At 38.1% G+C, this 474,247-nt stretch overlaps 19 protein-coding genes across 47 annotated transcripts; 10 read left to right on the forward strand and 9 right to left on the reverse strand.

Moving 5' to 3' along the window:
* Positions 1 to 449: 449 nt before the first annotated feature.
* Positions 450 to 9,068, reverse strand: bcat1 (branched chain amino acid transaminase 1). Of its 2 annotated transcripts, none has more exons than XM_039668421.2 (11): positions 8,993 to 9,068; positions 7,169 to 7,210; positions 4,705 to 4,905; positions 4,494 to 4,604; positions 4,291 to 4,410; positions 3,158 to 3,318; positions 2,655 to 2,797; positions 2,284 to 2,369; positions 1,183 to 1,323; positions 957 to 1,031; positions 450 to 651 (listed from the first exon to the last, which is right to left on the reverse strand). In XM_039668421.2, the coding sequence occupies exons 1-11, from the start codon at positions 9,041 to 9,043 to the stop codon at positions 613 to 615; spliced, it is 1,170 nt and encodes a 389-aa protein (XP_039524355.2). In that variant the 5' UTR covers positions 9,044 to 9,068; the 3' UTR covers positions 450 to 612. The 2 variants fall into 2 exon arrangements, with proteins under 2 accessions (XP_039524355.2, XP_039524356.2); XM_039668422.2 differs by lacking the exon at positions 8,993 to 9,068 and adding an exon at positions 8,187 to 8,251.
* Positions 9,069 to 9,365: 297 nt separating this feature from the next.
* Positions 9,366 to 34,808, forward strand: irag2 (inositol 1,4,5-triphosphate receptor associated 2). Of its 4 annotated transcripts, none has more exons than XM_039668415.2 (38): positions 9,376 to 9,491; positions 10,514 to 11,157; positions 11,253 to 11,363; positions 12,528 to 12,708; positions 13,184 to 13,242; positions 17,645 to 17,720; positions 18,442 to 18,600; positions 18,704 to 18,821; positions 19,064 to 19,114; positions 19,221 to 19,298; positions 19,399 to 19,455; positions 19,653 to 19,712; positions 19,889 to 19,953; positions 20,096 to 20,189; positions 20,711 to 20,848; positions 21,038 to 21,139; positions 21,559 to 21,710; positions 22,684 to 22,795; positions 23,276 to 23,579; positions 24,131 to 24,183; positions 24,772 to 24,859; positions 25,055 to 25,205; positions 25,621 to 25,687; positions 28,172 to 28,218; positions 28,362 to 28,444; positions 29,964 to 30,115; positions 30,328 to 30,403; positions 30,505 to 30,562; positions 30,663 to 30,690; positions 30,909 to 31,049; positions 31,258 to 31,392; positions 31,490 to 31,634; positions 31,724 to 31,767; positions 31,849 to 31,917; positions 31,987 to 32,039; positions 32,312 to 32,398; positions 32,559 to 32,678; positions 34,238 to 34,808. In XM_039668415.2, exons 2-38 carry the CDS (start codon positions 10,545 to 10,547, stop codon positions 34,494 to 34,496), a joined length of 4,386 nt encoding a protein of 1,461 aa, XP_039524349.2. In that variant the 5' UTR covers positions 9,376 to 9,491; positions 10,514 to 10,544; the 3' UTR covers positions 34,497 to 34,808. The 4 variants fall into 4 exon arrangements, with proteins under 4 accessions (XP_088983236.1, XP_088983235.1, XP_039524349.2 ...); XM_039668414.2 differs by lacking the exon at positions 9,376 to 9,491 and adding an exon at positions 9,532 to 9,693; XM_089127109.1 differs by lacking the exon at positions 32,559 to 32,678 and having other exon boundaries at positions 9,367 to 9,491.
* Positions 34,809 to 35,105: 297 nt separating this feature from the next.
* dnai7 (dynein axonemal intermediate chain 7) lies at positions 35,106 to 41,780 on the reverse strand. The gene is made up of 15 exons (XM_039668419.2): positions 41,282 to 41,780; positions 40,623 to 40,710; positions 40,447 to 40,538; positions 40,211 to 40,315; positions 39,997 to 40,134; positions 39,592 to 39,726; positions 39,414 to 39,517; positions 39,048 to 39,342; positions 38,852 to 38,960; positions 37,486 to 37,649; positions 37,208 to 37,394; positions 36,874 to 37,088; positions 36,421 to 36,579; positions 36,199 to 36,312; positions 35,106 to 36,099 (listed from the first exon to the last, which is right to left on the reverse strand). Exons 1-15 carry the CDS (start codon positions 41,282 to 41,284, stop codon positions 35,824 to 35,826), a joined length of 2,184 nt encoding a protein of 727 aa, XP_039524353.2. The 5' UTR covers positions 41,285 to 41,780; the 3' UTR covers positions 35,106 to 35,823.
* Positions 41,781 to 42,192: 412 nt separating this feature from the next.
* sox5 (SRY-box transcription factor 5) lies at positions 42,193 to 262,009 on the forward strand. Of its 9 annotated transcripts, XM_089127334.1 has the most exons (21): positions 42,193 to 42,293; positions 42,793 to 42,904; positions 45,133 to 45,172; positions 63,350 to 63,469; positions 92,819 to 92,878; positions 101,385 to 101,455; positions 144,481 to 144,540; positions 197,655 to 197,853; positions 203,173 to 203,407; positions 221,566 to 221,652; positions 225,251 to 225,423; positions 226,558 to 226,626; positions 236,290 to 236,416; positions 238,584 to 238,669; positions 245,583 to 245,732; positions 249,783 to 249,954; positions 252,450 to 252,622; positions 255,205 to 255,307; positions 255,490 to 255,666; positions 256,823 to 257,039; positions 258,154 to 262,009. In XM_089127334.1, exons 8-21 carry the CDS (start codon positions 197,656 to 197,658, stop codon positions 258,440 to 258,442), a joined length of 2,256 nt encoding a protein of 751 aa, XP_088983460.1. In that variant the 5' UTR covers positions 42,193 to 42,293; positions 42,793 to 42,904; positions 45,133 to 45,172; positions 63,350 to 63,469; positions 92,819 to 92,878; positions 101,385 to 101,455; positions 144,481 to 144,540; position 197,655; the 3' UTR covers positions 258,443 to 262,009. The 9 variants fall into 9 exon arrangements, with proteins under 9 accessions (XP_088983460.1, XP_088983459.1, XP_088983462.1 ...); XM_089127333.1 differs by lacking the exon at positions 92,819 to 92,878; XM_089127336.1 differs by lacking the exons at positions 92,819 to 92,878; positions 101,385 to 101,455.
* Positions 262,010 to 305,963: 43,954 nt separating this feature from the next.
* On the reverse strand, positions 305,964 to 319,071 carry etnk1 (ethanolamine kinase 1). Of its 2 annotated transcripts, XM_039668429.2 has the most exons (8): positions 318,809 to 319,071; positions 314,536 to 314,795; positions 313,678 to 313,818; positions 312,591 to 312,733; positions 309,418 to 309,501; positions 309,159 to 309,319; positions 306,275 to 306,348; positions 305,964 to 306,185 (listed from the first exon to the last, which is right to left on the reverse strand). In XM_039668429.2, the coding sequence occupies exons 1-8, from the start codon at positions 318,953 to 318,955 to the stop codon at positions 306,113 to 306,115; spliced, it is 1,083 nt and encodes a 360-aa protein (XP_039524363.2). In that variant the 5' UTR covers positions 318,956 to 319,071; the 3' UTR covers positions 305,964 to 306,112. The 2 variants fall into 2 exon arrangements, with proteins under 2 accessions (XP_039524363.2, XP_039524364.1); XM_039668430.2 differs by lacking the exons at positions 305,964 to 306,185; positions 306,275 to 306,348 and adding an exon at positions 310,929 to 311,023 and having other exon boundaries at positions 309,176 to 309,319; positions 318,809 to 319,056.
* A 711-nt stretch (positions 319,072 to 319,782) lies between these two features.
* Positions 319,783 to 326,318, forward strand: strap (serine/threonine kinase receptor associated protein). 3 transcript variants are annotated; one of them, XM_039668432.2, is made up of 11 exons: positions 319,783 to 319,818; positions 320,175 to 320,210; positions 321,271 to 321,395; positions 321,539 to 321,674; positions 321,768 to 321,849; positions 322,346 to 322,418; positions 322,542 to 322,641; positions 322,792 to 322,929; positions 323,051 to 323,187; positions 323,701 to 323,850; positions 325,641 to 326,318. In XM_039668432.2, exons 3-11 carry the CDS (start codon positions 321,284 to 321,286, stop codon positions 325,700 to 325,702), a joined length of 990 nt encoding a protein of 329 aa, XP_039524366.1. In that variant the 5' UTR covers positions 319,783 to 319,818; positions 320,175 to 320,210; positions 321,271 to 321,283; the 3' UTR covers positions 325,703 to 326,318. The 3 variants fall into 3 exon arrangements, with proteins under 3 accessions (XP_039524366.1, XP_039524367.1, XP_039524365.1); XM_039668433.2 differs by lacking the exon at positions 319,783 to 319,818 and adding an exon at positions 319,864 to 319,930 and having other exon boundaries at positions 320,172 to 320,210; XM_039668431.2 differs by lacking the exons at positions 319,783 to 319,818; positions 320,175 to 320,210 and adding an exon at positions 320,881 to 321,083.
* A 303-nt stretch (positions 326,319 to 326,621) lies between these two features.
* Positions 326,622 to 341,233, forward strand: tmpoa (thymopoietin a). Of its 3 annotated transcripts, XM_039668435.2 has the most exons (14): positions 326,622 to 326,928; positions 331,870 to 331,987; positions 333,472 to 333,621; positions 333,704 to 333,846; positions 335,005 to 335,106; positions 335,315 to 335,383; positions 336,192 to 336,329; positions 337,568 to 337,702; positions 337,798 to 337,890; positions 337,989 to 338,048; positions 338,131 to 338,319; positions 338,588 to 338,713; positions 338,956 to 339,059; positions 339,908 to 341,233. In XM_039668435.2, exons 1-14 carry the CDS (start codon positions 326,692 to 326,694, stop codon positions 340,248 to 340,250), a joined length of 2,007 nt encoding a protein of 668 aa, XP_039524369.2. In that variant the 5' UTR covers positions 326,622 to 326,691; the 3' UTR covers positions 340,251 to 341,233. The 3 variants fall into 3 exon arrangements, with proteins under 3 accessions (XP_039524369.2, XP_088982845.1, XP_088982846.1); XM_089126719.1 differs by lacking the exon at positions 337,568 to 337,702 and having other exon boundaries at positions 326,623 to 326,928; XM_089126720.1 differs by lacking the exons at positions 335,005 to 335,106; positions 335,315 to 335,383; positions 336,192 to 336,329; ... (3 more) ...; positions 338,131 to 338,319; positions 338,588 to 338,713 and having other exon boundaries at positions 326,628 to 326,928.
* A 372-nt stretch (positions 341,234 to 341,605) lies between these two features.
* slc25a3a (solute carrier family 25 member 3a) lies at positions 341,606 to 346,864 on the forward strand. The gene is made up of 8 exons (XM_039667582.2): positions 341,606 to 341,713; positions 341,833 to 341,978; positions 343,355 to 343,482; positions 343,564 to 343,743; positions 343,848 to 344,029; positions 345,112 to 345,284; positions 345,395 to 345,505; positions 346,498 to 346,864. Exons 2-8 carry the CDS (start codon positions 341,849 to 341,851, stop codon positions 346,659 to 346,661), a joined length of 1,068 nt encoding a protein of 355 aa, XP_039523516.2. The 5' UTR covers positions 341,606 to 341,713; positions 341,833 to 341,848; the 3' UTR covers positions 346,662 to 346,864.
* A 4,151-nt stretch (positions 346,865 to 351,015) lies between these two features.
* On the forward strand, positions 351,016 to 356,901 carry ldhba (lactate dehydrogenase Ba). The gene is made up of 8 exons (XM_039668438.2): positions 351,016 to 351,194; positions 352,889 to 353,024; positions 353,260 to 353,377; positions 353,698 to 353,871; positions 355,031 to 355,204; positions 355,358 to 355,475; positions 356,081 to 356,204; positions 356,322 to 356,901. Exons 2-8 carry the CDS (start codon positions 352,896 to 352,898, stop codon positions 356,487 to 356,489), a joined length of 1,005 nt encoding a protein of 334 aa, XP_039524372.1. The 5' UTR covers positions 351,016 to 351,194; positions 352,889 to 352,895; the 3' UTR covers positions 356,490 to 356,901.
* Positions 356,902 to 358,024: 1,123 nt separating this feature from the next.
* kiss2 (kisspeptin 2) lies at positions 358,025 to 358,823 on the reverse strand. Its single transcript, XM_039668440.2, has 2 exons — positions 358,558 to 358,823; positions 358,025 to 358,475 (listed from the first exon to the last, which is right to left on the reverse strand). Exons 1-2 carry the CDS (start codon positions 358,658 to 358,660, stop codon positions 358,198 to 358,200), a joined length of 381 nt encoding a protein of 126 aa, XP_039524374.2. The 5' UTR covers positions 358,661 to 358,823; the 3' UTR covers positions 358,025 to 358,197.
* Positions 358,342 to 374,320, forward strand: gys2 (glycogen synthase 2). Of its 2 annotated transcripts, XM_039668436.2 has the most exons (18): positions 358,342 to 358,482; positions 359,153 to 359,225; positions 360,094 to 360,255; positions 361,998 to 362,179; positions 362,650 to 362,841; positions 362,939 to 363,124; positions 364,528 to 364,672; positions 364,760 to 364,877; positions 364,990 to 365,110; positions 365,215 to 365,321; positions 366,019 to 366,078; positions 366,419 to 366,497; positions 368,375 to 368,488; positions 368,737 to 368,863; positions 371,791 to 371,886; positions 371,965 to 372,128; positions 372,208 to 372,288; positions 372,928 to 374,320. In XM_039668436.2, the coding sequence occupies exons 3-18, from the start codon at positions 360,135 to 360,137 to the stop codon at positions 373,138 to 373,140; spliced, it is 2,106 nt and encodes a 701-aa protein (XP_039524370.2). In that variant the 5' UTR covers positions 358,342 to 358,482; positions 359,153 to 359,225; positions 360,094 to 360,134; the 3' UTR covers positions 373,141 to 374,320. The 2 variants fall into 2 exon arrangements, with proteins under 2 accessions (XP_039524370.2, XP_088983213.1); XM_089127087.1 differs by lacking the exons at positions 358,342 to 358,482; positions 359,153 to 359,225 and having other exon boundaries at positions 359,847 to 360,255.
* Positions 373,839 to 376,012, reverse strand: spx (spexin hormone). Of its 2 annotated transcripts, XM_039668442.2 has the most exons (5): positions 375,577 to 376,012; positions 375,323 to 375,403; positions 375,083 to 375,140; positions 374,918 to 374,980; positions 373,839 to 374,640 (listed from the first exon to the last, which is right to left on the reverse strand). In XM_039668442.2, the coding sequence occupies exons 1-5, from the start codon at positions 375,580 to 375,582 to the stop codon at positions 374,540 to 374,542; spliced, it is 309 nt and encodes a 102-aa protein (XP_039524376.2). In that variant the 5' UTR covers positions 375,583 to 376,012; the 3' UTR covers positions 373,839 to 374,539. The 2 variants fall into 2 exon arrangements, with proteins under 2 accessions (XP_039524376.2, XP_039524375.2); XM_039668441.2 differs by lacking the exon at positions 375,577 to 376,012 and having other exon boundaries at positions 375,323 to 375,463.
* An 802-nt stretch (positions 376,013 to 376,814) lies between these two features.
* golt1ba (golgi transport 1Ba) lies at positions 376,815 to 382,210 on the reverse strand. Of its 3 annotated transcripts, none has more exons than XR_005622166.2 (6): positions 382,057 to 382,210; positions 380,898 to 380,989; positions 380,309 to 380,487; positions 379,033 to 379,114; positions 377,632 to 377,694; positions 376,815 to 377,466 (listed from the first exon to the last, which is right to left on the reverse strand). XR_005622166.2 is itself a non-coding variant. In XM_039667573.2 (6 exons), exons 1-5 carry the CDS (start codon positions 382,079 to 382,081, stop codon positions 377,686 to 377,688), a joined length of 387 nt encoding a protein of 128 aa, XP_039523507.1. In that variant the 5' UTR covers positions 382,082 to 382,210; the 3' UTR covers positions 376,815 to 377,466; positions 377,660 to 377,685. The 3 variants fall into 3 exon arrangements, 2 of the variants coding, with proteins under 2 accessions (XP_039523507.1, XP_039523506.1); XM_039667573.2 differs by having other exon boundaries at positions 377,660 to 377,694; XM_039667572.2 differs by lacking the exon at positions 377,632 to 377,694.
* Positions 382,211 to 382,875: 665 nt separating this feature from the next.
* Positions 382,876 to 383,973, reverse strand: stmp1 (short transmembrane mitochondrial protein 1). The gene is made up of 3 exons (XM_039667607.2): positions 383,818 to 383,973; positions 383,585 to 383,638; positions 382,876 to 383,445 (listed from the first exon to the last, which is right to left on the reverse strand). Exons 1-3 carry the CDS (start codon positions 383,830 to 383,832, stop codon positions 383,368 to 383,370), a joined length of 147 nt encoding a protein of 48 aa, XP_039523541.1. The 5' UTR covers positions 383,833 to 383,973; the 3' UTR covers positions 382,876 to 383,367.
* A 1,198-nt stretch (positions 383,974 to 385,171) lies between these two features.
* Positions 385,172 to 392,443, reverse strand: tcp11l2 (t-complex 11, testis-specific-like 2). The gene is made up of 10 exons (XM_039668445.2): positions 392,307 to 392,443; positions 390,045 to 390,228; positions 389,190 to 389,322; positions 388,891 to 389,011; positions 388,582 to 388,805; positions 387,806 to 387,942; positions 386,291 to 386,460; positions 386,017 to 386,198; positions 385,718 to 385,890; positions 385,172 to 385,595 (listed from the first exon to the last, which is right to left on the reverse strand). Exons 2-10 carry the CDS (start codon positions 390,214 to 390,216, stop codon positions 385,324 to 385,326), a joined length of 1,584 nt encoding a protein of 527 aa, XP_039524379.2. The 5' UTR covers positions 390,217 to 390,228; positions 392,307 to 392,443; the 3' UTR covers positions 385,172 to 385,323.
* A 707-nt stretch (positions 392,444 to 393,150) lies between these two features.
* On the reverse strand, positions 393,151 to 401,056 carry pkp2 (plakophilin 2). Its single transcript, XM_039668443.2, has 13 exons — positions 400,722 to 401,056; positions 400,191 to 400,261; positions 399,278 to 399,900; positions 398,940 to 399,084; positions 397,168 to 397,375; positions 396,833 to 397,010; positions 395,794 to 395,911; positions 395,295 to 395,459; positions 394,936 to 395,112; positions 394,283 to 394,436; positions 394,017 to 394,209; positions 393,846 to 393,933; positions 393,151 to 393,550 (listed from the first exon to the last, which is right to left on the reverse strand). Exons 1-13 carry the CDS (start codon positions 400,900 to 400,902, stop codon positions 393,482 to 393,484), a joined length of 2,370 nt encoding a protein of 789 aa, XP_039524377.2. The 5' UTR covers positions 400,903 to 401,056; the 3' UTR covers positions 393,151 to 393,481.
* A 3,258-nt stretch (positions 401,057 to 404,314) lies between these two features.
* On the forward strand, positions 404,315 to 444,784 carry dennd5b (DENN domain containing 5B). Of its 3 annotated transcripts, XM_089126646.1 has the most exons (23): positions 404,315 to 404,665; positions 417,411 to 417,470; positions 419,904 to 420,013; positions 423,118 to 423,826; positions 425,150 to 425,337; positions 428,304 to 428,867; positions 429,025 to 429,256; positions 431,160 to 431,307; positions 431,425 to 431,515; positions 434,064 to 434,195; positions 435,332 to 435,484; positions 435,577 to 435,655; positions 436,719 to 436,803; positions 437,030 to 437,158; positions 437,590 to 437,711; positions 438,005 to 438,150; positions 439,807 to 439,848; positions 440,654 to 440,772; positions 440,857 to 441,044; positions 441,795 to 441,877; positions 441,949 to 442,075; positions 442,638 to 442,812; positions 442,911 to 444,784. In XM_089126646.1, exons 1-23 carry the CDS (start codon positions 404,557 to 404,559, stop codon positions 443,092 to 443,094), a joined length of 3,975 nt encoding a protein of 1,324 aa, XP_088982772.1. In that variant the 5' UTR covers positions 404,315 to 404,556; the 3' UTR covers positions 443,095 to 444,784. The 3 variants fall into 3 exon arrangements, with proteins under 3 accessions (XP_088982772.1, XP_088982773.1, XP_088982774.1); XM_089126647.1 differs by lacking the exon at positions 439,807 to 439,848; XM_089126648.1 differs by lacking the exon at positions 417,411 to 417,470.
* Positions 444,785 to 446,598: 1,814 nt separating this feature from the next.
* Positions 446,599 to 451,364, forward strand: sinhcaf (SIN3-HDAC complex associated factor). The gene is made up of 6 exons (XM_039667578.2): positions 446,599 to 446,738; positions 449,026 to 449,153; positions 449,382 to 449,481; positions 450,472 to 450,595; positions 450,680 to 450,830; positions 450,922 to 451,364. Exons 2-6 carry the CDS (start codon positions 449,026 to 449,028, stop codon positions 451,166 to 451,168), a joined length of 750 nt encoding a protein of 249 aa, XP_039523512.1. The 5' UTR covers positions 446,599 to 446,738; the 3' UTR covers positions 451,169 to 451,364.
* Positions 451,365 to 455,658: 4,294 nt separating this feature from the next.
* On the forward strand, positions 455,659 to 466,479 carry caprin2 (caprin family member 2). 6 transcript variants are annotated; one of them, XM_089127027.1, is made up of 21 exons: positions 455,659 to 455,714; positions 456,568 to 456,808; positions 456,949 to 457,011; positions 457,092 to 457,178; positions 457,265 to 457,503; positions 458,605 to 458,687; positions 458,995 to 459,132; positions 459,746 to 459,786; positions 459,872 to 460,123; positions 460,481 to 460,522; positions 460,598 to 460,717; positions 460,842 to 460,926; positions 461,276 to 461,328; positions 461,415 to 461,525; positions 461,629 to 461,715; positions 463,115 to 463,225; positions 463,302 to 463,476; positions 463,551 to 463,721; positions 463,927 to 464,018; positions 464,274 to 464,334; positions 465,260 to 466,479. In XM_089127027.1, exons 1-21 carry the CDS (start codon positions 455,659 to 455,661, stop codon positions 465,820 to 465,822), a joined length of 2,871 nt encoding a protein of 956 aa, XP_088983153.1. In that variant the 3' UTR covers positions 465,823 to 466,479. The 6 variants fall into 6 exon arrangements, with proteins under 6 accessions (XP_088983153.1, XP_039523535.2, XP_088983150.1 ...); XM_039667601.2 differs by lacking the exon at positions 455,659 to 455,714 and adding an exon at positions 455,718 to 455,882; XM_089127024.1 differs by lacking the exon at positions 455,659 to 455,714 and adding an exon at positions 455,718 to 455,882 and having other exon boundaries at positions 461,632 to 461,715.
* Positions 466,480 to 474,247: the final 7,768 nt, after the last annotated feature.

Genomic DNA, 474,247 nt, shown 5'->3' on the forward strand with positions numbered 1-474,247 from the left:
CCTCCAAGAAACACATTCAAAGAACACGCATGTAAGTCATAGCTGGCTGCCACGTCACAAATGGTGAATTTATTATTTTTTTCTTGATATTTCAAACTTTTCAGACCTTTTTTTTCCAAGATAATTGAATGGATTCTATCTTTTGAACTTTTGGCATGAAAACAAACTGAGGTATCTACCATTTTTTCATGATTTTTCATGTTTACTGCTATTTTAAAATAAAGGTCTGAACACGCCTTATGAGTATGAAAATATTCTTGTTTTATATTGATAAATTATGGCTCCTCTGTAATATATTTTGAAAATCGGTCACCAAATATGGAAACTAGAGATTGTAAGCTTTCAAATGATATAGTTTGTCAACATTATTTAAGGTATTTACTAAGATATTATTGTTTTAAAAATATAGTGGCAAACGTCCCACCTGTGGGACAGTGACAGTTAAGTGGTTAAAATGTGTTGAAGAGTTTGGGGATGAGGGAGGTTATTATAGTTCAAATTAGGAGTGAAAATGTAACTTGGTTTCACTGTATATTGATTTACATTTACTCCTTTCAATAAGAGAAAAAAAAGAAATGTGTTCTTGTGTCCGTTGACAACAGCGAGGTTCCTTTATACAACACACGACCAGTCACTGGGAGTCCGTCCATACTGCAACAATGCAAATATGTTATAACGATGAATAACACACAAAACCTCATTTCTATTTGTCCCATGTGGGATGAGATGGGGATACGTAAAAAAAAAAAAAAAAGTATTATTCTTGTTACGAGTTGTTTGTGAGAATACATTTAACTAAAAACTTGAAAAAACAAATATATCCCAATTCTTCCATTTCACCACACGAGGGAGAAGCAGCACAATTTTTAGGTTCATGATGACCACCACAATTTTGGAAAAAAAAACAAAACAACTAGTATGAACTTGTGTGTGTGTGTGTGTAGGGGGTGTCTTACCTGAATATCTGTGAGCTCATTTAACAGTCTGGAGGCAAGTGGAGGGAAGCTTCCCTCACATGGAATATGTAGATTCTAATGGGCAGGAGATTAGTGTAAGAAAAACATGTGGAAAATCTAATACCAGGTTTTTGACCCAGAAATTGATATCTGTTCATTCGCCCAACATATTTTGATAACAACCTATCGTGCGGTGCTCTTACCATCCAAAACAAACTAAACTCACCTCTCCCTGATATAAGATCCTGCCAACTGGACTAACAACACACGCTGTTCCAGAACCAAACATCTCCCTCACTCGGTTTTCCACCAAAGCCTTTTGAAGATCGGCCATGGTCAAATAGCGCTCGGACACTTTAAACTCACCCTGTTCACCGAAAATGAAAAACAAACAATTTGAACCAAGCATATGCAAAACAAAAATGTTTCCCATTTGTTTCTATGGTTACTCATTTTAATTCCACTTGCTCCTTGTTTTCTCCCTTCCCTTAAAGGAGTAGTTCACTTTTAAAAAACTTTTGCTGATAATTTACTCACCCCATGTCATCCAAGATGTCCATGTCTTTCTTTCTTTAGTTGAAAAGAAATTAAGGTTTTTGATGAAAACATTCCAGGATTTTTTTCCATATAATGGACTTCAATGGGAACCAAACGGTTCAAGGTCCAAATGAGAGTTTCAGTGCAAACTGTTCAAACTGTTAAACTGTTTTTTAAACGAGCGACCGTTTCGCTTGATAAGACCCTTATTCATCGTCTGGAATCGTTTAAAGCCCTTTGAACAGTTTGCAGTTTGCACTGAAGCTGTCTTTTGGACCTTGAACCGTTTGGTTCCCATTGAAGTCCATTATATGGAGAAAAATGCTGGAATGTTTTCATCAAAAACCTTCATTTCTTTTCGACTGCACTGGATATCTTGGATGACATGGGGGTAAATAAATGATCAGCAAAAGTTTTTCTTAAAAGTGAACTACCTTTGACCTGTGTATAAATAACCCTCAGTTTGTTCCCGTCTATGTTAAGTAGGTTGTGTTCGTCCTGTTCTCCTGTGTGCTGATTAAATGTACTGTCCAATTATGGCTGTGACACCTTTAGCGGTACAACAGCATTTCACTACTGCAGTACCCTTAAAGAGACAACTTTATAGCTTATTTTTGCGCCTCATCAACTTTATATGCAGGTTCATAGTAGGGTATATGGATACTAATATGCACATTTTAATGGTAGATAAGGTACAAAGTGGTCCCTTTAATTTAATTCCCCACCCCAGCCCTTGAAGACACATTTTTGAAGATTTTGTATCCGACAGAATGGTTTTAACAGTTTTTACCCATTTGCGAGCAAGTTCTAGGATGCTTTGCCGTGTAATGCCTGGCAGAATTATGCCATCTAGGGGTGGTGTTGCGAGCTCCTCCTCTGGAAAGAAAAAAAAAATCGATAGGTTTTCCATCCTAAACATTTTCAAAGTTGTTTTGATCTGTCGCTTTCCTTTTGACCACTAGAGGTCTTTAGTGATCTGCAGCCAGCCAGAGAATGAGAATATAAATCATTATTGATTTGTAGCCTTTGAAGGTCCTGCAAATTTACATTGAGCTCCATACACTTTGACTTCCACATACTCTATATCGCCCGTTAAAGCAAATATACATAAACAATCTATCAAAGACTTTTCACAAATGTTTGATTACAAACTGTCATCACCTCCTTTCTCATTGATCCAGTAGAGGAAAAGGTTCATCGTGCCGACCTCAGTGATCTGATGGTTGTCCCCATACAGCCACAGAACCTGCTGACAGCCGTAATCCACTGCCTCATACTGGGCATAGATAGATGCTCCATAGTTCCTAAAAAAAATGCAGGTTTCACACATTGCATCTTCTTCACAATCAAAGATCTTCCTTCACCTTGCAAAACCCTATTGTCCTGTTGCATCATCCTACTGTAATTACTGTAGTTCTGCTCTCATGTGAGAAGTTTTGAGCCACGTGAGCCAACTATCACAGACTTTAAACACACAAATCCGAAAGTTTACTATGAGGCTTTCAAAATTAAACCAAGCTTGCAGGATTTGGATCAAGGGTAAGTATGCCAATAGGCGTGCAACAATGCTCCTCAGTATTTTACTACAAAACACTCATTCATAAATGAATGAGTCGTGTTGACACACACAAACACAGTGAAATTTCTCTTGCTGAGTTTCTTACCCTCCCATCTTGCAGTCTCCTGTCCCTCCTCTCCAAGCTCGGATGTATTTGGAGTCGGCCCACAGAGACACTGGTTTAGCTCCTGTGCTGAAGTAAGAGCCCACAGGACTGAGGATGACGAACAGCAATGCACTGGAGGGCTTCTTCACACCAAGGGTGGGCTGTTCACACACACATGTGTAAAGAGAATATTGGTTGCAAGCCTTCATATGTTCATAATGCAAAAGTATAGATTTTTGAATATAGCTGTCGTGGATTCAGTGTTGGGGACTATTGCATTACTCCCTTAAAAGTAATTAATCGTGATACTTAGTTACAAAAGTAAATCAGTTTTTAAATGTTTTTTTTTTTTTTTGATTGAGCTGATTTTTCTCAAAATAGGGACAAGATAAGTCTCAGTCAATAATGGGAAAACAAAGTAACTTACGTTACTTTTTTGAAAAAGTAAATCAGATATTTTAATAGTTACTTGAAAAAAGTAATCTGATTACGTAACTCAAGTTACTTGTAATGTGTTACTACCCCAACACTGCATACATTTATATCTATGAACATATTTTGGAGTTGTTATATTTTTTACAGTATAATATTACAATAAAATGAGCAGCTTTTATTGCCAGTTAAAATGATAAAATCATTATATTCAACAAATTATTATATTACATTAAAATATTTTAGTATTTTATTTGTTTTTATTAAGTATTTTGTTTTACACATAAACATGTCTAAAAAATAAATCATACCTTGATAATTTAAATAAATGTATAATTTTTGTATTGCAAAATATTGTCAGAACAACAGAATAAAAATACATAAATACAGAAATGTATGAGCAAATTTAAACAAGTGTTATACCATGAGAGCAATTAAAAATAATAATAATATATATATATATATAATTAAAAAATAATAATTAAAAAGCATGTCCAGCATTGTAATATTGGTTAATTAAATATTATTATTTATATAAGATATTAATTAACTATAATCGATGTATACCTTATGCAAAATTATGGAAATGGAAAAAAAATCATAAATGCATGTTCAGACCTTAGTATATAAATATATAAGAAATGAAAATCTGAAAATAATGAGTTTATTGCAAGAATGCTGGTTTTGTGTATAGCTATAACCTCTGTGCCCAGGAAGGTGGGACGGATGTACAAACTGGCAGAGTCTGAGTGAGGAACCCAGTCCTGATCCACCTCCACCAACTTCCTGATGCACTCCAACAGCTCTGCACCATCAAAACTCTACAGATAAACAAAGAAAATGAGAAACAGAACTGCAGTTTAGTGTGGCTTTTCAAATGTGAGGGGAGAGGCGTCGATCTTACAGGCAGACAGGCCCTGTGGGCGGACTTCTGCATCCGCTTCATGTTCATCATGGGTCTGAAGAGACGCACTTTGTCATCTGGCCCCCGGTACGCCTTCATACCCTCAAAAAGCTGCACAGATGCATTTACATATTAACATAAATCTATAATAGCAATTGAAAAGTCAAATGATTTTATTTGATCTATAACCACACAGATGGCGAGGACGCACCTGTATAGCGTAATGCAAGGCAGAACAGCTTGGATGTATGGACAGGTTCCCAAAAGGCCGGATATGCGGCTTTTGCCAGCCGTCCTCAAGGCTCCACTCGATGGTCAGCATGTGATCAGTGAAAACAGTCCCAAACATCAGGCCATTTACGTCAGGTTTTGGCTTGTGGGTCTTTGCTAACTGTGTCACTGTGTCTGCGGCCTAAACAGAATGCGGCCAAAAATAATCAGCATCAGATGACATAAATACACCTTTGTACAGACACGGACGGAATAGGGTCAGTCTGTGAAAACAATCCCTCTATCTATTTCTATTTCTATTTCTATGGATCTCTCTCCCTGACAGAAATGCACTCAAAACCCTGAGATTAGACACTCTCACAGATTACATGTCCCTTCAGCAGCCCGCTGTAATCCAGGATTATGGTGGAAAGGTACACCACGCTGTTGTGTTTGTTTAACTGAGCACAGGCACAGCACAAGATCTAAGCTATCTTTCGGCATCTGCATATTATACTTGCACGTAATGCAAAGACATTTCATTTTTAAGTGTTTCTAAAGTGTCCAAATACTTTTTAGGGTTGCTGTATTGGCCTGCATTTTTGGACACTGTAAACATATTGTTGGTTTAACTTAAAAAAAGTAAGTAACCTGGTTGCATTAAAATTTTAAGTTGATTGAACTGGAAAAAGTGAGTTAATACAATGAAGGAGATTGATTTATTCATCAGAAACTCAAAATAATAAGTTTTCTCAACTAAATAAATTATTTAAGTTCATTTGACAAAAGAAAATTTATTTTTTTTACAGTGTATCAGCTTTTGAGGCAATGCATATCAGAGGTGCTTAATTTTCAAGGTGCTGACTCGTAAATCAGTGCTAATATGAAGACTGTGCTGTCTGACACCTCAGTCTATGAGTGCTTTGTGAGTACCTGACTATAAATATGCTAGATCCAATTGAACAACCGTCTGTAATCTCAGCTGAGTCTCGACTCGAGAGCAATCATGAGGCAGATTTATGATACTCAACAGAAGTGCTATACTATGACAGTGTTTTCAGGTCTATACGAATTACTTTTAGAATGATAAGACACATTGCTTCTATCTGTTGTTTAGTTACACTGAGAGCTGCAGTGTGGCCATCATCAATTCACCGCTTTCAGTGCCTTTTGACCTCATCCACTACAGTCCTCAGTCCCTTCAAGAGGCTTAAATGCGATTATCCTCATCAATAGACAAACACTTATTTGTGTTTAATGACATCTGATATTCAACATGTGCTCTTGAAATGATTCAATTGTATCTCAAGGAATAGTCCACCCAAAAATGTCAGTGCGATCCATCATACGGAGCCCCAATGAGGACAGGATGATGGAAAAAATACGAGAATTATATTTCAATGCTTTTGTGTTCACTTGCAAAACTTTTCCAAGTGAACGCAGAACTAGTGATGGAAATAATAAGAGATTGCGAAAAACACTTTGGCTTTTATGGACAAAGTGAGTGCAATGTTGAATGCAAAATGCATTGAAATTTTTCGAGCACTTCAATAAATTAATTCTAATATGACATTTGGCATAATGTACTTGTTGCTCTTTCTCAAGCAATTACAATGATGCACATATGTCAGTATCATACAGTATATTTCAAGTGTGCCCAATTTAAAATATAACTGCCTGATTTGGACTTTCATTAAATCAACTGATCTGGACTGAATGATTTTTTCAAGTTCAACTCACTGACTTAAATTTCAATCTGTCCACATAAATTTAGCATATTTTGAAATTGTATAGTTTCCATTTTGAAGGCTGGAATCGTCACTCCCCATTAAGAAAAAACTGACCCGAAGTTACTATACTGTTACTATATACTATATATGAGATATTCTCTCATCCATAAATGGACTCCTTATGTGAGCCTGAGGCATGATCGCAGATATCAGGCAATTCCATGTTGTCTTTAAGGCAATAGTGTGATTTAGCATGTGTTGAAAAGACCTTAATCACCACCTGAGTCAGAGAAAGGTAGAGACAGAGGGCATGTCCAAAGCCAAGCCAAGCTTGATTGACAGGGCTTACAGTGATCTGAGAGACTGGATTCTGTTTCACTCAGCACGGGACCTCTTGGAAGAGCAAGCTAACTGCCAAAAAGAGGGGTCCAAGGTCACATTTTGGAGTCATGAAAGCCAAAAATGCCATATACGAAAGAGGTCTTCCACAATTCAACTCAGGACATTTGGACTCAAAATGCTCTTTGTTGAGAATATTTTAGAAACAGCATTTGGACACTGATACAACCATAAAACCAGAACAAAAGTGGATTTATCTGACGAATGAAGATTTGACTGAGGAGGAGAGTTTCTAACTGTGTAGAGTATCAATCAAACATCAGAATGAAGCCACTGGACACTATGTTTAAGGCAAGTGCTGTATTTTATCTGTAATATGTGTATAGTATACCATACCTTAAAGCTAGAGGCATTGTCTGCCACATTATTCTCAAGCTCCTAAAAGGAAACAAACATTCAACATGTATTAAAATATAATAAGCATAAGCATAGTTGAAGCTGGAATATGCAATCAGATTATTTAATTTCCATTATGATTCTTTTCTAAAATTCTCTGGCACTTTAAGTAGGCCTGCTTTAAAAGTAAAGGAATGCCTTAAAAAAGTGAAGGAATGTTACCAGAATGATCAATGTTGGTCTTTCCTTTCCATGCCCTTACAAAATATCTAGTTTATCACATAATTCTTAAGATTAAATAAGGCATCTTCATGTCTTATTATAATTGAGAATGCATACTACATCTATAAAACAACTGATGAATTATAAATAAGTATGGATAATTACATATACCAGCTAAAAACATACTTAAGTACAACTAAAAAGTATATGGAAAAAGAAGTCAAGACGCAAAAATGTCCTGACCTCTGTCCTGAAACTGAAACCGAGACCTTTATATTTAGTATAGCTGTTTATAGAAAAATTGCAAACTCAGTCTTCAGCAACAGGCATAATTATAACTTTATAAGACTGTGTGAATCAGACGTTTCCTCACAAGGATGAAGCGTTGTTTTGTCGAAATACAAAGTGTCATTTGCTTTAAAAAAGCTGTGCGCATCACTGGATTAATTTTAATGTTCATGGTGAGCTGTAAAAATGGACTTTGTTCTTTGGAGGTCTAAACAAGGTATCCTAAAAAGTATAATTATTAAATGTATTGAACAAGCATTCCATTTCATTACTTAACTTACTAAAGTTAATTAGCCTAAATGATCCAAAATAATGCTTAAGCATAATAATAATAAAGTTAGAAAGTCATGATGACCTGGCTAAATATTACCTTGGAGATCTAAATGAAACTTTAAGGAGTAAAAGCAATACATTTAATTTTTAAAATAAACCCTTGTGAAATCTCCATCAAAATATTACCTTAGCCTAAGCTATAATGAAGTATATTTTACACCTCAGATGAACTCACCCACTCAGACATCACGTTCGGTCATGAAATGAATGAACTTAAAGTGGTTTGAAAAATAAAAATGATCTGAGTGAGTGAACCGTTTTTAGTGACCAATCAGATGGACTGAATCAAAGGCGCACCTCCATGTGTCCTTCACTTGCAATGTTTACAGTTGCTTAATGGTCTGAAAAGAACACAACCTTTAGGTGACCTTTAAAGACAATAGCCAATGAACAGTTGAATTGATAAAAGTGCTTGAAAGATTTTATATCAAGCACGGTTAAAAAAGAAAAAATAATTTAATATAGCCTAATATTTATTAGCACAAAACACAAAATGACACAAAAATATTAACAGCTTCTTGCTGATATAAGGTACGTGTCTATACATAAAAAAATAAAAAATAAAAAAATAAATACTAACGGGGGACTTTGCTTCCCCATGTTATTCCACTAGTCCAGTGACGTGCGTATCAGACTACAGCATCATGCGCGTAACCGCAACGTGCATCTGACGAACGCATAAGAGAAAATAGGCTACATGCCATGGGCTACGTTATATAACATGACATATTTTCTATATAGCAAAATATATTCCTGAGTTGTTATTTATTTCAATAAAATACAGAATAATGCGATGAGAATGTGAAAAACAGAGAAACTTTGTTAATCTCTTGATTAACGCACACGCATGACCACCGAGCGTGCATTTTCAGTCATACTCATACGCAGCGGTGGTTGCATGTAAAACTTGACAGGGTTTAGACATATTTATCAAACACGTGAAGGTTGAAACGCGAATAAATATGACGCGCGCTCCTTTACCTTGTAAGAATGAGATGATGGTGCGCTCGTGGCTGATGCAACGCTCGCCATGATGAATGTGCGCCGTCTGTAAACCTCTTAAGAATGCATAACACCTGAACTGCAATGAATAGTTTTCCATAGGTTTGATTTTATTACATCTACTATATGCACGTGGTCACAACATATTTTTTCTGGAGATCTTATACGTTAAGCGTATTGGATTCTGAATTTTTAATAAAGGCACATTCATTTTGTTATATCATTTTTTTTTACCTGATATCTGTATAGAGCATACGTTAAATCGCCTTTATTTGATAACATTTGTAATAATTGGCCTAAAAGTGAAAATATGAGGAATCAATGCTCTGTTGTTCAGTGTCTGTCAGTTGCAGTTCCATTATTGGACGCAAGGTGTCAGTGCGGCGCAGATTTTAATACGGCCTTCAATCAGCTGTGTGACGCTTCTGACGCACGTATTTGTGAACCGACCGCGGCGGCAACGTCTGAACAGATTCAGGTGTGTTTGTTTTTCCAGCAGTTGCCTTCTAATATTAGTTTGTACCGTATAAGTGTACTCAAAAGATAACAGAAACACCACATGAAATTGAAGGCGGGCTTTATTTTTACCTTAAAAGTGACAAAAACGTTTGCCTTTCTCGGTTTGTAACGTATATAAACTTTGCATGTTGTTGGATTCCCCATTATACGGATTCTGACAGGTTGGTTTGCTTTTTTCGTCTGTTTTTGATGGTTATATTTTTGAACACGAGATGATACTTAAACAATATTTCAAGTTAAGTGTGTTAGGTTTTTATAATATGGCCGTTTTTTTTACCACATTAAGCGTAGTTTTCACGTCACCCATAAAAACAAAACAAATAACTCAGTGACCGTTTAAAGTCCCCGTGAAATCAAAATTGAACCTATTTACTTTGTTAGCGCATATTACTAGTCTTGTGGTGAACAATTAATCCGTGCAAGTAAAAATATATTAAAAAAATGTTTTACCTTGGTAATCTTTAATCAAAATCTGAAAAGTTACTTCCGGTCTGGAACGGTTTCGTTTTCTGATGACGTAGGTTTCACAACTTGGGTGGGGAAACGCTTAACCACTCCCCTCAAACCGTTAGTTTGCTATGAGCGAGAGATGGAGAGGAGGAGCGCTAGAGTAAAACCCTGCCCTCTGTTCAATATTCCGTTTCACTTGGAAATACGTCACAGCACTGGAGAAAAATCGTTTGCAACTTCCGGTTCACGGGGACTTTAAAATGTATGAAACATATGTATTGTATTTTCTAACGATACATTAATAAATCAGTTTATTAACAATATTTTATGTTCTATCTATCTATCTATCTATCTATCTATCTATCTATCTATCTATCTATCTATCTATCTATCTATCTATCTATCTACATGTTTGTGTGGACGTGATTGACGTATTAAACTATATATAGCCATTTTGTGATCACATGACATGTCAAATACTTTTCACTCTGTTTTAAGCTTTGAACTAATTAACTCATGTCGCTCCTGTAGATTGAGGCTTTCTCTCCTTTCTCATTCCAAAATGGATGTTGGAGTGACCCCGAGACGGCACAACCCCGTGGACAGCATATGCCGCAAGCTTCAGACCATCCAGCGGCGAGATCAAGAGGTTAACTCGCCCTTTCAAATTCCTAAGTTTCAGTCTAGCAGCTACGACAGCCCTCACTCGGGGCTGCGCCTCAACCTGGAGGCCATCCTGAAGAAACGTACTGTCCGATCGGACGGAGAGACTGAATGCGATTCCGCTGCGGACATGGTGACCCCCACAGCTTCCCCCAGACCGGGGTCATCCTCCAACACCCCTTATGCTTCCATCACCCCTACCAATGCCACCTATACCATCACCAGCATGCTGGGCACGCTTGGGGAGAGGAGAACCACAGCCACGTACAGCCGGCCATTTCGGCGCAACTGCTCCACCCCAGCAGGTCAGACTGGGGACAATTATTTCAACTTTACCCCACGCTACTCCACACAAACCCAGTTAGAGGGACCCGACACAGAGCTGAAGACTTCGAAGATCCCAAATTCCGGCTTGTTCTCGTATAACCTGAACTTCTCTTCAGATATTTCTAACATGGACAGTGAACTGACCTACCCTGCCCTTGTGGTCAAGAGACTTTCACTGGGCGAGGGTAATGAATCCTCTTTTTTTAGTTCTCTTTTTAATGTCGTAAATGTTTTGTTAATAGCGGTAACTGTTTTTTGTCTTTTCATTGGTTTTGAACAGGATCTCTGTTTCCCTCTGAGCCCAAGAAGGAGAGCATGGCTGAGGTCAGTCTGATATGCGAGGAAGACTTGTTGGACACCATTTTTCAGGCCTGTGACACACAATGCAGAGGTATTTAAATCTGTTATTTTATTTATTTTGTAATAACGTATGTAATTTGGGTAACAAAATATACAACAAGAAAATTAAGGCCAGGAATTGATTGAATGTTGTTGATTGTTACAACACAGCTTAAAGTCCACCTGTAGTTAATCATTTTTATCCCTTAAAACCCATCTTTGATCACCAAAATAATTGAAAAATGTCTTCATGCCTTAAATAGCTTGAATGTAACTCATTTAGTATATGCAGTTTTATGAATATGCAAATTAGCCCCATCTCACATCAGCTCTGAGATCACTGGTTGACTCAGCAATGGTGTTGACTTATATATTTGAACATGGTTTGTCTTAAAGCATATTAAAAACACCACAGGGGGCCTAAAGTAATTTCAACAGAAATGTAAATTCAGTAAAATCAAGTTCTTGCGTTTTCAATAAGCCACATTTACCTTTGTTCTGTGAAGTTTTACGGGCAAAATCTAGTAATTTCAGTAGGAATCCACATGATCATGAATTTTGAACGAGGACTAAAGATTTGTGCGCGATATTTTAAAGCGGGTTCAAGTGTAGTCGCTATACTATTGATCATGAATAATTGTTTTGCACATGAAATTTCACTAATGTGCCCACAAATACCAGAATTGTGCACTGAGGACAATCGTGTTTTGATGTTTAGTGAACTTTAACTGCTTCCTCCTGTTTCTCAGATATTAGTCAGCTTTACAACCTGCTAAGAAATAATATTACAATGCCAGTGTTTTTTTTTGTTTTTTTTTTTCGTTAACCAGTAACCACTAAGAACATTGACTCATTCAGATCCATGCTTGATCCATCCAAGGCCTTCTGATCTGTCCTCTATGAATTCCTGCTCTCTCCTCATGATGTCTTTGACCTAATGTGCTGTTTGTGGGGATCAGATCACTAAGCTAAATGAGAACAAAAGCGTTTTTTATTTACAGCCTTTCTTCTCATGAATGCTATTTGCTGTGTAAATTAATGCGAAAAGCAATGATAGCGGCAGACTTTTATTGATATGTTCAGAGACACGGTCATGGTGACTCAGAACAAGTAGGTGTTGATTTGCAAACTTTCTTGCTGGGATGACATCTGATGAGACCCAGGTCTTCTGTGACTCTTGCCACTGTAACCATAGTAACACAGTCCTCTTTTGCAGGTAAGGTTTATGTATCGCACATTGTGGACTTCTTAAGACACACCACCTCCCGCAGTTCAGAGGACAGCGGTCTAGAGGAGCTCTGCAATATGCTGGACCCAGAGCACAAGGACATCTCCATAGACCTGGACACGTACCATGCCATCATGAAGGAGTGGATTGATGACTGTCGCAACCAGGGGTATGAAGACGTGCCTATGCTTTAAGACTAACTTATGCTAAAGTTTAGAACAACGAGTCAACGAGTAATAATGGCCATTTTAATAATATTAATAGTAGTGTTAAATGATATAACTGCACATTTCTGGTTTTGTGTCCATAAAGGGGTGTTTGAGCCTTATTGGTAGAGCAGAGACAAAAAAGGTTGGGAAAATATCCCACGTGACAAAAAAACAAGAAATAGCGGTTGTTGAACTCCTGTTCATTTTGCTAAATGTTTTGGTAAGTTAAAAGGAAGCAGTTGTTTTTGCCAACAACTTTAGCGGTATGCCTTTTGTAGATTTTGCCACCCCCACCAAAGACACATTTGCAAATTTTCATCAGTCCGCTATCAATCCACAATCGGTTTTGATCAAAAGGCCTTTCTTTGCTAAATTTTCCCCATGACAGTTTTTTTGGAGATAAAAATCCAAGTCAAATGTCCCCTTTTCATTTAGGACGGACTCAAAGAATGACACCCAACAGGAATCATTCAAACTACGGGACAGTTTATCAGGTGAGATCTTGTTCGAAAATACCAGAATGCTCATGTTGTTCATATGTTGCATTTTATTATTAAGTTGGCTTGAGAAAGCCAACTTACTGAAATCCTATTTAAACTTATTATTATTATTATTATTATTCTTCTTACTCAAAATTTTCTGACTGCTACTCCTCCTAGAGCTTTAACTCTACAAACTCCAAACTCGGGTCAGACCTTCAGACTGTTCTGACTCGAGTTGCTATATCTTTTTAGACTGATTCGACTTTCAGATTTCTTAAAAATTAATATTAAAAATCATAAAAATCCCATTGACTTTCATTGCAGCATGGTCAAATTGAGCCAAGACTACGGTGGCCCAATAGCGTACAACAAAAACTCAAATCTAAATTCCCTGAAGCCCTAGACTCAATTAAACTACCATTCTATATGTACTAATGATCTATCTATCTATCTATCTATCTATCTATCTATCTATCTATCTATCTATCTATCTATCTATCTATCTATCTATCTATCTATCTATCTATCTATCTATCTATCTATCTATCTATCTATCTATAAATCTATCTATCTATCTATCTATCTATCTATCTATCTATCTATCTATCTATCTATCTATCTATCTATCTATCTATCTATCTATCTATCTATCTATCTATCTACCTAATCTTTCTTTCTTTCTTTCTAACTAATCTATCCATCTTTCTTTCTTTCTAACAAATCTATCCATCTTTCTTTCTTTCTAACAAATCTATCCATCTTTCTTTCTTTCTAAATAATCTATCCATCTTTCTTTCTAACAAATCTATCCATCTTTCTTTCTAGCAAATCTATCCATCTTTCTTTCTACCCAACTAATCTATCCATCTTTCTTTCTAACAAATCTATCCATCTTTCTTTCTAACTAATCTATCCATCTTTCTTTCTACCTAACAAATCTATCCATCTTTCTTTCTAACAAATCTATCCATCTTTCTTTCTAACTAATCTATCCATCTTTCTTTCTAACAAATCTATCCATCTTTCTTTCTAACAAATCTATCCATCTTTCTTTCTAACAAATCTATCCATCTTTCTTTCTACCTAATCTATCCATCTTTCTTTCTAACAAATCTATCCATCTTTCTTTCTAACAAATCTATCCATCTTTCTTTCTACCTAATCTATCCATCTTTCTACCTAACTAATCTATCCATCTTTCTTTCTAACTAATCTATCCATCTTTCTTTCTAACTAATCTATCCATCTTTCTTTCTAACTAATCTATCCATCTTTCTTTCTAACAAATCTATCCATCTTTCTTTCTAACAAATCTATCCATCTTTCTTTCTAACTAATCTATCCATCTTTCTTTCTATCAAATCTATCCATCTTTCTTTCTATCAAATCTATCCATCTTTCTTTCTAACAAATCTATCCATCTTTCTTTCTTTCTAACAAATCTATCCATCTTTCTTTCTACCTAATCTATCCATCTTTCTACCTAACTAATCTATCCATCTTTCTTTCTAACTAATCTATCCATCTTTCTTTCTAACTAATCTATCCATCTTTCTTTCTAACTAATCTATCCATCTTTCTTTCTAACTAATCTATCCATCTTTCTTTCTAACAAATCTATCCATCTTTCTTTCTAACAAATCTATCCATCTTTCTTTCTATCAAATCTATCCATCTTTCTTTCTATCAAATCTATCCATCTTTCTTTCTAACAAATCTATCCATCTTTCTTTCTATCAAATCTATCCATCTTTCTTTCTATCAAATCTATCCATCTTTCTTTCTAACTAATCTATCCATCTTTCTTTCTAACTAATCTATCCATCTTTCTTTCTAACTAATCTATCCATCTTTCTTTCTATCAAATCTATCCATCTTTCTTTCTATCAAATCTATCCATCTTTCTTTCTAACTAATCTATCCATCTTTCTTTCTAACTAATCTATCCATCTTTCTTTCTAACTAATCTATCCATCTTTCTTTCTATCAAATCTATCCATCTTTCTTTCTAACAAATCTATCCATCTTTCTTTCTATCAAATCTATCCATCTTTCTTTCTATAAAATCTATCCATCTTTCTTTCTAACAAATCTATCCATCTTTCTTTCTATCAAATCTATCCATCTTTCTTTCTATCAAATCTATCCATCTTTCTTTCTAACTAATCTATCCATCTTTCTTTCTTTCTAACAAATCTATCCATCTTTCTTTCTTTCTAACAAATCTATCCATCTTTCTTTCTAACTAATCTATCCATCTTTCTTTCTATCAAATCTATCCATCTTTCTTTCTTTCTAACAAATCTATCCATCTTTCTTTCTAACAAATCTATCCATCTTTCTTTCTACCTAACTAATCTATCCATCTTTCTTTCTAACAAATCTATCCATCTTTCTTTCTAACTAGTCTATCCATCTTTCTTTCTACCTAACTAATCTATCCATCTTTCTTTCTACCTAACTAATCTATCAGTCTTTCTTTCTAACAAATCTATCCATCTTTCTTTCTAACTAATCTATCCATCTTTCTTTCTACCTAACTAATCTATCAGTCTTTCTTTCTACTTAACTAATCTATCCATCTTTCTTTCTAACAAATCTATCCATCTTTCTAACATCTTTCATGATGCTAGCTACATGCTAATCATGCTAGCTTCTTGCTAAAAACATGCTAGCATGATGCTAGCAACATGCTAATCATGCTAGCATGATGCTAGCTACATGCTAATCATGCTAGCTTCTTGCTAAAAACATGCTAGCATGATGCTAGCAACATGCTAATCATGCTAGCTTCTTGCTAAAAACATGCTAGCATGATGCTAGCTACATGCTAATCATGTTATTTTGATGCTAGCTACATGCTAATCATGCTAGCATGATGCTAGCTACATGCTAATCATGCTAGCTTCTTGCTAAAAACATGCTAGCATGATGCTAGCAACATGCTAATCATGCTAGCATGATGCTAGCTACATGCTAATCATGCTAGCTTCTTGCTAAAAACATGCTAGCATGATGCTAGCTACATGCTAATCATGCTAGCATGATGCTAGCTACATGCTAATCATGCTAGCGTCTTGCTAAAAACATGCTAGCATGATGCTAGCAACATGCTAATCATGCTAACATGATGATAGCTACATGCTAATCATGTTAGCTTCTTGCTAACAACATGCTAATCATGCTAGCATGATGCTAGCTACATGTTAATCATGTTAGCTTCTTGCTAAAAACATGCTAGCATGATGCTAGCAACATGCTAATCATGCTAGCTTCTTGCTAAAAACATGCTAGCATGATGCTAGCAACATGCTAATCATGCTAGCATGATGCTAGCTACATGCTAATCATGCTAGCTTCTTGCTAAAAACATGCTAGCATGATGCTAGCAACATGCTAATCATGCTAGCATGATGTTAGCTACATGCTAGTCATGCTAGCTTCTTGCTAAAAACATGCTAGCATGATGCTAGCAACATGCTAATCATGCTAGCATGATGTTAGCTACATGCTAGTCATGCTAGCTTCTTGCTAAAAACATGTTAGCATGATGCTAGCAACATGCTAATCATGCTATTATGATGCTAGCTACATGCTAATCATGCTAGCTTCTTGCTAAAACATGCTAGCATGATGCTAGCAACATGTTAATCATGCTAGCATGATGCTAGCTACATGCTAGTCATGTTAGCTTCTTGCTAAAAACATGTTAGCATGATGCTAGCAACATGCTAATCATGCTATTATGATGCTAGCTACATGCTAGTCATGCTAGCTTCTTGCTAAAACATGCTAGCATGATGCTAGCAACATGCTAATCATGCTAGTATGATGCTAGCTACATGCTAGTCATGCTAGCTTCTTGTTAAAAACATGTTAGCATGATGCTAGCAACATGCTAATCATGCTATTATGATGTTAGCTACATGCTAATCATGTTAGCTTCTTGCTAAAACATTTTAGCATGATGCTAGTAACATGCTAATCATGCTAGCATTAAGCTAGCTACATGCTAGTCATGCTAGCTTCTTGTTAAAAACATGCTAGCAACGTGCTAATCATGCTATTATGATTCTAACAACATGCTAATCACGCTAACAACATGTTAATCATCTTAACTACATGCTAATCATATTAGCATCAAGCTAGCTACATGCTAATCATGTTAGCTTCTTGCCAAAAACATCTATCTATCTATCTATCTTTCTTTCTTACTAATCTATCTTTCTAACTAATCTATCCATCTTTCTTTCTTTCTTTCTTTCTAATTCCATCTTTAAAACTTCATTCAAACTTCAAGATTATTCAAACGCTCTGGTCTGGCTTTCTCAAGCCAACTTAAAGTTTGTGTCATCAAACTTTTTTTTCTAGTTATTATTATGAGTTTGTTTCAATCACCTCTTGTTTCCTTTAGCAAGGAGATCTGCTCTACTGAATATGACCTCAGGTAGTCTAGAAGCATTTGGAGGGGAGGCCTCCAGAGCTGACCTGTAAGTTTAGGCATGCAAGTTGTGTGTTTGTGACAAAGTGTTAACAGTAGTGTTCTTGTTGTTTGTGAGACCATATCAACTGTATCAATCAAAAATTTGGGCACACTTGAATCGATTTTATTTTCATGATCTTAAAAACCTTTTGATCTCCACCGTTTTTTTTTTCATATTAAATTGTTATTCCCTTAACCAAGACCAGTTGATGCGTACCTCTCTCGTCTCCTCAATCGCTCTGGTGTGCGAGACACTTTGATCACCCTTAACTTAACTAACGCCCTTATCTCCCAAGCACTTGCTGTGGTATTCCGCCATACATTAGTTATCCACTTTACACGCTTAGAAAAGTGCAACGTTTTATTTTGTGTCACCATTCTTGGTCGAGTTACACTACTCGTGTAACTGTATTTAAATAGGAAAAACATGGAGGTGTTTGGTCGCTTCTCTGCTTGGCCCATATTGAATGAACTGGGCTAGTTAAGTGCGATAAAAGTGAGTGATTGAGTGCACGCACTGAGATGAGAGAGGTATGGATCAACTCGTCTTAGTTAACGGAATAACATAGTTTAATATGAAGAAAAAAAAACCCAGTGGAGTATCCCTTTAAAGGCTTATGCTTAAAAGCATATTTATACAAAAGCTAGAAAAATCTAAATATAAAGCTGATTGAATATATGTTACCTTTAATATCCTTTCTGAGTTATTTTGTGTTTGTATTGTACAGGGAGACATCAGATCTAGTCTTCTGTGTGGCAGATCTGCAACTAAATAACCAAAAACTGCAGGAAGAGGTTCGTAAACTGAAGCAGGCAGTTGAAAACATGGAAGACACCAACCAGAAACTCATCGAGGAAAATGAAGACTTAAAAACACAAGCTAAAATGTACTGACTCCGTCTCGCTTCTCTTAAACTCTGAACGCTCAAATCCCTTCATCATCATCAGTTCTCACCTCTTCACTCCCATCTCTTATCTTTGATCCTGCAGGGGGCAGCAGTTATTACAGAAGGAGAAGATGCTTAAAGAGGAAGTTGAAGAGATGAAGCTCAGCCTGACCTCTTCAGAAGAGAGTCGAGCTCAGGCCTCAGCTCAAAGAAAACAGATGGTGAGGCACAAGACCCTCTCACCTTGATAGCAGCTCCATAAACTGATGCAAACAGATAATGCTTCTAATTAGATGGCTAGGAATATTACATAACCCAAGGATATTAAATCATCCCAAGTAAACAAATCTGGTTGCCAGATGAACACTATCACACTGGTAATATTGACATTGACAATATATATTATTAGAACAAACATATTAGAATGAACACATTTCTAACCCTTTGTTCTGGTTTCCCACAGGAACGGGAAAACCAGAGTCTCATATCCAAGATGGCTGATCTACAAGAGGAAGTATGGCCCTATACATCTACACATTAATTTAAGTAGTCATCATTCATCTATAATTCCATTTTATTTGTCTTCTTTCCCTCACATATCTTCGTCAACCCACGTTAAGAACATGAAAGTCACACTGGAGGCAGAGGAGATTCATAAAAAGATGAGCGACCTCTGTGACCTGAATGCTGACCTTCAGGTAGGCACTTTTTTATTATTTTACTTACTTGGTCTTTTTTTGTTGTTGTCAAAATTAGTATTTAGCTCTGTCATTGGTAAATGCTTTCTCACACCCTCAGGTCCAAGTTCATTCATTTGATGGTATTTTGGCTGACAAGGAGTCGATACTTCAGGAGGTCAGTCCATCTTGTGTAACGCAAAAACAACAGTTTGAAATGAAAGTCGTTTGAATAACTTTATAGAAGAATTGAGGCTTTGCTTTAGTCATTACTAAGAATCATTTAGTGTCACCATTGTTAATTTGGTACGTTTATGCAACCTGCAGTTTTTTTTTATCCATTATTATAACAGAACTGCCCTCTTTCTCCTCCAGAAAAATAAGCAGATAGATGAACTGAAGGTGGCCATTGTGGAGTATTCCTCAGTTACAGAGGTGATCACTCACTCACTCACTTTGTAGGAAAGTAGTTCTAATCTACACTCAAGCAATTTAGGGACCTGAAAACCTAAAGAAATATTTTTAGAAGGAAGTGTGCTTATGATAACCGGTGAAATCATTTATTCCAGAGTGTTGTATTGAATTGTCTATATTTCTTTTGCTTGCTTCAGCTGCTGAGAGCAGACAAAAACAAACTGGAGAGTCAAATGCAGATGATGCAGCCTGATATGACAATGTAAGAGCTCTGTGAAATGGACATAACCCATGTCAATGGAAATATTAGCTGATTAGTTGAGCTTATTAGCGGGATACATAATACAACAAACTTCAGCAGTTCCTTAACATGTGTTTCTCTAACTGTGTGTATCGGTTCGCAGCCCGGGTCTCTCTCTCTCTGTGGCCTACAGGCTCAATCAGATGAGTTCAGGCTCTCTTCAGACAGAGTTAGCACTGGCACAGAATCCCCTGGAGGTTTGTATTGTTTTTTGTGTGTGTTTGCAATTCCCTTGTCGGTCTTTGTCCCGTCCATGATTTGAAGTGTTTCTTTCTTTCCACTCCCACCACCACTCATGTGCTGTTCTCTGTCCACCCATTCTCTCCCACTCCACTGCCACAGTGTGCACTCAGTAATCCACACCCTGCTTTTGCTTTACACTAAACTTCGGGCTTTACAATGATTCTGTCTACATGTGCTTTATTTCATAAGTTTCTTTTATTCTATTATCTTCTTTTTGGCTGTGGAGGATTCCATAATTGTAATTGGTGATAACTTAAAAAAAAAAAAAAAGATTTTTCTCTATATGTTTGAAAATTTATGGTATTAAATACATTGCATTTTATTCAATAAATAAATATAAATATAAATGATGTAATATTTATATTAAAAAAAAAATATATATATATATATATATATATATAATATAATTAAAAATTGAATATATTGACAAATGTATTACACATTGCTTACATTAAGTGTGTGTGTATTTGTGTAGGGTTTGGAGCATCTGTCGTCCTCTGTTTGTTTTGCATCTTCTCTGGATGAGACTCTAGATCGTGAGGTTCTTCTGCTCCTCCAAGGCCCGACTCCGGAGCAGCTGTCTCTGGAGTTCAAAACACTGTCTACGAGACTGGTAAACTAAACCAAATAAACCAGCCATCTCGCACATACACACAGTTTTAAAGCAAATCCTCACCTGTACATTTATTCTGAGGTTAGTTTTGCCAGCTCTCAATCACCAGACACCTGAATTCAGTTTTGTATGATCTTGGTCCATAATGATATAGAATGTTCACAGTGTATCAAACATGAATCGTTCCAGAAGAGGGAGTTTAAGGAAGTCGGCGTGACCTTTCTCACAGCATTCAGAGGCCTTACGGGGAACAGTGAAACTCAAGAGGCCAACAATGACCTCAAGATACAGGTGAGAGGATTTCACCCAAATCGGACAGTATAAATGAAAAGTTATGCACATACAGTATGTAAATAACTAATCATGGTGCCATTATATAGAGATACACATTGGCTCTTGAAAATGATGCAAGTTCTCCTTTTCCCTTATCTGAGCCTTTATTGCATAACCGCCTGGCTGAACATGATCACTCTTATTGTGTGTATTCAGCGGACCGCGTCATTACGTGCGGTCTTCCCTGGTGTTCAACTATATAGGCCAATGTTTCTCTCACTCCAATTCCCACGATGCACAGGGGCACTGTGTCGGGTCAGAGTAACTGTGACTCTCCTTAAGGTCTTTGATGAAACTGATGATTCAGCTGGTATTAATGACTTTTGTATATTTAATATCTAATGAATTTTTTTTGTTGATCTTGTGAACTGCTGCAGGGCCTGGAAGTGCAGCTTGAGCAGAGGACGAGTGACTGGACCCACAGTCTGGAGCAGTTGGACCAGTACACAGACTCTCTAGAGAGGGAGCTTCTGAAGATGGCCAGCAACATGCGACGTTCTCGTACTGAGATCCTGCATCTGTCTGTCAAGTGAGTGGGCAGCAGAGATGTTTTTATTAGCTATCATTTGATAACAGTTTGTCAAAATCATAATCATAGTTTCGTCTCGGTATTTACCGTTAGAAATCTTTGAAATCTAAATCTTTGTGATCTGGAATCTTGAAACAGAAAGATTCTTGGTTTAAAAGTGACTTCTGTGTGAAATGTGCTACATACACTATTACCTATTGACAATGAACTTTGCACACAAAATATTGCTTCATTGTGCAGGTTTTTTGCACTTATGCATATATAAGTGCACTTAAAATATATATATATATATATATATATATTTAGTATATATTCAGATTTGAACATCACCCCATTCTAGGCAGTGGAAGGATTATGGAGCAAGGCTTTACCATTTTAGTCCATGTCTGTGTGAATGTCTCTAAAAGCATTTGTCAAGGGGCTGTTCTGGTTGATTCCCCTCAAGCTGTTTTTGGTTCATTGGTGTCTCTTATCTGACATAACATGGTTTTCAAGGCTATGGCACTCAGCGTACTTTGAATAAAAGGGAAAAGCTGGTGTGATAAGCCAGGGAAGTTAAGGAGTTGTACAGTCTCGTGGTGCTCTAAGATTGGGGTAAAGGAGCAATGGGACACTGCTTGGGCCTGCGGATTGGGTATAGTATGTCTGACTTTCGCTTTTGTAGGACTTGTGAACAATTCAGACTTGTACTGAGCATTTGTGGGGATGGAGCTTATTAGAATGTTTTCAGGCTGCTATGAAATCTGGTTTGGTCTTTGTAATAGGAGAATCTTTAGGCATAGGACAGGATGTGATTCCTTTATATCTTTTACTAACTTTGTCTCATGTGCAGTGCTTTTCAATAACCAGAATAATTGTGTTTTTGTGTCACATTATTCTACATTTACATTATTCTTTAGTGAATAAGTTGTATTTTAATGTGTTTAGTTGGTGAAAGACAATCTTTGGATTTTTGTGAATTCTGCCCTTTTAGGGTACAAGAACAAGAGAACCAGAAGCAGCAGTTGCGAGAGGAACTTGACCGATTAAAGGCTCCACTGGACAGCAGAGAGGCCAGCAGCCAAACACCGGATCACCTACAGCAGGTATTGAGGCTCACCAAACAATTGCTTTCACTGCCTGGTGCCTGCACATGTTTCAGCATATGTGAACTTTAAAACTCATGACAGATTTAGATTCAGCCTTGGGAAAAAAAAGATTTTTTTTTTTGAGATCACAGATGGGTACTTCTACAGTCTCATTACAAGATGCCTGTAGCTTTGTGTGTAGGCGGCAAGTGTGGTTTGTGAGCCAGTTTGAATCTTGACTTCTTGAACCCATCTCAAGAGATTAAACGCCGTTTACCGACTACCACACAATGTTCTTACAGTATGTTTAGAACTTTCTTTCTACATATCTTGAGTTGATCTACTTTTTTTATCCAATCCATTTTGTTTGTATTTATTACAATGCATATTTTTTCAAAAGCTCGGCTGGGGAAGCACACTAAGTTTTATTATAGTTCTTGTGTACAGCTTTTTATCACCGCATGATGATATTCGACTGGTGTTATTGTGTGTCTTCAGGTTGTGGAAGAGCTGGATGGCCCCTCTCTTGAATGGGATGAGGAATATGTGTTGTCTGAGTCACCTTTACAAGAACTCGGACCTGACCAGGAAATTCTCTGTTGTGATGAAGAGGCCCTTAAGCGGGAGGAAGAAGAGGAGAAGCACACAGAGTCTGTTAGGGACAAGGAGAACATCACGGTGAGGCCTGAGAAAGAAGGTGAAGTAACACAGGATTCTGGAGTAGAAACCGAAGAGCTACAAAGAGACTTCACAACTTCTCAGACGATTCTACCAGACGACAGCACTGACGGCGAATCGCAAGGTGAGAAATGTATTAATTAGTAAGGGTTATTTTTCCCATAGTGGGATTCAGTTTAGTTTGAAAACTAGATCCTGAAGAAGTTACAAAGTTCTGAAATTGCAAGATAAAGAAGGTTTTATTAATGGTAAAATCAATGGAAAAACAGACTTAAATAATAGGGTTTTCCCCTCTAAAGAATAGTTTTGGATGTTAATATGTGATCTTGATTAGTCTTATAGTAGAGTGAGACTTCATAGTTGTCTAGTGGAAATGGTCACATCTAGAGGACAACAGGCCTCTGTCAGATTTGCTATATAATCCTTCCTTAATCCCTAGTCACACAGGGCAGCCAGCCATCCCTGAATCTTAAACCCAAGCTGGAAAAGCAGGGTATGACCTTTTTTGGCTTTTCTTCTCCACTTGTTCTGCCATCTTTGGTCAGTAGTATAAACTATGTGACCTCCTTCCCACATCCTTCGCCGCATGACTGCCGACTAACCATCAGAGACTGATCATTTCATAAACCCAATTGTCTGATCATAACTACTTGCCATTTTCTCTCTCTCTTTCAGAAACTCCATTAAAGGGTGTGCGAGGAATACAGAGGCCTTGCACGTCTCTAAAGGTAGATTTGTGTTTTCTCATCTTCATTTCCCATAATCCCTCTACAAACTACCAGAAAATTAAAGGATAATTGTGTAAATGTTATCATTCTTATGATCATATCTTATGACGCAGTGATGCAAGATCAACCATTTTATGCACATTTATATTTCCAAGTTCAAACCGTTTCATACATTTGGTTTAAAGAAAGCTTTTTTCAGAGTGCCTGACCATGAAATTCAAAAACACATTTTTTAGTGACCTTGTGATGTGTTATGGATGCCAAGCTGCATTGTTCTTTTTGATGTCATGGACAATTAGTGTTTGGCATGGTCAACCATGTGATTGACTGCTGTCAGGGGATGGAGTTTTACTATGGAATGCTGCTTCCTAAATGCTAGCGGGAAATTGGATGACACTTGACAGTGTTGCACATCACACCTGAATAAGCTTGTCACAATTTGCATTGCAAATGTCTAAAGTGTGGATTTTCGCCTATCATTTTAAAGCATCCAAAGACAATGTCGTCTTTGGGGAGTCATTCTCTCTGGCAAAGTAAAGATTAATTTTCTTTCTTTGGCCTTCTCAATCTTTTCCTGGCTGCTGCAAGGAGGAAGACAGACTCCCAGAGTGCACTGGGCCCGAGGACGCCCACGGACAGGCTGCTCCTCTGCCTCACACCCACAGTCAGTGTGTTGGTAAGAGCTCTTCCTCTCACTGTCCTTCTCTGCTTTATGCTCTCCCATTTTAGTAACATGTATTAGTGAAATTTGTCATTCGAATTGAATTAAATGATTTTCATTACACAAAATCAAAGTTTTCATGTTCCTTTTATGACAAGGTGACGTTATTTTATTGTATATCCACACACACTTCTACCACTCTCACTTTAGATGACCCGTCTTTGAGCTCCGAGACATTCCATGGACAGGTGACCTCAGTCAAAGATGTAATTTCATCTACTGAACTTTCCTCTTTTGTGACCTCTGAGATGGTATCTGTCTCCACGGGCCAGCCTGATTGTGGTGATTCCAATACGGGAAGGTGAGATACCCTTTTTATTGTCCACATACAATTTCCATACATTAGTATTTGTTTGTGGATTTTCTCTGGCGCACTGCTATGAAGTGCTAGCTGATGATTCACAAAAAAGAAATTATGGTCTACTTTTATTCGAAATGCCTCCCACACACCCAAAGATCACATTTGCTAGTCAAATGCGTGTCCTCTTCCTGTGTGTTGGGCTGTTTTGTGTAGACTTATTAAGGCGTTATTACTACTGACAGAGTCTCGCTTTGCATGCTCACCATGCACCTGTGTGGCCAGGCTCGCACAGACACCCCGTCCACGCACTGATGGAGCGCACTTACTGAGAGCAGCTGCATCCTTAAAAAAACAACAAAAAAATCTGAAAAACTGAACAATTTGGTAAAAAACTTTTTCTTTTCTCCTGGGTCAGGACCCAGCATTCTGCAGCCACTAACGGAGAACGTGCGGCCGCCACAGCCGACATGAGTGACTCACAGGTCAGTTTGAGGAAGCTGAGGAAACCAACGGGGAAGCTTGTTGCGTTTGTAACGTAGCTAGCCCTTTCTTTCACTTCCCCTTTTTTGTTTCTTTTTCTTTGTAGTTTCGCTCCTTTCCCTTGTTATGTTCAGTTGCAAAAGACTTCCTGTTTATCAGTCCAGTGTAGTGAGTCAGTAGCTAGGCTTACATTTCTGTTGTGCCATAAAAGGAAGACCGCAGTTGGCCGATTGAGAGAGAGTTCTGGATGGTAAGCAGGAATTACTGCTCATGAGGATGTGCCCACTCTCTTATCGATGCGATGTTCTTGGGCTTTCTGTGTTTAGAATTGCTTTGCGTGAGCTGCTTTGCAATTTTATATAAGCACCTTTCATCTGACAGCATAGTTTTGTAAATGTAATTTGCCTGCTTGTTTGTCCAGAAACGGATGCAAATTATTTTATTAACCCTCAAAGCCACGCATTATTCTCTGATATATGCACTGTACTAATTGCCTCATTGTTGACTGTCTCATGGAATTTGTTCACTTATAATGATAAGATGGGAGATATTCAGGTGAATTTGGAGTGCTACCAAAATAAACTGCACTTTATCTGAGGGCTTTTCTGCTTTTCAGTTCATAGAGAGTGGGCAGTGTTAGACCTCTATGAATATGTACTGTAGCATATTAGTGCAAGTAAGAGATAGATAGACTTTCCTATTGCTAATAATAATATTTGTCCGGTATGGTTTTAAGAAAAAGCCTCGTATTCAAGTCCTGCCTGAATACAGAAAAGCTGGCTGCTTTTCACTACTGATTAAAAGTTTGTGGTGGGGAAGATTTTCTTGTTTTTGAAAGACATTAATAATCTTAGACAAGAATGCTTAGTAAATTGTTAAAAAATACCATAAAGACCTTTATAATGTTAAAAAAGATTTCAATTTCAAATAAATGTTGTTCTTTTGAACATTGCATTCATCAAAGAATTCTGAAACAAAATGAAAATGGTTTCCATAAAAAATAATAGTAAGCAGCACAACTGTTTTCAACATTGACTCATATTTTTATATATACAGTATAAAATATATTTATATTATACTAATTTCAATATATATATATATATATATATATATATGAAGAGTTCAGATGCAAAAGCCTCTAAATGCCATTTGAAATTTTCTTCTTTAATGATGATTTTTTATCAAGCTTGTATATTTAAGTTCAGTAATTTCACTTAAATAACAATTAATAGGTAATTATCATTGCCATTTAAGTGAAATTACTGAACCTAAATATACAAGCTTGATAAAAATCATCATTAAAGAAGAAAATTTAAAATGGCATTTAGAGGCTTTTGCATCTGAACTCTTCATATATATATATATATATATATATATATATATATATATATATATATATATAATATGCATACGTGTGTGTGTGTGTAAACAGAAGCCATTCTCCAGCCATACTTCTGTCATATGACCCCTCACATGATCTATTACAATGTTACTGTACTTTCGATCAAATAAATCTAGTCAGGTAAGCATAAGAGCCTTCTTATAAACACATGAAAAGTATTATCGACCCCAAACTTTTGAACTGTAGAGTGTATATAACTGGTTTTTGATACCTAGATATTTGACTGGACATCTGGTGTTGCGATCTGCCTTATTTGGCTAGCTTCTGCTAAATGACAGATTGGGTGCTCAGCCTTTGACGTCTACAGAAAATATGGGAAGCTTTTCATAAACCTAATTATTTTTCTGTTCTAAAGGTGATGATGCACAGGGCAACTTTTTGGGCAATGTTGCCGTCAACGGGCAACCAGTTGAGAGACGGCCCACGACCGATCTAAAGTATCCAGATAGAAATTTATTGCCCATTCTCAATGGGAAAGTGCTAAAGCAACAATCACTTGGCAAGATTGCCCAGCAACATTGCTCAAAAAGTTGCCCTGTGTATCATTACCTTAACTTTGCAACTTGGTAACTGTGACTCAACTGGAACAGACCTGCAACCATTGTTGGTGTTATTTGTTGGTTGATTGATTTCTATCATGCTTCTGGTTTATAAACTTGATGATACAATATGTTGCCCAGGCTTTGTGTGTGGATTTTTCAGTATGTTTGGAACAAGTATAGCACTTTTTCACACCCACTTCAATGAACTCTGCCAGTACAAGTGCTCTCCCCCTCCCTCTCTTTCTGTCACTCCCTCCCTCTCTCTCTCTCTTTCTCTTTCTTCCTGTCTTTGCCATCCTCTCTCTCTCTTTCCCTGCCAGCTGTAGAGCTCTCATACACATTATGTAAGTATCTACTAGCACTTCTCTCTCTGTAAAGCAGAGTGTAGCTTTTATATTTCATCTGCCATGTCATGGGACAGGTATGGAACTGTGTGCATGTGTGATGCTCATTTTCACAAGACAGTGGTTTTCACAAGTGTATTTGTGTTGCTGCTCAGAGTGTGTCACTGGGTCTTAATGCCATGCTGTTGTCATTTATAGAGACTGAGCGAGGGACAGCTTTCTAAAGTGTCGGCAAAATCGGACAAGTGAGTATTTCCTCTTTATGAAACTGATTATTTTTCTGTACATTTATTATACTCTTGAATCACAGTGATTGGTGGTCTGAGTGTGTTCGTGTTGTAATATGCATATCTTAAATAGTTGTTGTATTGTTTATTTATTTGTTTAGAAATCTTTTATTGCCAGTAGCAGAGGAAGAGGAGGCCATGCCAGAGGCAGTGGAGGTGACATCAACTGGGGTTAACTCACCAGGTAGGAGGAAGCTCCCTGTTGACATTTGAAGTAAAGATGTCACATGCATTTTTATTTCAGCATCAATTTAGTACAAAAAAGATACAATGCAATAGTACCGAGAAGCTAATCATTTTGGTATCCATGTACTGAACTATACCAGCCGTGTGACTGAAAGACGACTGCTTTTGTAACAATTAAATGCACTTCTTGGTCAAAATGAAGACACTTAATGTAAAGACCGATTTGCCATTTCCTGTATTTGATGTTAAAATTAAATGGTGAGCAATACTAACATGATAAAGAGAAACCCAGCAACTATTTTTTCATTTATTTGTTTACTTTACTGTTGTTAATTACTGACTGTTACTTGAATATTTAGTTAGAAAACCTGAAGCAATGTGTAAATAATTGACCAATAATTGAAGGAAGCATGGCAATGTTCATTTTTAAATTTATATTTTGCTTTTTAAATACATGTTTAGTAGCATTGGGTTTTGAAATTGATATTGAGAGTCATGAAATGCTGGACATCAAGGGTACGAACCTCCCATTCCACCACATCCCAAAGATGCTCTATTGGGTTGATCTGTTAACTTTGGGGGCCATTTTAGTTCAGTGAACTCATTGTCATGTTCAAGAAATCAATTTGAAATGATTCGAGCTTTGTGACATGGTGCATTATCCTGCTGGAAGTAACCATCAGAGGAAGGGTATACGGTGGTCATAAAGGGATGGACATGGTCAGAAACAATGCTGTTGCCGAGGCATTTAAACAACGCCCAAAACAATGCTGTTGCCGTGACATTTTAAACAACGCCCAATTGGCACTAAGGGGCCTAAAATGTGCCAAGAAAACATCCCCCACACCATTACACCACCAACACCAGCCTGCACAGTGGTAACAAGGCATGATGGGTCCATGTTCTCATTCCGTTTACGACAAATTCTGACTCTACCATCTGAGTGACTCATCAGACCAGGCAACATTTTTCCAGTCTTCAACTGTCCAATTTTGGTGAGCTCTTGCAAATTGTAGCCTCTTTTTCCTATTTGAAGTGGAGATGAGTGGTACCCGGTGTGGTCTTCTGCTGTTATAGCCCATCCGCCTCAAGGTTGTGTGTGTTGTGGCTTCACAAATGCTTTGCTGCATACCTCGGTTGTAACGAGTGGTTATTTCAGTCAATGTTGCTCTTCTATCAGCTTGAATCAGTCAGCCCATTCTCCTCTGACCTCTAGCATCAATAAGGCATTTTCATAGGCAGAAAGGCATTTTCGAGCATGTTATTATTATTTAAAAAAAATATAATAATAGAAAGAAAAAAAATCCTAAGGAAAACAATATGGTCTTCGCCTTTTCAAGGGGCCCTAGCTAGAAATGTTGCCTTGGCAACTAACTGAAATAGGTTTAAATGGAAGTACTAAAAGTAAAAATGAAATATAACCTAAAGCTAAATAGAAATATTACAAGAAAAAAATAAATAAAAGAAAAATTGCAAAAATTAATTCTCCTTTCTTTATTCCTTTTTTGACAAAACAGACAGTAAAAGGACAGTGGTCACATCTGATTCAAACTCAACGGCCTCACCTGACTCATCAAAGGGTCCTTCTGAAAAACCAAAAGACATGACCTTTGGATCCACTGCCAGTGAAGGAAAAGACCCCTTGACTCTAAGGAACAAGCTCAAGAAGGTAAGAGCCACTCTCACCAGTTTGTATTTAACTAAACAAAATGTTGTCAGGTAAGTGCAGTCCTACCTGCTGTTCCAGATACTTTCATGAAATACTTTTAATTTCAGAGGTTTGTTTATTACTTATCTTATTAATCAACATTTATAGAATGCCATCTGATGCCCTGTGTAAACTACTTGTTGCATATACAAAGTGAAATGATTCTCTAACAGGAATTGAGCAGTATGGAAGCCATTGATGAACAAAAAGCTCAGGAGGATGGTGAGCCTTCAGTGGCAACAGAAAAAGGTGCCTTTAGATAAACGCTCTCTCTGTCTGACTGTCTTTCTCATCCAGTTCTACTTAAGATCTTGTCTTTCCTCAATGTCAATCTCCTCCTCCGCCCTCAGGTGACACATCTGTCATCTCTGAAAATGCAAGCGATTCCACCAAAGATGACAAGAACAGGTTATAATGCGTTGTGTACTGATCTGATTCCAGCATGTCTTCACAATTCACTTGACATAGTCACGTTCCCATTAATCTGAAATGTGCATTTCATCTGCAGCCTGTTGCCAAGTGAAAAAGAAATTGAGGTAAGGTTTTTTTTTTTTTTTTGTATATTAAATTAAATTGATAAACACCTTTTTACATATTTATAATAGCTGTGACGAGAAATTTCAAGGAATTTGGCTGGGTTTTTATAATGGTATATGTTTTAAACAGACCTGAACTACATTCTAAACTAGTGAAAAAGCAAAAATATTTGCAAAAGCAAATGAGTTTTTAAAGTGTACTGTGTGCTCTCCTCCAGGCGGAGTTCCACCGTCTCTCTCTGGGCTTCAAATGTGACATCTTCACCCTGGAGAAGAGGCTACGCCTGGAGGAACGCTCACGGGACCTGGCCGAGGAGAATGTCCGCAAGGAAGTAAACGGCTGTAAAGGTCTACTGCAGGTCTGTCATTGTCCTTTTTCTGCAGGCTTCTGCATTTTTATTCCTTAGAAATGACATTTAAAGGCAGTCTAATTTGTCAATGCAATGAAGTAGTTTTCTGCTCAGCACAAAGAATTTTCAGCTCACATCAGAGAATTATTATTGACATGTAATTTGATCTAAATTCCTGTTTGAAGTAGCTTGAATATTACACTGTTTTGTTTTATAGGCCCTGATCCCACGGTGTGAGGAGGATAACCAGTCCATGGAGATCATTCATCGTCTGCAGAAGAACCTTGAGATCCTCATCCAATCCATGACCAGAGTGTCAAGCCGTTCAGAGATGCTTGGGGCCATTCATCAGGTTTGTGTGTTCACTCTGGCTGTTCAGAATGCTGAAATAGCCCACTAAAGCCAAAGTTAGCAAAGAAGCTTTCTTGTTTACTTCTTGGCATGTATAGGAGACCAGAGTGGGTAAAACGGTGGAGGTGATGATTCAGCATGTGGAGAATTTGAGGAGGATGTACACCAAGGAGCACGCAGAGCTGCTGGAGCTCAGGGAGAACCTCACGCCGAACGAGAGGCCATTTGGGTCCTCTGAGAGGGGTTAGTCGTTACAAGAATATTATTAAAAATATTAATAATACCAGTCTCTTTTGTGTCTTATTTACATGGGATTTATTTTATACTTGCAGATGATTTTAGAAACAAGAAGCACTTAGCCTCAAACATGTTCAAAGTGAGTTTTAGAACAAAACGCACCATGTTAAGATCATGGATCAGCTTGCAGAGTTTACTGATATTTGTGTTTTCTCCCAAGACCACTAGCAGACGCATCAGTATAGCTACCATTCCCCGCAACGTGGGAGGGCAGGCTCATTTTGACATGGTGAGTAGTTCATTTTTGCTTTTGAGATGCTTTTGAACATCTGAATTAACAGTGGTTTCTAATTCACAGCCCAAAGACATGGCAGAGACTGAGGTTGAGAGACTTTCTCGTCGGTCACCATGGTAAGTGTACAGATGCTGTTTTTGAGATTGCCTGGTCCACAAAACACAACAGCCTTTAACTTTGTCCCCCAAAACAAGGGTTAACAAGGGACCCAAGACTTCTCAGAACAATATTTATTCATTTGGCAGACACTTTTATTGAAAGATACCTAAAGTGCATTGAAATTATACACTTATCAGTGGGTCGAACCCATAACCTCTACTGGAGATGCATGCCGATTGTTTTTATAAACAAAGCACCATGTCATGGCTGTGTGTCAACCGCTTTACAGGATCATGACAGCCAAGAGGCCACCTCTAAAGCGCTTCGTTAGCTCTGGTACTTGGGCCGACATTGACGAGCCCAGTCTGATGAATAGGTAAGGTCACGCGTGAAGAACTGTTGTGTACCGTCCGTCTTTTGCATCGATTTCATGTCAAAATCATAAAGCAAATGTGCCATCGAAAAGTTGTCATGCAGATCCACAATGGAGGCCTTGAGCCAAGATGGGTCAGTAGTACAGTGTAAACTTTGCACAGGTATGGATATGAAACTGACTCTCACTCGGAGGAGGAGCAGAAAGAGGAACAAGCGGACAGAAGGTCTAGCCTAACAGAACTAGGCATCAAAATCACCTCCTTCATAATGCCAACTAAGACGTTAGTGTATCTTCCGCATCCATTATTTCTCTGCTTCAGCATCCAGGCATTATCTACGTACTACAAATCGAGGGTTTTCTGTCAATAATGTCACTGCCTTTTGCTCCTACAGCTAAGCTGGGAAAGCAACTTTATATTCTGAATGGACGCTGGACACCCGTTATGTTCGTTAGCTTTGCATATATCTTTAACACACATTATGACACTGCATGTCTTCTGCTTTGGTTTGCAGCAAGTAATCTAATCAGCTGTGGTTTCAGAGAAAAGAAAGTTCTTAAAATATATTTTTTTCTGCACATTGGTGGACCGTTGTTGGCATTTGCAAATTTGCCAGTGTACTTTGATCCCACAGTTGTGTGCTGAAGTTCTCTGGGGTATTTTCTTGAAATATTTCAGGATGAGTGGTAGACCGATAACTAGAGATGAGGATGGAGATATGCTTGTATACTACTGTTCAAAAGTTTCGGGTCAGTAAGATTTTTTTTTGTTTGTTTTTTAAGAAATATATATTTTTTTTATTCAGCAAAGATGGATTAAATTTATTAAAAAAGAATGACAGTAAAACATGCTCTTATAATGACAATTTCTATTCAATTTCAATTTCTAATTTCTATCTAATTTCAACAATTTCTATTTCAAATAAATTATGTTCCTTTGAACTTGATTTCCACAAAGATATTAATCAGCACAACCGTTTTTATCAAAACAGCATATTAGATTGATTTTTGTTGGATCATGTGACTCTGAAAATTCATTGATCACAGGAATAAATTACATCTAATATGTTAAAATTGAAAAGTTTTTTTTTAAATTGTAATAAGATTTTACAATCTTTTTTTAACACTATATTTGATCTTTTGTGAACATAAGAGACTCCAAACTTTTGAACTGTAGTCTAAAACACTTTTCAAAATTCAAGAATGAAAGTAGCTGGTATATTTCGAAAAAGCGGCTGCTTCTGTTAATCGGCCAGTCAATTATTGGCTGACCTCAACTCAACATGTTAGAGTATTGGCCGACTACCCGGCCTGACCTTTATATGTATCAGTCTATCACAGAACATTCATATTATCTTGTTTATCATGTGCTTTGTCAAACATTGCTTTCAGCAACAGCTGTCAGTTTTCACATTCCTTTAATTTCTCTTCAGGTCGCCTCAGCCGTCTCACCCATTCAGACTGACTTTTTTTAACATTTTTTTTTTTTTTGCTTTTTATGACCTGCTTTGTACATTTTCTAAAATTAAAGCTCAGAACATACTCTATACAAGTATGTGTATGTAAACACTTCTAGCTAAATCAGCTCAATTTCATGTGCTATTGATTCCTAATGAATGCACATTAAGTATGCACAATGAGACCACATGGCAAGTCATTGCTTGTACAGAGTATTTTACTGACCTAAAGATATCTACTGTATAAAGTGTTCAGCTGCTAATTACAATACCATGAACTTTACTTTCTCTTTCCTGGTTTAGCATTAGAAAACGCCTTGATTCTGTTTGTTGAAGGAATGCTTTTGTACTTTTGTTTAAACATTTCTTTCACTCTCCATCCCAGTCCAAGCCCCAGCCCAACAGATCACACTCCACCCAGTCTGATAGAGGGGCGACCAGCAGTGTCCAGAGGCACCAGGGGCATTTGGATTTGGGTGGCCTTGTTTGTAGTGCTAGCTGTTCTGCTGGCCCTATTGGCAAGCCTAATGTTACAGCCTGCAGTAGATGCTGCACCTGTGGGCACCGGGGACTCCTGGATGACCATCCAGCAGCTTCTGTGGCCCTATACTGGGCTGAGGCACAACGCCCAGCCCCCTGTGTGACACCTGGGCGTCTGCAAGGATGGAGTAGCCGGTCCTGACATTCAGAAACTCCTCCGGCTACACTAGCTGTGATGCAACACTGCTGCCTGTCCTATTAAAAGAACTCTTTGTGACCATTTCTTACTGACGGTAAAGAGAAATGTGGGCGTCTTGAGAGAGATGCGCTGAAAACTGTAGACTGCTTGGATGCTGTGCACACAAACCGTTGCGTTGGCCACGTATGTTGTAGGCATTTATATGAGATACTCAGTGCCAGCCAATCACAGAGTGAGATGAGCAGATTACAACAGTGTGAATGTCGAACATCATATATCAGTTGCCCGAAAAGGCTGACTTTTTTTAAACATTTTAAAAATTGATCAGTGTATTTTTATGGGATGTTTGAAAGAGTATTGAGATTTTTAAAAAAAATATTTTTTTTTCTTTTTGTTAACTTATTGTTTTACAGTTTTATGCAGTAGATTGTTTTCCCGATATTATTAGTTGTTACAAACACAACCTTTTTAACCTTATTAAGCTGTTGGTTTTGGTGTTTGTTTAATGTTCACTTTTGTATGTTCCAAAGAGGGGGGGGGGGGGGGGGGGACTTTGCACAATAAAAGAAACTGATCCAAATGATCTCACTATTTATTATTTATAGGAAAACAAGCTAAATAGATCATGACGCTTCAGAATTTGAATCGTTCATCCAATGCAATATAAAATACAAATCAATGGCAAATAGTACATGCTACAACATTAATATAATAATCTATAAATCTCATTTTGGAGAATCTCACCAAAACATGTCTGCTTCATGTTTTAGCCCCAAAATCAATAGATGTTGTATCTGATATAATATATATTTTTTAAATATAATTTATATTTATGAAGCTTGTTTTTAGGATGGTTTTGCATTGTGATTGTATCCGTGTAAGAATTAAGCATTTAAGTTTATATTTTCACACTGCTAACAATATCTTAATGCCCCTTCAGAATTGAATTTCTCATTTATTTGTAATTTCCTTATTAAAATTCAATTTGATTAAAATGAACTTACTATATTTTTACAGGTCCGGTTTTATGAGATTCACACAGTTTATATTCTGGCACTATAAACTGCGCTGAAATATTTATTTCTTTTACATATTTCATATTGCTGGTATCAAAAAAATTCATTCAAGATCATTTGGCTCCACTTGCTGGTTATAAAGAGAAGTATGATGAGTGTAATTTCATATCCACAGCATATTGCAATGACTATCACAAGTTCAAAATGGGTGTTAAATGTTTTAGATATTAGTGTGTATGCATGTTGCCTGTTTCTGGATGTGTATTTTTTCTAATCTCAGGAATATGTGAGGACACGTGTTGCACACAGGAGCCTCTGTATGGTGTCTACGTAGAGATAGTGAGACTGACTGACTCTAGCTTGTCCCTCGATGCTCATGTCCTGTCTGAGCATGTGCAGAAAGGTGGAGTGGAACTCGCTGCCCTCGCTCAGTTCAGCAGAGAAGCTGTTGTCATCCTCCTTCATCTTAAGATGCTGATTCCTCTGAGCACCCAGCAAGTAAAGAGACCACATCTCCTCAGTCACTGGCACCGCTTCCAGCTGCTCACACGCCTACCAGAGTCAAAAAGTTAAAGGTCAGAGGTACTGCCTGCTTAAAACACATAGTAGTTCAATAGGGCTTCAGTCTGTTTATAGGAGTGTATGACATACCTGAAGAACAAGGTGCTCTTGTCCGCATTGTGTGTTCCAGCGGCTCCAGGAAAAAGCCACGGCTGAGGACATTAGGGCCATCTGTTCGTAAACTGTGTGCTCTATTAATGGATCCTAAAAATGTATAAAAATTATAGCAAGCTCAAAGCTAGGTTTCTATAACTGGTCTATTTAACAGTTAATTATTGAATTGGCTCTATGGCAATTCAGCCCCGTTGTTACCTTTGAGTTGATGCTGACGTACTTGTCGGAATACTCATTCACAAATATATTGATCCCAGCTCTCCTCATGGCCTTCTGCAGTTCTGAGGGGCTCATCCACTTTCCTAGAAGCTTATCCAGGTATTTTTTCTCCTCCATTTGCAGCATACATTGCTTACCCTAAGAAACAAAAAAGCTATCGATCAGTCCTGTTGATTTTTTTTGGACCTTTAGTATGTATCCAAAATGATATGAACTTGAAACTAAGGCTTAGATAAATTAAATGCCTCTGACAGGATACTTTTTGATATGTTCAAAACTACATTAAAAATGTAATTCATACATGGAGTAATTGTGTTTTTTTTTATTTTAATGCTTGTTTTGTCTTGCTTTTTTTAAATTGAGTACATTTCTAAGAATTTAGCACACGTTTTTTTTATAATCTTGGATATGTTTGAACAGAGTCTCTCTTGCCTTGACTGTGATGCTGACTTCAGTAAGAGCTCCAGTGATTGTGAACAATGCTGAGTCTTGGCCCAGGGGCCTCAGCTCCCATGACTGGAAAGGCATATTAGCATAAGACTCTTGCAGTAATGTAAAGGCATGGAATGCATTCATCTGAAAGGAGATGCTGCGGGCCTCTGCGTCATAATTTGTCTCAGAGATGCAGTCCGTCCGCCAGTGTTGGCCTGCAGACAAACGGTGACCAATAACAAGCATACGGTAAAATACTGTACTAAGATTTGAATGTATACAATATAAAATCTATTGTTGCATATATACTGTACGTATGGTGTGAATTGTTTACAGAGGGGATCCCAGCGTGCCACTTGTGGACTCTCCAGAAAGATTGTTGAGTCAGGCAGAGCTACAGTGACCCCTACAGGCAATGAGACAACAGTGCTACTGTGTTCATCCAGCTTCACTGAGGTAGAGCTCTGAACGCGTGACTGCTCTGTGGGATAGGGGAACACCTGCAGACCGGTCTCTAACAACTATGAGGAAGCACAACAGCAAATGATTATTAATGCAAATTACTTTCTATGATCTCTTGCAGAGAGTCCCTGATTACATCCCAAGATGTACCTCTCTCATTTCCCAGCCCTTCACTATATAAGACTGGGGTGGTAGATGGAAGACATCAAAGTAGAAGACTCCGCCTAAAGGTGTGAACTGTTGCAGATCCACTATGTGTATGTCAGCACTGTCAAACTCCAGTTCAGCTGTTGATGGGTCGGAGCAATTTTGATCTAGAGACAATTTAAGACATATTAATTTAATAACACAATGTAATCTTTAACAGAACTCAAAATTAATTTCCATCATCATACTTTGTAATGTTGTGATGCCTACATTAACTTGCCGTATGTATTATTTGTATAGACCATTTTGCAAGATGTAAACAACACTGGTCCAGAAGCACTTCCTGTTTCAGTTTTTTAACACTACATAAAAGCTGGGATAAAATACAACCAACAGAACATATAAAACTGAATCAAAAAGTTAAACAAACATCTTTAAGAGGTTTTCTTTACATGTGAAATTAAGAAAACAGTTACAAACTGAAACAGGAAGTGTTTCTGGACCAGTGTTTTTTACATCTTGCAAAATGGTCTATTTAACTAAAAGTAGTATAGCATTTTGACCAACAATTTATATCATCCCGACATCAAAATAATTTGACTAATACCCAAGTACGAGTAAGCTGTGTTTTTAGGTGCAATGCAAAGTATAGTTAAATAATATTAATAATTAGGGAAAAAAAGAAGAAAAAAACATAATTTGCCACTTAATACACTTCTGTAGTGCAACATAACTATAATATGTACATATTTATATAGATCTCAACTCGCACTCATGCAGTCACGTGCAGTTCACGATTTTGTGAGCTAGACTATGATGTAAGATCCTTCAGTGGTTTATTGCTTTTATAAAATTGTGGCATCAGTGTCCATATAGACCATTTTGCAAGATGTAAACAACACTGTTTGTAACTGTTTTCTTTATTTCACATATAAAGAAAACAACTTAAAGATGTTTGTTTAACTTTTTGATTCAGTTTCATATGTTCTGTTGGTTGTATTTTATCCCAGCATTTATGTAGTGTTAAAAAACTGAAACAGGAAGTGCTTCTGGACCAGTGTTGTTTACATCTTGCAAAATGGTCTATACATATTTAATAACAACCACAATAAAATAATGATTCTGCCAGTTAATTGGCCTGTCTGATAATATTAAACACATTGCATTTGGCCCATTAATGTTTGATAATACTAATAATTCTTAAAATAATTTATTTCAAATAAGGAACAATCCAGTTTATAATTTAAAGCATTGGGTATTTTACAAATAATCATAGTAAACTAAAACAAATTTTGTTGTTTTTATGTGATAAAGATTTCATCCTCATCTCATGTTGTTTGATATAAAGACGATAAAAAAGGGACCAAACCAGCTTCTAATCTTTTAGCGATTCCCTCCATCTGACTTTCTCCTTCCTCTAACAGCTTGATTGAAGAGCTCTTCCTCCCCTCCTTAGATGAGATCACACTCACAGCACTCTGACACATGGACACATTAATATTGTCAGTGACAGAATCCACTAGAAAACAAGTACATAGTGTACACATGATCAAAGCCTCACTCACCCTCTTCCTGCTCTCTGATCCGACTGAACGGCTTTCTTCCTCCACCTGCTTTGAGCTTTCTCCTTCATCCTCCTCTCCCTCTATCTTCCCATCTTCCACCACTGCAGTATTCTCAGATGGCAAAGTGAGAAAGCCCTCCATCATGGATCTCCTTCTCTGGACCTGTTCACGCTCGCTGTGGTGGGACAAGTGGTCATAGCGTGTGTGAAGGATCCGAACAGCGAGGTCACTCACAGCCAGCGGCTTCGGCAGCTCGAAGCCCAGACCCACCTCCTCGAACCGGTAACCTTTAAACCTGGAAACATGTATCAAGTATTTCCTTTATCCTAAAATAGTGGCAAAATTTCACCACGAAGACTGACAAACCTTGGATTTTTGTTGAGGTTGGCCCATAGACAAAGAGAAATGTTGTCGTTCTGGACTACAGTCTGCATGTTGCCAGTCTCAATGTCACAACTAGAATTTGCAAACTGGACGGAGAGCAAAACATATATTAAATCCAATTTGTGTTGAAATAGAAGTAAGCTGCATGGGAAGATCTCACCTTAAGAAGCTCCTCAGTGGCCTGGTTGAGTTTGTAGAGGTTGAGATCCTGTAGACAAAGGACTGTTTCTCGATACTGTTGAGCAGTACATGGCTCAGGACCCTCACTCAAAAGGAGGTCTAGTTCGTCTATCAACTGTCCAAGAGAAATTGGAGACAATTCTAAAAAATGTGATGCTTAAAGGTGCCCTATGTCACTCGTTTTTTAGGCCAAAAGATTTCCTTAACAAATTGGATCCTTAACAAATAACATGATTTGAGGTATCACTCAGTCTTAGCACAGAGGGATGAGTTATGTGTCAACTTTAATACTAAAATGATCAACAATAATGATACTCGAATGACTAGGATCATCAATAATTGACTTGAAACCATGCAAACAACAGAGCCAAAGTGCTGGTCTCACCTGAAGAGCCAGAGCACAGTTTTCCAAGACTTTTGAGATTTGGGTTTCAGAGTCTTCTCTCCACAAACTGATGAACGTGTTGATTTCCGGCTGCACAGCTGGATCCGGACTGCCGTCGCAACGCATGTAACGCTCCCACTAAAAAAAACAAATCATCCTGTAACACTTATAGTAGCCTCAGAATTACCCTGAGATAAAACTATAAGTCTTGTACCTTAGATTTGTCCCTGCATTCTGATTCCCACACGGTGACTGCAGAGTGGTTCTCATCTAGAATGTGCCGCAGTTCATTCAGCTCGTCCTCTCTGCGCTCTCTGTCCTGTGGACATTGACAGGCGTCAATCAATCATCACATCTAATCTTGTCACACACAATCCATCAGTACAGACAGCTGCATATGCACTAAAGCCTGCAGGTATGTGTCTGCAACACTGTGAATGTTCATCAGACCTTTAACTCAAGTAGCTGTTGTTTCTCTTGTTCTATTCGCTCCCTCTCCAGCCTTTCATTCTCCTCACGTTCAGCAATGAGACGAGCTTCTTCTACAGGACAAAACGCAGTATAAAGATTTGTTATCAATCAAAAAACTAATTTAAAGTTAAATTACTTTAATACTGCAGATATACCTTCTTCTCTCAATCTTTGTTCATCTGCCTCTCTCTGCAATCTCTCCCTCTCAGCCTTGCGGTTCTTTCCTCCTTTCTTTTTTGCAGACTGGATACAAAAGTTGCAAGTTATTAATTAATGCTGTGTGTAAAGTGACCAAATGATTTATTTCATTTTTAATGAAACAATTTAGCTTAAACAATTATAGTTCTACAAAACTCTACAATTTCTAATAAAACAAATTAGTAAGTGAAGAGATGTTATTAATTATACAGACTTTAATTTACTGGCAAACTTGGGATTTTTTATTTTATTTTTTAGACTACACATATAAGCCCACCTGACAAAAAACAAAACAAAACATTTAAACCGTAAATAAACTAAAACTAAAAACTAAGGTTGGAAGCTGTTATAATTGATAAATAAATGGATTAAGGGGAAAAAAAGGAAAAGAGTTTTTACAGAAAAGGAGTTAAGGCTAAGTTAACGTTTTGTATTTTCAGACAGGCATTGCTAACACGCATGTCAAGATGCTAAGTTCACATTTTCTCGGGACTTTCACGTTTCATTAAATAAGCAGTCATGATTAATTTACTGAAAACAGACTTTATAGCACATATGTGCTTATATTTTGTTGCTTTAAATTTTTTTCCTTTTGTAAAAACATTGGGATACTCACCATATTGAGAAGCTCACAGGCAAGTATTCGGGCGTCTGGTCACCATGACAACGGCGCACGCGAGATAGAAAACAATCGCTTCTGACAGAAAAATAACGATATGTCGAAGAACTTACAAACAAACAACCATTAAAAGTCAACGTCCTGATACAGTAGTCCAATTGAGTTTTGTTCATTTTGCAAAAAATAAGCTTGTATGGAAGCTTGTCAATATTGTGTTAATATTGCCATCTCCTGGACACATAATAATTTGACTTTTGCAGTAGTATTGTCTTCTTCACACAAGATGGCGCACAAGATTAGTTCGTCGTCTTCGTTTTTTGAGCACAAAGAGAAAGACTTTTGAATCTTCTCTACATGGATGGTATTAATGCTACACTTTGTTTGCCACACCTGCCTACTATGTTATTAGGCAAGCTAATTTACTATTGATAACAGAAATGCTGTTTCTCGTGTTGAATCAACTGCCCTCATTTTGTTTACAAATTGTCAACTGTATTCTGTGCAGTGAAATTATATTATGAAATGAAATGCAGCTGTAGCTTATTTAGTGTCCATAGTGGCTCAGGTTATATGTGTTTTAAAGCTAAACATAACCCTCCCATTAGACCATTAACTGTTATGGTAAAGGTTATTTATAAAAAAACGTGGTCCATTCTGGTCATAATGACGTTTGCAGTAGCCTACTAAAATAGAATAACAGTCTATTTGTTTATGTAAAATTGAGCTAACTGAATCCTTATTTTCTTCCCAGTGGCAGATCGAGGTGATCTGATGTTCTGCAAAACCCGTCAGTGTTCAGTCTTTCCAGCCAGTACCCCACTACATTGTGAGTTAATCTTTGGGTGGTTATGTCTTATGTGTTTAAGAGTGTAAAGATATTGCCCTATATTCATCTGCTGGTAAAAGGTGAAGCCAGAATCCAGCTTTTTGGGAACCTGTCCATACACCCAGGCTGTTCTTTCTTGCATTATGCTGCTCAGGTCTGCACTCGCCACCTGGAGTTTCATCTGTGAGTATGACATTGCCCTGACAAATGCAGCCTCTTGTTAGACTGACAGACAATAACATTGTTAAGATATTTCGATCATTGATGTGATTTGAGATTTAGTCGTTTGTAAACTGAGATTTACTGAAAAGTTAAGATATCTTTCAAAATGACCTTCTTCAACTACACTGTCCTACCAGAGCACTCAGATCTTCAAATCATGTTGGCTGTCTATCTATCTATCTATCTATCTATCTATCTATCTATCTATCTATCTATCTATCTATCTATCTATCTATCTATCTATCTACCTATCTACCTATCTACCTATCTATCTATCTATCTATCTATCTATCTATCTATCTATCTATCTATCTATCTATCTATCTACTGGGTGTAATAAACGTCTCTTAAGACTTAATAGTAATTAAATTGTTAATTAATACTGTTTTAAAATGTTTGAGCAAACTAACAAACAAACTTTTTGTGTTGCTTTTTTTTTTTCTTTATACTCTACATGAAGGAAACAGCTCTTGTCTCCAGACTGCCAAAAGAGCTTGCAGATATTCAGGTGCGGCACAGTTGTCACACGCTCATTGACACACAGCATGGAGTGTATAAAAGCCCTAAATCAGGTACGTTTCTGGGGTATTTATAAAGCTAATCGAAAAAGGTGTTTTCTTGTCAAAACAACAGAGAAAAAACAACGTGCTACAAGGCTGTTTACGATGCGCTTTCTTGAACTTAGTTTGAGCTGAACAACAGCAAACCAGATTTTGGTTGTTAAGGGTCGTGTGAGGGCTTTATAGTTCTCTGTTTAAATTACTTTTTCTTTCTCATTATTAATGTTGTTCAGGGTCAAATGCAAGCAGCTTGCTTTACAATATCTAAACCTCAGTGTTTTACACAGCAGCTGAACCAATCTGCCCTCTTCTTGCATCTTTGATATCAAATTCAGTTTTTTTTTGTGAGTGACCTGGTCATCTGATAATACCATCTTTCTCAAAGCCGTTGTTTAGAGTGACAGTGCAGGGCTAATGTGGGATTAATGGTTATCCAGAGAGAGGCAGTGAGCAGATAGGGCCAGACATTTCCCTTCAACTCTTTCATTATGCTCAGTTCGTAATTACACTAAACCTAATTATTGTCCCAGGCCTTTGTGATCTTCAAAGCCAAGATGTGACAAATAAAGGCGCTTGAGCGCAAGCAAGGCTAAAGAAAAAAAAAATGCTTAATGAACAATAAAATCGACAAAATGCTCCTGAAAAAAAATGAGATTGGAGCCGATGTTAAATCTGTTGACATTTAATTTGCTGGAGAAATGGAAACACGCTTCCCTCTAAAAGACAACATTCGGGCACAAACAAATGTGCCGGCTATGAGGAGAGGAGAAGGATGAAAGATGGGTTTACTAACACGTCTCTTCGTCTCTCTTTCATGTTAATTAGAAATCGCATTCCTTTGTTTCCTTTTGCAGGCACTTATTTATTTTCCTATTCCATCCATTAGAACAAATTTGCAACATGAGACACAAATAATTGGATTTGTCTTCATGGCCGTCGTGGACGGGGGATGTTTTCCTTTTGTTTCGTTTTTTTTTATTTCCTGTAGTTGAGTTTGCAGATTTGCCTTTGGATGTTTTGTCATGTTGCAGTCAGAGAGAGAAGATGGAGTGCGAGGAGTGACCTTATTCTCAGTTCAGGGACATTCCTCCATCCCTTACATTTCTTCTTTTTATCATCTTGGGGTCAACTGAGTGGAATTTGGTTGACTGACTGGGTTTGCTTGATTGTGTAGAAAGAGCCTATTTGTGTCTGTTTAAGCAGCGTTTCATCCACTTACATTTAAATTAGTGTAATCTACACTTCCGTTCAAAAGTCTTGAGGTCTGTAAGGTTTTTTAGTTCAAGTGCTTTTAAAAGAAGCCTCCTTTGCTCACCAAGGCTGTATTTGTTTAATCAGAAATGCAGAAAAAAACTGTAATATTGTAAAATATGATTACAGTATTCATTTTAATAATGTAATTTATTCCTGTGATGGCAAAGCTGAAATTTTCAGCAGCCATTTCTCCAGTCTTCAGTGTCGCATGATCCTTCAAAAATCATTCTAACATGCGGATTTGCTGCTCAATAACATTTCTTATTATTATCAAAATTTAAAACAGTTGCGCTGCTTAATATTTTTTTTTGTGGAAACGGTTAATGTTTTTTTTTTTTCAGGATTCTTTCATGAATAGAAATTTCAAATGGAAAGTTTATTTCCCCTTTAAATGTTTAGAGTCAAAAGAAGTTCTCTGACACAACCTGCATTTGAACTTGGATCATGTTGTGCTCACCAGCACATGATGGAAACTGTGATATAAATATATATATATATATATATATATATATTGGATTCTTTGATGAATAGATTTATTCAAAAGAACAGCGTTTATTCTAAATAGAAACAATAGAAGTAGAAACTGTTGTAACATGAATGTCTTTACTGCCACTTTTAATCAATTGAATGCATTGTTGTTTGATAAAAGTATTTATTTATTTCATAAATGAATACAATCACTGTTTTGATTGGTATTGTATGTTGTGTATTTATATTGATATATGATTAGAGTATTCCTTTTAGCTTTACCATATTGTAAAAACATCTTATTAAACCTTGTATTTTCCATTTATAATGACACTTCAGTGCACATACAAGCATTTAAAGTAGTTCCTTCAAAAATTCAATTGTTGTTCCAAAACCAAAAGACTTCATAAAAACTCAATATTCATTAAAAATATTAGTATAAAATTCCATTGTTTTGTATTTTTGGACTGAAAAGAGCTCCTGGGGCAAGTTGCTAAACTTTTCTCATCATGTTCCAGGGAAAGAAAGAATGGCATACAGGCTTGGAACAAGATGTGGGTGAGTAAATTATGTAAAAAAATTTGTATTGAACTGTCCCTTTAATATTTGTCATGCTTCAGTGTCTGGCCTATAACATTCTAAAGCATCTTGTAGGGAATATGCATGCATGCTGAAGGGGGAGTGATAGCACATGAGAATGGGGAAGAGGAGTGCTGGGACTGTGTATCGTGATGATATATGAGAGGGTTTGTTTGAGAATATCTCTTAGAGTTTAGAAGCTGCAGGGCTGAAGCTGAGCTCCACTCGCTCACACTTACTTCCCGCTCTGCTGTCCTATGAACACACCTTACACACATTCATCATTATAACATGCCCTACTTACTTTAGACATCATTAATTCATTCATGCCTCTCTTCCAAACGCACGCACACACATACACATACACACGTAGGATCCCAGGAAGGAAGAGAAGCACACCTCCTCTTACTTAAATTTCCAGAGACAAAGGAGTTCTCTGGCACGCTCGAGGAGAGAACGTGAACTAGAATTGGTGTGAACAACCCGCTTTTGGACTCGGATCAGGTGTGACTGAGTGACAAAGTGTCGGTGTGCTCACCAGCGCAGGTGATGGAGTCGGCTGCCAGCTCACTGTGAGAGTGTGAAGCCACTGAAGGCTCTGGAACCGAGTCAAACTCATCAGCATAATAGATCAGATTAAAGCTGCAAACGCTTGACAGCGCCAAGCCAGCGGGCACTCGCCGTCTAAACGCTCCTGTAAATCTCGGCTTAAACAATGTAACATGGAAAGCATCCAGAAAATGTTGTTGTTGCGCTCACTCCTTCTGAGCATCGGACGTCAAAATGTTTGTTGTCTCCATCTACAGTGGCCTCAAAACATATTTGGACACTTAAGACACATTAAACAAAATGTGTTTGTCAGTGCGTAATATAATAAAGTCAAATCAATGTAGTTCAAACATATTTTCTAAGAATACAAATGGCAAAACAACAATGTTCAAAATTGCAACAAATGTAGATGGACACTGACTGGTTTTCAAGCGTTAGTGGAACATTCATTAATATAATGATCTATACTTATGATTACTCCAGAAGTCTGTGTGAACTTGAGGGAAACAATCTTTAAAAAATGAAGGTAACTTGAGATTAAAATAAAATAAAGTCAGTCAAATTGCATCATATAAATATATTGTGAGACAGCTGTGAATAAGACGATAGCAAAATATAAAGTTGTAACGCAGCACATTTGAAGATATAAAGTTGTAATTATTAAATATAAAGTCACAGTAATGATAAATAAATGTAACGGTTTAGACATTCTACTGACTAAAAGTAATTTTGCAACTACTGCACATGTCAACTAGCAGCCATGAAAGTATTAGTAGACTATCTGGTCCCTAAACAGAAATTCTAATAAGTAACTTTGCAAGTACAATCAATCACAATAATGCAATTGTGAAAATGAAGCCAAAATTGGGAAATATAATGCTAAAGAGAAACAATGTCACAATTATATTTTTTTATTTGATCTATTTAAACAAAAATTTGTCTTCCATCGAGAAATGCCATGAGACCAGTTTGTAATACAAACAAAAGTTCTGAGAAATGTTTCTATTGGCTGATAGCAACTAGCGATGATAAGCCTCTAATTGATGTTCTCATCCTTTCCAGTCAATGACCTCTGTTCTACTTTAAAGAGTTTGGGTAAATTTCAAATGGATTCTTCATTGGGTGTGTTCCGAAACGTTGGTCTCTGTGTAGTAGGGTGAGGGGCTGGATTTTTGTGCCCTCACTGAGTTCAAGCTAGTTTGGCTTCATCTCCCTCAGTGCTGCAGCTGTCTAATGACTGACCTGGTGTCCTGCCCAAACAACCCCTCTGTTTCTGCCTTCCACTTTCTCTACTGTGTCCCTCACAAAGAGTCAAATACATATCCCATTTAGTCATTCAGATCCTTTAGTCTAAAAGGGAAAATAATAAAAGCAGAAGCGATTCATTCAAAGAACAACATACCTAGTTCTACCATACCATTTCCCTAATTTGTAAGTAGTACATCTCTAGAGCAGAAGTGCATGTGCAGAAGAGGTTTTTAAAGGGATATACCTTAAAATGAAAATGTCATCATTTACATACTCACCCTGGTGTTGTTCTAATGCCGTTTTCTATTTTTTTCTTTTTCAAACCACAATAAAATAATTATAAAATAATTTTAAAAAAAATCCAAATAATGTCAGTGAATAGTGACAAGAATAAGGTTTTTAAAAAAGCTATATTCATGCACTTTCTTCACTGAGTTAAATATCTCCGGACTGGAACTTTTGTCAGATGACGGTCAGAATGACAGTTGACGTGTTAATATGGATTGTATTTCATGTCTCGTTTTTTATTGATAATGTTTTCTAGTAATTCCGTTAAAAAAATGTTTGGGCATCTCGCATTGAAGACTTAAACGCCCACTGCTGTGAGTGGATAACAGTTTTGCATATTATTATGAGTTTCACTCTCGGTCCGGTTTGTCATCACGAGGTAGGCAGGCCTATGTTATTTAGCTATGTTATGCTATTAGCGTGTAACGAGCAAATCTGTGGGCGGGGCTAAACCGGCCGTGTTGAAGTAGGTGTTAAACTTCTTCTGCAGGGGTGGTGTTTTATCCTCTTTGACGTCATTGACGTCACTTTGAAAAACGAGTTGTTTGCTGAGCCTGGTGTCAATAAAAGCTTTTATTGGACTAACAAGGACGTTTTCAGTTCTGAAACTTACAGGATATAATATGATGACCTCTTAAAAGTAAAAAGCTCAAGGAAAATTTGATTTCTCATTTCATCACCCCTTTAATGACTTTTTACAGTCTTTTTTTAGAGGTGACACAAGTTTACTAGATTAAATAGATTAAATAACATTATTAACTGATTAAAATATAGTGACATTTTATTGATTAATTTATTTCTATAAAATGCTACTGAAAAAGCTCATCATGTGTATCTTTAAACATGGTTATATGAACCAGTGTTATTTTAGTACTATTTATAGTGTTTTATTATTTAGCTTTTATTTTTACATTTTCAATTTTAGTCATTTTGTGGTACATTTGTCATTATTAGTTTTTAAAATATTTGTATTTTGCTTAAATGTATTTATTTGAGTTTTTGAGTTTTTTGTTTTTCATAAGATATATTTAATTTACTTCAGGTAACAGAGACCATTTTTAATACATTTAGCTTTAGTTAACAACAGCGACAGTGATTTGAGCAATCAGTCAGTCACTACACTGGTTTCAATCTCTGCTGTTTGGTTCACTAAATTGAGCAATGGTATTTCTTTCTTTCTTTTTCTTTTGTAAAGGAACTGGTTCTTGATTCCCCGCTCTTGGAGTGATTGAAGATGTGCTTTGTGAAATTGCCTAGACACAGCTAAACCTTCAAAATCGTCTTCCTTACTTTCTCACGCTCTCTTTATTTACCCCACAGCATCTGATGTAGCACACGGTCAATCTAGTCCTTAATATTCTCCTCTCTTTCCCTTAAAGGCACATTTTCAGCCTTCTCTCTTCCTTCACTGACCCTCCAGTGCCCTAAGAGGTTGTGTTACTCTGCCTTACCCATTGGTGCTTGGCCTGAGGACAGCCATCATCACTTTGACCCCTGATTTCATGCCCAGGGGGCAGATCAGACAGTTTCCGTGGCCTCTCACCTCGCTCACTCGGGCCCCTTGGTGAACGGCACTCTGCCAGCCTTGCCAGCACGTCTTGATTTGGAGCGCCTTAAGAGAATGCTTTAATTGTCACTTCTCATTTAGGGGGAGAGTGACATCGCAGGGCGGACAGGCGGGAAAAAGGCGGGCCGCAGTAATCAGAGGCGATGAAGACGGCTTACACGCTGCAGTAATTGCACACACACTTACGCTCATACGCGCATATACACACAGAGTCCCCAGGAAGCTTTTTGCGATGAGCTGTTCCTGCTTTTGGCTCCAAGCACCGGGAGGTTCTCCGCTCTGCTAGGCCATGATCTGATTTGACAAGCGCGCTGCTGTCATCTCAAGTTTGTCCAATTTGAAATTCTAATTAATGAACTTGCAGCCACTTTTGCATTGTGTCCTTTTGCATCTGTTTTCCCCATCTTCATTTGCCCAAGTTGCTGTTTATTTCCTTTGCAGGATTCGTCTTCTATTTGTCTTTTCCTCATCCTTCCAAGTCTCCTTTGTTCTCTCGACTAATTGACTCCTGAGCTCCAGCGTGTTTGAGCATGTGACCTTTTCTGCCATATTACTGATGTTATCTGGAACAGCAGAAGGAGGGTCAGGCTCTTGTAATTAAACCTTGCATAAGCTAACGCATAATGACTTGAGATCGCTATAGTTGATGGCCTTGAGTCAGCACTGAAGATTTGATCATTTAATGATAGTTCCCTCACTTTCTCAACAGTTTGCATGGATATCCGATGACAGATGACATAGATCAGATGACAGCCTGGACATTTATTCACCCTCATCCTGTTCCAAACCCAGATGACCTTCATTCTTAAATGCAAAACCAATGAGATATTGAAGAATCTTCACACAGGTTTTCATACCAAAAAATGCCCACCCCCAGTAGTCTCACACATTCACAGGAAATAGCTCGCTTGCGCGTTGAAAAATAAGATATTCCAAGTCTTCTGAAGCCTTTTAACCTTTATCATATACTATTTATAGAAAATCTTCCCCTCCTGTGAGCTGTTACTTTGAGAAGCTCTGTGAACGGATCATTGAATCGAGTTGTTCAGTTCTGTTTGTGAACCAGTTTAACCTAGCTGAAATGATTCATTCATTTGGTTTTCAACTTACTGACTTTTGAGCCTGACAGACGTGCTCACTATAAAATTCTCACATTTCGTGTTCCACGGAAAAAAAATAACAGCATATGGGTTTGGAAAGCTCATGAGGGTAAGTAAATAACAAAAAATTACATTTTTGGGTTGAACTATTCCTCTAGCCCAGCAAGCAACCGAGGGTGATATTTTTTCCCATCTCCATCAGCAGGTGGCGGTAGTGCTCTTAGTGGCGCTCTTCAGGTCACTTGTTCTCCATCTGTCACAGTACGCCTCATTCTTCATATTTCCATCTCTGAGCTTTTTGGGTCTCTGCCAGTCAGAGTGAAAATGGATGTAGAACTAATCTATTTCCACGGACATCTTAATCCCCTAATACAGTGATGGAATCGTTAAATCGCAAATCATCATCATCATCTCCTGCCTCTCCCCTCCACTGTTGCGTTAAATGTTTAAATAACAGGGCTTGATGAAGAGCGGCTTTGGACCCTTTACGCGTTTTTGTGCCTCGTTGTTGTGACATTAGATCTGCGTTTATCCGCTCTTCTCTCACATTATCTGCCTTTGCTGAAGTTTTATCCCATTTTTTTTTTTTTCAGAGTTAAAGGCTTAAAACGGCCTTGTAATAATGTAGGGAAAGAATTACGCCTCACTCATTTTCCATAAACTCTTGACAAGGACAGCAACTTAACTTCTCCTGTCACATTTAAGGATTTTTTTTCCACCCTTTTTACTATTTTCCTCCATCCATGCACAAATTACCTTGAATATTCTTTGGATTGCAGATCTGAAATTGGTCTGAAAGCGTCTGTCAGTGCTTCTTGGTTACTTGGAAGTGTTTACAAATATAAAAATTCACCATCGCAACTTGTTCCTTGGGTTTTCTAAACCACTCAAGCCACCCATAATTACCTTTACGTCATTAGAAAAGTCTTTTCTCTTAAGTGTACTGTATTGTGATTTTCCAGTACCCTCCCGATGCATATTTGCAGCTGGAAAATGGTGTCTTGAAACAGTAGGGTTCCTTATGGGGCGTAGAGACCTCGTTCTGTGACCCGCATGACTCTTTAATATCAGTCCCGCTGCTCCGATTGCTAACAGATGACTTGCGGTTGCAGCTCTGCATCCCTGGCACTTCCTGAGAGTGTAGCGGTTTCCCCGTCTTCCCAATCACCTCCATCAACAGAGGCCTTGTCTGAGCACATGGAGGCCGGATACGGTTCAGGACAGAAACAGAGGGGGTGCTGTCTGGGATCGTCTCACTGGTGAGGAAAACCTCTTCAGGGCTTTGGTGCAGCCAATTCTGCTGCAGGTGGGTGTGTAAGTGGTGTGTGTGTCGGCCTCTCTCTTTTCGTGTGACTCAGATTGGCCATCGCTGTGCCAGCTCAGCCATCCAGCAAACCATCGCTATGTCAGTCAAGGAGCCATGGGGCATTTCAACCAGCAGGCATTATCACGCGCCAGGACATGCCAGCGCAAAAGGAAGATCCCATTCTCTTGCTGTGCAGAAGAGCTAATGCCCATATACTGCATGCTCGTGCTAATTGCTAATGCTAAGCACTAGAGCTGCACCATGACAATTTTTCCTCTCTGGATTTGAAAACGTTTATTCAATACAGATTGTTTTAAAGCAGCTTTACAGTATTAACAGGAAAATGTCCTCAACTAAAGAGGCGACAAAACCCAAATTCCATCAGGTGGAAAAAAATGGAGGAAAAAAACCTTTATCAGTGCTAAGTCGAGGGGCTAGTTCTCCTCTGGCCAACGAAAAGAACACGGTGTGATTATGATTTAGACTGCATCACTAGTTAAAATTCAGATCCGCATTGGCAGAATTCAAATATTTAGATTGGATTCATCACGCCACGGAGCCGAAGCTGGCCGTAGGGTCTATGCGGAGGAAATATATATTTCCTAAGCGCATGTTAACTTAAGGAACTGCATATAGATTTTTAATTAATCATCGTCATCATCATTTTATGTATATACATGTACACATAATAAGATTGGATTTAATTTCCCGTTGTTTAAGCTGAGAACATGATTTGGTCAAGTCCTCGGATGTTTTGAGTCTACTGTAAATCAGACCAAAAAAGAAAAAGAAAGACAGACTGAAAAAGTAACAAGAGGTAGGCATTTTCCGACTGAAAAGAACAGCATATGCTGTGTTTTGGATGCTGGAGTACTTGTTATTGACAAGCATAACCAACAATATTTCCCTGGGAAACTAGCTAGTTATGTTAAAGTGAAAAATCATCCAAAAATTTAAAGTCGGTTATCATTTATTCATTGTTGTAATTGTTTCAAACCATATGATTTCATTCATCAGTAGAACACACAATGAAATGTTTTCTTCACTTTTATTTCATATTTTTTTTCCCCCATACAATGAAAGTGAATGGTGACTAAGGCTTTCAGAACAGAGCGTGCCTCTAGTCTGGTTTTCTTTTCTTTCTTTATTTGCCACTCGGCATATATGCGTTTGATGCATGGAAAGGCAAAAACAGGTCGAAAACAAACTCAGTTCTGACTTTTGCCTTGGTGCATTATTGCCTATAAAGGTTTCACACAGAGAGAGAGGGAGAGGCATAGATAGAGGTCTGAGATTGGAGTCCTTGGTGCTCTGTGTGTGAGGTCTATCATCCCCTCCATCAATTTTGCACAATGCCCCGAGGCAGCCATGGGACTTTGTGTTGCCTTCCTCCTCCTCCTCCTCTCCCTCCATCCCACTTCTTTTCTTCTCCCCTCTTCAATTTGCTCCTCCACCACTCATTCTCCCTCTTACTTTCCACTTTTCAGACTTCATCTCAAAACTTTTTCCACCATCATTGCTTTGCCTTCTTTCTCTTAGATGAAATCAACATTAAGTCTCATTGAGGGAAAATATCAATTTCCTCTTGTGGGTTTAATTGAGCAATTGCCCTCTGTGTACCTTGATGCCATGATATTTGGACTAAAATAAAAGTGTTGAATTGCTTGAAGGATGACCCACATAACCTTGTTTCAGACAGCCTACACTCACACAGCCTTCTCGGCGCTTTGTCCATCAGGGGAAAAGTCCCTGGGTCCTATTCATCTGGGAGAGAGAGGAGAGTTGTGAAGCTGTAGATCACATAGACGGTAAACACGGATGCAAGCAGGTCAAGGCTACTGCTAGGACAGAGGGAGGAAGAGGTGTTTTTTTTTTTTTTTTTCACTTCAATCACCAGACCCGGTCTGTATGATGCTTCTAGGGTTGTTTCCCCACATATAGCTGTTGCTTTGTCTCTTATGTAAAATCCTGTGTGGACTCACTCAAGGGTATCAAGCTGTTTTTGTGACTTTTGAAGGTTTTTTGCTTCATTTTGAGCAATTTCACTCATCTTCGACTGTCTTCAATTGTCTTTAGGGTTGTTTTCCCTCCCCCAACTGAATGTCCCACCCACAAGCAATGTAATATGTAATATATATTTGAATTAATGGCAACACAAGGAGATCTATAATATCTGGAGAAAGCTTTTTCAAGTTTTATAGACAAAAAAAAATATCTTTCTCCATTAATGGCCATTCATAAATCAGTCATGCACATGTTTGCATACAATTTTTTAAATCAGTTTTTATTATATATATATATATATATATATATATATATAATTTAAATTAGAAATTAAAATTAACATTAGAATGCATATAATTTTTGCAAGCAACTTTACCATTCAAGGCCATGTTAATTTTGAACTAATCAGTAAACACTTGACTATGACGTCCTGTTAACTAGAGGAAAGTGATTCTGCAGCAAAGTTAAAAAATGTGGCATTACGTAACCGAAGAGTACACTTCGAGAAGGACTGCAAAGTCTTAGAGCAGTGAATGAGACAGGGCCTTATTTTCGATCTACTGTACACGCTATTCAACCATTAACATCTGCATGTAATCCACTGCTTCCTATATTGTAAATCCATGCAAATACGTTTATACTGCCTCTGCATCTGTGTAAATATGTGCGATATTTGCATCGATGTGTGCAGTATAACAACAGCTCTAGACATATTTAACCATAATACAATTGGCTCATAGTGGTTGTTCTTTTTTCCAACTTTCCCGTTCCCTTCTTTCTCTGTCTCGCGTGCGTTCTCTGGATTGGCAGAGTGTTAATCCGAGGGTCTGGATCTGGTGCTCTAATCCCTGATGGAGTATCAGAGGGAGTCTCTCTTTAAGCTTGTGAGAGGCGTCTGTAGTTTGTGAGTGGGTGGATATGTTTTAAACCCTCCCTAGCGTTTCCTGATGTTTAAATTAAGACTGCATACCTAGCTTCCATGTCACTAAAACAACAGCCTGTCATCGTGGCTGGGTTAATGAAAAGCAGAATCGAATGAAAGAGACAGGGAAGCGAAGAAAGAGAAAAGGAGCTGTTGAAGGACATAAACAAGCCATTGTGCGTCTGTGTTTTGCTAAACTATAGCTGCCGGGTTAACGGTTTCACTCTTTCTTTCTCTCCATCCCCCTCTCCCTGTGTTAAGTTTGATTAGGTGACCACAGTTACATATTCCCCATAGGAGACGAAAAAGTGTAGCCGTTTCCTGTGAAAATAGAACGGACACAAAGAGCTCTTTCAGGGCCTGGGCGGCCCGCTGCAGAAGCTCTTCCATGCCCCCCAACAGCAGCCCGCCTGACTCACAGAGACCCAGCCAGAGACTGACACAGGCCTCAGCCCAAATACACAACATTTCCACATCCTCCCAGGCCTCTTACATTTACTGACAACAACTATTAATATACTGAGGCAAAATTCAGCTATTGCTCATTCAGAAAAGTTGAGTGGCGACCCTTGAGTTTACATCAGGCATAATTTGTAACGCACCTCTGGATTCAATTCTGGCACGAATCACGTTCAATACTGTTTCAATGTTGCATGTAATACTGATGGGAATGATACATCAGAAATAGAGCCAGACCGATTTATCGGTAGGCCAATATTACCTGCCGATAATTACAAAATTTACAATATTAATTTGTGAACAAAATTGCAAAATTTGTGACTATCATGTCCAGCTTTGCTGCTGTTAAATAAGCCGAGAGTGAAGCGGAATTAGCTAGTAATAATTACGCAGTGTAGTTGACTGACTGTGCTTTAAACTTTTGACAATGTGACTGAAGTATTTCTTTAATAGCATGTGGCAGTTATAGCAATGAGACACATCATCTCTCCTTGGCCTGTTATATTGAAAATGGATATTTTACAATTTGCAGTATGACGTTATCCATTGCTAAATTATGGTTCATCATAGACTAGCTAACCACAAAGCTAGCTAATGCCACTATCGTCAGTGGAAGACCGCTAACGTTAACATTAATGAGCTTTGGTTCCTCTGTCCTGTTGCGACAATAAAAGAAACATTAAAGTTTCTTTTTAAAATGCATTATCATATTATTTTAGTATTATTTTAGCTAATGTTAGGGAAATATTTTTATGTTTTGTTGCTCGTTTCTGGAAAAAAACAAAACAAAAAAAAAACGGTCGATATATCGGATTTTAAAACCAACAAATATTTGTATCGATATAGACCTTCAAAATCCTATATCGTTCGGGCTCTAATCAGAAATGGTGTAGTTGCAGGTTTGACCGGTTAATTTGTTAATTCGTTTTTAAAATAATAATGATAAAATATAAAATAGAACACTATTATTTCAAAATAATTCATAAAATGTTTATTTATTTATTTCCTGAAGAAGCTGCATAACAAATCTTCAACAGGACCTTGCATGAAATGATATAAAATATATGTTTTAAGATCCCTTTTATTTTATTTTTATATTTTACAATGTGGCTTTTTTTAAACCTTAGCAAGAGACATTCAGCAAGATATATACCGTATCATAAGTCTATGAGCAGAAATGTAATCATAGAAACTTCTTTGATGGGCCAGCCAACAACCATAAAAGCAATCACTCTAGCGAGCACCACTTAAACTTCTTCAGAAACTACAAATCTTGTTATAAATACTCTATATTAATACTCTATTATAATAGCATCTTGAAACAGAAAAGACTGGAAGGATGAAAACACCAGAATATCAATTTTATTCCCCCACAGAACTTGTGTAAGATGGATAAGTAAGACGTTTATGATTTATTTTCTTACCTAGACATGCTTGCAACTAACTAACCTGAGCCGGTTGCATCTTTCTGAAGAGTTCTCTTTAAATAAATGCTCATCACTATTCAGAGACCAGTTTAGAAATCTCAACATTTATGAGTGAAAACACAAGTGAATGATGCATATTTGCTCAGTTAAGGCTTTCTTAAATGAATCACAACCATTGTATGTTAATACACCCATAACTGAATTACTGTGACAGCAGCCAGCCATATTTAGTTCCATCCACTTGGCAGTTGTCCCAAAGGGAGAAGAAGGACAGTCTGCCTCATAAGTGCTCTCCCCCATTTAGACTAGAGGTATGACAAACAAACCCAATGAATGTTTACGCTAGGAAATGTCAGATGCAATACTATATATAGTCAAAGCTGAGTGACTCACGACTAATCAACAGATGTGGATGCTTTTGACTGATAAATATTCCATTCTCGGTGTCGAATGAATCAGCCGAATGGCTTTTTTTTTCGTCAGTAGAATGTGGCGGTGGGGTAAAATGTCTCCCACATGAGGCCTTTGTCAGACTAACACGTCTACTTTTGTTTTTTTTTTAGCAAAGGGCCTGATTCCTCTCATTAAGATTGCGCTCTTATCGAGAACAAACGGTCGTCAATATGGCCACACTCGAGCGTTAGATCTCCAGCGCCCAATATCAGTTGGTCTGGTGAGCCGAATCTGAGTTGGAGGAGTTTTAAAGGCACGAGGAACGTTTGAGTGGCATATAAAAGCTCTCTCTCTCTCTCTCTCGCCTTGATCTCTTACTGTAACACACCATCTGCACATCTGTCGCACAGCGTTAACACTACCCGCCAACACGTTCTGTTTTCCCTATTCTCTGTATCCTCTTCCATTCTTTAAAGGTTAATAGAAAAATGCTTGCCACAAAAGGTGCTGTTGTGAAGAACTGGGCCCCGCTGCAGGAATGAGAGTAAATATGTCTCCGAGCACCTCTGCGATAGCCCTCCAGGATGGCTTTGGACAGGGGTTATTGCAGAAAATTCCAAGGCATTTGTTCTCGAGTGGATCCGCCAAACAACTGCATGTTGCAGCTAATGTGGGTGTGAAAGCTGCAATCAGCCAACAAAAACCCTGGCGTTCGAGAACACACTTTAGTGGTCAAAGGGTCTTGTCGCTGAGGAATGTTGCATTATTAAAGGGGAAAATATGGTGAATATAGTTTCTTTTGAAAGGAATGATCAAAGTTTTCTTATAACGTACTGTAGATGCACAAAAAAAAATTGTGTCAACAGGTTGACATAAACAGCAACACGCGCAAATATTGTATGTACATACGTACATATACAATCTTAAAGAGAAAAAATGTCTTTCTGGATTCATCTGGATGCTTTCATGTTTGTGTTGTACCTCTCTCTGTTTGTCACTCTTGGAGACCATATTGGATTGGATTGGACGGGACTGTATTCAGCTCTATATTAAGGCTGTGGGACTGGGCCACTTTGGTGGAAAACACGCGGTCTCAAGGGACCAACATTACCATGAGATCCTACCTGGAACAATGTGATCGGCCACGGAGCTGCCCGGCTGCCAATTCTAGGTATCAGCCGCAGGAAGTCCCACACAGCCACTTCCTGTTGAGCGCACAAACAATAGCCATTGTCGCTGGCTGATATGGTGTGACCTCAGCTCCGTCTGCCATGCCTGGATAACCATAAATCGTCCACCTTTAAACAGCTTGAACAGTGAAAGATTGACGAGACCGCGGCGCCGAGGAGCACAAACAAAAACAGATCGCGACAAAAAACCCCAGCTCGCTCAGAACGTGTCCAGTTCATAAACGGAGTTGTTTATCCGGGGGTTTTCACTTTATCACATGGGGTGGAAGTTATCAGATGTCTACAGAATCACACTATGCTTCAATTGTTCCATTGTCATGTTCTGTTTCAAAGATTGGGTACACTAGACTTGTTGGCGGATTGTTGATAGACTGGATTGGGCCTGAAAGATTTTGAACCAACACAACCTACAGCCACCGCTTGTTATCTTGCTATGTATAGGCGGTACAGTTCTGTAAATTCTACACACAAAGGCTATCCCAGCTATTCACAGGGGTTCACAGACCCCCTTGGGGTCAAGGCGAGATCACATATACCCCTTTTCTACCTTCACGCTTCCTTTGTCCGCTCTTGAACCGTTCCGCGCATTTCCAATGCAGAAAGGGGGGCTCCGGGTCGGAAAGATCGGTTCAACTCAAGCCCTAAAGCTTGCTGGTCTCGAACGGTCAGAGAAATACTGGCATAATGAGAAATATTGTTGGCCTTGCTCTATACATCTAAACACCAATACAGAAATGCCACACTGCCTGCACAAACACTGGGATGTGCAATACATATTTTTTAAAACCGGTTATAGTCAGGTAAACAACACATAGTCGACGTTCGTTCCTCAAGCCTGTGGAAACACAAGGTCAGTTTGCGACTGGACGCAAATCATTCTGGTGGAAAAGGGGTAATAGAACATTCAGTGGGTTCACAAAGCCATGAGATCACATTGAAAATCTATTTTAAAATGTATTCTAAACCTGGATATAAGCTAAATGTTTTACGATTTTGAAAACTCGAAAAGAAACATTATGATATAAAAATAAGAAAAACGGATATATTTAGATATATATATATAGATATAGATATATTTATCATATTTACATATATATCTATATTAGATATAGATATATTTATCATATTTACTTTATTCATTTTAATTATTTATTTATTTTTATTATTTTATAGAAGCCCAGAGCTTTGCAAAGTCCCAATAATAATAATAATGTTAATAAATGTAACAAATAAAATTACTTAATTTAAAACAAGAATTGTCACTACTCTCAGATGCTTGGGACTTACAGTAATAAAAAAAATATATAATAATTATTATTATTATTATAGTTATTATTATTATTATTATTATTATTATATAGTTATTTTAAATTATTAGATAATAATTTAAAATAACTATACATATATATATATATATATATATATATATAATATTTTTACAAGCATTCACAGACTTTTTTTGTGAATTATTATTATTATTATTTGTAAAGAATTATAAAATAAGCATTTGCGTTGCCTCTCAAAATTTAGCTCTCTGTTTTGTACGTTTGCAACAGGACTGAATGATGAAAAAGGTTACCCCCTTATCCCCCCCCCCCCCCCCTCTCTCTTCTGTACACGGCAGCTGCTGCCTTGATGCTTATGGGGATTAGACAGAACTCTCACACAATCTGTCTCTCTGTCTCTGCTGCTCCCTGATGCAGCACGCAGGGTTGTGGGGCTGCTGTTTTACCTGGAGAGGTGAGGTATCGTTTTAGTGGTGGCAGTCGCTTCCCTCACGGCATTATTAGCACATTCCTAAGCCGTTGATGACGGTCGTGGCTAAATACTGGACACCGCATGAGATGGATTGGTTCAGTTTGTGGAGGATCACCTTAAGTTTGCATACACTTGTGTGTGTTGTTGCATATCTAATTTTGTCTGAGGGAAGACGGTTTAAGTTGATTGAGTTTTATCCCACCGCCAGTGAGAATATGTCACATTTTTACTTCTCTGTTGTGCGCACAGAGCGGTCTTGTCACTTGCCCAGTGTGTGCGCTTGCATGTGCGAGAGAGAGAAAGCGAGTTTTTTGGGCTCGCTGTCGGCTTTAGTTATTAGTCACTCACTCTATCAAGAGATGCTTTCTCTTCCCCCCTCCAAATGATTCTTTAGTAATAAAGCTTTAAGCAGACAGCTGTAAGCTGGAGACCAAATACACACATATATTAAACATCTCCCTGGCTGTTTGATGGGGTGATGAGAGACTGTCTGCATTTGTATCCTCCTCTCTAAATCCCTTCAGCATTAATCACTGTGCTTATAACACAGATAGGCTATTTAGATATAGAAGAAAAGCAGACTGGAAGATTACCAAATTCCCATCTTATCTTCTGTGAAGACAAATAAGGCTCCCAAAACTCGCAAGACTTTAAACCACAACAAATAATAATGAGAATCCAATAATGACCCCCCAAAATGAACATTGCAGCAAGTGCATTTATAACAATGTGAGACAAAAAATTGTTAATTTGCTGGATTCACTTGCTGAACTGGCCACCTTTTGTGCTGTTTATGTGCGTTCAGTGACACTGTATGGAAAATATCATCAAATGCATGAAAGCTGGACTATCTTTTATGAGGTGATCATAATACTTTTTAATCTTACACTGTCAATTTTTATAGTAAAAATCTGGCAGCTCTTCCCACTAGAACTTTACTGCAAAAAATACAGTGACAATAAGCATTAAATGATGACATTTTGATAACTGTATGTCATTAAAATAAGCAGTGTTAATGTACCAACCTATTTATTGTTATGTATCAATCTACTTGATGACTAATATATATATAGAGCGATTCATAATCTGGCTTAATTGTAACAATATTTTTCTATAAATGTATTTCAATATACATTTATATTTTAATTATAATCTCATACATTTTACACATTACTGCACATAAGAACAGTTACATTTTTTTTTTTTTTTACTTAAGCATTTTTTAAAGAGGTACACTTTTGTAACGTATTGATCATAGTAGGGGCATTTTAGTATCTTGAAGGCACATATTATTATGTAAAGTTTACATATTAATAGCTAAATGGTACATAGTTGCTTTCCAAAGGAATTAATTAAAACATTTTTTTTAATTAATTTTTCTTCTTTTTTTTAATAACTTATGCTTTTATTATTATAGGCCTATATATTTTTTTGTAACAATAGATGGCTTTATGTAAAATCCAATAGCTCCAAGTTTTTGTTACAGCCAGTAAAATGAATCTGAACAGTTAATGGAGGATGTCAGTGACTGAAAGAACCTGAAGGATTAGTTCTGGGCAGTTTCTCGGATGGAAAGCGCAGATATGGTTTAGCTTGAACAGGACGCAGGATGCATAACTTTGCATATCGTTTGATACTGTTTCCTTCATTCTTTTGCTTAGAATAGAACAGAACAGACGGATGTGGCAATACATGATTGTGCATGAGAAAGGGAAAAAGTCCTGCAGTTTGACTGTCAATGAATAATTAATACTCTACCGGCTTGCAATAAGACTTATCCTCCGCTAGAGGTCGGTTATGACTATTTTTGAGCATTGAAGTCTGTGCAAAAATATCCTCTCAAGCCGCTCAATGTGATTTACATGCTGTACCCATGTCTTACATGTTATGTTATAAATACACATTCGTGTATCATAAAATAGAATATGCAGTAGATTAGATATGGCTTATTAATGGGGCAAGAGAAAAATCAAAACGCTATAATTTTCCTCTCATCAAAGGACTATGTAAAGATTAAGCATTAGGTTGTTTAATATTCTGCTATAATTTATCACCGTGAGCTTTAGCTATTTGACTTGTGCCGTGTTTTCACCCTGAATAATTGACCTTAACCAATTTCCCCAGAAGTCGCTTCATTATTGGTTTATAAGGCCAACAACATAACGAAAATTCCTCGCTTTATGGCTTTCCTTTAACAACAATAATGACATTTCAATTGGAAATTATTAACAACCAGTCTGTTTTAGCCTATGTTTGAATACCAATATGCGCCTTAAACGTAAAATGAAATAGCTTACTACACAAAATAAATGTTTATCCACTTTTAAAAGCTCTACATGCTAAACTGTCCGTGTTCAAGTTGTTTGATAGCAATTTGAGGGAAATTGTTTTTTTTTTTTCAGTGGGTTTCTCGATTACAGATGACGCCTAGCCTATTATCAATGAAATAACAAGAGTCAACGTACTTGTCGGATATATCTTATGTATTTTATTACAGAAGAGAAGAGCCCGTTCAAACTTTGATGCTTTATGTGCGTGTTCGGTGGCGCGCGCAAAGGAACCTGAATATGCGCGTGCACGCATAGGCTACTTGATGCGCGCGTCCAACTTCTGCCAGAATAGCCTACGCTACGTCAAACAAACTTTACGCGTCTAATCGACCAACTCTTGTTCTGTGATAACTAGTGGTGGGGAAGCAGCACTAGTTTGAAAGGCAGTCACAAAGCTTGAAAATCATTTGTGAAGCGTCTATTTTAACTCCACAAATAAGACAAAGAGGCTAGAATGTATCACTTTTGAATAATTGAATAAACCTGAACAAAAGCTCCATGAAATTTAATGTTTCACTCAAATAATAAATTCCATTAAATGCAGATCTTATTGAATAATTCACGGTTTGTTTGGATAGGCTAGATGAAATCAAATCGGTAGCAAATTTCATTTTAGGAATCAAAAATGCATAAAGGAAATGTCTTGTCTCATGGCCATTTCAGTAAGTGGCTAGTTTTGGTTCCTATTAAATTGAATAAGTAGCATTTTATGTATAGCCCACTATTAGCCTACATAAATTTGGCTATTAATCAATATAAATAGCTATTATCAGCTGCATCATATTTATTGATAGGCAACGCACATTTTAAGCACAGTCCAAAACATCTAGAAAACACCAGCGTGTTGTGTGTAATAGAGATGCCCTGGCTCGTGACTTGACAAGTAAATTAAAACAGGTCGCATGTGGGAAACTGCTAGTGCACAAGCTAATGACGGGCGCGCGATGAACACCTGTGCGCATCCCTGCGCCACCGGCACACAGGTTATGTATAATGCATTTACACACACTTCTGACTGTCATTTTAGCCAGAATCGAGAGGTTCACGCGTTAGTGTTGCTCGCGAAGAAAGATGACATGACGGTTATTGACGTTTGCGCCTTAATAGCCTATAAGGCACCTAAAGGGGGCTCGCGCTGATAAGACCCCAAGAGGCGTTCAAGAGCCGCTACAATTGTGAATGAATAAGAAAGTGTCAAAATTGAACTCTGCGCTCACTCAAAAGTACACGTCCCAAATGCAGTCTTTGCGTGTCTGCAGCGATCTAGTTTAGCAGGACATATTTGACATTACCTGAACGAGAAACTTATGAACGAGAATTATATTCAGAGTACAGACGTGTGCTGTCGCCTGTAGCTCGCGATGCGCTTCAGGTAGCCCAGAGAGCGCGCGCACATTAACTGCTTTGAACTGCATGCGCTTTAGCCAAGCCCAGTGTTTTGGATTTAAATGGTCCAGTTTTGACACATTTGCATTGCTCAGCCGAGCATTGGCGTTTAAGGTAACCACTCTTGGCTCAGAGCCTGTTGTTTAGAACACGACACAAATTGACTTCTCCTCCCCCAAGTCTTTGCCTTTTGTAATTTGCTCTGGCGTTGTTGTTTGTGTGTGACCAGCCCTGGGATTTCACCTCGTCCTTGAGAGACCAGCGCAAATAAAACATCCCGACCCTGTTTACCTCTCCCGGAGGGTCGTTTTCCTTCGAGACACGTGGACGAAGCCGTAAACAACACTAGGTGAGTGATTCGAGACCGCATTGAACTTAAAGTTGTAATGTGTGCGTGTGTTTATGTGGTCAGTATGAGAGCGCGCGGAGCCTCGGCTTGCGTGACTGCATGTCGTTGAGCGTCGTTAACGGGCAGGAGCTCCGCGATCTTTCCCTCTCTCAGACCGCTATTGAGATCTTCCCCTATTCCATAGTCAGAGTAATCCAGCTGGGATTAGAGCGTGTTGCCCTCCAATCATTAGCAACCCGACTCTCGATCATTCCTGCCTCAAACCGCTGCAGATCTCACTCCAAATGCTGCCACTGCCAGTTTCACGATATCCTCACCAGCTCTTTACAGATTTATATATTTAGCTGCTGTGCTGAAAATGTGCACAGATGGGTAATATCCTTGCTATTCTTTCACCCAAACTTTAAATTAGTCTCTTACACATCTTTGAAGAGTTTGTGAAATGTGCACTATTTTTGGAGACAATGTAAAAAAAAGAATCAAAGTAAACTTAAACAATGTATTTATAAAGTTGTAAGGCTAAAATATAGTTGAATAAGTTTTAAAACCGAAGAAAAAATGAAACTACTTAATATGAACAGAAATAGCTAATTTTATTTATAGGAATTGTATAGCCTATTTATAGTAAACTTTCACATATATTGAAAAGTAAGTTGTGGTTTCTTCTGTTAATTGGTGTATCATTGCAAACACATCTCTGAATTGTTTGAAAAGCACTTAATCATAATTTGGGAAATATATTTTTCCTAATTTTACATTAGAGGCACTTTGACATTTAAATAAGAGATGAATATTGTTTGACTTCTAAAACTTCTCAAACTCGACTTCTTATTTTTGTACTCCCAAATATGACTTGCAAAGAAAAGGTACGATTTTAAACATTTTGATGGATCTTTTTGTAACTCCACCATAAAATCCAGCTGTTGAGTTCACACATAAATCTTATGAAAAATTAACGCTGACTTCTGTTGAGAGGAGAGAAGTAATTTGCTCAAGTCAGTCATATATTACTGGGTTGACTTTGATACGCTGGTGATTGATTTCAGTGTTCACAAATTCATAAACGTTGTGATAAAGTAGTCATATAATCAACTAGTGTGATTTATATTATTTATTATAGGAATGAAATGCAATGTAATAGAAGGACAAGGGTTTAACAAGCAAAAAAGAAAAAAAGTTCCAATGAACTCTGATGGAAATTCATCATGCTTTTTGTTTTGTTAGAATTAATTTTCTCTTTTTAGTGGGGTCACGTTGAAAGCACAAAGGCTGTTCTGGTTTTGGCAAATGTTTTATTAACACTTTGTGAGTGAGTTTTGGCTATTACCCACAAAGCCTTGCCTCATAATTTGCATAATGACTTTTTTTATTATTATTATTTTTCTCCAATATCAGTCTCTTATATGTAACAGTTTTGTTTCTTCATTCAGAACCCGTTAACTTTGTTTTGAATTGAATCCTTCTCTGATAACATAACCAGACATTAGGCTATATTTTTATGTTGGTGTTTTTAACAGCAGAACTCCAACAGAAACTTCCATTGAAAAAATAGAAACATTTTTTTTTTTTAAATATCATGTCATAAGAGTTATTTTAAGCTGTGTTAGTCGCAGAGTTTCTCCATATCTCCACGCAGAATCAGGGATTGGTTTCCGATTGCTGGGAGGGAGAGAAAAATTACTGTGCACGTGCTCTCTCTCTCTCTCTCTCTCTCTCTCGCTCTCTCTCTCTCTCTCTCTCTCTCTCATTTACTCTTGTCATTCAGATAAATAAATTCACATTGCTCTACAGATTATCTCTTAACCAGTTCTGTGAATAATACATCTCTCCGGCACAGCTGGATTATAGACCATATAGTCCTTATCCCAGAGGCCACTACTAAACTGACTCTCAAAAGAACAAAATCATGGCCGTGTGACTGAGTGTAACTCAATAAAAAAGATTTAAAAAACTGATAGGTCGAGAAAAATTTTAGTTCTTTCTGGGGTTCTTTTTTCTTTAGCTCATTTTCTGTTTTTTTCTTTTTTTAAATGCGTCATCAAGTTCATTTTCGTAAGGCAGGTTATATTGTCCTTAAGTTATCTTCATTTCAGTACCAACATAACTTTCCTTCTTCCGTAGAACTCAAAAAGAGAAGTTTTGAAAACCTGTGTGCTCCATGTGCTCTGCTGCTCATATCTATTCCATTTCATGGGGACTGGAAACCATCCTTTCCCCATTTTTTTTCCTTTCAGTGTGCTGCTTTTCCATCGCTTATATCATAGACTGTAAAAAAGATGGCCGACGCCACTTCGCTCTTTTCCATCGGAGAGAACTGAAGCTGCCAATGTCCCGATATGGCGCTGATGTCTTAGGACTTGAGTCTGCACACTTGCATTTTCGGGACCAGACATGCGCAGGAAGTAAAGGCCCCGCCCTCACTCTTGCAGAATCAATCACAAGCACACGCCCTGCACTTTTCTTAAGTGGCCTCTGTCTGCTCCGTTCCTCTCCAATGGTGTCTGCTGATTGCAGTACCTCGTTAAAATAAGGTAAATAAAACTACTAACCACAGAGTCAAAATTATGAAAAAAAGGGTTGGTGCTTCAGTGACTACTTTGCACAGAGAACCTGTCAATCATGATGTCACAGCACCGTTTTTATAGCATCAAATAACTATTTTAAAAACAAACTCTTGAAAGTACATCAACGTGATAAAAACTACAGTAAATGACAGAAACTATCTTTGGAAAAAGGATATGTGAAGTGTAATTTAATTGTTTAGCTGGTCTCACGTCCCGTTGAATAACATGGGTAGGCTGGGTTTATGACCTATACTAGGACCGGCCACCAGGGGGGCGATCAAGGCGTTTTGGCTTCACTTTTGGCTTATATATGAAAACATGCACTAGATGGACACGTTTGACTTTTGCACTCTCATATTGCATCTTTTTCAGTATCTCGCGCATGAAACAAAATGCAGCACTCGAGTTAAAAGAAATTCAGCTTTTAAAAAACCCGTCTCTACAACTTGCGTTTTTTTCCGTTCCACTGCCTTGCGTCGTAAGTTTTTAAAAGCAAAAACGTGTAGTGAAAGTGGCCCCTAAAAGTGTCATAAAAGTGACCTGAATCGTTTAAGTCTTAGCATTGGGTCGTTAATCACTAAAAAAAAAAAATCGTTTTCGTTTTTTTGGGTGAACTGTCCCTTTAAAGGTACGTTGACCCTCAGGAACAGAGAAACAGATCAGAATCCTTTTCGCCTACCATATCTCTGTTGTCCGTTTGAACTGTGTTGATCACAGGACAGGAAACGGTAAACAAATTCTTCGACATGTGGCGGCCTGCAAGAGCATACTTTTCCTTTTCTATTTCTCCCTCTCTCTCTCTCTCTCTCTCTCTCTCTCTCTTCACCATGCACTTCCTCCCACCTCTCTTTCTTACTCTCTTTCTCCATCTTTCCTGCTCCAACAAGCCAGCAGGAAGATAGTGCTAGCAGATCTTGGACTACGCTAAATAACATTTGCCAAGACATATGAATTATAAGGCTAATGGGCTTAAAAGGCTTGTCTTAACATTGTCTCTACTTAACCACGCAGAAGCTGGCTTATAGAACGGCAGAAATAGATTGGGAACCAAAATACCCCAATTTTGAGGTCAGGATTAGAATGGATGAAAGACACTAAGTTTCTTTACGAAACCATGAAATATTTAATTGTTGGCAAATTGAGAGATATCTCTCCCCGCTGCTCTTCTCTGGCGAACTGTCTGCCAAGCGCGTTGTTGTTGTGTTTTGACATACAACTGATGTGATTCTTCTCATAACCACAGAATCTGGGACAGGTAGTCATTATCATGAGGGGTGAAAAAAAAAAAAAAAAACTCAACGAGAACAAAGTAACTGAGTTTCTGGGCTCAGATTGTGCAGGCAGCCCAGAAGTGAAGCATTGGCCATGTGTTCGGGCCATTGCTCTGGTGGCTTTAGGCCGGACATCTGCACAGCTGCACATGATGCTCGTGCTCCCTGCTCTAGTTTGGGGGCTCGTACGGGTCTCTCTGATTGGATACGCTTGCATCTGTGCCGTGTGCTTATTGGTTCTTAGTGCTTGCTGAACTCTTTCTAGTGGGGTCCAGTGTTTGAGTTAGTTGGACGGGATCTGAGGACCATTCCTGGCAGTTCTAGTTGTGTGGCAGGTCAGCTGCGTGTCCCCTCCCCTGCCCTCTCTCAGCCCTTCTGAATAAATGAGCTATTCTGGGACATGCAAATATCCAGAATCCAGAAAGCTGGAAAAGTCTGTGAAATATGTTCAAGGAATCAAAAATGCATTAAAAATAGTAATTTTGGTGAAGAAAATTTACGATCGAAAGGAACTGCTTTTAAAATGTCATTTATTTTAACAGCCATCCCATCAATCCAGTCTTTATTATCATGATATAGAAATAAGAAAGCATAAAAATACAAATGTCTTTATTTATATAATCCATCCTTGCTGAATTAAAGTATTGATTTTATTTTTTATAAAATCATAGTGGTCCCAAACTTTTGAACAGTTGAGTATGTGTATATATAAACAAACAAATAAATAGGTAAATTGGAAATACAAATGGTTTTAATCCAGTAATTTAACCCTTTTTGATGCCATTATGTGGGGTTTTTGACTAGAGGCCAACTTACAAAATTGTTCGAAATAATAATGGATTCATAGACTCCTGGTTATGTTTTGTTATGTCTGTAAAATTGCGCTTTTTACTTCAGGAGATGCATAATTTTTCTGTCGTTTTCTATTGTGGATAAACCTGCCCTTGAAAGCAAAACAAACTATGGTTGGTTACTTTACATGTCGGTCAGATGGTCTCAAGTGAATGGCAGTAATGTCGACCAGACCATATGCCCTTTAAATCTGGCTATCCAAAACTGTTTGTCTTTTGATTGGTCATCATAAGTAAACTCCATGAGAATCAGTATGTGTTGGAGGATGAAAATAGCTTTTCTTAAAATGTTTGCGATGGACACAGTGTTTGGTGACAGTGCCCCTCTATCACACAGAAACATTTGAATGGTCCGCTGTTGAAAGTGGATGTGAGGGCTGGGTTGCCTTGACACTTTGATAAATCAAGGATAAATGAGAGGGTAGGCTTTTATCACGCTGAATAATAATGACGAGCATTTGTCATTTGAATGCAAGTGTTCCTGAATGTACGTCAAGAGTTGATGCTCTTTATCACAAAGGCCATGAACATTTTTAAAATTTCACAAAGACTTACCGGTAGTTCAATTAATTGATCTGTTCGTTTATTCATTTTTCCTCTGTTTTGTGGTGTCGGATTTGCGACACACCAGCGTTTTGCTCAAAAGAGTTTGCTGAATAGCAACTCATCTCATTTGTTTCTTTTTCAAAACTGATTGTTCTCGTGGTCTTGTTGGATTTCAAGGTTTCTGCGTTCCTCCTCTATTCCCTGTCCTTAACCACCACACTCTGAGTCATCTTGCCGCATAACTCAACAATTTCGTTTAGGGAAATTAGTACGTTCCCACCGACCCTGTCTTTCATCGTTTGCCGTGGTGCATATTTAAGTCCGTTCCTGAGCTTATTTTCTTAATTGGTGGCCTGTACTTGCTCAACACCGATTGCCTTTGATCATCTCAGATCATTACGTTTACCTCATTAATTTGCTCAATCCAGTTACCCCCCCCTCCCCTCCCCTGTTGAGCCAAATTTAAGGGCTCATGTAAAAAATTGGATTAATAATACATTTTATGAGCCAAGAGAAAAATCAGCTCCCTTTGTGGTCTCTCTCTGTCTCCCTTGTCTTTCTTCTTACCCGCTGATTGTGTTTCCCTAGTGTGAAAGACACAAGCCAAACAATGCCTGATGAAAGGACACTCTCTGTGTTTGTTGCTGTTGACCTGAATCTAGTCTGAAAGAAAGCCACGGACAGGGCGGAGAAGAATGAAGATACAGGGAGGAACGGTATAGTTCTGTTTGCTTCGTATGGATGAGAAAATTGCTGATTAGATCCCCAGTGCTGGTGGTGATCATGGGGAGGGAGGTTCTGTGTTCCCTGTCTGTTGAAGATGCTTTGTGATCTGTCTGACCCTGCGCTCTGAACCTTCTCTTTGGCTCTGTGTGGACATATGCCTTAAATATCAAAATCGTTCCTGGTCTTATTGTGCTTGAATCATCTGTGCAAGTTATACCGAAAGGTTTGTAGGGATGTATTGATAAAAATAAAATAAAAAACTATCTGGTATGCCAATAGTTACTGGCCTTCCCATAGTGCCTAGATAAAAAATGCACACGCACCGACCATTCACCTGATTTTTAAAATAAATTGTGATTCATCAGACCAGGCAGCCTTCTTCCATTGCACCATATGGTCCAGTTCTGATGCTCATGTGCCCATTGTAGGTGCTTTCGGTGCTGGACCATTGGCTCTCTTACCGTATGCAGCTACGAAGCCCCATACACCACAAACTGCGATGCACTGTTTGGTCTGGCACCATTCTATCATGAGCCACATTAAGTTTTTCAGCAATTTGAGCCACAGTCCATGACCCTGACATCAGTTCACCCCTTGTCCCTTCTTTGGTAGGTACTAAACACTGCATGCTGGGAACACCCCACAAGACTTGCCATCTTGGAGATGCTCTCTGACCCAGTCATCTAGCCATTATTTGGCCTTTTTCAAAGTCACTAGTATCTTTTCGTTTGCCCATTTTTTCCTAGCCTGGTTCTACCAGACTCTCGTACATACATTTCATTTGTACAGAGAGTCTGGCCTCCCTCAATTGAGAAATGTTTCCTTCCTTGTAGGCGGGTTCACTATTAAAGTTCAAATCTATTGGATCTGCCCAGAGTCACTCACGATCTGCCATAGCCAATCGCTAATGTGTGGTCGTGAGTGACGTATGTCATGCGCCGAAACGGCTGGAAACAACCATAGACAGTAAAAGATACAACAAGTCCGAACTCCGAATGATCAGAGGATTAAATTTACAATAGGATTTCAGTCAACGAGAGCTGCAGGTTTTGTTAATCTAGGAACAATTATTAATTCGAAATGTATATTTGACATGAAGGACAGTGATTATTCAGTCAATGCTGTAAGTTACAGTGAATGATCAGTCTGTCTGCAGATGTGTAATAAACAACAATTTTTCATATTACGTATTTTTGTTTCTTAATTACCTTAATTATGGTCTTCAAAGTATGTGTTTGTACATTTTTATATGGCATTTAGTTGTTTTTTTTATTAAAACAAATTAACCATTGACATCTAAAACTGAAAATCAAATATAGTCTCCAAAGTATGGGTTTTCAAATTTTTATTTATGACATTTTTTTTTTTTAAATCACAACCAATTTGTATGATTTACAACATGTAAAACTGACACACCAACCTCTTGTACGAGTGCACAAAGGAGCTCAAAATGTTCTATTCATCACAAGAATCAGTAAATTTACTGTTGGGAATCTGAGCGACTGACATGACTCCTGAGCGGATCTTCAACAATAGTTTAGCAGCCAGGACTCGGGGCTTCCGAACACCGCGAACACCAGGCTAAAGTCCAAAATGTCACGGTCATTGTGCACGAGCTGCCCAGCACAAACTTCCAACCTTTCTGCCTCCTTCACTTGGTCCTCCGTTGTGCAACAAGAGGTGAGACGACAACAATCCGGCTTTAAATTCTGTATATTCGGCAGTTTCTTTTCCAACAACGGACCGAATAGCTTTTCTCACGTCTTTCTCCGCTGCCATTACTGCACTCAAACTGAGTCTGACGCACTACATCAACGTCATCGTTCTCAGCCACTCCCTCTATTCGCTGATTGGTCCTACAAAAAATTGATTTCTGGAAACCTAAGGATATGGAGCGGTCCCAGACGCAGTACTGAAGGAAAATGAAATTGAGCGGAAGTGCGTAGGCGGGCGCAGCCAGGCTACATTTTTCCTGCTTCCGACACATGAAATTCAAGAACTGACTATTCTTACTGCCTAACATATCCCACCCTTTGGCAGGTGCCATTGCAGTGATATAATCAATGTTATTCACTACACAGTGATCAGTGGTTTTAATGTTGTGGCTGAACCCGGTATTGTGCATCTCTATGTTCATCTTGGTAATTATTCATGAATTGAAATGACCTTTTGTTCAATTGTTCCTTTTGTGGACATCAACAGTCTCAACCTTCTCAATGAATAAAATTAAGTTTGGCAATTGGTGCAAATATCATTTTAGGACTTCAAACAAATGTTGTAAAAATAAGTTTGATATTTCATCACTGCCTTTCTTTGTCAACCACCTCTTCATCTTCATCTTCTGTCGTTTATCCTTTTATTGTGTTGTCTTCATTTATTCTTCAATCCGTGGTCTCTTGTCTTGAAATATGTGCATTTGCCTCCCACTCCCACACTTCTACCTTAAAAAGCCTCAGGCCTAACACTTTTGACAAAGATACATGTAGACTTTAAAAGCAAAGAATTCATCATTTTATTGTCTCGCTGCCAAATAGGGCACAAATAATCCACTCCAATTAGGTGTTTGCGCCATGAAAATTGGATTTTCTCTCTCTTATGAAAACGCATATTCCAGAACACCATTGTTGATTTTGAATTCCAGTGACGACAAGAGAACAACATGCCAGGTTGATTTCACACAACCATTTGCATATAGAGGCCGTAGGTAAATATAGATCTGTATCTTCAGTGCATACTTTGTTTTTTACTGTTTTGAGGCCGTTATTGTCCTTCCCATAAGACCGTATACATATCAATGTGACTGAATCTCACAATCCATGAACTGATGTCTCAGCCAGCGCACAAAGGAGAACGGCTGTCTTTGTCGCGAGGCGTTTATTGTCTTCCAACCCAGAACAAGCTAACAAACAAAGTCGTGAGGCATCTATTGAGCAGATTGCAGCGCACATGATTTAGTCTAGAGGCTTTGGGCTTTTATGTCCACATGATTGTGTGTGTCTTCATATTGTTTGGTTTCAGACATCTTCTATTATCATATAGATAACTGAACATTGTTATATGGATATGAGAAGCTGTGACTAATGTAATGTCATCTTTTTGTGTGCAAGCGACTTTTTTCCTCGCGTTTATGATCCCGTCTTTCTACTTTATGGGAAGATTGGAGACCAGAGAAAAGGGGAAAAATACTATGGATTTTTGCACTCAATAAATCAATGACCTACTTTGGTATTTTGTGAAACCTTGCTTATTTTTCACATGCCCGTGGGGGTCGTTCTGTTTATTTTGCTGTGTGTGTGTGTGTGTGCTTCTGTGAGCGTGTATGCCATCGTTCAGGTCCCAAGAGAGTGTTTCGGATCTATACTCATTGGCCGGTTGCAGTGGTCGAGCTCTGGTTTAGATCTGATAGCGAGTGTCTCGTGAACACTGGTCTGAGACCATCGCTCCCATTGATGTTAAATGATTCCAGTCAGGATTCGGATGTAGTACACTGGTCTTAGGTCAGTGTAAAAGGATGACCTACCCTGAAAGTCCTCAAAGTGTGCAAAAGCACTCGCTGTTCCCACAGTTTTGCTCTCTGAACCCAGTGCATCCAAAAAACAATAGCAAAGGGGGTCAATGATATGTTGCTTTATTTATTTATTTGTATCTTTTTTGTTGTTGTTGTTGTTGTTGTTGAGGGGGCATAAAGTCAAGAATGTCAAGATGATACAATTGTCCTGAAGGAAAAAAAAAATTAAATAATGAAATTCTTCAAGTTCAGTACAAGTACCTCCATATATTACATAAATTTAGACTTTTCTATGGCAAAGTTCAGACTGTAAGTGCAATGTGGTGTACATGTTATATTTTTATTATAAGTTATTATAAGCTATTTTATTTTTGTATCTATTTATGTTTGTAAAAAATACTTTGTACCCTGAAAAATTAAAAAGTAAAATATATTAATAATAGTACTGTATATTACAAATACAAATTTGTTGAGCTAAATTTAAACATTTTCCTCTCTTTTTATGGCCTTTTTAAAATTATTGATACTCCCTTTAAAACTGAAGTGTATAAATTCTGTCCACTTGTTTCACCGTGAAATTGAGAAAACGATTGAAAAATGATACGTCAGGATGTTTAAACAATCAGAGAAATGCTTTGATATAAGTCCATTAATGTCTTTCTCATAGTCATATCTGCATATTAAGCTGCATTAATAGAGGAAATATTTGAACACAACCAAGAACCAAGCCTTTGTTCTGTGACAGTGCAAATGTGAAACCCCCTGGACATTATGTGATCAGCTTTGTACCACTGTTTGTATTCCACTGTAAGGGAATTCTCTGTAGCTTATGAAGCACATAATGTGCTATTCCATAAAGTTTGATCATACATTCTTTTAGCTGTTATAGATATAATGCTTGGCAGTATTTGCCACTACGAGTGTGTGTTTGTGCCTGTTCTTTGTCTCTGTGGTTTCATCAAACGTGTGTGTGTGTGTGTGTGTGAGTGAGTGAGAGCCCCTCTGCCTGAGAGCGTCCCTCTGATCTTCCCTGTGCGTTCTCTCACTTTCAACATCTTCCCTTTCTTATGGAAAAGAGCCAATTAGAGTTGTGTCTGTTTGTTTAAAACAAAATGGCTTTTAATTAGTCTGATCAAAACCTCACTTCTGTAGGCCCCAGGATCCACTTTGTAGTTCCCCTCTAGATTGCGGATGGTTTTGATGCTGGCTGATAGGACAGGAAGACAATCTGATGGCTTTTAATGAATGCTCTTACTTTTGTCTGCTCATACCTTTCTCTTTTTCCTTTTTCTTTCTCACTCCTTTGTTGTATTGTTCCCGGTGCCCCCACCAAACACACCCTCCCCGCATTCTGTCGTTTTCAGAAAGGCCACTGCTCGTTGCGCTCCCACCCAGTGTCCTGCAGCTGGGGATTGTGGGTAAATGTGGATGTGACCTCATCCTCAGGTGGTGCCTGTGGGGCCTGCTGCTCCTTATAGTCTTGCTCTTCTGTCCTTAAGAGACTTCATGCAGACATAATACAGGCTTTCATTAAAGGGCGTTTGGGCCAAGGGCGAATCTGCTTCTGTCAAAGGAACCTTATCTATTATGAGAGAGTCTTTATCTTACGCATTTTCTCTGGTGCCCTCTGTACTGTTCGAGTGGAACAAAAGAGCTCTTTGCTTGAGAAAGTGAATTTATTTCTGACATTGTGGTCATTGAACTCAGCCCTCTGTGAATTAAATTGCCCCGGCTGTGCTCAAGGGATCTATTCTGTTAAACATGGCTTCATCACCAGATGGGATGTTTATTGTATTGGATTGTGTCTAGTGTTCAATGAAAGTACAAACTTGTGATATTCAACCATTTTGAGAACCCAAGTGTTATCTACCATTGTCCAATAAAAAAAAAATCTATAGAAGTGTTTGTATAAAAATTTACAGACAAGATACAGGTAAAGTCAAGTCCTCTCTTCCAGCTCTGCTACAACTTCATACCTCTCACATTGTCATTTAATCCAATGACGATGAAAATTCAGATAGAAGTATTTTTATTAAAACAAAATAAATTCTGGTAGTCTACAATAATGGGAGACAAAACTGAATGCAAGGAGGAACTTAAATGCGTAGAGATAATGAACAAAATACAGACAGGTGTGCTCATTACGTAAATATCCATGACAACTGATAAGTGGCGGGAAGCTAGAACAAAGGAAACGGATAACATAAGAAACAAACTAAAAGTTCATTAAAAAGAAACTAAAGCTAAACTGAGCATAATGGGAAACAGAACGCCCCCCTCCAGAAAGGTGCAGCCTCGCATCGTAACAGACCGACAGAGGGATAGGGAGGGTGGGGGTCTGGAGACCGACGAGGGGCTGGAGAAGAACCAGAACTATTGAGGAGGAACTGGGGTGGAGCAGACAGCGGGATGACACCTGGAGGAGCTGATGGTGGAAGGAACCAGGGCAAGATGACAGGTGGAAGCCCAGTGCACAGGTGTTAAATAGGTCCACGGCAGAATCGATTGTGGGAGGACCCAAAGTGGAGTTAGTGGCCCGATCCCCAGCAATGGAGCTGAGAGATCTGGAGATCTGAGCCAATGAGGTGGAGCTTGGCGACCGAGGACCAAATCCAGAGTGAAGGCGGAGCCCGACAGAGCCAAAAATGTGGAGGGACGACACAGGGGCTCAGGCAAAGCAACGTCTGACCAAGGTGGAGCCGTGAGAACAGTCCCAGGTAGAGATGACTGGTTGATGGGCAGAGGTTAAATTACGAGAATGGCTGCCCGAAACGAAGCCAAGGCAGAGCTGGTGTCTAGAAGATCCGAGGTGGAGCTAATTTAGTCTAGTTCCAATAGAGGACCTGAGGGACTGAAGAGCGTCAGTGCAGGCGGGCTGAAGGAGTCACTGATATGGGCAGAGGAGATGGGAGAGGCAGGGTGGGTGTATTATCCACAGCAATGAAGTCTTGGAGCTGGGCAGAACCAGCATTCTTGGCTCAGGGTCTGTGGTGGCCGTCAGTAAGGTCTCCAGTTCTGTGGTGGGCTCAGGCTCCTTGCCTTCCATGAGAGGCTCTGCAGTGGTCAGCAACGCTTCTATCAGCAGTGGGTATGCGCACTGCAGACAACAGAGGAACCCCCTTCTCTAGGTTCCTTTTCCCAGGTCTGGTAAGTCAAGGGGACTGTAAAAGTTCACCAACATCCAATAAAAAGACTTGATGGTCTCATCATCGATGTTGGTTCTGTAGGAGTACTTAAAGATAGAAAGCTTCTTACTGGCTAAGTTGATGAGTTTTAATGGTCTGGTATTCTGTCACAGGTTAGTCCAATGATGATGAAGAAGATTAAGATTATTAACAGTACTCATGCAGTTGCAAACAATACCAGAAAATGAACTGATTGCAATGAGGAACTTAAATGCACAGAGATAATGAACAGAATTCAGACAGGTGTGCTCATTAAATGAATGTCCTTGGCGACTGATTAGTGGCGGGAAACTAGAACAAAGGAAACGGGTAACAGAAGAGAAACAAGCTAAAAGTCCATAAAAAAGAAGCTAAAGCTTAAATGAACGTAATGGTGGGACACATATTCTGTCTGGAATGCAGCACACATACAAGCAAAGTGAAAATACTGTACTTTTAAAACGGATTTTAGCGTTTCAAATAGAAACTGTTTATCAATTAAATAGCAATAAATTTGTTTGTAAAAATATTCACAGTATCGCATTTTTAATTTTTTTTCACACACATAGTCCTCACTACCTGAAAGATATATCTCTCTGCCCATAAATCATTTTTAGCATTAAGGATTGCTGACATCAATTTGGCGGGCAGTGTTTCATAGAAGGTAGTATGTGATTAAAGTAGTGAAATGGTTTTAACACATATCATACATGCACTGTATATCAGCAATCAGCCACCATGCTCCTCTGAACATCAGCAAACTGAAAGAAAAAACAACAACAACGGTCGACTACTAGTACAAACTAGATGTTGTTCTTGATGCCTGTTGTTTGCTTAGGTGAGTGAAGCAGGCATGTTATCTCTTCAGAAGTAGGTTTAGGTCAAACTGACATTCAGGGTGCAAACATGAGGCATCTAATCAGTCTTGCTCAGGTCAAACTGGCTTCTAATTGACATGCCGTGTGTGTAACGAGAATCTGAGACAGGTTACACTGACAGCTGTCAGTACGGCATGCAGTTCTACTTGTTACCTTAGGATGCAGACATATGTATCTCTGCAGCAGCATTGCTACATCCCCACTCTATCGCTCGCTACACCCTCCCGTCTCTCTGCAATTGGATGCAGTGGGATTTCTTTAGCAGTGAGAGAGACTGAAGGAAGTTTGACATGCATTCCTTCAAAGTAAGACACTCAATCCTAAGCACGAGTTTGGGCCTGAGGGTCTGGTACCCTTGAGCCGGACTTTCAGACTACTTCTGTTTCTGTTCATTCAACTTCTTCGTTTTCTCTTGTAGCCCACCAGAAGCCTATATGATTTTTTTTTTTTTTTTTAAATGTTTTATTCCATTTGGCATGTCAGTATTTGGTCTGACAGGCCGTTTTCAATCAGGCAAATTGAGACCGAGTCGGACGTTTACAGGCTGCTTTCTTCCTGTCATCCGTGATTTATTTTACGAGTCTGACCTGACCCAGTGATCTTTTTTTTTATGCCCATGAGACAGAGACACTGAACAATCAGAATGTTTGATAGCACTCTTTTATTCGCTTTATGAATATTTCATGTATTTTGGCCCTGCATGTGGATTTTGAAGTGAGACACAAAGAAAAAAAGAGAACATCTCTCGTTGTGTGTGTGTGTGTGTGTGAGAGAGAAAGAGAGCACATGCTCGATCCTGTAATTCCTCATTGCTTGGTTAAAGTCACCTGTTCTTTCTTCCTAATGTTTTACGTAGTTTTCAGTCACAGGTTGACGCAGAATATGGTGATCAGTCCTGTTTTACAGTACAACTACGGTTATACTTAAAATAGATAGTGCTGTATGACCAGAATTTATAAGTACTTTTATATAGTAACCATCAATTTCACAATACTTGCTGGTTATTCAACTCCATAAAGAGTTAGATTGTTGATCAATGTCTATTTTCCGCTGATTAATTATTTCAATCTTTAAACATGATTTCATATTATTAAAAGAAATATACTAAACAAATATTAAAATACTTTTTCAAATATATTATTCTATTAGATATAAATATAATATAAACATAAAATATGTTGTATATTATTTAAATGTTACAAAATATTTTCATATACTGTGTGAATAGCTTTATGAAACAATACTGTATATGGACAATTTCCTATACATGTGTTAATTCGCCATTTTTCCTGCAGATCTCACTCTAGTCATTGTGCTGTATGCGTCCTGGGTCAGTGAGCTTAATCGTGATGCAAATTCTGTGGTACAGGGTGTCGTAAATGGGCGGATGGCCAACATGTGGCGATAGATCCTGTGTCTGACCTGTGTGTTAATACAGGCAGCACTTAATGTAGTCCTGCCGTTTGCCTCCATTTCCACCTAATTTGATTTGGCCCTAAATGTCACTTCCATTGCATTGATTAAACCTCAGAGCTGCCACGGAGCTGGTCCAGGAAGGTTAAGGAGACAGGATGGAAGCTGTCACAGGACCTATCTATAGAGATACACTTGAACACAAATGCATATGGATAAGCAATGACCCCAGCATTCTCCATACAGTATTATTAACTCAGGGCAAATCATAAGTGTTTGGTCCACTGATGCTGTTTGCAGTGAATACAGCAAAACCTGAAATTAGTCCATTTGTTTGTCCATCCATGCATTGTTCTATTGATCTGATTATCTTTTGTTCTGCCTATTCTGGCTATTTATTGCTTTATCGTTCTTTCTTTCTGGCCTTCTGTCTATCAAATCTCATAGGGATGCCCACAGAGCCCATGTCCATGTCTCTGCAATGGTGATCAGTAGAAAGTTTTGCGCAACAAGAACAAAACTTAGAATAAACATAGTCTATTAACTCTACAGTACCAACATTTAACACATTGACCTTCTATTAATCACATATTGATGACCAGTGTTGCCAAGTTTCACTTGAAAAATAAGCAACCTGGTCTGAAAAAACATGCCCAAAATAAGCAACCCTTGGTTTTGAGTGGTGGGGCATACGCACATCATGCAGTCTGCATATGGCACCCCTTTAAAAGGGCATGTAGTAACCATGAGCTGGAGCCAGGTGTGAAAACACCTTTACATGCTTCTGACACCACAGCGCTCATTCAAACACAGCAGCGATTACCATAGCATTGACATACAAGAAGCTATGTTCAGAATTGCCTAATTTACCGTCATTCACAAGTTCCCTACATTAGTCCACTAATATAATTTACTTGGAATAAATATTCGGACACTGAGTGCGCAGGAAAGGCTGGTGCTTTGGTGTAGTTTGTGCTTGCTGTTTAAAAATCATTTGACTATAGCAAACTGGCAGCTCCAGTAGTAATGAAAAGATTTATCTCGAAACCTTTCATGGATTAATATAAACCTTAATTAAACAATTGAATAATCTATTAAAAAGGAATTTATACCTGTATAACATACGTTGTACCCACATTGGACCAGCGATTTGGACAATGAATGGATGGAAAATTCAGCTGTGGGCGCCATCCACTGGTCAGATGTGGTAATTTATTCAATGAGACAATGCATTATGGGTATTCTCTAGCCATTGAGTGTACATCAGTTGTATACTCGTTATTGCGGTGCATTGTAGGATTGAATGAGTGCACTCGATGGTCGTCTATGGTTTCCGACGTGCTACAAATGGCTGTCCCCTCAAACAGTGCACTATTTAATGGTATAGGGGGCGATTTCGGACACAGGCAGATAAACAACATCACTTACTAATGATAAAGCGGTCATAGCTTTTGTGCTATGGGTGCCAACCACTAACAAGCCCAAACGAACGCAACCCACGACTGTTGATGACTCATTAATGAGAAATCAATTACTCATTATGGGTAACCTCATTAAGAGTAACCAGCGCTGTCATCCACATTAGTTTTGGAGGGTATGTGTCTTGCATTTGTATGCTATTTATTATCGAGAAGGGACTGTAGCCAGCCGGTATTATATTTTGGACAGATGAAGCTGGCGTGAGCACTTTGGCTGAGCACAACTCTGTTGTTCTTGCTAACCTGTGTGCTGTAGTGACAGAATCGGAGCAGTCTGACTTAGACTCCTGTTTTCCTGGATCACTGAGATTTCTCCTCTAATTTATGATTGCTGTAATCCTGCCAACGTGTTATAGGAGCAGCAGGTGAATCTGCCCTATATAAGGTGTTAAGTGTGTTTTCATGCTGCTCATGAGCCATACCAGATATTTGGATGCATTGCACATACTTCTGCACACATGTTATGCCCCTTGTATTGGTATAACTCTTCCAATTTTATTAAATAGTTTTCTATAATTTTGCCCATCATAAATTGTATTATCAGCATAACTATTTGAGTAAAAGGTGTCTGAAATAGCTTCAAAATGCTTTGTTTTCAGGTTTAAATGGGGAAAAAAATTCCAGATTTGACTTTTGGACCACAGTATGAAAGAACATCAACTTATCCAAACATTGCAACTGCCATTTTCCCAGTTACTCAGTTTGATGTTTAGTTACTTTTCCCCTCTTAATAAAACACCGCTTTTTAATCCAATCGAAATTTCATTCGGACCGAGCTCAATCGTCTGATGCAACAGCAACCCAAAACTTCCTGAAACAGATGACAACAAGAAGCACAAATCATTTAAAACTAGAGACAGAGAAAATCCTCCAAAACACCCTGTCTGCGAAATCCGATACTAGTAATACTTCCATGGATATTCCATATCATAGCATCCAAAAGCATCTCAACTGGAAAGAAGAAAAATGCTGCGCTGCCGGAGTGCTCTCAAGCGCCCGTAGCAAGGCGTTTTCAGAAAAGTGCTGGCATTTTCAGCTGACTATAAATGTTTTGTTGGACATGTGGCCTAAGGTTGGGGAAGTTGCCTTGTTTGATTTCTACATTTTAGAGAAAAATAGACCGTACAGGCCATCACATGTTAAAAAATTAAAAATCTGTTTTTTAATCTGCATGTAATTTCAAACTCTATAGGAAACAAAATTAGATGTCCACACAACTTGTTTCCAAAAGCATGTAGTAACCATGGTGGTCTCTACCTTGTAAACATTTTTGCTTGCTTGAACAATATTTGAGTACTATTTACAATACAGGAGTATATGACCCACTTTCATAGTGCCTTTTTGACCTTTATGGAGCTTGACAGCCTCTGGGCATTGATTTTATTGAACTGAAAAGAATAGCGTAAACATTCTGCTAAATACATTCATTTGAGTTACATAAGAAAGTACAGTAAATCATACAGGTTCGGAACAACAATGCATTTTTTTTTCTGAACTATTGATTTTACTTGCATTCAAGTCTGTGGCTAGACAGACACCAAAACATACAGACGGTCTCATTGTCTCAATGCTAATGTTACAAAAAGGCTGGTTCACAGGACAAAGGCAGAGTTGTGCCTTTAACGGTGCAGAGTTAAATATTTCATCTGTCCTGCTTGGCTGTCGGAGCCAATTCCTGCGCCACTAAAGAGGCAAAGTAACACAAGCTGACAGCAACAGTCAGTGTAATGTGCTTTAGAAAGACGAGCAATAGCCTTAACATAAACACTGTCTCTGGTGCAGTCAGAAGACCTCCACATTAGTGTTTCTGTTCCCCTGGAACGTAAACACAGGGCCCGGTGTCTAACCTGCCTCACAAGTAGACCTCTACACCCTCGGGATCATGGCAACCCTTCCGACAAATCAGTGGTTTTGAATAAAGTCTCATGCTCTGACTCAAATCTTTTTGTTTCTGAAGTCTCTCCCTTGTGAAATGTTTAAAAGTATATTGTGAACAAATAGTCAAGTGTGCAAAGAATCATTTCATCGGGCGAACTGAACAAATACTTTCTTTACTGAACATCAGTGTTTTGAGAATGGGAATCAGAGAATCATTGAATGAGATCATTGAAACATGAATGAGAATCTGCACAGCAACTGAATGAAAGCGAAGAATGCTATTCTTTGGCTTTAACAAGTTTAGTCATTTATTGTAGTCATTTATTATAGTCATTTATCGGCCGTGACTTGGCATCAAGTATCCCAGATGAACAAATAGAGCACAATATTGATAAAATTGAGATAAATTCAAACACCATTTTTCTTTCGGCAGTTAGTGATGAAGAAGTAATGGATATTGTTCAAAAGTCGAAAAATAACTATTTGATGGACTGTTATTCCGTCAATATGGCATTATTAAAAAAAGTTATAAATAACATTAAAGCACCCTTAACGCACATCTGTAATCTGTCACTTCAAAATGGTTGTGTTCCCAAGAAGATGAAAATTGCCAAAGTTATTCCACTATTCAAAAATGGAAATAAACATATTTTTAACAATTATAGACCAATTTCATTGCTTCCTCAATTTTCAAAAATTTTCTACAAAAGATATTTAATATTCGTTTAGAAAAATTTGTTGAAAAATGTAATCTGATAAATGGAAGTCAATATGGATTTAGAAGCAAGAGATCTACATCTATGGCTATAATTGATGCCACAGAAGGATTATCAAATGCATTAGACAATAAAAAATTTACCATTGGAATTTTCATTGATTTGAAGAAAGCCTTCGACACAATTAATCATGCAATATTATTTAAGAAATTGGAAAGGTATGGGATACGAGGGATAGCGGGCAATTGGGTAAAAAGCTTTTTAAGTGATAGAATGCAATATGTGCAAATGGGGGAGTCCTCTTCTGATTGTCGTTTAATTTCTTGTGGTGTCCCCCAAGGGTCAGTATTGGGCCCCAAACTATTCAATTTGTACATCAATGATATATTTAATGTTTCTAAATTACTCAAGTTAGTTTTGTTTGCAGATGATACCAACATTTTCTATTGTGATGACAGTTATGATAAAGTTATTAATGTTGTAAATACGGAATTAAGGAATATTAAAGAATGGATGGACAGTAATAAATTGTCTTTGAACTTAGATAAAACTAAAGCCATTTTATTTGGTAATCATAAGGAAAAAATGGATAAGATGATTGAGATAGACGGGTTACAAATTGAAAATGTCTCTGAAATAAATTTTTTAGGAGTTATAATAGACAGCAAACTAACTTGGAAAACTCACATCAGGCACATAAAAACCAAAGTCTCCAAAAGCCTTGCGATAATAAATAAAGCCAAACAGGTACTTGATGAGAATGCACTACGTATCTTGTATTGTTCCTTAATTTTACCGTACTTAACTTACTGTGTTGAAGTATGGGGAAATAACTACAACAACTTAATACAATCACTATTTATTCTACAAAAAAGGGCGATACGTATTATAAACATGGCTGATTATCTTGATCATACAAATCCACATTTTTACTTAAATCTAAATTATTAAAAATACAGGACCTAGTTAAAGTTAATATAGCAAAATTTTTATTTAAAGCATTTCACAACCTTTTACCTTCTAACATACAAAAGTTATTTACACATAGTGAGAAGTCGTATAGTTCGAGGAGTTATGGGAACTTTGTAATACCTGTGGTCAGAACAACTAGGAGAAGTTTTTGTGTGTCTGTATGTGGAGTTAAACTTTGGGATAGTTTGGGGCTGGAACTGAAACAAAGCAAAAATATTCATCAATTTAAAGTACATTATAAACAGAAGGTCTTATCGCAATACATGTCGGAAATGGTTTAATTTTGTGAGTTGTATTCATTGTATTTTGTTAATATTACCCTGTAGGTATTCTGATTACCATTGTTGGTATTTTCTTAGATGTATCCATGTGTTTATACTCTGTTTTATTTTACCTTGTAGGTAATTGATTACCATTGTTGGTATTATTATAATTGTTACCTGAGTTCATGATCATATATGGTGTGTATTTAGGATATGTTTTGTTTTGTTTTGGTATTGTTTTGCCTTTGATGAGGGAGAAAGGGTTTCCCTTCCTTCCCTTCTCATGTTTTCATATATGTACTTACAGTATATTCAGAATTGTTATTGAGTGTTATGATAATGTGTAAGGAAGTAATTATTATTGTTTTGTTTTTCCTGTTTTTGGTAACCGGGGTGGGTTCAAATAAGTTTGACTTCTATCCACTCCGTTTCGAGCAATAGATTTAGGTTTTGTTAAAGTCGATGTAAATATTATGAATTTAAAGGCTTGTACAGATTAACCAAAATGCTGCGTATTGCCTTGTCATGTGTAACTACATATTGCTCGAAATAAACAAATAAATAAATAAATAATAAATAAATTGTGTGCTTTTGTCTTTTTTTTAAACCTTTTTTATATTTTTGTATTTAGCTATAATTTCAGTTTTTGTAATTTTAGTTTTAGTTACTTAATCTTAAAATTAGGTAATCCCTGTAAATCACCGTCCAAAACACATGAACGCGCACACACCTGAACAGAAGCGAAACAACCAGAGACAACGTTATAGGATTATATCATGTGTCATTCACCAGTGAGAGAACTTTACAGTACACTAAGGGGAGAAATAGAAACGCTTGCTTGCATGCGTACATTAGTATGTGATTGTGAAATGACTCCAGTTAACAAGTTGACCTGTTGACATCAAGGATATGCACTGTATTTCCGCTTTATGCGATTATACGACGTAGCAGAAGTCGACTCAGTTCAATCTCGCTGAGTTATCTGCATAGAGCAACGTCAGCAGTACATAGAACTGTACAGTCAAACCTGAAATGTAGATATTTGCCACTTGTCTGTTTGCTTGCCATTCTCGCTCTGTCTGTGGCTGCACAGTGTATGCAAACACATGTTTACTGATGGGGAACACAGGGTATCATTTTATTCGAATGCATTGAACGAACATTTTATGGTCCTACGCCTTTCACAGATGAGATATATTTATTAAAATACATTTAGACTGCTAGTGATTGCTATCAGAATATAACAAAGATGTTATCACCTATTGCACCTTTAAGGGACAACAAGACTTGCTTCATGAACAACGCTGTTGAACATCTGCACTTAAAAATATTTAAGCCTTAATTTGAAGATTTCTGTATTCAAATTGCATGAATTTACATTCATTTGGATTACACAGGCTTAATAAACAAACTGTATTTTTCAGTACATAAATTACAAAACAGGTATGATTTCTGCACTCAAAAAACTTCAAAAAAGCATTTATTCAAATTGCTTATAATCAGCATAAATCTGTTGATTGTGAAAACAATTACATTTATTCTGTTAAAAGTATGAATGGTTAAGATATGGCTATAGCTGTGGAACATGCAGCATGCTCAGTAAGTTAATGAATGAGACTATGTAATTGGATTTGGTAATGATATATATATATATACAAACCTGGTTACTGTATTTAAAACATTCTGCTTATTTGTACAATTAGAAATCTTACTTGTTTCATTTTATGTATGTGTGACAGATATGTATGGCTGAAATTTTATATGCAATTTTAACATAAATTATATGCAGATCCCAAAGATGCTCTATTGGGTTGAGATCTGGTGACTGTGGGGCCATTAGTACAGTGAACTCATTGTCATGTTCAAGAAACCAATTTGAAATGATTCGAGCTTTGTGACTTTGACGAGCTTTGTTATCCTGCTGGAAGTAGCCATCAGAGGATGGGTACATGGTCATGGACATGGACATGGTCAGAAACAATGCTCAGGTAGGCTGTGGCATTTAAATGATGCCCAATTGACACTAAGGGGCCTAAAGTGTGCCAAGAAAACCATTTCACCACCACCACCACCACCACCACCAGCCTGCACAGTGGTAACAAGGCATGATCGATCCATGTTCTCATTCAAACACCAAATTCTGACTCTGAATGTCTCTAAGGAAATCGAGACTCATCACACCAGGCAACATTTTTCCAGTCTTCAACTGTCCAATTTTGGTGAGCTCTTGCAAATTGTAGCCTCTTTTTCCTATTTGTAGTGGAGATGAGTGTCTTCTGCTGTTATAGCCCATCCGCCTCAAGGTTGTGTGTGTTGTGGCTTCACAAATGCTTTGCTGCATACCTCGGTTGTAACGAGTGGTTATTTCAGTCAAAGTTGCTCTTCTATCAGCTTGAATCAGTCGGCTCATTCTCCTCTGACCTCTAGCATCAACAAGGCATTTTCGCCCACAGGACTGCCGCATACTGGATGTTTTTCCCTTTTCACACCATTCTTTGTAAACCCTAGAAATGGTTGTGCTTGAAAATCTCAGTAACTGAGCAAATGGGCTATATGCACGCATAAGTTCCGCATTTGACATAAGGATGCTCGTCCATTTCCGGTTGTGTAGATTAAAGCGGAGGAAAACCGGAGAAAACGGGATTATGGCAGAGTCTTCAATATTTACTGTCCTCCCGTCTTTGAAACGAAACGTACATACGTTTAGATGTAATTTTATATATAGTTATGTTTATTTAATATAATTTTAAAAAGAAGCATAAACACAACGAGGGGTGTCTGTTTTATCTGTTTTTGTGACTAACGTTTCATTAGTATAACCATGGAGTATAAAATTCAATATAAATTCTCGGTATTGCATTGGAAGTTATCGAGCATCCTTAATCCTTCACCGGAAATAACGCCGTGCATAGAGCCCATTGTGAAATACTCAGACCGGCCTGTCTGGCACGCTCAAATTTGCTTAAATCCCCTTTCTTTCCCGTTCTGATATTCAGTTGATTGTCTTGACCAGGACCACATCCCTAAATGCATTGAAACAACTGTCACGTGAATTGATTGATTGGACAATTGCATTGAGAAATTGAACAGGTGTTCCTAATAATCTTTTAGGTGAGTGTATAAGCTGCATTTTATTGAAATCAAAGACAACAGCCCCGGTAAGATCATCTCGTTTCTTTACTTTTAAATTAATAAGGATGATTGTGTGTTAAGCATCTGTGACTTACTTTCACTTTGATTTGCGATAGTTTGCTCGTTGGCTTGATGAAAAGATGCTCATCTGAGGTGATGCGTGTCACAGTAGCGTCGTCATATCTGGCTATAACATGACACGCTAACACGCTCACATGTTTATTTTTTTGCACTTTTGGGAGTAAAATTTATATATGTGGTCTCAACAACCAGATGCATTTACACTTGTTCAGTCTCGTCTGGAATGCGGCCCAGACGACCTCCTGAAGTGGTGTGTGAGCTATAGGATTCAAATCCGTTTCGGAGGGTCTTTTTACAATCGGATACTGTGATCAGATCACAGAAAACACATGAAGTGGCCAGGTGTAAACAGCCCCTTAGTGTATGAATCAGTAAAAGAATCTGAGTGGATCTTTTTCGTGAACAGAATCAAAAGATTCAAGTCACTGGGAGAGTTCTACACAGACAAACACCACAAGCTCCCAATGATGGAGCCGTGTTGAGTTGATGGAAAAGAAAATGTAAAGAATGAAAAGGATGAGATGAATAGGAGGAAAGTGAAAAATATAGGGGAGAGAGAGAGAGAGAGAGAGAAAGAAAACGAGCAGATTTCTTCCCCTCCCATCCTCTTGTTTGGTTCTCAGTGTGAGTAAATGGCCAGGGGGAAAATTGAGGGGGTAGAAACGCTCCTCTCTTGTTAAACTGCTGGCAGATGACAGAAAAATTAGAGGCATTTTGCTCTTGACAGGTTGTTGTGTTTCTTTTCTGCTTCAAATGGTTTGTGTCAGTTTGTTTTCAGTCAAGCTGTCTCTCCCTCACAATGCACGCAGTGTACAGGTTTTGTTCCATTGGGGAAAAGGATCTGATATATCTAATGCCTTTCAGTTTGAAAAGAACAGTGGAGGGAAACACACTCACTGCTGTGTCTGCTAATTACAGTGGCAGACTTTGATTACTTGTTTGAAAACACTTTTCAAACATGCGTAATGATAACAATTAGTTACCGCTACATTTTCTCAGCATGCTCAGAATCTCTCTCTCTCTCTGTGTGTCTTGACAGCATATCTTTCTTCCAGAGTTTGTGCAATGTGGAATGAACATTTGTCTGGATTCGGTCACATATGTCGATGTTAGCACAGTCTGCTGTGCAAACGACTGTGTTTAAAGGTACGGATCACTCAAAAAATTATAATCTGTCATTTACTTACACGCATGATGTCCCACAACCATGTGACTTTCTTCTGTCAAACACAGAAAGAGAATTTTTGTGGAACATTTTATGCTACTCTTTTCCTGACAATGAAATGAAAGTGGATGGTGACCAGAATTGTCGAGCATCAAAAATGACACCATAAATGTATCAAAGTCCAGACTTGTGAACTTGTGAAGTTGATAGCTTTATGTCTCAAAAATCTTCATTAATCACCATTTACTTTCATTGTCTTGTGTCCCGCAGAAGAAAGCTACTCACACAGGTTTCAGATAACACTTGGGCAAGGTAACCAACATTCACTACGGAGCTCTTAAATGCCTTTCGGGAAAAAATCTGGAAATGAGCTTCTGCACAAAACAGATGTCTAAGATGACATTTTAGTCTTTTTCCTTTTGTTTTTCCAACCTGTTCCTGTTTAGTTTATGAAAAAGGAACTAAGGTGATACAGAATGAATGGCTTTTTACCGTAATATAGAAAACACAATCAGGATGTACGGTTTCCTCTGTAAGTGAATCAGGGATTTAGTCCCGGAGCCTCTCTCTCAAACCGTGAAATCTGACAGACATAATGGAAAGCTAACTTCGTGTGACAGGAAACTTTCCATTTGTGCCGGATAGGCCTTCTTCTTGATTTGATTATTTCTGCCTGGCTTGTGCATTCCCTCACTCATAGGAATGGGGTTTGACAAGAGACAGGAGGTCTTTGATTACTTATGCTTTGTATGTTTTTCTGCTGTGGTGGGTGGGTGGGATTTAAAGAGGCGTGGCGGCCTATTCCTAAGTAAATGAACGCCTCAGACTTTGTATTGTGTATTTTTGTGTCCTCTTAACATTGACATTTCAGTCTTTCAGTCATACACAGTCTTATACCAGATAGTCAACATTCCGAGAAGTTATGTCCCTGTTTTACATTCAAGACAATTCCTGCCTTATATATAAATATATATATATATATATTCAGAAATTATGCATTTCATCAAAAGTAACCGTAAAGACAAGCATAAAATGGTTAGTTTCAATCCTTGATTCTGATTGGTTAATAGCTGTGCTTTATTCACGATTAAACATGGCTATGACCACTTCCCAATGCTTCTATTTATTACTGCGCAACACCTGTATCAACATAACACTGCTGAGCCTGAAGTAAAGAGAACCGCATCGAATATCACCACAGTGGAGCCGATGAAATGAAACAAATATTTCTGCACAATAAACGCAGATGTTCAAATAAATTTAAATAAACAATAATGATTTTTTTTTTTATCTTTTTAGACATTCTAGCTACTAAATTAATAACATTAAAGGGGTCATGAACTGGCATTTTAAATTTTATTATATTGTTGTCTGAGGTCAACTTATGACGTTCGCTTAGTTTTTACATTCAAAAACATTAAAATGCCCCAAATTTTTATTTATGTAAATATTTAGTATGTTTTTTATATATTAATATAAGTGCAGAGAGACAAATAACAGAATAAGCGAAAAATGAACTATCACATATTGTGTTGTAAAAAAAATAATGAAACAAATTTTGAGAATGGTTCCTAAGTTGTTTTTATTTGAGCTTTCATGCATATTACACATTGGAACGTTGTTGCTGTTCACGGTCAGGGACTATTTTTTTCGGAAGGAAGGCTTTTAGTGATTTTACTTCATGAAAGTTGCACTAATACATATATTTTTTACTGTTAATATGTAACCGTTTTATAAAAGCAATAAGGTACTTGTGGCTATAAGTCACGGCTGAAGGGGTTGCAGGCACTCGTGCACAGCCTCTCGTACCTTAATGCTTTTAAAAGGTTAAAGATTTCAAATAATTGCTGTTTATTTGAACCATTCTATTTATCAAGGAATCTTGAATTATTATTTTTAAGTATCACAGTTTCCTCAAAATTAATCACCACGACTGTTTTCAAAATCGATTATAAGAAATCAGCATATTAGAATGATCTCTGAAGGATCATGGGACACTGATAACTGGAGTAATGATTGCTGAAAAGTCAGTTTTGCCATCGCAGGAATAAACAAAACTTATATATATATATATATATATATATATATATATATATATTATAATAGTAAACTAATATTTTAGTCTGTAATATTTTACAATATCACTGTTTTTACTGTATTTTTAATCAAGTAAATACAGCTTTAGTGAGCACGAGAGACTGCTTTGAAAAACATAAAATCTTACCAACCCCAAACTGAACGGTAAAATGTTTTATTTTTAAATTATGAAAGACTATTTAAGCAAAACCAATTGACACTACTACATTTTTTCCTGTAATTCCGTTTATCAGAATTGTCACATTGTGCACATTTTGACATGCAGATAAAAAAATAATAATAATAAATACCCTGTTGTTTTCTTGCATTGACACTTTTACTTAAGCTGATTTTTGATAGCCATCTGGATTGTAAACATACTTATAAAATTAAGCCGTCTTATGGAACTGGCTCATGTTTACATGTACGTCTTTGCATTCTTTTACTTTTAGCTTTCAGCTTAATGCCATAATTGATTTACAGATGGACTTTCCCCCTTTTGCAACGGCCAAGCTTTGTGTTACACGTCACAACGCTGTGAATGTGGGGACGGAATTGACTGTGGAGTTGAACTCTGGAGACTTACACTTGTTCTTGTAATGTCACAAACGGAGACGTTTAGCATGTGACAGTCGAGATAAGCCACTGGCATTTGAAAAATGGCCCTCTAACCTAACTCACAAGGGCCTATACTCTCTTTCCCTGCCTGAGATTTTTCACACTATCTTCAGACACATACTGGAGAAAATAGCCCAGATGTGCCAGAACCGCCACCACATTAACAGTGCAACACCGTGCAAGCTGTGAGTCACAGCCTCTCATGCACGCACATCTAAAAGCAGTGTGTCAATAGCAGCAACTGTCATCAGACTTCCCATTTTATGGGGCAGTGTTGTTGTTGTCGTCGTCCTCCCAATGTCAATGAAGACAAAGAGGCTAAACCGACGCCAGCTGTTCCTAATACCACTGTGTGCTTTCTCTCTCACACACTCATCTACATGTGTTACACCTGGATTAGCTCTCTGTTCCCCAGGATCAAATGCACACCATCTATCCCTTTACGTGATTATTTTCTCTTTCTTTCCCTCGCTCTCTCTCTTTCATTATCTAATATGGAGCGTAATCCTCTTGTGGAATTAATCTGCTTTAACGAGTGTTTGTTACCATGCTGAGATGGAATTAAAATGAGTCTTAGGGAGAGGAGGGGTCGGTGGGATTCGGCACCGCTGAAATGTTTGTTCTTGTCCAACCTACCCTATACTCCAGTGGTTAAACACGAGAGACACCTGCAAACAGCCTAGATCAAATAATTGAGAGACTGAGATTCAACATGGAGAGTTTAGGGAGTTTTTGGGGTAGTGTCGTGCCCTTGTTTCAAGAGACTTTCTCCAGTGGGATTGACCCTCTAATAAATGTACTCTAAGCATGCACACAATTTGTGATTATTACAACTAATTTTGGATTTATTTGAGCATATTTAAATCCATTCTTTCAATCCGGTCTCGGTTTTTGTTTTTAGAGATTCTACCTTGCCTGCCTGTAATTATTCCAAAAATTACACTACTGTTTTCAAGGTTCACAAAGTCTGTAAGATTTTTTTTTAAATGAGTCTCTTATGCCCAGGCTGCATTTATTTGATCAAAATACAATAAAAAATGGTAAATAGTAATATTGTGAAATATTTTTACAATTAAAAATAGCTGTTTTCTATTCAAATATACTTTAAATTGTGATTTTATTCCTGTGATGGCAAAGCTGAATTTTCAGCATCATAACTCCATTCTTCAGTGTCACATGATCCTCCAGAAATCATTCTGATATGCTGATCTACTGCCAAAAAAACCCCCCATTTTTTATTAGTGATGTTGAAAACCTTTGTGCTGCTTAATTTTTATTTCTGTGGAAATTCTTGTGATGTATATTGAGTAATGATTCTTTGATGGGTCAAAAGTTCAAAAGACCAGTATTTAAATAAAAAAATATATATTTGTAACATTTATTACATGTCTTTACTGTCCTTTTTGATCAATTTAATGCATTGTTGCTGAATAAAAGTATTTAACAAATTCTTAAACAACAACTTCCATACGCCAAACTTTTGAAATGAGTGTAGATCAAACTGTATTTTGTTTAATCTATGCAATAATGCCTGAGCAGAAATAATAAATAAATAAATAAATAAATAAATAAATAAATAAATAAATAAATAAATAAATAAATAAATAAATAAATAAATAAATAAATAAATAAATAAATAAATAAATAAATAAATAAATAAATAAATAAATCATGCAGGCCTGCAGATTTCTTGCTGGCCTACTGCTCATAAAGTTTTAAACTATCACTATGGAAGTAGTGATAATTTCTCGTACTTGGTTGTTATGAGTAGATTTGAATTGGTCTATGTAGCATTTTGGACTCTTTGAGGGTCATACACTGTTAAAAGAAAAGAAATCCATAAACCAGTCCAATTGCATGAAAACCTCTCTTGCTTTCATTCTCTCAAGCATTCTCCTCCACATCGCGAGTCAGTTACCTGAATCTATTGACGTCACCACGTCTTTCAAAAAGAGAAATATTCACCTCAAAAGGTTTTGATTTCAGGCACAAAGAGGAGGCACTGGTATTGATCAGAGTCTCTGTCTGTCTGTTCTTTTCTCTACCAAGGACCTAAGAGCCGCAGCCTCTATAGAGGGACTCAGACAAGGTGGGAGGAGATCCCAGCAGGTAAAAGGACCCACCGCAGGTCATGACCACAAACAACATATCAGCTGGCTATTTCTGACGGGGCCATTGTGCCAGATTTCTGCCCAAACACACACACACACTTGTGTCCTTATCACTTTGTTGTATGTCTTGCTTAACGTTGTTTAAGGTCAAAGTCTTACAGTGTTCTCTTGTTTTCTTTCACACAAGCGCACATACATACAAAGAGTGGCGGGGACTTTACATGGACTTTGATTGTGGTTATGTTATAACCCCTAAATGTGACCCTTATTCAAACCTCTTTGAATTATACAGGGCCTAAAACAAACTTTTTGCCACACCTGCCAATGGTCGGCAACTTAAGAAAATGTACTGGCCCTGAAACTGTTTTTGTTGGTTTCAGGTACAGAAATGTAATCATTTTTTGATGTAATTTTGTGAATTTGTCCGCTCATTTGTCACTGCTTTGAAAGAGAGCTCAGTTTCGTATTCATGCGCTGCCTGAGACGAGGCTGTTTGGGCATGTGGTACGAATGTTTGTGCCTACAAAACTACAAAACAGTGTGCGAGCAACAAAATGAGTAACTTTTGCATCTTCTTGCACTTGAATATAAAAAAATTGTCAAGGCATAATCTTTCACGACAATGCAGCGCTGGACCGTAAATTGTTCACGTTTGTACTCATTTGTTTTACGTTTGTTCACGTTCATGCATTGACAAAATGTTAGCTAGTGATACCATTTCATGTACTATGACTATTTATTTATTTATAGATAATGTTATCTATAAAATATAATTCTTTTGGACATTTTGACAATTTTTATGACCCTGGATAAAGGTCACCTCAGCACACAGACCTCATATTCCCTGCATGCGTGTATATGGGGCAGAGATGTACTTTCGTCCTCTGGTTTTGTAAGGTCAGGAATGTGTAATTTCTTTATGTCGATTCAAATTATATTTAGCTTTTTTTATTCCTTAGAGAGAGTCATTTGGAACCTTTTATCTCGTTATGACATCAATAACAACAGCTGCTACTTAAATTCAGCACAATAAGCAGCATTGTAAAGCTTCCCGAACAACTCTGAACGCCACATTCCAGCCTTGTTTGTGTTTGCCATTGCTGTTTTCACAAGTTTCTGATCTTTATTCGACTCTTTGTGTGGGTTTACATCTCTTAGCTTGACTTATACTGTGGGGACAAAATTGCTTATATGATTTAAAATAAATGCTGCATTGGTGAGCATAAGAGACTTTAAAAATCCGATATTTTTGTGGATCAGATTTAGCAAGTGTGAAGGGCCCGAAATCCTAAATTCGATTTTTACTAATCTGTTTCGAGTTACATTTTATATGTGGTTTGAGATCCTGTTCAAATCGCATTTCAGTCTGACTTTGCATGGTTTATGACTTTCTCACACCACGCAAAACGTAAACTTCAGATGTTATAGAAAACATGCTGAAAGTTCCTGCAGAAAATAGGTTGTGTTGTGGACGAAGTGCTGGACGAGAAAAAAATGACAATATAACGGAGACCTGTTTTGAAACTGGCGGAGGCAACTGCGCAGAATAAAGCCACGCATACCATGTTACTGCCTCATAAGATGCAGTAGTCCAGGGCGACGACTACACATTGTCATGTTGTGAATAAGACTACATCTGTATTGCAAACCTCTCCATGTTGTTGTTGTTGTTTACCAACACAACCCTACTGCACCAACAATTTTTGCGACCCTAAACTTTTGAACAGTGGTGTATATTAAGCCTATGGTATGTAAAATCAACGTGATCTCATGAGAATACGTATAAAGTGTCCTTCTATCATACGTATAGATAATTATGTTTTATATGCGGAGAAACGTATAATACTGACGTATTTACAGTACTAAAACGTAAAATAGTTACGTATTGACAGCACAAAAAACTCAATTATTTACGTATGAACAAATCCACCGACGTACACATTTGTACGTATATCACAATTTATGCATATTAATATCGTAGCATTATGTTTTGACTCTATTGCATTCCAGTGTCTTATTAATTAAGTTTTCAGTCGCATTTATTGATATAATACTCATAAATATGAACATTTTGCTCGTTTTGCCTGCATGGCGTTAAACAATACACTATAAAATCTTAAAAATACATTCTTTAACATTACTCGTTTAACCATTTTGTAATATAGTTTATTTACCTTGAGACACATAAAGCGTTTTCTACTATAAAACACAAGAAAATTCACAAAAGACATCAATTTTATTAGTTTGATGTAATCCAAATCTTTAGAATCCATAGTTGTTTGCAAAAATAATGTTACGTTGAAATACATTGCAAAAAAACGTAAAATACCTAGGTATTAACAATGAGACCAGGCTGGTAAAATTGCCACATTTGTGTCAGAGTGTCTGTGTTTGACTGAGACTGTCGGTAAAACAAACAAAAAAAAACATCCTGAATCCTGGCTACAGTTCACAGCATTAAACGGCTGTCAACCCACGGAAAGTCCTAAACATGAGCACTGTACTCGCATGCACCATCACACAGGCAGGAGAGTGAGAGAATGGGAAGAACCTTTTTTTGTTACAGTCAGGAAGAATGGAGATGATGAGGAGATAAAGGCACAGAGAAAGGAAGTAGAAGTAGAGGTAAGAGTGAGAAAATGAAGTTAGAAAAGAAGAGAAATAGCAGACAAGAAGGTGAGACTGATAGAGAGAGAATATATATATACAGTAAGAGGAGAAACTATTTCAACAGAAAGGAAGTGATATGTGTATACAGAAGAAAGACCGAAAAAGATGAATGCAGGCATGAGGATGATCGTGGCTTCGATTTAATTGAGCTTGTCACATAGACACTATTTTTAAGTGTTGAAGTTCTTTCACCCTGTGATTGAGCCTCATGACATCTAAAACGACAGCTGTCATCCGTGTGAAGACTGGGTGCTGTTTGTCTCACACCAATTGTCCTACTACTACCTTTTAAAGTCTGATGAAAATCTGGCATTTTTTCCATGGTGTGCAATGCAGTCTTCAAAAAATATTCCATCGACTTGCATTAAATGAGGGGTCTGACCCATCTAGATTATGGTACACTCTTAAAAATAAAGGTTTCGAAATGCAATAGAAGAACTATTTTGGGTTCCCTAAAGAACCTTTCTGTGAATAGAAAAGATTTTTTTTTCTTTCTAAGTTTGGAGAACATTAAAATAGTCTAAGACACATTTACCACTATTAAGAGCCATTTTTCCAATGAAAAAGGTTCCTTGTATGTGTTAAAGATTATTTTATTGAACCCTCAATGCCAATCAAGCTTTATTTTTAAGATAACCTTCATTTTGTAACTCAGACCAGTAAGCAACCACCCAGAATACCACAGTGAAGTTTGCATGGTCAAATGTAAAAATCTAGAAGAATCAGTTGATCTTTGAGGAGGAGAAATTGTGGTCTGGTGTGGTTTGTGTCCGTGGTTGTGCTGGTTCACCAGAGTCAAGTTGCGAATGATGGGAGCACAAACACAACAGGAAGTCAACGAGTGTGTGGCAAGTGTTTTGTAAGATTTTGTTTTGTTTTTCTTGCTGTGTTTGTGTGTGTGTGTGGGGGGGGGGGGGTGTTTTATTATTAATTAATGCTAAGATCAATTATAATCACTGTATATCATTAGTGGTCCATCCATAAAACATGGCAATCTTACCAGGAGATTAAGAGGTAAATAGTACACGTTTATATTATATAATATATATATATATATATATATATATATATATATATATATATATATATATATATATATATATATATAGACCATTTTGCAAGATGTAAACAACACTGGTCCAGAAGTACTTCCTGTTTCAGTTTTTTAACACTACATAAAAGCTGGGATAAAATACAACCAACAGAACATATGAAACTGAATCAAAAAGATAAAAAAAACACCTTTAAGATGTTTTCTTTACATGTGAAATAAAGAAAACAGTTACAAACTGAAACAGGAAGTGTTTCTGGACCAGTGTTGTTTACATCTTGCAAAATGGTCTATATTGGGAATGTCTTTTTACTGGTTTCCCACTAAATTATATGCTAATTCATAGTTTTTGTTTGCAAAAAAACATACATTTGACAGTATTTTACTGTAAAATTATATAATGCGATGTAATACAATTGACAGTTTTTCACTGTTTTTTACTGTAAATTTTTGTACACATATTCAAATTCCTGACACTTAAATTTCTAAACATCCAGAGATGGCAGAATGAATAAAACACCACCAAAAGGCAAATTATCCACCAAGTTGTACCATAGGATGTTCCTACCAGTTTTAAAACATCTATAGCGAAAAAAAGTGAAAAAAACATCCTGAAAATATTTCGAATTGAAAACAGCTTTAACTTTAGCCCCCTGTACACTTAAAGAGTGTCAGTTTTAGTGTGAAGATGCGTCAGTGATAACCAACCGCTTCTGTCTGAGATGGGCAGGTTCTGATCAAACTGACTAACACCCCTTTCCTCTCCTACTCAAGACTAAACATCATCACCATGCAGGAAGGAACGGCCTGTTGCTAAATTACATGATCCGTCGTTTACATCCCAACAGATAAATATTTACCCCTTCGTTGTGGCCCGCCTTGTGATTAGCCACCTTCCCTCAGACAGTGCCGGGACCACCTCGATGAACAATGGCTCTTTCATGGGCCATGTCATTCCTCCTTTCCCTACTATGAACCCCGGGGAATGGGACAGGAAGTCGCCCTCGCGGCCTAAAGGACTCTAGGGGAAGAGGGGAGAGAGGTGAGAAGGGGGTGGAGGTACTCAGGTAACTGAACCCTGAAGGTCTGGGGCGCTTGGGCGCCATTGTGTGTGTTTGTTGGCATGAATCTGGCTCCTGGTTTGTACTGGTGACTTATCAAAATCCAATTATTTCCTAATGGTTAAATTTCTACCCGACATTTTTTTTTTTCTAGTTGAATATCCTGTTTTCCTCCAGAAATGCATCAGATTACCAATAGCCTGTGTGGCCTAGGTGATGTCATTGGAAAAAGGAAGTTGTTTCAGAGTGAGAGGATATGACATCTAAAGATAAAAGAACAATACATTTAGTTTTGGAATAACATTGTGCACAATAAGACCAGTAATGTGCGTTAAAACAGTAAATAGGGTCAATTTTCATTTCATGTTGCCTTTAAGCCTGAAGAACCAGAGCAGGTTGGAGCCAGTGGAGGGACAGATGTCGGCAAATCCGCCCATCTTGATTCCAGCGAGTTTCATTACCAGATGTTTCAGGGCTATTATTGCATTAGAGCTGAAATGAATAGGCAGATGTATGTGTGTGTGCGTGCATTATTAGCGGAGCTGAATTGTGCTGATCTTATGATCACAGTGATTATAGAGAGTCAAAGAGGAGCACAACTGCAGGCTGGTGGCTGGTAATCCTCTTCTTTCCCCAAATAAGCCCCTCTGTCATCCGCTATGTCTGATACAAATGCTTTCACAATCCCCCCATTCTACCCTTTAATTCTCTCTCTCTCTCTCTCTCAATTTCAGTAGGATGTTAGCTGGTCACTTTATTAAAGCCATTGTGTTTATCTGATCCTATTAAACACTAGAGTGACAGATGAGTTGCGCTCTTGTCCCTCATCTACAGTAATGGCATTGCGATGTCGTGAAAAAACCTGTCCAAGAAATCAGATCTGTTTATTTGTGTAACCGTGTCTGTGCGTGCACGTTACCGCTCACGCTGACATAGAGATCTCTGTGACACCAAGGTAAAAACGGAACAGACAGCTTCCAGGTGTTTGATGAAGAAACAGGTGTGTGCATGTGCCCGTGTATTTTAAAATTCAATCTCTCCGTCAAAAGCACACATCATGCGTGCATCTGGCATATCCCCGGCTGCCTCAGTCATCAAATTCATCATTATTTAAAAAGCAAAACCACTAAATGCCCCTCTAAACCCTTAATCACAATGCGGCTGCTAATTCAATAATACCCCCGTAGCTGTCTGGTGATGCCCGCATTGTTTTGGCTCTGCCCAGGTGATGGTGGCTCATTCAGGGAGTCTGGCGTTGTCTCAGGGGCATGGTGCCCTGTTACGGGTGCCCATTGTGCATCTATTGTGCGCCTATTGTGGCAACCCTGAGAGAGCTGGAGGAAAACAAAAGCACCAGCTCTGCAGAGTGCCCGTGCTGATTTCGCATGCACCTGGCATCGCCACAGACACAGGACATTATTAATTGCTAATACATATTTATGTGGCACAAATTTGCCATTTGTTTATGCATAAAATTATCAATAGACACAGGGCGCTTAGCCAGAGAAAGTGGTGACCTTTTAAAACTGGAGTGAATGGAGCCCAGTTTGCTGGTTAAGACATTGTGCAATTTGTCTTGTGTACATCTTGTGTGCACATGCTTGATGTTGTTTGTGTGTCTAAGTGAGGTTTATGTGGCAGCGAGATAAAGGCAGAGAGACTGGGAAAGTTTTTTTTTTTTTGACATGGTAAGTTCTTTGTAGAGTGGCATGTAAATACCGTGAAATATGATGGTATTTGAACCAGTTCAATCAGTTCTAAACATATGGCTAGTTGACAATTTAATAATTATGCATGCAGTTTTTCATAAAATTGGATTAATTGAGAGATGACTGAATATATGTTGTTTAAAATAATTATTTGCCACACTGAAGGGACCTTTAAAATTTTATGATTTGTATCATATAAAACATTTTTTTTAAATAATAATTAAAAACAGTTGTTATATAAACGTACCAAACTATTACTTACCATTACTGTTCCATCATAGACTAAAAATGGTCCATTGTCTGTTGTAGATAGTGTAGTGATTTATGAAGTACACAGAAGTCTCTAAACCAAGCAGCTTTCTTTTGGTCAACGCAAGCAAATCAGCGTAACCAAGTGGAACCTGTTGCAAAATCTTCATTGGGAAATCTTTTGCCGTCACTTGACATTCCTAATCATGCACTGTTAAATATTGATGGTTTAACTTAAAAAAGTAAGTAACCTGGTTGCCTTAAAATTTTAAGTTGATTGAACTGGAAAAAGTGAGTTAATACAATGAAGGAGATTAAAATTAACCATAAAAAACTTAAAATTATATGTTATCTGAACTAAATAAATTATTTAAGTTGATTTGACAAAAGAAAAAATGTTTTGATTACTACACTGTAAAAAATATTGTTGTTTTAACTTAAAAAAGTAAGTAACCTGGGTTGCCTTAAAATTTTAAGTTGATTGAACTGAAAAAAAGTGAGTTAATACAACGAAGGAGATTAATTTAACCATCAGAAACTCAAAATAATAAGTTATCTCAACTAAATAAATTATTATAAAGTTGATTTGACAAAAGAAAATATGTTGTGATAACAAATCTTGAAAATATTTTTTTACAGTGTGTGGATTCCTTTTAAATTGACTGGATTTCATCAGCGAAAATTCAGAAATGCTGGCCGTGCAAAATTCGCCACCATAATGGGAAGGTGTTTTGGCTGGACGTCAAGTCTGATCAAAAGGAATAGCACACCTGTCCTCAAAAAATAATTTGAGGTATCATTCTTGCCCTAGCATGAAGAAGAAAAAAGAAAGAAAAAAATAAGCTCTGCTATGTATCATCAATTGTATTGGCAAAGCTCACCTAAGAAAACATTAATTAATATAAATATTCAATCTGAATGACACATTGTGTGTCAGGTTAAAAGTTCTGTCTGTGTGATTTGCTACTAGTTGAGAGGCTCATAAGCATCATAGCTTCTCTTGATCCAGTGGCGCCACACGCACACATGCACACACACTCAACTCAATAAGGAATACATTACTCCCATTTCAAGTGACTCTTCCCTTTTCTCCACAAACACATTTACTTTCTATTAAAGCCTGATCTGCAGCGCCTGCAGCCAAGTAGCCGGCAGAGTTTATTACCATAAAGATTAGAACAGAGCTCTTAACACGCAGGTGAACACATGCACATGCTTTCAACCCCCCCAAACACATACGTGTTTGTGTGTGTGCACATGCTGTAGACTTCCCTTTCCCACTATTGGAAAGGGTCTCTGCCAATCTTTTTGAGTCTGTTTCTGGAGGGCTATTTAATATTTTAAAAAACAAAACAAAAATAAAGGGGTAGGTCACCTAAAAATGAAAATTCTCATCATTTTCTGATGTTTTTTTTTTTTTCATGCTGCTGTCCATACAATGGAAAATATAGGCTGTTATTCTCCTAAAATGAAGAACACCATATAACTTTGTAAAAGTGATCAATATGATTATTTATTGTATTTAAAGTAGTGAAGTGAAGTTATCTGATATATTTGTGTGCAGAATAACAGACATTTTAAGACATTATTTTGTGAAAATTCTGCTTGACATCTTTGGTCACCACCCACTTTCATTGTATGGAAAACTTTTGTGTTTTACTGAAGAAAAAGACAGACTTATTGGATTTAACTTTTAACTTGACGCCTTCCTCCTTTTCTCTTTCTTCATTCACCTCTCTCATTGGCTCTGTTTCTCATCCCCAGGGTTCAGTTGCTCACCAATGGGTTTGTGGTCTGAAGACGAGCAGCACTCATCCCTTTCACATCCTTTGTAGGTCAGTCCTATTTTTACTTTCTTCCCCAGTTTTTGTGCAAGGACACCCCATTGTTGTCGGCCGAACCAAGCGAAGTCTGTTGTATTGGTAAACAAATCAATTACTGCTTCACAATGGCTGCGATGTGCTTATCAAAGACTCATTATCGCTCTGTGCCGTATTGTTGTCATCATGACACCTCTAATCATTGTTATCATGGTCTAGTAGTTTCCATGGCTACACTATAACATTCAGCCAATGAAATACCCCATTCCAGCATTGCAGAGAAGCCATCAGCCAATTGTAGCACCATAAGAAAGAACTAAGTGCCCAGTTTGGACCTTCACATTTGGGATGTAAATGCTGGACAATAACGCATCACTGGTTGGCAAAATTATTTGGTCAATCAGGTTAAACTGTTGGCGTTCATTTTTTTTTTTTTTTTTTTTTTGTTTACGACAGCAACAAGTCAAAATTGCTCATTTATCTGAGTGACTTGTTTTCTTTTTACAAAATAAGGCCTTTTTTTGTATGTTCCCAAAGAGCAATAAGTGAGCTGGTTGGCTTTTTTTTAGTGGGAGGAGGTGGAGTGATGATACAGAGAGCAGGGTCACAGTTATCAGAACAAACGGAGAGCATGAGAAGCAGAAAGACTGAAAGAATGAGATAGAGAAAGTGAGGACAGGGCCACAGGGAGGGGGCACAGGGCCAGCTGGAGGGACAGGCTATGTGCTTTGTGTATTTGCAGCAACAATACAGGGCAGCTGAGAGTTGCCCCATGACCGTTTCTCTGAGGGCAGCCTGTACCCTGTCCACACACACATATATATACACACACACACGGGTCACTGCAGAGCTACTCAGCTGCTGATGCAGTCAACTGGAAACAGCCACACTCCTAAAATCAGATTGTTTTTTTTTTCTTTGCTGTCAAATACACTCAAATGCATGCTTCACAGACCTTTGTATTAAATGACATATGGGTTTGCTGTTGACACTGTCCAGGAAAGATAGCCAAGCATGAGGCTCGAAGAATGTGTATCAGCCTTTAAATGGGGTCATATTATAAATGATATTATTATTATTATTATTATTATGGTAATGCTTCCTTTTATAGTACAGTACTTACAGTATACTAACAGTGTACTTACCTAAAAAGTACTGGCTAATTTAAGGTAAGTACATGGAACAGGGGTAGGTTCAGGGTTAGTACTAGTTATTACCCAGTAACTGTAGTTACTAAAGTAAGTACATAGTATTTACATGGGTAACTGGACTGTAAAAGGAAGTGTTACCATTATTTCTCTTTACTTCTTATAATGCTGAACGTTTTTGTTGCTTTTGAAATGGTCGTCATTTTTATGGTATAGTTTTAAATTACTTTTTCACCCTCCTACTGACTTTAAAGGGATACTCCACTTTTTTTGGAAATAGGCTCATTTTACAACTCCCCCAGAGTTAAACAGTTGAGTTTTACCGTTTTCGAATCCATTCAGCCGATTTTCGGATATTTAGAAGAATATCAGTAACCAGACAGTTTCTGGTCTCATTGACTTCCATAGTAGGAAAAAAATATACTATGGAAGTCAATGAGACCAGAAACTGGTCTGGTTACTGATATTCTTCTAAATATCTGAAAATAATCTGAATGGATTCGAAAAACGGTAAAACTCAACTGTTTAACTCTGGGGGAGTTGTAAAATGAGCCAATATCCAAAAAATTGGAGTATCCCTTTAAGAATTAAAGGTGTGTTTTGCTGCTGTGCCTTTAAGACTCCTAAATGATATTATTGCTTGACAGATGTAAACTGCTGGAACTCTACGGCGCCCCTAAAGGCGTGTATGTCGGTGGGGCAAACATGAGATGGGAGAAAAATATATATAATCAAAAACTTTTTCGTTTCCCGAGAAACTTTACGTTCACTCGCAAAACATCCCTAAGAAATGTAGCATTTAATCGCAAAATCTTTGCTTCCCCCCGTGAAACTGTGTTCACTTTCAAAGAACTAAAAATTCTCTAGGAACTATGTATTTTTAGGATTTATGTGGAAAAATGTCTACATATTAATAAAAGCTATTATTATTATTATTGTTAGTAGTTATAGTTGTAGTATTTCTAATAATAATAATGATATTAAAAATAATAATAATGTGCTTAAGTCACATATCACATCAATAAGCCAACAGAACGCTGGTTAATATGTTTACATGCCAGAAGATTTCAGGCTAAGGGGCAAACATCTAGCTGTGTGGTTCGGTTTATGCTAGTCCTTTTATGACCTTATTTTGATAAGCAAAAGGGGTTACCATGTTTACATGGTCATATGCATTGTCAGCTTATTAAGCATAAGGTTTACCACTTGCATGTAGAGATCCGTCAGAAAGATGTGCAGAATTGTAGGTGCTACATCCAGGAATTGCATATTTCCACTGTCATTAATTCTTTTTTAAGGAATAATACTTTTCCCCATGTATGGAAATGTGTGCAACCATGTTAATACTATGTTAATAATAGCAATCCGACATCATAAATCCAAGAATTTCAGTTAACAAATGCCTTTTTCGCAGCTATAAAATGATTATCTGAGAAATTTGAATTCTCATGATCATGATCGGATATTTGTGTATTGAACAACGTCCTGGCCGGGCTGAAAGGTCACCAGCCTCTGCATAAAGGTTTGTGTTTCTGTGACTATAGTTTCCTTTGTGCAGAACAGACAGTGAAATGTTGTTGTTCAAATGTGTTCAAGCATCACAAGCTGTGTGTGGGGCACGGACAAGTATGCTTGTGTGACCTCTGACCTGTCTTCCTCTCAGTACACATCTAAAGGAAGTTCCGCCTGCAGTTAGCCCACACAGACAGGAAATCATGTAGTGCAGAGGGGAAGTTGTAGGGCTGTAAAGTTGTTTTAGATGTTGTGACCTCTTTGGCCTCCTCTCATGATGCAACGTCCTCTTTCCTTTATTGGAAAACACAGCTGAAAGCATGCGTGTGTTTATCCGTGAAGTGAAAGTCGCTGTCTGAAGAATGCACCGTATGCATCCATTTGTGTACGTGTGTATCCCGTTAACTCTTACAAGACACCTGCATGCACTCTAAACACCGGGACTCCTTGGTTTCCCTGCTGGCCGATCGCGACAGGGACCCTTGTCTTGCTCTGTAAACAAATACAGGCATGATGGAGGACGTGGCTGAAACCATGTTAGAGCTGAGAAGTACAACTATGTGTTGGTGTGCGTACAGCACATCAGGCCTCTGGTGCTCTCTAACAAAGCACCTGTTTACTCTGCTGTTGTCTCCAATGTAAATACACACATTTTAAAATGGCATTTTAAAGAGCACATGGAGCTGGGGTTTTGGCCGGGGCCACCTCTAACTGGACTGGAGAGATGATGCTGGATATTATGACTACTACTTTTTCTGATCATCTAGAAAAGTGTTTAACCTATGTAAGTTATTCAAAATAAAGCATCAGTTGATGCAGATCACAAAAGCTAGAATTTCTATACTGCAAAATTCATACAAATGTCCTATACTGTCCAGTTGTGTCCAGCTCACTTTAGTTGTCTGTCTGCCTTAGGGATGATATTTGATTTTTTCTTTTTTTCTTTTATTCAGCTAGGATGCATTACGTTGATCAAAAACATGACAGTTTTTCAACATTTTTTCAGGAAATGTTTCTTAAGAACCAAATCATCATATTAGAATGATTTCTGAAGATTCATGCGACACTGAAGACTGGAGTAACGATGCTGAAAATTCAGCTTTGCCATCATTGATTACATTTTAAAATAGAAATCTGTTGTAAAATTGTAACAAGATAACAATACTACTGTTTTACTGCATTTTGATTAAATTATTGCAGCCTTAGTGAGCATAAGAGACTTCTCATTAGTGTATACTGCATCTTACGTTACATACACGTTACATTCTTAACTCTCTCGGAGTCGAGACTTGGATTAAATAGAAATAATTGTGTGTTAAACTAATGGCACAGTGTGTTGCCCCTTTTCAGAGACTTGGAGAGAGTGGTCCATTTTTCCCAAAAATATGAAAGTAAATATTTTAATGTTAAATATTAAAATAAATGTTAATTCTTGCTTTTAGAAGAATATAAAAGTGCTGTGGGGTAATATATCATAATATTTTACTATATCAAACACTCAGTAGAAGTCAGAATTCACACGAGTAAGCCCCCAACGGGTTGTTAATGTGAATTTTGACTTCTGTGAGCACTGTAAATGAACTCAGAATATCACAGATCTCCACAACCTTAGCTGCATGGTCCTTTTTTTGGTTTCAAATTCACGTGCAAATATATTTGGTCCTTACAAGTTATGCAAAACTAATCTCAGATACATTATGATGCAGTTTGTGGACATGACTTTGTTCATATTTACACTACAATAGTAACTGCACAATTACTGTAGGTATCATGAACTTACAATAAACTCTTTTTACAGCATTTATTAATTTAACCGATAAGTGTGCGATTGCTCATTCTTTAGTCATGTTTGTTCAAAATCCATAACTAACATTTAATATTATTAATATACAATTATGAATGTAGAAATTAATCAAGCTTAATAAAATTGGAGTCATGTAGTCCACAACTAGTAAACACAGAATTAATCGACTAGTTAGTGCAACCCTACTGGCTATCAGTATGTTTCAAAAGATCCTTCTCTCTCAGTGCTCTATTCAGTGAAACACATCATCTGTCATCAGGCGACAGATTGTCCCACACTCCCTCCTGAGTGTCTCTCTCAATATGCCCAGTGCCACCGTATTCCCCGAATCTCCCTCCCAGTAGACCTGCCCCACTCCGGCTCTCTTCAGTACCTGAACTCCCTCACTCGAGCGGCCGTCGGGCTAATTGCGGCAAACGCGCCTGTGAATGTATACACAGTCATTACTGCTCACAGTGTGTGAAAACAGCAGAGGCCACATAAAGACGCACTCATTATGAAAAATGAGGCTCTTGAGTGAATTACATCGATGCGTTTGTGTGTCTTGTAGGTTGCGGCGTCCCCTGCGAGACGCCGCGATGAAGGGCGTGGGCAGGGACGGAGCTCCCTAATCAACACGGCAATCGCATTTCCATATAAACAACCAAAAGCTCGTCTACATACAATCCAATTCCATATGATGTGGGCTTGCCGTCAGGGCTTGTAATTGCTTCAGTTCACTGAGTGTTCGAACAGGGCAGAAGAGGACGAGAGGGGCCTCTGGAGAACTGGAGGAATAGTCCAAGCGAGAGATTTTTCAATGACCTGAGCTCTCCAGCGATCTAGTATCCAAATACACTAAATCAATGCTCAGTCATACAGCGATAACAAGCCTCCTTTTATTTCCACAGTAATGGTTATGAATAATGTAACTACAACATTTAATGCCGCATAACCTGTTTTTAATGCCCATCAAAGGTTTTCGAGAGCAGTGTCGGGGATTTGCTACGCTATCTCACGACCAATTCGTACGAATTCGTACGAGTGATTCAAAAGTGGCTAATTCGTACTAATTCATACGACCTCACTCGTACGAATTCGTACGATTTGTCTAAACCCACGTGACGGTTATGTTTAGAGGCGGGGTCAGGGGTAGGTCATTCATACGAATTTATTTAGCAAAATCGTACTAATGGGCTCTATGCACGGTGGTATTTTCGGTGAAGGTGTAAGGATGCTCGATAACTTCCGCCGATCGTAGAGTCCAATGCAATACCGAGAATTTATATAGAATTTTATACTCCATGGTTATGTATAACGTTAGTAAAGAAACGTTTCTTTAACGTTATAAAGAAACGTTAGTCACAAAAACAGATAAAACAGACACCCCTCGTTGTGTTTATGCTTCCTTTTAAAATTATATTAAATAAACATAACTATATATAAAATTAAATCTAAACGTATGTACGTTTCGTTTCAAAGATGGGAGGACAGTAAATTTTGAAGACTCTGCCATAATCCCGTTTTCCTCGGTTTTCATCCGCTTTAATCTCTACAACCGGAAATGGACGAGCATCCTTGCGTCAAATGCAGAACTTATGCGTGCATATAGCCCATTCGTATGAGTGAGGTCGTACGAATTGTTACGAATAAGCCACCTCGCAAAATTCGTACGAATTCCCGTGAGATCGGGTTGGGATTTCACAAAAAAATTAGTACCCAGTTTTATTCTAATAGGTTGGTTTTGGTTCTGAAGCAACAACAACAACAACAAAATCTTATTGGCCCCAAACATTTGAACAGTATATATTGAGCAATTTAAGAATACTTTAAGCTTTGATGCAAAAGATGCAAAATCATTATTATTAATAAAGGCATTACACTGTAAAAAATGATTTTTTGGTTAAGTAAATACTAGTGAAAAAACCCAATGTAATTTACTTGAAAAAGTTAGTTCAGGCAAGAATTTAAAAAACTAAGTAAATTCCATATCAGTACTTATTTCAAGCGAGTATGAATGAAAGTGTAATATCAACTCAATAAAATTAAGTAAAAATTACTCAACTTTTCTGATACTGGGGTTCCCATCATGCACTGGACCTTGAATAATTAATGAGGTTCATTTTTCACTGGTTTCCAGCTGTATTTACACTGTTTTATCATTGATTTTTGTTTTCAGTATTAGTAAATTGCCATTTTGTGATATTTCGAGTAATTTTTTTGCTTAAAACGACACATTTAAACACAAAAACGATCCATCAAATGTTACCACCATTGTGTATTGTCTACCAAGTATTGAGGTGTTTGCATTCACATTAGGCTTAAAGTCTGACATGATGTATATATAAATTACTTAGATGATCTAAGTAAAGAACATACAATAAATGACTAATTACATTCAAGATAATTGTTTTAGTGAAGTGTAATACAAAGGCAAAGGAAATCGGTATTAATCAACCTTTTACAAGCAAGCTGAGTTAAAATTACTTATTTTTTGTAAAGTTTACTTAATTCCACATTCCAAGTAAATTTAACTTAAAGATTTCTAATTAAAGCTACTGATAAATATGTTTAGGTTTTTACTTGGCAAATCTTTGTAAATTTACTAGCATTTTCTGAGTGAGATCGTTTAGCAAGGTTTTTTCAAGTAAATCCTACTCCAAATTTTTTACAGTGTAGTTCCTATTTATTGGCCTTTATTTAAAAGAGCAGCATGGACACTTTTCAAAAGATATTTTGATATTCCACAGAACAAAGAAAGTCCTAAACTTTTGTAATGGCATGAAATACAGAATATTAATTTTTGGCGTGAACGGACCCTTTAAGATCAGTCTCCAGGATAAATCATTCCACAGATTGATTTGTTTTCAAGTGCTTCCCTCTTTAAATCAGGCAGATCATGTGACCTCCTTCAATGCAATAGCTTTAAATAATGAGAATCATACATAAACATCACCTGCTCTATTCATCTCAGGTGAGCGAGAACCAATACCCCCCTCTCTCATTCTCGTTATCTTGCCCCCTCTAGGATTTTCCCCCTCCTGTGGGTTAAAGTAATGTCTGGTCCTTTGGGTTTTCTTCTCCTTGAGATGAACAGAAGGAGAGGAGGAGAACAGGTAGCAGCATTATTCTTGGCTTTTCGTCGGTTATACTGAACCCTGGCCAATTAGGTGGATTAAAACCAACAAAACACCTCCATTAGTGGGAGGTATTGTTACAAGCTTGCTGATCATTTAGAAGTAAATTCCTGAGTGCCTCCTGGAATTCTCCCCTAGAATCTGTTTCCCTTTCATCTCGCAGGTCTTGTGTTCTCAGCAAAGCAACCAGAACTTGTGTCGGTGCCATGCGTTTGATTGCTGCGTAAAAATGTCTTTACTCTCACTTTAGTTCAATTTAATGCATTATTTCTGTATCCAAGTAAAATTTTATTTCATAAAAAAAAACTTTGGAACGACAGTGTAGAAATTGCTTTGTTTCGTATTGACGTATTTTTACAATTTGTTATTTAAATCGCCAATTGCCGACCAGTTTACATCACAGCCCTCCCTGTACATTAATTGCTTCAGTTGCAGGTAGGATAGGGGGAGGGATATTCTTATTTCTTGGGAGACATTCTTAGAGAGCATTTGATTGGACTAAAGTTTGTAGTGCGTGTGCATGTTGTAACTGTGTGCAACAGAGGAGAAAGACTGCTAAAACAGTGCACGAACATATACTGTAGAAAGCCTCAAGCTAACAGACAACCTAGAGTAACTATGCACTGCTGCACCTTAAAAAAAAAATCCCACCATAGGTCTCTTCTTAGGCATATCATTGAAAATTACACGGGTGTATTGTGCCTAGGAACGTTTGTTTTAATTTAGTTGTTTTAGTTGTGTTGGTCGATGACTCTCTTCACTTTCGCTTCTGAGCTCTGAAACCGAACATATTGAGAGCTCTCATCAACAATTGAATAGCTGAAACGAATTAACCTCTAAGTAGTGCGCCGCACATTTGCAGAGAGTGTGCCCGTATCAAAGAGCATATTTAATAGAGCGCTGTGGCGTGGAGAGCTCGAGCGGAGTGTTAAATAGGCCGAGAGCTGGAAGTGAAGGGCAGAGGTGATATCCTCGCTAAAGGTCCCTAACAGCCAGAGTAACGTGTCCGCACACGCGCTAGAGAGATGTACACGCATCCTGGATTCTAATCATCACATGTGAACACAATGGGTGCAGGAAGTTTTTTTTTTTTTTTTTGTCATACTCAGGAGACATAGAGTGAGAGATATGGAATTCATGTGTGTGTATTCGCCAGTGTGTGCGTCCCTGGGGTTGGGGGGCCGTACCGTGATGGTACAGATGGGACAACATATGACATGTGAGGGTGTGGGGACACTGAGGCTCTCTCCGTCCATCTGGACTCCCCTCTGATCTGCCCTGCCTCCCTCTGCCGTGTGTGTTTGTTTGTTTGTGTATATGTGACTAAGGGCTAGCCATTCGCTCCTACGTGGCTGTTTGTTTTGTGCAGTGAGAGCTAAAAAGTTTATTAGATCAGAATTTTATATTTAGCACTTCGTCCGAAGGCAAACTTTTGCTCAGAATAAAAAAATTGGAACAAACCATATATTAAAACCTTATAGAGTTATACTATGACTTTTCTAAGCTTTTTTTATGCTTCTGGGGGGCATAAAATGGATTTACATTGAAGGAGGTACTTGAGACATTAAGTGATTTGTTATGTAATAGAGACCCCAGCCTTTCTTTGGCATGGGACAGTAAGTAACATCCAAGAACATCTCATCAATCTTCAATGGGCAAGGTTAAAGGGATGCATCCGGATTTAGCTTTAAGCTTTGTATTAATAGAAAACTTGAATTACCATGCTTTTCACCCTCATATCCCCCTGAGATGAGAGATTTATGTTTTTTTTTTTTTTGTCTAGAAAAAAAAAATCCTCAGATGACACAAAAATCGTCATTTTGCGTCATCTGAGGATTTTTTGTCCAGAGGCTAAACACTACAGTACAGGCTGTTCCGCATGTTTTCAACCCGCACTAGAGGGTGGGATCTTACTCACAGAATGTACACAGTGTCAGCCATCTTTTCTTGGAAGCTAAGCTAGCAGCTACCATCTCACAGGTGTCACTCATCGGTAATCACTCCATTGGCCTCGCACCGTTCTACCGCAGCCCTCACTCGTCTTGCTCGCCACAGTAAACATAGTGAATGGCGACTGTAGAACGCAAAAGCCGAATCCAGGTCATTTTGGGCAATCTCGAAACACATTTTCAGGCAGACTCATCACGGAGACTCACTAGTAGCCAAAACATCGTGCGCACACCCGCATAAATACTAGGGCTGGGTAAAAATATCGATTCATCAATGCATTGCAATTTTTTGCTTCTCAATTCAATATCGATTCATCAAATCCTATGAATCGATTCAGCCATCTAGGCCAGTGGCGGCGCTGTGGGCTACACTCTAGTGAGAGCGTTCAGCGTTGTCGCGCTTTAACCCTTAGCAAAACAGCGCGGACAGCAGCTGCACTCCGTTCAAGCCTGATTCAAGCCTGCACCGCCAACATTAAAAGCCGACGTTTGGGCTCATTTTGTATCCCACTGTAAGCCGGGAACTATGGAAGCTTGTTTCCGCCACAGAATGGAAAATAAAAAAGGTAATTGCGACTTTTTATCTCACAATTCAGACTTTTTTTTCTCACAATTGGAAGTTTACCTCTCGCAATTCTGACTTTATTTCTCAGAATTGCAAGATATAAAGTCAGAATTGCGAGATATAAAGTCACAATTGCGTGATATAAAGTCGCAATTGGGTGTTATAAAGTCAGAAATGCGTGATATAAAGTCAGAATTGCGTGATATAAAGTCAGAAAATGCATGATATAAAGTCTATGAGATATAAACTTTTGAGAGGGAAAAAGGTTAGTATTTTTTCCCCCTTAGAATTGGCCTGATAACTCGCAATTGCTGTTAAGTGTGATCAGCTATTAAGTGTTATTGTTTACAAAATTATAATTAGAATATAATATTGCACTTTTTTGAGTATGCACATTTTGTGCTTCTGTTTACATTTCTTTTATAACTTGAATGTATAGGAAGAAAGAAATATACTTTCTACTACTTAGTTACTTGCACTTTAGAGGTGTTGTTAAAGCACTGTACAGTGCTTGTTTGAATTCAACACATACAATATTGTACATTTTATTCTGCTGAATAAACCATGACAGGAAACAAACATGCTGGGGTCAATTTGTTCTTTAACATTGGTAAAACTGCGCACATTACTTAAAAATATACTCAGGCACTTAATTACTTGTGTATTTACTTATTATTGAATCGATATTGAAGCTAATAAGTCAATATTGAATCGAAATCGAATCGAAGCGAAGCCTCAAGAATTGAAATCGAATCGAATTGTGAAATACCTAACAATACCCAGCCCTAATAAATACGCCGTCGAGCGGCATCATATCTATGCCAAACCTATGGGCGGCAGTGTAGGGGTTAAGGATAAAGCCATGCAAGCCAATCAGAATCCTCAGAATCGACAAGAGAGAACCTAAAACGCAGTTTCACCCAGTTGACACGACAACACATAACCGGCGTTTTCAGAAATCTCCACTTTGGCCGGAGTTTTTAGAAATAATCGTTTTCTGTGATTAAAAACGGGGTTTTCGTTTAAATGAGAGGCCGAACCGCAGGGAAATATCTGCGTTTTCCCTTCGTGTAAACAGGGCCTCAGTCTAGAAAGCTCCAGATTCAAAAATAATTTTACATTTTTTCTATATAAATGACCAATTTAAATACACATTTTCAAAAACACATCCAGAGGTGAAGCATCCCTTTAAGCACAAGCATTTTTATGGTCTGGTTTTAGGGATGCAATACTGAACTGGTTATCAGCCAATATCTGCTTTTTTAAATGTATACCTACAGTATCTTTCATATCTGCCTTTTTACATTTATACCTACAGTATCGTGTTTTTTAAAATATATATATATTTTATAGATTCATCATCCTTTAACGAAGTGGGCAGTCATTTTTTTATCAATGGCATCATCGGGGACTATGCACATTCATAGTGTCACACTTTAAACCCTTCTTTACAGTCAAATACAAGATGGCGGCCCAAAATTTATGTTAAGTGATATGCAATTTAGCTGAAAATACTCAGCCATCAGCTGAGGAGCAAAGACGTTCTGGATTTGACAAGCATTTTGACCCTTCTATCGCTCCAACACAACCTATCCATTCCAGAAGCTGTAAACCTGTCATTTGAACATGTCTTTATCCCCCTCCTAAAACGTCATCCATGTCACCCGCCTGCGTTGTCCTCCGCTCACCTCCCTTCGGTGGCCCCCTGTGCCTTAGTGCATTGTGGGTCATCAGCGGAGCTCAGCCCCGTTTGTCAGGTGCTGAGGAGGCTGTTTGAAATTCATGTTCGGTAGATTGTCAGACAAGAGAAGAGTGTGTGTCGGGGAGGGGGGGTAAGGCGGCGATTGGAGAGGAGGGGGGGCTGTAGCTTATTACCATATCAAAGAGCCAGCCGCCGTGGTCTAATGGTAATTACAACGGCCAACAATTGGCGCTCGCTGGTCGGATCATAACAAAAAAAAATTAAGGGTGTGTGTGTGTGTGTGTGTGTGTGTGTGTGTGTGTGTTAGAATGGAATACAGGGGGGTGGAATTGGCCAGGGCATTCAGGTTATGTTAATACAGCTCATCTATTTAATTAGTGCTCAGATGCAGGCTTTGTTTACTTCTGACATGTCTTTTTTAAAAGTGTGTGTTAGAGAGAGAGACAGTATGGTAACGGAGGTTTTCGGGAATGATTTGGCCCATAAGATTGAGTGAGAATAGTAAAGGCATTAATGAGCTCCACTGTGGATGGACCTTTTGATGGTCGTCCTGACTCCACCCCTCTGCCTGGCCCCCACTGAATCTGCTCACTAGAGAACACACACACACACACAGAGGAGATGGAATTCACATTGTCCAGCAACCTGGCCAGCAACGCAACCTACTGTATGACTGCGTACGGTTTGTGTGCATCACTAGTGAGGCCAGAAAAAGAGGGTTGATCTTAGTATTTCTATTCTGTGTATACTTTTTTAAAATGACATGAATATTATGAAGTGTGCTCGTTTTTCCTTTGCTTTTATGAAACATTACCGCTGTTCCAAGACCTGGTATGCCGATCATGTTGATAGATTAGTCTGACCGTGTTTCTAGAAGTAAGAGCGGCCAATTTTATAATCCAATTAATTCATATAATGGATAAATTCAGGTTTTACTTTACTTTTCTCTCATGAGTACACTGTCAATATATATATATATATATAAGTTTCATCACATCAGAGGGACTATTTACACCTCACTTCATGCATTTTCTCTGTTTGAATAGCTATACGATCGTGAAAAGACCAAGTGTAAATGCTCTCCGAAACACTTTCCAGACAGATTTGACTCCATTCGCTCAAACCACTTCAGGAGGTGGTCTGAGATTCATTCCAGACGAAACTGGTCAAGTGTAAATGTAACTGGTTGTTGAAACCTCATATGTAAATATATGACAGATATGACGACGCTACTGCAACTCGCATCGGAATTGAGGATCCGATTTATATTTGTTTTGCCGAGGCCAAGTGTAAAAGGAACCGTTTTAGCAAATCAGACAGCTATCCAATCTGTTAACAGCAGTGCTCTAATTAATGTTTTGACCTCTTGCTGTGCTTTAGCTTTTAGTTTGCATGGTAAAACCCTCTTAGAGAAGCGAGATTAACTTTATTAATTAATATATGCATTAATATATGCATACTGTGGTGCTAGAGCATGAATAAATGTTGGAAATTATTTCTCGTTTATGGGACTCGTGTCACAAAAAAGAGAAGTAAATTACTTTTTTTAAACTGACAAATACAATTTAAAACAATTTAGACATTTAAAACTACATAATTCTTGTTTTAAAATATAAAAACAAAGAAATACATTGCTAAATTATTTAAATTGTTTTATAGAACATTTACAAAGTAATTTTCTATCCATTTTGAGTTAAATTTCAGTTATTAGAAAAAAATGTTAGTTTAATTTCAAAATGTATTAAATATAATTTGGTTAAAATATTTAGTTTTAAGAGTGTATTTCTTTCTAAAACAATTTGAATGTGTTTGTATTATATTTAACTACACTTTCAGACAATAATTAAATAGAGAAATTGATTTAAATTGAGAAGTGATGGATTTATGTTTTTATTGAATTAATAAATTGACAATTGACTTCTTTATTCTATTAATTAATTATTTATTATTGGTTGGATAACTTTGAGAAGACCACCCATCAATCTGGGTGGGCCAGTGCCACATTTACAGTATGTGCCCTTTTCCCTGGTGTGCATATAAGGAGTGGGCTAAACTATGAATGAAGATATTTTTGAGAAGTGTGTGTTTGATTGTGTTTGTGATGACAGGGAGCTAGATGGTTATGGAGTTGTGATGGGCCTATTTGAAGGCCTCTTTAGAGAGGAGAGAATCACAGATGAGAGAATCTGATCGAGATTTGACTCCTTTCTGATGCCTTTGTGTGTGTTTGCTTGCGTGGATGTGTACAAAGCATTTTCGAGCACCTACAAACAGTGTTTATCATACAGATCATCCCTCTGTTACCCTGCACACTTGAACCAGTTGTGCACAGCTGAAGAGGACATGCGCTCCTTGATGTCGTATCATCACAGTGGGTTGTGAGTGACTAGAAATAAATGTGGTAATGAGGGCCACATCTTCTAGGTGAATGTTTATGTGATGAAAGCTGTCTTTTTGAGCTTTATAGTATGCGCAGTTTTAGCAAAGATGCATCTCTATTATATTCATACAACGTATGTGAAGTCATTACGCTCAGCAGATTTACTCAGAATTGAGGAATTGACACCTCTGATTTTAAAATCCAGGAAAGTTTGCTAAAAAAGTAAAAAAAACAAATATTCAAAAAAGAAAGAAAAAACTCATAATCCTTCACCAAAATAAAAACAGTAATTACTTGTAGTTCTTACATAGTAATAACTCTTAAATAACTTCATGTCTTGTCTCATTGTATATTATTGCATTATTTTTAGCAACTGTTGTAAGTAATGTTTCCTTTGTAAAATCTTGTTAGTTAAAAGTCATTAGTCAACTTTTAATGCTTTATCAGTGTTAACATAACTGGTCCTGATTTACTCACTTCAGTTCCATATGTTGAAAGGCAGATTTTAATTTGATACCATTGAAATTTAAAGGGATACTTCCAGATTTAGCATTAAGCTTTGTATTTGTAGGACACCTGTCGTATTTTCAAAATACCATGCTTTCCACCCTCATATCTTCCTTAGACGAGAGATTTATGTATTTTTTGTCTGGAAAAAATCCACTGATGACTCAAAAATCATCATCTTGCATCATCTGAGGATTTTTTTTTCCAGAGGCTAAAGACTACAGTCAGTAGTAGGGGCTGTTCCGCATGTTTTCAACCCACCCATAAAGGGTGGGATCTTACTCACAGAATGTACACACAGTGTCAGCCATCTTTTTTTGGAAGCTAAACTAGCAGGATCTTGTTCTGTGGAGAAAGCTGAGTAGTAGGAGTTACCATCCTCTTTTTCTTGGACATGTCTGGCCGTTGAGATCGTACAAAATGTCCGTAATTTAGCTTTTGCTTTCTGCAGTCGCCATTCATTGTTTACATGCACAGCTTTTTTTTTCTCAATCTAACTGAATTAATTCCGATTGGTGAATCTGAATGTAGTGTTTACATGAACGCTAAACGTGCGTTTTAACATTGCTTAGAAAATTCCCGCTCCTCCGTGAGAGATACGAGACCGGTGCGTCTCACAGGTGTCGCTCATCGGTAATCACGCCACTGGCCTCGCGACTGTAGAACGAAAAAGCCAATCCCGGCCTTTTTGGGCGATCTCTAAACACGTTTTCAGGCAGACTCATCACGGAGGCTCACTAGTAGCCTAGACTTGTTGTTCAACTACTGCGCGGTTACCAGTAAGCGTGGCCTCCCAGGGCATTCTGGGAGTTGTTGTCTTTCATCCCCATAAGCCAAAAATACATGTTCTGGCTTTTCTCAGTCTAGAAAGCTCCAGATTCAAAAATAATTTTACATTTCTTCTACATAAATGACCCATTTTATATATACATTCATCTTTCCAGAGGTGATCCCTTTAAGTATGCAAACTTGTAAAAGAATTCTTATTTGAAATGATTTCAGTATTCGGTTTCACTCTTGACAGTTCGCTAGTGAAGTGCGTTCCAAATGCATTTTCATACTGATTTTTTTTCTTGACGTAAGTGTATTTTGGTATAGAAAAAGTCTGAGGACACAAACAGCAATCTTCGAAAGTTTCCCATAAGTTTATAATAAGTTTGACAATATTCTTCCATGAAGATTTCTGGAAACTGTGTGTCTGTGTGTCAGCAGGTCATAAGGGCCTGTTCAAGAGGGCCTCATTAATAAACACAGTGAGTGTGCGAACTGTCATGCTGTTATCACGCTGTATAACAACACCATGACAAGGGAACTCATTCAGCAACGTCCACGCAACGTCTGTGCGACGTCTGTGCAATATCTTCCCCATATGCCCCACAGCCACTCAGAAAAGGAGTCATGTGGTCATTAGTTGAGCTGTACCTGCGTGTTGGCACCCTTGGCCTTAAGGAGGAAAAAAGTGTCTTATTTTAGTCTATGTGCTACTAATATCTGAACATGTGCATGAAGCCTAAATTAAGCCTAAGGGGAGACAAACCATGACACAGGGTGCTAACAGCATGCTCTATGCTTTCGGCCCTCTCTCTCATTCTAGGCACTTCATTCTCTCACACCTCTCTTGCCCTTGAGAGGAAGTGCACTGCCGCCTGTAAGTGAGAGCAAATGTCCTGTTATGAAGACGAAAGTGAGAGAGAGTGAACGAAGAGAATCTGATGAAGTGAAGGATAATGAGGGAAAGGAGTGAGGGAGAGGCAGATGGAGAGAGAGATAGGATGCCTTTTTTGCAGTTTAGTAGTTTGTGACCAAAAAAATCAACATGCTTTGCTTTTACCTAAATCTTGGCGAATGAAAGGGCCCTCATGCTCAGTAAGACCAAAATGTTTTTTTGGTTGTTTTTTTCCCAACAGACCTTATCACTCACTTTACAGGTGGTTTTAAGGTAGATCAAACTGACTTAAACCATCTGTTACTTGCAGATAAGAGCTCAACACAAACTTTAGAAACTTGCGTGTGGATGAGGCGGCCTAGGTGCAAACCCATAATGAGGCATTTAAACTGACGCCGATTTACAGGTGCACGGTGACTAGTTGGCATCGGCTACATCCAGATTCCTATACTTTCATATACTGAATGTGATTTGAGAACTTGCTTTTTGTGGGTGGGTGGGTGATTTATTTATTTATTTATTTATTTATTTATTAACCAAAAAAAACCCCACAACAACCCATATTTTCCTCCAAAAAATAATATTTTACTTGAAGAAAATAAAGTATTTTTAGGAGTATTATATTTTGCTTTTGTGTATATATATATATATATATATATATATATATATATATATATATATATGTGTGTGTGTGTAATATATATATATATATATATATATATATATATATATATAGACATTATTTTTTATCCTTCAGCAAATTTTCCACTTTAATTCTCATGTCAATAAAACAAATTCTTATATTATCATGACTGTAATGAGAATAATATACATATATCTATTGTTAAGTAAAGTCTTTAAACTGTAAAGTGTTTATACATTTAGTACTGAGCTGCAAAATGTTTGATATACTGCTTTTCATTATCCAGATTTGATTAAATAGAGCGTTTTTACTGCATTAAGACCTATTATTGAAAAATAATTGATTAGGCAAATGTAAAACTCATTGATGTTTAATTGCTTAATCATCTTAATATAATGATGGGATGTAATAGGACAATGTAATGGTCCTAAATGTGCCGTATACTTTATTTTCTTTATGCAAAACATTCCTTTTAAAATGAACAATGTGCCCGGGTTGTCAAACAAGTACAATTTAACCCTGAGAAAGAACTTTTTTAGTAATTTTAGCAAAAAAAAAATGTTTAGACTTTAACTTCTAAATGTTGCCATCTCAGCTGCAGTGGCCTTAAGGGACAGCAAGTGTCCACTGTTTGCACACTTAGGAATCTGAGCAAATGCTGTACATTTTGACCGATTACTGCATCATCATCTGACTCATTTGATGTACTATACAATCAACTGTAAAAGATGACACCCAATAGATTTATGAAACTGGCAAAAACAAAACAGAGAAAACAAATCGTGCACAACAATTCGAAAGCGTGTTAGTCTGTCAGATAGCTTTCTGATATATTTAGGACTTTCATTCAATAGATTCTTTTTAATTTAGATTTAATGAAATGACATTTTCACATTTCTTTGCTTTAGACTGTGTCATTGTAGTCTACATATTAATACTTCAAATGCAAACAATAATAAGTCTCTTGCATGTGTATGTAAAGTGTATTTTGATGGATGGCTACATTTAACTGAAAGATTGTAATTTCCGTCATTCGTGTCACATGCGTTACCGTGACAGATTGGAAATATGCAGCAAAGTGTTTCTCGTGGTAGGAAGCAGAAGGAATATGTCATGCTGTACAGAGCAAAGAGAAAAGGCCTTTATTTTCGTGGCATGACGCCGCAGACACATAAAGACTGTGAAATCAGGGGCTTTGGAAGGTAACCATTTACTGTTGACTATTGCTAATGGTGAAGAAGAAAAACAGCCGTCCACCTTAAAGTAGAAAAGTGACAAAAATAGGGTGTTACGCAAAGAAAGTCAAGTGATTTATGGAGGCTAACATGGCAGCACAGATGCTGGTTTTCAGAGGCTAAAGACTGCATACACTATATACACAGATTAGCTATTGCATTTACAAACAGTGACACCAAAAAAGTATTTTATGCATTTAGACATCGTGTCTAACTACTTTTTCGGGCCACCGAATGCAAGCTCAAGCACAGAAAGAGAACTTGTTCTCTGAAACGGTTGTATCTTGACGTCAGATAAACCCAATCTTCTCAGTTTTAATACCCTTCCCGGTGTTAACCGGGTCAACAATTTCTAAATCTCCATCTCTAAAATCACTGTTTTTGCTTCTCAATTCAAACACGCACTAGAGATTGACTGCTAAACTGCTTGTCTGGTCTTGTTCTTGAAACTACAAGCAGACAAACAAGATAATCACTCCTGTTCTACATATGGACACTTTTTTAATTACAAGTCTTTCAGACTCAAAGTCAGTTTGTTTTTTGTTCCCCATCATGACATCTTGATAAATACAAGAATAGTTTTTTTACCCCCTTTTAAACTTCTGCTGACATTTTTTTTTCTTTCATCTTAGAAATTGTATTGACCGGTGCATTAGGTCATTGCTGTCTCTTTTCACATACATGTACACAGATTGGACAATGAAATTGAGACGCCTGGTTTTAGACCACAATAATTTATTAGTATGTCCTTTTGTGGCCAAAACAGCATCAATTCATCTTGAGAAGTCCTTCACAGTGGCCAGAGGGATTTTGAGCCATTCCTCTTCCAGAACAGTGGCCAAATCACTATCTGATGCTGGTGGAGGAACTCTTTTTCTGACTTTCTCCTTCTAAATACCACAAAGAGGCTCAAAAGATATTTAGATCTGGTGACTGTGCAGGCCATGGGAGATGTTAAACTTTACTTTCATGTTCATCAAACCATTCTGTCACAAGTCTTGCTGTGTGTAATTTTGCATTATCATACAAATACATGGTACCCCCTTCAATGTACAATGTTTGAACCATTAGGTGCACATGAACGGTTCAGTAGACCTTGGCATGATGCGCTCAATAAGAACAGCCCAATTACAGCCCAAAACATCACTGGCAACAGTCCATGTGTTAAGCCTCTTTGAGGATTCGCCACACCGTAACTCTCATGGATGTGGGAAAGATAGTGTAGGTGGACTCATCAGAAAACAGTACATGTTTCACGTTGCCCAAGATTTGCATTGTTGGCACCAATGAAACTGACTCTTGGCATTGGCACAAGTGACCAAAGATTTGGCTGTAGCAGCCCGACCATGAATATTGACTCTCTGGATCCCTCGATAAGCAGTTTTGGTGGAAACGGGAGAGTCAAGGTGTGCATTTAATTCTGCAGTGAGTTGAGCTGCTGGGGTTTCATGTTTTATGGATACAATCCGGGTTAATAAAGACATTTTATTTTAATAATTTATTTTAAATTAAATTAAGAGAGAAATAAACAATTTCAATATGTATTGTTGAAAATGATTTATATAATCCTTTAAAAAATCACGACTATCGAACTTACGACTAAGTTCACTGCAAAAGTGTTTTTTTTTTTCCTTGTGAAAATGTTAATTGTGTGTATTTAGGATACATAAAATCAAATTAGTCGTAAGACAAAAAATCATTATTATTTTTTTCAGTTTATTTTATTCCAAATATGTATATATAAAAAAGTAACAAGTGTGTAAATGACACTGTTTTAAAAGACTTCAATTTTAATTTCACGGGGCTCAAAGTTGAAGAAACACCTGATTTCTCCCGATTAACCATATTTTTTAACTTATTTTTCCTGTTTCTTCTGTTGTCTGACAGGTTCTCATGAATAGCTAGAACTAGCCTTGAACTGATTGTGTGAGAGCTGATCCTCATTGGTTCCAGATTGTTCTAACTCCCATGGTGCACCAGTGAGAAAGATCATGGCTGGGTTATGATATTCTATGCCAGTTTTATGATTAAAACCTGAATAAACGCAGTCACCATGTACAAGGTCTTACACCAAAAATCTTTGCAAGCACAGACTGTTATTTAGTTTCATCAATCTTTCTTTTGATTATATAATGAGCATTAAACTAAAAGTATAGTTCTTCACAGTGATTTAAAAATGATTAAACGAAAAGATTGAAAAATGATAGCACAGCCACCAAATGAAGTGAGAGTTGAGTAAATCAACCAAGAGTTCAGGGTGTGTTTGATGGTAAGATATGCTTGCTTTCTGGAATACCTATTGGGTATTTTGGAAAAAACAATGAGCTCAGTGGACCAGTGAATCTAGGCTGGACTTGGACTTTGCTTCTACCTGTAATTTAGTTCTTTTAACAAGCTATGATGCTCTCAGAGGCGAGAATGCTCCAAACAGGCCATCTTTTTTTTGACGTATGTGATGATTGTAAGCATATTATCAATGTTGCCAGCTGAGCCCTATTACAGCATCACAATGGACACTTCTCAACCAAGGACATGGATCGCACACGATAGGCTGTTTGAGTACACGGCGCATCTGTATACGTCGGCCACAATGGAAGACCCTGAGATACCGAATAATTTGTGTACATAAGCGTCTTTATCTTGCTCTCTCTTCATATTGTCTTTATTTAACTATTCTCTGGAGATTGCCCCATCTCCTTTTGTTCTTGACCTTTCTGGTTGCGTCTTCCTGCAAGCAGGGCAGATATGCCCGGAATAACAGCGTCGCGCTCTGTACTTTGAGTAGTTGGCAAGGTTTTAATGAAAGCTCTTCCTGCTGCTCAGTGTGAGAGAGAGAGCTGAATTGTCAGAGACTATAGACCAGCCACAGTGTGTTATAATGCACTCACTATAGGAGAGCAGTAATATGCATCGATTTGGAGGACAAGTGAACAAACAAGAACAGATTGAAGAAAAGAGAGGGGAAAACGGATCAACTGTACATATACAGTTTATGTTTGCAGGCCTTGAGCGGTAGTCCAATAAAATATGTGTTTATATATTTAGGCCAGGTTTGCATCAGTGTTTCACATTTAACTTTGGGATTGTGTGTGTTTGTAATGCGTGTACCTGTCAAAAGTTTTGTAAACATTAAATTGTTTTAATGTTTTAAAAAAAAAGAAGTTTCTTAAAGCTACAGTATGCAAGATTGTTTTGCCACCAGGGGTCGCTAACCTCTTACAATAACAAAGGCGTATATTAATGACGTATATTTCGCATTAAACGGAATTATGGATCTTGTCGTCAAGCTGATGGATCTTTTATGGATGAGTGAATACATTGATGTTGGTAGTATGAAGCAGGGCGCGATTTGCTAGACATATAGCAGCGCCACACGCAACACGAGTCCCGCGGATATAAGGGAATAACATTAAAATTTAATTCTACCGAACTACACGCTGAATTACTCACACGGGTCAGTTTATTAGAGGAATTAAACTTGAGGTAACGCAGCGCTGCTCTCACTTGCTCTAACAGTTTCACTATCACACTAAACGAAATTTGAGTGTGTTGAATGTTGTTAGTTAGGTTGTTTGTTGGCTGTATGAGACTAAGCTAGATTAACATTAGGGAATAACATACAGATCATATTCTAACTTTTCATCATGTTGAGCTATATAACATTGATTAGCTTTATATACATTGATTTGCTCACCTGTTTGCTCAAGTCTCTATCGTCTCTCTCAATTCGAAGTTAGTCGCGGACGTGGAGCTCTCGGCATCTCGAAAGATGTTGATCTTCGTTTTCGTCCTCTTTTTGTCTCAAAGTCTGCTTGCCATGGTCCATAATGTTTAGAGCCAGACCGATAAAGGATTTTGAAGGCCGATACCGATACAAATATTTGTTGGTTTTAAAATCCGATATTCCGATATATCGGCCGATATTATTATTATTCTTATTTCAGAAACGCGCAACAAAATATTAACAGATTTCCCTAACATTAGTTATTTATAGTTATTTATGAGTTTTAACTAAAATAATATGATAATGCATTTTAAAAAGAATCTTGTTTCTATTGTCACAACGGAACAGAGGAACATCAAATTATTTTAAAATTCTAATAAATTAAATAATAACATTGCCTTACAGTTATGTCAGCTTGCTTATCTCTTTACCTGCCCTTTTTGACAACACTCATGACATGGTTGAAGCGTGATTCGTCCGTTTTTATTTTATATTTGAAATATTCATTTATCGGCTATTATAACTGCCGATACCGATATTTTAGAAAATGCCTAATATTGGCCGATAATATCGGCCTGGCTCTAATAATGTTTGAACAAAACCCTGCTAGGGATGCTCACGCTGTTGAGCACGCATCAGTTGTCCACGTCTGTCGCCATGCTTACTATTGCAGTACGAGGTCAAACCTGGCGGAAACCGAGGGTAACGCGGATATGACGTCATTGACTGGCGACTCCTCACCCCTGCTCACATGCCCCGTTTCCTTGGTTAAAAATCGCAATTTTCTCACGATTTACAAATAGTTGGAAACATTTGGGATATTGTAAGTAATCAACTAAACAAAATATATAACATTGTACTAGTGGGTTTTTCTTATATTTTACTGCAAAAATCCTGCATATTGTACCTTTAAGCTCACCAAGACTGCATTTGTTTAAAAAAAATTAATATGGCTAAAAAGTATTACAAATTAAAAGAACTGTTTTCTAATTGAATATGTTTTATGTATGAGTTGTATGTATTCCCATTTGACGGCAAAGCAGAATTTTGAGCGGCCTTGCTAAGTAAAAAGAGTGAGTGTTTCTGGGTCGTGTTGGATTTTTTAAATGTGCAAATAATGTTGAAGTTCTCAAATATAGGCCTGTGCAGACCTCTAGTCAGTTTGCAAGTACTTATGCATGTAAAGGCGTCTTCCAGCCATGTGTGACTGTCCGAGGGGACACACACAATGACTGATGTGTGGCATATGCGAGTCTCCCGTGCTGTAGGCTCGGCTGACGGATGACCCGTGGCCCCCATTCGGGTCGCTGGTCGGCACAGGCGCCCCAGCTCTCGAGAGCAGACCGAGGGGGTGCAGTGGAAAGCATCGTTGATTATATCCAGTGGGTGGTCTGCTTGATTCTACGTGCCTTTTATGTACATAAGCCTCACAGTGCGGACTACGGACAAATGAGCGTGTTCATGGTGGGCACCGCGAGATACTTAGCACATACCCAGCAGAGCGAGAGGAAGAGAGGGCTATGGACAGTTTAAGAGAAGGTATTAAAACCAAATACCATCAGTAAACAACAATGCATATTTTTAATGTAGCTGTCGAATGAGAGAGGAAGACTCAAAGCCCCGCTTTGCTCGCCAAACGTCAGTTTGCGTTTCATCTGGGTCGCTCGCTCTGCCGGCGCATGCCAGGACCGGAGAGCTTGGCAATATGAACCCCCATCATGAGTTTAATCGTCTCATTCTAATCAGATTAATTAGCATTCCTACGCCTGTCAAGAATAGCACCGCCAATTGTCTTGTTTCGTAGCATCTTTTGTTTTCCAAGCCTCGTCGCCTCTGCACAAGATCAGTCAAGCATGGACACAAAGTGTTAACGTGAAGCGTAAGGGTGAGAAACAGAACCTCGCCAGCCGGTTTGACACAGACCCGAGTTGACAGCGACAGAGACTGCGCTCGACTTACAAAACGTGGATCAGTTTCCATGTAACAGGGACATTAAAGCACATTAAAACCGGAATGGGTGGAATGTTTTCAATATCAGAGCTTTAAAGTATCCTAGCATGAGGAGTTGGTAAATAATTGACTAGCTTGGCCCGGGGTTGGTCTCATTGTCACTGGGTAACAAGCACAAGGACACCGATCCTCTGTTATTATTGGCCGTGAGTGTTTCAGACGGGGAACGAGACGTGGAGCAGAATAATATGCTCTTTGATCCTCAGCCATCCTTCACACACACTTACCGCACAGACGTCCAGTCAGGTGGCCGCTAAGTGTGTGTGTACGGAAAGCCCTGGGTCTGCTAATGCAACCCAGGTGGAGCCAGAGCATTTGGATATTAATTAAACCATTCACTTTTGTTCTCGCTCTCTCTCCCTCTCTGTGTGTGGTAAAAGGCCAGCTCTTTTGTTACTGCGGGGTTTTTTTTTCTTTCTTCAGAGCTATGACAGTGCTCATTGTTGTGGCGGAACGGAGGAGGTCTGGGCTGTGAGCGAGGGAGCGAGTCAGTGGACGGGGTCTAGGCTAATGACAGGAAGTCTTTAAAGTCTGCAGTGCATTTCATCTGTGGCGGTGGGGAGCCCGCTGGCCAGCGCCTGTGTTTGATCCATTCCCAGCCAGGAGCACAGAGCTACAGCCACTTAATTAACAGCTCTTATTACACACACACACACACAGTATCACACTTAAGAGAGAGATGCACACAACAACATGCTGTAGTGCACAAAGTGTCCAAGCCATAGTGTTTTCTGTTGCGCTACAGTCTCAACGATACAATATTCACTTTTGAATGACTTCAAGGGGTCATATCATGCATCATTCATATCATATGCTGCCCCATTCTTCAATAACAGCCTGTATTACATTAAAGGACCACAAAGAAGTAAGCATGTGATAAGATCAGACTGGAATGCTCACTGACCAATTTTGGGATCTTATAGGTGCTTGGCCAATGTTTCTGTTTAGGAATGATATAGTCTATCCTACTCTCTCATCACTAGGGTTGGGTATCGAGAATCGAGTATCGATTGGAACCGGGACTAACTTTTCGTTTTTCCCGGAATCGTTCAAAAGTTAAAATTTCGATTCCTACACTCTAAAAAATGCTGGGTTGTTTTAACCCAACTTTGGGTCAAATATGGACTAACCCAGCCGTTGGGTTAAATTTTTACATTACATTTTTAACCCAACATTTCGGGTTTGTCCATATTTGACCCAAAATTGGGTTAAAACAACCCAGCATTTTTTAGAGTGTAGTTTCGATATTCACAGTCCGCCGAGCGGAAGAAGAAACCGCTGAACAACACCAACGAAGAAGCGTCTATCGGAAATGTTGGCATAACCGCGCGAGTCGAACATTAGTAGCTTACGTCAGCGGTCCAAAGTGTGGCTTCACTTTTCTAAAAATAACGAAATCTCGGCAAAATGCAAAATTTGTGACAAAAGGAGTATTTGTGACAGGAGTATTTCCTTCAGAAAGGATTATTTCCTTCAGAAATACCATTGGTTAGCAAGGTTAGCTAAACTTTTTTGACCCTGCCTCTTAAAAGAATCGGAATCGAGAATCGTTAGGAACCGGAATCGAAACAAGGAATCGGAATCGGAATCAGAATCGTTCAAATTCAAACGATACCCAACCCTACTCATCACCCCTTTAAAACTAGAACTGCTCATCCAACATGCTTTTTCAACCTGTGTACTTATCTGGTTGTGCATATTGAATCATAAAAAACAGCAAAATAATCATTTTTTTCCCCCTGTAATCTATTCACGCCTTCCATTTGATCTGAGGCCAGGGGTCGGATCCCACTGGGGGTGAATGCTGTGGTGACACCTACTGCTACCTACTTCCATGAGCTGTTTGAGCCATTCTGTGAGTGCTTGAATCAGGGCAAAATGCTGTTATGATTGGCTTGTCCTTACAGTTTCTGTCCTTATATACTGTAAGTCGCATACACTCTGCTACTTGCCTAAACTGTGTGGTCCTTCGCCTCAGTCAGCCTTGTTGTCTCAATGGGGAACAGTGGGGAAAAAATTGTTTTATAGCTTGTTTTATCGTCTGTTTCACTTTTATGAATGGACATATAGCAATTGAAATGCTCTTCTCCATCATTTGATCTGTATTTTGATTAAGTGCTGCCATGATAATACAAAATGTACGCAATTTTAAATCATTTTCAAATAAATAATGCTTAGTTAATGACATCATTTTTTTAAATAAATAAATAAATAATATAAAGAATAATTAAATATGTTAACATAAATGGAGTGACGGATTTAGCATCTGTATAAACCAAATTTTAGTTATTAGACCCTGTGTGTTTTTGGTCATGCGTGTAGCGTATTAGCGAATCACACGCGAGCTCTTCTGGCTTGTGTCTGATCTGTTTACCCTGTGATAAACAGAACTAAATCGTGCTGGCCAAAGTCTCTCGCTAAGGGCCTCCTGTGATGGACAGAGACCGGGGCTGTCTATGCATGTGCAAGCTAACCACAGCTGCGCCAATCATTCACTCAGACGTCAACAGCAGCCCTAGCATTGTTAGCCTAGCTCCATCGAGAGCTTAACCGGCACGATTATTTACCCCTTCAATTTAAACGCAGCTCATTGAAATCCCGACGCTTGACAAAACTGGACAGAAGACCCGCTTAGATCTGAAAGAGCGGCCTTTTTTCGTCTTGCTCTCTCCGTCCTTACACTTGTTCGTTTGAGTGGCATTAGCCTAATGGCTCCGGCATTCAAATGACCTTATTACCCTTTTAGTAGCCAGTGTGTGTGCGGGCAGTCACAAAGCCACCCGCTCAAACAGTGGCTGGGCTCTAAGTGGAGACAGGGCCTTGGGTAATTTAGCTGTAGTGGAGCGCGCTGGCACTAAAAGCCTGCTGGGTAATTGAGTGGCGCGGGCTGGAGAGAGGCGCCCCTGCCCTGCCTCATTATGCCATGTCTCCTGTGCTGCCTGTCAGAGGGACAGCGCTTAGCCCACGCCACCCTCGCCTAATGCGCTCTGACATGCCGTGTCCTTTCTGTAAAATAACAGTATCTTCCCTCTGCCCCTGGACCCCTCAAACACATCGATATGCTGACGGATGCGCGTGCATTTGCATGCACGTACTTAACCGATCATAGCAGGTCGTGTACCGACGTACATCTGTCTGACTCATTTACTGTAATGACCACTCCTTCCACACTAAGTCTATTTCAAGCCCAGCCCTAATGGTTGTCATATTTAACCTGTTACTGCTTTTTTTTCACGACTCTGACCCACAGAGAAGGACCGCAGAGCAGTTTAGCATCTGTTCTTCTTTATTATGTCACCCCACTCCATATCAGTCCCACTTATCCTTCCATCTCCCTCTCTCTCGCTGTCTGTGTGAGCGCGTGTCTGTTATAATTAAGCTGAGGTGTCCCTGTGGCAGGGAAGCAGATTGATTCAGTCTCCAGCAAGATCTGTTGCTCTTACAATCATACATGAATTCAGTGGTGGCACCCCCCCCCCCCCCCATCCCCAAAGCACTACTCATACTTGTGATGAGAGCGCAGCACCATTTGTCTTCATTGTTTCACTGCCATCTCAAATGCTTTATGAAATCAACCTGTGTAATGGACTTTTACGTTACAGATAGTTCACAGAAAGGCAATTTACGGTTTATTAATTTGCATTTTACATGTTTCTCAATTGTCATATAACTTAATGCATCTGCAATCAGTCCCTCTTCCATCTTGTTTTGACTTTCATGCCAGTACTACCCACATTAATTTACTTATTGGAAATTGTCCGGGATTAAAGTCCTCATAAAATCGCTTTACTTTTTTTTTTTTTTCCTATGTTCATGTATTTACTGTTTGAGTCTGAGCAGGAAATGTTGTTTTTTTTTTATTATTATTATTAAATAATAATAATAAGCCAATAGGTTATTCACACCAACATGAATGTTTGGTAAAAAAATAAAAAATAAAAAAAATAATAAGATTTTTAATTTGTCTGTTCAGACCACTGCGTAAAAAATAAATCAGAGGGGCTGAATGAAAATAGTGGCACATATTGGTTACCCCTGTTCATTGCTGAATTAGGGACCATGATATTCTCGTTCTAGAGTGCAGGATGAGTCATCAATATTTTGCTCTGTTTTCCCTGGAGAGAGAATTAGAATTTTTAAAGCCTTTATCTGGTAAAGAGACATCTTTTCTTTTTTTTCTTTTTTTTTTAGCATTTAGAAGTGCAATAAGCATGAAGATGTGCACATGTGGACTAAAAGCCACAAAACTTACAGTAGTTAACTTTCATGCCACCGGCATAGAAGTGATCTGTTTGTTGCCACGAGCCGTTCTTGTCACCTTTGCTCTGTATATGTGTGACTTCAGAGAGTATTAATGCATAAGAGAGTGAAGAGATGAAATACTGTATAGTGTTGCTCAGCCCTATTATATTGATTCAGTTCCTCAGTCAGCAATTTAGTCATTTACTAATAAAACTGTCTTTGTTCCATTGACGCCAGATTTTACTCCTCAGCCATGTCTGGATCAAAGCAAATATTTCTCATTCCGTCTTAAATGTAAAATAAAATGGATTTTTTTTTAAGCCTTTCACCTAAAAGAAAATGCTCTTTATTTTCCTCCCATAGATCTGAGGGATGTTTCCCTGCTCTTTCCTCACTAATTGACTGTGACATCAAATCAATACCTTTAGTTTTCTTTGTCTTCTCACTCGCTCTACTGTTGGATATATTGACCATGCGTCGTGGAGGAATGAAAGAATGTGACCTGTTTCTCCGTCTCATAGTGGCTGCTTGTATGGGATCACTGAAGAATTAACACAGAACCCACAAAAACACTTTTGTGCTTTTGTGTTTAGTATGTTTTAACTGTGCACGTTTCCATAGTCTGAACATGATTGTTTTGTATTGTACAGTATTGTTAAGTTTTCATTTCCGTCCGTCATGTCCATGTGCAATATGTTGTGGTCATCGATCCATTAAAGAATAATCCAGGTATAATTTAATCAGTACTATTTATTTGTTGGTTTTCATCTCAATGCACTGGCATAACATCAAAATAAAAGTCCCCGTTTGTTCACAAATGCGCACAATGAAATCTTGCACATTTTTAGTATACAACAAGTAAAAACAAAATAATAGTAAGCAACATAACGTAACATAAATAATATGGTTAATGAGAACATATAACTCAACAAGTATATTTTGTCTTGTATTGTGTGTCTACAGAGTTTGGATGTTAAAAGCAGTGATAAACGCATTCTTCGACCAAATCCACTTAAAATTCAGAAAATGATGACTGTATTTACGTCTACATAGTTTGTGTACAGCCAATGAGACGATTGTCTTCGCTCATAAGTCAGCACAGCATAGACATTTGTTGGTCATTTCACTATGTGTATGTTGTGTGTATGTTTCTGGTGGCGGGGTCTGTGAATTGACAGCCCGCAATCCTTGTGTTTCAGAGAATGTAACATGGGATTTGTTGTTTATCATGGTATTTATGTCATACTGGTCTATGTGGAAAAAAAGCAAGTAAATATATGGTAAAGTCCACTTTTCTCTGCCAAAAGTATGTAGTGACCTGAAAGTAGAGTAATGTGCAGGTTTCTAGACTCTTCAGAAAGAGGAAGTGAGGGGCACTGGGAGCGAGAATAAGAGAGAAAGAAAGAGAGAGTTGATAAATGGGGAAGTCTTCCTGTGAACAAAAGACACAGGCGATTGTGTATTGACACATCCACACCACAGATGAACGGAAGCAACTGTGTCAGATAAAAACAAGTTTATACTGGCGAGATCTCAGCAACTAGAGACACATTTGTAAATTTGTGTGTGTGTGTGTGTGTGTGTGTGTGTGTGTGTGTGTGCACGTGTGTCAAGGTGCTTTCCTTTATTTGTATATATGTGTGTCTTCTTCACAATTATTTATTTTAAGGATGTGTTATTACTTCTAGTATCCAAAGGAGACTGTAACCTTATTCATTGCCCTGAGCTCTCTTTCATTCGAAAAGCTTTATTTCTTCATCCACACATGGACTGTACTGTAGTTCCTCCCATGGGCATGACCAGAAATGGCCTCTGAACAAACAGTTTGATTGTAAAGCTGGTTTGTATGAAGGTGAAACTAATGGATTTTAATGTGTGACAGAAAGCCTTCGGTCAGGGTTACTATATACTGTAAGTGGATGGGAAGTGTAAGGTTTAGATCCTTGCTGCGTGGAATAGATTAATGTCTGTTCAGAGATATGGTCCGTATTAGATAATAAACCTGATGTTTTTTGACATTCTGGTGAAAAAACATAGTGGTTATAGTTATGGCTGGTTTTCAGCTGATTCAGGCTGGTCACTAATGGTCATAGTCCTAATGGGTTATATACGTATGCTATATGTAAAAATTTAATTAGTATAGTAATATATTGTATTATTTTAGTAATACAATTTAATTAATCTTTAAAATTTATATATATATATATATATATATATATATATATATTACGGCTGTCAAACGATTAATCGCGATTAATTGCATCCAAAATAAAAGTTTGTGTTTACATAATATATGTGGGTGCACTGTGTATAATTATTTTGTATATATATAAATACACACACGCATGTATATTTAAGAACAAAAATATTATTTATATATAAAGTATTTATATTTATATATAATATAAATTATATATAAATCTATATACAGAATATACATTAAATATTTCTTATTTCTTAAATATATACAAGCGTGTGTGTTTATATATATATATATATATATATATATATAATTATACACAGTGCACCCACATATATTATGTAAACACAAACTTTTATTTTGGATGCGATTAATCGTGATTAATCGTTTGACAGCCCTAATATATATGTGTATATATATATATATATATATATATATATATATATATATATATATATATATATATATATGCATTACGTAGTCAACATATATATAAAAAAATTAATATTGTGTTTATTAATATTCAGTTAAACCCATATTGACCAGTTTAAGCTAGTATGACTAGCTGGGCCTTAACAAAAAAAAAAGATGACAGAATGAATCGATCATGGTACTGCGCTCGGTACATGGTAGGCCTACTCTATTTACATTGTTGTATTTTTTTTGTTGTTGTTGACCTCAGCATTGACCCCAGTATAACTGCTAGTCAAGCAAAATTATCATGTAGCCCTCAGATACAGCATAGTTGTTGACAATTAGCCATTAGCTGTTAGCCACTAGCTGAACTGTGGCTGATAAGGAGCTGGTCAGTTCATTAACATGGTTAATGAGAACCCCCTCACAAAGCTGATAAGGGAAGTAGGCCATTAATTGTCATTCGATTAACAGCAAGTGAGATTGCATAAAGGGTGATAAGGGTACAGAAGTGGTCATTAGCAATGATGGAAGGCAGAAAGTAGTTGTCCTTCATATGAGCCGTCATTAATGAGACACAACAGTATTTCACAGAGACACTGCTGATTCTTTGAGTTGTTATTTTCTGCCACTTAGAAACCTCTGGCTAGTAAAGAGAAATTTCAATAGAATTCCAGATAGACCAAATGAAGTCCCGCCTTCTTTTTCTGAATAAACACCCTGTTTTACTCAGAAATACCTTGTTGCACAATAAAAATGAGTTGTGAATGCCGTTTCATGTTGATTTAAGTGTGTAAAGCCTCAGAAGCTACAGAAATCAGAGAATAATGTTAGCTCAGTGTGTGTTCCTGAGAGACCACAGACACAAAAGCAGACTCTGTGATCATGCTGACACAAATGTGTCTCTGAGAATCACACACACTCTGACGGACACAGGGCAGACCCGGATGCCAACAGACGCAGATGTTGTGTGTGTGTGTGTGTGCCCGAACGTTTGTTTGTTATTTACATGCGTGTCTGTCCTCCCCACACAGTATGTGTCCTTTGCCATGGTCCGGTCTCCTCATGTCCTGTCATATTCAGAGATTTTCCCTCACGAGAGGAGACAGAAGGGGGCCCCAAAAACAAGCAACATAACACTCATAGAAATCCGCACGCACTTAACAGCCAGTGGGGATTCACTGTCTGCCGTAATCAATAGATAAATCTCACATGCTAACGCACAAACATACAAACGTGGCGCCTAACAACAGTGACTTTTGCAGGGATGTATAATGCAAAGAGTTGAGGAGACTTATTATAAAATGTATCAGATTGATTTGAATGTTAATTATGTGATGTAAAAAAAGTATTTGCTGGAAGACGAAGAAGAGGTGCTAGTCTAAAATGCTATCTGTTAGCATCTGCTAGTATCTCAATGGCAGTTTCTCGACTATCTCAAGTAGACAGAGTAATTTCAACAGGAATCTAGTTTCTGTTATAATATGATGACATGATGTATAATGTAATGTATGATAAATATGTCTAGAAAATTTTCCGGCACAATTTCAGTGTGTGCTGTGTTTTGCCAATCACTGGGTCAGCTGGCCATTCAGAGCACTCTGAGCTTTTCAGAAGGAGGGCCTTTATACAAATTAGTGTGTTTCACTGTGCAATCATAAATTTGAACATTTAAAGCATGTTATCCTGTTATATTACACCCAATAAACAAAATAATAAGTTTTGAAAATGATTCAAAACTGTAACTGTAACTCATTGTAATTCTGAGAATAGGGAAAACCATATTAGGCATTTAAAGCGGCAGACAACATAACAGCAGCGTTTAGAGTTATCTTTATAATTAGACACTAATGATTTTGTACACTTTCTAATCTTTTTACAGTACCCACATCGGATCGGTTTACACTTGGTATTGAGATGCATTTTAGTCGATCAGATCACATCGTCCACTTGCGATTCTTAACACCGAGTTTAAACAGGGCCTAAGCTTGTGAGATCACTTTATTGTCCATAAGGATATGTCTCTAGAGGGATGGGATATTGCACAGCAATGTATTAATGACAACATACACTTCAAACACATTGTGCTCCACAAAAGCATGTTTCTGACTCCTGTGGATTGGTGTGTAGCAGTTGAGGGAGTAATTACAGAGTATGTGCTTTGTTTTTGAAATGTTTAATTATGGTGTTTCTGTAAACGACACAGTGACAGTTCAGGGCCCTTGTGTGTGTGTGTGTGTGTGTGTTGGTTTTCAGTATGCACACAGTGAATGGGTAATTTTAGTTGTTTGGTTAATGATATAGCAAAAGTCTGTGACCCTTGAGTGCGTTCTGATGGTCTGATCTTAATGGATCCCTATCATAGTGCTGCCGTCCTGTCTCTCTGTTTTGAACTTCCTTTGCTTTCTCACATCGGTTATTTGTGTCGGCCACATCTCGGTTCACTGACAGTTTATTTCAGTGTCATCATTGTGTTCTATGTGAAGAGTGGACAAAAGCAGGGTGTTATTCTCCTCATTACTAACACATGAACTCACTATGCTTTTGATTTGAGGCCACTAAACATAGCATAAACATCTCAGCTTTTAGATCTCAGTGTGAAGCAATGACTGGAAAATGAATTACAGTGAATCCTGAAATGAGCTAAGAAACGGCCTGTGCACACCAAGGACGATATCTGTAAACGTAACAATAATGATAGATGTTATTGTCCACACCAATGACGATTATGCTGTATTCATTATAAGAGGATGCAGCAGTTATGTCATAAAGACAGGTGGATTCTGTCTGGCTGTGATTGTTTTTGTTGAGAAATGGTGCTGGTTATTGACACCAATTTCATGATTCACGATTCATAAAGTTTATTTTGTGCTATAACTAGTAGTAAAGCAGAATAGTTTAGAATATCGGCCAATTCAAAAATAGTGGTACAGTAAAATATGCAAATTTTGATTTTGTTATGGCAGGACCTCTAGTATAAAGTCCCTAGAAAAAGCACAGTGAAATAGGTTGATGAAGCTAGCACAATGAGCTGCATAAGTGGTTCATTCATTCAATTCAATTACAAGAAGTTGTAAAACAAGAGCAAGAAATGCATACGTTACAAAAGTTTAAAAGTAAAAGAGAAAAGATGTGTCTTTTAACATGGATTTGAATTCAGATAAGTTTTTAACAGGTAGTGGTAGGTTGTTCCAAGGCTTGATCACCCCTACGTTGTAGGCAAGATCGTATGTGGGACAGGCATGAGATTATGATGATTTTGTGATCTAAGTGATCTGGTTGGGTTGTGAGTGACAATTAAGTCAGAAAAGTATTTAGGGGTTAGATTGTTGAGAGCAAACAAATAAAAGAATTTTAAAATGAATTCGAGATCGGATTGGCAACCAGTGCAGAGAGTGTAGAATTGCAGGTGTGAAATGATCTCATTTGCGGCTCCCCGTGAGCAGACGGGCAGCCGCATTTTGGACCATTTGGAGACGATAGATGGAGCATGAAGGAGAGAGAGAACTCGACTTGCAATGAATTAGAGTAATTGAGCTGTGTTGAAATAAAAGTGTGGATAACAGTTTCAAAAATATTCCTGCTTAAAAAGGGTTTGATTTTTATTTATTTATTTATTTTAACGGCGAGGATGGTAAAAGCTAGCGCTAACTACAGTTCGGCATTAATTTGTTTGTCTAATTTAAGACTACTATTAAGACTACTATTACTACTAGGTAAAATCTCAAGTCTTTGAAGGACAAGTTCAGTATTTTACAGCCGCATCGCTTCCGGTCCAGGTCTTTTGTATGTGCTTCATGAAATTTTTTGCGGTTTTACTCAAGATAACTTAAAAGGAGCGAACAAAGATTAGCATAACCAATATCCCTCACATGTGCAGATTGATATTTAAACGTTTTATATTTTTTATTCTTCACAGTAACGTTTAGATATTTAAATGTAATAAAACGCCAACAACAAAGTGAACTAGGTAGGTTAGCTGATTACCTTAAATATCCATAGATATCGTAGTCAGTTCTTACGGCCGTTAACACTTTCTCTGACAAGCGGATGCGATGAGACCCGTTTTCCGGTTTGATCATGTGACGCACGGCATAAAGCCTATTAAAGTCCTGTTTTAAGATCGTTTCTGATGAAATAGAATGGTTAAGATCTTGGTTCCCGAGAGTTTTCGGTTTCTGTGTTAGCACCCCCATACCTCTACAATGGTAGCATAGGAGCACAGGAACAATCCTTCATAAAACGCATAAATCTTTAGTTTACAAAGACGTGAAACTCGCCGAGTGGTCTGGGGTGTTCACTGATATGCTCACACAAAAGATGCTTTGCCGTATATAAACATAATAAAACACAACATAAAGACTGGGCCTGGTCCTCTCTCGTCCTTCACTGTCATTGCTCCTCCTTTTACCTTTTTCCGATCTCCTCCGTGGGACTCCAGACCAGTGTGACACGCAGGCCCTTCGCTCCGTTCCCACAGCTCTCAGTCCCGCCCTGCTTTCCACATAGGACATAAGGCCTTGTTGTCAGAAGTACAGCTCAAACGTAAGGTGAATTCACGTGCATATGCGGTTACATTACATGACTACACATGTAAGCACAAAGATTCCAGAAAAAACCTTTCACGTGTGCATGTTAAAGTCAGTACATTTTTGATTTCTGAAAAGTTCTCTTTAGGGGCTCCGTAAAAAGAGATATTTTGACACATCTTTTGAATATTTTGAGAAATAATATTTGAATAAAATGTTTTTTGTCCATAAAACAAGTCATCAAATCTGTTTCCCACCATTTTGTTGTGATAAGACAGAAGCTTCAAACAGAAGATGGTTTGTCCCAGTGTTTGGTCACCTTTAACCATTTCAGCATTTTTATTTATTTATCATATGTAAAACCGTTGGTATGTTGGATTGTATTGTCTAGGTACATTTTCACTCCCATTCTGAGAAAATGACTTTCAAAAGAGAAATATTTATTCATAGGCACCGCACAAAACCGCACCGAAGGACAAACACCATTGCTTGAACCCCCGCAGGGTAGATTGGTTGGGTAACATTTATTCAAATAGACCTCTTTGTACAGGAATGAGAGGAGATGAGGCTCATTTTACAGGAAGTCCGTCCAGGAAAACTCAGCGAATGTCATTTATCTCCTGGGCAGCGCTGACTTCTGAACGCAGGTGTGACCCTTACCGTAGGCATACAGAGTGTGTTCGTGCCTTTTTCCAGAGTGTCCGGGACAGAAGGACGAGCCTGAAAAATCACTCAAAGTCACAAAACACGATCAATTATTAAAAAATGATAGCATCTCAGTAAAAGCACATCTGTGTAGAGGGCAGGAGTTACATGCAAACGGTAGCCATTAGCACTTGGTGATGTGTGTGAGTGTTTGTAACCGTGTGCACTGCATATGAACCCAGTAGCCTGTGCGGCTAATGAGCTGGCCCGTATGTAATGTGATTAAAACAGTGAGATTTGGTGTCATTCTGCTGGTGTGTTCAGGCGTGCTGAGATGAGCTTTATTAATTTAATAAAGCAAGATCATTGGTTGGCTGGACGTGCTTTCCGACACCCCCTTCTCCCCACCTCACAGCTGTTTTGCTGCCCCCATTACAGCTCTCCCCCTCTGTCCTGACTAACACCGCCCTATTCAACCCGAACCATTGGCGATGTTCACACACTCAGCTGTTGCCAGTCAACCCAAACTCCTGTGAGTTCACTCTCTCCATTTTTCTTTTTTTTCCCTGTGTGTGACCGTAGTGTTTTCTCTGACTTTTTGAGTGCAACTTTTCCTGCTCAGTGTGTACATTTTTCTTGCATTATTGAAATGAGTTTAGTGTTCAATGCAGACAACATTCATAATGTATAGATTCCTTCTTACTCCATACAAACTTTGCATCTCTGGTAGTGCTGGGTTATATTATTCTGGCCACTCCAGGCCCTTAACCTAACCATGTCCACCTCAACTGCAGAAAAAAGTGTTTTGCAAGACAAAATGAACTTATTGTTCCAGCATATATCATGTTTATTGTAATTTCTGATTTAAGGGTTTCAAAAAACAAAATCTTCCCCCTGTACTGGAATTCATCTTTTCCACTGTCCATCACAGTCTATAAATTAACTTTTAAAATCTGCGTTATGCGTGTTTGTCGGTCAGTCAGTAAGCATGTGATTCAACAGGGAATGCATGCCCAGTCATATGTCCAGCTGCATGATGTGTGTGTACTCTAGTGTCTTTGAGTCTATCTTCCTCTCTGTATAGTTCTGTGTTCTCTAATTTTGTGCGCCAGATGACTTTTATTAGTTTTGTGTGACAAAGTCTTCAGAGAGAACGCAGATGGCTGAAATTAGTAGTACAAAAAGCCATTAGAGTAGGTAACAGATGTAAATAAGTTAATCTCTTTGTGTTGCTCACTCCAGAGTCTAACCTCACAGTCACACCGAGTCAGAAGAGAGATCTCTCATTTTCCTCCTCCGTGTCTCTTTGATTCCCTCCCCATTCATTTCCTGCATGTGACCTGCATAGCAGGAAACAACTTAATTGTATGAAAACACTGATCTTGTGTATTCACGTAGATGAACTTTTTTTTCATTATGTAGAGTTTCAAATATTGCCTGCAATAACACTGAACCAACATTCTAATGTATTATTGGGCATATATATATATATATATATATATATATATAAGATAAGAACTTAGTTCTATAAGTTTATGACATGATAGTGTAGATCAGTGGTTCTCAAACAAGGGGCTGGGGCCCACTAGGGGGCCATAGGAAACTTTCAAAGGGGTCTCAAGATTACTTATTAATAAATTATTTAGGCAAAATAAGCATAATTAAAACAGGTAAAAATAAAGATATTTCTCATTTTCATTTACTCCCTCAAAACAGGATTCTTGCAGTCTTGGAAAACTTGCATGTGTGAAGAAAAAAAAAAGTGTGATTTTTAGACCAGGAAAAATTAATAAAATCATGGGCATTTTCAAAAACGAATATACATTTTACATTTAGCTCTATATTTAAAATAAGTCATTATTTTCCAGTAAACTGTAAATTATTTGGTCAAACTTGTTGAAGACTGTGAAGTCAAAGAGTTTGAGAACTGGTCTAGAAGTCCAGTTTTAGTTTAGCCTGAAAAGGGACCTTTTGAGAACTGATAAATTGTCAAAATTGAACAACATCTTCATTTTATGGCCGATATTTGTAGTTTGTGATCCGATTTTCAAACTCTAAAGCTACACAGCCCATCTACCAACCACAGTTACTGTACTGTACAACAACCGTTGACCTCCAGCGATTAAAATAGCTATGTGAACAAGGAAACCTCCTTATTTAGTCCAGCAAACAGTCCTTCAAGTAATTAGCATCTTTAATGGATGACTTTGTCCAAATAGCAAAACTGTTTAGTTCCGCTTAGTACAACCCTCTCCTGTCCTCTCATGTTTCCTGATCTCTTTATCTGTGTGGAAGAGCCATCATGCTCCGTTTCACACAACCATTCTGAATCTGGACCTTATGTAAGACAACAGTCGTATGATCTCTATCTGTCTTCAACTCAATTCCTTCATCTTTCCATCCTTCCATTTCAACAAATAAACAGACCACAGGCCCACTTTGCTTTGCAGCCTGACATAGTACCCATTTTCTATGACTGCATTATGTAAGTGTTCTGTCACACAGGCCAGAGAACAAAGGACCCGACTTATCTCTCCTCTGAGGGGAATTCCACCCCAACAACAATGAGATCTTATTCTACTTCTGTCTCTAATGGAGTCCATCGATACGCATGGCTTCTGAGCTTGACCAGGTTTCTAGTCAGACTTTGAGCTAATTTTGCTAATCATTTGTACTGGATCTTTTGTATCATACCTAAATCGTCATACATAAACTTTGGGATGTAAGTTGATGATAAAGCTTAACAGTTAACACACATGCTACAGAAATGTAACCGTAGCAGTGACAGAAAATTATGAGCACTAAAGCGCTACGTTGAAGCACATGTGCTAAATGCTAGTTCATGACTTCGACAAGGGAGTTTCCTTTTGAAAATTGAGCTTAATCGTTTTTACTGCTGTTTATGTATTTGTTAGCTAATCCATGACTTGAACAAGGGCAAGGCAGCTTCCTTTTGAAAATTGATCTTAACCATTTTTACATGTTTTTTTTATTAATTCAGAGAAGCATTTTAATTCTGAAGTAACTGTATACTAGCTTAAAAAGCAGATACTCCTACCTCCAGATACTCATATAAAAGTCATATAGAACTAAAAGACCAGTTTCACAAATAAAAATGTAACGTTATTAATATAATTAAGTGCCATAACAGCCATATACTGTTGATGCTTGATATATAGGTATGTGTGTGTGTACTGTATGTATGTATGTACCATGATAAATTAATTTCAGTACACTGTCAGAAAGGGAAAAAAAAAACCATTTTTTTGTACCTGTACAGTACCTTATTATTTCACCCTTGTAATACAGAAAGATGCTCTAGATTGCTATTTTGTGAGTAAGATAATGTGGGAAAAAGGAGTCTCCTAGAGACAGAGTAGTTTGTGTAAGGAAGGTTTGCATTGCTTTGCCGTGTATTGTTGTGGAGGTGTTAGCCGCCAGCTCTCACGCCCCACGTCTGAATAGACCAAGACAGATGAGTTAAAGAGTGCATTCAGTCCAGGAACTCATTTCGTCCTTTCAGTGGACACTCTCAGATTAACAGTACAGGCTTCCATCATGAGACGAGGCCGAGAGAAAAGCCACATCACAGAAGACTAGCACACAAAAGGGGATTTCAATCAGCGTGGCACTCAGGCTGGCTTTATGGGCTGACAGGAGTAAATAAGACCATGCTATAAGCAGGGGCCCTGCACTGACACTCACACGTTTGTAAGATAGATATACACATACACATACACACAGATAAGCAAACATACACACACTCCTACCTAGCTTCAAGCACAGCCATTATATCTAGTTTGTGTCTAATGTACTCATCCACATATTTACACTACCAGCCAAAAGTTTGGACACAATTCTCTGAATTAGTGTCTTATCTTCTGTGATGATAATGCTTGTAATATCGCATGTAATTAGTCATATTATACATGTAGGCCTACACATAATTTTATTTTGCCTACTAAAGTAATTTTTTATTTTTAAATTATTTTAATAATAAGTGAATTATATATATATATATATATATATATATGAAGAGTTTAGATGCAAAAGCCTCTAAATGCCATTTGAAATTTTCTTCTTTAATGATGATTTTATCAAACTTGTATATTTAAGTTCAGTAATTTCACTTAAATAACAATTAATAGGTAATTATCATTGCCATTTAAGTGAAATCACTGAACTTTAATATACAAGCTTGATAAAAATGATCATTCTAGAAGAAAATTTCAAATGGAACTCTTCATATATATATATGAACATTTTAATAATGAGTCTATTTATTATTATATTATTTGAATATATTATAAATTAATTTATGATCCTAAAAACCTTATAAGATGATGTTAATGCTTATATGCACTGAACAAAATTATAAACACAACACTTTTGTTTTTGTCCCCATTTGACCTCAAAGATCCAAGACTTTTTCTATGTACACAAAAGACCTATTTCTCTCAAATATTGTTCACTAATTTGTCTAAATCTGTGTTTGTGGGCACTTCTCCTTCGCCGAGATAATCCATCCACCTCACAGGTGTGGCATATCAAGATCAAGATTATTGCACAGGTGTGCCTTACACCATGTCCTAACTACACACGACGCGACTACGCGATAAAAGGTATATCTTTTCCATGTTAATCAGAGACGCGACGGCGACACGCAAAGTTTCTAATTTAGAAACGGTTCCTATTTCTGCGACGTCGCGGCTGACAGAATGAAGAAATTACACTGGTTATGTGTATACATTATTTATTTTTAGTTAAAAATAGGTCACTGTGCCACAAGCGATAATGGATAATTTACCTCAGATTTTGAAAGCATATAATATAGTGTTCAAAATCAATTCTATGCAAACAGACAACTGTAGGCTACTTCATAACAAAATTAGTCAATGAGTAGGCTATATTTTGTTAATGTTTTGATTTTTAATAATGTTATTTCTTGATTTGATTATGTCCTCACCCATTTCCAATGCGAGTGCGGGCCAGCAGTGCGCTTTCACAGAGAGACTCCGCCCACACGCTGTTCTGAATGTGTGGCGTCTCACAGTCGCATCGCGTCTAGTGTGGACAGACACACTTGCTGTCGCTGGAATTTTATCGCGTCGCGTGTAGTTAGGACACGGTGTTAGGCTGGCCACAAAAGACTACTCTAAAATGTGCAGTTTTATCACACAGCACATTGCCACAGACGTCATAAGTTTTGACTGCAGGAATATCCACCAGAGCTGTTGCCCGTGAATTGAATGTTCATTTTTCGACCATAAGCAGTCTCCAAAGGCGATTCAGAGAATTTGGCAGTACATCCAACCGGCCTCACAAGACCAAGTGTAACCACACCAGCCCAGGAGCTCCACTTCCAGCATCCTCACCTCCAAGATCGTCTGAGACCAGCTGCTGCAACAATCGGTTTGCATAACCAAAGAACCGTCTCGGGGAAGCTCATCTGCATGCTCGTCGTCCTCATCGGGGTCTCGACCTGATTGCAGTTTGTTGACGTATAACCAACTTAAATGGGCAAATGCCCACATTCAATGTTGTCTGGCACTTTGGAGAAGTGTTCGGTTTTCACAGTGGCGTCGTGTGGGTGAGCCCTTTGCTGATGTCAACGTTGTGAATCGAGTGACCCATGGTGGTGGTGGAGTTATTGTATGGGCAGGCATATGTTATGGGCAACGACCACAGGTGCATTTTATTGATGGCATTTTGAATGCACAGAGAAACCATGATGAGATCCTGAGGCCCAATGTTGTGCCATTCATCCATAATGCAAGGATCTGTACACAATTCCTAGAAGCTGAAAACATCCCAGTTCTTGCATGGCCAGATAAACTCTATACAAAGAAGATGTGTTGCACTGCGAGAGGCAAATGGTGGTCAAACTGACTGGTTTTCAGTCCCCCAAACCCAATATTTTAACAATATTTGAGAGAAATAGGCCTTTTGTGTACAGATCTTTGAGTCCAGCTCATGAAAAATGGGGCAAAAACAAAAGTGTTGCATTTATAGTTTTGTTCAGTGTAGTATGGTCACACACGTCACCCATCATTCAGACACAAACACATAGTTACAGTGTTGAGATTTATCTCGAATCCTGCTGTCTGTTGTTCTATTGTGGGCTGAAATTCATCTCTATGTGTTGTACAGACATCTCCACAATCCTCTGAGGGTAAACCCTCCCCCCTCGGGTATAGCACCAGGGTGGTCCGACGCATCTTAGCGATCGGAGTACCACTGGCCCCAATTCGCAAGAATCTTGGTTACGTGAACAACCTAAAAGAGTTCAATCCAAGGTTTAGCCGTTCAATCATGTTCCATTTCCACCTCACTGAGGACTTCACGCTGCACGCTAAACTTGTATGATGACATCCAAGTTTTCTCTGCGGATTATGTACGGGAGCGTACTTACAATGGGGCTCAGCTCATGTAATGAAAGATCCCAATGTTCCCATAGACTACACAAGCACGTCCCTGCAATGTTCCAGTGAAGACATATACAACTGTGTCTCTTAAATCTCATCTGGTTTGATCTGTTAGCAAGGGGACAGTGGTCTAAATCTCCCAAAACTACTCACAAATGACATGGTTTACCAATTCAGTTCTAAGAAGGATGATATAAGACTTAGCGCCGGGTTTGTTGAGGAGAATCAGAGCTTGCCAAGAGTTCTGATAAAGCTGAGAGAATCCTCTCTATTCTGCGTGCTTACACTCATAAACTCTTAGACGTGACATTTTAAGTACTGTACAATTTACAGATGCAATGATAAGTTCTGTGAAGTGGATTATGAGTGTTTCAAGTTGTTTACGGACGGAAAAGTCTACACAATGTCCGTCTTTGAGGTCCAGAAGTTCTGCAGTTGGGGGAGAACTTAAAACAAAGCAAAAGTTTAGTTTCAAGGCAACGCTGAGCTTGGCAGAACAAAGTTTAATACTTTTGTTCCACCATCAAACAAACGTCTTCAAGCAGAGAAATGTTGAGTGTTGAGAGGGCTGGAGAGCCTGGGTGAAGTTTCTAACTTGTTGTTTTTTGTGTTTGATTTATTCAGGTAGAAGCATATACAAGAAAAAAACTTTTTCACCACAAGAAGCCTCAACACAACTGACTGGTATGTGATATTTGCATCTGCAAAAGGCTTTTATAAACGTTCCCAGTGCTTAAATGTTTTGGTCATTGTTACAGACATTACAACTAAAGGAAAGCAGTAATATTTGGTGTTGTCTTGTGATTGTCTGCTGATGTGAGGGTGTACAGTGTTCCAAATGAATTTGGACACATAGTAAATGGCCTTAACCACCGTTATTAAGGGTGGTTGATAATCTAAGTAGCTTTTACCACTGACGGATTCTTAAAAATGAAGTATTCACCTTGTCGCCTTGTGCCATAGTCCATGGCAGACACAAAAAAATGTAAAGTACAACAAATAAATGTACATTTTTGCAGTTCATTGTATTAGTAAAATCTTACTGTTCCTTAAATATACTCTTTAATCAGTATTAAATTGTATTTAATACAAATATCAGTTAGATTTTATAAATTAATTTAGATGTTTTATAACTATATACAATTTTATTTTCTTATATTCTGCCATCCAAACATGCAAAAAGAAAAAAAGAGAGAAAAATACGTCATGTATAGAAATTTTGAAGATATACTGTTAGCCATTTATACACTGTATTTGTTTTCAGGAAGCAGAAAAAAAAATCTGTATTTCTCGACTACACGTTAAAGAAGTGTGGTGTGTGTCTAAATGCTTTTATGGTGGCACACATAATTCAGTAATGAACTCTGAAAGCTCTGATCATGTATTAAACGTTGCCTCCTGGCTCTTTGGACAACATATGTTCCTCACCCCGAGCGTTCACACACTTCAACTCACCTATGAGCGCCATCAGTAGGCTGGTTTTGTTTGTGTGTGCGTGAATGGATTCTGGAGAAGGGGCTGTGTGTCTGTTCGTCTGTGTTTGGGGCTGTTGGTGGGCGACTGGGCGTCTTTGTCATGTATGTGTGTGTGGGACCGTATCACAGACGGGCTTGAGTGTGTCAGAGTGGCCGCTGTCTCGCAGCTTGTAGTCATATTTCATAAAGCCTATGAGACTCAGTTGGCGGTATGTGTGAGTTCTGTCTATTTCCGTCTTTCTGACTGTGGCACTGCCCACTGTGTGCGAGTCTGCGTATGACTTCCTACTGTCTATGCGCCGTGCCAGTGGGAAACCGCCATCCTGTGCCCCCTCGCAGCGAGATCCACCATTCCTAAGCCTTCATCTCCAACCAACCTTTCTGTGTGTCTCTTTTACTGTCTTCACCTTCTCACTGTATCTCTTTATTTTTCTCTGTGGGCATCCCTGTAAAGTACATGGAGTTTGGGCAGGCAACAAACACGTTTATTAGTGTTAGATTTCTCTTTTATCTGCACTATAAATAGTTGTCTGATTGATGTTGGGTTTCATTTTAGATGCCTGATATAGACGATGACATGATGCGCTCTGATCCAGAAATCATGGCTCTGTCCCCAGTCCCTAATGACTCTGCCTCTACCCACTTACAAAACATTGTTCTGTTGACAACTGCAAACTTTTATAAAGCTGCTTGACTTTATTTTTTTGGCATAGACCATATACCAACCACAAGGATATTAATAAATTTAATTTTGATGACATATATGCCCAGATGGAGTGTTTTTTTTTTTTCCCTGTGGTAATTTTGGGAAGTCTGTAGAATGGATTTAAACTTAGTTCAACTTTTTTTAGCTACCCTATAGTTGTTAGCTATAAGCATACTTAAATTTGCCTAAAATATTTAATAATATGAAAAAGAGGGGATATTTCTTTGAGCATTTTGAACAAAGCATGTTCCAGTTTTGTCAATTTTCCATATGCACTGTAAAAATGAATATGCTTTATCTAATAATAAAAAAATGTGGCAACAGATTACAAGCAATATTATTAAATAAATTTAACAAATTAGAATTGAGTAATAATTAATCAAGTTAATTCCTTAAAAGTTAACCATTTAAAATATGTAAAATTTACAACAACAACCAAGAAAACATAAATTGAAGTCACCATTATGGTGATCTGTGTTTGTTTTAGGCTTGTTTTAAAATTATGGTTTTCTCCTTCAGTGATTCTGCTTGTTTACATCAGGTGTCTTCAATGTTGGCAATATAAAATAAAGAGTTCTTAAATAATATTTTAACCCTCTTCGTTTTGGAGTCACACTTGTTATCTTCCCGGTCAAAAGTGACCGGACACCTAAAAATTAAATTTCCTCCATCCCAGTAAAACCAATGCAATTTATTTTTGTTCTATAATATTTATTCTTTGTAATTTAGTATTTTGAGACAATTTGATTGAATTTATTAATATTTATGCAATATTTATGGTCTATTTTTGCCATGGAAAAATATATATATTTTTCTATATATATATTATTTTTTTCAAAAAATTATTAATGCGGTATTTTAGTTTAATATAGAGTCTAGGCCTTCAGAAAAAAAATATTTTTTGAAGAAAATTAGCACCATCTGGTTACAGTATAGAGAAAAAGCGTAAAATCATGGTGTAACCACTGGCATGTACAGCTCTCTATGGAGAAGCATGTGAATTCCCCAGATGTTTATGAACACATTTTTTTTTTTTTTTTTGGTGGTGGTGGATTTGAATATATAGTTGAAACAATCTCAAAAACGATTTTTTATTAAAAAAAAATGTAAAAAAATAAATAAATTGTGAATTTTTGTGTTTTTGTCAATTTCCCATTCATTTCCTATGGGTCGGTCATTTTTGACCGAAGACCACAAGTGACTATTTTTTTTAAGACCACTTAGCATGCTCAGATCATGACCTCAATTTTTTTGTGTGTTCACATACATAATTCCATAAAAGTCACCAAGTTTCGCAACATTCAGATGAAGCTGTGATTTTTAAAATTTCAAAACAGAAATGTTTTCGCTCAGAAATGACCGAAGACCACCTGAGGGTTAATTAATCGTCTCTTTGTTAGTGAGATATTTTTGATACATTTTTTGGTGTAAACTTTACTCATTTTAAATGGTTAACTTTTAAGGAATTAATTTGATGGAACTAATTTCTTAAATTTCTTTAAGAATATTGCTTTTAAACTGTTGCCACAATTCTATTTATTAGATAAAGCATATTAATTTTTACAGTGTGTCCATCCGTCTGTCCATCATCCGTCCATCCAAAACATCATATCAAAAACTTGGAATGTATTTATATATATTTCTATATTTTATTTCAATGTATAAGAGATCCAGATAGCCAGTTGTGTCTGTCTGTTTCTCTCTCTCCTCCAGTTTTCCCACCTCTCTTTCCTCCTGAGGGCAGCAGCAGCAGTGGCGGTGTCGGCACTCCTAATTGGCTGTGCGCTCGTCGTCGCCTGTTGTGATCATATAAATTTATTGGTGCTTAGAAGGCACAAGCTATTAAAACATTACAATAGACATTAGCGCAGGCCCAAGCAGCCTGCTTGGCCTAACGAACATATGCTTCCCTACCAATGCCTAAACTCTTATTTATGGATTTAATTTAATGTGCGGGAAGAATTCTAAATTAAATTTGGTGTGTGCCTCTGGAGAGTGTCGGTGTATAATAACATGGTAATTTTTACACATCTTTATGAGAAATGAGAAAATTAATTCTTTCTGACAAGCTGTAATTACTGGGCTTGGACCAGTCGCAGCTGAACAGTTTGAGCTCAGCTAGTCTGCCAGTGAACTAAAGGAGAGGAGAACAGATAAGGAGGACACACACAATTATGGACACGCACGCGCACACACACACACAAAGACACGCAATTGCATACACACCTACGGATCAACATACACGCACGCTAAAAGCTAACACACAACTACACCCATCCGAACCAACAGGCGTAGAGAAGATGCCATAAAGCAGTAGTTGTCCACTGGTTTTGCTTCTGGACCCATATTTTCCATCGGGTGTCAAGTGGAAAGCCTGAACTTTACAAAAATTGTAAACATCAAACTGTGAAACCTTTTAATATTCCAGTTTTCTCTTTTCAAGAATGTCACACACCCTATTTGTGTTGGACTCTACTTAATTTGGTCTTGTATTTTATTGTATTAATTGTATTTAGCATACTCCCCACCCCATTATCTGTGACCCTAACAGTCCTGCGGCTTATTTTTGGGTACTGCAAACTACGGCAAAAAAAAAAAAAAGGATCCACAATCAATCAGCCAATATTTATGTTTATATGCATGTGTCTTGTTTGGTTGGATGGTAAAGGTCAATATTGGCTATTTCATTGTGCTTGCTTATATTTGACTTTTTTTTTTATGTAGATGGTCTTTGCTGCAATGTAAATCTGACTTAACTATGAAAATGTATTTGTAGCATTTAATATTATTTATTTATTTAGACAAAATAAAGTCAAATTTTAAGTTATTGGCCTTAACATGAATTATCATCAGCTTGTGGTCAGAATTTTAATATTGGTGCATCCCTACTGTAAACATTGGCTTGGTTCAAAACTTCAAATATTTTATTGTCTCTTATCACGTCTAAATGTAAGAGAGCCACATTCAGTCTAATTGGTTCCTATGTGAGTGGTGGAAGACGAAATGGACGTTTCAGATACAGTTATGGGTGAGGTCTCAGCCCTGTCTGATGGACATGAATTGCTAGCAGGTCTGCCCCATTCAAGGTCATCTGCCATTTAGTATTCACAGCAAAGCTTGACCACACCACTTGGTCTCATAGCTAAATAATGATCAGACATACTTTACCCTATTGCATTTTGAAAAGAGAGAAAAACGTTTCTAGCTGTTGTTTCTGTTGTTGTCTGTATGACATTATGGGTCACTTTGGTTGTGTGGCGTGGATAGGTGTATGCGCGTGGTGGCACATGCTGACTGTGCATCCAGGGGCCATTTCAGTTTATTTATTCATTCTGTTCCATTTTGTCATGCGCTTTTAAATGTTTAATCCTCGCATCCCTGCGGTTGGGGATCGCCAGGGGAATGCCGCCCTAGTGGTCACCGCAGTGAATAATACATTATGGTGTGTGTGCGTGTTTTTTTTTTTTTTTTGTGTGTGTGATGAAATGCAGGTGTCAGTTCATAAGATGTCCGTTTTGATGACCGTGTCTCTCTCAATCGCTTTGTGTCACACACACACTTTAAAACACTAGGTTGGAGTCTATTTACCCTTCTGAAGGGTGGCTTGTCAGAGTGTGTTAGCTGATGGCTCCATTGTCTTTTACTCTCCATGACTTACTCACTCTGAGATAACAAGTTGAGGTCTCATAAGCACTCAAAGCTGCTCTGACTGCCCTCTGTCTGTAGATGGAGAGGATAAAACATTTATTCATCTGGAGTAAGGAGTTGCGCAACATACCACCACTCTGTTTTTGACTGACAATGACAAAGAATGCTAGCCTATCATGCTGATCAGACAACAATGTAGAGCATCCATTTGTGTGACAGATCTCGAATAGTGAAGCTTGTTGAGGAAAGTTATGCATTACTTTTCTAATTCCACCACTCAATACTAGACTGAAACTCAGTTTGTTTGCCATGTTACTGACCAATTTACGCTGCATCAACTGCAAGATCATACTGTACTCCTCCCTTATTTCAGAGACTCTCCTAGATTTTGATACAGGTTTTATCTTAGATTGCAAATCGCATTTCTAATCAGATTTTAAAGGGGACCTATTATACCTCTTTTAAAAAGATCTCAGTTCCTCAGATTGTATAAGTTTCCGTTCAAATTACGCCCACTGATCATTTATTATACCATGCTGTAAATGCCCCTTTTTGGATTGAAGCAAAAACATGCAAATGAGCTGCTGCTTCTTATCTAGAAGAGGGCGGAGCTTGTGCATCAGATACTCTGCCAACAACAAACAAAACGGTTTGCTTATTTATTAAAATCTGTATCGTGGTTCAGCTCACATGACTGCAGTTCTTTGGCGTCATGAAAGTTTATTATTTGCATGTTTTAGAGCCAAATCAGTTTAAACTACTAATATGCAGTTATCTTAGTAAACCCAGCCGAAATCCTGTTGTCACATTGTGTTCTCTTTCGGGTCTTATGGTGCTTAAACTGTGAAATGCACACAATGACTACGTTTGCAGTCAATAATCCGTTCAAAACCGGGATATTAGCAATGACCCGGTCGTGAACGGCCATGTAAACACCGGCAAAAACCCGAATATGCTCATATCCCGGATTTTAAAAACCGGGATATTATACCTGGGGTACCCCTTTTCTAACCCGAATTTTTGGTCATGTAAACATGTATCGGCATATCAACATAGTGATTTGTGTTCTGCGCATGTTCTATTCGCAAGGAATCTTGGTCTTTTGAGTAGAGAAACTTCTCGGCACATACAAATGTTATGTCTGTGAACGTAAACAGCTGGGGAAAAAATCGTCTATATTAGATCTGTATTAAAACGGCAGCAGCTTAATATACAGTTCTTGCTGTTGTCTATACTGTTAATGTGAATTGAACAACAAAAGAAAAACAGAAAATCACTCTCTAGTCTGAATAACTTTAGTAGCTTTAATACAAATTAATTTCTTGAATGCATGGCAGACTGTGTACAGCTCAATCAGGGGAGGAGCTAAGCTAATAGGCCAGATTCTGTGGCCAGCCATGGGCTTGGCCTGTCCCACTGTGACATCACAATGGATGCATTCCTGAATGGCTCATTTTGAGACACCATTTCTGATTTATGGGGAAAAAAACAAAGCGAGTGGATGTATTTTTACCATTATAGGGTGGTTGTGTACACACACACTGCGGACACATAGTTATGTTCAAAAACAGTGTACTGAATTTTGCATAGTAGGTCCCCTTTAAAACTGTTGCAAATTAGATTGCAGTTTTTTTTTGTTGCACTCAAAGGGCAACAAGCTTCAGTTTTGTAGTTTTGGAAGGGTCTTTTCTGTAAGGGTCAATGCCCCTGTGTATAAAGAACTTAAATGGCCTCCTTAAAGCCTAGACCTGACACAATGCTACCAGACACAATTTCACAATTGCTGGTTTATTTCACTGACGCCCTCTTGTTTCCAAGAATCTGAGCATGCACACAAAACTACTAATCAAACCACTCCCTATATGCAAATCAGCCCCTTGTTAACCCCAATCAGAGAGGTCGCTGGATGCTGCTTTCAACATCCCTCAACGCAGCATCTCCACCACTGCTGTAGCCTCATGGGTAATTACAAAGCTACCCGGCTAGTCTGTCTGACAGCGTTGTGTCGCTATGCTCATGACCCCGGCATGACCTCTGAGAGTGTAGGTAATCACCTGTGTGTCCTGAGCTTAGATCTCTATTAGTGCAGAAGCACAGTTCAGCTCCACAGAGGAGGGCGAACACACCCCACATTCATCTCCTCGCAGAGGGGTCAGCTCACCTATGAGAGGGAGATTTGCCTGTGTGGTTAGCACATGGCCCAGTGGATTGTGGGATTGCATTTCAGCTTGATGTAGCATGATAGGAGTTGTCATGCTGACTATGAGGTCTTTGATTTTTTTTTTTTATTTTTTTTTTTTAAGGGATGGATAGGTCAGAGTACTTAGTTTTGTGGCTTTTTGTCCATTTCTGGTTGTTCTTGTTCAGGTCATCTACACTGTAAAAAATAGTTTCAAGATACATATTTTCTTTTGTCAAATCAACTTTATAATAATTTATTCAGTTGAGATAACTTATTATTTTGAGTTTCTGATGATTAAATTAATCTCCTTCATTGTATTAACTCACTTTTCCAGTTCAATCAACTTAACATTTTAAGGCAACCCAGGTTACATACTTTTTTAAGTTAAACCAACAAAAAATTTTTACATTGTAGTAATCACAACATTTTTTCTTTTGTCAAATCAACTTAAATAATTTATTTAGTTCAGATAACATATAATTTTAAGTTTCTGATGGTTAAATCAATCTCCTTCATTGTATTAACTCATTTTTTTCCAGTTCAATGAACTTAAAATTTTAAGGCAACTAAGTTACTTACTTTTTTAAGTTAAACCATCAATATTTTTTATGCTAGTTGACAAAATTTTGAGTTTTAGCAGATCAAAGCCAGTAGCTATTACAAAAATTACATATATTGTTGTTTATCATTTAATTGGGCGATCAATTAATTACATATATTATTGTTTATCAGTTAATTGTGTGTGGCTCAGTGGTTGTCTACAATCCAGAAGGTTGGTGGTTCAATCCCCGGTTCCGCCAGACTGAATGGGTGACTGTGTGGCAAAATGTAAAGTGTTTTGGTGGCCATTGGGTCTGTGAAAGCGCTACATAAATGTAGTCCATTTACCATTTAATTATTTTTATATTTATTACAGTATTCGATTAAAATATCCATTTGTATTTACACAACTTGTATTAATATATACAATTATATAACAGATTTAGAATTTGTATGCCATTTTAATGATGATAATAATAATTGTTTTTGTAAAATTAGCAAAGCTGTTGTTTTATTTTACAATTTTCTACGCATTTTAAATTTGAATATAATATAATATAATGTTGTGAAGGCATTTAGGTGTTTCTCCAATATGTTTAGTATGAATTGCCAGCCACCTGCACTTCCTGTAAATCTCTCACATTATTATCTGTTTTTCCGTTCTCTATTGTGTACATCTTTTTACTCTAAATGATTTTCTCTTTTCTTTGTTATAGCCAAGAAAAGCGAGTGATTGCTACTGTATGAATAGTGTGGGAAAATAACCAACAAATGATCTTTCCCACTATTATAGACATGATCTAATTGATGTGGCCGTCCAGATGTATACATTCATGCGAAGCTCAGACACTTTGACAAGGGCCTCGTCAGCTGTCCACATTGGTATGCAGAAATGCTGTCCCAGCCCTAATGTATTCATGGACATAATCCCTCTATTGGTCTGACCGCATGCATATGCATGTTGGACTTTGTGTCCAAGAGGGCAGCTAATATGCTTCAAATGAAGAGCAGCACTCCATCAGAGCAGATTAACATCAGGTGGAGAATAAAGTCATGTGGTTCCTCTGTGTGGGACTATATACTAGGATAAATCGAAGTTTGTGTTTGATATCTATCTGTAACCAAGCGCTTTAGTGTATTTTCTGTATGCAGGTGTTAAAAAGAACTGACTCAGAGTCTTCAATGCCAGAACTCGAGCCACCATGTCAGAAGAAGTGACACAGGTTATGTTCAGGAGTTTGGCTCCTTTTTGCCATGTAAGATAGAAATACAAAAGTCTTTACGGCGAGAAACACTTTTGATAGAGTTGTGGGATGTCTGTGAATATAAGCTGAAGGACAACCATTGTCTCTGGGCGACCTCAATTTGGTACTGTATAGTTCTTTTTGCCACATTGTCTGCAGCCACAAAGCCACCATTCTCCTTTTCTTGCTCTCAAGAAAGAGGGATTAGTCAAATAACGCAACTGCGTGTCCAGATTTCTAACTATCAGACCACATTACATAGTGAAGAATGAGTCCTGGGGAATGGGGTGGAAGATGTTTCAAAGAACTTGTCAATTCATTTCCCTTTTCCACATCTTTGAGCCAGAATAAGTTGAGACGTATGTATAGAGAATGATGGAAGACCTTTAGGAATGCGGAGTATTTTTTTATTTTTTTTTATTTTTTTGGGGGGGTGGTGGTGGTGGCCAAACGCAGCTGCATTTCCTGTTTATTCTTGGACAAGTATGAGGCGCTCCATGAAGAACAGGAGATGCATTCTTCTCTCTTTCTTTCTCTCTCTACCTCTACTTAGCCACTTCATCCTCCCATCCGGGCTCCAATACGCATCATTCCTCCATTTTTTTGCCTTGCTTTCTCTCTCCTTCTTTCTGGGATCTGACTGAGGTCTTTGTATGTGACGGGCCAGTTTTTAGTGTAGACGCCCCTTTCATCCCAAATTCTGTGGGTGCAACCCACCTCAGCTGACAAGAGGGGGCTGTCAAATCCCACCAAAAAGTTTAGTTTCCATCCTTTGGTTGTCTTAAAGTTTTGGTCCTGTTACTCCAGTTATACTTTATTCCGATGGTCCACTTTAGACGTTCTACTAACTACAAGTAACTTTGCAACTACATGTCAACTAACTCTCATTTGAGTAAGGGTTATGTGTTAGTAGAATAAGTTGCTTATAGTCAGTAAAATGTCTGTTGGTGGATCATCAAAGTAAAGTGTTAGCAGATATTAAACAAACAATCTACTAATACTCTAATGACTAGAAATTGACATGTAGTTGTAAAGTTACTTATAGTTAGTAAAATATCTAAAGTGGACTATCGAAATATTGTTGCCGTCGTAAGTCTTCTTGTTTCACCTCTAAACTTATGTCTTATATGTCACCAAGCCCTCTTAATTTTCAACCCCTTCAAGCACTTTTCATAATCCAATAAATTTCCAAATGATAGAATCAAGTCTTGTCTTACTTTTCCATCTTGATTCACTTGGAAATCTCTAGACCTCACTGTTGTTCAATAAACCACCTGTCTGGGTGTTACTGAGCAGTGATGTTTCATTCGTCTTCATCCGTGCTTTAGAAATTGGCTGAATCTTGCATCTTACCATTATCTCAGTCCTGTGTTTAAGACATCAAAGATGGCCTTTCTGCCCCTTTCTCAATTTCTTTCATCGAGTTAACTCTTAAGTTTTCTATCAGGTGCTGTGAGCATGTCAGATGCTTGAATGTGACCTTCATTGTCCTCAGACAAGAGAGACAGAGCGGGGACTTGAGCTGACCTGCCTTTTTCTATTGTAAGACGTCTGAAACATCCAGAGAACCAAAGCAACAAACCCTGGGTGTCACTCAATGTTGCTCAAACTTTTCCATTAGCAACTTTGTGAAAGTCACACTATTCAAACACAGGCTTTAGAAATGATGCCCAATGTGCTGAATGACCTTCTGGAGTCCCTCATAGAAATCTGTAAACAGACCCATAGTGAAGAAGGTATGAACTTTGGGCCCTGGAGTTATATACTACTCAAAAATATATTATCAACTCTCTTAAGGGTCCCTTGATATTGAATAGATTGAAATGAGTTTGTACTTTTCCTTCTCTTTTAAATCAAATGTTTTCCAATTTCAATTGCTTTCAATCACAGTATTAATTCCCCGTTTTGATACATCAGGTTTCAATAGACCAATTCAGATGTCACAAAGATTATCTTTCCCCCCATATTAACGGTTTAGGAGAATGCAAACCAAACAGTATGCCTGAACAATAAGAGCACTTCTCCTTGATAACTTCACCTCTCTGTTATTCTGTCCTCGCAGAGTTTTAGATATAATGAAGACGGAAGATGAAACAACAAGACAATTATTTTTGTGCGCAGATTTAACCACCATCCATCATGATTAATTGCCTTTTTAAGATCGGCCCACATACAAACTCGTGCTGTTTATTCTTCAAGGTTAAATTTGCTTTTGTCAGAGAGGAATAAACGGCAACCGGGTTGAATCGAGGAGGACGTCGGATGCGATGTGAGGGACCGCTAACCGGTCATTTCAGAGTCCTCTGGTGGACTGGGACGCGCTACTCAATTCCTAATGTATTCATTACCGAGAGGTGACTCGCGCCGTGAATCGTGTTGGCAGCTCACAGGTGTTCGTCTCTTTCATTTCTTCTGCTCCCGTTCTTGTTTTCCGCCTCGCTCATATTGCACGCGCACACGCAGGCACAGGCACACATGCCCGCAGACGTGTACAGCTGGTTCGTTGTTGTCGCAGGTCTGAAAAACAAAGCTTCAGCAGATGGTTGTTTTAGTGCCAGAGCAAAGAGGATCTACAGTTCCATCACCATGGTCACACACACACACACACACACATACACGTTTACACTCACAGTCACTTTGTCTCTGTCTTGCCTTGTGCTTTTCTCTATCTCTGTAATGTTTATCAAAAACATTATTCCCTCTTCAATTGTCACTTGCTGTAGTGGTTGTCCTGCATTCTGCTTTAATGAGAACAGTGGCACTTTTCACACACACACTTTGCCAAGCTATTTAAATGAGGACACACCTAGACGTCTGTTGTTGTTGTTGTTGTTGTTATTATTGATGTTGTTTTTGCATGACAGTTCATGCCCGTGAATTTTATTGGTCGAGCGGCTTTGCAAGAGTGCTATTATTTAACAGCACTGGGATTTTCAAAGGGTTCTAACAGACACCCTATAGGGGTTCCCATCATGAGATCATTGTATGGATTCAGTTAGAATTATTTTTAATTCATTGTTTTACATTTTAAAATGTAAATGGTGTAGTGGATAAGACACATGCCTTTGGTGTGAATCCATTGTGAGACACCAATGTGTCCCTGAGCAAGACACTTAACCCCTAGTTGCTCCAGAGGCTTGCGACCTCTGACATATATAGCAATTGTCAGTCGCTTTGGATAAAAGCGTCAGCTAAATGAATAAAAAAGTAAAAATGTAAATGTAAAAAATTGTATTAATTAACAGCTCGTAAACATACTTTATCATTAAAAGCCCATTAAACATGAAAGTATTATGCAATTATTCAAGACATGTATCCTTTTGTCTTTAATTGTAGTTTAGCAAGTATATTTATATATTTATATGAATGTGTGTGTATGTAGTGTGTGTCTATATAATGTACACTGTAAAAATATTGTTGGTTTAACTTAAAAAAATAAGTAACCTGGCTGCCTTAAAATTTTAAATTTATTGAAATGGAAAAATTGAGTTAATACAATGAAGGAGATTGATTTAATCACCAGAAACTCAAAATATTATGTTATCTGAACTACATAAATAATCTAAGTTGATTTGACAAAAGAAAAAATGTTGTGATTACAAATCATGAAAATATTTTTTACAGTGATATATATATATATATATATATATATGTGTGTGTGTGTGTGTGTGTGTGTGTGTATGTATATACACATTAACTGTGCATGTGTGCGCGCTACACACTCAGTAGCTTTTCTCTGACTCTGACGCTTTTATCCTTAAATTGTAAAGCTGAAATGAGCAGAAATTGTTTGTGTGTTCACAAACTAGTGTGTAACTGTGTGGTTTGTGTGTGGACTGAAATGGAAATGTCATCCATTGTGTCTGTCTCTCCTTAACAGGCCCTAAAGTGCAAAGTTCACAACACCGTTGTCTCTCTCATATTGTTTCTTTTCCTGTCATAGACTTTCCATTGACTTGTATTGAGCTAATGATATCCTAATCCTAATCCTGCTCCTAACCCTAAACCGAACCCTCACAAATCATTTTCACTAAGACATTCCATTAGTTCATTGGATCAATTTTCATTTCATTTATTAGTTTAATTAAGATAATTTCAGGATTTACCCACCCTTTCAGCACAATGTCAGCAAAACTTGACCCACTGAAACAAAGGCATTACGAGAGATTTATTGTAGCTTGCGAAGAATCTGACTCATAATGCATTTCTTTCGCATTTTAGCCTAAGTAGCTTATTTTGGCATGTGATTATGTTATTATGCTGTGAATACACTCAAAGGATATCCACATGCATGTGCAGACATGTGTGCGCATTGCACATGCTATGGGACCAGTTTTTATAACAACTTTTTAAAAAATCTGATAAGTCCTACAGTATTAAAAAGGTTGAAAAGTAAATTTGCTATACAAACTGTGTCAATAATCTGTTGTGATGCTCCCGTATTTCCATGTCACCGTGTCAGCTCGTCGCCATGGAAGCAGAGGAAGTGGATGCTCCGCTGCGGTCATTTGGCTTGAAAATTTGATCTCCACACCAAGTTGACAGTGAAAATGTCACAAATCAAATTCTGTTCTTTCTGGACCGTTCTGTTCTTGAATGCTCGTTAATTTTTTTTTCCTCGTATCTTGATCAAAAATAATATAATAATAATATGGCTATCAAACGGAATATTGAATGGGCAATACATATGACGTTAGGTACTGTAGTAGATGCGTCTTTTGACTGCTTTATTCTTAATGTTCATCAGGGTTGAAACAAACTGTGGATGTTCACTTTATAGAGATCTTTTCCTGCTTATGTAGGCAGTATTTTGCCCAAATGAGCTGCAAAGTAAACCAGACTTCACTAAGCCTAGCTTTGTGAGACTAAAGGGTCTACTCAGAGGAAACTCCCAATGCTGAAAGGTTGGAATTCCCACAGGAACTCATAAAAGATGAATTTAGCTCTGCTAACACATCAGAAGGTTGTTAGCATACAGTAGTAGTCTTACCCCGATTGATGCCGTGTTAAAGCCCTTAAGATTTGGGAACCTACTGTAGTAACTGCTGGACATGTAGCCGTTCACTCCAGTGGTTGGCGCCGCTTGGGGACCAGAGCTGCTGTCTCCGTGGTAACGGTATGGCACTGAGGAGATCGAAGGCTGAAGTTCAGCCGTATTGATCTCACGCTGTTCCCTCCGTGCGCAGTCACTCTGAAAAATGGAGAACGAGAGACGGAAAGTGAAAATGACTGAAGGGTGGAGTCACTTAGACACTCACACAAACATACGTGGGCCAGGTATCTAAGGTGTGTATGCTGAAAGGAACTGCACACTGTCACTTTTGAAAAGAAGTACTGTCATATGTTTAACGTGATTTGAGAATGATCCAACCAAAGAGCACTTATGCATTAGAATGTCTGCGCCACATGATGAGTGTGCTTATTGTTTGAATGTTCACAAAATTTCTTTTTATTTGGTTAGATTTTGGTTGTGTTCTCACTTCTCAGACTCAGGAGCCCACCATGAATCAATGGGTTCTTTGTTAAAAGCATCATGTTCTGCAGCGCGGTTTGATGAACAGGTTATAGTTCTCACCATTTCTCCATCTATCTTCTTCTTTTTCTCACAAAGCCCCCCAACCCCTGCCCCTTTCCATCTCGTTTGCTTTGCTTTATTCTCCATCTTCTATTTGTATCACCATGATGGCTTCAAAACTGGAGCCAATCTCCTAAGAAAGCCTCCCACACTTTTATACAAAACTGCTGAAATTGTATTGAGTGTCATCCTGAATGAAATGGATGGAAACCTTGACCAGTTGTCGCCCCTTCAGGAATCCAGGTGCCTGAGAGCGCTCAAGCGAGTTCACTGCGGTCATTTGGAACACATACCTAAACAAATTGACTCGATGATTTTTGTAAAGTTTATAAATTAACGTCTTTATCCGCACTCATAGGGGACGTGTTGCCTTCGGCGTATTGGATATTGGTTTCTTTTGAGCGAGAACCAAAGATTGGATCCATGCCATGCGGATGCCATAATCTTCCTCGTGTTGCGAGGAATGTTTTTGTCATCTTTTAAAACTTTTTATTACTTACTACTTTTCACTGGCAGCTTGAATCATGACTAGTTGTCTGTTCAAAGCACTGCAGAGGACTGTTAAAGACTTTTATGGGTTGTTAGTTAGTTTTGAGCCACTGATGGTGGAAGTGGAAGTGTCCGCTCTTTGAAGGCCAGAGACGGACAGTGGCGGCAGCCCTGCCACCCCCCTCCTCCGATGGGCCGTGGAGAGACGCTCTCTCTGGGCCACGGCTAATTGTGGAGAGTTCAGGAAGACCATCATTAGCACTCAATGCCACACATGGCCACCAGATGTGTAGCTGGCCATAGAAACTGCCACGTTTCTCTCTCTCTCTCGCATTCACTCTGTCACTTTCTCTCGTTCTCACATGCCTCCCCCTTCATCTCCCAACTTAATAATCTGCCTTTTGTTTCCGTGCAGGCTATTGTTCATTAAGATGGCCTCTGCCGTGTAAGAGAAGTCACTGGGTACTGAATAGCATTCTTTGTAACAAAGAGACGAGAGAGAGAGAGAGAGGGGGGGGGGGTAATAGGGCGGGGTGTGGGGGGATTTTGTGTGTCCCTCTGGTATTTTTATGGCTTGTTTGTGCAGTCTGAGAATTGGACATTGTAGTTTGTGAGACAGACGCGGTACCTTTCCCTGTCCATTAACGGTACAGTCACACTAGACACTTTAAGTCCTATAAACCTAAAGTTCATATGAACACATCCATAGTCCTCTGGATTAAAGTACCACAGAATTTGTTTTATGGACATTAAGAGTCATCAATGCAGAGTGCGAGGTGTGTTTTTACTTTGGTGATCATACAAATTTCAAAGACCCAGAATATCATATCGAATTGTTTCAGTGTTATTACAGTTTTTATTTATTTATTTATTTATTATATTTTTTGTCTTTTCAACCATTTTTTGGCAGTTATCCCTTTGTAGTTGTTGGCTTTTATTTTTCTAGTTTCAGTTTTAGTTGGGGTTTGTTTACAGTCTACAGTTTTTCCTCTTTGTCGCCATTTCTGATCTCTGCAATTATTAAAATTGATTAGGATTAACCCCTTGAGATGTATCATCTCGTTTTCGAGGGGGTCCTTACAGTGAAGCAATTAGAACTAACAAAACATAACAAAATTACAATTTACAATACATCAAACAAGACACCAACAATACACAAAAAAAGAAAGAAAAAAAAACAAACAAAAAAAACAATGTATACATATACATACATATATGCACACACATATACATATAAGCAACACAACAACAATACACAAAGCTACAACACCAGTTTCAATAATAGCATGAGCAGTCTACTTTTAAATAAAGTAATAAAGATTGTTTAAACAACCGAAGTGAAGTAATGGATCTAATACCTGTAGGTAAATTATTCCAGTCTAATGGAGCTTTAAACATAAATGCTCTCTTACCAATTGTTTTTTTAACACGAGGAACAAAAAAGTAAGTCTGGACGGAATGCCTAATTTGATAGTTTGAGGAAAAGAGTACAAAATATTGTTGTAAATAACTAGGATAATCAAAGTAAATACATTTAAATATAAACTGAATCCAATGCAAGTGCAGTCATTTGCGAAATTATCAACTTTATGTTAGTTGCACCTCGTACATTGTGGTAAATCCCGCTGAATAAATCTAACGATTGATTATTTATCCTTGTTTTCACATGGGCCCGGTTGCAGTCTCTTTTTCCAAACTCTCAGTCCAAAGTCTTTTGTATTTTACAACGGGTGAATCTATAGTTATCACTTGTGATTGCCGTTTGAAACTTTCTGGTACCGCCATCAAATTGATAAGTTTAATTATATCAAGTACTGTGAGAAAGGGCTATAAATCTCCAGCTCCAACATCCTCACTCGCAATATAGCATACTAGCCAAGACTCTTCCTTATGTGGAACGTTACAAATGTGACGTAATGACGCAAAGACATGCTTGAATTTCCCACGGAAATCCACCGGTACCACTGGAATTAAAACGTTATTACAAGCTTACCGCTTTGAATCGAGGTAAGGCAAGCACATAGTTCTGAACACTGCCTGGTTTTTATAATTTATTTTGAATAATTTTTATATATATTTTTAAGTTACAGACTGGAGCTTTAATAGTATTTAATATTTAGTTTAATATTTTAGGGCTGTCAAAGTTAACTTACTTTAATTAATTTAATTATTGTTTAATTGTATTATTTAATACAAAAAATCATTAATTTAATTTTGTAATATTTTTATTTTCATGTTTAATGCAGACAGGCTAAGTTTTATAATATACAATGTACTCTAAAATAAAGCTGTATTTTATTTCAGTTAGCTTTGGAGTCTTAGTTATTCTTTTTTTACTCTCAGTTTTTGCCAGTACTTTTATTTTTATTTCAGTTGGCGACGTAGCATAAATGTTTTTTTTTTTCTTTTAACACTTGATTGTGCTCTTGAATTGAACCAGTAAGCAAACACCCTAGCAACATTTCAAAAAACCACTTAGCAACCATATATTGACACACTGACAACCATACACAACACCCTATCATGTTGGTGAGTGCACATAAAGCACTCTTTTTTTCCTCATAAAATGTCCAAATTTAGCTGTACAGTATGTAGTGGTTAGAACATGCTATGTAGTGGATATTTATCTTTGTTTCCACATTTTGCTATGTGAATGTATGTATTAATGCAAGCGTTTAGGGGTGTGGATGTGTGTGTCCATGTCTTTTTAAGTGAATGTATGTTTTGTGTTGTTTCGTGAGAAATAAAAAATAAGTTGATATATAATAAAGAACACTAGACATTCTTCGGGGGTTCTGCTCTGATGTCAGAGTGGCAGCAGTTGCCATGACACTGTTTACAAACACTTCTCCCTCCCTTTAGCCTTTCTTCCCATCAAGCAGAGGGGCTGTTGGGGAGGTGAGTACAATCGATTTACAATCGAACCGGCATTACTCTGTTTGGAAGCTAATGCACTTTCGACTGAACTGGAAGAAAGAGGGGGGGAGAAGGAAGGGGGGAAAACGCACACAACAAAAACCAGTCGGAGAGTGTGTTACGCCAAGGAAAAGAAAGGGTTGTATTGAGGCGGAAAACATGTTCTCTGGGAAGAAATCAATTAAAACGAACCTTTAAATTACGCCGCATGGCCGCGCCGTGTCTGTTAGGGGCCGGGGCACTGCTGTGGTCTGAGCGAGCGACGAGCCGCGAGGGCCCACAACTGCTGTGAAAAGTGCTGCAATAATGGCAGACTGGTGTGAGATGTCAAGTTGTGGCTGGTGTCTCAGAACTAAAATTTCTTCTGTGTGGGATTCGCTTGGTTCGCCGCCAAATCCTCATTGCGAATGGAAAGCGTTCCAATTTCGGTTCAATTCAATTGTATGCATAAGGACTAGGAGTCTTTCACAATTGCCATTGTCACCAAGCAGATTAACAGACTTGCATGGAGGTGTCGTGCTCGCATACAAAACAGTCTCAATTGAATATTTATGTCTCAGAAAATGAGTCCCTCCTGCACACTAAAGCCATTACTAAGAAGCCTGTTATGAGATGTAGATGCATAGTTTACCTAAATTTAAATTCTGTCATCATTTTCTCACCATAATGTTTCGTTTGACTTTCTTCTTTTTTAGATGCTTATGCTCCATGCAGGGAAAGAATATGGTGGCCAGGGGCTGTCAAACTTAAAACAATTAAAAATAAAAGTAGATAGAGTACATGAAGTACATTCTGAGGCCACTCAATAGCTTTTTGTTATAAACAGACCAGAATTTTAGACGTTAATCGCTTAAGGTGCAGTCACATTTAGTGTTTCGCAGGCAAAATCCAGTCATTTCACAAATTTCATGTGAAGATGAAAGCTTTCCCCACACGGATTTGGTAAATGGTTCATGTTGGATTTGCCATGCTGCTTGGTTTGAAAGTGACTTTAACATCTATCACTTGAACATTTAGAGATCAAGATAAATCCTCTTGTGGAGTTGAGGATGAGGGTTCTTTATCTGGGGGACTGAGATGGGCCTCCTTGAGGAGCTGCGCTGTAGGCCCTTCCAGTCTGTCACAAAGATAGGCCTGTATACAGTCAGTTATGCGTCCGTACCACAGTGTGTTGTTTGTACAAGGCTGGCCTCAATATTGTGCTGTTCTACAAGGCCGTGTGCCTAGACACAGCTGAGTGCCTCTCGAAGGAGCCACATCAAAGGGCCCTGTATTCAGAAACAGACAGGTTGAGCATGTTACCTGTGCGGAACGGCTGTTTAGAAATGGGAGGACTGTATTAAACGAAACATATTCGGCACTCTCAGGTAATTACATCAGCATGTAAAAGTCTAATTAGTGATCTCCAGCGGGACACTTCTACTGACACTAATTAAATATAGTCAATCCTGCATTCCCCTCAACCTCACCACTTACACACATTCAGATACATCACACATCACACAGACAGGTGTGTGTTGTGTGGTGTGTGTGAGAGAGAGAGAGAGGGCTCAACAGTAAGGTTTTATTTAGATGGTTGGTCAGACCAGTAGGTCATATTTTAACTCATTTTGACAGATCTTCGGCTTGCTTCCACACATTTTTTTTTTAATTTTGAGATATTACATACAATTTTAAGAGAGCCACGTCTGAATAAAATTTCCAAAATGTGCATAAAACCACGCATGCTTGCTTGAGGTGGATATTTTTATTTGGTAAAAAACATGTATAGAAACTATGGTCCTCTCTATTATTGTCTATCTTCGCCAGTTTTATTTATTTATTTTTCTCCCTGCACGTTTGTCGACCATATGGTTTTGGTCTGGTGGACAAAAGTTACTTAAATATTAATGAGCAGTTTTTATTTTTCAGAGAAATTATATAATAATTAAAGATCATTCCAAAGTCAAAGTACTCAATCATGTTTTCTTTTGAATAATTTCATTCTTTTATTTAGACCTTTTTTTCTTCTTTCTGATATCAAGACAGGAAAAAAGAAATAAAAAGCACGCTCTTTATAGAAGAGATATATTCCAGTCATTGTATAAATTGCATTTTTAATGTCATTTTGAATTAATATTTTAAAAAAAAAATGCTTAATTTCATTGACATTTTTTACTGGAATTCATCTAACTTCGCCTCAAGTCATGTGACTGAATAATTCTACAAATAAACCTAAAAAGTGGATCAATACCATTGCAAATTATTATGTTGATGTTGTTGAATATAAAAAATACAAGACCAACTTCCCTGAACTTAGGCTGCACTTCTAAATGAATACGTCTGGCCCTGGTGTGTGAAAGCTGGTATTTAGGAAAGAGGGCAGGGAATAGATATAGATCAGATACAGCTGAATGTGTGTATTGTCTCCGTCTGTTTTAAGGTTGGACTGTGGGCCCCCTGTGACATTTTTTCGTCTTTTAGTCAGTGGCCTTTGACCCCGAAGTCCTTCTCTGATGACTGCGTTTGTGTGTGCGTCTGGTTTGGAGTGACTTGTGCACGGTTACAGTACTAATTTACTACCCCACCGTTTGTGTCTCTTCTAATTAAGGCCAAGTCATGGCAGACTAGAGCTGGGCCCCATCTTACGTCTGCTCCTTGTTATGCATCGAGCCTCGCACACTCTAGCACGCAGTCACACACACAACCGGAGAGATTACCCTCAGGTCCAGTTTAATCGCTTTCTTCCTTCAAGTGCAGGCTCAGGGGCGGAGCATGCTAATTCCGGCAGGGGGTCGCCAAGGTAGCGAGGGGCTGCAAGGGCGGGACAATGGCAGTGTGCAGGGCATTGATTTGAACCATACCTCTGCACATTCCTCCACAAAACACAATGAAGTGCATTATCCTGCTCGACTAACCCCCCCCCCTTCATCTCTACCCCTTTCCTCTTCTCTGTCCAACAAAGAGCCTTTCACCCGGTAATGTCTAAAGCTTCTCGTCCCACTTACTAACTGTTCTCACCTTGAACACACACGTATGCATGTCTACTGTATACATACAGGCCAACTTTGCCATTTTCCCAAACTAAAAAAAAAAAAAATCTGGTTAAACTTTGCACAAAAATATCAATAAGAAACAGAGTTGTTGCTTATTGATATGGAAAGATATTTCCGAGATATTTCCATTATTGATGTTTTTGGAAAAAAGTTGTCAACTAGAACTTTGTTAAATGAAATAAAGCTTAAATAAAGTCAAATATAAATATTCGATAGAAAAAGTTAAACTAACTGAAATAAAATAAGTTTGTTAAACTTCTAAAATGACGCTAAATAGATTAAAACCAAAATAACATTTCTAAAACTTACTGGTCCTCATGTTATTCCAACCTGTGTGAGTTTTTTCTTCGGTGAAACATAAAAAGAGATGCTTTAAAGTATTTTTCATGCTACTCTTTTCCAAAAAAGTAAAGCATATTGCGACCAAGGGCAATAAGGCTCCTAAAGAAAGTCAATATGATTAGTGTGGTATAAGTCTTCTGAACTAAATTTGTCCCGTTACAACTGATGCTTGATGTCATTGTCAAATGATGTCATGTCATGAGGACGATTAAATAATCTTTTTTTTTTTTTTCGGTTGTATTGTCCCTTTAAGAAACAAATTAATTGTTTCCTTCTTTTTTTTTAAGATGGCAAAATTCTTTAAGACTTGCTGATTTTTGTTTTCTATCAACTCAGTCGGGGGCCACAAAATGACAGGGAATTTATCTTTGTATCTGTTTCTTAGCAAATACGGATTATCCTTTAACTCGTGTGTCTGTGTGTTTGCATATCAGTGGGAGTGAGAGAGCAGAAAAACACTTAAACCATTTTATCAGACTCGTTCGTCGTGTAAACAGCACAGAGTAAACGGTGTCGAGTCCAAATCTACTCCAGAACCGTTTGGTTAATTAAAGTCATCCTTCCCTGTGTACAAGCGAACAAATCAGCTGTCTTAATTATGATAATTAGCAGCAACATCCTTTCAGATTCTTGCAAAAAAAATGGAGAAACTGAATCGCATGATGCCACTCGTTAACGAGGTCGTCTGTCAAGCAGTGCAGCTAATTACGACAGGAGGGAGATTTCTCTTCAAAGAAACACAGTGATTTTTCACCAGCGAGTCAAGGAAGACGCTCACACACTACACCAGTGTTTCCCAATGCTATCACACTCACACACACACACACTCGTATGCCTGGACCTCTGCTTGTAGAATAACTTCATCTATACGAAAGCACCTCTAGGGAGGTTTTGTGAACTCAGCCGGTCTATATTTGTAGTTCTGTTCTCTTTCACTAACCGTTCGGATGCCGTTTCAAATGGTTGACTGCGTCTCTGTGCAGCCCGTCGAGGTCATTCCAGAAGCTTCAGCTCCCGTTTAAAACTAACAAGCTGCTACAGCCTCTGTCTAAGAGTGTACATCTGTATTTGAGAGAGACAAGAGGATATTGTAGATGTGCACTTATGTGTGTTATCTGTGTGTGCGAATGTGTGTAGAACAGGGCTGATTGAATTAGAGTAATTAGAGACAGCTCACAGTGTCAGTATTAATCACACTGCAGTCTCATTATGGGCCCTGCACATCATTCCTTTCATCTCGTAATGATCCTCAGTCACCAAGTCACACATATTAACCCACATCCCCCGTTTCTCCTCTCTCTCCGTCTCTCTCGTTCCCTCTTACACACAGACATACATGTGTATGCCTATTAAAGGTAACCCCTCCCTCCGTCCACACACACATATTTAGTTTTTATTTATTTATTGTGATTCTGATTTATTTATTTATTTTATTTTATTTGTTTTACTCTGATTGATCAGCATTTATCAGTCATAAAAATTCAAATACTGAAAAATGGCTGTGTACTATACATATAGTATGTAGCTGTAAATTGTAAAGACATTTTTCCATACTAAATTATTATTTTTTTTATTGTATACATTTTGTTATACCACAACAATATAAAATGCTTTTCTATATATATTTTTTGTAATATTGTTACGGTGTGTGCGAGCAGGCAGTCGAAGACACAGAAGAGTTCCTACACAAAGTTTACTTATAATCCAAACGGGTTGCAGAATAACACGCATATGCATAAACGTGACCGGACAATGAGTGCAGGAGAAGGTATAACAAACTCAAACAAGATAATAAATCAAACAGCTGAAGCAAACAAATAATGACCAAGTAGATCAACGAGTGGCGGGAATCTGAACAAGGAAGACACATGACAGATGAACAAAATGACAAACAAACAAAATGACAAACTGCAAGTCATGAAAACTTACTGAACATACAGTAACAGTGACAAATATATTTTTAACGACCATTTAAAAAGTACATTTTCATATCATAAATTACTTTTTTTTCCCTTTTTTGTAATATAGTAAGTTTTTTTTTGTGTGTATGTATGTATACACATATGTATTTGTGTCTATATAGTACAGAAAGCTGTGCATTAGCAATGGAAAGTTCAATTCATGAATCTGACAGAAAGATTGCAAAAACAGACCAAAAAAGCAACTCGTATCCCTTCTAGGGTGAAGTTTGCCCATAGGGGTGTAACAGCTTCATTTTGCAGATCTTTTCTGTGTTCTAATATCAACATGTTTGAGCCTCAGGCAGCATGCAGCATCCCTGCAGTGAAACATGGTGGATACCTTCTGGAAACGGGAAAACTCATAAGGATATAGGGGAAAGGGAAAAATGGATGGTGCTTATAGTCCAGATAAACCCTGGAGAAAAGCGTGGCTGGGTCCTGGAAGATGATTCAGATTCCAACAGTGCAATGACCTGTATCACACTGCAGTAGTCAGACTGAAGTGGCTTGAAACCTGAATGGTTAATGTCTTGGAGTGGCCCAGTCAATCTCAAACCAACTGAGCACCCGTGAAATTACTTACATGCTGCTTTTCAAGAACGTCATGGGGAAAAATTGACAAAAATGAAGAGAGTTAACATCTGACATGACTGCTGACAAATGTTTCCACACTCTTAACTCTGAGGGACAAATACTTCCCTCAGTTTCTCTTTTCTTTTTTCTTTACTTAATATATCATATGATTGTTTTGGCCTTTTCCTTGTTGTAACACACGGTTCCTGAGGTAACGGAGGTACACTGTAAAAATCTAGTGGATATGCATAATATTTTGGGTTTTAATAGTTGTTGGGTAAATAGACCCAAATAGTTGCCGAAAACTATGTTTTCATATTTTTATTCACGATATTTTACATGTTTCATTAATGTTTCTGATTAAATTTACCTGAAAAATCCTACTCTAGGCTATTTATGGTAGGTTCAATTCATCGTGTCAACTTAACCCATGAAGTGTGACAGCTAAGACATTTAAGGTCTTTACAGAAACTGATTGTTTCACTAAATAAAAGAAAATACATTTAGTATTTGAAAAGTACAGATCTCTGGTAGAAATATAAGTCTATCATGGACAGATAAGATTTCAGAATGTCCACAAGCTTGGACTAAATATGTCAATTAAATATGAAACTTTTCCATGCCTGACATAATGAATATCAGTCTGCTTAGAAATATGTATCTTTAGAAGATAATGTCTATTGTGTTTTATATCAATGATAAATAATTAGCTTGCCGAAATGCTGAGATTAATTTGTGGTCTGCATGGGCTCTAGGTCAGGTATCTCGGCTTTTATTCATTTCTGCTCATTACGTGCTGAACTTGTTTACACAAAAGCAAAGGGAAAATATCTCAGTTTACGAAGGAGAGCAAATCTCCAGTGTTCCAATGTCATTTAACTTTCTTTTTTTTTAATGACTCTGAAATAATTATTTGGTTTGAGAAGTGCAATCCCTAATAAGGTGTATCAGGAAAAACAACAGGGGAAAAAGGAATCAGGGGAGCGGCGTCTTTTGAGTACAGCCACTGTGTTTGTGTTAATGAATGCAGGTTGGGTTAATGACAAGGAATAGACTTCAAACAGTGCAGCGAGGCCGTCTGTCTCTGATGGGGGTCTTTTTGATGCTTTTTCATAACCGCTTCTAAGGATAAAGTCTTTGCATAGGCTGCTCTCATCTCTATAGCGCGCAGTGTCACGTACATGGCGAACTTTGATCAGGGCTTTAGGTCAGCAAGTGTGTTGTAAATCAGGAGTAGTGATTGGAGATTGAAAATGGCTCGTCCAATCACGTACAGCCGTCTTCATTTGCTTGAGAGAGATGCCGTGTGACAGTCTGTGAAATCATTTAACAGGTCTGCTGAGGCTAACAATGTGGGCTGATTTGGACTTTTAAATAATATTATCATTAGGCTAGTTTTCTTTTTTTTTCTTTTTTCTATAGGAAGCGTGTGGTGGTGTGTGAATCTCAGACCCCATCTGTACCTAGAACGTGAAGTGATCCTTAAATACATAAATATACACATGATTTCAGGGCTGTCAAAGTTAACGTGCTAGTTCAATTTAGAGTTAATTACTACAGATTCATTTCAAGAATGGTTGCTGACTGTTGTTGCATCTATATTAATGGGATTCCTCAGATATTCTTTGTGGGTTCAAAATGACTGCCTCGTATCCATCATACCTTTCTATCTGCTTCTGTTTTTACACCCTCTCTCAGTCTGTTATTTCCTATCAGTCATTCTCTTTGCATCTGTCTTGTTTGATGACATAAGTGCATGTTATCTAGCTGACTGAGGGCTGTTTAATTTGATCTAACCAGATGAAAACAAAACGGGCTGTTCCGTCACTCATCTCTGTTCCTTCCTTCCTTCCTTTATTCATTCCTCCCTCCTTTTTCCGGTCTGCTTCTCCTATCATTCTTTTGTATACACACCCATTTCATTTCACTCTCTCTCTCCTTCATTTGTTTCTTCTCTTTTGTTCTCTCAATCATTTTTTTTCTCCCCCCACAAGCTCTATCCTGCTTTTTCTCACACTAATTGTGTTGTAAAACACCTTTGCTGTGTGTTTCGGGGGCCCGAGTCCATCAGGGCCAGTGTGTGCGAGTGCGCGTTTGATGTGTAGTGCTGTCCGCACTGTTCTGTATGCTGGTGAGAAGGGGATCATTATGTGTGCTTGTATTCGAGTCGTTTTTATTTAAGATGCCAGACAATGGACTGGTGATTGAAGAAAACAGCAGGCTGACAATGAGTCTCTGTGTCTGATAATGCAGCACCATCCTGCCGGGCAGCTTTAGGAGGGCCCCGGCTCATTGTGGCTCCGAGGAGAAAGGGAGAGAGGGAGCGAGAACAAACCCGCTGCTTAGTAGGAGGAATATTTTGTCGTGGTATGTCATTATTTTGCAAATTTGTATTATCTCATCATGTTGTCTTCATTGTAATTGCGGCTAATTAGAGGGCTAGTTAGAGGCCGGGCTTTGAGGCTAGCTTTAGCGTGAAAGAAGCCCGCCGATTAGCACTCTCCACCAGAGGAAGCACAGAAAGGGGAGATTAATCTGGTTACCTTGACGACACTCGCTTCCATCTGCGAGGAACAATGTGGTTTTGTTTCTTTGGATCAGTTCGGATCAACAGAACGTGGTGCTCTTGCGTTAACAATGCCCAATTCTGTCTAACCTTCTCTGTTGCCCTCCTGTTTTTGGGCCCCCTTGCCATCCACTCCTTCTCTAAATCTTCATCCCCTCATCTCTTCACTACTCGGTTTCTTGCTTCTTGATGTCCCTGTGATTTTTCAGACTCTGTGACTTTTAAAGTCTTTCAAAGTGTGTGTATTATCAGCCCGTTCTCATCCTTTAACGTCATATAGAACGCTATATGCAAAAACGGCGCTATACTACGCACATGGCCCCCTTTATCGTTAATATAACACGCGAACCCAAGACGTTATAAATCCTTTAGCGTGAATATGACACGCACTACCTACCCCACACCTAAACTTAGCCCTCACAGCACGTGTTAAATTAACGATAACGGGTGCCATGTGCGTAGTATAGGTCCGTTTTGTCATATAGCGTTCTATATGACGTTAAAGGGTGAGAATGCGTTGGTATTATCGATGCACATTGTGTTTTTGTCCACTTGACGGATGCTTTAACTACTCAAGTACTCAACTAATGCATTAGCCAAGTAAATAATTGACTTCTCTACAGGTGAATCACCTAACTACTCTACGCTATCTCACGACCAATTCGTACGAATTCGTACGAGTGATTCAAAATTGGCTAATTCGTACTAATTCATACGACCTCACTCGTACGAATTTGTACGATTTGTCTAAACCCACGTGACGGTTATGTTTTGGGGCGGGGTCAGGGGTAGGTCATTCGTACGAATTCATACGAATTTAGCAAAATCGTACTAATTCGTACGAGTGAGGTCGTACGAATTGTTACGAATTAGCCACCTTGCAAAATCCGTACGAATTCCTGTGAGATCGGGTTGAACTACTCGACAACTTCACAAATAATGCATCACACCACTCGAAAGGTATACATCATCCAACTACTTGCATACTCGACATGTAAATCCTCTGACTATTTGAGATCTTAGATTATTCGACCTCTTGACATGTAAATCATTTGACTACTGCCAAACTCGACGGATATAAATCATCCAAGTACTTTACTGGTAAATTATTTGATTACTTGATCACTCGGTAGATAAATCATCTGACTACTCGAGTACTTGACAGATAAATCATCTGATGACTCGGGTACTCAGCACATACTACTACTTGAGTATTAAGTGTACATATGCACATTAAAAATAATTTTGTCTGTTTGATCTGATCATTGCTGTTATGATTGAGTACTCTGGTACATATGACCATCCTTAGTTGCGTGTTGATTGACAGGCAGGAGAGTGTGTGCTGTGACAGGCAGAGGTTACCAGAGGTTGTGACCTTGTCACTCCAAGCCTGAAGATTTCTCCCAAATCCTCCTCTGGGCTGAAAAGCACTTAATGAAATGATACACCCGTCTGACTCTAGACCCAGCCAAGAACACCCCTCCAAACACCAACCGCAGAGACAGTGAGCTGTGAGCTTTTACAGTGGAAGGGAAAAGGTTTAAAAAAAAGTATTTAGTTTTCTTTGTGATTGGGAAGAAAAGAGAGAAGGAAAAAGGGGAAGAAAATCAGCCTCTCATATCACATGTAAGTGTTCATTGTGATGAGCAGTTAGAGTTGGAGCACAAAACGCTGTCTCTCCATCTGGTGTTCACTTTGCACTCTGAACAGAGAGAAAGAGAGAGAGAGAGAGACAATTGAAAGAATGCCAGTGACATCTGCTCCCATGGGCACCACAATGGAGATCCATAGAGATCATACTCACACAGCCCTCACTTACAAAGACACCACTGTATATGTGTGTGAGTGTGTGTGTGTGTGTTCCCAATCCATGTGATCTGGGACTTCACAGCATCTTGACAAAGCCATGCCCATTGTACCCTCCAAAGATGGAACTCCTCAAACTTCTGTTCTTTAATCTAATTTATAGAAATATAGCAAAATACATTTGGATATTGTTAACAGTCTGTTGGTCTGACAACTTTATGCCATTGTTAACAATATAACATATGTGTTTCTAAATGAGTGAAGGCTGGCATAATGTACAATCCGCCGGTTGTTGTTGCAAAAATAAACCCAGACAGGATGATCAAGCTTCTTTTTTGGAGATTATGACCAGGTGACTGTACATTATTCTAAAGTAACCCTGTAGTAATGACTCAAGTATTACCAAATCCTTCATAAAGAGTTACTAATTATTTGGAACAGTATTATAAAGTGAAAAGCAAGATATCTCTCTAGTAATGACTGAAGTCATAAGCTTTTAAGGTTTTGGATAGTAATTGATTCTGACGGATTTGGTAACACTTGACTAGTGGGTCGCCTTGATCTTCAATTTAGAATACTAATATACATTTTTAGTAATTCCTAGTAACACTTGCATCATTAGTAGGTTACCATGATCTTCATTTTAGAATACTAATCCAAATCATTCCAGCAATTCCTTCTGAAGGTTTTGGTAATACTCGAGTCATAGTAGGTTATAACGATCTTTGCTTAAAATGTATTATACATTGTGCATTAATCTCATTAATTATAAACCGGTATATAGTAGTTCTTAAGTAGTCTCTGGGAGGTATAAAAATAAGTAGTTACAGATTAGCTAATAGTGAACTGCCTCATTCAACTGAGCGCTGTTACATAATTTGTTAATCAGAGTTTCTTGTTACTCATTTATTCCTGTATAGTTTAGATGACAGTATCTAAAGTATTCCCGAAAAAATATATTAAATAGAAAACAGTTCTTTTAAATTATATTAATATTTCACAATGTTACTGTATTTTTGATCAAAAAAGTGCAGTCTTGGTGAGCATGAGATCTTTTTTTTTTTTTTTTTACTTTTATCTTGCCAACCTCAAACTTTTGAATGGTAGTGCATACGAAAATAATAAATGTTCATTACTTTTTACTTTGGGCAAGTTATAAATGAATTTTAAATGAGTTTCAACCTGAAGTACAACAAATGAGGGTAAGGCTAGTTCGTGTGTGTGTGGGTTTGTTAGTGCGGAGGTGTGTTTTTGTGTGTTTCTGCATACTTTGAGGAAAATTTTCCCCTGTTGTGTTTCATGTGCATTCAAACCGGAGCCTGACGATACGCTCGTAATTTTCGCAAGTCATCTCTCTCCAAATCGCTTCAAAGATTTGCGGAGTGCCAAAGATTTCCACCGTTTTTTTTTTTTTCCTCAGGCCAGTTCTGGCGCGGTGCAGCAAGGCGTGATGAACAAATAAACAACAAAACAAAAAAAGAGAAATGCGAAAAACAATATATGAACAGGAAGTGTTTTTTAAGGACCTCTGTCGAGATGAACTTTCAGATGTGTCTCCAACTGCACACATCTGCTGCATGTTCTAGCCTACATCTGTTCTTCAGCCACTGAAAGCTGACAGGAAATATCCTCATTATTGAAGCGTCGCTGATTATTCATATTCACTCAATCATTTGTTCACCCACCTGTTTATTCCTTCACTCCTTCACTCTCTCCAAAATAGATGCTTGATTTGAATGTGGAGTGTCTTGTGTCTTCACAGAGGAAATGAGGGTGTTTTGTGTAGAAAATTGCCGTGGTTTGAGTTTACATACGGAAGCCAACCGAAATGTTGGAATTTGGAGCCAAGATGGCTCTCATCATGCACTTGACCGGATAGAGCTGTGCGCGTGTGTGTGTTTTTGTGACTACACCTGATGATTATGCCTTGTTTTGGCAGGAGCAGTGGGGGCTATCGTGCCACGTCCTCTCTATGGTCTGCTTACCGCCATGGCAACCCAGCCATGGCCCCGCTCTCTTAATGGCAGCGTTTATGACATGATGTCACCTGTGTGAGCAAGCTATTGTTTGAGTCCTCCCCACGTGGCATTTTCCTCCCAAACACATGGCCTCTCTGTTACATATACAGTTAGAGGAAAAGAAAAAGAAATAGAAGCTGGACTGGCGTGTTTCACACTGCTTTAAATTTTACTGCTTGAGTCACGACTCCTTAATAACCTACGGACCTACACATCAATGCAAATTCTCTCTTTTTCTTCTTCTTTTTTTTTTGTTTTATTCGGCCTCTTGTTGTCCCAAACATGTATGATTTTGTTTAATAAGAATACTTAGAATGTGCTGTCGGCTCTTTTCAGTTCAACGAATGTGAATAGGGGCTGGCTTCAAAATAACACACAAAAAAAAGAATGAATAATGAATAAAACGAAGTGCTACACTGTAAAAAATAAAACCGTAATTTTTACGGTAAAAAACTGGCAGCTGTGGTTACCAGAACTTTACCGTTAAAAATACGGTAGGAATGTAAATGGTTTTACAGACTTAACTTAAAATTTACAGTAATAAACCGTATTTCATTTTCTGATAAAATGTTGATTTACCAACCTTTTTAAAAATTGATATCTGTTTTGTACCAATTTAAGCTCTTGTACCAGCAATTTAAGCTCATCTCAAGTAGACTTCCATTATAAAGTAAATACTTATATAAAGAAGCTGCATAGTGTGATTCATACACTCTAAAAAATGCTGGGTTGTTTCAACAATTTTGGGTAAAATATGGACATACCCAGCCATTGGGATAATTTTTTTTAATTACATTTTTAACCCAACGTTTGGGTTTGTCCATATTTTACCCAAAATTGGGTTGAAACAACCCAGCATTTTTTAGAGTGTACAAACATTAAACACCATTATGGTATCACACATGAAATAAAAAAAATGCAATAAACAATAATTTAACAAGATTAAATGTAACATAAAACCTTGATGTACATAACTGATAGAAGAAAAAAAACAAGAAAACTATGAAGAACCATAGTTATTTCAACAAAAATACATAAAATGTGAAGTGTCACACAGGGAATTGTGGGAATGTCAATTTACGGTTTTTCACTGTAAATTATACAATGAGTTGTTCTTTTTCACTTTCAAAAACTGTAAATTTAATGGTATTTTACAGTAAAATTCTATCACAGTTATTTACCGTATATAGTACGGAAACTTTCTATTAACCAAGTAACAGTTTTGCACTGTAGCATTTTTACCGTCTTTTACCGTTAAAATCACGATTATACATAACAAGTCTTCATACTGTAAGTCATTCGAGCCTTGTGTGAGAACCAGACTGAAAATCTGAATATTTGACCTAGCTCTTACTGGCACATTCATGATGATGTGGGAGGTATGGTGATACAAATCTTTGGATTTGAATCTTTTCACTGATCCAGTTGACAACAGCTTAATGATTTGTTCACAGGTCGAATTGATCTGGTTGTTGAGTTCAACTCATTGATCCAGTGAGCCTGTCACAGGAGTTTGCAGCAAAGTTAAAAGCTCAAGAGAAGATCAAATGACTTAAATTTCACACAAATCTATTGTGCAGTCTGACTTCCGAAGACTTAAAATATAGTAATTGAGTCTTATGGAGCAATTTTATCAAACTTTCATGTTGCTTTGCACCTTTTTGAGCTTGAAAGCTCCAGTACCCATTCATTGTAATAGCTTGGAAAAGAGCAGCTCTTTTTTATTATTTAACATTTTAACACCTTTCATGTTCAGTTGAAAGTCATAAAGGGTTGAAACAACATCATGGCAAGGGAATATTGACAAATTCAATTTCTGGGTGAACTAAAGTAGATTTTTGTTTTATCTAGTAATACTGTCTTGTCAATGCAAGTGGCTCTTAATAGAACAGACTTGTATCCTAATGAAACAATCAAAAGTGTGTGCAATTATGAACGGGGTGTCCGCGGAGATCAGAGAACAGATGGGTATTAGTCATTGTTGAATATCAAAGAGTGCATGGCATCGGAACCAGATCCTACAATGACAGGGAAGTGGCATGGGAGAGAGATAAAGAATGGAAAATCCAAGCAGTATAAAAGATGCAGAAGAAACGGAGTGAACCCTTACCCTCAGAGACCCGTACCTAGGTATAGATGCTAATGAGATGCCTTTTTGGAAGGGGGAGGGGGGGGGGGTTAAGGGTGATGGAGAGTATACCAGGGTATTGTCTAACCCAAACACACACACGGTCCCCTCCCCTCCTCGTGCCATGCAGTCTGCTTGGCGATGATGCCCTCTGTGCCATCTGTAGCCTGTGCCCTGTGTGTGTGCCCCTCCCCCGCCCTCTGCACTGTGCTGGTTGGGTTTAACCATCTGTGTGCCAGAGGGGGATCACAGGAAATGGACCTAACACACAAACGTACACAAGCACATACATCCACTCTCTGCATGTATGAGCCCTAGCTACTGTATATCACCATAATCGTATTTCTTATATACGAGTAGATATTTTAAGTTCAACTTTTTGCTTTAAGTTCAAATAGGGATCAGGCCAATTAATTGGCTAATATTTGGGCCTTTTATCGTCAATGGTGATAACTAAGTTGTATTTTTATAACATTTAATTATACAAAAATTTTATTGTTTTTTTTATTATTTTGCCTTGGGCATATGTTGGTTATATATTTTAATTATTTTTGTGTACCAAATGCAACAATTGTAATTTAATTTTAAAAAAAAACTATTTTATTTGTATTTATTTTTCTTGCCAGAGCCATTTTTCTATACTCTTAATTTGCCAATCTTTTAAAATATTGTTTGTGTGTACCTATTTACCATGTTTTGGGCATACATCTGTTCACAAAAGTTAGATAAACCTGCCAAAATATCCAAAACCTGTGTCATAAAATTGTAATAATAAAGTAAATGAAATGGGGGTGTTGTTGTTGTTGTTTTGTAAATATGTAAAAATATAGAAAGTTTCGGTTAGGGTAAGGTTACAGTATTCAAAACTAGCTTTGCAATTAATGTCCTCATTTATGTAGCCGTGTGGGTGTACAGTTATATTATGTTGTTCCATGGCGAACGTACTGATCACATATTTATTACACTGTAATTTTTTTGTTCTTTTTTTTTTTTTTTTCTACTCACTATTCTTTTTTCCACTTTCCTCCTTTGCATTCCCAGAACCCTCCCTGAGGAAGTTAGTGCTGGATGGCAGTATTTGAGGGTATTTGGCAATCTGGGAATGGGGAAAAGTCTTGGATGTTTGGCAGGTTTAAGTGTGTGTGTGTGTGTGTAGGAAGGATCTAAGATGTTTGGATGAGATTACATGGCACCATGTCTGACAGTTTGGCATGGTAAGTGTTGGCCGTATGTGTTTGTTAGGTAGTCTAGGAGATTTGCCGCTCTGAGGGTCAGCAGTGTCAGGTGTTTGGCTGAAAAGTTGAGGTGGTGTAGGGCTTTGAGCTTGTAGTCCTCGGGAGTTGACAGGACCGTGGTGGGCAGAGTGGAGTGTTTGGCGGCGAGAGCGTGAGAGGTAGAATGGGTGTTCTGGCAGCGGGGTCCATGATGGACGGGGATGCCCATGGCACAGAGAGGAAACATGGCTGAAGGATTATGCAGAAAGAGAGAGGGAGAGGAGTCTGGGCATGAGAGAGAGAGAGAGAGAGAGAGAGAGAGAGAGAGAGAGGATGTGCCTCCAGGTGAACAGGATTAAGAGAAAGATCTGTTTGCAGTTCCCCTCGGAACTCCTGCTGTCTCTCTCTGCCTTCTCGCTCTCCCTCAATGGCTTATCGGCTTCCTCAAAAGCAGTCACTGCAAACATTACAGTTCCCCAGAACAAACAGGAACGCCACCGCCGTACCTTAACTTTCTCTCCCCAGAGGAAAGAAAAATTACAAATGAGATCCCTTTGATTTCGACATTGCTTTTCCTAGATGGCAGTAAAATGACATGGAGAGCTATTGAAATATCCTGCTTCTCATATTTGTATCCCGGGAGAAAGACTTTAGTCTCACATTTATGGTAGATTTTTTGAAAGAAATAAAGTCCCATTGTGAGAGATAAAGTTGCAATTACAAGAAATATACGGTGGTGTGAATAAGTTTTGGCACCCATGCTAAATTTGCCTAAAAAGAGGAATAAAAAATCATCTTTTGGATATTGTTCTTAATGCCTAAATTAGAAAAATGAGGAAAACTCCAACCTTTAAGGACACCAATTTTCTTTGTGAATGAATAATGTATCATAAATAAATAAATGTTTTTCCTTAAAATACAGGGTGCATAAGTCAGGGCACCCCTACGTTAAATTCCCATAGAGTCAGGCAGATTTTTATTTTTAATTGCCAGTTATTTCATGGATCCAGGATAATATGCATCCTGATAAAGTTCCCTTGGCCTTTGGAATTAAAATATCCCCACATCATCACACACCTTCCACCACACCTAGAGATTGGCATGGTTTTACTTCAGTTAGCCTAATAGCTGGTTTGATTTGCATTGAAAGATGATCTTATGGAAAGTACCCCATGCCAATCTCTAGGTGTGCTGAATGGTGTGTGATGATGTGGGGATATTTTAATTCCAAAGGCCAAGGGAACTTTATCAGGATGCATATTATCCTGGATCCATGAAATAACTGACAATTAAAAATAAAAATCTGCCTGACTCTATGGGAATTTAACATGGGGGTGCCCTGACTTATGCACTCATTTTTCTAATTAAGGCATTAAGATCAATATCCAAAAGATGATTTTTTTATTCCTCTTTTTAGGCAACTTTAGCATGGGTGCCAAAACTTATTCACACCACTGTAGTTTGTCAAGTCACTTTTATTTCTATAGTGCTTCATACAATAGAAAAAGTTTCAAAGCAACTTCACAAACGGGAAAAGACAGCAAACATCATCCAAAGCACGGTACTAGTTTTTCAGGGGGGCGTTAGAGACATTTGTGTTTCAAAGACGTACTTTTGCTATTTTAATCCCGTCCGAATGTGCCAAGTCTGTGTTTTTCTCACGCAACCTCTGTAAATACTCCAAATTACTATACTGTTTTTTGGCAAACTAATCCCGTCCTAATGCGAATGTCTGTGATTGCTGATATTGTGTTATCCTAATGCTTCTCCTCGTGTGTTTTTGACCTAGCTGAGCTTCCGTTTGCGCTCCAATCTTCGGCATGCTTTTATTTAGTTTCAATATCGATGGTATCCGATGATAAAATAACACATGCAATTAACAAATGGAGCCAAATGTGGAAAGTGCGAAGACTGCCCATTTTAAAATCAGTGTCAGGAAAGAGTTGTGAAGTTTCCCTCAATGTTTATTTTTTTTAATTCACATAAAATTCTGTAACTCGTAGGAATAGTAACAAACCCGGAGATGTTGGTCCCGTCCAACATCAGGCGTCGAATGATAAGATTCTAACTTAAACGTCGTTTAGAAAACTAGTCCCGTCCGAATAGGGTTAAATATGAGACAAATTCACAGAACTCTACAATAGACAGTACTGTCATTATTCAGCTCAAGCAGTTCAATGTTGAGTGTCTCTTTTGCAAAATTTGTCAATTATGAAATAAACGTGATTCAGCTATACAGTTGCAATTACAGGCTTCTGTACATGTCTCCTCCTGAAGTTCCTGAGGAGATCTCAACAACATCTCTAATCTACTAGATTTTTGCTCCAGGTTGTTTCTAAGGTAGACACAAATGACTTTTTAAACAATAAACTCCATTTTCATCTGGCAGTAGAGCTTTGGTCCTCGCTTTATTCGCCGTTAAAAGGCGATTGCGGTGGCAGCATCAGTAAAGGCGTGGAGGCAGGCGGAGGATGAGGAGGTGTTGTAGCTGCAGGCTGGAGATCTGAGAGCTTCTAGCAGATGGACTTTTAGAGGAGCTGCACAAAGCCACTGTGGAGAATCATCTCAATGCTGCTTTCTCCCTCCCCTGTTTTCCTTTCTCTTTCCTGCCTGTTCTGTGTCGCCTGCGACAGAAGTGCCGAAGCAGTTTAGAAACCTGTGCTCTTGAGTTTCCTGGAGAGAACTGCCAGGTATATTCTCTCGGCAAACTCTGTCACATGACGAACTCGGGACTGACACTTAAATTTAGAAGTGCCTGAGCTTTTGGGAAGAGTTTGACGTACGTGGTGTACTTTAATGCAAGGCTTTCTCTCCTGTTTACCCAGATCATTTAATACGAACTAAGCTGTACAAATGATTACATACAACTACAGACAACATACAAAAATGCCCAGCAGTCTGGGTAAACAAATAACCCTGAAAATTTGACATTGTAGCCAGTTTGTGAGGTATGTGTAACCGAAATACATCGGTTTTAGCACTAATAAGCTTCATGTGTGTTTGGAAGAGAGAAATAACTACTAATTTCCCCAGTTTGTGTGTATGTTTCTCAGGCTCCCTAAAGAATTGTGTCTAATATGCTGATTTGGTACTCCAGAAACATTTCTTATCAATGTTGAAAACAGTTGTGCTGCTTAATATTTTTGTGGAAACCATAATATATAGTTTTTCACAGCCCGTTCTGGCATCATCTAACTGACACTTTTGACCATACTTCAACATCCGACGCTTTAGGTACCCTTTAACGTCGTGGTCTAACCCTAACCCTACCCCAGACCTAAACATATACACGCATCATCTAACTGACACTAAAGGGTGCCTAAAGCGTCAGATGTTGAAGTATGGTCAAAAGTGTCAGTTAGATGACGCCTTGGGATGAGAATGCATTGTTTTTCAGGATTCTTTGATGAATAGAAAGTTCAAAAGAAGTCTTTTGTGGCATTAGAAATGTCTTTACTGTCAATTTAATGCATCCTTGCTAAATAAAAGTATTCATTTCTTTCAAAAAGAAAGTAGGTCTAGTCTAACACAGCGGTTTAGTGATAGGAAGAGTAGATGAACAGAGCAAAGTACGGATGAAGGTATTGAGAGAAAGGATGGATGGATGAGTTCCAGGGGGGCATTATCGTTCGTCATTATTTGAGCTCATGGAGTGCTCCATCGCGGCTCTAATGGTGCGAAGACGCTTGGTGCTTCTTTCCTCTCTCCACTCTCTCTCTTTCATTCACACTATTCTTTCCCATGCCTGCATGGTGCTGCAAAGTAGTTTAGTCTGTTAGAGCTTGTTTCAGCCTTGTTATGTGAAGTGAAACACAACTACTGTCTTGTTGTGAGTACCTGTAATCCAGTAGACTGGTTCTTGACTGTCGGTTCATGGTTGTAGTGGTGCAGCGTGTTCGTTGTAATGCATTTTGTAGTAGTCATGTGAGGTTGTATGTCTCTTTGAAAGTGAAATGAAGCATCATTTTGCCCTCCAGGTTGTGAATATTCTTCCTCTACTGGGAGCTTCAAAAGACGCACATTTCAATTTTCAACTTTAATTAATAACATCAACATTATTATAATGTAATGCTGAACAGATAAAAAAAATGGCAAAAAATCAGGTAAGGGGAATAGCTACTACATTTTAAAATAGAAAATAGTTGTTTTAATTTGTAATAATAGCTCACAGTATTGCTGTTTAATAAATGATTTGGTGAGCATAAGAGACTTCTTTCAAAATAAAAACAAAATAGACAGAACAAAACGGATGCATTGGGCAATTTTATATTTTCTCTCTCCTCTACTTTTCAATGGCAGTGTAAGTCAAATTGAATTTATGATTTAAAAAAAAAAAAATTTGTGGACCCAAGGTGAAGAAAAAAAGGATCGTTCACCCAACGTTTGTTGTTGCTGTTTGTGTAACACAAATCTGTGCAGTTTTACAACTAGTTGGCGGGTCATTCACGACTACAAGGAGCAATAATAGACAGCCTAGACATTACAACCCCAGAGCACCTTACAGACAAGTAAAAGTGTAAAACATGTAAAAGCAGATGTGTATTTTGTGATACGTTGATATTTACCATTGCAAGATAACTGACAGCAGCAGAGGACAACAGACATATTTTTCAGTGTGTGCGTGTGTGTATGTATAAAGCCGGTCTTCTGCTGAGGAGGGAAGATAAGGACTCTATCTTAATAGCTTCTCTCGTCTGCCACTCAGCCATCAGACAGAGATTTCCTCTCTCAGTCCAGATAAACACACTTCACAACCTTGTCACACGCCTCGCACAAGCCAAAGAGAGAAAGAAAGGAAGAGAATGAGAGATGGGCAACCGTAGAGATCCAGAAAGGATTAAAATTGAAATACTGTCATCATTAACTCACCCTCATGTCATTTCAAACCTGCATGACTGGAACACAAAAAGGAGAAATGCTTAGGAAAGTGCTGCCCTCTCTTTTCTTTACAGTGAAAGTGAATGGGGACTGGAGTTTTCAAGCTCAAAAGAAAAGTTATCCATCTGACAACCCGTTTTATTGTATGCGTTTTACTGGCTTCGTTCTGTTAAAGTAGTAAAATCCAATTTGTGAATGAATCATTTAGACCGGATGAAGCAATTCATTAAAAGAACGATTAAGTGCGAATTGGGTGGATGCCAATATTTTTAGCAACCAAAGGTGTCATATGCCTTCAAAGACTTTAAAATGTGCAGACACATTGTGTAAGCAACTTTTATTGTGATTTTGTGTCCATTAACAACTCCTGCACATTTCTCAAAATGTCTTCTTTTGTTTTTTTTTATCGAAGAAGTCATATGGGTTTGGAACTAAATGAGGTTACGTAAATAATATGTGCAAATCACAAAGTATATTATTTTGATTGGTTTAATATTGTGAAGGATATAAATACTGGGTACCGCTTCCTTTTACAGTACAGTGTACTTACCTAAAAAGTACTGGCTAATATAAGGTAAGTACATGGAGTAGGTTCAGGGTTAGTACTAGTTAGTACCCAGTAATTGTAAGTACATAGTATTTACATGGGTAACTGGACTACTGTTGGGCTTTAGTAAGCTGAAGAGGGGGTAATAGCTGAATTCTAGCGGTGTGTGTCTGTAACGGTGTAAGGGAATTGTTTACTGCCTGTCTGTGTCATACCCTCAGTACTCGGGGCCTCTAATGCAGCACAGCTGTGAGGGGGCTTGGACACTACACATCTGCTGAAGGGACCTATTGTGTGTTTTCATGTGCCTTTTTTGGATGCATGTATTTGTAATAAAGACGGAGCACACATGCATGGGTTTCTTTACATTTGTAGCATTTTCTTTTCTCTTTCTTTGCATGTATGCAAATACCTGCGTGAGCATGTGTGTGCTTTGCAGTATAATTCTCACATAAAAGCCTGTGGTTAGAAAAGTGAAGTTTGTAGAATCGTCGGAATTGAACGAATCAGCCCATCTGGAGAGTTTGAACCTTGAAAGCACCTGCCTTCTCCATTCACGCTCATGTTCTCTTAAAAAGCCATTTTCATCAATAGCAGCTTTAAAAGTGGATGAAACTGTTTGGAACTGCTCTTTATTCCTGTTCTGATGGATTTTCTGCTCTGTCTTTGTCTCACTGGCTGTTGTTGATGTTATTTCAACTCTCTTTTTTTTTCATTTTCATCTATTTCTCCATCACCTTGCAGCCTTGACTCGAAAGATCGTTAAAATGTTTAACTACAGATAATTGCTACCTGAGAGAAGCTAATTAATTTGCCGCTTATGCTGGTGTGTGTGTGCACATTTTATTCACTACGTTTTTTTTTTTGTTTTTTTTTCTGCCTTTGAAACATCTCTACAGTATCCTGTCTTCTGTCACCACTTTGTATTAGTGCTTTCTAAATCAAGCATCACTATATCTCATATTTTGAAACAAATCCTTGTACCCTAGTATTAAAATGTGCCAATGTTGTCCAGCACAGTTTGTCCTACAGACATATGAAATTATTGACTGGAACACTGAAAGAAGGATTGTGTGAAGAAGACTTTCATAAACTTATGTGTGTATATACAGTATATATACACACAAAACCACTGAAGTTATTTGTGGGGCCATTTTGCAAGCGTACAATTTTAGCAGGGGTCAGACTGGGTCAGTGTGTGCCTTGAACATTGTCATGCTGCTAACAATTTCCTCAGTGATCAACAGGAAAATGCACAAATAATGTTACAATGCCCTAACAACATTATTACTGTGTATGCTTGAGAGGCCAGGGCACAGTGCTATTCTAAGTTCACTAACTTCCTCAATAAATTGGATTATCTACCAAACATTACTTTTTTGTCATGCTTATCATAAATTAAATGCCAATGCAAAGACAATTTTGTTGTAAATATTACCGTGACTTCAGGAGATGTAACGGAAATAAGATGATTTGTGTGTGTATATGTGTTTGTATGTGTATATGTGTATGTATTTAGTCAGTCACTGTACTGTATGTGTGTACTGTATGTATATATATATATATATATATATATATATATATATATATATATATAATGTATGTATATATATATATGTAATGTATGTTTATATATATATATATATGTATATATATATAATGTATGTGTGTATGCATGTATGTATATCTATATATTGTATATACACACTAATTATATTTCCTGCATGTCTGTGTGTAACTTCACAGACGTACACTAAATGTGTCTGCAGTATGTACAGAAGGTTGACTTCAGTGTTTGTGAGGAGGTTGAGAAAAACTGACACTCTGTTTAAAGTTCACCGTTAAAGCCTTGCTGCTGTATTTCAATCTGTCAGACGTGCTTTCCTCCGTTTAGAAGAATAGTTCCTTCTCTCTCCCTCCGTCTAACTTTCTTTCTCACTCTCTCATTCTCTGTAATAAAGACTGACAGGGGGCAGCATGTTAGTTACACTGTGAAAACACAAAGCATACAGCTCGCTTAAGATGTGTTTGTGTGTGGTTGACGTGCTTAAGTTCAGCGATTTCAGGATCTCGATTTGCCAGAATTGAACTTAACCTAGGTGAACCTAAAAATCTGCCTTAATATTTCTTGTTTTATTTGAACATTTTTGTTTTGTTTTAAGGCAAAACAGCCAAAAAGTGAGGTCATTTTGCTAAACTTTGTAGACATATGAGGACATCCTAGAATGAAATTACAAAAAAAAAAATGTGTCAAATACATCTATTTTTTAATTAAAAAAATTAAATTAAATTAAAATTAAATTAAAAAAATGTAGATGTGTGTGTATGCGTTTGATCATAAGTGTGTGCATTTGATCAGAAGCACAACAGAGGGACACTGTGGCTTAAGGAAGGGGGCAGTGCTGCTGCGTGTGTGTGTGTGTGTGTGTGTATGCATGTGTGAGTATGAAGCTGCGCTCTGCGCTACACCATGTCATGCTCTGGCCCTTTAAGAGGCGATCTAGCAGCTTAGAGCCATAGAAGAGGGGTGGAGAGAGAGAGAGAGTGAGAGAGAGAGAGAGAGAGAGAGAGAGAGAGAGAGAGAGGGAGGGAGGGGAGTGCGAGGTTCAGCGTGTGAGAGTGTGTGTGCAGCAGAGAGAAACAGAAACAGTCTTTGGTTTTGCGAGAGGTTAGAGGAGCACCAGGCAGCGTGTATGTGTGTGTGTGTTCTCGGAGGTCCCTGGGTGTTGGACGCGTATGTTGTCGTGGAAGGACTCCTGCATCTCAGACCCCTTGTTTCAGCATGCTTACTGAGCCTGAGCTTCCTCAGGAGTTTAACAGGTACGTTCACACTGACGCATGAGACATTCACTTTACCAAGCCGTGCCGGGAGGAGAGAGCGAGGGACAGCCTGATAAGCAGGAGAAAGTGTGTGTGAGTTAGTCTACTAGTGAGCAGGCTACTTTATTTGTTTGTGTGGCATGTTTAGGGCTTGCTGTGTGTGTGAACTTGTCTGTGGTTTAGAAAGCGAAGAAAGTTCAGTGTGACTGCGAGATGTTTGTTGAGCATGGAACGCTGGGACTGTCTTCTTCATATCCCACTTTGAAACTAAGTTATCTCTAGTCTGGTCTAACTGGTTACATACTCTTTTGGCATGTTTGCACACTATATGTCTATTTCCCTCTATGTGTGTGTGTGTTAGATGGTGTTTGATAAGGATCGGTGATCTCCCGTCAGTGTTTCCCTGGCACACAACCTTTCTTTTTTGCTCATGTTGCATCTCTGGGCAACACGCTTGGCAACCAAAAGTCAGGGGAGGGGGATGTACAGGTTCTTTAGTACAACTTTCTTGCTTTGCTTTGCTTTTTCCCCATTTGTCCATGTTGTTTTAATCTCTGTTTTTGTTGTTTTATTGTGGCCAGATGTCTGCGTTGGCCTTCTGTTGTGGTGGTCCGAGGTGGGAAATGTTCTCACCTACTTTAATATGTCAACAAAAGTGGCTTTGCTGCCGAATAAAGAAGGTTTGACTTTAAAGCTCCATAGGGAAGATTATCCATAATACTCCGTTTTAATGCGAGCTTCACCCCCCAACACACACACACACACACACACTTTTTTATTGCATTAGAGCACTGCACTGTTTTACCAGATGAAACTACACTGTAAATGATTTCTGTTGTTTTCACAGGATTATACTGTTTTTCTCAACAGTTTCTTACTGTATAATCTATGTACAGTAAGTTACAGTAGATTTAGTTGTTTTCACAGTATTAAATTGTTTTTTCAACAGTTATGTACTGTGCACACAGTTGACAGTATGTTACTGTAGAATTGCAATGCATTCTGGGAAATTATCAGTTACTGTTAATCTAAATACAGCAGTGCAATTGACCGCGAAAAACACCACACACAGTTCCACGGGTAAAATTGCTAGCCTACTAATGTTATTCTTACATTTAAAATAAAAATGTAGCACTGGTTGACCATTAACAGTCATAATTTATGACATAATTTATGTCAGTGGGGTGTGCATGAGAGCATATTTGACTTTGGAAGAGTTTCTCTGTCGTGTCAGTGGTGCTGCTGTCTTTTCTGCCGACCTGCAACTTCTTCATCTGGTAAGTAATAATTCTTATAATGTGTATGCAAACGGATTCTAGCTAATAATAACTTTAAAGTTATTTAGAATAGCTGACCACGATTTCTATATTCAATTTAATATATTCGACATTTTAATATAATATGTATATGATAGGCTACTCTTCAATGTAGCCATTTGGGATGTTACTGTAAATTCAAATACATTAGTACGAAATGACCGCGAAAAATAACCACAAGCTGCCATTTTATGAAGAACTCTTCAGTTCCCTTCCCTCTGTAAGAACACGCAGGCCGTGCATCGCGTCGCTGTCGGTCGGCAACGTTTTCGCCATACATCTGGTTAGTAATTCATATTTTTATGCAAACCATATGAGTTAACAGATTACCGTTAGAAAGAAGTGGCCGCGGAATGTTCGATAACGTCTGTATTAAGTCAGACGCGGATTTCTTTTATGTTGATAGCCTTACTTGATTAAATGTGATTTTATTAACATATATTTCATATGTAACCTCTTATACGGTCAAAATGGTCTAATCATTTTGTTATTTACCACGTTAAGTCGGTGGAAGCGCCTGCACGTTCATTATTTTATGACTTACAGGGGTTAGGAATTGATAATCGATAAATGTATCCTGAAATCGGACATCCAAGGTTAGGATTCGGATTTATTGTTATAAAATTAAAGTGCCGATTCCTCTTATTGATTTTTTCACGCTTATTTTCGTGTAAATCCTGACCTGGCGTTCTGCCATTATAACGTTACCTCAGTGATAAAGTTGGACCGCGGAAAGCGCCCAAGGTGTATGTGTGACATTTACAGTATTTGTTGTGGTCTTTGTTAATCTTTGGTTATCATTAACGACACATACACGAGGGAGTTAGCCTGGTGTTGAACACTTTACTAGCGAACTTAGAATCAACAACAACAAAAAAAACCCGGGTCATACCAACTACACAAACTGCCTGGGGGTGTTCCGGTAGGAACCATTCACTGCATATACTACAGTATTGTCGGCTATAATATCTTTTTTTTTTTTTTACTATGTGTAAACTGACATGTACTCATTTGAAGGGAACGATGCCTTGTCAATCTTTTTTTAAGTCATGTAACTTAGTATCACACAAGCAAGATTTAGCCTACGTTTTCACGTGATCGTAAATGAATTGATTTTAAACAACAGTCCAAACAAGATTTTAGTATTAAGTGAATTACACTTTAGACATCATTTTGTCTGTTTTTGCTGTTTAGCCAAAACAACAACAAAAACGTACTATATTTTAACTGTCTTGTCTGTTCTCCTTTTTCACAGGTGTGAGCTGTGCATGTTAAGAAGACCCCTATCCATCTTGACGACCGATGAATTGTAAATCTAATCTAATTTAATTATTCTATTTATCTAACTACTACTACTATACCTTGGTCCAGTACTGACCCACTGAGAACATTTTAAACGGATTTTTATCCATCTGTGAATTTTGTCTATCTGCAAGTTGTTTAGAATTGTTGTGTGAAAATAAACGTTACAGTACAGTTTAAGGTTTAATTGCATAAAAGCTTGGATAGAAAACTTCCTATTGCAAAAGTTAGAACATAAGTCTGCATATAAATAATTATTGATATCCGTAATGCAAGTTTTTCATGGCACATGTGCATGATGAGGTTGTTTTGTGTTTATTTTTTTATTTTTTTAAAGGACACTGGATAACTTGTCATTTTGTTATACTCATCTGGATTGGTGGTTTACTCGTCAAAGCTTTTATAGTTTATAAGTTTATATGTGTCTCCCAGCCCTGCAAATCTGGTCCCTTAGATAGAAAGCAGCCAAAAACCCTTTAAAATCAGCAACTGACCAGTTAGACAGTATATCTCAAACCAATAGACAATCTTAGACTAGTTTAAGCTGTTTTACCCCAGCAGGGAGTGGGTGGATGAGTTGTTATGAACTATCTTTCTAATAGATTGATCAGATAGCACCCCTTTAATCTTTTCTATTTTACCTGTTCATGATAATTCTTGCATGTATTTATGCATAATTGTTCATGATTGTCATGCATGATTTTTATTGTATTATATTACATTTTTATTATTAATGTATTTAATTGTATTAATGTATTTAAATGTATATTATGTAAATGTACTAATGTGTTTGAAAATACACAATAAACCTTGTGCAGTTAAAGCTTCAATTGTTCTTTTTTCTATTTCCCATTAACAGTTAAAATAATATTTCTACTGATTTTCTACAGGTTACACAGTAGCACTATAAAATAAATACAATAACATTTCATACTATACAGTATTATTAAAAATTAACAGTGTAATTCTGTACTTTAATATGGTAAGAAATTACAGTAAAATAATGTTATTTAATTTGCAGTATGCTTAACAGTACTGTAGTTAGTGTTACGGTAATTTTACTGTTAAATGAAATACAGCAAGTACTGGATAATTGTTGCCAGTAAGTTACTGTTAATTTGACAAGAAATTTTTTACAGTGTAATCTTTTGTTCAGCGATAAACTCTGGGGTTTTATCCCTGAATTAAGAACACATTTATATGTCAGGAAAATGTGTTTTTAATAAATCATCACACTCTCTCTGGGGGGAGGATGAGGAGAGGGGGAAGAAAAAGATAACAACAACTATGAGGAATTAAACATTTAAAGGATTACATAGGAAAGCAGAATGTATAGTGATAAATGCAGGGATTACAATGACTTAGAAGAAAAGGATGGTTAAACTCTACTTTCCAGTAATGCTGGCTGTCAGTGGTTAAAGAGCATGAGACTATGTGTGTGTGTGTGTGTGTGTGTGTGGACGGGAGCGAAAGCGCAGCATTTGTCCGTGTAGAGTATGTGTGGCGTGTGTGCGCGTGTCTCTTATGTTTCTAAAACACTGTAAGTCTGTTTTTATTTTCAATTGGTTCAGAAATCAAACTGATTTTATACGAGGAAATATTATGAGACCTAAAAAGGAGGTCATGATTTTTGCTGGTATGTTCATTTTATGAATGCTTAAATCGTTAAATTAAGATTTTCCTAAATTTGATTTAATTTTTAGAACACTAGTGCAATTTAAGATGCAAGAGGTTTTGTAGTTGTAATAATACAATATATTAATATTTGTGCAATGTACATTAATTACTGTTTGGTATTGTTAATTTGATATATTTGACATCTAAAGATACAGGATTAAGTGTTTCAAGTTATCTAAATAATTTATTTATCTAATTTATTTATCTATAAAGATATGCAAGTTATCTATAAAAATAAACTAATTTTATGACATATTGCTACATCATAAATATATTAAATAAACATTATATTAAAATATTATGATATAACTTATTATTATTATTATTGGTGTGGTACTTTTGGGTTTAGTTTTATTGGAGCACACAGAGAATATGGCCAAACTGTCACATTCCTCAAAGAGAGAGAGAAAGCGAGCGAGCGAGTGAGTGAGGGAGGGGGATAGGGGACTTTAACACTTCTCCATTTGTCTCCCTCCTTTAATGGATAGTTGTGTACATCTCACTCTCTCTCTCTGTCTGTCTGTCTGTCTCTGGGTCAGTCAATTCTTCCTGGTAAAGATACAGAGAAAACACTGTGGGTTGGTTCACCACTAAGCGTGTGTGATTGAACTTGCTGGTGATAAATGTGGCTGATGCACTTCAGTTTTTTAAAGATGAAACTGATCAAACCACCAGCCTGTCACTTAAACACACATTATAGCAAGCAAGCTGCTAACAAGCTGGAAAAGTTTTTTTGGGAATGTAAAAATGAATAAAGTTTTCTGTGATGAGGTATGGTAAGTGTAAGGGAATATAATTTGCAAGGATTTCTTTATGGAGAGTCATTGGACAAAGATAGTAAACCAGATGTGTGTGTGTGTGTGTGTTCTGTCTGATTGATGGAGGTTCTGGATCTTCTCTCTGGGTCATTCATTGCAGACTGGCTCCATTGTGTAGTCCGTGTTATGAGCTCTCGCAGCGGCTTGATAACCGTGTCTCCATGAAAAAAAAGGAGGGTCGGCATAGAAGAATGCTGAAGTGTTTCCTCCTCCTCCCCCCTCCAGAAGTCTTCCCAGACCTCCCCTGTGCGATCAGCTGACAGTCGAGACATCCTCTGAGATAGAGGGGAACTGAGTTTTGCCATTTAGGTTAAAGTCTTATTTATCAAGACCGAGAGGATAATAACACAGAAGCCGTATGACAACAAGGTCAGAGGTGAGGGGGCCCAAACAATTGCATCATTGGAAGGATAATAATAAACATCAATGGACTGCTTAGCTAAATCCTTTCGTTTGTATCCGATCCTTCAAGCTGTATAGTAACAGCTTTGTAAATGCAGGTAAAGGCGTAGACGTAATTTTGTCAATTGTACCGGGGCTTCTGGGAGCAAAACACGTTGGATAATCACTTGACGGGGACATCATATTCACAAACCTTCACTCACTCCAAAAGAAGGCAAGCAGAGGCTGAGAAAGTTTTCATAGAAATTGTGTGTGTGTGGAATATGTAAAATGTCAGTGAAAACATGAGTCAGTCCAGAGAAATAAATAATTAGAGATGAGAGATGACAGGAAACTATGCAGACAGATGAAGCGATGACTAAAATACTGGCAACCCCCCCCCCCCCCCCCCTCCTCCCTGTATATGTGTGTTGATGCAGCCGTTGCCTTGGCGCTGTGGGCACGACGCTCTCGCTGGTGCCTTGTGTCCACCCAGCGGCAAACGCTCACCATTGCTTATTGTGCGTTTGTGCGTGCAAACGGGTTGTTTTTGCTTCGCTCATATGACTTTTGATTGTGTGTGTGTGTGAATTCACCTCCATGCCTAAACAGTAATGGCTGACAGTGACATTAGGCTCTGTGTTCTTGCCTTTTGTGGCGATGCTGGACAGGAAATTGGGGTGGCCCTGCAGCCCTCGCGTCAGAGGGGGAAACAGAGGCAGCTTTGTGTTTTCCCTGAGTACGTGTGTGAATAATGTGTGTGTATGTACAGACACGTACGTATTTGTTAAATGATTATTTAGTGACTTTAAGGGGGGAACAAATCTTTGTTAGCGCATTTAGCTAGCTATCGGCTATCTTATAGTCATTGTAAACGAACAAACAAAAAGTTTTTTTTTTTTTGTGATAGATTAATGAGCTTTTTTTTTGGTTAAAGTACCATCTAGTACAGATTCTATTAGTATATTTAGATTTTACTTCAAGTGAATGTGTCTTTTTACTACTTAGGTGTTACCGAGATGTTGTTTTAACGTCGTTAAAATGCACTTTTTTTTGTCATGTTTTTCATTGATGAGTGGAAACGTGATCTGGAGTTCTGGAAAATGAACCCGCATAAAATCCAAGTGCCCTCACAGCAGCGGCGAACGCTATGATTAGTGATTACAACATGAAGAGCCCTCAAAAGTTTGCACTACGGATGAATTTACTTCAGCGGAGTCGCTCTCTCTTGACTCGCTCTTCGCTTCTTCCCTGCTGCTGGCCGCTACATTCCCACAGAGAGAAAAATTGAGAGAGCTATAAATAGCTGTAAAGTAATATACTTAAAAGACTGTTCAAAACAGAGAGAGTTGGGCACAAATGGTTGATTGTGCAAAGGGGGACGTCCTTACGGGACTATCGTCCTGGGAGCAGAAGATAAAGAGGAAAAAAGGGATGAGCACATCTCCTAATGTCTGAGTGGATTGTGAGGTATTCTCAGTTTCCTACCGAAGGCATTGTTGGCGTTATCTGTGCTGAACGGGTTGATTGTCTGAACTTTTGGACACACTTTGTTTCATTCCCACAGTCTGAAACAGAAAAGATCTGACCTTCCTAATGAAATAGTTATATTACACAGGAATTTACCTTCACCCGGTGTAATTATGGTTTTTATATACACTCTAAAAAATGCTGGGTTGTTTTAACCCAATTTTGGGTCAAATATGGACAAACCCGAAATGTTGGGTTAAAAATGTAATGTAAAAATTTAACCCAACGGCTGGGTTAGTCCATATTTGACCCAAAGTTGGGTTAAAACAACCCAGCATTTTTTAGAGTGTATCATTAAATTTACTTGGAAGATTTAAATTTCCCCCCAAAATCTGACAAAAACGTCCTCGGGGAATGCCCAGGGATGTCGTCAAATATAAAAGTAAAACATGTAATGATAAATTATTCTCAAAATGTTAACTAATAAATAAATGTATCGTATGTAAAGAAAATACCATTTACTCTAAGATAAATCAAATGTTATTCATATGCATAGCAGTTATTAGGTCAAATAATCATTATTGTCCATCCACCGCAAAGCATCATCGTGCAAGTTTTGTCTGTGGGACATGCACATCCAAGTGTGTGCGTATGTGAGCCTCTAAATTATGTCCTGTCATTAGAGGCACTTCTGGAGTGTTAACCACTGCTGATGGTGATTAGGTAAAGCTCCTAGATTCAGTATTTAAAGTGCAGCTCCATTCCGCTGTTTAATGGACCCTGTATTTTGGACGATTAGCGTCTGCGGAGAAATGTACATGTGATATGAGAGGGACTTAGGAAAGCGCTCAATCTGTGTCTAAGCTCATAGAGAAAGTGTGCCTTTAATCTGGGTTTAACGTACGCAGCCGGCGGGAGGGGGTCGAGTGGCACACCGGTGGGGCGGCCATTAGCTTTTAACAATTAGCCATGAAAGTTCAGTTGCGATGGGACTGGGTGCGAAGGCTAAAGTTCATGAGATATGAAAAAAGCGATGGCGTTTTCTTTGATAATACACCCTGAACTGAATACTACTAATGTTTCGAGATAATACTGACATCATTTGTGTTTCTACATATGCGTTTAGCCACCTCACCCGTATCAGCAAGTTCAGCTTTGCTATTTATGAATAACATGATTCTTAGCCTTGTGAAAATGAACGGCAATAAAGTTATTAATCCACTAGATAATGAGCAAAGACTGCTGTTAAAGTTTACAATGCAAATTAAGCAGACACGACTAGACTGCAAGGAAGCTTCAGAGACTGTTCTTTGTGCATGTGCTGTGTTAGCAAGTGTGTGTGTGTCAGCGGACAGGGTCTGTGTGTTTGGCAGGCCGGCTTTTATTGGAACCACAGAAGGATGGAGTGAAATTATGCTAATGGTTGCTAATTATGACCTTGGAGACCAGCTTTTCTGCCAATTTATCTGCTTAATAAAACCCTCTCTTTTTTAATCCCAACATCTCGACAAGCTTTAAATGTTTCATGTAGACTCTCCACCATGACAGGTCTGCCAACTTTAAATGAAATAGTGGCTATAACCTGCTCACCCAGGGAGCAGAATTGTATAGTAATTATACTTCAAAGGCTCGCAGGAAAATAGACATTTTATTGCACAAGAGGAGCCGTGAAAAGCTTCTGTCAGTGGGCCGGCAAGGAAGTAGGGAAGAGAGAGGCAAAAAAAGAAAGACGTGCACGGGACGTGGAAGAGATGCAGACGTGTCCAAAGTAGCGCACGGATAGGAAGCAGCTGTGAATTAGTCGACAATAAATGTTGAAGCTGTTTTATAAATCTCACCGTTTCTTAAGGAAGTATTTTTTAGAAGAAAAAAAGTATTTTTTTACTACAAATCACTGATGTGTTCCTACTAGCTTTCCAGCTACTCATTATGCTAATTTACTGGCTTAACTCAACACAACAGTTAGTAAAACAACAGTTCTCGGTTCCAGTCGGATGTGACAAGCAATTTGCTGCTTCTAATAAAAAGCGTTTCTCGATGGCCTACGTTTAGATGAGGGTCGTGTGTGTGTGTCTTTGTTGGTCCTGATGTGTGTATTGGGGGTTGGTGTGTCAGAGAGAGCGGCACAGAGGTGTGTGTGTCAGAGTGAAACAAAAGGGCCCAGTGTGTGTGAGTGTCTGGAGGTAGAGTAAACACAGTGCTGGTGGAGGGGCAGACAGGCCGTGCGGCTCTGACGGCCCAACTGCAGTTTATACAGCTGCACCGACTGCTTTTACTGCCCCAGTGTGAACCAGCATACAGCCAACGTACCCCACACACACACATTCACATTCATACAGCCAAACTAACACAGATATAGTCTCTAGTCTCACATTCGTACATATAATACACCTGTGTTACAGAATTTGTTATGACAGGGCTGTTGCTGTCAGGCTTTGCATCAAAGAAGATCGGTTAAATCTCACCTGTACAGTCAAGTATGGCAAGCCGTTTTAACTTTTAATCATCCGCAGGATATGAATTCTTGATATCAACAATGGCATTTTTTGATATCAAGAATTTAATTGTTGATATCAACAATTAAATTCTTGATATCAAAAAATGTAATTGTTGATATCAAGAATTCATATCCTGGAGATGAATAAAAGCTAAAACGGCTTGCCATAGTCAAGACTGTCTCGAGCACATCATTTTCATAGCTGCCAGTCTTAGGTTTGACTGAGGTGAGTCGCTTTTTATCCCGTCCAGACGGTTAGAAACATTATATGGTGTTTGTCTTTACAGCTAATCTAAACCAAATAAGCAGTAAATGAGAGAAAGAGAAAGCTTAGCAGCGGCCACGAGCTTCGCCAGATGTGGCGTCTGAGACTGTGGATGCTATGAAGGATATTGGAGCGAAAAACTTAACAGTGAACTTTTTAGTTCCAAACTCTGAGCATAAAATAAAATTAGTAATTATGAGATAGTGTAGTATAAGAAATAAGGTTTTTAGGGTATAAAAGTGAGCTATAAAGTCAAGTTTATGAGATATAGTCACATTGTGAAAAAAAAGGTTACAATTGTGAGGAATACGGTCACAGTTATGAGAAATAAATAATTATGAGAAAGTCATATTGGGAAATTTTTAAAATCGCAATTGTAAGATAAAATTACGAGCCATGGTTGCAATTGTGAGAGAAACAAGAAATAGAATTGTGTATGATATAAAGTTGCACTTATGCGCAGTAGTCGAAATTGTGAGATAGTTGCAATAACAGAAAATGAAAAATAATATGACAGTTGTGAGGTATATCATAAGTCAGTTATGAGGAATAGTGACAATTGTGAGAGATAAAGTTGCAATTATGTGAAGTGTGTGTATGTATTTATGTATGTAACGTTGCTTATAAAACAGCTAGCTTATGGAGAAAAGCAAAGTTACTACGAAACTGGCGTCAGATCAAATTTGTTTGCCAATTCTTTTAGTTGCAGACTACAAACCAAATAAAAGTACTTCTCTCCATCTCCCTTTATCCTTGTCTGTCCTTTTCTTTTAAAAGAGTGGTACTTATTCCCCAGGGCCATAGTAACACTAGCTCCAAGGCTGAGATGCGCGTCTATGAAAGCACTTAGGCAATGCCGCGAGCCAGATGAAATCTTATTACGAGAGCATATTCATTTTTCCTCACCATGCATTGTGGAAGAGAGAGTTCATTTAATAAATGCTTTTTCTTCCTGACGGTATCAGAGTAACACAGACCGTCATCAAGGCCTATTTTCTCTGGCATTGTCAACACCATATACACTGTCATTAACATTTTCTGTGGCAACACACGCGCTCACGCACACAACATTGTCAGTTTGTGTTCTTGGCTAACGTGATATTTGATGTGCGCTGGGCTGGCTGCACTTTTCTTTAATGGGCCGCTCGAGTCTTTACATCAAACAGGCTAGCTAAACGCATTGTGTGCGGCGCCGCTACAGTAAATGGCTCTGTGATAGTGTAGGTGGGACGTGTCTTTGATGGAGGGATGGATGTGGACAAAGCTATGGCGTTGATGGCTGTCATTATGCGTGTGTGTGCGTGAAATGCTCCCGTGCATGTCACTCACAATTAAACAACAGCCACGTCTCTGTCTCCGCCATGTCTTTCCTGAATGCCTCAGTCACTTTTCCTTTCTCATTTTTCCAGGATGTCTTCCAAGCGACCAGCCTCTCCATATGGGGGAACAGATGGAGAGGTAGTCATGGCGACAAGCAGACAGCGATTGGAGGATGAAGAGGTTGACGGACATGCTGTCATTCACTTGCCCCTGAGTTCGTACTGCAGCAAAGTGTCCCCGCGATCTCCTCGACTACTCGACAGCCCCCCGACACTACACGCGAACATGGTGAGTCGCCTCTATTAGCCCCTCCCCTACAACTCGTCTCAGGATGAATCCCTCCCATTGTCTCTCGCTCACACCTTTGGTGTGGAAATGCCCGTCACACTCCAATGATGTCATAGGCAGGCTTTTTTCAATGTGGCCGAAATGAATCAAACGCTTGATTGTTCATCTGTTATTGCGGAGTGTGAGTTCATGATGGGTCAGTGTAGTCATGGAGGTTATAGACTCTGTTTGTTTAGAGCCATAAGATGACAAATAAGCAAGGTGGACCCTGTAACCCAGATCGCACGTCCTCACGTTAACACGCACATGAGCTGTAGTATCTCATGTTCTCTGCTGTGACCTTTTCCCCCGACTCCACTATCTCTCTCTCTCTCTCTTGATAAACTTGTGTCTCCACCGGCTTTGGGATCAATTTGGCTGTAAAACAATGAATCAGTACTTAAGGAACTTAACAGTAAGCTAATTCTGCAATTAACTGTGATTACAGGGCACGCTGGACTCTGGTTTATTGTGAGAAACGGTTCCAAAACTGCAAAGTCCTCTGACTTTCTCACTCAAGCGTTTCCGTCGTTCTCACTTTACACACTCGACTGCCGGCGCAGTGTGTTTGTTTATGACTGTCAGTTCTCTCACTTAAAGTCACTTGCAGTAAAACTACTACTGGGGGGGGGGGGAATGTGCGAAAATGGTACCGTTTTAGGGGTGACCCGATTTTAGCCTAATCGAAATGTAAATAATTATTCATATCAGCTATGGTGCAGTACTTGTAATTGTTGTTTTATCTGAAAGACTAGACTGCTGTATCTGTCTCTCGCGCTGACATGACAGACATGAAAAAGCAGGCACACTGTATTTGATGTGGATTAATAAAGCATATCCGTCTCAAGCACGGGTGGATTTTGGGGAAAGCAGGCTGGCATGTGTAAGACATTAAGTTTCCCTGAGCCGATCCACGCTGACTGGCAGAAGTGTTGAGTGAGAGAGAGATTTACACGAGTGGGGACTCGGAGGGGCTTTGTCACGGCAATTGTATAAAGTGATAGGGAAGTGTAAATCGACTCGGCGAGTCCCTGGGTAGCGCGCAGCGGAAGATTACCGCTTTATCTTGTCATTGTAAATTAACACGGCAGTGGCGCACACGCGCTTCAGACTCCGCTGACCTCTTCATCCTGAGAGAGAAGGAGGGAGGGAGGGAGGCGCGTTTTCGTGACGATGGGGTCAGCGGGCTGAAGCGCGCGGTACCTGCTACAATAGAAGTTGGTGCGGCGGTGCGCGTCTGTAAACTCCTGCCAGTTTTTTTTTTTTTTACAAGCGGAAAGTAGAAGGCTTTGAAACCTGAAAGGTGGAAAGAGCTTTACACACGGGTGATAATAGTGAGGTGTTAATTACTCTCCCTTTTGTGCAGTTGATGATGAGAGGCATTAAGAGAAGACGTGTTTATAAGATTTGTACTTGGATGTGTCAAATACAACCTTTCAATGTCAAAAACAACAAAATGCTCATCAGCCTGGACTCTTCTTAAAAATTAATTAGTAAAAAATGACTTTTTTACTATTGAAGTAAATCAATTGAACTTTCCAAAACATCATTAAAAGCTAATTTAATTTGTTTTTATACTTTGAACTTTTATATATTTTTTATATGTTTTATTTAATATGTTATGTTATGTATATGAAGAGAACAGATGCAAAAGCCTCTAAATGCCATTTGACATTTTCTTCTTTAATGATGATTTTTATCAAGCTTGTATATTTAAGTTCAGTAATTTCACTTAAATGGCAATGATAATTACCTATTAATTGTTATTTAAGTGAAATTACTGCAAGTTTGATAAAAATCATCATTAAAGATGAAAATTTCAAATGGCATTTAGAGGCTTTTGCATCTGAACTCTTCATATATACACTTATTATAATCAGATAAATTATTTGAATTTGTAGAATTGAACTAGAAATGCATTTCTTGTGTTTTTTTGGCAAACACACAAATTTGGTTCATACAAATCTATTCATTTAAGCCTTTTTATATGACATAATCTCATGTAAATTCCCTACTACAGAAGGACAGGGACGAGACAATGTATGGTTTTTTAAAACTGTGTGAAGCACTTCATCCCCGTATGTGCGTGCGTGTGTGTTCACGGCAGGATCAGGGCTGACAATAGCTCGGTTGAGCCAGGTTTAGAGGTGAGCGGATTGCACAAACACGGTAGAGATCAGCAACACGGGCTTAAGACAACAGACGAGGTGTCAGCACTGCAGGAGAGGAGAGATGTCCAACTTGAGCGTGTGTGTTTCAGCAGCGGGACTCTTGACAGTTTAACTGATAGCAAGCATAGAGGGTTAGTATCCTAGCGCGTGGTGAACGCAAGCCAGAGAATCACACGGCCATGCATCGAGTTAGACTCATTAACTAGACGCTTCCCGTGTCTGTAAAATAACTGGATTTAAGTTAGCATATGGAAGCGTGCTTTATTTAGGGAGAGAGAACGAATGAGAGAAATGCTCGAAGGGAAACAGGTTGGAATCCTGCGGAGTACAGGAAGGACAATTTTTTTTTTTTTTTTTTTTAAAGATGGGAGAAAAGAGGTGGCATTTGGAGGAATGCTGGCATCTGCGTTGAAGGGAGAAGACGAGAGGGAAAAAACTACAAGGGGAATTTAGCTTTTTTGGCAGGAGTTGAAGTGTGTTTAAATGTGCTTCTTTCACACACAAGCTTAAGAGGACAAAAGTTGTTTAATTCCGTCGCCATGCTGCCGTGGTTCAAGGACGAAGAGAGGGTCGTGGAGAGAGGCGCAGTTTCAGTCTTTCCACAACTAAAAGCAGAACCGCCCACACCACACTGAACGGCACATCAGAAATGCATATAAATACGTATACTCACAAGCGTTCAAATGCGGCGTAAAATCAGACGCACACACGCAAGGACAAAACGGGGAATTAACCTGAATATCAACCCTACAGTAGACCTGTTACTCAGTGTGCCTTACATTTAAGGATAGGGGAAAGGAATCAACACATAAGCCATTAGCTCATCTGCTTCTTTAAGAATGATGCTTCATCTGTCCGAGACTTAGTGTCACGGCCCGAAGACTTTAAAAAGCGAAGGAATACAGTTTCCTCCGACGCCATTCGAATTGTTTTCTCGACATCTCTGGAGAAAGACGCGAGCTGCGGTTTGAAGTATGCGGTGGATTAGATAGATTGAAAGTGACAGGTGTGACCGTCTTTTAAGATGCATAGCACACTAAAGCAGGCAGAGAGAAACGCCTGCCATTCTGCCACTCGCTCCCACTCTCTTCCTTCTATCTTTCTTCTCTGTTAGTTCTTTAACAGCGAGTTGGCAGTTTTGTTTGCGAAATTCACCGCTTTGGTCATACAGTCTCCTAATCACAGTTCAACTACCCTGACTCGAGATTTTGGGGAAGAGAGGGATGAAACGAAGGGGTGTGTGGGGAAAAACATGCGGGTTGACAGATTACAGAAATGGGAGGAAATCAGTATGCAAGCTGTCATATTTTTGGTGTATCATAAAAGCCTGTTAAGATCTTTTAAGCCTGCCAGTCATCAGTCTGTTTGTGAATGAGTATCATTGTGAAATGTCTCTCGGTATGCGTTCGTAACGAGTGAAAGTGTTTCAGTTTAATTAGTTCTACAGTAATTATTATTATCATGATGATGATGATGGATTGTGACGAGTCAATCTGTGTGATTATATTCAGTATATCTGGATATATGGAGTGTTGACAACTGTGTGTTTGTTTGATTACTTTTCTGTTATGTGCAATAGAAAGTAGCTGATATTAATTAAGTGACAACATTTATTAATTTAATAATTTTATATATATATTACAAGCGGTAATTTACGTTACATTAATTAATAAATACACTTTGTTAACAACCAGCATATTAATAAATAATTACTAGTATGTATGACTGAAATTGAATAAATACCACTACTAAGCGTATATCCATTGCTATTTTTTCCATGTTACATAGTTTTGTTGATTAAATATAAATGTAAATGTTAAAAGAGTCATTTTATAATTAAAAAATTGAATGAATCGTTTTGTTGACGGCCAAATCAGATCATTTAAGTCTCTAAGTAAAACTGTATTTGCCACTGTTCTGTGTCTTCTAGTCTTATTTGTGTTGCATTAAGCTCTAGTGAATGAACCATCTGCTGCTCTGTGTTCACTCTGAGTTAATGATTAAAAACAGATGTCATTATTACAATCGAAGCTGGTGATCAAACTTGATCAATCCTGTGAACTTGACTTTGGACTGCTTTGCATGACTGGTGCAGGTGACACGGAGGAGCTGATGTTGATTGTTGAGGTGTAAATCTGGTCACTGGATCCAAACACGTCAGTGGGTTTATGCTATTACCTGATTGGCTGAGGCTGCTGTCAGTCACGCTGGTGGTAAGGTAGATAATAGATGAGGATTAACCAAAGATTAACCCTGATTAATGGACTTGGACTGTTGACCTTGACTCCAAAATACCTGACTTGTTTTGTAATTAAACTTTATAAATGGGATCCGGAGCTGGGTAAAAATAACTGTGTGTGTGTGTGTGTGTGTGTGACAATTTCTCATCATAAATCTCCACATCTGTCATTTTCTCCATTTACCCAGTTTGTGTTCATAAATACATAAGCTTAAAAACACCAATGATAAAAAATATTGTATATATAATGTTGTGTGCATATACACAATTTTATATAAGCATTAGTGATTTATGCCATTGCATTTATGAAATGCCATAACATTTATGTTTCACTGTAAAAACGTCATTTTTATGGCTCATATCAGGTAGAAATAGTCCCTTAAGGCAACAACAGGACAATTTCATTTTAATAGAGTACAAGCTTAATTCTTCTGAGCCACGTTACATAAGAAACCATAAGATGGGAAGCGTTATATATTTGGACTGAAGATCAATGCATGAAACACTGAAGATGCTGATTGATATTGCAGCTGTCATGTTGGTCAAGAACAGAAGAAAAAAATGCGGTTGAAAAACTTGGATGTTCTTGTGTGTTTGGAGCCGATTCAAAGTAGAAAAACTACCCTTCTCAGAAGAAGAGACAGTTCCTTCCTGTGATGGTGAAATGACTGAAACTTTTTGCGCTAATGATTTTGTCTAAAGAGACTTCAGACCGACAGAGGCAGAGAGAGAGAGAGACTTTCTACAGTACTCTAATGGGCAGATGAGGATAAAAGTAAACCTAAACATGCCCCAACACTCTTATAATAATTAGTGAAGGCCTGCTTATTGCTTTAACACCCTGTCTCTCTCTGTCCGTCTCTTTGTCAGGATCAGGATGGCTGTAAAGGCCTGGCCCTGAGCCCCTACCCCCAGCACAACTCTTCTACCTCACCCAGTAAGCAGCAGCATCAGCAGCAGGAGGAGGGGTCCATGCGGCCGGGCAGCGAACCCAGCTCCGCTTCAGCTCTGGGCACCCCAGAGAGACGCAAGGGCAGCCTGGCCGACGTGGTCGACACACTCAAACAGCGCAAGATGGAGGAACTCATCAAGAATGAGCCAGAAGGTGAGTGATTGAGAATTTAATACACGCTTTGACACGTGGTTGTGACGTTCGGTGAGAAAAAGCTGTCCTGAAGCCTTGTTTCACCTAAATCCTCACCTGGTTTACAAAATCTTGAGAGCTGAACAACAATATAACCTCTCCACTAATGTACATGGTTGTTTGCGGATTTTGAGAACATATAAGAGAACACATTTGAGAACCTTTATCACAAGCTACTTTTGATGCCATGGAAAGAAAGATATTTTTTTTTTTTACTTTATTTATAAAATTAATTGTGATTCCTTTATAAATAATTTTGAATAAAGTAGTAATTTGTACATTAATTAATATATTGTTAAATAAAATTTAAGGAATCAATTTAATTCAATAATTTAATTAATTTAAAGATGTTTAGCATCGTCACATCAGACTTTTTCCCAGTGTAGAGAGTTTCTTTGATTATTGAGCGCTATCGAGCTTTGAGTTGTTGTTTTTGAAACTTTGAAACCAGCACGTTCCATTGGTTAGCCAGTTTTTTTTTCCCCTTCAGAACCAATTTTTCTGTGTGGAAACAGCACATGGAATAGATCCAGATTGGGCACCGGTTTCTGAAATCAGCACTGGCACCCTGTCGGTGGAAAAAAGTTCACTGTATTAGAGAGTCAGAGGTGTATGTCTTATTGTGATGAAATTACAATGTGAAACCGACTGAAAGTGTGAAGGATTTCGAAGGACTCTTTCTCTCCTTCACTCATTCGCATGCACTCATTCTTTCCTCCATCTATCTAGCCATCATTCCTGACTAGCAAATTCTGCTTAATGAGAGCTGTTGATAAAGTCGGGCCTTTGTTTAAGCAGGCAGGGATCAGCTGTTCGGAGCCATTGTGTGTCACACTTTGCATATTCATTTCAGACTGATTACTGAGAGAACGGCTCACAGCTCCTTCCACAGGATCTCTCTGTCTCTTACATCACATTACACTCGCTCTGTAATTAGAGTCCAGTTCCTCATGAATAATCAGAACCTGCTCCCTATGTGAATTAGCCCAATGTGTGTGCAAATAAACATAAATACTGACTCTGGACGGACGGATGGATGGATGGATGGATGGATTTTTCATTGTACGGTGAGAATTGTTTTCTTCACCCGTGCACACTGAAGGCTACTTAAAGCTGATCCTGCTGTCAACCATGTGAAGAATGCAGGCAAACAAAGCTTGTATTCACTGATTTAGCACTCACATAGTATTTACATACAGCAGGCTTTAGCACACTTTTTTTCTGTATGTATGGGAGTGCGGAGGTGTCTTACAACTGTTGCGTTACTCCATGCTTTGTCTTAAACTGAGGTGTCACTAGATTGACTTCCATTCAGGTCTGCGGTTTTGCAGGAAATGTATACATTTATGTTATTTTATTTTATTTTCAGCTCTGATTTGGGGAAAAGTCTTCAGAATGGATTTAACCAGTATATAAAAAGCATCATGATAGATAAAACATTGGTGTAAGACGAGTTTTGCTGGCACTGATTCTGCTAATTTGTGTGAACATCATCCTGTTCTATAAAAACCAAGCAGGATTTTGCTTCATTTACATTTGATTTTAATAGTTCCGTAAGAAAGAAAAAAAAAGTAGTTACATTTGAGAAAGCCGAAAGGTCATACCAAGTGTCGTGAAACTCAACAGCTGCCGTATACAGGAGGCCAGGAAAAATAAGCAAGCAAGCAAAACAGACAGTCCATTAGCAGGAGACTACAGTAGCGCATTATCTCTCTACTTTCTGTTCAAATGAAATGTACAAACAAAAGAAGCCCCAGTCCCTCAAGAAGCACGGACATAGAGAAAAAGAAGCAGAAAAGAAAAGAGAAAAATAAAGAGGGGGAGGTGGGCAGTGCATTGAGCCAGGCCTCTCATAGCCTGATAAAAATCCCTTTTCAACTCGCCTGTCCATTGTTTGCTTGTGTACCTCACAAAGACCATTAGCTGCAAACGGCAGGTTATGATGAAAAATTAATGAATGCTTTAATCATTATGAAAGGGTCGTATTATAACCGTTCCCTTTCTCTTTTTCCCATACGCTGCTTCTAGACGGATCACACGCTCGCATATACGTTGCTGGGAAAGTAGAAAGGAAATGGGTCAGAAAGCAGTAAGACAATAGTGAGAGGGGGAGTGTGTTAGTTAGCGAGTTAGCGAGCCGTTTGCTCACCTGTCCCCCCCTCGCTGCTCCACTTCCCCTCAGATAAACAGCCCGAGCCGAGTCGTTTGTTAAGATGAGATACCAGACAAACTTATACTGGGTCAGGCGAGTATGTGTGTGTGTTTGACCAAGAGCAGAGCATTTGGCCTTTATAAACGCACGTCCGAGTCTGTCCCTAATGGACTGGCCTCAATGATACTGCACATCCGTATCAACCTGTTACTGCTCGCATTCACAGATTTATACATTGTTGCAAGTTGGAAAACAATAGGTCGGCCAAAATGGGTTTATGTCTAGAAAGCTGGCTGGCATCATATATTAATATATGATGATGATTATAATTTGAAATATGATCATTCATGATCATCAAAATATCATAATGTAAAAGATTAACTCAATTTATTGAATGTTTATAGAGATTTATTTTACACATTTATTTAAAAAAGTATAAAAAAAATATTCAGCACATGTTTGTAGCTTGAAAATAAAAAAAAATAAAAAGTCCTACCAGGCCTCCTCTTATCTCTCATTATATGTGTAGCAATACATTTCAGAACTGTAGCGAGAACAGTTTCCAGAAGCCTGTGTGTGTGTGTGGTGTGTCAGTGTGAGGCTCGGGCAGCAGCGTGCTGGAGTGTGTGTGTGTGTTATTAGCTTTAGTAATGGAAAGGGGGCAGAAGGGCTGTCAGGGGTTCAGAGGGAGCACAGTGTCTCTCTCCGGGGTCTGGACAGCAAACACACACTCACAGAGCACATCCTGTGTCATCCACACACAACACACTCGTAAAGACTGACTGCAATCAGAATGCTATATACTGCAAATGAACTTCATCCTCATCTTGAACTACTCCAAATCTTTGAGACGCTTTCTTCTTTGATGGTATGATCGCACTCCTCCTCTTCTCCCCCTAGCTCTCTCTGTGGAGGAGATGTAGTCCTCACTAGTGCTTGGCAGTCTGTGTTATGTGGGGCACAGATGTTCAGGGTCTCCCGAGTGTCCACGCGTTTGTTTGTGTGTGTGCGAGTGTGTGTGTTTGTCAGCCTTGGCGCTGGGCTGAGCTTGATTCATGGTCTGAGCTGAGCTTTGGTTGGTTCCCTTAGCACTGAACCTTACACACACACACACAGTTCTCAAGCTGAGCATACGTCACACAGCCCTTTACAGACAATGGTCTCATTCACCTTCCTGTGCCTCTCTTTGAGTCTCCCCACCCTGTGTGCTTTTACACACAAAATCACTCCTCTCATCAGTAACTCTCATCCAGAGTCCATAAAGTTATTTTTTTTTTTTTGCCATACCTGTTAACTGCGGGTAAATTAAGAACATTTTCCAGTTGTTAATAGTATGTGATGGCTGTGAAACGTTTGCATTTTGCATTATTTTGCAATGGGGAGAATATATATATATATATATATATATATATATATATATACAATTACAAAATATTTGTATATATTTTACAATATTATTATATTATTTCATAATATGATGTATTTATTTTTTAGTGCTGGGCAACGATTAATCGCGATTAATCGCATCCAAAATTATATATATATATAATAAACAAAATAATTAGAATATATATTTTTTATTATTTTTTTTATTTATTTTACAATATTATTATATTATTTCATAATATGATGTATTTATTTTTTAGTGCTGGGCAACGATTAATCGCAATTAATCGCATCCAAAACTATATATATATATATATAATAAACAAAATAATTAGAATATATATTTTTTATTATTTTTTTATTTATTTTACAATATTATTATATTATTTCATAATATGATGTAATTATTTTTTAGTGCTGGGCAACGATTAATCGCGATTAATCGCATCCAAAATTATATATATATATATATATATATATATATATTAAATTACAAAATAATTAGAATATATATATATATATTTATATATATATATTTTACAATATTATTATATTATTTCATAATATGATGTCATTATTTTTTAGTGCTGGGCAACGATTAATTGCATCAAAAATAAAAGTTTTTGTTACATAATATATGTGTGTGTGGTGTCTATTATTTTTTATATATATATATATAAATACACACATATGCATGTATATATTTAAGAAATATTTGCATGCATATACTGTATATATATATATATATATATATATATATATATATTTATACATCATTTATATTAAATATTAATATTAATATTTTATATATTAATAACACATTTTTCATAAATATATACATGCATGTGTGTGAATTTTTATATATAAAAAATAATTATACACAGTACACACACATATATTATGTAAACACAAACTTTTTATTTTGGATGCGATTAATCACGATTAATCATTGCCCAGCCCTATTTTTACATTTATTTGTCTTTATTAGTTAGTGTTTTGTAATATATGTCAGAAATGTCAAGATTTATTCTTCATGTTTTGTTTTTGTTGGCCTAATGCATAAAATATTCCACATGAGAGACAAATGAGTTATCAGACTCAACTATCCTCTCTTTTCTCATAAAGTTCTCCACCTCAGATGCCATACAGCCCTCTTGAAGCAACAGCGTGGTCTTGTTTACGAGTGCTGGCCCCCTCGTACCGGATGGCCATGGAGTGAGCCGAGATTGATGGTTCAATTTAGACTTGACTAATTGAGTCCCTCTCCTTGCTTCTCTCTCTGTGGGATGCTCTGGCTTCAAAGCCCGTCCTGGGGTCAGCTGCTGCCCGGATGCCTCTATTATCTTACGCTGCCTCCACTGGTCTGGGGTCAGACTGGAGGTGGCTTTTAACGCACAGTGGGCCATAAGTTGTGCGACTGCACTGTTTTATAGGATGACACTGAACTGTAGGGCACGTCAAATGGTGTTTTAAGATCAGAGCGAGGTTGCATCGCACACACTCGCACTCTCTTTTGTGAGACGTGCATGAGGGGGGTGTTCAGAGGCACTGGGGCATTTTATAAGACAGCACTTAGGCCCTGTCATTGTTAGCCAAGGGCTCACGCATCCATACCCCTCAATGAGAGAGAATAAGAAGGGCGGATACACTCTTCCATGAAGACGAAAGGGGTAGAAGAGCTCTGAAGCAGTTCAGCAGTGCATCTCTGTCTAAATCTCCCCAGGGTCTGCTAATCTGCTATATGACTGCTGTTGTGGAGTGCTTTCACACACACACACATACTATAATTGGACCCCAAATGCACACACATAAACACAGGTATGCACAGTTGTAGGTTCTTTAGCAACTTTTTAAGGATGCATTAAGTAAGATCAAGAAAAAAATATATACAGGCACATAGAAGGCGAGGATACGAGCACTGAGAGCATCTGTGAGCGAAGAGTGGGAGAGTGGGAGAGAACAACTTCAATGTGCAATTTCCAGCATTTGGTAGTAATTAGCTAGATGTATAAATTAACATTAGGAGGAAGGTTTTCACTGGAGTCGTTTGTCATTATCTTCCCCTCGTGCTCTGAAAAAAAACGAGGTCTGAGTTAGATCGAGGACAGAAAAAGAGCGAATAGAAAACTACACCAAAACCAAAATATGGATTTGTAGAGGTTATTGACAAAAGTTGTAACCTGAAGAAATGTACTGGTTAATAAACCATTATCAATCTAAAGCTGTTTCCCTTGATTTCTCTCTTTCTGTTGCTCTATTTTTACTTACTCTTAGTACCTGATAAGTGTTGATTTAATCTTATAATTTTGACAATAATGACAAATGAAATAATACCTCTTACTGTACTCTGACTCAGACGTTTCTGAGACAATTCTTGACAAAGTTGATAATTGAGCTCCCAAAGAGCAATAAATCTTCCTCTGGGCATATCTGTTTAAAAATGATGCATTAGACAAAACTGTTTCTGTAAATCCCTTTACAGAATTTAGCCCAACAAAACACCAGCTATTCTCACAGTCATTATAGCGCTACAGATTTTTCTTAGTAACGGCGTCAGTCTTTACTGGGAAAAGCACAAGATGCCTCTCTTTTTTCCCGATAGCATGCCTGTTAATTTGTCTCCGGCTGAATCCAAGTCAGTGTACTTTTCTTTGAGGTTGGCAAAACAGCTGAACACATTAGAGTTAACGGGGCCCTATTGTGAGCGAGCCATTGTTCCAGCGTATGAAAGGCACATTCAAGTCAGTTGTATTGAATTGTTTGGGTCTGCCTTTCAGTTTGTATTCTTCTGCTGTCTTGCACAAGACAATCAATAGGGATGAGCCTTCTCACTGGATGGGTGATATTAGAGCTGAATGCCGCTTGCGGGATGGGAAAAGCTGACTGGAGAGACACACACACACACACACTTAGAGCCTTTGGCATAACAGCGCTGTGGTCTTTTTTTTTTATTATTATTTTAAGTGTGGGCATCGGATTAGAGACTTTGAGATGGACGTCTTTGTGTGTGCGATTGTGATTGTGTGTCTAAAGTTTTGTTATTGACCTCCTGGTGTGGCATTAAGAAAGACACAAAAGCCGGAGGTTCATGAATTAGACTGTGGCTCCATAGCAGGGCCATTATAGAGCTGACTGTTCCATAGCCACACCATTGTGGCTCAAGACTTGGACAGTTGCACACAGCCATCATTGACGTGCATGAATTGGAAATTTTCCTGAGCCGTGATGGCTGAATGCAGGGTTTGAACATGAGGAATCCATATATTAGCAGCTCCGTTTGCCTTGCTGGATTTAATGATGTGCCTGTGAATTGCATAATATGAATATTCCTTATGGAGACGTGCAGATGATGATGTTTAAGAACTTGTCTGTATGCCAGTGCATACGCAATCAGTATGGAGAGGCAGCCCCCTGAAAAATAATCAGTTCGCACAAATAAAGTGAGTTCTTCACCGCTTGTTTAGTTATAAAGCTCTCAGACGTTGAGCAGTTGCGTGATTCTTATGCTAATTTGCAGAGCACACCCATATCTATTAACATGCTAATTTTATTTTGTGTGTGTTGGCATTTTTGAAGCCAATGCTAAATAATGGAATACAATATCCCATGAATATTCATTGCAACTTTTAAAAACTGAGCGAGCTCTATAAAATATCACTCAACCCTCTCTTTGATCACGCTTTAGTATATAGAGAGCTTTCTGAATCTCCATCACAGCACTTTTTCCCCCCAATCACCGCGTGTGATTTCTGTGAAGGGAGTCAAGGCAAGAGGAAATATAGCAATAGCAGGCATGTGCATATGGTTGGACCACTAGGCTTTGGCGTACTGTTGCATCATGGGTAATTGTGGGTCAGTGGTTGTTGGTTATTTTGATGTGGCTTTAGAGGCCTTTCACATGGCTTGCACCAACTCGCAAATCCCTTCCCCATATCCATTACGCACCCCAAGTCCATTCTCTTCTTTTCTAACACACAGGCACACTCACTTGAGCCTCAGCAGGGTTAAAAAAGAGATATGTAAAGTAAATTACAAAGCAGATTTCGGTGTATTTGCTTGGGTTGGAGTAGATAAGAACAAACAGTGGATGTGCACAGGCCAAATGTCAGGAGCTGCGTACACACTTTGCTCACCCACACAACGCACAAAAGTCTTCGGTAAAGGTAAACACACAGAAGTCAGTTTGTCTGGATATTTTTCTGTTAAAGTTTGATTTTGGCCCAGAAACAAGTATTCAAACTTCATTGGCTAAAACATTTCAAGTGCACAGTCCTGTTGAGTACACTTGAGCCTCTTAGCAGTGCTCAAGGAGGTGATAGAGTTACTTTCAAATGACTTTTATGATGTCAAATAATGTTTTTCCCAAACCAGTTAAGCAAAAATCCACCGTCCAGCCAATTTCATTGGTTAATTCAATAGAGAGCCTAAGTCCCGCCCCTCCGCTTCCGGCTCACGGGACCTTATTTCGGAAAAAAAAATATGTGTGGTAGTCAATGGCGAGAGACAACTTCTCTTTTTATTCCGTCTGAACTGTGCCCTGAATTACACATAAGATGTTTGTCAAATTAAAAGATAATTCTGAAAGTCGAAAATGTCGCCGTTTGTCATAAAACAGAAGAGTAACTTTTAGTTTTATGTGAAAATCGCTCAATGAACTACATCTCCCAGGAAGCGAAACAACGCGCAAGATCCGCTACGATACGAAACAACGAGCGAGATCCGTTACGATTATAACGTAAGACTATAGAAACAATGACAGACATTAGCCTTACACTGTAAAAAATATTTTCAAGATTTGTTATCACAACATATTTTCTTTTGTCAAATCAACTTTATAATAATTTATTTAGTTGAGATAACTTATCATTTTGAGTTTCTGATGATTAAATCAATCTCCTTCATTGTATTAACTCACTTTTTCCAGTTCAATGAACTTAAAATTTTAAGGCAACCAGGTTACTTACTTTTTTAAGTTAAACCATCAATATTTTTTACAGTGTACTAAAGTTAGCTTCATTCATTGAGAGAAAATGTGTGCCTTTGGGGTTCGTAGTCTTATACCTAAACTGCGACTTTCTTTGCTTTAAAATGTATCTTTTAAACTGACAAACATCATTATGTGCAATTCAGGGCACAATTCAAACGAGATCAAAATATTTGTTGTCTCTCCCCATTGACTACCATTCAATGTTTTTCCGAAACAAGGACCAGAAGGGGAGGGACTTAGGCTCTATCCTGTCAAGAAAACGTCAAACTTAAGTTCCGACATAATGTGAATGGATCCGATAATAACAAAGAGTAAAGCTATATATCATGATGTGCTATTAGTGCTACTCAAAATGGTTAAAGTTTGAAGTTAGGAGTTTCTAGTTGTTTGACTCTTGTAATATCACATGACCCATGAAATCTTAAAATTCAGCAGAGGGACAGGGTTTACGCTCGATCGCAAAGTAAGATATTCCCTTGTTGATTGTAAACACAACAGTCCATTAATGACTCTCCATCACATAAAACACACACTCCTTACAGCTGCTCCACTTCCTGGATTTGAGTGTACGAGACTGAGGACCGGTAGTGGACACCAGCGAGTGAATGAAGCTCCGGTAGGGGGTCTTTGAACACGAGGGGGAAGCTCAGAATTAACCCCAGCAGTCCTGCGGTCAGGCATCGCACTTTGAAATGAAGCAATCTATCTCTGCGGTCCTAGGTCAGCACCCTTCGGCCTGCCAGAAAATAGGTCCTTTATTTGAGCCAGATGTTCAGAAACAAGCTAGGCGGATCCCAGTCCTCCCTCTTTCCCTTCCAGTGTCTCTCTCTCTCTCTGCCTTCCTTTGCTCTTGGACTCCTTCCTATTCCGCCACTGTTTTCTTTTCTCCCCCCCTTCTCATGTCCCATGGTGGCAGTGCACCCACCGTACTTCTCCGGGAGAGAGAGCTCTAGCCTGGCTGCACGCCCGAGCCTGATCCCCTGCCTGGACGTGGGGACCGCAGGAAGACTGAACAGGTGTTCTCCACTTTTTGATTTCCGTGCATTTGAATTAATCCTGTCAGCTCAGCTGTTAAAACAACTGTCACCCCCAGCTGCTAGTCATTTTAGGCTGGATCTGACACACTCCGCCAGTCTACGGCAGTCGCCGATGACATACACACACTCTCACCGTCTGTTCCCTGGCCCATTGTCACGGCCACAAAGCGATTTGCACACGCACATACATACACAAACGCATACGCACAAAGGAAATGTTAAAACATTGTTTATGATATAAAGAATGTAGAAACTGAATGAAAGCACTTCTCACATTGAGTCTAACACAGGTTATATAGCCTGATGAGGTTTATATATTTATCTAAATGAAGACAGAGACTTGTATTATTTTAAAGAAAGGCAATACTATAGACAAATGTAAACCTTAAATTTATAAATGCATGCATTTATTTATTAATCATTTTAATGCACATTTTTTTCCCAAATGTCTAGGGACAATTCTGTAAACCACACAAATTCTCATACATCACCTGTTTCCATATCTTTCCACACAATATATTTTTTTTAATTATTGCCATTTAAAAGCTAAACCTCCTCTTCTCACCCTCCTCAGCTCAGAGGTGCTGTTTCAAAGTGTTGTTCCTGTCATTAAGTTGGACCCTTTTCAACCTCCTTTTCTTTCATCCGGATTCGCGTACCCCTCAGTCAGATACAGGTTACACTTTCTGGCCAATGTTTCTCGCACATTTAAATATCTGTTTACTACTTTTTATTGCCAAGAGCAGAGAAAAATGCAGTGGGTTAATTACTGGTGGATGATAAACGGTTGATCGATGGAGCGTTCAGAAACTTGAGCTGTTTAGTTTTTGCCCTGCCTTCTAGAGGGAATACATTCAGGTGTGTGAGGAAATATAGGATTAATTTGCTTCATTTAGGGCCAGCGCTCCATCCTACTGTAAGTGTGTCAGGTTTTCAGCTTTTATTCTCTTTCGGAGGGGCAGGCCACGTTCTAATCTTCTCGTAAGGCTGTTCTCTCAGAGATAAATGGAACGCAGAACAGAAATAAGCACTCTTGCACAATAGAATGTATAGTTTGTCATGTGTTTGTTATATTTGCTTACAGGCTTATGACGTTTCGGGGACTTTGGACCCCAGTGTGCACACAGCGGCAGGAGAACAGAGCGAGGTCGTGGATTTAGCCCCCACCCCTCTGTTGTTTTTACACAGATAAATCTCTTCATACTTCTTTCTGTGCATTACTTTAGTCTTTCCCAACCTTTTTTGTTTTTGTCTTACCACAGGCCTACCTATAGTAAGTAATCCGTCATTGTTGCTTTTGTAACATATTATGTTCTACTTCCTGGGGGTGCACGCACCCCTAGTTGGGAATCACTGCTTTACAGTGTGTTTCTGTTTGATAGTGTAATATTTTTATCTGATGACTATATTTGAGGACCTCTAAAGTGCCGCGTTCCAATGCATTTAATATGTTAACATTATTATGAGTCGCACAGTAAGGGTTTAAATAAACGAATTAAGATGAAACGGGCCGTTTTTGCCGTCCTGTACCCCTGCTGGTTGACTAACCAATGTAAATGCAATATATCTTATGTGTAAGTGGGGGGAGGGGGGGGGGTTTCCCATGACCAACCTTATCAAGCAATCAAAGTTTTAACTTGAAAGCATTCACCGCATCCCCCAGCCTGTCCACCTCCCCTCTTCCTGTCCTACTGATGAAAAAGAAGTCGAGGGATGGTGGGTGAAGGGGTCTGTTGGCTTTTCTGGGCATGGGCAGCTTCTTAGAGCTGTTAACAATCACCTAATGGCTCTCACATGGCTACCAGTATCTGGGAGCAGTGGAGCCCACACAATGCCGGCCATTCTTACAGCAAGCATTTTAACTGCCTCGGGCACACAGAGACAACAGCAACAATTAAATCCAGTGTAAATCCAAACTGTGTTAGGGAAAAACATGCCTTTAGATTCCCTACTTCCTGCTTGAAAAAAAGCTGCGTCCGTGAATGTGAAAGAAATGAAAAACAATGTAAAGACAAGAGGAAGTAATATGGGTAATAACTGTTTTCATTTTTCATTTGTTATGACAAGTTTAAAATTGAGACTTCTAAATGGTTTTTGTTTTTTCCTCCAAAATGCAAAGCAGCATTATCATGTCAGCATAGTGTGTGTGTTTGTGAGTGTGTGTGTGACAGGCCCATGACAGCTGCTTTCTGAAAGCCACAGTACACGTCAATGTGACATACAGCAATTGTGATTTTAACAGACGTCGCGGCCTCTGCCGTGCGCTTTGACAAATTTTATATATATTTATTTAGTTACTTATTTATTTTCGATTACATTCCAGTCCATGGTTCGTGTGATGCGGACTTTGTGATAGCAAGTGTTTGCAACCGCATGCGTGTGTGTGTGTGTGTGTGGGTTGCCTCAGTCCAAAGCTTTTTTTTTCTTCTGCTGTCCCACAGTTAATGCATCAGAGACTTGGACGAACACGTTGTATTCTTTTGTTGTCATTTTAAAGTGATGTAATGAAAGCGGGTGGCGGCAGGGCCCCGGGGCTATGACAGCTCTCTGCTGACTGGGCTGCGCGCGAGACACGCTGAAGAGGGGTTATTGCCACGAGACAGATTGAAAGTGTCATTTTCCATTATAGAGCACACGGAAGAAGCACAAATATGCCCTGGCCTACTTTAACAGGATGCCTTTGACAAGAGAAATGTGTGTGCTCAGAGGAGAGGGGAGCCCTGAGCCCAGCTTAACCCTTTCTTCTGACATACCACGGCACGAGAAATTACGCTCTGGTCGGAATCTGGTTGTTGCGCAGATGACAATAGTTCACTCGAAAATGAAAATTTAGTGCTATTGTGTCTTGTTGTTTCGAACCCATTTGACTTTCTGTCTTCAGTGGAACACAAAAGGAGATATTTAGCAGAATGTTTAGCGCAATCTGCCTTTTCCCAAAAACACAGGTGGGAAAGGTCATTTTACCTCTTTAAATGATCATAAACATCAATTATATAAAGTACGTTCCCATAGATGCAAAATATATTTCAGACCTAACTAAGTGTCTGCAAACATTCTATGTAATTCTTGTTTTGTTAATCTGTTCATGCTAATTCACTTAAAAGTAAAACTCAACAGTAAGCCATATTATAAAAAGGCGTGTGTTATGACTGCATGTGCGCAGATTAATTAATTTGTATATGTGCAATTGCATATATGTGTGCGTGTGCATATCAGTAGCGTGGCTGATCCTCAGATGTACGCCAGCCAGATTTGAAGTCTTGGACGTCCTCAGAGAATGTCTTAATTTTCTCAGACTTTCTCACACGTCGTGATGGTTTTGCTCACATTCTTCTTCACAATGTCATGCCCTCCACGCAGTTATTTCAATCTGGCAGTGTAAATTTGGCACCGCGCAAGAGGTGCCAGAATAAATTTGGCGGGAGTTTTGGTTCAAATCAAATTGGACATAAGCACCCACAACACCATCTGTCAGAGAAGGATTGCAGATATGTGAAGGGCACAATTCCGTCAGAGATAAACGACTTTTTCAATTTGTAAATCTCACCCTGCAGCTTAAGTTGGGAATTATTTTCCATTAATTTATGGAAAATTGATTTATCATCATCTAACTAAGGACTAGAGCTGAAGAGCACACTTTGAAGTGCACGTGGGACTTCTGTATCACACTACACACTAAGTTTTTCAATTCAATAAATTTCAATAAAATACTGCATTTAGTTCTCTAAATGGTTCGATAAACTATTTTTTTACGCAAATTTACTGTCAGTTTATGTACAAATGGTTTTGCAAACAATTAACACTGTTCTGCTGGTGTTTCAATAATAAGTTCTGATGTTTTGATTGACAAATTCTAATGAGAACCTATATAGGTCCGTTTAGCCATGATGTCATTGTTCTAGAACAAAATACTACTGTCCAGAAAAGAAAAGAAAAACTGTACAGATGGAGAACAAACAGGGGGTTTATATATATATATATTGTATTAGAAAATTGTGCCTGTTACCCTGGTGACCGCTCTTGAAGGTAAAGGGTGTGCAACCTTTAACTTCAGCTCTGCTCTTTCCATTGACTCCATTACGACTTCACACAAACTCTAAACTGTCACCTTATCTCACTCCATCGCGCCCTGTCCCTCCATGTTTCCCTTTTTCCTTTCTGCTTGTCACCTCTCAAAGACGGGAACGTTTTTTGAGCAAAAACAAGAAAGAAGACATTCTCTGTGTGTGAGAGAATATTTGTACAGAGTGTTGCTAAGCATTGCCTTTTCCTCCATCAGCACACATAATTGGAACTTTTAGCTTGAATGCCGGCTTTTGATGAGAGATTTGGTCCGATGTTTTTTTTTTTTTTTTTTCCTCTATTTTTTTTTTCTTGCTCTGTGCGTTTCACAGTCTCGCAGTGTCTGCCGTGCCGGGAGAAAACACGAGCGGCTGCTGATGTTTGAACGTCCTTTAGAAAGAATTTTCAACATGGTCTCTGTGCAAATAACAGCCGTACATAAATTGATCATCAAGGGTGATTATAATCATCTTTTCATTTGACGGGGGAATTCAGGAGCAGAGTTTGCACAGTGTGTTTGTTTCTGTATCAAACTTCTGCCATTTGCTCTTTAAAATCTCATGAACTTTTTTTAAACATGACACCCTAAATGACTACTGATCTGGACTGCATTCATTGATTATAGTGTTCTAGTCACAAAGGCTGTAATTAATGACTAGTTTTGTGATTGAAACCCATCTTTGTGTGTTTTTGTTTACTCCTTCCAAAGATCTAAGCGCAGCTGGACTCCAGTGTGTGCGCGTCTCATGACGGACATATATATATACGGCACTGAACTCAAAGTGTGTGACAGTCCTTTCTGTCCAACCTTAGATAAACTAGCTGGGTGCTTGTATAATTGGTTATTCAATCCTGACCTCTGTGGCAACTGGGAGCTGCTGCAGCGTGTTTCTTTCTGCCAAGAGCAGTCAATGTGGAGCCTGTTCTGGTGCTGTGTGCTGGGCCGGGCCCGAGCCAGGGCCTTTCCTGTGAGCCCTCCCCACCCGCGTGAAGCTGGCGCTGGGACACTGGCCCTTTTGTTGTCCACTGTGGGCCTGGCTCTCCTCGTCTCATTCCCCCTCCATCTCCCCGCTTCTCTCCACTCCTCCAAAACCAACCCCCGCCCCCTCTTTCTTTTCCGAACAAAACATCTCATTGGCTTTGCAAATATGAGATAATTGGAAAAATGGAGTTGGCCGGGCTGAGTCAGAACGTTTGGGCAAAAAATAGCACCGCAACGCCGAGGCATAGAGAAACAGAGTGGGTGATGAAATTATTTGTGAAGTACAGAGCCCAGACCAAGTTGGACCATGGTGTGTGAACAATGAAAGTACACTCACTGGTGGCACATCTTGAGTGGTTCTTCCACGCACGCTTTTGGGCCAGGTGGCTGGACATCTTGGCTTTGGCTCTGCCAGCTGCTGGAGTCCTCTGGAGCCAGTGAACTTTAATAATGCCCCATAATTCACCTATTATTGTCAGATTAGCTTCTCCTCTCCAATTTTGGCATGCTTGGTGTGGTGGTTGGTGAGTTTATGATCTCATATTCACTTTACAGATGAGTGTGTGCAACTGACCAACTTGTTTGTCTGATCTGTCTGCCGAACATCCTGTTCAAGACACAAATAGAGGTTGATGAGTAGAAGGACAGTTTTAGTGACGGTCCAGGGTGTTCTCAAAATCCGATGAAGGGACTCCATGGGGAATGGGTGCTAGTGGGTCCTTATCTTATTAATATACACATATTTATGTTAACACTAATATTCATGTTTGATTTATTTTTTTCCCCTCACCACTACCTTTAATTTGCTCACTATTTTTGAAATATTTGTTTTTTAAAGCTGCTTAGAAACAATATTTCAAATAGGACCATTAGAAAGAATTTTGGCACAAACACCACTTCTCTCAAACACACCCTTGCTCTGTGTCTTTCCACTGTTCTCTTTCTGCTGTACCCCTCAGGCAGCGCTGGTCCCACCAAAAATGTGCTCCCCACCTTGTAAGGGCGCATAGGGTTCCACCCAGCTGCCACAAACAAGACCTCTTTACACTAATGCATACAAGCTGTGCTGCTGTATTGAAAATAATGGGACCAGTCGCAAAGTTCCTGCCCTCTCTCACTTCTGTTTCTCTCTCTTATGCACATATTTTGAATGTCGATAACCCATAGCAAATATAGGTTTTAAATTGCACCTTTTTTTCTTAATACAACATTTTGTTGTTTCATTTTTCTCATATGTTTCTTTTAAATTTCCTTGAGAGATATACAATGAGACCAATTTGAGCATGCAGTAAGTGTAGCTATTACATTAATATGGTTTGCTTTGGTCTTTGTAAATATTACATGAGAAATGTTTGAGTTTGACTTTTCGGACCCTCGTCAAAATTCTCAATTAAAATCCATTAAATCTCAATGTATCAAAACAGCTATATTAAACTGAGATATTAAAGAGATATCATTTGTGATTTTTAGTTCGCTAGAGTCTATATTATTAGTACACGAATAAGTGGCAGGATACAGTCCTTATTTTGGCTTTTAAAAGTCCAGCATTTGTTGTTGTTCATTTTGAAAAAACTAAAAGCAACATCACGGTCTGAACTGAAAGGTGATTCTATCAAAGGCCCGCAGAAAAGGGGCGTCGCAACAGTCCTTTTCTTGCCAAAGGTTGAAGAACGAGATCAAGACAAGGGAGCTGCCACGAAAGACAGATACATCAGCATATCTGCTTCCTTCTCTGTCCATTTTGCAGTAAACGATTGCACAGATCCTCGCTGCGGGCTGTCACATAAAAGAGGGCTTTCTATTTTTATTAATAGTTAAAGTGAAGGAGCTGTCAGCAGGGACAATAGCAGCCATGTTAATAAATAAAAATAATAACTATTACGGTGCCGTGGTGAGAGAGAGGGTGAAAGTGCTATACTATACACGGAGAGAGAGAGAGAGAGAGCAGGCAGGGGGGATAGACGGAGTGGCCATTTGTTGAAACCTTTCGCTTGTCAAAGCTCTTGGGCTTAAAAGCCTCTGTCATTGTTACACACAGATGCCAGAATAGAGGAGAGAGAGAGAGAGCCGAGGGCTAATAACACCTGTTGGGGTGACAGTGAGACAGCTGTCAGTAGAAACAGCAGCAGTAGTGAAGGTGATTGGCTGAACTGTGAGGCAGTGCGTCCATAAACCAAAGACGTCTGTTACAGGCCTGAAAGTGTCAAACTTTGAAGTCCAGACGCGAGACCGGGAACACAAAGGATATTCAGAAATACTCAAGAGGCAAGAATGCGACAAACTTTAAATCGCAGACATGCCACACGAGCACTAATCAGACATGAAATATTTGGCAAGTCTTCTTCTATTTGGCAAGCCTTTGAGTGTAAGTGTGTGTGCCGCCCACCTGGGGCCTGTACAGTTTATCAGTCGCAAAGACAGAGGTTAGTTCTCAGTGTATTAACTCCAGCTGAATTGGTAATGGTGCCACCTGGTGTTTTTACTTTGGTGGAGAAGTATTTAACTCTGTATGTGTGTGTATTTTTTGCTTTTGGAGATGTGAATTTTAAATTTTACAAAGGGTGTAGTGATTAAGATTTAAATGAGATGTTTTTCAAGACAGGATTGATTGTGTAAAATAATATGGAAACCTTCAAATTGTAAGCGTCATGCTTTACTAACTGAGCCACAGGATGTAGAATTACAAAAAGGAAATCATAATTGAATGTTAAGTTTGTGCGTGTGTGTTTTTGCTTTTGGAGACGTGAGTTTAGTGATGTAACAGTTACTCTTTATATTTTCCAGTGAGGTTATCTCCTGGCTAAATAAAGGCTAAATAAATAAATGTAGAATGACAAATGGGATAAAAATGATACGTAAAGGAAATCACAACTGAATCTAAAGTTGGAGCGTGTGCATAGTTTCGCGGCCAGCTAAAATACTGACTGATGATGTCATTTACCACAAACACACACCTTGCTTTTCTCTTTCACTATTTGTGTCACTCTCTTCCTCTTGTTTTGTTTCATATCGCAGTTAATTGTTGTGGTGGTAATGCTGGTACTGATGTATTTGTGTTGGAGAGGAATACAGGGGTGGGGGGAGGGGGGGGGGGTGTTGAGAGTTGTTGTAATTTTCCCCTCTCTCTCTCTTGTTTGAGACGTCCGTCCTTGGCAGGTTAGTAATTAGCGTGTGGGGTGGAGGGGTTAGCGGGTCCGCGGGGTGTATTAGGAAAACAAAGCGCACAGCCTCGATAATGTGTCCATTGTACCCGGTGCATTAAGAGCCTCTTTGTGTTAGCTGGAGCATAGGGCTAATGATTGGCTAACAGCAGGTGAGGAAGCCGCTCAACTCTCTCTCTCTCTCTGTCTTTCTCTCTCCTTCTCTCTCTCCATCCTTTCTTCCTCCTGCCCTACTGTTGGTGCCATTAGAGAGACGGGCCTTTATTACAGCAAATGGACTTTAAATGAGCTATATTGTGATGTTGCCTGCCTGTGGTAATTCTCTCTCTTTCTGTCTCTCCCTCCCCTCCAGAGGCCCCCAGTATTGAGAGGCTGTTGTCTAAGGACTGGAAGGACAAGCTATTGGCCATGGGTTCTGGCAACTTTGGGGAGATCAAAGGTAAAACGAAAGACTTTGTGTCTTCATTTGACCTCTGAGAGTTTGCATGGCCATTGACATATCTGTTGTATCTCTTTTTAGAGCAACAACACCGACCTTTCGCTATTCCAATCGGCGATTGGGTCAGAAGAGCTGGTTTTGCAGTTCTAGTTTTGAATTGATACTTATAATTGTACGTCTCAAATGTCACAAGCGCTCCGGTATGCTAATCCACCTAGCGCTAGCCTCTTGGCCTGCCCCGGTTAATGATCTGCCGGGATGACTCGCTAAGCAACAAGCCTTGCTCATGTTAGCACGGTTAATGATACATCCTGTTAGGTCGTTCAGCCGTAGCGAGAACACACTCCTCTGTCACTTTAACAAGCCTTCCTCACACTAGTGGTGTGCACGGCTAACTCTGGAGTAAACGTACTTCATTAAGCTCCGAAATATTTAATCAAACGAAGCTTGTTCACGCTCCTGGAGCAGAAAAGGGAACGCCATTGATCAATCCGCCGGTGCGGTAACCCCACTGTGATGACATTTTAGCAAGAGAGCATCCCCGCCATGACCAGCGGTTGGAGAGGTCCCTCGCAACTGTCATCTCTCTCTGTGTGCGTAACCTTCGAGATCAAAAATGGGCACACAAATTTATAAAAATCATTTTAAATGGGGTGCTGTATAAGCAAGGTTCTCAGTCTGTGAATAATGTTTGTATGTTCACATTCAGGTTTGCTTACAAGTCTTTGGGAATTGGGTTTTGTCAACTGAAATTGCGTCTAGTTTCTTTTATAAAACAATAAAAAAGTATTAAGCAGAGAAACGTTCATATAAATGGTATTGTATAAAGCACATTCATGGCATTTTTTTGCCACTAGCAGATATATTCCCTGAAATGAAACAATGGTTGATGGTCTGGTGATATATTATGTATTATCGCACACCAATGCATTTCATAGAACAGATACTGTATAAGAGAATTGTACTTCTAAATAAATCGCACGGTAAAGAACAGCCTGTGTTAACCACATAGGAGATGATTGCAAAGCGAACGAGAGAGAAAGATAGAAGAAAAGATGAAAAGAAAAGTGTTAATGGACAATAAGAGCCTCGGGCTAAGCTCTTTCTCTCCTGCTCTCCCTCATGTAACACAGTACTGTGCTGCTTTAGGGATTTGTCTTTTAAGCCCAGTCATTAATTAGCAGTGAGAGCTGCTTGACAGGTATTACATTGTTACAAATTGGTTAATTACTGTGGTTTGTGACATGAGGCAAGGCAGTAAAGGCAGCCCTAGGATGTTTAGAGAGAGAGGAAACCACTTATTGATCCAAAGCTGGACTTTCAGTAGCCGAGGTAAAAAGCCTTCGGTTGTGATTGATGAGGCTGGTGTATTTTGTTATGTGTGTGTATAAACACTTTCTGTCAACTCTAGTCTGAGGGCATCCAGAGTATATTGTGTCAGAGGTTCAGTGACATTTTAATGAGTGAATCTTACTGACAGTCTTACAGCGCAAAGCTACTGTACATTCAAGACATTCATCTTGTATAGTTGTTTTAAGAAACCCTGTTGGTTTATGGGGCATGTCCACCAACATTGATCAGATGCGTTCTCGTTGGATTCTTTAGGATTCTTCCTTCCAGTTTTGAACTTGCTATAATTATATATTATCACTTGTGTTGTGACAAGGTGAGATTTTTTTTTTTTCCCGGGAAACAAGAAATGAAGAAATTATAGATTTATATGCATCAGGAAAATAATTGCATATTTGTTTTTTATTATTAGGGTTTGGTTATTTTATTATATTGCCGTAAAGCTATGTGTGAATTCATGCACACATTTTTGTTCGAAAAAAAAAAATATTGTAAAATGTATGACTCGTCTGATGCTAAATTAATCTCTTTCTAACCCCCACAGTTTAAACGTATTTAAGTCAATATTTATATATTGAATATGAAATATATTGAATATGAAAAAAAATATATATATATAAAAATATATATATAAATATATTGAATATGAAAAAAAAAATTATGCGTTCTCGTTGGATTCTTTAGGATTCTTCGTTCCAGTAAAAAAAAAAAACAGCTGGACAGAGTACACGAGTCTCCAGATACGATTTAAACTATTTTTTTTAACTTGCTATATAATGTGTTGTAACAAGGTGAGATTTTTTTTTTCCCGGGAAACAAGAAATGAAGAAATTATATATTTATATGCATCAGGAAAATAATTGTATATTTGTTTATTTTATTAGGAGGGTTTGGTTATATTTTATTATATTTCCGTAAAGCTATGAATTCATGCACACATTTTTGTTTTCGAAAAAAAATATTGTAAAATGTATGACTCGTCTGATGCACAGTTTAAACGTATTTAAGTCAATATTTATATTGAATATGAAAAAAAATATTGGATTCTTTAGGATTCTTCCTTCCAGTAAAAAAACAGCTGGACAGAGTACAGAGTACACGAGTCTCCAGATACGATCTAAACTATTTTTTAACTTGCTATATAATGTGTTGAGACAAGGTGAGAATTTTTTTTTTCCGGGAAACAAGAAATGAAGAAATTATAGATTTATATTTGTTGTTTAATATTAGGGTTTGGATATATTTTATTATATTTCCATAAAAGCTATGAATTCATGCATTCGAAAACAATATTGTAAAATGTATGACTCGTTTGTTGCTAAATTAATCTCTTTTTAACCCCCACAGTTTAAAAGTATTGAAGTCAATATTTAAATTGAACATAAAAAAAATGAATTTAAAAAATCTAGATAAACCAATCCCTGGTATGAGCAACAGGGTTTCGGAAAGAAAGCGAGAAATAAAGATCACTTTGATCCCTCTTTTCTCTGGAAGACTCGTCAGCTTTCACACAAGGCCTTCCCTTGTCCCATGCCGGCTCGGATGCACACCCTCTTGTGAAAGCCCAGTCTGGGAGCTGTTAAGGGGAGCTGCAGGTTTATTTTTCCAACTGGCCGCCTGTGACAGTTGCCTTTATTGTGCATTGTTGAGTCTGTGTGTGTGTGTTTGTGAAGGGGTTACAAATGGAGCCTACTCTCACCTTCCTGCCAGGGCAAAGGGTCAGGTCAGCTGCTATGACTCCCTTCTTTCTCTAGCTTTCTTCATCATCTGTTTTTCCCTGGTGAGGAATGTGGCCCCTCAGAAGGTAGAGAACGAGAACAATGGGGGATTGTGGGCTGTGTAGACGTGTGTCTGTGTGTGCGTGTGTGTGTTTTAACGCAGATATATGACCTCAGACGCACAATTGCACACATTAACAGACGTGCTCATTTGGACATTGGGACGCTTTAGGGGTTTAGCACACACAAACACACACTCTGTTTGATTGGTGGTAGTCTGGGGTAATACCGCAGTGCAACGACATCCTGTCGAGTGATTTAGTCTTCCCTTCTTGCCGCCTGCTCTGGGGCTGATCGTATGTCAGAGCGTTCTCATCTTTAGCCGAGGTCGGAGGTCAGCTCATGCTAAATGTGTAGCGACGGCTAGGTAAACACCAGGGCGATAGCACATCTCAGGAGGAGCACATCTGGGTGCAAGGCTTCCTCGCCTAGCTTATTGACCTGTGGCCCGTGCCCTTTAACCCCTGCAGGCACCCCGGACAGCCTGGCGGAGAAAGAGCGCCAGCTGATGGGCATGATCACGCAGCTCAGCAGTCTCAGAGAGCAGCTTCTGGCCGCCCATGAGGAGCAGAAGAAACTAGCCGCTTCGCAAATTGAAAAACAGCGCCAGCAAATGGAGTTGGCCAAACAGCAACAGGACCAGGTTAGCACTTTTTCAACATGTTGCATCTTGTGTTTCATCAATTATGCACACTTTCCAAAGACTGAAGACGATAATAGATGATAAGGGCTGGCTAGGCTAATATATTGTTGAAAATTAAATATACATGTTTATTTCAAATCAACACACAATATGTCCACAAAAATGTTTGTGCGGTTGAATTGGCCTGGTTGCCTAATGCAGGTCCTAACAAGGAAAATAATGCAATATGTTTCTCATAATATATTGATGGGTTAAGAAAGCCCTGTGTATTAAGCTGGTTCCAGGTTCTCTTGACCCTGATTATTTTTTATTTTTTTTTAATTTTTTTTTTTGTATTCATAAACGGCTAGATAAAGCACAACTTAATGGAGCAGAATGCAGGAGTCTTGATACAAATGTTTATAGGTAGTAAAAAAAAATATGGCTGATGTTGCTTTAAAGTGGATACATTTCAAGTTTTTCCGACACTGTCAGGATGTTAATTAGAGCACCACCGTAAAATTATTAAAACAAAAACTAATTAGAGATAAGCTAGTCAGCCTCAATAACAATATATTATGTTGTTGGATAACTAGTAAATTAATGACCCATTCCTTCCTATTATGTCTGTTTATGCCACTGTTTTGGACATTTAAATAGTACAGAACAGTGTTACCAGTGAGTGAATGTGCGGGAGGAAAGGTTATTGGGTGTGTAACTAACATTGTAACGTTTTTTACTTTGAACCACAATTACAAAGAAACCGTCTGTGTCTCCTTCCCCCTATACAGTAAGTATGTGTATAGTCCCCTCAAGCACGCAGGCAAAAAACTAAAGGTGTTTGCATACAGAAGTGTGTGCTTTAGCTTTGTTGTGTGCATAGTTGCTTCTGGGGAGCTCAGTTTTACAAAAGAAAACAGATCTCTATTAATACATACACTAACACACCCCTGTACACACACACACACACAACGCTCCAGGACTGGGCGACACTCCTTGGTAAATATGTATGAAATACAAAAGCATCCTCAAGAGCTTCAAACAGAGTTTACAGTCACCTTACATGCGTGTGACCCCCCTCTCTGAACAAATAATGTCCTCCCTTGTTGGAAAAGAGTTTGACGTATTTGACAGTTTGACATGCTCTTTCCGCAGATTGCACGACAACAGCAGCAACTTCTGCAGCAGCAACACAAAATCAACCTCCTGCAGCAACAGATCCAGGTGAGTCTTTATATATATGTGCATGTCCACTTGTAGACTTGTGTATTTGTGTTTTGCGTTTATGCTTTTGAACAGTCATGGTTGTGAGACTTGTCACCATGGCCGCGGGGTTTCGTGACAATCAAACATTCTAGTCCACCAATCAGCAATCAACCTCCCAATCACAGACATGCATCCGCCCTGGTATCTAGAGTCCGTTTTCATAGTCACTTTTTCAAAATGTAGTTACACAAATGAAGATTGTGCATTATGATAAGCTCAGGTGAAAAAAATCCATCCAAGATTACTGACGGATTTAAGAAACGTTGATTATAAATATAATTCAATTTATTTGAAAGGTCTAATGTAAAATAAATAAATAAATAAACTAATTAAGAAAAGACTGTTCCCCCAAATGTGTGCATGCTTCATATTTTTTTATAGATTATCATGCATCTTATCTTAGCAATGTTAACATTTGGAAACAATTCTCCCATGCACTTCGAATAACAGTCTGTTAATGAATGTTTTTCAAAGATTTTGAACAAAGCTTTTAGGTTATAGCATGTCAGCTGCTAGCTATTTGTGTGGTCCTATGAAGAGCATTTTCAAATCACTTAAACAGGCTCCATTTTGGATAATATGCTACCTATAGTAGTGGACAAGCAGCACTATATGTTTTGGAAAAGAGTATCATAATATGTCAATCATATCAACTTGATCTTTTACGTAAATAAATGTGTCGGTAATGTCCTGATGGCTGGTAAAGCAGCATGTGGAAAACTAAACAGAGACACTTTTTAATGGGTTTGTCCCAGCTGACTTATACATGGGGCAGAGAGACACTGGCCTGCTTTGTGTGTGCAGGTGTGAAGCGAATAAAGGCTTTGTGTGCAAGAGGAGATGAGATGATTCTAATTTGGTTGATAAAATGAGACTTAGCCTTGAGAGGGACTCCGGCAGTTTTGGCCAGGAAGCCACATCACACTGAGACTATTCACACACACACACACACACACACAGAGAGAGAGAGAGAGAGAGAGAGAGATCACTGCCGTCCGCTGGACCCCTGCCATTCTCTTTTAGTGCCTGTGTGTGTGTGTGTGTTGCAGCTGTGTTTGCATGTGTGTAGTATGTTCATACTCCACAGCTTAGCCTGAACATGTGTATGTGAGACTTATCTGTGTCTATTTCGAAATCCGCATCAGCTCATGTTCTTATGTGTGTTAGTTAGCAGCTGTGTGTGTGTCAGTCCCCAAAACACGTCCGCTTGGGTTTCTCTAGCCCCGCTCGTCGCTCACAGAAACAAAGCTTCTTTTTCCCATGACTTTGCAACCTTTTCCCAAACAAGCACTTCTCCATTCAGCCTAGTGGAACAATAGTTTCTCACAGTCAACACGGAGGCGGGGGAGGGGGGCGAGAGGAGGAGACCCTTGTATATGGGCCAATCATATATTAGCCCTAAATCACCTCCTGAAAAACACACATTTGACTTGTGTCTAACACACAGGCCGCTAACATACTCATGCGTCACAGACAAATATAGCAGTCCTAAACTTTTCGAGTCCATTTAGAGTTTATTACGTGACGTTACTGAGGTCAAGAGACAGATTCCATGTCTAAAGAAAGGAAAATAAGCTTTAAAGTAAACATGGAATAAAAATGCAATACAATTGACCCTATCCTGGTCTTATTTTGAACAATTATTCCATACTTGTCATTTGAAACAACACAAATAGTTTTTAATCATTTTCCTGTTTGGCAATTCAATCCTTATCCTCGTCTTATTGAAGTAAAACTCGAGTCAAATGGATTGCTAGTGCTGTTTTACTTTGACGCGAAATCCCTGTAGAACCTACATGGACTTTTCAACCCAAGTCTGTGGCACATTTAAAACTCCTTGAAGAGTTAGTTCTCTCCTGAAATATGCACACACAGTTAACATGTATATACCTCACAGTGTGGGGCCACTTCTTTAGGCTCTTGGGGCTAACATGCATACACACTCTTTCTTTCTTATTAAAGCTGTGTCTCAACTCAGGACCCCTGACGGTTATCAAACCAGGAAGACAGGCTCTTTTGGATGAAAGAATCCTCTTGCCGAGAAGCATGAGGCATGAAATGCAGGATACATATAATGCATTCCCATGTTGAGAAAGGCCTGTGGGCGCTGTGACTGGGAGCTGCCCACTGGTACAACCTCCTCCTGAGCTCCGCTGTACTCTTAACACTTTCCCGCTGTCTGTTCGCTTTTCTCTCATTAGCAGCCTCCTTTCAGCAAACCTACTCCGGCTCTGCGGGGCATCGCGCTGGTGTTAGAAAATTTCCGCTACCCAGCGCAGGGGCTGGGATGAGGCTCCTCCGCTGTCAAAGTGGCAGTTAACGCAAGTAGCCAGACCTCCCATGAGGAGCTTTTTTTTTTTCAGACTAATTTGACGTAGAACGACAGTCATTTAGCACAAAGGCATTAGCCCCAGATAACGAAACAAGCACTGCTGCCGCATGTTTTAGCTAACTAACTAGTTTAAGTCTTTAGACACGGTGGCGGCAGAAATACGACAGGCTGCTTATAAAACACATATTAGAGTCAACCTACATTTCAGGAAATCTAACCTAATAAAGAGCTTCCACGGCAGTACCTTATACATGTCAAACACGGCATGATTGCTTCATAACTCAATCAGACTCATTTGCCATGCGTCAGTGCCTCCTTGAGATAGTAAATTCATTTTCCCGTGGAATGAGAGTTGAAACGAAATCGGTTGAGGAGGAACAAAAAAACAACAGGAGCGTTAGCTCATCAGAGTAAGACCAGGTCCTGTGTTCAGGAGCAGCTAACCCAATTGGCTGTGTAATTGTTTAATTTGTCTCATTATACCTAAATGAATGTAATTGGTGTTTTTCCTGCATGAAGTGGCCGCACTGGTTGTGTGAACTGGGCTTTGCGCAGCACTGCGGATTATGATGGGGATCGGGGGGATTCTTCCAACACATGTTCCCGACTCGTTTTATATTATTAAGGATATTTCAGGTGGCATTTTATAGTTCTTAAAGTGATGTCATTTCTGCTCAATACGTGGTTTGCAGTCACGTGATTGTGTTGACGCGCGGAATGCAGATGGAGGGCAAAGAGTGAAGAGCGCAATGGACGAGATGGAGGAAAATCCGTCCTGTACTACTTTAGACGCTATTACAAGAGAAACATATCAACAGAAAATCGAAACATATGTTGGACGTGATCCTTACGTTATGAAGAGGACCGATTTTCAACTGAATTGAGAGATTTTCCAGCCATCGAGGCTGTAGACACTTCAGAAACTGATACGTTACACAAACAGCAACATTAGTGTATTTAAACACCTGAATAATGTAATTATAAGCCACATAAATAATGTATTAACTCACATTTGACGAAGTGATCACTGCACACACACACAGGCATTTCCCATTCGGCTCCTCCCGACTGCAGACGTTCCCGGTGTTTTTCTGTCAATTTTTTCCCCCCTTATGAACAACAACTTTGGGCACACCATAAAAACTCCTTGTGGTTTGATCGATTTGAGCGACGCAAAACATAGGCATTTTGAGTGTGTTATAGTGCTTCCTAAATATAGAAAATCACTTCCTGCCCTCCATCTGCATTTCGCGCCATGGCAACGCAGTGAAAACAAGCTATTAGCACTATCAGTTGTTTATCATAAAAGGTATGTTCGTACAGACTGATCTCATGAAATGGCGTATGTATGACACGCCAATTCGTATTTCCATTTTTGGCGTGCTATCAACACGGAATAATCGCTTTTCAGCGTGTTTATCAACGCCGTTGACTTAACGTTACATTACTGTATATATAAATATATGACCTACCCCAACAACGTCTCTAAACCTACCCGTCACTGGGTTTAATAACCTTTTGCTTCGTTTCGCTCTGACTTTTAACGGCGTATACTTGCACGCGGAATCACTCGGACATTTAACGGCGTAGACATACACGCAAAAGATTACGGTTCGTTTCGGCGTGGACATACACGCGGATAGCTAAAAATGTGTATAGATAAAGCGCCACTTGAAAAGTTGAAAGTGCCGTGTATGTTTACGCAAAGTCATGATGATGCCATGTTGGTTCGTAAGAATCAACCAATACATTGGTTGGGGGGGATCACCAATACATTGAACAAGACGGAGAATGATGAAGGAAGTTCAGCCTTAAAAGTAGGCATTCAGAGAAAATTCTCCAAAGTGCTACTGTATGTGCTCTACAAGGAAGCCGAAAGGATAGAAATTAACAGATACAAAGTGTTATACGTGTCCATTTCCACTTCTACTTCCTCTTCAACCACAGAACAACTGTGTGTTACCTAAGCGACTGGCCCTGAGAAGCATATAACAGCCTGGTGTGTGCCCGTGTTTGCGTGTCTTCATGTGTTTGAGTGTGTGGGGAAGGCTTCTCTCAGCCCGGTGGTTGGCAGCTAATGGGAGCTATTTGAGGAAGGACACACAGGCAGAGGAGCAGATGGGCCCTGCGTTATGCCCACCTACAGCGGGCGGCTGACGCACCTCCTGCACTCACACCTAATGGGGGCCTAATAAAAGGCTGGCTGTGCAGACACAGGCTCGCCACTCAATTTCATTAGCCGCTAATCAGCCAAAGGTGCCCTTGGCTCACGGAAAAGGACCGTTCGCTGGAAAAAAAAAATGAGAGGCATACTTGAAAAAAAAAAAGAACGAAGAACATAAGTGAGAAAATGGACATGCGTTAGTGATGGGTTGTTGTTTTGGTGGGGTTTGAAAATGCCACGTTTGTCTGGAAACCGCGATCAGGCATGGAGAAGAGAGATCAAGCATTAGGGGTGAAGCCATGTGACCTCTTTATTGGTCTAGACTTCAAACCCCTTATATAGCGCAACAGTCTGTTTCCGACTGTAATTATTTTCCATTGAGTATTGGATTTTTAAGGGTAATGTATAACGATATTAATAATATGATTGTGTGGCCACAAGTCTGTGAGATTTTTAATTCCAAAATTCCTGGTCTATAACTGCTATAACAGCTATCAGATAAGTTGCTGTTACCATAGAAAAGAGAACAGCGAAAAAGAAGTGAAATATGAAGTACACTCCCCAACATCCTTAGGTAACTTTATTGCAAAAAATTATTTGCAAAAACGAACTTTCAAAATATTGTACATTTATGAATATAATCAATAATTATAATTCAATATTTCCAAGTATTTGGATTGAAGTGCTTCATGGCATGCATTGCCTCGTAAGACACTTGTAAAAAGGTATTTAAAAACTTAAGATTATAATGTTGTCACTCATCTCAGAGTTTGTTGGTTTGGCTGAAATCCCAATGGAGGAAATTAATTGGAACAATACACAAAAAAACAAACACCAAAGACACAGTAACTGTTGCGCTCTGTTAGGTCCCTGATAACACACCCTAAGGTGACGCCTCACAATTGTTGTGAAGTAACACTCTCGTGAATGTGAGATAACATTGGCAGCTTCTTTTTTTAGCCGTCAATGTTTAGCCAGGTATATAATAAGCCGACACACTTAATAAAAACAAGCAGGAAGTACATCCATGAATGCAAAAGCTGACTGTCTGCACGTGTTTGTTTGAGCGTGTGCGCAATCTCAATCTTATTCACCAGGGACAGTCCTGTCGCACTGATGCCTGCACCAGACTGGCAGTCGTCGCAGGCACTCTGTAAAAGTTAATGGCCTATGCCCACGTCCACGGGGGCTAATATTAAGTGCCAGTCTGCAAGGATAGTGCGTGTGTGCTAACGCTGCTATCCAAGCGCAAATTAATTATTAGTTATATGGCTATGTGTCCCCTCTTCAGTGCGAGGTCACCGAGGCCTGCCTTTAATTGCTGGAGCATATGGCTGGAAACAGATTTTAGCGGTGGGACTCGTTCTTAACCACCGTTCTTGCACACATTCTCAGATGTGTGCCATATTGTCAATGCTGGCAGCTATTGTTTCACTCATTTACTTCTTAGAGCAAATTACTCCCTAATAATATCTCTACCTTAGAGTTTTTCTCTCCTCTGTGCCAGCAAACCTGTTCACACTGCATATGTTAATTATCTGCACATCTTCATTATGTTCAAAAAGCTTTAGGTTCAAGCTGTGCCGCCTGGCGAGAGGCTCTGACTCAGTTTTGTGCCAACTTTCCACTTTTTCTCTTTCCATTTGTTTCTTTCAACATTTTTTTTTCCTTGCTCTTTCACTCTCAATATCTCGCTCTTTTCTTATAAAGTTGCAAAGTTAGCTACGCTCTTGTGTTAACCTTTTTTCCTTGTCTGCCATCTATTTTTCTAACAGGTAATTAGAGGGGTTTTAAGATTCTAGTTGTATTTGCTGTTTTTATTAATTTATCTCAACTGTCTTTATTGTGGAGCTGGTCAATAGGACCATTCACAAGAGAGTATTTTTGTTTCATTTGAAAACCAGAAGTATCATATTGTTTTTAGATGTCGGTTCTGAAACCCATTTCCGATCCAATTATCTGCTTTCTCGAAGTTTTTAAAAGCTTTTCAAGTAAGCCATTCTTCCTACCAGAGAGTTCAAAGAGCCAGAATGGAATTCCACAGCCAGCTGTTGTCTGATTAATAAACCTTTATAGAGCTTGCAGCTGGACTTGACACTTTTGTCATAAACCTTCTGGAATATTCAACAGTTTTAATAGTGAGTTATGACAAAGACAAAATGAGGGAAGTCCTCTATTCGTCTTTGGGTGTGATGGGGTGTTGCAGCACCTCAAAAAAGGTTTTCCCTAAACTATTACTAGTTTAGCAGGGACTGATCCAATCCCTACAGTTGAGACTGGAAGTTGTTCCAGTTCAAGAATATTCTCCCTAACCTGAGTCCTCTTTGTTTCAACGTCGTGTGTCTGTCCCCAGCCAATGCAAGGGTAACTAAACCCCTGGTCAGATACTGACTCCACCCACTGGCAATTTTTGAAAAGTGCTGGAAAAGTGGGCAGAGCCCAGTGGAGGAGGGGGCGTGCACCTGAGAAGCATCTCTCTGTTGGCAAGGGCGTGGTTAGCTGGTACTCTGTGACATCACAGAGTACCGCAACTTCCAATAGGAAAATGCAACTGCAGTAGCCACTGTTCAACCTGAAGAGGGCAGCACTCAGACGTTTTCACTCCACATATTGTAGAATTAAAACACTTTAAACCCAAATGTCAAAACTTACTTTGATCAATGAACAGCCTTAATAAAGCCCCAGATCATTAATTAAAAAAAGTTGTTTTAGGTTTTAGTTACCCTTTAAATCTCCTTTGAAAGAAACTGTAAAGTTCAGTCCTTTTGTTCTCTATGTCAACTGGATGCATGAAACTGCCTTAACTGGCCTGAAAATGTCAATATCAGCCTCACCTACTCTGCGTGGGTAATGCTATTTACTACATTGATTGAATAGAGAACAGCATGACGGTGTGTTCGAACGCTTTGAGGAGATCCACGAGCCTTTAATTCCATATGCTCCCACACACACTTGCTTACATGTCTATGCGTTTAAGAGAAGAGCGTGTGATTGTAATTTGCCACAAAAACACTCCATGCCCAAAACCACTGGAGAACAAACACACGCATGCGCGTTGGCTAGCACATGCTATTGTGTCCACAGAGCCTTAGCTCGCACCGAGAAGACACAGGCAAAACCAGAGGAGCATATGTCCAATTAGGACTGGAAGTTAGAGCTGCACCAGCCCGTGGGGGGTCATGTCGTAACGCAACTATAAAACGCCACTGCCTCCAGATCTGGGAACAGGAGGCCTGCCGTTTGTGGTTAACCAAAATGAAGGAATGATTGCTCGGTGGTTGGAATTCAAAAACCCTCAGACATGCTACTGAGACTTAAGAGATAGAAGGGGAGAAAAATACAAGTTTAACCTCTGTTTATCTTAACATGCGACTGTGATGAACTGCCTCCTTTCCTCTTAGCGCACGTCACTTTCATATTTAGAGGATTGTCACTTTTGGAGCCTTTGTGTTTTTCTCGTCAGTAGAACCATCTGTCCTCTTCTTCTTTGGGCCTGTGTGTCTCAAGACTCTCCCTTTGCCAAAGTCTCTGGCTTGTGTTTTTTTTTTTCATCTTTCCTCCCTTTTTTAATCCTGCAAACCTTGTGAAGTGGTGTGGCGAGGTGCCGAGCATGGTGCTCTGCAGAAATGGAGGCCAGCTGTTGCCAGATCGTGAAGAATCTCCTTTATGTGACAATAAGTCAAGGGGGCCAACTATCCCAAAAGCCACCCGTCCATATCTCACTTGTCCTCAGGTGACAGTTGCTGGACAAGCACAGTATTTGAAATCACTGGATAGAGAGGTGCATAGTGTAGCCAGACATAAAGGTACACACTGTTAAGTTTCAGGAGTGACAACCTCAATTAAATGTGGGAGCGAGTCCCCTAAATTATCATTCCGTGAGTACGGAACACAAATCTGCAATTATTGACACCGTGGAAACCATATTAAAATTCTGCTGTCTCGTTTGTTTGGTGTCCGCTATTCTGACTAAAGTAATATTATGGTGACAAAAGACTTCTTGTGTTCTGCAATTTTAACTAAAGCACAATAGATGGAGGTGTTGTGTTTTGTTTATGCTTGAAGGAGTGTTTTAATATACTCATATTTTAGTCAGAATGCGAGTCTGATACTGCTCCATAGGGCTTGGATTATGAGGCGTGTCTTAACCGAACCAGGAAAACAAAAACTCCTCTGCACTCAATTGGATAGACCTACAACCAATCAGAGCAACGCAGTAAGTGGCGAATGTTAAACTATGCATACACGCTGGAGGAGAAACCACAACGACCACGGGGCTTTCATTGCGTCCCATCTTCTTAGAAACCATCGGAGCCAGCTGATAAATGAAACTTTTGCCGAATCCCGTGGGAAGGACGAAAAATACGACAAATGCCTTGATTGCAGTTCTCCGTTCGTATTTTAAAATAAATAGGCTGTCGATTTCTTTTACAACAGACGTGATAGTGGAATCTATACATCTCAATTCTCCAGCTGCAGTTGATTGGCTCGACGATTTCTGAACTCATCGTAATTACTCCTCAATGGATCGAGTCCAGACCGAACTTCCCGACCAAAAAATGTCCAGGCTAGTTTTTAACGTGCATTAGAGATGTATCTCTCGTCTGTCATCTCTCATATCTCTCATTGACGTCATTAACAACTAGTTGTTCAGTTTGATTCCGTTCAGACTGTGCATAATTTTTCTTAATGCGGCTGTCACTACTACTTAACTTTCATGAGTTAATTCGGTTGTGGAATGTGTTTCTCACTCCCGTAAAATGACTAAACTGTGTGTACAGAAACAGATTAAGCACTAAATGGTGAATTGACAACCGAATTTAGCTGTAGTGTGTAGGTTGCCAAAGTGTGGCCTACCTTACAGCTTATTCCTTATCCACTCAGACAAGAAGTCTAATCAACCAACCACAGGTTGTTCTGCCTTTATAATCCATTTAGGTGAATAAAATATCCAACAGATTTGGACCAATTTATGTCCAAAAAAAATGGCCTCAGATGGACAGTGATCAAATTGTGGACTAGGACTTTGGTTGAAAGGATTTTTTCATATTTGACCTGCAGTATAATGGCAAGACTCTTTGTTCATGACTAACAACATAATTGTTGTCTCTCTCTATTTCTTCAGCAGGTCCAGGGTCAGTTGCCTCCGCTGATGATACCTGTGTTTCCTCCAGATCAGAGAACTCTGGCCGCCGCTGCAGCACAACAAGGATTTCTACTTCCTCCAGGGTTCAACTACAAGCCGGGCTGCAGTGAGTATTAAAGCAGCATTTCATTGGTGGGTTGTTAAATTAAAGACTTCAGTCTAGTTTATTGGTCACACTAGAGATTTCAAACCAGATTGCTGAAAGCGAAGTCTTAAACCCAACGTTGGGCAGCATCTCCTTCCTGTCTGGTGTGTTATTGAGATCAGCCAACACCACTGATGCCCATCATCTCCCGCACACGACAGACTCTCAGACTAGACAAACTCGCTTGCTTTTGTGTCTCTGTATTTCTTGTTCAAAAGTAGGAACAGGAAAAAAAAAAAGAAAACTTCCTCTGGGGTTTGTGTTTTTGGCCGTAGCAGTCCAACTGTGAAGCAATGTGTTGTTTACCGCGAGAAACGAGGCGGCAAGTGCCAGCAGCGCAGCAGCAGAACGCTCGCGCTCTCACGGGGGGGTAGAGTGACCTGCCCCAGGTTTCTTCATATTAACACGGGTGGCCGCCAGAACACGCGTCCAGTACGCCTCGCACACGCCTCCGACTCCTCTCCAACTGTACGCGTGCACACAAACATTGCATAGATCACACACTCGCACACTCACATTTCCCTCGTGAGACGGACCGGTACGCATCTCCAGCTCCGCCCACTGCGCTTCACAGTTTCCCAAACAAGTCCCCCCACCCTCTTCCTCCTCCCAACGGCCTCCCTCCCTCCCAACTATAAACCCTCTATTTCAATTAAAGCCAGCAGCACCATCAAACCCTGCCCAAAATTTCAATTACGCATGTCATTTAGTTACCATTACAGTGCTCGCTCACGGGGGAGGAAGCCGTCGTTTGAACCCTCGAAACCGGAAAGGAACAAAAAAGGGGGATGAAATCCCTCTGGTCGCAGGGTCTGGACTAAGGGGATGCTGGTTCCCACCCATTGCTCCCCGGAGCCGGGCCACAGAGCTCTTCCAGTCAGTCTGAAGATACTGCCTTCTCGCCAACAGCAACATGTTTGCTTTTCTTAGTTTTGCTCTTTTGTTACAGCTGTACCCAGGAGAGATATAAAATAGCTGGAATATTTGTATTTGTTTAGGGACTGAGAGAAACACAAGAAAAAAAGACAAAACACACACATCTCCCCACAATACATCCTTGAATTGGGTCCAGGGCAATCTTTAACTAAGCGATGGGAAAAATGCTTTGGACCGGCTGATAGGAGCGTATGGTTTATTGCTTACTGAGACAAGGTCCGACTTCCTCTACATACAAACCCCTTTAACAGAAGCTCAAGAGTCCCTGGCTGTATTCAAACTGCATTGAAGTGCACATTCAAAATTTCATTTCAGTTGTACTAAAGCGATAATGTGTCTTTTTAATAAAAAATGTACATTTTATTAATTTACTTCCATCAGATTCCATTCCAATTCTGCCTTACTGGATGCACAGAATGGTGGGATATCATAGGCGAAGGGCACATTTATGCTGGCTTCAAAACATGACCAGACCTCCACTCCACAAATCGCTGATTCTTTTAGAATAACAGAATGATCGTGTCACTTTTATATTTCAAAGGCCATCTATCAGCATATTGAGACTTTCTTCCCTCTGTTCTTCCTCAAAACGCTTGTGTCCAACCTCTCCTCCCTTTTTGGCCGACATCGTTCCATTGTTCGTCGCGCTTTGCTGTCAAAAACCGATTTGAGAACACACTCGTGGTTTCTCATGTCACAGGCCTTTTCAGCGCAACGCTAATAACCCCCCCAATCTCCTCTAGCTGAACTGGACTGACCTTTACCTCCCGGTCATGTAATTATAAATCCCATATCTGCAGGTGGACGCTAATAACTCTCGCTATTCACTCCACGTGTTCTGATTCATCTCTCCAACGCAGAGGCTCTTGTGCGGGGCCCGAGGAGACGGGGCACTGACGGTACCTCATTAATTACCGTCCTCTCCTTATCATGCCTTAGCCTTCAACTGCTATTGTGCTCGGGGTATTAGAGCTGCAGCCACACAATCAGCCTTTCATTAGAATGGAGGGGGGGACTTCACAATGGAGGTCTTTACCGACAGAAGAGAAAAAGCAGTGAATCTGTCGCTCCATCGAAGGAGAGGAGAGGGGGATGGGGCTCATACCCTGTGCAGAAGTGTTGGAAGACGAAATGTGTGAAAGAAAAAAAAAATCTACAGCATCTGACATACCCATAATGCTCTTTTCCTCAGGTGACCCTTACCCTCTACAGCTGATCCCCACGACTATGGCAGCCGCTGCTGCGGCAACGCCTGGCCTCGGCCCTCTTCAGCTGCAGGTAACGTCCATCTTGTGGGTTTTGTTTGTGTGTGTGGAAATTCAGTCCATTTTTCCCAACCTCTCAAACAAAATCTCTTTTTCCTCCCTAGTTTTTTTCCCCCCTTTTTTGTTTTGTGATCCCGATAGAGAACAACAATGCCCACTGTTCTACCCAACTCTTTTCCTCATGCCAACTGCAAGTTGCCATAGAAATGGGCCTTTGTGAGGGGCCAGAGCCCAGAGAGAGAATGCCGCACTGCTGGCTCTGGGGTGCTGATATTGTTCACTGTGGAGCGAAGGGTACCATAGAAACTGTTTTAAGGGGGACACTGAACAGAGAGCAAACACAAAAAGATATTATGGGCTGTCTGAATAGTCAAACCCTAATGCAGCCTCACTGTGCTGCTCTGAAACTGAAAACGCAGTAAACATGCGTCTCCGCGTCTGTCCTTTTTCCTTTTCCTCCCTAGTTTGGTGTCTGAAAGGAGAAGAAAAGTATTAACGGGACTACATCTGAGTCCCTTGGCGCCAGGTCAAGAGCCTGGCTGTTCAAAATGCGTTTACCTGGGGACCCATGCGGGCCCGGCCCTTCCTCTCTGTTACCTCTGTTACCAATTAAAGTGGCCACCATTAGCCAAACATTAGATGCACATTAGAGTGAGTTTTAACATGTAAGGTTATGCACCTGCACATCTGTATCACAGTTTAAGCATACGCAAGAGGTATAAATGGCTCTCACACATACACACTCACACAGAAACAGGTGGTATTCCCAGGTGCCCTCTGGATAACAGGTAATAAAACAGGTTTTTTGTGTGTGTGCACTCACCCCTCTGTGTATGACTGGCTTACTGCAAGAATCTTGTCCCGTCTGATTTTATCAGCTTCTGAGCTTGTCTCCATATGTTCCTTCGTGTTAAGATACAAAAAAAATCCCAGATTGAACAGCTTTGTCAGCCGCAATTGGATTTCGCTAGAAAAACAACTGGAGAAAAAACAACAACAACTTCCAATGCCACTGTTCTCTCATTCAATCCTCAAATCTCCCTTGAAACACACACACTCAGAGAGAAAGAGCGATAGAGAGAGAGAGATTAGGGCTTTGTCACAAAGAAAATGATTTACTAAGGCTAACCTAAATACAGATGTCTCAGACAGAAGCACGTTGGATTTCCTCTGGGACAATCTGCGCATTTGCCCGTCTCATCTTCAGACCCCACAACGCGATGAGAGGCCCAAAATATTTGCCTTGGTCACTCCACGAGCCGTGGTTTAGTAGTTTATGCACTCAACCTGATGTGCTGAATCTGGCTTGCAATTCATTGCCCCTCGTCTCAATGCACTTTATGTGCTCTCGGATATTCTATATTTAAAATGTGACTTTTTTCATTGTTATTTTTGCTTGTATAATACGTATAGAGATTAATGATAATTTAATTTAGTAAGCAGAAGACCAGAATGACCTCAAACTGGCTTTGATGTATTCGGTTATTTACATTTATGCACATGACAGATGCTTTTATTCAAAGCGACATACATTGCATTTATGGTATAGTTACGTATGTTTCTATATATGAGTACAATACATATTCAATAGGAAAATAAAGTGTCTGAAGTTGCTATGCAAAAGTGTAGACAGCTTTTCTGATTGTAATTTGTAGCGGATTACTGTAACTTTAATTTGAACACATTGTAATTAGGCGCCCCAAAGTTTTCAGAGAAATTGATTTTGTGTGACAATTCTAATAATAATAATAATAATAATACATCACACTTGTATAGCGCTTTTTTGGACACTCAAAGACGCTTCACATGGGACAAGGACAAAATAAAGCCAAATAAAAATAAATAAATAAAGATGTTCTAAGGAAATGCTAAATTCTCTTTAAGTTATATTTCAACACACAAACAGACTTGTAGATCCCAGACGGAATAAGTCACAGCTGTATGAGACTGCTCACCTACACACCGCCCATTAAACAAGTCCTCTAAGTGTGTGAGAGGGAGTCATTGCTCTAGGGGTCACTATCTTAAAGGTGTTTGCCATTAGTCACTGCAGCAGTCTTTAAACCTGGCCACAAAACCACTTTTCACAACTGAGGCCACAGGTCACACTGGCCTAATATTCAATAACCAGCTAAATTAACCTGCGTAACCCACCAAAACCACACACACACACAGAAGCTGAGGGACAGTGACTATGACTTTGTTGGAAAGTGGAGAGAGAGATAAAGAGGAAATAAGAAAAGGAGGGGAGTAATAGAACGGTATGAGCTGTGAGCAGCATACTGAAGAGGTATAAAGTGGGTCAATGGAGGAGGTCAGCCATCATATGTAGAGGCAGATGTTGGACCATATTGCACCGGATTACTGCAGCACACAGGAGAACGAGAGAGAGAAAGCGAGAAGGGAGACTGTATTTAATGCCGTAAAAAATAGTACATGCATTTCCATTTGTAGTTCAAACCCCCAGTGATTTATTTTTGATGATAAGCGCTGTGAATTCCTTTCAGATAGTGATCTGGTGGAATTGTCCGAGGACGATGAGGTCAGGGGCACTGTTAAATTAATAGATGGCATGGCTGGATTGATCCTGTCCAACTTGCCCTATCTGCTCCACGACATAATAAGCTTACATAACATTCCCAGCGTATCACACAATGAGAATGTTATTTTGCCTCAAAGCTTCCCACTTCCTTGACAATCCCTGAAAAAATTAAGTTAAATTTTAATTTTTTTTGCAAACGCAAAAAAAAAAAAAAACATAGCTTTTTGTAAAGCTTTAGCTCTAATTGACACTTAAGAGGGAGATTTCCTGGCAGCGGCTTCAGTTAGACGCAACTCATGTCAAAGTTCATCTTGCCTGGCTGGCGCACTAATCAAAATAGCACAAACTCGACAGCCAGTGTTTAGTTTAGCGCAAAAAAAAAAAAGAATAAGAAGAAATGACAACAATGGAAAAAGCATGAGACGCACAATAGCCAGCGGTGACCAAAATGACAATAGCTTAGAGGATCACTCCGAACTGCTTCCATTTTGACAACAAAGCAAGATGGGAAAAGAAGCTCATAATCTGAGTAAAGCAGGGGATTACTGGAGAGCGAGAGATGTCTGCTCAGCCACATAAAGACGCACAGATCCACTCCGCTGGATAGCGGCTGACAGCAGCCCATCTTCCTGTGCTCAGGGAGGAGACAAGGACTTAGCGAGGATGGGGTGGTGGCTTTGTTAAAACATGTGTCACCAACACTAATGCTCTCCAATCAGCCTTACGAGTTAAAGCGCAAATGCCAATCTATCTCCTCATAGACACGTAAAAACACACAGACCCTACGTAATGGAGTCACATTTGACCCACTAGATCAGACAGGCCTGCAGCATTACGGACTGGCATTGGGATCTCCTTCTGTGTGTTGGCGGTATGCGTTTTCTTACCTTTGTTGCCTTAAACACACACACACAGTGACTTGTGGTTAGAGAATTAGAGCTGGCCTAAGACTCCTGTGGGGATTAGCAAAGAGAGAGAGAGAGAGAGTGAGAGAAGCTTTAACAGTTCAAAAGGACGCAGCTTGACTGAAGGAGTCAAGAGTCCCATCAAATCCCTCACAGATATACACCCTCCCCCATTCAGCACCTTTGTGTGTGTGTGTGTGTGTGTATGGCTGACATTTAAATTCCTCTGTTACATCCCCACTTTTGAGATCAGCCACCCCTTCATCCCCCATTCTTGCTGCGTGAGCCCGTGGGCACTCGAGGGGCATTGTGCTGTCACTTCCTGTTTGCTCACGTTGATGGCGGGGTGGCAGCGCTTTGAGCGTGTTCAGTGGCAGCCCCTGTTGGAAGGGAAGTGTATGTGTGTCGGTCTAGTGATTGTGACTGACAAGAGCTGGCCCTGTAATAGAACTCAATTCAGAAGGAAAATAAAGCAGTCTGATGCAGTGGACCGGACACAGAGCATCTCGCCCTCTCACGCACACACACAGACAAGGCAAGCTCCGACAGGGGCCGTATGTCACGCTCAGGCACACACACAACCAGAGGCCATGGTGGGAGTAATTGAACAGAAATGACCAACAAGAGTTTTATTTCATGTCCTGCTCCCCTGTGTGGACTACAGCTCACACACTGAGGTCACCTCCTGATCAAAAAATCCAAGAGAAATGTGTGTGTGTGTGTGCGTTGAGGTGCTGTTTATACACATTATCCTGCTCATTACTAACCACAGTTTAGATTTGAGTTGAAATTATTTTATGTTAGAAAAAAGAGTGATGCAAGCGCTAAATTAAACGAATTTCATAGTACAACAGTCGATTATACGGTTTAGCTGTGGGAAGTCGAATTAGAATCAAATTACAAATAGCAGTGTATACAGTAGGTACTTTTCTTATTAGGGATGCACAATATATCTAATATATTTTTATCAGCCATAAGTAGGGCCATTTTTTTTAAAAACTGGCAAAATAGTGTCATCATATTGGCATAAATATAATTAAATATATACCAGAGAATTTTTTTTTTATTAAGTGCACATCTACTTTTATGTATACAGTCAATTTAGCAGTGTCCCCTTGTAAAACTTAGGCAGATACAAATTTAGGCAGATAAAAGCCATTGTGAGTGGATAGAGATGTTCTGTATGGAGATATGTGTCAGCATGATGGTGCGTTAATCTCTGTGTTCTCATCTGATAGAAATATTTAATTCTACCAGATACAGCCGACAGAAGATTGTGGAGAATGTGCTGTTGAGGTTGAGAGAGAGAGAGAGATAGAACTGCCATGGCCATTTGCATAAACCAGTCTTTGTTTCCTGCTGGTGGCTGGCAGCCAGAGACGAACAGAAGGACGGAAGTTTTACTCACAAACAGCCTTTGCCTTCCAAACCTTAAAGAGAAAAAATACAATTTAAAAAACAGCCCGTCTCTGCAGCTACTGTAAACACAGAATTGGTGCCTCATATTTCCCCACAAATACAATAAAAACTCTCTCTCTCTCTCAAATTCATTCTTTGCTTTCCTCAAAGTCCTCAAAATTTCACATGAAAGCTGCACAAACGTACTTGTAGGCAATGCCCAAATTCCCATTCCTGGAATCTGTTTTACGCAATGTCCAGCCACTGTACTGTCTGCCTGTTACCGTAGAAACATAATACATGAGCTCTGCATTTTTACAGTTGGGTTCCCAGATAGCAGACTGACATTGAATCAACGTGGAAATATGACATCGAAACAACGTTGATCTGACATTGTTTTGCTCATCGAATTAACGTTGAACCAACGTCAGATGCGTCATTCTTTCAAAACTAACGGAAAATCAACTTGAAATCAACGCGTTGTTTCAACGTTATGAAAGCAAACCAATTTCCGATTTAATTTAGCTTTGAAGAATGCCGCGTCTGACGTTGGTTCAACGTTAATTCGATGAGCAAATCAACGTTGTTTCAATGTCATGAGAGACGTCGTTTCCACGTTGATTCAATGTCAGTTTGCTGTCTGGGTTATTGCTTGTGATTGACTGATACAGGTTTGCTCCATTGGTTATGCAGATGACAATATCTAGAGAATTGATATAGCCAATATAAATTGATATATGCGTGTAGATATACATAACACTTCTGTTTAATTACTTTTAATTAATTCAAAAATGCATGCAATTATTTGTAGTATTCATAGTATTTAAGTGTTAGAAATAAATACTATATAATTAGGAAACAAACTTAAATACTGCTTGTATTTAGGTTTTTTTATATTTGATTTAAAAAATGTAGACATTTTCAAAATGTTAATTTACTGTTAGTGCAACATGACATCATGACTTTTGCGTAAACATACATGCCACTTTCGAGTCAAGTGGCGTGTTATCTCTACGCATTTTGAGCTATTCGCGTGTATCCGCGTGTATGTCTACGCCATTAATGTCCGAGTTATTCCGCGTGTCTGTACATGCCGTCAAATGTCCGAGCGAAATGAAGCAAAATGTAGATCTACATCTTGGGAGCGATATTTTTTCCCTAGGATGGTAAGGGAACAGTCATAAATGCCATTAACCCCAGTGACGGGTAGGTTTAGGGACGGTGTTGAGGTAAGTCATATATTCATATATACAGTAATAACGTTAAGTCAACGGCGTTCATAAACACGCTTAAAAGCGATTATGCGTGTTGATAGCACGCCAAAAAATGGAAATACGAATTGCCGTGTCATACAGTACACAAGCTACTTCATGCGATCAGTCTGGTTAGTGAAGCTGATCTATTTTTTACTGATGAAACGATTGCCCGAGTGTTCATGGTTACTTTAATCACAAAAGATCAGCCAATGTATCAATCTGTCATTTGAAACGATAGAAATGAAAAGGAGCAATATTTTGATTTATTCTGTCAAATGGCAATGTGCTGCATTTCATTGAATCATGCTGGCAGATGTGTTTTTGAGTTTTAAGAGTGTTTTCTCATGGGTCCTTCTGCCCTGGTGTGCATTCTTAAGCTCGAGTAAAAGAATCAATAGGGGGTCCGGCATTTGTTTCCACTCTCAGTGGCAGAGAAATTCACAACTTCTCTCTTTACATAAACACATCCACCAGTTTTTCACCTTGAGAGGCCCCTTTTTCAGTCTTTTCTTCCCTTAGTGAATATGACCCTTATGGTGAGTGCATTTTTTCCCAGAATGCACCTTGGCGGGGACATGTCTCACTCAGGCGTCTGCTAGCTGTTAGCGTAGCCCCTTGAGGCCGGATGGTGGAACATAAAGTGACAGCTCTGTCCCCTCACACATAAACAACCATCAGCCCTCTCCACTAATGGCCAAACCAGCTTTTTAGCCTGTTTTGTTTTTTTGTGCGTTCTGTGTATTCATTTATTCATGGACTTTTCTCTCTTCATCCACTCTTCTGTCCCCTCTTTCTCTCTCTCTATCTCCCTCTGTCTCTTTACAGCAGTTGTATGCTGCTCAGTTAGCTGCCATGCAGGTGTCTCCGGGGGCCAAACACAGCACAGTGCCTCAGGCCAACCTGGCAACCGGAACACACTCGCCCACCAGCGGCCAGAGCGAGAAAAACAGAAGCACCCCACCACCAAAGCCCAAGGTATGTGTTTGTGGATGCGAATTAGGCTGGAACACCTGTGTACATTTTCCGTCCAGAGCTAATAGTCTTTTTATGTACTGGTTTTGATGTTCTTTAGGTTGAAAACCCATAACTCTTGCAAAGCTGGCACAATGCCCTCAATTCTCCATGTTGCATTTCAAGTGCTTTTTTATGCCAGCTTCTGAATGTCCTTGGAACCCAAGGTCTAACTACCACCACTGGTTTGTGCCTTTTTCTGACAGAGTATAAGTCTCATAACAGGTATCTTTCCCTCTGGCCAGTGTGGCAACAGGAGGCCAGAGCTATCGGAGCGGAATAAAGCTCCATGAATATCAGGCAGGGCAGAAATAAAAGCAGCCTGTCTGGCCTCTCATCCCTCCTGCTGGGCTGGTCATTCTAGACGCCCGGACACCCCTGCAAGCCCATTCTGTCCCACTCAGCAGTACAATAGCTGGACCGTGGGGCGGCCAGGGCTGGATAAACATGTGTGAAGGCTTGTTGCCCGCTCTCACTCCGGCCTTGAGCCACGACTGAGCCCGATGCCTATTTGGAGAAGGAAGAGAACGGACCTGGAGCTCAACCACATGCCTGTTGCATAAGAGGAAGAGCTCAGGATACTTTTCCCTCCGTCCATCTCAGTGAAGCTTTGGCGGTCGCCATCGACTGTGTCTGGCCTCCTGCTGCTCATTGTGTCAAAGGCTAATGAAGGCCGTTTTCCTTAAACATGTGGTCCTTTGTTGTCACATGATCAAATACATGGAGATAAAGCAGGGGATAGGGATAATACAGATAATTGGCAGTGCCGCCTGCACCTGCTAGGCCTCCGCAGCCACTGAGCCATGAGAAAATTACATTTTTCTTAAATATATCTTTCTCATATTGCCCGTCAAGTATCTAAAAGTTGATTCAGAGCCCTCCCTTTCTCCTTCTCTTTCAAACCTTCCCTCAATCGTGGTTCTCTCGTTTGTTCTCTCCATGTCTGCAAGCTTTTTGCCATCATGAAGGGGAAGGCATGTATATTTCAAGCTTGCAGCCCTGGGGTACTTCCTCTCATTTTGAGATGTGTGGCGTGTGTCGGACAGCTGGTTGGACTGAGGCGTACAGAGCTTAAGTGCTTTACCCTGGGGGAGGCCTCACAACTCAGGTGCATAACAGACTCATATCACAGTTTTCACTCTGTGACCTACTCAGATTTACACATCCACACTATTCCTTCACTCAAGCTCAGTGCTGCCACAGTTGGCTTTGAGATTCCTCCTGAAGTTGCTACCCATGTGTTGGTCACAATGGGCTTGAACACTTCTATCTTGTGGGAGTGTCTCTGGTTTCTTTACAGTCTCTAAAGTAGACTGTACTGTCAGCAGTATATTTGAAGGATGTATACATTCATGCAAAATTCAAAAGAGATCACACAACTACTTGGTGGACAGTATATATATATACACACAAACTCACCTAAAGGATTATTAGGAACACCATAGTAATTCTGTGTTTGACCCCCTTTCGCATTCAGAACTGCCTTAATTCTGCATGGCATTGATTCAACAAGGTGCTGAAAGCATTCTTTAGAAATATTGGCCCATATTGATAGGATAGCATCTTGCAGTTGATGGAGATTTGTGGGATGCACATCCAGGGCATGAAACTCCCGTTCCACCACATCCCACAAATGCTCTATTGGGTTGAGATCTGGTGACTGTGGGGCCATTTTAGTACAGTGAAATCATTGTCATGTTCAAGAAACCAATTTGAAATTATTCAAGCTTTGTGACATGGTGCATTATCCTGCAGGAAGTAGCCATCAGAGGATGGGTACATGGTGGCCATGAAGGGATGGACATGGTCAGAAACAATGCTCAGGAATGCCGTGGCATTTAAGCGATGCCCAATTGGCACTAAGGGGACTAAAGTGTGCCAAGAAAACATCCCCCACACCATTACACCACCACCAGCAGCCTGCACAGTGGTAACAAGGCATGATGGATCCATGTTCTCATTCTGTTTACGCCAAATTCTGACTCTACCATCTGAATGACTCAACAGAAATCGAGACTCATCAGACCAGGCAACACTTTTTCAGTCTTCAACTGTGCAATTTTGGTGAGCTCTTGGAAATTATAGCCTCTTTTTCCTATTTTTAGTGGAGATGAGTGGTACCCGGTAGGGTCTTCTGCTGTTGTAGCCCCTGGATGTTTTTCCCTTTTCACACCATTCTGTGTAAACCCTAGAAATGGTTGTGCGTGAAAATCCCAGTAACTGAGCAGGGTGTAAAATACTCAGACATGCAACCATGCCACGCTCAAAATTGCTTAAATCACCTTTCTTTCCCATTCTGACGTTCAGTTTGGAGTTCAGAAGATTGTCTTGACCAGGAACCACACCTCCAAAGGCATTGAAGGAACTGCCATGTGATTGGTTGATTAGATAATTAGATAATTGCATTAATGATAAATTGAACAGGTGTTCCTAATAATCCTTTGGGTGAGTGTATATATCTGTGTGTATGTATACAGCGATTAAAACTTAAAATAATTTTTTTTTTAAATGTTTTAATTCTAAGTGACTCGTGTGTCATTTTAGATGAGATTTAAGCTTATTCCCTATTCTAACATGTATGACGCATCTTAAAGCTAGCCTTACTTCTCTTACGCAGCTTTGCCAGTCTTCATTAGTTCTCCTTTCACCAGCTTCCTTCTCTTTGGCTAACATCCCACCCAAGGATTTGCTTCTCAAAGAACAATCCACCATCGGGGCGGGAGGCAGGCATTATCTGTCATAAATATTCAGTTTTCCTCTTCAATGCAGCGTCGCTACACACCCGACACAATATAGGTCATGATACAGTATTCTCCTCAATCACATCTTAGTGTTCTCATTGAGTAGGGTCTTTTGTGTGTCTCCCTTATGATGGAGTCCACATCCCACTGGTTCCCCTTCCATTGAGAACAGCTCTAATGAGGACAATCCTGTTACGGCCCATCACAGCACGGGCGGTGAGGGAAAAGTCTTAATCAAGCTCTCCAGACCTCAGAAGCTCTGTTCCAAAAAAACCTAGCTTGCTGCCTACTCGCTGCCTACTGCCTTTGAAACAGCGAATTTCTGCTCGTACTACTGCAGAGCCAAGACCAGGAGAGACACTGTAGCTCTGTGAGATGTCGTGGTCCTCTATGGCTGCTGGAAGTGTTTGTTTCTGGCCATTCATGAGAGACGGGAAGGCTCTAGAAACAGGTGTTGGTACAGAAGCTGCGCCCCCCATGTTAGCACATATGAGATCCCACTGCAGTGCCAGGCAAAGATGATCGACAGCTATGGCTTAGACGAGGGCTGACAAGGTCATTTGATCCTGGAGAATTGCCTGAGTTCCCAAACTTCTGATAGTTAAGAAAAAAACTTGATGAAACTTGATGGTCTTGATGATAAGTTTAGGCCTTCGTTGCAATGTTCTGATGTTGTGTACGGGGCAGCATCTGTCATTCTGAGATCTAATTATCCCTTATGGCGCCTTCTCTGATGTGATTATGATGTCAGCATGGTTGATATCTTGATGTCCACTATCACAAAGCGGTTATCCAGGGTTATTTGATTATTATCTAATTGGCATCTGTGAACAAATTTGAAGCCATAATGTGTGTCAAATAATCATGCTTATATTTACAGAATACTTGGCCATTCTGTGTTTGCGTGTATGCTTGTATGTGCTTTGTTTTCTTAATGCGCAACATGTTTGGTAAATGTGTGTGAATCTTCTCACCTAAGCATGTTTCTTTAAATGGTATGCTCGCTTTGTCCCTGTTCTCTTGTTTGATCGAGCATGGGTGTGCTGCATGTTGATTACGCCATGGCAATGCGCAAAGTCAATACAATAGCGACAAGTTTTTCAACTGGCCCGCGCAACCACAATTACTTTTACTTTTCCTTGTGGTCTGGCCGCATTTGCTGAAAACGGCAGCATGCAGTCAGCTGATTTGACCCCCTGCTGGGAGTTTTGATTGGGTCCCAAGTCTCTGAGGAGAAAAATCACACCAGGCCAAACGTGTTGCTTTTTTGCAGGACGAGGGCGCTCAGCCCTTGAATCTGTCGTCCAAGCCTAAGGCATCCGAGAGCAAGTCACCCACCTCCCCCGCTTCCCCACAGGTCCCTACCCTGAAGCTGGGCCCCGGGTCCCTGAAGCACAGCGCCCACTCCAGCATTGGAGGACCGCCGTCCAGACTCAGCTCCATAGGTACCCGCACCTCCACAGTTCACTGCAATTCAATAAACACATAAATTGTAGTATCACTGGCTTAATGTTATTACACATTGCCCTGAATGTATCTCTCAAGAGCATTTCCTACTCCCAGGATATGTTTTTTTTTTTGCTGGCACAGACTCTTGTATGAGACGGTAATTGATGTTACATTTTTAGGTTTGCAGAATTTAATTTTGCCTGAAGGGCACATTGTCAAACATTTATTAGTCTAAATGGAGGGGGAGAGCTTGTTAAGCAGCTGTGTTTGGAAGCGAAAGAGGATGGGAAGGTTTAGCGGCGTTTATTTCTGTTGTTTAGAGGTGCTGAATAGAGCCACACAAGCCTTTCTGACAGGCGCTGAGATTAGACAAGCCTCTTATACAACTCTGTTACCACCCACAGCACAAACAACATACATTAATAACACAATAACGCAATATTCCCCCCCTCCCTCCTCACAACAGTTAGCCATTTCAGACTACTTCTTTGTAATCGCTGTGTTTTTCAACAAATCCTGGGATTTAATAGCAGATTAGTGGATTTGCCGCCCAGATGTTTTTTGTTCTGAAAAATGGATTAGGAAGTAAAGTTTTCACCGGAATCCTTTAGAACATGTCGCAGTGAGAGGCTCTTTCAGATCGAGAGATTGAGAGTGCCGTATGTCCCTTGACTATTCCATCTGGTGCACATCTTTAAGGGGTCAGGAGGTATCGTAATGTCAAAGACGTATTCGGAGCCCCACTTAACATGCGTGTGAACTTCCCAGATATTTGAACGACTTTTTTTGTGCAATTCCCTCCTCTTTCCATCATCCGTGTTCTCCACCTCTCTCATCTTTTTGACCTTGTTAAGTGACATCTGTCCCGAGACTTTCCAGCATGCCCGACCCCATGTGTCCCTTTCTTTTTGTGTCACTGTCAGCACAGAAACACAACAAGGGCTGTCAAGTGCTGTGTCCTCTAAGGCCATCACTCTCCCTTGCTTTTTTTTCAGAGGCCGAAAAGAAAGTTCTACTGTGCAGGTCACTGTAATGTGCTGTTTATTTGTTGGGTTATCAAACTGATATACGTCTCTACTTTAAAGAAGTCATTTTAAATGCAAGTACATCTCATAACCATCTCTCTCTAGAGGGGTCGGTGCTCTTAATTAACGCCTCAGACGTTTTTTTTGACCCCCAATTAAATTGACTGTAGGGAAGTGTGCACTCATCCTTTTGACTTGTGACCATTTTAGCAGATTCCAGAGATATGACTTTTTTTTTAAAAAGAGTTCTCTCTATCATTTCAAATGAAAGCATTTAATCCATCCTATCCTGCATTAGCGACCGGATTAGGCCAGATAAATACTCATAATCTAGCACAGGTCTTTGTTAGATCTATCCTGGTGAGATAATGCTCCATCACACACACACACACATGCACTAGCCAACAGATGCAGCTAACGGCTTGGGCGGTTAAGCTGCTGAGAATAATACAAATAATAGCCATGAAAAGATGGTTGGAAACATCTTTGATATGCTCGGAGGCAGATGTTGCGGAATGGGCCAAATTAGACTGCTTATGGCTTTAATACAAGTAATCTCTACTGGGTTTTTTTTTTTCTTTCCACTTTTAAGATTTCCATGAGCTTTGGTCTGAATAAAAGCCTACAGAATGGTAGACAGAGAGAAATATGAGACAAATGGCACTTTTTAGCAAATCTCTGAATGTAAAAATGCGGATTTGTGAGATTTTCATCAGGCTTCAGCATCTGTTTTCAACTGGATTTCTTATCCTTCGTCTGTCCAAAAGCTTGTGGGCTGCCTACAGAGGCAACTTTAAGGCAAAATTAACACTTTAATTAGAGAAAAGCACTCACAAAATGCATTGCAACAGGCTCAGAAAAAAATTCAGTACAGAGCTTGTGTCTGAGTGTGTGATGACAGCTTCTGCTGTAAATTAGAATAGACATTTTATTTTCAGCTTCGCATGATCATGTTATGTACACATGCATTCCAACCAGTTTTCATTATTCTAGCACTAGCTGACAGACCATAATGCTAGCTGCTTGAACTAAACGCTCATATGCCTGAGAAGTCAATATTTATCTTCCACACTTCTTTTTGTCTGTTTGTTTGAGTGAATGCTAAGAGCTAGTTGTGCCATAGGCAGGCTGAGTCACAGAGGTGACAGTCAAATGGTCAGTGTGTGTGTATGGTAATATTAACACAAATGCTGATAGGTGACCTCACAGCACGCTCAGTGCTAATGTGTGATGCCCGGAGTGCCAGCAGTGTTTTAGTGTTGGGTGACTTCACTTTAAGTCCATACATTGAACCAAAAACGTTTTATGTCAGGCAAGTAGCAAAAATGTTCCAAACATTGAAATTGCTAATGTAATGAAATGATTATGCCCAACAATTTGCAAAATTTTACAATTTAGAAACGACGGGTAAGCTTTACCTGTCTGTTGTCTTCGATCGGTCTCCCTCACACCTGTCATTCTTTCAGACCTGCTGTCGTCTATCACCTCTGGCGGCTACCTGAACGACCACGAGGCCGTGACCAAAGCTTTCCAGGAGGCCAGACAGATGAAGGAGCAGCTTAAGAGAGAGCAGCAGGTGCTGGACGCCAAAGTAGCGGCAGTCAACAGCCTGAGCCTCAACAATGGACGCTCAGAAAAGGTTTGTTTTACTCAAGTCTTGCATTTCTCACTCATTCTTCCAGTCTGCAGACCCCTATCTTGCTCATCGCCAATGAAAAGTGCAAATTAAGTTTAATACACAAACAGATGCGTTAATTACAACAGAAGTGTTTATCTCTGAACAAAGCGATTTCCCAAAGCTGTTCTCGTGAAGAGGGGGAGTAGAGGTGACTAAGATCTGAAAGCTCTTTTGTCGTACACGACGGCAATGTCTGGGAGGCAGGCTGAGGGCAGGCAGGGCGCAGTGAACAGGACGCTAATTTTAATGGCGTAGCTGATGCTAATGTGAAGTGACCGAAGTGACTCCTCGGCTACACGGCTAAATTGGGCTTGTTTGCTAAACACACTGGAGTCAGCTGGTCCACGAGCAACAGCACAGGAAACGCCTTCGCTTTCTGTGGATTTTGCATACAAATGCTTCGAAAAGCAGAGTGTGTCGGTAAACAAGCATTAAATTATGGACACTTTTGCCTCGTCCACCTCTAATGATGTGATTGTGCACACCAGCAGAGGAAGACGCTTGTATATACACAGGTGTCCTTGCTTCCTGATTTTCTCCGCCACACAGAGATTTGGTTTATTTCATAAACCTTTGTGTGTAAACTCCTATCAACATCTCCAAATACACAGTAGGTAAATGCTTAACAAAAGCATGTGTATGGGTCAGTTGATCTCAACACTGCACTCACGTTTTTTTGGGGGGGGGGTTTTCTTCCCTTGGCCAGGCTTAGTGGCTGTGCTGATTGTTACTAGGTTAATGAAGGTGCATTAGGAATAATCCACATCTCCCAAGCACTCTATCCTTATTATGATTTACCACAGATCAGCTGCACTTTACCCTCCCACAGCTTTACATTCTCTCACACACACACACACACAAATAACTGTCATCCACGCCGCACTTTTGCACATGTTTTCAGTATGGGATTATTTTTGATTAAATGCCACACATTCAAATGCTGAGAAAAGGGCGGATTGGTTGTGGTCAGTGTGAGGGCAGCACACATCAGGAATGATCTCAGTCTTGGAGAAAAGTGGAGAAAAGAAGTTCTCTTTTCTGTATCTGATAAATTTCAGATTTAAAAAGGTCATTTCAATTCATTGCAGGGGTGGGGCAATCTCATTCTGGATGGTTCATCAATATTTTTTGTCCATTTTCTTAGAACAGAAATAAGTAAAGTAGTTTTTAAATGTGCATTTTTTGTCTTTAGAAGTACATTAGCATATTGATGGTTTTAAAGATAATGGACAGGCTAAAAGCCTCTTAACTACATTTTTTCAATCTTTAAACTTGTATTGCGGTGGTTTGTGCTGAAATGCCACATGGTAAAGTGGTACAGTTGTTCTCTCACTATTTTTTTTTTTTTTTCCTGTTACGTGACTGAGGTCCACATCAGCCAGCCCATCTGATGTTTGTTTTCCTCTTCGGCTCATTATCTCCTGATTTTAGACAATTACTGTCCCTCTATTTATTAACCTCAACTCTCAGAGAGTGCGCTGCGGCGCTCTTTGAACTTATTCCCCAGGAACACATGGTGCGGTCAAACCCTGCGTTGTTCCTGAACCCTTTTGTGTCACACTGAGATAAATGGATCGTGAGAGATGAGATGAGCAAGGTCAATCGGCTATGAGATGAAAGAGTTTTAGTGTCGTAGTCTCAGTTGTAACTACTCCAGCTTAAAAGCATCTTTCTCCATTGGCAGTCAATCAATATTAACTATGTATTCTGTCAAAATATAAATTGTGCAAGCAACATACGTATACAAGGCTAATATTTCATTATAGTGTAGTAGATTTATTTATTTATTTATTTTGGGGGCTCTTAAAATAGTAATTATTCTTGCAGCTGAGATGAACAGGAGTGTTAACGGATAGCTTCTGAAAGCCAAAGTTTTTGTGTTGACACATTATCAAACCTGATCATCTCTCTCAGTCTCTCTCGGGAGAGATTCTCTCTCCATTACACATTCATTTAAACCTCACTCCCTAACTCGGTCTGAACAATTAAATCTCGATGGCTGCAAAATGGTGTAATGCATTTCATTACAGAGTCGCAGAAGGCCCAGGTCACTCTCTAATGGTGAGGACTCTGTCTGCGAGTGTGTTTTAAACGTAGCGTGGATTCAGGATGGAGTCTAATTGACTAATTAAGCCCCAGATGCAGGGGGGGTGCGTGTTTAGAGAGAGCAGGGGGTGTTGTGTTGAAATATGCAGCCCGGCTACATTAGCCATGTAAATGCATAGTAAATCTCTTTTTATTGGGTGTAATAAATACCCAGGAGGCTGTGCGGTCCAGCCCCGCTCTCATCTCTAGAGCGCTTGTGCTCTCTAATGCATTGACCTCAGGGCTAAGCGAGAGAGGCCGAGAAAGAGAGGGGAAGAATAAGTGTAAATAGATTGCAGGTGGCATCTAGACTACTCATATTTGATGGATAAACATTAACTCTTCCGATTCACTTTCCATGCACTTGATTCATCAGTTCATCTGTGTTTATGCAAATTTCATCTGTTGATTTGTAAAGAATGAATTTAAATGGATTGGTTTGTATATTGTGTGTACAGGATAAAGCTGCTCTTGAGAGCTTAAGCCAGCATTTAAAACAGTCTGAAGAGAGCAAGTTCACTCACGCAATGATGGACTTTGGCATCAGTGGAGATTCAGATGGTAAGATCATAAATTCCTCGCTCAATTTGTGTTATTGTGTAATCAAAAAGTTCCGTTTAAAGTTGCAATGAAATGGATTTTATGATTCAATTCATCCATGCGTCATAGACACTTTTTTTTTCAAATAGTCACGGCCAACATGTACGTATGAGCATGTTTGTCCACCCGCTTTCCTTCTCCAGGAAGCCCGAGTGTGTCGGACTCCCGGATCTTCAGAGAGGCTCGAGGGCGTGGCGGCAGCAGCGAACCGCACATCAAGCGGCCCATGAACGCATTTATGGTCTGGGCTAAAGACGAGAGGAGGAAGATCCTTCAGGCCTTCCCTGACATGCATAACTCAAACATCAGCAAGATTCTCGGTGAGACAGTGCCACTACATCTCTCCAACCACTTATCCAACCGCTTCAAGTTTACTCGCTCCATCTCTTGTTTTCAGCTGTGCCGTTTTTGACTGAAGGCTTTTGGTAAAGATTTATTTTTCATCCACTGTATTCTCTTATTGGCTGAGATTTGTGGGTACATCAAATGTGGGTGGGGCTTAAAGGCTGGCTCCTTCGGGAAGAACTACTGTATGCAGAGAATCCCCTCTGTTCTTCCTCCTCAACACACACACACAGAGCCCTCTCCCGCACTGCATTGTGTAACCACCGCCTAATGAATCGCTCTAGAGGGCCGACTCCAACAATGATGATATAATTCATTATGCATTAAACCAGCTCTCCAGTCTGTCTGACATTTTCTCCAGACCTCTGGGATTGTGTTTGACATTTTAAAGAGCTCCTAAGCGTTTTATAACGCCGGAAAATCTGGTTTTAATAAGGCCCCGCTCTCTCAATTGTTAACAGAAGGAGTTCCCCCTTTACAGCACTGGGTGCATGTCAGGGCCAGCGGTGACAGCTTTTCCCCATTAAACATACAGTAGGACTGTGTAAATTCAACGGACTCACATACACACACGCATAACACCCTGAACACACGTTTACTGCAGTTTTTGGGACAGTGGCTTGTGCCTCAGTGTGTAAATGTGTATATATATATGTATGTGTTCACCTCTGTTAATGAGAAAGAGAGACACAGGCCACAGGTACGCCTGTTGAGCTCTGATAATTAGATGGAGTGTGTTAGTGGCCCACTTAACCCGCTGTCACCTGGAATAATGTTGTGTGTGTGTGTGTGTGTGTGCGCGCGCTTTGGAGGGCAAAGAGCACACTCTATTCTTCTCTGTCTGACATCAGTTCCACTCAAAGGTACTCATTAGACCAAACAAAAACTCTCTCTTGGTGCAAAGTGCCGTTTTAAAAACCATACTAAAGCATGAGTGTATTAGATGTGCAAAATTACATATTTTGAAAATCGAATCGTTACTGGGTTGCCTGAATAATTAGTCAACTACTCTGTCTTAAAAAGCCCTGTATAATTTGGCTGTTTGAGTTCACCTGACTTTGCTCTTGTACGTTTTCATTTGGGGACATTTGCATTGGGAAGGGTTCTCTAAACACCTTATTGTTCTTGCAGGTTCTCGTTGGAAGGCCATGACCAACCTGGAAAAGCAGCCATACTATGAAGAACAGGCCCGTCTTAGTAAGCAGCACTTAGAGAAATACCCAGACTACAAATACAAACCACGGCCCAAACGCACCTGCCTGGTTGATGGAAAGAAATTGCGCATTGGTGAATATAAGGCCATCATGCGCAACCGCAGACAGGAGATGCGCCAGTACTTCACCGTAGGGTGAGTTCCATTAAATAACTTTTCCTAATGTATTCTTTTAAAGGGATACTCCACGTTTTTTGGAAATAGGCTCATTTCATAACTCCCCCCAGAGTTAAACAGTTGAGTTTTACCGTTTTCGAATCCATTCAGATGACTTTCTGATATTTAGAAGAATATCAGTAACCAGACCAGTTTCTGGTCTCATTGACTTTCAGACTATATTTTTTTCCTACTATGGAAGTCAATGAGACCAAACTGTCTGGTTACTGATATTCTTCTAAATATCCGAAAATCAGCTGAATGGATTCGAAAACGGTAAAACCCAACTATTTAACTCTGAGGTACTTGTAAAATGAGCCTATTTCCAAAAAAAGTCCCTTTAAAGTCAACATGGAATCAAATTGACCCTGATCAATTTTGTGTAACACATTCCTGATCTTACTGTCAACGATTCATCAGTGAATTCATGAACAGTCAGAGATGTATAAAGTACTAAAAACCCAGACTTGAGTAAAAGTACAAGTGCTCTTTTAAAAAAGTGACTTGAGTAGACATCGAAGTGCTCTTTAAGAGCACATGTTATTCAACATTTTTTGTACTTAAGTATTGCAAGTAGTTTATTTTAAAATTCACTACTTAAGTACTAAAAGTACAAGTATTGTTTAATGTAATTATTAAAGAAAGCAGTCAAAAGTTTGAACTAGCAATCAAATAAGGCACTTTGCTTTGGCAGCCATTGCAGGACAACCCCTGCATTAGTTGTCAATGTGTGTGTCAATCAATACCATTACCCTATAAAACTGGCGTGTGATTTAGGCAGCATGAAACGAATGATTCTTAAAAAAAAATTATAATTGTAACCAGTAACTAGCAGATCATTAAAAAAAATACTGAAGTCTTAAATTCATCGAAAATATCTACTGAAGTAAAAGTAGAAGTATGAGAAAAAAAACAATACTCTAGTAGAGTACAGATACAGCATTTTAGTACAGTACTTAAGTAGTTCTACTTTGTTACTATACATCTCTGTGAACAGTTCACATGCACCCCCTATGAAACGACTTTCCTTTTGGGTGACATCACCAAACAGTCAAATTTCAAAACAATCACTTTTCTCATTATTGTACTACAGGCAGCAGACCCAGTTACCCTTGTCTTCAGCGGGCGTCGTGTACCCGGGTGCGCTCTCTATGGCTGGAATGCCCTCTCCACAGTTGCCCTCTGAGCACTCGAGCATGTCGAGTAGCCCCGAACCAGTCCCGCCCACCAGCCAGCCCTCATACCGCACACACAAAGGGGAGGGGCCTCGCGTGAAGGAGGAGGAGCTCCGAATGGACGACGGCAACGGCGACGCCTACGATGACTTTGACTACGAAGACGATGACTATGGCAGTGACAGTGAGAATCACATCACTCAGTAAACCTGCCAATCGCAGCCATCTCACCTGTCACTTGACATCTCACGCAAGCAAACTTCATTCCGCCCCCATACACCGGCTCCTCCAGAGCCAAGCCTGATATCCACAGCAAAGCACAGGACCTGTCAATCAAAATGACTGTTACATGAAAAGGAGGGTCTTGTGAATGAAGCGTAACACTTGCCCTGACTCCCGCTGAGCGAACGTACCGCGGCAAGTTCTTATCGAATCACGAGTAAGCTATGACTACATAGGAAAAATGACGCTTGACCGGTTTTAATCGAGACATTTATTACTAAGGACCTGTCAGTCGACCCGTCATAGACACTTTAAAAATGGTGGACCTGTTTGTTTCTAAAGAGACACTTTTAAACCGCTTTTTTTTTGGTTCTATAATATTCTCACTCAGGTACACAGTGCCAACAAGTGGCTTGTGAATGTGATTTTGTTGTTTTTGTGCTACAGTTTTAATAGAGAAAAAAGACACTTATTTTCCTCTTCACCGTAAAGCACCTGACAGGAGTAAAATGACAAACATTTCCTATTTTTTTTCTCTCTCTTCGGCGCGCTGTTAGCCGAATCTCTTTCTATCATCGTCCACGCCCGTGTGCTCTCACTCAAAGATGTCTTTTCTTTTGGACGAAAGGATGGGAAGGGAGGATTCGCGTCCCTTCACTCAGGAGTTTGGACACCGCTGGATGACAGACAATCCCTCCTTCCTCACATCTTTTCCTCTTGACACTTGACACGCTTTTACTGTTCCTTTCTCCTCTTCTGTGGGAACTTTTGGATGTCGACGTCTCCTGTGTGGAGACAAACTTTGAGATAGCACAAACTTGGTGTTTGGTGAGCAGCTGACATGGAGAGTGAAGCCTCGAGCAGAATTATTGTACACGTGCACATTTCTTTATGTTTGTGGATGAATGCGCCTTTTTGCTAGGTTTTTAAGTTAATATTAATACATGTAGACAGTTGATGTGCTGGTCATGTGAACATTAACAACAACAACAAAAAAACGATAATATTCAATACGTACGAGGAAGGAAGCCAAACGTTTAATAATTCCACTGCATTTACCATTTCTTCATTTTTCTTTACATCCGATCATCCCTTGTTCATTTGTTTGGTAGCTTTTACCACCCTCCCTTTCATTTTGTCTCCCTGTTTTTGTCACATATGGGTGCAGGGAACATTGCTCCTCATTCCAAAAGGAAAAGAGGGGATGCGGAGAGAAAAGCTCTCTAGAGAAGAGTCTGTGCCTGAATGGCGTATTGAAGGAGGAGAATAGGTTTCCCACAAGCCCCAGCGCTCAGCACTCTGCTTTCAAAGGACAGCTCTGAGAGAAACCAGGGATCTCCGCACAAGACAAGCACGAGTGTGCGTTTCAATCAGCACCCCTTAATATATCTCCCATCGCGGGGTCTCTCTCTCTTCGCTTTAATTCCCACACCATCACTCCATTTGTCAGCCGTGCCATCAGTCATCCACTCTCTGTGTGGCTCTGACTGACCCACTCCATCTTACTGCACCTGTGTGGCTGCTTTTGGCACGGAGACGGCGTTTGATTGACGGCTGCCCTAACTGTAACTACTCCGCCAGCCTCTCTCTGGCCTGGCAGCTGGATGAGAGAGAGACACAAGCTGTTAGGTGAGCAGCAGCCAGACTCCAACCATTCAACATCTACCCACAACACGAACACATATCAAAATATATAGAACTAAAAACATATTAAGACTTTTCTGGCCTACTTGAGATTTTTACTTGAGGTACTCTGATGCCTGCAGCGCTAGCCAAGTGATGACCGATCGCGTTTTTGCGTGCTTGTCTTTGTCTAGTTTGTATTTATGTTCCGCCTCCATGTCAACGTCACTCTGCTGTCGAGGTTGGGAGGAGCCGTTTCAGACTCTGCATGTCAATGTTTTAGTTCGTATTTGCAAATACTGTATTTTATTTTCATTAAAACTGCCTCTAGTGTAATAATATTATTAACATTAATTATAAGAATAGGCAGCATTTCCTAAGTTTAGTAAGTTATGTACAGTATAATTTATTATTTTCCTCCTGTTGTTGGTTTTTTTTTTTATGATCGTATGGAAACTGCGCTTGATAAAGCATTATATTTAGCTGGGTAGGTATTTAGATTAATTATGTTCAATATTCCGTTTTTTTGTTTTTTATTTGTTCTCGTTTTTTTTTTTTTTTTTTGTCGAATTAATCCTGTTCTGACGCTGGTATATCTCTGAGAAAGTGGTCACGGTGAACTGCTGATATGAAGGAAAAGAGACGTTTCTCTTTTTTTCGTTTTCTTTTTCTCCTCCGTGCATCATTCATGAACTCCAAACACATTTCTTAAAGCACTAGGACTCTGGACACTCGGAGACAAACATAATAAGAAGAACATGATATTTTTATTTGTAATGGTTTATGTATAATGTGAAGTTTCCTATCTGTTAATTCTCTTTTACTGAAGATAAAGAAAACAGCTATATTATACCCCAATTGTTATTGAACAGAAAGAGCGCGTGGATCTTGTTTACTGATATTTTGTCATCCTCTCCCTTATGTTTCATTGGGACATCATTGGTTTAGATGAATACATTTGTTTACCTATCGTGTCAAATTACAGTTCAGGATTACAGGACACAACAACTAACCCTTGAAAGGATGGTTCATCCCAAAAATGAAATTTTGCCAAAAACCTGTATGACTCAATAGGAGACGTTTAGCAGATGCTCCGAGCTGCTCTCTTTCAAACAATGAGAGTGGAAAAGAAAAAGAAAAATCTGCTGAAGCCATATATCTTTGTAAAAGAAACCGACTTAAAGTCGCTGTGAGCGGCTCGGACGTTCTGCTAAACATCTTTTGTTTCACGAACAAAAGAAAAAAAAGTGAAACAGGTTTTAAAAGACATAGTGGCAGGTGACTATTCCTTTTAATCAGAAGGCATGACCTTTCTAAAATGGTGACCTGATTCCAGTGAAGCTCCACTGAACGGCCACATTAGATGTTTTTATCTCCAGAATTGTTTTAGCTCCACACTGTCTCCATCTGTCAATCAAGCTCACTATCACACCTTGTCAGATAACGAAAGTCACAATCAAAGAATAGCTGCCATCTGGTGTGACCATGCTTTCACTTCCCACGATCAAATCAATCGATAGAGACACGTGTGCTGGAGGTTTAACATACAAGGTCTCTGATGATGGCCTATATTACCAACAATAATTAATAAGACAATCAAAGTCACGTGTGGAGCTCAAAACAATGTTAAATGACAAACAAAAAGTACTTAACTTACCATTTCAACTTGAGAATCAAGAAAGATAATTATGTAAATATAGCATAGAGTTATAGATTTATATTTTGTTCATAACACAGTGTAATATAAGTTGTATATTTCTTTCTCTTTTATTGATGTTATTCATGCCACAATAAAAGCAAGAGTTACTGTACTCTTATGGAAAAAAAGAAAAAAAAGCAAGCTGTGGGTTACCACCATCTGTTCTAAGTTGACGTTTTTCAGTATTACTGCCAGTCAAGGCTCAAATAAAAACAGCAACGTGTTCTGTATCTCTACCGTGTCTGTGGCTTCTTTTTCTCCCCATAATTCAACTCTAGCACTGTTAGATGACAGTCCGGAACGCCACACACTGCACACTAAATACTCTGTCTACACTTATGTGCCAACTTATGAAGCAATCCCAAGACTTTAAGGCCAAACAAAGGGAACTCCCAGCACTGAGCGCCACTGCATGAGTCTGGAATGATCTACGTCACACTGGACACCTGCTGAGATCACAAATATTTGTAGAAGAGTGTTCATGAATTAAACAATATTGTTAACAAATCTTAAGGGTTTGTCTTGATCACTCCCCCTCAAGTAGGTGGTCAAAGATGTTCCATCATTAAAAAAACACTTCCATACCAGACTTTCTAAACCACTCGTTTCAATTAGAAATAATATTTGTGACACAAATCAAAAAATTGGCCAGTGTTATCATACAATTACAGCATCCAGAGCAATAAAAATACCACTTTTATGTGGATGAATGTCTGGGTTAGATTTTAGTCAAAATAACAAGGTTCTGGTGCTGCCCTCAAAGGAGCGTTACGGTACGATTTTGGAAGTAAAAATCGTATTCATTTTCTCCACGAAAAAAAAACTTGAGTGAATTTCTACATTACCCACTATGGGTAGAAAGTGGCATTATTGAGCCTTGAACATTTTCCAATATGCGTTTTATTTTTATATTGTTGTTGTACTATCATTTCTGAATCTATTATGTCACTGCTTAAAGGGATACTACACTCCCACAGAGTTAAACTGTTGAGTTTTACCGTTTTTGAATCCATTCAGCCGATTTTCTGATATTTAGAAGAATATCAGTAACCAGACAGTTTCTGGTCTCATTGACTTCCATAGTATATTTTTTTCCTACTATGGAAGTCAATGAGACCAGAAACTGTTGTAAAATGAGCTTATTTCCAAAAAAAAAAAAAAAAAAAAAAAAAGTGGAGTATCCCTGGGATGGCAAAGTGCATTTTCTTATAAAAAAAGGAAATGTCCTTTTTTTTTTCAATTTTTAAATACTTTTTTGCTTCAAGTCAAGTCTTATAATGCTGTGAATCTATTTGACTTAGTTTCATGGCTGAAATGCCTCTGGAGAAAACAAATGAAAAGCTTCCCAAATCAAGGCTGCTTAAAAAGCCACATCTAACTTTTAATAGTAGTTTTACTAGGTGCTTATACAGTAGTTTGTCATTCAAAAGCAGGAAACCCAATTTTACCACCAATCAGAAGGCCAGATGTAGAGATGTGGAGATCTCACATCCAATGAAGCTAATGATCTAATTAACCACAACAAGCATGCTGGAATGGAAACAGCTGAAAGGAAAATGGATGAAGGTAAGGTTATATTTCGGAAATCCCAAACTTTATGCAATGAAATGTGATAGTTAATGTTAATGCTTTTGTAAAAGCTGGTGGGTTCAGAGCTCTTGTCTTTTCTGGCCCTGTAATGAGTTTCCTCTCTGGTGGGTCTCTGCTGCTGTCTTGAGTGTTTGTCTGAGAGGGAGTTAAGTACTCCAAATTTTCGTATAAACACAGTGGAAAGTGGGCTGGAAAATTGAGTCTTTAAGTCTTTAAGTGAAGTAGCGTAGCTCCTGGCACTGTAAATATTTGATTTTTTGCCTGTAGCTAATACTGAATAGAGTGTTTTGTAAGAGTGTGCGTGCTCAGTATGAGGCAAAGTAGAGAAAAGAAACATCTTGATTCGTTGAGTTGCCGTCTATAAAGCAGTCTTTGCTGAGTGTTGGTGGAAAAAAAAACAGGGCAGGATGCTTTCATAAGGCAACAACATCATCTGAGGGAAGTCATTTGCATAATTCAGAGTGTGTATTTACTGTTTTTACATGTATGTAAGCTCATGCTAGCTTATGTATTTTTACAGTTACCATGTCTGCGTACATGATGCATATGTCTGTGTGTGTGTGTCAGTTCCAGAGCTTCTGCGACAGCTCAGTGAAATGTGCAGATTTGAAGCGTGGGTGTTTGGAGATTGAGTGAAAACGATGTCACATTAATGATTTAAAGTAGGTAATAGGATGTGATGTGCCTCCAGAGCCGCCAGCTAAGCTGAGTTTAAGACACTCCGCTAATGTATTCATGAAGAGGGGGGGATTAGAGAGTACTCAGAACTCCAACACACACACACAATCACACACACATTACCAATGTCAGACACCTTAGCGCGACTGAAGCCAAACGCATCTGCACTTGCACTACAAAGGCGAAATGTTAACACGCATGCCGTTCAACATCACAGGGGCCAAATATTTATGACTGCCACCACCAGAGCAAATGTTAGACAACAGGTTAGGCACTAAATATAAGCCTAACCAAACAAAATCACCAACCACCTGACGGTTCATATATGACTACATGACATTACCCTTCAAAAGTTTGGGGGTTGGCAAAACATTTTATGTTTTTGAAGTCTCTTATGCTCATCAAGGCTGCATTTAATTGAACAAAAATTGTCATTTTGTGAAATATTACAACTTCAAATAACCGATCTGTTTATATATATTGTAAAATTGTCATTTATTTCTTTAAACGCATTTCTTATTATGATCAATGTTGAAAACAGTTGTGCTGCTTAATATTTTTTTGTGGAAACCGATAATTTTTTTTACATTTTTTGATGGCTGAGAAGTTTAAAAGAACAGCATTTATTTGAAATTATGAATCTTTTAATATTCAGTGTCATTTTTTAAATCAGTTTAATGCATCCTTTCATTTTCTTTTTATCCTACCCCAAACTTTTGAACAGTAGTGAAGGTAGTAGTTGAGGTAGAGTCTGAAATTTAGGTTCACCACATTTCTTCACTGCTTTTGGTATTGTGATAAAAACATCCCTTTATGGACCAAAATACATTTTGCGATTTTGTTTCTCTTTGGAATTGTATCTGCTATCTATCGTATATTTGCTTTCCTGCCTGACATGACTGTATTTCTTTTCCCCCTTTTTCCCCCTCATTGCACGTTTAAGGCTGTTTCTGAACATTGGAGTAACAAACACTTCTACCATTAAACCACTTTTTTATATACATTTTTAAAAGTACTAATTAATATTAATGTATAATAATATTAAAAGATTTATTAAAGTGCTGTTTTTTGACAGAACATGTCAAATTGTCGATTTCCCAAAAGCTTGACCTGTCAGTCCGAATCTGATTTTGTGCGATCCCGATCAGATGTACTGTAGCAAGTGTCAACGGACAAAAACCACGAATCTGTTTCGAGCTACATTCACATGTGGATTGAAATCCTATTCTATCCGTTTCAGTCTGACTGCTCCACGTAAAACTTAAACATCAGACCTTGTTATAGGAAACATGCTGAAAGTTGCTATGGAAACAAGTTTGTGTTGGATACATCATTTTTTGAAAACGGCGACAGCGCAGAATAAAGCCACCCCTACCAGCCTCCTGTTTCTGCTGTTGCCTCATAAGATGTTGTAAATAAGACAACATATTGCAAACCAGCCCATGTTGAGGTGGTTGTTGTTTTTGTTGTATACCTAAAGTACTAAAGTATCATCATTGCCATAGAAATCCATAGATTCACAGCAAATCGGGGCTCCAGACTTTGACTAAATGATATCATTTTGCTACCTTTTTCGCGCTGGTGTTACTACAAAGCTACCCAACCCTCTTTGATTACACGCTGTCATTTGCGTTGCATATGAGAAACATCAAATGGCAAGCGCTCCTAAAGCGTAACGAAGCTTGTTTGAACTGCACAGCGCGGAGCATTTATCAGCTCGGCCCAATAAACAGCGAGCGCGCCCAAAGCAGCTGCGTTCAAGTGTGGGCTGATCTCAATCACCAAACCATTATTAAACAGAGCTGTGTGATCCAGTGAGAAGAGTGAAAATGATCACATTTACATATTTCAAAATATATTTTAAAACATTTTCAGGAATTTTTGTTGAGTACAAAAATAAGAACAGGATATCATAATTGTATTATATCACATATGATGGTGATTAAAAGTAACGTAAAAGTAAAAAAGCACCACCGTGTTATATTTATAATAAAGATTCTAGATTAGTTTATCCATTGAGGTAACCCATGCTCACAAAGAGGTTGAAGACCCCTGGTATAAAATAAAACAGCTTTAATTATACAGGCCACTGATAAGACTGGACTGGAGATCTCATGTGAGTGATTGCGATTTTATATTTTATTTTTAAGCATTATTAATTTCTTTGTGCAAAAGAAAGGGTTTTTAATAAGGAAAAAATACTGAGTGCACCTTTATATAAACAATGTGTATGAAAATGTTTTGTTTCTCAGACTTGAGAATTCAGTGTGTGTGTGTGTGTGGTCTGGGGATTGCTAGACCTGCAAACACAGCTGTATATGGTTTATTCTGCTGTTTTGCTTCAGTTTAGCAGTAGGTGAGAGACAGGCATGGCATTGAGAGGAACAGCACAGCCTAAGGCTGCTGTCCAATCAGCTCTGACACATATTTCCCCTTACAGACGACACATTACGTTTGTTCTCATTCAGTGACTTCATCAACAGCTGGCCTACTCCACCCCCCATTAATGTTGTTCATTCATATGAAATCATATTTTGTCTTGTCTTTGAGAGACGTCTGACTGCCTTGCATCTCTCTGTTTTGTGAATTTGCCAGTTCTCATCTCAGGTCTTATGTCAGATAGTCTCAGCCTGAGATGGCACACCCACTGTCCATAGTATCACAGCCTATAAAACTCCATACAAATCATATTAAAAATTAGGGCTGTCAAACGATTAATCGCGATTAATCGCATCCAAAATAAAAGTTTGTGTTTACATAATATATGTGGGTGCACTTTGTACAATTTTTTGTATATATATATGTATAAATACACACACACATGCATGTATATTTAAGAAAAAAAATTATTTATATATAAAATAACAAAAATTATAAATAAATCTATGCGCAGTATATGCATGAAAATAGTGCTTAAATATATACAAGCATGTGTGTGTATTTATATATATATATATATATATATATATACTGTATATATATATATATATATATATATATATATATAAAATAATTATACACAGTGCACCCACATATATTATGTAAACACAAACTTTTATTTTGGATGCGATTAATCGCGATTAATCGTTTGACAGCCCTATTAAAAATACACTTAATGGACTGTACACTATTTGGAATTAAAGAAGCAAATGCTGAAAGTCCCTGTAAAGGCACATCTAAAAAAAAATTCTAAACACATTATACATGTTAGAAATGTATTGTTAAAACACATTACAAAGACTGTGAACTGTGAAGTACTGAATTGTGGAGTTAGACCGTGAAACAGTTTTTCGCCCATTGCTGTGTTCAGGATTTTTTGGGGCTCTGACACACCAGAGCCACTGAGCTCCTGGCCCCGCCCCTACTGTCGATGACGCACTGTAACCACTGAGGCTGGCCCCTCCCCCTCCCTCTTAATTGTGATCTGTCAGTAGTACTATTAGTTACAACAGCCTGCAGTTTGCTAGTAGCTAGATATGCCTTCGTCACAGAAATGCGTATTATGTGGATAGGATCATTTACAAAACAGATCAGCGCTTATTTAAATTTACGAAAAACAACCATATTAAGAAGAGGTGGATTAATTTTACTGTTACTGGTGAATGGGGGGCGAACCGAATATCTCCCGTCCCGAAAGCAGTATCACCTGATATCACCGTTGGCTGATTTCCCGCGAGTGGGTGTGGTTTCAGCGCAACCAGCAGACACGCCCCTAGCAGTACTTGAGAATAAAATTTTGATAGCTTATTTTATTTATTTGGCTGCTTTTTTATCATTCAAATTTGGCTGGGTGGCTAATAACACATTTTTCTGTGGCGTGACAAACTCCGAGTCACTTAATTTTGACTTTAAAGGGACTTTGACTCAGTGATTATAGTTTCTAGCATGTTTGGCAATAGTTCTTCTAATCCTAATTGATGGAGTGTGTAGCTTTTCATCTCTTAAACAATCATGTAGGAAGACACATCATGGCCATATTCCAGGATGGCAATGTCAAGATTCATCAGGCTCAAATTGTGAAAGAATGGTTGGGAGGGAGCATGAATTATCATTTTCACACATGAATTGGCACCTTTGAGTACAGACCTCAAATTCATTGAAAGTCTTTGGGATGTGCTGGAGGACTTTACAGAGTGCTGGACTCTTGCATTGTCAATACAAGATCTTGATCAAAGACTGATGCACCTCTTGATGGAAATAAATGTTGTGATGTTATACAGTATGTGAAAGATTGCTGCATTATTTAAATGTATCTAATGTTGCTTTATTTTAGTGTCCCACACCAACATGAGTCATGACAAGTAAACACAAACTCTGCTTGGTCATTTTCCTATAGGCTAAGCCAGAATAGGGGCCAGACTTTATAGTGCGTACACGAAAATATATAAGCTCAGAATCACAAAAATCTCTTTGTGCTGTTGATTCTGTTTGTTCACGTGTAATTGTCGCACAAATATGATTAAAAAAACTCCCAAATTTCAGCAGTTTTAAAAGTTCTTGATACCGCGCTAAACATTTTCTACCACCAGTTTGACTGTGTTTGTGCTTTATCCAGAGAACAGCTTGACTAAGCGCTATGTGAGGAGACCGTTTGCACCCGCTGGCCTCCATTTGTAATTTATCAAATTGATTTTTGAAGCATTTTTCTCCAGCCATTAACACCCGAATCCACACATGCTAATATTATGCTAATAGTATGTTAATTGAGAGGGGAGCTGCTAAGCAGGCCTGCTGTCAGGAGCTCTTGTGAAAACTGGGTGGGGTCACTCGCAAGCTGCAAAACGAGCCGCAACACAAATAAACAAATCTCTAAAAGCTTACGGGAACAGTGCTGCATGTTAACGCACAAAGGAAGGGGGGGGGGGCAGTCGGCCACTCATCAGAATAAACAAATGTGTGATTAAAAGCAAGGCTGCAGTCCTGGATACCACTCTTGTCATTGTCACTGGATGAGAGGTGATTCACACAGAATACGTTTCCGCGTTTAAAAAATGCGAGACGCAAGGCAGTGGAATAGAGAAAGGCAAAGTATAGTTGTTTGAGGTGCTACTTAAATCACGCAAGACTCAGTCAAAACAGTTCATGTCCATCTACCGTTTTTTTTCTGTTACGTGTGACAGAAATTTTCATTGATAAACACTGTATTCAGAACTCTGCTACAATATGTCAGCAGCATGTATGTAAAAGTTTGTAGTTTTAATATAATGACGTTTATGCCTGGTTTGTGACATTTTTAAAAAAAAAAGGAGCCATCTTAAAGTCGATAAGTCGATCCCCGAACGCCGTTCATACAGTTCAGAAGTTCACTGAACTTTATAGAGTTCAGATCACTCAGCACGACGTTCGTGGTTTGACTTATCGAGACTATTTTCTAAGATGTCTGTATACACGAAGTGGACTGTCTTTATAAATTATCTTCTTGTTAAACGGTCTGTACACTTACAAAGTTCTCAATGCTTCGTTTTGCATGTATGGACCCTCATTATGTTACTATGTTAGTGTGGGGCTATTTTGAGCCTTGTTAGTTGGTATAAACTAGCGATTTCTTTTTACTTAGTCAATGCCCCCATTACTAGCATTATACGCTAAACCGTTTTTAGAGATAAAACTCTTTACATTCGATTATCATGAAAACAAATCTCAGCGAAAGGTTGAGGTACCAATGTTTTATTGGACCAAAGGTTCATTTTGCGCCGGAGTTCTCCTTTAATCGGCAAGAATTCTTGTTTTTATTTCCTTATTTCTTTATTTCTTTTCTGATGACGTTCAACGCAAAGGGCAGGATAATCTTTCACTCATGAGATCGCAACACGAAAAATTGAAGATTGTTTCGAATTTTCTATTGAATTGAAATTTTTCTGGAAGCAGGAAGTGTGACACAGGCCTATAGCAAGCCACAACGATCCAATCAATTCCAGATAAACAAAATCAAGTCCCGCCCTACATTTTTTCGTGTTCGAGAAGCCGTTTCACTCAAATATATGCCATAGCCTAATTGGAAAGTGAAAAAAGACTAAACTGAACTTTGCTAACCAATCCCTTGATGCAGCTCCTGTACCTCCATAGATCCCCTTGACTCCAAAAGCACACTGCTGACCTCTTCAGGATGTGGAATTGTCACACTAGCCAAAGAACGGCACCTCCTTCCCCCTCTCATACTTATATTTGCCCTTTCACTGACAGTGCACTGAAGCGCATCTTTAATTTGCCCCGGTCGCCATTTGCTCTGTGCTTGAAGACTTTTGAGTTTGTTTGTTTTGGGTTTTTTTTTCTGGCAAATATTTGTTTTTTGATTTGCCAGAATGAGAGAGGCCCCACTGGCATGTTCTGGGGCAGCATTGCTCATGCCCTCAGTGCGGTGACCGCTATTGCCAGCTGTTGACTTTGTAGCTGAAATTTGTTTAATATTCACTTTTCTTCATAGACGTGCCCTCGTTCAGAAGTAAAGGTTTACAGCCTCAAAGCCTTATGATTGCTTAAATGTGTTCAGAAAGTTAATAATGGTACATGATGCTCCTGTAAATCAGGTGTTTTATATTTTTGTCATGGATCCCCACATATTAAGAAACTTTTATTGAGGAACCCCTTTCCTGAAACATAAAGGCCGTTACATATTTTCATGTGTATTATCAGTAGATTTCCACATAAATAATTGGGTTTTATGTGCACTGAAACCAAATAAAAAATGTAATTATTAAGTAATAAAACATAACTTTGTATATTTTCCCCACCAATTATTACACTGTAAAAAAAAAATATTTTCAAGATTTATTATCACAATATTTTTTCTTTTGTCAAATCAACTTAAATGATTTATTTAGTTCAGAAAACTTATTATTTTGGGTTTCTGATGATTAAATCAATCTCCTTCATTGTATTAACTCACTTTATCCAGTTCAATCAACTTAAAAACGTACTTTTTTTATGTTAAACCAACAACAATCAGAGAAACATTTATAATTAAAAATTATTTATAACCAAACAATACTTAATTGTGATTAAACTCAGAATTTCCCACCAGTGTTTAGAACGTGCAAACAGTTAAAAAATAAAAATAAGTAATTATGATAAAAAAAATTAACTAAACTTTGACAGAGCAACATGCTGACCCCTTCCACTCATTCAGGATCTCAGGACAAGGCCTTTGTCTCAGGACAAAAAAAAAAAATCAGCGTGAATTGCTGTTCACGACCCTTTTTTACATCCATGATGTGCTTGAACAGGATATTAAACGACTATTTTACCATCAAAACTGATTCCGTTTGTGAAAAAGGTCTCATCTAGCCAGACCAAACGCAAAATGATGTAAAATGAAGCCTAAATATTTGAATTAGCATTATCTAATGAGGCTTAAGGGAAGTCAGCAGAAAAAATAAGAAAGTTGTACATTTTGATGAAAGATTGCAACGTTTTTTTTCTTTAGAACAACAAGCACGAATGAATTACTCATAATAAAAACCAGGAACATGCATTAAGGGAGTAAATGGGATAAATTTTGATTTCATGTTGGCTAGAACATCTAAAACCATCACATGTCTCTGCTTCAATTATGACTCTGGCGTGGAGAATAAGTCCATCAGGGATGAAAGGGTAGGTGTTTTTTACATCCATAATCTTATTTGCATGAGGAACACATTAGTTGCCTTTGCCATGATAGAGTGAGACGAGAAGGGTCAGACAAGACATCAGAGACCACGAGATGGACAGGATTTGCGCCAGTGTCCGGGGATTACAGTGCAACGACATGGATTTAACCGTGGCCAGATAAATCCCAGAGTTGTGTAATTGTTGAGCGCCGAGCGTTGTTCGCACAGAGCGGGCCTGTCGAACAGATGTGGGGTCATCCAGCGGTGTCTGTTAGTCCTGCGGTTAGTCCTTTAATAAGAGCGAGGGGACACTGTTCACCACAAACTACTGCGCCTGACTGCCTGAGTGAGCCACAGAGCACACAGACATGGGGAATGTTGGTTTTGTCTTGAATATTATTTGATATCTCGAGAGAATTTGGTGAATTAAGCGTGAAACAGTCAAATCAAAGTTTTACTTTTCAGAGAGAGCAGATACTCACATAGAGTATTTCTGCAAGGCTTATGGATTATGATGTTTTTAAAGAAATATCTTCTAAGCCAAAAACGCAAGTCAAACCTGCTATTTTTTCCCCCTGTTTTGACAAGAAATGGGATCGCATTGAGAACATCCTGAATGCTTGTGTTGTTTGAGAGATGTGTTCGAGGAGCCGAGCCAGACTCCAGCTCTGATAAGAGATCACAGGTCACATTAAATGAACTTGAAGAATTTGGAAAGGAGAATTAAGTTTGAATGCTCTTATATGGAAGAATTGATTGTGACATGTTTGACTTTTGCAGAGACCAGACTCTTGAAGCTGAGAAATCTCTGTTAGAAAATGTATTTCACCCCAGTTAATTAACCCACTACGTATAAAGAATATCTGTAACATGTCAATATTCATTTTAAAACAATATTTTATTCATGGAAATGTATCAGTATTGGTCGATCTTTGATATTTAATTGTAGGGAGAAACACATTTTTACATTTACCGTCATCTAACAATGCTAATTTAACCCCTTAACTGTCACCGTCCCGGTACCGTGACGCCTAACTTTACTTCACTATATTTCTATTAAATCCTAATCTAATTATGACGAATTATATATTTTTGGAAAGGTCTAAGACTTCTAATTAAATATTCGACCCCTGTTTTGTGTTAAAAAATTATGTAGGAAGAGTAATTCATGAATTTATGACAAGAGTGCACCTCAAAAAATCTTCATCATAACAGGAGGTCTGACCTTTGTCACAAAAAGTTGATGCACCCACTTTTAATCATTGAAACTTCTGTTTTTATGCTAAAAGTTCATAATAAAACATAAATCTAGTATTTTTCAATAAAAAATAAAAATGATAGTATAACATTATCCTCTAAAAATTATAATATATATGTATATATTATCCTCTAAAATATAATAATATTTTTTATCGCCTTTTTTTATTATATCACATATTTTAGTAGTTATCATAAATTAGGTATCATTTGAAAGCTTATAAACTCAGAATTCATCCTGTGAAAACCATTTCATAATTGAACGTTGCGTTACCATAGAAACGGTACTTATTTTATGAGGCTCCTCCCCTTTTGGGCATCCTTATATTTCATAATTTATGATCAAAACCTTTTCTAATCTTGACAAAACACATATTGTCAGAAAGAGTCTCAAGGTTCCAAATTTTGTGACAAAATTGATATTTGGACAGAAATGTATTAATTTATTAAGGCAGAATGTACCCAACTAAATTCAATGGAATTCAATGGCACCCGGTGGCTATTTTTGGTACTACGCCTAAACAAAATCTCATGGGAACTTCAATTTTTGTGATATCAACTTCAAATTTGGAACATAACTTGGTTAGATTTATGGCTTTGATTTTATAGTAATTTTAGAGTAAAAATATTTTGTAAAATATATATTTTATATAAAATAAAAAATATATAGTACATTATATTTGATTTACTGTGAATTAAAACTTCCATAACTTTTTCATACTTTAATTTTTTTAGGTGTTTTCACTTCAGCAATAATCTGCTGAGTGTTTTCTTTAAAACAAGACCAAACTTGGGTATATATTCCAAAGCATTCTTAAATTACAACCATTTAAGTTTGAATAGAGCATTTAACCCCCATTCTCAAAAAGGGGGGTGACAGTTAAGGGGTTAATAACACTGTTAAATGTAATCTTTAGCAAATCTCAAAAATGAATATTAATTGTCCATACTACATTATAAAGCTGTACTACATATATATTTTTTACTTTTAAAAAAAGTCAACTACACATTAAGAAATAAAAAAGAGGAAAATAGCTCTAAGCATTATTTTTAATGATAAAAAATTATGCCTACACACTGTCCACATACAGCTATTTTGAGAGTAGAAATGAAAAAATCTTTATGAAAAAAATCTAGACAGACATAATTGGTGTGTCTGAAATATTGCAAATAATAGTAATTATCAGATATTACTTGTTCCGTGGAAACAGCCGCCTTGTCATTTTCTGTTTTGAATGCTCAGTTTATAATGCAACATTAGAACTTTGTTTTGAGGATGTATTCATTTTGGAGTTGACATTTGAATGTCTTTCTTTGAAAGAAAAGAAAGAAAACAAACAGAAGTCAGTGCCTTTTGTTTCAGATTCTTAGTTTCGGTGATTTTCGACCCTTTAAAGTCCTCTGATATCCGGAAGTGTTTACAGTCTAATTACTGTCTGTGTTCAGCTCCCCTCTAGAGCTCCCAGCTGTGGAGCGGCTCGAGATGAAAAACATACGCGGGGGAAAGAGAGAATGAGAGAATTAATGGAGAGAAAGGGGGGAGAGGATGGATGTGTGTTGACAGTTGGAATGTCTCTGGTTCCTCAGGTCATGCGGAGATTCTGTCCCCTGAAAGTGATCCAGATGCTCCGGGCTTTGACTTGGGACCAAGAGGCGTCTCTCTCTCTCTCACACACACACACAACCTGTGAGCCATGTCTTACGGGGCTGAATACAGACGAGGGAGGGTTGGCAGAGCAGAGGCCCTTGCACATAGGGGATCCCCTTTTGCCAAAGACACAGGGGTAAGCGAAGGAACGCCCCTGCTGTGTCGGGATAAGATTATTTCCGTGTTCCTGACAACCTGTTTCAAATGGAAAGCAGTTCGAGACTGTTTTTGACAAGGGCAGAGTTTCACCCTTGCCCTTGTCTTCATAATTAAAGCTACACTGTGTAACTCTTTTAGTTTGTTCTTAGCTAAAAACACTTAGTTCTTTCAAAAATATATGTGCTCATTAATGTATATTTACTTCGTTCAAGAAATAAAGTATTCTCGTGAGTGTATAATATGCCATTGAAAATACATATACGGGTAAGGGGTTCGCCATGTTGACCCTCCATCTTGAAAGTACATTAGCCAAAGAGGGACATACACGTTAATTCAAGCTTCGCCTTTCACGTTTACGTTTGAGTTAACACTCATGGACGAGGTCGAACTGGACTACATTGGCCACCGTAGGAGTTGAAACGAAATCGGAATTGAGAGGAACAGAAACTCATATTCACTGGATGGTCATATACCTTTTCACCACTAGATGGGGGTAAAAATCACACAGTGTAGCTTTAAAGTATCGGAATGTTAATAATGCAGACAAAATCATAGTATAGAATGGCCCTCAAACTATATCCAGCTAAACATGCAGCATCTGAAGGGTATAATAAAATGGAAAAACGGAATTTAGCGACACTTTTGTCTAATTTGTCTATTTTTTCCGATTTTGAAATTTTTAAGATGTACAGTGGGGTCTGAAAATGCTTCTATTTTTTTTTTTTTTTTTTTTGACATCTCTAAGTGCATTGCATGTGATATGCACACTGTAAAAATGAAAATACTTTATCTCAGCAATAAAATTGTGGCAACAGATATACTTAATTGAATTTAACTCATTAGAATTGAGTAATAATTAATCAAATTAATTCCTTGAAAGTTAACCAGTCACATGACCAACACCTTTGATTTTGATTTGATTAATTAGTTCTAATTTGTTTTTAAATGAATTAATAATATTGCTTGTAATCTGTTGTCAAAATTTTATTGATTAGATAAAGCGTATTCATTTTTACAGTGCATGCATGATGCATGGGAACATTAGATCACTTTGCATTTGTGTGGACGGAGCATCTTTGTGCTCTTTCCATCTGCATTTCTGCATTTCGCTGACATTTGCGACTGCGAGCGATTTGAAGTGCGTCGCAAAGGTTGTCAAGGGATTAATCTGGTCTCATGCTGTGGTGGAGAAAAACGGCCCCTTCCAAGAATTAAACACAATTTACCCATCAAGCCTCCTTATTCTCCACTGCAGACAAGCATAAATAATATCTCTGCGGTCCAGATTCGCTAATTTTCCAGCTTAAGCATTTCCTAAAATGTTATTAGGGAAGCCGAGGTGCTTCGCAGACCTCCTTCCGGCAGTGATTTGTTATCCGGCTGCACAGTGCGCGTGTGTGTGTGTGTGTGTGTGTGAGAGAGAAACGTAGGCTACCTGACACCTTCTCCAAGCAGCCTGTAACCTCAGGGCCATGTACCCTGTACTTGGCATCCACTTCCCTCTTCATCGTCCAACACACGACTGTCTCTGTCTCTGGCTCCTGAAACATCTGTATTCATTGCATGCCGCTCGCATTAGTGTAATTTCATGTGCAGAACTGAGCTTATTTGTTTAAAGTTTGCCTGACACGTTAAACTACATTTTGTGGTGTTTGCACACTGTTTACACTATAAGATCCATTGAGTGAGCCGTCTAGGCAGTGCCTTTAGTCAACATACACGTGTCCCCGATGCAAAGACAGTTTCAAAAGGTGATTTACATTTATGGATCTGGCAGATGCTTTTATCTAAACGACTTACATGGCATTCAAGATGGTGGAAAAAGTGAACGTTGATTGTAAACTGATGGTTACCATGTATTTTACAGTATGTGCACTATTCAATATTTGTTTGTATTATGTTTTTATATGATTGAGTTGCAACAAAGATGGTCTTATTATTGGGAGATAGCAAGGTCCAATGAGTAATCTACACTATCTCACGACCAATTCGAGTGATTCAAAATTGGATAATTCGTAGTAATTCATACGACCTCACTCGTACGAATTTGTACGATTTGTCCAAACCCACGTGATGGGTAGGTTTAGGGGCGGGGTCAGGGGTAGGTCATTCGTACGAATTCATGCGAATTGGCCAATTCGGTTTAGCAAAAATCGTACTAATTCGTACGAGTGAGGTTATACGAATTGTTACGAATTAGCCACCTCGTAAAATTCGTACGAATTCTCGTGAGATCGGTTTGGAATAATGGCCAACTTGGATCACATGTGCATACCATAGAAATGAATGAGAATGCCACCAAATTAGCCTGACTTCGTCATACTCATATTCTAGTGAGATTATGAGTCTGAAACCGCTGCGTATGAGGCGTGTCTTAACCGAACCAAGAAAAAAAAAAACCTCTGCACTCAATTGGATAGTCGGTAGACCTACAACCAATCAGAGCAACGCAGTAAGTCAACTCCTTTGCATAGCGCAGTTTTCAAATACAGAACTTACTTATTTTAGAAGTTAAATAACGAGTGTTGCTTCTTTTACTTACTTTTCCATGAGTGCGAACAAAGGACAAACCACAACGACCACAGGCTTTTCATACGTCCCATCTTCTTAGCGACCGTCAGAGCCAGCTGATAAGTTACACTTTTCCCGAATCATGTAAGAAGGACGGCAAAAATATCTTTCCGATCGACAAATGCCTTGATCGCAGTTCTCTGTTCGTCTATTAAAATGAATGCGCTGTCGATTTATTTTACAACAGACGCGACAGCGGAATCTGTACATATCAATTCTCCAGCTGCAGATCATCTGTCCATCGTCGTATATAAAGCCCACCCTGGCAATTTGATTGACCCGAACGTTTCTTGTCTGATCATAATTACTCCTCAATGGATCGAGTCCAGACCGAACTTTCCGACCAAAAAGATGTTGTGGGCGGAGTTCGGGCTGGCATCCAGGATACCACCAAATCCTATGGCACAAAATTGTCTGAGACAGCCCATTCTCACCCCCAAGGCGTCACTTAGCTGACGCCTTGGGAAGCATTTGGACATGCTTCAATATCTGACGCTTTAGGCGCCCTTTAGCGTCAGTAAGATGACGCCCTAGGATCGCGTGTACCCTACCCCCACCCCACACCTAAACCTAACCGCGTCCTCTAACTGACGCTTTCCTTTAGCGTCAGTTAGATGACGCCGTAGGATCGCGTCATGTAAGTGACGCTAAAGGGCGCCTAAAACGTCAAATATTGAAGCATGGTCAAAGGTGACGCCTTGGGGTGAGAATGCGTTGTCTGAGACTGTTTTTTTAGTTTTTTGGGTGTAAAACTAAAAATAGATGAATCCAAAACAAATGTTTAAGGGCAAACGTGTTGAAGATTAGCTGATTGGCTGTCAATTATAAGATTATTAAAATATATCTTATTTTACCCAATGTTGTGTCATACTAATTAGAGTATCAAGCTGTTACTTAGCAACACGCTAACATCAAACTCATCACGAGTGGAGTCTCCGGTGCAGAGCGCTCTTTGTCTGTTATGTGGAGTTTGACGTCTTCTAATCAGTCACTAATGAGCTTTTGTTTCAGTCTTGACACTGCTTTAAAAGGCTGCTGCATATAGGTCGTAAGCAGATCATAGACAATAGCCCTGTCTTCTCAACATGTCCATCTTTGCATTTGTGCGCGGAGCCGCAGACCGTAGATCTCACAGTGTATGTTTATCAGGGTGCAACAGAGTGCATCCCCTGGGCGAAAAACCTGTTATTATTCTGACAGTCCTGACTGGAGGCCATGCTGGCAGGCTGGCTTCTCTAGCAGGGTAGCAGTGGAGAGCTTAGCTTCACCTGCCAGCCTGTGTTAAAGAGGTGAAGCCTTTTCCACTGACTGGCTTAGTGTCATACACGCAGGGCCTATGTGTGTGTGTGTGTGTTCACTGGAGCCCATGGGGGTTTCCCACACCACACCATCCGCCCGTGTGAGCGAGGTGGAGCCGGGTGTCAAGCGCTGTTTGAACTCCTCACTGCACCCTCCTCAGTGAGAGACGCGTGCGAGAAGTTTTTACATCTTGTGTGTCCAATCACAGTGCTTAGGTGTGTAAGAGTAGGCGGAGTATGTCTTGACTAGTAAACATGCTCCACTTGAGCCAATAAACTCGAAGGAATCTGTTTTGATGATTTTATTGGTGACGCTGTTGAGCCAAGCTAAATCTAAGTTTTGCATGTTTGCCTATAAATATCCATAATGTGAATCAAATATTTAAACACAAACATGTTATGTTTTGTCAACAACAAAAAATGCAGACATGACAAGTCTGATGAGGATAAGGTAGGGTTCTATATATGTAGCATAGGGTTCTTTACTCAACTCCAAAGGACATTTTGTGCTAAAAAAAAAAGGTTTAATAATGACAAGAAAGAACACTTTTGGCACAAAGGTTTTTTAAAGGCTATTATTCATTCATATACAGTATTATATTACTCTGCAACATTTTTGTAGTTTTTTATGACTTAATATAACATTTTAATCATGCAGATTTTTGGAGGATAAAAACTGAAATGGCACTCTTCATGTGATATTGATTAATTACATTTTTTAACCACCATATCTTGAATTTTGTGATCATTCACATGCATTGCATTTTAGGGGTTGCAAATACACTCTCAGAAAAAAAGGTACAAAAGCTGTCACTGGGACTGTACCTTTTCAAAAGGTACACTTTTGTACCCAAAGGCTGCATATTGGTACCTTTGTGGTACATATTAGCACCTAAAATGTACATATTAGCGCCTGAAATGTACATATTAGCTCCTAAATGGACATATTAGCTCTTGAAATGGACATATTAGCACCTAAAATGGACATATTAGACATATTAGCACCTAAAATTGACATATTACCACCTGAAATGTACATATTAGCTCATGGACATAGCACCTAAAATGTACATATTAACACTTAAAATGTTCATATTAGGGCCTAAAATGTACATATTAACACTTAAAATGTACATATTAGTACCTAAAATGTACATATTAGCACCTAAAATGTTCATATTAGGGCCTAAAATATACATATTAGCACCTAAAATGTACATATTAACACTTAAAATGTACATATTACTACCTAAAATGTACATATTACCACCTAAAATGTACATATTAGGGCCTAAAATATACATATTAGCACCTGAAATGTACTTATTAGCACCTAAAATGGACAAAAGTTTACTTTTTAAAAAGGTACAGCCCCAGTGACAGCTTTTGTACCTTTTTTATGAGAGTGTACGTAGCGCTTTAGAACCTTTTAAGGTTCTATAGAACCTTTTCTTCTGTTTAAGCCTGCCTTCACATGCTATCGGAATTATTGTAAATACGAGTTTCCTATTAAAAATTATATGGAGGTCCTCTGAGAAGAATTTACCACTGAGAAGCTCAGGGATAATTTTGATTTTCGAGTTGGGCGGATTTATTCCACAACAGCTACCGTGTCTTGTCATTAAAGTAGCACATATTTGCATCTGGCCATTTTATATAGTTTATAGTTTTAAAAATAGTTTGTATTTGACAGAAATTCCAGAATTATCAAGCAAGAGATATTCACTGCACTGTTTATTTGGTTGTCAATGAATGGGATGCTAAATATCATTTTGCCATTAATAAGATTTTCCACAAAAATAGTCAAGAATAAACCTAGTGTCCTCCATGATTCCAGTTCTTTCTGACAACAAAGCACTTGAATGTGATGAGCTTGTAATCACGACTTCAGAAGTGGGAACTAGGACATTTCTTGTTCCAAACAAACCCCCCATGTGTGCTTTAATATATTACTGCTTTACATTTTGCTCAATAAACACTTCAAGTTTTATTATCATTTATTTGCAGCTGATCAAACTGGACAAATCTTTAAAACTAGATTTTCCAAAAGGCATGATGCTACAGAGGAACAATTATGGGTTCCCCAATGAAAGTAAACTTTTTTTTTAGTGTAAAGAACATTTTAATAATCTAAAGAACCTTTTTATCAATGGAAAGGTTCCATAGATGTTAAACGTTCTTCATGGAACCATCTAAAGAATCATTATTTTTTAGAGTGGACTATACAATTATTTTTCCCAGTGTGTCCTAGCACGATTTGAAAAGGAGTTCTTGGCTTAGTGGGCTTGTTAGGTACAATAGGGGTCAAAAAGACAATCCTCTTTGCCCAAAGCATTATAATGATCTTATTTAGGCTCAAGACGAGTCTTAAATATATCATTTAAAATGAAGATTAATAGTTTTATTCATTCTCTCATATTTGTAACCATCACTCGGCCAGTGCTCACTACAGATATAAAATCCATCTTAAAATCATCAGGTAGCATTTTGATTGTTAATCAATACTCAGCCAGTTTTGTTACCAGAAAGAAAACTCTTTGGAGGGCTTCTGAGGTATCAAGAATTCGCCGTGGCAAAAAATATTTGATGAGAAATGACTCAAACTACATTTTAAATTAGCACATAGGAAAACCAGTGGCAGTGATGTGGCAATCTTCTCTGATTCATTTCTTCTGTTCAGTCAATCAAGGTCAGGCGTTTCGTTTGCGAGTAAAAACATAAACACACTGGAGAGCTGCTTTATAGTAGAAATTGAAGTTGTTAATCTAATTGAAATTGACACTGAAATTTTTCATGTTTAATACTGTAAAGCTTTAAAGAAATCTATTATATAAAGTGCTAAATGCAACATGACTTGTCTGGAGTGGCGAGTTTTCTCACTGCTGTAATTTTTGTTGTGTGCATGTAGTACAACTTTACATATTCACTTAAATGGTGCTCTCATACACATGGGCGGCATTAGGAATGTCGCTAACAGTTTTTATAAGGTATTCAAACTTTGTACCACCAAGCTAAGAACGAAAAATAACTTTGCTGTGAGTATACCAAGGCCTCACTTCCCCTTTGATGATTGGCTATGAAGACCAACATTTAAAATGTCTCTTTTTTGAAGGACTTTCAACTCCTGAAAGTCTGTTTTCTATCGTCATTCTTAGTTTACTCTTTTTTACTTAGTTCTGGTCTTTTTCAAATGTGGTGCTTGTAACCGTAATGCTTGATGCAAGCGTTCAAGGTCAGGTATAACTTGTGACTAGTCAACTTCAATAAAATCACACATACCTGCGATCTTTTTCCAGTCACCTACAGTGCTCACCGTCCAGACCAGTCACCCTTGTGAGGTCGTCGCAACTGACTCCAGCTGCAAGGCCAAATTAACCTGTAAACATACAGTATTTCATCTCGACTTCTGGACAAACTTCATTTTTGACAGGCAAATGATTGGTGAATTGCTTCACATCAAGTAAACAATATCCCCGCAGTATGAGATCATTCTGCTCAGTGTTGATGTGCCTGACGTTAATACAGTGAATTGGTACTCGAAATAGGTTTCCGGGCAAAGGCTCAATACTTTAATAAAAGGCGTTGTTTTTAGAGGTTTTTTTTCCCCCCTTTGGGGGCAAATCGCACACAGGAGACAGGTGAAAAGTGATTTTGACACTCACTCACACAAAGCACGCACACACACACACGCAAACAGAGTGGATCGTTGTGTCTCGCGCCCACACAGGCCTAGTTTTCCCCTCGCCAAGTCACAGGGTGCCGGCGGGGTTCGAGGTGACAGCGCGGCATCAATATCACGCGCCGCCGACGCCTCCTTGCTCTCTCTGGCAACGTGCACCTCGCCAACCTTTCTCTCTCTCTCTCACACACACATACAGACATACACACTCACTTTCACTCCTCTCACCTTCAGTGCTGAGCGCTCACCATCTGCAGCGCTGCTAACACCCAGCCACTGCCAAAGCACAGGCCCCCGCACGGCCTAGTCACACACACACACACACACGACATACGTGCAGTGCACACACATAAGCACAGAAGATGAGGGTTCATTCCCAACTTTTCTGAGGCACACAGTCAGTCATTCAGGTGAAATCACTTGTTCAGTTCAAATTGTCTGATCTTTCTCCCAGGAGTAGGAGCACACAAGTGGTCTGAGTCCTCCTGAAACTAAATATTACAAAGGTTCTGGTTTTATGCAATTCATAGTTTTGAGGAAGAATTTGCCAAAGTTTGCAAGGTTAGCAGCATATGCACATCGAATATGCACACCTGTATATTTAGCTTTATACAAGCACAACTGTAAATTCAGTAGATTCTGTGAAATTAGTAATAATTATTATTACTAATAATTACTTAATAATTTTAGATGGATATACTTATAATATATAATATACTTATATAATCGCTATAAATATATGAAAACGTAAAATTTCTAATTTATTGTTAATATATAAAAATAGATATACTGATCATACTATTAAAATGTCATTTTAAATATGTTTTAAATGTTTATTAAAAACAATATATATTTTTTTTCAATTTAATTTATTTTATTATGTATATATTGCTGAATTATTTTATATTTTTTTATAAAATCTATAAATAATGTATGCTTGTGTGTTAGATATAAATGCTATATATATATATATATATATATATATATATATAAAATTTATCAATCTGAAATGTTAAAAAATCTATTACAGTCCACTTGTTGGTTTAACTTGAAAAATTAAGTATCCTGGCTGCCTTAATTTTAAGTTCATTGAAATGGAAAAATTGAGTAAATACAATGAAGGAGATTTATTTAATCATCAGAAACTCAAAATATTATGTTATCTCAACTATATGAATTATTTAAGTTGATTTGACAAAAGAAAAAATGTTGTGATAACTGATAACAAATCATGAAAATATGTTTTTATACTACATGTATGCACTATAATGACTGCTGTTCTTTCTAAGTAACTGAAACTCAATCCATTATCTAACACTAACAAACTTAAAGGGATAGTTTACCCAAAAATTAGAAATTCTGACATCATTAACCCATCCTCAAGCTGTTCCACACCTGTATGAAGACCCCACAGACTCCATAGTGTGGAAAATAGAAGTTAATGGGTGCTGTCAACTGTGTGGTTGCTGACATTCTTCGAAATATCTTCTTTTGTGTTCATAATTAAATTCATGCACGTTTGGAACAACTTGAGGGTGAGTAAATGATGATTGGTCGCTTTAAATGTTAGTCAGTCTGTGTTCTAGACCTTTGACTTTATGCTGGTAGTCAATTGTCTGTCGGTGAAAGTAGTTCCCTACAAACTCTGAACCAGAGAGAGAAGAAAGAAGATCCTTTCGGTGGAGAGCGAAAGCGCACGTATATGACCAAGGCGCATTGTTTTAGTTCTTACAAGAGGAAAAAAAGCCCCACAGGTTTATTTAATTATCTCTCAGTAATCGAGGTCCCAGGTGATCGTTCCCGAGAGGAGAGCATGAGGGCTTGATGATATTACACACTGAATTACGCTCTGAGTGCGATATTACAGTGAGAAATTTCACGTCTTCCAGGCTAAACGTCTTGTTGTGGAGTGTCTTAATTCATTTACCGCTGTTTGCTGCCTCAGTGCCCCTGAGCAGAGGTGAATTAATGGTGGTCATTTCTCGCCCTTCCTCATTCCATTAAACGGACACGGGCGCTTGCAGGCACCCGTCGAAGGGGGAAAAAAAACTCCATCTCATCCAGGCCTCGAAGTGAAGAGCCCATGAAATGTGTAGTAGAGTTTAATGACTTATAATGAGATTCATAAAACATGGCTGAAATTGCTTGAGAAAAAAAAAAAAGCAGCGGGAGAATAAACGGTACCGAAATGCGTTGACAGCAAGCAGGCTTGACATTTGGCCTTGTGTAATTAGGAATGTGCCAGCCTCCCTTCCCTCTAAATCTGGGCTCTAAATCATTATTCTCCACGGTGTTGACTTTGTCATGTTTCTGCGCTTAAGCTTTACCATTTCTGTAAATATTGCAGCCAAAATTACATTATAGGTTTTTTTCTCTACCCCTTAATTGCTTGCCCTCCAAACACAATCTGCTTTGGCAGTACATAAGATGGTATAGGAGTTAACGGAGGCTGGGAGCTGGCACACAAGCTGCACGCGCTCAGAAGAGGCCCGCTAAGAAGAAGAGATGAAGAGTTGAGAAGCTGGAGACAGATGATCACACACACAAGCTGTAGAGCAGCAGGCAGATGCCATCGGAACATGGCTGTCTGTCAGCAAAACTGGCAGTACAGAGCAGCCGAGAGAGAGAGATGGAGTGAAGAAGACACAAGCGGAGACTGTAGGATAGAGAGGAGGATTATAAATATACTAATGTACAGGAAAACAAGGGAAGACAATTCTACGAAGGAAAAATCAAGAATTAGTTTCTTCTAACTGGTCTATTTGGAGACCAAGTGGCATTTATTTTAACGAAATATAGCAAAAACAAAAACCTTGTTAGGTTTTAATGTATGAGGCTGACTTGGTGATACTGTTCATATTATTTAAACATTCTGGTTGGTTACATTTTTATAGAAAATTCACAATTAAGTGAAATTGGCTCTGAGTAAATCTCTAGCATCATTTGTTTGCGGATTCCAATTGGTTTTGTTTGCTTCTTTTAGTTGCTAATTCAAAGACATTTCATGCATTTTAAATGTCAAATTTTTTAGGGCCACTGAATCTCCAAACTAAGGTCAGTGCACTCAAAACAATTAGCATAGCGATTGAAACTGACTCTTAATTTTCAAAAACAGTTCAATTTCACTGTATAATGATGAAGCACATTCTTTTCACATAACACATTTAATTTTGACGTGGGTCGGACTTATTTTGTTTTGAAAGCACTGCCGTTAATTTGGGAGTAAAATCACCTGAGGAAAAACAAGTGGAAGACTGCAAAAAAAAAAAGCGTAATGCCTCATTGATAATATAGAAAGAGCAAAGGTTATTTATTTTAACTGGGGCCTCATAGATCAGAGGTCAGTCAGTGGGCTATTCCTTTATTCAGCACAAAACTCTTAAAGTATTTGCTTATTGAACTCTTGTAGAAGTGGAGAAAATAGAGAAACATTTTTGTGTGTGTGTGTGTGTGTGTGTGTGTGTGCTCCCAATATCTGAGAATATCTGAGTTTATTTATTCCCAAGACATCATCTAACTGACGCTTTTGACCATACGTCAACATTCGACGTTTTAGGGGACCCTTTAAGGTCTAACCCTAACCCTACCCCAGACCTAAACCTACCTGCGTCATCTATCTGAGGCTAAAGGTAAAGCGTCAGTTAAATGACGCCCTACGTCATCTTACTGATACCCTAAAACGTCGGATGTTAACGTATGGTCAAAAGCGTTAGTTAGATGATGTCTTGACTTGGGATGAGAACGTGTTGATTTATTCATTCAGGTCTTTTTTTAATACATATTTCATTTTAGTAACACATAGGGTCCAACTCTCAATGTTAACTAGTTGCTTATTACTAGTATGTATATTAGGCTACTAAAAAATATTGGCTTATAAAGCACATATAATGCCTTATTTTACTTTATTCCTACCTAAACGTAACAACTTTATTAATTATTAGAAGTTTATTGAGGCAAAAGTCGTAATTAATAGTTAGTTAGTGAGAATGTAACTCTTAGGCTATCTAAAGTGTGAACTTCACTTATTTAAACCCCAGTGCTCAGGGAAACCGATCTTACATGATTAATTCTTCTCCCTTAATGTCATGTAACTGTTCTCACCGTTTCTCAACGTCTCTTCAGTTTTATATTCATCTTCCCTTCGGCTTCATTTGATGCCCGCTGTGAAATAGTACACTTTCCTTAACTTTCTCTCCCTAAGAGGCTGTTGAAAGGGATGTCATCAGGGGTGGAGAATCTCTGTGATTGTTTTTTTTTTTTTTTTTTTTTTTTTTCGAGGGGTGGACGTGGAGTTCTTCCGTATGGCTTTTTGGGAAGGGTTCTTCTCGGCGTCCCGCTAAGCCGCTAGCTTTCGGACTCTATAATCCCTTCATCCAGTGGAAAGCGATGACACTCCGTAAATACCAACAAATAATGAAGCATTGCTTTATCTGTGTGATGGGAGCCGAGTTAATCTGTGGACCACTTTTGACACTCAATTAAAAGTGAAGAATGTGTCCCTCTCCGAGTTTCGGAGGAGTTCAAGGGTGGACCGCGCTCGCAGACATCTGCGCGCACCCTCTCGCGCGCCCCCCTCACAGTGCCCGCGAGCTCTCTGTTATCGCTCGTTTGCAAAGTAGCCTACGTGGAGATGAGAAGTTCGGTGACATGTTAGGATCTCAAGAGCCTTTGGCTGCCTTGTTTAGCTTAGTGTTGCGGGCTTAATGAACAAATATAGGAAGGACTCGATAAGAACCTTAAAATGAGTCTTTATGTTGCCTTGAAGCAATTATCAGGACGTCTGAAGACTGAAGTGGGTAGGGGTGAGAAAGAATTGTTGCATTATTCCAAATAAATAAATTATGATCCACAAATAAATGTAAAGACATCCACACAAATATTTTAAACGATGCACAGAAAGCTGTTCACAAATAAATGCCAGACAGAGTTTTTTTTTGGGGGGGGGGGGGGGGGGCATAAAAAAAAACATTTGTAAATATATTTTTTATTTGCAAATCTCATTTTATTTATTTGTGAGTTTATATATATATATATATATATAGTGAAACTCTTTACATTTAGTTGTGGATCTTAATCTATTTATTTGTGAATAATGCATCAACTCTCACCCAGTTAGATTAAAGGTGCAATGTGTACAAATTTTGAGTCTATATTAACAAAAATGCAATATGACATTCAGTGGTGTATAAAGAACTTACTTAATAAACCGTAATGTTTACCTCAAAAAATCCGGCTAAGTTGTGTCGCCATGTTTCTACCGCAGCCGACAGCAAACAGCAGCGCCACACAGTGCGTTTCGTCACTACCTATAAAGACAAGCAGCAGAAAGCAAGAAGCTAGCCATAAACACTGTGAGTGACTTTTCCCTTGTCAGTGGTGTAAAATATGTTGTTGGATTGTTTCCTGTAACTTAGTTCTCCCTCCCTCAAATCTGGCTTTGCTATGTGGGGATAATGTGCTGGTTACGTTCGTGAGACAGCTGATTAGTACTCTTGTCATTGACCGTTATAGAAATCACCAACCCATCGATCGCGGTCAACAAGTCGATCTTGGAAGCATTTTAAGTCGATCACAAAGAGTTTTCAAAATCAGAAAAAAAAAATATTGTGTGTAGTAAATGGTGTGGATGCGGAGGCGCGCGTGCTGTTACAATCATGCAATTTTTTGACAGTCGCACCTTTTGGGCTCATGCGGACACGTCGAGTTTAAACAAGGCTTTACGCAACCACAGTAAGAGCTCATATTTAGCCAGCTAAACTTTTACTACCCTTTTAGAAAAAATACATAGTTTCATAGTTGTCTGTGGTTCATTTCCCTCGCTGTATTATGGGTTTGCTACATGGGAAGAAATGTGCTGGTTATGTTCGTGAGACAATCAACTCATTACTATTATTATATTATATATTAAAACCCTTGATCCTCACCTGACTATGGCTTTGTAAACTGTGGTACAGAAACAGTGACAATGTTACTCACTCTTGGCTTACCCTGGCTATTCTCTGCTGTCTCAGACGACGATATGTTTGGCCTGTTTTAGCCACCGTAGCTTCTTCGAAAGGGAGGGGTGAGCAGTGGGCTGAGCCCTTAGTGCAAACTCGCAACCAAACCGTTACATGTCGCTAAAAATACACACTGCGCCTTCAAGTGTCAGGTCACAGGTGAACACTAGCCTGGGAAAACCCAGACAACTTCCAGGCAAATTTAGATTTGCTCTGAAAGTTAGTCTGGCAATGAGCTTATTCAAGCCCATTTCCAATCCGACGAAATCGCGACTCCAATCAGAAATGTTTGGGCGGGCTTTACAGGATGACGACAGCGCTGGTATTTTGAAGCAGATTGTGTACAAAGATGGATGCCACGTCGAACATCACTCGTTCGAATCTGCTATCGCGTCTATTTTACGCGATTTTAACTTTTCCTTTTTTTGAAAAAAAAAAACACTCTCGGAGATGTTCCTCCACCAGCCATCGTTCTGCAAACGTCATCTCCTTCATCGCTCTGATTGGTTTTAGGTCTACCCCCGACGTCCGTTGGTGACGCCCATCTGGAAATGATTTGTCTATGACGCTTTGCCAGACCATTACTCAGTTACTGAGAATGGTCTGGTTTTAACCAGGCTAGGTGAACACTGAAGTTGAGTATGAAATAAATGTTCAGTCCAGAGAGAAAGTAAATTATTCTAGTGAATATTTCTCAGTGGTTTCTAGATATTATTAGGTAAAAGTTGGGCATGTTGTCACAGGGGTAAGTTGTCACTGTGCAATCCACCATGAAAAACCCCTCTCTAGGAAACCCTGGGTTTGAGGAAGCCTAATTTTAAACGTGATTTCAAGACCTGGAAAAGTCATGTAAATTTATACAATTTTAATACATTTTATGAGTATATATTTTTCTAGTTATTCCAAACTCTGAAATATTTTATCAGGGAAAACTTACCTGTAAAATATTTTAGAATTTATGTTTTAGAATTTTGTTGTGGACAATGAGTTGTCAAAGGTTAAGAACAACTGACATTTTTACAAACCAAAGAGTAATTGATTCTCATTTTGAAATTGCAAGTATGTGCGCCTACAGGCCAGTGTTTCCCAACCCTGTTCCTGGAGGCACACCAACACTGCACATTTTCAAACTCCTAATCAAACACACCTGGTTCAACTCATCAGTTTGTTAGAGACTCCAAGACCAGATAAATAAGATAGACATCCAAAATGTGAACTGTTGGTGTGCCTCCAGGAACAGGGTTGGGAAAGACAACTGGATAGGATGCTGCAGAGATGGGATTCTGTCACACAGGCCCAGGTAAACAACACTACCACCCCGTCACTTTTTAACTTTATTTGCATATAAGACTTACAGCAGGCAGCAGCGATACATTTAGAGCAACCCACAACCTTTTGGAATAGAAATCCTGATTCGTAACTATCAGTCACAACTGTGGTGAAGGTATGAATTAGCTGTTGGTAAATAAATTAATGAAGTAATAAAATCAATAATTAATCATTCAATGTTTCAGATTCTGATCAATTTCAAGTCATTACACACTATAAAAAGTGATCAGTTAAACTTAAAAAAGTGAGGAAACCGTAATTAATGACATGTGCTACTTACAAAAATTATAAGCTGTGAACTTGACAATTCCACATAACTTTTTTTTTTTTTTTAATTATGCATGGCGTTTATTTACTTAATTTTAAGGGAGTTAAGGGAATTTTCTTGTGGAGTTCATGCACCTCAAGTGCTGATGTCATTCATGTAAATGAGGGACAACAGAAAATACCAAATTCTAAAATTCTAATTTTTACTCAAAATGCTATTGATTTTATAATGGGGAAAATCATGCATTACGTTAAAAAAAAAAGCAAATATAATTTTCTTTACTTTCGCAGTGAATTAGTGAGCATGTCTATGGATTTGTAAAGTTTTAAGATAACATGTGTGCTGATGACATCATTAATGCAGGTCACGTGATCCCAGTAACTGATTATTCCCCTTGAATCCATTGATGTGGGAGTGATGTGGCAGCGGCTCGTGTGTGAGGGTCTGTCTTTGGCCCCGTCCCATGTGTGCCGTGTGGGCAGAGGGGGGGGGGGGGAACACAGGGCCGCGGTCCGTCAACACGGGGCCACGGGGAGCCAACATTCTGCAGTCCATTTCCCTCCACTCACAGAGGAAATACACTGGGCTTTGTTTATGCTCCAGGGGCCTCCACTGTTCAGAAATGAGAGAACGGCAGAGAGGAGGAGGGAGACGAGAACTTATCTTCTACTTTCCATGACGATTTAGAGGTTTTTACAATTTAAAAAAAAAGGATGACACCTCAGTCCCAGCAGATGGTTGTTTAGAGCCGTGTGTTCTTAAAAACAATCTGTAATTCCCCCCATTTAAAGATGTTCTGTGGTCACCCACTCTGCCCTCAGGACTGTATCTGCCCTCACATTATTAAACTCAGTGCATAGAGAACAGTCTGGCATTGCTGTCCCGATAAAAATGTTTTGACATCGGCACCGTGCCGCCCTCTCACCAGACGCGATCACGCCGGTTTACCTTCCAAAACACAACGCAATCTATTTTTTAATTTTTTTATTTATCCTGCAAAATGGATTTTTTTTTGTCTCTCGCTCTTAAACCCTCCATTCTTCTCCCCCAAAGAGGTGCCTCTGTTCGTTGCAGATAAATAGGAATTCCAAACTCCAACGCTTCATTTGTCATGGTATGAAATCCAAGAGTGGAATCTAGAAATAGCTCCAGCAATGTTAATGTGCAGTGCCTGAGGCCTGATAACATGTAGGAGGTTTTTAGTGATATTTGCCTCTTGCATATTTTGTTCCGGGATTTTTTTTTCTTCTTTTCTTTTTCTTTCTTGTTTTTTTTTTTTTTTTTTTTAAGAAAGAGATGGGGTGGGGGGGGGCAAGATCTGCACTTTTCTTCACTGCAAATATTGCGAAATGATGAAATACCTCCTCACTGGCTGAGCCCATTATTTGGCTATGACATTACAGTTTTAATTGAATTGAATGCAATTTACTCTTTAAGAAAACTTTTAATTAAACACCATATGGACAGATCGTGGGGAGAAGTGGCCTCCACAAAGTTCCCTGAGGGAAAATTGTGATATAATTAAGAATATGAACTGTAATGACACTCCGGGATTTAATGAAACTTGCAATGCAAATAGGGCTATGTATAACCAGCACTCATCTGACAGAATGAGTGAAGTTTTGGAGATGCGTCTGGGGAAGCCTCGTTCCCCTGAGTCTACTTTGTGGAAAATGCGAGCGTATCGTGGGGGTGGGGAGCGAATGACCGGCCACATGAGAGCTCACATGAACTTACTGAGACTAATGGCGACCCCTGGATCACTGATACATTTTGTAAACGATTTGTAACACATCCCAGACTCCGCATTTGAAAAACTTGGGAGTACGCCTCGGATTCAATTGAAATGTTGACCGCAAAAAGCAACCTCGGTTATTTTTAAAAGAGAAAAGTGCCAGTCTCTCGTGGAAGGTTGTCAAGCAGTCACCTGTTTTCTTTTGACCGCTTGGCCATCTTTTCACACCACATAACTGCCGCGAGCACTTATTTATGGCTCTGCGTGGATGAAAACTGTGTTATATTCTTTAAAAAAGGATTGTTGGTCCAATTGAGCTTTGGATTTTTTTTTATTTTTTTTTGTCTCTCGCTCTTAAACCCTCCATTCTTCTCTTTATTTTTTACATTATTCTTTATTTTTTCAAATGGCTTCTTTGCTTTTGTGACACTTATAGCAGTCCTCCATCGATTTGTTTGGCATTTACGAATGAAATTAAAAGAAGTACTCATTTTTAATAAGTTCCCATGCATCCCATAAAATAACAGTCAAGTCATTGAAAATATGAAATAAAACAAATGTATTAGAATGGAATTTACCAAAAAATAAATAAATACATAAAACTTGTATCATTGTAAAAAATAATTTCAAGATTTGTTATCACAACATATTTTCTTTTGTCAAATCAACTTTACAATAATTTATTTAGTTGAGATAACTTATTATTTTGAGTTTCTGATGATTAAATGAATCTCCTTCATTGTATTAACTCACTTTTCCAGTTCAATCAACTTAAAATTTTAAAGCAACCCAAGTTACTTACTTTTTTAAGTTAAACCAACAACATTTTTTTACAGTGTAGTAATCACAACATTTTTTCTTTTGTCAAATCAACTTAAATAATTTATTTAGTTCAGATAACATAGAATTTTGAGTTTCTGATGGTTAAATTAATCTCCTTCATTGTATTAACTCACTTTTTCCAGTTCAATCAACTTAAAATTTTAAGGCAACCCAGGTTACTTACTTTTTTTAAGTTAAACCAACAATATTTTTTACAGTGTATCACTGTAAAAAAAATTATACGATTAATACATTATGACAACCCATCAAAATAAGTTGCAAATGCGAGGTTCAACTCATTTTTAAAGTCAGTTTAATGTTATTTAAGTTAAATTAAGTTTAAGGCAGCTATTTTTGATCCACTTAAGGAATGCACATATATGCTGGGCCCTTGCTTTTCTTTCTATGTATGTATTAAAGAAATTGTACTTCGTAAAATCGTTTCAGATTTATCAACAAACAATGTGAACCATTTAAGCATAAACTATTATATGAGAAAGTTTTACAGGTCATGAGAAACATAAAATTAGTCAAGTGAATCTAAACATTTGACTGGCAGAATTAATTACATCTTCATGAAAAATCATTTGATATGGGAACTTTTCCTTTGATGTTCCTGCAAAAACTGCAGATTGTTTCATTTCAGAATATTTGCACTGAGACATGGACCGAAATAGTGAGCACAACCCACCTCTATGTGCGCTGCACTGAGGCCCTTCTATACTTGTTTACTCTGTGATCCTGATGCATCTCAAAGGGGTCACGGGGGTGAGGGAGGACATCGCCTAATCACCAATAAAAGCGGAGGTAAAATGTCTTCTGTTGCAGTCTGGGGTGAAAGCAGAGAGATGAAATAAATAGCCGGGCAAGATGTTAAAAGCCTGGTACACAAAAGAATTTGCAGTGGGAGCTTCATGAAAGCCAGGGCTCTAAATATGAGAGCTGAGATGACAAGAAACAAAGGCAAGGAATAGAAAGAAATAAAATATTAAAAAAAAAAAAAAAAACTGGGAGCTGAATAAAAGACAGGAAACACAGTGTTTTCAGCACAACAAACTCGTTTACAGATAGCCTAGGACTTGAAAACAATAATAACCCATCTTTCCTATCTCTAATAGCTCCGTCTCTCTCGCTTTGTGAGGGCCCTTTGTTTTTCTCAAGGACATATTAATTATTTTAGATCAGCCTGATTTATATGCTCAGAATAAAGCTTGCCTTTGTGTCGTTTAAGATTGGTCAGCCTTTTATGTTCATGCGTCTGAAGGCTGGAGAGACACATTTCAAAGTTGTGGAGGAGTGTTTGTTCTTATGTAGGTTCATTAAAGCTTATTTGTCCCCTGCGTTAAACGCACTTTTTTATGTTGGAACCCGCACAAACTCTACTTCAATAGTACACGAATAGGCATCCTGTATTTCTAAAGTTTTCTTCTCTGATCTGAGGAAGAGACAAAGAAGAAGGTGAGAAAAAAAACCTCAATGTTGTGATGTTGAAAAGTGATAAAGTGGCTCTATAGCAGAAACACTTTGACACTAAAAAGGCAGTTTCCTACATTTAACTTCGGATTTGGTGACATCACTCTCCCTAACGCAGACCTCTTTAAAGAAACCTTTATATTTGCCTATGAATAAAAAGAAAGGGCACATATACACACAGGCTCCCCCCCAAAAAACTCTGCATTCCACATTTAATTGAGAACAAAATCCTACAAACAGAGTCGGCCCAAAGTAAACGATTCAGAACCCCGATTTAGCCAATCAGGTGAGGAGCTTTAGTCTCTCTGGCAATGGCGTCTCCGCCCTCTTGTGTGGGGCACAGATGACCTATTGTCCCGCTGACTCGTGAAGCACACAGGCCTACTGTAACACCGCCGAAAAGCTCCGTCACTTTCACCTACAGAGACTAAACACACCACTGTAATAATAAAGCTAAGAATGACTTCATTCTTCATTTAATGTGTTAAAATACATGGAGTGAGGAAATGTAAATATGTCCCTTTTATATGGCTTAATTGTATATTATCATGAAAATGTTATAAATGATATTTTCCATAAGAGTATGAAAACACATTATGAATAACAGATCAAAGTTATGAATGATAATCTCTCGTTTACAACCATTTGATTGAATGCGAAAATGTTTGATTAATACATTTTAATTGTAAAATTGGTTTATGTAAATATACAAATATTCAACATGTTCTCAAGTGTTTACCCCATCATTTAGTATAGTCTTTTACAAAATAATTAAAAGCTTGGATAGTATTTTAATTACCTCCAAAAGAATGAAAAACCTGAAAAGCAATTGACAAATATCATAGGGTTGATATTTGTATATCACAGACTAGTGTATATAGTTGTAATATATTTATATTAAATCATAAATTATATTTAAAGGGAAAAGTTTAAATATATGTATTTAAAGTTCACTTTGAAATTAATTTTTGATATGTTTTAGCTTACCTCAAGGGCAAGATGTAGGTGTCTTGGTTTCCACAGTATTTTCAATTTTGACATTTTTCGGTCAAACCGTTGTTGTCTGTCAGTCATATAATGCAGCCAGTTTTAGGGGGTCCACCTCAAAGAGCATTGACCGAGAAGTCAAAATTAAACATGATTTAATGAATCGTAGATGTAAGTAAACATATTTAGATATGCGGGAAATCGCAATGGAAGATGTTTTCGATATATCTAAATATGTTTAGTGAAAGTTAAAACTTCCGAAATCTCCATGTAAACAATGTGTGAGACGCGCGAGAGATCACTTCCGGCGTAACGTCTGGAGACGGTTCATTTAGGTTCAGTTGGACATCTGATTCAGATCAGTTCGACGGCTGTTAACAAGAGGTAAAAACTATATAAATACTGTTCGTTTTCTCACACAAACCGCTTGTTTAGTGTCTTAGGCCATCAATGTGTACTTATATTTACGAGTCATTAAATCATGTTTAATTTTGACATGCTCTCTGTCCATGCTCTTTGAGGTGGACCCCCTGACAGACAACAACGGTTTGACCAAAAAATGTCAAAATTAAAAATGCTGTGGAAACAAACACACCTACATCTTGGATGCCCTTGAGGTAAGCTAAAACATTCAATAATTAATTTCAAAGTGAACTATCCCTTTAAAGTATTAAAATTACCAATATTGCATTCATTTTCTTAGTTTTATGAGGTCTTAACAACTGCATGAACAAAAGAAGTAATCTGCACTACACGCTGCAGGATACTGTCATATATAACTGCTTATATGTTTTACTTTAAAACACACTTATTTTTGCACTATCATCATTATATAGAAGAAATTCACCTCAGTTCTACTGCTATACAGATGTTCAGTTCAACATGACTAATAAGACATAAGGAACTGTAGATTTTGCAGTTACTGTAGCTAAAAGTCATATAACACAGAGCATTTTTATAATCTCATGTACAGTTCATAAAGAGGCCCTTTTAACAATTGCCCATGGAAAACATACTGCTGCCATCTGTTGGACATTTCTTGTGGCGCAGAGACACATTCTTTGGCATCCATGACTTAGATTCCTTGATTTATAAGCTAAAGTCTACTTTTAAATTAAGTCATGTAATAGCATTCTTTATCATACAGTCTTACCCTACATTTCTGAATTTGAAAGGTATGCTGATTTAAGACAAAGATTAATCATCAACAACTACAAAAAACTTGCCCTTTACAGACAGGAATACAAATGACTCCAGGCTTCTCAAGAGTTGAAAATACACAAACAGCAAAAAAACACACAATCAAATGTTTTCAAATTGAACCTTTGTAAGAAGCTGATGGAAAGCATGCTTGATCATAATCAATGACCCACTGCACAACGTTATCATCCCTCCATAGAGGTCAGAGGTCTGTAATGACCTGTGACCTCAAACTTAATGTCATTAGGAAACTGACAGTCGAACACATGATTTATAGTGTGCAATCATGAATACGGAGCATTTGGAAGTGGAGTGTTGGGAAAAAGTGATATTTGTCTCATTATATGTGTGTGGGCCAGATTATCCTACAGAAGGAGAGAAATTTAAAAAAGTAATCTGAACCTATATCAAATAAAATTACTTAATTGGGACACATGATGTGTCACCATGAATTCAAAACAATCATCTTCTCTGATGATGCGAGGGTGGGACACTCATGACATCACAGCTTATAGCAAACCACAACCATCCAATTAATTCCAGATGAACAAAATTAAGTCTCGCCCTACATATTTTCCTTGTTCAAAAAGCAGTTTCACTCAGATATACGTCACAATAGGGAAGAAAAGACGAGTCAGAAATAGTTTAGGCCTATATTTTAATGTGTAGGGGTTACACTCTCAGAAAAAAAAGGTACAAAAGCTGTCACTGGGGCTGTACCTTTTCAAAAGGTCATCTTTTTCCATTTTAGGTGCTATTATGTACATTTAGGTGCTAATATGTACCATTAAAGTACTAATATGCACCCTTTACGTACAAAAGTGTACCGTTTGAAAAGGTACAGCCTCAGTGACAGCTTTTGGACCTTTTTTTGAGAGTGTAGGTTTAGGGATAGAAAGTGTATGTCCCCCATGAGGAAAACAACTTGTAAATCATACTAAATGTTGTTGTTTTTTAAATGTAAAAATGCAGAAAGTTTTCTGTGAGGTTTGTGATTAGGTTTAGGGGATAGAATACAGTGCGTACAGTTTTAAAAATCATTAGCCTATGTCTAAGGAATGTCCAGTACACCCAACATCAATTTTATTTTTTTCAGTGAGAAGACAATTGAAGAAAACAAGTTAGTCTGATGACACAGATTGTGTTCGTAATGCTTTGTATGTTCTGTAGGCCTGCAATGCGAGTATGTTATGAATTGACGTAGCCATTAATGATGACAGTAATTCCATCAATGGAGACTTTATGCGGGCCACACAGGCAGCCTCCCATTGTCGAGAGTGCTTAACAGAACACTGACATTGTCAGAGGCTGATTTGTTCCTGTTTTGAGCGCTGACAATTGCGTTCACACCATCATTTTTGTTCCGCAGACAGCAGGCCTGTAACAACACTATCACAGTCAGGATTTGCTCAGTGGAAGAAAAAAAAACGGCGAGATTAGTTTTGGAGCCCTCTCGTAGAGTTAAGTGCCGAGCGGAGCACTGATACAAAGCCCGTTTGATCCTCGGGGATTGTGGGATGTAAAGCGTTTGAGTCTGTCAACCCCTTTGTCATGATAGCACATGTTTTTCTCCATCATTTTAGTCTATTGTTATTATCCGCTCTAGCAGCAGCTGCTGGCATTGTCATTGCTGTTAATCTGAGGGAATATCTTTAGCTCCCCGGCGTTACGAACAGCTGTCGGTATTGTGCGCGAGTCGTTAATCTGATTCTCCATCTTTAGCTCCTCAATTTGAGGCTTTGATCTGGCCATTACGCCGCCTATTGCATGTGTTCTTTGTTGTAAATCTGAGCTGGAGCTGTTCCACATCTGTAGACAAACATTGCAGCGGCCTGCTGTTGACAGATGTTTCTCCGCTGCAATCTTTCAATGGCTTATATGGTTGAATCTGAATCTATTTCAACTATTGCTCCTCTATAATGGACCATAATATCACGGATAACTCTAACACAGTGGTTTGATAAAAGAATGTCCAAATGCACCTGCATCAAACCATATTCATTTTAAGGGACAGTGAAAAATGAACTTTCTGGCATTATTTAGCTACTCACTCACCGTCATGTTGTTCCAAACCTGTAGACTGCCTAACGTCAGTTAGATGATGATCCTAGGGCGGGCGTCATCCATCTGACGCTTTACCTTTGGCGTCAGTTAGAGTCTGGGATAGGGTTGGGATTAGATAGTGTCAGCAAACACAGAACGTTCCCGAATGATCCCATGAGGTTATTTTTTGGGAACCAAACAAGAACGTTATAGGAACATTCCATGTTGGTTATTTTTAGGTTCCATTTCTATAGACCCCTTTTGCGCCGACGTCACAGTTACGTCACGGCGCTAGCTGGAGGCAAAACAAAGTGAAAACTGGAGGCGGCCAATGCAAACCAGCACAGATTCGGCTACATAATAAGGAGCTTAAATTACTTTTATTATTATTAAATGTCATTTTATTGTGTTGTTTGGTGCAAGTATCAATGAAAAATGAATATGTTGTATCTGGACTTTTTATTTCTAGAAAATATTCACATGATTTAAAATCGCACCGTAATGACACTCTTTACATTGTCGTCGTCTCTGTGCTGGCTCGGGAGAACTGCGGATCGTACACACAAGTCTTGTACCATTCAGCACATAGTTATAGGCATCTAAATATTTATATACCCTCAGTTTCTCTTTGCGATCGGTTTCTCTATAAGGTAGGTGTAGAAGTCAGGCCACTCAACCGAGGTAACGTAACGTTAATCCTGTCAGATCGTCCATGCATTGAGTGATTGACTGGTTCTGTCCGTTAAAAATAACTTTTGAAAATAACAATCGTTGTCCTGGACAGTGAGTGACCTTACACATTAAGATAAAATCTGATTTTCTCCAATCATTGTTAAAAAACAAGCTAATAAACTTGCTAACTAGCGTTAGTGAAGCGGCCAGAGGGATCGTTCTGCCTCCACCTAAGCTCCGCCCACATAAAAACGTCACCATGTTTACCAACTGAAAAGGGGTCTATAACGTAAGGAGAACGTTCCGGGAACGTTCCCCTAACCTTAAGGGAAAGTTCTGGGAACGTTCTGACATTAAAGGGTTAGTTCACCCAAAAAGGAAAATTCTGTCAGTATTTACTCACCCTCATGTTGTTCCAACCCCGTAAGACCTTCGTTCATCTTCGGAACACAAATAAAGATATTTAAGGTATTAAGATCACTCCTGTATACTAGTCCATAGGCTTCTTGAGGGAATGACAATTGATGGCCTCGAAAAGTCATTAAAGACATCGTTAAAATAGTCCAAGTGACTACAGGGGCTCAATCTTAAGTTTATCAAATGACGAGAACACTTTTTGTGCGCAAAAAACAACAAAAATAACGACTTTATTTCAACTATTCGTTTATTTCTCCCTCTGCGCGAGTCAGGTTACTAGTTTAATAGCGTAAGCTTCTGTTGTTTTACGTCACACGCATCACACACATGAACAGCGTCGGCCAATAGTGAGCCTACGTGTGACGTAGCTCTACACAATCACACTACGTTAACTGACTAGAGGCTCAAAGAGAAGGAAGTGAGTAGTTGAAATAAAGTCGTTATTTTTGTTTGTTTTGGCGCACAAAAAGTGTTCTCGTAGCTTGATAAAGTTAAGATTGAGCCACTGTAGTCACTTAGACTATTTTAACGATGTCTTTAATTACTTTTATATGCCAGCAAGAGTCATTCCCTCAAGAATCCTATGGACAATCATCTTAAATATCTTAATTTGTGTTCCGAAGATGAACGAACGTCTTACGGGGTTGGAAAAACATGAGGGTGAGTATACTGACAGAATTTTCATTTTTGGGTGAACTAACCCTTTAAAGGGTACCCTAAAACGTCGGATGTTGACGTATGGTCAAAAGCGTCAGTTATATGAGTCTTGGGATGAGAACGGGCTGTTAAAGGGTACCTTAAATCATTGGATGTTGACGTATGGTCAAAAGCGTCAGTTATATGACGTCTTGGGACGAGAACGGATTGGCCTAAAGACTAGAGGGTCTTTTAAAAATGTCTCAGACTGTTTCCTTTTCCACACAGTGCAAGTAATGGGGTCCAAAAATGTTGTTTTCGGCCCCAATGGCTTTCATTGTATGGAAAAAAACAAACCTTGCCTGCCTAAATGATTTTCAGTATTCGTGAATGATAATATGATTTAGCATTGACCCAGCCATTTTGTGATGTCTATAAATGCTGCTAGCCATAAACAAAACCGTCTTCATTAATACCCTCCAAACATCGGATCAGCCTTGCAGCCTATTAAAGTCATCTCATTGTGAAGACGCACACATTAGCCTTGACAAGAGCTTCCATTAAACAATGAAAACTAATGAGGTTACAGTGAAATAAAACTAGATCGAGCACGCCGAGTACAATTACCCCAAATATAAATATCCCCCCATGTTTAAAGAGCCATTAATCAGATAAAAATAGACTGAAGAAGTCTTTTGTGATTAACGAGGTGAGACTTGTGCTAATTACTGTTTCCTCCGCTTGTAATTAGGTTGGCACATCTAATCAAGATGAATGAACGCCCTGACCCGCACTGCACATTGTTTGTGGCTCACAAACCCAGCGGCTTTTACATCTTTATTCCTCAAACCGTATTATCATGACCTTGTCTCTATGAGACACACTTCCATAACTGCATATTGCTTTATTACACCCTTCCTGCCGTGTGTTAAAAGAGATGCTGTGAATAAGAGCTTTGTCTGATCCATCCTGCCTACAGATGCTTTTAAGCTTTTTTTAGTCATTTAGTCCATGTCTACCACCTGTTGTGGAAAAAAAAGAAGGATGCATGAATAGATGAGTGCATTCTGCATGGGCTTTTTGTTCGATTCATCTTGCTTTTGATAAGAGTGCAGAGAACTTTGAGAAGGCTGCAAGAAACAAACTTTTAGGGTTATATTGTATGTAGCCTAAATGAGGCACGAGAATTGAACGAAACATCGATATGTTTTGCACTTGTAATTATTTCAGACAAGTGTTTAAAATATGACCTTTGTAAAATGGAAATAAGTTGAGGCGTGAATACAGATATTGAATTTGGTAATTAATGCAGAGCTCTTGGTGGAAGTCGCTGGAGGGACTGGAACTAATTCAATTACAGTCTGAACTGGAGCGCCGTTATAATTATTTCTTTCTGAAACACTCCGAAAAAAAAAATGCAGGAGGGCCTGCCGTGAACCTCTTCTCTGAACAAAAAGTGGCTCAACCTATTACAGTTCTGATTCGCTCTACATAAACACACTGTACACATACTGTGAATTACATCAAATATTAATCTTCATGGCACACTCTCAGAAAAAAAGGTACAAAAGCCGTCACTGGGGCTGTACCTTTTTAAAAGGGAAACACATTTTAGGTGCTAATATGGACATCTAGGCACTAATATGTTAAATTTTAGGTGCTAATATGTACATTTAGGTGCTAATATGGACATCTAGGTGCTAATATGTAAAATTTTATGTGCTAATATGTACATTTTAGGTGCTATTATGTACATTTAGGCGCTAATATGGACATCTAGGCACTAATATGTAAATTTTAGGTGCTATTATGTACATTTTGTATATGTAGGCTACATTTAGGTGCTAATATGGACATCTAGGCGCTAATATGTAAAAGTTTAGGTGCTAATATGTACATTTAGGTGCTAATATGTAAAATTTTAGGTGCTAATATGTACATTTTAGGCGCTAATATGTACATTTAGGTGCTAATATGGACATCTAGGCGCTAACATGTAAAATTTTAGGTGCTAATATATACATTTTAGGGGCTATTATGTACATTTAGGTGCTAATATGGACATCTAGGCGCTAATATGTACATTTTAGGTGCTATTATGTACATTTAGGTGCTAATATGGACATCTAGGCGCTAATATGTAAAAGTTTAGGTGATAATATGTACATTTAGGTGCTAATATGTAAAATTTTAGGTGCTAATATGTACATTTTAGGCGCTAATATGTACATTTAGGTGCTAATATGGACATCTAGGCGCTAATATGTACATTTTAGGTGCTATTATGTACATTTAGGTGCTAATATGGACATCTAGGCGCTAATATGTAAAAGTTTAGGTGATAATATGTACATTTAGGTGCTAATATGGACATCTAGGCGCTAATATGTAAAAGTTTAGGTGATAATATGTACATTTAGGTGCTAATATGGACATCTAGGCGTTAACATGTAAAATTTTAGGTGTTAATATATACATTTTAGGGGCTATTATGTACATTTAGGTGCTAATATGGACATCTAGGCGCTAATATGTACATTTTAGGTGCTATTATGTACATTTAGGTGCTAATATGGACATCTAGGCGCTAATATGTAAAAGTTTAGGTGCTAATATGTACATTTAGGTGCTAATATGTACATTTAGGTGCTAATATGGACATCTAGGCGCTAATATGTAAAAGTTTAGGTGCTAATTATGTACATTTAGGTGCTAATATGTACATTTAGGTGTTAATATGGACATCTAGGTGCTAATATGTAAAATTTTAGGTGCTAATATGTACATTTTAGGTGCTAATATATACATTTTAGGGGCTATTATGTACATTTAAGTGCTAATATGGACATCTAGGCGCTAATATGTACATTTTAGGTGCTATTATGTACATTTAGGTGCTAATATGGACATCTAGGCGCTAATATGTAAAAGTTTAGGTGCTAATATGTACATTTAGGTGTTAATATGGACATCTAGGCGTTAATATGTAAAATTTTAGGTGCTAATGTACATTTAGGTGCTAATATGGACATCTAGGCACTAATATGTACAATTTTAGGTGCTAATATGTACATTTAGGTGCTAATATGGACATCTAGGCGCTAATATGTAAAATTTTAGGTGCTAATATGTACATTTAGGTGCTAATATGGACATCTAGGTGCTAATATGTCAAATTTTATGTGCTAATATGTACATTTTAGGTGCTATTATGTACATTTTAGGTGCTAATATGTACATTTAGGTGCTAATATATTTTAGGTGCTAATATGTACCATTAAGGTACCAAAATGCACCCTTTAGGTAGGCCTACTTTTGAAAAGGTACAGCGACAGCTTTTGTACCTTTTTTCCTGAGAGTGCGCATCCCTTACTTTTAAGCAGAAAGAGAAGCCAAGACATGAAACGGGGCAAATAAACTTGTAGAATTTTATTTCCATTCAAATGATTTGAAACAGAATCTACAATACAACACTTCAGGATTTCATCCCCAGATTATTATTAAATCTACTTGACAGTACTTCTGTTTAGATAAAAGAATATCCCTGTTTAGTAGCGAACAATAAACATCGTTTAATAATAAGCAAAGATTTTCTTTTACAGTTTAATTACAGTTGTACATACACACCTACTCTAAAAAACCGCCAACAGATGCTTGCATGAGGCAGTTTTGTACATTATATGTTCACCAGAAGCACTTCATTGGATGATAGTTGAGACCACGTCACTTCCGGTTTTATACAAATGATTAAGAGTGCAAAGGAATCAGTTAATCATCGTAGACTGTTATATATTTCCCAATATTATGGTGAACTGTTCTGGGTGTATTACTATCCAAAAAAAAGCAAAGAAAAAGAAAAAACTTAGCATTCTGTGTGGTCCTTGACAGTTCAAAAGCATTATCAAGGTGCAAGCTTGACAGTTACAAAAGAACTGGCTTAGGAAAAGAAGCATACTTCAAAATACAATAAAACAACCCGAAGTTCACAGTTTCTAGTATTTACACAATTGTATGTGGTTGTTTGTAATTATAGGCAAACTGACTCAGGAAAGTGAGGTAAATGAGGGTAGCCAGGCGGTGCGAAGGCAAGTCTCAGAGCTAGAAAACTCACTGGAAAAATCTTGATCACACTTTATATTACATTGCTCATGAGCAGCGTCAGAAACTGGAAATGATTTTCAGAGGCATTAATGATGGCTGTTCTTTTTCTTTTTATATCTATTTGATTTCAAATAACTTAATTGAAATGGTCTAAAAACACAACTAAATCAGCAAAGAATACATTATCATGAAAACAAATATTACACTACTGTTCAAAAGCTAAGGGTCAGTATGTTTTTCTAAGGTTTTTTGAAAGAAGTCTCATCAAGGCTGCATTTATTTGATCAAAAATGCAGTACAAACTTAAAAGAAATGTTTAATATAAATTAGGGCTGTCAAACGATTAATCGCAATTAATCGCATCTAAAATAAAAGTTTGTGTTTACATAATATATGTGGGTGCACTGTGTATAATTATTTTGTATATATATACTGTAAATACACACACATGCATGTATATTTAAGAAAAAAATATTATTTATATATAAAATATTTATATATAAATTATAAATAAATCGAAATATTTCTTAAATATATACAAGCATGTGTGTGTGTGTATATATATATATATATATATATATATATATACAAAATAATTATACACAGTGCACCCACATATATTTTGTAAACACAAACTTTTATTTTTGGGTGCGATTAATCGCGATTAATCGTTTATCTTTCAGGATAGCAAAAAAATAACTGAATAAAAGTATTTATTTCTTATTTAAAAAAAAAAAAAATCTTACTGACCCCAAACGTTTGAACAGTAGTAGTGTTTGTAACAGATACAAAAATATGTATATACTATATAAAAATAATAATAATTTAACACAAGGACATTTTAATTTCTAGGACTTTTTTGTGCCAAGGCCAAATTAATTTCTGACCTTAATTACTGTGTGGGATCCAAATAAACACTATTTACTATAGCAGTTCAATTTAGTAACAAAAATTGTGTAACGGGGACCCAGTAAAATAAAGTGTTACCAAAATCTCAACTCCCAACATGTGGTCATAACTATTTCTTAAGCAGAAAGAATGGCCCATCGCAAGATAAAGTGGGGACTTGTTTTCTTCTCAAAGCAGTCGGTTTTGTGCAAAAAGGCCTGTAATGCGGACGGGGATTATGAATACAAAAGCTTTAGTGCATCTAGCAAAAGGCTTCCAAAAATGACATCCATTACAAAGAATTCACCAAGACCTCCGAGAAAAAAAAAGTACACGGCTCACGAGCAATCTCTTTACCAGAGGCATTTAAATAAGTACAAAATCCACCGTTCGAACTGCAAATATTACCATGTTATTTCTAATGTGGAAAAATAGACATGTGCATAATGTACAAGCAAGAAATATCAGCACTTTGGTGTGGGCTTCAGATTAGCTACCGGCTCATTGTAGCCCCGGCTACTGTGCGTCTACCTTCTCCAAGCACCACGCTGAGAAAACAATTATGAATGCGGTATACAGTGGTTCACAGTGGCATGATGAGGGAAGAATCGTCTGCCAAAAACAAACAACGAAGCTTCTATTGGTCCCTGAATCACACATCTTTTACCACAGCTGTGCCAAGAACAACCCTCGTTGGAACAGGCAGGCCAGAAGTTCGCCGTTTAGACAGAATCAGTGACTATCAATACAGTAAGCCCAATATTATCTTACAGTACACAGATTTATCCCCTTAAAAGTTGTGTAAACAAGCAGGAATGACCTTTAGGATGATGGTTAGTTGCTAAAAAACAGACCCGGTGGCCGTCCTCTCTGTCTTCTGATAATAATTGTTGTTGTCTGAGGTTCCCTGTCCTTGGAGGATCGGTATCTGGGGAGCTTTTCTTTATTTGTGATTCTCCAAGGCTCACTCTGCACATACTGTACATTGGCAAGTCAAGGCTCTGGAGTAAGCCATCTTTTTGTCAGTTGTTTGCTTCCTCAATTGGCAATTTCATGAACTAGGGCACTGGTCTCAACCGCCAAATAAAGGCGAGGAGGAGGAGGACGACTTGGGTACTTGGTTTTCTATAACACTAAACCAACTTTGAGTTCGGAAATTATTTTGGGGCTTATCTAAAATGATGTGTTCAGACAAGTAAGTGCAGTGTTCAGTCTACGAACTGAAGAAACCTCCAGCTAGTTCTAGTGTCCACCAGGGGGAGCCCTTCTCTAGAGTAGCAACACACGACCTGAGAGATTATTCTGGAAGGTGCAGTGACGTCACCTCCGGCTTCATCTTGAAGTACTGACTGAAACGGAGAACTGCGTATCTGCAGGAGAAAATTTGGTGGTCAAGAGTGAGAATGCATTGTTCAAACCTTAATTATATGGACATTGTTGTTGAGAAGCTAAAACTTACCCTAAAAAGTCAAAGTCAATGGTGGAGTACTCAGCTTGGATTAATGCCCACAGTCCCCAGAAGAAATGAGATGCCTGGGGAGAACCAAAACCAAATACCAGGAGGAAAAATTAGGATAGCTTTAACTTGGGTAACACTTTATTTTATAGTGTCATTGTCACATGTATGCACTGGAGTAATAACTATAAATTATGCATAATTACATCCAACTAACCCTAAATCAAACCCCAATCCTAACCCTAGTCCTATAGTAAATAAAGTTCATTATTAGCACTTAGTACTTAAATTTAGACTTACACTGTAACATGGACCCCTTAAAATAAGGTGTAACTAACTTTTTATTTACTTTTTTTTTTTTTTTTACAGAGGAAGAAATCAGGGTATTTTGGCCGGTAAACCTCAAAGAAAAATGTCATTCTGCATATAAATAAAAAAGAATTATTTATACATATATATATATATATATATATATATATATATATATATATATATAACAAAATGCATAATATATATACTTTGTATATATATATATATATAATTTTATTTTTTCATATCAGCATTGTCAATTAAAAAAATGGTAATTGAAATAATGCTTCAATATTAGATGAAAAACATGGCAACTACAGTAACTTAAAAATTACCGGAAATTAAATGTATCAAATAAAATAAAAATGACAAAAGTACATAAAATTAAAAACTGATCATATAAAAATGAAATGTATTTCAAAGTATTAATAAATATAGTATATAAATATAACTATTTTAAACAATGTATGTAAATAATCGCTGATTTATATATACATATATTATATATTACATATGAAACTATTTAGAACCTCAAATAATTTTGGCTTTATTTAAAGAAAAAAAAAATTTAGACATAACTATATTTATTTTATACAAATACTACCCTAATATATATATATATATATATATATATATATATATATATATATATCAAAATGTGATTTATTTTTTTTTTTTTCATTAAGATGACGAGGTGGGTGCTTAACTGTTATAACAGGCTTCATTTAATAAATATATTAATATTTATTTAAAAAAAAAAGAAATTAGTTTTCGGGGTAAAATAAGACTCGGAAATCTTCTAGACAGGCTTTGTTGGATTCACCCTGACACTGGAGTTAACTGTGACAGATTGTATGTTGTATTGTTGCTTGGAAACATTTGACCCACGCCTTTCTGAGCAAAGACTGCTTCCTTTTAGCGGAGCCATTAAAAAAGGAAAAAAGATAACCGCATGGAAGTTATTTGTGTTGCTTCTGGATCACTGACAGCAAAGTAAAAGCTTATAAAATGTGGCATATATATATATATATATATATATATATAAATATATAAAAGCCCTTCTTATGAGACTGAATCACTCCTGCCATCATGTGAGTAAAGATCACGGGTCTGCTGGCCTATAATAAAGTCTCTATCCTGTTTTTCACTCAACTGCACAGAATAAATGTTTGTCTCCGACAGATCCAAGGGTCCTGAACCCCCTCAATCACTCTCTGAGCATATTCAGACCATCTTTTATAAAACTCCATGTCTCCTGGCCGAAGCATGTGAAGATTGTTTGTAAACCTTAAGGTGCCACACTAAAGCTGAGCGTTAAGAAAAACACTACTGTTCAAAAATTTAAGGTCAGTCATTTTTTTTTTGTCTCTTAGGTTCACCAAGGCTGTATTTATTTGATCAAAAATGCAGAATAAACAGTAATATTGTGATATATTATTACAATTTAAAATATTATGTTAATGTCAATCACATACTCTCACTTTTGATCAATTTAACGCATCCTTGCTGAATAAAAATGTGAATTTCTTTCAATTAAAAAAACATACTGACCGTCTGACCATAAACTATTGAATGGCAGGGTGTATAAATCATAAAAATTATTGTGTGAACAATTTCTGTAAATGTTCTATTGATTTCCACTTTGTAGCCATTTAAAATAGGCTTTATCAGCTTTTTTATTTACAGCATCTTTACACAACTCTTACTCACATCAACCAAAATTACCTTTGTTTGACATTATATCATCTAAATGACATAATATAGGTAGATCATGTATTCTGATCAGCCATTTATAAATAATACAGGCATAATCCAGCTGTCTTATTTATTAATTATGGCTAAATCGGTTTATGGCAGGTTAGTGCGTTTACATTACGACTACGTAATCAGAAAATGCCCATATTCTGATTAATATACTATTCTTGGGTATCGCTTCGGTTTTCTCTGAGCTTGCAAATAAGGCTTCAGAAAAGGAATCCAAAATATAAGAAACAAAACGCGCCGTCTTTTTCAACAAAACACACTGTGGCATTCCTCTGGCATTTGTTTTAGCGTCTCTCAAGGTCCTTCTCAGGGCCAGGGAGAGAAAACCGTGCCCCTCCTGACAAACTGGAAATTAAAACATGTCTGCCTGCTTTTAACACGTCTATTGATCACAATAACTGAACTGTGACAAACTGGATATTCAATTAGTTTTCCTCTCTGAAGTAAATAACATCATCAAGCATGGACTAAAGAGCAGGTGTGCGACTCAATCGTCAAAGAATACACACACGCACACACCCACCGGCCCTCTTATCAGATGCCTGCGAATCTCTATAAAGGTGTGCAGGATGTCAAGGCTCCTTCCCTGACTACTCGCGATCACTATTCATACCTCGGTCTCCGTCACTAATGACCATCTACCTGCTAAATTGTTAAACGGCTCACGATGTTCCAGTTTGCTTTGTAAAATGCATTAAAGAAAGTAATTAAATTGAGAAAAAACAAAAGCCTGATGTTTAGTTTGGCAGGGTGCAGATGGATCAAAATGCGTCACGACTCCAGATAGTGGCGGATAAATCCAGTTTCAACTCACCAAGGCGAAGCGGTTGACTTGCACGTACAGCAACTCCACTTCAGTGTTGGAGACCTGTGTGCCCTGTGATTTGTACTCCTTGTAGGCCTCCAGATAGGACCGGAGCCATTGCAGCTGGAGCTCTCGCCCAGGGTAATGGGTGTAGTCCACCTCATTCAGACCTGTCAATCACACGGCGGCCACACGCACAACCACTCACATTAGAAATCTTTGCTTACGCAGGTTAGAATAGCTTCATTTTCAGGTCTTATAGCGTTACCTGCAAATTCATTGAAGTGATTCCCAATGTCATAGGCTTGGTAATTGTACCCAGCATATTCGTAGTCAATGAATTTGACATTTCCTGCAGGAGGGGAAACAAATAGGAGTTTGTTTAGAAAAGCTCATGGGCATTGCCTTCTTAACCCTTGTTCTTTTTTTTCTTTTTTTCTTTTTTTTACTGTAACAATCTATTGCCTGTATTAGCAAACCAACACTACATGGACATTTTCTGCTATTTACATGACTGATCAAATCACATCTGGGAAAAGGAGTAAGGATTTGCATTCTGGTGCAAGACAACAAAGAATAAACAAATGACAGAAAGAGAATAAGACATGGGGACAGATTTCATGCGGGAAAAAAACAGCATGCTATTAGTTAGGTGATTTTTCAATTAGGGACACTTTAAGTTTAAACAGCAAATATTTCATTTTTTTTTTTTAAATCCATCAAGGCTATTGGATGATTTAGATTTTATGTGTGAGATGGGCAAAAACATGTATATATAGTTTCTGACTTAAAATACTCAAATTCTGATCATTTTGGAAATTATGCAAAAAATAGCTACTGTCTCTCAGATCACAATGCAACGTAATACCAATGTTCGTTATACCAGTATAAACCATGTCACGTTTCATTTCCACATAAATAAAAATTGTCTTAATTTATAATGGTGAAATTTAATGTTAAAGCTTTTATAATAATAAATATATTAATAATAATATAAAAATTATAATCCATCTTTTAAAGCTAAAATAACATGTTTTTAATTTTAAAAAGTGTATCTAATTGATGAATCATTTATTTACATAAGTCTGCTGAGGTGAAAAGTTAAAAACTTGCAATCAATTTTCGTTTTGTTTTTAAAAAAATCATGATCAAAATTAGAATTATTATTATTCATTTTAGGGTATTTTCAAATGAAAACACACAATTCAAAAGTTGGCAAGTCACTGCAAGTTTTTGACTGTTTCCAGGAAATCTCTTGGCTGGCAAAGAAAGTGCGCATTGCGCAAACAGTCTTCAACAGTGAAAGGAAAAAGAGTGAAATAAAAATGAAGAAAGGCAAAGAATGGCTAAACATTTCAGGTTAAAGAAAGGTTTACAGCTTTAGAAAATACATAGAAGACGACTGTACTGTAAGCCCGGGGCTGGAAGGACAGAGAAGGTAAAGGAGAGAAAATGGGCGACGTCGCCATCTAGTGGCACATAGTCTGTGTAGCAGTGGTCTAGCAAGCAATGATTTGATTGGTCAGGTGATGTGTGAACAGTGTGTTGACTTCAGAATACAAACCCTTACTCCTCTCGCTCTACATATGTGTAATGTATTATTCGTTAAATCACTGCCTGATAAGTTACATGTAACATTAGTGCACCAAATGTGTGTTTATGTCCTGTATGGCTTTGCATATGGCCAGTGCTCTAGAGCTTATGGTGTGTAAAAAAAAAAGTTTGTTTGACATTGGACAGAAGTGTTGGTCTACAGAAAGAGACACATGAGGTGGTTACCGGACCCGGTGGCGTCCTAGCGGGACACACTGAACACCTCCAGTCAGTGGCTATAGCCCTGTGCAGCAGATGAAGAGATTTGGGCAAACTCACATCTGTCACAGAACACACACAGCTTCACTGCAGAGAGGCCATTGGGCACCTCCCCCTTTAAGAACAAACACGGCTCATCTCATAAACGCACACCCCCGCCACACAGCATCCCCATTGGTCGATTAGCCATCCAATGAGGCCCCCCCTCAAGTTACTGGCTCTATGCAAATGCCACGATGGCTTCCTGTGCAGGTCGAGCCTGTGGGACTCTCAAACTTATTTGACTCCCTGACAACAAAAACATGTATGCTCTCGGACTGTTGCGTAACGCTCCCGGCTCTTGCCTTCTATAGGGCATGAAGGGGAGGGGGCTGAGTGTGCAGGGTTGTCACAAACTTAAACATTTTACTGTGAAAACTTCCTCCCACCCCACAGTTTGTGTTAAAAGCGAGTTGAAGGAAGTGGCTTGTCTTTTTTTTTTTTTTTTTTTTTTCTGAAAACAGAGCCTCCTTCCTCTCTCGAAGTTCAAATGCAAACAAGTGCCCAAGGTCGTAGCTGCCTCCAAGCCCTGTTCTCGAAGCAGATTTCCATGACCCAATCTGTAATCGTGTGTTGTGAATAATTTACTGCTCCAAGAACAGTTTTTAAGGGGCAACTGATACCTTTAGGGCAGCTGATACATGCTGGTCACGTGATAATCGGTTTGAAAGCCTCAAAAAAAAAAAAGGTGAGAGACGGGAACTACACGTTCTCACACTACTACTGTGGCAGACCAGCCATTTTCTCATGCTTATATTCTTCCATGTGGGTCATTCCTGTTATGCTGATGATTTTATTTTTCCCAATCATATATGTTCTGATGTATTGGATAAAATATAAAGCCCACTTTATAGTGGAAATCAATTAATAATTTTAATAATTTTTATTTATGTATGTAGTAATACACATTATTATTTCCAGTTAATCATTTATATATTTTTTAGTTTTAACACCTTAAACATCCAATCAAATATATCATAAATATATTAATAAAACTGTCAATAATACCAATTGAAATTTTCCTTTTCAAATACGCATGGAATAACATAAAACATTAAAAACATATTATTTTAGCTTTTATTTATTTATTTTTTTCCATTGTAAAAATAAAGCTGAAGTGAATTACGCCTGACCACAGCGTATTTATGAAATTCTGGTATAGTGTTTTATTAAAATACTTCCTTATTTCTTAAAAAAATATATTCACAGAAATGAAAAGGTTCTGCATAACAGGAATGACCGGAGTCACGCCCTCTCACTCTCCATCCTGTGGCTCAGGTAGCGCAGACAGTCGCCAATCTCTACACCGTGAAGGGAGTAAACAGCATCACAGCAACATTCCCCAAAGCGAACACAAACACACTTTTGCTTTTGATTTTCAAGAACAGAAAACACATTTTAAGGAAACCAGTGGATTCTCCTGATCCCTTGATGAAATTGGATGAGAATGTAATTTGACCATCCTTTAGGAAATGTCATCCACGCTATATTTCAGAGGTGAAAACACTGAATTGAAGCCTACCTTAGGCAGGGGGGTTGGGGAAACAAACGCTGTGGCTCAAGGAAGCTGTTGGGGTTTGTAGGACTCACCTTCCTTTTGGTTGTAGATGATGTTCTTACAGAGCAGATCGTTGTGACAGAGAACGACTGGGGAACCCAGTTTAGAAAGGTTCTGCTGAAGCCAGATCATCTCGTCTCTAAGACACGCGGAGCTGGGCACCTCACTGTTCAGCCTGGGCACAAATGACACATAGACGCATTCAGAAAACACAAACAAGCTTCTGTGTTCCAGTGTGATTCACTTAAGGCACATTGTACCCATACCTGCCTTACTCAATCAGATAAAAACCTTCATTTCCGGGTCTGATGCAAGACTACTTTAAAAAAAAAAAAAATGATTGTCTATAAATAGTAAAGTAACCACAGAGACACTGCAATCTTGTGACAACAACCAAAGGCATGAATATAATCCATTTTTAATCCTACACTAAATTCAAACCTATCTGAACTATTTTATTTTGCTCAAACTTAATTTGGACTATCACTCTAGCAACATACATAGGAATGTGGTAAAGAAAGCAAACTCCATGTCCCAGTTTTGCACGTACAAGGCAAGCACCACTCACATTTCCTTCCGACAATGTACAAATTTTGTTGCGTCTGCAAAAATGGTTCAATAGACAGTATTTGCTGACATTAGAGAGCCTGACTTTAAATCTAATTTTCTAAATTTCTCTTTTTGATATTGATGATTATTTTTTCATTTATTATCTTGCCTCGTCTTTTAGTCGTCTTTTGTAAAGCACATTCAGAGGCTATCTTTCAAATGAGTTATTTAAAAAAAATATTATTTCAGATTATTTATGCTAAATGAATTTGTATTTTTTTAATGTGTGTTTTTCTGAACTTGCACCTGTGCAAACAAGTGTATCTGTGCCAGAATGAGTCATGGGAGCACTGGGAGGATTTTTTAAACCACAGCATATTTTCTTTTATTTATTTTATTTTCTGTACGTCATAGCAAGTGAAGTTCTCAAACTCTTTGTACTGACAGTTTCAGGGTGTAACAAGCCTAAGACACTACATGTTCTGCTTTGCTGATAAAAAACCCCAAAGCATAATTTCACCATATGTACGGCTTTGAAAACACGGTGCAATCCTTAAATTTAAAGCTCACCTCTGGTCCATCTCAGGGTCCTCAAAATGTGTAGGAACGAGAGAAAAGTACTTGCTCATTCTCAGCCAGAGGTCTGACTGGGGCACCCAGCCGTTGTGGGCATGTATGGCATGATATTTTGCCATCTGTCTTGCAATGCTCCTGTAAACCAAATCAAATCGGATTATTTTCAGGTTTAGTTTCAGTTTTCATTTTTGAACCCTACAGTATGTTATATACTTACAAACCGTTCAAAAGTTTGGGGTCGGTACGATTTTGATTTAGTCTCTTATGCTCACCCGCCAAGGCTGCATTTATTGGGTCAAAAATACAGTGAAAACAGTAATATTGTAAAATATTATTACAATTAAAAAAAAACAGTTTTCTATATGAATAGATTTTAAAATGACATTTATTTCAAAGCTTTATGGCGAAGCTTCATTTTTAGTAGCCAGTCTTCAGTGTCACTTATATACTGATTTGGTGGTTCAGAAACCTTTTTATTATTAATAATAATGTTGAAAACAGTCTCTTATGATCAATTAACGGCTGAATAAAAGCATTCATTTTTTTACCAACCCCAAACTTTTTGTTTTTTATACAGTGCATTTAAAATAGTTCAACTGCCGACATTTTATCACGTCATCACCCTGCTAACACAGTAGCCTTGTTCTCTCACAGCTGTCTGAGACCCGACACATCTTGGCAGGAGGCCTGGGTCAGTGTGCGAGAGAAAGAGTGCAGTGCGTCATTCACGTCTTAAGTGATTACTGGGTATGGTTTGGGGTTATGAGACAAGTGTCTGTCTAGTTAGAGGTCAACGCTCCATCTCTGAATCAATTAGGTCTAATCAGCCCATTTGAACATACAGTTTCTAACCTGAAGACTGCGGAGCTGCGGATGTGCTCGGGCTCCAGGGCCACACCCTCTAAAAACTCATAGCACAGGCCATTGTTGAAGGTGCAGTAGAGGCGTGGCGCGCACCGGTGTGCCTGCAGGACACGAAAGCTCTTCACTTCGTTTTCACGGTCCACAAACAGTTCCGTCTTGTTCCCGTAGACCCGTACCAGGACCACTTCCTGCATGGACCCGCCGACGTAACAGCCGATCAGCTTGTTTGTGATGCCGTCGGTGAAAAACTGCAGAAAGAGGAAGAAAAAATGAAAGAGGTCATCGTTTTCAGCTCGCTCAGATGGTTTGAGGTTAACATTAAAAGACTCTTTGTTGGCATCAGCATCACATGCCTCGAGTTCCTTTTAGGTTTTCTCGCCGTTTGATCAGATGAATGCAAAATGTATACAAAAAAGATGAATCAACAAAACTTTTCATATGTTTTAGCTTACCTCAAGGGCATCCAAGATGTAGGTGTTTTTGTTTCCACAGTATTTTCAATTTTGATATTTTTAGGTCAAACCGTTCTTGTCTGTCAGTCTTATAATGGAGGTCTATGGGGTCCACCTTAAAGAGCAGTATTTACGAACAGTATTTATATCGTTTTACCTCTTGTAACCACAGCCACGTCCAAGTATTCTGAGGGCCAGGGCGCTTCTATCTGCGCAAGCGCACCGGCGAAGAGCCCCGGAAGTCCAGATAGAAGCGCCTATGCCTTCAGATCACTTGGACGTGGCTGTGGTTACAAGAGGTAAAACGATATAAATACTGTTCGTTTTCTCACATAAAACCGCTTGTTTCGTGTCTTATGCCATCATTGTGTACTTACATTTACGAGTCATTAGATCATGTTTAATTATGACTTCTCTGTGCATGCTCTTTGAGGTGGACCCCATAGACCTCCATTATATGACTGATAGATAAGAACGATTTGACCTAAAAATATCAAAATTGAAAATACTGTGGAAACAAAGACACCTACATCTTGGATGCCCTTGAGGCAAGCTAAAACATTCAATAATTAATTTCAACGTGAACTAACCCTTTAACGTAACCAAAACAACGAATTTATTTAGGATCAAAACCAGCACAAAAGCTGTTGCATTCAGTGTGACCGAGCTGAAGAAATTTGCATTGTCTACTAATGGAGCGTGTTTGGGACACCGAGCATTCCAGGCCATAATCATCTGTACTATCTGGGATTGATTGGCATTGGGCGGAACGTCAGGAATTTGATTTCTGCCAGGGTCAGAGGCATGTGCTGAGCCCTCAATTTTGTTTCAAAGTTGATGAAAACAACCCAATACACATCTAATTTCCCTCCCACATGCGAGCGAAGTGACACACCCGTACCAACTCTGTTTATACAAGGAAACACTGTTCCGCACCTCAGGCTAAAATGTGTTCAGATTACAAGAATATATTACAGACTTCGGAATGAAGCCTTCAGACGTGGGGTTTATCCTATAATGGGGAAGTGAGTTCATTTAGGGTTTATTTGGAACTTAAAGGGACAGATGTCGCTCAAAACCTGTATGGTTTTTGAATGAAAAATATCTTTGTTTTTGTTTTTCATCCAGTGAAGATCAATGGGGTCTAATGTTGTTTGGATGCTCTTTAAAAACCAAATAATTACTCTGGCAAAATCATTGTATGACCAATAAAACAGCAATTAGGCCCTAAATGATGGAAATTTCCACACGACTCAATCTCAATCAGAAATGCAGAGGACGTTCGATCCAATGGCATTACTAAGCACTTGAAAAACTTGATTCAAGGTGTCTTCACAGTTAAAGAAAAGATTTCTATCACATTAACAACACCAAGGTGACGGAAACTTGAACCGTCACATTAAACATGGTTATTGTCGTGGTCAACAGACAATACATAGAGGCTACTCAATAAGTGGAACTGATTTAAAAGCTTCCAAGAAACTGAAATGTTGCTTGTCTGGAAAGACTGAAAACATCAAGGAGAATGAGGAGTCATATGAAGTGTATTTGTTCTTGGAAAACTCCTTCGCTGTACTTGATTCCACCCATCTCAGGTTAATCAATCATGTATGACTGCAGTGGGGTAAGCAGCTGTAAGCATTCACTTAATAGTCTTACAGTAACTTCACTGGATAGCAAACAAATGTCTCTACTTTGACTGTCCTACACAAATATTGACGTCGGCCCATTTTAGAAATGAGGAATGCTGTATGATGATAATGCACTGCTGCAGGAAGAAAATTTGGAAAATATCTTCCTCATACATAGTGTATGTCATAAACACCCCACCCAGAAGTGAAATAAATATAACTTTCATTAAGAACATTACCTAGCATTACTAAGTTATATCATTTTTTACAAATCATTAACGACTGAATTTAATTTTTTTTAATGTCGTTAACACTTTATTTTACAGTGCCCTTGTTACATGTAGTTACGATTGTAATTACTATAAATTGTGCATAATTACGTGCAACGAACCCTAATGCTAACCTAATTATTACCCAGTACTTAAATGTTTAATTACACTGTAAAATGGACAACTTAAAATAAAGTGTAACCAAAAGCCTCATCAATTGGTTCTAGTACATAAACTAGCAAAATTGGAATAAGACAACTATTGGGATCGAATTAAGTACCTACACATAATTAATAGTTAATAAAACTAGAATAGGAATATCAGCAACTATTGTAATACACTAATAACAAACAAAGTTATATTATATAAAAATATTGTTTAATACTTTTTTATTAATTAGATCAGGTATAAATACATCATTAAGGGAACAATTTCAGCTTACCACTTTTTACAGTGTAGAATTTAATGGTGATTTAAATTTGCAATTTGCTACCCGTGGCAATTAAACAAGAACTTGTCACTAGAATGTACGTAATATAGGGAAGCTTGTTTCCAGCACTGATTTAAAAAAAAGAATACATTTTATCTCACAATTCTGACTTTTTTTCTCACAATTGTGCGTTTACATCACGCAATTTGGACGTTTTTTTTTTCTCCAAATTGTGAGACAAACTCGTAATTGTGAGTTATAAAGTCTGAATTGCGAAATATATACTCGCAGTTCTGAGATATCTCAGAATTCAATTCAGTTATTCAATTATTATTTTATTGCGATTGCGAGGTCATATCCCACAATTCCGACTTTTTTCTGCGAGATATAAAACAATTGTGAGTTATGAAGTCATAATTGCGAGACAAACTCAGAATAATGTCAGAATCACACGTTCATACCTCAAAATTCTGAAAAAACAAGTCAACAACTTGCCAGAATTGTGAGATATTTACTCGTAATTGTGAGGAAAAAGTCATAAATGTGAGTTTATATTCTGACTTTGTTTCTCGGAATTGCGAGATTTTATTTCTATATTGCAAATTTATATCTTTCAATTCTGACTTTATAACTCGCAATTAGGTTTTTATATTTCGCAAATCTGAGAAAAAGTCACAATTGTGAGATTTAAACTCGCAATTGCAAAAAATAAATAAAAATGAGTCCGATTTCTGAGATAAAAAGTCGTAATTTTTTTATATTTTGGGAAACGAATAATTTGGGCAACAAAGCTTCCATACACTCTAAAAATGCTGGGTTGTTTTAACCCAATTTGGGTAAAATATGGACAAACCCAGCCATTGGGTTACATTTTTAAATGACATTTTTAACCCAATGGCTGGGTTTGTCCATATTTTACCCAAAATTGGGTTAAAACAACCCAGCATTTTTAGCTATGCTACTAGTATGAACAATTAGCTAAGAGTAGCTAGCTAAATGAAAAATATACTAACCACTATTGGAATACTTTTTCTACAGTTTTAAGAAGTAAAAACATAAAATAGATACCAAGTAATTTAAAAGAAGAAGTAATTTACTAGCAAATGCACAATTCCCAAGGATCCACCACCCACCTTCCTCCCTTTGAATTTTGCTTTATATTTATTACTGTTGCTGCAATTGTACTGGTGCAATAAATACTACATGCAAGAGCAATATATTTTAATGAATGAGTGTTCCAACATAAGCGCTTTGACAGCTCGCATTGGCTGCTGTGTCTCTGCTTAGCGCCATGGTGCGACGGGGTCTAGTATCTGGTGACGCAGCTCACGATTTCAAGGCGCAGCACGAAAACTTCGCTTTTTGCATTATATAAGACGTTAAACGAATTGCAGTGGGCACATGCCGACTCTCTGTTCCAGTTGGGGTCGGCGTGAGACCACCCGAATTGTAAGCGACGAAATAAGACATGAGAATTACCTTCAATTTGACCTCAGAAGGTTTCCAGTGGGGTCTGAGGGTCTTGATGAGTTTCAGCGCTCCGGCTCTGTAATCGTGCTCATCTACCGTCACGTCTAATTTAGGAACCGCCGGTGCGCCTTCTGGGACATGGATGTACTTTGCCATTGCTGTAATGTTCGCTGCTGCTGCTCTGAGACGGGGAAGATTCAATGAATGCGATAATGTAAAGCAGGGTGCGGATTTAAGCTCAGGTTCTGCACGGTTACGCCTCCAGTGGTGCTGTTCGATTCGCGAGTCAATCGTTCTTTTCAGTCGGTTCTGTATTACGATTCAACTGAACCGATTCTCTAAATGTGAAGAGGTCATTTACTTGATGTGTTATACTGTTCAAAACATGTAGGTCTAAAACCTTTGTTGTTGTTATTATTGTATTTAACACAGGGGGAAATGTTCTCAAAAAAGATCCAATGAATAGCCTAAATGAATGGGGATTTTAGTGTTCTGCAAATAAAAAATACATAATAAATATTACAAAATTATTTTAAAAATTGATCCATGATGTACTATAGTGTTTTTGAATAAAATTTTAAATTTGTTAATGTTATTAATTGAAGTTTTGTATACTGTGTTGCTGAAAAATATTGTGTTATATGTGTGTGAAGAAACAATTACCGGCGGTATGCAGGTTTGAAACAACATGGGTGAGTAAATGACAGAATTTTCATTAATGAATTTACATCCTTTCGATCACTAATCATAAATAACACACAACTATACACCGGAAATATAAACACGAAATATTTTACTGGAGCACAAATCAGTGAATCGGATTTTGAATCGGTTCATCAAAGTGAATTGTGCGATTGAACCGATTCGCTAGAATGATTCTGACTTCTCGAAGTATCTGATGATCTCCCACCCACCTCTGTGTGTTAGGAGACTGTCGCGGTGCATGCTGGTACTATATGACTCACACTGCTTTGCATCTGTAGCTTTCAGCATTACTTTGTCACTAAGATAATGCGCAGGTAGAGAGGCGTCCTTGTTTGCTCTTCTGTTTTCCAGCCATGAAAATGTGTGCTTACTGTAGATGTTCATCCTAAATGGCTTTTAGCAAGATTTTTAGAGTGATAAAATTGTGTAAGCAACCTTTGATTGATGGCAATCACAAGAATGTTTTTGAATATTTCAGGTTGATGTAAATTTAATAAATATGCGTTTCTTTTCTGTCAAAGTAGTTAAACAACAAATAAATCTATCCATCCATCTATAGCATATCTTTCCAGAAATTTCTCCCCAGGCTTACGGGGATAACGTTTTAAGCCAAAAATTATATAATTTACTAGCTAACGTTACTCAAAATATCTTCTTTTGTGTTCAGCAGAAGAAAGAAATTCATACAGGTTTTAACAACTTGAAGGTGAGTAAATGAAAGAATTTTCATTTTTGAGTGAAGTATGTGTATGTATTTTTTACTGTCTATGATTTTTTTACAGTCTTTGGTCCCATGACCATCATGACATCACGACATACGTACATTTTTATCACTGGAGGTAACATCGCACATTTAAAACAGTGAGGCTCGCCTCGGACGCATTGTTTCCATCTGGATGTCTGTATGCAAAGCATTTCTCTCCGCAATCTGTCCAGGTGTAGATGTCGTGACCACACTGTATATATAAAAACAAAACAAAACAAAAACCTAGTAGCGCAGTTATTTTATCTTGAATGGATTGTCTTACCTACAGGGGGCGCTCCGTGGCTCAAACGGTGACTTGATGGATTGATTTTTAGCATTTTATCTGAGTAAAATGTGATAAAATTATCAAAATATTGATAAAATTAATTTATTGATCTCATAATGATACGTTTCTCGTAATTTGGAGTTCGTATCTCATAATACTGAAAAATATTTTCATATTACAGACCTACCGCAAAATATTTTATATTACACCATAAACATACACCATTACATTACGTGTTAGCAAACACTTTACATGTAATAATAATAATAATAATAAGCTCCTAGTGTACAAGAGCTTCTCGAAGCGACGCAGTGCGTCACGTGACATGAAAAGGGCCGGAAATGATGTCTAGTTTTCACACTTCCATTATTTTCCTGTAGCGTTAGCGAGGGCTCTATTTTAGCTATCACACACATTCACACACACCTCGTGTTGCTGGTGGCACAGCACTGTTGCTGGGAGTGCAGCTGTGAGCTCCACAATCCTCCACGACACGGAATCTGGTCACAAAGTACTGGAGTGTTTCGTTGTTTTGTTGTCTTTGCAAGGTAACGTAACTTAAGGAGTGAATTCCTCGCTAGCCGAGCTAGAGTTAGCCAGCACATCTGTTCTATTCACTACGTTGTTTTGTATGTTTGTTTACGCATTTTATTGATTTTTTTTATAAACGTGTGGCAGTGTTTGAGTAAAACTGCATATCTGGGTTTTGTCTATTTTTTTTTTATTTTTTTTTAGGTATCCTGTAAGTATGGCTATGAGACAGACTCCTCTCACCTGTTCTGGCCATACCAGACCTGTTGTGGATCTGGCGTTCAGTGGAATAACTCCTTATGGATATTTCCTTATTAGTGCTTGTAAAGGTATATATATATTCTTGAGTCTTATAATCAACCCTTGACTAATCTGGATCTTTTTCCTGAGCAGTGAACATAAAGAGTCACCATTTAGGTGAAATGACTGTCAGATAGGTCTAAAAGTTTGTTTTGTCACTTAAAAATTGCAGATGGCAAACCTATGTTGCGCCAGGGAGACACAGGGGACTGGATCGGGACGTTCTTGGGTCACAAAGGTGCTGTCTGGGGTGCCACCTTAAATAAAGAAGCTACAAAAGCAGCTACGGCCGCTGCAGATTTCACAGCGTAAGTACAAACTGTAACAAAATGTGATATGGGTGAAATAATATTGGGTAAATATTATTTTACATTTTGTATTTATTTATTTGAATCTGACAGAAAGGTTTGGGATGCTGTCACTGGAGATGAGGTCCTCACCCTGGCGCACAAACACATTGTGAAATCTGTGAACTTTACACAGGTAAGACTTATGATGGACACAGCCAGATGTTAACAACAGCTCCAAATCTGCGTACTAGAATGATTTCTGAAGGATCATTTGACACTGAAAACTGCAGTAATGATTGCTGAAAATTCAGCTTTACCATCACTGGATTAAATTACATCTTAAAGTATATTCAAATAGCAAAGTAATTTTAAATTGTCAAATTCTATTTTTGATTAAAAAAATGCAGCCTTAGTGAGCATAAGAGACTTAAAAATATTAAGTGAAATGCATTTTGACTAATTTTACTTCTTGCATTCATCATTTTAAATCTACTAGAATAAAAATAGTGGTCCATCTGAAAATGTGCTCTTTTCAAAAATAAAACTGAAGCTCCATAACCCAGACTATGCATGCATCACTACTTTGATTATGTCTCGTCTGTTTGAGTAATGTCATCTCACGTCTCCAAACCTTCTGTTTGGCATTTTGCTAAATGAAGAGTTTTTACCAGTGTATGTTGAATCAACAGGACAGTAACTTTCTCCTGACTGGAGGGAATGATAAAGTACTGCGCATCTATGACCTCAGCAAACCTGAAGCAGGTATGAAGAGTGACTTACTTAAATGATTTGTTTTGATATCAAATCAATTTCCAAAATTCAATTCCTGTCATAAATTCTACTAGATGAAATAGCGCATAAGGCTATATGGCATTTGTAATGCAGATCCCCAGGAGATTGCAGGCCACACCTCAGCCATAAAGAAAGCTCTGTGGTGTAACAATGACCAACAGATTCTCTCGGCTGCTGATGACAAAACTATCAGGTGAGTGTCCATAATGGTAATGGACAAGTATTTGAACTGTACAGTACGTAAATTATATATAGAACCCAAATATTTTGCGAGTAAATGCAAACTTTCTTAGGGGGAATGATATATATATAATTCTGAGTTTGTGTTGTCTTTCATTTGTAGACTTTGGGACAAGAACACACAGGAGGCAGTGCATACTCTATCGTTTGATGCCTCTGTCACCAGCATGGAGTACATTCCTGATGGGGAGATTCTCGTCATCACGTATGGGAGAACCATCGCCTTCTACAACGCCCACAGGTAGACGTTTACAAGTTGTCCTATTATGCAAATATTACCTTGAGGACTGAGTTGGACAAAAAACACGTCCTTAAAATGTATGGAGAACTGATAATGTCAATCTGTTTTTTTTTACTTTCAGTTTGGATCTGATTAAGACTGTGGACGCCCCTGCTTCTATTCACTCTGCCTCACTGCATCCTGAAAAGGACTTCTTTGTAGCTGGAGGAGATGACTTCAAGCTTTATAAATATGACTACACCACCAAAGAGGAAATGGGTAGGAACGTAGGCGCTTATTAAAGCTACACTGTGTGATTTTTACCCCCATCTAGCGGTGAAAAGGTGAATATTAGTTTCTGTTCCTCTCAATTCCGATTTCGTTTTAACTCCTACGGTGGCCAATGTAGTCCAAGATTAACATGGCTTCCGGTTCGACCTCGTCCATGAGTGTTAACTCAAACGTAAACGCGAAAGGCGAAGCTTGAATTAACGGGTATGTCCCTCTTTGGCTAATGTACTTTCAAGATGGAGGGGCAACATGGCGAACCCCTTACCCGTATATGTATTTTCAATGGCATATTATACACTCACGAGAATACTTTATTACTTGAACGAAGTAAATATACATTAATGAGCACATATATTTTTGAAAGAGCTAAGTGTTTTTAGCTAAGAACAAACTAAAAGAGTTACACAGTGTAGCTTTAAGTTTAAATTAATGTGATATATATGTATATATTGCATATATTGGCTCTTGCTTGACAATAAAATGTATTTGTCTCTTTTTCAGAGTCATATAAGGGTCACTTCGGGCCCATACACACTGTGCGGTTTAGCCCTGATGGAGAGCTGTATGCCAGTGGCTCAGAGGACGGCACTCTGCGTCTGTGGCAGACGGCTGTAGGGAAAACATACGGCCTGTGGAAATGTGTCCTGCCTGGTGAGTTCACATAGATATTGACTAGATTTACCTGAATGTTTCAATACACAGTCAAGAAAGTTAGCATGAAAGGCTGCACTACCTATCAAAATAAAACTGAAAATACAACTAACAGCGATTTTATATTAAACATGTGCTGCATGTTTCAGAGTGAAGCAGAGCACTGTGTTGTTTTACATGCGAGCATCTCATGATCCAGTGTCTCTGAGCAGCTCGGTTGAGAACTTGAGATTCTAGGGGTGTAACAATATATCGCAATACAAAAATGCAACAATACGTATCGTGGATAGTGACAATATGTCTCGTGGATAGTTCCCCTAAAATAGAAATTACTGTGTGAGAAAAAAATTCAAGTTTTCAGAGTCATTACTACATTAAACTATTGTATATAACTTTGAATATAATGTATAATAATGCAATGGGGGATTATTTGTGCAATGGGTCCTGATAATGCCAAATATATTATGTTACCTGTAAAAAGTGGTCAACATTATTTGAAATATATCTAGTCAGTGACAGATTTTTAGCTTCAGAATCATGAATATTGTTATTCTGGTGTCACCATTGTCCTTGTCCAAAACCTATTCATTAAAACCCACATTGTAATATCAAATTTAATATTTTAATCAACAGTACATTTTTTTAACCTTTTAACCTTTTGTCATATGTCTTGGAGTATCGCAATAATATCGTATCGTGAGTTCAGTATCGTGATATGTATCGAATCGTGACCTGAGGGTATCGTTACACCCCTATGAGATTCTCTTACAAACCAGCTGTTATCAGCCAAATATATATTTTTTTAAGCAGGGATTCAAAACTCTGTTTCTGGAGGGCCACACCTTTGCAGAGTTTAGTTTCAACCCTAATTGAATTCACTTGATCCAGCTAATCAAGTTCTTAAGGCTTGTTTGAAAACTGCAGGGTTGGAACTATGCTCTGCAGGGCTGGGGCCCTCCGGGAACAGAGTTTTGCTCCTTTGTTTTAAGTGCTCTCTGTGGTTTTCTGTCAACCCCCCAAAAATGCTTGATGCTTTAATATTGAATTGGGACACCCTTAAATGTTAGTATTGCAATTTTACAATTGTTTTGGGCCAAATTGTGCAGCCCAACTAACAAATCGTAATTAGATTTCTACTGAAATATGCTGCCCTAATTAGCATGTGTGTGTGGATATGCATGAATCAAAAAAGATGCACTTTATTTCTAAAATCTTAAAGTATTCTCACGGGAAAATGTAACAATGCTAAATAAGCACTAAATCCAGCAATGCTTATGACTGGCTTCACTTTAGCGATTGCCTCTCATTTGCCATAAGAAATGCTCTGTCAGCTCCACTTGGCATGATCCTACCTCAATGAGTCGGAATGAATCGAAAATGCCTCGTGCTCTTTGTGGTTCCAGTGTCATTGAAAAATAACTCCATGTCGAATTATTTGGTGGTCAGTAATTTTTCTATTCGAAGGCCAGGTATATATACGAGCTTGTTTCCGGCATGGAATAAAAATAAATAAATTAAATAAAGGTCATTGCGACTTATATTAAGTCCGAATTGCACATCATTTTCTATAAACTCACAATTACACTTTATTTTTGGTAACACATTAGTTTTGGACCAATTGTCACTATTAACTAGTTGCTTATTAGCATGCATATTACTAGGATATTGGCTGTTTAGAACTACTTTAATCAAATTTGACCCTACTGTAAAGTGACCTCATTTTTTATAGGAGTAGGCTTAATTTGTGTCAGATTCGTTATCCTCCACTAAAAGCTGTCGGTCCCTTTCAGAGGAGCTGTCGTCAGAGAACTCTGAAGTGCTGTACTGCCCTCCAGCTGAGATCAAGGCCTGAGTTGGGAAAGAGAGGGAGACAACAAGGCAAAGGAGGAGAGGTCAGGGGACGGGATGGGTCAAGGAAACCACACCCCAGCAGAGTGCTGTGCCACCACCCTTCTTCACTTGAGACGGACCGCACTGCCGAGCATGACTTGAGCGTGGAGATGAAACAACTCGCACATTCACATTGTGGAAATGAGCATCAGGAGACAGCGGTAGAGCTGAGCGTGCTAGTGCAAATGCTAACCCTCCAGCTGCCTGCTCTTTCTTTGATACCCATGACACACCAGTCAGCTCTTTCATAAGTGGTGGGTTTCTGCAGCACTGTGATCACTTTGGTTAAGATTTAGTTTTTTGTTTTGTTGTTACAACAGTGTGCTTTCAATTCATTTTGTTTGTTATTGCAAGAGCTCAATGTTCAGTTTGATGACATCTCTCAGCGGAAGTGCTCCTGAGGAACGCGTTCTTCAAATGTTTACCAATAGTAGTGTGAACTTGTAAATGTTTTCCATGAGAGCCTGGGAAATATGTAAACTTGAAAAGCTTACAAGTGACTTAAGTTGATTAATAAATTTGTCTTTGGTTGCAACATAAGTTGCATCATTTGGCCAATAAAATGTTGACATACCTTATATCATCTTTGAGTGTGTGTGTGTGTGTGTGTTTCAATTAGATCTTATAGCAGTCTTACATTTAACTTTGCACACTTCTGTTGCCCATCTGCTTCTAGTTTAATTTCTAGCCCAATCTTGTTCTTTTTCTTTGTGTGCTATATTTGTTCTACATGCTAATTCAATTTTTAGTATGTTAGTAGGTGAATCTCCTATTAACAAGTGGTTCAACTCGTCTATTTAAACGCCAGTGATTTTAAATGATCTATCTACCAATCAGAGCGCTTCTTTCTGCGGAACGCATCCAATAGGGGTCTCTCTCCTAAGATGGTCACTGATCCCATAAAAGAAATCAGTCTCAGCCAGCGATAGTGCCCTGTTCAAGCCAACAGACATGTCGGAATTTCTGGAAGACCCGTCTGTGCTCACTAAAGATAAGCTTAAAAGTGCGCTGTTGGCCCATAACGTGGCTTTGCCGAATGGCGACCAGAGGAAGGATGTGTACGTGCAGCTGTACTTGAAGTATCTGACCGCGCAAAACAAAAAGAGCAGCGGCTCTCCAGATGTCTTTTCCAGCGACGAGGATCTGCCTCCAGCCCCCGTGATCTCCAACAGGAGCCGCTCTGGCAGGGTGGGTTCGGAGAAGCTTGCTTTGTTGGCTGTTGACTTGCTTTGCATGTGAAATGAATCAAATTGAGCTGATGCAGGTCGCGGTATTGGTGTTTGTTAATGCTATCAAGTCGTGCATTTTCTAAAAGTGTGTTTGTTGGGTTTAGAATTATCAGAGAAAATAAATGTCATAACTAACTGTGATGTTTGCACATGCAAATGAAAACAAACCCCGGCATGGCGAACTTTTAGTTTTACTATTGGTGTCCGATTCGTGAGCGAATCGTTATATTTTGAGTTGGATCATTTCTGTGAATCATTTGAGTTGGATCACAAAACCGGTCTGAACGGTGTGGTTACGGAATGACTGTAACTTATCAGTTTTATCACACTCATTAAATATAGTTGGTTTAAAAATGATGAATAGCATTTTATTAAAACTTGCGATACTTTCAGCCGAGGGTTGAGAATGTTTTAAAATTATGATCTGAACTGAACTGAGACGTCGTGGAATGACAATAAACGCCATTAAAAATAAATAAAAACGCGAAATGTTAGCAAGACGTGTTTATCACTTTATTTGAATGAAAAGAACGTGTAATTTGGAACGTCGGCACGTAATTCTATTAACGAAGTATTTTTAAAACCGGATTTTGAAACTAGCTGTTCGAAAGAATCGATTCGGACTTCCTATCACTTCACTACCGGGCGATAGTTTCCCGCTTAAATGTATCAGTCAGATTCAATGGATTATTTTCACGTTTTTAAAATCCATGCCCCTATCCATAAATAAAAAAACGAATTACAGAAATTATAACGTCTTGAAAATCTTGCACTTCTATATGTTAACGTTATCTCAGTTACACATCTGTTTTAGGCGTGCCCATAAAGTAAACATCCCAGCTTGAATTAACACTTCAGTAAAGATTCATAATGTGGAAAATAGCATCCCATAACGTTAGTAGTTTTGATAGAAAATGGACACGATCTTGCTGTGAAAATGTTGCTGGTGGTTTTTGGGATTCTTGAAAAATGTTACAGTGATGAAACACCTGGTGGTTCTTTGAGAAGTGGGAGTGTTTTCCCCCCACTTCTCTGGTATATATAATTTGTAATACCCACTGCTATTTAACCCACAATGTGCACTTTTATTGCTTACCAGTTATTGTTGCCATTATTAAGAGTAAGACACCATAGATGTGAATAATAGTGTCAAGTTAGTTCTGGTTATTCAGCCAACTCGATTACCTCAACCCTCCTTCCACACATAGCTACAACTTCACAGACTCCTTTTATGCAGAGATGTTTGATGTTAAAGCCAGTGAATGAGTTAGTTCGGCCTGTCATTGTGAAATATTACTTCTACGGGTGTTTCCCTGTCATTTGCAGAGTCCATATTTATTATCAGGTATGATGAACTTAACTAATATTCCAAGTTGGTAAACAAATCGCTTAAATCAGGGGTAATCGGAGTTACTGCTGACTCTCAAACTTTGTGCAAGTTTGTGTATTTATATTATTGATTTTTAAACAAGTCTACATTAAACCCTCTAGCACTCCTTTGTGCCCCCCTGGGGGTCTTCAAACCCCATTTTGAAAATGTCAGATTGAGCAGGAAGGTAATATCTCGAGAGCAGCACAAGGGCTGTTTTCATAGTAGGTTTGGTCCCTTTATTGAGGAAATACTTTCTTGTGAAGTGGAATTTTTGCTTCGGCTGCCAGATGTGTGAGTGCTTTGCATTCTTTGAAGTTGCTGTCTCTCAGATAGTAATTTTCAGAAACGCATGACACACACACAAATTGTGGACCATAGATGTTTAAATCTTCAATGAATTGAGTTTTTTGACAAAAGTTGGTCATGTTTTTTTTGTTTCAATAAAACTGGTTTACAAGCTGTGCTGCGAAAGCCACATTTGAAAAGAATTGTGGGTTTCCAGCAACGTCATGCCTCATTATTACAAATTTCCAGTGAGATGACATTAACAGTATGGGTCTCTCATACCCCTTTTCCACCAGAATGGCTTGTCTGTTGCGAATCGGCACGGGCTTGAGTGGAGTGAACGAACGGTGACGTAACACTACTGTGTGTTGTTCACCTGACTATAACCAGTCTAAAAAACATTGCACATCCCAATGTTTGTACAGGCAGTGTGGCCTTTTTGGAAATAAATTGAAACTGAAACTTGATTCACACTCTCTCTCTCGCATTGCCGGGTCTCTTTCTCGCACATAGTTTTATATTTAGATATAAAGAGTGCTATAGTGCAATGTTATTCGATTGCTCAATGAGACTGGTTCATCATTTCTTCGCTCCCCGGCTCTGTTTGAGCAAGTTTTTAGGACATCTTTTCCTCCAGGAAACACCTTTTTTGCAGTTGAACCGTTTCGAGGAACTGCCCAATCTGGAATTGCTTCAGTTCAGTAGAAAGACACTTCCCAGATTGAATAACCAGCTTTGCAACGGCCCATAAAACTTCTCAAACCATGAACCGTAAAATGTCAGAAAATAATTAAAAATGTTTTTGTTACACAATATTAATTGAAATCTAAAAAAAAAAAAAATGCTCAAACCCATGTTGTTCACAGGCACATGCTGACTCTGACGTTCTCGAAAACTGTAGGTTTTGAGGGTGTTGTCTGTGGACTGAGGAAGGTTTTTCTTTTCTTTTTTCCTGCATCCTGCTGGAATGCTGCGATTTCTGAAAGTTTGAGTCGGCAGTGTTCCAGATCAGCCCTGGTGAAGGCCCCTCTCTGAAGCTCATACGCCTTCATGATCTCCTCCTGCCCCTCGTAATACATTCTCTCCTTCTCCACTTCACTGTTTTCACCATTTCTCCTCGGTCACATGCTTGCATTTGTGGAGCAGGGCTCGACTCCAGGGAATGTGGCTGGATTTGCATTGTTCTTGCTTTGTCCCACTCAGTCTGAAAGTTTGCACTTATGCCTCCAGAATAATGGCACTATCACTGTGGCACATTTATTTTATAATCATTAACCTTATTGGTTTATCCAAATGAACGTCGCGTACCAGGCACGTTTCTTTTTAAACTCACCTAGTTGCCTCTGAGCTGTTTTGAGGTGTAGTAATAGTGTGTTATTATGGGCTTTGGGGATGTAAAGAATGCCCTCACATTATCTGTTAAATTAGTTGAAGTGTCTGAGGCAGTAGAGCTGTGATGGTGGCTTTTTTTCTTTTGGTTCATCTCTGTCTCTAATTTGAAGCATGCAGAATGCTAGAGACCTGTTGCCAAAAATAACACACCGGGTATGTTTTTTTTTTTTTTTTTGCCACCACACCTTTCATTCAAATCTGTTAAGAAAATTAGCAGCCTTCTCTCTTGTCTATGAATGTTCTCATATTTCTCCTGATATTTCAAAGCAATTGACAATGATAGTAAAAGTTAGCCCGAGGAAAATGAAACTGAATTGTTATTATTGGCGTAAGTGAAATGCGCTATATAAATAAGCTTGAGTATCTTAGCTTGCCTAATGAATACAAACTGTGTTAAAATCGAATATGAGGAAAGACAAAAATGCTGAAAAAACAGTAAAAACAGACAAGATATTTCTGAGGCCACGTTTACACAAAGCTGGGTATTTAGAGAAACAAATATTTTCCCCCTCTCCGCTTTCAATAATAACATCGTGCGCACACCCGCATAAATACGCCGTCGAGCGGCATCATATCTATGCCAAACCTATGGGCGGCAGTGTAGGAAGAAGGATAAAGCCATGCAAGCCAATCAGAATCGACAAGAGAGAACCTAAAACGCAGTTTCTCCCAGTTGACACGACAACACATAACTGCCGTTTTCAGAAATCTCCACTTTGGCCGGAGTTTTTAGAAAAAACAGTTTCTGTGATTAAAAACAGGGTTTTCGTGTAAATGAGTGGCCAAACCGCAGGTTTTCCCTTCGTGTAAACGGGGTCAGCAGCTTGCGACCAACACATGGTGTGCCCTGTAAAATTTGCCAATAAACTTTACTCGCATATAATAAACCTTTATCAACTTCTGGTAAACTCAAAGCTCAAGCATGTGCGAGACAACGTGCGAGAACCAATTAGATTCATTCTCATGTGTTACGCAGCATCTTTGAGCTTCAGAAAGAACCAATGAGGTTTGTTGTCGTGCGTCAAGCAGGTTCGGTTGAGCTTCTGTTTATGTTCCCTGATCAATGTTTATATGTAGATAAAAGCCTAAATTAAATATGTTCATTATATGAAGCGATCGTGTCTCTTCAGAAAATTTAGGCATTTTCCAAACTATCGGTATCTGCATTTATAAGGCGCCACACATCCTGCATTTGTATTAAAACTCCTAAATAACTAATGTTAGGGAAATCTTTTAATGTTTTTTTTTTTTCCGCGTTTCTGAAAAAATATATATATCGGCCGATATATCGGATAATCGGAATATCGGATTTTAAAACGTATCGCCCTTCAAAATCCTTTATCGGTCGGGCTCTACTAAACATATAGATTAGTTTTACGATCTCTTTATTATGAACTTTTTGAAGTCTCAAAGTGGTAGTTTTGTTTTTGAAAGTTTTGATCTTCATTTGTGTTCCGAAGATGAACTAAAGTCTTTTTTGGTTTGGAGCAGTATGAGGGTAAATGAGAGTAAATGATCGATGACAGAATTGATTTTTGGGGGAACTATCCCTCTAAACCAAATTTTTGGCCTCATGTAGCCTAATCCTTATTCGTCAAAAAGTTTTGTACTTAACTAGTTTCCCAGTACCCACGTAAACTGAAACCTTTGTTATTATTTGTTTTGCATGCCACACTATAATTAAGAGCTGTCAGGTGTATTTATACACCTGTTCTTCAAGTTCAAATACTTTACGGTATAATGTCATCTTAACATGTTTTATTACAGATAAATGTGCATTCCTGAAAACTGTGACTACTAAATTGAAAACGATAAACCGCATGATGTATGATGTGACTCTTTGCTTCGCAGAAAGCCACTAGAAAAACGGACAAAGTTCGTCCAGAGGATGTTGATGTCACTGAATTGAGCGATGAGGGTTTGAAAGACCTGTTGCTGAAGTATGGCCTGAATGCTGGACCTATTGTTGGTAAGCCGCTTTTGAGATTTAAACTCGAGGAAATATTTAGTTATATTGTACGTCTTCTTGGGTCTTACGTTTACCTTAAAGTATTTGGGCACTTTATTGTATTTGATAACGAAATATCAAACTAAGTGCTAGCTATTTGTTAAAGACATAAAACACAACATACACAAATTGAAACTAAAATACATATATGGTTCAAAGTGAATATTAATTAATTAAGTCAATTAAAGTTGTTTGGCAATGTTTTTGAAGAAAGCTAATGTGTGAATCTGAGGAGAACTGACTTCATATTCCTTGAAACTGTAAAAACACCTGTAATAAATGGGGCATTTATGTGATAGGATATGTTGTTTGTATTTAACCATATTCACTTCATAGCCCTTAATCCTGTAATCGTGGACAAATGTGGGCACAGAGGACTGTGGTATGATCCTAATTTTTGTTTATTATAAATGTTACATCACTGTCTTCGATAAAGTTTTGTCTATCCATTTTTGATGGGTTTTTTTATTTTGGGGGTATTTTTGAATTTATTTACTTCAAAAAGTACCATATTTTCTATGTAAATTATGCTTATTTTTATGTTTTTTTTGTTTTTGTTTTTTTGAACTACATTAAAATATCATCCCAATAAGTTCTTAGAGCGAAAACCTAAAGATGAAGTGACTTTGCTGTCACCTGGTGTTTTATTTTGGCTTATTTCAGAATGCTCCAAATTATAGTTTTTCCCATTCATTTCAATGGGTGCCCATTTTTGACCCAAATACAAGATTAAGGTTTTTTTTCACCCACTTAACATTGTAGAATTGAGTCAACAAAAAAAATGTGTGTGTTCAGGAGGCGAACTTAGGAAAAGTAGCCAAGTCTTGTACTGCTCAGATCAAGGGAAGTATTTTTGAAAAATAAATTATAACAATTTTTTATTTTAGATTTATTTAAACAATAACTAGCCCAAATTTGAAGATGGATTTAATAATATGCAAATACATAAAGAAATAAATGTTGCAAATCTTGCGATAGAGTACAGTGAAAATGTAAACATACCATGCATAAAGCATGAAATACCTTTTTTTTTTTCATGTTACATGGAGGATTTGAAATACCCCCTGAAATAGATTTTATAATGAAAAGCCCATTAAATGTATGAAATGCGATATGCGCAAAAATCTTGTCTTGTCTTTCAGCAACTAAACAAAGTCTTTATTCTCTGGAATAATCCGAATTGTCTCGTGGTGTTGTACAAGGCTATCAGTAAATCAGCAGTTTCACCAGGCATTCAGCTTTGCATGTTTTTGCAATTCTGGCTTGAATAGTGTCCTTAAATGGATGTTGGAAAAGCCTTTCTCACGACTTGTTACGAATAAGGCCATATTATAACTTTTTTTTTTTCCATTTGAATCCACCTCTAAATGAAACGATATATTTCAGCTATGATGTTTGTCCTACTACTGCTTTGACATAAACACCAAACAATGTCTTCACATCAGCGTCCACTCGTAAGGTGTACGAGAAGAGGCTTCAGAAGCTGCTGGATCAGGGTCCTCCTGAAGCTGTGGCTCCTCTCTCAGAAACATCCCAGACAGACGGCGGCCAGAATGGCAACACAGACTCAGACCAGTACAGCGACAAGGAAGAAGGTAACAGACAAACAGATCCCTTTATTTAACCATGTTCTTATAGAAATGAATACGTCAAAATGCTCTCTTTTCTGTTCGTTAGAAACCGTAGCTCCAAGCCCTGTGTCTCTGCCCGAACCTGAACCGGAAGTGGAGGTCGAACCCATCCCAGTTGTGGAGAGACCAGTCAGGAGCCGAGGGAAAACGCCAGTGACCAGCAGGACACGCAGTAGTCAGCTTAACAAGGTGAGGTGCATTATGTTGGCTCATGTTTTGATTTCTGAAGGATCATGTGTCACTTTGCCATTACAAAGAGTACATTTCATTTTGAAATGGACAAAAATAGGGTTTCTGCGGGTCCATTAGAGTCTCTAATCTAAGTCTTAAATTCATAAAGTCGCTATTGGCCATCACCACGCCTACGTTATGAGGTAGCTCTGCACTGTTACACTACGTGAACTCAATCTGAGGCCCACATAGAAGAAAACGAGTAGTTAAATGACGTCGTTTTTTTTGTTCTTTTTGCACAAAGTGTTCTCGTCGCTTGTTAAACTTAAGATTGAGTCACTGTAGTCACTTGGACTATTTTAACGATGTTTTTACTTTCTGGGCTGGCAAGTTTCAGTTACAATAGAAGCCTATGGAGGAGTGATCCAACTCTCAGATTTGATCAAAAATATCATAATTATGCGTTCCGAATATGAACAAAAGTCTTACCGGGTTGGATGACCATGAGGGTGAGTAATTACTGACAGAATTTTTGGGTGAACTGACCCTTTAATATCCATCCATGGTGGTTGTTTTCAGCCTCATCTTTCACAAGTTAAGCAAAAGGCTGACGATATGATGGTTCACATTATTTCAATTACAGTTAGCACCCCCACTGTCTTGTATTCCTTGCTTTTTTTCCTTTCTTTTTTTTTTTTACTTTAGCTTTGACTTGGTCTAGACTTTAATCCTCTTTTATTTTTGAATTCCATCCTCTCCTTCGGAGACACTTGGTATCTCATTCCTGTGATTTTACTCAGTCTCACAGCTCTGAAAACTCGAAGATCTTTGTTTAGGTCACTTGTAAACGACTAGCCAGGAGGATACTGTCTTCAAACACTTCTTGCTACTTTGCTCACATAAAAGCTGTTTAGGCAGTACAAGCAGCTCACATTAGTCTAAAGAATCAGTTCTTTAGTCTCTAACATGAACGGTTCTTTTCCCATGTGATGTTCCCACCTGCATATTTTCCCACCATTATCTGTTAAGAGTTCAGCAGCACCACCTGCTGTAGAAGAAATCTGACTGACTTCGGGTGGTCACACATTTAAATGTTGTCACACCACCTGTGAAGATCAGATTCAGGCCATTTGCTTCTCTATGGAAAGTTCTGGATCTTTTGCTTGTGACGTATAGGAGGATAAGCAGGAGGACGATTGGCCGGTTTTGAATGTTAAGAGAAAGCCGAAGAGATCTTCTCACAGGCTGGATCAGATGGTTCCCGCCAGCGACGACACCGTAACTCAATCTGTGGTTTTGTTATTAACAAACATCACCTGGTTTCTGGGTGTGGTAACTTTTGGGATCCGCACAAGGCGTGTTTTGGTTTGCACATGGGTGAACAGTGTTTGGTTGAGCCTTATATTTGTTTCACGAACTAACCGAGGCCGTAATGTACTTTGACTCAATTGTAAACAAGGTTTGTGTGAATGTCTGGTGTTTTCAGGAAAACTCTGAGCTCTCATCTGCAGAGTACTTCCCTGTTTCGCAAGACAGGAGAAGAACAGGACATGTGGTAGGTGGCTGTGACACTAGTGTAGCGCTAATGTTCAAAGTCAGGGATGGGGAAACTTTGGTCCTGGAGGGCCACTGTCCTGCAGAGTATAGTTTTAACCCTAATCAAACACCTGAACAAGCTAGTCAATAGGTGTGTTTGACTTGAAGCAGCGCTGCGCAGACTAATCGTGTATGACATCAAAGTACAGCGAGACCAGGTGGCTCTTTATAGTTTAGTATCGCTCTTGCTGTTCTTTGATGCCAAACACCGATGACCGATTAGGCGAAGACGCCTAATGTCTTCGGGATTACCAGAACGCTACAGACTAGAGCCCGACCGATAAAGGATTTTGAAGGCCGATACCGATATTTTGGGGTTTTAAAATTCCGATATATCAGCCGATATTTTATTTATTTATTTGAAACTGGACATGATAGTCACAAATTTTGTCAGGCTTATTTGAGTTAAGAGAACTGATGGGGATGTTCTTTTAATTGTTATTCAAGAAATGTATGTATCGTGACCAACTCAACGAGTGTTGCCAACAGGAATGCCCTCTGGTGGACAAACTATACAACTCCAACACTCATGACATGGTTCAAGCGTGTTTTATCCGTTTTTATTTTATTTTTGAAATATTCATTTATCAGCCATTATAACTGCCGATACCAATAGTTTGGAAAATGCCTAATATCGGTCTGGCTCTACTACAGACAGGTGTTTTATATCAGGTTTGGTGCTAAACACTCCAGGGCAGTGTCCCATCCTTGGTCCAAATTATTAGCCTGACCTAAAAAAAAAAAACGCTTCTATCCTCCTATTAAAGGCAGAAAGAAAAGAGCCGAGACCATTGCTTAAAGACAGGACATCACAGCTCTCGTCTAAGACTGAATCTCTGAAGCGACGCAGCGCACCAGTCCGCTTGTTTCGGCCTGATTTGAACGAGGCTCCCACCACTGATAAGGTGTCTTTCTACTTAAAACCCTCTTTGGAGACTTCAGTTTTATATGCAAAACATAACTATTGAAGTTTTTTTGTGAAATTATTAATGTTTCTAAATGGTTGCGTTTTTAGGGTCATCCTTGTCATGCAGTGTCTTTTGAAGTTTAGCATTCTAAACTTGTTGCTTGTTTTGCATTAAGTATTTCTATGGGTGTATTTTCTGAAACATGCAACCTCAGGTAGTTACATTTGATTAATAGTCCAATGCAATACCGAGAATTTATATTGAATTTTATACTCCATGGTTATACTAATGAAACGTTATTCACAAAAACAGATAAAACAGACACCCCTCGTTGTGTTTATGCTTCTTTTTAAAATTATATTAAATAAACATAACTATATATAAAATTACATCTAAACCTATGTACGTTTCGTTTCAAAGACGGGAGGACAGTAAATATTGAAGACTCTGCCATAATCCCGTTTTCCTTGGTTTTCCTCCGCTTTAATCTACACAACCGGAAATGGACGAGCATCCTTATGTCAAATGCGGAACTTATGCGTGCATATAGCCCATTAGAAGCTAATTATTTACCCCATGTTGAAAATCCATCAGGAAGCTAATAGTAGCCATTGCCCAGGACTGAGGTGTCAATATTAGGTAATGTTAATTTGTATTATAATTATCAATATTTTAATATTTAAACTTAATAAATACACTTAAAAATAAAACCTCACAGAATCTTCCTAAAATTGATGTCACTTCCTGGATGATCATGGCTTTTGTGGCCTATATTTCTCATTTAAAACCAAATTCCCAAAAAACACGATTTGTTTGAGTTGTCATTTAAATATAATAAGAATATTTTTAAATTGACAGTTTTTTGCTAAAATTGCAACAACGATATACATGGCCAAAGAAAATCATTTAAAATTCACCATCATGTCTGCCTTTTTAAAAGTATGTAAAAATACTTTTAAAAAATTGTATCCAGTATATTAAGCAATACGTGAATGGGACATCAGAAATGCACCACACAGTAAGAATGAACCATAGGTAGTATATTTTGATATATTTTTTTCTTTTTTTTTTTTCATTTGTTTTTCATCTGTTTGTTCGGAAATCGCATGTCTCATAGGATTTGAGTTTTTGGGGTTTATCCTTTGGTAGGTCCTGAAGAAACTTCCCACATAAACCATGAGGATGCAGATCTTATTCTAAAGTCATAGTGTTTCTTATGATGTCATATATTAAAGGCATTGCCAAAAGAACCCAAACCTTCGACGCGGTCCTCCATGTCTGCGACTGACTGGTCAGAATCCCCTAAACATCACAACTCTTCTTACCGCTCCACCATACCCAGTTCACATGACGTTAGTCCAGTTCACAAGGTGCCAACTGTCTCTTTCATAAATCTTGACTACGAGAGCATCACGTATAATCCTGTTAATGCATCGCTCAAATGTCTTTTGTGGTTTCTCTGTAGTTTGATGAGAATACCCCTGACACCACTTCCCCTCCGATTAGGCAGCCCAATCGAGAGCCGCTTGTTTCCCTTCTTAACACTGCTTGTGTTGAGGTGATGCACACACTTCCATCTATAGTTAATGCTTTAACCTGTAAATCAAGGCATTTATGCAACGTAAAGTGTCTTAATTAAAATTTTCGTAATCTCAGGTTGATGACCAGGGTATGCAGGACATCCTGAGCTGTAGACCTGCGAGCCGAGCTCCTGTGGTACATCTCCGCTACGCAAGGATAGTTTATACATGTATTAAACATTCATTTTAGTGGCTCATGACAGTTTTTTCTTCTGAAGGCACAGGAAGTCAAATCTGTCTCTGTATCGAAGTACTCAAGGCCTCATTTGAGTCAGAACAAACCCTTGACAGACATGAGACTTGACTGCGATGGCCAAACAAAGGTTTTCCCATCACACCCGCTTTCTTTTAGGGACTCCCGTGTGGCTCCAGAGGACTCTCTTCGTGTCTCGTTTGACCTTTCCCAGGTTTGCTGATAATTGTTGTTCATTTGTTAATGACATGGTACACTCTTAACAATAAAGTTTCTTTGACATGGAACCTTTCCATTTCTTTATACTGGAAAAGAGATCTTTAGATGTTCTTCTCGCTAAGAAAAAGGGGTTCTTTTAAAAACTGTTGACCGAGAGATTCATTGTAGAACTCAAAATGGTTCTTTTTGGAGCCTTTATTTTATTAAGAGTGTATTTGGTTTTAGTTACAATGTTCCATCATTTACATTGTTGGTTTTATCAGGGGAGCTGTGGCTCACCAGAAACCCTGCCCAAGACAAGACAGTCCAAAATCACGCCTTTCCTCTCCCAAATCACTTCTGTCCGAGGACTTGATAGCAGCCAGACGGAGACACCAAAGAAGGAGATGGTAATTTCATGAGCTCTGGTGGATAATGGTGATGAGGAAACTTAGTTGGACACGTTTACGGCACACTTGTTTACCTCGGGTCATACCTGGTTGTGGTGTTGTATAATGTTTTTCTTTCTTTTGTTTTTGAAGTGAAAGCTGAAAACATGGATCTTCAGAAATTGCTGCACATGCAAGGATTTATGGTGTTCGATTTCCCGCCTCGGTGTTCACATCATTGTGGTTTTTGTCTTTGTGCGCAGGTGGAAAAGATGTCAGCCATTGATCAGACCCCGAGGACGGTAGAAAGAGATCTGCTAAAAGAGATCTTTCCTGATGAAAACCTCAGCACTCCCACTGGAATCAGGTATGGAGGGGAGGTTGTTTCAAGAATTCGCACTGAACAAACACCAGGGGCCGGATTCATGAAACATTCTTAAGGATTAAATTGACATTAAATTAACTGCCCGTTTCTTCTTTTTTTTTTTTTTTTCAAAAATGTTTCTTAAAGTGATCTTCACCCAAAAATGAAAATTATGTTATCATTTGCTCATATACAAAATCAAATAACATTTAAGCATTTCTTGCTCCTTAGACATGAATACATGTGAGTTTATTAATAATATAATAAGGTCAATTATTAAATCTAGGGCTGTCAAACGATTAATCGCGATTAATCGCATCCAAAATAAAAGTTTGTGTTTACATAATATATGTGGGTGCACTGTGTATAATTATTTTGTGTGTGTATATATATATATATATATATATATATATAAATACACACACATGCATGTATATTTAAGAAAAAATATTAATTATATATAAAATGTGAATACTGTGTATGAATACAAACGATTAATCAGCCCTATTAAATCCATAAACATTTATTTCATGACATTTAACCTAAGCCAAATTCACCTAGTCATAAAAGATATTTTTAAATAATAAATCTAAACAAAATGCATGTTATCAACCCATAAAACTATACAATTTTGGAAGTCTTAAATTGTCTACACGCAAAAAAAACCCCATAAGTCTCACATAGTGAAGGATTCTGCACTGCAAAAAAAAATATATATATATATAATATATATATATATATAAATATTTTAGCATTTTTTCCCCATGTAAACCTTTTTTTAAAACAAGATATACTTTTTTTTTTTAGAGAATCTATATCAAATTAAGTATATTTTTCAATTGTGTTTCTAGTGCCACCTGTCGCCGACCAATCAGAGGAGCAGCTGGCCGGCCCCTGAATGAGACCTGGCTGGACGAATCCCGTCTCCGTCTCACAGAGTTCAGAGAAACCAGCTCCTCCTCCTACAAAGAGACCCGATCAGTTCCACGCGTGTCCGCCATCCCTCTAGCAGCTTCCAGACCTGCGGCGCCCCCTGCTGTGAAGACCAGAGCACGGCGCAGCCTGCCTGTGTGGGTACAACTTGTGCTGCTGAGCGTGCTCGCTGGATTCCTGTTCTTCGTCTACCAGGCCATGGAAACTAATGAGGTTGGACTCTTCAAGCAGAGCGGGGCCGTTGACGGCACTAGCAAATGAACGTCATGCGGCTCACCCAAGTCTTTGCCCTCTTTATCATACTCAGCCAGTACCTCCCTTTGATTCTGCAGTCGTGGACTTTTAACTGAGATCTTTATATATTCATACAAAGACAGAAACTCACCGATTTTGCTTTTTTTTTTTTTTTCTCTGCTATCATACCCTCTTTGAGATAAACTGGTTTAGAGGAATGAATCCTGGTTTTAATTTTAAAAATCACGTTTTTTGCCTTTGTATGTTTGTGTGTTTTTCTTTGTTTTGTTTTTTTTATTAACGATAGTGTCGTCCTTAAGTCGGAAATGCTGAAGGAGTTGGCTAAATACACTTGTTTTGTTTGTGAACTACATTTAGCGTCTACTTGTGACAATATTTTTGCATTTATTTTCACATCTAGCGCTTTAAAGGTGCCGCATTCATCTTAACGTTGATGTAGTATTTATGTACATGTTGTCGGAATACAAATATTTTTCAATAAACTGTTTTGCAATGTATTCTGGAAGATAAGGTCATTTCACTATTTTATTATAGTTTTCATCATTTCATTTTTGTTATTTCAGGATCTTGCAGGTGGTTTTATAAAGCGTAACATTTCAGCAATTAACTAATAACACCAACTGAAAGGGTTTGCATCTAAAAAGCTTACATTTGTTTGCTAAAATTTCGATTATATACACTGAAATTTGGAATATATACATTATAAATTGTCAATTTAATCAACTTTTTTTAAAAGTATGTCTTTGGAAACAAATTTGTGTTAATAAACGCAAGAACCTGATACTTTATGTATTACATTGGTCGAATTGGACAGTGTGTAAACTGCCCATTATTTAGCCGTTTACTCTGCTTTAAAAACTGATTTAATAGCCTGATTCTGTATTTATTTTACATTATAAGGTGCTGCAGATTTGTGGGATAAACCTGGGAGGGTTCAGATACTTTTTATGTAAATGACAGAGTGTGGTTTAATAAAGCCTTTTACCTCATTTTTTTGTGTGTGTCTAAATGTTTGACCTAAATTATGACATTCCCTCTACTAAATGTTGTCTGTAGGGTTCCTCGCAGACGAACTGGAAATTCTGACCTCACTTTGATCTTGAATAGGTAAGGATAAGGATTCAAGGCTCTTTGCTCTGGTCCAGGAATAGAATAGTTTAATCGCCTTACACTACGCACTCCTGTGTGTAATAAGCTCACACCATGAGCTCAAGTTTGCAGTGGGTCTCAACTAAACAGTAACAAATTTAGTTGGATTCATATTTACACCCATAACTTGATACACTAGCTGTTTTGGTTTTGTCTGTTTGTTTGAATGAACGCTAATGTGGCCAATAATACCATCATAGCTCTTTCCAATAGCAAGTCTCTGTAGTGACGTCACAGAAGGTCAGGGGGATTTAGTCTGAGGTCATCTGACATCCTGCCGCTGATGCACCCAGGAGGCGTCGTTTCCTTACAACCGACAAGTGAGTGTACCGTTTCTCTTTAACGTGAATTTTCTGAAATATTTGAATGAGAGATAAATACTGTTCCTCAGGAATGTATGTAACAACAAAACCCTAACTTTTTGTTATGATTTTGCCAGTAAAGCCCTGGTGAAAATGTACCCAACCACCTTAACACAGTTGGCACGGTCGAATCCTTTCCAGACTCCTCTTTTCTCCATTAAACCAGATCAGCTACACGAGAGCCGGCAGATAAAACGCAAACTTGCTGCAGCATCTCATAATGGTAAGAAGTTATTGTTCTTTATCTTCTGAAGTCGCAAACAGAATTGGACGTATTGAATAGGCTTTATGTCCAAGATTTTATTTATTTATTTATTTATTCATGGATGTAATGTTAAAGCTCAGTGAAATTACACTATGCTATTTTTTAAAGTGCTTGTCATTCCATTCTTAAAGAATTAACTTCCTCCACAAGGATTACACGTCTGGCTAATAGACTTAATTGTCATGATTGCCTGCTAAGGCACTTTTTCTCAAGACTGTTAAAAGGAAAGTTAACCCAAAATGAAAGTTATATCACCAAATACCCGTTCCATCCTCCATAATGGGAGACATTTTGAATAATGTGCTGAATCTGGTTGTTTTCTTCAATGCAATTACAATGAATGAGGACAAAAAGCATGCAAATTCATTGTTTATTGTAGTCAAAACGATTTGTGAATTCTATTCCAAGTCTCTGGCAGTCATGCAATAGTTTTGTGACAAACAGGCTCTTTTTCCCAGTTTTTATACTGTTATCTGCTGCAACAATGTTCATTGGGGAAAGTTTTTCAAAGTAAGTTTATGACAACTGTCATTAGGTGGCTTTCGCTCAATTGTGACATTTTGAATGCAAATATGACATTGTTTAAGATGTCTTTATGACATTTTGACATAAACCACAACATCATAACCTGTCAGTGTCTTTGTCATGACAACTTGAAATAAAATGAAGTTAAACTGTCATGTGGTTGGCTTTGACATTGGCTGTCATGAGGCCCTTATAACTGTGTCATGAATATTTTTCGTGACCTCAACTACAGTCGTACACATTGAATTTGACATTAAAAAATTAGAATGGCTTCATGACAGCCGATGTCAAAACCAACCACCTGACGGTTTAATGTAATGTTAACCAATAAAGCTAAGTGGTTTCTTAAGTTTTATAATTAATCTGTCATGTTTATGACAGGTTGTGTTGTCTTAGTAATGTCAAGTTGTCATGACAAAGACACTGACAGGTTATGATGTATTGGTTTATGTCAAGGTGTCATAACAAAGACATCTCAAACAATGTAATACTTGCATTAAAAATGTCAGAACTGAGCGAATGACACTTAATGACATAAAACTTCCTTCATATTCATAACATATGTCAACATTTTAACAATCTTACTATGAATATTTTTCCACTATATTCATCTTTTGTGAAGTTTAAAGTTTCCATGGATGTTAAATGTTCTTCATGGAACCATAGGTGCCAAAAGAAGCTTTATTTTTCTTCAAAAGAAGTGTGACTTATGATTTTCCATTCTGTATTACACACACAGTATTGATATTTGTGATCAAATTTAAAGGGAATTGTCGTGATGTCAAATGACGAGTGTTTTCCTCCCTCAGATGCAGAGGTGAGCTGTGAATATGGGTCAAATAAATTTTACGCCCTCTGCGGTTTCGGTGGTGTTTTGAGCTGTGGCCTCACACACACTGCAGTCGTGCCCCTCGACCTCATTAAATGCCGCATACAGGTCATTTAACATTAAACACTAAACAAGTTACCAACTTACCAGGCAGACATTCGCTAATGCATAATTCCTGTTGTCAAACAGGTGGACCCGGGTAAGTACAAGTCCATCTTCAATGGCTTCTCAGTCACTTTGAGAGAGGATGGCGTGAGAGGGCTGGGCAAAGGATGGGCTCCAACATTCATTGGTTATTCCATGCAAGGCCTTTGCAAGTTTGGGTTCTATGAAGTCTTTAAGTCTCTGTACAATGACATGCTTGGAGAGGTAAGTCTACATGTGGGATACACATTCAAAACAGTTATTTGAATATATCTGTGCTAGATAGATCTAGAGCTAACTGCTGCCGTTTGGTTTGGTCTGGTAAACAGGAGAATGCTTATTTGTGGAGGACGTCCGTATATCTGGCGGCATCAGCCAGCGCGGAGTTTTTCGCCGATATTGCACTGGCTCCAATGGAAGCGTGCAAAGTGCGCATCCAGACACAGCCCGGCTACGCTAACACCCTGAGGCAGTGCGCCCCCAAAATGTATGCTGAAGAGGGGCTAAACGCGTGAGTAGATCCTTAACTCTCTGCTCTTTCTCACTTAAAGGTCACACTTGTGTCAAAATAAACTGGATTTGTACTATAATGTATATATAGTAATATTTATTCTTTAATATTTTTTATTTTTATTTTGATGGGATTTTTTGGAGTATCTTTTGCTAGAAAATACTATTTCATGCCTAATTTAATGCTGATTCTTTGTCATTATTTGAGTAAAAATTGTTTCAGTGTACTAGACACCTATATTTTCATGTAGCACCTACTGTATATTTTAGTATTCAAAGTATTCTCCTCTAAATTTTGCACCATTTATTCCTATTAGTTTTATTTTAGTGTTATTCATATTTTTAATAGGCTTTCTTATGATGTTACATTTTGTTATGCCTTTTGTTGTGCATTTATTTAAATATTGCTATTTGGGTTTATTTTTTCAGTTTGTCATATTTTTCATTTGTTTGCTGTTTATCATTTTAGTCACACAAGATTTTATTTTATTTCAGTGAACAATGTTTTAATAGTTTTAGTTTAGTAAATGATGATAACCATAATTTCTATAAAATAATACATATATTATCCAAAATAAAAGTTTGTGTTTACATAATATATGTGGGTGCACTGTGTATAATTAATTTGTATATATAAATACACACACATGCATGTATATTTAAGAAAAAAATATTATTTATATATAAAATATTTATATTTATATAATATAAATTATATATAAATCTATATACAGTATATACTTGAAAATATTTTTTAAATATACACAAGCATGTGTGTGTATTTATATATATATATATATATATATATATATATATATATATATATATATATATATAATGATTATACACAGTGCACCCACATATATTATGTAAACACAAACTTTTATTTTGGATGTGATTAATCGCGATTACTCGTTTGACAGCCCTAATATGTATATATTAATTAAATTAAAAGTTACAATGGAGTTTGTCTATATATTATGCCCTACTTGATAATTAGATTTTTTAGGCCCTTCAGAAGGCCCTTCAGAAGACCTATATTGTGTGCTGGAGAACTGATTGTTGTTATTGTCATCTGTGCAGGTTCTATAAAGGTGTTTTTCCCTTATGGATGAGGCAGATCCCCTACACCATGATGAAGTTTGCCTGTTTCGAACGAACCGTGGAGATGCTGTACAAACACATAGTACCAAAACCCCGCAGTGAATGCTCCAAAGCTGAGCAGCTGGTGGTGACCTTTGTTGCTGGTTATATTGGTAAGTGCTCGGGCCCTTAGATACAAGTTTATAAACTTTGTTAAGAGTGCTGGCTCAACTTTGCATATAGATACAGATACATGAAAGCTTTGCTGTGTGTCTCCCCTCAGCTGGCGTGTTCTGTGCTATTGTGTCCCATCCCGCGGACTCTGTGGTGTCTGTACTAAACAAAGAGAAAGGCAGTTCAGCTGTTGAGGTGTTGAAAAGACTGGGACCTGTAGGTGAGTCACAGCACACATACCAGTCAACAGCAGTGGATCACAAAGAAAACATGAGGAGTTAATCTTGCCATAATGACCAGCAAGACCAGTAGATAAATTCATGGACATGAAATATTGATTTGAATTGCTATTATTTTAGACATTAAAGCGTTGTTAAAGGGATAGTTCACTTTGAAATTAATTTTTGATATGTTTTAGCTTACCTCAAGGACATTCAAGATGTAGGTGTGTTTGTTTCCACAGTCAATTTTGATATTTTTAGGTCAAACCATTCTTATCTATCAGTCATATAATGGAGGTCTATGGGGTCCACCTCAAAGAGCATGCACAGAGAAGTCATAATTAAACATGATTTAATGACTCGTAAATGTAAGTACACATTGATGGCCTAAGACACGAAACAAGCAGTTTGTGTGAGAAAATGAACAGTATTTATATAGTTTTTACCTCTTGTAACCACAGACACAAAGCACCCACGCCTTCAGATCACTTGGACGTGGCTGTGGTTACAAGAGGAAAAAACAAAATAAATACTGTTCATTTTCTCACACAAACCGCTTGTTTCGTGTCTTAGGCCATCAATGTGCACTTACATTTACGAGTCATTAAATCATGTTTAATTTGGACTTCTCTGTGCATGCTCTTTGAGGTGGACCCCATAGACCTCCATTATATGACTGATAGACAAGAACGGTTTGACCGAAAAATATCAAAACTAAAAATACTGTGGAAACAAAGACACCTAAATCTTGGATGCCCTTGAGGCAAGCTAAAACATATCAAAAATTAATTTCAAAGTGAACTATCCCTTTAAGTTGCAAAGGGATGTAATACTCATTATTACCAAAAGAGGCTGCTGTTGTACCTGGATTTATTCCCACTAGAAAACATCAGTTTCATATGGAAAAACCATAATGAACAATTTTTATTTTGCTCTTTTATCTCAGTTGATTTGATATTAGCATGTCATATGGCTTCTCTTTCTCCCACAGGTGTGTGGAAGGGTCTTGTTGCTCGAATCATTATGATTGGCACGCTGACCGCCCTACAGTGGTTCATCTATGACTCCGTGAAGGTGTACTTCCGTCTGCCCCGTCCGCCACCCCCTGAGATGCCCGAGTCCCTTAAGAGGAAGATGGGTCTCCTGGACTACTAGACTCCTCCTTTATCAACTTTATCCTGAGTAACTTCACAAATACAAAGATTTTTTTTTTCCACATTCACCCCTTGCAATAAACGCCACAGTTCCTGGTGTGTTTATCAGCGCTGAAAGCACTATTAAAGGATCATACGACACTGGGTTTCTCCAGTGTCACTGTATGTCTGTACGAATATTAGAGTAAAATCAATCACACATCTAACATCTGTTGATTTTTATTTGACTTTTGTGCTTTTTAAAACCTTTTTTCTCTCATTAGGTCACTGAATACTTTGGAATTTTGGTCGTTATTGGTGTGTATTAAAAGTGTTTTGTCTTTATATCTAGAATTTTTAAAATGTCCTAATATTAGGTAATATTTGTATACATATATTTTATATATAGTGTAAGTATATAAGCTTATTTTTATACAATAGATGCTTTTATTAAGGCGTATTTATTATACAGTAGAACAGGGTTTCAGACAGTGTTGTTTGTTTAGTAAAACTGTAAAACATATTTTTTGTTATTTGAAATAAAGATAAAATATAAATGCTGGATGAAAACCTTAAATGATAATTAGAAATATTGCCTTGGCAACTAACTGAAATGAAATAAGCTGAAGTACTAGAATTACTGAAACTTAAGTAAAAATAAATAAAATTTCATAGAAAAGAATATTTAAAAAAAAAATGTAAAAGCACACACAATGACTAAAACTAAGAAAAATGTAAATGCAAAGTATAAAAATAAAATATGACGAATACAATGTGTAAATAATATTTAAATAACTTTAAACAGCATGTAATACAATTAAACCAGAACTAATTAAATCAAAGAGTAATCCCTTACTTTAATTTTTCATGGGAAAGGTAATTAAATTACAGTAATTCATTACTTAATAATGAATTACACCCAACACTGGTTTGTGAGATTGTGATAGAAATTAAATGAATGTATAATCAAAAACATGTATATGCAGGTCACACCAGTTCGGCGAACAAGATGGAAACTCCTTCTCTTGAATATCATTTGTTTCCTTTATGAATATTTTATAGCATTTTACAATGCGATGTTACAATGAACAATGTTACAATGAACCTTCTCTCTCCCATTGTCATCACCTTGATGTAAGCAACGGGAAAATGGTGACCTGTGACCTCAGCTCTTAAGAGACATCCTATCAGAGAAACACCAAGCAAAGAGGTGTCATTCATTTCACAGAGTGTCCCTGCATTTGGACATCTTTTTAAGAGCGAAGGACGGGGTGTTCTCTTATACGTGTCTGTTTGCTCCATTGTTGTCATTATATCCCATTTGGTTTGCAGTGGCAGTACTCTGAAGAAATGAAGGCTCTGTGATTTGCTTCCTAAGCCGCTGATGCTGAGGGTCAAAGGTCACGAGGTGCACAGCTGCATTTCACTGTAACCTTTGTGCCACAAATGCATTTACTCTGTAATGGCTCCACATGCACCTTCACCTCCCTAGTTAGTATTACAGCATCAAGCCATCAGAAGTGTGTTAAAAGCACATGATTTCACTGTGATTTTATATAAATGAACTTTAGCTTTACAAAGCATATAAACTGGAATGAATAAATATATCATAACCCATATAGATGCAAAATATTGTTGGGCCAGTTGGCAATATAGAGAGGTAAATGTTAAAGCAGCTGTTTGTGAAGCTCATGTGATGTGAATTACGCAAATTAGATTTGACACTCAAATTAGTCACGGCTGGAAAAATACAAAAGTAGGAGCATTTGGATGAGACTTAATTAGACTTAGTTGGAATTTAAAAAAATATATTTTTGTTGTTTCATATAAAATAAACGTTACCTGCCATAAAAGTATTTTGTTTTTAACATTTTCATTTCATTTAACTTGACGTATTAAATAAGAAAACTAAAACGAAATATAAGATAATAAAAAACTATAGGCATGTTTTCAAAAACGAATTAAAAAAATGACTTTAGCTAAAAATGAAATGAAAAAAAAAAGGTTAAAAAACTCAATATATTTCAATGATACTAAAAAGCACTGGTTAGAAATCATGTTTTGTTCAAATATAAATATACTGTTTCATATTGGATAATCTACACTGACATTTCATTATATTCATGCATAATTTCTAAACAATTATCGCCTCAAAAGTGAAAATACTGAGATCTATCATTACTTAGGCACACTGTAAAAAAAAATATTTTCACAAATATTATCACAACATATTTTCTTTTGTCAAATCAACTTAAATAATTTATTTAGTTCAGATAACTTATTAATTTGAGTTTCTGATGATTAAATCAATCTCCTTCATTGTATTAACTCACTTTTTCCAGTTCAATCAACTTAAAATTTTAAGGCAACCAGGTTACATACTTTTTTTAAGTTAAACCAACAATATTTTTTTACAGTGTAGTAATCACAACATTTTTTCTTTTGTCAAATCAACTTAAATAATTTATTTAGTTCAAATAACTTATTATTTTGAGTTTCTGATGATTAAATCAATCTCCTTCATTGTATTAACTCACTTTTTCCAGTTCAATCAACTTAAAATTTTAAGGCAACCAGGTTACTTCATTTTTTAAGTTAAACCAACAATATTTTTTATAGTGTAATGACAAACATAAAGATTTGGTACTGTTTTCATACATTTCTAAAAGTTGGGTAATGAAACATTTCACCCAAAAGAAACCCTGAGGTAAGAATAGTGTTGGCGAATGCCACGCTCTATGTATTTGTGCATGTGAGTGTGTGCTAATGTGTCTGTCTCTCTCTATTGTTGCAACCCTTGTCTCATAAAGGTCAGTCTGAAATAGCATGCCGGGTCACATGAGTTCATTAATAACCAAACGTTTGCCAGCCTCTGTAATATTCCATGAGAGGGATTGAAGAGCCTAAGCAGAATAAAGATACTAGAAAATGAATTGCATTCCTTCTTAGTTTAATTTATAATCATAAAAATCTATGCTGCATTGTCCATATAGCTGATATAAAACTATATAAATGTTTCATACTACAGTTTTGCCGACTCATATCCAGAGCTCACTTTCCATTCAAGCTGGCCTCATTTTCCTCATGAAGAACAGCGTCTCTCTGTGATTGGCCACTGGTTGGTGAGAATATATGAGGTGAACTATGCCAAATGAGGGACAAACCAGTTGTGTACACATACTTCTGTATTTAGACAGCCATGGCAATAGATAAATACATTTCTCAACTGGCACTTGAACTAATTTCAATGACATGAAACATGACGGGCTGTATGAGTAACTTCGGTATTTACAAAGTGCCATTTTTAGACTAAAAAGTCTAAATTTAGCAGTACTGACACATCATTTAGATAAACAGCATGGGAGTAAAGCATGGCTAAGTGTTCTTTTGCAGCTTGATAAGGGCTTGAGTGCATTAAAGAAATGGTAGAGGGCACAGACAGTTTTGTGAAACACCAATCTATCCACAACACAAACATTAATTAGACAACAAGGTGTCCCATAATCCCCCTAACAAACACATGCACAGTTCCTCTTCTTCTCTCTTGCTTGTTTCTTCATCTTCATCCATTTAGTATTTCTTTATTTCCTTATTTGATGTATGTGGAAAAACATTCTTCCTTTCTCTAAGCTTTTAAGCAAATAATGACAGTGCCCTTAAATCTGCTCTGATGTCACAGACTGATGCATGCTCTCATTGGACGAGCCAGTGGGAGGAACAGAGGCCACATTGGTCCCCATGTTTAGAGAAAGTGTTGTTTGATCACGAAAAGGCTGTTGTTGCTGTGGTGTCAAATCACAAAAATATCTCTATCTATCTATCTATCTATCTATCTATCTATCTATCTATCTATCTATCTATCTATCTATCTATCTATCTGAGGCTCTAAAATGCAAAAGCTAAAGCTTTATGAGATTATTTTATTTCGAAATTAAAGGTCAAATATGCCCACTTTTTTAGCCACGCAAGTTTTATAAAATGTAATGTTCAAGTTACAACAAGATTCACTAATTAATATGTTCCATCGGGATGTGTTTATGTTCCAAACCTGCTGTGGTTGCATAACACACAACCCCACCCACGCAACTCCATTCGGCAACCAACATCTCCAATAATATTATGAAAACTGGAAAATGCAATGTTTTAATTGTATTATTTGACTTTGCATGTTGATTATTTGGAACTTTAAAGTGGAATTATTGACAAATATTGCAGTAATACAGATCGCATTTATAGGGTGCAAGGTCACTGGAAAGGAAATATTTTTATAATAACAATTAAATCCTTGACATAGAGAGAGTCCTCGAAGGGGAAAGTGGGCCGGTCTGTCGTTCTCATATTCCTCATATCAGTAAGGGCATCGCATGCACTTGTGACAGCAGGTCATACGCTTTCTGCGTAGAGCGCCGCACGCTTAAATTCCGCTGCTCCACGAGTCACGCGGCCACGCACGCAGCCACGCACGCACGCGCTCGCTCTCTCACCGGTACCCAGCAGCGGCTTTCACTGCCCTTCCTGCAGCCAAGGATACTTATTTAACATTCCTGCAGCAAATGTATGTATATGGTTTGAATGGCTGTTTTATTGCTTCGCATAAGCCTCATCTAAATAAATTCTCTCGATTAGCAACATTGTGTTAAACAAGCACCGTCGTCATGGTGTGGTGTCTAACCAGTGTTTTTGTCATCGAAGAGGTGTGAAAAAATCGACGCTCTACTGTTTGTATCACTTTCGTGCGTCATATATTGAAGTTTGACGTGTTTTATTGCGTTTAAAGTGAAGTAACAGTAGTGTTTTCAACCTGAGTTGATAGATGAGCCGCCAAGGACGTTTGTGTGTGATTCACGCATGAACATGGAGGAATCCACTGCACGCTGACCGTGAATTTGGCCTTGTTTAGATCCATCTGATGGACAGAGGCCAAACTGCGACTGCATGCTTAACTCGAGGCTCTAAAAATAAGAGCGAATCGATTACCATTATGGTTTTACAATTTGCTGTTTATGCAATTTCTGCATCCGAATCGTCAAGGACGTGATAAGGACGGTTGCGTCATAATATGGTTTTATGAGCGCTGTATTAAGTTGAAGTACTTCCCTTTTTTTTTTTTTTTTGGTCTTTTTAATTTTTTTTTATAGAGCAATTCGAATTCTGTGTTCCGTTACAGCGTAGTAAACTATTTAACGAGTAAAAAATAATCTTATAAAATATTTTTAAATGTTAATTACAATTGAATGAGTAAACGGGTCACACCATTTTAGTTCATTTGATTTATACATTAGCCTTAGGCTACCACATAGCGTTGAATTAGTTCATTGTTATACACTCATAGCTTTGAGCTTATTAGTTTTTACACAGGACTTCAAGCCCACTCTTTTGTGTAAGTGTATAAATTCGTGAATGTGGTGTAGCACTAGCAGAGAGTAACGTTAGTCCTCAGTACTGCTTTGGCTTCATGTAATTGGTTGAGCTTTTCACACGCGTATCAGTTCATAAAACGATAGTTATGTTAAGTTACAGCCACATTTCAAGATAAGGTTTAGAGAAAGGTGCATAACTGTATGTTATGGTGGCTATGACCCTTGAAGAAGTGCTATTAGAACTTTTATGATGGCAATATCCAACATAACATCTAACATAATCCTCATGAGCCCATTGTGGATTAGTGTCACAATTGAGCACTCTCTCTGAATGTGTGCCAGAATTTGCATGCTCATAAACCAGTGTATTGTTGTCTTAAAAGGTTGTCTAGTCAACTGCAATTAACTTAATTGACTGGAATTCTAACTGCCTAAAAATAAATGGTTTAATTTGTATTGTATAATGCACTTAGAAGCTTCCTAGATGAGGCAAAGTAAACTATAAATAATTATTTTATCTATATCACACACACAAAAAAATTCCACACTGCCTAATTAATATTGCAGTGTTTAGAAACACTCCTTCAGTTTGTCTAGCAAATGGGGGCAGCGTGACTTCGCTCTAGTGGGTAATTTTATTATAAAGTGGGCATCTGCTGGTTGCAACTCAGGATATGGGTAATTTGCACAGTATGGAGTAATGGTTTAAGGAGTGAGGGTCACCTTGATCCAGCTTTGATGCCTGACCATGTCCTTTTACCCTGTTAATGTTTAAACCACACCTTTCTGTCATTTTATTTCTACTTTCCTTTCTATTATTGATGGCTTAGAACAAGTAGTACATTCTCATTAGTTTGTACCATGAACATGTTCTGTCCTGTTCTTCCAGTCAGATCATGGCTTCAGTAATGGAGAAACTGATCACTCCTTTGGCCAGCGGCCCAGCTGAGCCTCCCAGGAACAAAGTCACAATTGTTGGCGTGGGACAGGTGGGCATGGCGTGTGCTGTCAGCGTCCTGCTTAGGGTAAGAGACTCACTCACAAATGTTTTTACTTTGAATTTTGGTGGCATTCATGCCTTGAATATACAATGTTTATAAATACTTTAGTTTGTGGTCCCATTAACTGTAGCTTTGCAGGCAAAATCCAGTCATTTCAATAGGAATCAATGCACTTGCATTTTGCCCGCTAAATTTCTCTGTGACCGCACCTTACTATGAAAATTGTCATGCATTTAAAGTATTGTTTCCTGTCTTGTAGGAGCTTACAGATGAACTGGCTCTGGTGGATGTTGTGGAGGATAGACTGAGAGGAGAGATGTTGGATTTGCAACATGGCAGCCTTTTCCTCAAGACCCCTAAGATTGTGGCTGACAAGGGTGGGATGCACTTTCATGAGCCTCACTCTATTAAAATGATTAGATTTTTAGCTTGTATATTAATATACATCAAGTTCTCGTGATCAATGTTTTGCATCCAAATAGGTACTTGTCAATAGTGTAGTGATGTTTGAAGCAGAAGTTATTCAAACAGTTGGTCAACAGCATATCCGTGTAACAAACCTGAACCCATAATGAATCTTATTGAAATTGCTAGATTTCACTTGGAAAAATTTGCTGAACTATGCACATTTATCCTGAAAGGGTTGAAGTTTTGAAATTTTTAAGTGGCAGTGTATTTATTTATTTATTTTTGATAGACTACTCTGTGACCGCTAACTCTCGTATCGTGGTGGTGACGGCCGGAGTGCGTCAACAGGAGGGTGAGAGCAGACTGAACCTGGTGCAGAGGAACGTCAACATTTTCAAACACATCATCCCTCAGATTGTCAAATACAGTCCTGACTGCATCCTTGTTGTGGTGTCTAATCCAGGTGAGCAAATGAACTCAAAACATGCTTAATTAGAATGTTTCAGGTACCTGTAGTGTATCTGTATTTAGTGTTGTCAAAAAACTCGGTACTTCGGTACCAAGTCGGTACTAAAAAAAAAAAATGTTACGGTACCAGCTTTTCTAGGTACCGAGTACCAGGTTAATCCAGTTCTGTTCTAGACGCGATGTCTGAAACGTGCACAGTTGCGTCCTCTTCATAACGCTGATATGGCTCTCTCTCTCTGAATCCACTTGTTGAAACGAAAGGAGGAAAGAGCCACATATGGAAATATTTTGGATTAGGCTAATGTCACGTTGCCATAAGAGGCCGATTACATGCAAATTCGCAATTTCAAATATAGGCGTGATTCAAGCGCGCTCCTAATAAAAACTCGTTGGCGTTGCATAGCAACGACAGACGCCGCGTGAGAGCAAGCGCTTTGGAAAGAATAAGCACGCGCAAAAATATAATTAAAAAACACGCGCGACATGTGAACGGCCTCTAAAGTGCTTTCGGGGTAGTTTTACGAGTACATGAGCACAGTAGTATCTACCCGACACCAGAGTACTACTGGTATTAGTATTATCATTTAATGTCAATGCCAGTTCTAGGCGTATTCTTGCCTTTATAACTCGGCAGGTTTAAAAAGCCTTTTTAAAATTAAACATGAATGCAGTTTTAGATTAATAAAAGGACAGTCAAGTCAAATAAAACATGTTTTATGGTAATGCTACAAAGATACCATTCATCAACATTACTTAGTTATCAACACATCGAGTGAACAATATATTTTTACAACATTAATTAATGTTTGAAAATGTTATTTATTACAAACACCTGATTGTTCATGTTTGTTCACTTAATTCATTGTGCATTAAATAAACAATGGATTAACTTTACAAACAATTTTAAAAATGTGTTAGTGTATACTATTGTTTATTTTAGGTCATTTTATCTAATCTTTTTCTAAAGTGTTTATAATACGAATGTACAGTTTCCATACTTGTAACCGTGATAAACACTTAAATATATGTAAATTTAAACTAAGCTTTGGTACCGAAATTGGTACCGAGAACCGTGAATTTTAACTGGTATCGGTACCGAATACTGAAATTTTGGTACCGTGACAACACTACTGTGATTGTCTGTTTTCATCCAGTGGATGTTCTGACCTACGTGACCTGGAAGCTGAGCGGCCTGCCAAAGCACCGTGTCATTGGTAGCGGGACCAACCTGGACTCCGCCCGCTTCCGTTACATCATGGCCGAGAAACTGGGCATCCACTCCAGCAGCTTTAACGGCTACATCCTGGGAGAGCACGGAGACTCCAGCGGTGAGAGAGGGAGAGGAAGAGATGTAACTGGGAGATAATGAAGGGCTGGCAGAAAGAATAAGATTGATTGCACAATATCAACTGCTGCACGATGTGGCATGTTTTCAGTCAATCACAGCATTTTTGATTTGAAGTTGTGGTGTTGTTTAACAGTGCCTGTATGGAGTGGAACAAATGTGGCGGGAGTCAGCCTGCAGAAACTCAACCCTGACATTGGCACAGATAAAGACAAGGAGAACTGGAAGGAAGCTCACAAGATGGTTGTGGACAGGTACAGGACGTCTTGTTTCATGGGCAATTGGAAATCTGGATTGAGTTTTTAGTAAACCACAGCACTGTTGAAAAGGTTTCATTTTCACAAGTTAGAATAAAATAGATTTCAGCCAGAATAATACCAAAATTACACAATTTGGTAACACTTTACAATAAGGTTCATTAGTTAACATTAGTAAATGCATTAACTAACGATGAGCAATGCATTAGTTGCAGTGTTTGTTAATCTTTGTTAATGTTAGTTAATACAAATACAGCTGTTCATTGTGCGTTAATGTTAGTTCACAGTCCATTAACTAATACAACCTTTGATTTTAATAATGTATTAGTAAATGTTGGAATTAATATTAACTAAGATTAATAAATGCTGAAGAAGTATTGTTCACATATTGTACATGTTAACTAATGAACCTTATTGTAAAGTGTTACCCACAATTTTAATGTTTCTCAAACCCATATTCTGTTGGCTTTTTAACAAAAGGAGGATTTGTAGTAGTTTTCTACACAAAACGGTTCATCTGTGTAAGACCGGAATGTAATGTTTGACTAAGTAATGATAAAGTAAATATCCAATGTTAATTAGTTGCTCCTACCTTCTCTTAGTGCTTACGAAGTGATCAAGCTGAAGGGATACACTAACTGGGCCATCGGCCTCAGCGTGGCAGACCTGACCGAGACCCTGGTGAAGAATCTGAACCGGGTCCACCCTGTCTCCACCATGGTGAAGGTGAGGGGAGTTTACACCGTTTATCATGGTGTAGTCATACGCTTTCATATCTCAGAACTACACATAATGAATCACGGTGTTGAAGTGATCACTTCACGTGTTGCTTGTCGTCTGCAGGGCATGTATGGAATCAGCGAGGAGGTGTACCTGAGTCTGCCCTGTGTGCTCAACAGCAGCGGCGTGGGCAGCGTCATCAACATGACCCTGACTGACGAAGAAATCGCTCAGCTGAAGAAGAGTGGCGACACTCTGTGGGGCATCCAAAAAGACCTCAAGGACCTGTAGGTCAATTGTGGGACGCCACACTCTTTCACTCTCCACACTCCCTTAGTGTCTTTACACACTTTCTAACTATGTCAGCCCTTTCGTCTCACTTGCTTTTGGATATGGTTGCTTTGAAGTAGTTTTTCCATGGTGGTTAATGTAAGCATAATCTAAAATATGAAATCATTCTTCTAAAGCGAATGATCAAAGGGGAACATCTTTGCACTTGTTAAGTCGTAGGCCATAAAGAAAGAACCAACACCCCTCTTGTCTGGACCTAATTTAGTGAGATCATTAGGGAACATACTGTTTAAGTCAAGAGGAGAAGGGAATGAAGTGAGGTAGATGCAAATCTATTCATTCTGAATTATTTTGTAAGTGTTGGTCATTAGTGTATGTGTATAAGATGACGTTAATAAAATAATGAAATCTGTCTTGGCTGTTTTTGTGATCTTATTGAGGCAAGTTGCACTTTACGGTGGTAAAAACCTTTATTTTATTAAAAACAAGCCGTATGAATTATCCAGTGACTTGAAATAAAGAGGCTAATTTTATTTGATTTTCTCGCACCTAAACGTTTTCAAGATAAACTATTTTTTTTTTAATTGGTGACGATTCATAATACAAAAATTAGTTTGTTAAGGTTCAATCTTTAAAGGAGCAAAAGGCTTGAAAAAGCTTTTACCAACAGTGAGCAACTAGGCATATTCTGTTTACAACCAGGCGAATATACGTTACTTGTAAACTAAACTTCGAAAACACTTTCTGATAAAAATATTCGACATTTTATACCTTCTGTCTGCTTCAAAACCTTTATTAGGGTGCCAAATTAGCACTCTGCACTGCAAAAAAAAAAAAAGGTCCAAATGTCTAAATTCATAAATCAATGTCCATTTAGGTAAGTAGCCTACATGTCCTGTTTTCTGGTGGAGTTCATCAATATTAGGTAGTGAGTTTGCTTAAAAAAAGCTAAATTATCTACCAACTGGATTTGAATAATCAATGGGCTATATGCACGCATAAGTTCCGCATTTGACGTAAGGATGCTCGTCCATTTCCGGTTGTGTAGATTAAAGCGGAGGAAAACCGGAGAAAACGGGATTATGGCAGAGTCTTCAATATTTACTGTCCTCCCGTCTTTGAAACGAAACGTACATACGTTTAGATGTAATTTTATATATAGTTATGTTTATTTAATATAATTTTAAAAAGAAGCATAAACACAACGAGGGGTGTCTGTTTTATCTGTTTTTGTGACTAACGTTTCTTTAGTATAACCATGGAGTATAAAATTCAATATAAATTCTCGGTATTGCATTGGACTCTATGATCGGCGGAAGTTATCGAGCATCCCTAATGCTTCACCGGAAATAACGCCGTGCATAGAGCCCATTCAAACAGTCAACATTATTTCTACCCCATTGGCAGATAATTGTGCTTGTTTTAAGCAAAAACCCATAATGCATCTTGATTTAAAGAAAAGTTTGATATTTGGACTGGAAACGAGAAAAATAAGCGTTTTGTGCAGTGTGTCCACAATTACAATGCAAAAGCCATCAAACAATATAAATCGTTTATTGCACAAATACAATACCTCAATGAAACAATGCGCTTTAAAATCCCATGATTAAGAAATAAAAGCATAACAGGCAAAGCGTGCCTGAAATAATTACCCACAGTTTTCAACCAAGCAAACCACATCATCCTTCCCAATGATGAAGAGTGATTTTCACGAAGTTACTAATTGTTTCCTCAGGTAAAGTATCATTGGCAGCAGGTGCTCGTGTTTGTGTCTGTCAGAGTCAGTTGCAGCTTCGTTTCGCTTCCCAAAACGCAGCCCAAACGGATTGTAGTTGAATTTACTGCGTGTTAATCGATGTTTGCAGGAAATTTTACTCGATTCATCTTTTTCTTGGATGAAAACGCAAAGGCTTCCGTCGTCCGAAGCGTTTGGCTCCTCAAATTGCCTCCGCTCCATTGAGAGATAGCGCTGCTTCTGATTGGAGTCTGTAAAGTAAGATATCCTTTTCAGTACACTTTTTAACAAGCTTTATTAATCATGTATTTGGATTGAAATACATCACCTTACCTGGACTGGCTTCAGGTGTATCCATGTCAGTGAATTGTGCCCTCATAGCTGTGGACTGACAGATCATTGCTGACAGGAAGAGAATCAGTGCCTTGATTTTCATACTGCTGAATTGTGAAGCTTACAGCTGAGGCTTTCTTTCTTCAGTGAACAAACCCATGCTCTGCTGTCCTCCTTCAATATAAAGCTTGGCTGGTGACATCCTCTGACCTTATTTTACATAATGTCTTTGAAAAAAAAAAATAGGACCTCCCTGTTGCCTCATCCAGAGCATTTCAACTGTAAAAAATGTTAGGTTTTTCTTCTTCTTCTTGGAAATGCTGTGGTAAACTGTACACTGAAGTCGATTATTGAAATAGCTGCTGAAATTTTGCCTCCGAAGCCCACCAAAAGCACATTATGTGTTTGTAGACACATCACACATTTTAATTTGTTTTCTCTCATTCTGTGCCAGAGAACAACATGATATGAAAGTAAAATAAGGGTTTTGTAGCAGGAAAACATGAATGGAGCCACAATAATCTTGTACAATCATGGTCAATTACTGTTTGTGAGAAAAATTTATGGTAAACTTTCATTGTTATCTTTCCTTCAGCATGGTAATAAGGTGATACCTGGATATCATAACTACAAGAATGTTCCTGCCATAAAGAGTCGTTTAGCGGCATGTGAGTATGAATTATGCAAAGGTCGGATGGTTTTTTTTTTGTGATGGACCACTGATAAAAGCTTTTTACTCTTAGCCTTCAGTGTTGTTCTTGTTTTGTGAGGCTACAAACATCCTAAATGTAAATATATAAAAATTATTGAAAGTGAAAATGTCATTTTTAAATGGTTACAATAGACTTTTGAACACTCGTAGGGACTGTTTCTCTGGTAATAAAACTGATCATCATGCAGCGAAAGTTATACAATGGTTTTAAGTTTAAGATGTTGTTGACATTCTGCAAAAATATCTATCTATCTATCTATCTATCTATCTATCTATCTATCTATCTATCTATCTATCTATCTATCTATCTATCTATCTATCTCTATCCATCCATCCATCCATCTATGGACAAAGACTCTCCTGAAAGTGCATTTTCTTCTTAAAACTAAATAGCAAATGTTGTTCAGCAGTTAAACGTCAAACACGAGTAGACCTGCGTCATAACTTGTATTTACTTTTTTCTGTTTTTCTCAGAATCATACTGACTGATGTGGTAAAAATGCTATTTGTTTTACTAGTAGGCTATAAGATGGCCCTAAAGATGAATATAGCAGTACTATATGGGTGCGTGTGCACGTATCGTCCCGGGTCAGAGGGGTACTTGATGTCTGTGGACTTTAGACACAGTGTGCACATGCAGATTTTTTTAGACTTCACTAAAGGTTAGAGGAATAGATCGAGCAGCAGCTCACATTGAGCTGAAGTGTCTCCAGGTGCTCCATTACCTAAAAGAGAACCACAATTTGGCGTCCCAGTGGCTCTTTAGATGGTTTTAGGTTATTTTTTTACCACATAATTGTAATTCAGGCCCTTTGCATTTGCAGCTCCAGTTGACGGATAAAAACGATTTCTAAGAGTTTGTGAGATGCGACTGTCCAGATCTTTGTCAATAACATCATTAAGTGGACTTCCACAATGGGAAGAGGAAAGTCTACCTGTGGAAGATCTCCTGCTCTTTGAGGTCGCCTGGGAAGTAACTAATAAGGGTAAGAACTTACAATTTGTATATTTTCACTGTGCACTTTCTTTTAATTTTAGAGTGCATTTATATGTGCATTTATAGGTATACCGGTAAAATAATAATATTTTTTGCTAGGCCTATTTAATTTGACACCTAAAATGCTAGGAATGAGATTAGCCTTTGTCATAAATGCTTATGCTTTATTTTGATGGTCCCCTTTGTTGCACCTACATGTCAACTCGGTAGTAAGGTTAGGTGTTAGTGGAATAGGTTGACATGTAGTTGTAAAGTTACTTATAGTTAGTAGAATGTCTGTTGGGGAACCTTCAAAATAAAATGTTAGAATAAGCAGACAGTCTACTAATACTCTAATGAGAGTTAGTTTACATGTTTAGGCCCTATTATTATATTCAACAAAATGTTCAAAAGGGACCATTTAAATAAAGTGTTACCTCACAAATATTTAAAAATACATTTCCGTTCCCTTAATTTCCACTGCATAATACTAATCTTTTTATATGCTGGAAATGAAATATAATGTAATGTGTTCATGATGGTTCAGGAAGGACTTACAATTTACTGTTGTTCACGAATTAAAAATGTTTCTAAAATTAATTTAGGCTAAAATACTCAAAGCTGAAGAATTAAGCTCACTTCACAGTTATCTGCATTACCAAGCATACATGCTTTTTTTAAATTTCTTGCATAACCTTAGCAAGGAGGTAGTGTGTTTTGACCCTGAAAGTGTACACGTTTGACCTCAAGATTGTTCACCCCTTTATCAGAAGACTTGAAAACAGTTCAACAAGACAGAGCTGTCATTTAGTTAATGCATGTGAGCAGCATACACCTTTGTATCAGTGTGGACGTGTAGGTTAAAAATTAAGCTCCAGATCAATAACCAGATTTTGAGAATTCTTTTTTGTATGGATCGTTTTAGAACACAGGGTTTCAATCTTTTAAATCCAAATATGATCATCCTCATGCAAGGGGATCCATCCTAAAATTTAAAAGGCCGTTATATATATATATATATATATATATATATATATATATATATATATATATATATAAAATCCCAATTAATACTGTGGAAAAATTAATAATAATAAAAATGTGTCAATTAATTTACTTTCTGTTTTTTTTTTCTGTAGGACTGTGCTGAATGTATTCTTTAAATTACATTAATTTATTTTATATTTATATTTTTCAAATTTAATTAGTTGAACTCTTTTATTAATTAATACATTTATATATTTTTTACACTGCTTTTCTCTAAACTAAATTTGAAAACCCCTGTTTATTATATTATTATGTACATATCATACTAAATGTAATCTTATTGTTACAAAATGCCTTTTAAAACGATATTATGTCCAGATGTATCCATTTAAAGGGATAGTTCACCCAAAATGAAAATTCTGTCATCATTTACTCAATTTTTCCAAACCTGTTTGAGTTTCTTAGTTCTGTTGATCACAAAAGAAGAGATTTTGAAGAATTTCGGTAACCAAACAGTTGAACCATTAACTTCCATAGTCATTTTTTTTTTCAGTCAATGTCAACTGTTATAAAGAAGAGAATATCATCATTTGTTTTCAACTGAATTAAGAAACACATACAGGTTTAGAACAACTTGAAAGTGAGTAAATTAATTTTCATGTTTAGGGAACTATTCCTTTAAGTTTTATTTTGAAAAACATTTTCTTATTTAGTGAATTTTCTCATTCATAAATGTTTTGTTCCCTACACTATGTGTATCTCCAGTGGGGGGTATATATACTGTTATTCAGACTAAAGCAAAAATCACCGTGGATGAATGGGGTGAGAACTACTTTATGATGGGACCCTACTACGAACACAACTTCAAGACCCAGGTGGAGAAATGTGAACCTCCAAGCCAAGCCATCAAAGCCGCCATGGACTCCTTGAGTAACAACGGTTGCCAGGTATTGCATATACAGTCATTGGTATCCTATCAGGATGCCCACATAACACACATATAGGCACCGGACAGGTTTATTGTGGGTTTAGTCATTTGTCCAATTAACAAATGTTTAAAAGCTGATCGAGCGTCACACCTGCTGTATTAGAAACATATGACAGTATTAAAATTTAGACAGAAAATAAAGCAGCTCTTAAATGTATTCAACAGCGTATTAGTCTCATTCTGACCAGAAGATGATGCTAGAGGATCCCTGTAAGGGGAAACAGATAAAATATCCTTTTTGAGTTTAACAGCACCAGCATAGGCACTAAAATAAAATAAAAAAATATATATATATATGAACATAAAAAAATGTCTTGGATAATTTGATAGATTCCAACAAGAATAGAAATCTTCGTATTGTTGCCTTATGTCATCATGGTATATTTGCCTATTTTGATGATATTGCCTTCACTTTCTCTCTGCATGCAGGTTCACTTTGGCCGCTGGTTGATTGAGGGCAGTCCGTACGTCATCCTCTTTGATATTGGGGCAGCTGCCTGGAACCTGGACCGCTGGAAGGGGGATCTGTGGGACACATGCAGCATCGGGCTACCCTATCACGACAGGGAGGCCAACGACTCGCTCATCTTTGGTTCTCTTGTGGCCTGGTTCTTCAAGGAGGTAAACTTTACACTAACAACCTTCTTAGTGAGCTTGCCTGGATTTTTAACAGTGTGTTAAGTTTGATGCAAACATTGGGATTAATCTCCTTCTGCAGTTAACAGACCAACTTCAGGACAATCCCAACGTAATCGCTCATTTCCACGAATGGCAGGCTGGAACAGGACTTGTACTGAGCCGCTCCCGCAAGATTCCCATGGCAACCATTTTTACCACACATGCCACCCTACTGGGGCGGTACTTGTGCGCTGGTAATGCAGACTTCTACAACAACCTGGACAAGGTGAGGATATTTTTCACACTGTGCATCAGAGATTCTCAACCTTTTTGACTTTAAGGCCCTTCATTGTCCAACACAATATTCTAAGGCCCCCTACATAATATAATATAATATATTATACATATAATATATTTATGCCAAATTTATTGAGTCCCCAGTTGGGGTTAGGATTAGGCAACCAGGTTGCAGCCTTAATGAGGGCCTAAATAGTTTGTCAGCGAGTTAAAATTCGGCACAACGCTGATGTGGTGCGAGTTTACAGCTGAAACTGATGTATAGGGAGGTGTGATCACATGGGCCCCAAGGCTACAGTTTAGGTTAGCCTATGCGTTAATCCGCCCCAATACACACACACACAAACATACACTGCCGTTCAAAAGTTTATGCACGGTAAGATTTTTAGAAATGTTTTTGAAAGTCTCTTCTGCTCACCAAGGCTGCATTTATTTGATCAAAATACTGTAAAAACAGTGAAATATTATTACAGTATAAACAGTAATATATTTTAAAATTACATTTATTCCTGTGACGACAAAGCTGTATTTTCAGCACCATTACTGCAGTGTCACATGATCCTTCAGAAATCATTCTGATATGCTGATTTGCTGCTCATGAAACGTTTCTTATTATTATCAATGTTGAAAACAATTAATTTATTTATGTGAAACCCCTGACATATTTTCTAAAGTTCAAAAGAACAGTGTTTATTTGAAATAGAAATCTTTTGTAACATTATAAATGTCTTTACCCTCACTTTTGATCAATGTAATGCATCCTTGCTGAATAAAAGTTATAAAACTTCATTAGTGACCCCAAAATTTGGAATGGTAGTGTGTATATTCTGTAAACCTTATCCTTGTAACACAGTGTCTGTATAAATAAACATTAAAATGTGGTTCTACCAACATGTGCATTATCATTCAAACAAACTTTTAATTTACACCTATTTTTACAATGCATAATAATAATCATAATAATAAACCTACAAAAAAAAGTGTGCCCCACAGAAATCAATCAGGTTAGTTGGTGTAGTGAACACTTATTAGAGGTGAAACTGAGCAAGTGAGAGTGCATGTAGACTGCAGTGATAATTGGGGCTGGAAAGGTCATCATGCCTGAAGGTTGACTGAAGAATAATTGACAGCATCTTATGATTTACCGACTGATGCTATCGCCTTTTGGCCCCAGAGAGACTTCCTATACCTGCTGATGGGGGGAAGCTCTGACACTTTTTAAAATTAGTGTTGCATTATTTATGAAAAATGGTAGAATCAGACTCATTATCAGGATTGTGACTAAAAGTTTATTATTATAAAAATAAGAGTTTCCAAAAAATCAAAAGTGACCATAGTCTCCCCATTTCAAACTGTTAATTTAATCTAATATTTATTTCCGATTCCACGAAGTTTAACGTAGACCAAGAGGCAGGAGAGAGGCAGATCTACCATCGCTACTGTTTGGAGAGGGCTGCTGTACACTCCGCGCATGTCTTCACCACCGTGTCGCAGATTACAGCTGTGGAGGCCAATCACATTCTCCATAGACAGCCAGGTATTACAAAGCCTCTCATCTGCCGCATAATTAACTTCTGATTAGATGATTTTGAAAATATCATGTTTGTATGCACTGTCCTTGTAGATGTGGTCACCCCAAACGGCCTGAATGTTAGGAAGTTCTCAGCCATGCATGAGTTCCAGAACCTGCACTCCATGAACAAATCCAAAATCCAGGAGTTTGTAAGAGGTCACTTCTATGGGTTAGATCTCTTTTCTGTCTGCACAATAACACACACACTTGTAAAAAAAATACTAATAATTAAATATATATATTGGTGCTTATCATTTAAAAATATCTCTTCTCAATGGCAGCTATCTGGACTTCAATCTGGAAAAGACCCTGTTCTTTTTCATCGCAGGACGATATGAGTTTTCAAATAAAGGAGCAGACCTGTTCCTCGAATCTCTGTCCAGATTAAACTACTTGCTAAGGGTATGAGCAGTCACTGCTGTACTTATAGTTTCTTAAATAAAATACATTTATCTAGTTTAAGCATACTAGTCAAAGCAATTGTATGTTTGTGTTCTGGCTAACAGGTTCATAAGAGTGACGTTACAGTGGTTGTGTTCTTTATCATGCCTGCCAAAACCAACAACTTCAATGTGGAGTCTCTTAAAGGACAGGCTGTACGCAAGCAAATGTGGTGCGTAACTGCTTGAGTATATAACCTTCATTACTAGTCTTAATCAATTAAACAGTCAAAGATTCAAAACTATCGAACAGGAAACCAGCGAGCGCTCAGAAATGCAGTGTAGTATAGCATACAAGACTTTGCAATAAGTGACTGAGTTAACCAGGTTTATATATGCAGGGGCTGAATCCGAAATCCCCCCTAAACCCTCAATCACTATTCCCTATGTTAGTCCACCTAAACAGTTCACTTAAGGGAGTAATGGAAAACGGGTGATCGAATTCGGACAGCCTTTGAGCTACACACTCGTTATGCAATGTGGGATTGAATAAGTGCACTCAATAACGTCTGTTATGGTTTCGGACACCACTTCAACTGGGTGTCCCCTCAAATAAAACACTATTTGAGGGTGTAGGGGGCGTTTTTGGATTATAATCAGGGATAATGAGCCTGGGCAATGGATTCTGGGAAATGCAGTTCATGGTGGAATGACAATGGTCTGGGGAGGATGCTCTCTGGTGGATATCCTGGTTTTTATTTATTTTACTCATGGGTCTAGAGTTAATTTTAGATCTCAATTTCTAGTTTCCCTGATGCTGGATCAGATTTCTCACTAGATATACTTGGGCAATAAAATGAAATGGCTTTTTCTTTTCAGATGGCTTTAGTGTACAAGACTTCTCCAATATATTTTTCTTCTGTCTCTTAGGGACACAGCTCAGTCGGTGAAGGAGAAGTTTGGCAAAAAGCTTTACGAGGGCTTGTTGAGGTTGGTTCCACTCTCCGTAAACACTCCCTTGTACAGACTTGGAAAAACAGGGCTCAAAATTAATGTGACCGTAAATGTTGTCAGTATGTGATGATGAAGAGTGATGATCATCTGATGTCATAAACTGGAGTGGATGAGTAACCTTCAAGTTGATATTTCACAGTGTCTACCAAGTGTTGATGAGAATACACTGCACTTCCCCTGGGAGTTGTCAGATTATAAGATATTTATATTGGCATTGTGTGATGTCAATAGGTCATTTCCCATGTGTGATCATGGAGCAAGAAAGTGTGTGTGTGTTTGTAGGATCTCATCTAATGAAGCTCTCCTGTGTTCACAGGGGTGAGATCCCAGACATGAGCAAAATCCTGGACAGAGATGATTTCACAATCATGAAGAGGGCCATTTATGCAACACAGGTCAGACAAAATGTTGCACAATTCTTTCATCACAAGAGGCCACAATGAAAAATAACCAAGTGAATCCTTTAACCATATTACTGTGATATATGTATATACTCACCTAAAGGATTATTAGAAACACCTGTTCAATTTCGTATTAATGCAATTATCTAATCAACCAATCACATGGCAGTTGCTTCAATGCATTTAGAGGTGTGGTCCTGATCAAAACAATCTCCTGAACTCCAAACTGTATGTCAAAATTGGAAAGAAAGGGGATTTAAGCAATTTTGAGCGTGGCATGGTTGTTGGTGCCAGACGGGCCGGTCTGAGTATTTCACAATCTGCTCAGTTACTGGGATTTTCACGTATAACCAGTGTTGTAGTACTCGAGACTCGGTCTCGAGACCATATTTTAATGGTCTTGGTCTTGTCATGGACTCGTGTCCATTTGGACTCGGAATTGACTCGTACTCGAACATTTTTTTTTTTTGGACTCGGACTTATTCCCGAGTCCACTCGAGTTCAATTCAAAATATTTTTCATGATTATTAATGTATGTTAATAAAATATTTCTTTAAATTGATTGACACGCCCAGTAATTGGTGATTTTCTAGTGCGCAACTGCGCATGACAAATTGTAATAAAATTACTTTTAACACCACCTACTATGTGGCCTTTTTACCCTAAACTGATCATATTTTTTAAACTCGAAGTAAATTCAGTAAAAAAAAAAAAAAAAAAAGATTTCTCTAAGTAAATAAAAGTAAATTAGGTAATCAACCCTCACTGGTCTCGACTCGGATTCGACCGTCTCTGGTCTCGGACTCGACTCTCTCTGGTCTGGGTCTCGACTCGGACTCGAGTGAGGTGGTCTCGACTACAACACTGCGTATAACCGTTTCTAGGGTTTACAAAAAATGGTGTGATGCCAGTATGGGCGAAAATGCCTTGTTGATGCTAGAGGTCAGAGAAAAATGGGCCGACTGATTAAAGCTGTTAGAAGAGCAACTTTGACTGAAATAAACACTCGTTACAACCGAGGTATGCATTATCACAAAATAAACTCTTTCAGGATTATCTTTATGTATTAAACTTGTATGTAGTTTTGATTTATTTTATTCCGTAAAATCTAATCTAATATTTCTCTTTTTTTGAGAACATCACTTAATCATATTTTAGGACAAACTACGGGTCTAAAGATGGACGTGAATTAATGAGTAAATGTTTTCAGGGGGGTTTCATTCATTCTCTCCTGCCCTGCATCTGTTTTGCATGAATGGACTGTAATCAAAGGTCAGGCTGAGGTTATAGTGAATATCGACATACTAAGCCTCTGTAAATCTGTGGAGGAATCCCCTGCATCATACTGGATTACTGGCGGCAGAGCGGTTTGTGTTACAGGGCTCTGTGACGTATTTAACCTGACTGCCTGCGGTCGATAGATTGAATGTGTTTCCGAGATTTATTCTACAGCGTCTTAATGGCAGTGTTATGAGCAGAACGTCAATATACAGCCACTCCGATTAGATTTATTTGGGTATCAATACTTCAGGGAGCTACCGAAGGAGAGAAATCGATCTGTTAGTGTTGGTGTTTGTTTATAATAAGGAATGAGAGTAGAGTTAAAGTCCACTCACTCTTTTCCTATGACTCAGTCTCTGGAATTTAATAGCAAGAATAATGTATATTAGAAACCATTGAAATGGTGCAAGTAAGTGCAGAGCAGGCATCCAATTTTGATAGAAAGATAGTTTATAAACTTTGAACCTTGTGATTTTTATTCAACGACTGCTTATGGATCGCCGATTTCATGATTTGTTAACCTTTTATACACTTCCGTTGACACTCACCTGCAATTACGTTCATGACATTCATGTCTTTGTCTTTCATAGAGACACTCTCTCCCTCCAGTAACAACTCACAACATGCTGGATGACTCCACAGACCCCATCCTGAGTAACATCCGCCGAATCGGCCTCTTCAATGGACGCAATGACCGAGTGAAGGTGTGCTGTTCACTTTGTCTGACCCCAGTAGATTTAGACAGTAGAGATTCACAGCACGTTTCAGTTTTATCTACTGACCCTAGGTCATAATTATTGCTAAGCCCTGTAAAAGCCTTGGTTGTCTTGAGTTCATGTTAAGTGCATCACATGATGCAATAAAGATGTGTTGGATGGATTGAGTTGTGGTAAATCTTTATAAAAATGTGTGTATGTATGGCCTTGAAGTATTAATTGTCAGTATTTGTCAGATTATTTTCCATCCGGAGTTCCTGTCCTCCACCAGTCCCCTGCTGCCCATGGACTATGAGGAGTTTGTGCGCGGCTGCCATCTGGGAGTGTTTCCATCCTACTATGAACCATGGGGCTACACGCCAGGTTTAGCATTTTAGTACCTTTCACATCTTTGATTTGGTCACAATCTTGCATTCAGCATTTCGTCACTCAACATTAACATAAATATTGACAGCTCGATTTTATAATAATAATAATAATAATTCGTTACATTTATATAGCGCTTTTCTGGACACTCAAAGCGCTTCACATAGAAGGGGGGGATCTCCTCAACCACCACCAGTGTGCAGCATCCACCTGGATGATGCGACGGCAGCCATATTGCGCCAGAACGCTCACCACACACCAGCTTACTGATGGAGAGGAGACAGTGATGAAGCCAATTGGTGTATATGGGGATGATTAGGAGGCCATGATGGAAAGAGGCTACTGGGCAAATTTGGCCAGGATGCCGGGGTTACACCCCTGCTCTTACGAAAGACATCCTGGGATTTTTTATGACCACAGACAGTCAGGACCTCGGTTTAACGTCTCATCCGAAGGACGGTGCTCTTTTTGACAGCATAGTGTCCCCATTACTATACTGGGGTGTTAGGACCCACACAGACCACAGGGTGAGCACCCCCTGCTGGCCACACTAACACCTCTACCAGCAGCAACCTGGCTTTCTCAGAAGGTCTCCCATCCAGGTACTAACCAGGCTCAGCCCTGCTTAGCTTTAACGGGCAACCAGTCTTGGGCTACAGGGTGATATGGCTGCTGGCTGCTTTTATACATTAATATGGCTCCAAATCAAAAAACAAAGTAGCAATTGAATATCCACCTTTTTTTCCTGAATGTAGACATTTTGCCTGACTTGTATCAGGATTGGCTTCATATTTCTGATCTCCTGTATTTCTAGTCAAATGAAAATGTAATGTTAAACATATGAAAGGGGTTTGGAAAAGCACATGGCTCCATAGTGCCATCACTTCACAGTGTCGCAATGATCGTCTTTTCTCAGTGCCTCACCCTTCAAAGTGTAATGAGTGCGTAGATGATGAAGCGACCCAAGGTTAGCTACAATGAAAACAGATCGCCGCTCACATTTATGTTATGTTACAGCTCCTGATTGGGGTGAAGTTCGTATATACCATTTTGGAGAGTGTTTTAACTTAAGTGGTGCAAGCCATGCTCGTTTTCTCTTTTCAGTCTTTGGCATAGAATGTGAATGTACACGGACATTATTTTTAGAATTGCTGGTGCTCAAAACAGTGTTGTAGTCGAGACCAGCTCACTCGAGTCGAGTCCGAGTCGAGCTCGAGACCAAAGAATGTCGAGTCCGAGTCGAGACCGAGACCAAAGAGAGTCGAGTTCGAGTCGAGACCGAAACCAAAGAGAGTCGAGTCCGAGTCGAGCCCGAGACCAAAGAGAGTCGAGTCTAAGTCGAAACCAAAGAGAGTCGAGTCCGAGTCGAGACCGAGACCAAAGAGAGTCGAGTCCGAGTCGAGCCCGAGACCAAAGAGAGTCGAGTCCGAGTCGAGCCCGAGACCAAAGAGAGTTGAGTCCGAGTCGAGTCCGAGTCAAGCCCGAGACCAAAGAGAGTCGAGTCCGAGTCGAGTCCGAGTCAAGCCCGAGACCAAAGAGAGTCGAGTCCGAGTCGAGTCCGAGTCAAGCCCGAGACCAAAGAGAGTCGAGTCCGAGTCGAGTCCGAGTCAAGCCCGAGACCAAAGAGAGTCGAGTCCGAGTCAAGCCTGAGACCAAAGAGAGTCGAGTCCGAGTCGAGTCCGAGTCAAGCCCGAGACCAAAGAGAGTCGAGTCCGAGTCGAGTCCGAGTCAAGCCCGAGACCAAAGAGAGTCGAGTCCGAGTCAAGCCTGAGACCAAAGAGAGTCGAGTCCGAGTCGAGTCCGAGTCAAGCCCGAGACCAAAGAGAGTCGAGTCCGAGTCGAGTCCGAGTCAAGCCTGAGACCAAAGAGAGTCGAGTCCAAGTCAAGCCTGAGACCAAAGAGAGTCGAGTCCGAGTCGAGACCGAGACCAAAGAGAGTCGAGTCCGAGTCGAGACCGAGACCAAAGAGAGTCGAGTCCGAGTCGAGTCCGAGTCAAGCCCGAGACCAAAGAGAGTCGAGTCCGAGTCGAGTCCGAGTCAAGCCCGAGACCAAAGAGAGTCGAGTCCGAGTCAAGCCCGAAACCAAAGAGAGTCGAGTCCGAGTCGAGTCCGAGTCAAGACCGAGACCAAAGAGAGTCGAGTCCGAGTCGAGACCGAGACCAAAGAGAGTCGAGTCCGAGTCGAGTCCGAGTCAAGCCCGAGACCAAAGAGAGTCGAGTCCGAGTCGAGTCCGAGTCAAGCCTGAGACCAAAGAGAGTCGAGTCCGAGTCGAGTCCGAGTCAAGCCCGAGACCAAAGAGAGTCGAGTCTGAGTCGAGTCCAAGTCAAGCCTGAGACCAAAGAGAGTCGAGTCCGAGTCGAGTCCAAGTCAAGCCCGAGACCAAAGAGAGTCGAGTCCGAGTCGAGTCCGAGTCAAGCCCGAGACCAAAGAGAGTCGAGTCCGAGTCAAGCCCGAGACCAAAGAGAGTCGAGTCCGAGTCGAGCCCGAGACCAAAGAGAGTCGAGTCCGAGTCGAGACCGAGACCAAAGAGAGTCGAGTCCGAGTCGAGACCGAGACCAAAGAGAGTCGAGTCCGAGTCGAGACCGAGACCAAAGAGAGTCGAGTCCGAGACCAAAGAGAGCCGAGCTCAATGTTTCGATTTTTTTTAAACCCTAAGAATCTAGATTTTCAAATAGTAGTATCCCAGACAAATATTGTCATATCCTAACAAACCATACATCAATGGAAATCTTATTTATTCACATTTCAGGTGATGTATAAATCTCAATTGAACAAAATTGACCCATATGACTGGTTTTGTGGTCGAGGGTCACATACACAGTATATTTAAAAAGCAGATTTTTTTTTACCTTTTTTGTCAGGTTAGGATAAACATGTATTGCATATGACTCTTGTTGATCATCATCTGTAATATGATGTGTTCAGGTGAGTGTACTGTAATGGGAATTCCCAGCGTAACCACCAATCTATCCGGGTTTGGCTGTTTCATGGAGGAACATGTCTCCGACCCGTCTGAATATGGTGAGTGAATCAACGAGTCGCTGCTTTCCAAATCTATTTGCGCAGCCTATTAAATGTTTGAATTAATCAATGTTTTAGGAATCTACATTGTGGACCGGCGATTCCGTTCTGCAGACGAGTCGTGTAACCAGCTGACTCAGTTCATGTTTTCGTTCTGCCAGAAGTCGCGCAGACAGCGAATAATCCAACGCAACCGAACGGAGAGACTCTCTGACCTGCTGGACTGGCGATACCTCGGACGGGTGAGTATCTTCTCACCTCTGAGTACTCGGGTGTGATTCACCTTTATTTCATTGGTTGTGTTTGTTTCTCTCTGCTCAGTTCTACAAGCAAGCCAGGCATCTGGCCCTCAGCAGATCCTTCCCTGCGAAATTCAAAATGGACCATCTGAACCTCACACCGGTGAGCCCTGCTAACACACACACACTTTCTCATTCTACATGCACAATAATGCTCTAGCACTGACAGTGACACTACTTCTAAGCTGTGTGCTTAGTTTCAAGGACATTTATATGCACCATTATTCAAAATTTGGGGTCAGTAAGATTAAAAATAATAATACTAATAATACTTTTATTACGCATGGGTGCTTTTAAATTGATCAAAATTGACAGTAAGGACTTTTACATTGTTTTTCAATGTAAGAAATAATTACAAAAATCACTCAAATACACGCATATAGGACATCATTAAATCATATCAGCATGGCAGTTTAATGCTGATTATGAGCAAAAACTTTATTTTGAGTTTCGCCTCGTCTCTCTGCTCTGTTATTGAATGTACTGTATGACATCTAACACTCCTGAGTGATGAGGATGCCCCTCAGTTGAGCTTCGTTCTTGAGTTTAATTGACAGGATAACATTTACCTGCTCAGGAAAACGACTTGATTCCCATTTGAGCTCAATCACATGTTTTAAAAAGACTACACACACAGAAAATTAAAGTAAGACAGATGTATAAAATCACTGAATCAAAAAGTTTATTGTTTTTCCATTATTTCAGAATCAGTATGAGTGACTGAATCTTTTTGTTTGCACAGACGCACGGTTTCCGTTACCCGCGACCCTTATCCGTCCCTCCATCCCCGTCAGCTTCCCTCCACTCCACCCCTCACCACAGCGACGAGGAAGATGACGACACCTATGACGAAGACGAGGAGGCCGAGAGGGACAGGCAGAACATCAAGGCTCCTTTCACTCTGGGTGCGGAGCCTGAGGGTAAGGGGGAACAACCGCTGGAAAATGGGAATTAGGATCCGCACAACTCCTGCTCCTGTAGCCCGGGCATATTTACACCTGCTAGCCTTTGAGAATGTGCTACAGCTTTTACATGGATTACCGATATCACCAAATCTTGAACTTACAGTGGCGTTCAAAAGTCTGAGATCATGTCAAAAAGATTTGGGTTACACTTTATTTTAGGGTGTCCTTGTTACAGTGTAAATATGCATTTTATATGGTTAGTTGCATGTTATTATGCATTGTTTACTATTATTACTATAGCAAGTACATGTAAAATGTGTAACATTTGCTGTTTAAAATTCTTTATTTTACAGGTACTGTGGTAATAACTATAAATTATGCGTAAGTACATGCAAATAAGCCTCATATAGTAAGTACATGTGGTTAATTATTATTACTTGGTACTTAAATGTATAATTAGACTGTAATACATGGACACTTTAAAAAAAGTAACTAATTCTATTTAAAATGGAAAATGCTGATTACTCATTTGTCATTTGTTTATATCATAATGCTTTACTGATAATAGAGTATGTAATAAAAATATAGAAAAAACAAAAACATTTTCACTATTAAGTCTCAGACAGTCCACTGTATGAAATATCATTGGTGAGATATTAGTGGGCTATTTTTATTTTTGGTATGTCGGAGCCATGAGGCTGTAATAGAGAAAATGTAAAACAAAATCGGATGTATTTTCCCCAATAACATACTTTTATATATTTCCAAGCGATGCAAAGTTTTAATAACAACATTAATGTGCAGAAATGTAAAACATCCCATCCATGTTTTGTTAAAAAGTTGGACATTTTAGTATCCTTGTTATACGCACTATGTAAATTATGCATAACTACATAAACCAAGCTGTTTATTAATATTGCTTTGAGTTTGTACACAATGGTATAATTGCACTGTAACAAGGACATCTTAAAATAAAGCGCAACCAAAAAAATAGTCTCACTCATGGTAGCAGTTATCAGTGCAAATTTAGTTTAATTAATTGAGAAAAAGTTCAGACATTCTCAAATATGTATTTTACAGGCCGTTGATTTAACATGAGAAAAATGAAAAGGAAACAACGAATCTGTACAGAATTTCAATCATCATAAATAGTCTCTTTTCCAAGATGATATGTCTTGAAAAAACAATCCATTATTTCAACAAAAAAGAAATTAAAATGCCTTTGCTCTATTCCTTGTGTTACTTAAATGATCAGTCCAAGTCCACGTACAGTAGAACGATCTGGACCCCACATTACTCGAGTGTTACTCTAATAGTGTTGAACATTAAATGATGAACCTTCAGAGAAGTTAAACACGGGCATCATCGTAGCTGAGGGTGAACTTGAAGACATTAAATTTCACATGATTCATATGTAAGAGTGAGTTGTTCGAGCTCTTTTAGCTGGTTTCAGTAAGGCTCACTCTGGTCTCTGGCTTGCTGGAGAACATTTAAGAGAAATGCAGCCGCTTTAGACATGCTCAGGTTTTCTGTGTTTTGGCTGCGTGACTCTGTAGAGAGAGTTTACAGTTTACATTAGCGTTCATGCTGCAGAGTAATTGCATTAGAAGTACACTGTAAAAAATGATTTTTGGTTTAACTTACATTTTCAAAATTTTGACTTAATACAATAGAGATTTGTTTAATAAATAGAAACTTTATTAAGAGACTAAAGTGAAAAAGTTGTGATAAATCATGAAAGTATTTTTTACATGTATTTACTAGCTCACATTTTGCATAAATAACAGTTACGTTTAAATTATGAGATATATAATTAATAATTCATACCCAAGCGTATTGTGTCATACAAGTCCCCTTCATTTCTGTCTTCTGACACAAAGCGCCGCCCCTCTATAATAAACGTGAAAAGTTAATTCAAAAGCATATTGAACTAAATGGATCATATATGCAGTTTTAGACACAAATATAGTTATAAAAACAGCTGTAACTTACGTGTTCCTTTCAGATATAACATGGCTTGGGGTGTCCAATTCCGACGCTGAAAACTGCCCTTTAATAAAAAATAATATATATAATAAATTATATATATATGCTCTGTTTCATGTAGAACAGAATTAATTATTATTTAAAAATATAAAATATTTTTATGAAGTAAAAACTAATGACACAAGTAAAATAAATGTTTAGGCAAATTAAACAGTATTTAAAGTATAATACGATGGATCTCATTACCTTGGGCGCACTCCAGGAATGGGACACGAATGTTGCCAGAAGTAAGAGCGCAAGTGCGTACGCCGCAAGAGTCCTTAAATCCTGGAAAGGTGAAGTCATGTTCAAATTGATCATTTCCCATTAGCCTTTTAAAACAGTGTCTTTTCTCTTCAGCCTTAGTTATATTGTGAACAAAAGTATCAAAATTCCTAATATTAAAATGATTCAATTGCTGAAAGTGTTCGGGACGAATGCAAGCATTAATGTGGACTTACTTTCATAGTGTCAGACGTCCTCTTCAGCTGTTGAGTCTCAAAGGAAAGATCAAGAGTGAAGACTGTGAAGTCCGTTCTTGATATTTATAATCATCAGGGTGGGGGAATGTTGAATGAATTAGTCTTCAGCTATAGGTCAAGTCCCATTGATTCACGGCGGGGCCGGACCACAAACCTTTCAGAACCATTAGTTAACCCTTCCTTAAAAATAATAAACCTACATTATTGCTATGACGTTTGAAGACGCACATCTGTAAGTTAAGATGCTTTGCCGAAGGGAAAATTTCATTCATGTGGACTTTTAATAGTAAGTAATGAAAAGAAGAAGGCGGAAAGTATTGATATGTTTACACCTTCAGCAATGAAGCGTCTCAAATACACCAGCTAATCGTTTTTTATGAATGAACAGAGTGCGGCTGATGGGGTTTCCCATATATATAAATATCTGCTGGGCTCTGCTTGTAATTTATGTCTCTTCTTGAAGGGAATAATGGATGAGAAACAACCTTATATATGTATGGTCTCTGAAATAGATGATTACAAGCGACAAATCTCAGTCAAAACTAGGTTGAAGAAGAAAACAAGTCTCATTCCTCACTCACTGTAAAAAAAAGACAAAATACTTTAATGCTTTAATTACCATTCTTCAGATTTCCAAAAGAAAAAATAAAACAAATTTAAAAAAATATAATATATATATATATATATATATATATATACACACACATTTTTATTTTATTTTTTTAGGGCTGTCAAACGATTAATCGCATCCAAAATAAAAGTTTGTGTTTACATACTATGTCGGTGCACTGTGTATAATTATTTTTTATATATATATATATATATATATATATATATATAAATACACACACATGTATATTTAGGAAAAAAAATTAATATTTATATAATATTTAATTTATATCTAATATATTTTATATATAAATATAATTATATTTATATATAATGTTTATATATATATATATATATATATATATATATACACTATAATATATATATATATATATATAAAAACGGACATATTATGTAAAAAATAACTTTTATTTTGGATGCGATTAATCATTTGACAGCCTTTATATATATATATATATATATATATATATATATATATATATACACACACATACTGTATATATGTGTGTACAATTGGTACAGCAATTATTTTTCATTTATTTTTACAGTATACCCCCAATATTTAATAAAGAAATAAAAACTCAAAATCAGGATTTTTTTTATTTATATTTACAAAATTTAGTGGCGGCTAAACTTTTTTTTTTTTATTCCAATGTTCAGATTTATAGTGACAACAGCTGGAAGTGCATTTAAGACAGAGAAAGAACATAATTAATAATAATAACAGCAACTATGCCAGTCAGATACAAAGTAACAGTTTCATTTAGTAAGAAAGTGTAAATATCACACTTGTGATAGAAAACCAAGAAATTAAAGTCATCCTTCTCCTCCATCTTTAAAATACAACTACAGACACCACCGTGTAACAAGGCCATTTTTGTAACAGAATACAGACTTCCAGAAGTCTCTTCTACACATCCAACTAACCTTTCCTCATGGGAGGACACCCGTTAACTTTATGAAGTGTGCGTTTATAAAGTAGGGCAAAGTTCTTCTGGGATGCAGTGATGCTGTCTATAGATCTGGCAGACGAAGGTGTGGCTTCTTTTCCACGCGGCACAGTTTGCTTCTCGTTGACGGAAATATCTCTCGGTCGTCCTGAATATAAAGCTCCGGTAATACGAGCTCTATACTTTACAAGGCTGTTGTAAGGTAAAGCTTTAGAAAATCCATCATAAATAAGTCGTCAAAAAGAGTCTGTTAAACCATGTTGTTGCTTTCACTCATTTTGTCCACGTACTGGAGAAACGACAACAGAAAATGATGAAAGGATTAGGACGCTTTCAAGAAAAAAATATTATATATATAATATATATATATAAAATTATGATATCTCATCTGGTTCATGGCGCATTTATCAATTAAAATATTCAGTGCACACAGAACGGCATAATTCATGCTCACATGCAAGACAGAATTAGCAGTGACTGACCAAGATGGCTCTCTGTCCGCTCAGCCTTAGGAAGGCTTTAAAAGAACAACAAACACAGGGTGAAAGACACTCGCAAGAGCCTCTTTGCTCACATTAAGGTGAAAACAGGTAGAAATACTGCCCAAAAAAAGTGTTTATCTAAATGCTTGTTATCCAAAACCTATGATCTAGCAATAGATATAAAAAAACGATTTATTTGATCAAAATATACTGTGAAATATTACAATTTAAAATGTTCTATTTTAATAGATTTTAAAATTTATTCCTGTGAATTTTCAGCATCATTACTCCAGTCTTCAATGTCACATGATCCTTCAGAAATAATTCTAAAATGCTGATTTGCAGCTCAAAAAAACATTTATTATTATCAATGTTGAAAACAGGTGTGCTGCCTAAGATTTTTGTGATTTTTGAAAGTTAAATAGAATAGAAATAGAATCTTAGGTTGCTGAATAAAACTGTTAATAATAATACATATTTTTGAAAATATATGAAACAGAATATTTGAAATATATTTAAACAGCAATATAACTTGTTTTCAAAGATTTGTATTAGATTTAGTGGAAAAAGCCTGTTAGTCTCATAGCTGCTAAAGCAAGCAAAAGCATTTAAAGTGAATTTACATGTGTCCTAACCAGACGTGACATCACAAGTTGATAATGTGTCTGTCCACACTAACAGTGTAAATGCTAGCACAATCACATCCAATCAGAACTGATGACTGCTCATGTTTGTTACAGCAAAAGAGTGGTTTTTTTTTTTATAACTTGTTACTTTATCGCACTGTGCCTGGTTAAAACACGTGTTAAAGGGATAGTTGACTTTGAAATTAATTTTTTATATGTTTTAGCTTGCCTCAATGTCTTTTTTTCCACAGTATTTTCAATTTTGATATTTTTAGGTCAAACCGTTCGTGTCTCAGTCATATAATGGAGGTCTATGGGGTCCAACTCAAAGAGCATGCACAGAGAAGTCCAAATTAAACATGATTTAATGACTCGTAAATGTAAGTACACATTTATGGCCTAAGACACGAAACAAGCGGTTTGTGTGAGAAAACGAACAGTATTTATATCGTTTTTACCTCTTTTAATTGGGGTCCTTTGAGGTGGACCCCATAGACCTCCATTATATGACTGACAGACAACGGTTTGACCTAAAAATAACAAAATTGAAAATACTGTGGAAACAAAGACACCTACATCTTGGATGCCCTTGAGGTAAGCTAAAACATATCCAAAATTAATTTCAAAGTCAACTATCCCTTTAAATTCACTTCAATCGCAGAGGATCCTTGCATAGAAATAAAAGCACGAGAGGAAAAAGTGCAACCATCCACTCTCCTCTTCATCACCCTGCAGAGTAAAACTCACCCCACTAATGAAGGGAAGATTCAGCATATATCCCAGCACAGGAATCCTCCTGATGAAGCCTATGACCACTGGAAAGAATCCCCTACACATGAAGAGAAGGACAAACACCCGGATATAATCAGCAGTTATTTACGTGGGATCATTTTGAGGTTATCGCCATTGCATTACCATTGATCTAAAATGTTAGTTCCTCTTTTTGCCAGTTACAAAGTTGACAGACAGTCCATCTGTCAATTTTGTAACTGGCAAAAAGAGAAACTAACATTTTAATAATGTACATGTGGTCACTCTACATATGGTAGTTTAGGGTCCAATTCTCACTATTACCTATGACTTTTGCCTCAATAAACTCCTAATTACTGCTTATTAATAGTTAGTAAGGTAGTTGGGGATGTAGAATAAGTCATTAATATATGAAGAGTTCAGATGCAAAAGCCTCTAAATGCCATTTGAAATTTTCTTCTTTAATGATGATTTTTATCAAGCTTGTATATTTAAGTTCAGTAATTTCACTTAAATAACAATTAATAGGTAATTACCATTGCCATTTAAGTGAAATTACTGAACTTAAATATACAAGCTTGATAAAAATGATCATTCTAGAAGAAAATTTCAAATGGCACTTAGAGGCTTTTGCATCTGAACTCTTCATATGTGCTTTATAAGTACTAATAAACAGCCAATATCCTAGTAATATGCATGCTAACAAGCAACTAGTTAATAGTGAGAATTGGACCCTAAACTACAGTGTCGCCATACATTTTAATATAATATTGTGCGAAATAAGTGTTCATTTAATTTCCATTTTGTTGTCTCGTTTATCTGGATTTAATATCTACAGTATAGCCATTTAAAAAGCAGTCGAACTGTAACATTGGGTAACACTTTACTTGAAGGGGTGTGCATTAGACTGACATGACACCTTCATAACCATGGCATGACATATTGAATATGAAGTAGGGTTTATGCATGTTTATTACAACTGTCATTAAGCGTCTTTCGCTCAATAATGACATTTTGAATGCAAATATGACATTAAGATGTCTTTGTTATGACATCTTGACAAACCATAACATCATAACTTGTTACCTGTCATAACGGAGCGAATGACGCGTAATGACAGTTGTCACAAACATGTCATGTCATGATTATGAAGGTGTCATGTTATCAAAATGCACACCCCTTCAAGTAAAGTGATACCTAACATTGCTAATTAGCTACTAGTTATTTTGAATAATTTGCCTGGGTAAGGGCTTCTTAATCCTGTAAAAACTACCTGAATAGAAGAAAGAAGCCATAAAACTCTAGGACGACTCCGACGATGGGCCACCCGATCAGCACCACCAAGACGCCTCCTAAGAAGAAGCTGGTGGCTTTCATTTTGTGCTTCTGAAAGAAGAACTTGAACGTCCTCTCCAGCCCGATTACAAACGCCAGGCCGATAACAAACAAGATCTGAGACCAATGAAGACCGAGAGACAGGTGAGAGAGAAAGATCTGTACTTATGTATCACAATGAACACAAGTGGGGTTTTTTTTTAGCTATTATGAAATGACACTCAATAGCAGGTCAAAGCAGCACAACTGAAGGATATGAACAATGTGTTGATGCCATTTACAACTTGTACAAAAGAAACCGATCTCAGAAAGCAAACAAACGTGTGTAAATATACTATTTATGTAATTGACTGCGCGCGCACACACACACACAATTTAAATAATATCATTTAATAATAGTTAAGGAATACAAACACGTAAATGTCAAATACATATATATTAAATATTTGAATATGACTATAATGTAACACATAAAATAGTTAGTCTTATAATTGAAATATTAATGACAACATAATAAGGCCACTCACGTTTCCTATGGCAAGAAGGGCTTTATCGAAAAACAGGATCATCCCAAAGAACAGAAAAAACACCCCAAATCCTGTTAGCCCCATTCCAATTTCTGTTGAGAGAGTGAAAGCCATACCTTATACTAATATAAAGATATTTAAATGCATTTTAACAGTGTCAATTTGTATTCAAATAATATAATTTGCATGAATATGGTAATAGTCTCATTTGTTAACATTGATTAATGCATTATGAACTAACAATAAACATTTCACAGCGTTTATTAACCTTTGTTAGTGATAATAAAAATTTTCATGTTTGTTTACATTGCATAAACTAATGTTAATGTTAACGGATACTACTTTTGATTATAAAATTGTAGTAGTAAATGCCGTAAAAGTATTGTTTATTGTTAGTTCATGTTAACTAAAGCAGTTAACTAATCTTAACAAATGAAAACCTTATTGTAAAATATTAACAATCATATTTATTATATGTCGCGCAATGTCCTATATCCTATGCCTATATCATATGAAATTGTGTAGATATGATTGTTCTGTCTTAATTTAGCTAGTCACTGTCAACATTAAAGCGGTTTTTAAGGCCGAATATTTTTTTTTGACTACTTCCAATTACTTTGATATATAATTTTGTATACAAAATAACGATATGTTAAATGTCTTTGAAATACGCATGAGAAAAAAAGAATTAACAATGATTGGCTGAAAAAAATAAAGTCGTTCGACTTGCTTTCTTATTTATTGGATGTATAACGTTAATAGTATTAAGATACATTTTTATTTTTTAAAAAACACAGAAAAAAAACCGGTTTGTATTTTGGTAAACTTACATTACATAAATTAGCAAAGAAGATAACATTTATAACAAGCAATGAATCAGTATTTTAAGTAGAATCAGAATCGAAGAATCCCAAAAATATTGTCTTTAAAAATTATTTATCTATCTTGCCGGATATTATCATTAATAAATATGTCTTCCAATGATTTTACGTTAGACTTATTACTGGTGTTGTGACAGCTGATCGCACCTGCATAATGTATTTACTCATAAACATTAAGACAGGCGGAATTATAAACAACAGGCTTTCTAGATGAATGCACTGACAATAGACGTTGTCTTACGAGAAGCTGTCAGTGAGACAGGATGTATTATTCTTACTCTGAGAGTCGGTGAGGGAGATCATCTTTGCTGGTCTCGAGCAGCTCTGCTGTCACCCGGCCACGAGTACCGGAAACACTCACTCTCAACATCCGGAGAAACTTTACACGAAAAAAAAAAATGCATTTCGTATTAATTTAATACTTAGAAAAACTACGTCAAAACACACTACGTTAAAAAAAAATAAACTAAAGCATGTTTAAGACATTTACGCTCTAAAAATGGTGGGTTGTTTTAAATCCATGTTTGATGCAACTATGGACAAATCCAACCGTCGGTTTAACATTTTAAAAATCTAAATTATTTGTTGTAAAAAAAATGTGTGTAACTTATATATAATAGTTTTAACATAAATAAATGTACAGAGTTTACGGAAAGCTGTTTACTTCCGTGTTTACTGCTCCATCTGGCGGTCGTTTTCTTTTTTTCTTTAAAAATTAGAGGAACCACACTTTTGAAATTAGAGGAACTTTCTACATTGTTCATAGCACAGCCGTTTTTCTATGGCTTTGGTTCAAACTTCAAACCTTTTGACGTGTCTGTGTAATTTATGGCCGTTCTATGTTTATAACTTTTGTCTGATGGATAGTTTCATATGGTTATCAGAGAAGATAACCAATCTTAATTTTATTTTATTTTTTTGGTCAAACCCCATGTTTCTCTGGTGTATTTTATTTTAGATAAATTAGTATCCATTATACAATTTCTTCATTTTCTTATACCTCTGAAGTCTTATCTAAATTTTTTAAAAAATGTAAATGCTTAGACATAAATTACTAGCAAATAACACCACAATGCAGAAAATGAACAACTTACAAATGGCATTTTATATAATCTTTATTACATTATAGTATAAAGAAGCTTTTAAAACATGCTTCCTTAATTTGTTTTGAACAACTGATTTTTATGTGCAGCTTCTATTTGTCCAACAATTTGCACTGCAAACATGTTGTTTCACAATAAATAGAGAAAACTACATCAAGGTACTGCAAACTGATGTTTTAACTGGCAACATTTTACATTGGGTTTTAAAAATATATTAATTGATAATAATCCCACAGGTAACAGAATATCAATCAGGTTTAAACAAATATAACCTGATTTGAGAGAGAGAGAGAGAGTACAATCCAAAATGCAGAACACATCAACGTTTAAAACAAATGGGATTTAGAGGCACTATTTGAGAATATACTGTGCATCTCGAAGGCTCTTTTGTTCATACCTTAACAATAATAGCACATACTATATATGATATGCTTGTTCTTAAATGACCCTCCACCTTAAGTTAATTATAATTAGCCATGTGATATTTCACTCTGGGCCAGGGGGTTTCTTCTTGGCTTCCACGTCCTTTTTAAAGGCCTCGATTTTCTTTGAAATGTTGGGTACCTTGAAAACAAGTCATAATTTAGTTATTGATCACTAAACAGTAGAGCTTTTTACAACGTGGAGATTTTAGACAGACAGAGACAAAATCAGACAGTTCACGTTAATAATGTAACGTTAAATAAATATTATTTTTTTCAACCTCGTAGTTCTGTGCCAGATACATCCCAACCACGTTCCCCAGAGTAAAGCCAAGCTGGAAAAACAAGATATGACAGATAAATACTTTCTTTCATTGTAAAATATCCGGCTGTTTATTTTAATTAAATGTTTATCTGAGAGATTCTAAGAGACTTAACGTTAAGTTAGTTAGCTACGGTTAGCTAATTCAATGCGAATTAGCAAGCTACTAAACAAACATATGTAAATACTTACAATGAATTGCATCATGATTCCAGATTTGAAATTATATAAAAACTAAAGTTACACTGATCCCGAAAGTTATGATGGTCGTTTGACACGGCTAGCCTCGAATTAGCTTCCTATGTCGTTAGCATGACAACACAACCCGGAAGTTCTATTCCTACAAAATAAAAGTCTTAATGTTTAAGTGAAAGGGTACAGAAAATGCTTATTGCCACTAAAACAAATAAGATAAGATTGTGATTCAACTATTAATATTATTTCCCCAAAACATTTAGAATTTTGAAGAAATAACAAATTATTAATTTAATATAAAATAAAATTAAAGGTTATGCCAGATGAATGCAGAAACAAATGTTTACAATAAATATAAGTTTTCACACTTTATTTTATTATATTTTTTAGTGCTTGTCACACTACATATATTGTTTTGTTCTTATAAGGTTCTTACATACATCTGGAAAACAAACAATACATTTTGCAAAATTGTTAAATTGAAGGTCTGTCATGTTTTTTATGAAAATGGCTTTCCACACAAAAATGTCATTCATTCACTTTGTCACAAAAAAAAGAAAGAAAAAGAAATCCCAAGCAATACAAGGTTCTTGATAATAGGTAAAGTAAAGCTATCAACAATTTAATTATATAACATTATATAAGACAATCCCCTTAAAAGTTTTATTAATAAAATAAACATGCTTGTAACCAAAGCACAATGACATACAAAACTAATCCAAATGTTGATGTCTAAAAGGGAAAAAAAGGAAAACAAATAATCATGCAGTCATAATTATATTAAATGACACTACCAGGACCAAAAATGTTCAACTTAACTATTGTTCAAATATTCTTGTCAGAGTTCTTGATTCTCCCTCTTTAAGTAATTTCAAGTTTCTTCCATTTCAAAAAATTTTTTTTTCAAATATAAATACAGTTAACAATTGTAATACAATACTTTCAAAAAATGTGTACCAAACACAAAGTATAATTTCACTTAGTCACCAATGGATTTTAAAATGCTCCAAACATATTTTTACTGTCGTAGAATCTGGAAATGGGATACAACATACACAGGTATCTCTAAACGGATATAATAAATGCACATTCTCAAATGTATGTAAATTGTCTATGTAAATATATTGGGTTCATTTGGCTATGTCTTTAACAGCTGTATATATATATATATATATATATATATATATACCTTGCACCTAAATAGTATGTAACGGCTGTATTTCTATTGCAGTAATACTGTCAAGTTAAAACTACAGTTAGAGATATGCAAAAAAATTTACTTGGAAAACAACATAGTTTGTTTGTAGCATCATAAAGAACGAAAATCCATACTTTTTCATTTTAAGCACCATACCACATAATTGTTCTTAATTTTTTTAATTTTTTTTTTTTAGTTTCTTCAGTCTTCTTTGTGCAGGAGTGAATCCCTAGAATCAATCATCAAAGAACTCCCTTGGAAACACGTCTGGGTATGATAACGGGGAACAGAACAAGCATCCTTGTCTATTTGGACTCCAGTGGGCTGCTGGCTGAACCCTGTGTGATCCCATTTTGCAGAGTTGGTTCTTGCGTGTTGATAAAAAGTAGATTCTTCAGGATGCTTGCGTAGAAAGGACCGTAAACCTTTTTGTTGAAGTTGACTAGGTTGACAAAACTGACCCCCAGTCCCATGAGCTCCTGCTGGATCAGACCCAAGCCTGGCGGTACGGGAGGGGGTGTCCTGTGAGAGTTGGTAGAGGAAAGGACCACCCTGAAGTAGATCTTTACCCTTCCCTCTGTGAGACAGAATAGGCACATTAAAATGATACAGGCTTCAAGGAAATATGAGTTTCGGGGATCGACTTATCGAGACTATTTTCTAAGATGGCTCCTGTCTGTATACAACAAGAGTGCTTACCAACAAGAGTGCGTATTGGGTTGTTTTCCTGGGTGATGTCACAGATCTGGCCCTTTAGAGTTGCCTGCAGTTCAGTCGAGAGGGCTGGGAGGTTTCTTTCAGCCAAAGACTTGCTGACCTCAGAGCAGATCTGAGCGCTGACGTTACTAAGAGCTTCATTCAGGTTGAAGTCTCTGTAAGCCAAATAGATAGAAAACAAAGGCGACAGAAAAGATCTTTTAGATTGACACCTTCATTACTGCATTACATTTATGTAGAAGTGAGCAGAGTTTTGGGGGAAGGACACAGATCTGACGTACGCTCTATGCATGCCCTCCAGCAGCACTGCTGTCATCTTCTTAAGTCGCTCGACAAGAGCGGGCAGGCCCGACACGGCTCCTCCTATTGAGCTGTAGACTATCAGCAGAACAGACGCAACTTTTTGATACAGCTGAAGAGAGCGCTGCATCTCCTGCAACCTCGATTCGTCCGTGATTATAGTCTGCAAGTGGAAAATACAGGCTGTTAGATCATAAAAAGCATTATGAATTAGATATCAAAGCTCATACGATAAGTGTGTGTTTGTGCTCCAACCTCAGGCAGAGGGCCCTTGCTCTCGTCCCAGGTCAGAAGACTTATGTAGGCAGTATCTAGCACCAGTGTGGGCCCTGGTAAGGGTTTGCTGCTCTTCTGTGTTGGTGGCATGACTCGAGTGGCCTCCTCTATTGAGGATCTGATCCACTCAGTTGTGTGGTCCAAAGCATCTGGGGGAATTACAATGATGTCCAGGGTTAAGAGCCTAGATGTGCGAAAACTATCCATTTAAATGAAAGTTCTGTCATCGTTTATTCCTCGTTCCAAACCTGTGTGACTTTGTGGATCGCGAAAAGAAGATATTTTGAAAAATATGTCGTTTGATTGTAATATTACCTGTATTAAAAATGGCTACCAGTAAGTTCAGTAATAGAGTATACAGGGAAAAACTAATAGATCTAACCTTACCTTTCATATCATTTTACAGTAAAATCCTGCAAAATGTACCAATTTTGGAAGTAAAAAGATTAAATCAACTTATAATTAATAGTGAAAAGTGTAAATTGGCATTCCCACAGTTCCCTGTGACACTTCACATTTGATGGTGTTTTTAATTTGAATAATTATGTTCCTGCTTATGGAAGCGTATTGTATTCACTTAAAGAAAAAACATCTACTCTGTTTTTCTCAATTAATTATCTCAGACTTACGAGATAATTTTTCATGGAAAAAGTTTTTTTCTGAATTAACGAGTTAATTATCTCAGAATTACAAGATCATTTTTCACTGAACATTTTTTTTGCTCTGTTTTTCTGAATTAATGACTTGATTATCTAAAAAACTCAGAAATTCAGAAAAACAGAGCAAAAACATTTTTTCCATGAAAAATTATCTCGTAATTCTGAGATAATTAACTCGTTAATTCAGAAAACCAGAGCAAAACCTTTTTTTCCACAAAAAATTCTCATAATTCTGAGATAATTAACTCGTTAATTCAGAAAAACAGAGGAAAACCTTTTTTTCCATTAAAAATTCTCGTAATTCTGAGAACTCGTTAATTCAGAAAAACAGAGTAGATTTTGTTTCCTCGAGTGAATGCGAAACGCTTCTGTACCTGCTTAATTATCAGTTATAAATTAAGATTTTATGTTCCATCTTATGCTGTTAAATGAATGTTTATTGCTTTATTATGAGTCCATTGTGGCTTTACCACCAGTTTTATTATAGTGGATGTCAGTATAAGTTAAAAGTATAAAACAGATTTGAGTAGGAGCATGGCCTTGCTAATTCAGCAGAAAAGAAGGCTATTGGATATACTGGTATAAAGTGATTTTTTTGTATGTTTACATTTTTACTGTACCTTTACAGAATAATTTTGGCAACCACAGCTTCCAGTTTTATTCTCTTTACAGCAGCGTACGGACAAAAACATTCGAAACATCTTCACAACATCTCACACAGGTTTGGAATGACACATGGGTGAGTAAACGATGACAGAATTGTCTTTTTTTTTTTTTTTGTTGAGAGAACTATCCATTAAAATAATTTGAATCTTGGTTTAGTTTGTGGACTTACTGGGAGTTCTTTCCAGAATGCTCTGAAACTTGGCTCTCTCATACTCTACCGACTGCCTCTGAAGCTCTGGCCTTAGGCTCTGGATGGTAAAATTCACCATGTCCATTTTCATCAGGTCCAGCACCCGGAAGATCTCCCTTATACAACACAAGTTGCCATTTAAAACTCAATTATTTTACCTCCGGCGAATATGACTGTTAGTGATGAGAACGCCATTACTGATGAGTGTCCCAGTCTCACATCACCCTCAGTTCCTGGGTCTCATTCACTAATAATTGCGTGGATCATTTGCATTTTGTATGTACTGGACAACTCATCACGAAAAATTCACAGCAAGTTCTTATGCGCACAAATTTCGTTCTAATGTTATTACATTTGGAATATTCTAATAAAATATAAAGTCGGGCTTAGGGCTTTCCGTACAACCTTTCCTTTACAACTTTTTGTCACTCTCAGCAATAATGCACCTTTAAATCTGTGGTTAAATATATTTTACGCTATATGAAGCTTTTTTATAAAAAAAAATTCCATTTTAATAATAACACCACCTTTAGTATGCGATTTGTGCACATTCAGTTGTTCTCCAGTTTATCTCCAACCCTAATCAAACACACCTGAAGCAACCAATTAAGGTCTTCAGGATCACTTGAACATTAAAGGCAGATGTGTTTGATTAGGGTTGGAGATGAACTGTGCAGGACAGTCGATCGGCAGCTGCTCTAAAGGGAAATTTGCCTAGTTTTGCAAATGAATACAAAAAGACCACTCGAACATACTTGAACAGTTTCACAACGTCGCTTGGGTTCTCCTTAAGCTTCTTGATTTCATCGTCTCGGACCGGCGCGCAGAACTTGCCCATAGTATTGATGATGTAAGACTCAAGGCCCTGGATATCAACTACATTGTTGGCAGCCTGTTGGCGGATCAGGTCCATGTCTAGAACCTCCATAATCTGAGTACGCAGGCGGTTGGCCCCGGGGTTGAGGAAGGACAGTAGGATCTTTTGATGTTAGGAAAAAGTGATCAACAAATCGTTACCATCAGACTGTTTTTCATCATTTTATCAGAGTGAATGTGTCACCTACATCTCTGATCTCTTCCAGTAGTTTGATGGCGTGATCATACTCAGGGGGGTCATCGTTCAGCTCAGATTCAAGAGAGTCCCAGAAGGCCTTGTGCACCATGTCCTTAACCATCTTATGAAGGCTTGAGGAAAAACAAAGGTTTGGAATAATTTGTTTTATATTTATTAATTAAATTAATTTTAAAATCCTTAACAATGCTGCATAAATATATTGACTGAATCTTTGAATTGTTTTTTTCTTGATCATCACCCAAACATCAAGTGGGTCTCAGGTCTGGAAATTATAAATTAGTTTAGTACCTGTTTTGAGGTAGATCTGGAGGCTCAATGTGGAAGTTTCGGTTGACTACGATCTCATGAGCCAGGCTCAGATTAGAAAGGTCCCGGGCCGAGGCCATGACCTCGTCAAGCGTTACTGGTTTTGGTGGGCTGCCTGAAGACACAGTGGGAATACAGGTTAAGAGACCATTTATTACATATGAAGAGTTCAGATGCAAAAGCCTCTAAATGCCATTTGAAGTTTTCTTCTTTAATGATGATTTTTATCAATCTTGTATATTTAAGTTCAGTAATTTCACTTAAATGGCAATGATAATTACCTATTAATTGTTATTTAAGTGAAATTACTGAACTTAAATATACAAGTTTGATAAAAAACATCATTAAAGAAAGAAATCATAAATTTCAAATGGCATTTAGAGGCCTTTGCATCTGAACTCTTCATATACACTATAAACGAAAACAAAAATATATTTAGATGTTAAAATTGTTGACTAAAACTAAGAAATACAATTGTTTTTGGTCATTGAAATTAAGCTAAAACTAAATACAAATATCAGAAAAACTTGAGTTGAAGTACTAAATTGTTAAATAAATTTAAATAAATAGATAAATAAATTGAAATATAAAAGGAATGAAAAAGCAAAAACATGCAACAAAATGATTTGAAAGAAATGTAACTAAAAATTCCAATAAAATCTGAAAATATAAAAACAAGAGCTAATTCAAAATTTCATTAATACTATAGGCTGTTAGTTATAAATAGTAAAATAACTTAATAAAAGTTAAGCTCCTTCTGTTATAAATCAGTGTCAAATAAATCTACACAAATATGATTTACTTGCTTATGCATTTGCATTTTAGAGGGACACCTACAGGAAGGAGAGTTGTGTTTGCTGGACGAATCGCTGGTGAAGCTCTGGCGAGAAAAGTCCACGTCGCTGGATGAGGTCAAACTGTCGCACCTTCCCGACGACTCGGTGTCGCTGCTCTGCTCCTCACTGGCCACCGTTGACGTGGAAGTGGGACGTTCATCATTCAGTGGCATTGTGAGTGACTGCTGCAAATGCATTAATAAGGTATAATGTAACATACACAATGGCTTAATGCTAGATGCTGGATGAGCTGGCACACTTTAAGTGCTGGAAAATTTCACAAGAACTTAAAGCTTCGTTGACATAACAAAGAAAAGTGAATTGCAAAAGCTAGAGAAAATAAAAGGGCAACAAAATGGCTCATGCGGGTTTTCATCCACAAAAGGGACATTGTATTTTAAATGTGATTCAGACGTTGAACAGTGCCGTCTCTTGGGTAACAGATAACGCCTGATATCAGCGTGATCTTTAAAAGCAAACCTATCTTGTTACACTCCTTTGCCTTTATAAGCTCCACTACACACCTGTTTCCTGAGGTAATTGAGTAACTGCTAGTCTTTTAAGCCTATTCAACTCTAGTACATATTGAGTCAGCATCAGGAATCCCTTCATTAATTAATAAAATGCATTTGGATAAGCTTGACTAATCATACCTATTATGTATGATGCTTTGACAAAACTGATTGCTTAACTATTGTTTATACAAGTTTACCTATTACTCATTTGGATTAATGCTGATACAACAGAATGGTACTGTAAAACAACAAAAATGATCTGCACATTTTGAGAATGTTAGTTCGAGTTCATCCAAAAATGTTCATCTTCATTACCTTTCTTCTGTGGAACACAATCTCAGTCACTATGGAAGCTTGTTTCTGCCACACTGAATACATTTGTATTTTATTTTTATCCCTCGCAATTCAGGAAGTTTTTTTTTTTTTTCCACAGAATTGGACTTTATAACTAACAATTGCAAAGTTGTCTCACAATTCTGAGAAATTGCGAGAAAAAAAAAGTCAGAATTGTGAGATGTAAACCCGCAAATAAGAGAAAAAAAAAATGTCAAAATTGTGAGATAAAAAGTCGCAATTATCTTTTATATTGTTTTATTCCTTGGAGCAAACAATTCACCATGTTTTTCGTTGTCTAAAGTCAGTGAATTTTGTGTTTCACTTAAGTAAAAAAAAGTCATACTGGTTGAAAAAGCTGAAATAAAATCAAAATCAGATGAAAAATTATAGACTAAAAACTAAAATTACTATACAACTAAAAGTGAAATAAATACAAATTAAATTCAAACAGAAATTTGAATAAATCATGTCAAAAGCACAGAAAAATAGAATTAAAATGAAAACTGGAAATATGAATTATTCAAAATTAAATTATACTGCTCACTGAATAAAAAAATGTTTTAAAATGTTTTGTCCCTAAATAATAAACATTAAGGGAAAACATCCCTTAATGTTTTCATATAATATTAAAACCATAATGTCGACTTCACCACGCAAAATAGGGTACTTGTATGATCTGTGTGCCTCAACTAAGTTTATAACAATCAACACAGTAACAAATACCAGTGTTTAGAGCCCAATGAATGACATAACATGCTCAACCCCTTCCATTCTTGTTACTCTCAAAAGAGAGCATCTGTTTTCAGCGTGAGGGGAAAAACACTGCGACCTTCTCTTATAGTTCAGTAGTTCGCATGGTTATAACAGGAAGCCATGCACATATATACATCCTCAGCCAGGTTTAAATTGGGAGGCACCGAGGACAGCACCACTGGTATCGGTCACGGCTCGTGCAGATTTGGACCCTAAAAGGAGGTGCAGTAAACAGCGCGAGACACTGCGCTCAGCTGCGATGCCCACGTGACCTAATCTTCAGCACACAAACAAGGGCAAACAACGAGCAGACTGTCAAAGCAGCCGAACTGGACTTCCAGATCACGCAAAACCCCAGTTCGTTTAAATATGTGCAACGTGGCTTTAATAAACTGTAACTTTATGGATTGAATGTGAAATAAATATGTATAAATAAGACGACGTCAGCGCGTTTGGTCATTTAAAAAAGCGAACTACGCAGCAAGATACGTGTTCCACTTGTGGTAATTTTTCAATAATACTTGATTATAAACGCATAATAATCAATTTTAGTTCATTATGTAAACATAACCATTGTCCATCTCTTTGGATTTACCAAGAAATATCACTTATATAAAAACTCTAGACAGATAAAACTAACTGTTATATGTAACAATTACCTGAGTCAAGTCCCCGATAGTGGAGACTTGGCAAACAACAGTGGACAACCGAGCTTTTCTCGATTTGTAGATGAAATATATCGATACTCCTTCTCTATGAGACTTTAAAGGGCTCGTTAAAATGACTTGACTTGTACTGTTTTCTGAAACAGGGATAATCTATTATTATGCAGCTATAGGGGTTTCGACGTTTTGTCTTCGATAAAAGATTAAAGCTAATGTGAGAAATTCACATACAACCGGTAGAAAGTGAAACTAAACAAAAGAAGAAGAATGGAAAAGTATTGCTTTTATTTAAAAGTTTTATTTTTTTTCAATAAAACAAACAAAGAATCCCGACAATGTCGGATGTAACTAGACTGATGCTCACCCCCTAGTAACATATTGGTACAGCCCAGCTTGCATGAGCTTCTTTGTTTACGGATGTGACGTCAAGTACATTAAACGCTTTTGTAGTCAAAGCGAACTCCTTTGCAAAGTATCAAAACATTAAACCATAGTAATTTATTGTCGACGAATGTACGCGGCAGTTTTATCCGAACGCTTTGTTTCTGCTCTGATTCTGTCGACAACGTTAAACGAGTTCGATCTATGTTTGATCCCTCCCACCGAGCATTACGTTTTGTTATCATTCAAAAGACTCAAAATCATGATGATGTTATTATTCAAAAGACTAAATCACTTCCTGAACCTGATTATCAGATTACAGAAATCATCACGAGTATTAAATTATCATGCCAAACTCCGTTGAGGTTTTTATTAATGCTTTAGTCAAAAACCGTGTTTACATGAGCGTTGAGAGCAAGATACTCAAACAGAACCATGGTAACTAAACAAACAGACATTAACCCTTCAGTGACTGGTTTATTTGAAAATATTATACAGTGTTTCAATACACAAGGCTAGGAAGTTACTACTCATTGCAAAAGAATAAAAAACAACAAGGCAGCAAAAATCGTAAAAAGATCAGTATAAAAAATAAATACAATCAAAATGTGTAAATCCGACTATTATCTATTACAACTATTATCAAAACACACAATAATATAATAAGCATTAAATTAAGACAAAACACATATATACAAACACCAAAGTCATGATATTATCACCGTTTTTAATCTTTCTAAAGAAAACAGGTGAAAAGCCTTTTCTTTGCATTTCATTTCTGGATCCCATTAATCACGAGCAGAATTCACAGCCTTTACTGTCCTGTTGTTTATGAAGTGAGTTTTCCTGTAACCAGCCTGCCATAGATTGAAAAACAGATGATAAGAGTAAATATATAATGACGTGAAAGTCAAAATCTGAAACAATTAACATTTGAATTCAGTCGAGCGCTCTATAGATCAGTGGTTCTCAACCAGGGGCACCAGCAAACTTCCAAAGATGATTAATTGCATTCATTTCTTCATTGTAAACACTGTTAATATTTTGTGTAGATGCCCTAAACTGATCTTTGACTGTTATACTGTAGTTTGCTTATTTATTTGCTCCATTCCTTCATGGACACTATGAGATGCAAACATGTCGTAATCTCACCTTCTTTAAACTGCTATGCAGCTCTGAATGTCTCCACAGGGTGTGAAGTAAAATACAGGCCGCTTGACCCGCCCGCGTGGGTCCAAACCTATATTTAGTTGAAAATTAAATGTATAAATTAAACAAGTCATATAACTGAACATACATGACTTTTATTGTGAGTTTTAGTACCCGTTGTCTTTGGTGCTGATCCTGATGATCTTGGGTAACGCTCCTTGGTCTATGATGGCAGTGGTGTTCAATACAGACGCATTGCTCAGATTGATGAGGATGTGACATATCGTCACGGTTACCTCTATTGGCTGCTCTACACTTCGGTCAGTGTTTGGGAGGATGGTAACCAGCTCCGGCAGCACCTGTTTAACTGTAGAGATGTTCATTAGCTTTTTATCCCTGAAAAAACTGCTATGTGCCGTTTGAGTATATTGGTAGCTCACCAATATCAGCATGCAGTTCGTGGTAGCGAGAGATGTTTTTTAGCAGACACACAGATATTCTGATCTCTTCCTTCTCTCCTTCTTGAAGCATCTTCTTCACCTGAGATAGGCCTCCCTCCTTTTGCACGATGAAGTGTGCGATGGCCTGGGACATCTAATGGGGATACAAAGACAATTAAAAAATTGAATTAAGAAAAAAAGAGGGGAGAATACAAGTTTAGCTTTTCATGCTGCCAAGTACACTGCAAAGTTTCTGGATTGACAACCGCATTTTAATAGCGATTGTATTGGAAACCCAGTTGATTGACACTGATAACCAATGGATGAGTCAAAACAGGACTTAATTCAACAGTTTTTTGCTCTGGTACGGAAATAGTTGGTAACAATAATCGTGAAATTTTACTGTTATTGGGTCTTACTACTGAAATATTTGTACCGTGACAACCTTAGTCAAAGTTTTGAGTGAATAGACTTTCAATGGAGGGACAGAAATCTCTCAGATTTCATTTAAGAGATCTTCATTTGTGTTTGGAATGAAATGAGAGTGAGTAATTGAGGAAAGGTTTTCATTTTTGGGTGAACTACTAACCCATTAATCTAAGCCTGAATGTAATTGTAGTCAGTGCTCATTATAGTTGATTTCCAGATCATACCTCTCCAGAACAAGCGGTGAGGTTCTGCAGCGCTCCAATGGACGCCTGTTTTGTGTGTTGGTTTGTGCTGACGGCAATGAGAGAGAGATACATGCGGATGGTGATGGCGCTCCAGAGCCACTCCACACCATTAGGGCTGCCTTTCTCCTCGAGAAGAGGATAGTCTGTATCTGCTTCCTGAGCCACAACACATGAAGAGGCCAATTTGTTTATCTACATCACTGTCTTTGCATTAGGAATGGGTACTTTGGTCAGTCTTACACTCAATATACAAAATATCATCAGCTATATTATTAAATCAGCCAAGTTTGAATTTGAAATCCTTTATTTATTTATTTAATCTAAGTTGTAACACTAACCTCCTCAAAGTTTTTGGGACTGTTGAGAATGAAACAGCCTTGGTTGATAGTTTCTGCTTTGAGATTCTGTTTGGGCTGTTGTATCAGCGGGGAATCCACACAAGGCACCTCACATTCAAACCGATAAGAAAGGTTGTGCAGGATGCACACACAGTTTTCTGTGGCCTGGAAAAGAAGAATTAATCATTAAGCTGGAATCATCGATAATAAGGTATTTGGGAACAAATGTAACATTGAAGTAAATCTAGACACATTTGTGCCACAATGCGAGTGTTCAGAATGAGTTGTTTAGTAGCTTAGTTTCAATAATCATTTTTCCGCTTTTGAAAATGTGCTCTGAAAGCTATAAGAAGTTTTAATGTACAGGTACATCGAGCTCTTTTATCTTAAAAGATCAAGGACAATTGGATTCCTTGTGATATGACCTCTTTAATAATTAGACTTAAAAGTGAAAGACTTGGTGTTGCTGTTGCTAAAGATGGGGATTTAATGTAAGTACCTTTTCATCAGGTTTATAGTCTGCAATGGTACCACGGATATAGTAGATGATGCTCTCAATGAGACCCTCACAGTCCCGCATGGCTTTACGTCCATCTGGACCAGCTGAGCTCAAATTTCTATATGTATATAAAAAAAGATTTGTCATTTAAAAACGCCTTTTATGGAAAAATGCAATGCAAAGTGCACTGATCTGAATAAATAAGTATCTACACTAAAGTTTAAAAGTTCAGGGTCAGACTTCTTTTCTAGTTTTTGAAAAAAAAGTCAACCGTAAAAACAATTTGTGAAATATAATTACCATTTAAAATAACTTGTGTATCTAAATATAATTTAAATGTGACTCCAGTCACATTATCCTTTATTCTAATTTAAAACTAGGGCTGTCAAATGATTAATCGCGATTAATTGCATCCAAAATAAAAGTTTTTGTTTACATAATATATGTGGGTGCACTGTGTATAATTATTTTGTGTGTGTATATATATAAATACAAACACACATGCATGTATATTTAAGAAAAAATATATTTTTTTTATATCAAAAATATTTATATTTATATATAATATAAATTCTATATAATTTTATATACAGTGTACACATTAAAAAAATATTAGTTAAATATATAGAAGCATGTGTGTGTATTTATATATATAAAATCCTTAAACAGTGTCCACCCACATATATTATGTAAACACAGACTTTTATTTTGGATGCGATTAATCGCGATTAATCGTTTGACAGCCCTATTTTAAACATTTTTATTATCAATGTTGAAACAGTTGTGCCACTTATTTTATTTAATTTAATAACAAATCTTTTGTAACATTACAAATTTCTTGACTGTCACTTTAATGCTTCGCTTGCTGAATAGAAATATTCATTTTTGACTTACGGACCGCACACCTTTGAATGGCAGTGCCAAACACGCATAAAATTGGTTTGTTAATAACACACAGTGACAGCACAACTAAGAACAGCCTGGCTTGTCAAAATGAATCATTTTCAACCTTTTGTAAATGTATTTCAGTTGGTAATACCTCAGGCAGCCAGTAGCATTGTAGAAAGTTTCAGGGTCAGCGAGGAGCTCCAACTTGGGGTCTTCCCCTTCAGAAATGCCTGAGCAGGGCACCAGCACACTGTCTGTGAGAGGTTTGACCGCCTCTCTCGCAAGCTGCTCTTTCAGAAGGTCATGAGATGACAGATTCCACAGTAGCCCTAGAGAGAGAATAACATCTGCAAGATTAATGGAAGGGTAGAGGTCAGGCTTTCAAGATCAGGATGTTTTCATACTGTAGTTGGAGACATGGCTGCAGTTTTAGCAGAAGTCAAGTTTGTATATGCAAGTATATGGCGCAAATCTAAAATCCCTAACCAGTGAGCTGCTGTCGGGTCTCGATGTCTCGGTTCTTCTTGAGCAGTCTCAGGATCACTGGAAGCCCCTCACATTCTTTGACTTCCATTTTGTTTTCATTGTTGTCGTAAACAATATTTCGGAGCGCGTTGACGGCAGACCGCTGGAGCTCCTCGCTCTCTTTCTGCATGAGCGTCAGCAGCTTCGGGATGCCTTGAAGATAATGTACCTGAGCACAGGGAACATGGCAATTTAAATGGGTCAAATTTTACTCTTTTGCAGCATTTTATTTTTTATTTTTATTGCAGGATTCAGGGTAGAAAGTTCAAAAGAACAGTGTTTATTTGTGTATGTAAAATGTAAAGTATTTGTGAAATCACAAATGAATCCTTGCTGAAAAAAATGACTGACCCCAAAATTTTGAATGGTAGTGTAATGACCTTTCATGTTTGGTTAACCTCTGCATACCACTACAGTTACATACACACTTTCATCAGGACGAAGTTGCTGAGTTACTGTTGATATGTAAACATGGGCGGTTGTGTGTGTGTGTGTGTGTGTGTGTGTGTGTATATATATATATATATATGAAGAGTTCAGATGCAAAAGCCTCTAAATGCCATTTTGAAATGCCATTTCTTCTAGAATAATCATTTTTATCAAGCTTGTATATTTAAATTCAGTAATTTCACTTAAATGGCAAGTGAAATTACTGAATTTAAATATACAAGCTTGATAAAAATGATTATTCTAGAAGAGAATTTCAAATGGGACTTAGAGGCTTTTGCATCTGAACTCTTCATATATATATATATATATATATATATATATATATATATATTTATATATATACATACGCTAATGGTTGTAATGTCACAACCCTGACAATTCAGAATAAATTGCAGGTTAGTTTTCATAAATGTTATGGGTGTACAGGGGAATGAGCTCTGTGATTATTAACATTATAGTTCATCTACAAACAGTAGTACATTAAAAACTTCCTAAACTGTAATTAATGCACAAAACAAAAAAAAAGTAGTTTTTTTTTTGGGATGCACAATATATTTGTACCATATTAGTTATTGACCAAGAGATTTAAATATCTCATAATTAACTGATATTGGATATTTATTTTTTTACATTTATATTACCTCTATTATCATAATTCTCACTTAAAGTTAATTTTTTTAAAACAATAATATTTTAATAACATTGTTCTGTATAATGTTGTTATTAATAATATTGTAATAACATTTATTAACATTTTAATAACACATTCATTTAAATGTAATCTTTAGCAAATTTCTGAATTTACTTTTAGCATTTAAAACTTTTGGCTATTGTAGGATTCAAGCAAATGCAGGCAATCATCCCAGAGCTCCTTAAAAGATTCAACACTGTTAGTTCATGAATTGTCCAGCTTGTATCTTAAACCACTAGACTACATCAGAACCGTCATTTTAATGTTTGTCATAATGTTTTAAAGTCTATAAGTACTGAGGAACATAAACAGCAGAAAAAAGACTGTGTGAAACACTCTTGTCATATTAATTACTTGCTGTCTGACAGCATTGTAAACCACACTAAATACTTTCCTCTCACTTTCTTCCACACCCCTTTTCCTCTTAATTAAATTGCCTCCTCATAATGCAGTACTATGACTCATTGTTTAATTTTGTCAAAGTGTTTATAAATTTTGCAACCATCGTGGCTACTGTGCAAGATCCCGTATTTCATCATCTTTTAGGCAGATCAAAACAGCATGTGCAACTTTAGAGTAAAGTATCACTTACCTTTTTCTTGGCATCAGGACTGTTAAAGCACTGGTTTTGTATGAAGTTTGCCGCAGTGATTTGTGTTTCCATATTATCTTGTTCCAGGAGATTTACAGCCTCTTTTAATGTCATCTCTGTTCTGATTTCACCTTGTTTGCTTTTCCTTTAACACACAGACATAAGACAGAAATACAGTGTTCATTCCATCTGACAAAGAAAATCTGTGTTTATTACACATAGTGTTTATTACTAATAAGAAACTACACTAAAATGTCTGTAGTATTAAAACAACCAATCGAAAATAAATCTAAATACTCAAAAACAATGTAAAAACAATGTGTAAACTACTGGCTTACTTTGCTGAGTTTGTCACTGAATGTTGCTTGACCTCCATCTTTTCTATCCTCACTAAACTTCCAGACGGCTCCTCCATGCTGATTAGTGAGCCAGATTGGGAGGGTCGTCTTCCTGCAACAAACTCCGGACTCGGCTTCCGCACGCGGCTCTGCCAGGACACGTTCTCTGATTGTTCGTGAGCACTGAAACCCCCCTCTCTCGGCTTGCAGAGGGTCCTCTGAAGGGTGTGTTTCTCTAACTCCATCCTGTTCCTCTCTGCAGGAGCATTGTGTGGGGTGTTGGTTAAAAACACATCATCTGTATCATCTATGTGATTGTTCTCATTCGCAGAGATATTGGGGGGCTGAGTGACAGCCGACAGGCCGGTGGTGTACAATCTCGGGTTTTGCAGAACCTCAGAGCTGGCGTAACGAAGAGGGTGATTGTTCATATGGGAATGGTTGGCTGTAGGGGCCGAGGGGAGAGTGAGAGAATTGGTCCCCCAGCATAATCCCACTCTTTTGGTGGTGTAACGAAAGCTTCCATAGCCTCGAGGTGGAAGTCGAGGCGGCTCGGCACTTGACCACTGAGATCTTTCAACCTTCCGCAACGACCTTGTGGATTCATGATTGACGGAGATCCGCTGCAAAGTATAGGGTGTGTTATTATCTCAAGTGAATTTAGTGATATTTAAGGGATAGTTCACCCTAAAGGCATTGACAATTGTGGATACAAACCAATTATACAGCTTTAGATGATGTAGAAGTTAGTGATAAACTACTTTTATACTAGCTTTAAGGAGCTCCCTTTTGGAGCTTGACAGCCATCACCATTTACTTTCATTGCATGGACTAAATGATGACAGAATTTTCATTTTTGGGCCAACCATTGTTTAAAGAACACATTTATCCCACTGGAAAAAATAGTTTTTACCTTTACGTGTAGACTTCCTAAAGATGAACTACTTGAAATACGACAGCTGGACAGACCGTCTGGAAGAGAATCTGCAATTCCCAAAACACACACAATCGAATTACAATACAATATATATTGGAAAACATATTACCAAAAATGTTACAAAAGGGCTTATTTGGACACGATTTTATTGTTATTTTTATTAATTTTATAGCTATATTTGGACTTCAAATATTCTTCAAAGTACCTTGAAGTACTATGTAAATATTACTGTATATGAAAACCACTTTTATTCAGTATCATTGTATACATCAAAAGTACTAGAATAAAAAAGAAAAAAAGAATGAATCAATTTAATTTTGCGTGTTATTTTAAACACAAACTGACATAATGAAAGAACAGAGTCGAGAACAAAGGACCACTGAAAGCTGACCATAAACATTGACTGACATCCTTTATTTTTTGAGAAATATAAAATATGTATTCCTATTCCAAGCCAAATAAGTCTAAATAGTTTTTTTTATATATAATGCGGTTTCACTTACATACCTGGCAATTTTGGTTTGTTTCTTTTCCGAGAGAGAGTGAGCTGCACTTGTTGCTGTAGTCTGTTCAGCCGGTGAGTGTTCGCGAGTTTGTCCGCCTGTGGTAAAGCTAAAGAAGAGTCTTCCAAATGAAAAGCGCCCTGGACGGGCAACACAGACCGCATAAAGTCTGCCTCCACCGCCATTGCAGATGGAGTGTATTACGCGTCAGGTGTTTTGAGTCTCTGTTGGGCGTGTAGCAGCGCTATGCTTATTCTTTGTGTACAGGGTGTGGTATAAACATGCGTCACCTCTCACAGATCATGTTTCTGAATATTTAGTGTTTGAACACCTGTGTTCGTGGAAGTGCGGGTGAAGGTTTCCACTGCGGACATCGACTGGTCACTGGACTCAGATAAAGCTGGGGAATAGTTGGCTGTGAGGAGTTTACTCAACGTTATTCATTGATTCCAGTGCTCTATAAAAACCTTTCGGACCCCCTGTCTGTCATTTGACACGGCCCCTCCCACAACAGAGACGTCAAACTTGAACATTTGTATAGGTAAAATACTCTACCATGGTAACCATTTCCGTCAACATGCAGCAACAGAGATTGTAGAGTGCAATCTAATGTAGCCTAGTATTTATCTATCATTATCAATAGAGACTATACTTAACTCTGTTAGATCAGTTGTTCTCAACCAGTGGTCAGCGTCCACTAGGGGGCCTTAAAATGACTAAATGATTTATTGAAAGCCACCAAACACTCCCAGCAAACATGCTTCTTTGGAGCCCGATGGGGTCCTTGCGGGCAGCCCACTGTGGGTCCAGATACCGGCGTGAAATGAGGGGAACGTGTGGGCCCCATACTTTGGGACCCAGGTGGGGCCCCAGGACAGCCCACAAGTAAGTAGAGTGGGCCCCCATTGGGGCCAGTTGTGGGTACAGTAAACCCTCATGGGGGCCCCATAGTAAAAAAAAAACAGCTATGGGCCCCACATGGGCTAACCCACTGGGGGCCCTTGTGGGTTTTCTGTGGGCAAACCCACAGTGGGTTGCCCACAGTAAACCCTCATGGGGGCCCAAATGGGCAAAACTGCTATGGGCCCCACATGGGGCCCTTGTGGGGTTTCCCTAAAGGGTTTGCCCTCACACTGTCCCTCAGAAAACCCACAATGGGCCCGCACTGGCATGTTTGCTGGGCTGTTTACACTGTCGTGCAACTGAACGGCCAGAAGACATAAAAAGTTTTCTGTCGTGTAAGCTGTCCCTGATCTTTGCAATGGAAGTGAATCAATCAAAAAATAACTTTAGCTGGACAAAAACTTTATTTTAGAGCTGCTGTAAAGCCAAAACAATCTCTGTTACTTTAATGTCTTATTGTCACTGTAAAGATGCTTTGAAACAATCTGTTAAAAGCACTATTTCAATATTAAAGGAAGTTGACTTGAATTAAAACTTTTTTTTTTTTACATTTGTAATTAATTTGAATTGATTATTTGAGTTAGCCTACTTACAACAATCGTAAGTTACACAGTCGGAATTTATTGTCTGTGTTTGTGGGATTCAAAAAAATATATTTTTATTTATTTATATTTATTATGGCTACTACGTTTTCAAAATGTTTGTCGGTTATTCATGTGTTCTAACTTCTGAAAACACCGCCATTCATTAAAATGATAATTACCTACTTTAATAAAATACTGCCTAAACGCCTTACTGTTGTTTTATTTTATTTATCATCATTTTATAAAGCAAACTGGAAAACACTGAGAGAGGCAAACGCAGAGGCAGCAACACATTAGTTTAACCAACAGATGGCGTTATTGTAATTATCTAGCTATGATGAATTTTATCTGTGGATGATAGAACATTTCATCTCATGAATATTTTACATAGCATAATATTTAATAGCCTACATAGCAGATTTATTTTGAATGAGCATAGATATTTAAAATGTGTATATTACAGTAATGCATCATAAAATAATCAGTAAAAGCTATATTATTAATATTGTTTAACTGATTTAGTTTTCAATCATTTTATCATTTCAGATATATGACAATATTTGACTTGGATATGTAAATAATTGTATTATATAATTGACAAGCGATTAAAAAAAGAAGTAGGCCTAATAAAAAGAAGAAAAAGGCCTAAAATGGGCGTAATTGCACAGTTTTGTGTAATTAATCGTGAACATTAAAAGGATCAGGATTAATAGGCTGACCTCTAATGGAAGGGGTGAGGGATGACCAGGCTAGAAGAGAGACCATTTTAGGAATGGAGCTGCTTTCTCAAATAAAGATTTAGTCCAGTCATAGACCAATTGTTTACAATGTAAAACTGTGTAAAAAATATCTTCTTATATTGTTGATGCATACCGAGTTCTTCTTCTTTTTTGCCAATTTTATTGCCACATGTTCTACACAACAAGAAAGGGCTTGAAATGGACAGTGGGATCAAACAGTTGTATAGCTGAATGTTAAAAGTCAAAAATTTTGGATGACATCATGCCCTGTGTGATGGAGTAAATTTTTGCCAATGGTTATGCATGTCACATCATAGGGAGAAGAAAGTTCTCCTAGTTAAGTCCTCATTAACAGAAACCAATATTTAGGTAAAAAGGTAGAATATTTGATGCATTACCATTGCCATTTTTCTCTTATATAGGCTACTGATGTAGTTTGGGCCTGCTTAGGCTGCTTTTTGTGTCAAAACTCTTTTCATCCTATTACTGAAGGACTGATGGTGCACAAAAAACAGAAATCACAGTTATTATCTACATGCATTACACTTAAAAATAGATTTGACTTCAGACTTCTTCCTATGTCACAATACGCAAATATAAACAGAATAGGTAAAAAAAAAAAAAAAAAAAGAAGTGATCTTCAATATCTGATATCTGATCTTAGGCCCAGTTAGTGGATACAGTGAGTTTGCTGTAATACCATTTGCAACTATTATAGGCCTATGTTTATAATTCTGTATTTTTGATCAACATTTATCCTCTGGCGAGAAATCAGTAACCATTCATAAACTGTTACCGCCTCTTAACTTAATATGCAACATTTCAAGTTATGTTAGCGTTGTTGTTATATAATTTATCGCTCAGAAATATAGCCTGTGCTGTCAATCAATAAACTAATTAATCATTTTTTTTTCTGTAGCCCAATTAATTGCGAGTAATCGCACCCAACAGTAAAACTTGCAATATATTTTTTATATTGTGAAACATCATATCCCACTGAATCTCCAAATTAACGTATAACAACATAAAGACTGTTTAAAATATGATTTATAGCATCTTTTTTATTAAGTTAGCTTATACTATAACAAACACTTTGACACTGTTGTTGCCTATTTATAAATGAGCATTCAAATTGAATGCATCAAAACACTACGAGCAAATAAAAATATTGTTCTTAGATAATCTGATGTATAACAAAATAACAAAAATATATTGATATATGAAATATATATATTCTGTTGAATCGTACAGTTGAAAAGATAATGCGTAGATCACTGCATATCGCTCTCTCTCAGAGACAAATCCTTGTGGTCAAACATTTGGAGGGACTGGATTGGCTGGGTGTGATCAGCTGAAGCGGTGCGTCAGTGCGCGAGCAGTGTGAGTGCGCTCGTGAAAGCAGATACAACTCGCAGACTCGGCAGCAAACGCTCTTCAAACCAAACTAGATAGTCATAGACGGCTTTCCGAAGCTTACTGCACGAAGAAAACATAGCGAGAAGTCTTTATTACAACCTCGCTTTGGTTCAGTTCATTTGCCTGAGGACGTTGAACATGGAGCTGGCTGGGTCTGTATAACAAACGGGGACAAAGCGGATCAGCTCGAGCCGAGATGAGCGCGACTATGAGCGGCTCTGGGTCAGCGCCCTGTCGCTTCGCACATTACTTCATTATATGTGGAATAGACAACGAAACTGGTCTAGAGCCCGATGCTTTGGCAGGTAAGACTGAGTTATTGTGTTTTATACACTGTAGCGTGATGGTAAACACCACAGTCAGCAGGTATAATAAACACGAGATGACGTGCACTGATTTCTTATGAGCCCTATTTGAATGACATTATATAGCCTCCAGATATTAGGACTTTAGGAATGTATTAATAAGCTTGGCTGGGAATAGCAGACTTAAATTTGACTCCATAAGAAATTATATAATTGAGACATGCTACAAAATTTAGTAGCATATGTGAATTGTGTTGGATGAATCCGTTCAACATGCTCCATGGTGTTCATCTATATTTGGGTTCAAATTTCAATGTGGCTGTCATTTTTTATACAAACCATCAAACTAGCATTAATTCCAAATTTATTGAGACTACAAGATGGTTTCATGTTGTCAGACATCACTCCGTCTTGAGAAAATAACCATATTTTTTACAAATCACACATTTATTAGCCTTAATGTAGCCATTTTTTCCCCTGCTATTGGTGGTGACTATAAATAAAAATACCTAAAACATTCTCTTTAAGGTTTGTGTGATGGAGTTGACTTGTGATGGCTGTTCGAGAAAATTTGAGCACAAAAATATGCCATTGACTAAAGCCTGTGTGTCTATATCTTAATATATTGACATTTTGGATGAACATGATTGATCTTAGATAAATCAATTTAATATCCAATTACCTAAATTAAGTGAAATCAATTAGCCAATGTTCCCAATCGCCAAATGTTCTCTGAAACCAGCTCAATACGTTGTTGGAGGAAGGATTTAATCCATTCAATGTTTAATTGAGCCTTAAAACATCCAATAAGAACAATCATCATCCTCATTTATTGATTCTATGAATATTTTTGATGTCTCATGCCAAGATAACTGATCATATCTGTTGTTTTTTGGCTTATTTGCCTTACAATACATCTTGGATATTGAAGATATCACAAAGTAGGCTATTGCAGCGTGTCCAAAGGGTATGTCCAATGAACGTGCATTGAGCAACCAATTCTGGGCAGCTCACGTGTACCTGATGTTATGTAGCTTGTGATGTGGTGCTTTTGGCACTGTGAGGTTTGTTTGTGTGTAGTAATTGTTTCATATGCAATATGCACATGTCTTTTGTCAGTTAATTTGAAAGCACAAGCTATTGCCAAGAGCATAAGTGTAATTGTCAGAGCAAACCGGGCTTCTAAAAGCAACTACTTGTAATCCCAGTAGCCAGCCTGTCTACTCTAACCCTGTTTTTCGGTAATCTTTGTCTGGCCTTGTTTTAACAGATGTGATGATGATTGCTCTACCTTTTTAAGGCCTGACGCAGTTTAACAGACTGCTGGTGAACTGTGTGAAGAGCTAAGCTGCATGTGCATGATGCTCTCGTGGATTAGATGTGTTTTCTTTTAACCCAGAGCAGGCCGTGTGGGAGCACAGCAAATTGATAAATTAAGCCTGTGCAATTGTCCTGGGAAATGTAAGTAAATTAAATTAGGCTAAAGTCAGTTTTCAGAAATAATTTTTTTTTTAGAAATTCACATTAAAATTGTATAACAAACCGATAAATATTTTCATGTTATAGTAGTCGATAATTGATTTATGGTCTTAAAAAATGACACTAAAAACGAATATATTTTTAGTTAAGAAAATTAGTGTCATTTTTTTTTTTTACACAAAATAGTATAGAATATATATATAGGCCTATATTTAAATGCTACAATTAAATAATTATGTATATAAATGTTTATTCCAAAATGAAATGCTTTAAAGAATGGCATAGGTAAAAAATTTAAAAAACAGGAGGAAAGTATGTGCATTTAAAGATCCAAAATCAACCATTACCAATAGTAAATCACTTTTAAAAAATCACGTAATGGTGGAACTTGGTTATTTTAGTATACTATTATTTAGTAACATTTTGAATTAGCTTTTATTTTTATATTTTTCTTTTAAGTAATTTTGTTAGGTGCTTTAGTCTCTTCATATTAGCTTAGTCTCTTTATATAGCTTTATTTTTATTTAAGTTTTGGTTTGAGTAATTGTAGTTGGCCTATACTTCAACTTAAACGAAAATTGCCTTGGGAACTAACTGTTTTAGTTTTTCATCGAATACTTATATTTTATTATATTTCAGTTTTGTTTCAATTGACAAAAATGTATTCTTTTATAATTGAGACCTTTCTAGAGACTTGGGCCTGGGCAATACCTTGGACATCAACCTCAGCCCCTTATCATAGCCGCACCACAATCTAAAAAACTGGTTTGTAATGTTTGTATAGACTCAGAGAGAAAAGCCATTTCCCCATTAAACAGATTTGACTGTCCACTGTGAGATTGGTCTTGTTCCCCAGATAAAGTTCATCATGATTAAACAGTTTGAACTTGATTAATTTTGTCCAGTGTCACAAGGGCTTGGATTTTATCAGCTTCCCCGCGTTGCTCAGATAAGCCTCGCTCTGTGAATAGCATTGTGAGATGCTTGATTTGAGAGATCCATGTACAGCATAACCTTTGTTGAAGATGATCCTACTGTTCTTGTTTGATCAATATCGAGTGTTTTGAAAAGCCCCCTCGCCCCACCCTATTGCACCTGCATTCTCTGGTGGCCTAGTTTCTGAAGGTTAGCTTTGGTTGCACCTCCTGTGAGAAGACGCTCGTTTGTAATATAAACCACTTGAAGATGGAAAGAGCGAGAGATGGTTTTCCTGATATATTTTTGGCCCTGCTTCCTCAGTTCCATTGTTTCAAATGCACATTTCCTGCTGGGTCCTTCAGCGTGTTTCTGCATGACTTAATGTGCGGCCGTCCAATCCCAGAGGGGCCCTGCACTCATATGACCCCCCTCCCTGGGCCTTTTCAGCATAATCAACACTGCTGGTCGCCCTTTCACTGGTCTGCCCCTGTACAATGTCTTGTTATGGAGGATTTTTATTTAACTGTTTTTACTGTGTCAAGGTTAATTGAAGTGATCATTCATTACATAAACACACTGGGCGCCTCGATTGATGTCATTTTTGAGTTGTTGTGCCTCTTCATGATCTTCATTCATTGATTTCAGAGGCTTGTTGATTGGACTTTTGTCCTCGGCTCTGATAACTGCAGTTGACGTTTTTGGAGCTTTTCTCCCTCTGCAAGGCCAAAGTATAATTGACCATTTTCACATGTAAAATTAAATAAAGCTAATTGTATTTGTAACTTTATCTTGCAGTGTGTTTTTTCTTTCAATTGCGATTTATTTCTCACAGTCTGACTTTAGCCTATATCTCACTTTTACTTTGACTTTCTCACAGTGCAGCTTTCAAGGCTATTTCATATTTGCAAATTCATATCTAAAATGTAACTATTATGCAAGGCAATTTTATTTCTAGCAATTACAAGATCAAATTTAAAACACAATTACAACTATATGTTTCAATTCCACTTTGTTTCTTGTAACTGCATCTTTTTATTTTGTAAGGTAATTTTATTTCCTTGAATTGCAACTTTATAGCTCACAATTTGACTTGAAATCATGTGATGTTTTTTTTTTATCACAATGCAACTTTTTCTTGTAGACACAACGTTTTATCTTGCAAGGCAATTTTGTTTCTTGTAATTGTAACTAGAGCCCGACCGATAAAGGATTTAGAAGGCCGATACAAATATTTTTGGGTTTTAAAATCCGATATTCCGATATATCGCCCGATATTTTTTTTATTAAATATTGTCTAAATGTTCACTCCTCGCAAGTCTAACTTATATTTTACAATGCAGGGACTGTAACTAGAGATATGCTAGTTATAAATATGGTAATCATTACTTTATTTAGGCAGAAAAAGTTCATTGTGGTTTCCAAGCTCATTAATGTTAACGTTAGCAGTCTTCCACTGATGATAGTGGCATTAGCTAGTCTATGATGAGCCATAATTTAGCAATAGATAACATCATACTGCAAATTGTAAAACATACATTTTCAATATAACAGGCCAAGGAGAGATGATTGAAGCATGTTTGGTCTGTTTTTATTTTATTTTTTGAATATTAATTTATCGGCCATTTTAACTGCCGATACTGATATTTTGGAAAATGTCTAATATCGGCCGATAATATCGGTCTGGCTAATTGTAACTATCACAATGGAATTTTGTTTCGTGTAACTGCAACTTATCTTAAAAGGTAATTTTGATTCTTATAATTGTGAATATCAAGTAATTGCAATATATATATATATATATATATATATATATCACAGTGCGACTATTTTCATAGTTTTGGGCTTCTTTTTGCAAATTTTAATCTCACGATGCAGTTTCAAATCTCACAATGTCTTATCGTAAACTTTCTCTAAATTACTTCCATAACAAAGTGATTTTGGGGAAAACAAGCCGCACTACTGTCTACTGCCCTGTTTATCTGTTTGTTTATTCCTCAGACCCATTCTCATTAGTCAGTCTCTTTAGCCCCCTCTTTCAACTCTGTGTTAGTAGTTTCTTAGAGGGCCTGTCAAGCACTCATATTCTAGGCCTAAGGGTGTAGTATTATGTCCTATAAATAGACCTCTTGTGTTCGAATACACAATAAGAGGATTGCTACATGTCAGAAAGAAATGGCTTTCCAAGCAGTCCCTTGTTATTTGTTGTCATGATTGTGAACATAATAGAGAATGAAGACATGAAACACAAAATTTGAATCCTAGTCATGCACAAATTTATGCTCTGGTGGTCTGTGCTTTCAGTATGTATTTCAGTTCCCTACAAAACGTGCCACACCAACAAGCCTTTATCTCATCTCGTGTCTTACTGATGTGTCTGCCATGCATCAATAAAATGGGTTTTCCTGCTTTGGCAGAGGAAGAGATTTTAATCTTTGATTTTTGTAGTCTGTCTCCATCATTCACACCTTCACTGAAAGAGGGGATTAGTCTCTTGAATTACCTTCATTTACTGAGGATTTGACACCTTGAACGGTCATTAACTGTGAATCGACAAAGTCTGGTCCCCTTCAGGTACCTGTTGATTTAGTGGTGCTGTTTGATTCTCTCTTTAACTTTTATAGTGGTGTCTAACCAGCTTGTAACAAGTACTTGGGCGAACAAGATCCTACTGAGGGCTGTAGTTTATTCAGCCAGGAGTGTGTCTGCCATTTAGTGGTTTGTTGTCTAGGCAGTGACGCGAGTCACACAAAAACTAAATGCATGTATTCAGAGCAAAGCAAAATCCGTACTTGTACTTCTGACGTCCCCCTTGATGCTCTACAGGTCAATTTGATTCTGTGTCGTGTAGAGCCCGACCGATAAAGGATTTTGAAGGCCAATACGATACAAATATTTTTGGGTTTTAAAATCCGATATTCCGATATTTCGGACGATTATTTTTTTTTAATATTGTTGGATTTCACACACGTGTAAAAGAAAAGTTAACTTTTCTGCACAAGATACGTTTGATACTTTTTCTCTATGTCTAAATGTTCACTCCTCGCAAGTATAACTTACATTTTACAATGCAGGGACTGTAACTAGAGATATGCTAGTTATAAATACAGTAATAATTACTTTATTTAGGCAGAAAAAGTTCATTGTGGTTTTCAAGCTCATTAATGTTAAAGTTAGCGGTCTTCCACTGATGATAGTGGCATTAGCTAGCTTTGTGGTTAGCTAGTCTATGATGAGCCATAATTTAGCAATAGATAACATGATACTGCAAATTTTAAAACATACATTTTCAATATAACAGGCCAAGGAGAGATGATTAAAGCGTGTTTCGTCCGTTTTTATTTTTATTTTTTAAATATTAATTTATCAGCCATTTATAAATGCCGATACAGATATTATGGAAAAAGCCTAATATCGGCCGGCCGATATATCGGTCTGGCTCTAGTGTCGTGTCTTGTAAAGAATCTCGAAAGAGGAAAAAAGTACACCTCCGAATGCTCTCCAACAGGTCCAGGATCAAAACTAAATTACACAAAAATAAAAATTAAAGAGGAAAATCTGCACACAGTTTAACTCTTGCCTTTATTTACTAAATAAAATGACGTTTCGGTAAAAAAAAAAACCCATAAAAAACATTAAGTAAACACAATAAAAATGCACCAAAACTTAAATTCTGGCAAATTAGAGAAGACGATAATTATTTGCACATTGAACTTGTGACTAATATCCATTAAATGCTGATATTAAAATGTGTCTAAATAAAGATCAATTGGTTTCTAGAAATGAACATGGATTAAAACATAATAATGTACTGGATAAAAAAAATGGATAATCATTGTGAGATATCACATTTAGGAATTGAATTATTTATTTAGTTGTTATTGTTATAAAGATACTGTAGGTTATAGCAAAGTTGTAAAGATTAAATATTCAGTATTATTGACCAATAGGCTGATAAATGATTGCTATATTGGGCATCTCTATTTAAAATGGTGCATGTCTTGCATTTTTACAGCTCTCTTTTTGTTGTCCATCACATGGACATTGACTCTGATGAAACACTGGGCTGTTTTAAACATACCTGCTGAAGCAGCTTCGAATACTTCAGGCCAGACAAGACTAACAAATATTGGGCGTCAAATGGCGCATTGTTACATTGTGTCTCCACTCATTGTTTCTTAATGACACTGGCCAGCTCGTATTGTGACTAGAGGCAGAGACACAAGGCAGTAGAGAACGGCCATAAAGAGGACTGGTTCCTGGACCATCTGTCTGTGAGCACCAGCGTGGACATGGGGACAATGGCTATGCTAATGTCGTAACACCTCCCCGGCTTCCCATTGACTTTTCCCTCCAGTCGGCCTAAACTGGGGGGAAAACAGGTTAAACGCAATGCTGTTTCCATGCTTTGTCCATTCCAGGGTATTTTAACTTAACATTTAATCATTTTCACTTTTTCAGTGTCTAACGTTCTAATTTAAACTTTTAATCCTGCATTCTCTTGAAAAGTGAAACAAATGTACAGGCAGCAGTTCAAAGTCATGGTTTTACACTATCCAATACTCTCGACTGTGTTTATGAAGATCAGAGATGGTGGGAGGGGATCTGAAAGCCTGTTAGCATAATCTGCTCAGAGACTCTGTACAACTGTAATCTGCCCTCCTCTTAATTTCAAGTGAAGTTCAATACTGCACAGTACTGTAGCATGTACCATAGCTGTAATAATACATGCCATTAACTTTCTTTATATTTATGTCATTAACTTTTACTACTTATACTGTAAATATGTAAAAATTTAAAGAACTTTTGAGACGTTAAGTTTTTCTAAAGTACATTTTTTGATGCATGCACCTCCCCTATTTTTTGTTTGTTTTGTGCTTTGATGCAACAGTTTAAAGAGGCTAGTTTCTGTTCCCGCAATACCCATGTTCACAAAGCATGATAAAGAAAGTACTAAATATGGTGTAGAATAAACCCTACTGAACCCCCAACTATGAGCCAGAACCCATCACTCAATATCAGTGCCTGATCTCACTGATGATATTGTGTTTAAATGGAGGCAAATCCCTGAAAGCTGTTATGGCATCAAAAGGAGGGATTAGTATTTTTGCTATGCTTTCAACATATGAAATGTTCAGCAAGACACGAACATCAGTGAGGTCAGGTACTAATGTTGAATAATGGCCTGCCGTCAGTTCAAAAATGTGTTCAATAGGGGTTTAAGTCTAAGCAGGTTTGTGCAGGCCAGTCTTCTACTCCAGATTTGGTAAAAGACGTTCAGTGTTGGGAAATCTGTATTAAGAGCTTGGGTCCCACTTTAAATTGGATGTATTTAACCACTATGCACATGCTTCAAATTAATGTACATATTGTGAGCGAATTTGGACAGTGAGTGTGGCTAGAAGGGCTGCCGCTTGTACATGTGTTTGTGTTTAATAATCATTTGAAATTTGGCAAACTGGCTGCTCCAGTAGTAATGAAAAGATAAATAAACTCTGTTATGGAAACTAGCATGTATAAACCTTCATTAAACAATTTAATAATCAATAAAAAAGGAATTTATACCTGTATGATATTACGCTGTACCCACAATGGACCAATGAATGGATCATTCAGCTGCGTATGCCATCAAAACGCTGGTCATTCAGCGCATTTGTAATTGTGGTGCATTAGGGGATAGAATTAGTGCACTCAATAACATACACTGGTTTCAGACACCATCACAAATGGTTGTTCCCTCAAATAGTGCAAGGGTATAGGGGACGATTTCGGACACAGGTGTGCATTCAGGAACAGGGTTGGGAAACACTGGGTTAAAGTATCAACATTGTAATTATAAATGTAACTACAAATATTAGTTTTTTTACCTAAGTACAATGCGAAAACATGCATGTCCACATAAGTATCACATTTATATATATATAAAACATTTCTCCTTCTATAAAACCCTTTACATAAAATGTTTTTTATGACTGTATAGTTCTATATAGAAACCCTTTCTGTATAGTGTCTATATACTTTAGGCCATATATATGTAGAGTATAAGAAATGGTTATGTCAGTCAAGTTTGAAATGCATCTATGGGAGAAGTGTGTCTGCTTTTAGTGAATAGCTCTCATAATTATCATCGCTCTAGACGAGAGCCATTTAATGCTGTCGGTAGCTGGCGGCTGCCAAATGGGCAATATTGGTCATAACTTGCCGAGTTATGTCACGAGCGCATAAATCCAGTTGCATAATATCTTTTCGACTCTGCATGGTGCTCGTCTAATGGATTACAACTGAGATGAGGCCATTCAGAGGTCTTCATCATATACATATTTGTATTTTGGCTCTGGTCTGCAGAGCAAAATGGATAGCACGTAAATTAAATATTTGACTTTAATGACAGTCAGAAAGTAGATTATTGCAGCTCTGGATATGTAATGTCTGTACTGGTTGCTTTGAGCTCCAAAACCACAAAAATACGGCAAAGTAAATGTTCCGAAATGCTTTTCTAGGGTCTCAAATGTGTCAAAAGGGTTGCGCCATTGGATCTGCTGAGAATCTGTGTGTATGAGGCAGAATGAGACCATGAACTGGTCATGTTGACTTAGTTCATTGACCAAGTTCCAACTCATCGGTAACCTGTGTCCTCAGATAAGACTTATCTAACACCACGTGACTGTTTGTTTTCAGGAAGTGTGATTTATATGCTGCTTTAACTCAGATTTCTCTCCATACTGTTAAATATGAAGGCTCATTCGGTAGTTTATTTTTTGCATACGTTTACAATTTTTATGGTGATTGTACCACTTTTGGATGTTTCGCCATCCCATACAGTCTGCTTTTGACGTTTAGTATACCACATTGTAAAGTTGTGTCCCAAATGATGAAACTATGAATGGTGTTGTGAATTAATTTTAAAGGTAAAAAGATCATTTCGTCGTTCAACATCAAAAAGTCTGATCGTCACATAAAGCAGGGACAGTTGGATGCATGGTGTCCAACATTACACTTTTTTCCGATTAATTAAGTGCGCCATGTTGGTATATAAATTATATATACCAATATATTGGTATTTAAACTTTTTCAAATTTTCAGAGCGAACTATTGCCTATATGGTACAAAATGGCAACGAATAGTGCATAAGTACATGGATTGGGGCGTACCTTAAGTATGTTGTATGTAGCATTTTCATCTGTTATTCCCACTTCGCAAAAAACAGTCTGATATGACTTTTAATGTCTTTTTAAATGGAATTCAAACTTTTAACGTGGATGTAAACACACCTAGTGTTTCATTCTCTGTAAACTTTGACCTGAATGCGTGCAACAGGCTGATATGAGTTACACTAAAATCATCTTAGCAATCTTGCGTGAATTGTCATGCTCTGAAAAAGTTGAGCTGTTTCTTTGAGGTTAACCATGTTCCTAATGCTACAAGGCATTTTTTTAAAAATATAAAACACTGAAACTGTCTCATTAAATATCTTAAACATGAAGGATTTTTGCTACTTGCTCCATCCCTCTTTCTGCTTTAAAGTAACTTTGTATCAAGCAAATTAAAGTAATTTTCCATGTGAGATTTCAATACCAAACCATGTAAGTGAAGGGTTTTCTTGCTTATCCTTGTGGTGCACCGAGATAAAACGGAGATTTTGACGGGCATGGACTTGTTGTGGATTACGGCTTCAGCAGATGAGTCATGAGGCTGACGGTAGAGCTGTGCTGACTGTCCAAAACCCTACGAGAAGCAAAAAGACCCCAATGTTTCGTGCTCACAATGTGCCCAATCAGCACTTAACACACACACACACACATAGCAAAAGCTCAGTTACGTAACGCTGTTGAGTATGGACAAAGGCTCTGCAGGAGACATTGTGTGCCATCTCTTGCTCTTTCCCAGTCTTCCATCAGTGCTTTTAAAATGAATGGTGCCCAGAGCAATACCTGATTTTTGGTCTTTGAAGCTCAATATCACAAATCCAATACTCTTTCACTGCTGCGAGGCTTTTGGATAAAAAATTCTTATGATTTATGATAAGAAATTTCACAGTACAAAAAACGTGGTATGGTCATTATTTTGAGACTTAGATGACTTACATTTAACGTTCATCAGCTTTGATAATGTGATATGGGTTCATTGAGTGAGGAAGACTATGCCAGGTGCTGGATTTTGGAGAGGTCGTTATGATCTCACATGAGTTCAAAGAGTACTTGATTCTCATTCAGTCAGCAGTGACCATTGATTGTTAAACGAACTGGCTTTTTAAATTTTATTTTATTGTTGTGTGAGGTCAACTTATGATGTTCACTTGGTTTTTGCATTCGAAAACATTAAAATGAATAAGTAATAGGCTATTTTGCACCCTAGTTTTGAGCCCAACTGAAAAACGCTCGGTTTTTATGGGCATCTCGCACTGAAGACTTGGAAGTAAACGCCCACTGCTGTGAGTGGATAACAGTTTTGCATATTATAATGAGTTTCAACTCTCTTGGGGGAAATTGTTTTGAAAACGGCTCGATCTGGTTTGTCATTATGAGGTAGGCCTATGTTATTTAGCTATGCGTGTAATGCGCAAATCGGTGGGCGGAGCTAAACCGGCCGTGTTGAAGTAGGTGTTGATCTTCTTCTGCAGGGGTGGTGACGTCATAGTTCCCCACTTTGAAAAACGAGTCGTTTGCTGAGGCTGGTGTCAATAAAAGCTTTTATTGGACTAACAAGGACGTTTTCAGTTCTGAAACTTACAGGATATTCTTATAATATATGATGACCTCTTAGATGTCAAAAGCTCAAGGGAAATTTGATATCTCAGTTCATCACCCCTTCAAAGGTATAGTGACATTTGTTCGTAACACAGCCTGAGTCATCCTGTAAGTACCGTTCACTGCAGATATAGCAATTGCTTCCTGTGTGGGAATCTCAATAACGGCATTCAAATAAAAGAAACAAACAAATACGAATCAGTGTTTCACCTCCTAATAAATTAAACATATTCTTACTATGTATCTATTTTTTTTTTTGTATATTAACATTGTGTTTAAGTATGTTCCATTACTGAGCTGATGTTAGATGTTCATAACCCTTATTCTCATGAAGATTGTCATTACTGTGCTATGGATGCAATTATACATTTATAACAGCGTAAGTTAAAGTAGTACGACAAATTGTTGATGTATTCTCAATATTTGATTTAGATTTTTACAGAGGCATATTGCATTCACTTGAAGAAAAAAATCTACTCTGTTTTTCCTAATTAACCAGTTAATTTTTCATGAGAAAAAAAAATTGCTGTTTTTCTGAATTAATGAGTTAATTTTTCATGAGCAAAAAAGTTTTTGCTCTGTTTTTCTGAATTAACGAGTTAATTTTTCATGGAAATTTTTTTTTTTACTGTGTTCTGAATTAATGAGTTAATTTTTCACGAGAAAAAAAAAAATGTTCCTCTGTTTTTCTGAATTAATGAGTTAATTTTTCATGAGAAAAAAATATTTTGCTCTGTTTTTCTGAATTAACGAGTTAATTTTTCATGGATTTTTTTTGTTGCTCTGTTTTTCTGAATTAACGAGTTAATTTTTCATGGAATTTTTTTTTTGCTCTGTTTTTCTGAATTGACTCGTTAATTCAGAAAAAACAGAGCAAAAACTTTTTTTCTCACAAAAAATTAACGCATTAATTCAGAAAAACAGAGCAATTTTTTTTTCTCATGAAAAATTAACTCATTAATTCAGAAAAACAGAGCAAAAACTTTTTTTTCTCATGAAAAATTAACTCATTAATTCAGAAAAACAGAGCAAATTTTTTTTTTCTCATGAAAAATTAACTCGTTAATTCAGAAAAACAGAGTAGATTTTTTTTCTTCAAGTGAATGCAATACGCCTCCGTAGATTTTTATCTTTTGATTTATTAGTGAATAACATAATGACGGGGTTTGGGGATTTTCACCAGTGCACATTGAATGTCTTTAAGTGATATTTAATAACACGCATCCAATTTTGATGATGGCCAAATTGAAGATTACTTGTCAGATGTTGTGTGTGTGGGTTGCACATGTAGATATTTCTTAGGATCTCGTGCTCCTTCAACACCCACCATTAAGAGATTCTGCGAGTGTTTGCTGGTCGTGATGTCTCCGTCCCGGCAGAGATTGCGGCCTACAGTCAAGCTGTGCTCGCAAAAGCAGAGGCTGTGAAAAACATGTCTCCGTTCACCTCCATCACTGCTCAGCCTGCAAAATAACACACACGCTGTCTGTCTGCACTTTGGTTTTTGTAGTCACACATCAGATCATTTTGTCTGCTTCTCCATTTCTGTGTTCGGTTTGACATTTTTGCTTTTTGTTTGTCTGTCTGTGTGTTTGCCATCTCAGCTTTGTACCAATGGCTAGAGGCCGATCGACAGGGCAAGGACCCAGAGGCCTTGGCAGCAGGTAAACATCATCATTAACCTCCTCACTGCTAAGCTCGCCTAAATCTATCCAGTTTTGTTTCCCATTCTCTGTTCCTTTGGCCCTGAGGACATTGTCTATTAAAGGGATACTCCACCCAAAAATGAAAATTCTGCCATCATTTACTCACCCTCAAGTTGTTGCAAACCTGTACGAGTTTCTTTCATCTGCTGAACACAATTGAAGATATTTTGAAGAAGGATTGGAACCAAACAGTTGTTTGGCACCATTGACTTCCATACTACTGGTGCAAATCCTCCTTCAAAATATCTTCCTTTGTGTTCAGCAGAAGAAAGAAACTCATACAGGTTTGCAACAACTTGAGGTCGTGTAGATGGGTGGTGTATCCCTTTAAGATCCTGGATGATTTGATCTTTAGTCACAGCAAGACAGACTGCTGTTTATGCACTTGGTATTAATATAACATGCTTCCCAAATGTATCTCCTGTGTCCACTTGTATTCAGACTTTGAGAAGAGGGTCTCTGATTTTGCGACTAAATACATTGTTTATTATAATGCGCTACTTGCGTAATGGATAAAGCGCAAAAATGTAAAATCACACGCCATTTCTCCCTGCACATTAATAATATTGATTCAATTCATAGTATTTAAAATTGAGTATTTTTATAGATGCTTGCAAAATATATGTTCATATTAATTTTAATATTATAGAACGCACATTTTAGAGAGTTATGAAACCAAACATGTTATATTACTTGAAATTAATAGTTTGCATTTATGAAAGAAAATACTTGATTTTGACTTTACGTTTTGACCATGTTGAATACCAAGTGGTAATGGGGTCATTGTTGTCATTTTAGCTTTCAGTCCTCACTACTACTTCCTCCCTCTTTTCCTCTCGTTCTTTCTCAGTTTGCGATATGCAGGCTCACCATAGTTAAATGTGGGTCATTTGCCTCTGCTTGTTATTTGAAATCAGTTTCTGTTCTCTTGCAACACTGACTCTCTCTTGCTCCCTCCCTGTCTTGTTTTTCTGCTGTTCCCCTGCTGTTCTGGCAATCACTTCATGGGGTGTTTGCATCAGTCTGTCTCTCTTTCTCACGTGTATCCTTGCGGACTCAGACTCTCTCTGTTATAAAGGGCTTTAGTAGATTTCTCCTCCTCCCTGTCCTTTCCTGTTAGTTGTCACATAGTCTCTCCTGCCAAATCGCCGCTAGTTCACCCCACAGTGCACAAATTCAGGCCGTAACTGATCTTCACACATGTCAAAACTAAGCTGATTTGGACAAGTGTTAATTAGACTCTTCTTAGTTACCTCAGCACACTCTTCTGCCTTATTCTGAATGCTGTTGTTGTCAGCTTATCAACACGTACCATCACCAAAATCGTTGTCTTGTTTATCTTTTCATGCTAACTGCACGATCTTGTTTGCTTCCCATCCATTTGATTTAAATCTGCTTTTTTACCTGTCATCAGATCCAAATCCTGCATGACACACTGTCTGTTCCTGTAATCTGCGCTGTTGTGGCAATCATGGCGCTTTTCCAATCTCTGTTCCCGCTTGTGCTTTGCTGTCAAAGCTATGGCGTTTCCATCGAACGCTGCAGGCGGCATGTGTCGGCCTGTTAATGATGCCCTAACATGCACTGAGCTTAAAGAAAACAAACCGTCGTGTTTCATGAAACTGTTGCTGTCATGGAGGAAAAGAGCGACACGACGCCTCCCTGATGTTTTAGCCCACCTTTGTGTGCTGGTGTTCTGATGAGTAATGCTACCTATCAGATTAGCATAGTAGCATAGTAGCATAGTCTTAGGTTGCGAACACCAGCATTACAAATGGATAGTGATTACATGACATGATACATTTGAGATTCGAAACATTGTGTGTATACATTTTTGAAAATATTTATAATATTAGTTAATATTAATTTGTTAAACGGTTCATATTATGAATTATTGATTGTACTGATGTCTCTGCATCATGAGTGAGTGTGAGTGAGGGATTGAATGAGTGAGTCTGCGTGCGTGCCACATGATCCCAGTGATCGGTGTTGTATATGGGTCACGCACAAGTGGATTTCTGTTCAACGTACCTGAGAGGAATCAGACTCGTATTAATATCAAAGCAATGTTTGTTGAAACAAGTTATTAAACCTTGTTAAGTAAGGTGTGTTGTTCTGCACGTTTTCTAGAAAGGTTTAGCACTACTAAGTAGATAAAGCATGTAATCCTCTGTAACTTGCTCACATAGATGACTCAAAAGGGCTCAAGTAATGAATTTTAGTGGCGAATCCATGAAACTTTTATTAGTTTAATGAGACGCATGGCAAACCTCTTCTTTGACTATGTATATAAGAATTCAGACACACTCGTACCATAGTTGCTTTTGCATTTTATGAATAATTTAAAAGAAGGTTTCATTATCCGTATTTCTTACAATTTCCTCTCTGCAGGGGAAAACTTTGATCAGAGCCCCCTCAAAAGGACCTTCAAATCCAAAGTTCTGGCCCACTACCCAGAGAACATCGAGTGCAGCCCATTTGACCAGGATGCTGTTAACATGGTAAGTGACTACAGTTGGTTTTTTTTGTTTGTTTTTTTAATTTGTTTTATTGAATTTTCATATAATACAAATATAACAAAACATCAACCACGCCCAAAAAAATAATAATAATGAAATAATAATAATAATAATAAAATAAATAAATAAAATAAAAACTCTAAAAACATTTTTTTTCTTTTATTCATTCCAGTATTGTTTGCTTTTTTTCTATTTTTTTCTATTTTTATTTTATTTTATTCCTTTTCGAAAGCTGTTTTAAAGTAGTAGAATAGTTCACCCAAAAATTGAAATTCTGTCATACTCACCCTCATGTTCGTCTTCGGATCACAAATGATCTTTTTTTAAATGAAATCTGAAAGCTTTCTGTCTCTCCATTGACAGCAACTACCACTTTGACACTTCAAAAAGTTTATAAAGAGATCATTTTTGGGTAAACTATCCCTTTAAGTGTGTTTAGGTCCCACCAGAGCATGGTGAGGCTTGTCAACCAGGGTTAACTTTTACGAAATCCATAACATCCGACACATCTTAACTTGTTTTGTTTCCCTTTCAAATAAAGGTTCCCTCATGCAATCTCAATATTTCTCACATTAGTCATTGGAGAGATCTGTATCTACATTGATTTGGAGTGTCATAACGTGTTTACACAGACTCTCGCTCATTCTGTGGTTGCATGCAGTTAACAGCCGAGGGGTTTGTGTTACTGTCCCGGAGCATGCGGAGGTAACGAAAACCTCTGACCTATCGTTCCCGTGCAGCAAGGTCATTTTTTCCATCAGCAAACGTAAACGGAAGCTTGGCTGTAGTGACACCGGCATCAATTATTCATCCCAGCCTCTCTGCTTACGTCGGTATGGAAACGGCTCATTGTGCGTATTCTCGCTCTGTAAAGAAACGCCTGAAGTGTACAGGATTGCCAGTCATGATGCCATCACATCATTTGAGCGAAACATTTGGAATGACGTTGCTGTTGAGTCATTTTTCAAGGCCAGACTATTCTCTGCAGAGGTTCACACGTAAAAAAAAAAAAAAGACAGCTTGCAATCACAGTAGTCCATTCTCGGTTTTCCCCAGTGATTACTTTCATTTTTCAATTCCACTCTTGACTAATCTTCTTTTCACTCCCGCATTCTTTTGTTCTCTTGCTGTCCTCTCCTTCCTTTTCTCAATCTTTTCAGTGCTTGCCTGTTTCAGACAGCACTTGAATGACACTATTTAATTATTCCGGGGCTCACGTGAACAGGTTACTGCATTCACACTGTATGTGCGAGCAGCACAATAAGAGCTTCCTGACCTCTGTGGTGTGGAAAACAAGCTGGCAATGTTCTGTAAACCTGTTTATCAGCACACTATTTGGGGATTTTATAAGCTTTTATGAAGCAACAAAAAAATAGTGAACTGCTCGTATATATTTTTAAAAAAATGGGGAACGAACTGCATGTCTTTAGTAACCAATAAGGTACGAGAGGCTGTGCTGTATCGTGAATAAGTAACGGTCCATTAAAAAATCCATTAAAACAACGGTTGCCACACAATATTAAAGTAAAAAACAATGTATTAGTGCAACTTTCTTGAAGTAAAATCACTAAAAGCCTTCCTTCCGCTAGAAAAAATAGTCCCTGAGCGTGAACAGCAACAACGTTCCAATGTGTAAAATGCATGAAAGCTCAAATAAAAACAACATAGAACCGCAGTGTTGCGCAGCGATCAATAGAACCGTCAGGGGAAGCGGTCATAGCCGTGTTTTATCGTGAATAAAGCACAGCTCTTGACCAATCAGAATCAAGGATTCGAACTAACCGTTTTATAAATAGATGTACAGCACATTATATTTAGATGTTAATCTAAATATGTTGTGCTTTTACTTCATAATTAATTTAGTATGTACAACCCTTACAAAAAATACTATATTGCTAGCATGGTACATTAATTTTGTCCATCAGTCAAAAGTTTACCCACTAATGCTTTAATTATTGTTATTGCCATAAGTTTTTTTTTTTTTTTTTTTGCTTCAACTCATAAGATCAAAATAAATAAATATTATTGTTATCATAATATTTGCTCCAGCTCATACATTTATGTTAATATTTATAAAATATAAAATGTATTTAAAGGGTTAGTTCACCTAAAAATGAAAATTCTGTTCATCTTCGCAACACAAATTAAGATATGTTTGATTAAATCTGAGAGCTGGATCACTCCTCCATACTTGTCCATAGGCATCTTGAGGGATTGAAACTTGCCGGCCTCAAAGTTATTAAAGACATCGTTAATATAGTCCAAGTGACTACAGGGGCTCAATCTTAACTTTATCAAGAGACAAGAATACTTTTTGTGCGCGAAAACAAACAAAAATAACGACTTTATTTCAACTATTTATTTACTTCTCTCTCTGCCTCGAGTCAGGTTACTAGTTTAATAATGTAAGCTTATGTTGTTGTACGTCACACGCATCACACACATGACCAGCGTCGGCCAATAGTGAGCCTACGTGTGACGTAGCTCTACGCAATCACACTAGGTTAACTGACTAGAGGCTCATAGAGAAGGAAGTAAATAGTTGAAATAAAGTCGTTATTTTTGTTTGTTTTCGCGCACAAAAAGTGTTCTCGTCGTTTGATAAAGTTAAAATTGAGCCACTGTAGTCACTTGGACTATTTTAACGATGTCTTTAATAACTTTTCGAGGCTGGCAAGTTTCAATTCCTCAAGAAGCCTATGGACTAGTATGGAGGAGTGATCCAGCTCTCAGATTTCATCATAAATATCTTAATTTGTGTTCCGAAGATGAACGAACATCTTACGGGGTTGGAACAACATGAGGGTGAATAAATACTGACAGAATTTTCATTTTTGGGTGAACTAACCCTTTAAGTAACAGTAATAATAAATATAAATCTTTTTATTGTTATTGCTCAAATAACAAAACCCAGCTCATCAATAAATAAAAAGACTCAGGTTAGTGTTCACTGTTCAGACTCCGGTTCGTTATATTTTGTCGCTGGAAACGTAAACCGTCAAATCCCTGTGTGTATCAAATTGCACATTACAAGCATCATTACAAAATATGTAGTTACTGAAGCAATGTTTTCTCTTTCTCTTCAGCTCTGCATGCCCAAAGGTCTGTCCTTCCGAACACAGCGTGACAGCCGGACCCCACAGTTCCACTCTTTCCTCATCACAAGAGAAGACGGCTCTCGCACTTATGGTTTCGTTCACACCTTCTACGAGGAGGTGACCAGCCCTCAGATCTGCTCCGCCATGCAGACGCTACTCCAGATGCACCAAGCGGAGCATAATACATCAGCGCATAACTGCCCTTCGTCGTCCTCCTCCTCCTCTAGTATGGACTCTTTAGCCAGCAGCCTGGATGAAGTGGAGTCTCCTTCCTCATCTTCATCCTCACAAGGGGGTCGCAGGAGCTGTGGCTGCTCTGGCGAAGGATACGACTCTGTTCGCGACACTCTGTACGTGTCCAAAGCTATGTGTCTAATCACGCCTATGCCCTTCATGCACGCCTGTAAACGCTTCCTATCCCAGATCCACCTGGCCGTCACTTCACATCAGCCACCTCCACTCCCTTTGGAAAGCTACATCTACAACATCCTCTATGAGGTACCCTTGCCACCGCCCGGACGCTCTTTAAAGTTTCACGGAGTGTGTGAACCTATTCTGTGCCAGAGGCCTGGTGTTGGGGAGCTGCCATTGGCTGATTTTCCATTGGGTGAGGCCTTCCGACTGTTAGGTGTGGAAAATCTGGTGCAGCTTTTCACTTGTGTTCTGCTGGAGATGCAGATCCTCCTCTACTCGCAGGGTAAGAAATCAAGGATTGTAATTTAAAAAAATAAAATGAAAGTTTTAATTTCATTTATTTCAATCATTTCATTTTCAATAATTTCAAATCAATTAATTTTAAAGCAAATCTTTACATTTTAAATAATTTCAAATCATTACATTACAAATCATTTCAAATTAAAAATTAATCTAAAATATTAAAATGAAAATGCTTTTATTTATTTTTTTTATAAACAATTTTCAGTGATGCTGCATTTCCAAACAATATATTGCCTTTTTGTTCTCGTAAGTTTGTGTCTCATGACTTATGGATCAGCCACAATAATTTAAAGTCATACATAAGTAACCTGTTTGCCTTAATTTTAAGTTCATTGAACTGGAAAAAGTGAGTTAATACAATGAAGGAGATTGATTTAATCATCAGAAACTCAAAATTATATGTTATCTGAACTAAATAAATTATTTAAGTTGATTTGACAAAAGAAAAAATGTTGTGATAACTACACTGTAAAAAAATATTGTTGGTTTAACTTAAAAAAGTATGTAACCTGGGTTGCCTTAAAATTTTAAGTTAATTGAACTGGAAAAAGTGAGTTAATACAATGAAGTAGATTGATTTAATCATCAGAAACTCAAAATAATAAGTTATCTCAACTAAATAAATTATTATAAAGTTGATTTGACGAAAGAAAATGTGATGTGTTAACAAATCTTGAAACTATTTGGGGGCTTTAATATGCAACATTAATATTCAATTTGATTTAAGCTATTTCAAATATAAATCTAATGTTTTATCGATTGGCTCCTACTTTTTACATCAATTTTACAGACTGTGTCTTCGGTTTTGTCTCTATGCAGACCATTTCTTCTTTTATTTAAGCATTTAAATTTTATTTATGATTCTGGCAAATGAATCTTTGCAGGGCCTTTGATGTGGAGACTGAGTGAATGTAGAGGAGTCTAATGAATATTACATTACCCTTCTGCAGCACATATGCTTTTCACCAAACACAAGCTGATACACATGCTAATGAATTCCTCCGACTGTTCCCTAGATAAACTAATGATAAGACTTTATGAGAAACACCTATTAATAATCACACTGCCCTGTTTTAGTAGGTCTACCATACAGGTGTGTGTCTTTCGTAAAATTTCAGTCAGATCCACAAGTAGAAAACACTTTGTTCGTTGCTGGGATTTAAGGCAGTCAATTTTTACATTTTTGAATTTTTACATTTTTGACCCTCATTTCAACAAATTTATTACATATATAACTTTTTTAGAGTATAATGTTTTCTTATAGTTTTTTTGTGATTTGAACGTGTGCTTTGTATACGTCTAGACTACCAGAGGCTCATGGTGGTTGCGGAGGGAATCACAACGTTGCTGTTCCCATTCCAATGGCAGCATGTGTACGTGCCCATCCTTCCCGCTTCCCTGCTGCACTTCTTGGACGCCCCTGTGCCCTATCTCATGGGCCTCCAGTCCAAAGAGGGCACGGACCGCTCCAAACTAGAGCTGCCTCAAGAGGTAACTCACACACACTTGCATGGTACATACTCACTCACAAATTTGAAAACACATTCACACTCCTTATCATGGCACAGCCACTTAGGGACCTTGGACGTGGACGCATCTGTCAAGTGGGCTGTTTTTCTAAGAGGCTTTATAAGTTTCGAGTCGACGATTGGTGATCTGCATATGAGAATGCCCTCAGTGCCTTTAAAAAGCTCTGGAGGCCTTTGCTGAAAATAGCAGCAGGAACAGTATGAGGCTTTCTTTTACAGTCTTGATGCTGGAATGCAGTTACTTCCATGTTGACGTTTGGCGTTATCGTCAGATCCTTCTTTTTCTTTGTCGCACGGTATCAGTATTCTTAGCAGAGGTTTATTATTCATGATTTGTCTGTCTGGGTGCTGCGAGGCTTCCCCACATCCTTATCCCTAAATCCCATTTTCCGTAAACTCCACATCCAGATTCCCTGCTATGCATTCTCTTTGAAGTCGCTCTGACCTAGAAAAAAAAAAGACTGGTGAGAACAAGACACACCAAAGGGGAATGAGTGAGGAAATGGCTCATGGGTTTCCATTTTACTACGTGACTTCCGTGTTTCTTTTTTGCTGTGTTGTATTATTAGTGAGGATTTGGAAAAGAGCTATCTATACACTACCAATCTTTTTGAAAAAAGTCTCTCACCGAGGCTGCATATTGTCAAGTATTACAACTTAAAATAGGCCTAACTGTTTTCTATTTATTATATACATTTTAAAATGAAATTTATTCCTGTGATGGTAGAGCTGTATTTGCAGCATCATTACCCCAGTCTTCAGTGTCGCATTATCCTTCAGAAATCATTCTAATATACTGATTTGCTGCTCAGGTTTGGGGTCTTACTGACCCCAAACTTTTAAACGGTAGTGTAGCAACTCTAAAAAGTGATACTGAATACTGTTGATTCAAATTGTTTGCTGTTAGCAATTTAAACAAACTGTTTATTAGAGTATTGCACTGTTAGCTTAGCTGTTGCTAAGCTAACAGTGCAATACTCTAATAAACAGTTTGTTTAAATGAACAGCAAAATTATTAATACAATAAAATGATTATTTACATTTTGCCTTGTTCACCATCCTGGATTTTTCCACTGACCTTGTTGCAGTGAATTCTAGGCTTGCTATTTTCATAAAGTCGTCTCTTGAGGCTGGATTCTGCTAAAATGCTGCTCTTTTCACAATCTCTTCCTTGTCCTTGCTTCAAAACCACTTGAGGCTGATATGTCATTGTGTAATAGATGGCTCATAGTAGTTCAATTATCATGCTCCAGCTCCTGTCCATTGCCTTTGCCCAGAAGAGAACAGGATTAAATTCTGATCAGGAACAGTGCTGGTGGTTGTGTATATAAAACTCAAACAAGCCAGCGAGTGCACAGACACATCTGACACTTTTCAAATAATATAAACGTATAATTCGGAAGATGGTTAAATCGGTGGCCCTCAAATCGTAACTTTAAATACACATACTGGCCTAAATGCTTCTTTCTGACAGGCTGTCAGCAGTGTGACCTGACAGAGCGGACAGTTCTGCTTGACTGATTTATTTTTACAGCAACAAGGTCACACTCACACACACACACACACTAACTTTAGGCCATTTTGAGCGCATGAGCTGCATTGCATGTGACTGAACAGCTGTGTCACACAGAGCGATATTTCTAATGATCCACTGGATTGATTTAACCTAATTCCTGATATTGGCTTTGGTTAATAGGTCAGTACAGCTGATGATTTGATTTGTAGATTTGGGTCAGTGTGTGTTTGAATATTGTAATCCCCCAGCAGGCTATTCTGCGTCAAATCAACCAAACGTCACAGATGTTTTGCTGAGTAATCTGGGGTCAAAATGACAGTTTTCACCTGAGATTTGGAGCCAAATTACAGGGGGTAAAAATGACTTTAGAAAGATGGCAGCATCATTATTTTATTTTTACACAGGTTGGTAGGTCTATTTGTAAAATCTGTTGACTTCAGTAATCTTTGTATAATTATATTCCAACGGTGTCGTTAAAAAAATGGCAAAAAGCACTACTTTTTTGCCTCAAGTTTGCATCCATGTAACTCAAGAATTATCAAATATATCTTCAGATTCTGTTTCTTAAACTTTTCTTTTGATATTTTCATAAAGGGCCTCAATTGTTCAATCCCAGAGATATTGAGATCATAATGTGGCTCCGTGAGTAAATTGGTGAATTGTAGACATTTTCAGTGGTCAAAAACCAAATGTGGGTCACTTTGCATACAACTGTTACTTTATTTGTTCTTCAGATATTTCTCTTAAAAAGAAAAAATGATGAAACTAGAAATGTATCTTGTGTCTTTCTATCAACACAGTTGCATTGAACATACCTTCTGAGTGCCATAAATATTCATTTTCCAAAGTTTTCATGTCTGTAACTCTAAAAGTATTCAAGATATCTTAATGTCGTTCTAGATTCTCGTTCTTAATGAACTTTCCTTTTGAAATCTTAATTTTCAAGTTATGTCTCATATGGGGATCTCAAAGCAGCTACATGTTCAAATTTTTTAATAAAGATTTGAAGTTGTCTTTTGTTTTGTATCTTTAGGTTTGGTGTAAAAAAAAAAAGAGTGTTAACGCTACGCGAACTGGAACTAAATGTATAATTTTCTTTTTTGGTCCGGACCAAAAGAACCAAGAAAACTACAAGTGTGAACATGCTTAAAAAAAAATGGATGTTTGTTCTGTTTGGCACATCACAATGAATTTTATTTAATTTTATTTAATTTAAATGTAATATTTGAACTGATCCAAATTCTCTGCCCTTAAAGAAATAGTTCACCCCCAATTTTTTTTTACTGGCTCTTGTTGTTTCAAACCTGTATGTGTTTCTTTCTTCTGTTGAACACAAAATAAGAAATTTAAAGAAAATGGGTAACCAAACTCTTTATGGGCTCCATTGACTTCCATAGTATTTTCCTCCTCAGGCGAACCTGTGTTTCGTTGACGTCGACAACCACTGCATCGAATTGCCTGAAGATTTTCCTCAGTTCCCCAACAAGACCGAGTTCATCCAAGAACTCAGTGAGGTGTTGCTAAGTTTTGGCCTGTCTCCCGTGGGAGGCAACACCTCCCCTGAACCTCAGTCCTCCACGCTGGAGAAGGAGCTGAAGAGCACATCATTGAGCGAGTTAGTGGACGACAAAAGGAACGGGAACCTCGGTGGGGAGGCGCTGGACATGCTGGAACTTCTTCAAGGCAACCCGACCCTGGAGCGTTTGCAGGCTCTGGCCAAAAGGACTGGGGTCAAAGTGGCCCGTCTGGAGGCATTGGCAGCGGGACAGAAGGCCGTAGGGGATGAGGGCGTTGGAGGAAGGTCTCCTGTTGAGGAAGAGGAGCTGAGGAACGCTAAACTGAACGTGCAGCTGAGGGAGGTGTTCGCCGCACGCTTCGCGACAATGTTTGCGGACTACGAGTCGTTTGTGATTCAGAACTCGCCAGATTTGGAGTCCTGGCTGACAAACAGAGAGCAAATGCACAACTTTGACAAGGTGACTGGCGTGTTTCACACTCGATGCATAAAATAAATCAAATACATTCTCAATATTATTTTATTTCTGTCTAGTTTGTCACTTTTTATTGGTCTTGTACCAAAGTTTTTATCAAAAGCCTCATTCATTATTAAGTTTTCATTTGATTTCTCCTCAGGCATCATTCCTTTCAGACCAGCCGGAACCGTACTTGCCCTTCCTGTCCCATTTCATCGAAACGCAAATGTTTGCCACCTTCGTCGACAACAAGATCATGTCTCAATGGGAGGAGAAGGAGCCCCTCCTACGAGTGTTTGACGGACGCATTGAGAAGGCCCGCCTCTACAACGTCCGCGCCCCCAGCTTGCGCTCGTCTGTTTACCAGAAATGCACGTTCCTGAAGGAATCGGGTAAGAAATATTCAGAGTTAGTGGTCTGCTATGAGATTGACTTCTCTTAATATATTAAATGTCAAATTGAACTAGAGTCAACTGTTTAAGTTTGATTTTTACCACTCTGCGCTACTTTTAAAACATTGCTTAACATGTCAATCTCTCAACCACTGAAGTAAGTTTGAGACAAGAATATTTTTCCAGACAATATCAGATGGGGCAGAGCAATAAGGAAAAAAATGACAAAAATTTAGTTCACTTGCCACAGAAATTAACACTTCATCTTTAAATAAACATAACATTCAAATTATTATTTTCTTTTAAATTATAATTATCCAGAAGTACAGTAAAACACAAGTTACTTCAGATATCATACTGATTTGATAATGCTAAGAAATGTTTCTTGAGCTGCAGTGTTTAAAACAGTTGGAAACCATGATCTATTTTTTATAAATTAAAAGTTCAAAAGAACAGTTTAAGACACCTTTTGAAATGTGTCTTTACGGTCACATTTAATGTGTCATCACTGATTTAAATTATTCATTTCTTTAAAACAATAAAAAATGTGTAGTCTGTCACGTTACGCAAGTAATAAAATATAAATGCCCTTTCATGTCAATACAATTTTCAAATTGTCATGTTTGAAGTTTTTTTTACTTTTGGGCAGTGTATTGAGTTTGGTGCTGTTTTTCGCATCTATGAACAGATTTGCAAATCAATTTTATTCTACTGCATTGGAAATTGTCTTCTCATTTGATGCCTTATTGAGTTTTGTGCAATCACACTTCATCATTCTTTTTCGAAACGATGGTTATTTCCCCAGTCAAATTGTGTATTTCAATTTTAATGAAGCTGTATAAAAAAAAGTCGCTGCTGCTTATGTGCGCAGATGATTATAGAGAGTGACAGTTCAAGAGGGCGGCCGAGAAGACGGGAGGGAGGGAGAGAGAGAACAGAAGTGTTTGAAAAATGAGGAGAGGAGCACAGATTGAAAGAACTGAAGAGCGTGTCCCTAAATGAGTCATATGAATGGATCGCTTTTGAAAGACTGCCAAATGTTGAAAAGAAAAGAGCGGGCGCCTGGCGCTGTGTTGTGCCATCTTGGGAAGCGTGTGTGTGTGTGTGTGCTGAATATTGTTGAGTTTGCATCTGCTCGCTGAGCCCTCGGTACCATTGTTAGGTCAATAACCTCTTGTCACACTGAAGGTCACTATTGGAAGATGGATTTGCTTCTGAAATGGCACATACAATAATAATTACATTGTTTATAAAGGATAAAATCCATCTATAATATGCAAATCAATGCTATAATAATATTATTATTAATAATATAATTTTATAAATGATATTCATAAAGGCTATTTTTATTTTTTACACATTTCTATAATTATAAAGGAATATTATGTTGTTCATTTTATTAGTTCCAAAATCAAATAATATAATTTTGTAAATAATAAAATTAATCTAAATATTATAATTGTATTAGTTAGTAAAAATGCTATAATTAATGCATAATTATTATTATTACATGGTAAAATAAGTATTATTGTATTTATAATTATTTATTTATATTTTGTTTGTCACTCCACTCATATTTCATAAAGTTGTATTAATAATAATACTGTTTTAAGTATAATTTTACTTTTATTATTTATTCTTATTTATTTTTACTTATATTTCATGATTGGAGCTAATTATGTGTTAAATTGTACTCTAAAATAAACCCAAGCAAAGTGCATCTTTATTAGGAGTAGATTTGTGAATAAATTACTATTTTGATATTCAACGACTTTTACTTTACAGTTACTTGAGTCTAGCCTCGAGCTTACATGATATGAGTTTGTTGTTAGCGATCGTTCTGAAATTACTCGCAGCTCAAGCTATCACGACACAACAGCTAACCTTTCTGACTCATCTGCAGCCCAGGCCATAGAGCAACGGCTGAGAAAGATCGACCACACGGCCATCCATCCTCACCTGCTGGATATGAAGATTGGCCAAGGAAAATACCAGCAGGGCTTCTTTCCCAAACTACAGGCTGATGTGCTTGCCTCAGGGCCCACCAACAAGTGAGTCCTCTCTTTATGGCACATGACACCATTATGAGACATTGACCATTCAGCGTGCGGCTTCAGTGTCAACATTAGCTGTGTGTGTGATGACTAATCTAAATCCTCTGTGATCAGGTGGTCCAATCGCACATGCTCGACTCAGCGCAGGGTGGACCGACACAGACAGCAGAACGAACATCTTGTGCTAGACAATGACCTCAAAGAGGTGAGACTGCAGTGTTTCCTCCTATTCAGCCTCTCTCCTCGTTTCTCTTCTTCTTTTCATCCTGTTCTGTGTGCAGCCTTTAATTACCATAGACTTTTTTCATGTATGTTTACTTCATCTCTTTTTGACTGACACTTTCACAGGGACTCATTTGTCAGATGGTAGATAGGACTGATGAAAAGAAGATAGATCATCCAGAAATTATCATTAGAACGATCTAAATATGAGTGTGTTGAAGTACTAATACTGAAATAAAAATAATTAAACATTTAATATTAGGGCTGTCAAACGAATAATCGTGATTAATCGCATCCAAAATAAAAGTTTGTGTTTACATAATATGTGTGGGTGCATTGTGTATAATTATTTTGTATATATATATATATATATATATATATATATATATATATAAATACACACACATGCATGTATATTTAAGAAAAAAATATTAATTATATATAAAATATTTATATTCATATATAATATAAATTATATATGAATCTATATACAGTATATAGATGAAAATATTTCTTAAATATTTGCAAGCATGTGTGTGTATTTATATATATATAAAATAGTTATACACCGTGCACCCACATATATTATATAAACACAAACTTTTATTTTGGATGTGATTAATCATTTGACAGCCCTAATTTAATTATAAAAAAAATAAAAATGACAAAAGCACATAAAATAATGAAAGCTGACAATATAATACTGACCGTTATTTAAGTCATTTACTGAAAATCATCACTATTAACCGAGAGCAACAAATCATACAGATCAGTTTAATTGAATCATTTGAAAAGATCTGACTCGAAGAATAATTCGTTGTCATTGCGCCATATCTCACATACGTGCCAATGAACAGTAAGATGGATGTCAGGATATTTTTTATCACTTTTTAGTGACATGATAATGACTGCAATTATCTGTAATGTCTGAATCACATAAATGCTCTCAGGGCTGTAAGTGATTTACATAAACCATTTACAAGTCAAATTTCTTGATGAATCATGCTTAGTACAAAGGTCTCCTGAGCCTTTTGTGAATCTGCCTGTTCTCATTTCTTCATTGTCTCTACTTTTTTACTTTTGAGTCTGCATTTTCTCACTTGTCTTTTCTTGTCTGACTGCCTCACATTCATGTGCATGCTGCTTTTTTTCTTTCCTTTTCTTATGTTTCTTCCATCGTTTCTGTGTGCGTTTGTCGTTTGGATGCTGTGGGGTGTGGGTCGTACCACCTCACAACAGGTGGAGGGGTGTTTGCTCCTGCAGAACTCTATGGCTTTCTGGGAGTGGGATAAGGCGCCACCCCCGCCTTTAAAACCACCTAAAAAGTCCTTCTCAGCCTGCTGTCTGGTATGTGGAGGCCTGTCGTTATTTGACCGACTTAAAACATTCCTAACATGCCCTTAACAAAGCCCTTCCCCTAAGACGCACAGTGACCTTTGAACTCCACTGCACTCAAATCTGCCCCTGGATTTTCCCACACGCTCTTATAAACCAGAGTTTCAGTAGTGAGCGCTTCGTGAATCACTCAACAATCACAAACCTTACAGGATCCCACAACGAAGAATAAAATCCTCGGCTTTATAATCAACCCGCTCTTGTACCCTCAGTTATTAAAGGAGTAGTTCACTTTAAAAAACAAAAACTGATAATTTACTCACCCCCATGTCATCCAAGATATCCATGTCATTCTTTCTTCAGTGGAAAAGAAATTAAGGTTTTTGATGAAAACATTCCAGGATTTTCTTCATATAATGGACTTCAATGGGAACCAAACGGTTCAAGGTCCAAAAGACAGTTTCAGAGCAAACTGCAAAATGTTCAAAGGGCTTTAAACGATTCCAGGCGATGAATAAGGGTCTTATCAAGCGAAAAGATTGGTCACAAAAACATGGCAATGTTTAAGTTTTATAAGCTCAAATGCTGGCTTTGTTCTGTTCTGTGATGCGCGTTCATGACTCTCCTGTTCGAACTCCTTTTTCCAAATCAATTTGTTCATTTTGTTCGTTGAATGAAACAAATGACTCAAAAAAAGATTTGTTCATTTTGATGAACGAGTCACGAACAGGAGAGTCACGAACAGGAGAGTCACGAACGCGCATCACAGAACAGAGCAAGGCGAGCATTTGAGCTTATAAAACTTAAACTTAGTTGTTTTTTTTAAATGGCCGATCGTTTCGCTTGATAAGACCCTTATTCATCGTCTGGAATCGTTTAAAGCCTTTTGAACAGTTAGCAATTTGTACTGAAAGTGTCTTTTGGACCTTGAACCGTTTGGTTCCCATTGAAGTCCATTATATAGAGAAAAATCCTGGAATGTTTTCATCAAAAATTAATTTCTTTTCGACTGAAGAAAGAAAGACATGGACATCTTGGATTACATGGGAGTGAGTAAATTATCAGCAAGAGTTTTTTTTAAAGTGAACTCCTCCTTTAAGATGTTTCGAACTTTGCAACATTACTTGTGTGTGTGTGTGTGTTTGAACCTTTCTAAATGTGTTAAGCATCTTTATTATCTGTGTCCTGATCTGTAGAAGTACATGCAGGAGGCCCGTAACCTGGGGAAGAACCTGAGACAACCCAAATTATCAGACCTCTCCCCTGCAGTCATCGCTCAGACCAACTGGAAGTTTGTGGAGGGTTTACTGAAAGAATGCAAGATGAAGGTCGGGATTTCAGTAGTTTAAAATGTGTATATCAAAGTATTTGTGTGCATTTTAACTGGGAATCCCACGGTTATGGAAAATTTGGAATTTATATATATATCAGTCTGTTTAACAGGGTTTATCGATACTATATATTTGTGCATTCATATTTGTTTATTTAGATGACCTTTGTTGTCATTTAGTGCTCACTTGAAGTTCATCTTTAAAAACAGTGATAATTAAATACACTGTTAAATGTAATGTTTAGCAAATTGTAGATTATAATGGAGTGTTTTTTTTGTTTTGTTTTTTTTTTTTACAGATTTCTTTTTGTTAATTTACAATATTTTATTTATTTATACAAAATAGTATAGAATTTTGTTTCAGCCATTGGTTGGTCACTGGCCATGACATCAAAATAATGAGGCGTATAATACAGCTCATCATATCAACAAGAATTTGAATGTTAGTTTATTCCTAATTCCTAAATTTAAAATTATAATTTTATTATGCTTTAAAAAGTCACAGATATGAGTTTCTTCTTTGAATTATAAAAGTTGTTATTATCATTATTATTAATTAAACCACTTTATTTTAAGGTGTCCTTATTACGGTGTAATTGTACATTTAAATACTAAGTAATATTAATTAAAATACTTCAGGGTTTGGTTTCGAGTTATGATTCAAGTTAACATAATATACTGTTATCACTACAGTACAAACAGGTAACGTATGTAACAAGGACACTAAAATAGAGCGTTACCAACATAAATATGATAGTATTGTTTGAATAATCGTTTCATTACTCGGATATTGTATTTTGTAGTGCAAAACTTGGCGTAGGTCACCACGATAGTCATTGGTCTGTCGGTAAGTTTTGCTGTAAACTAATTAGTGTAATTGCTTGCATTTATTAATTCAAATTCTTGATACTTTACATGGATGGAAATCTGCCCCAACAATCTCAGGGCAATTATTTTAAATATCCTTATGCAGTAATCATGAACCACTGGACAGGTCTTGTAAAATTCAGAAATGCGTTAGTCAAGAATTGTTGGAAACTGGAATTATGATCCTTTTGTCTGTTGCAGACAGAGTCCAGATTGAAATGTCTGGTGTGAATGTTTCGGTAATTATGTTTTCAAATGGATGTTCAGACCAAGCGTATGTTGGTGGAGAAAATGGGCAGAGAGGCTGTTGAACTGGGACATGGAGAGGCAAACATCACCGGTCTGGAGGAGAACACGCTCATCGCCAGTCTGTGTGACCTGCTGGAGAGAATATGGAGCCACGGCCTACTGGTCAAACAGGTGAGACACCAACAAATGCAAACGAGTTTCACATTCCAACACTTGCAGCTTAATGCTCAGATTCATTTATGTGCCGTCGTCATGGTTCATAGGGAAAGTCTGCGCTGTGGTCTCATCTATTGCACTATCAGGCGAGAGAAGAGAAAAACGAGCTGCTGTCAGAGTCTCCAGGTAAAAACTTTCTTCATAAATGCATATAAGATTGTAAGACCAGAAACAACTCTACTCAACTCACTCTGCAAATTATAGAATGACTTTCAGGGGTGTCCATTTCTGTAGGGCCACAGTTAGATTCGTCTCGCACAACATAGCGTATAAGCTTTTGTTTTGACGCCTTTTGAGGAAGTTCAACATGTGTAGGCCTACAAGCTAATTAACTTTATATTCCTCACTGATTCTCCTTGAAAACCTGAAAGGAACATATTAGTATACTCAATAATTTTGCGTAGCTTGCGTAGCTAGAAGTCTTCAGGCCTAACACCTCTCCATGCTAACTATGCTAACAGGCCAAAAGCTCTGCATGAAGGGATTTAAAGTCACTGATTCTCCTTGAAAACCTGAAAGGAACATGTATACTCACTAATTTTTGACGTTAACCTGCTAGTGCTTGCAAAACATAAGGTTTCAAATTGCTTTTTGACATTAAGATTGCGTAGCTAGAAGTCTTCGGCCCTAACACCTCTCCATGCTAACTATGCTAACAGGCCAAAAGCTCTGCTTGAACGGATTTAAAGTCACTGATTCTCCTTGAAAACCTGAAAGGAACATGTATACTCACTAATTTTTGACGTTAACCTGCTAGTGCTTGCAAAACATAAGGTTTCAAATTGCTTTTTGACATTAAGCTTGCGTTGCTAGAAGTCTTCAGGCCTAACAACTCTCCATGCTAGTTATGCTAACATTTAAAGTCACGATGTAACAAGTAGCAACAGATCTTTTCTTCCATATCATGATGTACATTTATGTGAAACTGATTATCTAAAAAAAAAAAACACTGTAGGATGGGGTCTTGGTTCAAAACATCGGTTGTTGATTGCAAAATTGCATTCCGATCCACCTCTATCCAGTCGATTGTAAAGGGATGGTTTTATGCGGATGAAATGATTGGAGAAGCCTACGTCACTGGACGTCTAAGTCAGTCATTTCACTGGAAGATCGTGCATTTAGAAAATAGATGAAAATAGAAATCTGCTCTGCTTAAGAGTGCTAAAACGGTGTGTTTCTTACTCTACAGTGTCTAATGGCCAGGAAAGACGAAAGCTCACAGAGTCCAGTGTTGGACTTCCTGCATTACGTGTCTCAGTCATACAGGATATGAGGTGTGTTTATCGCCTTAGGACAATTGTCGTATACTGTGTTTTTAATAATTCAGCTGGGTAATTTTTAAATGACGTGATGTTTTTTTTTTTTAAAGAGAGATTAATATATTGATATATACAATGTTCCATTGCTTGTGGTCATTTCAAACCGCATACAATAAATTACACTATTGTTCTTGTTTTTTCTCTTTCTCTGTCATCCTTTCTCTCTCTTTCAACTTCTCAGACACATCCAGAACATGGGAGAGATTAAGACCGATGTAGGTCGAGCACGTGCCTGGATCCGTCTGTCCTTGGAGAAAAAACTACTTTCCCAGCATCTCAAACAGCTGCTGTCTAACCAGGCTTTAACTAAGTGCGTACAATACTTTACACACATCCAAACTCCCATCTACACACACACACAGACACACCACCAATGTTAGGAGAAGAAATATATAATTTTTCAATTTGATGGGACCAGATTGTTTATACTCGTTGCTGAATAGTCGCACGTTTTTAATAGAAGATTTGTCACTTTCTGTCAAATCCTTTAGCATGTTATGTTAGATTGTGCTTTAACCCTGTGAGAAACCTTGTTTTGATCAGGTGACACATTTGAAGATTTTTTTTTTACAAAATAGCCACAGAAGCTGGCATGGCATTAAAAAATGGCTTTGAGATTTCTACATATGCACCAAAAAAACAAACTCATCACAAGAAGTTCTGAGTGACGCAAACGAGTACACGCACGCTGACCCGTTTCAAGTAGCTGCACCTGTTATTAAGCATGCCATGTTCCCACAGGAAGCTGTACAAGCGGTACGCCTTCTTGCGCTGCGAAGAGGAAAAAGAACAGTTTCTCTTTCATCTCCTGAGCCTGAATGCAGTGGACTACTTCTGCTTTACCAGCGTCTTCACCACCATAAGTACGTCCCAGAGAAAGAGACACGCACAGATGTGCAAACCAGGACAGTACCTACCATAGTCAATCAATGTGGATTCAAATTTTATGAATATTTAATATATAAAAACAGCATCCATCATGTCAGGCACTTGACATTGATTTGATGCTGCATTAGTTTTATTGCTGGACCATTCATGTTTAGCCATTGTCAACAGGAGGATGCATTGCAACTTATTTTTCAAGTGACCCTTTCTGTGTTTTTGTATAATGTTGTGATTCGTGGCAACCTGATTTATGCTCTTTTTGTGCCCTCAGTGATTCCGTACCGGGCCGTCATCATCCCCATCAAGAAGCTTAGTAACGCCATGACGACGTCCAACCCTTGGCTGTGTGTGTCAGGCGAGCTAGGCGACTCTGGCACGCTGCAGATCACGAAGAATGTTTTGGAAATGACGTTTGACGTGAGTGCCGTGATGTCACGCTCCAGCTGTTCTGCTCCGAAACTGATACAGCAGTTTATTTCTAGTGTTTGTTTTCCTGTGGGACTGAAACAGTCATCTGTCCTGCCATCCGCAGAATTGACTGTGCTTGCAGGTCCTCGAACATCTGCTAAATTGAAGCTGTTTATGGAAAGTTTAGCTGAACAAAATATCTAAGGGAATAAAAAAGTATATATGTATAAATATATAAAAGAATTAAAGGCCCCCTGTGGTGAAAATCAAGTTTATATGTGTTTTTAATATGCTTTAAAGGAGTAGTTAATTTTAAAAAAAACCTTTTGCTGATAATTTGCTCACCCCCATGTCATCCAAGATGTCCATGTCTTTCTTTCTTCAGTCGAAAAGAAATTAAGGTTTTTGATGAAAACATTCCAGGAGTTTTCTCCATATAATGGACTTCAATGGGAACCAAACGGTTCAAGGTCCAAAATACAGTTTCAGTACAAACTGCAAACTGTTCAAAGGGATTTAAACGATTCCAGACGATGAATAAGGGTCTTATCAAGCGAAACGATCGCTCATTTAATAAAAAAATAACAAAGTTTAAGTTTTATAAGCTCAAATGGTCGCCTTGCTCTGTTCTGTGTGACTCTCCTGTTCGAACTCGTTCATCAAAATGAACAAATCTTTTCCCGAGTCAATTCGTTCATTTTGTTTGTTGAATGAACCAAATGACACGAAAAAAGATTTGTTCATTTTGATGAACAGGAGAGTCATAACAGAGCGAGGCAGCCATTTGAGCTTATAAAACTTAAACTTTGTTATTATTTTGAGTATAAGTGATCGTTTCGCTTGATAAAATGAGCGATCGTTTCGCTTGATAAGACCCTTATTCATCGTCTGGAATCGTTTAAAGCCCTTTGAACAGTTAGCAATTTGCACTGAAACTGTCTTTTGGACCTTGAACCGTTTGGTTCCCATTGAAGTCCATTATATAGAGAAAAATCCTGGAATGTTTTCATCAAAAACCTTCATTTCTTTTCGACTGAAGAAAGAAAGACATGGACATCTTCGATGACATGGGGGTGAGTAAATCATCAGCAAAAGTTATTTTAAAAGCGAACTACTCCTTAAGACAAACCATGTGCAAATTCAAAAGTCAACACCATTGCTGAGTATTTTCTCCTTAAAAATTCAGTGAATTAAATACCGTCTCAAAACCACGGTATGAAATCGCTGGTATTTCTGACGTCACAAACTTTACATATTCATAGAACCACATATTCTAAATGAGGCAAGGGTATAGTTACATTCTAGCTATTTTAAAGGGAAGCAGGGAAGGAAAAGTATAAATGTTTGATTTTTGTGATGGGATTAAATTATTAACTACAATTGTTGTGAAAAAATTTTTCTTTTGCTTTGACCTTTCAAAATGTTTTTCAGATTTTCTCAAAAGATTTTCTAGATGTTCAGATTGTTTCTTTTTTTTTTTTTTCCCAAACTGAGATGGTGATTCATGTATTAGTGATCAAAACCCCTCTCTCTATATATGCATGAATCAATAAATTTGAGGAAGGAGGTATTACTCTTACATCCCACCTCATAGAACCAATCACTGCCATTTGTCTTACTGTCAATCATCCATCATGTTCTAACTCATTCTGTGTCCTCTCGCAGTCTGCCTTTAGGCCTCACACGCACATCTCCATCGCCTTCAAGGTTAGGTGCACATCCCTCCATTTTATTCCTCCCTCTCTCTACATTCATTCATCTCTCCATTTTTCTTCTCCTCCACTTAGAGAGATCACCTCTTTTGCTTCTTTGGGTTCCTCTCTACCTTAAAATCTTCCCAAAATGTTTCGATTTGATGTGCAATATGGGGGGAAAAAAATCTAAAATTAAATGGATAGATAGTTCACCCAAAAATGTTGTTCCAAACCCCAATTTAATTTTTTTCATATTCTTCAAAATGTCAAAATGAAGAAATAAATTCATACAGGTTTGCAATGACATGAGGGTGAGTAAATGATGACTGAATTTTCATTTTTGGGGGAACTATCCATTTAACATTTAAAATTAGACCAGACTAGAAAATTAGACTAACATTAACATCTGTAGAAGCCGTACAAAATGTTTCTATTATTATTTATTACTTGCATACAGGATCCAAAATAAACTTGGATTAAAAAAATGCCATATTTATTATTTTCAAGCCACAAAAACTGCAAGTTTTTACCCGGCGGCAAGCCATATTTTTTCTCAAATTTGGAACTTATGATGTGTTCATTTTGGACCCTGCTTGTACACTTCCGTTTAGTTAATTCTGTAAATATTTTTAGAGCCATAGGTTGCGATAGTAAATCTGAATCAGTGATGGTACATTGTACACTTTCACTGTCTTGTTGTCCTTCCGCTGCTCACTTTCAAAATGCAGCACACACCCTTACACGGGTTGTTCGGTTATTCTCAGACAGCTGCTTAACGCCTCTGATATCTTTTTCGTTTATCTGTTTTGTATGTACAGCGCCAGAACCTCGGGAAGTTGACAACAGTGCAGCTGGGTCATGATAATTCTGGCTTGCTTGCCAAGTGGCTGGTGGATTGTGTCATGGTCCGCAATGAGATCACAGGCCACACGTACAAGTACGGCCTACTCTGTTCTCTTCACATTCCCTCCATCTTGTTCCTTTTATGGCTTTCTTGTTATTCACTTGTAATCCTTTCCAGGTTCCCGTGCGGCAGGTGGCTGGGGAAAGGTGTGGATGATGGCAGTCTTGAGCGAGTTCTGATCGGTGAATTTGTAGTTCCGTGCAATGATGATGAAGGAGGCCGAGGGGCTAAGACTCCGCCCCTTCAGCGATCGCCTTCCCAGATCCGACGAATTAGCATCACATCACTTACAGGACGTGGAAACAGTAAGTTTAACTTGTATTTTAAAGGTGCTTTCACTAATGTTTGATTTGTCGGGGGCTTAGACTTACACTGACACCTAGTGGTTTGAATGTAGCATCACATAAAAATAAATGCTTAGCTTTTTTTTTTTTTTTTTTTTTTTAAGTTTCCAGTCACTGCCAGCATTTTTGATCATTTTCACAAAACTTTTATGGCAGCCAGAATACTACAATATATCAAAAGGAAGAACACCTCCGCTTTAAAAAATAAATAAATCTTATTTTAGCTTCATGCATTCTTTTTTGTATCAACACTTGAATGCGGGTGAGTTTTTAATTTAAAAAAAAATGCAACATTTTAAACAAAAAGATTTATTTAAATTTTGATCTGGAGATTCTCTACTCTTTCAGAAGATAATGGCGCTTTCTATCGTATAACAGTTAAGACATGAAATGGCTGTGGCAGGGAAGCGTTGTCTCATAAATGACGGACAATTCTGTCAATGACAGGGAAAGAGTTAATAGTCAGCCATAATTAATTCATTAAAATGTCAAATCATGGGGGTTAGGGAAATGAAGTAGCCTAATTAGTATTCGGCTGCTCATGTGATCTCAAAATGGCCGCCTCCATGAGGCAACCCTCTAAACTCTTTTATTAATCTACTGAAATGACTGTCTTCATCTAATATGAATTTACATTATTCTTAACTTAATGTTGTGAAGTACTTAGTGTGTTTAGGTGTTCAACCTTTTTAACAATCTCTCTCTCTTCAGAACCAACAACCGTTCAGATACAGGAATCCATCGGTGAAGCAGTCAACAATATTATCAAGCATTACCACAAACCAGAGAAAGAGGTATGATGTGTCCATTTAAGAGTATCGTCACTTTGTTTTTGTGTTTTTTGAACCTAAATGTTGTCTTTCAGAGGGGCAGTCTCACGGTTCTGCTGTGTGGTGAGGGTGGTCTGGTGTGGGCACTGGAGCATTTCTTCCAACATGGATTTCGCTCCGCTCGAATCTTTCAGAAAAATGTCTTTGTGTGGGATTTCTACGGTAAAGCTTATTAAACGTTTCCCTGTGAAAGTATACGGCACTAACTGTTACTCTAATATATTTTTGAGCTCTATACCAAAGATATTCATTCAAGCATATGTTTATGTTGCCAATGAGTATTAACTTCATTCTTAGATACTTAGAATTTTATTTTTTTTATTAGCCTGTTGAGCTAACTCTGGCTCATTTACAGTTATTTTACTGTTAATTAATGAGCACTGTCCCTGTAAAATAAAAAAATAAATGAAAAAAAATGAATAAATAAACTAGAAAAACTTCCTGGCTAATTTTTAAGGCTTCATTATATAGAGCTAGATCCTTTTAAAGACATTAAGCGTGGGTGCTGTTTTCAAAATGTTACATTTATGAGTGAAATATTACACAGTTTATAACAAAGTTTGAATTTTTGTCCTCCAGAAGTACATTTAGGCTTTGTGTGTGTGTCTGTTAGCATATGTTTATGTGGCTTGAAATATCTAATACACTGTAAATATTTTATAATTAATTTCCTGCATAAAAACACATTACGTTTAACAAACCTGTTGCTGTGTGTGTTGTCCAGAGAGAGTAGTAGCGTTTATGGAGAATGCAGATCAGATTGGAGACCTCCAAGAAATACCAGAACCTCTTGGTCTGAATGGTGAATCTTTCTGTCGATACATCAACGCCATTAACAATATGCCACGCAACATTGGCAAGGATGGCAAATTCCAACTGCTAGTTTGCCTCGGGGCAAGGTAAGGAGTCGGACACACGCATGCTTATTGGTGTTTTAAATAAAACATCTGAAAGTCAAATACTCAGAGATGTCTGCATGTCTATCCCACTCTCACAGAGACCGGTTGTTGCCGCAGTGGCTCCCTCTGCTGGCCGAATGCCCAGTCATCGCACGCATGTACGAGGAGAACGCGTTACTTCGAGACAAGCTCACCGTCAGCTCTCTCGTCGGTGTCCTGGAAACGCTCAATGACTTTCCCATCACTCTGGAGACCTCCTTTACGAAAAGCGTTGAGCTGTAATTCCACATACTGAGCTCAAATTCAGACTGCTCCCCCTCTCTGCTGCCACCCTCAGGGCCAACGCGGCTCTACAACGTTACTCTGCCTTGTGCGTTTGCTGACCTGGGAAGAACTGAGGATTTATCAAAGCTTCTCTCAATCTGAGTCTCCTGCACCCCCCCCAAAGAAATGAACTCTGAACTTCAGAAGTGTGTTTTGTAGCAATATTTGGAGTTGTGCTCTTTCTAACTGTTAGAAGACTCGGTTTTTTTTTTTCCCTGTGGATTTTGCTTTTAAAACTGTGGTCATTATGCGAGCAACGGTCATGTCCGCTAGCGTTTCGGCTTCGCATCATGCGCCGTCTCTTTTTTTTTTTTTTTGTGCTAAGTATGTCAAGAACTGCTGAGGAGCCTTAGTTCTGACAGAAGACACGTCCGACACACTATACTTGAGGAATTCAGACATCAAGTGTTCACAGTGACTAATCAGTAAATCGATGTCTGTGACGCGTGTTTAAACTGACGCTATCCATGTGCTGATTGGCTGGCAGTTTGAATAGATGAATTTGAGGACGTCAGTTTGAAACTTTCTCTTGGTTAAAAGCCCGTCAAATTAATTTTCTGGAGAAAAAGGACATTCCAACATGATGTGAATCGCTGTATGTTACAAGATGTGTTTATAGTTTATGTGTGATAGAATTGTGTGTGGCTGGTTTATCAGATGAACACTTTGGGAAGATGCGTTTATGTTGCCAATGAGTATTAACTTCATTCTTAGATACTTAGAATTTTTTTTTTTTTATGTTTAAGAAAGAAACACTGGAAATCAGACCTGGAAAGCAATAACAACCCCCCTCCCAGTAACCTTAGTCGCAGTTAAAATCACTCAAATCTTAAATATCACAGTTCCTTGTGTGGTGCTTTAAATATAAAGTGTAAACCCTAGTAACTGGGTCACTAATTAAATGAATCACTAATTGAAAGTCTAAATGCAGCATTATTTTGTAAATCCATGTTTAATTACTGCATTACTTGCACGTTGCTTAGAAATTAAGAAATTAATGTTTGTTCATCTTTTATATGCCTCAGTTTTAATCCGGAATCCATGCTGAGAGAAATCTAGTTGTGGAATAAACACGTTTGTTACAGGATGAGTTACAACATTAAAGTTTTTTTTTTTTAAGACTCTCGCCATTTAATCTTGGACATCTGTAGTACATCAACCTGTGTATTTTCTTTCTTTCTTTTTATAATGACTCGGATCATTTGTATGTATTTATTTTCAAACAATTCGTTTGTGACACTCTGATTTTAGATTAATTAAATCTTGTGGGGAATTATGCAGTATGCTGACACTGTATCATTTATTTATTTTATTGATGTGTTCAGACTTTGTATAGAATGGAAGATCCATCCTGTGTAAAGGTCGACTTAGTTGCTGAAATCCCAGAATCCTCTGGCTGGATGGATGAGTGCTGATGCATGTGGCGTTTTAGATCTTGGAGAAGTGCTGTTGCTGTAATTTAATTTGTTCCTTTAAATCCTTTCGGTCTCATTCCATCCATACTGGTTAATGTTGTTTTTCCCCCTGTATGAAATGCTTCATAACATCAATCATATATTATGAAAAGTTCCCTGTGTAAAAATGAGTGGGTTCCACTATCATGTTTATATTTGTGAAGCAACTCATTAAAATTGCTCCTCATGTCCAATATGTGTGTCCTCTCTGAACTTTGAAATGTGTGTGCACACCGGACTGGTATTCCAGGACAACACTCATGTCCCAGAGAACATTCCTCTATGAAGAGTCATTCTTCGTGGAATGTTATTTTTAGTTTAGGGACACGCTGATGGCATCTGTGAAACAAACGGTCAGCATTTGGCTCGTAGGAATCAAATAAGTGTTTTTAGAGAGACCTGAGATTTTGCTGTTGGGGAGAGCAGGGAGTGATTGTGATGTAATAACCCAAGAAAAAAGTTGGTATTAAAGGAGTAGTTCACTTTAAAACATTTACTCATCCCCATGTCATCCAAGATGTCCATGTCTTTCTTTCTTCAGTCGAAAAGAAATTAAGGTTTTTGATGAAACATTCCAGGATTTTTCTCCATATAATGGACTTCAATGGGAACCAAACGGTTCAAGGTCCAAAAGACAGTTTCAGTGCAAACTGCAAACTGTTCAAACGATTCCAGACGATGAATAAGGGTCTTATCTAGCAAAACGATCGCTCATTTAAAAAAAAAATAACAAAGTTTAAGTTTTATAAGCTCAAATGCTCGCCTTGCTATTTTCTGTGATGCGCGTCCGTGACTCTCTTGTTCGATCTTGTTCATCAAAATGAACAAATCTTTTTTCCGTGTCATTTGGTTCATTCAATGAACGAGATGACTCTAAAAAAGATGTGTTCATTTTGATTAACGAGTTCGAACAGGAGAGTCACAAACGTGTATCACAGAACAGAGCAAGGCGAGCATTTTAGCTTATAAAACTTAAACTTTGTTATTTATTTATTAAATAAGCGATCGTTTCGCTTGATAAGACCCTTATTCATCGTCTGGAATTGTTTAAAGCCCTTTGAACAGTTTGCAGTTTGCACTGAAACGGTCTTTTGGACCTTGAACCTTTTGGTTCCCATTGAAGTGCATTATATGGAGAAAAATCCTGGAATGTTTTCATCAAAAACCTTAATTTCTTTTCGTTGAAGAAAGAATGACATGGACATCTTGGATGACATGGGGGTGAGTAAATTATCAGCAAACGTTTTTTTTTTTAAAGTGAACTACTCCTTTAATGTCAATTTTAAATTTGGCTGATTTGTACTCATTAATGCACAAAATTCAAATTGTTCATGTTTTCTGTTTGTATTATAAACACTCACTGTACTTAATAATTGACAGTTTAAAGGGATAGTTGTATGAATTACCAGTATGATTTTTCTTTCTTTCTGTTGAACATATTTGGAACCGGTTTGGAACAACTTGAGGGTAAGGATAAATGATGACAGAATTTAAATTTTTGTGTGAACCATCTATTTAAGAATATTTTTTTTGCAAGCAAATAAAGGAATATATTAAATTTTGAGGAGGAAAACGATCAAACAAACTGGTCGAAATGTTGGTGAATGTTGGTCTAATGTCGTTACGTTCCTTCAGTCTATTTAATTACTCTGCAGCGGGGCCAAAACAGCCCGGCTACCTCAGTCAAACTTCTTTCGTGATGATGAATAGGCTATATCTTAGAGACGAAGCTGCGGACATGTGCTCATGGCTGACGGACACACCGTCACGGAGCGAGAAGAAGGATGTGCTGCTGCGTTTGTTCCGACATCTGCTGTGTCCTCGTAGTAGTAGAGCGTAACTCCGCCCACCGGGATTTCAGCGCACTGGCTGCTGCCCTAGCAACCAGACCCGCCCACGTTTCCCGCGTAATTTTCTTCTCCTTTTATGGGCAATAGAATGCAGACGCAGTCAAACGTCAGCAGCGTATGCAAATGAGGTTGATTGAAGAAATTCAGAAAATGGTGGATGGACGTCCGCGCATGCGTAAACATTTTACTATACTCAGACAGAAAGTGAGACAGTAACGAGTGGCGCATTGTTAAATGTGTAACGCTTGTAACTCTTGGCTTTCGCTGTGTGGTTTGACTTCAACTGATCCAAGTCGAGGTAAGAATAAAGGTCTTTTTTGTAAAAGTTATTTTGTGCAGAAGATGTCATAATTCGCCTTTCGTAAGGCCCCCTTAAGAAGTTATGTGACAGTGCGATGCCCGGTTGAAAGCTGTCGCGTTCATCAGAAATGTGTAAGATCACTTTTGAAGCTTGCTGGAAATGTTTAACATTTTGCTGTAGAATTAAAGCGTGCGGTAAGTTTAGTGTTTACATGCTGCCTATGGGTTACACGGCGCTACACATTTTAGGGCGCTTGCATCCTTTCCTGATGATCGCTTTTAAGTGTTTGATAACAGAATTAATTTATTTGAAGCCAGAGTTGACTTTTATGTCACTAGTCAGAACAGACACTATCAAAAAATGCGTTATAGATGAGTATTTTGACAGAAACGGACAATGTTGCATGTTAAAATAAACAATTTGCGTTCGTAGTCTGGTTGAAAGCATATAAAATTACAGTAGTGAACATGCACGTTCAAATATGTGTATTTGGTGTTGCATGCATTCGTTAAAACAAGTTTAGTTGTACTCGTTTTGAACTTGCGATGCCGTCTGACTGCGTGTGGTCTCTTGCTCTGCTGTTGGTGGGTGTGCTTCAGTTCAAAACAAACCCGCATTTTCACAAGCTCATCAACAGCATTTACAAACTTCTGCTTTACTAACTCAATGAGTTCAGGGTTCATGTAATGGCTAGAGCTCTGCTACTGTTAGATGTTCGTTTAATGTGAGATGGAGGCGGTGTCACTGACGCATTTAAACGTAGAGCAAAGAAAATCGATATTTAATTGTAGCATTCTGAATTGTATAAAAAGTGTATTAAGTTGTCATATTAAGGACATACACATGCGAATGCGTGTTTTGTTGCAGTCAATGCTCTTCTTCAGCGAATTTGTTGCACGGTCGGACCGCATGTGTTTACAGTCTCGAGCGCGAAGCATGGAGTGAGTCGCACGAGCCACTGACGCAGAGTCGCGCGGAAAACAAAGAGCAGCGGTCGAACAGTTCGACTAAATTCAACCGTGCTTCTTCTTTGAGCACAACTGGCACCCAGGAAAGTACGCGAATGAGTTGCTCGTACAGAGCAGGGTAGTTTGTCGGTGAAACTGTGGTGAAAACATGCTGAATGTGTGTGTTTAAAGAAGCCGTGTGGCGTGCCATGCTTCCGCGCGAGCTGGTGGGCGGTGAATGAATACGGCGGGACACACGCACCATTTCACTGCAGTGCGCGCGCGTGTACATTTAAACATCGCGAAACATTGATAATGTCCGTTCGATACTATCTGGATAACTTAAGATGACACACTTGGATGTGTTATGGCACTTTTGATCATGGTTTCCGCAACGGCATTGCTTTACTTTATTGCCCCCATTTTCTGCCCCTCCTCTCAAACGCGTTGCCATGTTGAATTGCGTCAGAGCAGAACTCACACTGTACAGAGCCTAGGCTAAATGTTAGAAATCTCTCTCTCTCTCTCTCTCTCTCTCTCTCTCTCTCTCTCTCTCTCTCTCTCTCTCTCTCTCTCAATATATTTTTTCTATATTTAATTTAAATAAAAATACAATGGTTTGACTTTGGACAGATGCTTCCTCAGTAATGACCCAGTTATACTGTATGAATTATTTGATGCCTCGTACTGTCACCGATCTGTCGATGCGCGAGGCCACTGGTATTGTCCGGCTCCATCGTCAGCACGAGGTTATATAAGACGGAGCACTCGGTCCATTAAGCTCTTATCCCATTGACGTGATGATGACTGATGATAACCCATATTTCATCTCTCTCTCTCTCTCTCTCTCTCTCTCTCTCTCTCTCTCTCTCTCTCTCTCTCTCTGTGCAATAGGTTATTCTATATAGGCCTATGCACACACATAAATACGGCTGTAATAACTATATTTAACAGCACATAATACATTTTCTTTTATACGTATAAAGTAATATGTACATGTGTGTATACATATATAAAATGTATGTACAGAAATGATAAAAATAGTATGATAAATACAAGACAACAATAAGCAGTTGTGTAATTTTTAACCTATATTTCTATGACAACTTTTTTAACTATTACATTAAAATTACAAAGTGTGTTTATTATAATTATTAGTACATTTATTGTTGTTGTTGTTACATTGTTGTTATTACACTGATAATAATGAGGACCATAACAGTAACTTCGTTTGGGACTACTATGGTAAGGTGCAGCCAATGTGTTTAAACGTGTGCGTTAAATCATTCTGAATCATCCGAAGTACCAAAAAGAGAGTTGTTTTTCTTGTGTCACAGATGTTTGGCTTTCATAAGCCAAAGATGTACCGCAGCCTTGATGGATGCTGCATCTGCAGGGCAAAATCCTCCAGCTCTCGTTTCACTGACAGCAAACGCTACGAGAGAGACTTTCAGAGCTGCTTTGGGTGAGTATATCTCTTGTGTGTGAGGTTCATTTGTATTAACATGATATTATCATCTGCCTGGTTATATTACAGTAAGAACAGGATTTGTATATTGTGTCTCTAGTCAAGAGATCAGACCTATTCTCTTAGAAGAATGAGAAAATAATGTTTGTTCATAACATGAAAACTTTGATGATATACATATGCATGCTGCTATTACAATGATATAACAATGGGATACTTCTACAGTTTAGGTGAGACTCGCTCTGGTGAAATCTGCAACGCTTGTGTCCTGCTGGTAAAACGCTGGAAGAAGCTTCCCGTCGGCTCCAAGAAGAACTGGAATCATGTAAGTGCCGCTGATTTAACCAGGCTGAGTCTTTTCAAATCCATTCTCGAACCTTATTGTTTTAAAGCAGCTTCCCTATAACATGATAAAGTAGATGCAGATGAAACCTTGGGAAGAAATGGGAATCCTAAGGATGACACATATTTAAACAATTTTCTACATATACAAATGTGTATTTGAACAGATGTAATAGTATTAATAATAATTAGCTATATTGTACTACAGTATTTCAATTCAGTATGATTCTCATGATAAAAAATGAAATCTAATGCAACTAATATGATAAGATATGTAATTATGTTCGCTCCACTGATGAAACTGTTGTTGGTGATCTTAACGATAATAATAAATATAGATTTATGTTTTTTTTTTTATATAAATATGTTATTTAAAAATAGTTTTTATATAGTATAATATAAATTATATGACAATAATTAAATAAATTAAACAATCATAAACCTGATCTATACAGAACACATATTAATATAAATATTTTTACTGTTTTGTTTAACTAAAATAATTGTGTGAAAATTAAATAAATAAATTAGGGCTGTCAAACGATTAATCACGATTAATCGCATCCAAAATAAAAGTTTGTGTTTCCATAATTATGTGGGTGCACTGTGTATAATTATTATATATATATATATATATATAAAAATATTTCTTAAATGTATTCAAGCATGTGTGTGTATTAAATACACACACATGCTTGAATACATTTAAGAAATATTTTCATGTATTTAGATTTATATATAATTTATATTATATATAAATATACACATTTTATATAAATAATATTTTTGTCTTGCATATACATGCATGTGTGTGTATTTATATAAATATACAAAATAATTATACACAGTGCACCCACATATATTATGTAAACGCAAACTTTTATTTTGGATGCGAGCAATCGCGATTCATCATTGGACAGCCCTAGAATAAATATTACATTTGAATATGGAGATTGTTTGTTATTGTTATCAGGTGGTTGATGCACGAGGGGGACCAAGTCTGAAAACTACAGTGAAGTCAAAGAAAGTCAAATCCCTATCCAGACGGATCAGACCGAACCAGATCAGCAGAGTTCAGAAGGAGCTAAAGAGACACAGTGAGTACTGAATCACAAAACTAAATCAAACAAAACATGAAATTGCTCTCGGCATGTTCCTCATAAAAATGTCTTTGTTAACAGATTCAGACGCTCACAGCACCACCTCCAGCACCAGCCCCGCCCAGTCGCCCAGCTACAGTAACCAATCAGACGAGGGTTCTGACTCTGAGTTGACTCCTGGCTCCGCCCGCTCTCCAGTCTTTTCCTTCCTGGACCTGACATACTGGAAGAGGTATTCACTCTGCCGAATCAAGTTTGACCTTTCAAAGTTCATCAGAACGAATACTTTTAATTGACATGAGCTCGTTTTCAAATCTCTCTAGGCAGCGGGTATGTTGTGGCATCATCTATAAAGGTCGTTTCGGGGAGGTTCTGATTGACCCACATCTCTACAAGCCCTGCTGTCAGAAAAAACAGGAGCAAGAGCAGGAGGAAGAAGAGGAGGAAGAAGAGGAAGACGAGGACCTTGAGAAAGAGGAGGTGCAGAGCAGTCAAGAAATCCTCTCGTCTATTCAACCGCACTCCTCTTCCCAAATAAAAATGGAACAGGAAGTGGATGAGGAGTGGTGATGCCACATTCCCAGGGTACTGAATTGGCATTCTTAAGAAGCCTTCGAGAGTCAGAGGCGCAGCGTTGCCCCCTCAGACGCTCTCAAAGACGTTCTCTCGGATTGCCTTCGATTCATGAGCAGCTGGATCCTTGTTTTTTTTTTTCCTCCTTGTTGAGAATGTGTCTCTTTCATTTCCTTTGCAGTCGAAGCAACCTTTATTTATCAAACCGACTGAAAACCTTCCTTGTTTTTCAGAGCCTGGTACCACACAATTCCAGTGCACCCCTTCTTTTTTTTGTAGATCAGGGAAAAGGAGTTTGCTTTTTTCGCTATCTCACTCAATTCAAACGCAGAATGCTGGATCTACATATCATAGAAATGTGGAGAATGGACTTGTACAGTGACCACAATCCTACCCTGTCACTTTTCTCCCCTTGAGCACCATTGTGCCCTTCCTCTGGGGTGACTGTGTCTGCAGTGGATAGTATGTAGGATATTCCACCATTCCAGCTGGGATATAGCCATCATTTAGGGAAGCTTCTGATCTTAACCTTTTATATATTTATTTTGTTCTGTCTTCGTCTTTATTTTTAAGGCCTGCTCTGTTTGTTCCCTCTCTTGGTTTGTAGTTAATGGGACAGGACACTGAAAAATGTTTAAAAAAAAATCTGTCATTCACCCTCATGTTGTTTCATATGGAGTGCCTAAAGGGACAAGGCGATGGAAAAAATCTGAGATGGGAGGAAAAATATATTTCAAGGCTTTTGAAATTTCACGTTCGCTCGCAAAGAACTTCAATGATTTGTGAGAACGCAAAAGCATCAACACACAATTTTTCCTCCCTTTTTTTTTTCCCATCACCATGTACTTTTAAGGGACTAATTATTTTCTGAAGAACATCTGACTGCTTTATTCCATATAATGGAAGTGAATGGGGACTAGGGTTCACTGAAAAAAAAATATGATTAATACGTTATAGAGAGCCTAAGTCCCTCCCCTTCCGGTCGACCACCATGGGACCTTATTTCGGAAAAATATTGTATGGTAGTCAATGGCGAGAGACAACAAATATTTTGATCTCGTTTGAATTGTGCCCTGAATTACACATATGATGTTTGTCAATTTAAAAGATACATTTTAAAGTAAAGAAAGTTGCAGTTTGATGTAAAACCGTTGAGGTATAAGACGTAATTACAAAGACTACAAACCCCAAAGGCGCACATTTTTTTTTCTCAATGAATGAAGCTAACTTTATTGAGGGTGTCTGTCATTGTTTCTACAGTCTTACGTTATAATCGTAACGTTACGCCGTCCTGCCTGAGTGTTTTGTACCAGACTGCACACACACGAGCAGCGGATCTCGTTTCGCTTCCCGGGAGATGTAGTTCACAGAGCGATTTTCACATAAACCTAAATGTTACTCTTCTGTTGTATGACAACCTGCGACGTTTTTGACTTTCAGAATTATCTTTTAAATTGACAAACATCATATGTGTAATTGAGGGCACAGTTCAGACGGAATAAAAAGATAAGTTGTCTCTCGCCATTGACTACCATTCATATTTTTTTTCCGAAATAAGGTCCCATGAGCCGGAAGCGGAGGGGCGGGACTTAGGCTCTCTATGACAACATATGTTTTTACATTGCTCAAAATAAGTTAAGCAATTTTCAACTTTTTTTTGGTGAAATTATCCAAGATTCAGCTCATTTTTACGTCAGTTTAATGTAATTTAAGTTGCAAATGACTTAAACATCCAAGTCGATTGTACTTTATTTAACACAGCAACAATTTTTTTCAGTGTTATCTAACTCCAAAACGACAAAAAGCACCTGAGTAGTATCTAAAAATGGACTTGTGTGCTGTATTACAATTAATTCCTTTTAAAGCCATATGTTCGCATTAAATGTAGTCCTTATGACTTTTGACAGACTTTTATGGTGCAATTTGAAGATTGATGCTTACAGTTAAAAAAATATTGCAGGATGTTCATTCAAAAAAAATCACATTTTTGCGTTTAATGTAAGAAAAGTTAATGATGTGAAGGTGAATAAATTATGGCAGGCTTTTTTTTTTTTTTTTTTTTTTTTAACCCTGATTTCAATGCAGGATTTCTGTATTCAGCCACTAATGGGCACCAAACTCAACACCTAGTGTTTTACTGCAAACATTTCCTCACTGAACCAGACTGGGAATGGCCAGCCAAACATGATGCCTGGTTAGCAACACTCTTGTATTCAGCGTACTAATGTAAATATCCAAAAGTGTAGATTTAAGGTTTTTGGTAAAGATCAGTGTCGAGCATGAACGCTAAGGAAAATATTGTCTTGATAAAATTCTGCATGTATTTTGCATGGCCTTCTAAGGAGATTTTTTTTATTTTGTTTTGCAACGAGTTGGGCAAATTTTGAGATGGACCCAATATATATTTTTGTATGTAAATGCAAGAAAAGAACAAAAATGAAACCAACTTTGAGATTACAGTGATGTTTAATTATGACAGTTTTAATTGTCTTCAAATATTTTTTAGAATTGGATATTTTCAATATGGTCTCACTCAAAGCCAAAAAGCCCAACGTTTTGCTATTTATACTGTCATCATATATAGCCTACAGTATGTGTTCATATCCCTTCCTCTCTGTGAGTGTGTGTGTGTGTGCGTGTGTCTGTGTATAAATTTTAGCACATGATCTGATCGTTTTGTTTTTTATTTTATAAGTTTTTGTTCTTATGCTCCAGGGAAAACACTTTTCAAAATACTAAAAAGCTAAATCAACAGCTTGTACATTGTCATTATAAATTACTAGTCAATAAGCTTTCATATGAGGAGTATAAATACTATATTTCATAGTTTTCTCCTATGGTCCAATATGCCTGTCCTGTCAGTTTTTATTATTATTATGATTATTATTTTATTGTTTGTGATTGTACAAATTATGTTGGCGCACACATACTTCTGTTGAAATCCAGGGGGTGGCGTTAGAGTCAATTTGTTTCCCACAAAACACTCACTTGCACATTAATTTTAATTTTCTCTCTGGGCAATCTATTTAATATCTGCTCCGTTTTGAAATGGGTATTTTGATGGTGGCAGCTTGTGGCTTTAGTGTGAATATGCCATATCATGGAATGACATATGACTATTTGTGGTAACATCCTTTCAGCTGAAGCACCTTTATATGGAGTTTCTATCGTGTCATCTCTATGACGGCATTATTTGTAAATATAAGATGTGTAAGACTGGACAACGGTTATGATGAATACGCTTTTGTCTTATTTATTTCATATTTATTTGTTTTGTTTTGTGGTCTTGTTTCCTTTTAAGTCTCATCAGAATTTGTGGACTGACCTGTCTGTCCTAACAACACTGCAATATGGACTGAAAATGCTTTTACACATGTCACAGATATAGGCTTAGATTCACTAAACGTTATGGAGAACTTCAGGACTGGATAGCTGTAAAAACAAATGTTTGTGTGTGTGTATGTGTGTATGCTAAGTACAATAATTTGATTTGATTATTTTTATACTTTTGAGGGTGTCTAATGCCCACATACCTTTCCTTAGCCTAGTCCTTTAGTTGTAGTGCTACAGGCATGTATGGTAGCTATGCACTTTGTATTCACATTATTAGAGATATATGAAGCAGGTTTTGTATTTTTTTACATATTGTACTTTTTACTTGTTCCTCAATAAATGTAACTTGTGATGGCTACACTTGTTGTGTGCATGTATGCATTTGGGAAGTGAACCCATGACCTTGGCCATGCTATTTATACAAAAACTGTATCTAGATCATACCATTAAATAAGCTAACGATGGCTATAGAGAATAATGTTTGCAACACAAAGGATGTGGGTTCAGTTCAGGTAATACATGAACTTCATGATGAAATACACTACTGTTTTGGGTCAGTAAGAAGGAATTCATATTTTTATTTAGCATGGATGCATTGAATTAATTAAAGTGTATAATAATAATAAATAAGACGTAAGAAATAGATAATATTTCTTAGCACAGAATCAACATATTAGAATGATTTCTGAAGAGTAATGATGCTAAAAAAAATCAGCTTTGACATCATAGATTTTAAAATATATTCAAACAGAAAACAATTTTAAGCTGCAACAATATTACTCTTTTTACTGTTTTTGTGATCGAATAAAATTGAAGGCCTTGCAAAGAGCATATAACCAACCCCAAACATTAAATTATTAACTTTTTTTTAACAACAAATGCCGCTTATGATGATATTTGAAATGGTGACACACCATAAATATCATTATTTGAACCCATTTTAGAGCATGAAGGAAAGTAAACAATCTCAGATAGATAGATAGATAGATAGATAGATAGATAGATAGATAGATAGATAGATAGATAGATAGATAGATAGATAGATAGATAGATAGATAGATAGATAGATAGATAGATAGATAGATAGATGGATAGATGAGAGAGTGCTGAGGTTGCGCGAGGGCACTGTCTGTCTGTGTTGGCTGAGTGACGTCATGATTGCTCCTCCAGCTGAGCTGATGGGTTTCCTCTTCTCTGAGGGCATAAAAATGTGAGGCTGCTGCTGTCTGTCCTCTCTGTTTACCTATCGCTTTATTTCGTCTTTCCTCCAGCTCACCGAAAGGCTGTCTCATTTTTGCTTTTGACTCTATCCCACCCAAGTCATCCCAACGATCTGAATCGCAGCAAACAAACTCCCTCACCGGCAGAGACGCATGAGGTCGGTGAGATATCTGTTGAGAGTGAGAGTTATGTTGTATGCATCTGTGCTTTACTTATATGGGTTCTCTGCGCGTGCAGTTTGGGTGGTGGCACCCCGTCGACGGTGTTTGTGGAGGATTATTCTGGAAAACATCCAACTCGTGTCGGATAAATGCTTTGAAAGTTGCGATTTACAATATTGCAGCTGCTCTTTTTCAAATGCAAGTTATTGTAGCTTGATTTGGTGGTATGCTGCATTGCTGCATACAACCTACGCTTATGGACGCTAGAATTGCATTTGACGTTCTATGAATATGACCGTAAATGATTACGGTTTACATAGTGATTTCCGGCCCCTGATTAGCCTTTTGTTGTTGCATTTGTTAGTCTATCATGTAAATGCCATGTCATGGTTGGTGAGCACTGGCGAATGTCCAGACACATAGAGTTTATCTTATGATGCAGTTATCATACAGTATGTTCAGGCTATGCTTTTCGTGCCTAACTTCTCAATATGTCTGGTGATATTTCCCTTTTCAGTATTGTTGTTGGGTTACTGAACACCTTGTATGATAAACAAGCATACATTATATATGGTACTATACACATGCTTTTAAAGGGGTAAAAAAAAAACATGTAAGAGTCTGTCTTTTTATTTCCACAATAAATAGTGTGACCTTTCCATTCATTCCCCGGTCTATCAGAGAGACTAAGATCATGGTTCAGCTGTCACCATCTCGGACCATAGAGACGTTGACTCCCTCAGAGTTGACCGTGGAGAAGGAGGATGGCCTGGACAGCCCTAAATCCGGGTCCCCTCGAGTGCTCACCGCCCTCCAGCTCGCCCTTAATCCGTCCGCAACCACCTACTATGGCTACGAGAAGTACATCGAGGACGGCCTCATCTGCCTCAAGCACAAGATCCGTAACATTGAGAAAAAGAAGGTGCCTTAATTGTTATTTGGGCAGAAATGGCATGAAAGAATGAGTTTAATATAGTGAAATTGGTTTTGTTTTACTTGTAGAGCATCAAAAGACCTTCTGACTTGTCAAAACAAAGTTTGTTTTCTGTTTTTTTTTTTCAGCTGAAACTGGAAAGCTACAATCAGAGGCTGAAAAAGGGGGAAAAACTAAATCAAGACCAACTGGTAATCTTGTCTTATTTTATGTGCTGCATTTTGGGAACTTGGGCTTGTTTCAAGATCCCTGATGTGTGGTAATGTTGTAGGAGGCTGTGGGGAAGTACGATGAGGTTGTCCACAATCTTACATTTGCCAAAGAGCTCCAGAAGACCATTAGTGCCCTCACACAAGATGTAAGACTTATGCATTTGTAAAGTACTGTGCAGAATGGAATTGGTGCTGAATGGTTCACTGGATCTTCTCATGCTCTCCGCCGTAGTTGTTGAAGGCTCAGCGGAAGATTGTTCGCCAAGAGAAGATCATGAGGATCGAACAAGACCGGAAGCGTCTGAGCTTGATTCTCCAGGTGCAGTACGTCCTCAACAGCCTGCAGAGAGAGGACGTCCGGAGGAACTTCTGCAACTCCAGACAACATTCCCGTTACCTGACCACAAAGGACACCGAGAGTTTGCTGGATCTGGCATCGTTATTGGGATGCAAACGAGACCATAAGATGAGGTTTGTGCTACACCTGATAATGCCTTCACCTCTACACTCTCAGAAAAAAGGTACAAAAGCTGTCACTGGAGCTGTACCTTTTGAAAAGGTAAACTTTTGTCCGTTTCATGAGCTAATAAGTACATTTTAGGTGTTAATATGTACCCTTTGGGTGCTAATATGTACATTTTAAGTGTTAATATGTACATTTAAGTGTTAATATGTACATTTTAGGTGGTAATATGTCCATTTCGGGAGCTAATGTGTAAATTTCGTGAGCTAAAATGTCCATTTTAGGTGGTAATATGTACATTTGAGGTACAAATATGTACATTTTAAGTGTTAATATGTATATTTTAGGTGCTAATATGTACATTTCATGAGCTAATATGTCCATTTTAGGTGCTAATATGTACCACTAAGGTACCAATATGCAGCCTTTGGGTACAAAAGTGTACCTTTTGAAAAGGTACAGCCCCAGTGACTGCTTTTGTACCTTTTTTTCTGAGTGTATAGTCAAAGTTTTTTTTTTTTTTACGTGTTTGATTTTAATACACCCGTGTCATTTTTACATGACCCTCTGAAATTCTTGATTCTGATTTGTCAAACATGACATTCTGTGATCAAGCATAGTACTAAACTCCCATATTGTTTGTCTGTTACCAATAAAGTCGTTTTCAATAATGTAAGATCTATTGTCAAAATGTCAGTTGCGTAGCTGTCAATGGAGGGACAGAAAGATGTCAGATTTCATCAAAAAGATCTTCAATTGTGTTTTGAAAATGGACAAAAGTCTTACGGGTTTGGAACGTCATGAGGGCAAGGAATGACTATTTAAATTTTTGGGAGAACCATCTCTTCAATATGGAGCGCTCATGTACCAAGAGGAGTAGAGCAGCCTGGAGATGCGACTTTTGTGTTCGGTGTGTAATGGTGGGATGATTTACAGTAAAAATGATACAAGAGCCCTCATTTATTGTGCAATAATGACTGGTTTGACTATGTTGTCCTCAACATGACTATCTGTGGGTGCTGGTTATTTTGAATGCTATCACAGTACTGTATTTGGTGTCTATTCAGCCTTTTGATATGCTGTGGTCTTCCTGTTGTTTCCTGCTCTAGTTTAGAGGATCAGATGGAACAGGCTGCTATTGTTTACGCCGAGCTGCTGGAAGGGAAAGAAAGACCAGTTGCTGGCTCAACATGTGAGTTTCTAGCGCATTCTCTGATTGTCAAATTAATTTGATTGCTTTCCATGCCTGAAATCTAATAAGCCAGTATTTTTTCCCTTCTGTAATTATATAAGGTTGCATTATTGCAGGTTAAGTGTCAATTGTTTACGCTAGTGATTAATTTTTATAAGTCACTGGTATATTATTACCGTTAATAACCCAGGTTGTGCAAGTCAGCAAAAATAACTTTTTATTTATAATTGTGTTGATGAAGGTGGGTTTGAGCCTTACTAATAGGGCTGTGAAGGCTCAAAGTAAAATGTTTTGAATGTTTCCACAGATAAGCACATGAAGGAGAAGCTACTTCAGCTAGTGGACTGTGGCTTTTTTGACCACCTACCACTTCCTAAAGTTGAAATTCAAGAGAAGACTGAGGCTGTGAAGGCTGACCCTCCATCTAGGCCTTGTAACCTCTCCAGTGAGATTTATTCAAATTTAAAGCTGCAGTCTGATCCAAAATACATATGCATAACCAGCCAGTTTTCAAAACCATCTGCTTGCCTTAGCTCGATTCAGAAAGGCTACAGAAAAAGAGACCCATGCGAAAACAAGGATACATGTCGGAAGGACGCTACATGTCACGCGTTACTGACGTTGTTAACTTTAACAATTTGAGACAATTCGGTTTTGCGTGATGCAAGCGACTTTTAGTTTAATAAGCGTGATTTACTGCGATGTCAGAACCAGAACAAAGGTGGATGTTCCTTACTTGTTCAGATGACATTTTCAGGTGAAAATTATGTTGGTCATACTTCCAAAAAGAATAATCTGTGATTCTGAATGCCAGTATCCACACCGGCGCGGTGACTGACAGCTGCACATTCTCAAACATTGTGTTTATCCGCGCTGTGACGTGACGTCTCGTGTAAAGTTGATAATTCTGCCAATAAATGCAATTGCAGACTTCGAACAGAGATGGCGACAGAGTAAAACGTGCAGAATGCAGCTTTAACATCTTTTTAAAAAAATATATATATATTTTCAGCAGCCATTATTTTGCTCTAATACATGCCATTTATATTTCTGTGTAGCACTAGTGAAGCTGAGCTCAAAAGAAGTCCCTCCCAAAGAGGTAAAAACAAGCAACACTGATCCTTCATCGCTATAAACTGTGTTTGAGTAACACACGCAGGTCAGTAACTTCTGAATGATGGCAGTTTCTTAACAGACGATACCTACCTGAAACGAACGTCGCCGAGCATAGACCGGATGAGAAGGCTTCGCCCCGTAACTGGAAGGACGACTTTTTGGCTATGAAGGAAAGGGAGCCACCGGACTCATGGGAAATGGAGTTTTCTGATCCTCCTGTATCCTCTCAGTCCCCCATACAGAAGCCATGGAAAGGGGCAGCAGGATTGATCCCTAAGACTACAGACATCCGTAAGAGACCCACGGTTGACCCCAAGGAGGTGAAAACCTTTCTTTTTTATTTACTTTTCATTGTTATATTTGTGGGACCCCCAATTATGACGATCCCCCTTGCTTAAATACAAAGGCAGCTATATTATTTTCATGAATACGGACCAATTTATACTGATTGAAGTGAAATGAACAAATTATTAAAAAAAAAATATATATATATATATATATATATATATAAAATTATTTATTTAAATTTTTTTTTTTAAATGTGAGGAATATTTTGCAGGCTGTAGTTTTAGAACCTATTAAAAATGTTGCTACTTATACGACTGATCTCGCATGTTTGGCAGTTATTTGGGCAACTGTTTAATATGCAACAAGGTAATTTTCTATCTCTCCTCTAGAAACGTCAAAAGAAGACCAAGGTTGAGCAGGACTCCAAATCGGTGTGTTATTTAGATCCATCAAACTCATTTATTCCAAAGCAATTTATTCATTGTTTTTATGCTTTATACTCTCAGACTCCCGTCGCAGTGGAAGTCTTTAGCTCGCCATCTCCGCTACCACAAGACCCTGTTCAGCGTAAACAGCAGCTGGAGACTCTAATGGACCAGATCTCTGGCTCATTCAGCTTCATGCAGGCATGAATAAAGGGATTTTTTAATTAAAACGCAACAATACTTCATTCAATTTTCCCATTTTGGTTGAAACGAAGATGTTTTAGAAAGCAAGTGTTCTGAGACTTTTCCTCTACTCTTTTTGCAGGAGTCTCATCTGGATGGAGAAACTTCACCTGTGAACGGCCGTGCAAGGAGATGCCGTCCATCTCCAGGCTGCTCTACTCCTCTTGGTACATGAGGAGACAGTTCTCCCAAAATGTAAATTCTGTCATTACTCACCCTCATGTCGTTCCAAACCAAGACTTTAGTTCATTTTCATAACACAAATGAAGATCTTTTGTTCCTCCAGTTACAGCTACGCGACTGACATTTTGTCACTTCTAAATGTTCTTAAGAAAATCCATATGAATAGTGATTTAGTCCAAAATTTTTAGTCCAAGAGATTTGGTCGCTTTATTTGATGAACGGATTTAATTTAGGCATGAGGGAGAGTAATAATGGTGAACTATCTCCAAGTTACACATCAAGATTATGATTGCATTAAACTGATATTGATAGTCTGCTGCTTTTAACATGCAGCACAAAGGGAACTGCCAAAAAGCCCATCAGATAGTCTTCCTCCATCCCAGCTGGTAAGCATGTTTGACTTGATATGAGAGCTTATTTTGTGTATAACAATAAAAACATGAGGTCAGCATTCTGTCTGTTGTGATCGTAGAGCACTCCTTTACAGATCCTGCTGTCTGGCGAGGGTAAAGGCTGTCTGTCAAATGGAGACCGTTCTATAACCAGCTCTGACCTGGATCTACACCATGAAGATAAGCCACATGTAAAGATAATTTTTTGTGTGATGGTATAGGTATTGAATGTATGATGCTAAAAGGTAGGCTGGTAATCTTAAATATGCTATAATGGTATCTGTTGTTTGTTAGAAGCAAAGTGAGGGCTTCACCTCTCCTCCGCTGTACCGCAGGGGATCCTCCATCTCAGTCCCTCTTGAAAATCAAGGCACTGTACAGGTATGAACTTCATGGACAAAGAATCTCATTCACGCTCCTAAACCTTACAGAGATTGAACTGGGGATTTATTTTGTATTTGAGATTTTAAAGGGATACTCCACCTTTTTTTGGAAACAGGCTCTTTTTACCAGTTAAACAGTTGGGTTTTACCGTTTTCGGATGCATTCAGCCGATTTTCTGATATTTAAAAAAATATCAGTAACCTGACAGTTTCTGGTCTCATTGACTTAAGTCAATGAGACCAGAAACTGTCAGGTTACTGATATTCTAAAACCTCTAAATAACATTTAAACCGTGAAGGGATACTTTATGGGGTAAAACCCAACTGTTTAACTGGTAAAATGAGCCTATTTCCAAAAAAAAGTGGAGTATTCCTTTAAGGTTTAAATGTTATTTAGAGGTTTTAGTTGTGTACATTTCATTTGGATATTTAATATTCTCATTTTCCACTTTTTATGATTAGATTACTTTTGCCTTTATCTAACGCTCACTTAAAGTTAATCTTTAAAATACCAATAGTCTAATCTTTACCTAACATCAAAAGGAATGGCAGTTTTTATACTGTACACTAAGTTGTCGTGCCTAAATTTCTCATTTAGCCAAATAGATCTCTTTAAATTCTAAAGTTTTAGACAGAGTTTTAAGTTTAAATTTGCAGCCTTGCAAGAAAGGGATGTTTAAAAGTTTCTAACCTTGAGCTCTGGAGATTTTAGAAGATTTTGTGGCTTCAAGTGGAAGTTTAAATGACTAGAGATTAGAGCCAGACCGATATATCGGCCGGCCGATATTACGCATTTTCCAAAATATCGGTATCGGCAGTTATAATGGCCGATAAATGAATATTTAAAAAATAAAATAAAATCATCAATCATCTCTCCTTGGCCTGTTATATTGAAAATGTATGTTTTACAATTTGCAGTATGATGTTCTCTATTGCTATAGACTAGCTAACCACAAAGCTAGCCAATGCCACTATCATCAGTGGAAGACCGCTAACGTTAACTTTAATGAGCTTGGAAACCACAATGAACTTTTTCTGCCTAAATAAAGTAATTATTACTGTATTTATAACTAGCATATCTCTAGTTACAGTCCCTGCATTGTAAAATGTAAGTTATACTAGCGAGGAGTGAACATTTAGACATAGAGAAAAAGTATCAAACGTATCTTGTGCAGAAAAGTTAACTTTTCTTTTACACGTGTGTGAAATCCAACAATATTTAATAATAAAAAATATCGGCCGCTATATCGGATTTTAAAACCCCAAAATATTTGTATCGGTATCGGCCTTCAAAATCCTTTATCGGTCGGGCTCTACTAGAGATGTCACGTGGGGCCATGGAAGTGACTATCCAGTGCTTTTAAAACCTTGACTTTTTTATTTTTTGTGTGTGTCAGGCAGGAAAGCAGATGTTATGCAATGGCGTATCAACCTCTGTGGTTGCGCAGACATTTACAACCCCACCTAGTCACCGCTCCATCAGTGCAGAAAACTTCAACATCCACTCTGTGAGCATAATGTTCGTTTCCACATGCTTTCATTTATGTAATGCATAACATCTTATCTGAAACCACTCCTCATCAGGTGTTTAATGTGGCATCTTTGCCAATCAGTGAGAGCTCGGGGATGAAGTCGGATGAGAGTGGATTCTCTGAGTCTATGAATCTGAGTTACACGTCAGCCAAAACCCAGTGTTATTCCACCGCAAGCACCCAGACGCCACCTGAACTCAACCTACCTGAAGATGACCTACAGATTGGTAAAACATGACCTACAGATGAGTGAGACTCGCACTCTCTGAGTGTTAGCTTCTAATATGTGTGGTTTTTGCAGAAGGCCAGTACCAGCTGGAGTGTCCGGTCAGTGCAGGTGGTCACATGTTCTCCACACCTCAGCCACAGTCTCGTCTGAGTCAGTCCTGCTACCCCCGTGGTACAGCGAGAGGTATGACGCGTGCAGGCAGGGGTTTGGGTCACTCATACAGATCACCTGGTGGCTACAGAGGTACCTTCCTCTTCCTCGGTCTCCTTCACTCTCTGTTACGCTATCTTTTTTTAAAAAATCGTATTGTGTACAGATCACGTTATGGTGTTTTCTGTTTCTGCATGAGTTCTCTTGTTCTTGCATTATTTCTTTACTTTGCAATTTGGAGCAGACCTGGATTAATAGTATAAAACCTGCATTTCCTTTCCGTCTGACTGATTTCCAGGTGGTTATGAGGCCTACAGAGTGAATATGCGTTCTCCAGGTTTCATATCCCAGACACACAGAGACCCTGGATCTGCCATTTATATGTCTAGAGTAAGTTTGTGCTGTAGGCATTATTATATAATACATTTTATTATTTTAGTTTACTATTTTTTTTATTTTTGTGTTTAAGCCATTATAGGGCTTAAAAACAAAAATATTTTGTGTTTAATCTTATTTTTGTGTTTAAGCCATTATAGGTCAGGGTTACTTATGCCGTTTGCTATATAAATGGCTAAATTAAGTTTGTTTTCATTGTGTTGTAGGCAATGTATTATATTGGGTCACTTGTGATTGTTTTACCAATAGGAAAACGGGTATCAGCAGAGCTTCAAACGAGGTGGAGGCACAGCAACTCAAAGGAGCAATGGTATGAGCAATCTCCCATGCTGCTATTTTCTAATACTGAGGAACGGTGTTGACGGAGTGATCAGAGTTATGTAATCCAATTACTTTCAAGTAACTAGTAAAGCATTAATTTTAAATTTATAACCAAATCTGAGTTACTTTTTCAAATAAGAACTTTAAAAAAAAAAATTTAAATAATTAAAACGCAAGCCCAGCCCAGGTGAGATTGAGAAAGTAACGTAATGCAGTGTTGTAGTCGAGACCACCTCACTCGAGTCTGAGTCGACACCGAGACCAGAGAGAGTCGAGTCCGAGTCAAAACCGAGTCCATAGAGAGTCGAGTCTGAGACCAGAGACGGTCGAGTCCGAGTCGAGACCAGTGAGGGTTGATTACCTAATTTACTTTTATTTACTTGGAGAAATCCCTTTTTTTATTTTACTGAATTTACTTAGAGTTTAAAAAATATGATCAGTTTAGGGTAAAAAGGCCACATAGTAGGTGGTGTTAAAAGTAATTTTATTAAAATTTGTCATGCGCAGTTGCGCACTAGAAATGCACCAATCACTGGGCGTGTCAATCAATTTAAAGAAATACTTTATTAACAAACATTAATAATCATGAAAAATATTTTGAAATGAACTCGAGTGGGCTCGGGAATAAGTCCGAGTCCTAAAAAAAAAAATGTTCGAGTACGAGTCAATTCCGAGTCCAAATGGACACGAGTCCATGACAAGACCAAGACCATTAAAATATGGTCTCGAGACCGAGTCAGAGACGAGTCCGAGTCTCGAGTACTACAACACTGACGTAATGCATTAATTTCTATGTAATTAGTTACTTTTTTTAGGATGTAAAGCACTTTTAAAAGTTCCTTTCCCAAACACTGGTGAGGAATGGCTCATAATACGTCAAAGTGATAGTCCGTCTGTCTCTTCCCCTCTTTAAGCTGGTTGGAGTGACTCTTCTCAGGTGAGCAGCCCAGACCGGGAGGGTGCGTATCCGCTCGACTCGGGAATCAGTGACACTCTCTCCATCCCGCCAATGGAAGTGCCCATCACGCCCCAGGGCCCACACACTATGATGCCCATACACATGTACCCGCTCAACCAACTGCGTGTGGCTTTCTCCGCCGCCCGCGCGGCCAACTTCGCCCCTGGCACTCTGGATCAGCCGATCTCCTTCGAACTGCTGCACACCAACATCGGCGAAATGTTCGACACGACCAGCGGCCGTTTCACCTGTCCTGCTGCCGGCACTTACGTCTTCCTCTTCCACATCTTGAAGCTTGCCATCAGCGTGCCCTTGTACATCAACCTCATGCGCAACGAAGAGGTGATGGTGTCCGCGTATGCCAATGACGGCGCTCCGGACCACGAGACCGCAAGCAATCACGCTGTCCTCCAGCTGTTCCAGGGTGACCAGGTGTGGCTGCGGCTTCACCGCGGCGCCATCTATGGCAGCAGCTGGAAGTACAGCACCTTCTCTGGTTTCTTGCTGTACCCGGACTGAGCGTCTCTCTAAATGGCCACAAAAAGGGAGGATGGGGCGTTTTGGATGTTCTTTGAAAGCTACTCTGCACTTTATTGCACTTTTGGTTGCGCATGGTGCAACTGCATGTTTGAAAGATGTACAAAAGTCAGTGATAAAGCTAATGTAGGATGTTTTGCTGGTGAACGTTTACATGGGTTTACCTGGGTTGTTCTTTTTATTTGATTATTATTTGATAGACTTTTATTTTTCAGTGTTTTTGAAAGTCTTTACTGTGTACTTGGGTGCACAAACCCGGAACCCAACGTGAAATCCTAACTTTCAGAAACGTCTTCAGGTGTTTGTTAGATGGCCCTGTGTTCACTCCTGTTCATTTTAGATGACGTTTCCCAGCCATACAAAAGTCTGCAACATGGTGCCTTTGTTTTTTGGGTCGTTGAACAAACGCATCGCTTTGCAAGAATGGAGTATTTTTTTTTTTTTCTGGTAATACTTGACATGTTGAGCACTTTAAATTGACTTGGTGGCCTTGGTGGGGTTTTGGGTGTATGTGTGCTGCTAATCTGCGTGTTTGTCTGTGGAATAATGTGAGTGAATCAGTTGAACACTGACTCCGCCTAGAAGGCGTTTAGGCCAAAATTGCTCCCTCTTGTGCCTGAAATAAAAATGTGCAGTTCACTTCTGTGATGGCTTCATTTGTGTATCAAGTAAAGTTGTGGTCAATGCGGTTTAAGGTTGCAGTTGTTCTTGCTGTGCAAGTTAGTACCAATTCTGATAGGATGTTTACCTCGGTTTAAACCAGAAATTAGCTTTCTGGTCATTTTTATCTCCTGAAGTTACTTATTGCACTCAGTTTGCTATAAGTCACAAGATTAAACAGGTTTTCTGTTAGTGACTGTTGGAGGAAAGTAAGCTTACAACATGCATCTAGTATCAGAATGCTGACAAGATGATGTATGTCGACACGTTCTTGATTTTTTTTTTTTTTTTCATATCTATGGTTATCAATCTTATGGTTTTTGTAATTCATTAGCTCATCTCCGTATAAATTAATCTTTACATGTAGTTGCCTTTATTGGTGTTTTTGGTCAACTAGAACTCAACGTATACACATACACTAGCTCCAGGTCAAGTCCATAGTTTTTTTTATTTTTATTTTTTTTTATTTTTATTTTTTTTAAACAAGGTTTCATTAACATTAGTAAATGATTTAGTTAAAATGAACTGTCAATGAACCATATTAATCAATCTCCATTTCAACATTAATACATTATTAAAATCAAATGTCCCAACAATTAACACCTTTAACTAGATTAATAAATGCTGCAAAAATTTTATTAAATGTTAGTTAATACATGACAATGTCTCATTTCTTAATATTTAAAGTGTTACTATGTATTTAACGAAATGTATATTACAGTTTAAAATATGTAGTTTAATTGCAGTTTGTGATGACATTTTAGTCTGAAATTACATTTTAAAATAGATGTCCAAAACAAGGTGTATGTATCTTAAGTTAAAAAATATTTCTCACGTTCTGCGTACAATTACAACTTGACTGAACATACAATAAAGAATGTTTGTTTCGTATGTGTTTATTACACATATTTTTGAGCTAGATGTAAGGTCCTTGCGTTAAACAAGTCTATAATCATCCTTGTATTAGAAGGTCCCTTGGAAAGGGTTAACCGTGAGGATAGTGTATTGTCTCGTTGTGGGTTTTTTTTTTTAAATATTTAAGATGAGCTCAAGAGGCCGCTGTTGCCCAACTCCTAAATCGCGACTGTACTGTGCGTAATGGAAAAACAAACACATTCGTTCATCAGGACGTCACGCATCTCTCGCGAGAGCTTCTATTCAGATCACTCGAGTCCTGCCATGGGCCAAACATGTCACACGAATGCACAAATGTTTACTTTATTTACTTTTCTCAGTTTTAACAGCTGAGTGTGTCCCCGTGTAGCCTATTCAAGTTATCTTTTAAGACTTTTGAGATTATGATTCATATTGATTTGTGCAATACCGTCTGGCTTTTTTTTTTTTTTTTACTAGGGTAATAAATTTATCTTTGTGGTTATGACACTTGTACCACATGTTTATCAGCAGATAGGCTTTTTTTCTTCCTTTAGCTTAATTGAGTTCAGATCAAAGATCAAAATTCTGGGAGAGTGTCTGATATTATAATCCCTAAACTGAAATGTAACCTGCTGGTCTGTAGGGCTGCAGTCGACCTGCCCAGACTTGTTCATATAATCCCCCCCTTCTTAAACCTAGTTTTACCCCCCTGTATTAGGTCATGTCCCATGTGAACCCACTGCTCCTCCTCTCCCTGTGTTCTGTGAGGTCCTGGGATGGTCAGCTGTCTTCTTGCATGCTGTGGTCTGGAGATCCTTTGCTGGTCTTTGGATAAAGGGACTGTACTGTTCATTGTGTCCTTTTAAACAAACTGTCCTTTATAGGCAAATGGGTTGTCTCTTTGGTTTTGGGGAGATGGCAGGAGAGTATAAAATTCCCACTTCTCTTTTTGTAGTCTCTTTTTGTAGTTTCTAAACAATTTTGAGGTCATGGGTCATATTCTGAGAAAATGTAGGTTTGGGAAGACTCAATATTCTGTGGTTATATCCCTGAGATTACCGTCATATCCAAAAGTCAACAAAGAAACTAGGCCTACTAAAGCTGTAGGCCTACTGCAACTACAGGCACAACGAGAGGGTAAAGTTAACTGATCGAACATGACTATTTCTGTTTTTTCAACAGTACTCAAATTGATACTTGGAATTCAGCCATTTATCAGTGGAAGACAGCAGATAAATGGTGTTTTCACAAGCCACTAAGTGTGAGACTAAACTGTTGTTTCTTTGCGTTTCCTGCCTTTAAACTTAATGCTGGTAATTTGTCATCTGCCACAATGTCATTCCTGAGAGAATCTAGGAGTGAAACTTTGTGAACAAAAGGACAGGTGGTGACCGTGTCATTAGCAGAGATTTTGTGAACAAATAACTTTGTGAAACTTTATAACAACATTGTTGTAATGTATAACATGTGACACTCCTGGCACTGTTTCAGGCATTTATACAATCATATGTAATTTGATAGCCTTCTGTCACCTTGCCTTACCTTGCCGTTTAAAAAAAACAAATTAACACGCCTAATTTTTGTACATTCAAGCAGTGTTGGGGGTTAGACATTTAAAAGAACACGAGGTATGTCATCAGATTACTTTTTCATGCAACTAAGTAACACGTTACTTAAATTAAATTTACAAAAAAATATCTGAATTGCTTTTTCAAATAATTAATTCAGATTACTTTATATACTTAAGTATACATACTCTTGTGACTACTGTCTACTAGGGCTGTCTGAATTCGCTCAGTCATTTTCATTCACTCCTTAAAAGTGAACTGTATTAGTGGACTAATGTGGAATAGTGTTTCAATGGATTTTTGGATTCAGCCATTGATTCAATGTTTGACGTGAAAGGGCATTTGCCTATATATATATTTATATATTTGTTATTAAAAAAACAAACAAAAAAGCCCAGTACATGTGAGATTTTCCCATTTTGGAGCAACGCACTATATTGTAACACTATGTTTAAAAGTAACTTCCCCCCAATCGAGTCTTTATATTATTTGCAGTGGGTCCCTCGTGGGGGCAGCCATTTTGAGATCACATGACCAGCCTACTGGAAAACTACTCATTTGATCTTGTTAACCCCTGTTATTGGACATTTTCGTCCATAGAATAAATTATTCATGACTTAGAGCATTTCTTGGCAACTGAAAAAGTTTGCATTTTGCATTGAATATTAATTACTCAGTGTACCTTTAAGGTGCAAATCAGGATAGTTTTTGACTGAAAAATATATAGTTTGCTATTTGGATAATACATGCACAGCATTTGAGATGCAAAGAACCGACTATCTGTGAAACAGGAAAAGAAAATTTGCGTATTTGCACCATGATCTGAGTTTGGTGTCACATTTTTGCATGTTAGAATGTCATGTCTTTTTCAAGCCAATGTTTTTCATGGAAACAGTCTTTTTATGGCTTGCATCTGTGTAAGAAGCAAGTAAAGGGATTTTAAAATTACATTCCATAAAAAGCACTTACGATAATAAGTTTGTGTTGTGGGTTGGACTGGTGACAGACTAAAGTGTATGGTCAGTTTTAGAGCTACTATACAGATCCATCCATTGCTGTATACATGCTCATTGTGGATGATAAATTAAAATTACTTGGATCTCCTTTTGTCAGCATAAGACTTGTTGGCTCATGTTGGCTTTTATCATTTTGTCGTTGTGTGTCTACTTCTCTTTTTTTAATCACTTTTAGCACTGACATTCTCAAAAAAAAAAAATCCTAAGCGGGGAAAGGCCGTGTGCATAAATTCCCAGCATAACAGCCGAAAATCCCCTTTCAGAGGTCCAATCCAACACATTTGCTCGAAGTCTTCCAGTGCATGATGGGATGGGGTAAATATCCTATTTTCCGCCCAGGAAATAAACTCTGTAAGCTGCGATGGGTTTGTGATAAGATTTTCGTTTGCATATCCTGCCCTGTTGTTTTAATCTCTCTGATAACCATCTTCTCATTACAGGCAGTAAATTGAAAACAACTGAATTTACAGGGACCTGCAGAAATGTGTTGCCGAGGAGCATGTAGAACGTAAGTGACCCAAACACCCAGCGGAGTGAATGTTTTCTCACGGCCGTGACAGAATTCAGACATTTCGCACAAAAGAACGGTTGTGCGCCTTGTGCTCACACCTCTATGAGGAGGTCCAGGTGTGTGATTCTAACCTGAAGCTATACCCCGTCATTTCCTCTCATCCATGCAATTTCACTCCTTCATGTTGGACGTATATTTTTCCTAAACCTCCTCCCATCCTTTAACTCCTCCACTCAGTGTCAACATGTGGCCTTGCCGTTAGCTCAGTGTCATGCTATGTTTGGAATAGCATATTCTTACTATTCCAGTTTATTATGTTAATGTTAAAGGGTTACTCCACTTTGTTTTTGGAAACAGGCTCATTTTACCACTCCCCCACAGTTAAACAGTTGAGTTTTACCGTTTTCGAATCCATTCAGCTGATTCTCTGATATATAGAAGAATATCAGTAACCAGACAGTTTCTGGTCTCATTGACTTCCATAGGAAAAAATATACTATGGAAGTCAATGAGACCAGAATGAGTCTGGTTACTGATATTCTTCTAAATATCAGAATATCAGCTGAATACATTCAAAAACGGTAAAAACCCAACTGTTTAACTCTGGGGGAGTAGTAAAATGAGCCTATTTCCAAAAAAAGTTGAGTATCCCTTTAAGTTTTCTGTATGAATGATGGATGAGCTACTATATTTGCCAAAATATGCAGGACAGTCATGTTTACATTCAAGTTGCACATTTAATTTATGTGAAAAGTTAATTAGCAAAGGTTTGCACCCTCTGCGTTCATGTGAACAAAATAGTCACTTCAAGAGAAAATTGGTGCAAAATGGCAATGAAAGTTCCTTTATAAAATAAATCACTTGCTATTTAGAGTGGACAAACAAAATGCTCTGATGCACTTGATGAGGTTTGTCGTTTTGGGTGGTAAAAGTCTTGGCATTCAGTTTTCTTTTGAATTTATTTGTTAAATGTGGTTCCATTGTAGTTTATGTAAAGCCTTCTTACAGAATATGTTTGCATTTATGCACTTTTTTGGAATCTAATCCTCATTTTTATGCAATATCCCAATTTGCATGAAGGTATGTGAATGGAAACCTGACTAATGCTGTATTATTTGTCACGTTCAGAATAACATACTATTCATTCTACTCATAGACTAGTATGTACTGTGTGCACTACATGGAAATTGTGTGCGTGGAATACCCAGATTTGAATCTGATTCCATTGCAGAATGTTTTTTAATGTACACATAGCAAATTTGATCCATATCCATCCAGAATCATTATGCAAGATCCCAATTTGCACAAACATACGTGAATGGAAACCTCTAACCTGATTAGCCTACTACTATTCTACTTCCTTACAGATTTGATAAAATATGTAGCATGCAGCGGAACACACACCCTGCTCAGGGACTACAGATGCAAATTAGATATCTAACTCTGGCACAACATTTGTGCCTGTTAAATAAATGAAATAAACTAAACTTAACTCAACTAAACTGTACTAAAAAGTAGACAACTGAGCTTATGAGGTGACAACAGCAGGCAGTATTTCCAGTAAAATCTGCACTGTATCAGTGAGTGGTAAATTAGTATCTCATTTAGAACAGAACACTCTCTTTTACACGTTTGTTTGCTTTATAGACCATTTCACAAGATGTAAACAACACTGGTCCAGAAGCACTTCCTGTTTCATTTTTTTAACACTACATAAAAGCTGGGATAAAATACAACCAACATAACATTTAAAACTGAATCAAAAAGTTAAACAAACATCTTTAAGATGTTTTCTTTACATGTGAAATAAAGAAAACAGTTACAAACTGAAACAGGAAGTGCTTCTGGACCAGTGTTGTTTACATCTTGTGAAATGGTCTATAGACCTTATGTAGCCCCGCCCCTTTTCAGCGCTGCACTCGTTCAGACTTCCGGTCTGTATTTTGACAGCGATCTTGCATAGAATGAACTGCTCGTAAAAAATTTCCCGGTCGACATTTGTTAAGACATCTGCTTTACAATGCTTATGATAAACATTACAATGCTCAGGATAACTTTTGTTAACTCTACAATAAGTAAATCCACTTCACCAGCTAATTACTCCTCGACAGCGATGCCATAGAAATATACAGAGCAACCGCGAAACCGGAAGTTTAAAGACAATATTCTAAAGATGACGACGCCCACGTTTCTCTGGTGCATAAGGTCTATAGCAGACTTAACAAATCTGAGCCATTATAACATTTCTTCCTTATAGTGTGTTGTAATAGGGCAACCCTGCGCTATGGTTTAAATCTGATTTATGTTTACATGAATGGCTGCCATTTTTCTTTGTAGGCTGGGGGCAAATGAGTTTGACGCTTGGTATGGGGGCCGGCTCCTGTTTGCAGACTCAGACTGAAGATAATATTAGGGCAGGTTGGAAAGTGCTGTGGTGTGGTTTGACTTGGTGGCTGGAGACCATTTAATCGTTAAGAGTCTTTATCAGAACATGAGTTCTGAAGTCTACTTAGACACTGCTAGCATTATATTAGCAATGTTTCTCAAGTGCACTCTGAACTATGGAGCTATAACCAGTCCCCTGATGTTTTTGCATGCTAAAAAGGAACTAATCATCTATGTGTTTAAACAGAACCAAACAAATAAAGATCCTGGCTAACACACTAACACTGGTTCTTTTCCCAGTATACACACATGCTTTGTTTGTCATAGCAGGCCACTGTTTCTCATTCTTTTTTTTTAAGTATCGCTTTGTCTCCATCCCCTTCTTGTTCTCTTTCATCGTTATTTGCCGCAATAGAAGGATAATTATAGCTTTCGGGAAATGATGCCTCTGGAAAGGCTCCTTTGGGAAAGAATCAGGCTGTAAAATGATTCTTGCCTGCTGTGTAACTGCAATGTGCTATGTGGAGAAACTAAGTGTGATGTAAACAAGTTCTTTCAGCTTTCTCTGAATGTCAGTCTAAAATGGTGAGATGCTTCCATGTTCCCTATTCATCTCTCCAGGACGTTCAGTGTGGAATAGACTCCAAACTCACTGGCATGTAAACAAAAGGCTGTTTCGCCCATAATACTCAAATATTTCCAGTTCATCTTAACTTCACAGTGTAATGCAGTGTGAAATTTCTTTTTTTGTTTCATCTTAGATCCAAGGCATTGAGGCATTGCTGGTGTGTATGGAAAAGCATGCGTGAGAGCTTCAGGACCATAGCTCTGGGCCCGACTGGTTTACATTAGAGTTGTTTATCGCATGTAAATTATCCAGAACTGATGTTCATCAACAAACGCACATGCACACAAAACCTCTGAGCTCATCTCTTACTCAGGGGTCTGGCACAAAACTGACCGCATCACACAGATATTTACAGCAATAGCTTGACGCTGTCGAAACCACCTGGAAAACAAATGCACATTCCGCATTGTTCCGTTCGTGCTCATTTCATACCGACACGGTTGCCGTACTGCTTGTTGTTTAACTGTTTTAGTCTCTCTTTTCACTTTTCACCCTGACAATTACAATCTGTAAATTTGATGTTTGAGTAGTAGTACCACGGTGCTTCTGTAAATACTGTTGCCGCTCCTATAATGTAATGTAACACAAACCTTTGTTTTTAGTTTCAGCTCTAATGAGGTTGTTGGTCTAAACACTTAACCTAAAATTCAGGTAAAAGAAGCAGTAATCAGAATGCAAGGAATGTAGATAGGCCTACCCACTTGCCTTTCTGACTAAATAATTAACTGTAAATATGTGTTGCCTAATGATAATCTCACAAAAG

This window comes from Pimephales promelas, chromosome 24 (genome assembly GCF_988280905.1).
Source record: "Pimephales promelas chromosome 24, fPimPro1.hap1.1, whole genome shotgun sequence".
In the NCBI taxonomy this organism is placed as follows: domain Eukaryota; kingdom Metazoa; phylum Chordata; class Actinopteri; order Cypriniformes; family Leuciscidae; genus Pimephales; species Pimephales promelas.

Bases quoted from the DNA above. Each gene is read 5' to 3' on its own strand.
- stmp1 (XM_039667607.2), bottom strand. The intron at 383,446-383,584 runs GTTGAAAAAAAT...CTTGTTTTCAAG, and splicing joins ATCTGGCACAGAACTACGAG to GTACCCAACATTTCAAAGAA.
- sinhcaf (XM_039667578.2), top strand. From the start codon at position 449,026: ATGTTTGGCTTTCATAAGCCAAAGATGTACCGCAGCCTTGATGGATGC. The intron at 450,596-450,679 runs GTGAGTACTGAA...CTTTGTTAACAG, and splicing joins GAAGGAGCTAAAGAGACACA to ATTCAGACGCTCACAGCACC. The intron at 450,831-450,921 runs GTATTCACTCTG...AAATCTCTCTAG, and splicing joins GACCTGACATACTGGAAGAG to GCAGCGGGTATGTTGTGGCA.
- tcp11l2 (XM_039668445.2), bottom strand. From the start codon at position 390,216: ATGCCACTGAATGATGAACGTCCCACTTCCACGTCAACGGTGGCCAGT. The intron at 389,323-390,044 runs GTAGGTGTCCCT...CTGTGTCTTCAG, and splicing joins CAAACACAACTCTCCTTCCT to GCAGCCCACCAAAACCAGTA. The intron at 388,806-388,890 runs GTAGGTGACACA...TAACATCAAAAG, and splicing joins TACTGGAAGAGATCAGAGAT to ATCCTACTGTCCTTCCTCAA.
- pkp2 (XM_039668443.2), bottom strand. From the start codon at position 400,902: ATGGCGGTGGAGGCAGACTTTATGCGGTCTGTGTTGCCCGTCCAGGGC. The intron at 399,901-400,190 runs GTAAAAACTATT...TATACTTTGCAG, and splicing joins TAGGAAGTCTACACGTAAAG to CGGATCTCCGTCAATCATGA. The intron at 393,551-393,845 runs GTGAGATTACGA...AATCTATGGCAG, and splicing joins TGCATAGCAGTTTAAAGAAG to GCTGGTTACAGGAAAACTCA.
- dnai7 (XM_039668419.2), bottom strand. The intron at 38,961-39,047 runs GTGAGTGAGGCT...TCCATGTGTCAG, and splicing joins GATCAGAGAGCAGGAAGAGG to AGTGCTGTGAGTGTGATCTC. The intron at 37,089-37,207 runs GTAAACAATTCA...GTTTGTCTGCAG, and splicing joins GGCACGCTGGGATCCCCTCT to GCCAACACTGGCGGACGGAC.
- dennd5b (XM_089126646.1), top strand. From the start codon at position 404,557: ATGAGCGCGACTATGAGCGGCTCTGGGTCAGCGCCCTGTCGCTTCGCA. The intron at 431,516-434,063 runs GTGAGACTGCAG...CCTGATCTGTAG, and splicing joins TAGACAATGACCTCAAAGAG to AAGTACATGCAGGAGGCCCG. The intron at 437,712-438,004 runs GTACGTCCCAGA...TTGTGCCCTCAG, and splicing joins CAGCGTCTTCACCACCATAA to TGATTCCGTACCGGGCCGTC.
- ldhba (XM_039668438.2), top strand. From the start codon at position 352,896: ATGGCTTCAGTAATGGAGAAACTGATCACTCCTTTGGCCAGCGGCCCA. The intron at 353,378-353,697 runs GTGGGATGCACT...TATTTTTGATAG, and splicing joins TAAGATTGTGGCTGACAAGG to ACTACTCTGTGACCGCTAAC. The intron at 353,872-355,030 runs GTGAGCAAATGA...GTTTTCATCCAG, and splicing joins TGTTGTGGTGTCTAATCCAG to TGGATGTTCTGACCTACGTG.
- etnk1 (XM_039668429.2), bottom strand. From the start codon at position 318,955: ATGGCAAAGTACATCCATGTCCCAGAAGGCGCACCGGCGGTTCCTAAA. The intron at 313,819-314,535 runs GTTAGAAACTGT...TTTGGTTTACAG, and splicing joins CGCAGCTCCGCAGTCTTCAG to GAGCATTGCAAGACAGATGG. The intron at 312,734-313,677 runs GTGAGCTTTAAA...ATTTGTGCCCAG, and splicing joins GACCCTGAGATGGACCAGAG to GCTGAACAGTGAGGTGCCCA.
- irag2 (XM_039668415.2), top strand. From the start codon at position 10,545: ATGGATGTTGGAGTGACCCCGAGACGGCACAACCCCGTGGACAGCATA. The intron at 17,721-18,441 runs GTAAGTTTAGGC...TGTATTGTACAG, and splicing joins GAGGCCTCCAGAGCTGACCT to GGAGACATCAGATCTAGTCT. The intron at 19,713-19,888 runs GTGATCACTCAC...TGCTTGCTTCAG, and splicing joins AGTATTCCTCAGTTACAGAG to CTGCTGAGAGCAGACAAAAA.
- gys2 (XM_039668436.2), top strand. From the start codon at position 360,135: ATGCGACTGTCCAGATCTTTGTCAATAACATCATTAAGTGGACTTCCA. The intron at 362,180-362,649 runs GTATTGCATATA...CTCTGCATGCAG, and splicing joins TGAGTAACAACGGTTGCCAG to GTTCACTTTGGCCGCTGGTT. The intron at 372,129-372,207 runs GTGAGTATCTTC...CTCTCTGCTCAG, and splicing joins ACTGGCGATACCTCGGACGG to TTCTACAAGCAAGCCAGGCA.
- sox5 (XM_039668423.2), top strand. From the start codon at position 186,482: ATGCTTACTGAGCCTGAGCTTCCTCAGGAGTTTAACAG. The intron at 186,520-197,654 runs GTACGTTCACAC...TCATTTTTCCAG, and splicing joins CTTCCTCAGGAGTTTAACAG to GATGTCTTCCAAGCGACCAG. The intron at 225,424-226,557 runs GTTAGCACTTTT...CTCTTTCCGCAG, and splicing joins CCAAACAGCAACAGGACCAG to ATTGCACGACAACAGCAGCA.
- tmpoa (XM_039668435.2), top strand. From the start codon at position 326,692: ATGTCGGAATTTCTGGAAGACCCGTCTGTGCTCACTAAAGATAAGCTT. The intron at 333,622-333,703 runs GTAACAGACAAA...TCTGTTCGTTAG, and splicing joins GTACAGCGACAAGGAAGAAG to AAACCGTAGCTCCAAGCCCT. The intron at 338,049-338,130 runs GTACATCTCCGC...TTTCTTCTGAAG, and splicing joins CTGCGAGCCGAGCTCCTGTG to GCACAGGAAGTCAAATCTGT.
- bcat1 (XM_039668421.2), bottom strand. From the start codon at position 9,043: ATGGCGAGCGTTGCATCAGCCACGAGCGCACCATCATCTCATTCTTAC. The intron at 4,605-4,704 runs GTGCGTCCTCGC...GCATCTGTGCAG, and splicing joins CCTTGCATTACGCTATACAG to CTTTTTGAGGGTATGAAGGC. The intron at 4,411-4,493 runs GTAAGATCGACG...GTTTATCTGTAG, and splicing joins CCCACAGGGCCTGTCTGCCT to AGTTTTGATGGTGCAGAGCT.
- slc25a3a (XM_039667582.2), top strand. From the start codon at position 341,849: ATGTACCCAACCACCTTAACACAGTTGGCACGGTCGAATCCTTTCCAG. The intron at 341,979-343,354 runs GTAAGAAGTTAT...TTCCTCCCTCAG, and splicing joins TGCTGCAGCATCTCATAATG to ATGCAGAGGTGAGCTGTGAA. The intron at 343,483-343,563 runs GTCATTTAACAT...GTTGTCAAACAG, and splicing joins TCATTAAATGCCGCATACAG to GTGGACCCGGGTAAGTACAA.
- kiss2 (XM_039668440.2), bottom strand. From the start codon at position 358,660: ATGAAAATCAAGGCACTGATTCTCTTCCTGTCAGCAATGATCTGTCAG. The intron at 358,476-358,557 runs GTAAGGTGATGT...CTTACTTTACAG, and splicing joins TACACCTGAAGCCAGTCCAG to ACTCCAATCAGAAGCAGCGC.
- strap (XM_039668432.2), top strand. From the start codon at position 321,284: ATGGCTATGAGACAGACTCCTCTCACCTGTTCTGGCCATACCAGACCT. The intron at 321,675-321,767 runs GTAAGTACAAAC...TGAATCTGACAG, and splicing joins GCCGCTGCAGATTTCACAGC to AAAGGTTTGGGATGCTGTCA. The intron at 321,850-322,345 runs GTAAGACTTATG...TTGAATCAACAG, and splicing joins AATCTGTGAACTTTACACAG to GACAGTAACTTTCTCCTGAC.
- caprin2 (XM_089127027.1), top strand. From the start codon at position 455,659: ATGATTGCTCCTCCAGCTGAGCTGATGGGTTTCCTCTTCTCTGAGGGC. The intron at 461,329-461,414 runs GTAAGCATGTTT...TTGTGATCGTAG, and splicing joins GTCTTCCTCCATCCCAGCTG to AGCACTCCTTTACAGATCCT. The intron at 463,477-463,550 runs GTAAAACATGAC...TGGTTTTTGCAG, and splicing joins TGAAGATGACCTACAGATTG to AAGGCCAGTACCAGCTGGAG.
- spx (XM_039668441.2), bottom strand. From the start codon at position 375,436: ATGATCAATTTGAACATGACTTCACCTTTCCAGGATTTAAGGACTCTT. The intron at 374,981-375,082 runs GTAAGTTACAGC...CGTTTATTATAG, and splicing joins GTTATATCTGAAAGGAACAC to AGGGGCGGCGCTTTGTGTCA. The intron at 374,641-374,917 runs GTATGAATTATT...CTCTCTCTACAG, and splicing joins GTATGACACAATACGCTTGG to AGTCACGCAGCCAAAACACA.
- golt1ba (XM_039667572.2), bottom strand. From the start codon at position 382,081: ATGATCTCCCTCACCGACTCTCAGA. The intron at 380,990-382,056 runs GTAAGAATAATA...CTCTCTCAACAG, and splicing joins CTCCCTCACCGACTCTCAGA to AAATTGGAATGGGGCTAACA. The intron at 377,467-379,032 runs GTGAGTTTTACT...TCGTTTCTCCAG, and splicing joins ATCTTCCCTTCATTAGTGGG to TACGTGGACAAAATGAGTGA.